Source organism: Hirundo rustica, chromosome 1 (assembly GCF_015227805.2).
Source record: "Hirundo rustica isolate bHirRus1 chromosome 1, bHirRus1.pri.v3, whole genome shotgun sequence".
Taxonomy (NCBI): Eukaryota; Metazoa; Chordata; class Aves; order Passeriformes; family Hirundinidae; genus Hirundo; species Hirundo rustica.
The window spans coordinates 18,560,618-19,137,333 of NC_053450.1; the positions used below are offsets into that span (position 1 = coordinate 18,560,618).

Here is a 576,716-nt window from a genome sequence, read left to right on the forward strand (position 1 = left end):
TACTAATACATTTGATTTTCCCAACACTCTCTTTAATAGTTTTAGTACAATCTAATAATTTTTTTATCAATATGCCATCCTTAGTATTAATAGAATCCATTACCTGTTGCAGGGAACAATTATATATAAAAAAACTTATCCACCTAGTAGCTCTGATTAGAGGCCTACGTGGTCCACTGATATTTTTTTGAGTCATAACCTCTTTTGGTGACCACTGTTCACTAGATGAGAAGGAGAAAAATTAAGTACAATGGTTTCAGCATCTTAGGCGGCTATTACTAGGAGGCAAAAGTTATTTTATGGCACTTCATATTGAAACACACCATGTGAATATCTTTTATGCATATTTGGAAAAGATCATGGTCTAGGTTTGTATCATGGCAGGTCTACCTGTGATATGACTGTTCGTTTGTGTGTGGCCTTTGGGGCAGAGAATTTGCATTGTAAAGAAATGCTTGAGTCTCCTGTTCTTTAGCAGTTTTTATTTGTATTACAAATATAGATCCACCTCTTATTCATATAATTTGTGAGTTTTCTTGGTAGTGCTTAGTGGTAGAACTGTATTCTTAGAGGGTAGAATGGAAAAATAAAAATACTAAAACCAGAAGTGTTAAAACATATATCTAGTGTTCTACTGACTGCTATGACTTTAAATATTTACCTCCAGTTATACTACTTATAAAATTAAGCATAGTCATCACATTCTTGAGGTTTTCAAGCCATTGTCATATACAATTCTACAGTAAGGCTGTAGAAATAAAACTTTTCCCAGCTCTTTCCCTTCAAAATGAACTTAGGAAACTCATGTATCTTATTAAACATCCACTATTCTTCTTGTATCATTTTTTTTGTTACTTTATTTATTTCCATGTCCTTGGATTAAGATTTTTCTTAAAACATACAATTAAGTTTGGACTCTGAGGGCTTTTATTAGAAACAGCAGAAACATTTTATTATATTGCTTTTGGTGTGGGCATGTGTTGCTGTTCCTGAATCCTTGTTGTACATACTTGGAGATTCAGACAGATAACCTTGGTTTTCAGGCATGAGACCTGCAAAACATTTTTGAGTGTGTGTTCAGATTTCACACAAGTAGCAACAAAGAAGGAACTTTTCCGTGTAGTTAAAGTTGAACAGGATTCTGAAAGGTTTGTTGCATGAGGAACATAATGCTACCTCCAGTCATATGTCAAAAACATTTCTGAATTTTTACAGTTCTTATTGTTATGAGAAATTTTCTTGTTTTCTTTTCTATTTTCTTAGAAAGGTTTCCTAAATGGAGATCTGGCTAGTATTATGGGCTGCTATGTACAAAAGGCTTCATTTTTGTTAGCTATATAATGACTTTTGAGTCATCAAGCCTGAGATGTGTCTCCCTTATTTTTTTAGTTAAATTAATGAAATTTTCTACTCAAAGATCACAAGGGTGTTCTTTGCATGGGTATCTTACAAGAAAAATGGAGTGGCAAGTCTTAGAATGTTACTGAAGTGTTCTCTATCCTAAACATAGTACAAGCAAATTCCTCTTCATGAGTATGTGCATTTATTACAATTCTATTAGAAGGTTGATTTTTAACCCTAAGGAGAAAGAAAAATCTCATTTGTGTTAGCTATAATAGGAAAATAGTTCTGAAAATTTGTAAAGAATTGAAACAGCTACACTTTATTCGTCTGTTAGACACACTGCCTCAAGGATAAAGCAAAAAAATCTTAGTTCTGTGTAGTCCAAGCTTTCCCCTTGTTTGCAGTGTATGCACCAATCTGGATTTATATGATGGAAGATTTTGGCATGGAGATGAAATCTCCCTGGTTTTCCTCCAGAAGACCAGGATACCACAAGCAGCTGTTGACAGAACGTTGACGTATCTTCTCACTGTCAGCCCCAACTCCACCCTGCAATACAATCTGGGACTTGGTAGAATTTAATGGACCATATTTGCATTTACACATGCACATGAATTTAGTAACATGAATAGAATGTTGCTGCCTATGTGGACAACTAGTTGTTCATTGTTCTCCCAAGCATATCTCTCCTCATGGTTAATCTTTTTGTTGTTGTTGTTGTTGTTTTGGGTTTTTTTTGTTAATGCAGTGGATTTCTTTGCACTCATAACCAGATGAATATACTTGAAAAACAGAACCCAAGAATTACAATGTAACTTGTAATGACCTTTCAAGAAGAGGAAGCAACTAAATGAACCTAATACTATGTTAAGCTCGAAACATTAAATTAATATATGTCAAGAGTTTTTGAAAGTTGAATATCAAATCTTGCTTTTGCAATTGATGGGGTTTAATTGATGCATGGGTTTGATTGTGCTTTAAGTTATCTGAACATGGTTTTGTTTTTCTTAGTTATATTATTACTGATAGTAATTTGGGCACAGGTTGAACCTGTGATGCATTATGCAGGAATGAAGGTGTGGTACTCTGCCAAACGGAGCCTTTCTTAATTAAAATATGCTACATCTTTTCTGCAACTCTGGCAAAAGAAGGAAAGTGAGAGACAAAAAAGTGATGCTTTTAAATAAAACTGATGGTAGAAAAAGATAAAAATATTATGGAAACATCTCTTCAAGGCAAATACTTAACTGCCAGACTGTTGACCTTCAGGTTCAACAATTGAGCAATATTATGTTCAACAACATGTAGAGTGATATAAAGTTATAGGGGCCTGACCCTATTGAAACCAATAGGAAGAATTTCAAAGAATTTTGAGAGCTTTGGATATGATCCAAAAAGTAAACTGATACTCCTGGGGGAGAGATTTTGCATACTACTTTTGGATTGTCATTTGCACTGTTATTGAACATGTCATTCACCTTAATATTAATGTATAGAACCAGTAGGGACCTTTTGGTAACCAGAAATTATATTTCATTCTAGCAATTACTATAGAAATACTGTCCTTTTCATAAGAATTTGGATGTTTCTTTCCTATAAACATTTAATAGCATCTTATCTTACAACACTTAGCAGATTAAATGGCTTTTATCAAGTATATCTAGAAAATAACTATAGCTTTTTTTCCTCACCACAGATTTACTTGCATTTAAAATGATTTTTTAATTCTTTTTTTTTATTTTAGGCCTAAAATCTACAATTAGAATAAAGTATAATCTGAGATTCTGGTAGTTCATCTGTAATGACAGAGATCACACTGAGGACTGTTTTTTTACCAAATTTGTATTCTTGTTTCATAAAGACTGTAATGTTACACTTGGGTCAGTAAGGGAAGAGCTTTGCTGACCAAAGGTCTCAAATTTGTTTGCTTCAAAAGAAAAATGTTTTTGAAAACATTTTTATGTTCTCATTACGCTCACTATGAATCACCAGACTGCAATTTTTTAAGTTTAAAAGCTGACAAGTTGGGACTTTGAAGTTGTCACTGCACTATTACTCCTCTAGACTCTTACTCATGATGGTTCAGAGTGTTAGTCCCTGCACAGGAGTAGTCAAGATTTTTGTGCTGATGAAAATGCCATTACCTCATGAAAACCAGCTTCCCTGGTATTAGTCCCATGGACTCACCAGACTGAATTTCTCCAGAGCTTCTGGAGACGTGTCTTGAATCCTTCCCACAAGATCACTCAAGTACATCCTACAAGGTGAAAGAAGTGAAATTCCCTTCTGTACAGCAGAGAGGGGGCAGAGGAATCAAGACCCAACAGCAAATATTAGTTCCTCTCATGTCTCTGAATACTAATAAGCATGGGATCTTGTTCTGGAGGACTTACAGAAAAAATGGACAGATGGGGTGTTGGTGTCCATATTTCTTCCATGTCATACCAGGGTATATTCAGTAACAGGTTTCAGGGCTGTGTTATAAAGTATTGAGGGACTTATATTCGGCGTATATGTTTCCTTCGTTAAACACTCCCCCTTGAGGACAGCAAAGCTGGCAACCTTGTCTTGTGACTGACACTGTCAAATGGTTTCATTAGCTGGACAGAAAATCTAGCTACAAAAGCCAGCTCTCTAACATCAGTTTTGTTTCTAGGTTTAGGTGAGTTTTGAAAATATATTACAAAAGGAAATCCTTTTTTTTCTGAACTACTAGGAGAGATCAATATCCTTGATTAGTATTTGAAGGAGTCATTTGGAATAGAAAGACATAAATAAGTGATTATTGTTTCCATTGGGGAAAAAAAAAAAATGTACTTGCATTTTCATTTCACTTGTAGTCAAGACGAGCAACTATTTATCCATAGCTTTAATTTGTGTCTGTATATACCAAATCTGTTTCACACATTACAAACCCCAAATAGTTACAGAATATTAAATCTTTAACTTTCTTGTTTTCTTTTCTAATTTAGCTTTTTCAATGATAAGAGATGGCTTTTCAGGCTCAAATGAAATGTTTTTGTATTAGGCTTGTGTTTTGTATGTCTTGGAATTTGGCTGTGGATATTAAAATGATTACTGAACAATGAAAACCTAATTTGTGAGTGTTTCAAAATACATTTTAGCACACAAAGACTAAAATGCCAAGGACACCTTCTAGCAACCTTACACTACCTAAAGGAGGCTTGCAAGAAGGCTGGGTCTGATCTTTGGTTTTAACTATAAAAGACAAAATTTTTTAAAAAGTAAAAAATATAAATCTGTTAAATGTATGATTGGCATATTTTCATAGTTTTAGGAATGACTGCATATTCAAGACCCTGTCTCCTTGCCTGTTAATAGCTAAAATGTATCAGCGGGAACATTAAAAATTTCACTGGTGGTTTATCCAGGTTATCCTGAATTTTCTTCTCCCTGCTATCTGGTGGTATTACCTGAACTTACGTTCTTATGATTGTTTTGTTGTTCAAATATATCAAACATCACAAAAATTGTTACAGACAAATAGGTGAGCAATAGGAAAACGTTTTACTAGGCAACAGCTTAATCAATAAACATTGGCATAATCTTGGAAGAAAAATCTTGACCGAAATTAGTCTCAGCTGATGGATAAAAAAGGAGGCTTTCAGGAAGCTGTGGAAATATTTAAAATAGAGGATAGCCCCAGAAATTATTTCAAAATTAAGTACATGAAATGCCATTCTGAGCAGAGAAGTATTTTTTCCTGGCTGGTGCTGTACTGGTGTCAGTCATGAGACTGACGAAGGAGCTGCTCTCCCTATGATTAACCAGCACTGATCACACACTTGACACATCCGAGATTTGTATCTTCTCGGGGAGGACGGGGGTAATGTGAGCCTCATGTTCTCACTCTGACCGTGGCCGGCTGTTGGCAAGCGCTGATCCTTACAGGATCTCAGGCTGACATGCTCCAATACTATTAATCTGATTCATCTGTGTTTGCCTTTCATATACACTCAAATGTATCCTGAGGAAGAAGGGCATGTTTTTTAGAAAAACAGAATATACTAGCCTGAGGGATGATCTATTTTGATAGAGATGCCTTTATTTGCCATACCAAAAAAGAAAATTATTTACTGTATCAGGCCAAAAATACTTTGCATTTCCAGCCTTTCCCAGTAAAATATTATGTTTAATGTTCTCACTACTTTTGAAGGCATGGTCAATAAAGCTGCTTCTTGACATGTTCTTGACTCTGGAAGCTGTTATTTTTTGGCCAGGATCTGCAAAATAAGATAATAAGTGTGTTAATAACAAAGTCCTGAAATATTCTTGAAAAAAATGTATATATTTCACATTTTTTGAAGTGAATCAATGCTAATTTTATAGAGTGATTTGGGCACTTAGATGCCAAATTCCATTGGTTTATCATTTAAATTTAGGTGCAGGAACCCATCTCTTCTGGTTTGTAAGTCACTCAGCTCCTGCTAGGCTTAGGGTAGTGCAGAATCTGACATATCTGAAGGAGTTGATCACAAAAAGATGGGGTAAGGGAGATGAAGAGGTCTTTAAGCAAGCAATCTCCAAAAAGTTAGTGGGAAATTGTTGGGGTAGTCAGAGGAACAGAAGCTGCCGAAAGTCCCAAGCTTGTGATTTGGGTCTGCTTAACTTTCCCTATTCCCCAGTCTCCTCCTTTTCCCTGGCAGTTGGAGCTGATCACACAGGAGATGCCCTTTTCTCTTTTCCAGAGGTGTCTTTCCTCCACCCAGATCCTCTTCCTTAGACCACAGATTTCCTGATAAGAGGAACTTATAGAAAACATTAATTTACTGGGTAAATGATGTCACAGTTAATTCTAACATAGTTTACGAGATATAAATAATATAGAATGTCAGACCTAGCAATTAATTTCATCCAGACTATTAAAGAATACAACATAAAAGGATGTGATCTAACAGCCAACCCAAGAGCTTGTATCAGTCAGCGTAAGAATATCATCTGCTTTGAAAAGAAATATCAAATGCTATTTTTAATTCCCAACCTGAATTCCACATCACAACTGTTTTGGAACAGGCTGCTCAGGGAAGTGATGGGTGACCGTCCCCTGTCTCTGGAGGTATTTAACAGACATGTAGATGTGGCACTTACGGGTGGTAAGTGGTGGACTTGGCAGTAAGTGGCTGGACTTGGGGATTTTTAAGTCTTTTCCAATCCAAATGATTCTGTGATTTCTTGCTTTATCTTCCAGGACTACTGATGAATTTTTTTTAATATTTCACTCACTATAGGAAAAACATTCTGTAGTACAGGACAGATGTAAAGACATGAAGGAGAGGTACAATTTCAGAAACAGCAGTGAGAATACAGTGTCACCATAAAAGCCCAAAAGATCATAGAAGTCATGACCATAACAAAAAACAGTATCAGTAAGCACATTGAGTTCTTCAGATTATTTAGCAACACTGCCACAAAAATAGGTTTCTCACAACCAAATGTGGTGGATTTTGATTAATTATAAGGAAAGAGTACTCATTGCAGGTGTATTCGTTTCTAATACCTCTGAGGGTCCAGCCCTGTCCAGGTAAATGGCTTAAGTCACATAGCGAGACAACTTCTTCGGACAAGCTTTGTAAAATAGAAGGTTTAATAACAAGGAAAATAATAAACATAAACAGACAAAGAAAATGCAGATTGAACACAGTGCAGAGGCCATCCTGACACTATGGCAGTGAAAAGAAAAAAGCTCTTTGGTTCTTTTGTGTAGTCCCTTTAGTATTTAATAGTCTAGGTGGGTTCCACTGGTAAATTGCCAGTAAGGAAAGTTACAGACTTTGAAGGACAATGACAAATTCCAACAGGTGCTTCTCTCTTGGCATTGAGCCAATTACAAAGAGAAAGACACAGAACTTTCTAGTTTGGTTTCCTTGTATGTTTCATGTAAAGTGAAACCCTTTTCTTTACGCAGAAATGCCTACTCTGGGCTGGGGGGGTCATTACTACATGCAGAGGCAAGTTGAATGAGTCTGTGTATTAACAAAATTAATTATGCAATATCTTCTCTGGTCCCTGATTTCTCATAGTGCAGTTGAACTTGTCTTTCAGCTACTTGGCATCTTTTTTGTCTCATTATTTACTCCTGCTGGCAGAATAAGAACAGAACTAAAATCAGTGCTGTAGCAACTGAAGAATTAGAGCCATGTGATCTCAGCTCAGCCTAGAGCATGGGGAATGAAGCATTGCTCAAAGGTAGTGTCTTGGTGAGTGATAGTACAAAGCTGTGGCATGAAGTCAGTTCACTGGACTGTATCATAATTTACTTTGTCCTTTCACCAGGAACACTGCTGGCCTCTTTAGAGCGTAGTGTATGCTGCATTCATCAAAAGTCTTGTTCAGCCTCCCTTTCCAGAAATCATGGCCCACCTAAAGCAAACATGATTTATCACAATCCCTTCTACTGACTTAGCTTCAGCACGAGCTTCAGAAGCCTTAATCTGTTTTACTGCCTTGGTCTGATGCAGTTTAAGATAACCCTGCTGACCACACTGCAGCTCCTGTTAATTTAAAAATTCGCTCTCGGTATCTGAAGAGCCTCTGGCAAGATGTCTGCATGCAGACCAGAGCCAAGGGAATCCACAGGTTGCTGGCTGCTATTTCATTCTTCATGTACCATCCGTTCCCTTCTTGCAGAATACTTCTGAGCTGTATGAAGCAACATACCAGGGCCAATTTTGCCTCACTAGATGCTAGAATTCTAGACAGAAGAAAACACAGTTGTCTCCAACATTGACTGAGTCACAAGAGTGTGTGCAGTGTGTCAGCCTTATATAGAAAGATGATCAGCATGTTATTTCTGTGAACTGGAAAGGCTGTGAGAGAAAATATTAAGCAATCAATTTTGTTTCATCAGCAATGATAATCTTCAGGATAGTAAAAGAGATACATCCATTTCTCTGTATAAAACTGTCAACCCTGATCTCAGTCACTTGATGACTCAGTGGTCTCAATCATTTAGTGAAACACTAAATATGTAGAAATGTAGTAATAAAAATAAAGAGAAGCAAAACATCAACACATTAAACATAGTAAACATGAGATGTAGTTGTCTCAACTATGATAATTTTAGCTTTTCTAAAATGATCTATTACTGTAGATTTTAGAAAGAAATATAATAGAAAAATCACTTTAGTTTTCATTTTGAGAGAGTTATGCCATGCAATCAAGGGAATTATGCACTCTGCTCACTGTAAGTTCTTTTAGCATATATTTTTGTCTTAAATTTTGAATAATTGCACACAATAGATCTTTTCTCAGTATGACTGTAATATGATTTTTTACACACAGATTATTAATCTTTGGGTGTTCATGGGTCATTTTAAAGGAACTCAATAAATATAGTAAAAACATGCATATATCTTTTAGAAATACAACAGAACTTAGATATTTTAAGTATCTGTGCACTGGTAAACCTGCTAAAACCAATGTATCCCTGCTACAGGTATAAGCAAAGACTTGCATGGCATGTAAGGTGCCAGAATTCAAAGTACATGAATGAACGCAAATAGGAGAGATAATTCCAGTTTTATCTGCTGCTACTGTGATAATAATGGATTTGGGATCCTACAATTAAGTACATTTCCTTGTGTTTAAATTCAGCTTCCTTTTCCCAGACTCATTCCAGACAGCTTTAGACATTTGACTAAGAAATATAATTTTTCTCCAGCAATTTGGTAAAATGTCTCTATCTCATGTGAATGGTGTGAGATTTCTAAATGGCCAAAAGCAGTATGACAACAATCCTATTGTTTGTTTTTTTAATTGCAGATACTTGAAAGAAGAGGAAATATCTTCTTCTTTTCTGTCAGCCACTGTAGCTCATGAGAGATGGGGTCTGTTTCCTCCTTGCTCCTGATGTTATTGCATTGACTCACACTATCATTCTGACTTTCCAAGCTTTACAAGATTAACTTATTTTATGAGTACTACCTAATGTAGCAAACATGGTGAGCATCTATCAGTGAATTAATTTTTCAGAAGTCCTGTCTGCACCATTCCAGATATTTTATCAGGCTCTTTCCACTAGAGGTCAACTACAATTAAGGTCTTGTTTGATTGATGCTTTTTCTTTGCAGAAGAAAAGGCTTTTACATTTTGAAAAAACAAAGCAATATATATTTTTTTTTACAGTCATACATTTCATATGAGTAAAAGTATATGAATTTAAAAACATTCTTTTAAATTTATTTGAATTTTTTTTCCTTTTAGTGACATACTTTTATTATCAGGTGTTTTGACTTAATTTTATTTTTTTTTTAATAACATGCCAAGTTCTGATAATTATGCAGCCTCAGACAGATCTTTGGATATGTTTCACTGGTGTCTTCAATAAAAAATTGTCACTGTAATGTTTCTATAATTTTTGAAAGTATTGTTGAAATTATCTTCTATATACTTGTTATAGTAGGCTGAGAGATATTGTGCTATGAAAAACTGAAATTATAGTCCAGTCCTGTAATCATCATGATTTGTAAACTTGAACAGTGATATGGTAGAAGTACAGAATGAACCAAATGAAGAATCATCTGGAAATTATCTTGACCAACCTACCACCCCAGATCACAGAATCACAGAAGGTATGGTTGGAAGGTGCCACAGTGAGTCCTGTGGTCCAACCCTGCTGCTCAAGTAGGGTCATTTCAGAGCACATTACACAGGATTGTGTCCAGGAGGTTCTTGAATGTCTCCAGTGAGGGAGACTCCACCAACTCTCTGGATAATGTGTTCCAGTGCACAGTTGCTGCACTGTAAATAATTTCTTATATTCAGGTGGAAGTTCCTGTGTATCAGTTCCTGCCCATTGCCTCTTGTCCTATCACTTGGTACCACCAAGAAGAGCCTGGCTCCACCCTCTTGTCACCTTCCCTTCAGGTACCTATCAGGTACTGATAGACTGATAATTTTCAGCTCACTCTTTCCTCTCTCTCTTCATGAGAGAGATGCTCCAGTACCTTAATCATTTTTGTCGCCTTCCTCTGGACCTGCTCCAGGAACTCCCTGTCTCTCTTGTACTGAGGAGCCCAGAACTCCAGATGTGCCTCACTAGGGCTGAGCAGAGGGACAGGATCACCTCCCTCAACCTGCTGGCAATGCTCCTCCCAATGCAGCTCAGGACACCACTGGCCTTCTTGGCCACAAGAACACACTTCTGGCTCACAGACAGCTTGTTGTCCATTGGGAATCCCAAGTCCTTCTCCATGGAGCTGTTTCCCAGCAGGTCAGCCCCCACCCTGTATTGGTCCACAGGGCTGTTCCTCCCCAGGGGCAAGACCTTGCACCTCCCTTTGTTGAATTTCAGAATTTCTTCTCTGCCTATCTCTCCAGCCTGTCAAAGTCCTTCTGAAGATCTCACAGCCCTGTGGGGTATTGGCCACTCACAGCTTTGTGCCATCAGTGAACTTGCCAAGGAGACATCTGCCCCTTCATACAAGTCACGGGTGAATAAGTTAAATAATACTGGGCCCACTATTGCTCCTTGGGGGACATCACTAGTGACAGGCCTCCAACTACACAGCATGCCACTGACAAAAACACTCCAGGATCTCTTGTTCAGCCAGTTGTCAATCCATTTCACTGTTAACTCATCTAACCCACACTTTCCAAGTTTGTCTACGAGGATGATGTAACACTGTTGAAAGCTTTGCTAAAGTCAAGGTAGACAATCCCCCACAGTCCTTTCATCCACCCAGTTAGTTGCTTCATTGAAGGCAATCAGGTCAGTCAAGCCTGATTTACCTTTACTAAATCTCTGCTGACTACTTCTGATCACTTTCTTGTTGTCCATATAGATAGAGATGGCTTCCAGATTGAGGTGTTCCATCAACTTCCCAGGGTTTGAGGTGAGGCTGACTGGTCTGTAGCTCACTGGTTTGTCCTTCTTGCCCTTTTTTGGAGGCTAGGATGGCAATTTTTTCTTCCAGTCCTCAGGCACCTGATCGCCACAACCTTCCACAGACAATGGTGAGAGCCTTGCTATGGGGTTCGCCAGCTCTCTCAGCACTCATGGCTCACATAGAGGTCAGATTCAAGTTCAAAGTTAAATCAGTTGAAGCTCATATTGAAAGGTATTGCTCTTCTCAATCTTCAATCCAATATTTCCCCCACTTTTCTGCATTCTATAGTGACATTGTTTTTTTCTGTGACATTGGAAACTCCTGACTGAGCAACTGGCAGAATACGACAAGAATGACCCTGGCAGCATTCTAGCTTTTCCATCTTGCTTGATTTGTGATTCATCCATCTTAGGTACCTTCAAGGCTTGATTCATTCCATCGGAAAAAGGTGAGTTTAAATTATGTGGTATTATTTTCTCCATATTTAAAAAAATCATAATGGCAAACAAACAAATTTCACCTCAAAGACAGATTGACGCTCACTGTTATGTTGGTAGTCTGTGGGCTTTATGCTCACAGGTAGATAAAAGCAAGCTGGAATTTGGGAACTGGGTTTACAACAGGAAGGAGATGCAGTTTCTTGACCTGTGTATGCCTTTTTTAGATTAAAAAGACCTCACTGAGATAAAACATGAATTTTTCACCAGTGCCAACAGAAGAAAAATCAGCCTCTTGGTAATTGTTTTTCATGCTGGAATATGTTATTCATTTCATATTCATCCTCTTTTCTGTAAAAAAGTGGCTTTAGTGACCACCAAAAGGCTTAGGACAGATTAGATAAAGACTCGTGACACAAAACATTTATTTTCAACTGGAGATTCAAAATGTCCTATTCAGCAGACATTAAAATAACTCAAAATGGTGTCTCTGTCTTTGATGTATGAAGCCTGAAGAAATGTGGCTGCCAGCTTTATCTGATTACTGAATCTTTATGGTCTGATACATTCTAGGATGCAGAGTTCAAGAAATGTTTGCATTAGAGTGTATAGGTAACCTAGGAATTGTCAGACTTAAGCAGACTAGTTACCAATTCTTCTCTCTCCAAGTATTAGCTCCTTAAGGCAAAGGTTCCAGAGGTCATTGGTAGGGAAAGACTTGCACACTGTGTCAAACACACACTGTAGTCTTGTTGCATATAAGAAAGTCACTTATCCATTTAAGAGTTATACTGTATATGAAAAGTTATTTTTAAATATTGCCAAGTTATGTAATTACAAAAATTCCAGTAATGCTTTTTTTTAATATCTAAATGACATATCAGAGAGGAAAAAAACTTTCATTTTATGATGTAGAAGACTGCCTATCCATTTCTCATGCATTTCTTTCTTATCCTTCTTAAACTTATGAGGAGCAGCTGCACTTTAGGGATACTGAGCCTAATGGAGAACTTTGATTACATTGATGCAACTCTTCATGAATTTAATAAGTTATTTGGTTGCTTCTTCACTTTCTTACTCAAGTCCAGTTAATCAAAGTGGCTAAAAGGAAGGAAGGTTGGACTTGAAGATTCAGAACAATCTCTATTTCTTCTTTTTTCCTACTATATTTTCCTTCCTTTCTCTTCTATAGATATTTTATACAGTGTTTCCCAGGATTCAGAGGGAAATATTTGATGCGAAAAATGTGATATAGAGGTGCTCAGATTTAAATTAATTTGCTCTGTCTTTTTATTCATTCATTTTTCTTCACTCATTTTCCAAAACCTTAAAATCATCTAAAACATTTTTAAAAGTGTTTGACATGTCACAGACAAAAATCAACTTAAGTGAACTTTTCTTTTACAGATTTCTCTCCTTTATCAGGCTGGTTTCCTCCTCCCCAAGTTCTTGAATATTTGTTTTTTTTTCATTATTTTTGTTTCCCGATCTTGCCTTTTACATGAGATGTCATCTCCTTGATTCTCAATATTATATTAAACAACCAAGTCCTTGTATTTTATATTAAAATATATATTAGTATTTGATTGTGGAAGGAATAAGTTACAAATTGACCTTTATTTTGTGTTTCTGGATGGCCAGAAAACCTCTTGATTTATTAAAACCTAATAAATATTTTTGTTACAACTGTCATGTAAAACTGCCTTGTCTGACCTCAGCAGCCTCTTTCCCACAGCTTCCATGCTCAGTTTTAGGGGGGAAAGGCTTGACAAAAAAGGTTTTGCATAAAATAAGTAGTTTTACACTTCTTGGCTACACTGGGAATCTGAAAGTCTGAGAAAACCATCCACCTTTTCCCATTCTGGAAACATTCTCTGTCCTAAAAAATTTAATTTCCAATGTAAATGACAGGTTCTGTTTTGGTTCAATGCTAGACAGCTGAGGCCAGGCAGATGAGGCATGTCTAAAAAGAACATAAGACATAATTGTGTTACAAACTGGTAGAAGTCAGGCTTGTTTAGCAGCAAATACATTGGTTTTGTTCTCCCCACCCCCAACAAAATCATCAGAGAAAAATTTAGGAAATTTGTAGCAAATAAGCTCACAAACATTGTGCACTTTGATTTGTGTAGAAGTTTTGACAAAGCCACTTACAAAGTTTACTTCCTTGGTCTCCTTCAGAGAAGCGTCATTAACTGCTTTGCAAAGGTTTAGACATTTGGTTTTTGCTGAAGGGTCAAGCTCCTTTACAATATTACAGCATAAATTAGCAATGACAAAAGAGTTTCTTTCTGGCATGCTTTGCCATAATAGAAACCTTTTGAAGGGAAGGAAATTATTTTCTTTCACCATCAAAAGCTATTTCGACCATGGTAGTCCAATTGTGAGAATTTGCTGACTTTTTATTATTAATTGTCTTTCAACCTTCTGAACACCAAAAAAACCATAAGTATTAAATTAAAAGAAAACATTATTGTAAATTTGACCTAAAAAATAGAATGCACTCTGAAGTCCCATAGAAAGAATCTAGTTTTATGGCTGAATGTCAATAACTTTTTCCAATTGTGAAAATTGTGATACAGTAAGAGCTTTAACAAGACTAGAAATGAGACACTGATATCATTATAAAATCAGAACTACCTTTGTATTAAGGGATTGCTTTTGTTTAATTCTGACTCTGGAAATTCACTCAAAAATCGCTTTTAAAACTGTTGCATTCATGAAGAGACGAAATCTACTTTGAATAAGTTAGCTATTTTTTTTTCCTTTTGGTGCTTTCTTCAGCTCAGTATGTCCTTAATGAACAATATCTGGTTTTAAGCAGGGAAGTAGAAATTACACCAGATACATGTCATGTGTCCTACACTTAGGCAAATGGGAACTTTATTCCTGGAAAAAAACTCAATCAAATATCTACTAAAATGCCTGGAAATTGGAACATTCCCACAACAGTCCTTTCTTCATTAGCACCAGCAAACACTTGAACTGACACCTCTTGGGCAGTGCCAAATATGCATACAATAAGGGGGAGTTTAAAAATGTTCCCCAATCATAACTGGTTATATCAACGTCAAGATAAAACTTTATAGCAATGGCCAAAGGACTTGCAAGGTTCCTTGTATGCCCTCTCTCCCCCACCTAACTCGAGGTCCTATTTCACTGCATTTGAGAATTTTAACAACTGTTCTGTGGGATATGTTTCTCATGGGAAAACTATTATGTCACTCCACCCCAGCCTTATTTCTCAGGAAGAGTTGAATTGAATTGGTTGAGACCTCCTTGAGAGATTTTCATTTGAATTGGCTTTCTTGTTGCTTTAAAATGTAGGCATCTGAAAGAACGGACTTATGACAAGAAGTCTTACTGAAGTCTAACACCAGATAACACTGAAAATCCAGCCTAAAATGGCACAAAAACCAAGCTGTCTAACTCAAATATATTTTAAATGAGATTCATTTGCAATTTTTGCTTCCTTCCTTTCTTTCATTCTTTTTGGTTTTGTTTTGGTTTTGTTTTTTATCATATCTATTTAAAGAAGTTCTGCTTTTAAGGTATGGGGAGATGAATATTATTTTGGCCAAAACCTAGGAACAGTTTATATGTAACCTTAGTTGTTGAGCATCTGGGATTGATCACACTGAACCTGCGTTAAAAAGAACACATTTGATGAATCCCAGATGTTTTAATATGGCACTCCCTCCTAAACTAACTGATCAGGATGGGAAACAAATAAAAGATAAAAGTTTTAAAATTTAAGACCTAAGCAGTCTTAAATATAGGAAACTTGAAGGTAATGGAGATGGTGGCATCATTTCCAAGTAAGTGGACACAAGTCCAAGTAAGTAAGTCTCTATTTTCTTTATTTGAGGGCTGAAATCTCATATGGACATAGAACTAGAGGAAAATGCTTAATCTCGACAGTAAAGGTGGTGTTTGGATTCCCTTTCTCTTGCTGGTACCTGTGCTTCAGCCCTGTTTCATTCTACAGATGGGCATGTTAATGATTTTCTAGCAAACTTTAAAGACAAACTAATGCACATGGTATAGCTTCAAGGATAAGAAAGGCAAAGAAGAAGTGGCAGTCAGATAAAAGGCTGGTAAGCCTTTTCCAAGTTCTATGTAGCTTAATAAGATATAGACCAGCTAATTGATTGAAAAACACACTGGTAGTTTGTTAACATTTTCCTACAGCTGACACACAAACACAGCACCATCTTTGACTGTCTTATTTTTCTCTTTTGGGCTATTTTATCATCCTTGGGTTTTGCTAAGTCAGGCATAAAGTATATTGTTCTTCATAAAATAATCTGGCATTTAATCTTTTCTTCTTTCCTTCTTCTGACCCTTTAAAATGTGAGAAATATGTTTGTACCATACGAAGTTTGCTGTTACTGTAGGTTGGAGAGTTGTCCATGGTTTTTGCTAGTACAAGGAACATGAAGGGGGCAAGGGTCTTTTTCTTCATTGTGGTAGCAGATCAGCAAAAGCATAGTTCTCACCTTCCCAGAGCCCTGTGCAGACATGAACAGCCAATACTTACACTTTGAGGCCTGTGATTAGGTCAAGAAGAATCAAACAGGAAAAAAAAAGGGTAATAGTATTTTCTAAATGTTGTAATTTAATCCAAATGAGATCTACTGAAATAAATGGACATTTCCCATTGTTTGTGCTTGAAAGAATAATTTTAGCTGGAATGTTAAATAAAATTTATCCTCCAGTGTGGGCTTCTAAGTAGACACAGGACAGTTTTTCTGTTCCTTTTCACTAGTGGTAGTGTGGCTTGAGATGCAGTGTGGGAATTTGTCAAATCTTTTATCAGAGTGACTTTGTGGTGGGTTGACCTTGGCTGAATGTCAGGTGCCCACTGAGCTGCCCTATCATGCCCCTTCTAAGCAGGACAGAGTGGGAAGAAAGTAAGATGGGAAAATTTTCTGGGCCAAGATTATACCATTTTAATAAAGCAAAAGTACAGGTCACACACACAGAAGCAGAGAGAAACAAAAGATTTTATTCTCTGCTTCCCCCAGCAAGCCTTGTCCAACCCATTCCTGGGAAGCTTCAGTACACCTAGAGGTTGCTCAGGAGGATAAGTCGTTAACAAGGAATGTTCCCAATTCCTTCTCCTTTTTCCTAGTCTCTATTGCTGAGAATACTCTAAAGATTTTGCCCACCCATAGCCTGCTGGTGAGGTGGGAATGCTGGAAAGAGGGCCTTGGTGCCGTCTGAGCACTGCTCAGCACCACCCAGACACCTTCCTCAATACTGATGCAAAGTACAGAGCTGCGAGAGCTGCTGTACAGATAATTAGCTGCATCTCAGCCCCAGCACAGACCTGTAGCTGATTTTGTTTGCCCCACTCTTATGTGAGTGGAGGAGGATTGCCCTCTATTGTTCCAGGAAATCCTGGGCATTAAAATCCTGGGCATTAAAATCCTGATCATCCATATCACTTTTATTTTATTTTTCTTTTGTGCTTAGTTGAACCTTTTCTGTTAGTTTTATTTATAGCCAGAAGTAATGTATATAATGTCCTCTAAGTGTGTGCATGTCTGCACACGTTTGCTACCCCATGGAGTACTGGAGAGAGATTGCTAACAACATGAGTAACTTTCACTGGAAAGGTATGTGCTGCATTATGGAGAAATAAAGTGTTTCATTTTCGTAAATGGGAATATACTGCAAACCTGCATCTACAGAAATGAAAGCAAGTGCCTTTACAGGGCACTTAGTTTTATTTTGAGACAAAGTAAATTTTGGAACTTGTGCCTTTAAAAAAATTACATTTAAATGTCTAAAGTATTGAGTTGTACTTTTTCCACCTAAAATACTGAAGTATATCTAGTCAAGACAACTCCTAAAGTAAATGTTGTGAATTCATTATGGATAAAATTATTAAATCATTAAATGATTTAAATTGGATTGAAAAATATTGAAAGAACACATTTCAAGCTACATTAAAGACTTGATCAACATTCAAAAAAATTTAAAACTAATATATTAAACGCACATAAATCAACAGTGACAACACAAATCCAACATGAAGACAGACTTTATGTGATATAGTATTACAAATACTTTTACTTTAGAAGAACCATTAATGATTTAATCAGAATTGATAAAAGGAAAATAAGTGAGAGATAAGGCTCTTACTTTGAACTACTCTTGACCTTTTTTTAGGTGTCTTGTCAAAGTAATGATCTTTTGCTGTTTAGCATGGGATGTCTCAGGTGCAGAAAGTACAGTCTGGTAACTTGTCTTTTGGAAAAAGCGCTGTTTCTTATGAAAATAAAAAGCTGTGCTTGAGCTTGTAAGCATGGTTGTGTTGAGTTGGACTAAAGATCCTTCTAGTCTGAGATCCTGTCTCTGACCCTGCCAGTAGCAGTTGTTTCAAAAAGTAGGAATAAAAATTGAATGAGTATAACATGATAGTCCCCATGGCAAATCCGTCCAGATGCTGGCAATCTGTGATTTAGGGAAACCCTGAGCCAGAGGTTGCAACCTTTCATTCACATTTCATAACACTCCATGAACTTATGATTGTACCTAATAGGGTTTTGAACCATTTATACTCCTGGCATCCTGCACACCTCATGGCAATGAGCTCCACAGATCAGGCAGAAAGCTGTGAACAGCTGTATCTTCAGTTTGTTTCAATCTTAAACTTGATTCTTGATTACACTTCTTTATTATTCTAATATGAGGCCTAGTAAGTACTCACCTTCTCATTACTTCTGCTTTTACTTTAGTTATAAATCTTCTTGGTTGTCTTTCTCTTTGCTAAGTTTTTGAGGTTTTAACTGAACTCTCCTTCAAAAAAGGTCATTCTGAATCTGTCTCTTGAAAATGTCTTAATCCACCTACCTTTCACAACTGAATTGTTGAAATTAGGGACTTGTTTACTTATGATTCCTGAAGTGACTGATGCACACATGAAACAAGACAGAGCATAACTTTTTATCTGCCAAAATTAAAAGAGAACTCCAAAGTCAGGCATGGCATTTAGCTTTAAAAGAGTCTGTTGGTATTAGAAGCCAACAACAGGCTCCGAACCACTGAAGACAAGTTGATCTAAGGGCAAATTTTGGCCCTAAAACTGCATTACATGAAGTAAGTACTATTGGGAGCAATTAATAATTCACTACCTGCCAATAAATACATAGATATTTTCTGTTGGAAGAATAGGGAGTGAGTGATATATTAGGTACCATTTTGTAATGACAACCACTGTACCAAAGTCAAAGTTTGAAAACACTCAAGAGGTCTTTCAGAAACCAAGCCTAATGCCCTTTGTGTCATTAGAGCAAATATATGACATGCAGAGGAAAAACTGGGACACATCAGAAAATGTTTGTAGTGTAAATACACTCAGACCACAGTCAAAGGACAAGGTTGCATAAACAGGAAGAAAACAACAAGGTTGCATAATACACGACTTCAGTTTTAAGGACTTATATTTAGGGAGAGTTCGTAATTACAATTATAGTGCTATTAAGAATTGAAATTTTTCACCTTGGAGAAGTTGCAGTTACAGTTCAACACATAAAGAATAAGAATGTATTTAGACAGGAATCCAAGCAGACATTTTAGAGTTGTGTGTTGCCACTGAAGAGCCCCGTAGCTTTATTAATGAGCATCAGTAACATTCAGTCAGAAAATCTAGTTCTGTCATGAGAGGAGAGAAAAAAAATGCTTTTCTGATTTGGTTAGCTTTACCAAGGCCTTGCCTTCAGCAAGTTCTAGATGTAAACATAGGTTACCACGCCTGTGAAGAATGGGCTCCTACACAGCCTCAGCCACATGACTTCATGAAACCACATTGTAATGGAAACTTGCCAATGAAAAAGAACGATTTTAAAATTTCCAGAGATAAATGGTTTTTTTATAAACTTTGAGAATTTCCCATTATTCCTCAACTTTTCTCATATTATTTTCATATTACTGCTGTATTACTTGTATATATCACATTACATTAGCATATTGTTCTTATTCATAGCTATAAATACTCAATGTTTTGTATTATTCATAAGTAAGTATTGAAATTTTATTTTGAAGTGAATTTTTCTACTAAGTTCCATCCTTTTAATTTTTTTTTTTATAACACTACAGCCATCCAACTGTGAAATTGAGCTTTTCTTACAGAATACATAGAAACAGGGCTCAATCAGCTGGTAATCTTCTCCTGATAAACAGGTTATTTATCAAATCTTTATTATAAAGTATAATTTTCAAGCAACTAATTACCTTCAGAATTTTTTGGAAACTCATGTAATATTTCAATATTTTTTTCTTAAATTACATAAATTACATATACTAAATATGGATCTTTTTGAGAACTGCAGAGGCAAAAATACTAATTTGTACGTCATGTACCTACTCCTTCTTAACATTTAATTTTATATAAAAGACAAAAATTATACTAACATCTTCAGTCAAGGAAAATCTTCAAAAATTTACAGTGAACCGACTGCGCTTATCGAAGTCACTATAGCCTTTGCTATTTTACCAAGTCATCAATATTATTCTAACTATAATCTACTTTTTGTTCCAGTGAGTACAAATTTCTCATTTTGCCATGAATTGATTTGCATCCCGTAGGTTGTCTCTCGTCTGTAGGGTAATCCACATTACTTCAGTCAACTGCTTTAGTTCTCACCTAAATGTGGAATTATATGTAACTAAAATCTGTGGAGATTTCATGTTTTTTTCATTAATGATTTTTTTTTTTTAAACCCAAGACCAAGAAACCTTAAAAAAATGCATTTTAACACAAATTCTGGTTCTATGCCACTAATAAACCCCAATTTACATTCACCTACACTCAGGGTTTAATCCATTCAAAATGTATCATCTGTAACACTCTGATTTCTGAAATGAATCCACAGTGGTATATTAATTCAAGTATTTAATAGCACATTCAATATACTATGTCATTAATATTCTGTCTATGGACCAAAGGGATTATGCAATGTTAGTATGACTAGTTCTACAAGCCCATGCTGACTATTCTTAATTTTACTGACACCCCCTTGATTCTTTATTAATTGATTACCATACCATCGTTTATCAAAGTTATGATGACAGGTCTATGAATTATTCAGATTTTTTCATTACTCAGTTTTGGCTTGACATTTGCTTAGTTTGGATTTTTTTCAGTATTCACTGGTTTACTAAAAATAAATGAGACAGCTCCCAAGCCATAGTTTTTAAATCTCTTCAACACAGTTTATTGGAACCAGTAATTTAAAAATCCCTAAAATTTAGTAATTACCTTATGATACCTGGCTAAGATTCCACTGTAGAGCAAATGTGTAAATCCTGGGGTTTTTTATCCTAAACATGAATAATAATTGAAATAACACTTACAAATTTTCTTCATTGTCATTCAATCCAACATTAGTAATTTTCCTTGTTTCTAGCACCAAATGAAAATTCTTCAGAGTTCTACTTTACTTTGCCAGGGTAATAAATTTCCTTTTTTTTTTTTTTTTTTTTTTTTTTTTTTTTTTTTTTTTTTTTCTTTAATTTAATCTCAAAAGTATGTTCTATTTTTCAATTTAGCGATCACAAAGAAATTTAGGTTTCACTAAGAATCAGTGTCTCAAATACCTCTTGTAATTTATGTCCATTGCTATAAAATTAAATTTAGATTATTCCATTTCTACTCTAGACCAGGTTGCTATGCTTATGATTTGAATTTTTTGATCAGCATGAAATTTTTTTCCAGACTTTGGTGTCTGAAGAATTCAGTAAAAGTTTTCTTCTTTCATTTTCAGATATGAATCATAATTTTCTGTTTTAATTTTCTTTTAGGTTACTTGACTCATATTAATTTCACCTTTGAGAATTTAGTCTCTTATGACATTATATATTTACTTATATGAAGTAATTTGTTTTAATTCATTCACAATATTTTAAATCTATGTATCTAACAAATTTTGATTAATTTTTGTGATTTTTTTTTCATATGTGACAAGATGGGAAGTAGTAGAATTTCACATATTTTCTGTTATTCATTCACTAAATAAAATTCATCTATCATTTCCAAAAGTCATGACATTTAAATATAGTCAACAAGAAAGTACAAGCAGCTGCTCATGTTGAATTCCACCATGACAATGTTGTTTTACCTTCCCTCTGTAGTTCTGTCTTCAGGTGTCATTTGCTGACTGATTAACACTAGCTGTCACCTAAGTGGCTAAATTCTGTGTATGGATTCAAAGAAACAAGAGTAGGCAATGTGTTTTTCCTTCTCCCTAATAGATTAGAGGTCTTAATTTTAAATATTTAGAGTTACGCAAATCTTGTGAATAAATCTGATTAACACTACAATACTAATTTCACCCTTCCCCATTGCTCTTAGCATGAAACTTTTCCATCTTATACATCAATTTGTTTTTTCTGAAAAAGGAGATTCTGTTTCTGCTGGTCTGTGAATGTATTCAGATCACATAATTTCCATCTAAGATCAAAACATTCATGCCTACAACTCTCAGGATTCATATCATCTGTTCTCATGTCCCTAAAATTATTCAATGACATCTTTTGGGACTTTAACATAGAGTTCCTTAAAACAGACTATAAATTGCTTTGTACTGGGAACCATGTCTAAGTCCTGGTGGAAGATACTAAATTTAAATCTAAACTTCCACAGGAAAACAGTCCAATAGGTATGCTTAAGCTCCCAGCTCCCTTGGATAGAACCAAGTCTAATGCAAAGCTCACCCTCTTTCATTGCAAAGCATTCACAGAGAAACACGAAGAGAAATGATAGGCTGAAAGCAACTCAGGAAAGCATATCCTCAGGAAAAAAGGTTTTAGATTCATTAGAGCCTTAGGTGTTTTGAATTCACTTTGATGAGCAGCAAGGTGCAGCTGCCAGGTTAGAATTTTCCAATTTTAATTTTGAGGCTCGCATAGTGCCACCAGAAATGTGGTAACTGAGGAGCCAAATACTTAAACTAGACCTTGACCCTGTGTTGATCAAGAATAAATGCTAATTTTATTCCCTTGAACACTGGAGTAAGTGGGATCATTCTTGGTGTTTCTTCTTACCTAAAAAGGATCAGGGAAATCATCATAATGTGATGCAGGTGGGGTGATGCTGTTACAGTTGAGTAACATCACACCTCTCTGTTGCTGGTCACTAGTTCCACAAATACACAATGAACTGTGCTAAGTTTTTGTGTGTGTTTTTTTTTTTTTTTTTTTTCCCTCCTGTAGCTATTCCCATTACTACATTACCCAGTGTTTAATTTTGAGGCCTCTGTCTCAGGGCCTATCCCAAAGAGAAATTGTGGGAAAGCCCTGTGCACAGGGGCCTGCTGGGGGCACAGCTGCTGTCATGTGTTGCTGCTCACTTGGCCACAGCTCACAGCCCTAGGCTAGAGAAAGTTTAGACAATGGAGTCTAGGACAAAGAGGCCAAATTTTTGTCCCTTGAATGAGTTCATTTAAAAATCTTAGAAGCAGGCAAAGGTACATGGATGGGCTGAAAAAGAACACCCCAAACTTCCCACCATGTAAAGGCAGAGTGACTGCCAAAGCATGACCACACACAGAAACACGGTCCTGTAAGACAAGCGTAAGTCACTGAGGCATTCCTCCAGCCAAGGATTCCCACAACATCTCCCAATCTGTCTATATTTGTCACAGACGTGCTCTTTGACCACAAACAGGATGGTGATACACATCTTACCCTGCTCCCCATAAGACATAGAAGAATGACATAACAGGGTGTTAAAACTCCGACACAGCTGGGAAAGCATTCTTTCAGAGCAGGCAAGACAACATCACACATACTCCAAGGATCCAATCCAAAGCCCTGGAATAATTCAAGCATGTGTTATGTTTTCCTGGACCCTGAGTGACTCCTAAACTCAAGCACTTTAAGAGATGACAGCACAAACACCTCTGGGGCAAACAAACACTCATGTAGAGACATACTTACAATTTCCCTTTCCCCAAATACACTTTTGCATGGAATCTGAGATAAGAATTTATGAAGGAGAAGAATGTCAAAGAAAAGTTTCTATCTTTATTCAAATGAGCATTGAAAGATTTTTTTTGTTTGATATTCCAAAGCTGAGTTTGTGACACCTATAAAAAGCTGACCATTGGTGAAAGCCTGTGTTTCTAAAAGAGTGAACTACATGCAAAGATAAAAGAAAAAAAAATACAAATAAATAAGATGAATATTGAAAATGTTAGCCTGGCCAGAATATAGTGAGGCTATGTATGTGTTAACAGAGAGAGAACATTATTTGGTAATAAAACAATAAGACTAAAATTTATCTGATAAGAAGTCTATAAGAATGAGAGAAACCCACATCACAGAGAGTATGTAAGATTAATTGCTGTGTTTCGTAAACTTTACAAGTGAAAGATAAGGAGCGAGACTGATTAGAGCTGTATGGCACTTTTATTTATAACTTTAACGCAATGTATACTGTGTTAAAATATTTGTGCCCATTAAATGTGAGCTCACAATTTACCATCTAAGCTGTTCTCACTGAATTCAGCTTACTGAGAAATGCAAACACTGTCATATACATGGTAATGAGGTACAGATGTGATTATTTGACAAATAATCGTAACGAATAATTGTCACTTCCTTGTTTATAAACCAGTAATTTAAAACATGTGTGTGCTGACCTAACCTCACTAGTGCACCCTTTTCTGATGTGGGGAGAGAAGAAGGAGAGGGGTTCAAGCTGTTATCTTTTCTACAGGAAAACTAACCTTTTGTTCTTTGGTTCTAACTTTCTGCTTCACAGAGTTACTTTGCCCAGAAGCACGTTTCCCACTGGCTTCTGTTTTGCAACACTTGTCATGAAAAACCACTTTAGAAGAGAGGAGCAGGAGGACAGAGGCACAAGACATGGTATGTGGTTGATACCATTTCTTCCAGACATAGCAGCAAAAGTGGTTTACATCATTAGAGGGCTGCACACTCTCAGACATGAAGGATACACAAGTATCTTCTCAGTCAGAAGAACCATAGCTTAGATTAAGGCAAATACATAATTGAGAGATAGTTCTTGTGTGAGAAAATGAATCATTTCAGAGAGAGAGGGAGAGAGACCCGAACTACCTTCTCACTTTGCACATAAGCAAAGTCTTCCATTTGTTCGTGAACTCAACTTGAAGTCAGTAATGGCATTTAATAACACTTCCTATGTTTATAAGAGACACATGAAAGTTAGTTGTTTACACATTAGAAAGTAAGAATTTAAATTTGCCCATTTACATCAGTAAAATCAAAGGTAATATCACTTCAATTAATGATGTTATACCAAGGATAAACAAGCAATGTCATCAGTAATGATTAAAATGGTATATTTCTAAGGTTGCACATGTCATGCAACAGTGTTTACTTTGAAGTATGTTGTTTATCTGTACTGAAAAATGTTAAACCCACTCTTCAAACAATTTAATTTAAGTTTGCAATCAAGTGCTGGTGTGGAGTCTTTAGGAAAAAAGAGCAAGACTCTTACTGAATGTTTATGTAAAAAAGTAGTGTTTACATTTCAGCTTCCCCTCAGGATCTTTAGTGTAATGTTTATAGAAAGCAGACAGCAAAGTTGTATAATTTTATTATAATGACCAATACCATTTAAATTAATTAATATACCATTCTCCTAGACCACCATTGTAAAAAACAGAGATGACGGGTCTTGTACAATCACAGGTTGTTGCTTTCTTGTCTCTTTTTTTAGATGTTTCCTACAGCACAATAGAAACCTGACTTTTGACATCCCTGCCAAGATTTAGTTTTCTCAGTGATATCAGTGCTGCTCTCCATGCAGAGACCCTGGCTATGGCGAGGATGCAGGATGGGTGAACCCACACCCCTGCTCCTCAGAATACTCCATCTGGGAAGATACCAGAGCATACCACAGATTCCTCCCTGTCCACAACCCCAGGTTGTTTTTGAAAGGAAACCAATGCACATAGGACGATGACAAGCACACAGATCTTCTCTTGGAGCTGAGTGAGAATGAAACAGATCCTGGTAACAAAACAATCAGAACTGGGAAGTGAAACATGAACCACATCCTCCTGCTCAGCAAGAATTCAACACGTTCTTTGGGTGTAATCGAGCTTTTGTGCGTCTGAATCTGCTAGAGCAGTAGACTATGCAGGTAACAAACATTCCAATGTTAATTAATATTTCTCAACTAATTAATACTTTTGTCAACTATGGTTTTTAAGAATATTTATTCAACTCACCTTGAGGCAGACTTTCAGAGAAAAACCCATTGAAGATAAGAACGATATTTTTCTGAATTAAGTCCTTGGTCCTGCTTTTGAATTTATGAGCTGATTTTTCTTACTGCACTCTGAATTAGTGTCCTGAGTACTGCAGAGAGTGTGCACAGCTAGTGTATCCCAGAAATGGCAGACAGCAATATCCTTGATCAACACCTGACCATGTGTAGGACCACATCACCTCAGGAGAGATTGGGGATCGTACACCAGTCTCTTCTCTCCAACATGCCACTGCACTGGCACCATCTTACTTCCAATCCTCTTTATAGCCACCTATACCACATACTACCACCTCTCCCATCCCAGCCTTTTTCTCTTCCTCATTTTATTTTTTGCTTCCATGACCCTGCAGTCACTCCATAGAGAAGCCCCAGAAGGTCATTTCAGGAGAGGCCGTGGGAGCCCAGCTGGATGTGCCAAGTTGCACCCTTAGCTGTGGGACTGAGAGAGATTTGCCAGTCTAACAGCTAAGGTTGACCTGGTGGCTCTGACCATTCACCACAAATAATCAGAGATGTAATTGGAGAATATTGGAGAAATAATTGGAGAATCGGAGAATAATCAGAAAAAAACCCAACTACCTCACCTAATACTACCAAACCTCTCCTCCCTCCTCTCCTACTTTTTATCAGAGAGCAAAAGACTAAAAATCAACCCTCTGCTTCAAAGTGTTTTGTAGAAATATTCAGCAGAAACAGTTTGCTTTTCCCTAGTAATAATTAAAACTAATCAGACTAAGAGACCCTGATCAATATCTCTGACCAAAAAAAAAAAAAAAAACACACACAAAAAAACCCACCAAAAAACAAAAAAACCCCAAAACAAACAAACAAAAAGGCTCAGAACCCCCCAAATAAATTAATTTTACACAATCAGGCTGTTTCCTAAACTTTCAGCTTCAGAACCTCACATGTTTTTTCCTGGTTTGTTGTGTTTTTTCCTGGTTTGTTGTGTTTTTTCCTCCAGTGTAGTCTAATCTAAATTGTGTATGTGTGTGAGTGTGTGTGTTTAGCATGAATATTCCAGTTTATTTATCATGGGAATTTACAATGGTTATCCAGGGTCTCTATACTCAAATATCTGATATACCTGTGAGTGCTTCACAATGACTTGATCAGGTTAACACCTTTGTGATCCTTGAGTCCATTTACTCAATCAAAATTAATACCATATTTTGATTCCATAATATTCATACATTTTTTAAAATATGTAATTTAAATGCATACATCTAAAGTAGATAATTTATCCTCACTTTATTCTACAGACAGGGGCTCATTTTCTGAATTAAGTACATGATATTTCCTCAGAGAAATTCCCTATGGAAAAATATGTATACATTTAAAGCTAAATCTCTGTTTTTCTGGATTAGTCCCCAAATAAATGCAAAGAATTAGACTTGATGTCAGGAGATCTAGTTCAATATAATTTGATTAAGTTAGAAAAAAAAAAGGCCTGAAGACAACCCTTTACTCCTGAACAATTCAGGAGAAGGAAAGCTCAGTTGATGCAACCTCTGTCCTCATCAGCTCCCCTTAGTGTCTGATCTCAGTATATTGAGACATCTGTTATTTTTGTGTATGACTGAGGTCAGAGGAAGAAATTGGCCTCTTTCATGTCCTGAAACAACTGTGGAAATAAAATTTCCAATGCTGAGGTCAACTTCTCACCCTACAAAACACAGAAACAAGTGGAAGCAAGGAATAACTGACAGATACAATAAGAAATATCTATCTATATATAAGTAGTTTAAAATTTAAAAAGGGATACACTTACTTCTTTTTGTCCACTGTCTTAGGAGAATGAAATATGAAAACTCTAGAGTGTCAACAAAATAAGTGGATTCATTTTGTTTATTAATGTATCTTTGACTTTGGCACTGGGAATAACTTTTCTATGGGTGTGTAGCAAAAGAGCACCAGGAAAACACAAAAGGTACAGTGAAAACCTGAAATTCAGGGAATTATCACAGCTTTTATGACTTCACTGAGTAAGCTGGCTTGCTAAGGTACATCAACCTGATATGAAGCTTTTCTGTGTCCTTGATTAACAAATGTATAATCAATCTTAACCAGTCACAACTCTCATACACCTGCTCTGTCTTTGAGAAAATTAATTGATGGGGTAGGTCTACAGAAAAAGTACTGCTTAGCACTTGACTCATAATTTTCACTGACTAATGGTACTGCTTAACCAGACCCAGCTCTTACTTGCTCTCCTCAATCTCTCTAGTTGACTGCTAGAATTTTTATGAAATATGAGATGTTCCATGTACCCTCAGTCTCACTGAAGCAGTCAGCAGTTCCAGTTGTCTCTTTCCTGCCCCCTACAATTTGTCTGCATGTGTCAGAAAATAAAATACATCACCACTGCAAAGGGAAAAAAAAAAAAAAGAGAGAGAGAAAAGCAAAACCATAAAAACAAAACCCCAAAAATTCCAAAACCAAAAGCACATACTAAAGGCTCAGTGTATGAAGTTACCTTGTTATAAAAGTCTTAGCACCTTACATTTCAACAACTCGTTCACAGCAAGTCCCCCGTGTGCAACTTGGTTCTTGAAAGCTCAGATGCAATTTTTTACATTCCTTTAGCCTCAGCCTCAATCTACATGAGAATGAGCTAAATTACACATCCTCTTACTGACCAGAAGCAATTTACTTGAAGAAATTTATTCACCTTAGATCATCCATGGAATAAAAAGTGCTTACTGCAGAACTGTGTTACAGATATAGGGTCTGACACACACTTATTTCAGTCAATTCTTTTTTTTTTTTTTTTTAATTCCATTAAAAACTACTAGAGATAAATTTTTAAACATGTATTTTATACATTAAGTAGTATAGAAGAAAACTTACTGTTTATCCATGAAAATTGATTTTTAGGAATACTTTACTACATCATATTTTAAATGTTTCTTGCGTGAATATTTTAGTTATTCCAGGACGTCATTCTTTTTCTCTGTTGGTCAGAATGCAATCTCCATTCCTGTACTGCATTAGTTACATCAAAATGCTTGTGGTGTGACTTTAGGAAAGTCATTCTGATTAGTAGCAGATGAGTAACAGTCAACTAAGATCCCTCCTTAACGGTGTTCAAAATCCTACCGAAATAAAGAACATTAAAAACATGGAAGCATTAGGGTTGGATAAGACCATCATCAAGTCAAATCTTTATACTCATGTTTACTTGTTTTCTTTATCTCTAAGGATTTTTTTCCACCATTACACAGAAAAATGTCATTGATTCAACAGTCTCAGAGGTCGTGTAAAAACAAAGTACTTAAAAGTGGAGGGAAAAATATTGAAAATTGTATTTAGCATATCAGTAATTGTTATTTGTCATCAAAACATTTCCATTTAGTCATAAATAATGGGGAAAACAAACCAAGATACTATCTAACTGCTCTACCAAAACAATTATGTGTGTTTTGGTGTATAGCTAATCATTGTTCCTTCCTGAAAAATGTGTAACGCCTGGGAAGACTCTGGAGGAAAATGGTAAATGATGTCTTGAAAAGATCTTCACTGAGGAAGGGATGAAAGGAACAGGATTGTGCAGCTTAAGGAAGAGGAGGATGGAAGAGAGAGAGTGGAATATTGTAGTCTTCCAGTGTGCAGATCATTGATACAATAGAAATAATTATTTAATTGGAGACATTGCTATTAGCTATGCCCACAAAAAAAAAGTGGAAAGGAAAGTGAAGGTGAGAAAATTGAGGAAGTTACTCTGAAAATGAAATAATCAAATATCAGAGTAGCTTGCATGGAGGGAGGCTTGGGAGAGTCCACTGCTGGAGGCTTTAAGGCCCGGTGATAGAACAGTCATTGGGGACAGAGATAGACCTGAAAGCTCATATGCAAGTTGGATGCTGCTGACTTTCCATTACTTACTGAGCTGTGATCTGTGTTAGAACAGCACGAGGGTAGACTCTAACTGCTATGAAATTTTCCAGCTAAAAGTCACTCAGTGTCTGCTTTGACTCTTCATTATTTGTGCTGAGGGAAAAGTTACTCTATATTCTTTCAGGTCCTCCCTGGATAGTATTGAAAACAGAAGGTTAGTGATCAAAATGACAAGAGGGCAAATAAATTGTGAGAAATGGATATTCTTTGACAAATATGCTTGGTTGCATGTGAATATGGGTATTGATACAAATAGAAACCATTTATCAAAATCTTCTGTGAGAAGTAATTGTCTGTTTATTGATGACAACAGGGTGCAGATTGGTGAAACAAACAAGTCTTTAATATTCCATCCATTGTTACAAACCATATGCAGGGTTTATCCAGCTCCACTGTAGGTTATAGAGGCAGGGCCAGGTCCACCACTGATGGAGGCACTATTCAGCAGTCAATTACATTAGCTAAACATAGGTAAAGGTCACCAAAATTCCTCATTTCATCAGGATGATTTTGGACTGAAGTATATTTTCTCCCCCTAACCTGCTGGTTTTGTCAAAGAAAAACCTGTCACTTCATGGATGTACAGCATTCATTTCATCATGTATTTACAGTGCTGAGGTCAGTTCTGGCTCACTAAGCCAGAGGAAAAATTATTTCCATATCTAGAGTCACAGTGAAGTGTGTTGTTATTGGGTCCATTTTTCTGACATCTTCAGTCTTCTATAAGACATATTTCTATTTCTTTTTATCAGCTCGTGTTCAGCTTGTGTTTCTCTTGGTCTGAGGTGTTCTTCAGTCTGCCATTACCTCAACTGTCCTCCCACAGAACAGCCATTCCTGAGCAGCTTTTCCTCTCTCTTTAACTTCGGTTGTTGGTAATTTATAAATGTGATAGCTGCTTTCAACAGAACTGAACACTGGATGTAGCACAATGTGTGGTGGGGGACATCTACAGGCTGATTCCTGACACAGAAATATAACAGAAATGCCTTTCCAGGCAAGTCAAGGACATCTCAGTCCCACCTAAGTTATCTTCCTTTTTTGTTTTAATTAGTCAGTCTTGAAAATTATATTCTCACTCCAAAAATAAAAACAATAAATCCATGATTCTACATGACATATATACAATTATAAGAAACTGCTTATTGCCATCACAATATCAGGAAAGCAATTATTTGATCTCAGAGCACTAAATGATAAGATGTTACACTGTAACTCTCATGTCTGAGGATTTTGGCAAAGCAAAAACAAAACAAAAAAAGTAGAAAATTAAACACTCTCACCTCCAAAGAAATTTGTGTTATACACTACTCGGATATCATATCTGTGAACTAAGCAATAGGTAAGTTTTTCACAATTTTTTCCTTTTTATTAGCTTCCAAAAATCAGACTAGTGAGAAAAATGAAGGTCTGCCTGACATGTAAAGAATATGGGTAATTCTAGATGAAAATTCAATTTCTCACACATAAAATTAATATCTTTCTTCTGAGTCTATGAAGATGTCATTAAGGCAGCAAAAAATCAGGTCTTCAAGGAAATGAAGGTATCTATTTCCTGGTAAACCCAGAGATGTTGTGAAATAGAGTAGACCTAATTAGACTATAAGAAGATGTATATTGAAATGTATACAGTATATCATACTCAAGGTATGCATAAAAATATTTTGTGAGAGATGGAGTTACAGATGAGCTTGGAGGATTTCCACCTGGAAAAGTCTTGTGACTTTCATACATCCTCTGTGGCAGAAATCCCCTATCTACCAATATTGTCTGGCTCACCTGTAGCATAACTTGGCTGGAAGAACTGTACAGCTGCCATTATGAAGTGTTTAGTTTACATATTCTCCAATTTCCAAGCTGTCTAGTCACAATTTACTTCAGTCCCCACTGCTGAGATCTCCCTCACTTGGGACAGGGGGCAAGGCAATTTCTTATTTCAAGGTTCTCAATCATACCATCCTAGTAGTTGAGTATATAATGAGCCTCAGTCCCAAGAAAACAGGAGTAAATGAAGAAACATCAAAAAAAATCATATTTTTTATCTGTGGGTCAGGGTTTGCCTGTTCAACTCTAGTTTACACTTAACACTCAAGACTGTTTATAGAGGTAAAAGTTGCCTCATAGTGAAATTTTCACTAGAAGTCTAGTTTGTTGGGATTTTAGTGGACAGAAGGAATCCAAACTTGATAGGTACTCAATGCCCTTTAATCAGGAGGCAAAGGTTGCATTCACAGCACCAAGCAGACCAGGCCTATTCTCTCCTCTGACATCTCATACCCAGATTTCTGCAGGAGCTCAGCTGCACAAGTGCCAAGCAACCAGCAAAAAAAAGGTTTGTGTTCTTTCAGCAGATATTCAGGACTGTGCTCTCAGTGCTTATGCAGCTGAGCTATTGGCAGCATCTTATTACACATTTTCCAGCAGAGAAAATCTTTTCCAGACCATTGATTTCTTTTTCTTCACATGTGTCAATGTATTCAAGTGACTCCACACGAGTGAAAGAGTTTCCCATATGAAGATGAAGGATTGAAGGATCTGGGCTTTAGGCTGGGATCCCTTTGTGGAATATGGGCATCTACTTCCTGTGATGGTATTTCTTTAAATCACTAACTAATGCCAAGGTCATTTCCCTTTTCCCCATCTCTACTATGACTGAACTATCAAGAAGAGTGACCAAAGGGATAACTCGTGGACAAAAGGAAGAGGAGCATGGAGGAGAAGCCCTTGATAGACTCTTGTGGTCTATTCAGACCTCTGCAACAGAGGACTTTCGAAGCACAAATAATATGTGACTCTATTCTAGAGCTGCAAGAAAAATACAAATTCATTTTCAGTTGGCGATTAGAACTTTAATCAACTGGGTTATGGTGGTTTATTTTGCAATTTTCCTTGAAACTTTGTAGAACACTTTTTAAAAAGGCACAGTAGTAGTGTTATTTGATATAAAGTTCATCATAGAGATTTCCAGCCATAATTTAGTTGTTTATTAACAACTTTCTTCTTGTAATTATTGACTCCTTTCTGTAATAACTAATTTTCAATTTTCTTTCCTAACATTTCTTGTTGAAATACAACCAACCTGTGTGAAAGACAAAACCATTAAAAGCATTTTCCTTGTGTCTGGAGCAAAAGGTATGTTCAGTGGTGTGTTGGTGATATTCTTAGTTACTCCAAAAATATAATGCACAGTCCCAGACCAAACTTCAGAAAGTTGTTTTAGTAATGAAATTTTATCCATATATTTAAATGCAGTCTTCCCTAGCAGCAACCTGGGCTAGACAGATTACAATACCATCATTAAAGTGTGGGTCAGATTTTAATATAAGAATACTTTCGATGTTAAAAATATTTATCTGTGCCATATGCTCACATTCCAGATGCATGTATAATAAAGCTATTCCTCCCTGTCAAGATTTTCAGTCAGCACACAGTTCTTCTGAAGGTACTGAAAAATTGCTAACTTGCAGAGGTAAAGATCTCAGTTGTTAAATTAAGCCATATTCATTATTTATTTGGCTGAAAATCTAGAAAGTGACAGATCCCTGCAGGTCATGTAGTGATACAAGAAAAGTAAAGCAGGAAGTGGGCCAGTATGAGAACTGTGACACCATTTCTGAGCACCTGAATTCCCTGGTGACAGTGTCAGAAGGACCATGCACAAGCTAGTAGATTTTCTACCTTTACACTCAAAAACTATAATATTTTAAATGCAGATTTCTTCCTCTAAATCGGCTGATATGAGATTTAGGAAATAACTTCTCTTTATATGCCCACAAATACTTTACTACCTTGAGGACATCATAAAACCTGACACAATTTGCTGTGGTTCAGAAATTCAAAAGAAGGAATTATTATATATTACATTTCAATGTTTACATTTCATTATTAATCACAGTGTTTTCTAATAGCAGACATATTGCAGTTCTTGGAGGATAACTTGTCTTCTGAACACCACCATGTTAAACTAAATGGGAGGTCATGTCGCCAAAATGTTCTAACAAACCATGAGATGCAGCTATGGAAAGGGCCAGTGAAAAAAACTCCTTGTAACAGAAGGACACAATTTTAGGGTCATTCAAGTGCTAGTAAAAATCATCTCTGCTTCTGTTAGCTTTGTGTCTCACAGGAAAAGTATCTAACAGGCATCATCTGTTAGCATAGCTCTTTCTACTCCTGCAACAGGTATGGAAACCCAGCACTACACTATGGAAGAGAAGACATGACAATGACAATAGTCATGGGCACAGCTGCCTTGTATTTCTTCACAAAAAAAAGTCACTATCAAGAGCTAAGATCATACACCTTCATCTTCAATCTTAAAGTCATACTAGGGAATCAGCATGGTGTACTATGCCTTTATAAACTGATTACCAGAGGATGATCTCTTCACAAGCATAAAAGCTATCAGCTTTCAGGTTTTTTCCCAAGGGAAATATTTGCCTCTGTTGGGACAAGCCAAGGTCTTAGAAGTGTCTCTTGTCCCTAATCTGCCTCTCTCAGCAGATTCAAAAAAGCTTGCATGTCCATAAGATACCTTATTTTCCTGAGAAGAGGTGAGGTTTTCAGGCACAGCACAACTACTTTTCAAAAGGTGTTTTTTGGTCAGCTTCTTTATTTTAGTAAGGGATCTGTCACAGTGCCATCCTGGGCATGGATGGCACATGATAACACATAATGCATACTGATAACACAGCCTGCTTCTTTACACAAAAGCCAAGGTCCCACTCTTGCATCAGCATGGGCTGCCAGCACCCTGATGGTCTGGCAGCTCTGTATGTTCTCTCCAGTACTGCACAGACTGCGTTCCTGGCCACCCTTCTAAGTGGGTGATGTGAATTGCTGTCTAACCACAAGACTTGCTATTACCCTATCATCTCTACATACTTTCATCAGATGGAGACCTCATTCCACATCCGCATCCCACAAAAATCTGTCTTTCTCAATTCATGCTCTGTCCTTTTAAATCAAATAACAAAGGCAACCCCAGTGTCCCAAAAATCATGGGTTTTTACTTCATCTGTGTTGTCCTTGCCCTAGCAACCTTGAGGGGAATTATAGGACTAGGGGTGTTTCCAAAGCAGGCTCTATGAACAGATTGAAAGTCACAGCAGGAAGTTATCAACATTCTAGTGACCAGCACTCAATTACACCATCTGCAGAAACTGATTGCATAAATCTCTTTGTAGCACAGGTCTTCTGAGCCTTATGGCAAACTGGACACAAAGGCATAGACCAGATTGTGTAAAACTCCTGGAGAAAATTTACACTTCAAGTAAAAAGCCACAAGCAGGGAAGACCAGGATGAAAAGATTACTTTATGCAGAGAGATCATGCATAGAGGAATTCTTCAAGGAGAAACAGGGAGGGGCTGCATCTATAGAGTGAGGACTAAGTCTATTGAATTAAACTCAGTTGCAACAAGGAATGTACCCAGGCCCAGGGACTCAGTTACCTTTTCTATTAAGTTATTAAAATGGTCTCTGGACATGTTTTGGCTTCCCAAACAATCTTCTTTTCTCTCTCTTGTTCATGTTTTTAGAGTCTGAATGGACCCCTCTTGCCATCAACAGGCAGCTGTCCCGCAAATGACAACTTAGATGTGAGGGGTGGCAGAGTAGAATAATGGCGGTGATCCCAATCCACTCCAGGATTCAGTGCCAGAGAATGGACACGGACAAATTTAGCCAGAGTGGATGAGAAGCCCATGGACTGTAGCTACAGCTCTTGCTAAGGGAGGCAAGTCAGGAAAGCTGTCATGGGCAGAAAGCCCAGCTGAACAACAGGAGATTCATTCTGATGCATCCAGTACTAAGCTGCGCTCACTATTCTTGGAGGCTGAAGTGCCTCAGTCAGGCCTCCCTCCCTTGGCTGAAGGCTCAGCAAGATTATTCCAAATGATCTCCTGAAAATAGTATTTCCTGTGTGCTGAAGTTTTGCCCCAGAATGTTGTAACTCTATGCAGCACTACTACATTCACTTTTAAGGGATTCATGTATCAGCAGTGCACCACATCGTGGGAACTCCACTTCATGTATCATTAATCCTGCCTGGGGATAGGAAAACTAAGTAGGTGACCTTTTGAGATCTTTCCTATCCCTTTCTTCTACAATAAATATGGATTCAGGATGCGAATTTTCCATTTTCTTTTCTTTTTTCTTTTTTTTTTTTTTTAAGTCATTCCCCAATTTCTATACTTCACCAAAAAGAAAGAAAATATTTAAGGAGATAATCCAAGCCATGGTCATTTAATGCCTGAGAAAATAGACAGGTCTGCCAAGCTCTGTCAGGCTCTGAGACCAATCAAGAAAGCCAATTTTTAATTCTATGGATGTCCTGTGAGAAAACTTGGCTAATATTTATATCTCTGCTCCAATTTGGGTGATTGCCCAACCTCCTCAGCTGAACTCATCCACTAACCCAATGTCAAGAGAAAAGAGACCCTTGTTTCTCCCTTGGGAAAGCTGCACCACAGGGCACTCAGTCCTATTCCAAGTCCCAAGCAGTAGCCACCAAGAATAAAAGATGCATAAGTCTAACTGCTCTTTTAGGTCAAGAGACTTGGGGTTTTGTTATTCAGATGCTTGCTGAGACTTACAGTGATGCTCAGAGTGTTTATTTATGCTTTCATATCTCAGTTCTGAGACATGATCGCTGAATATATAGAAATATGAATACTTTCCCTTAGAGGTTATGGGATTCCTCCTGGGTAGCATGATCAGGATGCACTTTGTCCAACAGGATATGGAGCATCCAGATGCTTCTAATGCTATGGCTTCAGCTGTGCGACTACCAGCATATGGGAGACAAGACTCAATACAAGATTTTGACAGAAGATTTCTTTCTAGGTCCCTTATTCATCCAACCATCACCTTCATCCTCCATGAATGCTGTCTGCATTATAAAGATATACTATGGATCAAAAAAAGAACATAAAAAGTTTTAAACCTGCAGAAAAATGTCTAACTAAACTGAAATTATTTTCAATGATCAGTGACAAAAAAGAGTTTATCAATATGGAGTTTCGCAAATGTTACATGTAAAATCAAAACATCATAATGGCCATGGCCAGTAAGCAACCCTTCCAAGCACCACAAAGTCAAAAACCTGCAACCCTTCTCTACATAGTTATTGACTGACCAAAGCCAACTCAAAGAAGGAAGATTTTTCTCTATTTGAGAGTATTGTTTTAGGCTTCTTATAACTGTGTCTTTAAGAAAGACCTTTTAGAAAGCAGAACTGTGTTTGCTCTTGCTCACCTTTAAGAAATAGACTCCTGATTTTCCAAATTCCCCCAGCTTTTCCAGATAAAGTTATTTTAACATACCAAAATTTAAGGCAAGTGCTCCTTTTAAAGTCACATGTTAGCACAATGAAAAGGATGGTCGAAGGTTCATCATGAAATATGAAATAATATGCTTTGCAAATCAAAGACTCTGCAGGTAAATTAAAGGAAGTCCCATCTCTTTGTTCACCCACCAAAAAACCTACAATTGCAGAAACATGATTTTCACAGCCTAACTACTGATTTTTAAACATCAGATGGCCCACAAACTTTCCTGTTCTGAAGTATTATACTAAAAATGCAGTAAATTCCAGAAGAAAAATTACTTACATATCCAAGTTAGTGAATAACTTCTATACAAACTGACTAAATCTTTCCCAACATGGACACAACAACCTTAAACCACAGCATAACTGAAACTATAAACCTGTGCTGCAAACACAGTCTGCATCCACCATGTATTTCTAGTCAGAAAATTTCATAATTCACTAATAAGTGAATGATGGACTCTCAGTCTTTTACCTGAGAGGGAAATCTACTCATTTCTGGTAATTTCTTCTTTTTCAGCTCTGGGTCACAAGAATTTTGTCCACATCTGAGGGCCATTCCTGACAGCTTCACTCATTAAGGCTTATGGAATTCTATTTCAAACCTCAGAGCAAAATTTTATTACAAATTCAAAGTAGAACAGAGGAAAACTAATCCATTTTTTCATCACATCTAAGAACAACTAATCCTGTTACTTCCTTTTTGCTGGTTCTTTCTGCTCGCAGTGTGAAGAGCTGTCTCTGCTAGACCAGCTAATTTCTTGCATCACCTTCTGTTACACACTCCTACAAAAAAATTTTGCATTTCAGGTGTGACTATGTAACTTCTCAGACTAAAGTCACACAAGCTGTTGTGCTGGGTACAGATTATATCATTCCAGTCTCCACTCTCTTTCCTTAGTGGTCATTCCTGCTCTTCTATTCCCATTATGCCAACAGCATATAACATTTGTTTGACCATTTTATCAGCCAGATTGATAATGAATTGGTTTTTATAGCAGGCATAAGTTAAGGAGCAGGAAATTCAGCCAGGTACAGAACTAACAACTGGGAGTGAGGAGGGGTTGAAAATAAGTAAATCAGATATTCTCTTTAACAAGTTAACTTGTGCAAACAGGCTGTAAGTACCCTTGGCGAGTGGAAAAGCTGACCAGAACAGTTTAAAAAGGAGATATCCTGGCATAGAGGTCAGATTTAAATTTTGTTCAACAGCAATTTTAGCAGCACAAATGAAGGGAACTGGGGCTTGGAATGAGATTTGTGACTAAAGATGGGAACAAGGAGGCAGGAGGAAAGGGTTTCCAAAACCACAGTCTCTGCACTCACTACTACAGAATCTCATTCTTTGCAGTGATTCCTGCCTTGATCTACCACTCCAGTATCAGATATTCGGGAGCAACTGGGCTCAGTCCCTGGGCTCACAGAACATGATCATACAAACCTCAGCACGACAAATGCTGTTTGCAGCCTCCCCTTTCGAGCACAGCCTCATCAGCCTGCCTTCCACAGAGCACCCTCTGCCTTTCTTCTGAGGAGGAAGCGGGCCACTTTCCCAGCCAGGACTGCCAAACATCTCTACAGGATCTTCAGAGACCAACTTGGACAATTCAGGACTGAATCCCCATGAGGGTTAATAATTTCATACAAACTTATCACCTTCTGTCACAGATTAGCTATTTTCTCACTTTAGACATGTCTCTCTCCTGTCAGATCAGTTCCTGTGTCTATACAGCTCTCCTACACATGGTGAGAAATTTAATGTTGTGAATGGAGCTCTCTGTCCTTGCTAAGCTGAGGGCTGACTGTGTTCCTGTGTGTTTGCACAGCAGCCTGCTAGGAGGGGAGACAGCCTGGATAACAGTGGAGGTACACCCCGATTGTTAAAGCAGTTTGATGTGAAGAAAAGATGTCATTCTTCCATAATGGTAGTATTCCAAAACTATTGAAAGCTTTTTCAAAGTTCACAAAAGGCAGGCACATCTCACGGCAAAGAAAAGTGTGTCTTGAAAGCCAGAGGAAAGAGAAAGTGCTGAAGGAAGCGAATCTGTTCATATCTGTTCCTCTGCATTGCCAAGGACTCCAGACTAACCTTGATTTGCACTGCCTCTACTCCCTATTTCTAATCCACATTATGGTAAATTATGTGAGTAGACAAGAGCCAAATAAAAGTGATATTTCTAGTTGCAAGTGCTGGATCTACCTTACAAGCCGAAAGATGTGTTTCCTCTCCCTCTCAGGTGGTCAGAGTGTGTGCTGGGAGAGCCATTAGGGGCACTGGTGGTCACAGACTTGTTAGGAAATGTAAGCCTATTGAAATCTGTCTTAATCCATAAAACCAAGAAAGCACTACAAAGTACTCTGCCTAAGAGGCAGCTGGCCTTCCTATGTCTTTAATCCACGTAAGGCAGTGGCTTTTAAGCTTTTAGGCATTAGTGCCAATGATCATTATTTCAAAATGTCAAGAATACTATTTAAAGTCTTAGTCCCTTTGCCACCCTACATCCCCTTGTTTTTCTTTTTCTTCCATTCCTCAGAAATTGAATGGGAATTTAAATCAGTTCCAGTTCACCTCCCCCTGTGATAGATTTCAGCTTCCCCAGAGCAATACATCAGTTTGCTGAGAACTCTCTGCTAGGCAGCTCACTATAGGTATGGGCTACATTAATTCAGTAATGAATTAATGGGGAGAAATGCAAGCAAGAATGGAGGAAAAGATACAACCAGATAGCAGTCTTTTAGAAAAAACAGCAAAGTTATACATTTAGTGCTGCTACTTTTGTAGCAACATTTGTTTTCTGAGTATTATTAAACTCGTTCATATGACTCAGCTAAGACCTGGAAACAAAAGTCTTATTTTAGCTATAAAAATGCAGAGTAAGCTTCAGAAGCGACAGTGTAATAAACTGGCATCCAGCCCAGAGAAGGGAAAAGCTCCATTCAGGTAGGCATTCATGTACTCATTTATAATTCTAGACTTGGAATACTCCCACTTTATCATTTTATGTTGTGGTAAGAGTAAACAGCATTTTCTTTAAAGTGACTCCTCATCTATTCTAAACCTATAAATGCTCTTCCAGGAAAACATCAGCAGGAGTAATCTGATTGATCTTTTGGATGAAGAGAGTTCAAACACAAAAATACCATAGCCTCCACCCTAGTGTAAGAGTAGAGAACCGTGGGCTTGCAGCACAGGAGGCAAAGGCACCTGGCCTTTCCCCTGAGGGAGGAATGCACTCAGAGGAGACAGATAGGTGTGTGTGCATGGCACCAAATCCTAGCTTCAAAGCTCTTCACTTCCTTCTCATGTGGATTTGAAGAAAGAAGTAAGGAAGAATTTCTTTTCAAATCCTGTTTTTAGTGTGTCCTTCCTTCAAAATAAATTTACTGGTTTATGTAAACAATCCCCACGGCCTCAAGCCCTAGAAAACATAAGTTTCCTTTCCAAGAAGCTCCCAGATCTGCCATTCTCCAAGCAGGCCATAGAAACTTGGCCAATTTCAGTGCTCTGGCAATCCCAGAAGAGTGTATTGGCAAAACAAGGCTTATACTGTTTCTTTTTAATTTTAATAACCTACATATCTTAAATTATGTCCCCCTTGAAAGATCAACACTTGATGTCCCAAGCCGTATCCTTATAAAACTATCACACTGTGTTTTTGTTATATTTTTAGCAAGGACCAGCACTGAGCTGGTCTATCCTTCTCTTTCTTGTCATGGAAAAAAAGCAAAACAAAGCAAAACAAAACAAAACAAAAACACTATGCAAATACAATTCCTAAACAGAAATAACTGTTTCATCTGAATTTTCAGGAATCAAAGCTTCTAGAGTGTCCATGAGGACCTCACCTTCAAAGCACTTTCCATTTTTTTGTAGTCCTTATATAGTCTATATTAATTAACAATGATTTCTAACATTTCCTTAGCATTATTAAAAATATTAATTAACCTAGAATTGCCTTTTTGACAACAATATGCAGCCAGAAATGGAGATAAGTAAAAATTAAGACTGTTGATAAGTAGGGAAACCTGGACAAAATGCACCACACTGCACTGCTTAACAGATAGTTCAAGTCTACTGACAGTAGCGTAGATGCTGAGCTCTAAACTTAAAACAGTATGAAATTATGTTCTCCTTGTTCTGTGAATACCCCACTCTCCTGTAGATTCAAGTGATTTCTGAAGGAAAAGAGATGTTATTCAACTGGCAGAAACATGTCCACAGAGCCCAAACCGTGAAAAAAGGCTCATCCAGGGAGAAGAGTTAGAAAAAATGCAATGAAAGAGTCTAACTCAGATGAATAATGTGCAAATTGGGAAGGGAAACACAATGTTGCTTTGCATTGAACATGTTGAAAGCATTTCACAATGAATTAGAAGGACAAAAAAAATATTCCAACTTCAGTTATGCCAACACAAACCATTCTGTGATTCTAGAGTTTTACGATCTGAGTTCTCCATCAACCCAGAGCAGTTTGCACATCAGCTTCAAGTTTGAGAGGAAACATTTCTTACTCTACCTGCCAGCTACAGCCCCTGCTCCTTTCATTAAACCGGGTAAATGATCCACTCAAAGGGTTGCTGTCTTCTCCATTCTTGTTCCCAGCTAACTGAAAGCGCGTCAACAATATCCTGATTTTAAAGAAGGGCAAGAAGGAGGACCCCAGAAAATACAGGCCTGTTAGTCTCACTTCAGTGCCTGGTAAAGTTATGGAGGAGGTATTGAAAAACACCTGAAAGGTGTTGCAGTCATTGGTCACAACCAGCATGGTATCATGAGGAAAGTCCTGCTTATCAAACCTAATTTCATTTTATGACAAAGTAGCCACTTATTGATCAAAGGAAGCCAGCTGATGAAATATTTTCAATTTCAGTACTGTCTGTCATAAGATCCTTCCAGAAAAAAATTTCCAGATCACAGCTGGATGAGCAACTGGCTCACAGGTTGGACACAAAGGATTGCAGTAAATGAGGTGACATCAGACTGGAGACGTCACTAGTGGGATTCTGCAGGGCTCTCCCCTCAGCCATATTCTCTTCAACATCTTCATAAATTACTTGGACAAAGGACTGGAAGGGAAAGTGAGACATCTTGCAGATGATACAACACTGGGAGGAGCTGCTGACTCCTTCAAAGAGATGGAGGCCCTGTAGAGAGACCTCAAAAAATCAGACGACTGGGCAATCACCAACCAGGGAATTTCAACAAAGGACAGTGCCAGCTTCTGCTCCTGGGATGCAGCAACCCTGGAGGTAGGTATAGACTGGGGAATGAGATGCTGGAAAGCAGTGCCATGGAAAGGGACCTGGGGGTCCTGGTCACTGAACATGAGCCAGCAGTGCCCTGGCAGCCAGAAGGGCCAACCCTGACCTGGGGGGCATCAGGCACAGCGTGGCCAGCTGGGCAAGGAGGGGATTGTCCTGCTCTGCTCTGCACTGGGGCGGCTTCACCTCAAGTGCTGGGTGCAATTTTGGGCACCATAACAAAAGAAAGGTATTAAACTACCAGAGAATACCCAAAGGAGGGTGAAAGGCCTTGAGGTGAAGCCATATGAGTGGTGGCTGAAGTCACTTGGTCTGTTCAGCCTGGAGAAGAGGAAACTGAGGGGAGGCCTCATTGCAATCTAGAGCTTCTTTCTGAGGGAAAAAGGAGAGGCAGACACTGACCTCCTCTCTGTGGTGACCAGTGTCAGGAGCCAAGGGAATGGCCTGAAGTTTCATCAGGAGAGGTTGAGGCTGGATTTTAGAAAAAGGTTCTTCCCCTAGCATGTGGCTGGGCACTGGAACAGCTCACCAGGGAAGTGGTCACAGCACCAACCTTGACAGAGCTCAAAAAGTGTTTGGACTCTTGGGCACCTGGTCAGACTCTTGGGGATGGTGCTGTGCAGGTACAGGAACTGGACTCAATGATCCTTGTTGGTCTTTTCCAACTCAGCTTATTAATCTGTGATTCTCTGATTTCTGTGTGTGTACTAATCTCTGTACATGGTGCTTATACTCATGAGGCTCAAGTGAGTAGATTTTATGCCAAGAAAGAAGCAATAAATTACAACAAAGAAACACAAAGAATTATTTTTGCAGCCAGCAGTGTACATGCAGTAATAACACTCTCTGTGGTAATTAATGAAAGACTTTTCTGTAGCTATTTAGAAGGGTACTATAGATTCAATCTTGAAAGAGCTGATGGATGGTAGTTTGAATACATAAGGAAGAAATTATTTGTTTAATCACTAAACACAATAAATTAGGATTGCATGTTATTTTGATTCCATGGGAAACATGGTTCACTGCATTTGTATTTTTAAAATTATGCTTAAAAAAGGCCAGCTTTGTAGCCTAAGAACAGAACTTTTTGCTGCCAAACAAGGACATACATTCAAGTCCCAGGTTTGGTAGGATTTAGACAACACAATCAGGGGTAGAAATGAATAATCCTGATTTGCGCCACAGAAATGTTATGAGCTCACAGGAGTATGATTGATAGTTTTGCTAAAAGTGTGGCAAGCCTTTCCAGAGATCTCCATGCAACTTCAGCCTACACTCTGTGTATAAAGATATTTTATCTCATCAGCAGCTTAGTTACTCAACATCACCCTCTCTAACCTGGAACACTCAATGCATACTTGTGCTCCTCTGTTGTAAGGAAACAGCAATTTGCTTCATTGTAGTAGAGCATATCAGGGACTAAATGGAGAGTGCACTTGGAATTGCTGAGTATCTACCAACTGAGCTGGTTAAGAATAGCAAAAACACTCATGTTCTTTGAAAATAAAGCCTGCATGATTTAGTGACCTTGGTAGATAATGAAGATTTCATAGATTCCATCTTAAAGGTGTTCTTGAAAGCAGAATATCAAACTCAACACAGGGTAAGTTTCTCTTTTGATTGTTATTAAAAGGCTTATTTGAAATAAATCTCTTACCAAATTACTTAAAGAATATCTTGACATAGTGCAAGATGCAGCACAGTGTGACTACTTATTTACTTATGCAGAGCCCAGAATCTCAAGAGAATAATTCAACTGGATTAAGTATGAAAGATTCCTCTACCCAACAAGTAGATACAAGGTAACTCGCTATTGGCTATGGATACACCAATTAATCTTAGGGAAGTGAACTCTGTCAGCTGTCATTCCACTATGATCAGGAACATGAGTGACTTTTAAGAGTGATAAAATTTTCCTACTGAAGTACCTGTCCCTTTTCCCATCAAGAAATCTTATCAATCAAGTGCTTTCTAAAGCACAAACAGAACTTAGTTCTGCAAAGAAAAGAAGAAAAGAAAAAAAAAAAAGAAAAAAGAAAAAAAAAAGAAAGAAAAAAAAATTGCGAGGGAAGGACAGAAATTGCATTGTTATCACCCCTCTGAAAGACTGGCCAAAAAATTACAACCCCATATATTGCCACTGTCCTAGCAATTGGATAGATAGAGCTTGATTCTTTTACTAAGTTACCATGTCTCCATCTTTATTTTAATATTTGCTACTTTAACTATTATATAGTTGTGGCTGTGCTTCTTCCACACCAGGCGGACGCTGGCCCCTGGCTGTCTCAGATCTGCACAGCGACCAGGACGTTTCCAGTCCGGATATGCAAGCAGGTGATCTTTACCTGCTGGACCCGGCTTCTCAGTGGCAGCTGGACCAAATAGTGTTGTGACAGCAGCGGCAGTAAGAAAAGGATGGCTCTTGGCTAAGCAGGTTTAAAGATGTCTATTCAAGCCGAGCTGTGGGAGGTCCGCAACTCGTCTAGACTGCAGGCCAGAGAGAGTTTGAATTTGCCTCTCTCATCTTATAAGCAGGGGAGGGTTCAGGGGAGGTTACAACAGGATAATAAATCAGGGGTTTCAGGGGGCAACAAGCCTCTAAGCCTCTGACCACTGATACCAAGAGAAAAGGAATTTCCCCCGGGGTGACCTATCACTCAACGCCCTCCCTCTGGGTTTTCCCAGTCTGGGGAGGGGTTCTAAAGTGATAGACAAGATGCCCTGAGCGGGGTGGGGGGCATCCTAACAGAGGGATGGGGGAGAGGATGGACAGGGATAGGTGGGGGGGTGGGATGATTGACATACAACACCTTGTTATACAGAAAACTCAAAAGGGGATGGACTGTTACAAAACTGGGGGTACAGTGAACTGAACCATAACATAAAACTTCTTATAAAAACTTAATAAAACAATTCTTGCACCTCCACATCTAGTAACTTTTATTCCATCATGTCTTGGTAAGATTTTCTGTTTACGTGCATTTCTGATTAGTGGTTTCTGCAGTACAGATAATTTTACTGGGTTTTTTTTTTATTCTATCATCATTTTTTACAAGTAGCAAGCAATATGAAATCAAAACCACATTGAAATAATTGAAAACTTGTCACAGATTACAAGTAAAAGAAGTTCAGGATAGAGTTTATAGCTGTAAATTTTTCTATCCATCTTATCTTCTCTGATCCATAGAGGAAACTTCGCAAAAAGACACATTTAGGTGAGTCAATCTCCTTTATCTTTTTGAGACATATAAGTGAAGTTATCTTGATTAGTTACTGACCTTCTATAAATTAAGGCAGGCTGACTACATCTGCTTCTAGAACTGAATTTAAATATCTGCAGATTGGTTACACATGCTTCACATTTGAAAGCATGGATGTTTCTGATATGTGGTTAGGATTGCAATCAGAGTGTTTCTTGATTCGTGCATGTAAGCCTAAGCACAGGCAAGTGGGATAATGCGCAGATGTAGCTCAGGTTTGTGGTTGTCTGTGTGCTAAGAGCTTCTCTGTGGTTGCAAAAAACCAAATCAGGATGAGGCAGTAAAGAAAATTTCCTAACGACACAGTCAATATTAATGTTCCAGCCTAAAATATTTCTTTAATGATCACACTCAGGGTAACATAGTCCTTATGTTCAAATTAGGAAACTGAGACACAAGCTTCAGTCATGTAACACCAAGGGAATGGGAACACGTTCTAGCAAGTTTTCTTATTTATCAAATTATGATAAAGAAGACCTAAAGGCTATTATGCAAGCTTAAAAAAGCAGAAAACAATGCATACAAATACAGATCTCATTGCCTTCCCTTCACATTTGTGTCTGTTTGTATCCTCTCTTAGCCCCCAAAAATTTGATAAGCTGAGTAGATAAACGGAGGTTTCTATTAGAGGGGTTAATTCATATAATTTCATTTATGACAGGCTATACCACATCAAGTCTATGACTGTCTCTGCTAACTTTCTTGGCAATCTGATCTATCTGGACTTAGGTGAATATGATAGTCTATTGCATGAGATATTAATAGATAAACCATGAAAAATAGAAGCAATAAAAGCATTATGAAAGGCTGAAAACAGCTGTGGGTAATGTTGAAAGGTGAAGTATCCCGTTGAGAGAACAAAAAGAAGCTAAAGCACAGCCCTACAAGGCTTGGTTTGGGGAGGAGTTTCATTACAGATTTTGTCACAAAACGTAGCATGCATTTAGGGCTTGCTGGTGACACATAGTTGCAAAACAACACCAAAAGAGATCAAAACAGCATACAAGATAGACTGATGATCACTGGCAAGAGAGGGACATAAGGAACAAGAGTGAGAATAGGATAAAATTCCAGGTACATGCCTATGTACAAAATGACAAGTACGAATTTTAGGTATAAGCTGGCAGTCTCACAGTGTAAAACGAGAGACAGTGAGACACTATTAGGCAATCAGAAAATGGCTATGTGTTCTCAAGTGTTATAATCTAAACAGGACATCCAATGCAAAGGGCTTTTACCTCCACCAGAGGCTGTGTCGATACCATTTCATAAGGTATGGATGGGATGAGAAGAGACATCAGGGACAGTTGTGTGTGAAAGGAGGTTGAATGCTTGAAAGCACTGAATAGAAAGAATAAATAGATTTTATCCAAGCTTGTGTAGAGCCTTTCCAAGGCACAGAGCCTGTGTTCTTTTCTAATGAACTGGTTTCTACCTAGAAAAACTTTTAACAACTAATCAGAGTAGATCACGTTTTACAGCATAGAGGTTGATGATGTTTACTCTTCTCATTAATACATGTAGGGCTTACTGAAGATAGTTATCTGCTTGTAGTGAAATAGTGCTGGGTCTCAAGAGGATTACAGGAAAAAAACAAGGGTAGAAAGGTAACAGCTTTAACAGCTGGTAAGATGTTCTGCTTATCAGTTTGTCATGAGTTAGTACAGTTTAGTTTTTTAGTCATAGAGGATTGTGGAGTGATTTTCTGGGTCAGGACCTGGGAATTGCTTTTGAAAAGACAGGGACCTATCAGAGGGTTAGTTGGAATATTGGCATCTGTTCTGACCACTGAAAAATGTCAGCTACAGCTTCGGGAAGTAACATATAAAACCCCTTAATTTGCTGTAGGTGGGCCTATTCCTTTTTTCCTTTGGCCAGAGAGAGAGAGACAGGTAACATTGAGTTGAGCTGTTGTTTCCCTCCGTTTTGGGGGGGAGCTGCCTGAGGCCTGGCCGGATTCCATCAGCTCCCGGGTGAGGGGGGAAGGAGAGGTTGCTGCTTTACAACAACTGCTTTCTCCAAACTCCCTGGAGCAGGGAGAGATCTCTGCTGGGCCTCTGATAAGAGCTATGGGCACCATTTAGGCTGAGGTCACCCTGATTTACACCGAGGGGTGGGCTGAGAAGGCATTTATGATCCTGCCTAGTTTTTTTGATTCTGGACTGCTCGGGTGCTCTGATCTCTGATGTTTCTGTGAGTTCTTCCTCCCTCACCAGCGCAGCCTTGAACATCTAACACCACGAGCTACAGACGGAGAGACAAAAACTCTGGGCAGATTTAACCTTTTCCTGGCAACATGAAACTTCCAGAGCTTGGCCCTTCTCTGAGAGAAAAAAGAAAAGGACAGAGTAAACATAAAAAAAGAAACAGTTTGAAGTCAGTAGAGCAAAAATGAAAAGACTATTAAGACAGCGGGTTGAAGATTTAATTGTTCCATTCTTATTTGAGCCATCTATATTTAGATTATTCCTTTAAATCATGAGAAAGATATGCATTTGAAGAGATAATTGTTTAGATTTGTGTGTAGATTTAAGCAAAAGTGTTTATGATGGACTAAGTAATATTAATCCTATGAAATGCTTGAACAGAAATAAAGATGAGAAGCCCTCTGCACCAGTGAAGAAGTGAGAAGATATCTCTGTACCTTAAGATAAAGAATCCTTTGCCTTTATTTTTCTTTAAACAATGACACCCCAATATGCAAGAGTCTAAGACCCATGACCCATAAGCAGCTTGGGAACTTGCTAATGGGAGGGGTCACATTTCCCCGGGAGGCTGTTTTTTGTAACAGTTAAAAAACCCACAAGAGAACTGTTCTATGTTGTCAGTGTGGTCCATGACTCTAAGAGAGACTCTTCTCCTAAAGAATTGATGAAAAACTATTATCAAATGATGAAACCAACTGAAAATTACAAGTTTTGTCTCTTTATATTGTTTTATAAGAAAGGCAACTGTTTATAAGGGCAGGGAAGAGTGTTTGTAGAGTTTCATTCTGTTTTGGTTTAGTTTTTTTCCCAACTTTCTTTTTTCATTCTCTTAGTGTGTGTTATTAAAACTATTTGTTCATTTTTAAAGTTCAGCCTGCTTTACTTTTCTCTTAGTCTCTCTCCCACAGAAAAAAAGTGAGTACAAAGATCAGAATGTAGTGAACGTGAAACCACTACACAGTTACTAGAAAGAAAGGGGAAAAAAAATCCAAACTCTCTCTGATGAAAGTAAGGCCAACAAACTGCGTCAGTGGCTCCTCTCTGGTCTTTCTCAGTGATCTATGAAAGGACACTCAAAGGGCTGATTTTAGGATGACGTTAAATTCTAGCACATCCCTAGTTATTTGGTGTAAGGCCTTCAAAAAGGTCAATTTTAACAAGAAGCAACCAAGTTTGGTGCTGAGACATCTTAACCTTCTCAGCTGGGTTTTCTCCCCAGTACTTCTTTAGAGCAGACAGTTTGAATTGTTTCCACAAGCCCACGAATCATACTGTTTATTTACTTGCATTAGCATGCAGTGTTAACTTGACACAGATCAGGACTAAGATCACTGTAACTTTTGTGTTTAAACTCCAGATTAAAAAATACACTAAGATTTGTACAAGAGGTAGTTGATTTAGAAGCCCAACTTGTTAAGTTTGGATTTAACCAGTGACTGAATTAAAAATTCAGTCTATTAACTTCTTTACAATAAACCCACAGAAATAACCCTTGTCAACACAGTTTCTCAAAATTCAGCATCCACCAGCTCATGTAGAGTTTCCATAGAGATGTCACCATGAAGAAATTGACTGCTCTCCCAGGATCTCCCTGCGTAGCCTGTCTACAGGAATCAGGTTTTCATGGTCTATCTGTTACTTTTCTCTAGCTCACAGCACTCAAGGATATCCCATTTCTATTAGTTCTATTGCTAATTGGATTTTGCAGAAATCAAGAGGCCTTCACTGTCTGGATCTTAATGGAAACTATATAGCAATGAACAGAACTAATACTGGTAAAGTCATTTAGAGGAAAGCAAGCTTGAGAGAACATTTAAACCTTTCAGTATCCTTTGGGTGTGTGACATGCAGACGTAGGTGAGGACAAATCCGTTCAGTCTGTCTCCTAGCAGCTGCAGGGTTGTCAGCTCATGATTCTGGGCTTTGCTGAAGTAATGAAAAACTTGTGGGCCTACTCCCAAATACTGAAATGGATTTTCTCACAACAGTACCTCAGCTGATTAGAAGGGCAAGATATCTCAGTACCAAGTATGGTTACTTCTTGTTAAAATTTAATTTTTGAAGGCCTTTCACTAATGAAATCCATTCTTCCAATATGAAAATATGTTCTGGGTCCTGGCTAAGGTGTTATTTTTGTTAGAAAATCAATGTCCTCCATCTGGAAAAAAATACAGGTGTTGATGTGTGCTCTCCCTTATTTTTAATCCAGATTTTTTGGTTAAGAATTCAGTGGTTTTAGTAGTTTTACCCTTCTCTGTCTCTCCATTTACTATGATAAGACACTCCATTACTGTTTGCCTCTTGACTCCTGAGGAACTCTTTTCTTCTACCTAGCTGTGACATACACTCAGTTTTACCTAAAGGTCCTCATGTTCTTGAGTTTGGTTACTACTGATAACTCTCAAAATGCAAAGGCTGAAGCAAGTAGTTTTTTATACCTCCTGCTGCTGCCTTAGTGGCTGAAAAAGACTCCAGCTTCATTTCCATAGGATGCAGTAGGAAGATCCTATGCCAAACAAAAGGGCAATGCTTTCTCTTGCTCATCAGTGGTAATTGTGATGATCATCTCTCATCTGAGATCTGATGGAACTCATAAATTCTCAACAGCACATCTGGAATAGCCTCTAATAGGTGTCATTCTACATTTGCACGGACAGAGACAGGGAATGCAGCCACTGATTCACAAGGGTTGAATTACTTTGTGGATGACACAATGCTGGATGGTGCCAGCTGCCCATACAGTCTCCAGAAACAGGACATCCTACTTTCCTTGCCCAGGGCAATCAGAGGGAGAGCAGGTGAGCGGGTTTCATACAATATTGTCCATCTGGGTCTACTCATAATCTGCTACTGTTGGTCCCATATTTGATCTTGGTTTTGGAGTTCGGAGAGAATTGGAAAACAGAAGCTGGAATAACCTTGCTCTGCTTCTAGTATTGACAAGGACATTTCTTTGCCTGTTTGTGCTAAGTATCCACATCCAGCAACACAAAAAAGCACTGAACACAGATCCTATAGGAACATACCAAGAGTTTAGGAGAAAGATGCCTGTTGCTGTCTGATTAACCAACATCATGTAACACTTCATAAACTTGGTTATAGTTACTCTATTTTGAATACAAAAATCTTATTTTCTGTGTACAGGGCTGCTGTTCCTGGCTGTAAGATGTTCTGCTCTGTGGCCAGTCCACTCTGCTGAGAAGAAGTCTCTGCTGAGAATCTCTGGTAGGGAGAATGGATGGGTCATTGCTCCCACTGCCTTGGCATCCTCCCAATGAATTTGCAGTACTGCTGAAGCCAGAAAAACGGTACTCTTGGTTGAAGTGATTTATTTTTATTAGTTAAAAACTAATATCAAGAATGGAAGTAATGTGAAATCATCTTTACTTAATAAATTCCCAAAGGTATAATAAATTTTTAATTGTCTTAAAATTGTATCTTCGTTTAGTGCAGTCTCAGTTCCTCACACAAGGTGGCAGCTCTTCTTTCCTTCTGCTCAGCTATTCCTCAGTGAAAGCTGTCCCTTTCACACTGACGCTGCAGGTGCTACTGCAACACAGTAATAAACAAAACCAGCCTTGAGACTCTCATCATTATTCACTCCAAAAACAGCATTTCACACAGAGCAGCATGGTTTGTGAGGAGCAGCACTGTTTCATTCAATACTCCATTTATCTAATTCCAGCAAGTAGCAGTAATTGATTTGTATTTGTGCTGGTTTTGACTGAGATGAAGTTAATTTTCTTCACAGTAGCTGGCATAGGGCTGTGATTTTGATTTGGATTTGGGCATGACAATACAGAGATTTTTTTTTTACTGCTGAGCAGATCTTACATAGAGCCAAGGCCTTTTCTGCTTTTGTCCTGCCATGCTGACAAAGTTGGGGGTGCATGGGAGACTGGGAGGAAAAAAAAGCCAGAACAGGTGACCCAAAGTGACCAAAGGGATACTCCAGGCCATGTGATATCATGCTCAGTGTATAATGTGAGGACAAAAAGAAGGGAGGGATATGATGGTGTTTGTCTTCCTAAGTCACTGTCATGTGTGATGGGGCCCTGCTCTCCTAGGCATGGCTGAACACCTGCCTGCCCCTGGGAAGGAGTAAATGAATTCCTTGTTTTGCTTTGCTTTTGTGTGCAACTTTTGCTTTCCCTATTAAACTGTGTTTATTTTAGTTCAAGATTTTCCAACTGTTGCCCTTCTGATTCTCTCTCCCAATCCTGTTGGTAGGGGAGTGAGTCGGGGGCTGTGTGAAACATGGTTGCTTGCTGGGGTTAAACATCAACAGTACTGCATTTCACAGTTTTTGAGGTTTGAAACTGCAAACTAAAAGGGGGGGGAAACCCCAAGCCACTTCTTTCAGTTTTGATTACAGATATTAACTTGCAGAGAAGGACATGAAACCCTATGCTCAGACTTTTAGACTCTGTCTCCTACTACCCTGGCTGCACCATTGTTTAGAGAAATGTAAAGTTATTTACATTCTGTATTTAGTTTAGCCCACTAAATAAGTGAGTGTATTTCAAGCAAGGCAACTGAAAATCAGGTCTCTGTATGATTCTGGCTTGCTAGAAAATAAATACTTAGGTCCTCCAACCTGATATCTATTTGACCCCAGCATTGCACTGAGTGTCCTGGTAAAGTCAGAAATTCTGAAGTGAATCTAACAATTAATGTTTCATAATGTCTTGACGTAAAATATGCCAAATTTCTAGCACTGTTGTTTTGAAACATGAGTCAATATACACTGTACAGCTTCTGCTTAGCTGAAACTTCTTAAGTAGGTTGTGGGGATGCCTCATTCTGTGGTGAACCAGCCCCCAGTTGGTGTGAAGTGGATCTCTGCTCCACTGTCACCAGCTTGGCCTGTCCCATTTTCAGAAGAGCCAAGAAGAAATACTGAAGCACCTAAGGATCATATATTTACAGTCCTCCCAAGTGCAGAGGAGAGATATTCTTCTTATGCCGTGGTCACGGCATAATGTAGCTTTAGTCCAATAAATATTTGTTCTAAATATATAAATCTCTAAAGTTCAGCAACCAGCAGCTCAGAGCCTAGAAGGCAGCAGCAGCAAGAAGAGAAGAGAGCCGGCCCTCTTTCCCACCCAGATGTCCCCCAGTCCTCTGAGCTTCCCGTCAGCGGGAGGCCAGCAGGTGTCAGCAGCAGTCTGGGAATGGGACAGAAGAAGCACACTGACCCCAGGAGCGGCAGAACCTCCTCGCTGATAGAAACGGAAAAAGACTAGATAACGATTAATAAAAAAAAATCCAACCAACAAAAAGAAAACCAACCCACAACCGAAACAAAACATAAAACCCCACGACTTTTTTAAGTGGGTGGTGATGTCGAAAGAGCTACGGGTGCCTTCCCTCTGGCTGACTCCCGCCTGCCGTGGAGCAGAGGCAGCAGCAGCCGGAGCCCGGAGCCGCAGCCGGAGCCCGGAGCCGCAGCCGGAGCCCGGAGCCGCAGCCGGAGCCCGGAGCCGCAGCCGGAGCCCGGAGCCGCAGCCGGAGCCCGGAGCCGCAGCCGGAGCCCGGAGCCGCAGCCGGGCACTCGCACACAGCGCACGGTCCCTCCTTCTCCCCGCCCCGAGCGCGGCCTGTGCCGCAGCGCAGCTCGCTGCGGAGGAACTTACCGAGAACCTGCAGGGCTGTGGCAGAGCGACGGACTGCTGCGGTCTGGGGCCGCCCGGAGCTGCCCGCCTGCCACCAGAGCCCGTCCCGCTGGCGGCGGCCGGGGCCCCGGCGGAGGAAGGGGCAGCGGCTGCTGCGGGAAGGGCAGAGAGATGCGCCCGCTGCTCTACTCAACGCCGAAGCCGCTGCGACTCTCTTCATCTCTCAGTCAATGCACCCCTGAGTGCATTACCTTAGGGCAAACGTGACCTAATTAATTGAAAGTCACTTACTTCTCAGTTAAGGTGCAAATTAATTTATTTTTCATCTCTTGAAAAGCGTAGGAAGATAGTTACCATAGAGAATTTACCATGGTAACTTGTCCTTTGACAGCTTGTTTTTGTATCAAAGTCTTTATTAAAGTATCAGTCTTCCTCAAAAAACCCTGAGAAGTTGCTAGAGAGACTTAGCAGTTGCCACACTTGAGGATTAATTGTCCATCATCAGCCCTCTGCATGGGTCCTGCACCTGCACCTTATTCCTACAAACACATAATGGATCCCTTTTGTCCCAAACAAGAGAAAGACCCTGTTACAAATGAGAGGACCAAATTCGATAAATCAAAATTTGGAATTTTATTAAGAGACAAAATAACAGTCTTGGACAGCCACAATTAAAAGGACAGCGTCGAGCCCGGGGTCGGCGCCGGGTGAACAACGATAACACACTCTGCCAGCCTGTTATCCCCCAAGTTCACATCTGTGGTTTGCAGCAGTCTCTTTTTATACACTGGATCGTGGAGAGAGGCCTGAGATGACGTAAGTCCTCCATCCGAGGCAGCTTCATTAAGTATGCAAGTTTCAGTTCTAAGAGTCTGAATGGATCAGCGGAGGAGGACAATGCTGTCGATGGTCGGTTCCAGGTGTGGTGTAGACATGCTAATTTTGGCCGGAGACAATCTAGATACGGATCTGAAACCATCATCAGGTTCTCCAGGCTATCATCTCTGTGTTCCGTTGCCCTTTGTTTCCTTTCAGCGATTCCTGGCAGTGACAGTCTTCTGTCCTCCTTTCTGGTAATTCCAATCAAGCTCTCTCCCTGTCCCTCCCAAACCTTTTCAGGCTAGGGACATTTTTGTATTCTATTAAATCCCCTTCTTCCCAAGTTAACCCACAAAATGCTAAAACAAAACCTAACTTCTAACATGCTAGTTTATACAGGACTTATAATCATACATTCAGTATTACAATTTATATTCTATTAACATGAAGTAACTTCAGAGCAGATGTTACCTTCCTTTTTAACTATTTGTAGCCAAAGCATGTTTGTGTCTCTCTCCTGGTAGCCAATGCATGTTTGTGTCTCCCTCCTGGTAATTCTTAATCATGTTATGTCTCGTGCTTCCCCCTCTCTTGTCCTTTCAAGCGAGAGAAATTCCTGCACCTTTTCTGAGCTGCTTTCCTTTGAGTTGACTCATAGTTTGTTGGATTAAAACAAAACTTACATTTATTGAGATGATATTACATTTTTATCTATCAACACGAATTAACTTTAGGACATATATCACAGACCCCACAGGGGCCTCAGCACCATGGAGCAGTGTTGCTATCCACCAGCAACTGTGGTGTATTATCAAGGTATCAGACAGGTGAAAATACATTACATTATTTCCAAATAATGTTTCTTCCAAATTAAGTAAGTCAGGCCCTTTGATAGTGTCTTGGGTTGCAATATATAACCAAAAGTATGTATTCTATTCCCAATCTGTTGAAACCAGTTAAAGAGTTGTTTTTTCTTTATCTCAATACTCTGGTGGGGAGGGTGTGGGTGTCTTCTGTTAATGGGCCAGCTGTTAAAACCAGGTGGAGCAATGTTCCTTATCTCTTCCATGACCCATCCTCCCTCCAGGGGGTATCTGCTGTTAATGGGCCATTAAAGCTCACTGCATGACTGATACAATTACATCATCCCATTGTGAGATGCTCCACCCAGTGGGAGGAGCCAAGCATTCCTACCTGGATAAAATCTGGCATTCAGAAGACCAGGACAGCCTGTTTCCACTGGATTCCCAGAGGAAAGACTGGACCCATCTCATCACCACTGGACCTTTCTACGGGAACATCTCTACTCCAACAGAACTATATGTGTAGTGGTGCAAGAGTGGTTTTATTAAGTTATTAAGTTATTTTTGTAAGATTTATAAGTTATTTTTGTAATGGTTTATTCCACTGTACCCCCCTGTGTTCTGTAATGGTTTCCCCCCTATGTGTTGGTTATATAACCAGATGTTTTATGTCAATCATTCCTCCCCTGCACCTGTCCCTGTCAATCCCCCCTCTCTCCTCTTGGTCCCCCTGTCTGTCACTTCGAGATCCTTCCCTGGATTCTGGAAAGATCCAGGAGAGGTGTTGAGTGATAGGCTGGTGCCCGGGGAATCCCCTCCTCCCCTCTTGTGATTTGTTCATTGTTCAGTAGCTGACACCCCCTGTTACACCCCTGTGTTCCCTGGTTGGCTGACCCATTGTCACCACCCCTGGATCCTCCCCCGTTTATAAGTGGCCGCAAGGCTTTGATCTGGGCTCTCTCTGGGCAGCAAGGGTCTGAGGCGGAGCTCCTTGCCGGACTCCCCCTTAATAAACTACCTTGTACCCTGCTCAGAGAGAGTCGACACTTTTTCCGTTGCCGCAGTCGTGACGCCATCAGGTCCACCCACCAGTGTGGGGAACCAAATACCCACCGGGAGGAGGTTAGTCGCCCTGCCTGTAACCCCGACCGATCCTCGCTGTAGCAGTGCAGAACGGAGCTAGCCTGTGGTCAGCGCCTGCCGGGTGTGAGGGACACTGCGACATATATCTGTCACTCTATGAGGACTCATTTGGACCACTCCCAGTACCTGACCAGGGTGTCAGGTTGTATTCTGACTCTGTCACTCTTTCTAGGATTTTTTGATTGTTTGTTTGTTTGCTTTGCTACATTTGTATTTTTAATATTCCTAGTAAAGAAGTCTTATACCTGTTCCCAAACCTTTGCCTGAAGGCGCTTAATTGCAAAATTATAATAATTTGGAGGGAGGGGGTTTACATTCTCCATTCCAGGGGGAGCTCCAGCTTTCCCTGGCAGACACCTGTCTCTTCCAAGCCAAGACAGAATCACAGAATGACCTGGGTTGGAAGGGACCTTAAAGATCATATAGTTCCAACCTCCCTGCCATAGGTAGGGAACATTCCACCAGACCAGGTTGCTCAGAGCACCATCTGGCGTGGTCTTGAACAGCTCCAGGGATGGGGACTCTACAACTTTTCTGGACAAAGTATGTCAGTGTCTCAGTGCCCTTTTAGTAAATTTCTTCATAATATCCAATACAAATCTATCCTCCTTCAGTTTAAGGCCATTTTCCCTATCACTAAATGTCTTTGCAAAAATCCTTCTCTAGCTTTCCTGTAGCTCCCTTTAGGCACTGGAATGTGCTCTAAGGTCTCCCCAGAGCCTCCTCTTCTCCAGCTGAACAGCCCTAGCTCTCCCAGCCTGTTTTCACAGGAGAGATATTCCAGTCTTTGGATCGTCTTCATGATCCTCCCCTGGACTTGTTCCAACAGGTCAATGTCTTTCATTTGCAAGGGAGCCCAGGTAGACACAATACTCCAACTGAGGTCTAACAAGGGCAGCGTAGAAGGAGAGAATCACCTCCCTTGACCTTCTGGTCCTGCCTCTTGTGAATACAACCCAGGATACAATCATTACTGAGTTTCTATTTGCCTTTTTTTTTTTTTTTTTTTTTTCTCTCTTTTCTTCTATAGACAAGTTTAGCAATGCAGCAGTATAGCCGCTTTGAACAAAAATGGGAAATTCACTATTAAGTTGGATCTCCAGCACTTGAAACATGTTACTTTATGAACATATATAGAGCTAAGGTTACATCTTGAAAAAAAGGTGAGAAAAACAAAAGAACAAGAAAAGCATTTTGGTAACAAAGTCCTGGGTTGCAAACATAAATAAAAATGTTGAGGGCTTTAAAAATACTTTGATCTGTCAATTTCAAATACATTTTCTGGTTTAGGAAAGAGTAGTATAATAAGATCTTCCAGCAGGTCTTCAAGAAATTTAAGTACTAGAGTACAAATTGTGTCACATCACTCTTCTTTAGATTTTCCAGGTTGTGGGTGAGCCAGTCAGGCTTTGTGTGCATCCTGTAATCAGGACAGTGAAAGCTGTACCACAGCCTGTGTCATTACAGTGGGAAAGTGCTGTCCTACACCAACCCGTAAGTTATTGACAGTTTGTGCATGCATATTTTTTTGCCCTCATTCTGAGGTTGACAGAACCATTTTTCATTACCAAATAGTAAATATCTAAGACCTACAGAATTTAGTGGCTCCACTCACTGATTGAAGTTCTGAGTGCATAATGACTTTCATTGACAGACAGTGTCTGGATGAAAAATAATTCCTTGTGGAGGTAACATAAATGACATAAAGTACAAGAAAACAATGCACATTGTTTTTATTGAAAGGTTTTTCTCAGGATGTGTTAGGACCTTTTTCCTGAGACAGCTATAAGAAGTTGTTGGAGTCCAGGGCATTCCTTTGGCTGCCCTGGAGGGTCAGGGACCTGGACAGGGGGGTCTGGGACCCCAGGCCAGAGCTCAGAGAGACACTGGCTTTGATCTCAGTCCATGGGAAAGCCTTCCAACACTGAGAGATGAATTACAGGCCACAAGAGTGTGAAAAATTGTAGTTTAGTATATCACAGGGTGAAAAAACAATAAGTTTAGGTTTCTAACATTGAAGTGAATGGGGGCAAGATGGAGAATTTGGGGCGTTGTCTCCTACTTCTTCTTTCTTCTTCCCTCACTCCATTTCAGCAGTGACATTGGCACAAAGCAGTTTAATGGGGATTGGGTCAAGGTAGAGATGACCTTTTTAGTAATAGTGATAGGCATTGGTAAGAAATAATAAATAAAGAATACGTAGCAATTAATATAAAAGATAATGACAGCCCAGTTCGGGAGGAGTCGAGGAGTTGTCAGATGCCCGAGCAGCTGCAAACATCTCTCGTGGAGCGCGGAGAAAATTGTAAGATAAGAAACAATAAATGAAACATGCAACCTTGAAAAATCAGAATTTGAAGACTCCGTCTCTTTCATCCGTTTGGCACAGAGCTTTGCAGAGGGCAAAAAAGGCTCTAAAAACCACCTGAATGTTGGGGAACAAACCTAACAAGAAGTCTAAGATAATACTGATTTAAAATTTCTTTTAATGTTAAAGGCTCTACAGATAGCAACATTACAAACTGGAAACAACCTGCTACTTCTAGACAACATTGTGCAGCCAGAATGGCCAAGTGCAGGTGCCTGGCCTCAAACTGAAAATACCCACTGACCTCAGGGGGAGTTGCACATTCCAGAAGAGTCTTGGGAACAACCCTGAGACATCACACAGGCTGCAGCCAGCTTTGGTGGCAGTTTAGCATGCCTGCTTCAACAGAGCCCTCCTGCACCCAGTGCATTTGAGTTTCCCTGAATGCTAAGACAATGTGGCTTGTCACCATACTAATTAGAGAGCTGTGTGCTCACAAGGGCAGCAGAAAATAAAGGAGAGGGCTCAGGGCTGCCCACACAATGCATCTCCCAGCAGATACCAGTAGCCAAGAACCAGCAGAGCCTGATGCTTGCCCACATTCCCTTCCAATGAGCAGCAGAAGGGAAGAAACCACATACAGAGATAGCTGCAACTTCACCTTGGAAAGGTGCTAACCCAAATTCTGGGAAAGAAGTGTCTCTCTCCTCTCTGAAAACCCCTACTGCCAGAGTGTTACTTTCCTGGAAAATTTCACCTTGCTGCACCACAGTGACTGCTCTACAAGCAGAGGAATTAGCTGCAAGACCTAGTTGAAGATGTCTAAAACATTTTTTGCTCTCTCTGCCAGGAAACAGGTTTCCTGGGACTTTCCAAGTAAAGCACCCAAAGGAAACATCCTGCTGAACAGCAGGAGTTACAATACAGGAAGTTGTCACTGGAAATGCTGAGTAATTGTACAAAAATGTGCTAGCAATACTCCCTTAAAAAGTATGTGATCATCTTTGAACCAAGTTTAAAGAAACACTTCAAAAATAATTGCTCCTTGATTTGTTTGACAAGTCGGGTTCAAAATTCAGTTTCCCTGACAACATCTGAAGACATTAAAATGTGCAATGCATTTAGGAAAGAAAATAAAGGGAATGGAAAATTTCTCCCAAAAGTTAGTTAAAAGGATATGCATAGAGAAGGAAAAACAAGAATGGGCAGTCACACGCCGATAACCTTAAAGATCAAAATTTTCATCTTTTTAGCTTTTGCAGGAAATAAAAGACTGAAGCTGGAAGTTGCTGCTGTCACTTTTATCATCCAGTTGATTTGATTGCTGCAGTTAGGAACATGTGGCAAAAACTATTTGGCTGCTTCTTAGAGATGAAGCAGGCAGAAGACTGCACACTGCTCTTCTTAAGCACGGCTGGCCAAGGCAGCCTTGCACAGGCTGGACTGAGTGGCCACCTGCCGAAGTGATCACTGGCACCTCTTGTTAAAAGAAAACACCTCTGCTGTGTGGGGGGATGATGGGCAGCCATTTGTGAGACACTAAAGGTAATGATCAGAGAACTCAATGAGTGTCCTTAGGGTCCCACCCTGTGGCTCAGCACAGCCTCCTGCACACGTCTCTTGCGCTGCACAGAGCCTGTGTGTGACAGAGCTGGGAAGGGGAGGCGTGCCCAGCCTGCAGCACGACCTCTGGCACCTGACTGATGGCTGCCTGCAACCACAGAGCTCCTGACAGGCAACATCCCAACAAAGCCACTACTGAGCCCACCAGAGCTGGGTGAAAAGCTTGGCAGCACTATTTGCACAGAGTGGCACAGTTTGCAGTGTGGAGTTTCAGAGGTTTTAATTTCTATTAAATATAAACAGCAAGCGTATTATCTTCCCCTTTACCTGAGTTCTAATCAGCAGACTGGAATCGTTTGCTAGCTGAAATATTTCTGGGGATTCACAGAGCAATAGCGAGCTTTCAGAAATGCTTCTGTACTTCCCCAAGGTGAAGAAACTCAGAAGAAAATGATCAGACCCCTCTTCTACCTCCTCTTCAAATGATAGGAGCAAGTTCTTGCTGCACAGAATCACGTTCTCTATATTGAATAAACCACTAGACCTTCTGGCCTATTGGATACACACCAAGAGGATACTTCAAAAGAACAGTGGTACTACCCCTACATGTCCTCCATATACCCATAATGATTGCCTGGAAAGACAACACTGGGAGAATGTGACTTGTTTAATAATCAGACAGCTGTGGCATCCAAAATTATTTGTGTCTGTGTGCTTCAGTGCTCAACTCTGCTAACTGAAAAAAAATAAACAAAAGCCTGAAATTGCAATGAAGTACCAGGTATTTATTGAGTCATTCATTGTGTCTCCAGCCTGTTTGTGTCCAGATTGATTTAAGAGCTCCTCTCAACCTTTTGTAAATTAAACTTGTTTTCTAGCCTCATTTCACAGTAAGAGTGATTTTAGAGTGATCTGGCATATTTGCTGCCCCTTTCCTCAGGGAACTGTGAATGTACTTAATGTGAACCATATTACAGCATCCCCCTTGGCCACAGGAGACTTTCCCTGTCCATAGGGCATCCTCCAGTAGGCTGGGTGAGGGCTGACAACATCAATTGTCAGATTTCAGGTGAAATATCCCCTCTCTAACCACTAGCAACTGTCAGATGATCAAATTCAGGACAGCATAAGGAAAACTACCATAGCAAAGGAACAAGTGGCTCTATTTTCACATGAATGATCCAGTGTTATTGATGATGCTTGAGGGGGGCTAATACCTCCTATGCAATAGTGTGTGGCTGTGACACTTTACTGTCATGCTCTTTTTGATTATGTTTAGCAGGAGCCAGTAGGAAGAAATAAGTTCTGCACAAGGTGCAAGATCCTTATTGATCACAGTGTGAACCTTCTTTCAAGAAAAGTTCCTATTTCTGTACATGCCCTTCCTCTGTGCAAATTAGAGGAAGGAGAGCAAATCTGATCACAGCAAAGAAAGATCAGTCTTAGTTATGGGAGGGAAATGAAGCTATTGGGAAAAAATTCCTTGAAAGAAATAAAAAGAGCAGTTTTAAGACTCAATCTGTGCCTAAGAAGCTATTCAGGTAATACCAGCTGGGATTTAAACTCGCTGTTGATGTGAAATTCCCTCAGTCTTCAAGATGTTAGGGCTAGAAAAGCTGTAGCTGGCATTCTCCATGCTGAGGCTTGTGCCACTGACACAGAGCAGCGGACTGTTCCAGCCACTGGCTTCAGCCAGGGACAAAGGGAGAACTGCAACAAATTATTATTAAGGGATCACGTCTGTGCCCATGTCTGCCCAGGCTCCAGTTTCAGGAACACAACATGCTCTGAAGCCATCCTCTGCCTCCAGCAAGATAAACCTTAAGTGCCTTTCCTATGAAGAAGCAGTTTTCTGTTTTTGTACCAGCCCTGGGTGATTCCTTGTTGGCAAAGTTCCGCCCTTAGTTGTAAACCAATATTTGTCTGAGACTGTTCTGCCTGATTATGCTTCCTTGACCTGTGACTTTTAAAATTTAAAGACTAAGTTGCTTAGAGAAGCAGCTTAGGTAAGCAGGTGCTGTATGAGGAACAGTAATATATGAACAGTCATTTACTGAGGAAGGTGACAAGGCTTATTCTTGCCCTTGTGGAACTTTATTTCAGAGAATGGTTCCAGTAAAGACTCCTGCCTCCCACACACCATTATTACATTTGGAGGCTTCCTTGTACCCAGGAAATTATTTTTGTCAGTGATCGTCTTCATACTAGAGCTTTATGCAATCATTAAAAAAAACCCTGAAAAACAACAACAAAAAACCAACAACAACAACAACAAACCCCACACCATTTTACTCTTTCCAAAATAAGAACAAGGTCTCCAATCTGGCTTCTTTTCATAGTGGAAAATCACTACGGAGAAAAGCAGAGATTTGAGGTGCTTGTGAAAACATTTGGCGTTGGTATGATGTGCAGTACTGCTTTGTCCTGGCTGAACCTTTGTAAATGCACTTTCCTGTGTGTTCATTGATGTCATCTGGCTCCTAAGTAAGCATATAAGCTTAACTAAGGACAATTTTGTATCCATTAGGCTGGAAAACAAGGGTTTAGTAAGGCTGAGAAAGAACACTTGCATTGTTTAAAGAGCTTTGTGTGTTGCCTTCACCAGTAAACAGTGAGAAAGAACCATGGAAATAGAGGGGATGACAAGAAGACAGCTGACCCCAACCATGGCTTTCACAGCTTGCAGCAGCTGACATGCAGACAGCCTCCATTTCCCACGTAGCTTCACATGAGTTTTGATAGACTTGGAGAAAAAAAAAGAGAATTACAGAATATGGCCATAGGAAGAAGACAAGGTCTAGTGGCAGACATTCCTTTCTTAACCTTTTGGGAACCCCCAAGAAGAATCTATCAGATTTTAGTACACTTCTCAAGGCCTTACTGTTTTTCTGTGGTCTGCAGAGAGGTCTAAGAACTGAGGATCAGTTCCTGCACAGCATCTATTACCAACAGGGGACCATCCATCACTGACTCCAAAATTATTTCCATTCCTAGCCATGACCTGAATCCATGTTGTGAATGATCCAGTGTTACCTTCAATTACAGCAACTTGTAAAAATCTTAGCATTTTGTTTGTGATTGCTGGGGAATGAGAGGTTTGACAGCCCATGGCAGTGCTAGGTGGCATTTTTTCAGGATTGGCCATGCTATGATGCCTTAGCCACAGGAACAGGAAAGTTCTCCCTGAGTGATGTGCTGCTTATTTTAATCAAATCTGGCAGCAGTTTTCCAGGATTCTCACATTAGTTAAAAGATCATGGAACAGCTTCACAAGGTTTGGGTCAAGATGCCATTAAGATAGTCTTTCAACATATCACATCACATAGAGTCTTCAACATATCACACACAGTCATTCTTTTTTCTTAATGTTCTGTGTATTTGGAAGACTTTAAACGACTTTCTTTTTATTGTAAAATGCAGTTAATAGATGTGTTGATGTTTAACATTTGCAATCCAGTTAAAAGTGTTTGATTTGAAATTTTAAGCTCAAGGCCCTCTTTAAATAAAACAAAAGCAAAATCCTCTCATCTTTGATGCTCTCTTTATCAACTTTTTATGCTATCAGCTCTATTCAAAGGAATATTGTGGAATAGCTTCTGTATCAAATGGCAATACCAGTGAATAAACATGGAGCCAGTGAGGTGCAATAAAATAAAAATCAAGATAAAGTGTGACCATAGATGCACTTTTCAAAATCTAAATTAGCAATTATATATAATTATAGAGCATTTGTACTCAGAACATTATTAAGTTTAAATTACTCTAAAACTTATTTGGGTTTGGTGAAAAACCAGCCTGTGCAGCCAGTGAGGAAAAAAAAATTCAAGTGAAATCATAGTTCACAGATTTATTGAGCAGGCTAATTTCAGTGTAACAAATAATTGAGTTCACAGAAATCTAGCCCAAGTCTACGTGAAAAAGTCCAGAGAATTGTGTAGAAATTAAGTTCTCCTACATGTCATTATAGAAATACATAAATAGGTTATTTCCAGAATTTCTGGGAAACTACAGAATTGCTGAAGTCTCAGACCCTGGAAACTGCTGACTGAAGGTGTTGCAATTCTCATCAGTTTTATTTTGGGAAGACCAAGTCTGGTCAGGGTGGTAATGACAGTCAAGATGAGGATAGGAGGTCTGACAAGGACTGCAATAGCTTCGTTCAGCAGCTGGCAGTGCTCACAAAGTACACGTGTGTAAGACAATAAGTAACTTTCAAGATGCAGCAAAAAATAAAGTCTCCTACTTTCCTTCCAAATGGAAAATCAGTGAAGGAATCTGATTAGTTAACTAAGAAACCCAATGAAAACTGTTATTTTCTTTCATTGTGGAAGTCATACTTACAGTGTGAAGTTACATTTAATATTACATAGAGTAAATTTTTAAATAAAACACTGAAAAATGAACTGTAATATTTTTCACATTCAAACTTTGAAATGGAAAAGTTTTGAATTTTTACAAACTCTTTTCTGTTTTTTCTTGCAAACTCTTTGGGTTTCAGAGGGTGCAGGTATAAGGTCTTATGTGGCAACAAAAGATGAAGTTTTGAAAATTCCTGATGTTTTTTCAGAACTTTGTTGAGACTGAATTCTTTTCAAGAAACTTGTGGATTTTCTATAACTTTATATTTGAATAGAGAAGGTGGTCCATAGAAAATTTTCTAGTAAACTGTAATGTGCTTTGTGGCCTGCAAAACACTGCTTTTGTTGAAGTACAGTACTAGGGGTACTACTGTACAAAAATAAAAAAAAAAAGCTGTGCTTCTGGAGATATGCTCCCCCCCTGCCCCAGGCATTTCTCTCCACCCAGGAACTTCATCTATCTTCCACAGAAACTTCTCCTTGTTCAGTGCACAGGGACAAAAATGTTTTGCAACAAGCCATTATTCTTTTTATCTGAGCTTTGTTATCACACATTACCCTGAGAACATCAACAATAAAAAATTGTTGATAGCAGCTGTCATAAAGCATTCAGCAGCAGGAGATGCACCATTCCCATCATTCAGATAAGAGCTATTGATTGTAAGAGCTCTTCTTAATGTGCAATGTAAAACATGGCATTTAATATAGTTCAAACAGAGCTCACCGACAACTCAGTGGATAGCTAGGAAGAGCTATCAAACACTATATGCTACTATTTTGGCAATCTTTTTTGGTGAGTTCAACAGTCCACTCATATTTAAAAAGAAGCTTTATTAGTCACTCTTTCTTCTTGATAAACGCTTTTACAAAACCCATGGGGTGCGGTGGCTAAGTGGTTTCACGTGCAGAGGAACGTGTGTCCTCTGGGGTGTCACACGCAGGAGGACAGCTGACCGAGGGTGGTTTCAGCTTTCCCAACAGATTGGTGGCAGGAAGGTGCTGCTAAGTGACTGTGCCACTCAGGATCAGAGCTGAGTCTTTCATGTTATACTAAACACAGGCCAGACCCTGGCAGCATGAACTCGTTAACCTCATGACTCTTGATCTCTCAATTATGTCCAAGTCTCCACTCACAGAAGATCTCGGGACAAGTCTGGCTCCAACACCAATTTATTTATTTCCATAAATGATCTATTTACATTGGCTTGGAAGTCAGCATCTTTTTTTAAAGACAGTCACACTTAGAAGAGATTGTCTATGTTTTTGAGGTGCCTTAATGTTATATCAATACAGATGTGGGACAGATAGTGTTGTAGAAGGAAATTTAACCTTGGAATTCATTTACCATCCAAAATTTCAGCAAGAAAATTAAAAATTCTGTGTTTGAAGTGACACTTGAGATTTATGGCAGTCTTGCAATTATATGAACTAGTCTTGCCTAAGCAATGAAAATTCCCTCATTTAGACAGCAGCTGAAATATAGAAAAGAGCTAACCTGTAGGAAGATATCAAACATGAGCATGGATAGACAATATCAGTGTGCAAACAGAGGGAGGTGACAGCTCTGCACTTAGACAAAAGTTACCCACACTACTCATTAACAGGAGAACATTTCTGTCTGATCAAGTAAGAAGGCCCTGGATCAGATCTATGCTGTTATCTTAACCCTGTTGTTTCTTCTGCAGCCCTTGGTGTCATGTTCAAAGTTAAAACAGTCACAAGTACCTTTGCTTCTTATTCTGTCCTAGACTCACACAGGATGCAGTGTGAATTTGGCAGAGAAGTTTGCTGGCTATTGCTTCAGAGCTTCACATGCTTCTTACAAATCTCTCCAAGAGAAGCCACTGCATTTTCATTTACAGAAGTACCTGAGCAACCTTGGATCAAGAGCTTTATTTTGATCAAAGATTTTTCCCAGAGAGGTTGTGGAGTCTCTCTCAATGGAAATAATCAAGAACCTTCTGGATCCAATCCTGTGCCAGGTACTCCAGGATCACCCTGCTTTGAGCAGGGATGTTGGACCAGATGATTCATTGTGGTCCCTTCCAATCTGACACATTTTGTTATTCTGTAATTCTGATTCTGTGATTAAAGTCCTTCTAGAGTTAGGCATGCATATAAATGTCCTATGGCTAATGCTCAGGATTATTCATGAAAGTAAAGATAGACAATTTTTTTTAGAATGAAGTGGGTAGGAGTTAATTCACATTAACCTACAAAGATATTTCTAAAACTAACTCATGATACATTGAAGTTTCTCTGATTTTCAGTGTCACTGAGGTACTTTTAAAACTGCTGCCATTGTTATTCTCAAACACATTAAAATTAGCAGCTGTCAAATGAGCAGGAGGGACACTTTCCTAAAATTTATATAGTAAAATGTATCATGTTCCACAGGGAAAATCCATCCAACACTCAAATAAACATTGATCATATATTCAGATTTATTTGGGTGATTCCACAGTGACTATTTACTTTTGTGTTCATATGTGATATGTGCATTCATCACTGCCATCATTTAACTCCGTGTCTCTATCCTGGGCAGCCAGGAACCTTGAATTCCATTCCTTGCCCTTTATCATCTGGTTTGTCCACACTTGTGCATATCTTCCAGTCCCAATAACAAGGGCTTTTCTGTAGCTCAATGAAAATTGAAGTTTTTTCATCATCTGATGGACAACCACCCTTCACTGGATCAGATGAAAATCACTTAGCTTGCCAATGCACACACCAGTGTCATTGTAAGTCCCTGCGTAATAAGTCTTAATCAGCAGCGGTAGATGTCAGAATCTGATTCTTTCAGACTTCCCTAGATTTGAACTGCTTTCTGTACTAAAACATTATATATTCTTAAAGTAAGACATCCAGTATGGTTTTCATATAAGAAAAACAAAACCAAAACAAAACCAAACCAAACCAAAACAAACAACAACAACAAAAAAATAGCACTACAGCACTTTGATCTGTGTCTAATAATGCAACTTCCAAAAAGTATCGTTCCATAGATAGATTATAATCTCTGGTCTGCTTTTAATAAATGTCAAGGAACCATCCCGATCTAGAGGCAAATGCACAAATATGGAAGATCGAATGGTTTGGCACAGTGATTTACTGAGGATTAGATAAAGTTGGATAAAAATTACACTCAGTCAGAGAAATTAAATCTTCCCTTAGACATTCTTCTGCATTGTTAACCCACTTTACTTACTACAAGGATTATTCTCATAAACATTCCAGGATCACAAATTCTCACTAATAAACAACAGAAGAAGGTCTTCCTCCCTTTGATCTCCTCAGCTGGCCAGTTGTTGCAGAGCCATTCTCTGGGTATCTGACTCTTGCCTGACACTCTTTAAAGACCTCCATTGCCTGGCACCCTGGACTCTGCTCTGGGTGCTGGGGCCAGGCAGTCTCCTGCAGGAGTGCTCAGCCTCCTGGCCTCTCCATGGATCCAGTCTCACTGGCACAGCACAGCACAGGATTCATGAGCAGCAACAGTGAGGGGAGCTGCTCAGGGAGCCAGAGCACCATGCACTCCATGGGAGCACTTGTGCAATCCATGGGAACACTGGGCACTCCATGGGAACCCTGCGCGCTCCGTGGGAGCACTGGGCATTCCATGGGAGTACTGGGCACTCCATGGGAACCCTGCGCGCTCCGTGGGAGCACTGGGCATTCCATGGGAGTACTGGGCACTCCATGGGAACACTGGGCACTCCATGAGAGCACTGAGCACTCCATGGGAATCCTGCGCGCTCCATGGGAGCACTGTGCACTCCATGGGAACACTGGGCACTCCGTGGGAGCACTGGGCACTCCGTGGGAGCACTGGGCACTCCATGAGAGCACTGCACGCTCCATGGGAAGCCTGTGCGCTCCATGGGAGCACTGGGCACTCCATGGGAGCACTGCGCACTCCATGGGAAGCCTGTGCGCTCCGTGGGAGCACTGGGCACTCCATGAGAGCACTGCACGCTCCATGGCAGTGGTGGATGGGGAGGAGCTGCCCCAAGGCCTCCCCCATGGAATCTCAGGATAAAGTAGCCTTGAAGTACTTCCTAAACAATGACAATGAGCAATGCTCTTCCTATACCCAACTCTTAATTCCACCTTTAGTATACACACAGCAGATATACTTACTGAGAAGGATTGTTCCTAAGCTGCAAATTGTGTGGAATTGTGTCTCCCTGGGGCTTGAGTAAACTGTATCCTTTTCATTATTCAACTCAAAATAGGAGAGGCCTTAAAGAAGTACATATCCCTGCTCAGTGCATTGCCTCATACCAGCCTTTGCCTGTGGATGCCACTCACTGAAATGCTTTTCATGTGATTTCCATGGGCTTCAAATGTATGATGAGAAGATTTTATCTTTATTACATCTCTCCTACCATTCAAAAACTCCTAATCACTTTCTCCTTCTTTCTTGAGTAAACCTGGAATTATCTGAAGAGAAATACCAGGAGGGAAATAAGGACCAATATTGATACACTGCAGTAATTTCAACAACAAAACCAAAAATTATTGGCAATTATACGGCAATGAAAAGAGCAAAAAAAGATTATTTTCAACTGATTTAAAATTATGATATTTTTATTATATTGGGAAACCTGTCAAGCCCTAAGGGACAGACCCATTGACCTCTGCCACAAATATTAACAGGTTCCACAGAGTAAAAAAAGAAAAGTGCAATGGCCCAAAATTTCCATACTAAGTCAAGTGATGTGAGTACCATAATACTCTTCAAATGTAAATGTGTTTCTCCTTTATTTTAAGAAAAGAGCTAGAAAAGTTGAAGAAGCACTCTGGAGCTCTGTTATAATACTGAATTTGATAGTGTTCACTGAAATTCCAAGCCTACAGATCTCCTGGGATATACAAGACTGGATTACTTCAGCAGCAACTAGTGATGTAGGGAAAGAACTAGGAAGGTCCAGGTCTGCAGTCCAGTGAGAGCTATAATCAGTTGACTTGCCTGAGAAGCAAAACACTTCAAGCTGACCAGTCACATATTTTCAAATGTCAAAAACCGTCCTTGAAAATTCACCACCTCCTCAAATTTTCTGTGCTGAAATGTCTGACACCATTGTGAGGGATATTGACTTGGTTCAGTCAAGCAAAGGGGATGAGAAGTTGATTTTTCCCTCAAAATCACTGTTAGTACACTCATCTGTATTTTGAGCCACTAAGTCATTCACTGGATTAACAGGCATAGCTGTGTCCATGCTGAAGCATGAGGTAGCCAAAATTAGAAGATCAGGCTGATGATAAAAATGAATAGATACTTGTCACTGCCTCCCAGAACAGTTCATTCCAGTTTGGGTGCTGCTACCAGCAATTACGTATCTTTGTATCCAAGAGGAATGCATAGCTTGCCCCCTACTGCAAATCAAATTATATGAGTTTTAAATAATAACCTCAAGCTCCCACTCCCCTACTCTCATCTTTTTTGCAAAGAATTTTACCCCGTAATCTGGGCCCGTTAATTACTGTTACATAATGTAACAGGCAGATGTCTGAAGCATAGTTTTAAAATGAGGTAGGTTTAGAAGTTTCTGATGAAAACTAGGCCCACAACTGGGCCCCTCAGCTCTTCATTGCCAGCTTCCTTGGCTGTTGAAGCTTAGTCATGAGCCAAGGAAACATCCATATGGCACTGTAAATATCACATGATCTTCCAGAAATTCCCATCACTCACTTCTTGACACCTAAAGTCAACAGGGCAGGCAAGCAGCTCCAGAGAGCAGCATTCTTCTCACAGGCTGGCCACCGGGCTTCCACTCAGCTAAAGATAGGCAAAATCAGGGGTCTGCCTGTGCTAACAACAGCACAGCTGCATGCTGTGAGAGCAGCTGCTGCCTACGTGAGAACTGATAAATAAGGGTCTGTCCCGCCTGTGGCAGAGGAATGTGATAGCGGGGGGAACGGGCAGAGCCAACGGCACCCGTGAGAATTCATCTGCGTTACCAAAGGTCAGGAATCACAGTCACAGGGTCCAGCCTCAGAACACTGCTACCACCTTTAAAATGAGATCCCCCACACCGCAAGAAAATCTACAATGAATTACTCAAGAGGATTTCTGCTTTTTACTATAGACACCTCCAAATGTGAGCTGTAACATCAAATGTTTCAAGCAAGCCTTTGTGTCAGGAACTTTCGGGATAGAGAATAACAAAAGACCTGAGCATGATTTTCATTGAAAATATGCTAATTGCTTTAGCCAATTGAGAGATTAAAACAGAAATGCAGTATTTACCTAATTCAAGGTGTTTGCCTCTGTGAATATTAAAAATCTTCACAATAAAATACCAAAATTATACTGAGACTTCTTTCCAGAGTTTTGAATTACACTTTAAAGCAAATAATGAAATATTGCATTTATATTATATAAAGACTTAATTTTTCTGGATTTTTTTTTTTTTTTGTGTGTGTGTGCAGAGTTTTCTGCATTAAACATATTTCCTAAAATTTACAGGCTGTTTTCCACTCCATTCTCAAAATATAATTTCAGAAACTAAGATTTTTTTTTTTTTTTAAGTTGCAATACTTATAATGTAAAGACAATAACTAGCAATTCTCCTAGAAGAGTAAATTAAATGTAAATTTTCAATGATCCTTCCAAAAACCTGTGGTAGGTCCACTATACATATCGAAGGCATAACTGTTTATGTTTTATAATAAATATATATTAATATATTTATATTAATAAATATATTAGACTGTATGCTAATAAATATAGTAGGCTGTAAAGACACTACAGGAGAGCCAAGTGATGCACATGCAGTGATACCTGGAAGTAAATGCACTTTAAACAGACTAGTGATACAGCAAACACTTAAGAAGTTGTTCATTCAGGTCTGATTTGTACTGCTCTAATTAACCAGACACTGTCTCTGACAGATTTTGTTTTAATTGTGAAAATTCTATTTTCTTCTTACACTTGCCACCTTGAAATCTGAGAAACATCCATTAGCAGAAACATGCAATTAATATTACCCTGAAAAATAAAAGCCACAATGCATGGAAGCACTTCGTTGTTAATTCCTGGAGGACACTGATTTGATTGTGCCTCTTATCTCTTGTTTGTAGCATATTTTGACTGTATAGAACTGTGCTTTTATTTATTCTTTTTTACCAGTGATTTCTTTCTTGTAGATGTGCAAAATACATTTATCATCTCTGACATTACATCCAGGTGTCTGATTTCAAGTTCTCCTATTCTGGTATGCCTCCCATCCGTCTCATATTGCAAAGTTATGTGAAGACTTTAAACTCCTCGTATCCAGTGTTCTTCTCAGATTTCAATAGCAGCAAAAAGGCCATATTCTCAAAGCCATAAGACTATTTCTAGGTAAACTTTAAACTAAGATACGTCAGCAACCACAAAATTAAATTACTTGTATTACATAATTTTCTTACCAGAAAAGGATAACCATTCACTGACAAATCCATCAATATAAACTTGAATAGCAACATATTTGTGGATTACTTTCAAAGGCTATCTTGTTTAAATAATCATAGAAATTCTTTCATAATGCAAGTAGAAGTGAGTGCCTGATGCAAATGATTTTCTGAGTTTGCTTACACTTTTACACAAAATTGCTTCATTACTGCTTGTTACTTTTTTCTGCTCATTTACTATAGATATTCAAATAAGAGATGTATTTACACTCAAAGGTAAAATGGGACTAAAAGCATGTGGTCTTACCTCTGCTTTCCTTTCCTGCATAAATTTGATTAAACTTGTATGGATTTCTTGCAGGCATCCGACTTAAAAAAAAATCTGTGGACACTATATGCAAAAGTAGGAAAAGGGTGCCAAAGTGCTTTAAGGCTCCACATCCCAGTATTAGTTTTCATCTTTTGAAATGTGAAGACAACTTCAGAGGAATAAAATATTCAAGACAGTGAAGAGTTTTGTCACTTGAGTAGCAGGGCTTGGGTAGGAACTTGAAGATACATGGATCCATGTAAACCCATCCTGAATTGGGTTTCTGTCAGCTTAACAGCCAGGTCTGTCTACCAGACTGCAGTGAAAAATTATGCTGAATTCTCACCCTCAGCCAGCTGAGAATCTACAGGGCTGTTTTCTATTACTTGGGTGGCTTGCATTTAAATCTGTCTCAACTAGAGGGAGAAGAGCTTTGGGGCTGCCCTCCACAACTCACTCGCTGCAGCTGCTGCTACTGGACAGTGCATCTTCCCTCTCCCCCATTATCCTTCCACAACTTAGAGTCTTTCAGCCTTAGTTCTGACCAGGGTTTTCTTGGCAATTTGTTGGATTTATTTTCTTCACAGAATAGTGCTTCTTTGATAGATCATGGATAAACTTTGATCTCTCATATAGTTGAATCCTGATGGCACATAATCAAATGCAGATTCAAAATTCCATGTAATTAAGCAGGGGTAATTTCTCAGTGCAACACAATTTCAGTTAAAAAAGGCTATGGCTAGGTATAGGATGGAAATATAAGAAACAGCACCAATAAATGCATAAACTGCTTTCAGTTAATGGGTGGACACAACCCAGTTCAAAGGCTCAGGAGCATCCGCTTCTTGGAGCTCAGACACCTGGATTGTCCATGAAACTGCACATTGAATGGGACACAGTTGCTCACTGCTGTTGTTAGAAGGAATTTGTTTGACGTGAACTCTAAAAATAAGGAAATCCCAAACTCTAACTCTTTTTACAGGTTTCCTGTGATAAATGGAAACTGACACAATGTACTTTAACTGTGTCATGGTGAAAAGAATTCCTGAGATTCCTGATAATGGCAGCTGGTTATACTTAAGAAGGAAACGCATCTTGTTCTCGTTATTCACCACTAACTCTGGGGAGGAAGACAGCATCTTTCATACACTTACAATTGGTTCAAAATTAAATTCCTTGAAATCAAACCCACTGAATTATGTTAATGTCTGACAAGGTAAAGTAATGTATGAATGAGACAGTTCTACCTTTGAAATTAATCACCCTTAAACAAAACAAAAAAGCATTGATGGCCCACTGGTCTCCCAGAGAAAGTTAGTGTTCTACAGCAAAGAGAAAATGAAAGGATTTTTAAATAGTTTTTAACTTTACAGGGAAAAATCCATCCGGGGCAAAACAAAACCAAACCATCACAGCAAAAACATCCCAACTTTTACCTTTGACACTGTCAGCCCCTCAGCTGGTCCTTACACAACTTCAGATTCAGGAAATCAGAGGTATTATGTGAAATGCAGCAACCCACAAGCAGCCACAAGGTCTTAGGGACATATGCAGACTTGTCTAAAGGTGTCAAAGAGATTAAATCCCAGAAGTGTAGGCAGCCAGGGCCAAGGACAAAAGGAGTTTACAACTTCAGCATATGTCAAGCTTGCTCATCAAAGTTAACACTTTCTCCAATCACCTTTTCTCCTATAGATCTTCTGCAAGAAATTATCCCTCTACTCTCAAGGATAGTTTCTGAATTTGTGAACGCCTGTGACAATCTCACCCTCATCCAGCCTTGCTGAGCATTTAGAGTATATTTTTGGGCCTTATGATGTATGGAAGATACAGAAAATGTGGTTCAGGTCAAGCCTGCCTAAAACATATGTGGGCTGGCTTTAGGGCTAGCTATTAGCTTGTGGAAGTCACAGCAGGGAGATTATACACAGAAATGCAACCTTGGCTGCTTATCTCATTAAGAATAAAATTTTAAAATCATGAAGTAATAAATTCTAGTCTAACTGCAATAAAACTGCAAAGTAAACAACACCTGAAGCATGAATATCATTGGATGATTTGGACATAATTTATACTTATAATTAACTTCTTGCTGGCAGCACCACCATATAAAATGAGACAACATTCAATGCATTCAAGGCAACATCATTGTACACTCTGAAATTAAGCATTATAACGATAGTTAGCCTCAGAATAATTATATCAAAGTTTCACTGGCACTTTGGACAAGTCTGTGGTAACATTTCAGCTTAATATAGTGACCAATTTTAACTAAACATTTGTTTAACATATTGTTGTGCAATATGGATTTAATAGCAGTTTATATCTGTAAACTTGGTGGTTTTCATTAGTCTGTAACCTTTCATTCTCATTTATCTAAACTATGTAAGCATTAAGTATGTAGGACTATGACCAGTATACCAAGGTCAAGAGTCTTAGGAAAAAAAAAGTCTCTTTATTAATAACATCTTTGAAATGTGTTGTAATTTCTAAACATTCCTCAGGAATGCAATTATTTTTCAGTGCCATGAATTTCAATACAACTACTTGCAAATATGGTATGAGAGCAAATTTGTTCAAGAACTTCTAGAGTGTTTGCAGTAATAAACTGAGAAGAGGTCTTTGATTGCAAAATACAGCCAGTTAACCAGTGGAATAGATTGCCTAGACAGTGGGGAGTACCTACTGCTGGTAGTCTTTAAGAGCAGGAAAAACAGGATCCAGGACAAGTGCAGGTGGAGCTGACCCTGCCTTATAACAGGGGTCCCTACTGGCCTTACAGGATTGTCCTTCCACAGTCACTGGTTACACTGCAGTCCTTCCTTGGCCTTACCCCTTATCTGTATTTAGTGTTCAGGTCATTCTAAAAGCCTCAGCCACCCTTATACAAAGAATGACAGAATGACATCATGAACTGGTGTAATACTTCTATTCTGCCTGTGCATTATTTTCTTTCACATGCCTCTTCCTTGTATTTTAGGGAGCATACACTCCCCATGCATGGATGTGTCAATTCTAAGCACAAGAAGGTCCCACTCCTGATTAGCCTTAAAATTACCCCCAAATAAATGTTTGGTGACACAAACATGCTCCTTAATCAAGTTGTATGGGTACATCTCACTATGTCATCTCACAGCTGTGATGCAGTGGGCAATAGCTGAGACTGTACAGTACACAGAGGTGACACATCTTTTTCCTAAAATAAAAGCATGAGTAAATATCTAATAGCAACACTAACTTACATTATGTCATCAGTTTCGAAGAGGAAATTACTCCATAGATTAATGAGGAATTCTACATGGAAGTCAAAGGTATGTAGTCTTATATCATTAATCAAGAGCTAAATATGATCTGACCTACTTCAAACAGCCCAGCCTTTAACAGAGGGAAGATTAAAAAAAGGGCAGAGTATAGGAGTCCATATTTATCTCTGACGTAAAGCCAACAAAGCCAACAGAATTCCTTGAAGTTCAGTGTGCCTCAGAACACCACATGGCAAGTGCCTCAGGTCATCCTGTAATCTGCAAGGTATGATGGATTGAAAAAGCAATGACATTTTCCGTTCCTATTTAGGAAACATTATACTAAGACATAAGATATCACAGGACTATATCTCAGAAAAATGTTTATGACCATGAAAAAATGGATGTATCAATTCACTAAACAATTTCACAAATTCAAATATGAAAACACTCTAGGAAGTCCTTTGGAATGAACAAATCACAAGATTTCCTAGAAAAACTGATTTTTTCTATATTATACACAGTAAGCACAATTAAGCTGTATATAACTCTACTGAAAAGCAGTGAGAAATTAAATAGGTTATATTTTATTTTCTCAAAACCCTAAAACTTGGAGATCATTCATCCATCTGATCAAGTCAGACTTACTACACTGATCCCCAGACATAGTGATTCCCTCTTCCTTAGTGCTGACATCAAACACGATAGTGTTCCCAGGCCCCCCTGAAGGTATGTTCTAAAGAGACAGACATTAATAGATAATGACTGGGAAGAGAACACATAAATACCTTTTAAAAAATTAACAAACCTCGATTTCCTTACATGAGCAGTCAGAAAAAGACACCCAGTATCTTTTTAGGAAATACCTCTAAATTTTCTCAGTCGTAACTTGTTTCTGGCTTCACACTCCATGACAAGGGCCCCTGTTTTCTTGTGATGATGAGGAGTGACCAGTCTGGCCAAAGTTCCTAGCCACTGACAGCCCTTTACATTTGGCATTTTCAGTTACTCTGATCAGGATCTCTAACCCAACTGCTGCATTTCCAAAAGGAAAAGACCCTTGCTAAGAAACTGGGAATTCAGCAGTCCCAGGGAAGAGGGGACTAAAGGAGCTATTACTTTCCCACTATTTCCAGCACAGGTCTATGTCACACTGTTTACATCATGCATCATTCATCCGCTGTGATGAAATGTAACCCCGTGTTTTAAAAAAAGACCTCTGCAACAGTGAGGATACTATATCTTTGTGAGAACGTTTCACATATTTTCCATGGGCATCATCTGCTCCTGCTTCTATTTAAATCTGTGTGGCCCTCTTCAGAGGGCATTATTCACTTCAGGAAGTCCATTCAGAAGGTGCTGAGCATAAGAAGGGGAGAAGCCAGGATGGCAGCAGACAGCAACATGGCTCCTGAAGAAAAGCCAAGCACTGCTCCTGTGAAAAGGGCCGTCCACAAGATCCGGATGGCCAGCCAGGTCTTCAGCTTGGCACAAGGCTGGCAGCAGTGGGCATCTGACCACCATGTAAAGCAAGAGCAAGAGCCTTCTGGATGGGTTCCCACTGCAGAAAGCTCATCAGCTCAGCCTGTACAAGAAAGTTCCTTTGAAAAATGGCAAATTCCATCTGTCAAGAGGGACCAAGAAAAAAATGATGAAAAATCCTTAGCAAAGGTATTGGTGACAGTAAGAGATGCTGAAAAAAAATCAAGGGAATCAGATGAAGATCTCAAAATGTTCAGCATTAAATGCAAAGAGGTGACCAAAACAGTCGTCAGCAAAGCCTACGAACGAGGGGGAGATATCAGCCTCCTCAGTGAAAGGTATGAGAACAACAACTGCAATTCAGAGATGACCAAACTCAAAGAAGAATCAAATGCTATTGACAAAATTCTTAGTGGCAAATTACCTTCAAACATAAGGAGGAAGTGCTCAAATGTGGTATCAGAGCTGACCAAGGGCTGGGAGAATATGGAAGAAGATGAAAAAGATGGGGCCAAGGGAGATCTGCTGCTTAAGTGTCGTGATGACAGCCTGGATGCCCAGGACAGTGGCTATGGGGAAGCAGAGGACAAGCTCGAGCAGGAGGACAGTGACCGGGATGTGACAGCTGTGAGGATTAAACGGCCTGTCCCATCGCTGTAAGTAAAGCATCTTCGTTATATCAAATCACATCAATTACATCAAGAGCACCTTCATTATACAAATGGCAGAGGGTACAGTTTTCCATGAGAAAAATTGGGGGGGGGGGGGGGGGGGGGGAGAGGGGGGTGGAATAGTAGGAAGTGGTCAAAGATAAACTGTTACTCTTGGCTTAGAAGAAATAAATTAACATTCAGGAGACCTTTCACATATCACTCTGTGCTTAAATAGTCACTCAACAACATTGGACTAAGTACCTAATTCAAAACATCAGGAATTTGTATTTTGGAGATGTTAATTATATTTAATTTTCACACTGGATTTACTTTGTAGTTATTTGATAATGGTTCATCAAATAACTACTTCTCATTTCTTCAGTCCATATTTCAGAATCACAACTTTTACCTCATCGAGAGCCTTCAGCTATTCATTTATTTCAGCAAATGTTTTCTAAATCAGTATATTTGACAAGTAGTATTTCCAAATACTTATTCATTATTTTGTTTAGTATAGATTGTAAATATTCTCAGGAGTAATTTAAAGAGAACGTTCCAAATTAATGTAGCAGGAATTACTTCCACATACTTCTTACCAAAAGTTGGGTTCAGTGCTTCTCTTTTTAAGTTTTCTATGAACTGGGAATTCATCAGTTCAAAGGAAGGAAAATTTCAGAGTATCTTGGACTCCAAGATCACACCAGATCTCAATTGAATTTTCAGAAAATAAAAACTGCACTGACAATGAAAAACTGATGAAAGTACCCAAATAGACTTTGTGATCCCTGTACAGACCGGCGGGCAGGCTGTATCATGGTCACTGTTTTTGTTTTATACCTCACTACTGATGAACATTATTGTGACCCTTAGACTGTGACTAACAACGTTATGGATTTCAGCCTTACAGTACCTTTAAGCACAGCTATCTGAACACACAGCCCCAGAGATATTTTAACTGTTCAGATGGGATTAGAATGATGCTATGCTGTACAGCTGAGCAGTCGGCTCTTGTAAGAAGAAAATGGTCTACAGCCCAAGTGAACAAAAGCTCTCCAAGTTACCTAGGGCCTGAAAGTTTGTGGTGCCTGCTTTTGGCAAGGACTGTGTGCACCATCCTTTCAAGAAGTTAGGGCCTCAAACCAAAAATTCTAAATATACAGTGGAAAAAGGATACATTTGCAGCACTTACCTATAAACAACTTCAATTAAAACAATTTTCTCTTTCAAATGTTATAGTAGAAACAGACCAACTATCTAGCTTCTGTTAAACTTTTCTTATACTTTCCTTGTATGTCTAATTTTAGTGCTACTACTTGAAAAAAGATTGATTAGTCATATTTACTGTGGTCCAAACAATTGAAATAACACCCTCTATGTTACCTGCAGCTCTTTCTTCCACTGAAAATGAACACAAAAATAATTTTCTGCACTTACATTGCCGCTATCAGGACCGGACTTTTTTAACTATTCATTTGTTAAAAAAAATATTTTACAGCCTCAGAATATAATATTTCAGCCCTCTACCTTTATGAACCCTTCAATGCAGTTTACTCTTCTTCAAAAAGATCATAAATACACAGTTGTTAAAGCATATCTCCCATTTTCCTCTCCACATCCCAAGAAAAAAGCATCAGTGCAAGTATTTTGTTTTCCTCACATCAGCACCTTCATTATTTCCTTCACTACTACTGGAATAAGGTTGCTTTCTTAGTAGAAGGCCTGTTGACTCCTATTGGCATAAGAAACTCTATTCTGTTCCTGCTTAGAAACAAAAGGGATATGAAACTCAAAATGTTAAAATGGGATGCATACCTTTCCCCTACAGGCAGAACCAGGGTGAATATGCAACATAGACATTATTTGCCTAGAAGGTCAGAATGCATTTAGGATGATCATTCTGGTTAACAGGTCAACTTAGTTATTGTTGCCTCTTAAGCACTTCTTAGAGTGAGTAAAAGCTCAAAACCTTCACTTTGGATGCACAATACTTCATGTAGATGCAGTAGAAACATGAAAAAATGCTTTATGTGTACACATAGAATTGTACATAATTCACATTTTAAACTTATTAAGCTAAATAATGGCAAAAATAGCACTTCAGCAACTAGAAATGGTTAAATTACAAGCTGCATTTAAAAAGTAAGGTTTTTTCAAGCCCACATGAGGCATATTAAAAGCAAAAGGATAGATGAGATGGTTTTCTCAACCACTGAGAAGATGATTTGGATGAGGAAGGCAATAATAACATTCTGCTAGAAAGGGGAAAAAGTTTTAGTAGAAAAAGGAGGGAATACATTCTAGACTGTTAAATGAAAGCAAGTAACAAAGCCTGCACCGCCTCCTGCTGTCTCACTCCCCCTTTTCTCTCCGCTCAACCTGGGGAACTGAAGCTCTAGGACTTTCTCAGAGGTCATAGTCTCTGGAGAGAAGGGAAAGCAGCTGGCTGTGGTGGAGAAATAAGCCCTCCATGATGATATCTATTCATAAACTCCATTGAGACTGATGGCATCACTTCCTCAAGGCAATTTTGATTCACTTGGGATTTTTTTTTCCCTGCCTTAACTGATAGCTTCCCTCATGAAGAGCTAGTGAAGCAATCTGAGCTTCAGATGGAGCTCAGACAGTGCTGGCACAGGGTTTCTGTGACCTTTGGGACAGCCATAGGCTTCAGGAAACAAATTCCTTTGCATAGCCAAACCCTGTGCCCACAGCTTCTCTGGACAATGAAGGCACAATTCAGGTGAAGGGATCACAGCCTTCCCTTTTTCACTGTATGACAACAGCTGATATAGAGGAGCATTTGGTTTATTGCTGGGAAACCAAATTGTCTTGATTTACCCCACTAGTACATTTTAATGCTTTTCTGCCAACATCTACCTGTTAATCACTTACAAAATTACAGGTACAGACACGCTGCCTACTCTCAGAATGCTCTGTAATCACACCACAGAATAAAGGTGCACCTGGCCACTCAGTATGCTCAATTCTTCTGATGGATTTTCACTAAATTCATAGGGAAAAGCATTTTGGAGCTTTTTAAAAAAGTTCCTCAATACATCTAAGCCACTCTTAAAGCAACACTACAGCTAATAAAGTGGTGCAGCTCTCCTAGTTCTTTTTCTATCCCTGGCACCAGGCATTTGCAATTCTTACCCTAGCATAGCCCTGCCCAATACTGGCACCTTTCCAGTGCACTGATCTGAACTGGGATCATCTCTATGACTCCTATTCTCTATTTCAACCAGCTTAGTAGAAAACAAAGGAATGTCCAAACAGCCGGGGAACAGAATTTACTGCAACTTTGCAGCATTGTGTACTGCTTGCTAAGTGAATTTTTATCTCCGGTGCTGACATTCAGCTGACATTACTGGGGAGGTTTCAGAGCAGCCTTTTGGGGAGTAAAAATATTAAAAAACAAAGTACTTTGGCACAGCTACAGCACAGCATAGTCCCAAGCTGAGTTCTGAACATACACACTGGCAGGATGTAGACAGCACAAAGACTACTCAGACTCTCTATAGCTGCCCCACAACACGTGAGATTGGCCACGAGAGGATAGAGTGTCTGCCTGGAGTCACCCAGAACTATTACAGTCATTAAAAAAAAAACCCAAAAAACCAAAACAAAAAACCACCACTAACAAAAAAACTCCCCACAAACAAAAACCTGAAGGCTTTTCCTTATCCTTTGTCCTTGACATTTTCAGGCTTCTACCCTACCAATGGTAATGTGAATTTTGGACTTCAGTATTTATTCAGAACCATACTCCAAATACAGAAGCATAGACAGAGCTACTGCACTCAGTTAGCTTTTTGTGGTTGCTATAATCCTTGACATCTGTTACAGAGGACAGATTTTTCTAGGCACTACCCTCTAGTTTTCAGCCAGGTCATACACCTGCAGCAGTCAGCATCTCTAACCTCAGGGCAAATGCACTTCAGGCTTGGCCAAGCATGCAGGAATGGGGAAATGTGTGACTGACCAAAGGTACAGAAAGTGCAGGCAACAAGCAACACACAGTTTTGCTCCCTTACAGAATTAAGTCATTCTGGGGTGGTTTGTCAAAATGGGCTCAGATGAAGATGAGGGCTGGAAAATGGTGGTGTAGACAGGATAAAGCTGTGATGATGGAATTTGCCTTTGAGTGCAAACAATGTAGATGAACAGCCCCTAGAGAACTAACTTAGAAGTGGTGAACTCGTGCCACCTGGTGGATTCCAGCTCGTCCCAAAAACACAGTAACCCAGTTACAGCAGATACCAATAAACAGCAGACCTGCATCAGGAAAGGAGGAGATGCAAAGCTCAGGTGTGTTTCTGTGTCTTTCAGCGCCAGCCGGCTGAGCGAGGAGGCGCGGAGCAACGCGCGCAGGAAATGCAGCGCCGTGCACAGCCTCAAGGACAGGTGGCAGGAATGGGCCGACCAGCACATCATAACACAAAAGCTGAACCCCTTCAGCGAGGAGTTTGACCACGAGCTGGCCATGTCCACGCGCCTGCACAAAGGAGATGAAGGATACGGTCACCCAAAGGAAGGAACCAAAACTGCTGAGAGAGCCAAGAGAGCTGAGGCCCACATCCACCGGGAGATCAGGGACATGTGCTTCATCATTGAATCGATGGCCAAGCCGCGGCCCGACGGCAAGATCCAAGTCACTTTTGGGGAACTCTTCGACAGATACGTTCGTATTTCAGATAAGGTTGTTGGGATTCTGTTGAGAGCCAGGAAACATGGGCTGGTGGACTTTGAAGGAGAAATGTTATGGCAAGGAAGAGATGATAATGTCATAATTACTTTATTAAAGTAAGTTAGGCTAGAACCAGAACAACTTTTGGAAAGGTTTTCTCCTCTTCTCCCTTGCCATTAGCATTTGCACATTTTGAATATAAGATTCCCTTGTTTACCACATAGAAAAGAGTATTTTTTGAAATACAGATTTTATAACTAGTGCATGATAACTCAAACATCCAAATGGACTTCATTTTGTACGAGAAGCGCTTGCAGGGCAATGAAGTTAATTACTATATCAAAAATAAGAAGAAAGATCTATATGAAATATAAGCAGCTGATGATAAAAGCCCAAAGCAATATAAATAGCTACAAACTAATTCCAATTTCTACTTCTTGTTACATTAAGATATTCCCAACCTGTTTAAACTGGAATATCAGGAATATGAAACATGCCAGATCAGAAGCTGAATGACACTATAACCTCAGACAAAGTTTTTGATCTGAAAAATGGTCTTGTGCATGCACTTTGCTTCCTAATTAATTTATTTAAATACAAGTAAAATTACCTTATTATAATACAGAATCAAGGATACATTTGTTTTCTTTACAAGCAAGATTTGTAACTATTACTGCAGTATTATCTTGTTGATATAACTGTTAACACACATTTCTCTTATATATCACATAAAAAATCCTTTTTATAAATGGGGTTTTACATATTTATTGTATTTATATAACTAATTTTTTAGATTGTTTCATATTTAAACCTATGGAGATTGGAATGTAATGAATAAAAAAGTTTTGATTAGATAGCTACCTAAAAATACCTTCTATGCAACATTGTGCAATATCTCATCTGATTATCTATATAGATACTCTTCTTATAAATACAGGGAAAAATAATATGCAACATATAAAAACTAGCCAGGTACTTGTACTTTTGTATACAGCAAAGGAATGACTAACATCATCATCAACTTCCATTGAAATGTACCCCTGTGAGAAAACAGAGACATGGTGTTCATAATTTTGAGGAAAATGTTGTTCCACATTACACAGAAATACCTAATTTTACAGCATTTGCCATTCCAATGTCATTGAAATAATGTATTTCAGTCCAGGTGATGCTGAAGAGGACTAAACACTAATGAATTAATACTTCTAGGACTTAAAATTGTATTATTCACAAATCTGAGAACTCTGTAAGGTCTCTGCTACAGGAAGTAGAGTACAGGATTAGAGAGAGATCAGTTTCTCTACTACAGTAAAAATAGCTGTCCGGTTAAAATGTGTGCACTTCACATGAAAAGCATTTGTTTCAGAGCAGATGCCTGGGCAAGTAATGAAAAAGAAGTATTTTTTTCCCTCTTAAGATTCTTTCAAACTGAAAGAACAAATATCTTCTTACAGAAGTAGAGGTGTATTAACATCTTGTCTCTGATAAAACAAGTATTGCTGTCTTATTATGAGTACAGGTACTCCAGTTTGAAGCTTCAGCGTAGAAATAAACCAAATATCTTATAACTTAATGATACAAGAACTGACTACTACACCTATTCTAAATCTATGTAGATCATTGCTAGTTTGGGCATAGTTATATTATGTGACTATTGAAGAAAAATTAATTGCGAGATGGAATCAATGGAGCTTATTTAATGTTTTCTTGAGACCTCTTAGACTACTCAATGTGACTACTGATGTACAAAACGGATGTCTTAGTGTAATACTTACATATCATAATTTTTACCTGCATATTCTTAACTTATTCTTTACATCTTTTTATAATGACCTTTTATAGCTGTCTAAATTGTCTTGAAAAAATTTTGTTTTCAAAGTAATAAATGAACTATAAATAAAACCCTCAATTATTTCTTGGCTTATTCTCCCACACACCACAAAACAAATACGTGTGCATATTCAGTGAAGTATGAGTAAATTGCTTCAAAATATAAGTGCATCCTCCTTTTCATAGGCTGTTAAAATATTTCTTGTGAAAGTTTCTCTGTCCAAAGCACCAGAAAAAGATTTCTGAGTACAGGGCAACGGACCTCATACAAAACACCTGTACAAAGAATACCCACTAAAGGCACGTAAGTATTAAGTGAATTACATATGCTTGTGAGAATTCTCATCCTACCACAGGAAAACACAGCAGCTATAAAAATGTAATCACTACTATATACAACCTCACCGACTGCTAGCTCACTGCAGGTAACTTATGCCTCCCATTCAGTCATCCCAGTGTTAAAATCTATGAAAAATAAACCAAACCCACCACTTTTTCCTATTCTTCCCCTCAAACTACTTTATTTCCAATTGGATGAGAAAACCACATGACATAACTAGTATTTTTGCTCATGCTACCCTCCACTATTTATTCTTGAGTAGGCACTATCATGCAAAGCCTTCTAATTTCTGAAAAGAATTTACTATTTTTTGTCAAATAGAAATATTAAATAATGATGTAAGTTATGGCGTATGGAAGCATTTCATATAGGTTACATGCTTTGTAACATTGTTTCATGTTAATTTGTGTGACAAATTTATCCATGGTGTGGGAAATAATAAATCTGACCTCCTTAAGAAACAACTAAAGAAAAGTACTCACTGAATTACCCACCCTAACTCTCCTACTATACTGCGTTACATTCCTGTGAAACTAGCACAACCTCCACCAAATTTAAATATTCTAAGTAGAGAGATCATAAAGGTCAAAACCTGCTCGATTAAAGCAGTCTCTGTGATTTTTTATTTAAGACCTGTTTTCCTAGTTCTGACTTGCTTTGAAAATAAAACCCTTAACCTTTGAGACAATGAGCAATTCTCAGCTACTCTCATGGTAGCTTATAGATGCACATTATTTTCTTAAATACTGTATTCACTCCCAAAATGTTTTACTTGAAACAGAACTCCTGCACTCTCTGGTCTGGAGTGTTGTTTTTGCAAATCCTTAGTAGTGAAAAAATTCTTCTCTAGGAACTTATATAAATTTTCCATATTCTAATATAGCTGTCAAGTTTAAGTGACAGCATCAAACTCCTATTAGAAGAAATAAATTTTACTTTTACACCTTTGTATTTTCCCAAGTCTTACCACAGTTGCTGCAGTGGCGAGAAGCAAGTGGAAGGTTCAATGGACATGTATCCCACCCAGGAGAAATCAGCTCCCTCCACAATTCCTTCTTCACCAATGTTATTGTACAGCCAACGTTCATTAATACAGCTCATTTTTAAAACAGGGGAAGGCTATTGAAGCAAAATTAGCTGTAGTGAAGAGCGTTACTATTCATGGTGATATGTTCAACCATTACTCATCACAGAACAGATACTGGCAGGCCCTCCCCTCACAGCCATTTCAGCTGCTACATACACATTGTACTGCCCCAACATCTCAACGAAAGCCACTGCTGACACCTCAGGGCACAAAGCAGTTTAGCATTCAACAGCATGTGTACTATTAGCAGTGTAATTATCACAGGAGAAAGTAAATTATGAGTACAAAGCTTGTAAGGTGAGCAGGACAGCAGAAAGCAGAGCAGGCACTGGTACTTCTGCGGTGAGACAGACAGCAGGACTGGCTTGCACTTAATTTGCACATACTACACGAAGTGTACATCATTCCCTCAGCTGGACAATTCCTCTCTGCTCCAGAAGCACAGTGTAGATGTCTATCATTACAGTAGCATGCACTCTTTAAGAGGAGAAAGAGAAGGTTTGTTCCCTTAATTGAGCTCCAAACTGCAGTGACAACAGTAAAATACCCTGATGACATCTGTTCTTACAGAACGTAAAAGTGAGATTTAAGATTCAAATACTGAGTGAGAAATACAAGACTTATATTTTTATTTGAAACTGAAGGAATAGTCCATGTTCTTGCTCATCTTCCAAGATCAAATTTTATGCAGACATTCTAATTCTTGTACAAAAAATAACTCTAATGCAAAATAAATAGGTAAGCAGGAAGATGCAAGCACAAGCCACATGTCATAAATTGTGACCTTTTTGCAGATTACACAAAAGCAGTAGCATAGATGGGATTCAGAGCCAAAAGATTATGCTTTAAGAATCCCATGTTTGGATCCCAGTTACCCAAATAAAACATCAAGTTACTCAGTGAATCCAGCCAAGTACTGTATGCTGAGATGGTCTTCTGGCAGCAAACTCCAGATAATGGGTCAAACCCCAAAACTTCACAACCACAGAAACAAACCTTGCCAGGAAAGAGGGAAAGTAATCCTACTGCAGAAAAAAAGATAATGAATTGAAAGCAGAAGGGACATCAAGACAGTGTCTTTTATGTCTGCCATCCAGAAATTAACTACACCTCTGGTAATAAAATTCATGGTCTTGCCTAAACAGACGTGCTACTTTCTGTAGATCCCTTACACAGCTAGTTGCTGCACCAAGTGTTGCCACAGTCACTTATGCTTTAAATCAAATGTCCTCCTATTCCGTAACTAGCTTACTATTTTACAAGCATGATTGCTACCGTACTGCTTATTAAACACTATCCTTGACTTCCACTTTTTTGTTTCCTATTTGCTTTTCCAAGACTGGTCAAATACTTGGAAACATTCAGCTACTGAAGATTTTTGTGTGCTTTCAGTTAATCTTCAAGGTATAATTCTTCATAAAATTCTTCACACCATCCTCTAAAAAATTAAAATTTGCTTTATTTGCAATATGAACTTAGGATAGTGAGACTATGGAGTTGAATTAACGGTTTTGTCAGCAAGGATGATCTGAGACTTTTCCCCTCTCCCTCTTCAAAATGGTTGAAGACAACGCATTTCATTCCCATTGCTTCCCACTGGGCTTTAAAAAACCCCCAAAATACCAAAAAAAGATAAGAAAATGCATCTATACATTCAGTGGTTAAAAAGCAAAAAACAGCATTTGTGCTTCTACATAAACTCCACCTTCTAAATAAACTCCAACTCAAGTTTATTTTTACATATATTTAGATTTATTTGCTATACATCACTGTGAGCTTATAGTACTTGAAATCCATTACAGGATTTTTTTTTTTTTTAATCATCAGTTGTAACTCCACAAAGACAATAATACTGCTGTGGAAGACCAAAGGGGAGAAAAGCCATTTCAATTTATTTACAGTTCCTTATTTTGTAAACACTTACTCTACACATTGTACTAAGTTCTAATAAGGATAAAGAGATATACACAGAGACAGGAAACAAAGCCCTGTTTTTCTATTCATATGGTGCATTAGCATATTATAGATGAAACATCTGCCCTTTCTTGTTACCATAGCAGTAAGCTGTCTTCAAATAAGTTTTCTTTTTTGACTTTCCAGAAATGTAAATAGTTTGAAATATACAACTACATCTACGTAAGCCAATCCATTTGGCTTTTATTCCATTTCTAGAATAATTTAAAGTGCTATAAGCAACCCGTCAATCAACACTTTTCTATAATAACAAAACTACTTTAAACATTAATTTACAAGATAATATACAATGTTTGTCTGAAATAGCTGAAATTTCAGCACAAAGTCAGTCACTGTCACACTTAACAGCATTTTTTTTGTTCTTTTTTTTTTGTTTTTGTTTTTTTATTTGCAGAACATAGAATAAAAGCTTTGAAACAAACAGTTTTGTTGAGCTGTTATTGCCACAATGGCTTATCAAGTTTTCTACAAAAGTGGACAAGAGCTACTGGAACTGTATTCTAGCCTGTCATTTATATTTTTTGAGGTCACATGACAGTAAGTTTGCATATTCCACAAGTCTACTGAATTACAATATTGTCTACCTATGATACATGATGTCATTTTAATCAGAGCTGGTGCTAATTGTAAATTTACAACATAGACCCCCACTCAAAAACATCACAAGTTATTTTTTTTTTCTTTGGACAGGAATAAGCTATATTCTTGGAGCTGATGTGCTACACGGCTACAACAGTATAACAGTATACATCTGACACTTTATGTTGAAGAAAGATGTATCAGTTTCTGTACTTTTAATGCCCTACTATAGCTACAAATTGTTCACTGAGTTTTGCTTGCTTTAGACTTTTAATTTTTTGGAACTATCATATTCTTACATTCTCTTGCTATTTTGTAAGTCTTTGCCACTTAGCTCAATATCGTCAGTATTTGTCCCAAACCTGCGGATCATTAACAGCATGTGCAAAACACTCTTTAAATACAATCAGCATGCAGCTAACAACACATATTAACTGACTTTTTTCTACACCTGAACAAGAAACAAGACAAGTGGCACTGTTGACTTTGGATATCTTCTAACTTCACCACGTGTGTACTGGGATGCATTAAGAAGGAATGCTCAGCTTCTCATCCATTTGTGGCACCACTTGAATAACCCATCATTGATCTGGACCAATCTCTGCAGTGCTGCTGCCAAATACCCACACGCAGCTTTCTTAGAGGTTCACAGAGGGCAACTTCATTCATAGACATAATTTGAATACAAAAATAATACGCTATATTCAATGAAGCAGCCCCCTAGTAGGATTGCAGGAAAGGTGTGCGTGGGAAACCTGGGAGGCAACTGTAATATGGATAAGAAAATTTTGCAGGCCACAAGGCTCAAAGTAACTAATGCTAATTTTTAGTCCACAAGGTCAGTATTTTGTAAAAGAGTCTATAGCTTAGAAAAAGTATGACAGTATATTACAGATGCAAAAACATGAAAAAACATCTGCTATTTAAAAATAATAACTAATGGCCACACTCAAAAACTAGAAAAAAAACCCAACCCCAAAACAGATAAATAAAATACATTATATTGCTCCTAGGGATTTTTAAGCTGCACTGATTCATGTCAGGTTTGGGACAATAACCTGTAGAAATTGTGAAATACTTATTCAAAAGCCCATATTTCTATGTCTTGAATAGTGAAGTCTTCTCGCTTAGAAAGTGTGTGATTCCCAAATGTTTTACATGAATGACTTCTTCCATGGTAGAGATCACCATCAAGCCAAAGAGCAAATTCTCCTCTGCAAGACAGACAATGTATTAAAGCAAAAGACTGAGGGAGTAAGCACTGAATTTACCAATGCATTTTTCATTCAAAATTTAGAAATGAGAAGGAATTAAAGAATTAGTTTTTAACAAAAGTACCTCATTGCTCTTAATAAATTTATGCTACAAGGACTTTATATTTTTTTATTATTTATTATTAATTTGGGAATAACCCTTTTGCAGATATTCTGAAATAAGCTAACAGAATTCCTTGGTTTTCAGCCTTTTCCATTTTTTATTAAAGGGATGACATAATAGCATTTTTATATCTAAAAGAGAATGCTGAAAACAAATAAGGAAAACATTCCAGAAGCATATGCACCTGCATGGACAGAAAAAAAACAGGACAAGACAATGTATGATTTCTGGAGACCCTGGCATGTTTTGGGATGATTCAGTTTCAATTCAGGCCCCTTCTAGTTATAAATAATTTTCCCATTTACATCCTTTCACAATCATCTTGTGTCCATTCTGAATACAGGAAGACACACATACAAGTCAAACATGGAAGGAATCGTAATTTTGCATGGCTGAAACCTTATGCCACACTATGGGGAAGACAAACCTCCTGTCAGCATCAGAAGCCAAACACCTGACATACTACAGTTTCTTCACCAGTAACTGTTGAGTCCTGAGCTACCAAACTGGAAGTGAATTCCAATTTTTCTTTCCAAAGGTGTCTAGACAAATATTTTTAACATATTCTACTTGTAACTTACCCTCCTCCACCAAAAGCAAGAGAGTCCATGTCTCCTTTAATGAAGAACATGTTGTCTCCTGTCCATTTAAAAACCTAAGGAAAAAAAAAACCAAAAAACAAAACAGACTAGCAAGTAAAAATATCTGAACTTTTCATTTGGGCAGAAAGGAAACCAACCACCAGTAAAGACAGACTACGGGTGGCTAGAGGCCAGTTTAATGAAGTTGATACAGAAAATTCAGGAAACTGATAGATGCAGACAATTCTCTGAGGTTTTACGCTAATTGAAACAAGACCATTCTAAACCAGGTTGTCTTCGAGCACCAAAACTCCTACACAATGAAAAATACCAAGAAAATATGCTTAGATTAGATGATGTGCCCCTAAAAAGGATGTAGTTTGTGAACTTTCAGACATCTAGAAGAATTTCAACAGTAGAAAAATCTTTAGCACGTGTTCTTCAGCATGCAAACACTACCAATTCACTGTGCACTTAAAGATTCCATGAAAAAACTAGTGTGATGACTTTTTTTGGGGCCAACTTGTAATATTTGTCTGATTTACAGTTAGATTTATCCCTTAAGTATTGTAAGATCATGTCCTTGGGATGGTGGTGGGGAAGGGAGCAAAAGCATACAAAGTCATTACTACTTACTTCAAAATCTGGAGAAAAAGTGAACATAAAGGTCTCCCCAGTGCCGTAAAAGCCGTCACTCACTTTAAATGGTTCAGATGCTAGTGCACCAAAAACCTGTAGCAAAAATACATCAGAGCAAGAAATGCTTCAGAGAAACTACACAGAATCTAAGAATCTCTAATGATAGTAACTGATAAATCAGGATGTAAATACTGTCAATTTGAAATTTGCTCTGTGAATTTCACTGTACCACAGTTCTGAGTGCACGCTATTGTGCTTTGTGGTACAAGAGAAAGTAAGAACACTCTTCTTCAATAATATGTGAGCATAGTAAGAAATAAAAATCTAATGGATAAAAAGTAAACTCAGAAAACTCTCAAAACCAATATATACTTATTCAAAATTTCAGATCAAAAGGTCCTTCTTACATAGCTCCTATTTCACTTCACTGTGCTATTTTCAGCAAGCTCCTAGCTGTAGCTGAGTTATCTTCCACAGGATTTATTAATTCCAGTCCAAATACCAGGTAAGCACTGGTTATCCTGTCTTACAACAAAGACAGATTTTAACAGAAGGACAGGATGCTGTCCAGAGAGACAGCAGAGAAGAACTTCGCCTGTGTGAACTTAATGAAGTTCAGCAAATCCAAGTGCAAGGTCCTGTACCTGGGTCAGGACAATCTCCAACTTAAGTACAGACTTTGAGATGAACTCACTGAGAGCAGCCCTGAAGAGAACAGCTTAGGGATTTTATGGATGAAAATCTGGACATGAGCTAGCATGTGCTCACATTTTGTTGAATTCAAGAATTATTCTCTTGCAATAAACTCTTACTAATTTTTAAAAAGTATGCACAACAGCAAACAATTAATTTGATACAGGTAGTACTGTACATTTGAGAAGTCATTGCTTTGACTCCATTGCTACAGAGCAGACAAAAAGTGGGACTTGTGTACCAAACTTTCTTTAGTCACAGCACTAACAGAAATTTCCTCATATTACTCCTACTTTATTTCTTTATATTACCATTTTTAAGAACAAAATGTCACTATACTGACAAGTTAGTTGACTCGTGTAAAATAGTTCCTTTACATCAGTGGAAAGAATTACCTTTGAACATACATGTGACCAATGCTTATAATCTCTGGAACAATTTTTAAACTCACTTGACAAGGGGATGAAATGAAGTTTCACAGTCAGCTAAAGGTGCTCACTTTTCAGAGACCTGTATCAGTTTCAGACAAACTGTTAAAGAGCAAATTCAGTCTAAACACTTGAAGATCCATGAACTGAGGTGCAAGTTTCCAGACCCTTGTTTTAATGCAAGTTCACAGGAAAAATGGACCAAACTTATTTTTTGCAGAGGTATTTATTTCATTCAACATCTAGGATCCAACATCAGGAATAAATTTCTCTACTATCCCACTGTCTCAATGTCAAGAACAGGCTTAAGAGAGAAAGAAACTACTATATTTTTGCTTTTGGGGAAATCAGGTGATTACGAATAAATGAATCGTTTGTTTTCCTGCTTGTTTCCAGACGATACTTTTTTTTTTCCCCTTTATATTTTTAGTCCAAGGTAGGCTTGATATGAATTCCTAATGTTATCAATCCCTACAGGTTTTTATACTTTTCTTTTTTTAGCCCATTACTGGTTAGATGGACTCATGGGAATTTGAGCTTCAAGACAGTATTTAATGTTTAGCCGATCTTTACTACCTGTAGTTTTACTACACGTAACTGTTAAGGTTAAAATTCAAAGATGAGTCAGAAGGAACTTAAAATTGCTGTAGTCATTTATGCCTATTTCATACTGTCTTTGCACATGCAAACACTAAAAAACAGGATAGATGAGACACTTTCCTTTTTGTTATTTCAAGCATCTGGGTCAGTAGACTAGACTTCAAAAACAGGGTGTTTACTTTTCTCTGTCAAACACTTTGTGACCTTAGACTGTACTTAGTGTATGCAGATAAGTGACCTTAAATAGAGCATTTTTTTAGCATAAAAATCCATACTGAATTCAAATTTAGTTTAATCAATGAATATAACAAAATCTGATGGTGAAATACATAATATTCCATATTTAAATAACTACATGCCTATTTCCCAGCAATGGGAACCCTTGCAATTATTTTTTAGTCCTCAAACTATTCGAGTTCTCTGTATGCTACCTTCTTTTAAGGGCTCAAGTCATTCTTTGAATAACTCTGCAGCAGTTCTGGTACATTCATACATTCTAAGCTACATTCAAGTATTTATGACATGCCTTACTTCATATAAATATCCTTATGGCTGACCCTAATCTAGTAAGTAAATAGAAGTTAAAAAAGATAAATGTAAGATTTCATTAATAACAGACATTCCTTGAGAGGAATTAACCTTCAGTTAAATTAACAAGAGTTTTGTCAAACCTAAACTATCTCAGTTCAGCCTCTACACGTGTAAACTTTTCACACAACACTTACTCCAGTGTTTGTCTTGAATCCTCTCAGGGATGTTATCTGTATATCCAGTAAAACACAAAACTAGTACATTCCATGTAGAAAATCTTATGTATTTTCTCCTAAGGGAGAATCAGAAGCCTTATTTCTAATTATCGAATAAATTTAGCTACTAAGAACCTCAGACAGTCTCCCATATAATTCCCTACTCAGTGGAAGACTGATTCTGAAGCTATTAGGTTGACTCAGTTTTGTCCAGTTGAGCTTTGAGTACCCTCAGGAATCAGTATTTGACAATCTCTGTATGTTCTATATGCTTCAAGCTGAGCCTTGAAAGATCACCTTTCTGTCAGAACACCCTTTTAAGAGGGTCCTTTAAAAATCATTGGTGAATGAACTGGAAGTTCAGGAAAAGGCAACAAAGCTGATCATAGCTATTTTGTAATATGGCAGGCCATGTGAAAAGGCTTGGTGAGGACTAGGGTAAAGAATAAGGCCTTACAGAAAAAGTGCAATTTGCTTCCCAACAGTTTTTTTAGTTCTTGAGAAGCAGTGTCCCTAGGATTTTTCCATGAGATCTAATTTTTGTGGCTAGTTGTTAGGGTGGATAACTAAGATTAGGTCCTAGGTTCTATGTCTCTCACTTCTACAGTGCATACCATCTGAAGAATGACTTTTTATAAAACTAGACAGTCCTTGAGGTGGTTAAGTGCGTTAATTCCTTTTCTAGACCACCACTTATTTAGTGGCTCATGTTCAGGAATCAGGTACCAATTTCTTCTTAAATGGCTGTCAGAGTTCATTAACAGAGGCACATACCAGTAGATACACAATCCATAACAATTGTAATGAAGCAGCTACAAATATCATGGACACATTTATTAAAGAATCTCCTAGAATAGACTGGAGCAGGCAATTTAAGTGACTTTAAATTCCAGCCAGGCACTGCCTCAGCTTTTACACAAAGTTTGTAAAAGTCAGTGGATTTGCTTGGATTTTTTTTCCTTTTTTTTTAACTGCCATTTAAACAAAATTATTAATTGATCTGAAAAAGAAAGCAAGAATAGAAAAGGTTTTTGAACAAAAATTCAGTAGGGTGAGGCTTAGCAGCCTTTAATGGAACTCAATGAAAAGTTACAAGATACACTTGCTCCTTTACTCAACCTATTACCAACATAATAAAATGCAGTCTTCATAATCACGGATAACAAAGAAACATGTCTCAGGGGAAGCAACCCAGGAAAGAAATTCATTCTAGTTTAAAAGAAAAGTGCCTGAACCAAGGATACAACAAATTCCAGTATCTTTCATAAACATCAGACACAGAGTGAGCAGAACAACGAATACCAAAGAGGACTGAGCAGGTATGCTCAACAAACGTCAAGAAACTATCTGGTCATAATTCTGTCATTTTTCAAAATGGCTGAATCTCATTTAGGATTTTATCTGAACTAGAATCTTAGAAAACAGGCAGCAATCCTGGAGAGTAAGGTATGAATAACCACCTGGGGTCTCAGAACACATTTTTGGAGGGCATATACAGCATTTATCTTAGCATACTGATGGTGAACTATTCCTGGACACATTCTCCTATAAAGTGCTTAGAGACTTTTTCAGCAATGGAAAGCAGTTTTAAAGGACTATATACTAGGAATATTCATGACATTAAAAATAAATTGACCTCTTTCAAAAAGATCAATAGCTTCACAAATAAAATTAATTACCCTGACTAATAATCAAAGAGCATAGTTGGTTACCACTGTCTTAATTTTTATGATTGTAGATCCTTGCATGAAGAGGAGAAAGACTCTGTTGAATTTCCATATGTTTTGAACAGAAAGAGTGCAAATCAAGTTACTGCTGTCAAATGCAGACATTTTTCAGTAATGACATGAGACAGAGCGACTTAAAACACCACTCCCACTACACTGGTGAAGGACTGAGCATGTAAAACTCATCTGAGCCACTCCTTCCGCATATGCTGCTCATTGAATAGACATAGATTTTCCCCCTCTTGTGTGGATCCCAGGTAAGATTTGGCAAATGCTTGAAACCTTCATAGATATTCCTAGGTATAAGGCTGTAAGCTGAGATTCACCAAAGTTTGTTTCACACACATACGAAGAAAATATGACATATGTAAGAACTCCATATTTTGACAGGGCAACTGAGACACTTTTTGAACATTTAAGCCAAGATGCTCATACACAGAAAGTAACATGAACTCCTTCAGCAACAGAAACTACTACATAGTGGTGGCAAGACAGCCCCAGCTGAGACAGATAATCAGGTACAAGGAAGCAGGTATATCTTACTAATTTATCTGGAGAAGCTAATAAGTGAATTAGAGAAGTCACCAAAGTACAGTTATGAGACTGAGTCTGCTGAGACATTTCAAGTATATTCAATAGTTTTTGTCTTCAAGATTAAAAGGTAAATGAAGAAAAACCTTTTTACGAACTTCTGGGAAATCGTGCACTACTAGTGGAGAGTTAGAAGGGATTTTTCTTTTCAAGGGACCTCTGGGGTAGGAAACAAAAATGTTGTGACTTGAATACAAAAAAACTTCATTTGCTCTTTTCAGACCCCCTGAATGAGACCATGCTTCCTGAAAATAAAAACTGTGGTTACCAGACTGGGAGAGATAAGTGAACTGAATGCTATGGATTTTATGGCAGTTCAGTCAATTTTTCATGACAGCAGTAATATGCTTCCACAAGCAAACACAGAAGTTGCAGAAAAAGAACAAAGAAGTTTCATAGTGCCTGCAGTGTTCAACTATTACTAGATTACTCAAGAGAGGATGTTTGCTATTCAAATGGTGAGATGTGTGCCACTTCCTGAAATTCATAATCCAGGCAAAGACAAACAGAGCACAAATACAGAAACTCAAAGAACAAGTTAATAATGTAACAAAGGTAGTACAGCTCTTGAAAGATGTTGGCTGCAGCCACAGAATAGAAAAAGAAGCACTAGCCACAGCTAACAGCATCCCAACTCAACAAGACCTTCCAGGATCAGAAAGTTTTAGAGACTGTATTTCTTGTGCCTTAAGTGCATTAAAAAAATAAAATTAAATTAATTAATTGGATATTACCAGATTCTTGCAATACAACAGCTAACTTAAATCATTAAAGTATTTCCTAGACATATAGTATGTAGGAGGACTGCTTAAGAGTGATACATTTCTAAGGAGAAAATTTGCTTAATACATAAAATTTTATCTCCCATGATAGACTGAAGCATCAGCTATTCCTTTATACTCCTCAAATATTATTCTTCATGGGTCTCCTACTGCCACACCTACCTGTCCATCACTGTCTTTGATGACCAACAGCACAGGTGTGTCTAATCCCATCATTGTCCGATACAACGTCTTCAAACTCATGCCATGCTTTGCAGTGCTGTAGACAAGGGTCCATGGATAGCCAATAGTTCGTGGCGGAAGAGACTTTGTGAGCTATTAACAAGAAAATTACAACCCTTTATTTAATATATGCTTTATATTTGAGAACGTATTATGTGTAAATGAAAGCAGATTATGCTCTGCTCAAGCATTTTTACATGGTCTTAAAACCTAAGAACTAAACCTGAAATTTCAAATGTATATTTTCTATTTTTGGTCACTCAAGCAGGGTTCTCTTTCCTACCCCTACTAGTGACCTGCAGAAGAATGATTTATCAGCTAAAGAACATGTTTGTTAAGGTCTCTAAAAGGTTTATCCATATAATTATTCTTGCATGACAATATTACATGGCCCACCAATGTCTTAGTATTAAGTAAGTAGATCACTCAAGTCAGCAGGTAACAAGCTGAAGGGTAAACGCTGCTTGTTGCCCTATTCTTGTGCTTCTTCATCCAAAACTTCAATTAACACATTTGTAATGAAATCACTTTGGACTGGACAGCAAGAACTGCAGTGTTTTCACAGATGTTTTCAAGAAAGAATGAAAGTAGAGCAAAGACAGACAAGAGTTTGTCTGAATACATGGTGCATTCAAAATTAGGATAAAAAAAGGCAATATTTTAGCTACAAATCATGCTCTGTTTTGACACTTAGACACATAAATGTCTATGGTGCCAGATGGGATCCACCCAAGGAAACATACTGAGCTGGCAGATATGCTCACTGACCCACTTCCCTTGTTCCCAGCATTCCAGAGTAACTGGGGATGTTGCAGTTAGCAAATGTGGTGTCCATTTACAAGATAGGTTGCTTGGTGCCTGGAGAGATCATGAAACAGGGCACCTTGAGTGCCATCACAGAGCATGTGCAGAAAAACCAGGGGATCAGGCCCAGCCAGGGTGGGCTCATGAGAGACAGGTCTGCTTGCCAAACCTGATTTTCCTTTATGACAAGGTGACCTGCTTAGAGGGAAAGGCTGTGAATATTGCCCACCTGGACTTCAGTAAAGCCTTTGATACCACTTCCCACAGCACTGTCCTGGAGAAACTAGCTGCTCATGGCTTGGACAGGTGCACTGTTTGGTGGGTAAAAAACTGGCTGGATGATCATGCCCAGAGAGTGGTGCTGGATAGAGTTAAATCCACTTTGTGGCCAGTCACTTGTGGTGTTCTCTCCAGGGCTCAGTGCTGTTTAATGTCTTTACTAATGAACTGGATGAGGCGATGAAGTGCATCCTCAGTCTGCAGATTACAACAATCTGGGCAAAAGTGGCAATCTTCCGGAGCATATGTAGGTTCTGCAGAGGGATCTGGACAGGCCGGACTGATGCGCCATGGCCAACAGTATGAGGTTCAGTAAGGCTAAGTGCCAGCTCCTGCACTTGTGTCACAGAAAGTCCCTGCAACACTACAAGCTGGGAGAAGAGTAGCTGGAAAGAAGAAGAAGACCTAAGGGTGCTGCTTGAAGAGAGCTGTGCATGAGAAAGCGTGTGCTCAGGTGGCCGAGAATAAAATCATGACTTGTCCCCCTGTACTGAGCCCTGGTGAGGCCACATCTTGAAGTACTGTGTGTTGTTTTGGGCCCCTCGCTAAAAGAAAAACATTGAGATGCTGGCGTGTGTCCAAGTAAGAGCAGTGAAGATGGTGAAAGGTCTGAAGAGGACTGAGGGAGCTGGAGTTGTTAAGCCTGGGGATATGAAGGCTCAGAGGGACCTCATCACTCTATAGCTACCTGAAAATAGGTTCTAACAGTCAGTCTTTTCTCCCAAAACAGGAAAAGAGAAAATGTCCTCAAGTTGAGCCACTGGAGGCCTGGATTGGATCTTAGGAAAACAGTGGTCAAGCACTGGAAGAAGGTACCCAGGGAAGTGGCTAAGTTACCATCCCTGTTGAAACATTTAAAGGAGGCGTAAGACTTAGGGAAAGGATTTAGTGGTTGACTTGGCAGTGCTGAGGTAACAGTTGAACTCAGTGGTCTTAGCCATCTTTTGTAATATATAGAGTTTATTGTCTTCTATTTAATATCACACATGGTCTTCTTCTGGCATGTTTTACATGACAGTCATAGCATTTGGGATACATTAACGTGCAAGAGCAAAGAATGATACATCTAAGTCCATACCTTTTCAATTTGTTCTGGCTGTAGTAATTCACTTGGATCACTAAGATTTGGCCGGAATGCTTCAGGCTCCAGGTCTGTTTTGATATTTGTTGCCTGTTTTGAATTGATATCTTCTCTTGTTGTTATCTACAAAAAGAATAGCAAGAAAATAAGTATATGCCAACCTATTAGCAGACAAGATAAAACTTCTCAGGTTTAAAATCATGCAGTTACCAATTATGCAAGTCCTTCAAAAGCTTAGAAATCCAATAGATTTGATCTGACCAAGATTTCCACTGTTTCCGACAGCAAACTGGTACATCAGCTATATAGCTATATACAGCTATATAACAATAACTTACACAGACATCTACTCAGAAGAAAGCTATGGGGTTTTATGCTAAAACAACAAACAGTTCTCATACACAGCTGAAGGGCTTCAAATGCTTTTCAGAAGATGCCTTAAAAAGTTTTTGCATTTTAATATATAATATAGTATTCTAAGCGTAATTAAAAAAAATCAGAAAGGACTGGAATTAAAACTTCAACACCGACATTTCTCAGTAGTTTCTGAATCAATACTCTTTTAGAGTATTTAAGGAATTTTTCAAATATGCAGTAGACATCTGGGAAGACTGATGCCATATATTTTGAGCAAACCATTTGAATGGAGCCTTAGGAGTAGTGCTGCTCCATAAACTGATCTTCTGGAGTACTTACAGGAATCAAAGAAGAAAGAATTGAGAGGGTGGGGCAGGAAAAGCAGCAATAATAATTAAGTTGCATAGTGAGCATTGAGGTCTGGCAAAGACGCACTATGCAGAAGGGTCCTGCAGTAATTTAAAATACCTGACCTGCTTATCCACCCTACTGAGTGGAGGTGGCAGAGGCCACAAAATTCCTCATCAGATGTAGTTTACAACAGCTTCTTACCCCAGTCAACAGTCACTGACACTTCCAAGTTTAAGTGCAAAGTCTTAATAACTAGAATAGCTGCAATCCAAACAAATTTCCATCTATAAATCCAGCTGCAGGGATATTTAAAATTTGCTAGAAACAGTGAAATCTGACAGAGGAGTAGGACAAAGCAAGGAAGTTAGTAAGATAAGAGACTGCAGCAAGACTTATTAAAATGTTGAGAGAAAAAAAGAAATCTTAAGATTAAGTGCACGTGAAAATTTTATCAGCCTAAACCAAGTTTCACTGAAAGCCAGACTGTCCAAATTAAAACCTGAAAATTTTAAGAAAATATCTGGCAAATCCAGTTTGCCACATCCCTCATAGTTTAAACATACAGGACAAAACTGCAGTATTTCACAATATCACAATGGTAAACTTCGCCAAGCTTTTGTAAGTTCCTTAAGTTTCTTAGTTCACAAAAAAAGAAAAAGGCCTCCTTAGTTTAAAAAAAAAAAAAAAAGTGCCAAATCAAAGAAAACTCTGAAATGCAGATAGGAATATTTAAACAAATACAGCCACCTAAGCAAAAAAAGAGGACATCCCTTTCACCTCCCTCAAGAACTGCAGAAAAAGTTCCTATCACAAACTCTTGTTATTTAAAAACAGGCTTATAAAGTCAACATATCAAAGTATATTTATACAGTAGCTCAATTACAGTATTAATTCTAAGCCTAAGAAAAGGTGTGCTTAAACTGAGTATCAAGCAAGAAAAAAGCTGAAGCTTTTCTTTTTTCAATGGAAGGTAATAAGAACTTCCAAAGTAGACTAAGCACTAATTTCCATATCACAACAAAAAAAATGCAATTATCCATATAGCTTCATGTACAAAAAGATGACCTGCACACTGCTTTACAGAGTGCTATTTCTAAAATGTTATTTCATAGTCCAAGTATTTTCCATCTTAAATGACCTTCATCCATCATATTACTGCTTCAGCTCCAGAGAAGTTCAATGTTGTTCAACTGTAGAACAAAGTTTTTTCCCCTTGTTATTCTTTAATTCTGATTATTCATGTAAAACATGAATAATGTGGATTCAAGTAGTGTGGGGAACTGAGTTTTTTGGTTTAGAGTTTTTCAGGAACAGGGTATTTCTTTGGATGGATTTTTTTTCTTTTTTATTATTATTAAAGTAAAGCAGTTTTCTTCTAGGAAGAACACTGCTTTGTAGAAGCAGTCAAGAGTGTCTGTTCAAAAGAATCTGAAATAAAGCACTCTAGCTTCAAAATTTGCAGATTTATTTCCCACCAGAGTTGGACACAGACCTGACCTATAGAGTCAGATTCCAGGGGCTTCCACGATTGGTAAATGTCACACAGTCTACACCACATTTGAAATCACAACTCCCAAACGGCCTCAGAGCAGAGTTTATAGGCTACAGCCCATCATATCAGATTTTTCTAGTCAGCCTAAACCTTGAGTTTGGGAATATCAGGTGAAAGGTATTTGGAAAGAAGTCCTACACTTCCAGAATATTAATACAGGGATTCTCCACCACCACTTGCAGGAATAGCTTTTTTTTTTTTTTTGGCAAGATTTCTGATTTTCCTGTAACAGTGCAGCTTTTGGGTTCAAGGTTCATGCTCATTATTGATCTGTGTAATTGCAATACTTACAAAACATTTAAAGTGATTAATTTACTGATTATTAAACAATCAGAAATATCAGAGCTAAGAAAATGTTTGCTTATGTGTAATTACATAATACGTAAAAAAACCAAGATCAAAGAAATAAACACAGAAAAAAAATTTACATTTTCAGCAGCCAAGTACTATAGAAAAACAAAATACTTGATGCTTCTAAGGAAATCTGAGGTATTTTTTCCATCAGTAAGGCATGTATAAGGTGCAGAGCAGCTAACAATTTTATAACTCTCCAAAAACTATGAAACACCTAAAGAGAATGCAAATACCAGTTTCAATCCATATCCACAGACCTTCAAAAATCCAAACTAATTTTAAAGTCCTGTTTTGTGTGCGTGTGTATGACCTTTGCCATGTTGAACGGCCTCAGTTATCTGCTTTTATAATGGGAAAAATACTTACCTATTTCACAGAAGTTGTGAAGCTTCATACTTGCCATGTACTGTGAGATTCTTGATGAAAGATTCCTACATAAAATTAAACACCCATGCAACAAAGTTTTGGATTCTTCACTTGTTTTGCATTCTTTTTAGGGAAGCTTCTAACACAACACACCAGTCTAAAGTAGAAGTTAAAACACAACACTGCAAGTCAAGCAGTACTGAGAACAAATTTTCAAATTCTAACAGAAAATTCCCGTGTGAAAAAGGTGGAAGTAGTAATTCTATCATAAAATTACTGATTCCATCATAGAATTGCACAAACTAAATACATCCAAAACAAAGGAATTTTCTGCTGGATCCTTGTAGTGCTGTAGACAAGACAAACCCACTGAGTGCAGGACTTGCCCTGATCCAAGACACTACAAAGAAAGATGTTTTAGTATCTGGAGATGGGGTTTAAACTACTGAAGAGGGCACCTGGAGACGTCTGCAGAGTGTGCGCAGTTCTTCGCTATTTAGAGCATCGATCCTGCGGTGATACTCAGCCACTGATACTACCTGAATATGGAGACAGGAAGACAATAATTCCACTGACAGTTGAAGAAAAGTAAAAAGGTATGAAAGAAAAAATTGGAGGAGACTAATGAAGGGAAAATGCACAATGACAACAGTGAAACAAGAAGGGCCAAAAGATGTTTGTTTCTGCAAGGACAGTGCACATGTAGGTGATTTTAGACACATGAGTAAACACAGCAAGATTACAAAATAAACACTAAGGGCACTAGCAGTCAGATATCTCACTGATCTAAGATGAATAAAAAACTGATATAAGAGTGCATAAAGTTTCCAGTATCAGGATGCTCAATGAAAAGTAAATCTGAGTTATATGCCTTAACCCAAACTCTGCAGCCCAATGTCCTCTTAAACATTCTTTATGCTCAGATTAATGAATCCTGTGAACCTGGTTTGCTTTCCTAGATGAAGACTAGAAGCAAACCTCAGGCTTCTCAGTAAGCTCTAACTCTTGTGTCTAGCAGTGAAGATAAAGACAATGTAGCAGAACTGCAGTTTACTAACATCCCAATACCACCCGACAATTTCTTTATCCTGGACTTTCTATTCCCCTCCAAAGCTTCCGGAGTTGCTCATCTGTCAACACATTCACTTCAAATGGCATCTCCACTTTGGCAGGAGGTGTACAGCCAGAAAGTCTTTAGTCAGAAAGCTCTAGAACATGCTGCTCTGGTGCAACAAGCTGGCTAAAGGACTACAACAGTCATTTTGATGTAACTAGAGCAAATAATGTGATTTTGAGAACAACTCAAAATCATCATTGGTATGAAAGCATCTTAAAACAGCTGGTGGAGAGATTAAATGGATGTCCCATGTAGTAAGAGCATATTAAAAACTTCTAGAGCCTACCACAGTGCAAAGGAAGACAACCACAAGTCCAGCAGCTCCCCATCTACCTGTCCCTACTACAAGGAGTTTGGCCAGATACTCGCCACTGTCCTGAGTACAGAGCCCACAGTCATGCATGACTGGCTCTTGAGCAGCGATGGTTCATTCTACCCCATGCAACTGCAAGGCAAGGAAAAAGGAATACTTGTGACATCCAGCTTTATTACTGAATCATCTGTCATTACCAGCACTCAATTTATTTCCATTATTTTTCCACTGTTCTCTTAAAACAGATCACGAATGTTGTAAATTGTATTGGCTTGTGCATTCTCAGAGTCAAATAGCCATATGTAAAGCTTTAACAGTATTCCACTCAAACATGTAAGTGATAGTGTAGTTTTATCCTTTTATTTGCTATAACACTTCATTGCAAATTTACACTCTTGACACCAGCAAATTACGAACAATAATCCTGACAGGCAGTAATGTGAGGACCCTTTAGCTTTATTGCTTCTTTAAGCTACACCCTACCACACATGAGGCAGTAGGTAACTTATAGCAGGCCATAAACGTGTAGTTACTTAAAAGAGATTCTTGAGAAAAAAAAAATCTCAAAATCCCTGACACCATTATATAGCTGTTGTTTCACATAGTGGAAGTGTAGACAGTTTTATGGGCACTGCCATCTTGCCTTCAACCTCTCAAATGCATACTTGTCATTACCTTGCATCTGTGAATTCCTTATCAGCTTAACTCAGAGAATGACCTTGGTCCATATGCCATGTAGATGCCTTATTTTTCTTGCTTGAGAGAAACATGAATACCTATCCAAGTGTGCACAATATAATAGCTTCTTGGCATGCTGAACCTGTTGCACACTGTCACATTCCATTTGTTTTGAGAACAAAAGCCTGCATAATGGCAGACCATCAGTATGCAAAGACAAACATCATAAACAGCATGTCACAGAATGTCAAATTAGCCACAGGAAAATTAAAGGAAAAGAACCCATGCTCTCAAACCCAGAGCTTATTTTAAGTATACAGTCCATACTAAGTATACAGTTCATACTAAGTTCTGCGAGTAAGCCATGAAACTACACTCAAATTTATCTACTCACCACTGAAGCAGGTTTCAAATGATTACATTAAGATACTTCAGCCTTTCAGATGTGGTACTTGGCCTTCTATATAATGCCCATGGTTTAGGCCAACTACTTTATTCTTGCTTTGCAGTGGACAAGACTATATAATTCTTGATTAAACGAGCTATGGAATCCTAAAGTCACCTATGTCTAAGCTTACTAGCAACTACCTTCAACTTAATTCAGGAGTTGAGATGTATATTACAAACAGACAGCATTTTGTCACTGCCAGGATCAAGACCACAGTTTTCAAATGTTACATTTGCAACATTAGAAGTTTATTCTTCCTTATAACCAGGTTTAATTCATAGTCTGCCTATGTTATTTCCTCTTGCATCAAGATTTCCTCACGTTCCTTCTTTGCAATTTTCTAGTCTACTACACCAAGCTAAATAAACCAATGTTTTCTTCAGTCTCCCACCCCACTCCCTGCCCCCCACAGCTGTCTGTTTTCCTATCATTCCAGGACCTACTTCTACCTCATTCTGCTTTAAACTTTGATTCTCAAACACAGAAAGTGGTCTTTCATACAGTACGAGAAATACCTAGAAAGCAAGACATTTCATTTATAAAAGGTAGATGCGGATTCATATACATCATACTGGACTATAGTTTTCAGTACAAAATGCTCCTTTGTAATAAAATTCTTCCATTAAATTAATTAAGTGAAGGTCTACCTAAATGACTTTGCTATGTGCTTTATTTACTATGCCATATCCAGTTTCCTGGATAACCAAAGCTAATTTTTGAGAATCAGGAAATGTTCCTGAAATGTTCCTGTTTTCTCCTTTAAAAAGAATGTAGGAGAAGAGAAAAACAACTAAACCTCTTATGGTTAATCTGGGCACTGGTTGGAATACAGCAAAACAAATAACATGTAGCTTGGACTGTTGGTGCACTTCAGGGCAAAAACGGTTCTGCTTAGGAACTTGAAAATGTATTGCAGATGATACAGCACTGGGAGGAGCTGCTGACTCCTTTGAAGGCAGGGAGGCCCTGCAGAGAGACCTCAGCAAACCAAAGGACTGGGCAATTACCAACCACATGCAGTTCAACAAGGGGAAGTGCCAGATTCTGCTCCTGGGATGCAGCAATCCAGGATGTAGGTACAGACTGCAGAATGAGATGCTGGAAAGCAGCGCCATGGAAAGGGACCTGGGGGTCCTGGTCAACAGGAAGTTGAAAATGAGTCAGCAGTGCCCTGGCAGCCAGAAGGGCCAATCCTGTCCTGGGGGGCATCAGGCACAGCACGGCCAGCTGGGCAAGGGAGGGGATTGTCCTGCTCTGCTCTGCACTGGGGCAGCCTCACCTCAAGTGCTGGGGGCAGCTTTGGGCACGCAAGAAAAGACAGAAAAGTATAAATGTTGCCCTCCTTTGGACACACTAAGTTGATGAAGGGCCTTGAGGGGAAGCTCTATAAGCAGCAGCTGAGGTCACTTGGTCTGTTCAACCTGGAGGAGACCTGAGGGGACCTCATTGCAGTTACAAGTTCCGCACGAGGGGAAGAAGAAGGGCAGACACTGATTCCTGGTCTGTGGTGACCAGTGACAGGACCCAAGGGAACTGCCTGAAGCTGTGTCAGGAGAGGTTTAGTTTGGATATCAGAAAAAGGTGGATAGCAGATAGTAGTTGGACACTGGAACAGGCTCCCCAGTGAAGTGGTCACAGCACCAGCCTGACAAAGTTCAAGAAGCATTTGGACAATTTGGGGATGGTGATGTGCAGGGTGACAAGCTGGACTGGATGATCCTTATGGGTCCTTTTCAACCCAGCTTATGCTATGATTCCAAGTTTGAAAAGACATGGAATAATATATCCTTAGAGATCTAATACTAACTGCTGTATTCATATTGGCAGCATTGGTACAAAAACATGGGGTGAACTGTATGAGTCGTAGCATGACTTTTTAACCTTTGACTCTCCACACCTTGTACATGCAAGTTAACCACTTAGCAAAACACCCAACAGTTTTAATAATTAAAGCAGTAAGTCGAGGATTTGCATGCTAATGATCCAAACAATCAAGAAGCCAAGGATTCCCCCTTGGGAGAAACTGATGTTTCTAAAATTTGTTCTTCTGAAAATATGTCAAAAGTACCTAATTTTTTACAAGCTTTGCTGGCCACTTGCAGTGATTGCAACTGAAGACAAAATTTCTAATATGGAACATTTCTTGTCCTTCAACAACACATATGAAAATGTAGTTAAGTTTTTTTAATGTTTGATCAGCCCCTTCAGCCACTGGTCATATCATCCTGCTATAGGCAGATGTAAAAAAAGCTTTTTACACCAGTGAGGGATTCCTCAGTTTAACAGAGCCACAAGTGACACCACCCGCCACCCCCACCATGTCTGTTTGCTAAGAGGGAGGAGCTTTCATTGCTGCCCTCAAAACAAACACAGCTAAACGTTCAGAGCTAGCAAGTAGCTGAAACTGTCTCCATCGAGAATGGGAGGGTCTTATCAGAGCTGAACAGTACTTCTGGAAGTTAAGAACAGATAAAGCTTAACAGCATAAATGGCTCTCAAACGTAAGTTTTATCTATAACCTCGTTACCAACTCAGAATATGAAATTTAAAAAAAAAAAAAAAAAGTATTAAGGAAGACCACAAGATGGACAATTTAACTTTGAATCTTAATACATAGGTGTAAACTCGGGTGAACTGTAAACTTCATGAAAATTAATTCTTGAGATTCAAAAATATTTCAGGATATTTAATTGAAGAAAAAAACCATGTAGTTTTATTAGGCCACTTATAAAGTTATTTAGAATACCTTCCAATAAAAAGGTGCCTATGTGAACTGAACGCTGCTATGAATATTTTAAGAGAAAACACTAGCCTTATTTTTCAATCAAATTTAGTTTCCTCCCCAAAATATTAGACTGCTGGAGAGAAGACAATATTGAAGAAGCACTCCACTCCTGATTATTTGGGACATATTCATTACATCACAAAATGTGTTAATTCATCTGGTTACTACACCAGATAAACAGTTGTAAGGTATCATTTGAAAAAAACCCCAACCCTTAAGACTAACTTAATTTGACTCATTTTTAAAGCATGTAGCTGAAAAGCTATTAATTTTCTGGTTTGTGTGGTTTTCAGTCAATTCAGCTCCCTGTCACTGGTGACAAGGAAGGGAGGGGATGACAGTTGGCCATTTTATGAAGAAAAGGACCACAGAATGACAGCAGTCCCCTGGTTTGGCTGTCACCATGGTTCTTTCTCTCAGTATTTTTTAAAGCTGTCCCTCTCCAAACTGCTGTGCACACCAGGGTGTTTTCCAGAGCAGGGAAAGAAATGCTGAGAGTAGTCACATGACAGCAGCATTCTCTCTGTGACCAGTATTGTCCCCACAGCTTTGCAGGGTGAGCTGTTAAATATCTGCCTCAAAGTGCTCTAAGCCCATAGCAACTGCACCAAGCTGTAATTAACATATACCGAAGATAAACCAAATTATCTGCAATAACCAGAATAAATGAACCTGAAAAGAATGCAATCAAAGCCTGAAGCACACAAAGTGTTACATCAAGTCTGTAGACCTTAATAACAACCTAATTTTTTCATGATATGAGAAAAGTCATATGATAGGTATGATAATGCCAGCAAGATAACAACATTTAACATGCAAAACATTAAACCGTTTAGGATGTTGCATAAAGAACGAAGAACTATATTTAAGAAAATTACTTTCTTTAACAGGCAGGCCAGACAGCCTTACTCATTTTATTCAAATAAAAAAAAACCGATCTGTAGCAACATGACCAATAAAACCCAGCTCCCTTGCAAAACTATTTAGGGAAGTTTCAGCACTTGCAAGCAGAGAAACCTGTGGTTTGGCTGCTGAAACCGCAGCACCTGGTGCTTGAGCTCAGGCTGCCATTACAGGAGAAGGCAGACTGAGCAAGGGTTACATCTCAGTTCTGATACTGCCCTGCAAAGATCCTCTCAGGTATAACAAGAAATCATTACACAATCTTAGAAATAACTGAATCACAGTATGAAAATGTTTGCCCCTTGCTTTAAATAAAAAAAAAGTCAATTAAGGATTAACTTCAGATTCCACAGATCATTAAAAACATACAGGAAAAATGCAAGCCTTTACTACTCATTTGTTTTCTTTTAACTTATAATCAACTTTTTCAAAATCTCCTCTGCTACTCTTCTTTGACTTTGTCAAAATACACTAAAGTTTCATAATTATTAGAAAAGCAAACATTATAACACCCAATAATGTTCTTCAATGGAAGAACTATAATAATTGAACAGTTCAGGTTGGAACAGACCTTACAGATCATAGAGCTCCAACTCCTCCTGCCCCCACCATGGGCAGGGAACCTTCCACTATCCCGGATTACTCCAAGCCCCATCCAGCCTTGCCTTGAACACTTCCAGGGATGGGAATTCCACAAATTCTGAGAAACCTACTCCAGTGCCTCACCACCCTCATAGCACAAACTTTCTTCATAGTATCACATCTAGACCTTCCCTTCTTCAGATTATGGCCATTTTCCTTTGTCCTATCACAACATGCCTGTGTGAAAAGTCCCCCTCCAGCTCTCTTACAAGAGAGCCCCTGTAGGCTCTGCAAGGTGCCATAATAAGGTTTCCCCAGAGCCTTCTCTCCTCCAGGCAGAAGTGTCCCAACTCTCTCAGCCTGTCTTCATAGCAGAGGTTTCCAGCTGATACCAACACAGCCCCTTGGATCAACTTCGTGGCCCCCCCTCCGGACTTGTTCCAAGAGGCCCATATGGGACCATCCAGTCATGGCAAAAGCACAAAACACGATGCATAAACCCCCAAATTACCTAGGACAACTGGTATGGAAAATATCTGTCATCAAGGAAAGGTTCTAAGGCTAAGTGATCGGTATAAGAAAGTACTGGATTTCACTCTTTTTTTTCTTACTAAAAACACATAATTAGTTCACTCTATTACTCTAAAAATTTAATATGGAAAACGAATTTAAAAAATATTTCAGTAGTATTACTGAATTGATGCAACCTTGCAATTCTGACATCCACAGAGAAGTACTAAATTCTTACCTTCCACATGCAAGCCCCTATTATTATACTTTCATAATTGCCAAAGAAATACAGGCATTAGCTTACCAAATAAAGTTAACCAATAACTCAAAACGTCAGAAGCAATGCAAGTCTCGAACAATTCAAGCTATAAAAACCAACATCTTAACTCTCTTTGCATGCTAATAACTTGAGTATATAAAAGCCATGATCAGTTTTCATTGGTTTTGTCCCCTTTGGCTATGCTGCCTATCCAAGCTGTGCAAAGCACAAACAAGCATTCCCAAAGATGGCAATCCACCTTTTGTTCCCTTCCACTGTCTGATGTCTTTTGTCTGAAATGCTTTGATAGGAAGAACTGTTGCCTGCATTTTTGACATTTTAGAAACTTACTGGCATCTCTTGTATTGCCATAAAATAAAGAGGCATAGTAAATACCAAATATTTACTAAAATGTGGGAGGCTGACATTACTGGGTTTTTAAAGAGGGTGCAGAAAACACCAACTAGTCACCAGAATTTTGACTTCTCACCCTGGGGAAGTACCAAACCCTTTCCACACTCAGCACAAATTAACATTATTATCAGGAAAGTGACAAAGGCCATTCGGCATACAAGCTAAGGCAACTTAGTTGCCAAGCTCGCATTTTTGATTTATTGTATCACTGCATTTAGCCCAGCAACTTATTTCATGTCAGATGAGCCTTCATCCAAATTCAGAACACCCACTAACAAGAATTCAGTCAGAAACCTGTTCACTTTATATGCTGCCAGTCTCCTTAATATTCTTTCCACTGGTCTTGCATAACAGAAGTAATTATATCAATACTCCTTCCTTTCTGTAAAAAGACTACACTTGCACATTAGGTCTACGAACACTCACTGAAGAAAAAACCCAGGCTCAAGAATAGAGCTTGTCTTATCAACATTGCAACCTTTTAAAAATATCCCCATCTGTAGATACTTCTGTACGTTCTTTTTCCAATTTCACTTTTTACATGTTAAAATAACCTGTTCTCTACCTCTCTCACATCAAAATTTATCCTTATTCTCACAGTATTCTTTAGTTCAAACTGTCCTTAGGAGCTGATAAATATTGTTTTTACAACATAGCTAGACTGGCTAAAGTTCAGTATTGGTCCTAAGGGAAACAATTATAACAAAGGATACTACTATTTTTAAAGATATCTGTGCAAGTTGTATCTCTTTAACTATGTATCCAGACACAGGCTAGAAAACGTATTCTTTGTAAACTGAACTTCAGACAGTTTTTACACTACTACAGAGTATGCTAGAATAACATTTCAGTTCATTTAGATATTATATCTCCATTTTACCCCACTAGCAGAGAGGAAAGCTAAGGGCCTATTACTTCAAAAATGGGCTGTTATTTAGGAACACACATTTTATAGAACCATTTGTTGCAACAAGTCAATTTCATGTTTTGCAAGTATCCTGACTAAAAATAAAGATAAAAACAGTACACAGAAGAATAAAACCCTGTTAGTAAATTAAAAAAACAAAAACCAACTCAACAGTGTCTTAAAAGAAGCATGCTTCAAGACCCAGTAAGATGTAATTCTTTAGAATTAGACTCTCCCGTCACAAGAAGAGTCTAAATGAAAACTATCTTCCAAATCTACACTGGGTAAAACCACAATATATTATCAAGATCATTTCTTCCCTATCCCCAAGTTGTTCTTTCACAAGTCTCACGGAAAAACCTTTTCCTTTGGATACTACTACATATTAAATAGTACTGCAAAAAGTCTGTTTGGGGGAAAAAACAACAGTTCCATTCCTAAATCTAATATACTGCAAAGCCAGTGTTTTTACTTCCTCCCCTTCACTATAAACATGAGAATGGGACTACAGCGGACTCATGTCCACGAATTTAGAAGTATTATCAGACCTTTATATGGTTGACTGACTTCTGAGAAGGCAATGTTAAGTAAGGAAATTTACACTTTTCTAATTGTATGTCCATGCAAACTCTTGTCATTGGTACTTAGCTATAAAGTACTTTTTTTTAATGAAAAAAATGCATTACTCCAAGGGAAAAGAAAGGGAAAAACCCCACCTTAAAACTGCTGAACCCCTTAATGCTCAAAGTAGTTTTTCTTACCTAATGCCAATAGAATACCAGTAATTAGGTTTTGTTCCAAAGATAATGAAAATTTGTGACTTAGCATTCTGTTTACACATTCAAAATTCAAACTTTCAGAAACTGTCTCCGCACCACAACATTTAAAGATTGCAATAACAGACATGAACGTACTACACTGAAAATTACCAGAGTGCATTTACGATTAACTGGCTGGTGTTTTCTTCCCTTCTTCCCATACCAGAGACGAGACATTTCCCTTCTAAAAATAAAATGAGGCTAAAAAAAGAAATGAGACAAAAAACCATGGTTCAAGGCTGCCTGAAAGCATTCTCGGTACCTGCTGTCAGTTGCAGGCACAGGCAGAGCCCCAGGACGCCGTGACAGGATAGTTCGCTGGACGCTCACATTTGACTGACAAGGCAGGGAGCAAATGAGCGAGCGTTCAGCAGGGGGATGTATCGCAAATGATGACGATACACAAGGAGGAAGGCTTCCTGTGCTTCCAGAGCACTAGTTTGTTAGAAGGCAAAAATATTTAAAGCTACAGCGCTTAATTGCTCATACACAATATTGAGGAACAAAAAAAAAAAAACCAAAACCCCAAGAACTGCTTGCAATATTCTGTTACAAGGTAATTGTCCATGAACAACTTCTAATGGTAAAATGTTTGTATTCAATATTAAACTAATAGTTTGCCTTCCTTATGCTGACAACCTTATATAAACCCTGTCAGTCATTTCTTAGAGTCCAGAAGCAGTGATGATTTAAAATATTATTTTTTTTAAAAAGGGGGGTTTGAAGCATTTGGAAACTGTTAGCCTTACAGACTTTTCAGTTTGTAAGCTACAGGAAGAAAATTAATCCTTTTGTCTGTAAGCTAAATTTGCTGTATGGGTTAAATGCTAGTTCCAGCAAGAAAGTATTTTTGGAATCATGATTATTTCTCTCCCTTAAGGAAGGATGTTTATTTAAAGAGGCATGTGCACTAGTAAAAAGCATGACAACCCTGTAAGAATCTCCCTGTAGTAGCACTTGCAGTCTTTATACCCACACCCAAAATGAAACACCTCCCTTCCCCCCACAATATCCCCCAAAACAAATAACAATCACCAAAAAAAAAAAATCTCCACATCACCCAAGCTCCAAGTTCTGTGTGAAAGTATTAAATAGGCCAGGGCAGCAACAGAACATTAGATCATTGTTCACTCAGGCTGTTGTGCTGTGATCTAAAAGCAAAGACATTCAAGCACAGAAAACCAGGATCAAAACTTGTATTTTACTGCAAACTATGTATTGGAACACCTCACCTTGCACTAGTGTCTAACATTCTGAAGGATAAAATGTTTTCCTTTTCAGTAAAGCCTTTTTTGGGGGAGCTGGCGTCTCTAAAAGTAAATTTGTTCTAACTTATCTGAACTATTAAGGAGGCAAGTAAAAACATTTTTATCATTGGAACACTGAAGCTGAGATTTAGGAAATTCAAATATTTAACAATGATTTGACTACATATATAGTCAAATGGTGCACAATTCCAATAATAAGCCATAGTCCTGTTTATGTGCTTGAGGTTTTTTGTTGGATTTTTTTTTTTCAAATAATAAGTGAACTAATACGGAGGGTTAAAACAAGAACAAAATCCAGACATCCTTAAAACTGTTTCAAATGAGAGTTACCATCAATATAAAAATATAATACAAACTACAGACATCACCTCTTTCTCTGCCAGTCTTGGAAATCTTAAAGGAATGAAGAATATGCAGCAAGTATTTCAAACTTTCTCTGCAAATGAAACTTTTAAGGCAGAAAGCAAAACCTAACAATACAACTAACTCTTCCACAGCTTACTTTATCAGTCATCTTTTCCCTGCCCTTCCGCGGGAAAAAAGAAAAAAAAAAAAAAAGCAGCCCTCCCTAACAGGAGCCAGCACGTTGTTTCTTCAAAGGAAAGGAAGAAAAGAATCTGACAACTGAATCCTTTTTTGTCCTGCAACACTCAATCTTAAACAATTCTAACAATTTACTTTGAAGTTTCAAACTTCTCTCTGAATAAAAATTACTTTTCCCAGAGCTTCTCAAAAGGATTTTGAAAACTTGCTGAAAGGAAAAGAGAGCAATAAAATTCTGTTCGATCTGACAAATCACTTTTTCACTTAATTACAAGCTGCAAAGTTTAATGGGAATGAATGCTCAAGTGTTTTGCTGCTGAGTCCTGCAGCAGCAGCTGCCCCGAGAGCTGGCAGCTGCTCCCAGCTGGGATCATCTGCTACAGAGGGAGGGCGGGAGGGAGAACCTGAGCAGCACCAACACACAGCACACTCAGCAAAGTGGCAAAACCTGTCACTAGTGACAGATCTCCATCCCAGCCACAGAAAGAAGCCCACACGAGAACTCTGACCCCAGGAGCAACACTTGGTTAAAGATTAATAAACTGCCCCTTTATTTTTTCATGCATTTGGGGATTACAGTACTGATCTCTTAACTGGAATCAGAATCTCATATCTTGTTGCAATTAATTAATTAATGTAGGTCTTGACATCAGTGTTCTTAATAAAAGATTCTAGTGAGGAACACCAGCTTACATATGATATCTGTGCAGAGCAGCAGCAAACATTCAAAAGCATCCACCTATTTCTTACATAGACAATGGAGCAACAGAAAATGTACCTAATTACACTGAATGATGATCTTGTTATTGTCATTGTTGATTCACAACCAAGATAACGATCTCTACACAATCAATGTGCATAGTCTTTTCAGTAATTTTACCTCACAATGTCATTTCTCCTAATAAACTAATCTGTCTCAAAAAAACACTCAAGTAGCAGAGAAAAAGGAGAGCGACAACAAATAAAGGTACAACTTAGGGAACGTCTTATTTCTGCTCCAAACCAGTTACCTGGTTATTACTTTTTTACCATACCAGATTTCAAGTTATCAGATGACATGATTTCATAATTTCACAAGGCAGTAAGCATGGTAACCCTCAACTTCAGTAGCAAGACTGGACACTGGGTGTGGAAGAAGGTTTTTTGCAACTGAATAAGATGGAACTACTTTGTTTCACATAGTCACTAACAATGTCCTGATACCACAGCAACGGAAAAGTCATGACACTGAATTCTAAAATCCCTACATTTAATATTCATGCTTTTTGGGTGAGGTTACATTAGTTGAAAATACATTTCCTGCGCTCCATCCATCTTAAGAGACAGAGGTTAGCCCAGAAGGATAACAGGGCAGGCAGGCGGGGCATAATTACTCAGTTTATTTACAACTTGCTGTTGATTCCACATGAATACATGTCAAGTTCAAGAATAATAAAGTTAGAATGTAGTTGAAATAAAACAATAACAAATCAGGTACTGACTTTTATACAAAATTACTACTCTGTCTTCTAGAACAAGGGAGTCTAAAAATTCTTGCAGGTGAAGCTAACACAGGATTACAGCTAAGGTCTGATCCCTTCTCCCTTTACAAGAAACACTAAAATATTACAAAAAGCTGTCTCCTGTAGCGTCAATACAACATGGACTGGCACAACCTCTTAGTTGGCTGAGAAAGACTTCCTTTCTTATGGAAACTAATTTGAGAAGTCTTCCTTTGTTTCCTGTCAACAGGTTTCCCTTAGGGAAAGGGCGGGGGGGGGGGGGGGGGGGGGGGGGGGGGGGGGGCGGGTGTGGAAGGAAGGAAGTATTTTTCCATCACAAAGTTTTACTGAGGATTTTCAAAGATATGCTGAAAGCCATTAAGAATCTCAAAAGCATAAGCTTTTTAGCTGAATGGTTATGCTTTGTCTCTTAGCAGAGTGACCATCCCAGATCCCTCTATTTAGATACATGAAATAGCCATCAATTACAATTGCACATTCATGATTCCAACTACAGGACAGCTCCAAGCCATCAAAACCTCTGCATTTCCACTTATATAAGTTATAAATAGATTTAAAATAGATTAAATAGTGACAATAAATAAAGGAAAAAAAAAAAAATACCATAATGCATGAAGTTGAGAGACAGTACAATATCACTCAAGTTAATTGCAAAAGCAAGAATGAAAGTTACCAATCTCTGTAAAGAGCATTGGATTATACAAACAGATACCAGAGTCCTTTTCTTCAACCACAACAAATCAACAGAAACATTTCTACTATAGTGCATGACTGCTAAAATTTAAGAGACTCATCCCCCAGTACAATAGCAAGGTCTATTAAACATTCTGTGGTAATGCACAGCAACACATGCAGAGTGACACATCCAATTTCTTAACTGACAATACACAATGTACACCAAATAACCATCTAGTTTGTATATCCAATTCATTAACATAAAGAGACAGCCTTTCCAGAAACATACTGGAAAAAATATTCTTATTCTGAAGACGGTTAGCGTGGTGCATCTTTACACGTTCTGTGCAATGTTTCATTCAGAAAGCCTACAAGTTTCAGGCTTCCTCTTCTCTCTGCGGATCCAGTATTATCCAGCTTGTTACACAGCATTATGTTCATATCACATTTTAAAATCTAAGACACAACAAGCAGATGTTGCACCAGCATCCAAGCACTGAAGTACACAGCAGAGAATGGAAGCAAATTTATAGAAGGAACATGATTAAGAAAGCAAAAACTTAAGACAGCAGTGCATTCTAAAACTGTAATATCCACTTTAATACAGAAATTTTGTATGTTCTAGTCAAGATACAATAAAGAACTTCATATCTGAAAAAGGTTTAAAGATTGGGATACTGGACAATAGGTGCTTATCTTACCAGGAGACAATCACTGTTTGTGACCTTCACATTTCCACAAATACACAGAAATTGAATTCTGAGACACTCCAGAAGTTAGAGCTTTGGTAATGTTGGATTGCTGAGTGTCCACATTAAATACCATTTCAAGAAGACAGAATTTCAAGTCCAGCTAATGGTTTGATCTAGTAAGCATTTTCAAACCACATCCTAAGTTCTAACTGAAATTCAGTTGGACAAGTGAGTTACTGCTTTCCAGAAGCATTGTACCCATGTTCTCTACAGACATCCAACAGGCAAAATCAAAAGTAATTACTATGAAATGCAACTCCAGAACATAAACCTAGCAAGTCTAGGAAAAAGTAATTGCAAGTATCTAGCAACTCAAGCTTCATTTTCGAAATTAACTTCTAGACAGTTTTAAATCAACTAATTTTCTGTATGTCCACCACAATGAACAAGTTAATGAAAAAAATGAAAGTGATGAGCTTCCAGCTACTTTGAGACTAGTTTGTGGGTCCTAAGACAATAAATTTCCTTTTTTCAAATATCTTGTGAATGAGTATTTAGATTTATATGGACATTAAGTATGACTCAATCTTGAATAACAGCAATGAGATCAAATTACAAGGAAGGGAAAGGAAGAATCAATGCTTTAAACAATAATTACTCTAATGCAGAGCAATTCAAGTGTTTCCTTAACAGATTTCAGGTTTAAATAGGCACCTACTATATACACAACTCGAACTTAAAAAGGAAACAAGATTAGAACATAATTCCAATGGAAATTGCTTCTGAGACACTACACAACAGAAGGAGTCAGCTTGCTGTCAAGTCTTGCCATGTTTAGATGCAAGTATAGACTATGCTTTGGAGAACGAGTTTGTTTATTAACACATAACAGTATTCATCATTTGTGCTAACAGATACAGGAAGCCATTAGCACTTGAACTTAGACACATCAAATAAAAAAAGAATACCATGATAAATACACTTTATAGCTCAGTACAGATGGTAAAAAAAAAAAGCACCAAAATAACCCCAAAACACAGGCAAAATAAAAATAATAATAAAAAAAACCCCAGTAACCCCACAGAAGTCAAAACACTCTCTTCTTTGGGTAAGCCCATTCACTAAAGTAACAAGATAAGAGATATTCGAGAAAAATGGATGGGGATAACACAACTGAGAATTTAGCATCACAGTTCCATTTCCTAGATAGTATATTAAATAAAATTATTGCCTATTCATTTCTAGTGGATACCAGAGACAAGTTTTTAGCATGGGCTGATCTTAAGTGAAAAAGTAGCCTTTCTATAAAGCTTGGCAAACAACACAGGCAGGGGCCTCTCAGGAAGACTGATATTGAACAACAACATCAGCAACAGCAGCTGCAAAGTGCCTCAGACAGATTGCTTCAAACTCTGACTGTCATTTAGTCACTTTTACTGATGGTAACATTAGCAGTAGATTCATAGTTATTTCTAGTAAGTCAGTTATCTATCAAGGGAGCAACACAAAAAGAAAATGCACCCTTGAGAGGTCCACACATTTTTTTCTCACACTATGTACAATGCAGTATTTGATCAAGGTAGAAGCAAGCAGACAAAAACTGAAATTCGAGTAAGAGTTCAGTCCTATTCACTGATATAAATGATAATAAACCAACACCTACAACTTGTTCCATGTTACTGATCTTTGCCTTTGCTTATTACTTCTTCCCATAATTTCTTTCCCACTAAACAAGCATAGGGTTTTTCAAAGTCTATTGATAAAAAGCTGTACCTGAATGTCTTCACAGAACTAACAAAGAAACAAAAGCTGTTTCAGAGCACCACATCTAAGTTACACATTAATCCTCTTCCCTGTTCTTTTTTAAAGATACTGCATAATGATGGCAGGGAGAACATGTTTTGGAAAAGAAAGGTACTCCACTACCTTCCTCCTTTGGTAGATCAACATTACTTTGTCATGCATTTCCACTTTCCTTCCACCCAGAGCTCCCCCATCTTTGTGATCTGAAAAAGGCAGTCTGATTTTCAGCCAAATACCCAGAAAAAAGCTTCAATTATACTGTTCACCTGCTGGTTTAGATTGCACCTGGAGCAAAAACTGACAGAAGAAAAGCTGGTTGCATTGAAGGAAGGTAGTATATTGATTGAAAATAATGACTGAAATTCAGAGGAAATAATGAGTATGACAACAGCAGCTACAATTCCCCGTATTTGCTCATATATTCTAGTATACATGTTAAAAGACACTAAAATGCAGTTCTACATAATGACAGCACAAATCATCCAGTACTGTCAAACATTTCTGACGCAAAAGTTTTTAAGAGCTTTCAGATTTGTGCTGAAGGTCAGTCATAGGAAGTCATATTACTCAAATTAAAATGCACAAAAGACCACATTAGCATATTTCTTGTACTTGCGTAACATTTCTTTTATAAAGTTCACTAATCACATTAACATGTAAGTCCAGAAAATTATTTGATAATAGTAAGAGAACCAAGCTTGACAATTTCACATAACACATAGAAATTACAATATTTTTGAAATGTTTCCTATGACTATTTCCAGAGAAGACCTAAATACAGGCTTAAGGTGTGGCCTCATTCTGTGGTAAATAACTTACAGATTTTAATACTTGCAGAAAATGTATTACCTCAACTAGTTCCAGAAACAGCTTCTAAAATCTACCACATTCCATCATGAAAAAACATTTTCACTATATTCTGTGGAAATTATTCTGCAGTTGTATTAAGGTGCTAAATTACTGAAAAGCTCACTAAAAGAGGGGTATACTGTGCTTTAAAACACAATATAGATCGCTACCCACTGATCCCCATGCTCGAAAAGACCAAATTTTTAAAGTCTAAATACTGATAAAGACTTTGTGCAAGAGTTAACACCAAAATAAACTGCTAGTAAAAACTCAAGCAATACATATGTTGAAAACATGAAAGTTAAAAAGACATGTTTTTATGGTACTAATTTCATTGTCTCCATGCAAATCACTGGTTGCAGGTAATATTTTGCAGCCATGGCCCAATACTTCAACCAGCTACATTTCAACTCTGAATTCAGAGTTCTATGGTTCTAAGTTTTGGAGCTAAGCAGAAAACTACCTGTAGCTAGACTACTGCAGTTCTGCAAAATTTCTTTTATGCTCTACATAAAACAGTGTAGACTTCCTTAATTTCAATATATTCCACTGCAGGGCAGGGGGAAGGGGAAGAAGAACAACAAAAATTTTACAGTCAGTGATTGCAATTGCTGTTCCAAGACTCAAATTAAACAGTGCTGATGGGATACTTCTACAATATATATATGACAAGAATCATCAAACTTTTGACCAACACTTGAATGTACAAGACTAGAAGTATTTTCACTGCATGTACACTACAAAACAAAACCATGTAGACGTGCAAAGATGTGTCCATAGAAACACAGTGGACACAGATTCACATGAGAGAAATGTTCTTATTATCAAAAAAATGAAAAAGATAGTTCCAGGTACAATATATTTCTAAAATACACTCAACAGCATCTTCATGCATGAATAAGTTACAACTGAAAAATTAATTACTAAATTATTGAAAAGACATCATTAATAGCTGTTCCTCTTTCATCCCTTTTCAGAGTCTTACTAATAAATACTGAACACTCTAGATTCAGGAGTAATAAATATTAGAAAACTGGCAGTTTATGAAACTGAAAATTAAATCTGCTTCACAAAATTCCAATGCTGTTGCTATACCCACATTCCTTTTCCCCAGGAGTTTTAAGTTACAATTTGCTCCACACAAAAATGATTTGGAATTGTGAGATGTTGCCCTGATCTGATGTTAGAGCAAAGCATTAGGATGGCATAAGTTGAACAGCCATGATCATGATAATCAGACTAATAAAGTGCTTTGTTTTTCCTCTTGGAAAATATTTAATACTGTATTAATGTATTCTTATTAATGTATTAAAAAAATATCTTTGATACTGTTCTTCCTTACCTCCCATTCTTTAGCAGCATCTTCAGTACTTGATTCTTCACTAGTTTCAGGATCTTCCTTCTTTTTTACCACTATAAATCCAGGTTCCCGAAGAGACTCCCCAGTATCTTCTGCATATATTTCTGGACTCCACTGGATAAAGAAGACATACAAGTGATCTGTCCTAGAAAGGTCAAGTTACAACAAAGAAAAGAAAAATAAGGTAAGTTTGTGATCTTTTTGGTCATGTCTAATAATATCAAGTATTTAAGGTTAAAATTAAAAAATATATTAGAGATGCATTTGAAAAAAAAAGAGCTAGCTTTGTTTTTCAGAAGCTTTTAAATATAAGAAGCTGACTGGAGAAAAAAAAAAAACAGGAAACAAGTTTGCAATGGATTAGCTGCAATTTCATATACAAGTATGGTCTTTCAATCACTTCTGTCCCATTGGATACCTCTGCTTAAAACTGAAGTAATTCCCAAAATAAAACACTAAGACTTTTTTAATGGTATTTAGAAAGAGTTACATAAAACCAAACAAAAATTAGAATTTAAGAAATGTCTGCATGTTTGTTGTTTTCCCCACTCCTGAAGAATAGCTGACCACTTCCAAGACATAACCAGAACTACACAAATTGTAGGAAGTACTACAGATGTGGGGGAACATGGCAGAAAGCCTGCACATACATATATAAATCATAAAATCAAACTATTGACTACTCTAACATAGTAACTATCAAGATTCAAAGTTACCTTCTTTTAAGTCATGTGCCACAAATAGCACTGTTCTCCAGTTTAGAAGACCTAAATCACCCAAATTCACGTGAGGAAGTTATTTGCAATCCTCCTAACAGATATCAGTCTATCCTGTATCTGCTGCAAGTGTACAGACAGAGTATACAGGAAAAGGACTTGCAATGAATCCACTAGTGATCTTTTGATCTAGTGGAAATCTAATTACTCTAGTGGAGATCTAATGATTTCTTGATCATGGAAGAGAGATTCAGAGCAAGAGCTTCATGGCTCTGGTTACTAGAGTTTGAATATTCCTTATGTTTTTCTATATCTGCATACTGTATTAGCATGAATAATAATATTTGAGCCTTTTTTTCTCCCTTCCCTAGTAATTGTTGAAAAACTTGAAGAACAGCAAGAGATACAGAGCTGCAAAGTTTCTTGAAAGTGCAGGTATATTTTCCACGTGCCACTGCCTAAAAGAATGCTGCACACATATGTAGTAACAGCTTCTGAATAGGGTCAGTTATCTAAAGTTACCCTTGTTAAGATTGAGGTTTATGAATCACAATGATGAAAGGAAGGAAAAAAAAAAAAAAAGAGAAAAGGTCAAATCCTTCTCTAGCAGCAGGAAAGAATAAAACATTCTGGATGCATAAGGTTAGGTAAATCACAGAAATCCAAACAAGAAGCTGCAGACTCCTCACACACTGAATAAGGCATCAATTTTAAGTTGTCATACAAGTATGAAAGTTTTTAAGTCCTGATTTTAATTTTCCAAGAACTTTGAGTTAAGTATAATTTTAGCAGTTAAAAAACCGTACATGACACTTGATGTTTAAGGACCTTTAAGACACTCCTTCCCAGACTAGCTCCTTTCAGACTAAGAACACTGAAATAAATCTCGTTTGTCAGATACCTGATTTTCTCTCTTACTACTCAGTGACAGACAACTGGATTGGTACTAAGTATTTTCACCTATGCAGACTAGCACTCAGCAAGGTTAACACCAAACTAAGAAACTGAACACCCCAGTATGAGGATATAGCTTTTTTTTTGGCAAAAAGCATAGCACACACACTGAATGAATAAAGAACTGATTCTGATACTATACTGCCCCATTCAGTTAGAGACTCTCCACAGATGAAATAACTTGCAAGATCAGTACAGACCACAAAATACGAACCATTTCTTCCAAAATAGGTGATTAATTCTGCTTTGTGCTGAAGGAAGTGCTTGCCACATTAGAAAATGAACCAAAGTAATCATTTTAATCAACTAATGTAGACATCATTGCCATATATGAAACATTTATCTGTTTTCAAATTAAATATGATACTACTAGAATGAGCCGATTTGAGTTGACTGTAACCACAAAACAACTCCTGGCCCAGACAAGATTTACAGCAGCAGAATTAGTGGGACAGACCTTTGACTCAAAACTTTGCACTCTCTCTACCACTTAAGAAGTAGCAGAGGTGGTGTTTAAAAGCAGGTTCATGATGCACTACCACAGACCCAGTTCTACCTGTTGGATAAGTATAATACTTCTGTAATTTGGATTAGTGTAATACTTTGATGTCATTTCAGTCCATCACATATTTCCATCCACAGTGGACATGAAAAAAAAAAAAAAGACTACTGCCTTTCCTGTTGCAGCCAACTTCAATATAAAATAATTTTACGTCTGTAATCCACTTTTTCCCCTTTAGATTAAAGAACCCCACTTCTAATTTTCTTTATATGTTACACATTCTAGGCATTAAATAGCCTTGTTGTTTCTCTCTGGACTCTCTCCAACTGATCCATAGCTGTCCTCAACTGCAGTGCCCCAGCTGGACATTCTATGCCTTTCAGCTCAAAAGAAAAGATGGAAAAGTGACTTGATCATTGTAGGTAGGTATTTATACCAGATGATAACTGACAGGTTTTTGTTTCTTTCTATTCCCCCACTCTTCGACAAGAATGTATAACCCTTAAAAACCACTTTTGGGTTGAAAAGAAGTCAGTTTCCTAGCAGTAAAGATGATTTCAGAATACAAGACTGTACCAGTGAATGAACACGAACATCTCATGTCTTTGAAGGAGTCAAATAAATTTAGGTATTTTTCCAGTAGACATGCTTAAGTTAGTTCATGGAAAGGTTTTATGTTCTATATACAAAGATAAGACAAAAGAACCCCAGCTAGCTCTTCTGAACTCAGAAAGGATTTTTAGAAAGTTTCAAAACAATGGGAAGCACAGATGACAAAAATTTTGCTGCAGAATTTACTTCCTCCACCAGACACTACTTGACCCTTTCTTTCATTATTTACTTGCTACAAACAAAACCCTAAATAATATAATGAGAAACTATTTGCCAAACTTACGAGAAACTCAAGTGAATCAGTAAAGTGTCAGTAAAGTATTGAAGTACTCCAATGGCAAATATAATACAAGCCAATCAAAAACACACTCAGACACTGACCGTTTTTTGTGATTATTTAGAGATACAGAGTCACTGCAAAATTTTGAACGGTGCAGAAAAAATAAAAAGCTCAAACACCTACTGGCAATTGCTGATTTTTACAGCTCACCTCTGTCTTACCTTTCTTGTGGAACAGCAAACCAGTACTCGTGTTTTTTGTCCCTTTGTGCATACTGTTGCATTGTTGCACTTGCTTGGGAAACAAATGTTTTCCTCATGGGTTTTCCAACCCTGAGACACAGAAACTTGTGTGATCTATGTCGTCTTTTTTCTTTCATACCAGAAGAACCTATTAATAAAGACAAAGTAAGCTGTCCATAATGTACTAAAGAGCTTAACAAAATCATTAACTAATTCTATATTAGACAACTGAGGGATATAGGGCACTCTCGTAAGTAATGGGAGATGGGGTAAGATAAATAGTAATAATAACCTACCCTTTTTTGTTATCAAAATCACATCAGCAGAGTTAACTTCAGAGTACAACACACTAAGTAATTCTAACATTCATTTCTGCTTCCAACTACAGACCCCATTATTACAGCATTTCAGCCATGCCTGGAAGTACTCAGAAGGTATTATGGATGCATACTCTCAAAACTGAATCACCACTATCACCAGCTATCCCACATACCTGAAAAAGATTTTGTTTTAAATACATATCTTAGCTTGATTCACATGTGTCAGAGCTGTTAGTTACTTGTCTTTTACAAGGGAAAATATTGCAGCCCTTGATACAGGATTAAGATGAATTCTAACTTGTTAGCTATATTAAACACCTCAATAGTATGAACACCACCTCAGGCTGAAACATACCGGATGTTGCAGTACAGGATTTTTCTCTCTGCTAGTATATTTAATTGAACTAATAGAATTATATGATTACTCTCAAGGTCTGAATTGTCAAGTCAGCATAAGGTAAAGGAAGTAGCCTTCTTAAAATTGTTTCTTTACTAGATTATTTGCCAAATACTCCAGCCACAAGAGACTTTTTTAATGCAAGAAAGGAAAATGTAAATTTTAGAGTCATTATGATCAGTTATGACACTAAAGGGTTTATCCTAGCCCTGGTATCACATGTACATACAGATAAGTTTCCCAGGACACATCTTTTCTTTACACCTAAAATTCTTCAGTATCTATGCAGACCACAGATCCACGAAGCACAGAAAACATTTTCTTGCTCTATAAACATTCCAACTGTATTTTCTCAATGGGATTTTCACCATGAAATTTAGAACAGCACTGTTCCACAAAAGACTGGTTTTTTCCTAATAATTATTTAAAAGTGTGCCTCCTAATATTTAGTCATGTTTTCAGTCAACATTCTAGAATTATACCTGCAGCATACAGTACAGCCAGTTAGCCATGACAACATACATTATTTGGAAGTATTTTATTAATAAGCTCAAAGGTAAATTGTCAGACTGAAAAAAAATTACCAAGAACAAACTATAATAAACAAAAAAGCCTGTTTTATAGGACTGGCATGCAAACTCTGTGGCAGTGTTAGATAAATACTCTCCAAATTATTTGGCATTTGTGATTTAGATCCTTTAGGGGGGCAGATTAGAACTTCCCTGAGCTCAGAGAAGTAGGATTATGGTTGCAGCTATGAGATAAAATAAAACCAAACAATTTAGCCCTGCCCCAAGCCTCAAAAAGACTATTTCAGATTCTTTTTTTAGTGAGTTCTCCAATGTCTTCTAGTATATTTGATACAGATTTAATGAGAAAAGATTTCAGCAATGGCTACTGTGCCTCATGCTTCTTGTCTTTCCTTTCAATCTCTGCCAATATTCAGCTAAGCAGCAAATATTTTGACTAGTTATCATTAATGATATTTTAGCTTGTTTACACACGCAAAATTATAGACTGTTAGAATTTTTCCAAAGTATCAACCACATCTAACTTTACTTCAGTCCAATGGTTAACAAAGAAGTCTGCAAAAACAGAAGCTTGGGCAATTAAAAAAACAAAAAGCAGACACAAGCAGGACCTTTTTAGTTATTCTAGCCTACTTATAAGTATCTACTTGCATTGCATCACCTGTTCAACATTCAGAACAAACATTCGGATCATTAACTGCAAACCCAAACACCTGACTTCTGCAAAGTTCAAAAAACAGTAGTCCTCAAAACTGTCACAAAAGAGAAAAAATTCAACTAAGTTCCCACTATATAAAAAAGACAAAAAATATCTGTCTAGGTAAGTTCTTGATCTAAAACTCATAGTATGGCTATTTCAGAGTTTTATTTTAAGAAAGACTACTTGAAAGTGTTCACTATATTTCATATTTTAAATGACCTGGTGTTTTTAGTGACCTACTGTTAATAACATGTCATATTCAGTCTGATGCTTTTACAGCAGAACTATGTTTTTACCTTGGTTCTGTTTAATCATGCCCATAAAAGCTTTACTAAATTTATCTTGGTTGAGAAATATTACTTCATAATTTTCCCTTTTATTTGAATTCTGCTAATAAAACTTGCAAGAATAACAAATGTAAGAATTCCAACTTGTCACCCTGGTTTTTTTCAGTTTTTTAAAGCCTTTTGATTGTTCATAAAATGGAGTCAGATCTTTTAGCTACTGCGCAATATTAGGAGCAGTTTTCACTTTTTCTCACACATGTAACACAAACAAATCCTTTGTTTTTCATTCTCTGTCCTTTGTTTTTCATTCTCTGTCCTTTGTTTGCATATTTCTAACCTGAAAACAATTGTAACTGACAGTTGGTCTGGCCATTTGGCTGAGGCGTGAAAACTCCAAAAGCCAATCTTCAGCCAGACCCACAAATATATAAAAAGTAAGAAATAAACAGGCAGAGGGGCTCTGGGCTTGGCTCAGCCTTGAGCTCGCTCGGAGGAACTCTCCGCCCTGCGAAAATCTCTTGACTCTGTGTGATTGCTTTGCGTATCCCAATCACACCAACTGAAGTTGGACTGAATTGGTACAAATCTCCAAAAAGGATCTTGTGCTTTTTGTATTTTTTTTATTTGTACTTTACCCCGTCAAACTTCAGGGAGGCAGCTGCCTATGTGTATATAAGGTTTCTAGCCAGCACTCTTCTGTAGTACTATATGCAGAAAAATTTTTTGCTTTTATACATATATATATTTACTCGCAAATAACACACAAATAACCAGTCACTCAATGATACAATGTTAAAGAAAACCTAAACTAAAGCACTTAATACAACTGAGTTACAAGTATTCATTTTTAAGAAAAGCAGCAATTGTGCCAAAAAACACTTAGTACCTGAATTTTTTTTTTTAAATCACAACCAGCAACTCCTGCTAGCTGTCATTTGCCAGAGGACTACTTCTAATATTTAGGACATAAAAGTCAAACCTATCACAGCACGATGCAAGTTACTCTTCTGCTAGAAATTTCAAAATTCAGCTCCTTCCTTTAAAGAAGAAGAAAAAAACCCAACCAAACAAAAAACCCTCACCAAAAAAAGACACCAAAAAAAAAAAAAAACAAAAAAACCCACAAAAAAAAAACACCACCAAAAAAAACAACCCAAGAAACCAAGCAAATATTATTATGTAAGATACTGAAGTATAGAAAAACTTCTGTTAACCAAAGAATGTACTTCTATTCAATATAATTTTGACTTTATTAATTAAAAAAAATGAATTTAAACTTCAAATGCACTTCACTTATCTTTAATGCCTCTCACATAGATTCTTTTCTGTCCCACAAATATTGCACAATTAAGACAAATAGTTATTCTTGATTAGTAAGATGGGAAGACATCAGGAAGTAACTTGTGAATTTTCTGGAAAGCAAAATCAAGTTCATCCAGAAGTATATTTAAGTTGTTTAAAGGCACAGCATATTTCTGTATGATAAAGACTTGAACAGACTTTAGAGTAACTTCTAACTAATAATCCCAGACCCTAAACTTTGCAGAAGAATCAAGGTACTTAAGAAATAAAACCCAGCTGCTCCCTGTATCCAGAGCACTAGCTTCCTAGCATCTAGTCCTTATTTGTCCTGAATCAGGGTTTTTGGATGTTTAACCTTGTTCTAATCAGCATCAAAGTACAACAAGATGCAAGTGAAACAACTTCCTGTAACCACCAAACACAGTGTTAAGACTCTAGCATTTGCTGCTCACACCATAAACCTTAACCACAAAGCAGACATGCTACAAATAACATCAATTCCCTAAAATTCATTCACACACGTACACAAAATTTAAGCAACTGCTAATTGATTGCTAAAGAACATTTTTAACTGTGAGCTGTATGGTGACTAATGCACCATGGATCTGATTTTACAGGTTTGAATTTCTCCTACAAACTGTGATTTAACATGATCACAACTATCAGCTCAATAAGGAAGAATTACAAAGTTATCTATGTTCTCAGTTTCCCAAGCAATATTTTCTCCAATAATTTATGTAAAGTTTAACTTTGGAGTACCTTCAAGCCAATGAGAAATATAACCAGAGCATGGAGAGATATGTTGTACAGAATGAAAAAGTCCAAAATTTCCATTAAACAGGAGGGTGATACATCGTAAATCTCAAGGTTAATACAGTATCCATAAGTAACCACTGACTCACCTTCTAACCGCCCATCTCCTGCAGATACAGCTTTCTGACTGATTTCTTTTTGTGAATCCTGGTGCATGTTTTCTCTTTGTTGTTTTGCTTGTTGCATAGTGTGGGACTTCCAGAGCTTGCGGAGTTCTTCAACTTCTGCCTCCGAGTCTTGACTTTGCTCTCCCACTACTTTTCCTTTGCTAGATATTTCTTTCTTTTGAGAGTCTATGGTATCTTCACAACCTGGACATTCCTCTTCCATCTCATTATCTGCTTTTTTTCCTAGTGAGGAACTCTGATCCTTGTCCACTTCTGCCTCCTTGCTGTGCTCCTCACTACCCTGTGATCTTTGCAAAGACTGCTGGAGAACATCTGCAGTACTTTCACCAGGTTCTTGCCCCCCCTTTATAGACATTTTAGCACTTTCTGAACTTAACTGGGTACCAAACTGTTTAACACCTACAACAACCATTTCAGCACTGGGCTTTAAGTCACTGGCAACTTCATTTGAGTCTGAAATGACTGTTAAACATTCAGCACTAGTCTGGTTTATTGTTTGGACAGATTCCGATGATGCTCCAGAAGATTTATCTTGTCGCAGCTCATCTGAGGAAACAAGTTCCTCACGTATTGGAGAGAGTTCTGATTCTGTGAATACGTCTTCTGAAAGAGACTCCTCTGTGCTTCTTGGGGCAGTACTGGCACTGTCATTACCCGTGTCCCGAACTCTGGAATCCGTGTCATCTGTATTGCTCTTTGCAGCTTTCTTGGAATGGCCAAGTTCCCTTACTGACAGCTGTTCTACATCTCTGTTGAGCAAAATAAGAATGTTTTTAAAACAGGTACCTCTAAAGTATCAAGGTCTTTTTCTTCACTATGTTTTATTGAGGCTCTTAAAACAAACAAACACCCTAAAAAACAACTTAATCAGAGTATTAGCAATAAACAAGCATAAAATGTGATACCATAATGGCTGACCTGTTGCCAGCATACCATAGCTGGGACTTCCCAAGTTCATGACATTACTTTTACACTAAACTCTCCCATGAAACTAACAAGATTGTGAGAGGCACATAATATGTAAAAATAAAATAAAAACCAAAGTAAAACCAACAACCAACACAACCATCTACAGTCTGTTAAGTTTTGTCTCCCCAAGAGGTCAGCACAATCATACAGACATGTCCCACTCTACAAGGAAGCTGACACCTAGCTCAAAGGTAAGAAGTGAATGTCAGAAATCACCCAGTCAAACCTCAGATATCAAAGCCAGAAAATGCAGAACAGAAGGAACCATCAGTGTATTCTGCCCATAGAAAATACCTGAAAAAGTGTTTAGTGTCTTCAGCAAGTACCTAATTTTGAGGATACATCTGTTTGGCAAAATAAATCCCAAACTACTTAATACAACTGAAGATGCTGATAAATAGTGTGAAAAAAAGCAAGCATAAAAATTTATTTTACTCAGAGGAAATCTTGCTTAAACCTGCCTTTCAATACAAACTAACTAGAAATTCTATGACTTTTAGAAGCAGCAGACTAGAAAGCTACTATGAGCATGCTCAAGCAGACCTACAGAACTCAAGCTTTTCCCTGCTGTCAAAAAAAACCTGGGCAGTACATAGCCATCACAACAAATTCTCATATTTAAACATATTCTTGACTAGAGTTCTCAATGTCAACTTCATTGTTATCAGAAGCACACCAACACTTTCATTACCTAGTACTAAATGCTTTTAAGAAACTTGTACATTAATCTCTGTTTTGAAGGACAATAAATTCATTCCACAGTCTCACAAAGTTTATATTCAGTTACGTTATTGAGATGCTGCTAAAATTCAGGATGTCTGCCAAGCCTATGCACCCTCTTATCTAAGTGTTTCCATGAAACTTGTATTACGCTTTAGCTGACCGAGCAATTTTGTTTACAAAGCATGTGGAGTCAGCTTTAGAACTCATTACCTACTAGACTAGGCCACTTCTTTAAATTTTCAGGATTATGCTCGTTATAGGTGCTCTTATACAAGCACATAAGGTTCATTAAAATCCATAAAACATCTGAATGTGGTCAGACATATTTTGTCCAGTTTCAGCATAGATGGAGACTTATATATAGAAACCATACAACACAAAATTTTAGTTTTAAGAAGACCAAAGCATCCATTGGGCTTATGGCCATTTGCCATATCAACAGTATGAATACTGAAAATAAGATTGCTTTCCCAAGTTTAAGCGGGTTTGACAGTTGTCAAAATTGGGAGAGTGGAAGAAGGTAAACTACAACAGTGGAATATGTAAGGAAAAAAAAAAACTGTGAGAAAACATGATTTAAGTGTCAAATACCTCAAGACACATGGGTCTTGTCAGATCTAACTGAAGCTGTTAGGACTTTTGTTTACAAACTTAAAAGATTTGATTTTTGTTTTCCCCAAATTTACAAATATACCTCATATTTAGCTAAGGCACAAAAGTGCAGGGACTGAAGAAAATGCTAGTAGCTAGCAATCCATCCACTAGTTTATAAAGCTGACAAGAAAGATAAATCAAATTAGATACATGCCTCTGAATGCAGAGTGCGACCTTTAATTAGCAGACATGTTTTTCATTCCATATGAATTCATACTATAAACAAAACGGAAAATGCCTGTGCTACAGGAGCACAAAAAACAACAGCACTATTAAGCTATTAACAAACTAAACCTTTTAGAAAGAAACTTGTTTTGCAACTGCAATATCATGATTCAAGCATAGAGTCATCTAATTCTTTCCACTGTGTATCAATTGAAATAGGAACTGTGAGCAAGTTTTTAAAACTCTGTCTGGAAAATAAAACATCCAGAAAGAAATCATGCTGAAGGCATCATCATTCTACATCAAAAGCCACAAAAGTAATACTGTAGCAACATGTACTTCAGTTGCCCTTTCAATAGATACATTACATCAGACAGCAAACAAGATCATGCCAAGATACCAATTCACTCCCAGGCTTACGCCAAAACTGAGCTTAAGAATGGTATGAGGCAAGTTACTAATTCTGAGTGTCCATATAGTTAAGATTATCAAGAAACATGTGCTTACGGACTACCTACATGAACTGTAAGAGGGTATTTTCCAAGAGTTTTTGAGTGCCTTAAAACATGCAACTATTTTAAGTAGGGTATGGCATTACATATCAAGCAAACAGCTTTACTCTCTCTTAGTTAAAGAGGCTCACTTCCCTGCAGCTAGATAACAGAGGCAGTCTGCAAATCTTTGTGCTTTATTGGCTGTGATAGGTAAAGGTGGCATGATTTTTTTAAAATCTTTTTTGGTTTTGAAGACAGAATTTATCTTTTTCTGATGACAGTATAAAAGCTCAGCATAAAAAACCAGAGAGAATAGAACAAAGATTTCTCATAATGCTCTTTAAAGTTGATTTTAAATGCCTGCTGCACTAAACACCAGTGCTCGCCAATCCAAATTCACTGTTTACTCCAGAAAAAAGACTACACCTGAAGGTGAATATGCAGTCCCTCCCCAGTCATAAAGGAAGAAAAATATACTCCTAGGCCCAGGATAATACATACAAACCTTAGAAAATGAGTTTAAATCATTTGTCAGAGCAACAAGACTGAGAAGCGAGTGAAAAACACTAAACAATAAAAATTTATACCTAAAATTATCAAAGATGCACTTTCTTATTGTGAATGCCAATTTTTAAATTACTGAAGAACAAAACAACATGTATTACTGCTTTCATAGGGGGGAAGGGGCAGAGGAAATGATGTGGTACCACAGATCTTTATGAGACTATGAGAAGAAATTAGAATCCAGGTATATAGAAGACGATTTATCCCATATCATGTATAGGATGTGAGAACTGAAGGTAAAGCAAACTTTCTACAGGACCTTTCCAAGACAATCTTTGATATCCTTTCCTAACAAGAAAAAGAAAGAAAATGCTGGTTTTGTATGGTCAACAATGTAGCTACAGTTCAGATTTACTCAAAGCTTTACAAATACTGTTCTATCTTACATGCTTAATGACTCCTTAATTTTGCTGTCCACAATTTCCTTATACAGAGCAGCTGACATCACTTCTTCCATTGGACACATGATGCCATATTCTTCACAGCCATTCTCTTGGACCAGAGGATCCATTTTATGAGGATCAAACATTATATTATTTGGCGTCACTAGCAGCACACCATTGACCGTACCCTAAAATGAGAGGGAAAAGAAGTGGTAATTTTTCTCCTTCAAATTCCAGCTCATTCTTCGTTTTTCAGTAGGAAAAAGGTGTTCTCTTTTTTTTTTTTTTTAATAAAGCCATGTTTAATGTCTATTTAAGCAACCTATTACATTATTAAGTCACTGTTAACAAGAACATGTAACTTTTTCTGGGGAAGCAAATTAATACCACCCACTTTTCCAAAAGAAAACAGTTTTAATCCTCGCAACTAATCAATAACTGGTTTTAGTAAAGTAAGAGAAACCCTTACACACTGAAGAATGCACTAAACAGCTCCTCTGAGATAAGGAGATATCCTTCCCAGATAACGAAAGGGCTTAATAGGTAGGTTTGAAAGCAATTTTTGTCTAAAACTTGACTATTTACTCTTCTCTCTCACTTTCTAGTATTTATTTAGAGAGACCTTCAAAACCTGTCATTTATCTTTATTCACTTTACAGAAAAGTAACAGAGAGGCTGACACAAGTCCTTCTAACTTAAAGGACATGTTGACTGATCGGACAAACACATTTCCAGAATGGAACTAGAATAAAAAATTCTTAAGATTATCAAAGATGAAACTGTGGATGGTTTTAATCACAATGATACTGCTGTAGTACATGAATGCAAGTAGAGTTTAAACTTTGACTATGAAAAACTTTGAAGTTGATAGTCATACTATGAATTGTAGGGTTCTTAAACAAGCATAAAAACAAAGTTAATTTACAATAAGTTGAACTTTTTTTGAACAAAAAAATTAGAAACACGTGCAAACAGCAATTGCCTGCTACAGAAATTCATTTAATTGTGGGAACAGTGGAATTTGAGTTAAAACTATGAACTGGAGAAAAATCTAGCTTTAAGTAGAATGACAGGAACATTTCAAATACAGATCTTGACTCCTAAAGACTATACAAATCTGGACAGACATTCCAAACTTTCATGCAAGAACTCATTTCATGTGTTGTTGAAGGAATTCAATATTTATCTTATTGATAAAACATTCACAACTATAATAAACAGTGTATTGCAGCAGATTGTTTTCAAGCACAAGCACAGATACACTTCTTCTCAACTCAAGAAATTTTGTTCCCAGGTAATGGTTCATGACCTTCACAGTAGGAAAACAAAGATGTCCAGTAGGGCAACTTACAAAAATCCCCAAACCAAAATGAAAGTATTATTAAAGTCTACAAAAATTACCAATGCTATTTCTAGTATGGAAAAATGAAGACATATCTCAAAAGCAGCCCAAGCATCTGTACATGAGTCTCTTAGTTGTTCAGTACTTAATCAGATTTTTTATACATCTTTTAGAGTGCAACACATGCAGTGAAACTTTGAAGTCAGCAGAAAACATTTACATAGTTCCAAGGTGTTAAAAGTACTGAAACAAGACTGTTATGGGCATTTTTCTCCTAGCATTGTATTGTGGAAATACAGTTGTATTGTATTGACAGATGCCCTCCAAGAGGACAACTGTCAAGAGAAGCCTACATTTTGTTATACCTATTGTAGCCTAGAAAACAAATTTAACATGACTGAAATAGTCTAGGAGTCTACTCAGAAGAATAACTGCTTCTCTTTAAACAAATATAACTTCTGTAAATTCAGTACATAATCAAACAAAAAAGCAATAGCTTTTTCTACGCCTGAGCTCTTTCATTAATGGTTGTGAAAACAGAATTTAATACTCTGTAGTTCTGACCCAGAAATTGTCATAGTCTTGATGGCAGTCAGATTAGATGATCATTGTATGTCCCTTCCAACCAAAATATCCTATTCTCTTCTTACACTGCACATATACTGCAGGTGGATCTTCAAAACAGCCAGGCTGAAGAGAAAACGGTAAAGCTGTATGACTGCTCTATCTGAAGGATTAAATGTTCAACACCAACTTCCACAACTGTTTATTACTCAGTAGAAAAAACCCCAGTAACTGAGTTCATTAGAGAGCTCTTAATTTCCATAATAATATTGTCTTCATTTGTTCACTATCTCATGAAACTTCCTTAATAAATTAAGTACACAGGAAGTGCTAAAGCTTTTGAGGGAATAAAGAGATGATATTTTTCTATCAAGGGGTGTGCTGTCAGAACAGAGATATCATTTGTGTCAACAAGCTCCAATGCTTTATAACTTGCTTTCAAGAGCACAGGTAAGACTGCTTCAGCTGACTGCATAGGCCAAAAACTGATTAAAGAAAAAATCTTCATACGTTTGACATGGTTTATTTGAACATTAGAGAGTCACATCATCAGAATAACAGGTATGAAGAACCAGTTACACACCTACCACTCATTTCAGCTGTCTTGCTTCAAGACTCAGCCTTAGCAGTTCAGAAAACACCAACTTACCCCTCCAAAAGCCCACTAGGCTTGTTAGTATCTTAAGGAAACATCATCATATCAAGGACAAAAAACTGTGCATGTGCAAGGCTACTAATTACATAAGAAAAACAAGCTTGAGAGACCTTCTATTGCAAACAGAAGCTTTCCAGAGAAGAATGATGACATATCTAATGGCAAAGAATCCCAAACCGGTACATTGACATGGCCTTAGCACATATGGTACATCCTAAAGCCTAACTCTGCAGCCTCAAAGACACACCTAGAAATAATAAAAGCTTACCTTGACCTTAGAACAAACCCTCAACAGCAATAGGTAGGCAGGCATTCAACATGAAAAGTAGTTGGAAAGTGTATTTCCATGTAAAATTTACTACAGCAACAGAAATTCAGAATTAAACACTCAGACCTATCAGACATTTACCTGTATTTGACTAAGTCGCTGATCAAACACTTCACTTGCAATTACTATAATGAAGTGAAAGATTATAAAGGTATCTTGAAAACAAAGGATTTATAGCACCTTAACAAGAGATTAACTGTTTCATTCTTATCTATTTAAAAAGCATAGTGCAACACTTCTGGCTCACAAGTTACTAGACATGGTGCACAGTCACTACATGAACACTTCAGAATATTTTTCTAGAGAAGAACTGCTGCTCCAAATGAATAAAAATTAAATTCTTAATAATACACTAATTAGCATTAGTATTTCTGTCACTTTTTATTCTTACCTCCAAGGATCACTGAATGTTAACCCAGGTAGCTAAGTAATGCGCAGGTAAGTGTCAGATAAAGAAACATTTTGTTTGGCTGCAGATTTTAACTACCCTTTTTCAGACACGACAATGTTTCAGACACTACCTCTTACAATTTCTGTGACTCTTACAGGACAAATACCTTCTTTACAATCACTGCCTTGAAACCTATTACTCAATAGACGCTGTTTGTAATATGGACAGAAACCGAGTGCTATTGATTCTAGGAGGAAAAAGATTATAGTATCAGAATAAAGCACACAAGTGGGAGTATACAAGCCTTTAGCCAACTAGTTAAGAGCTGCTCATTGCATTATGCTAGTCTTTCCTGAGAGATGGAAACTGCAGCAACTCCAGCTTTAGAGAGCTAACACCACAGCTTTGCATAAGTCGAGAAAAAAATTGTATCTATACTTTAAAGGAAGTACCTGAAACTTCATTTCCTTGTTGGCTTGCCATTAAGGATCAGGCAGATGTCTACATTAGTATTCCTAAAATACGTATACTCCAGAGCTATTGTACCAGAGTACGTAATGATGAACTTCTGAGTATTTTAGTACTAAGCACTCACTTAAGGTTGTAACACAACTTTTCTAGTTACTCATACACATTTTTGCACTATGGCAGCAGATGCCACAGTTGTCTCATAAAATATCCAGGAATGAGTAATAATGGTGGCACCAGAAAAAAAAACTAGAGCATCTCTGTATCAATTGTGCAGCTGGCAGGACCAGGACAGTGATTTTCACTCTGTACTCCGCACTGGTGAGAGCACATGTCAAATACTGTGTTCAGTTCTGTGTCCCTCAATTCAGGAAGCAAATCAAGGTGCCAGAACAAGTTCATAAAAGGCCAGTTGAGCTGGTGAATGGTCTAGAGATCAAGCAGCAGCAGAGGGAGCTGGGTTTGTTCAGTCTGGAGAAGAGGAAGTGCTGGGGGGACCTTATTACTCTCTGCAACTACATGGCTACATTGTAACCAGTTGGGCATCGGCCTCTTCTCCCCGGCAACCAGAGACGGGACAAGAGGAAATGGCCTCTAAGTGTGCCAGAGGAGGAGGAAGAGGCTGGACATCAGGAGAAATTTATATTCACAAAAAAGGATTGTTAAGCATTGGAATGGGCTGCCCAGGGAGGCAGTAGAGTCACCATTCCTGGAAGTTCAAGAAATGACATAGCAGTTAGTGCCATGGTCTAACTGATAACATGGTGATCAGGGAAAGATTGGACTCAACCTTAGAGGTGTTTTCCAACCTAAATGATTCTGTAATGCTGTTCTTAGTTACTTCCAACAAGCTAACCTCTCCTGCAATCTTACAAGCACCAAAGATGACTGAGAGCCTAGTCTGCTCTCATATATAATCTCCTTGGTTCCTTGCTTTGGGAGCAGGGAGAAAATTCCCAAGCTCCTTCTCTGACCTGGTTGAGCTACTGAAAATATTTTCATTGTGAATATATTTTTCAAAGTGAATAATATCATGGGGGCTTATGTATGAAAAACAAAGCCCTTTCTATGCCCTTGTCTACCAATATTAGGACAAGATGATGAACCCAGCTTCTCCTTTGCGGGCTATCACATTGGGTCTTCAGCTCAGATCCCTTTAAAATAAATGAAATACGCCCTTGAAATTTCAGAAACAGCCCTTTATTTTTTACAGATTCAGTTTTTCAAAATAGCTACAAGAATTATTTGTACTGATGACATTGTTAGAGAGAGAGATCTGCAAATCAGAGCACAAGCTCAAGTGAAAACACCGGATAATGGCATGCACACTACTCACTGCCACATGACTCAAGTATACTGATGCTTGCTTTAACTCCTAATTTTTTAGTCCTTGAGAAAAAATAATTTAAAATATGAACATCTATCAACAGTTTAATTGTTGCTACAGAACTTTGGAAAACAGCTTCTTAGGACATCCTCCACAAAATAATCAATGACTTGTTTCTCTTGGACCATAAATACTAAGTAGTTTTTGAGAGAAAAAATACTAAAAATACTATGAAATAGGAAATACAGATTAGACACTGTATGTGGCTACTAAGTATTACAATGTGATACTATTACAGGAAGTTCTGGTTCTGGAACAAAACTCCCCAAAATAGCCCTTGCAGAAGTCAAGTTTCCTGTACACCATAGATTTTAAAGACATGAAGTAAAATTCTGTTCTGGTGAAGTTCAGATTTAAGATCCTCAAATAGAAATGCTAAGTCACTCTATTACTGAAAACCATGTGGACATTCTACATTATTAAAATAATAGATTCCTTGAGTCTTAAAGCTGGTCCAGAAAATATTAATCCAGATACATAAAAACATACATATTGCAAGCAGATTAAACTGCACATGCAGTTACCCAGTTCTGAATCAATTTTGTCATCCTACCATTCAAATTCACCTCAGGAAATAGAATCTCCATCGCCCCTGCAATACCTGAGATGGAAATCTGAAGAATCATTAAAAAGAGAGGTTTAAAGCCAAACTATCATATTTATTGGTATGCCCACACATTAAGATTAAGCAGTTCAATAAAACACTCCTAAGAAAGTTTGAAAGGACTCCTAAAAAGTTTTCAAAGATAAGTTCTCCAAATAATTCCATCATCTTCTTAAACACACAAGGTTGAATAAAACCTGTAATTTATGATTTATGAAGCTTTTATAGTGAAAATAACATCTATTTTTTTGTTTCATATAGAAGTTTTGAACTTCAGTGTCCCCCTTTTCACTTAATAAACAAAATATGAGTGCTTTCTGTGTTTTCTTTTCCAGGTCAGTGCTTTGGGTTTTTTCAAGCCTCAGTTTTAGTAATTTTCTTTTACCTACTACATTTCAAAACAGTTAAGTAAGTTAGCAAAAATAACAAAGAATTCCAAACCTCTCTTACTAGTTTCAGTTACAATTAAGCAGACTTTTTAAAGTAATTTTTTTTTTTTTTTTAATTTCAAGGAACAGTGCAAAGAAAAGTCCCCAGAGCAGCACACTGTTCTACAGCAGAAGCCAAAAGCAAGATAAGGAACACCTACATATGGGTGAGTATAAGCAGTGAGCCAAAGTGCGACTGCAGCACACTGGTTACACTGATCTATTGTCTGTACAGAACATGGTAAATTCACATGACCCTGTCTCTTACTGTGCTCAACACCCTGCCTCTATCAGTAGCCACAACCAGTTAAGACAGAGCAAGAGCAATGAACAGAGCAGGCATTCCAGGTTCCAATCACTGCTCCTCAGAGAATTCCTCTGGGCTTGTCCAGAAATTCACAAGTGTGACTAAATCAAACTCCAACCATAAGCAGTCTTAAAAAGTGAGAAATGAGACAATCTTACCCTAATGAAAGCCCTTTCGCATAGACACACTGGAAAATAGCTTTCACTAGATTTCAGTTTACAAGCAGCAGTCACAGTGATGACAGACTTCACAGCCAAAGCCCTAAAGAATGGCTATAAGCTTCAAAAAATCATTTTCAGAGTAGGAAGCAGAAGATGAATCTTTTAAGCTTTCTCAAGGAAACTTTTGAAAGTTTATCACCCTGTATCATGAGAAAATGCATCAAGGAGATGCAAGACAACATTCAAGAGGACATTCTTACCATATGTGGCACCAAGTCTAAATTACAAGCTAAACTTAGAAGAACTAGCACTTGAATCTGAGCAAGTCAGTATTCATTTTTCTCCCACCCACCTCCCCAAGTATGACACTGCAATGGGTTATACAACTTTTTTGAAACAGAATTCTCCCTGAAGCTCTTAGAAAATAGGCTGCAATGCTGCAAGCCAAAGACAGACATCATTAATACTCCCTATAATATTCTGAGGAGAAATTACAGAACATAAAAAATATGCTGTAAATTTTAACCCCAGATTTTTTCCAGTACATACAATTTCTAACAAAGGCTCACAGGTCTCAATTCCTCTACATAACAGCATTTAAAACCGGTAAGTAAGGATGTGCCTAGGATCAACCTAAAAAAGTCACCTACAGACAGAATGCAACAAGTGAAGAACTTTGTTCTGCTTTGCAGGTAATTTAAGAAACAAAGCTGTTCCAGGACTTGCCTCATCAACTTCTAACAAGTAGCTCTTGTCAATTCAATACACATATATGGTCAAAAGGTTTCAAGCCTAGATACACACAGATTTGCAATGATTGCCCCATCAGCAAAAAAAAAAAAAAAAAAAAAAAGGCAGTTTTTTTTATTAATCTGTTTATCATTAGTGTAGCTTATCTGCAAACCTATTGCTGAACAACACAATCAGTTCAGGTATACATACCTGAACGTCAGGCAAAGGAAGAAGTATTACAAGTACTTTGAATTTTATTGCATTCATTGAGTAAAGACATTTTTCACAGATACAATGTCTAATAGTAATTTTTCAGTGAGGTAGGGGAGCAATACATTTCGATTTTTGGTAAAGTGTCCTGAGATAAAATGATTTGACATTATCCCAGTCCCTAGAAGTCTATACAAGACTTGTGCATTTATGAGCTGAACAGAGGTTAACTAAGTGTGACTAATTTGGAGGCATTTTGTGTAATGATGCTATTGAGAGAACTGTAATTGCTTCAAAGAAAAAAACAAAATCAAGGTTTCTACCATACCACACCCCACCAAACAGCAAACAATACAGAACTTGTTTGCAGAATCAGAGGTTTACTCTGCTTGCCCTGTTCTGCTTTAAAAAGATTTTTAAAAAAAGGAAGCAAAGCTACACAACTGTGTATTTCCTAGTACAGTTTAAAGCATGTTTTTCTCCACTGTAAGTAAAGAAAAAACTACTTATGAGAGATACTAAGATAAGGAACAAACAGACCTCATGCCCTCAACATACAAGAATTATGTAATGGTACAGCATCAGGGATGTCTGTCACGTATCAACTGCTTGCATCATGTCCTGAACAAGAGGCCTGGAGTATCCAAAGGAAACAGTGAGTCAAAAAAATTAATATATTTATACAGATACATGCATGTGAGTTGACTCATCTGTTCATCCCTGACTAAAGTCTGCTCTTTGTACTTTAAACATGCTTTATTATTACATCCTATACAGTAACAGCAAAAAGTGTTTCAGTACCTTGCCATTAGTGATGTACTTGCAATTAATTTTTAGAAATTTCTCTGTAAATGCTTCCTCCTCTTCGGAGGTGGATGATACCACTCTTGAAGGACGAACACATGCATGTGCTGGTGAAACAGCTGACTCCTTCTGTTGGACTCCATCTGAATCCTGAAAGGAAATATAAAGAAACAAAGAAGAGCTTAGCAACTTGCCTTTTTCAATATCAACTCCTGGATATTTTCTACTGTGTAATTTGACCAGTCAGGTCACTGATGAGCAGATTATAAAAGAACTGCCCCAATAAGGACTCCTGAGGATTTGAAACTGACCCCCACCACAGCAAACAGTGTTCAAAGGCCAGGCTGGATGGGGGTCTGAGTAATCTGGTCTAGCGGAAGGTATCCCTGCCTATGGCAGAGGGGTTAGAACTGGATATCTTTAAGGTCCCTTCCAACCCAACCCATTCTATGATTCTACAGAAGACTTTTTTAAAAATCACATACACAAATGCTGAAAAAGTTTGAACACAATGATCCTGGCCCTTGTTCTACTCTACTCATTCAGTTCACATTTTACCAGTACTTTAACAACGCTGCTTTGGAACAGTGTCAAGGGCCTGGTTCTAGTCAGGGTAAGAAACACTGTTCTTCCTTCAACAGCTGAGCCTGTCATTTCCTCACAGAAAGCAATCAGCTTTGTCAGGTATGATAGAGCCTTGGTAAATTCTCTGGCTGTTTCCAGCCATCTTTGTCATTCACATGCCTGGATTTAAGTTTATTTCACAACTTCTCCTTAGAAGTCCTTCAGAGAACTTCTTCATGACTAACTTCCAGAATATTTCCTTCACTTTCCTTATCACAGAAGGTAATAGAAAGAGTTATCTACCTCACTGTCTACCAGTCAGTGTGTATCAACTACACAATGAACATGGAACCCTACCAGGGACATGACAAACGACAAAAAAAAAAAAAAAAAACCTGTTTTCAAACTAAAGATAAACAAACTGTAGACTTCACCAAAGCCTATTTTATAGACACAGAAACCCTGTTTTGGAGCTTCACCCACATCTTATATATCATTTCATACATAATTGCGATTTTTAGTTACTAATAGAATAGTACTATTTTTAGAAAACAGGAACTCCCATGTTCCTTTTGGTTTTCTGCTTTCCTGTTCAGTTCTATTTGCTAGTACAGACTGCAGATAAATGCTTTTAATCATATCTAGGAACATTATGCACAACTGTTTTCAGCTCATCATCTCTCTGGCACTACTTTAGCCTTTGCCAGCATCTTCCAACATTCATTCCAGATCAACCAAAAAACCAAAACAATATACAGAACACTGAACTGTATTCTGCTGAAAAAGCTAATCAAGGTATAGTTAAGGAAACAACAATCCTGGAGATTAATTCTCCTTCTATATATGTCTTCCTACTGAAAACTTCGAGGTCACTCTTGTGACACACAACTCAGCAAGCGGCTCTGAAAGTGCTCAGCTAATACCCAAGCCCACTTTGAATAAGCCAGGCATTTCTCATCATATTGCCACATGACACAAACTCAGATCCCAGTATGGCTTGGGAAAGGGAGGAGCAGGGGGGATGCACTACCACAATGGTAGAATTTCCAATTTAATGATGATGCCTTTGTCACTACATATTATTCTGAAGTAGAATTTAAGCTTTATAGGTGGAAAAGCATAAAAGATCTTCTCAAAAATGTGCCTAAGACTGCCAAATGAAGAAATCTTTTATAAACCCAGCAGCATCAGAAAAGCTTCCAAATCTAAGCTAATTCTTACACACTGACAGCAACAAAATTATTGAAATACAACCTGGAAAAAAAACAAAAAACAACAACCCCCCCCCCCAAAAAAAAAAAAAAAAAAAAAAAAAAAAAAAACACAAAAAAACCCCAAAAAAACCCACAAAAAACCCACAACACTCAAAAAAAACCCTCAAAAAAACCTACCAAACCCCCTCAACTTTAACAAAGTTATTGGGGCAGGTCTTATATCAGCCACATGGCTGTGGTAAGCTACTCCAATGTTTGATAAAACAGAAGAAGAATAGATTATGCCAGTTTATTTTTGACTGAACAGGCATTCAGATATTTTTTAGCCTTCTTATGAAATTTGTAACTAGAAACCATTGGTTCTATTAACCAGAGCAGAGAGATGACTCCTTTACATTATATAAGCAGAGGCATACATCTTTACCTTGAAACATGCTCAAATTTAAACTGCAAATCTGGAGTCAAAACTGGAGGACAGTCAAAGACGACAGACATCAAGAGAGCATTAGAGAATGTATACTAGTATTTCTCTTCTTCATAATTATGGCAATCAGCAAAAAGATAAAAGAAAAACGCAAATACAATGAGGAACAAAACCCTCCAGCCCCAACTGCTCATATAGAAGTTAAGTGCCTTTTCTGTTTCTGGAGAGACTGAAAACAAAACTACATGCACACAGTCCACACTGCAAGTACAAGTGATTTCTGTTCCTTGACTTTTTGACAAGTATTTCTTCTTTCCTTAGATGTACTTTGAAAGGCCTCAGAAACAAAATAAACACTAATATGTATTCTCATTGCTAATCCAACTTTCCCGGAAACATTTAAGAACTGCGTGTAATGACCCAAGAAATGTAACAAGATGCACAAAATAGAAATGTAACAACAAAGTGTCAGTTAAAGAAATTTAACATTCCAATTGCTACTAGCACTAGACTAACTACACTAAATGAAATGATCTCTGGCGGAAGACGTTTCTGACTGAGTATTTTCATTTACTTTGTTTCTTCTACACTTGAAAGTTTTTATCTCTGATATGAGCAAACAGTCAACAAAAAGTTTTCTAACAAATTACATGTATGGTTACATTATTACATCTCCTTATCTACTATATGCTAGGAGATACACAAAATAATTGACAAAAGAAAGAATAAGGTATTTTTCTAGCATGGAATCTATAGGAAATGCTCTGATTCCCAGTAGTAAAATTGGTATTTTTTCCCTTGAGTAACTTCTCACAACATATGTTACATGGGTAGGCCTTTCTGAGACTGATATAGATACAAGATCTATGACACAAGAATGTATTTTTGCAGGCGAGTCTGTTTACTGCGCTACACCCCCCTCAGTTTGCCATCAAACATTAAAGAAATTATTCAGCACAAATGAAAGCAGACATAAGACTTGGCATACTATGATAGAGAAAAGGTATCACAGCAAAACCAAACAGTAATTTTCAGTAGAAAAACCATCATAGACTTTTTAATGCAGCTTAGGAACCTGCTCAGCAATAAAGCAAAACCTTTATATTTAAATTCATCTGGACCAAGTCATGTAAGAGATAAGTAAATGCTTTAAGCCTCAAACCTTCCTCAACTTTGAGCACACAGAATCCTGGAATAGATATTTGTCAGCTTGACTGAGTACTGTCAAAATATGCTACCAAGAAAATTTCTTATTTGAGAGGAAAATATAGAAACTGGAAAAAGAACAGTGGTGATGCATGAAGAAGCATGCAAATAAGATCACAGTTGCAAAAACTGCAGAGAAGCTCGGGTTCAGATACTGAATCTTCCTAGCTGCACTGCTCCCTAAGGAATTCTGCTGACAGCAAAGTAAACCAGTGTTCCTGGAAAGACATCCTTCAACAAAGCCAGCTCCTACCCAAATATCTACATTTGAGCTGAATTACATAGCAACAAGGATGGCTAAATATTTTTAGCATTTTGAAAGGCTACAGATGTAGAACTACTGAGTAAAAATCAGCTACAATTAATTCTGTGTTAGTCCTTCACCAAAATCCTCTTTTTTTTAAACTTCTTTTGCAAAATGAAACTAGAGAACCCTGTCCCACACCTTAACAGCAATCCATCACTGAGCATTCCTGCCAATGCCTCTTGTCTACAAAAACTATCAATGACATTAGAGACAAATGTTTTAAAAGCTCTGAAATGTAACAAATACAGAAATGCAACAGTATCTAATTAAGATTTCAGAGTGCAATGAAAGTATTTTGCTACAAGTAATTTGCCTTCAAATCAGTTTTCACATTGAAAACTATAATTTACGAAGATTAAAATCTCATATTTATTTTTGAAAAGGAACTATTTAACTTTCAACTCCAAATGTTGCCTAATACTTTCTCCCCAAAACAAAAGGATAGTTTAAGAAGAAAGTATAGCATCTGTAACATTTATTTTGTAAGGGAAAGTTAAATTTAAGGACAATAGGTATACCTACATTTACTGTAGCCTTGTCAAGCTCTGCTTCGGAAGATGTAGGTGATAGGGGACTTACAGGACTTAGAGAGGGAGAGCTGTCCACACTAGAAATGTAGTCTGGGTCAGGAACATACAAAATCTATAAAGAAGATATAACGTAGTTAGAAGTTAGTTATGCTTTCAGATTTACTTTAGATTTCCCACCTTTTAAGGTATATTTACTACGCCTTCTCAAAATAAGCTACACAACACCATTCCTGCTCCCATTGCTTTTAGAAGAATTATGAGTTGAGGGGAAAAAACAATACTACACAAAATACTTGAAATTTTAGCACCTCAAGTTTTTAAATGCTATATTGCTATAATTTCTATTTTCAGTCATAACAATAGAAGTTCAGAGAGAAAGCATTAAAAGGATACAGAATTCCAGAAATAAGAGTGTCCAAGGAAGATGTGTCCAATTATATCTCTTGCTATGATTCTACTGCCTGAGTAAAGAGGAAGCAGACTCACTGAATATACATAACAATTTTCAACTGAAGGTATTCACACCTTTAATACATTATTTCAGCCATATGGTAGGCATTCAACCTACATAGGGAAAGTTCTGCAGCAATCAAAAATGAGTACAGAACTTTATCAAACAAAGGGCAAATACCAAATGGCTGATACCACAGTCGACCTAACACTTGTTTCCAGGCCTGACTTTCAAGGAGAAGTGAAAACTGAAGGCAAAAATAGGAGGGGAAAAAAAGAAAAAAAAAAAAAAAGCCATAGTGACCTATAAGTGAATGGTAATTCATATACTGCTGGTTAGACAAGTTTCCAGAGCAGAACAGAAACATTATTCAATTTACTAAAACAGAATTGCAGGCAGTAATATGCAGTCATAGAATGTTATTTGTAAGCTGTACCCTGAATGTGCCTCCTGAGCTAGAGTTGGTAAACAGCCTGCTATATTTGCAAAGCAACAATTTGGCTTGTATCTAAGTGTTATTATTGTATCATTAAGTATATCTTAATGATACAATAGTATCATTAAGATATAGATATCTTAATAGATCTAGTTTTAAAAGTCCTCTTATGTTAAATAAGGGACACAGGTAGCTTCCTTACATGTTTCCTTTTAGGCAGTTATTTGATAGGCATAAGGGAAAACTTTAACAAAGCTAGTAAAAAAAATCAGTAAGAGAAGTACTTTAGCACTCTGGTAGGAGTGAGAAATACAGTAAAAGAGGACTTTGTCAGATAAATAATATAAATTCAATGTTCATAGGTATAGTGTAATAGTACCTGTCCAGGAACGACTGCTCTGGAGAAAAGCTTATTTAATTGAACCAGTTCATTGGGTGTTGTATCAAATTTCAAGGCAATACTGTTTAAAGTATCTCTTGATTCCACCTGTATCAATTGGGGAAAACAAACAAACAAAACAAACCTGTAAGCAGTTAGTTCAAATAGTGGCTTACATATTTTAACATGGGCAGATTTACCAAGATTTTGATGAAGTTTAATATCTTCATTTCTTATGACTTCCCACCCCCCAAAAAACCAACAAAGCCACCACAAAAATAAAACAAAACAAACAAACAAAAAACACAACAAAACCCAAGCCAAAAAAAAACCCAAAAAAACACCACCAAAAAAAAACCCCACCCCATACCTAGCCCCTAAATATTAGTCTACTGCCTCTCCATATAAAAGCACATGCCTTTCCCACTATGTTTCCAGGTGGCCAGAAGTGTCAGTCACACACAGTTTGAGCTGTAGGCTCAGCTATTGCACCAGAATTTCTGGTCTGCAAATTCAGTGCTGCCTACCACTGGGCAATACACCATTGGTTGGGTTCATAGAATGATTCATTCCCCCTCTTCAACTGCTCTTCTCCATTCTTCACCTACAGAAAAGCTGAAGAGTTCTCTCTATCAATATAAACACACCCTCTTACTATTGAAATAAGCATCTATCAGACCCTGACTTTCAGGTTAAAATCCATCACTAAGAAAATGCAAAAATGCTGAAGCAAAGCAGGTCAACTACAATGATAGCAGATGGAGCATAAGCATTTTGAGAAAGTGATTCCCAAGTAAGGGAAGGACTTGTTTCAAGCTCAGATTTTGACCCCCAACTCCCAAAGTGTATTCAAAATGAGCTACCAGAAGAAAGCAAAAGAAAAGAGTTTTATACAGAAAAACTATTTCAGAGAAAAGAATTCGCAGCCTTAAGAATAATAGTGATACAAGGAAACAAACAACCAAAAGGTTTACTGATTAATGGCACAAGGCTTCATAAACACTGTACCAGGAAAAAACAGATCTTATCAATTAAGGCAAGATGAAGCTATATAAGCCAAGATACATTTGCAGCTAAATGTGAGTTAGAGAATTCTTTTCCATATAATTTTCTAAAGGTGCACTTGTCAACCTAGATTCACGAACAAAAAGATATAAGCATTGCCAAAGAAAAGGCAATTAGCTTTTTTAAAATAAGATTAGAAACCTATTATGAGAATTTTTTATACAGGAGGCCAATAAGCTAAACAAAGCAGCAAACATCTCTCTACACGAGTATTTCCAGTATGAAAGACCTTATTGTAGTAGCTCTCAGTCATTCAGTACTGTATGATCACAGATACACAAAAAAAGAAGAATATTTTCATATGCCATAAATTTAACTGATTCTAAAGCAGAAATCAAAACAGGACTGTAACAAGACCAGATATGTACTATGTCCTTCACAGACCATAACAAAACTAACCACCAAATCACTGAACACTTAAGTTTCCATCAGAAGCTCTACATAATACAGAAAGCTTGCTAAAACAAACTGCAAGTAAAATTCAAAAGTTTTGCCTAAGTTTGCTCTCACATAAATGTTGAAGGGAAACAGTCAGCTGCTAGGTAAATAATTCTTATGCATCACTAATGATTAAAGCAACTGAGATTTCAGACTAACTTATGACATAAAACCATTCAAACCACAAAGCTTAAGCCCTTTTTAGAGTGCAGTCACTCTTAACAGCCTTCTGAAATAAAACCATCTTGTGAGATAGCTTGGCAACTGAAAGGTTTATCTCACAGTAAACACAATGACAAGTATAAACTTCCTTTATGTTTTGCTGTGAAGTTTGCACAGGCAAATTTCTACGCTACATGGGACTTCGGGGACTAGCAGAGATACCTTCTCAAAACAAAGACACTGCTCACGTAATAGAGACTTCCTGAAGTTATCTTCCTAGATTCAAAGGCCTATTTTCCAGTACTCAGGCCCTCTACTGTTCTGAAATGTAGAATCTTAACAGCCAAAATCTCAAAGAATAACTTTGTAGAAAGCACAGAACTAACAAGATTTGAATAGTGGCACCACATATCATGGATCCCCGCCTTTGCCCCTATCAATTCACTGCTATAAGAGAAGACAAGAAGTTATTCCTTCTCTCTCAGAAAATAAACTTTCTATACATTGAGGTAGCTACTTAAATGCTATTCTGAATGCTAAAAAATCTTATATAAATATTTGAATATTAAATCTTCATTGAGAATACAATCATGTTTCCCAAGTGTGCTTGGGTATAACAGCAGAGAACTGCCACCACTATCTCTGGTTCAAACTACTTTCATTTCCCTCAGATCAACAGCTGGCAAAGTTATTTAAAAGCTTTACTTTAAACCAAATTCTGTACTGGCATTTTAATGAACTTTAATGTAATTGCATCCCAGTCAGAATTCACTCATTCCTCCATTAAAAATTAAATATCAAATACATATTAATTAGAGTACAGAAATAATTTTTTTTTTTTACTTCAACACTAGATGTCCAAGAGCCAGAAAACAATTAAATAATTTAAAAGCATTAAAATAAACTAACAAAATTAAACAGATGGGAAGACTTAAAAAAAGGGTGAGAACAAAAGGGAGTAAATAACACAACTTTGGCATTGCACTCAACTCTCAAGTCTTTAGAAATACCAATTATGACCATACTAATTGTTAACAGGCCTAATTTATATAACATGCAGTATTGGTAAAATAAAACTTGTAAATATCATAAAGCAAACTTTAAAAATAATTAGTAAAAGACAATAGATGAAGTAACATCACCATTATGATCCACATTTCCATTAATTCCCTGGACAGGTTAAAAGATTATGACAATGACATGCTCAAAGAAAAGTGGCAGCCAAAAAATACATACTCCTTGGGTTTAAAATGAAAGAGCCAAGATTTAAAAAAAAAAAAAAAAAAAAAAAAAATCACCAGAAACTCCTAAGTGTGTAGCTTTCTAAATAGCATGTAAAGGCTTACAAGGGCAATAGAATTAGTGTAACCTTAACACTCTCTATACACAGGCTGAAAGCTCAGTCTTGAGCTTATAGTCTACTAAAGGCTTCTGTAACCCTCAGGAATCGATACTGGGCTCTTTCCACAACCTGGGACACCATAATCTGTGTTTAAGTTCTTACTCACTACTTCAGGAGAGCACAGCCTCCAATCCCCAAAGAGATAAAGGGAAGTCTTACATTAGAGCCTCCAACACTCCAATGATCATTCATTTCAACTGCTCACTAATAAGTGTTTTTTTAAAACAAAAATCAAACATATCTGCAAATAGCCATGTCTGTATTTACACATCTGTAAATAATTTTATATTAAAATCTTAAATGTTAACTGCATTCTGTCTTTAGCTTTAATGAAAAAAATTTTTTTTTTGTTTATTTGTCCTAAAGTAATTTTTTTTTCCTAAAAATATTATGGTGTGAAGTCTACTTCATATTAAAACCCCATAGTTTGCATAAGTGGAATGCCAACTCACTCTGAACTTCACAAAAACAAATAAGACCTTCCCTCCTAAAACCATGCAGCCACTGGGAAAACAAACAAATTATTATCTAAAAAATAGGAAAAACTCCCACCACCTTTAACAGTGCTGAAAGGTGAGGGGGAGTCTGGTTTCTGCCTTCATTTTCTACTCCTCAAAAAGCAACACATGCAGGTTCATAAATACCTGTGTGTATACATGTGTGTCATCACTGTGATGGGAAGTAGGACTAAGTCAGAAACCAGACACAAGTGCACCTCTTCACATATAATAAAGAAATAAATAACAACAGTAGCAAATTATCACAATAGCTACCTGACCTCTCTTACAGTGAGCATAAGTTCACTTCCTAAAGGTTACAGCCACGTATTAAAACATTTGCAAACAACACTAACCAAAAGTGATGCTACTCAAGTGCTTTGTGAGTGAAATGTACAGCAAAACCTGACAGAATACAGTATTTGTGAAGCTGAAATGCACCATGTTCCATATGTGCAACAGGCTCCTTCAGAAGGTGGACTAAGTTTAATGACAAAAAGCCTTTGATTCCTGTGAATCATCTTTTTGACTCACAAAGAAGTGATGCATACTTCAGTACGTACTAAGAAAGCTATTTTTGGATCTAAAACTCCACCTACTGGAACACAAAAACCTGCAGAAGTACATGACAACTTGACACAAACACATACCAAGTTAAAAAAAAGGAAAGCTTCTGGCTTTCACTTTGCCTGGAATGTTATGTACCAAAGAAAAAGCACCCACATGGCTGCAAAAGCCAAATTACAAGATTTACTAAGTATGGATGCCAGTAATACAGAGCTACACCTGTCCATTTTTTCCAGGTATTTCAGATCAAATGGGGTTAATATAACATCAACAACAGTCACATTTACATTAACATTCTTCAACTGCTAGAACCTAAGCATCAAGAATTTCTGGTTTGAATTTCAGCTTCAAGGAAGTCTTTAGAGGAAGCTAGAATTATATTCAAATTCCAAAAGACACTAATGAAATGCTTCTTGCTCTACTACACACACACACAGTCTCTCTCCTAAAGACCATCACAGCCTTCTCAGTAGTTAAGCAATTATCACAGCTTGGCTTAATGTAACAGAGTTAAGTCCTCCCCATATCTCTTATTCCTGGAGTAAGAGAACACCAAGAGGTCAAGTAAAGACCTTTAATAAAGAAGTTCTCATTTTTATTTATTGTGTCCAGCTTCAAAAGCATTCAAAGATAACTGTGGCAGACTTTCCCTATTTTAACATCAACTCTACAAGCATTATTTATAGGCTTAATTATATTTCCAGTACATAACACAAGGCAGATACTTCTCACTTCTGTTTCCCTTAGTAACCACAAATGTGAAAGCTGACTGCAGCACAGTTTGAGGGTCATTTCAAGAACAGAACAGGGAGAGAAAGGCTCCATTTTCAGATACTGATGCAGAAACAGTTATACAGTAAAAAGCACAGATCTACAGCAATTATTAGAATACCAGAAAGTCAGTATCAAGATACAGCTTCCCTTCCCAACTTTATTCTGTTATTTCCTGACAGCAACAGTTTATTAGTAATTCTGAAAGCAGAGAATTTGCACATAATTATTTAACTATTGTTATTTGTTTCTAACTAGTTACCTAAAATTGAACCAGTCAACAGTTTGATTAGCTTGGGATTTCTAAGGAAAAAAAAAAAGGGTACTTAAAGAAAAAAAAACAGCATTAGTACTACCAGCTAATTCCCTGATTTAATTTCTGTCAAACTAAACTATCAGATACACAGAATTCTAACATTAAAGGAGACACATTAGAGTTTTGTTTATATTTTGTAATGCAACTTTTTAGCCTACACTTGCTTTGCAGTAACATTCTAACAATAAATCAGTAACTTACAGAATATTCAAGAGTCCCTCTAGGTTTTTGAAAAGACATTCGACGCCCATCTTTCTTGTCTGGGGTCTTCTTCTGGCCAGCATCTGAAAAAAATTGAGGCAATGCGTGTGTTAAATTCATTTTCCTCTCTCAGTACTGTCACAGGCTGCTGACTACAGCCCCGTGGGCAGACATCTAATCCACCAGTTACACAGCTTACTCCTGCTGATTCCAACAGACACCAGCTGCTAAAATAGGGACTTCATTCCTCTGCAATGCTTTAAGAATTTGACCAATACAAACAGCCGATAACTGGAAACCAACTGCAGAAGTACTTGCTGCTATCCAGGAGGCGATTAATGAAGACAAAATAAAACATTGACCCCATCAGGCAAGGAACATTTCTGGAACTGCTGTGTTTAATTGATTTTGTATCATACCCAGTCTGCTTTCATCTGAGGAGACATGATCTAGAGTTTCTGTATGTTTGATCTAATCATGAGAGATTTTTTCTTGCTGTTTGCTAAGTACAGAGTATTTAAAGACTTTTTATAAAATAAAGAACATTAGTATCAAATTCATAATTAACCTATTTGTAGCAAACAGAGCTAGTAAATAAACACTAAAGATTCTACATAGATAATACAAATCAAGAACTGTTCTTTTTCTTGGGGCACTGTATTTTTATGATCTGTTTCACAGGCCAAGCAAACAACCATTTGTAACTGAAGTATACTCTATTATTTTATACTAACTGGCTTGATTTTTATGATAATCACAACACACCAATGTTGTTATGTGGTTCAACAGAAAGCACATACATTACTAGAAAAGTGAGAGTTTTAATATCTGCATCTATACACACATGAATTTTTTAGATGAATCTCCTCCACCACATGGCCACCACCTTCAACAGTCAAACGTCTGCTGTTAAGGAGCCCAAAATACTCATGCAAATGAGACATTAAATTTTCATGCCACAATGGGCTTAGTTATACTCCCATTTTGACATATTCAAGTTTGTTACCATAATTTACTCAAATATTTCAAGCCAAACTGAATAGAAGCAAGAAACCTAATAAAATTTATTTTTAAAAAATACTTTAGCATGGCTATATTGAGAATAGAAAACTTAGTGTAATCCATTTAAACCTTTCCTGAAGCACTAAGGAAACATGCTATAAACCAACAGCATCTTTAGTGCACTACTAGATTTAATTAGTATCATGATTCCAACACTGGAAAAGAAACTAGACAAGTATTGGCACAACTTTCGTACATCCACTCCCAAATTCCTACATGAATAGCCAAAGCTATCATGATACACAGAGGGTAGGGAAGTCACAATGTAAATTACGCAGCAAGTTCTGCCAAAGAAATAAAAACAAAATGAAATTGTCAAAAAGAAAACCCCACAAGAAGAAGCCTGCCTCAGAAAAATCTTACATTTGCTATATAGGACAAGCCACATAGGACTACAAAGTAGTGATTTCTAGCAGACCAACATAAATAATCTCCTGTGGTACTCTTTATATAGATTAAAAAAAAAAAAAACAAAAAAAAAAACAAAAAAAAAAAACACAACAACAACAACAAAAACCCCACAACCAACACTTTGGTCTAATTCATCCTTTTTTATATATTGAAAAAGCCTGAGGAAGAACACACCCGTATCTAAAATTGATCTATAGATGGTATTAATTATGGTAAGTTTTTATAGCTATGAATTACTATCAAGACTAAGCCTACTTCTAAAAAGTTTCTAGCAATTCTAAAAACCTATACACTAATTCTGCACACAGCTATCTTCATTCAATACATTAAAAGTTATTTCTTCCTTTATTTACTAATAGCAGCTTTTAAAAACTTAGCTGGAAGAATTATTAATTTCTGATTATATTCATAGCATTTAAATGTACTACAAATGTCTCTGAGGGAAATGAAGCCAACTCAGTAACAATAAAATACACTAGAAGTTTGTGTGTAGGCTTAACAGCAGCCGACTTTATCCTCATCTAGGTCAAATATTTTGTTACCAAAGTTTTTACCTGACCTTGCAGCACAACAGCCTCCTCAACAAGCTACAGAAAACCTAACAGTTGCTTGACTGTAGCTGTTCCAAATTTTTCAGCCCTTATCAAGGCTTTGCAAAGAGCCTAATAATTTTCTTTTAAGAGCAGTTTGGGTCAAATAAGCCAAAGAAAAAGTCCAAGGATGCAACTAAAAATAGACTGATCTTATCCAGGATCCCATACATGCCTTAATAAGCTATAAATGGAGAACCCTTCATTGCAGAACAAGATGTCTTCTTCACCTCCTCCCCCCTCACCCATGAGATGGAAGTAAAGAAGCCCCATACTACAAATATACATACACTTGAGTTGTATATAGCCTAATGCAGTTTGTGGGGTTTTTTTCTCAACCCAAATTTAACTTTCTTTTTTCTTCTTACTGGTTCAGGTGTCTGAAGAGCTTGAAGACAGATACCTCTCAAGAGGTCAAGATAAATTATCTTCTCCCTCTCCAGTAATTGAGCAGCAGAATGAAGTGTTGCACAAAAAACCTTTTCTGTTCCTTATGCCAGAAATAGAAATAGGAAATTATTTATTACTCACAGAAGAAGAACCTGCTGCTTTAGACTTAAGAACCACAGAATCATCATAAAATATCCCCTTGGAAGGGACTCACAAGGATCACTGCATCCAACTCCTGGCCATGCCCAGGACAACACCAAGAATCACATCATGTGCCTGAGAGCAGTGCCCAAACTCTGGCAGTCTTGGTTCTGCAACCACTTCCCAGTGCCCAATCCCTCTCTGCTTGAGGAAGCTTTTCTTAACACACAGCCTAAACCTCCCCTGACATGGCCTCATGCTGTTCCCTTGGGCCCTGTCACTGGTCAGAGAGAGGAGACCAGTGCCAGGCCCTCCCACTCCCCATCATCATTATGATGTCTCCTCTTCTGCAAGCTGGACAGGCCAAGTAACCTCAGCCACTTCCCATATGGTTTCCACTCCTTTCCCCATCTTCAGATATTTGAGAGAACTTCAAGAAAGATAAAACACAGTGTGGAGGAGGGGAAGGCAGGTCCCTGTTGAAGGCACCTTGTAGGAAAACCAGAACTCCTACCACAAATTTTCAAGGAGCTTATAGTCTGCAGTCAGGGTTTTTTGATGTCCTCCCCTCCCATACCTACGGCAGTAAATCCTACCCTTCCCAGCAGTGCCCACTTCCATTCCCTCAGTCTGTGAAGCCATTACCTCCCCCAAACTATATGGGTAGTGTTTCATAACCTGACACGATGCAAGTCTCCTGAGTCAACAAGAGATGGAGGCAGGCAACACTGAGCTCTGTGTGAGCTGACTACCCAGCTGGCCAAGCTATCAAAATCCGCACCTCTGCCCACAGCCCAAGTGTTCGAGTTGTCTCTTCATACAGACACTTCAATTTTGACCTAACCTCTCAGAAACAAAACTAGGATGTATTTCAGCTGTGAAAATAGGTCAAAGCAGTAGAAACACGAATTCAACCTCCCTGATGACACACTACAAAGCCTCTATCTCTCACTAAATGAGCAGGGTATTCATTTTTGAGGCCAAAGTAAATACATCTTTCAGCCATTCCAGTGCCCCTAAATATTCTAAGAAGCACATGAAAGCAGAAACAACTGCCAGCATGGAAGGCAGTGGTCTGAAAAGTCCTCAGACCCAACAAGAGTCAGTCCCATGCTGTCATTTTACTCATTTTCCAGGTAACTCTTACACAGGAACTCATTTTTGTTATCATTACTTCATCTGACAGCAGTAAGCCAATGAGACTAACAATGGCTGATGCTCTCAGACCACACCAAGAAAAACCTGACACCATTGACCACACTAAACACAACTTCAAGAGTCAAGTAACTTTTTTAACGTGGAATCTGTGGCACTATGTTATCTGAGCTCTTAGCTGTGCTGTTTTAGACAGAACGAAGACAAGACTTTTTGTAACATCAGGATTTGTGCTTTAATTCTCAACTACCTCTTCACAGGACTGGGAGAGCCTCCACAACTGCTTGAAACGTCAAAGTAAAAAAGTGCATGCCAGAACCACAAACAACAAGAGAACATGTCAGCTAGGATATAAAAGGCTAGAACTAGAAATATGCAGAACACAGTGTCCAAAATGACACCAGACCAATATTTAGTCTGAATGCACGGGCCCAGAATGTTGAGGTTAGATGACTGTAGCATAAGAACAATTACATATGATCATCCAACACAGAGAGAAGGCATTACTGTTCCAACATACTTGCACAAGATAGGAAAAGGTGGTTTATGAACATTGTTTTAGGAAGGTGCAGCTTCCAATAAGGCAGCTTTGACATTAAAATATGAAATGGTCAGTGGCATTCATTGAAAACAACTAAAGCCAAATTCCAACATTTATAGTAGGGCTTCTATTAACTGCCTCTATATGACCCTGTACCACTGAATTTTGGTTGACTGAAAATATTTTTTTGGCACTGCTGACTCAAATTATTATGACAAGAGTGGCATTTCTCTCCTCTTAGTATGCCATCTGAACCTAATCGCAGACCTTCAGTTTGCTGTTTACTGATGCTTTTAGAACATCCTTTGGACTTCTGGCACTAAAAGCTGGTAAACATAAGGATACAAGCTAAGAACAACTTAGGAGGATCTTCAAGTTCTGCACAGAGCAAAATGTATTCACTTTCTTTTACCCTTCCTGTTTCCTCAATAAGGTTAAATCTCAACTTGGCACATTTTTCAGCTGCTATTCTATTCATTTCAATGTAACAAAAAAATCACTTTTTCCAGAGAAATAAATTGATAAACCAAACAAGTATCCTCTGAGAAATAGCAAAGAAGCTGGACAAGGCCACAATTATTGCAAATTTTTTAAATTAATAAATGAGATTATTATGATCAAGAAAGTAAGAAAAAGATTATTCATCCACCATCCCACCCCCAACAAGAACTGCACACTTGTGCATCAGATTTACAGGTGTTTAAAAAAAAGAAAAGGCAGCAACTTTGTCAGTTTTTTGTCTAGAACAGTTTTTCACAGTATCTTAAACATGCAGCACATTTGGGGTAATGAATCAAAGTAAGAGAAGTAGTCTGAAATATTTTCAAATACATTTTTATTTAGCAGTACATGGAAACAACTCACTAATTGATAAAACAGGAAGCACAGATATTTCATCTTTATTAGATTAGTTCTGCTCAATAACAATTAGATCATTATAATCTATTAATAAAGAAATGAAAGAAATTAAAGTAGGAAATCTTTATATTCCATAAGACCTGGTGACCTGACTCTCCTAATAGCAGGGACTACATTCCAGTTGGCAGCCGTCTCATTCTGCCTCATTAACCCTTCTCCCTCTCCCACAGTTAGATATGCTTACAATAATTACAAGAATATTATTTTCAGTTATCTTCCAATGTTTTAGGAACTACAAATAGAGGCCCTAACAGTAGCCCACAAGATACTTGTAGTCTGCAGGCTTTTTAGCCAAATGAAGGTTTTTCAGACCAAGGTGATGTCATAATGTCTCCTTCAGTCTCTTCTTGCTAAGCAACTGCTATTTATTCTGTGATTCAATCTTTCCAAGTCATGCTCTCAAAATTCTTGATCCTTATCACTGCTCTTCACATGATGCTTATGTTCACATTTTTCTCAAGCAAACCCCCGAGCTCAATGCATCTGAGACCTTGCTAATGTTGCATTAGCACTTTGAACACACCAATATAACTTTTTCCTGCAAGATACATACAGCATCAATACCAGTTCATTTTGTGATTCCCTTAACACACATCATTCCGCTATCCAGTCAGATGCATATCATGTGGGCAGAAATAATTAAATTTATGATTTCAAGAACAAAAACAATTGAAGAGAAACAAACTTAAGATAGGACACTTATCCAAATGGCTAGGAGACAAAGTCAGCTCTGTGCATGACACTACTGGTATGTGCATCACATGGGCTTTCTTCTAAAATAAGATTTCACATTCAAAGTAAACAGAAATGCTTTACCAAATTTTCAGATTATGCCACAGTATATGTTAACCAACAGAAAGCTTCCTTTCTGTTCCATTTGCAATATACATGTATATACTTGAATACATTAGAAACTACCCAACTCCAATCTCCACCTTCTGTACAATCTCTCTGCAGTCCTAATCCATCTTTGAAGGGAAATTTGCAAAAATCTTGTCTGCACTATTGATACAGCAAGTCAGCTTTTCCCGTAACATCTCTTCACCTCTTTTAGATATTTAAGCCCATTTAGTTGTACATGCTCAAGCCTACACAACACCACATCAGCAGTCTGACCATCAAGCAGCAATATCAAGTTATAACCTTACACACCTTCAAGAGTTTACACTTTGCCTTATCACACTTAAGCCCATGATACCTACCCTTTCTAAGAGTTCAAAGTCAATCAGCTTATCCTGCTGACTTTTGCACTACAACTGCTCTGTTCATATGCAAAGGGATCTGCTGGGGATGTGGAGTCATTTGCAGAGCCTCAGCAAACATTTTACTGTACAAGTTTATCGATTAAGTTTGCAGATAAACTGGGGGGGCCAGTCAACATACACGATGGCAGGGCTTGCCATTCGGCAGGACCTGGACAGGCTGGGGAGCAAGCAGAAAGGAACTTTACAGAATTCAGCAAGACAATAATCTCCTACACAGGAAGGGAGAGCTCTTAGTGCTGTACAGTTGGTACTGCTCAGCCAAGGGGCAGCTCTGCTGAAAAAAATACCCAAGGGTCTTGATAGGCAGAAGCCAAAACAGGAGCCAGAAGCATGACCTGAAAACAAAGGGGGCCAACAGCACCCTCAGCTGTATTACTATGAACAGAGGTCAGCAGACTGAGAGCACACTTATTATCCCTGCACTCCAACTGCTTTTTGAACACTGGCTCTAGTGTCCCTCCCCCTGCCCCCATTCAATATAAAGAAGGCACAGATAAAGAAAACTATTTCAGTGAAGGGATACCAAGGTAATCGGTGGCTATAAGAGGAGGCCAGGAAAACAGAGCCTCTCTAGTCTGAAGCAGAGGTGTTTTTGAAGGACTGTAACAGCAGCCATCCTGTACCTTCTAGACAGCTTTCCCAGAGGTGTCAAGATGACAGAGTCAGTCTCTTCAGTGACATAGTGGGAGAACAAAAGGTATCAGACAAAGAAGAAACAAAAGTGCTTCTGAGTATATAGAAGGCAAAAAGCCTGAATCGACCAGTGCAGCTGTGCAGTTTCCATCTCTGGACATTTCCAAAGCCAATAAAGCACAGAGAAACTAAGCCTGAAGTCATCATCTTCCCTGTTTTAACAGGGCTAAACAAGTACTTGCAATTTGAGTTATCTGTAACTATGATTCCTTCCATTTTTCTGGCAGGCAAAACAGATATGTGGAGTGGCCTTATGGCCACTCCACCAAATCAAGCCAGAGAGATTTACACATGTAACACAAGGTGTGTTGTTTACTTTTGAACAGAAAATTATTATTCATACATGTAGTGACCTGAAATGTTGCCATGAGTACACAGGTTCTCAATAAAATATCACCTTCTAAACTGTTTGAATGTTAGAAATGGAAATTAACCAGAAAAAATAAGATAAAACCACAACCAAATGCCATGTTAAAACAAAAATGTAATACAGTCAAAGAATACCAGATCAGTCATCTGCTAGTTTATAAACTGAACTTCAGCTAAACATTTGATACATCAGAATCCTGAACAGCAAAAAAAGCCTAAAGAATTGTGAAATATGTAAAAAATTCAGTAAAGAGACGAGAGAAATAGAAATCAGAAAAATGGAAGGGTATCTTAATGAAATCCCAATTGAGTGGTTTTTAACACAGTTCAATTGTACATCAGCAGGCAAATTCAAAAGGACAATCAACAGCAAAGGCTAGGTAAAAGGACACACAATGAATTTCAAAGTTCCAAAGCTTGGAGGAATAAAAGCAGGGAAAGATGTAACAGTACAAAGCAGAACCTGCAGTAAAAGATCATTTAACACCACATGCACCTAGGGAATACTCAATAAATCCTGAACACTAGTAGCGCAGAAGTCTGAAGAAGAGCTTGTGCATACATTAACATATCACAAGATGACTGAGTCACCAGCCTGATACATTCCAAGATCACATTTGCTTCTTATGCCTGTACCAACCGAATTATTTTCAGACATGAAAGCGAAGCATTAGCGTCTTTGTAAAGGGTGTTGGTACATTTCATATATGCTTCATCTAGAACAGAATGTACAAGAAAACTCACAGAAGTGTGTCTACCCAGTTTGAATCCTCTTTCCTACATTATCATACACCTGGTAATTTCTTAAAAATGAGGTACTGAAAAAAGATAAAAGGAGAAAATAATCTGCCTTATTCTTATACTTGCTTTATTCCAAGACAAATTTTAGAAAAAAATATGCTAACTTTTACAGCAGGACTTGAGAAATGTATTATAAGTTGGCACTGCACATTTATCTTTCTAATGCACTGCTGCTACTTTGACCATAGTACAGAAGACAATCCACACAGTTTACTGGATATACTGTGTACGGTAACCTTACCAATCAAGATTCCAAAGCTGGTATGAAAGAAATGTAAATAAGCCCACAGGCCACATGGTTCAGAACTGAACAATCAAGTTGAACCTGAGGGAGAAAAACAACAACAAAAGTTTCAATAGAAGGCAGCTAGGAGAACTTCCCTGACAGACTGTTTGAGAGGAGTCTCTGAATCACTCATTTTCATTAAACTTCTGTACTTAATGAGAGACACACTGCAGGAAGTCAGCACTACCTGTGCAGTATATCTTCTTCCTCCATTAAGTGACCACAGAGAGAAGTGAGGTCAGAAGAGAGAAAAAAAATCTAGGAGAGAAGAAGCATAAGATTCCAGGTATGAAAGTATATCCTCACAGAATCAAAGGGTTATCCAGAAGAAAAGCCGCTTGAATACATTTACTCCAGCCTCCAGTTTGGAGTTGAATTACTGCCAACGTCAAATCGGGTCAGCTTAAAGCTGTCCCAGTAATAGACCACTCTCTGTGAAGTTTTTTCCTGTTGTCCAATTTGAACCTCCTAAGCTAAAACTCATGGCTGCTGCTCCTCCTTGATCACTTAGCTCTGAGAAGACTGTGTCCCTCTAGGTAGATGTAGGTCATAATTAGATTGCCTATGAGTTGCCTTGAGCTCCCTCTGCATCCCCAAAGCCCAGCTACCTCAACCCCTCCTCACAGGTCATATGCCCTGTGCCCCTAAATACACTGGCTGTACCCTCTATAGTTCCTTAGCATCTCTCCTTAACAGTGGTACACAAACCAAAGAGCACATTCAATGAATAGCTTCAGCAGTGCCACAGAGAAGAAGCAAAATTACATCCCTGACTGCTGGTCACACTCTCCTTACACAGCAAAGCAAACAGCAGACTATGGGATGTGCAGTTGGCTCATTTAAGTAACAGGTTTGTATAGATGAGACTCAAATTAAACTGAACGTTCAAGTTAATTCTGCAGAAAAGATAATTCTTAATCATACATTCCCTAAAGCCTTGAGTTGCATCTTAAAGCAACTAAAACCACATGCAACTTCAGCACGCTAACACCTACAGTACATAATAATGAAAAAAATGACACTGTTCTAGCTAAAGTTTCTAGGTAAATCCAGGCCTAAATAAATACATATTGGCTCTTCCTAAAAATTATTAATAGACTATATTTAGAAGTTAGACTTCAAAGCTTACAGGCCTTTCTAAATACAGAATAACTTTACACACTAACATTGAAGAGTGTGTTTAGTAAAGCCAGATGCTTTCTCTTGACTTTCTGATTATATCTGTATTTTTATCCTCCCTCACAACCACTAAAAGACAAAAAAATCTTGATGAAGTTTTTTCACTGACTAGGCTGCTGACACAAACAGTGTAAACTGGATAAACAGGTTTACAGCCTCCTATGGCACTACACAGTCTTCCAGTGCATCCTTTCTCCCTGCTAAGAAACACTATAGACTGTTCTGCATGTATCCAAAGAAGTGATTTAAAGCACAGCATTTGAACAGACTAGCTTCCCTGAACTTGGAAACCTGATAGAGAAGCTGTTCAACAAGCATGAAAACAGTAAAGGTAAAATTATTAATACTACATTAATTAAATTGAGATACTTCATTGAAGAAGCTAAAAAAGGTTGGGTTTTGTTTCAGAGAAGTTGATACATGGTTTTAAAGCATTTATGAAGAACTATTCTCTTAAGTAATGCAGTCACAAGTGAACCAAGCAAAAAAAAAAAAAAACAAAAAAAAAAAAACAAAAAAAAAAAAAAAAACAAAAAAAAAAAAAAAAAAAAAAAAAAAAACCCCACACACAAAAAAACACCACTGAAAGCCCTAAGTGGGGGAGAAAAAAAATACACTAATAGGTCGGCTTGAATCCAGAACACTCCAGAGACTAAGTATTTGGAGCAGTTAGAATCTGACATTAAGTCTTAAGCTAATGCCAGGGGAGCCATCTCTAATTAAAACAGAGGTTTGATTTCAATGAAGCATTGAAATCATTGTTACAGCTGCCATAGCACCCATTACCAGGGCACAGGTGGTTTGTGAAAGCCAGCAAAATGCTTGCCAGAAGATTTCTATAGTCACAAGAATTTGTTTCTGCCCATAACTGATAGAAACCCTGTGAAGGGGAAGGCAACATGGGAGGGCCAAGATCTACTTGCCTTGCAGAGCATGCTTTGCTTAGGTGAGGAAAAGGGCACAAAAAGACACAAAAAGGTCCACATATGCAGAAACTCACCCTGCATTCCAGAACTTGTTATTAATACAAATTTTAAACATCACATTATGAAAGCATCTGAGAAAAATACATTTTCTGCTCAAAACTGGAGGGAAAAAAAAACAAACAAACAACAACAACACAAACACCAGATCATTACAATACAGTCTAAGTCAATCCTTTCTCCCAGAAAAAGAAAGGGGGAAATAGAGCCTTTCCTCCAAGAAATCCCATGTATCACAGGAGATATTTTATACTAACAGCTGAACACAAGGCCTTATAAAACATTAAAAGGCCAGAAGATGCTAAAGCATTTTACTGCTATGGTGGTTCCACAAAAGAGTGTAAGCAATCTTGGTCAAAAAATCTTTAACTGTTTGCAGAGGCCTTATTCAAGGTACTTCATTTCACTGCTGAAAAACAAGTTACTGTCCATCTCCCCTGTATGTCGCAGGGAGGGACATGAAATAAATAGAGTGGCACTGTAAATATAGCCACTTACCAATTATCCTTCCTGTGCAAGAAGTGTGACCCAATGCACACAAGGAAACACCATTTACATCTGATTGGTTGCATGGGCATTCCTATTACTTTGGCTACTACACTGAGCAGCAGACCCAGTTTCCCTTCAAGGAAAACAACTATCCTTCCAAAATAACCTACAGAAACAAAGAAACTTAATGTGTTTTAATATTTCATTTCAGTAGAGACCTGACTTCACCTAGAGACTATAACAAACCTTCATTCATCCACTTCATACAGAGCTTCTCAAAACAGGGGGAAAAAAGGAAAACATTTACTATTCACAGTATACTCCTCTTTATTACAAAGCACTTTCACAAACTTAATTTCATATGTCTTTTTCTTTCCAAGCAATCACTAGAGCATGCTGCTCTTATATCATGACTTGTTTTTGACTACCCAATCAATAGCATTACCTCTCTAGAGTTCTCACTGCATGCTCCTCATCTGCATAAACAAGTGTGTGCGCATTCACTGACCACTCCTCCAGTTTCCAGGGTATTTCTTGCCAATATAACTGCCCACATCAGACACTTACAATACCTATACCAACAGCCCTAACAGCATTATCAAGAAAAGGGGTGACAACAGCGGGCCTCTTAGTCCCAGGAACAGGACAAGGAGTCACCTACTCCTGTCTCCTGACTGACCTGTTTGGCCACTGAGCGGCAGAGGTACTACTTCTGCCCTTAGCATCACCGAGCCTACTTCCCAGTAACGCTGCCAGTTCCTCAAGAGCATCTGAGAGGCAGAAACAACCTCGTACACAAAGGACATCTCAAATCGAGGAGCCTGTGCTCCAGGTGCTTTCCTACACCCCGGTCTGCAAAACTACCGGGAGAGGGAAGTCAGTAAAGGAAGTGTAGGAGTTGTGTCACAGAAATCAGGAAGACGTTCAGTCGGTTTGCTGCTGTCGGGCGCAGCCCCGCTGCAACCGCTCCGCGGCGCGGCCCCGGCAGTACCGGGCCCCGGCCCATGTGCCTGCCCTTCCCCGCCCGCCCTGCGCCTCCTTTCCCCGCCGCCTCCTCCCTCTCGCCCTTCCACGAGCGCCGCTCGGGGCAGCAGCCGCTCTCGGTCTCCCGGACCGGCTCGGCTGCGAGCCCGGGACACGGCGGGGCCGCTCCCGGCTGAGAAGGGACCCTCTCCTCTGGTGCTCCCGCTCGCTCTCGCCTTCCCCCGAAGCTCGCGCGCTCCAGGAAGGCTCGGAAGGAGCGGGGAGCCGAGCCCGATGCCCGGGGAGGCCCGGGCCGCCCGCTGCCCGCCGTTACCACACAGCCACCTCGGCCCCTTCCCCAGCGGTACCTGGCGTCGGCTTGGCGGGACCCGGCTCCCCGCGGCTCCGGCCATCCTGGCAGCGGCCGTGGCGGAGGCCGCCGGGCACGGCGCCCCAGAGGCGGCTGGCGGTGCCGCGGAGCAGGCGGCCGCCCTTGCCGGTGAGGGCGGTCAGCGAGTCCATGGCGGCGCTACCGGCCGGGGGGCGCCATGGCCGGGCCGGGACCCGCGCGCCGCCGGCCCGCGCCGCAACTTGGGCAAACTTTGGGCGGCCCCGCCCCCTTTTAAAGGGACCGCGCCGCCGCCGCGGGGCGCGGGCGGGGCCGGGGACGGCCGGCGGCCGCCGAGCGCTCCGGCCCGGGACACCGGGACAGCGCTTCCTTCTGGCCTCACGGCCGCCTGTACATCTCTGTGGGCTCACCCACACTTCGGGGAGTTGGTTATGTTTCGTGGAAGCTCAGTGCTTTACAACCATGTGCTGCAACGCTTTCTATGAACTTTCAGCTTTCCTGTTTCGACATTCCCAAGAGTGAAAATCGAGGCAACTTCTTGCTTTTCACAGTCGTGTATACGAAGACGTCCTCCCGCTATAAGTGTGAAACAAGACCAGCCGTGACACTGTGTAGTTTTGCTGCTCTGTTCTTGACCCCTCCCTCTCTCCGAGTGTCCCTGCCGCGGGATGCCATCATCCTGGCTTGTGCCAGCCAGCCATGTCCCGGTGCCCTCCTTTGAGTGTTCGCCAACATCGGCACTCGACTCCACCTTTGAACCGACTAGGGCACTTTAGACTTCCAATAGCACCCATTACCAGGGCACAGGTGGTTTTTCTTTCTTTTTGAAAAAAAGACGTTTGATTTGTGGTATTCATTTGTACCTTTTCATTCTTCATCCCCATAATTCTTGGAACTCTTTAAGTCTTGAAACAATAAAACTAGTCGAAACATGATCCAACAGTTTCACAGAAAAAGAAATACCTAAGGCATTGAATCTCACTCTTAAGATCTGCCTTTCGATGTGTTTGACACATATTGAGGCTGAAAGAACAGCCATATAATATATTATACTATATAATATATTATATGATATTTATTCCTGTTCCATAGACCTTGAGAATGTAGAATTGTAAGCTAATGTGTTTATATTCTAATATGAGTATGATACAATTATATGCTGCATCTAGCTGCAAATGAAGGCATTGTTTAATAAAAAATGCTCTTGTTGAGCCAAATCGATTGTGTACATGCAGAACAGTCGAACAAAGTGCTGAGCTATTTCAACTCTTATTCACTTGTAGCAGCTGCTCAATTAAATCAGAGTTTAATGTCAGCATTTTAGAGTGCTGATTTCTGAGGGTTACTTGATTTAAGCAGTACACTCGAATCAACCTTTCTTCTACTCAAATCAGTTCTTGCTCAGGAGATAATGATGTTCAAGACTTTTTTCAAATAAAACCTTTCACTGAAAGAGAACAAGAAAATTTTGACAGAATTAGCTCCTCCTCCCTTTCCTCAAGATTTGCCAGTAGACATGGATGAGTAATCTGTCTGCTCCAAGACTAGTGAATAAATCTGGAACTATAAAGTCACTGCATGGTCTAAGTACCACTAGATGTTTACAATATAAACAGTTCTGCCAACCAGATATGTCTTGCCCTAAACAGTATAATTAGTTTTCATTTTATGACAGGGTTTCTGCCATGAAAAATTATGACTGGTCTTTTGCCCTGCTGATTCTATTTTAGACAAAATCTGTTACATCTTTGCATGAGAAATGAGTTTACAAATGTGGTGATCAGCACATTTGAAACTTCCAGATCAGTTACTCACCAGAATTCCAGCTACATACACACCTCTATTAGTGTATTGACTGTATGTATTTCTTCTGTGTTTTTAAAGAGTTCTTTTGGTGGTCTTTTTGGTTGTTTTTGTTTTGGTTGTGGTTTTTTTGGTTTTTTTTTTCTTTTTTTTTTTTTTTTTCTTTTTTTCTCTAAACCATAAAATTTTTTAGGTTAGAAAAGACCCTTTAGATCATCAAGTCCAACTGTTAACCCAGCACTGCCAAGTCTCCACCACTAAACTACATCCCTAAGTGCCACACCCTCCAGGGATGGTAACTCTACCACTTCCATAGGCAGCCTGGTCCAAGGCTTGACAACTCTTTTTGACAAAGAAATTTTTCCTAACATCCAATCTAAACTTCCCCTGGTGCAGCTTGAGGCAGTGTTTTTTCATTACATTGCAGTAATAGAGTCTACAAATCCAGATTCAGACAGCATTTTGATGCAGTATTCAAGGTAAATATTTGATAATTATGGATTTGTTTTAGCTGCTTTCCCTGGCTTTCTTCACAAAGAGTCTAACTGAACTAAGAAAAGACTACTTACTTCAATGTCTTTTTCATAGTACTGAAAATCATTGTCTATACTCAAAAGCATCCATTTAGCAATGTTTTTACTTAACAAGAACAAATTCTTCAGTTAAACAGTTTTAACTTGAAAATCAAGATTTAGGTATCAGTGCTCAGAAAAGTAACAGCATTCTTTACGATATGTGACACTCATAAACTACTGATAAAATTTCAAGGCATTACTATAATACAATAATTAATATTACACTTATTACATTTTAAGAATATAGTCAGAGGTATACTACTTGCCATCCAGAGAGACATTGAGAAGTGGGCCCATGCAAAACTCATGAAGTTCAACAGGTCAGTTATGAGGTCCTGTCCCTGTGTTAAGGCAACCCAAAGCACAAAAACAGGCTGAGCAGAGAGAAGGACTTGGGGGGTAGTCGGTTGATGAGAGGCTCAGCATGACCTGGTAATGCACACTTGAACCCAGAAAGTCAGCTGTGTCCTGGGCTGCATCAAGAGAAGTGAGGACAGCTGGTCATGGGAGGGATTCTCCCCCTCTACTCTGCTCTCCCACCTGGAGCAGCCACCTGGAGCACTGCATTCAGCTCTGGGGCCCCCAGCACCAGAAGGACAGGGACCTGTTTGAACAAATCCATAGGAGAGCCACAAAGATGATCTGAGGGCTGAAGCACCTCTTCTATAAAGACAGAGAGGGTTGGGGTACAGTCTGGAGAACAGGAGGCTACAGGAGACCTTAAATCACCTTCCAGTACCTATAGAGAACCTACAAGAGTGTTGGAGAGGGAATTTTTGCAAGGAGTAATGGCTTTAAATTGGAAGAGGTCAGGTTTAGATATTAGGAAGAAATTCTTTACTGTGAGTGATGAGGCACAGGAATAAGTTGTCCAGAGATGTTGTAAATGTCTCATCCCTGGAACTGGTCCAAGCCAAGGTGGACAGAGCTTTGAGCAACCTGGTGTAGTGGAAGGTGTCTCTGCCCAAGAGAGAAGGCTTGGAATTAGATGATCTTTAAGGACTCTTCCAACCCAAACCATTCTATGATACTTCAGTAGGTATCATCAACACAAATATCCAGTACTATCGGCTTTAAGATGCTGTTTCCACTTGGCAATGCCTTAGTTGTACCACGCCTATGCTAGCAAGATTTTTAATAAAGATATCTGCTCTGAGAACTGACGAGACTTAATCCTATATCACTTTAAAAATCTAATATACTGCTACTTAAGATTGCAGTCTATATTTCCATCTGAAAAGCTTTGTAGCATTCCTTTTTAATTGGTAGAAACATGTGAATGCTCTGTACATAAGCAATGTGTGTCCCTTTTGCCATAAAGCGAAACCAAATATAGATGGGTTCTATAATATTTATAATTTTTTACACTTACATTGATCTTGAACACCTTTACAGATCACTCTACCTTTCTGTCCTCAAAATGTCTGGAAACAGCCAGGATTTTGCTGAAGAGGATTAATAAATCTGTGTTTGATCTCTGAATGTGCAACAAGGATCTTTTCAGGGTTTATCTTCTGGCCTGTGGTATCAGTGAAGAAAAGAGTATCTCTGTAACTCAGCCACTTAAAACTATCCCTCCAAAACAACGAACTGGTCCTACCTGCTTTTAATTGCTTGTTTCTGTTCCCGTGCTACAGGTGTAAGCACAAGGATTCATTTGGCAGGTGAATGAACTGTGTTGTAAAGCTGATCAATTTAAATGTATCTTTTAGTTTAGCAAAAACTAACTAAAGTTTTTTTTTGTTTTGAGGTTACAATTATCTCTAGTTAGATCTTCAGAGCTGTTTGAGTTGTGTGTAAACACCTGTAGAAGCACAAGTTGCAAAACAACAGATGAGTCTAAGTGGCTGGGAGAGCGGAATGGGAGGGAGCAGAGAGAGAGGAAGTTTCATGCCAGCCTCTGTGTCTTCAGTGCCAGTGTATATTAGCTCAAAATGAGAAGTCAGACTGTGGCACAAATAGAGATGCCTTCATATTGGTATTATATCCAAACCAAAGTTTGTGTATACCAATAGCTACAGAAGTGTCTGACAGAATATGTCTGCATTTATGATGTAATACTTAATAACACATTGTCAATCTATTGCACAACTTGGTCTTGTAACTAGATCTCCAAATCCTAAACCAGAGCAGGTAGAGATCTGATTGAGCTGCATCTTAAAAGATGGGAAGGGAGCAGGGATCCATTTTCATCAGATAGAAAAGGACACAATGGGGTAAGAGTATTTCCCAAGTCTGAACATATAGTTTTTGTCCTAGGGTAACTTTATGATGCTTGTATCCCCAATCGTCTGTTCTGTTTGTGCTGTATATTGAGTCCTGTGCCTTTAAGACTGGTTCTAAGAGCAAAGAGAAGCGCGGAGTTTGTTTTGAGAAAACTGCCTGACTCCTCCACATTCTTCTGCGGACAGGAGTTCAGCGAAAGCTTAAAGAGACTGCAGGACAGAGATTTTTTCTTTGCTTTTAGTTAGTTTCAGCTAGCTAGGGCAGAGAAGTTCCCTGGACTGTTTTTTTCCTTTTTCTTGGAACTGTGTAAACCTGCTCTGGACTGAAAACCCAGGGGAGCACTGGGGGCTGCACCTGCGGCCCACCGGGGCCTGGACCTCGGCATTTTCCAGCAGCGCCGGAGGGACTGGGACTGAGGAGAGACTGAGAGAGAGCTGAGCTACACCCACGGCAAGGACTTTCTCAATTTGCCATCTCACTTCAGAAAGAGAAGTTTTATTGTTTCATACTATTCATTCTTTATACTTGTATGCACTTCATTTGTTTAGTAAAATAGCTTTTTCCACTTTTCTCCAAAGAGGGGTTTTTTTCCAGACCAGTTAGAAGAAAGAGCCACTTAAGTTTGCTTCCTTAGAGGGATCCTATACAGGGGTTTTCTCCCAAATTTGTCCTAAACCAGGACAGTTTTATATAAAAGAATTTCATAGGAGAATAAAAAGATAAAAACATAGCAAGTGGTAGTGATATCACTTTTTCAGAGACAGATTTGTTGCTTGTGAAAATAAGTGTAAATTGTAGCAACTAATCCAGCAAAATGCCAGCAGATACTGTTTAACTTCCTCTGGGCTGGGCCAGTTCACATGCCTGGTGTACAGGATATGTGTGCATATATGCAATGTCTTGCCAAATTCCCAGTGCGACCAAGCTGCAGGCAAAAGTGCACCAGGCACTAACACAAACCCCTCACTCTCTTTTGTGAGAAAGGAGTTTGTACATGCTTTCCAAGGTGACAGTGTCAGTCATCTAGCAATTAGTCAGCGTTCATTTGTATATAAACAACCTCTAGGCAAGAATGTAATTCTGGCAGCTTGAACCAAACGCCCCATTTAAGCTTCCTTAGTCATTCTGGAAGCACTGACTGTCATGTAACACTATGAGGATGCTGCATGCCTTTGTTAAGTATTCTAAACTACCACCTCTGGTCAAGACACTACCATTTGTTTGGTTGCAAAACCCATAATTTGAATTTTGCAAATTCATATTTGCAAAAATATGAATTTGAATTAGAATTTCTCAAAAGCCTAACCTCTTTCTTAATTTTCAATGATATCTATTTTTAGTAATGTAAAATAATTCAGGGTTTATTTGGGTTTCTGTTTCCTTGTGAAAAAAGCAAATTCTTAAGACACAGAAAAACAAAGTGCACTCTGTTTCCAATGCTGTTTCAGTAAAAATTAAACAGAATGCAGAATGCACGTGCAGTCCCTGAAGGAGGAACCAGGACTCAGGCATGCAGAACTCCCACATTCTCAGGCCTGTTTGCCTAGGAACAAACTAATTTAATGATGAAGTATGGAAGTACACAGTTGTAGAAGCAAAAACATATGCGCAGATCTATTTTTGTGATTAAAAATGTTCAGATTATTCCAAAGGGAAATTCAGCGTCAGTATCAATTTGGGAGAAGTTGAAAAGAGATAACCAGTAGGTGACACTAAGTAAATGGGTGTGTTTAAAACAGGTTCTTCACAGAGAACTGTGGGCTAGGTGTGGCTGTTCACAAGGTTTCACAGCACCACATCCTCTTTTCAGGTTAGGCACTCAACAAGAAAGAAACTCTCATCTGCATACTAGAAATGGCAAACATGGAATTTCAGACTTCAGCAGGTAGGGATATAATTCTGATTTTACTAAGCAGCTCCCTGTAGAATGGAAAGGACATGGGGCCATTCTCTACCTTGACCACTGATGTTGTTCACTGCTCAGCAGAAAATGTCACTCTGAAAGGACTAGACAGAATAAACATGGGCAACAAGGGAGTGTCTGGCAGTCCAAATCTGATTCTGGACTGGGATACTTCAAGTACGAATTATTTTTTGTACACAATTACCCTTGAAATAACACTGAAAAAGACAGCATCTCTTTTAGGAGAGTTGTTTTCTTAGTAGAAAACTGAATCAAACACCTGCTGTGTTAGTATTTCAAATATGGCTCAATAAATCTTTAATTTCCTAAGAAGTTGTATAAAATAAAGGTACCACACCTAGATATAAGATTTCTCCAGGCTGAGGAGAACATTTGGACCTTGGACATCTCAGCATATCCCTACAATATATTTTAGCATCAAAAGATGCACTGCTCCTTATGTTTAATTTCATAATTGCTACATACTGTAACATTCACTGTGTAATTTTGTCTTCTTTCCAAGAAGACCATAAATATTATGGGCTGGTTTGTTTGCTTGGTATCTAATCTAATCCTGGGGAGACCATTTATAATTAGGTCAGCCCAACAAGTCCATTTCACCTTTAAGGAAAAAGTAATTTTTTGCTTTTCTACCCAGATTTTAAAAATTTTCATACAATAATTTAAATTTAGATAGTAAAGATAGAAACACCATGCAAATGAAACATATAATCAAATCTGGGACATTATTGTAGCACATATATGAAAAATGTTAATTGATTCACAAGTGTCCTGAACTGGCATACATAGCATAATTACAGTAATGCATACTAGGCATATGAAACCCAGCACAACTGAGTACAAATTAAGGGTATTTTGCTCCACTTAACCTCATCTTGCAAAATAATTTTATCAGATTTCAAAAACATTCCACAATTTTTTGACACTTTTGGATGTACCCAATTTCAGCTGCACATGGTCTGAATTTTCAGAGATTCAGGTAAATAAGAAGCTTTGTTGCCTGCAGTTACCCAGCTTCTCTGCAAAATTATAGAATCATAGTCACCATCCAACTTGTATCTATGATTTTTTTTTTCAGAAAGCAGCAAAAGAATTATTCATTACAAAACTGAATACTTTAAGACTAAGTATGTATTTTTCTTATTTTCCCAAAGTGTACTTATGTACCCATTCTACAATCATATGTCAACATTTGTTAGAATATCAGTGATATCAGCATGGAGGTTTTCAAATACCATCTTGAGAATAAATGCACATCATATGGTGACTTCTCCATGTTTATGGCAGAACTTTAGTTCCAGCTGCAATTACATAACCCTTTATATAGACTACCTTATCAAATAAACATGAAAAGACTTCCAGGTCTTCAGTTTGTATTTACCTGGTCAGTAGAGGCTTATTATAAACAGAACTGTTCTTTCAGGGAGTTGTATGAAATTGCAATTGGACTGCAGGAGGTACGAATGCATGTTCATAGAGACACCCATGCAGTTTAAGGATGTTCACTAGTTAAGGCACTTGCTGAACACAGTCAGTTTTCAGTAGACATGTCTTCTGTGTCTTTGTCATCAACTCACTGACATTTTTTCTTTCATCATGTGTTTTGCAACTGAATGTGGAAAACACTGGCAGTATAATTGATGACTCTGTAGTATTTACTAGCTAAGCTCATCCTCCACAGAGGCATAAATTATGCAAATTATAAATAATTGCTTATGAAATGTGCTCAGAAAATAGATTTTTCATTAGATATTCAAATCATAAGCAAACAGTATTGACTTAATCCTTTTTTTTTCCCTTTTTGCCATATAGGGGTAACTATTTCCTTCTTAACACTCACTAAATGCTTATCAAGTTGTTAATGCACTGTATCCCTGTAAGGAGGTTGCTCATACTTGCTCAGAAACAATAGAGCCAGATTCCAATTCACTTTTTACATTGACTGACTAGTTAATGATAAAATAGAATGTCTCTCTGGTAGGATACAATTGTTAAAGTTCAGTCTGGTTCTATACCATTTCCGAGGACTAAGCAATCATAATACAACTCAGATTTTAAATGAAAGCCTTGATTAAGAGCAGTAACATGAAAAATGTTTTGTGATCAATATCTCACCATCTCATGACTGGCTGTATTCTTCATGTTTATAGGAAAAGCCACTTACTTTAGAAATCTACAGTCCTTCTTGGGGTTATAGCATCTTCAAATCTTCAAATAATCTTCAAATTAATAAAGTCCTTTAGGTGATATAATGAACTAGTTCTGTATGACTGAAGAAATAACCAACTGCTTGTCACATACTCTCATTATGTTTGGTTGGCACCAAATCAGTTTCCAATTCAGAAAGCATTATGGCTTTTAGTAGAAGATTGTTTTCATTGCACCCTTTAGACCTGAAGATACCTAAGATACAAGATCCTTTCAATTTACTAGACCAAAGTTATTCTTCTCAGACACCTGGAAAACATAGTTTTAAGAACAGTGATGAGCAGTAAGTTCTATGTAGAAATACCATCTAAAGTACAGTGATATTTACTAGAAAAATGGGTCCAAAATATCATCAGAATTTATCTTAAACCAGAATGAGGCTAATGGCAACAGCTGATCCTTTTGATTGCAAATTTTTTATTCTAATAAGAATTACTGATTTTCTGTTTTAGTTGCTTCTGCTTAGGCAGTGCATTCTAGGATTAGTTTAAAAAAAGACTGAATTCTGTTCCAGTCTTTGCTACCTGTTTTGTTTGTTTTGTTTTGGGTTTTTTTTGTGGTTGTTTCCCTTAAGTAAAGTAAGCATATGAAAGCCTTTTGTACATACCTTTTCCTGAGCCACCTAAATTTGTGTAGGACATCCCTGAAATTTTCTTTTGAATGAAAACCCAGAAGAAGTATGTTGATCTTACTAGGAGGAAGTTCTGCTTTTTCTTCCTTGTTAAATCTTGTTTCTTAAGGAACATCTGGTGACTCCCCTCCCCCACTGGCACCACATCACAAGCATATGCCTGAATCATTTGCTCCCATAATATCATGTAGAAAACTTGTGGATGGTTATTCACTCTCTCCTTTTGGGGATAATTACTACAATTTATCCTCAAAAATCAAATCCATTGCTTCTAGCTAGCTAAATCATTTGAAGTCTGTCCATTACTGTATTATCTCTGAATTATGAAACTTTATCCTTTATACAGTAGGGGTTTTTTTCCCCCCTTAGATTTCCTGTCTTAACTCCTGCATCTCTCCCACATTTTATTAACTTGGCTTTGATTACTGTCACAATTTCCCCTGAAATGATTTGCAGTGTGTTGTCTCTCTTGTGTCCAGCCACATTTCTCTGCAAGGCTGTGCATACAATTGAGACCCCTTGCACATACACAGCATTACAGATCCTACTTGCCTCTTATTAATTTCTTTCTATTTGTTTAGATGGGATTTTCTGTAGGCTTCATTTAAAATGACTAAAGGCATGTTTTGCTATTTTCCTTGTATTTCATCTGAGGATGAAATATTGTGAACATATATTATATTCAAAATCTCAAAAGAACAGTTCTCTTCATAGGCAATTAATGGTTATCTGTCAAGGTTTTTTACACCAGTGCTTCAGGATCAAGACTAGAAATTTGTAAGTGATTTGACTGACAGGGGTTAAGGGTGAAGCATTAGTGACATGGCTTTTTTTATCAAGGAAGTAGGCTGTTGTATTTCTCAGAAGTCAAAACCTTATTTCTTCCAACTATAGGTCCTAATATTAATAAATTTCTATGCTGGAAATACATACAGCATACTAGTTTAGTCATGAACCTTGGTAAGGTCAACAAACCTCAGCGAGAAGGGAAAAATAACTATTGTCTGCCTTGATATATATTTGTCTTAAATACAAAGGAAAACATCAGTTATTTGTATTGGAGCTGGCCTCTTGAGCTACTACTAATCTGTTGTTGAAGTTCTGCCTGTCTCAAATCACAGTGTCATTGAAGAAGACCCCAAGACTGCTCCAGCAGACATGCTCTGGAGCTGACACAAATGGAGCTGCCATGAAAACCTCCAAGGTGTCAGGCTGCAGAGCACAGCAGGAGAGGTGTGGGGTGCGGCCAGGCGGATGAGCTGCTCAGCCTGGTGGAACAGCTAAAGAGGGGGTAGAAAGGTTTAAAAGTATCAGGGGCTCTGAGGAGGAGATTGACTGGTGGAGACAATCTCTACCATCCCTGAAGCATGAGCACCAGACCTCGCACCACTAGAAAGAAAGGATTCCCTCCTGCACTTTCCCATCCCCCCTCCACCAATGGGATGGGGAGGGGAATCAGGAAAGAAAAGAAAATAGAATTCATGGACTGAGATAAGAACAGTTTAATGATTGAAATGAAGTAAAAGATAATAATTGACAAAGTAAAAGATAATAATAATGAACTACTACTAATAATGATTGTAATAAAAAGGAGGAGGGAGAAATGTGAAACCCAGGAAAGAAAAGAGCACAACGCATTTGCTCACTACCCGCTGACTGATGCCCAGCCCATTCCCGAGCACTGATCAGCCCCCTTCCAGGTAGCTCCCCCAGTTCATGTACTTGCCATGACATTCTATGGTATGGAATACCCCTCTGTCCAGTTTAGGTCAGCTGCCCTGGTTTTAGTACCTTCCAGTTTTTCTGCACCTCCTCACTGGCAAAGCATGAGATAGTGAAAAGTCTTTCACTCAGAGTATGCACTGTTCAACAACAACCAAAGCATCAGTGTGTTATCAACATTACTCTCATACTCCAAAACACAGCACCATACCAGCTACTAAGAAGAAAATGAGCTCTGTCCTGTCTGAAACCAGGACAGGATCACTAAAGCAATTCTGAAAATATCTAGCACCACAACTTTTAATACTTTAGACTTTTTTTATATCCTCTGTAACTTTCCTTTTTGTTTTGGTTTTTTGCACAGAAAGCTTTGATGGACTCTGTGGTATTAAAAGACCTCTGGTGTCACTCAAGACTTCATGAAGAAATTAAATTGTAATAATAAAGTTAGAAGGCATCTGGATAAGTAAAGCACCAAAAATCAACAACTGTTTTAACCATTGGTGGTAAATCTATAGTTTTCTATATGAGTCAATAATCATGTGGATAAGAATAATATGTTGATAGTAGTGTACTTGTACTCTCAGGAAGCTTTTTACAAAGTCCTGCAGCAAGGAAATGAAGCTGTTGTAGGATGAGATGGCTCACCATTTCATATCCTTTAAAGTACAGTAAGAGCCCAAACTTCACAGCAGAGGAAGAAAGATTCTCATGCATGCTTTTGACATTTCTGCATTATTAGGCTAATGAGGGAATAACAAGGTGATGGAGTTTGCTGATGATACAAAATCATGTGGAAAAGTAAAATATGCTGAAAAAAGTTTTTAAAAAATTCGCAATACAAAACGTAAACAAAGCAGCAAGTGAAATTCACCGTTGATAAATGCAGAACAAAGTTTTCCTCTAAGGGTCTAACTATGTTTATATGTACAAAGTGATGAGCTTTACGTGAGCTGTCCAGTAGAGATATCTGAAAATGTCAGTCAATACACATCAAAAATGTAAAATAAACATGAATTATGAGAAAAAAAAATATAGTTACACTATTCTGTAAATTCTTCAAATGAATATAGAATTTACTGCTGGTCACACACTCAAGAAGAGATGCAATCTACTCAGAAAATGTACTGAGAAAAGCAACAAGGGTGTTGAGCTGCTGCTTTCTAGGAAAGCAGGGAAAAGAATAGAATCTAGGTAAACAGAAAATAGATCAGAGGAAAATTATTCACATTTCTTGTGATAAGAGAATTAGGGGCACCTAATGAAATTACTACGAAGATTTTTTAAAGAGGGAACATTTTGTTATACAACACGAATTAAAGAATTCATTACCACAGGTTGTTGTGTATGACAAAACTGAATGGTTCAGAAAGTAATTAGAAAAATTTTTAGAAAACCCATCAAGACCCCATAAGCAAAACAATGCAAATGCGAACTCTGGTTTCTGGAAATCCCTATGCCACAGACTGCCTAAAGCTCAGAGAAAATATCAGCAAAGTGTCCTTTCATACGTGATCTCTTCTATATTCTTTCCCAAATTACCAGCTGCTGCTGGCTGCTGTGGAAATGGGATGCTAAGCTGGACATGAGTAAAACATTACCTTCACCTCACCCTGGCCAGCCAGTCTGATGTAAGGACTTGTCACGATAGCACCCCATGGCCCTGCCCTGGAACTGGGAGAAATTGTTGGCAAGTGCTTTCCTTGGGTCACTTGCCGTCGGAAGGGGGTGACCTCTGCATATTGAGGAAGCTCAGAAGATCAGGCCTGGGGTCTCAGGGACATACAAAACACCTCAATCGCCATGGATGTTGAAGAAGAATGAGAGAAGAGCTATTATTTTGCTTTCATTTTTTTCTCTTTTTTAATCTCCTGAAGTGAATACAAGATGCTGGGGCTTTTCCACCTTGGTTGCCTTAGCCAGAAAATCAGAAATCTCATCAAGTACCAGTGTTGGCAACTTAGTTTAAAGAGGAGTCATGAACTCAAAGTGCTTCTGGAAAAGAATCCAAATAGACTACCAGAACATTCTCAGATGTCTAAATCTTAAGGGCTCTGAAGTTGTACTCTACACAGGGAAAAAGATGTGAAAGAAAGAAAGCATTAAAGGACAACCAGGAGATTTTGCCAGACATCCCAGGTATATTATATTATAGTGGCTGTTGACTGCCCTGATAAGCCAGCTGTGATCCTGGAAGGGCAGGGAATGTATTCTAGAGCAGGTTTAGATTTAACACACAAATATCACTCTGTGCTGGTGCAGCTGCACTGCCAAGCTTGCTGGCAGGCAGGGAGAGGAGCCTGCTCATGCCCTGACTCCACAGATGCTGCTTTGCACTCTGTAATACAAATAGTTGGCACAGGAGTTTCATAGCACTATTCCTCAATGTGTAGACACAGGATAAGGGTTTCTTTGGTTTTCAAAAATTAGAGCTAAACTTCAGAATTCAGGGCCTTTAGGAAAAGAGATTATATTTTACAGGGTTTTTTGAAATCCAAAATAATATTTTACTGTCATGCAAAGTTATTGTCAGGAATGGAAATTCTTAGAATTAAGAGATAAGTGCCTACTGAGAGAAGGGTTACTAAAAAAAAGCTTGTAACCCACTATGCCTATTTCATTTTTTAAAAAATCAACCTGGAAACAGTTTATCATCAAGTATAATGGTCAAGTCACATATGGCTTACCAAACAGAATGATAATTTACCAAAATAATGCAGCAGCACCCAAGATTTGTTTGCCAAAATCTTACAATGTGTCAGAATCATTCCTCTAATAAGGTTCACAATTCCTACTTGAAAAAGGTGCAAGATTAAGCCAAAATAATTTTAAAACATAGTCAGAAGGATAGTTTTCTTACTACTGATGCAGAGGACAAAGCACTGGGCACTGCCAATTTGCTTTCTTTAGCAAAGCACTGAGACTTTGAGTGCAACCAGAATTTTTTCCCCAAAAGTTTTGTTCCCTGCCCAAGTGAAAAGGAACCTGAGGACATGGAGCTATAATCACTTGTGATTTAAACTTTCAACATTCAGGTGTTCTGACTGCTCAAGCACTTTGGTAGATTACGTAGGAACTATCATTTATTTTCTACCAGTTTGAATCAACTACCAGCTGTATCATCCAGTAGAAGACTAGGTTTTACCTTACCTGTCTTGATGCTACTACATTTCTCCCTTATTACTGATGGGGCAGTATGGGATAACATGGAGAGTGCTGGCTGCATTTTTAGAGCATCTTTCTATAGTTCAGTAGTGCAATCAGAGTAACAGCATAGAATCAGCTCTTCATCCTATTGGAGACCACAGAGATCAAATACTGAATTATCAGAACTAGTAAAGTATTTTAATAAATACCATCATTATTATGACTGTCAGTACTTTTAGGAAAAGTGAAGGGAGGCAAAAAATTTGGATTTCTTTGGCATTGAGATTGTACTCAGCTGAATGAAATGCATGGATATAAAACAAGCTAGTGGCCCAAACAATTCATCATTTAAACAGATTTCTGCAAACTAAAGTCATAGCTTCCTGATGCTGAAATCCTTTTTGATTAAATGATTTTGCTTCAAAGGCGAACATAGTCATCACAAGTGTGAATTAGTAGTTGCATAACATCTACCCACCTACAAATATTTTACATTCTTGTATCCTCCATGCTTCCCAAGTCCTCTGGATTAAGAATATTCTACCTGATTATTCTATTTTGTATATAGTTCTTTATTTGTCCATTGGACTTTGCGCTTTTTAAAAGGAATTTTATTTTCTCTTTTTTTTATGAAACTCAACAGTCATAAGCCTTAATAAATAAACATGCACCACTTGTTTTCTTATGATGCTCATTTTCAAGTTACATGAAATGAGAAATTTTTAAATTAAGGCATTCCCCTCTAAAAAAATCTTTTAGCCTCAGTACCATAACGTTTCTAGGCTTTTAACTATGTAATTTGTATTTAGCATTCTCTGCATAAGGACATCAAAGTAAACACTATTTCTGGCATTAAATATTTTATTTTAAGCATTAATTCTTCTAGAAGCAGATATATATATTGTTTTGCAATTCACACAGAAACAGTAATCTTTCAAATGAGATGTATAGTAAATTTTAAACTGAGTAGTATTGGCCTTTCTGTAACTTTTCTTAAGACTAATATTTTGCCTTTACATTTTGAAGCTACATTTTGAAAGTAGAAAACAAGATAAAGTCTCATTTTATTTGTTTTCTTATGCATGTTTACTTACGTGATCAAAAATGTTGGGTTCTAATTTGCTGTCTCAAATTAGGACTTTGAGACAGCACATTAAAGTTCACTATTTCTCAACAGTCTTAAGACGTAATACTACTTTTAAGACGCATGATGCCAAGGGAGCATGAGCTAGCTATAGCATTCACTTTCTAAAGTTACTCACACTGGATGACACAAGGACTTGCTTGTACCATAAACATTCCCCGCCCCTCCTACATGGACTCCACGCAAGCCTGCAAAACAAGCTTTAAAGTGCTTCAGGGCCTTGGACGCGTGGTTAGCCAGATTTTTACTGGATGAATAGCAAAGGGGAAAAAGCCTCTAATGGTTATATAAATAGGGATTTCAGGAGCACAGCAGTGGTCTGTGTTCATCATAACAAGGTGCTACCTGGGACACATGACCAAATGGTCTGGCTGTAGAAGCTGTGTTTCCATTTTGTAAATTGGTCTGAATCAGGACAATGATGTCTCAGTCAACAAACCAGCATCACTGGGTGGTTAGTCTGGGCAATATTCTGTCCTGGGAAACAGGGTGGATCACACATTAGATATCCACAGCAGTGTTTTGACTGTTTAAATGCTTTTCCATTTGATTTTATAGCAAGAATCTTCTTCAAGTATCAGCATTATTATCCTAAAGAAAAAGAATTAGGATTAAATTGTGTGCAGCTTGCACAATCACAGAAGTCTTTTGAAACAGGTAATTAGACTTTTGAGGGCAGATTGCCATAGCATATTGCAGATAGGAAAATCTTGCTAAATTTTGTGGTCTGCAATGCCTCTTGCTTTTTACAAAGGCATCTTGCATCATTTGAGGGTAAAACATTCTCATAAATATTAAAAACCAGAGAAGGTATAGTTTGTTTTATTGTCAAGCAATATGGTCTTTTCCTCTCTCAAAATTATTTTTTCCCTTTTCTTAACAAAAACTTCCATACATTCAGATGTTAGTACCACTAAATCCTGACACTCCCCTTTAAATGAACTACTCCTCTAACACTTTCAGACTTGGTGTCAAACAGAATCTTGTGGAAGTTATGAGCCAATGAAAGCATAACCATGCTGGCCAGTCAGCCCTGCTGCAACACAAAACACATTTCATTAAAAATATTTTATTGCCATCTACATATGTAATGTAGAGTTGTATTTCTTTGATAACAGGATCTTCAGGAAGATCTCCAGTGTCTGGAAGTGCTTTGTTTGTAAGATCTTTGCCTTTTGTTTTCCAGAACTCATGCTTCAAGAAGAAAATACAAATATAGTCTAAGGTTAAGTGCAAATAAATCCAAAGGGATGATCTCCAAGCCATTTTCAGATGACAGTCTTCTTACTTTCTTTCATATTGAAGGATGTGTGATCTCACCCAAACATACTTGAGATACTTCACATTTACTCCTGGTTACAGGGCATAATAGTGTTTTTAGGAGGGGAAACCCCCTGAATTTCAGTGAACAGTTACCAGTAAGTGCAATAGATTCTCCTTCCATTAGTTAAAGTTGAAGGATCCTGGGAGCCACTTAATTACTTGCAGCAGAGCAGAAAGCAATTGATTCTGTTGTGCTTCAGTAACTTACATTCCCCTGATGTCCTTTTTTCTTTTCCTTCTTTCATGGTTTTACTTCCATAAAACACAGGAAATGATTTAACTAATGTTATTGTACACCTCTACATTAAGTTTTCAGGTGCTCAGTGGGCTGGTTCTGTAACGAAAGTATGGCGCACTCATTGAAAAGTGGGCATTGCATAAGTTGAGACTGAGCTCTCGCAGATCTAGGGAGAAAATGCTTGGTTTCTCTAATAACTGCTCAAAATAGCACAGCAAGGAGACAGCAGAAAATGTTAAGTGACAAAGTGTTTACATGTATGATAGTAAACAGTGGATTGCCTACTTGGAAATCTTATTCTTTCCATAACAACTAGACAAAGTATTTGAAAGAAACTGTATGAACAACCACCTCAAAAAATATAACCTTTCAAAATATGGCAGTCAGTTAGAACAGCATAGCTAGAAAACAGTAATAAACTGCCTGAGTCACCCAGTTTTCTCAAGGACACATTATGCTAGATGTTGTGAGTGAAGTACTGTTTTTCAGAGTTACAGTGCTAAATGCTTCATATAGTTTCATATGCTTCATATCGTTTCATTTATAGTTTTACACAGTTGACGTTAAAGATGCACACTAAAGTGCCTGAAGCTGCATTGAGAAGACACCAAATTGTGTATTAGCTTAGTATCAAATAGCATCTTTAGAGGCTTCTTTTCTTAAACACTTGGTCTCACTTTATTCTTTTTACTATCAAGGACTGTATACTGGATCCTTCAGGGTGGTACCGGGGGGAAGAGGCTAAGGACTGCTTCAGTCACAAGAAGTGACTTTTATTTCACTCTTAAGAAGTTTTGACAAAGGGCATGAACCTTTAAGGCTGTATCTTCCATTACAACCCACAGCTATTGTTCGGCAGGACAAAATCTACACATGAAGAAAGCAGTTATTTAGCGCATCTGATATGATTTCCTGCAGAAAGGGCAAAGTATCATTACATGATTTTCCAAAGAATGGACACAGTACCATGAGTCACATACCCTGAATGAATTCCTAATATGTACAGGAACAAATCTTGCATTACTGACCTCTAAGAAGTACAATCTGTGGTGCTAGCTTTATAAATCATATCCTGGAAACTTCTCCACAGGGCAGTCTCATGCAGGAATATCACTTCAGTACAGAAGTATTTGATGGTGCTGGTATAACAGCTTAACTTCAAGGCATATGAATCCAGGGAAGGGACATGGTCAAAAATGTAAAAGATGACCTGAGCCAATTTCTTCTGGCTACTTGGGTCATACTCTTAACTCAGCTCTGTTTCTGGGTCAGGAGGGGGTTTGGTTGAAGAGCACAGAGTGAGATGGAAAGCACTGAATGGGGCTCAGTTAAGATTTTACCGCAGAACTCCTGTGGTGTTACTGCAAGTCCTGAACTTTGTTTCTCTTATTCCACTCCAAGATCTTATTTCCATAAGATAAATAAAGATAAGAATTCTTTATTTCTTATTCAGAAATCTTATCACAGATTTATTAATCTTTATTAAATGTTAATAAACCAGCTAGTACCCTGGGCAGCAGAGGGTTCATCAAGAGAAAAGTGAAAGGGAAGCATTTTATACTTCTTAATTGTTTGCAGAGCTAACCCAGCATGCAGTTGAAGAATTAAAGAAAGCATTTGACCAAGATTTGTTCATGCCAGCCACACCTTTTCTTGCCTCCTCACAGAATACAGAAATGTGTATCTCCCTGAGGACATTCTGCTGAGTTTTGAGATGTAACATCCTGACAGTGGAAAAGTACAAGTCTAAATATAGTACCTTTTGTCAAACTTTGTTTAAAGGAATATTCCAATAGATATCTGTTCAAAAATGCACCTTGCTATTGGTTCTTATGCAAACCCCTTTATTAATAGGGACTCTGCAAGCCAATAATACCAGCATGAGGCCATATAAGTGACTGATTGTATAGGCAGGTATTCAGGTCACAAAATGGCCTTTGGTTTCATGGTCATATTTGTCATAGTCTGGAGTGCAGGAGGTCTTACTATTTTGTTTCTTCCCTTTTGTTTACTCCCTGGTTCCTCTTCTCTGGCACATAAGAGACTGTGTCCTTAAAAGGCTCAAAAAGTAGGTAACTACTTCATTTCCAGAGCATTTCTTTCCATGATGGATTCTAACCCACAGCTCACAAATTTCCATTTATATGTAAGGAAGAAAACCTTGCAGTGAGCAGGCAAAAAGGAGACTTTAACAGGTCTTTGAGAAATGGAAATTCAGTATCTGAAAATCTACACGGCATTGAAATCACAGATATCAGAAATAGAGTTTTAAGGGGAAAAAAGGCAGAACTAGTAAAAGGACTACTTTGTCTAGCAGTCTATGCTTTCATCATTAGAGTTCCCTCTTTATACAAAATATTTCATGATATCACACATTTCATACTGTCAGGAGTAGTGGAGACATGGGCACAGTTACAGGAAGAGAAGGAAAGAAGCATATTCATGCAATTTTTATTGCTCTCCTTGAAGCTTTTTCTTGGTGCAAGTGAAGGACTCACAGGAGGCACTTCATCTTCTCCCCCACTTCTGTTTTTGATGGAATCCCTGATCAGGAGAAGGTGACCTTCAGGAACCAGCATGCAGGGGGTAACAAGCAGGTCAGGATCTCCTCATGAATAACATCACCCCTCTGGGAAGCCTAAGAAGTGTGATTTTTCACACTTTACTGAAGCATTAAGTTGAACCCTTCACTCTTCCCCTGCAGCCAGAAGCATGGATTCTGCCTCATCTAAATACCTATAAAATACTTTATATTCCCCTCTCTGTTTCCTTATTTCCTTCTAAAGCTACCTATTCTTTGCAGTATGTTTTTGCTCACATTGTATAATCAGCTCTTCAGGCACTGCTGTGATACAGTACATGCCTACTGGAATGAGAGAATGACAAGAAAACAAAAATTATGACGGCACAAGAAAAAAATCTCAGCAGTGATGAAACAACACATGGTGCATTTTGCAGCACCCCAAGTTAGAAGATGAGATTTTATATTTCAAAAAAATTTTGAAGCAGAAATTATGTCTTCTGCACACTCTGATGACAGCAATTCTTTCTACTATTTTTTCTTTGCTGCAATGAGACTTTGCTGCAAAATATGGTTCAAATTTACATATAGGATACAATGTGGTGGGGGATACCCACCTCCCACCTCCCACCTCCCACCAGAACTTGTTAACAGCAGGTGAAGACCCAGCAGAACACAGAAACTAAGCTGATTTTTTTCTCCTCTTCTTACCCCAGCTCCCAACCCAAGAAATGCTTAGGTAGCCCCTGATCTGTCCCTTGGCACAAAACTATAATTTTCCTGCTGAGGAAGGACAAACATTTCAAAGTTCCCCATTCCTCTTTGGGAACTTCTGTGCTGGCACTGTGACAAACTCACTGACCTCTGTGGAGGGACTCACAGCCTCCATTGACATGGATTATGAGAAACTGATACCGCATGTGGCAACAACGATGGCACAACCTGAAAAGTAATTCACAAATGCCTGTACAGAACTTTGTACGTAATGTAACTGAGCAATGTAAACCTGCAAGACATTCCATGGCTCAGGCTCTCTCAGTGTCAGTTGTGAAGACTCACTCAATTTGTATTTATTTAAGGCTCATCCTCAGGTTCTAGTCTATCTTTGACATCACACTTAAACTGCTTTTTCTTGGGGAACCCTTCAACCTACAGGCAGCACAGCTCTGGAGGATGGGACAGGATTGGAAAAGGTTGCCTGTATTAAAAAAAAAAAAAAGCTTAGATAAATTTATCCAATATTCAAAAACATATATGTTCATTCCCATGAAAGAAGAATGGGAGATTTGAAAAGGATTCTGGGTGTTCTAGGTATTTTTCTGCTGAGTAATTTCCATCTGCAGGAATCTTCCTTTGGAGCCACACTGGAGACAGAACTTACTCTAAACTCAAAATGAGGAAGCCTAGAACTTTGTATTTACAGGGAGTTTATACACACAGCTCTCCTTTTTTGACTGACTGTCTAGAGGATTTTTTTTTTTTTTTTAATGAACAAAGTGTTCATTTATTTATTGGATCAAAAGTTTAAAAGTGCTCTTTAAAAATGCTGACCATGTATTATAGCCATCAGAAGACATGTTTTTTCATCCCCTCAGAAATGGACTGGCAAAGAGAAGAGCCTGCAGAATGCAAGGCCTGGGGAAAACAGTGGAGGTGTGTTTAGAGAAGTTTCTGTCACATCAAGTCCCAACTGGGGCACAGATGCTGTCCCCATCGAGCTGGGAAGGGTGGGGACCACAAGCACAGCTACAAGCTTCTTTTAGTTACTTGCATGAAATCTTAAGCAATTTCTTAGAATTACCTAGTAGTCTAGCTTCTGCATGGAGATTGTCAGTCTGTAGCTTTAAGAAGGTTGTCCCAAAATCATAGAATTACAGGATCATAGTATGGTTTAGGCTGAAATAGATCTTTAAGATCATCAAGTCCAACTGTTAACCCAGTACTGCCAAGTCCACCACTAAAACATGTCCCCAAGTGGCACAACTACGTGACTCTTACATAAAACTCCAAGGACACCGACTCCAACACTTCCCTGCACAGTCTGATCCAATGCTTGACAACTTTTCAGTGAAGAAATTTTTTAAAATATCCATTTTAAACCTCCCATGGTGCAACTTGAGGCCATAACCTCCTTTCAGATAATTGCAGCAGAGAGCAATAAGTTCTCCCCTAAGCCTTCTTTCCTCCAGGCTGAACAACCCCAGCTCCCTCAGCCACTCCATTCCTCGGAAGACTTGTGCTCTAAACCCTTTACCTTCAGTCTGTGTCCTCTCCGCTGTGTTGTATTTCCAGCAGACATCTAATAAGTTGAAGTCCCCCATGACAACAAGGGAAAGCGAACATGAGACTGTTTATAGAATATTTTCTTTGGCTCTTTATCTTGGTTGGGAGGTCTAAAGCAGACTCCCACCACGATAACTGCCTTGTTGGCTTTCCCCCTGCTTCTTACCCAGAAACACTCAACCCTATCCTCACCATCATTAAGCCCCAGACAATCAAAACACTCCTGACAGATGGGGCTACTGCAGCGCCTCCCCTTCCTTGCTTATCCCTTATGAGGAATTAATTGCCATCTATTGAGGCATTCCAGTTGTGTGACTCATCCCACAATATCTCTGTGATGCCATGAATAAGGGTAAAACATGAAGGCTGTTTGTATATAAGACAGCATTGTACACACATCAAAATAATCCCCAACCCACCACACATTTTAAAACAGAAGTTATATGTTTGTTCTCCACTTGGCTTTAAGGTAGCAATCACTTATCCAAGTGTATTCTAAAGACATAATGTTCTCATTTTCTATGCTTCTGAAAGACTGCTCAGTAATTTCCTTAGTAAAGGATACAGATAAATGTTCCTGCCAAACTTACAGGCAGGAGCTGAAGATCATCTCTGACTCAACTTGGATGCACCAGTCTGAACCCTAAAAATTTCACTTTGTTCCTCTAGAAACTCTTGGTCTACCAGAGGCAGATCCTCCAGGAAAGACAGAGCACTGAGAACTCCAGTCTTCCAAGTTGTATCTCCTGACAATTACCATCCTGCATAAAGAAACTGCCATCACAAACTGTATCTGCTACGTTCTTCCAAAAATTTTGCCAGTAAGTAAAGATTTAAACAGTCAGAAGGGCTTTTGACAAGAGTAGTGATTTCTCCTTGCTCTCCTCCAGTCCCTTTTACCTTCTAGAGAGAGACTCTTCAGAGCAGTTTGAATTTGCATGAGAATAACAATTCTCATGTTATTTCCCTTAAATTTTTTGCACTGCACCCATATGCCTACAGAGGAAGCATATGAGAATGCAGTTGCTTTCTCTACGACAATTTTTCTTCCTTAAAATTGTATTTATGTCATATCAATATAGGATAAAGGATATGCAGAACTATGGGTGGAAAGCACATTTTAAACTAGGAGCTGTGGTCCCTCTCTATCAATTATGATTTTAAGAGCAAGAAGCAACCTTTCTGATAACTTTTCAACCCCTGAATTTGAGTTCATGTTGAAGAAAACTGCATTAATTTAAATTGCTTCTCCTTTTTAATACAGGTGATCTAAAGATATCTGAATTGTTTTGCTATAACAAATGATGCAGTGCAACAGAACCTGCACTCAAGCAGTGAGAGCAGCTTGAGTAACTCTGCGCTGATGGTGACTTCTGAGTACTCTGGATGCAAGCTGTAAATTTTGGCTGAAAACATTTTGTGGGCACAATATTAATACTAAAAGGAATGCCCATCAGGACAAAGTTAGTTTAAGCAAAGTACATTTCACATTTTAAATTCACAAGGGAACCAACTGCTGAAGCCATTTGAAAATCCAAGCCAAGAGCTGCTAGCAGTGGAGGAACTGCATGAGAATCCCTCAGCACTAAGGTGAGCCCGAGTTTGCTATCAGACTCAACCCCAGATTTCCCTCATTAGACTTTTGCCAATATGCAGATTTTGTACATGATCTAGGTCTGTGTATTGCAAATCTGCATTTCAGCTTCACAGATGGTAGGTTTGGTCTTCTGGATGGAAATATTATAACTTGTCTTGGGACTTTTAGATCTGGGCTTCCTTTCAAGAGAATCTCAAGTGTGTGTTCCAGCATCTATTTCATTAACTAGCCAAGCCTACAATATTAAAGCTCAACTCCAGTCTTCCTTCTGTAGCAGAATGTGGCACTGTTGACATTCTGATCAAATCCAAATGCCCTAGGGTTGTAAAATGCAAACCATAAGAATAGTGACTTGTAATAAAGCTTTGTAGAAGTGAGGGATTCAAAGCCACAAATACAAGTTTCCTAGTTATGTACTAAGATAAAGCTACATTTTATGGGGAGATATGTTTGCAACTACTTGTTTCCAGTAGCAATGCAATCCTTAATTCATATTTACAAAAGCAACGTCCTCATTCTTGGTGATTCAGTAGATTGTGAAAGTTTTTCTTAAAAAAACATATTGCAATAAACCTTAAGATATATTTTAATCCTTTGAAAGTAAATTTCTTCCATGAAAATGTACTACCTTGACATGGAATGGAATGATGAAAAGACAATTCTAGTTGAAAATTTGTGTTAGAACATTCGACCTGTCTGAAAGTATATAATTCTTTTTCTTGCTCTTGCTGTTTTATTGAGGAAAACATTTCAAGCTAATACTTCCATACAGCTAAGGTTTCTCATTTGACAATTCTGTCATTGCTAACAGTTCCTTCTAATAGACAGCACCAAGCTCACGCTTTAACCTGCTGCCCAAGGTGAAGAGGGTTGGATCTTAAAGGTCCCCTCCAACCCAAACTATTCTGTGGTTTTGTGATTCAAAGACTGAAGACTAATCTGTCACAGACTAGTCTAGACTGCAAAAGTCCAGTAAATGTAAAGTATACAGACATCACAATAGTTTTAAAGGCAAATTGCAAATGCTGGAATGGAACTAAGTAAAGAAACATATGAAGTACATAGAATTTGTTTAGGGAACAAAATAAACATTTCCTTGTGGCAAAGGAGGAAAAGAATTTGGGAGAAATGTTACTTGCATTGATGCTTGTAATAAAAAACTAAAATAATCCTTTAATATTTTATATTTTGTTAAGATGTTTCACATATTAGGTATCTCTTATAACTGAAAATTACAATAATTTATGGTGACATTATACATTCATATATATGCATATTTTAGTATTTTTCCCCCTATAGAAGATTGTTTCAAATTATAATAATAAAATATTTTGAGCACTACACTGTTTTGCTAATCTTTTGCAATATATGGCATTCTGGAAATAATTGTTTCCACTTCTCAATTTTTTTAATTCATAGCTGCACAGTTTTATAAAGCAGATAAAATATCTATATAAAACTCTGAAATACCTGAATTGTTCCCAAAAGATTTCGGTGTAATCCCAAAGCAATCTACAGCTACCACTATTACTTTTAAAGAAATTAATTGTGGTTAGACACTGCAAAAATAGGGTTCAACTCTAAACCACATCTACAGTCAGTTCAATTTCTGCTGTCCTATAGCTGGCTCATCAAAGCCCCAGTCCACAGTAACCACATTGCTAGTCTGAAGTGTGCCAGTTGAGAATGTCCCTAAAATGCCAGCCATCATCTGGGAACAGCTAAAGCACAGTAGCTACTGCTCTGATCCTTTCTGATCCTCCAGTATTCTTCAGGCAAAGAAGCCAAAACAAAGCAGCCACATCAACAAAACTACCTCAATGACATTATGTAATCTATGAGTATCTGCCCACATTTTTGTCTAGCTTTGTAAACTGTCCTTTGCTATTTTTTTGTCTCCAAGTTATCTCCGGCTTTCCCATTCTGACCTCTTTCATGTCTACATCTTCACCCACACGACCAGATCCTGGGCATTCACACAAAGCATAAGCTTGGGTGCACTCGAAAGTGCTGGAAGAAAATCCTAACAGGCATAATGGGGTCACTAAGACCTCAGGACTACTGACCCTCTACAGTACTCTGCATTGGATACTCACTGGCACCTTGGGATAAAAAAATTGGCATGGGAGTGTCTTAGGTTACTCTCATGTAATGACCCACAAACTTGGGCTCCCTCAGGGCTCACAAATCTTCATGTGTAGGAGGATTCTTGGGAAAAAATGAAATGGCCTAAACTTTTCACCTTGAGTCAGTTTTGTCTCAGGTAGTTTTTCACAGTATGCTGCACAGACAAATGAAAGTTTCCTGTTAGCATTGGACTATCTCAAAAGGCAGCCTTAGCAGAGCCTGGGTTTGAGCTGGGACAAGTGCTGTGCACTGGACATAATACTTGGCAAGGCTGGGGCCAGAGGCCTCTGACAGGTCCATTAGAGGGCTCCTCTTATTGCTTTTTGTCCCCTCCCTTCAATCTTTGTTAGGAGGCTGATGGAAAAATACAGAGTATGATTTTCTTTTTATGGCTTCATTGCTACTCACAGGAGCAAATATTGCTGCCAGAAGCATGTAGTTTCTTTGGGGGAAAGGTGGGCGTTTTGTAGAGGACAAGAGGCTGATCTTGGCATTGGTGATGAATCACATACAAAACAGGGAATCACATATAAAGTGTGCTTGAAAACAAGAAAATGTTTCCCTTAATGCAAGATTCACCAAGTGGGGTCAAGGTACTTGAAAAGAGATCTCTAAGAGGTCTTCAGAACACATGGCCTGAACAAGAGACTGGTTAGTTGAATGAGAGATTTATAGGAACTTAAGTTTTTTTGATGTGTATTTCCAAATTCATACTAAATTGTGGCACATTAATGTATATAGATGTGGTTGATCTCAGACAAAGCATAATGGAAAAAGGCAGGGTATATCCAGCAAAGTCAATTTAAAAATATGTATGAAAGAAAGGAGGGAATAGTCTTGCTTTGCAATTCTCCTCTGTGTTCCAGCAAACATCTTATGTTTTGGGGTTTGAAAGTACTTATTGACAATTATATAATATCTGATCAATCTAGCACATTTAAATGGACTTATTTTGCATGTACATACTCTATTTATTCATGTTTTGATAGCCTTAATTTCATTTTTGTCATCTGGTTTTCATGTCTGATATATATAGGAAGTAACAATAAGTTTGAAAAACGAAAAATCTAAATCCATTGCAAACGTGTTTCCTGTTTGCATGCTCTGTTCAAAGGAGCCTGTTCTCCCCAAATATAGCTGCCTACGGAACTGAAACCACAAAAGGCAACCTCTTCAAGGAAAGTAAATTTACAAAAAATGCAATATTCTTTGGTGGAGTTCATGTTTCAGAAAAGCTTCTACAGTTAGTGGAGTTTTAATATCCCAGCACAATCAGTCTGCAGTCAACTCCAAGCATAACAGCCATGGGCTGAAGCTAAAGCTGGAGCAGCATCATGGTGTGCACTGCCACAAATGAGGAAAGATGGCAAATTATGCACACAAAAAGAATGTGTTACATTCATTCCCTCTCCTTACAGCTGAGTAATTTCCACAAGCATCATGCAATAGCTCTGCTTGCTCTAGCCACATGTCCTGCCCACACTTTCCTGCATCAGACACATAAGTGAATCAAACACAAGTTCATTAATCAGCCATGATTCCTTCTCCACAGTTTTGACAAGCTCCTGAGAACTATTAATCAAAAAATGGATTTCATTTTCACAGCAAGGTCAAAGTTCTACATTTTATTTAATCAGGCAACCTAAATAAATTCACCAGAACATTTTTACATAAGGTTTTGAATGCACAGACACAGATCTGCAACTAGAATAACAGAACTGACATTCTATTATCCTTGTCAAAGTTAGTGAGATATTTACCTAAATGTACATTTCAAAGAAAAATAAAAGAAAAAACATATTTTTTTACATGAGAAACTTAAATTACTGTCTTTTGGTGGTTGTTGGTTTTTTGGGTGTGTTTTGGTTTTGGTGTTTTTTTGGTTGTTTTGTTTTTGTTTTTGTTTTGTTTTGTTTTCCCTAGAAATTAGAACTTTCATATCAATTTTTAAAATCACAGGAAGGAATATACATTTTGGAATTCATAAGCGATTTCACTTAACAGCAAAGTTAGTGTTCCTTTCCATGAGAACCAACATAAAAATAAATTTTCTTCTACATATACACAGGTATTGGTAAAGAAATAATTTTGTATCTTTGAAATGCAACAAATTCTGAGCCAAATGAAAAATAAAAAGAAAATGAGAATTGAGTTATCAGTATTAAACTGATGTCCTGTTTTCTTTAGCAATCAAAACAATAATAAATCCATCACGGTGTTGCTTGATCCTAATTAACAGACCATTAAAATTGTTATCAGCTGACTCTTCAGCAGGCCAATCTGCAATCTGCTTTTGCAAGCCCATATTGAATGATTTCCCGATTTTTAAGGATAAAGTATGTTCAGGCACATTTTGTAGAACACTAAAATTGACTGTAATATTTGAAAACAGACATAAAGCACAGTTTGACTTTTTAATGAGACATGTAACATTATCTTCTGTCAGCCAAAAAGGCCCTTGATTTTAAAGACAGCTACTACCTTGCAATTTTACAGAAGATAAATGTGCAGCTCTCCTGCCCACTTACAATGAATGATAAATGACATGCAAATCTCTGAAGTTTCTCACAGTTTTCCTTCCTAAGTTAAAATAAATCAAATTATCTTTAAAAAAAATTGAAATCTTTGCATTTTCTGGTAAAACTACCACAAAATTTTGTGTGGTCCTGTTTCTTTTTTCTTTTAGAAACAAGGTCATTACTCTGAGTCCCGAATTGTGTAGCATGTATCTGTGAGCTGTGAGCTGGTGCAGCAGTTTCCTTTTAACCACGGCTGTGCTGCCAGCGGTGGCCCAGCAGCTGCAGGCAAGGCATGAAGAGCTGACACTGAAGCCCTAGGTGCCTCCTGATGAACCACCCTCCAGCCATTCCTTCCTTCCCCTGGACACAGGGAAGGGACCAGTCAGCAGCTTAGGGCACTGGGATACACATTGGAGAGGATGGGCACAAGGTACCTGAGATGAAGAAGCCCTCAGGGAGGATGAGGGGAGGAATGGGACACAGCATGAACGCTCTAGTTCTGGCCTGTGCCTTGCTCACTAAAACACAGGTGTGTGTGAATACTCCTTGCAGAGTGACTTACTTGTATACTGACCAAATTTGGATTGAATTATGCTCAGATTCTTGCACAGCTGATCTGAACTAATTTTTGCCATATGCGTGTGCCTTGATTCTGCACTGACTTATTTTGCCTTCTGGAGGCGAGCAGACAACACCAGAACACACTCATTGCTAACTAGGATTCACCAGCTTATACCAGAAGCAAAGAGTAGAGGTTGGAAAAGATGTAGTCATACAGAAATTTGGAAGAATTATATATGATAATGAAATCATAGAATCATAGAATATCCTGAGTTGGAAGGGATCCACAAGGATCATAGAGTCCAACTCCTAGTCCTGCTTAGGACAGCCCCAAGAAGCACGCCGTGCACAAACACACGGTCACAGCATTGTCCAGACACTTCTTAAACTCTGTCAGGGTTGGTGCTGCGGCCACTTCCCAGGGGAGCCCTTCCAGTGCCCAGCCACCCTCTGAGTGAAGAATCTTTCCCTGATATCCTACCTCAACCTCCCCTGGCCCAGCTCCATGCCATTTCCATGACTCCTGTCACTAGTCATGAGAGTGAAGTATTGGTACCTGCTCCTCCTGTTCCCTTCATGAGTAAGTTGTAGATTGTGATGGGTTTTTCCTCAGTTTCCTCCAGGCTGAATAGACCAAGTGACCTCAGCTTTTCTCATACAGCTTCCCCTCAAGCTCCTTCACCACCTTTGTTGCCCTTCCTTGGACCCTGTAACCGTTCATATTGTAGCACCCAAAGCTGCCCGCAGTGCAGAGCAAAGCAGGACAATCCCCTCCCTTGCCTGGCTGGCCGTGCTGTGCCTGACGTGTCCCACGACACACTCAGCCCTTCTGGCTGCCAGGGCACTGCTGGCTCATGGGTTAACTTTCTGTTGACCAGGACGTCCAGGGCCCTTTCCATGGTGCTTCTTTCCAGCATCTTGTTCTGTCTGTCCGTACATCCAGGGTTGCCCCATCCCAGGTGCAGAGTTCAGCACTCTCCCTTGTTGAACTTCATATGGTTGGTGATTTCCCAGTCTTCTGATTTGTCGAGGTCTCTTTGCAAAGAAACTAATTGAATGCTTAAATGTTCATTTAATTTTTGATCAGAGCCTGTGTTACCTTGAAGGCACTTCATATGATGATCCACATCTTTTTTTCTGATAAGTTGTTTTGCCTTCATTTACCTTTATTTCCAGAGTGAAAAATGTGGTAACTTTTTCTGATGACTAATTATCTGTGCCTTTCACAAAACACTATTTTTCATGGGGTTTTTTTCTGCATGAATTTTGAAGAGTTTAAAATATAAGTGCATACACATAAACATATGTCTCTCCAATACATTCTAAATTACTAATGTGGAGCAACATGATTCTCCTAAAATAACAATGTCTCTGATGAAGTACAGCAAAGCAGTATACTTAAAATCACAGACAGGTGATTTTAAGTCAGGAAGCAAGCGGCGTCAGGAATAACCTGGCATGACATAAGAGAAAGAAGCATGCTAAGAGGGAGAGTTCAAACCCTGGAAATGTGAAAGGAAAATCATATTCTTTTTCAGCATTCATGTGCCTTCAGGGTTTAACCACAGTGCATGTCAGTGCTACTGCTGTTGCTACAACAATTTAGGACGAGTGAGAAATTAAAACAGCCTAATCTAAATGAGGTGAACATCAGTTAATAACAAATACAAAACCATAATGTAAAAACTCATTGTACAAATAGCTGGCGCCATCTACATGGGCAGAAACCTGCCACTATTCATGTCTCATAACAGGGAACAGCTACAGTGGATGAAAACCAGCAACCCATAAGCAGAATCCCTGCCTGTGTTACCCCGCTCTGAGTGCCTTGTGCCTCAGGAGAGTCACAACACTGACACCTGTCAGCTGGTATTTCAGGTTGTACGTACGAGGAAGCAAAGGCTCAAACAGGGAATGCTCACAGCAAGAAACACTGACTGACTGGAGAGGTTGCTTGTGTGCAGAGCCACTAGCAAGGCTGTGAGGATCCCCACCCACATCTTCTGGAGCTGCCCCACCACTAAGTCCCCAAAGAGAGACAGCAGCAGTTGAAAATATGGGTATTTCAATACACATGTGAGGTGAGGAATGGGACACTAGACCTGTGGCTGGAGCTGCTGAAGAAAAGCAATCTGCCCAACAACTAAAAGTAGCAGAAAGGCAGAAGAAGTTTTAAAGAGGCTTTGAGGCAGTATTTTGCAGTATGTCTACATTATTTGAGAAATTGAGAAGATACATATGCTACCTGCTGGGACTCTCCTGATTGCCAGCTGTATCTACAGATGACTTCCCACAGAAGTATCACCTCAGACTCTGTGGAGTCTGAGGAGGTAGACAAGATCAGTACTACACTATAACTTGTTCACTATTGATAAATCTTCCAACTTAATGTAAATCAATTTCATTTACCCTGAAAATCAGTCTTGCATCGTGCCGGAAGAAAAATATATTTTTATGTTGTTTCTGTGGCCAATGAAAGTACAGAAATCTGCATTAAGCCAGTTCTCTATTAATACTAAACCATCAGGAAAATGAAGTTCAATGATTAAAAAGAAGTGATTTCCCCTGATTTCTGCCTTTTTTATATGAAAGACCTGATTAATGGAAAATAGTCAACAGAAGCACTTTCTAGCCAAGAAGCAGCTCCCACCATCTGGGAGGCAGCAGGGGCAGCCCCACATCAGATACTCAGCTCCTTTGCTGCTGATTTCCATGTGTTTCAGGGGAACAGGTTTGGCTTGAAGTGCAAAGTGAAAGGCAGATGCCTCTCACCTTTCATCCAAACAGTGACCTCAGGGCGGAAATCCCTGTGTTCTCCCTGCACTGACAGGGCATCAGGTCTTCCAGCACAGAATATGGAGGAAAACATTTTCTGCATTCCTGTAAATGGGCTGTCACAGGTATGCACTCTCTGCTGGTTGTATTAAAACTTCAAGGTGATCAGCATCTGAGTATAATGAACACACTGAGTTCAGTTGCTTAATTGATTTCTCTCAGACAACCAGACTTATTCCTGGATGAAAATCAGATAATTAAAAAAAAAAAAAAAAAAATACAACCTATAACAAGTAAACACTCCAAATCCAAGTACTAGTCCAGTACAGCTCATGAAATCAAGGCTAGGGATCTTTTTTCCCCATTAAATATGTTATTTTTCTTTGACCACCTAAGGGTCAGTCACACTAGCTGTAAACAAACCCAGACACATGAATTGGACAAGTAAACAACACCCAGTCCTTCTCTTTTGCTTTTCCTGAAAATTCTATCTTCATTTCTCCTTCCAGAAATGCCTTATCCCAGCATCATAGCAAATACAGTGAGTTAATTCCAAGCACTGGTATGGTCCTATAAAGACCTTTCTGCACCTTAGGAAAAAGTATCAGATCATCAGAGTCTTGGCTTCTGGAGCAGGAACTTTCAGAGCCCTGAAGACACAGGAGCCTTCAGAGTGACCCAGGGCTCAGCGAGAAGAGCCTCCAGGGTGTGAGGCACTGCCCTTCATCCCAGTTTGACCCAGCACACACAGGTGCATCGATGTGCAAAGATACACTTGGGATCTAACATGCGCTTTTGGCCAACCTGTTCGCAAGATGCATTGTGACAGAAACAGACTCAGCAAGAAGGGCTCTCTGTCCCAAACTGACTGTCATCAAATAAGGGTGCAGAAGACTTCTATCAGCAGTTATTAAGAAATACTTCATTAAAGAGGGAGAGGAAAAGAGAAAGAACAAAGCAAGCTTATCTCCTGAATCATGAAAGGAACAAATCCACAAATGCTGACAAATTTTGTCTAATTAGTCTTTAGTAAACAGCTGCTGCCTCATTAAAAAAAAAAAAAATCCAACAAACAGCCCCCCAAAATATACATTCTGCTTAGCAATAAATCTGTGTTATCTACCATGGGCTTTCATGAGGGCAGAATAAAACTGCTCTCGTCAGATGTTACCAACATTATTTATCTAGACATTTATAATTACTTCTTTGAAGTTCACATGAAAAAGATCCTAAAAGGTCCTAAAAGGATATAATCTATATTTTACTGTTAGTGACTACAGAGAGTTTGTGACTTGTTCTTGATCTCACCCCAATCAATGATATTACTTATTCACTTTGATAGGCACAAGATGAAACTCTAAAGTTGAAATCCTATTTTCCTGAAATCAACAAAATTTTCTATCCATTTTACTGGGTTCAGGATTTCAACCTGATACATTGAAGAAAAGAGAAAATATTCACTCCTCTGCAGAAGCCAAAGATGGTGTCTGTCTGCCTAAAATCCCCTTAAATCTGGTCTGAAGGCTCCGATAATGTATAGTGCTCGTAATGGCAAAAGTTGACTCCAGAAAGTGGAGCATTTCTGGCATATTTAAAAATTTTAAAGTCTATAAAATAAATACAAGTCTGCTCCCCCCCACCTCCAACAAGACTGCATACCCTGTTAGCACCCAGTTAGCAGTCTACACTCATATTGAACCATGTGTTGAATGGCAAAATGTTTCCTACTTACACTCCAATACCATTTACAGACATTGTGGTATGAGTTGCATGGATTACATAGATGCTATCCTGTTTCCCTTATTTATAGGGGGAAAGATTTTCTTCTTCTAAGGAAAAAAAAAAAAAAAAAAGCCTGGAAAATATTTGATTACTAGGAAGAACCCCAAAGATTTAGTGTTTAAATTATATCTTGTACACTTCAGACTCATCCTAAATTAACATGTAAGAAATGTCAGGGGACTCACTGGCCAACACTTAAATGCTGCATTATATCCCATTTGCACAGCTCCCACTGCCTTGAATGAGCTGGTCGATTTGATTCCTCTTTGCTAGCTTAGCATTTTATTCTCAAAAAACCCCCAGCTATCTCTAGAGAGTCTTCTCTAGTTTAATTTAGATTAGGAGTAGCCTCTGGAAGTCACTCCAAAACATCCACTACTGTCCCTTCATTCAGTGATCCGGTCACCTGGCCAGAGGATGCACCTGGTTTCTCAGACACTGTTTGCCCTTGGTAGCCCCATGCTGGGTGTACCCAGTCATGCCTTAGCATTTGTGGGTCTGCATGAGGCTTCTGCTCCCACTGAGGTGATCATGACTGGTCTAGATCCTCTCTCCTGAAGACAGGTGTGTATTTGTCTATTTCCACTCCCCAGGAATCTTCCTGATCTGCATGACCTTTCAAAGAGACAGAGAGGCTTTACAACTGGCCAACTCAACACTATCAGATGCATCATGGACTCATGGAAACTCTGGTACAATCTTCATATTTAATTAATGAACTATCTTTATAATTTTGACCCTACAGATAGGACTTTTAAAACATTACATTGTGCATTTACATACAGAAAAAGAAAACCCAGTTATGTTCTTATTTGGTTAGGAATACCAAAAAATGAAAGGCATATATAAACCCTGTTCTAACAGTAAGTTATGTAGCTTCAGTTTATCTGAGGCATTCTGGCCCCCTGGAGTATAAGGTCTACTCAGTTTCCTATTCATCTCTTCTGCCTTTTTTTCTTTGCTCCTCCTGTCATTATTTCTGTTTATGTCTCTCTCAAAAAATTGGGGATTTTCTTCCATATTCCTTATAACATCTCAACCACACCTACTAATATTATTACAAGCTATACACCTAAGCCCAGGAAGGCTATGAGAAACTTTCATTACACTGTAGAAATGAAGGTATCTTTGTAATTCACATTTCGCAACCATGTAGAAAACAAGGTAAGAACAGAAAAGATCACACACAACTCTCCCATCCTTAAATAAGTAATAAGCAACTCTCCTTACTAAGGAATAGTATTCAATTCTAAACAAAGTTTTTGTGGTAATGGATGTCACAATACTAGTGTTTCACTCACCTAGTCCTGGCATATGGGACATCCAGGCTACAGGCGTTCTTAATCCATGACCTTTACATAAATGGAAAGCCCTCAATGTTGCTGCAATCATTTTTACTCCATGCACTTTAACTATATAGTGGGAATGAGAGCCCCTTTATTTTATGTATAAAATACTTCAAAGAGGCAATGCAGAATCTCTCAATGAATTCTACTCATGAACACAAATTCATCTGAGGCATGGCAACAGGGCTCGACTTCAAAGCATCCTGGTACCAGGGAGAGCACAGAGCCTGAATGAGTGACACTTACATTGTAGGGGAAGTCCCAGATGACAGTCAAAAGGAGCCACAAATTCAGTTTGTGAATTTGCTCAGGAATCAGTTCAGCTCCCTCCCTAGCCAGGGGTGACACAGAGGCAGGATTAACTGGAAAGATCCTGAACCCGCTGCTGGTCTGGGTGGACCGTGTAAACATGAAGAAATCTTAACAAGAGGTGGTGTCAGTGACTGTCATCCATCAAGGCTTTGATCTCTAGATAACATTAGATCTTGCCTCTAGGCAATGGCAGTTCATAAACTGAATGGGTGTGCTAACAACCCTCATTCAGGCTACAGGAAAGACACAGCTGAATACTTCAGTGGACTGAGATAATGAGACAATAGAAGCTACTGCCCAGGGCAATCCTGCACATGATAAAACCTAAGTTTATAATATCCCCATCTATCTTATTTGAAAAACAAAACAAAACAAAACAAAACAAAACAAAACAAAAACAAAAACAAAAACAAACAAACAACCAAAAAACCCCTCAAACAAACAAACAAAAAAATCCAAACAAACAAAAACCCCAACAGCTTTGATTTGTTCTCCGTTTATCCAGGGAGAATAGAAGTCAACATATCCATTAGCTTCCACTATATCTGAAATTGGCTGAAAAAAATTCACAGACGAGCCAGCACAGTTCATTAACTCAAGGGCAACGCTGCTTTTGTTGCTTCCAGGATCTGTGCACAGCCCAACCACTTGAGTTACCCAGAGCAACAATCCTCCACAACCAAGGCAGCTCACAAGCACACTGTGAACTTAAATCCCATGGGGTTTTCTTTGCTCTACTAGGCCTCCCAGAATCACTGGGAAAATTGCACCAATTTTCTCAATGTGCCTGGCTTCCTCAGCCCTCTCTCAGCTAGGTCAGAGACAGCCACGCACACCTCTGTTCAAGCTAATATAATCTTCCAGATATGAGAGCACCGACAAGTAAAATGAAGAAATGCAAAATAGTTTGGAGAGAGCCAGGCTGTCCTTGGCATGGATAGCAAGCAGATCCTGCTGCAACCTAAGCTGCTCCACTCAGTGCTGTTCTCATGCCTTAGCATCATAGGTCACATGCAAACCTTCCCTTATCCAATTGTCACAGGTCGCTCTCCTCCCCCTCCCAGTCCCCTGAGAGATAAAAGGAGGCTATTGGAGACAAATCCCCAATCAGCCACTTTCCCAGAGAGACCAAACAGGCTGCATGGATTTTTTGGGGGTCAAGTTGTTTTTTTTTTCGTCTTCTTTCAGAGCCTGTAACTTTTGCCAATATTATTTCCTAAATAAAACCCTATGCTTACTTTAACAGGTAGTACTAAAATACTCACCAGTCCTCTGAAAGCTCAAAGTCAATCTAGTCTATGAATGCAAGAGAAGATATATCAATAATAAAAAAAAAATACAGGAAAAAACAAAACAAAACAAACCCAAACCCACCCACCCACCCACACCCACACCCACACACCCACACACCCACACAAAAAAAAAAAACAAAACAACAAACCCCCACCAACAACCAAACCTCAAACGAATTCAGGTTTTTCCCCTGATTTTCTGCAATATGTTTTAGTCTGCCAAAAATTAACACCACCAGCATCTAATTCTACATAGTAAAACTATGATATTATAGACCCATATAATTATTACCATAAACTACATTTATAAAGTACTACTATCATATACCGATACTGAAAGACAAAAGGTAATGACAAGTTATTTACTATATTTCTAGAAGCCTAAGGCATAGATTCATCATAAATACACTGTAGTATGATTGCTTCCTCAGAATTATTATACAGTTAACATCTCATATAAAACTGAATGATTAACATGGTGAAACAAACTTACTTAGCAAAAGAAAAGCTCTGTCACAACATTGTATTTTAGGCACAACATTGTATTTATAAACTCTCCCGAAAACATACTGGAACTGCCAAATCTGTGCTTGACACACAATTCATACAGCCCTGCTAAGAAATGAGTGACACCAGGCAGTGCTAGGGATGTAGGCGTGCAAATGCCATCTGAAGACATCTTTGTGGAAAAGTGCCATTTTGGTTGTGTAACTGGAGGCCCAGAACTCTCATCAAGGAAGGATTATATTCTTTGCTACTCTGGCAATGATCTGATTAATTCAATCTAGTTGATAGATGTCCTTAACAATTTTGGTTATCAAATTACCCCATTGTATTTGCAGGCGCGATTTTAATGCTTTTTATGTGCTGTGTCAAATATTCATCAGGAATTGTGCCTGACCTATGTCTGAGAAAGTTATCCACATCATATGTCAAGAAGGAAGCTTGCTGAGCACATTGTGCCCTTTAAAATGCTATTCCAGGAAGAAGCAGTCACCACGCAAGTTGTTTCCACAGTTCACTGCTGCAATTGCCTGTCCTACATGAACTCCATAGGCTAACAGGAATGATCTCATTTAGAACATAAAACTAAAAGAGAAAAGTAGGACTAAAATATCTGGCAAGGAATCACTCACAAAAAACAAAACAAAACAAAACAAAAAATCCCCAAACAAACCAACAAAAAACCAAACCAAAACAAACGCCCCCCAAAAAACCCACCAAAAAAACCAACAAACCAAACCAACCAACCAATCAAAAATGACCCCCACCAAACAAAACCCTGAGATGTTTGTGTGCTATTTTTAAAGGTTAAAAATATTTTCACACAGTGTGGCTGAGTTCTGTAAACTTTCACAAGAGCTAAGAATTTTTGTGGTTTCTGCAAAGACATAAAAACCTAACATTTCTTATATTTTAAATCATCCTTCCATTATTCATCTATTTTTGTATGCGTAGAAATTGCAGATCTCTCCTCACCTCTTTTTGTGTCACATAAACTTCCAGTTAGTCACATCTGCAGATCTTGTAGTCATTTAAGTATATATCTGAACCCTGAAGGGCCAGCTGTGTGCCCTGAGGGCAGAATAAAACTACAGCAAAATATCGTGGGTGCTGAGAAGATACTTTTAACTAGGGAACAAGCACATGCCCCATCCTTTAGAAGCCACTGCTCTAAGGGCTTTGAGGCAGAGCTTGTTCCCTCTGCTCCACAGGCACCAGCACCAGCGTGCTCTGTACAAGCCTGGATGGGTCTTGTTCCATCCAAGCAGGATGGGTCACAAAAAAAAAAAAAAAAAAAAAGAAAAAGCAACAACAACAAAAAAGCCACAACAAAGTCCTCAGCAACCTTTCCCTTCATATAATCGGTTTGAAGGCGAAAACAGTTTGTCCCTGAATCACTATGCACATTCTAAATTATGCACGTCTTCTAAATTAACATACCCTAACATACAGCCCTAAACACGTAGCTACTTTGTCCTTAACCATACAGGAAGTGAATATTTGGGAAAAGGAAAGAGAAAGCCATATAGTGTGGACTTTGGGCCTGTTTTCAAGGTGCTTAAATGGTCTGAGTTTGGGCTGGTGCCACTGTGCCTGATAGCCCTCCAAGGTACAAGCACAGGTTAGGCAACCTTCAGATTGAGCTGTAGGTTTTGCTGGCAGAAATAAGCAAAATGCTTCCTTCTGCCACACACAGCCAGTTTGGTACCTGCTCTCCATGACTTGCAGCAGAATATAAAGGCAATGATAGTATGTTAGACTGGAGCACTGCAGGTTGGAGACCCTGATTAATTATCATGGCAGACAGACTGCCCTGCTGCAACCAGAGCACATTCTCAGTGCCTTCCTAACAATTAAACACCGCTCTAGAGAGTCTACTTCATGGGTGAGCGACTCATGTTTACTTTATGTTTCTCCACCTTTCATTCTTGGCGCCACAGCTGCTACTACAGCAGCCCATGAGTATTAATTGATATAGTCTTTTATGAGACACTTGAACAGTAGAAACCATTCCCACATCACCAGTTCATTCCTGAGGCATGGATCCTACCCAGTGCCACCAGACTAAATCAGTTCTGGGCTAGTGACTGGAGTTGAAAAGCTTGATATACCCCCGTTAACTCAATGAGCTCTTACTAGCATAATTGCAGAATATTAGCTCAAATAAGTGTCAGACTACTTTTTCTATAACTATCTTTTCTTTTTAATTTATTTTATTTAAAAAAGTAACATTCAGTGTTCAGTTGAGAAGTTGCTTATATTCTCTACAGAATCACTGAAGAGCATTTGACCTCTCAAGAAGAAGAAAGTACTTCAGTAACTTCAAAATATCATAATAGATATTAGTAGTAGTACTAGTACTAGTATTAGTATTAATGTTAGTTCTTATTATTACACACAGACTAAGAAAAATTATATAGGTCCTACAGTTTTAATATTTAGAAAGAAAATAGTTTTTCCTGAGAGCATGCATGGTTATAATATACGCGTTTTTAAGATAGTTGCTGTTCGTCTTTTCGCAAAGGACAGATTTGGAACATTTTCCATACATATTCCTCTGGCTGCACTAATAAGATCAACTCATATAAAACATAAACTGCTGTATAAATCAAAACACTTACAGCAAATTCTTTAAATACCCTTCTGTAAAGTACAAAAACATTCAATAAATAATAAACTGTAGGGAATCATTACAACTTCAGGACATCAAAAACATCAGCGACAGCTTTTCTAATGGCTCATAGACCAACTAAAGATCTTATTCAGCTTGCTACATTAAAAAAAAAAAAAAAAAAAAAAAGAGAGAGAGAGAGAGACATGTTTTCCATTTGCCTCACAGGCAGATTTGGTAAGTTCAATTGCTACAGCAAAGCTTTGTGCAGAGAGGCAAAGGCTGTTGTGGGAGCAGAAGAGATGCAGCTCTGTACAGGATCCATTTATACCTTAGTATCTATGCTGGATATCCTTGGCTCAGTTTATCACTTTCTACACAAACCCAGGTATCTACAGGCAGGACTACAGGCGTCCTCATAGCAGCCTCCTGAGCTGGTTCAAGCTCCCACAGGGCCAGCTCAAGCCCACCACGGGCACAATCACACTTTCCTCTGTGCTGCTTATCTCTGCCCTCCTCAGCAGCCTGAGGAATCTGAGAGGCTGAAGAAGGGACAGTGTGGGTCTCTGGTCCTGTTTGCAATGCACCAAGTACTCGAGGTTCACTAAAGGGGCTCCCAGATGTCAGAGTAATTAAGAATCTGACCACTCGTAAACTGCTAAATGAGATAGGTGCTGGGAAGACTGTGTTCATTACAAATGCTGTCATTGCTTAATAATCTTATAATTAGCTTGAATCAGTCAAAATTTTTAACTCATAAAATAAATAATGGGCTTTAACAACAACATTGGGGTGTCCTCATTATCAAACTTTAGTAAGTGTCCAATGTTTGAAAAACTTGAAATTATGAGGGAAGTGGTCAATTCATTTTGTTAATTAGTAAAATGTTTGGAGGTAAGCTTTTGTTCTTAATTCAAATCTCATAAGGTGTGAGAACAGAACATACAGAAGTATTTCTGTTTGTTTTTTTTTTAATGAGCCACTTTTCTACATTACATCTCCTGCCTAGATAAATATGAATGCAACCTATTTGTGTTATCACTGCTATGAAAATCACATAATTTATTTACAGAATAGACACAGAGCTCATGTCTCACAAGTTGTGCTTTCATACCGACAGTCTAGAGTAGCTGCAACAGAAGAACTACACATATCTTGAAAAAGTATTTTGCTGCCATGTTAATGTCACAGCAGAAGTTAAAAACTCTTAGATTTGATTACACACAGGCACGGGACAGATGTCTACAGATGGTTTGGGGTGGATGGTTGTGAAACCGCAACAGCTGCGCAACCGTGCGCAAGACGGACCTGGAGTGAAGAGGTTTATTTCCTTTGCTGCTATGATTACTTTATGCACCAACCAGAACATAATTTCCACTCCTTTTTGTGCCTCAATAAGTTTTATTTCAGTGATCAGATCCTGATTCACAAAGTTATTAGAAATTGCCACATGGTGCTCTCACTGCAGATTTTTGTTTGAAAAGAGGTGAGTGGTCTACAAGAAGGTGACATTTCAGCTCTGCAAACAGCAAAAATGGCTCCTTTCCTAGTTAGCTTCAATCCTGCAAAGTAGTTTGGCTGATTTTTTTCCTGCGTATTGTTCAGCTGTTTCAAAGAAAATACAGCACACAAAGTAAACAATTATTAAAAAGTACCCATTTATTAAAAAAACCACCATAATTTGTAGAGTACAAAAGCAGATGTGGACACCATTTAGGCACCACAGTGGTAACTAGCAGGAGAAAGCTGAATTAAACATTTCCAATTAAGTTAGCAATTCAAGTTTAAAAGGAATTCCAGTCCGTGGCTTGAAGCTGTGAACTCAGTGCGGCTAATTTACAGTTCTACTTTTGGTGCAAGTCTGTTGTGACAAGAAGTGGGGGAACAAACAAACAACTTTTGTCCCACACACCCCTCTGCTTGGGCAGTGCACTATGCACACACATATCCTGCCTGGAAGGTAAGAATCCTGCCAGACTGCTCCTGCTGCCAACATAACTCCATACTTGTATTTGAATCACTGTGATTCCTAACACACCACCTTTATGCAGGTGAAGCCAATCTCTCCATTATTCCCGCCAGCCTCCTGGATAGCGCTGTGCAGAAATGATGTGCACATTCTGCTTAAAGCTTTGATAAAGCAAACTCAGAGTCAACTCTATGAACACTGACAGCTTGTGCAGATTTATACCTTCATGTAGGACTCACTCCTGAACATTGCACCTAAAGAATTGCACATTTTTGCCTCTGCCTCCAGTTTTGGTGAAGCTTACTTGTTGTTTCTGAATTCATAAATTCTACAGAGCTGAATGGAAGGCATTTAATCTAATTTGATAATCAGATTTGTAGGCATTGATGTTTTGAAGTGGTAAACTGGATAACAGCTGATTTCCCTGTGGGATGAGCAGTGCACTAACCTCTCCTCCCCCTGAATGACAGCAGCATACAAATTTCTGCTGCTTTTGAAAAACTCTTAAATCACTAGCCATTAAGAAACACTAACGACTGTTTTCATACATAATTTATGAAGAGACTAATGTGGCCTGTATCAGAGCATGTCTGCAACCCCTGAATATGTTGAAGTTTCTTCCAACTCTAGCGACTTCAGTGAGGATTTGCAGTTGGTGTAAATTATCATCTGCCAGCAATGCCCTTTACCAGGAAATTTTACTTGTCTGGTTAGGACAGCCTGCCCTCACATATTTGTAGAGCTGTTCACAGGCCAGAAATATGAGCTGGAATCAGGAACAAGAAATGTTATAAGACAGCAAAGCAAATAATCTGCCTTGCAAAGAAACTAACTTACCTGATGGTATTATCAGCGTATGAAAACAAAGGGGATCAGCACTCATACAACAAGATGAGAGCTACCCATTTAATTTAGCCCACGGTAACAGTGACTGAATTTGAATTCCATGGAAGTAGTTTAGTTCACTTGAACAGAAATTTGTATATATTTCAATACAAAATTTAGAACATTACAGAACTGGAAGAAAGAACCTTGATTTCCTAAGAAATTAACTAATCTTTTTGATTTCAACTGCCTTTTTGGTGGGTTTCTTCTCAGAAAGGTGGGGGAAAATTCCTCGATGCTTCTTGCATCAGTGAAAAAAAAACCAAGATGAAACATAACATGATGAACAGAAAACACCTCAATTGATCAGTTTGAGCTGAACCTGTTCCTGTAATATTCATGGCAGCAGTATTACAGTAGTTTGTTGGATTATGGGCTAAACAGACCAAAACCACTCTCTTTATAAGTCACTTAAATATAACAAGAAAAAAGTACATTTAAACCCTCTATCCACCGGCAAATATTACAGCTTTCTACAAAGTAACCTTCTATCAAGTTTTGTTTACTAAGAGAAGTGAGTTTATAATGTATTTATTTTATATACAATCCTACTTCTTTGAGTGAAGAAGGATTCACTCCAACATCACAGAAAATATCAGAACGGCATGTAAGGTAAGGGCTTTCATAAACCTCAAGACATGTAGCACAACTTAGAGTGTTTATAGAAGCTTACAAGGAAGAAACCCTAATTCTGCATTAACTGTTTGCTGTAAATTTAAAGGGAGGGAGGGAGGGAGGGAGGGAGGGAGGGAGGGAGGCAGGTAGGAAGGAATCAAGGAAGGCATGAAGGAAGGAAGGAAGGAAGGAAGGAAGGAAGGAAGGAAGGAAGGAAGGAAGGAAGGAAGGAAGGAAGGAAGGAAGGAAGGAAGGAAGGAAGGAAGGAAGGAAGGAAGGAAGGAAGGAAGGAAGGAAGGAAGGAAGGCAGGAAGGAAGGAAGGAAGGAAGGAAGGAAGGAAGGAAGGAAGGAAGGAAGGAAGGAAGGAAGGAAGGAAGGAAGGAAGGAAGGAAGGAAGGAAGGAAGGAAGGAAGGAAGGAAGGAAGGAAGGAAGGAAGGAAGGAAGGAAGGAAGGAAGGAAGGAGCAAATTATCTTCTCTCCCTCACCTGAACAAGAAAAGTAATTTCTGAGAGTGGGAAGACTTGTTCTCTGTTTCTTATGTATCCTTGCACCCCAGGAAAAACAAGGTCTGATAGAGGTAATACAAGTATTAAACTGAAAGCATTGGTTTCCCCACCATACATTAACTTAGCAAGTTATAGCATTTCCCTGAGTGGGATATGCTTTGGGGGCAGCTTGCTTCAAGCAATGAAATCTGATTACATTTTAACTGAAGATCCTGTTTTTATTAACAGACTTGAATACAGCTAAAGAATAAATTATTTAAAATCCTTAATCATTCTGTATGACTTTGATCAGTGCTTCCTGAATATACTGCAAGGGACTCTGTTTATTCAGTTTTCTCTTGCTATGATAGTAGGCTGAATTACAACGTGTTTATTGTGCTAATACGTCTACAGTGTTAACAAACAACTGACACTAGTTGGCTGTAAGACTCCTCAGAGTTGCAAATACCTTCTTTAGTTAATATGAATTTCCCCACTAGGATGGAATCACATTCCTAGGTACTTTTCTACATAAATTACTCCAGCAGGATCATCACAGATGTCACACATAAATCAAATCTGCCTTTAAATACCATTAATTGATGCTGAACTCTTCAACATCTTTGTGGACAGCATGGATCTGCTGGTGACACCGAGCTGTGTGGCTGGTCAGCACACTGGAGGGAAGGGATGTCATACAGATGGACCTGGACAGGCTTTAGAGGTAAGGCCGTGCAAACCTCATGAAGTTCAACAAAGTCAAGTGCAAGGTTCTACAGCAGGGTCACAGCAATCCCAGTCCCAGACACACCCACAGATTGGGCAGAGAAGTGACTGAGAGCAGCCCCGTGAAGAAAGACTTGGGGGTGATGGTTGATGGAAACCTCAAGGTGAGCTGCCAGTATGGCCTCACAGCCCAAAAAACCAACAAAGTCCTGGGCTGCATCAAGAGGAGCATGGCCAGCAATTCTGCCCCTCTGCTCTTGTGAGACCACATCTGGAATGCTGCATGCAGTTCTGGTATCCCCAGCATAAGAGGGACATGGAGCTGCTGGAGCAAGTTGGGCCATGAAGATGGCAGGCTGAGAAAGCTGGCACTGTTTAACCTGGAGAAGAGAAGGTCACATGGAGACCTCACAGCACCTCCCAGTACCTGAAGGTGGCTTACAGATGAGCTGGAGAGGAAATCTTCATCAGGAACTACAGTGATAGGACAAGAAGCAACAGGTACAAATTGAAAGAGGGAAAACATAGATATTAGGAAGAATGTATTTGCTTGTGAGGGTGGTGAGGTACTGGAACAGGTTGCCCAGGGAGGTTGTGGATGCCTCGTCCCTGGCAGGTGGGGTTGGATAAGGACTTGAGCAACCTCAGCAGTGGGAGGAAAGGGTTGGCACTAGATGATTTTTAAGGTCCTTTTCAACCCTAAAATTCTATCATTCTGTGAATAGCCTAAATTGACACTGCCATCATAACAATTAAAACAATTATCCTGCATGCCTTGGGGTGTCACAAAAATAACATTAGATGGATATTTGTTAGCACATTGTCCTGATTCTTCTCTTAGCTGTGCTATATTAGAAGTAGGCAAGTTCAATGAGATGGGTCCTTCTGCCATAACCAAAGCATTCCTTCCTGATATCCAGAAAAATTGCAAAGAACCACAAGAGCAATCTGTTCCTCCCCTCCTCCTCCCTCCCTTACCAAAAAATCAATAAAAGCCTCCTGACATAGGCACTGTGTTTATGATGGAACTCACAGCAGAAATGTGCTAGTTGTCTCTCAAGATTTCCAAACCCTAGCCTTGGGAGGAAAATGATGCTTTACAGCACTGCTGATCTGCAAATAATTGTTGAACCAAAGTCCTGTAGCAGGAAACCCTACATTTTATGCTATCACCTGATGGCTCTGTTATACAGCCTGCTACATCTCAGTTCTCAACACTCAGCTCTGGGAGTGCACATGGAGCTGCTTTTACCCTGGGGTTACACAGGACCACCCAGGAAGCTTTGGGACAGAGGGAGCCAACTGACCTGGACCCTGGGTTTTGTCTTGGACTTCAAAATATAGCTGGTCTCCCAAGACAGGCATTTGTTGGCTTGACTTTTGGGAAGAACTCATATCTAAACTACATCTCAAGGCTGGTGTTGGTATGTTGGTATAGATAATAGCAATTTGTACCTAAGTTTCATATTTCTGATACTTCTTCCAAAAGCAACACACTAGCAAGCTAACTGAAGACCTGGGAGGTCCAGAAGAAAGCTGTTGTACTACTGCAGATGGTTTTAAGGGAATTTGTTTCCCTGAGCAGGTTAACATGAAGATCATGTAATAAAACCCCCAGAAAATAAGAATACTGCAAATATTAACAATCTGTCCAGTTTGTAGAAATAATAATTTTAACTGCTTCCTTTAACAAAGATAGAATAATCTATACATTGTGCTAAAAACCCTAAATCAAACCAACCAAACCTGCATCTCCTATCTTCCAGATAGTATCCTAATTTACAGGCAGCTGATGAACATTCAAAACTGAAACATCAGTTATGCTAATAAGCAACAGATACCTCTTCAGTGTATGAGGTTAGATACCACTATACATATTTTTGCATTCATACATATGATGTGTATTGGTTGGAAAAACATGATCCCACTGAAGTCTCTAACAACTAAAAATCAAATTATATTTAGGTTTTCCCTCTCTATTTTTACATCCTATTCACATGTAAATCATCCTGACAGTAGGAAAGAGGCAAGTGTAAGTCTACAAGGCAGTGGGTACCTAAAACATGCTAAATGTTCCCACCTTTACCCCCTCACAAAAATATAACTGAGACAAAGTACTTATCAGTATACTAAAACGGAGATTTCTGTATTTTTCCCAATAAGGTAGATTACCTAGAAATTAAAAACTTATTAATCCCAAATGTGATTGATAAGAAGGTTGTCAGCAGAACAAGAATCTGAGAAGGCTGATTTTATTAACAGAACCTTGGATTATGGTAAGAGACAGGGCTTTTCTGTCTGATGTTCTGTAGCACTACCTGTGCTTTTATCAAGTGAATATTTTTGATAGCTCTGCTCCTCCTCATTGCCTGGGCTCCACTCTCATTTACTCGCACACCTAGCCTTGTGCTGCCCTCTTCTTGTATTGGTGCTTCACTGACACTCTATTCTTCATACATGTGGTGATGCCATTCCTTGTCTCCAATGTTTACCCCTGCAGTCAGGTACCTCTTTCTTTACCCAAGCAGAGTTTAATAACTCACGGTTTATTCAGATGAATTATACATCCCTCAGACATATTTATTTCAACCCTATGAAAGCAGCTTTCAGCCTTTCTTTGCTAAGCAATATAGATTGAAGTTGTAATAAAGAATTTTTGTTCCCTCTCAATGTAAGACAGCTTCACTATTCAAGTTTAAAAATTAAATTAAGTATCATTTTTTCAAGTTTTCCCTGTCATTTGGCACACTCTCCCCCTTGAAAAATACAAAAATGAAATAAATCAAAAGAACTTGCAGCATCTTGTTCTTAGCAGAGTAGAGAAAAATATTTATTGCTCTGAAGAAGAAATTTTCCAACTATCCAAAATAAAATGAAGTTATGCTTTTTCTGTCTCTAGTAGATGAAGAAAATCAATTTGATGGTGTATATGGCAGTAAAACAGTGAAAGAGATGGGGCTTTTAAAAGACCATCAAATTCAGGAACCTCGTTCAATGAATACTGAGACACTGGGCTGAACCCAATCCACCTTTATTAATGGGGCTTATCAAAGAAAGTGTTTTCTGGCAGGTTATTTACATCTAACATGTAGCAATCACATGGTATTCTTAAGATTACACTATTCCACTTGGATATATTCTCATTCAAACAGACAATCCTTCAGAACCACCTTGCCAGGGAAAAATAAATTCTCCTCTTTTGGAAGAGCCTGCTGTAGGGTTCAAGGTGAACTCTTTGCTTCTCAAATTATCTATCTTTACTCTTATATTTTTTACTTGTGATGAGTTACATTCCCACTAGTAACCCTAGCAGAGAAATGTGGTCTTTAAGGAAGGCCAAATTGCTTGGGCTTGGTTTGTTTTCCAGAAAACATTGAGTAAAAAATAAGTTTTATATTTTACATTTGGTATATTATCTTCTTATATCTGACAGTTTTGAAATGTGTGCATTTAATATTGATTTAAAAAATCACAAGTAATTAGTGCAGATTTAGATCGGTGTCATGACAAAGCTGTTCTACTCTAACTAAAAATATCAAAATCAACTTAACTGTGCATTATGTCATTGCAATCCCACAGGGATTTATCTTTTTCTCAAGGAGCTGAGTTTGAGCCAAACCACTAGATGAATTTTTGTTAGCTGAGAGTCAGCAGTGGTGTCATTCAGCGTTTTCTCAGGGTTCACACTGGTGATGGTTTCTCTCCAAGATCCCAGCAGATTTCAGTACCTAACTGATGCTAACATGAGCAGGTATGTTGGGAAGTCTGCACCTGTGAACAGTAAGTGCTCATGATTTATTAAAATGAGTATTTCTTGTTTTTAAATAGAACACGTCATCTAGTTCATAGATGGAATTTAAGCAAATTTCTCAAATCATGATTTTGTTTCCTAGTACATTTTTGTTTTAAAAAATGAGTATAGGAAGGAGTTATTTTCTTGGAGATTTATTCAGAGCAAGAACATCAGAAACTTGGCGAACTACCAAAGAGCCAACCTCAGCACTGTTTTACATACAAGTATAAAGGGAAAAACATAACTCAAACTGTAGATAGGTGACAAAAGCACCTAATTCCATACCCAAGTGGTCACACACATTCCTAAACAAATTTGCAAAAGTGTCTGGGAAACTGCAAGTCAACAACCCTTAGGTTGTGTGACAGGACACACTTGCCACATTTCCTCCACATTCTATCTTCTACAAATTAAAAGAGTCTCTCAAGAATATTAATGAATGAGATTCATTGGAAACATAGCAGGCTGCTGCCACTATTTAGTTTTCATGAACGTATCTGGCCAATTAGTATCTAAATTTATAAAAAGAATTTTTAGTACATGTTGAATATTTTATGTTTGTAAAGTCTTTGCATAATGCTGTGTGCATACTGCTCTGTAATTGTGGAATGCTCAACAGTACAATAACTCCATGATAAAATCCAACTGTTTTTCCTGGTTCAAGATAAAAATCATGGTTCAGTGACAATACTCAGTTCCCATAATGTTTTTGAGGGAAAAAAGCAAAGCAACAAGCCAACTTGTTAAAATCCAAAAGGACCCTCACAGCAAGCTGTCCTGGAGGTGATCCTAACTCAGAAGATCAGTCTGCTGAAAATCACATCTCACTCTTATTTATCTGACGACATCTTTAGCTAGCAATATTTATCTAGCAACCTCTAGCAAAATAACATGATAAATAATCAGAAAATATGAATCAGAAAGGGTAAAAATTTGTTAAAAAGGAAGAAATAAACTGACAGTTTGTCTGAAGCCCAGTGCATGCTGCAAGATATTTGGTAGCCCTTCATGTTAAGGACCCAGAAATATTAGGCAATGGCTAAGGTCTGTTCTGGCAGAGTATAAAAGGCTTGAATTAGATCTTTGAATTTGATCATTCTTGCAGTTAAACAACTTCCTTGAACAGGAGGGATAGGGTCCCACCCCATCAGCACAGGCCACCAGCTGGTGGAGACTGAGGTAGGTCATGCCTCTCAGGGTCAGCGTCACTGCCCCGCTGGATTTGGTCAATTTATTCCAGACAGGATTCGGTTTCAGTGTAGTTATTCCACATTAAATAAAATCATATTTTGATCTTAGATTTCCTGCTCACATATATGCTAGGAAATGTATGTAAGGAAACTTAATGCTTTCATTCACCCTCTCAGTGTTAGCTTCTAAGGGTCTGGAAGTCATTTTGCAAACTGAGGTTACCAGCAGTATTTGTGGTTTGATCCCTTCCATAATATCTTTTTCCATATCCACACCCATCATCGCTGCAGGGCTTTTTATGGATTTAAGGAAAGTTTAAGGCAACACTAAAAAACATACGAGGACATTTGACACCATCAATAAAGCTGAGTTTCTGATTAATGTTCCAAAATCATAGCTTTCATGATATATATACAGAGAACTGAAACAATCCGTAAAACAGAAATATCATGCTCCCCTTTGGTCAAGAGATTTTCTATGGTATTTTAGGAACTTTAAAACTTTTTTTTTTTTCTTTTTTCCCCTGAGAGTGGCGAATCAGAAAAATTCAGCTACCTTCAACTGTATTTTAACTATAAAATATAACAAATTTTTATAATCTATTTTAGTGCATTTTTTAGCTATATAGAATTGTCAAGCTGTATGAAAACATTGCACTTGATTTCAGAATGAATAAAAAATGAATAATCCCAACAGGTGCTTTGGTGTGCTAACTTTCCCTTTACTTATAGCAGACAGAGTTGTTGAGTCTGAAAAGCCCCTAAAGATATAGACTGCAAGACCTCTGTACATTCTCATGCACCGGGGAAAAAGATTTTTCCTGATATTAAGGCGAAACCCCTTATATTTCAATCTCTAGGTTGGTTGCGTGCCGTTGTTCTGCCTCGCACCACTGCAAAGAGCAGACTACATGTATCTCATTGGCAATGTCCTTGCAGACAGCAACAGGCTGCTCTAAGGTGCCCCTCAATGGGTCCCTTCTCCAGCTCCCTCTCTTGTTCCTCACAGGGCCCCTGATGATCTTGGTGACTGCTGCCTTTAGAGTTTTTTCCAGCCATGAATAGTCCAACCACCTAGGTCATGCCCCAACCTGGACACAGCGCTGCTCTGGAAGATGATGACCTTAGAAGTGAAGCTGAACAGCCTGTGGAAAAGCCCTGGAAAATCCTTCTTGCCCTTTTTGAAAAAGGATCAATCATTTGCCTTTTCCAAAACGTCATGGGCCTCCCATGATCTCCATAACCTTTCAACATGAGAGCCTCACAATGACCTCAGCAGTTCCTTCAGCATCCTTACTGCATATTCCAGTGGGTCCCATGAACTCCAGTGGATCAAGATTTTTCTCAAAATCACTGACTTAGCCCTTTTCCACTACAGTGGGAATTGTTCTCCCAGAACTATGTCTCCAGATTCAAAAGCTTCAATCTTATCTGCCTCTGCTATCACCAAATCACCCAGCTATTTCAGCACTGAAATCAGTATTTTTCTTTTTCTTGCACTGCTAGGAGGAAGACTTTGCTATTTCCCAGAACTCAAAAGACTGGTGTTCAAGGCACGTTATGCTAGAAACCATATTCTTTCTTTTCAGTCATTTTTCTTTTCTACAGAAAACCTTCAATGAGAGAGAGACTGAGGGTGGTGCAACCTCTATCAGCTGAGAGCTTATGGGTCAGATCAGTTTTTTTTTTCTTCCCCCAGAGATTCAAATTTTTGTATCCCAAGAGTACACATGATTAGCTGATCTTGCAAGCTGTGTAGCTTGCCTACAGAACTATAAAATATTTTATCTTTATCCTGATGTAAAGCAAGAAAATTAGAAAATCCGGAAATATGTCTTGCCCAAAATGACTCAGCAGATGATTCTATATGATTAAAACCAAAACCAGATGCTAAGAAAAGGGAAATACTGAGATGAAAAGACATTAATGAGCATCACTTTTTCTGGTGTATGCTGTCTCTAAAGCTCAGGACTCATTTATATTCAGAGGATATGCAGAGTATCTGTAAAGGACAAAAGAAGGATACAACATTAAAAACTGGCTTGTAGTGGCTCCAAGTTTGAAATACTAAAAAATAGAAAAACAAAGACATTAATAAATGCTTGCTTTCTCATCCAGAGTAGCTATGTGATCTGAATCACTAATAAAAATCTTCAGAAAGGTTGAATGAGTAAGAATTTTGCATAGTTACTGTTGCTATGAGAGACACTTTCCTTATTATCCACACATTCCACAAATTATTTCCCTTTCCTTATCACCCATAAACAGGTAATGAGGTGCTAGGAAAATGGCCTCCTCCTCTAAAAGTTTCTGAAATCATATGTGAAAGAAGGCAGTCAGAATAATGCTTCTCAAGCAGCACTGAGTGTTCAATAAAGAAATTATAAGTGAAGTGAATGGGACAGAGTCAAACTCCGCAAAAGAGTCCGAACAGCATCTGGATCCTCTGAGACAGAGTTGGCAGCTCCATCTCCCATCTGTCCTTCTCTAAAAGGGAGAAGATGCGGCTGAAATTTCCAGCACCTACTGCATCCAACTCCACCACTTATCTAACAGCTAAGATACCTGTGTATATGTGCTTTGCTACTATGAGCAACAAATAAGCAAAGGAAGTCTTTGAGAGCCACTACAAAAAAAGAACCACATTCAATTGTGCAGAAGAGTAGAAGTAAATATATTCAATGGTCAAATGATAAGAATGTTTTTTGTAAAGAAAGTGAAGTATTCTTTGCAGGAAAAGCTCTCTAAAGTAAACACACCAAGTATCAGTTAATGCCTTCTAAAAAGAATAATATCTTTCTAGAGCATCCCAAATAAAATCTTGCAGAGCAAGAAGGGATTTGCACACTGAAAACAAGAGTACCACAAGTCACAATGCCTGTCTTTCAAACAAGTTTTATGCCTATTTTAGAGGAGAAGGTAAGAGGCAACTTCCTAACTCTGTTTTTAAACAGTGACTACAACAGCAGGCAGTCCCATGAGGTAAACTCCATTAAGCTCTCAGCTTGATTGTAAATAAGTTTTATATTTTCAGGTGGATCAATGTTGTCCTTTTCCAGTCTTGAGTCCAATAGCAGATTCACTGTAATGTCTGACTAGCTCTTTCACAGCAGCTCCAATAGTTTCAGCAGGGTGAGAGATCTCTGAGATATGAAATCACCACTTGCTCTGATGTTAATGCCACACATTAATTTATATTGGCAGACTCTGTGACACCATATATAAATTTTGTAATAAATGTGTATGTTTTCACATCTAAACAGATAGTTCTGACATATTTTAAAGTAGTATTTTTATGGAAGCAAACTAGAACGTATGCAAACAGAAAAAAATAATCTACTGCACATTTAAGCAATATGATATTTATTTATGTTTCCAAATCATTGCAACAGTCATGGCTTAAATATACTCACTGGAAAGAATATAGCACAAAGGTTAGGTATAATTGTATCTAATAAATAGTAGCTGGTCACTTATCATTTAGTTCTTCCTTTCATAACAGGAAGAATGGATTTATTAATCACTTGAAAGAAACATTATGTTTCAGGTTTCCCCATAAAATCATCTCTATTGTATTATCACTTTACAAATACTCTTTTATACTATTTTGTGCATTAATAATAATTCCTGTGACAAATTATAACTTAAATTTCTATGCATAAATTCTTTGGAATACCCATCTTCTTTTCACAACAATACCTTTAGAAGTACTATATTGTTAGTAGTGACTTGGGGGTGCTGGTTGACAAGGAGCTCAACATGCCCCAGCAGCGTGTGCTCACAGCCCAGAAAGCCAAATGTACCCTGGGCCTCACCACAAGCAGTGTGGCCAGAAGGTCAAGAAAGGTGATTCTGTCACCCTACTCCACTCTGTGACACCCCTCCTTGAGTAGTGCTCCCAGCTCTGGGACCTGCTGGAGTGAGTCCAGAGGAGAGACATCAAAATGATCACAGGGCTGGAGCACCTCTCCAGTGGAGACAGGCTGGGAGAGTTGGGGTTGTTCAGCCTAGAAAAGAAAAGGCTCCAGGGAAATCTTATAGCAACTTCCCAGTACCTGAAGGGAGCCTACAAGAAGGATGGGAAGGGACTTTTGGCATGGGCATGTAGTGATAGGACAAGGGTTTAAACTAAAAGAGGCTTGGTTTAGAATCTAGAGAGAATTGTTTACTGTGAGGGTGGTGAGGCAATGGCCCAGATTACCCAGAGAAGGTGCGGACACTCCGTCCCTGGAAGTATTCAAGGCCAGGCTGGATGGGGCTTCTAGAATCCCCATCTAGTGTTAAAGTGCCTCTGCCTATGGCAAGCAGGTTGGAACTAGATGAACTTTAAGGTCTCTTTCAACCCAAACCATTCTGTGGTTCTGTGACTGAACTAATCCCAATTAATTTAAAATGACTACCCACTGAAACTATATCTCTTACAAGCAAGATTAGGAACCCACATGAAAATCACTCTTTTCCCAGTTATCACTTTGGCATTAGCTATTAGACAATTGTTTTGGAAACTTAGTCAATTCATATGTATTTATTCAGACTTGCTTATCCCAAAAGCTTAATTTCTCTTCCACACTGATTTTATATTAGTTAATTCACAGTACAAATATTGCAAGGTGAAGCTAGCAGAAAATATTTTCTCTTATAAGAATTCTACTTACCTCATTTTCAAGGAGGAGGAAAAGCCTCGGGTTTGTGGGGTTTGTTTGTTTGTTTGTTTTGTTTTGTTTTGTTTTTAAACAAGTGGAACATTAAATATTTTTTTTTTAATGGACCACTGTAGAGGAGGGAACCTTGGCAATTAGTATTTCCCAAGCGTCCTCATGTTGCATATTATGTACACATATACATATTTAGGCATTCTGTCTAAACTACTAAGTGTGTGTATTTGTAGCAGCAACACCTTCCACTGATGACAGAGATTGTGCCAGCAAAAGATGTCTCCTGAGGCAGTTGATAGTTGTACTATAACATTTTCTAGTATCAACTTCTGTCCTTTTCCAGAATTTCTTTTGCCTGATCAAGAAAATATTTTTATGCAACCTTCTTATTTTTAAATCATGTATTTACTCTATACCGGTGCTGCAGTTTTATTTTAATGGCAAAGAGAACAAAAGAAGGCCTTTTACATCTACAAAACCAAACCAGGGTTATTAGGCAGACAATCCACCGGGTATGTCCTGTAGGGGTATCCAAGCACTGTACACCAGGCTTGCACCACTGAGTATACACCTCAAATGCATGTCTCTATAGGGTAACATTAACTACTTCATTCACCTTAATAAATTGTTCAAAGTATATCCTGAGGCATCATACCATGAAGTATAGTCCTACAACCCTTCAGCTGGGTCCTACAAACAAGACAGCTGTCATGCAGCCACCTGAGAATGGCTGTAGCTCTTGTAGTTGGACAGAGGATTAAGCTGACACAACCTTACTGCCTTGAATTCAGGTTCCCCATATCATTCTCTATTGTTTAATATTCCAGCCCCTTTTTCAGAGTGCTGAAGACCCAGGCACCTTCTTTTTCTCTTTTGAGGGAGTTGCTCAACAAAAAGCACTTCAGAAATGAGTGGCCTGAATTTTTAAGTGCCTGAAGCATCTAAAAAATCTAATTTTAGGTTTTTATTTTTAAGTGCCTTGGGTGTTGTTTCTAGAGTTCTCAAAAAAACATCATCCAACCCACCATGCAGACTGTTTTTCCTACATTCATCTTATTAATCTTGAGGTTCCCACTCAATTTCTTCACACCAGTTCAGCACTGGAGGTGCTGGAGCCTTCCTGCCGGCTGAGCCTGCCATATGGAAGAGCTATTTATCCCCCTCACTGACTCTCCACTTTTATTTAATTTCAACCAAGCACACAACTTGTTCCCCATTGCCTATTCCTATCAGTTCTTCTCTTTCTTACCTACTTTCCCTCCCACTTTTAAAAAGTGCAACTAGATTCACTAAGTCTGGAAAGCACATGAAGTGTAGTCTGTGGGAAAGATGAAATGCAAAATAAGTAACTTGTTTATAGCTGTCTAAAGTAGCAGCATGCTGATGGAAATTTAAAATCTCTTGGAATAACCAGATATTCCTTCCTCATTACTCAATCAGTTTTGGAAGGTCTGGGTAAATCTGTGTGCACATAAGGTGGCACCAAAAAAAAAAAATCAAAAATATTCTGATGCTAGAGAGCCTTTAGAAACACAACCTCTTAGACAATTGTCTGTGTCTACTCACAGTAGCTGCAATCAAACACAAGCTGCTACAATTTCTTCTGCAAAGCATATGTGTGCAAGGTAAATGCTCACATCTCTGGATCTGCAAAGCAGAGTGTGAGTTATAGAAAGATCTCTGAAGTGCTTCCTCCACAGCCAAAAAGAAACAAAAAAACCAAAAACAAAACAAACAAACAAAAAAACAACAACAACAACAACAAAAAACCCAAAAAACCAAACCAAAACAAAAAAATCCCACACCCACATATTTTTAAAATACCTTTCACTTTTTTTTAATACTTCCCATGAACTGATAAAGTAAAACTGGTTACACATTTCTTACACATAATCGTAAGTTGCATGGCTATTTAATAAAACAGGCAGATGTCAACAAATCCAGCTAGGCCCTGAAGTAAGTTTTAATTTAATAGACAATATGATGCAGGCAGTTCCATTTTAAAGCACAAACTGTCTATATGTACAACTCTAAACACAGATGTGATACTTTTTTATGTATTTGAACTGAGTTGTCATATCTATAAAGTACTTTACACATCATAACAATTACTTAAAATAAATTCTTAAAGAGCAAGAGAGTAAGGCGGATCACATTTGGCACCTGTTAGCTCAAGCTCTGTTACTCACTGCCATAAACACTGTCATTTGCCAATTTGTTCTGAAGTTAATGTAACAGAATACTAATTTTAAAATAAAAGGAAAAAGTCAGCTGAGAGCATTAATTTTCTAACATATTTTCTTAATCCATTTACTTGATCTTGAACACAGTTTGTTTTTAGTAGAACAACAAGGACAAAACAAGGACAAAACAAGGCAAACCTCTGTGTAATTGTATTAAGTCGGCAACAGATCTAATGTGCTTGTTTATGCTATATAACAGCTGATCATACACAGGCATCACAGGAATCAGGGTTTTTTCCTATGTTAGAATATGGGTCTGTAACGGGTGTGTTGTGGAGTCCTCCTGTTTTGAAGAAGCTGAAATCTGATCTTACTCTCCTTGTGTTATCTCCTCCCTTGACCCAAACCCTAAGACTCCTCCCCTGCAAAACCCTATAAAACCCACGACCCTGCCTCTTCTCGCTCTTCTATGTCTTCACCACCTCCCCAGCCTGGGGTACAGGGGAATAAATGGATTCTTGAGCTTAACAGAAGAGACTTGTCTTGTCTGTTTCCCTGCCGATGGTTGTAACCTCCCTGGACAGGATGATCACTGTTCCCACATGATGAAACCTATTTTAGAGTGTGGGTCTGTTACAGGTGTGTCAGTACATTCATCCTCAGAAAGTAACAAATTATTTGATTAGATTTTAACTATTAAAAATTATTTTTGAGGCAAGTCACAGAAAATTTTTTTTAAGTCAAGAGGGTAATACAGGTCACAAATTAACATATGCTCTGAGAAGATAATTATTCTTTCAGCCATAGACTCAATATTGGAACAACTCAGTCAGTACAGTAAACATCTGGTATCAGTACTGTGCTGTCCAAGATTAAACCATCCATTTTCACAGTCATCAGGAACATGTGCCATCAAACATTTGAGAAGATACAGAGCAACTCTTGTCTCTTTAATCTGCCTGTCAGTAAAAGTCAAACATAATGCACTGTTGGAGTCCAGGGCATGCGGAAAATCCCTCGAGCTGCCCTGGGGGGTCCGAGACCCTGGCTGGGACCCCAGGAAAGCATTGCCTTTGACCTTAGTCCATGGGAAAAACTTCCAACACTTAGAGATGACTTAAAAGCAATGAAGATTTGAAATAAATAGTACTTTAGTTTGTCACAGGGTGAAAATCTGTAGTTTTGGGGTTTTTACTATGGAGATAGATGAGAGCAAAATGGAGGATTTGGGGCGGTGTCTCTCATCTTCTTCTTCTTCTTCTACTCCATTTTCTACTGTGACGGTGGCACAGAGACATTGGTAGAATGGGTTTGATGCAGAAATTGTGTGTTTAAAATAGGTAGCAATTATTGGCCTTATTTACAAAACTGTAAATATAGTACATTTTAAGAGTTAATTGGACTAGAAACCTTTAAAAACTAGAAACCTTTAAAACCTTTAGAAGGAATTCTCTGGCTGGTGTTCTTGCCACCTGTGTTTTCCAGCACATTAAGCCAGGTGTTAGCGGTGTGCGGACCTTGAGATAAGAAACTGAATAAACATCTCTAAAGACCAAAAAGCTGCAAGTTACATTCATCTTTTAACCCTGGTACCGGACTTGGTGCGAGAGAAAACTCTCAACTCTCACAATGCACTATGCAGCAACACTGGCTCCAGCAACTTAATCTTTGTGATTTAGACAAGTCACATAGACAAAGTTGTATGTACAAGAACTGAAAACCAACACCTCTCCCATACTGGGTCAGTCCAGGTGGCTCTGGACTCTCCCAATACTCTGTACAAGGATAACAGAAGATGATATTTGGAAAAAACATGCAAGTTTGGCCACTTCCTGTGGCCTGTTTGCCTCATACTTCCCTAGGGTCTACAACCGTTGTTCACTAACGTCAGCATCTGTTTGTGGGCAAGTTTCCTATGACTGCTGTTGTCTATGGACACGCTGTCCATGTTCCAGCATGACAGGCAGAGAGGGAGTGGAGTATCCATCCCTGGAGACTGTCAAAACTCAGCAAGACAAAACCTTGGCTGTTCTATCTGGTGCTGGCTGAAGTCCTGCTTTTAACAGGACACCAGACTATGCAACCTTCAGAGGCCTTTTCCAGTCAACAAGTCTGTCAAGTAAGTGCTGCACAATATCCAAACAAATCATTCAAATGTATGAACAACATTCTGTTACTCCAGCACAGAGGTTGCATCCTGAGCAACTAGTGCTCAGACCTTGTGATCACTCAAAGCACATACAGATTGGAGTTTACATTATAAAGACTGTGTAAAGAGTCGCAAGAGAAACTGCAGTGAGTCAAATTTAACAAGTAGATAAACACAAACCTTAATCCATAGTTCCAGATACAGACTGTGTTTTGGGTGCTCATATAAGAATATTCAACTATGGTCAAATTGACAATAATATGTTTTAATACTGAATTAGATTTAGAACTATTTTTGATGATGTGGTGGATTTCTCCTTTCATTATTACTCTTATGAAACCCACCCCACATTTCAAATCCTGTTTCATGTATAAAGCAATCTTGGCTTATCTTTGATATTCTTGTAAGATCATTTGGAGAAAAGAGGAGAAAAAAAAAACATGGAGCAAAATTTTTGGACATCAGAAAATGCAAACACATACAGTCACTCAGCACTTAAAATACAGATTCCATTATTAAAATGGGTAGCTTGCTAATGAAGTTTCCTTCTTTAAAAGCAACATAACTTACAATGACAGCCAATTTCAAGGGATCAGACATAACATAATGAAAGATGTCTAAGGAAACACATTTTTTGTTATCTTTTCGACAAGTTAAAGATATGTAAATAGCTCCCTTGGAGCACAAGAAACCATCACATTATACTGCAATAATTCAACAGTTCACAAACTATTGCCAAGCAATAGGACAAGAGACAATGGACAGAAATTGATGCACAGGAAGTTACACCTGAACTTCTTTACAGTGCAGGTGACCATGAACTAGAACAAGTTGTCCAGAGAGGTTGTGGAGTCAAATATTCAAGAGCCATCTGGACACAATCCTGTGCCATGTCTCTGGGATGAGCCTGCTTGAGCAGGGAGATCAGACCAGATGACCCACTGTGGTCCCTTCCAACCTTGCAAAAAAGGAGTCAAGCACAATCTCAAAATTATTTATGGGGAAGCAGGATGCAAAACATGTTCCAGGGTGTCTAAGATGGTTTTATAAGACTCATGGAGATGCTGACATTGCAGATGAAGATCCTGAAAACCAAAATATTCAGAGAAAGATACTGATAAGCCCCCTAAATAATTCTTCACACTCGCTATGCCTTCTCCCTCTCTAGACTGGAAATCCTTTTTCACTAGGAACCTTCTAAACAATCTCTGCTGAAATTCCAATGCAATCCATTGTAAGAATTATATTTTTCCTAAAGCATTCCTTTCAAAATTTATGTTTTCTTCAATCCTTCTTATTATGGAATTTAAAAAAAAAAAAAAAAAAGGAAAAGGAAAAAGAAAAAGAAAAAAATCAGTTAAGTAAAGTAGGTTTTAGAGCAATTTGGTATCAGAATTAAGTTATGGTAACTTATTGCTTACCGTGAGCATTTGTAAATTCAGTAGCCACCCACGATTAAGCAAAAGAAATAAGCCACAAATAAACAATCAGACCCTGATTTTGTAACAAGTATATTTGATTTTTTTCTGTGAAAGAAATCTCACCAATGGTGTAATATCTCTTCAAATCACCCCTTCGCGGGTTGCGCCTTTGGGTGTTTGTGGTGTTGTCCTGCTCCTCCTCAGAAGCTGCTGTCGGAGTGGCAGGTAAAGGTTTGCTGGGCTGAGGGGTCTGAGCTTCAGCTGCCACTGGGTTGCATCCTGGCCCACTAATATCCACTGACTGGGACTTCTTCTTTAATCTAAAGGCAATTTAAGAGAGTAAAGTATTAATAATCATCATCTTATGCCCAGATTATGTAGAATAGAATATGTAGAATAACAGTGGCATTCTAGTGTTCATTGCACAATAATTCATGCATGTCACAGCTGAACACAGAACAGTGGTGATAAATGAGGCCTTGCATTAACTTCCCCTTTCAGGTTCTGCTAAATCAGTTACAGCACCCATCTGTAGCTGCAAATAGTAAACTACCAATAGATCAGCCTGCAGAGTTGATCCTTGAAGGATCAATCCCTCATCTATTTCCAAGCCAAACTGCCCACCATTACCCTATCTTTAAGCTGCTTGGCTTAAGTTTCCACAAATGAGGGGAGTACAAAGAAATTACTAATTTGCACAAAGTTGCTGAAAGCCTTGAGAAATAAGAATTGATGCATGACCGTCTGAATTCAGATGTAGTACTACAACTGCATTTCCTGTTTTGCAATGTTTTCAACACATTGTTTCTCAAGAATCCCACTAGCCCCAGGTATTTTGGCGCTGCAGTAGCAGTGGACAAAGGAAAATAAATTCTCTGTTCTGCAGAAGAAATCAGTGCTCAACTCATTACTGGCATCCAGGTTCTGTATGAACTATTAACCACTATTCTCTGAGCCTGATCATCCAGTTTTTACCCCTCTAGTTGCACACACATCCAGACATAACATCACAATTGGTGCACAAGTATATTCTGAGACATAGTCAAAATCCTTTTTGAAGTGGAGGCAAATGACATTATCACTCTCAGCTCCTCCTCAGAACTCGACATTTTATCAGAGTTCTGAGGGAAAGGCTTAACTAATTCTCAAATCCTACTTTGGAGTGGGGTGAGTACACCCCTATCACTGATTCACCATAGTTCTGATATCTCAACTATCTCTAGCAACATAAAATAGAGGTTACTATGCTGCTAAAGTTAATGAATAGAGACAAATGACCTATTGCAATAAAGTTCACAATGTACACATTGTGTTTTGTCAACACTTTTCTTAAATTAGGTCTCTATAAATACATAGCTGACTATATGACTTGATCCTGGAAATAAAAGATGTTTATAACATTGCAGTGAGACATTGATTTGAGAGGAAGGGATCATAACAACTCTGAAATTTTGAAGCAAGTGAAGTAAAATTATAAAGTGCTGCAAAGCTAGAGGATAATTTTATTAGGCTAATAATTTAATGCTAAGCAGATGCGTCTCAATTCTGTATTTCCTTATTTTTCAAACATTTTCTCCAGGTATTGGTTGCAATTAAACAGCATGGACTACTCCACTGAGAATGGAATCTGCTAGTTTTAAGATATTAACTTAAGATATTAAGTGTAGGAATGCACCCCCCACACCCAAGCAAGTGTTTCTATAAAAGGGGAAAAGTTTACCTTTAAAGGAAACCAAACTAGAAAATTCTGTGCCTTTTTCATCAGTATTAGCTCAGTGCCAGCACAGGAGCACTGATTGGGCTTTGAAAGTGTACCTCAAAGCCCGTTGCCAATTTCATTGGGCAAAGGTGCCAAATAGCCCACCTAGACCATTAGGTACTAAAGGAACCGCACAAAGGAGCTCAAGGGCTTTTTTGGACTGCCTTACCAGTGTTAGAATGCTCTCCACACTGTGTTCGACTTACATTTCTTTCTTTGTTTATGTTTATTATTTTCTTCTTTTATTAAAACCTTTTATTTTATAAAGCATGTCCAGAGAAGTTATCTTGCTATTATATTAAGCTATTCTGAGAAGTGCTGGACACCCTCAGAAACTTGATAAATCTTCACGTGTCTCTTTCTACTCTGGACACGCGCTAGGATTTTATCAATTAAGCAGATTATATTGATTAAATATTGTCATAATAATAGCAACTGCTCTGAACAGATTGGAAAATACACAAGTCATGATCAAACTCTGGAAGATATGTTAATGTATCAACATGTATGTAGAATATTATGAATGACACTATGAGGGCAAAATAACAATACTCATACAGGGTATTGGTTAGTCCAGGGAAAGGACTAGAAGTTAGAAAATTGGCAGTTAGAAATTAGCTTCTCTGTGCCATTCAACAAGACTACTTTCACTAGAACCTGTTTCTGGACTTGTTCAGGGTGCCCTGCATTTGAAGGAATGGTTCTCAGCTCCAATGACTCTGCACAAACAGTGCGGTTGACAAGGACATTTATCCCTCCTACATCTAAGGAAGGCTGTACTGCATCATCTAGACAAATATCTCCAACAAGTCCGTCAATGAATATCTTTCCAGCCTCCAGTAGATTCTGGTTTATGGGTTTTCTGAGTTAGATGCTGCACCTTTGGAGTTACATTTCTTGGTTTGTTATTAATCACTCCAGAACTCATTCTAAGTTCTGAGGTAGGCAGCATCCAGCCTTGACAGTTTCTGGTTTAATTCTGCACTGTGTTCATACAGAAATGCCAGTAGCTTATTTTAATGACTTATAAGAGTGACATTATAAGAAACAATGAACAACTACTGCTCCACATAAACCAGCTGTTTACATTTGCTCTTGCTGTTCAAAGAGCTGTATAGGTACGGGAAGAACTTGTCACAGTGATAAAACCACCTTTACTTGAAGGGTCTTGGTCAATGGACTCACATATGGAGTCAGTAGAGACACAGCTTGGGATAAACTAACAGCACTATGAGCACTGATACATATAAAATCAAGAACAGGCAGGGCATCCTGTCTGAGTAAACATTTTGTGAGAAGAAAAGAAAGCTCTTTTGTTTGAAATTATGTTCCTGAAACTGAGACCTTGTTTTGAACACTTCTAGCTTTAAGTCTACAGCTGGTCAAATATATTTACCTAAAATGAAGGGTGGAATATTTCATTGAATCATTAACAGTGAAATGGTGTTCCATCATAATGTTATTCTGCTACATTGTTGAATATACCATCTCTGAGGCAAAATAAAAAGTCTATTCCTTACCACCGGAAACCTTTGAAGATTTAAAGGATGACTTTTGAGAAGAAAATCACTAGTTTTTTAAGAAGTAATGCTCTACCTCAGACCACAGCTTTCACTGTGATTGCAGGGTATTGCTTCTGTGTTGTACAAAATAGCTGTAGGCAAAGAGGCTACAAAGCCTTTAGCACCTCTCCATAATCCTGTGGCCTTCAGATCAATAAGTGTACATATGTCCTGAATTATGCAAGTCTGTGTTCTGCCCCAAAGGAAGACAGCAGGTGACTGGAAATAAATTTTACAAATTGAAAAATACTGTTGTGATTTATATTTTCAGCTGTGTTATGAACCCATTCTTCACCACCAAGGCTGTCTGAAGGACAGTCCAATTAATAAAGCTGTCTGGAGGTAGCTAATAAAATAGCTTGCTGCACTGTGGGGAACACCAGATTGTTAATACAAATACACTGTCTATTCTTCGAGCATCACATAGGAATAAAGGGATAATACTTGTCATCTGCATGGTAAAATTTTCGCATGGCCTTTTTCAAGTGACTTATGATTAATAAAAGACTTGGTTGAAATGCCTGTAGCAAATTAATGTCAAAAAAGTTACATATTCTTGCAATTGAGAATAATTTAAAAGTACGACTTTGAAAGAAATAAGTACGAAAATTAACAAAGCAGGAGCATGACAGCCAAGCAAGTGCAGGTAATATTGTCAAACTGTTCTTGAGAGACAATGGTGACAGTGCTTTTGCTGGCAGGAAAGACAGAAAGATACAGGGTCTGAATTAATCCAGACTGCAATAACAGAGTCAGCTGAATAGGACACAGGGTCAAGCAAGGACACAATTTTATGGCAATGACTTGACAAAAACAAGCAGTTTACTCTAATGCATCTTCCTTCAGCCCACCTGAATCGTATATTGATACAGCCATGGCTAGCAAATAGTTTAAAAAAACACTGCAGTCTTTGAACTGTATCTTCAGTAGACCACCATGTATTGAAAGTAAGTCTGAATTCTGCATGCATTTTGAAGCCAAGAGAATGAATTCTCCTTAAGCCTGACCCTCCTCCAACACCCTGCTTTATTACTAGCTTGCGTTGCACTTATTTGGGGTTTTCTGCTGGGGTTTTTTATATATATTACAGCTGCACAGTTGGGCTGAAATGATTTATTCTTTGTCAGAAAGGAATCTGAACATGAAATACCTTGGGATCATATTCCTTATTCTTGCCTTGTTTCAGGCTGCCTGCTTGTAGAAAAATAAATAAAAGATATAAGAAATATTGTGGCAAATAATTTTTTATCTTTTATTCTATGTATTTTGTAGCAGCCTTCACCTAACTTTTCAACAATAGGTAACACAGGTCTTTCAATATTGCCTGGTGTGACACAAAATGCTGCTGCTGCAGCCTCCCAGCTGACAGCCAGATAATGATGGCTGCAAAGACAGCACTGCACTGGTTGGGCTGGGAAATGCTTCTGTGACAGCAAGGACAAACTTGACTGAGATCTGAAGTAGAAGGGGCAAAAATTTTATTTTCTGCAGTTATCCTTAACCATACGAAGTCTAGGGGAGAGAAAACCATGCAACAAAACTAAGAAAATCTGCATTTTTGGGGACATGTGGAACCCTGAGCTGATTACTGCTGCTGTCTTCTGGCTACTGGCAGCTTCTGTGAATTATGGTTGTGCTCTCCTTGGGATGTTAGAAGAGACAGGCACGTTCCTGTGACTCATTCAGAGGAGAAGCTAACATGGAATAACTCTGAAGGACCAGTTGTTGAAAAGTAATCAAGACAACACATCCTAGGGCCAAAGCTGGGGTTACTCCAGGTCTGGAGATGCTGTGTTTGATTGGAACACAGCTGAGTGGCACCTTGGTTTGACACAACCCTGCTCAAACACACGTTTGATGCACTTGTTTGTGCAGTTCAATTGCTCTCTTGCTAATAAGCCATTAAACTCCCATTTTCTCCATTTCTATCTCACTATATTTTCATAGGATATATGCTGCTCATCCCAATAACTCCAGCTGTTGAAAACCTTCTCTGCAGCCTTGGTACCTCTAATCTACTGAACAGAGACACAACCCCCAAATCTGCCTCTCAGCACCCTCTGGTTGCTAATCACTGAGGCTTTGCTCATTCAGCTAATCCAGGAGGAATGTGCATCTCCAAGCTGTGTGATATGTCATCCCTGCAGGTAGACACACTGACTAGGTGTTGAACTCGCACTTTATTTCTCTGTCCTTCCTCTGTATACAACTGCAGTTTTTCTGCTGCATCTTAGAAACCACCTGAGAGATGCTTTTACCTCCTTCTGCCCAGCTGGCACCCTGAGCTCCCCAGCAGCACTTCCCAGGAATGGGTGACTTTGAATAGTTTCTTACCAGTCCCTCAAAGAGAAAATGTCCTCAGGTGTTTAGTAGGCCACACACAAGGGAAGTCCTGGGGCTAGTGAATTACCAGGAAACTCTAATGTAGAATTGATGAGCATTAGGATTTCATTCCTGGCATTCACTATCATTCACTATCACAAACCTATTCCAATCCTAACAAAATCCATGTGTGGGTTTTTTTTTTGTGTTTTTTTTTTTTTTTTTTTTTTTTTTTTTTTTTTTTTAATGCTACTATGTCAAACTACATTTTTATAAAGCAGGATGACAAAAAAAAAAAAAAAAAAAGGCATTATTTTCTAAAGAGTTCTTGAAAGCACCTAAAACCATCATGGCTGGCAGTCCAGTCTGAAACAAAAGGGAAAAACAAAAACAGAAACTAAACTAAATTTAAGCCATTTATGGTGGAAATAAACAACCATAAGAAGCATCTCAGGAGCTGGGAATCTGTACAGTTAAGTCTTTGCAAATTTCTAAGTAAAAATCCCTTACTGCAATAAAGATTTGGAGGAAAGCCTAGCTCATTCTTATCTACAGAACACAAAAAACCCCTCTCTGTGCCCCTTGTGACTATTGCAGATGTTTACTACACAGTTAATAGAAGAAGCAAAACCTTTCATTTGAAGAGAGATGTTTGCTCTTCAGAGATGCATTTAGAATTTTTGAATGCTCAGAAGAGCTAGTTATGAATTTGATTTCTTTGTAGCAAGAAACGTGATTCAAATTGATGTTGACAGTCAGGTTTTATGTGATTTTGAAAAAAAAAACAAAAAACAGGTAAACTTCTGTTTTAAACCCAACACTGCAAAGGCCTGACAAACACAGGAGAAGGCCTAACCCCCTGACATCTGCAGAGAGAGCCCCCAGGACACTTATTTTATTCTCCTGTGGACACACCGCAGTCAGGACAGAAATCTGCATTTTCTCATGGTTGGGGCATTTTTTGGCTGCTTTGGCAATTCAAAGGGATCAAGTAAAAGGCTTGTGGTTTGCAGTCAGGCTCTGCTTACCACCTGACTCTTCTGCGTGCCTGCAGCATGAGGAAATGCCATGGAGGGCTGCTGAAAAATCTTTTGTTTAATGCTCTTGAACATGACACGGTTATGGCTCTGGCCCTCCCCTCCCAAAAGGAAGATAGCAGAATTACAGTGGCACAGAACAAAACACCTGTGATGATGACGAGTTGGTTCCTCATGGCGCAAGATGAAACAGACTGTGGGAAGGAATTCCAGCAGGGAATGAGCCCAGGGATTTCTGCAGCCATCAGCAATCAGAAAGGGGGAGGCAAATGGTTTTACACTGATGGAAATTGCAGAACCAAAGGAAGGCAAGCAACACGTTTGGAGCAAACACAGCTAAGTGCTTCTTTGAATGGTATCTATAGTTGCATGACAGAAATAATTGTACAGACCAGGAGTATCACTTGGTACAGAAAAGAAAGACATTACTCAGGCAGAAAGAATCCATTAGAGGCTATGAAGCATGCAGGTACTTCAGCAAACAAATTCCTTGAGCCAGGGATCACAGGGAAAGAGCTGCATGCCACTGTATTATCACTGATTATTCACTGCCAAGTACTGCAGGCTACTGAGTATGACAAAATTGCAATTCAAATCTGAATTGGTCATTATGAATTGCAGAGGAAAAGAAAAGAAACACCACAAAGCAAACTAGCATATAGGACGGCGCTAAATCGATGTCTTGCAGTAAACAAACAAAAACCTGCAGAAAAGCCCTTCAGTCTGTTCCCTAATGTGTTAATCATGCAGCAGAGTTTTCAGAAAATGCAAGCAGCATATGAAATCATTTGACGGCACAGAGCAAACACAACGTGATCTTCACATGAGTGGCGATAGGAAAGGATTAGGAATGAATTCACACCTACACAGCCCACAAACCAATTCAAAGTGGCAGGTATGTATTAACAATGCAACATTGAACCCAGCTTCAGGAAAGAAAACATTGCAGGCATGAGAGCTACGTGAAAAAAAATAGAGGCATTTCAACATCAAATTTTGCTTTATACTCTTTGCTTTATACTATACTGCTTTTAAAGCATTATGTATTCAAGCAAGTAGAGGAAGCATACAAAACACCCTTTTTTCCCCTTTATACACATTACCAATAATTACCATGCAAAGACACGGCAATTGTTAATCGTCAGAGCACCACAAAGCAAACCAAACCCACCCTCTCTCCACCTCCTAGTCATCCTCATGGAAGTGGCCACAGCACATGCAGGAAAATTGCCACCATCCCTCACTCTATAACAAAAGACAATGTCAAACCAGAAGTTTTGACCAGGCTTCAGGGAAAAGATGAATAGTATCTAAATAATTGAAAAATATATTTTTTTCCTGTGTGGAACAGGCAACCCACACCGTTTTAACAAGATTTATAGACAAAGCTGGAGCTTCATGTGTTTCAAGGGCACATCACAGAATAAAGACTTACAAAAATGAACACAAACCTTGTGATTATTCCTGGGAGCATGACAGCACTGCTACAGGTAAACCCTTGGAGGATCATTTACAGAAGACATATAGATTGGTTGCTGCCAGGTTAGATCCATGAACTCCAAGCGGGAGAATCCAGAATCCACTTGTGGTTCAAGTGCGACAAGGCATTCTCACTGCCTGGGAGAGAAGCGTTAGTGAGTCCACGGGCAAAGGAGTGAGTCAAAGTGCTCTCCACACCACACATGGGCCTGGAGATGTACATCCAGGAGGATGAGGCATGGCAGGAGTAGGGAGGGAGGTGATGATGATGATGATGGAGAGGAAAATGGCAGCAATCACACTAAAAACATAATGCAGCTAAAATAGTCATAACATATACAAATCATTCTTATTTTCCTGCCTAACCCTGTATAAGGATTAACAGCTCAAGATCATATGGCTTCTCCATGGCTGTATAATATTTAACAGCTGCTTTACATGGTGGAAATAATATGCTCTGCTACCAAGGTTTGTGTTTTGTCAGGGATAAGAATTTCTTGATCTGTTCTTCCAGAATTTTGAGAGGGTGGGTTGCAATGCTGTACTATTTGCTGACAGATATCTTGATTCTGGACGTGTTTTAGAAGAGATGTGTAAAGTAAATTACTATTTTGAATCTCACTATTTTGTTAATAGCTGCTATACTGTTATTTAAATAACTCCCACTAGTTCCATTTTCACAAAAGCTCTTCCAGTGCATTATGCAAATCCACTTCAGCATAATTTTCATGGGTCTTGAAATTTCCAGCTCTGTCATATTCAGCAGAGAAAAATTTTGCATAATGGTTTAAAAGTGATAATGATTTCTATTTCATTCTTATTTGTCTCATTAATGCCACAGGATCATATCTAATGCAGATTTATTTATAAGGATGGATTCAAACTGTCCAGATTATTTTAAGGCTGTATCTCTAAGGGAAGTCTTTACTTCACCTGATTAGAAGTTTCTGAAATTGTTTTATTATAGGCTATGCAACCAGCACCCAGACCCGATTCCCCTGAAAATTACAGTGAGGTTGTCACACATCCTGTACGATGGCAGATCACATTCTACACTACCATCTTCTCTCCCATACACTGAATTGAGTTTTCAAGGGCCAGTGTATCCAGTGGTCTGGGAGCTATGTGGTATGCTCTTAGACATACAGAATACCTTGCTTACAGTGAAACCATACAAACTCATAATATTTTCCATGAAATTAACTTTGTCATGGTATCAATTATTTTCTGTGGTAGCTGCAAGTAATTTATACATAAACAAAGCTGTTTTATCCATGGGCTTTAATTTAGGCAATTGCATTTACATTTCTGATTCCAACCCTACGCTTGACTGTTATCTGAGTTGTTTACAAGTCAGCTGCAATATCCCTGGGCACTTAATGTTCCCGAGATTGCTGTGCTATATGCAGTCATAACATGCATACATTTTTGTAGTCAAATTTGCAAGCAAACGGGCCTTTTAACTTCTCAAAGAGATGGCAGAGCAGGTTGAAAGTTACAATGCTCTTACAGTACCACAGATTTGTGTGTTCTAGTTCTACCATCTCAACAAATAATCATCAGCACAGCAGGCAACCAAAGCTCAGGTTCAAATAACATGCTGTGGATATGCTTGTCATAAGATATGGAAATGTAAATCTGCACTTTCTTCTGCCTTGCCCAGTAAATTATACAGCTTAAAAAACCTTTAAGAATAAAGTTGTTTTGAAATATAAAACTAATTTATGCATCATTATTATCTCTATTCCATGAGATGTAAATGGGATAAGACATTCTGATCTCATCACTGAAAATTCAGTGAGGTATAAAGGCCTTTTGTGAAAGGAGAATTGATAATAAACCATCAGTGATTGAGATCCAGCCAGCAACATCTGAGCCCAGGCAGCCCACAACAGCCCTGAGGCTGCAGTGCCTCTAGTCAAGTGGGGACCTTTTGGTTTGTCCTTCCTCCTGCAGCTGGGCATCCTGCACTGTCTCCTGACAGCCTCTGCCTTTTTACACGGGGCTGCTTGGCAGCTGGAACACCAGCCCCGGGCCAGAGGTGCAGCAAGCCAGAGAAGCTAAGACAGCGAGACCACTAAGACATGCTGCAGAGTGTAAAGATTCTGTGAGCTGCTAACAGATCACAGGGCTGAGAAGGGGAGTCAGTCCAGGGCAGCAGAAGCACATATCTCACAAGAAATCATCCAAATGATGAGCATCTCATGCTCCTTGCCAAATGGAACATCTTCCTTGAGCCACAATATTTACCCTTGTACTGACGTTGAAGTGCCCTTTGGGCAAAGTCTCTATGAGGAGTCTAAAACATCTAGAATTTCTCCCTGCCAGTAACATAAACTGATTCTCAGAGTGTTCTGCAGGTATAATTACATCAGGCAGATCTCTGTGGAGACACCTAACTTGTCAAAGGCAAGTTAGAAACCAGGAAAAATGAGAAATCTTTGCTCATCATTGCCAAAACAGAATTGAATTTTTGCCTTCCAACTTATGCATAATTCAAGTGAATAATAAGCATAATTTTAGCATTTTAGTGAAACATGGTGAAAACATATAGACAGTATAAAATGATCTTTATATTGGTCGGCTTTTTTGATTATTTGATCTATACACCAGATCATCCATTGAAAACATTAATTTAAGCTTTGTTTTCTTGAGGGAGTTCCACCTCCCTCAAGAAAATTCTTGTCTTGTCCTTTTTGCACTTCTTATTCATAAATCAGGTTAGCCTATACTAGATGGGAAATAAAGATCTTCAAAGATACAAGAATATTTCATACTTAAGACAAAATTATCCTTCTACCCATGTGTCAGGAGACCCTCCTGCTCTAAGCATTGAGCTCTGATTAACTACAGGGTGATTTTTCACCCAGGGTCTTTACCATGGTCAAGCAGCCACTGTCACTTCCACCAGAGCTCCCAGAATGGCCCAGAGGGCAGAGTGGGGATGCCAGCCCACACTCTGTTCATTCAGACACTGCAGCTGCACAGTAGAGAGAGATCCAGAGCCCTGGTAAGGGCCCACCAGACACAAATAGAAAATGGGAAGTCTGTTAATGGCACCTATTGAGAAAATGCTATCTTGGGCATATATGTTTTCATTTCTTGTCATCCTAAGAAGTAAGCAATGCCCACTGATAAGCTGACTAATAACAGGTTGTGCTGAGAATCAACATATAAAGGAGAAACATATGTCAGAAGAGATAGATTGTGAAATACTGCTTACTTATTTAATAACAAATGGAAAACCCACACAACTACTTTGTTTCTTGGTTTTGCGGAAGTAGGAGGAGCATTTTCAACAACTTTTTACTTTGTGTTTGCAAGAGTATAAAGGTTGTAAAGACATTTCTTTATGTCTTCACCCTCCAGGTACAGCCCACAATGATGATACACCCCCTTGGCTGCAGAAGGGACTGTGCACCAGGGGAAGATTTGATGCTCCAAGCAGCAGGAGCCACAGGAGACACAGAGGCTGCAGGAGTGGGAACCAGGGCATGAGCGTCTCAAAAAGAGAATGAAGTGGTTCAAGCAGGCGTAGATGCATGTGCAATGATCAAAGCATATCACTGGCTGCCAGAAGCCACTGAAAATATAGCCAGCAGATTTCCACTAATTTAAAATACCCGTCTTCAATAAAAATGCCATGATTCATTTGGATTTTTCCTATTTACGGAAAATAAGGCACTTCTAGACAGCAGAAAATGTTGCCACCAACAGATCTCCTGCTGGGAGGCCTTGTCTGTGCACAGTGTCAGGGCTGTGGGCTGCTGGGGTGACACAGGTGTCTCTCTCGCCTGAACTTCAAGCAGGCAGGGTGGACATGCACTTACAGCTGCCACAGAAAAAATAAATATGTCCACCAGTACTTACATAGTTCAGATTTATATAAATATATAGGATTCTTTAAAATATGTATTTTTTTAAAATCTACTTTTAAAAGATATTTAAGCAACCAAAAGACATTTTTCAGATTTTCCTGAAAAAAAACCTATACCTTGTTTCTATACCACACAGTAATAATTTAACATTAGGAAAGGATATTGCATAAGAAAGGAAGGTACTCTCTTATTTTATAAGTTATAAAGTAAATTTTGTTATCTACAGACCAAAGGCTTCATTTTTAATTTGCGTGTTTAATAAACCCAACTTGACATAACGTACTGCAGTTATCAAGCTTGTCAGCATTTTTGCAGAAGTTGGACTGAAGTATGTTACTGCTCAGTCTTTAATAAACCAGTAGTGTGTTTCTGAGTCTCTCCCAGCTTCCTGACAAGGGGTACTGGTTCCATGGCATCCTTAGGTCCCTGCCTGATGCTGAGGCCAGCAGCAAGGTGGTTCAGCTGTCCCCATCCTGGGAAGGAGGTAAACATTAATGCACCCCATGACTTATCAGGAGATACCACCCAACCTTTTTTTTTCCCATGTGCAACTTTAACATCAACAATAAAAAGAAAGATCTGACTTGCAGGAGGTTAAGGTACCTGGGCTCTTCTCAACATCCTACTCTGGCAGAACTATATTTCTTGAACCAGTTGTGGAGGCAGGTCACAGCTTGCCACTCGACTCAGCAGAGACATGCACATGCTGAAGTTCAAGAGCAGACAGCTTGCATCCTTCTGTGGAGTTAGCTACCAACCCACTACACCATAAAAACACTTATATATTAAAACACTGATTTTGTTACAGAGCATTTAGAAGCCTTGTAAGAAATTGCATTAATAGACATGACGTAGTTGATGCCTGAGAGGCAAGAAAGTGCTCAGGATGATAAAAGCCTGTTCAGATCCTTGCCTGAAGGCACTGATCTTGGAAAGCAAAACATTTCATTGCAACACCAAAGAAAAATAAATGATCCCTCTCAGCTTTTCCCTTAGTTTTTTTCAGGACACAACTTGCTTCTGTGTTCCTGTGCTTCTATGAACTTCCTTGGGTCAGCAGTGTTTGAGCTGCCGTGTCTTCAGTAACAGCACTCTCTGTCAGGAACATGGTGAGGATTTTTGGGACCGCAGCACCTGGGCCTGCACACTGCAATAAGTACAACTCTGTGGCTAGTCTCTCTCTTGGAGCCCTGGCTAGCTCAGGAGACAACCCACAGTTGGAAGGATTTCTCAGGGCCCCAAAAATCCCAGGAGTAGCTGTGAATCTTTTCCTTTAGAGAGAGCAGGTGTCCACCGATGGCAAAAGGAAAGAGTCTGCACTTGATCTGGGGGGAAATCAGGGCTTTATTCAGTCCTTCTCCTGTGGTCCTGCCCCCACCTGGGTCAGGAGCCCAGTCCCTGTCCCAAACCAACAGAGAAATTCCCACCCCATTTCCCGGCTTATAGCCAGGGGAAGGGGCTGAACGAGGGGGACAAGCCACTACCCAATCAGAGATAAGGTGGGAGTGGAACAGAGTTGGATTACATTCCAGGGTGGGAGAATGGGCGGGGAAAAGGAGCAGGGACAAACCTCAGGATGATAAATTTTCCAGGGGAACGGGGGAGTACAGAAGAAACCATTACAAACCCCAATATAAAAATGAAATAAAATATAAACCCAAATAATACACAACAAAACTGTTTTATTCTTTCCTTCCCAGAGATTTACAGGATAGCTGCTTGACATTTAGGACAAGTTACTGCTAGAGTCTTGGTGGATCGAGCAGGAAGGAACATGCTCCTTGCAAGAAGTTGAGAGGAGACACCCAGACGGAAAGTTCTCACAAACCCTGCAGTGACATTGCAGCAGGTGAAAATGAGATGATCAGGCTTTATCCACAGATTGGCGATCCTAACCTTGCAGCTGCAGAAGGAGGATACACTGGAGCAAAGAAAGGAAGAAGAGGAAGGAAGGAGAAGACAAGCAGCACCCCCAGAGAGCCCCCTCTGCTTCTGCAGAGGCAGCAATAGCTGCTGCCCAGGCTGCAGCTCGTGTGCGCTGGGAAAGGCCTCACCATCACTCACGCCTTTTCCCTCTGCAGGTGGGACCCACAGGCAGCACTTACTGAGATTCAAGAACACAGTCTAAAGCCATAATTCAGTTTCATGCTGAAGTAAAGACATGTCCTCTCCAGCAGACGTGGATGACCTTTCCCTTGAACCGCCATTTAGATTTATGCCTGTGACAAGCAACAGTATTTCCTATTTTTTTCTGCTCACAATGATACAAAATAGAGTTGGACAAGCATAGAAACAAGAGATTGTATAACACAGCTGCCCTGCAGTGTTTTTTGTTATAATTTTTAAATCAGTAAGTCCAGAGAGCAGAATAAGCATTGCAGCTACACCCACTGCCAGACACTGGCAATCTATAGGTACAGTAAATGACATTAATGAAAGAAGAATCCGAACAAAAAGCACTATACTGAGGTTTATCAAAGCACAGTGAAGCTTCTTTTCCCCTAGTCCAGAACAAAGAACACCTTGAAGCTGGTGCTTGGCTGACATTGCCAGGTTAAGATCCCCACAATCAAACATAAGCCTCAGTGGATAGATGAACAGAGAAATACAGGAGATGAGGAGCTAGTGCCTGACAGTGTGAAAAAAAGAAACCAATGAGAGATTTAAACAGTTTCAAAGGATGAAAACCAGAGCCCAGAAGACAAATGAGGCATGTTAAATGAGGCAAGTGAGTTTGGAAACATTTGTGTATTTAGCTTCCTAACTAGATCTCAGCTCCAAGGCAGAAGTGTTAAACAACCACCTGATCAGAATTTGCAAGGAAACAGCATACAAGCTAAAACATGGAAGCTGCATTTAGATGCATGCAATAAAACTGTCAAGATTTTAGAAGTCCTGTTAGATAAATCAGATGCTTTTTGTCTAAATGCTAAATGAGAATCAGTAAATCACATTTCCTTTTCAGGAAGTACTGGCAGTATTTCAAGATGTATTTAACTAATCTCACAATGTGTGCTTTTTTTTTTTTCCCTTGGTTAATCTTCTGTGAAAAGGAACTATTAGGAAATCAAAATATTATGGCTAAGCCTTGCTAATTGCTCTTAGGCACAGAAAGGTAAGACCTCTTTCACCTCACATGTGAAAAATGTGAGAAATAGGAAGAACTCAGGAATATAAAACAACAGAAAATAAAAATAAGAGATTGGAATCCATTCCCCTCATGCTGTTCAATAGCTGTGTATATATACTGAGACTTAGTTCCCAGTAAATTTGGGACTAACTCCTTACCACATTAGTGGTAGAACACATCTATTAAAACCTGTGTAAATCTCTACACAAAACTCAAAGAAATAGAAAAGGAAAAAGGTACAAAAATTGCTCATGCTCCTGCCCATCCAGACCAGATGGAGGCACTGGATTGTAGCTGCCCTCACTGAACATGTCCTGCTCCTGCCTGCTCTACTGGATGGATGGCTCTGCTCCAGCTGCATGTACCAGGCAGGGTCCTCTCCTTGAAAACCTGGGAGCATAAATATTCAAGCTTAGCTGCTTCAGCACAGACCTCCAGTGTTTCATGAAGTCAAAACTTCCACTTTCAGAATAGTTTAGGCACAAAACCCCCAACTTTCCAACAAAGTCAAAACCCAGAAGCAGTCAAGCTTCGTATTGGGAAATTCTTAGGTTTCCCAAATTTTGTCTAAAATGCTAATTCCCTCTAGAAAAATACAGGATTGTGGTAAACTAACTCCAGAATTAACAGACTCAGTCTGGCTGTAAGATTAATGCCAGGTTTGTATTTTTATAGAAATATTTTAAAGCAACCACAAAAATTCATCTGGAGATACCTAAAATCAGACACAAATCCAATCCGATGTCTTTCTTAGTAGTGATCATCACAGTGATTTCCTGCTGATCCAGTCCCACAGCTTTTCCAAGATAATTGGGTGCCCAGAAGATATATATTTGGAACATTGTTGCACTCATAATTTATGTGAACAAAATACAGAGTCCCTTGACCTTCCATTACATTTATTCTGCAGTATATACTGAAGGGGAAAAAAGGCTCGGAATTCAGTAAATCATTACAGTACATATATTCTGAGAATATAAAGCTTTTAATGATAATATGGTAGAAATTAGTCATTTCCTTCTATAAAATAGCATGTAACAAACAAGTGGAGGAAGGGTAGATACAGTGTGTTATGTATGAGAGCTGAGATCTTCATCTGTGCTGCAGCTACTGCATTTCATCTTTACAGAGTGCTGAGAAATCAAGAAGTTACATAACTTAGTGAAAAGCTGATTGGGCCAGTGACATTTTAAATCTGACTCTGTGAAAATCAATTGCAAGATGTGAAAAGAAAAAAAAAAACACAACTCTTCTGGAACCAAAATCTCCATCCCATAATATATGCATATATACGTACACTTTAAAATAAAAAAGAGCAATGAAACTTTGAAGAAAAAGGGAGTGTGGGACAGAAGTAGAAGGACAGGCAGAGCAGAGAATGAACAGAATAATCACAAGTTATTTCAAGATACTGTTATGAAGAAGCAAAAAGACAACTTATTTTGCAGTTACCCTTCTGATTCTGCTTCTGCTAAATAGTTAACAGGCAACATAGTAGCAATTTATAACATGGAGCTTAAACGGAATTAGAAAGCCAAACAATACTTACATATATAAAAAAGCATATGATTTTTTTTATCTGGAAACACAACACAGACCTACTTGGATCAGCCTTTACTTTTCTAAACAAAAATGTCCCCATTGAAAGGATTTAAAGCTATCTGTCACTGGAAGCAGATTAGGAAAAGTCAACAGACCTAATTTATTTTCCAGTTGTCTCAGCAAAAAAAAAAAACCAAAAGAGACAATGATATTGACTCAGGGACCATAAAGGAATCTCTACAATCCACAAAATTTGATATATTAGAATTCACAACAATCACTCTCACTTTTTGTCCATTCAAACATGGGTCACCATGAAAAAACAAAGTTCTGGTAATTCTTATTTGACTCATATACAAGTGAAGTGAACTTTCAGAGAAGGAAAGCAAATGACAGTTTCTGTAAAAGGGGTGTAGTGGGTGAAAAGGAGCCCATTCAAAATACACCCAAAGCACATGAAGAGAGAATTCACTGAATGAGTGCCGAATTAGAATCATGTTCCTGCTCATCCAGAAAGCACCTACTGAAGATGTCCACCAGACCAAGGTCTGCACATTCTTAGGCACAAAACTACATCTGGATCTAGTCCTGTGAGCAAAGGTGAGAGCTGCACAAGCACATGGAGACAAAAGGCACCACTGCCCATACTCAGCAAAGGAAAACCTTGCACTGAGGAGGATGCCAACAGTTAAAACTCTTGCTTAATCATCAGCATCAGCAAACTACAAGCACTTTGATGAGCTGATCTGTTTAAACTCAAAGCTGACTCTTGAGCACAGCAAGGTGGCAAAACACAAACCTGCCCTACCTGCACAATGCTTCCTACAGGAAAAAAGAGTAGTTTATTTTACCAATAAATTTTGCGTGATAAGGACGGCTGCCAGCTGAACCTGGCATCTGCTAAACTTGCTTTCACAAGAACACTTTTTCCTCCCAGAATTATATTTAGTATCTTTCAGAAACATAAACATAATGAAATGTTCACTGCATTTTGTTCAGCTATTGCAGGATTTCCCCCTACTCAAACAGCAGCAGCAGAATTTTAATGACTGGAAAAATGCAGCAGGGCTGTAAGAGAATATTGTACTGCAGCACATCACTGCTTCTGTAGGTTTCCTTCACTGTAACTCTGATCTCCTAAATCTGTACAGCACCAGTACATATTTCTGTAAAATGCAGCTCCTAGCAGAGATTAATTAGGGGAAAAAAAAGGGCTTGAGAACTTCTTAATCAAGTTCCATAGTTACAATACCTAGGAAAAAGCCTAACAAAAAGCCCAAAAGCAGAATTCCAAAATAGTTCCAGTGCCATCTGATATGATTTCTTTCTTTACTTCCTTTTTACCCCCAATGCCTTTGAATTTTAAAATACCCATACATTTACTGTACCTTTCTGCCAAACTGCCTCCCATGAAGGAATTAAATGTATAATTGAGATCTTCAAGTCATTACAAAGCAAATCAGTCTTTTAGAATGATTGCAGGGAATGAAATGACACAAATCAATTTTATGCCAAGACACTTTTGAATGCATGCATTCAATACATATCACACAACCCCTCATAAACCTGAGGGACTGCTTTCACAAAAAGCACTTCCAAGATTTTCAGGGAAGGCATTTTCAAAGCTTTAAGATGAAGTTCTCAACTGTACTGTGAATAAGCTCATCAGTCAAATATTAAGATTTTAAAATTTTTACTGGTAGTGGGTATTTGAGGCTAAATTCGTAGACAGCCATGTTGCTCAAAAGAACATTTGCCTTTCTCCTCTCATTTTGTTCATTAGTCATAAGTGGAGCTAGACTGAATATTTTTTGAGACTCATTCCCCCATTTGCATCTTAAGGCTTCTGAAAAGAGACTGACAGGAAGCACTTTATCTCTACCTTCTTACAGTTGACATTGTTGTTTATTCATTGGTGCTTCAGTTCACCACCCACAGATTATTTAGTCACTCATCACTACTCAGAAAGAGTCATCGATAAAATTGTGTTTCACTGGGGGTGACAAAACTAAAAATTCAAGTTGCTGCTTCCAGGTTTTGTCAGAAACTCCAAAATTCCAAAAACAATATTCCTGCCTCTTACTGCCTTTTTCACTTCATCCTGATGCTAAATGTCTAAAAAGCTTCCACAAAAAGACAATATTAATTCACTACACACTTTTACATCTCCATATCTTCACATCCATACAAATGGCACGTTGTTCAAGCTGTATGGGCTCAGCAGACAGTAAGTGCTGTCTTTCATCTGGATGACCCACTAAAACCACAGCAAGTCCCCTGCTTCCCATGCTTGGTTCTCTCCTGATTCCTCCTCATGCTTCCATCAAGAAAACTATTCTGAAGATCCCTCCCATCTTAATCTCCTTGTTTTTCTCTAATACTTCTCCATTCATATTGCTCCACTACCTCCATGATTTCAGGACTAAAGGAACACATAAGAAAAATGCAGATAAGAAAATTCATAGAACCGAGCTAATTACTTCAACAACTATTTTCACTTGGACTCCTCTGCAGGAGGTTTTTTTAATTTTTCTCTTTTTTTGTAAGAAGAAAAAATTGGTGGAGGAATAATATAAGCAATCAGATTTTGGAAAGCTTCCAAGAGCAAAAATGTCAGGAAATTACTGCAGATGCAGTAACCTGGGCATTTCAATCAGGAATACAAATAATAGCTAAAAATCTATTTAAACTGGCTGTTCACAACACTGATAAGAAATCATTTCCCTTTTGTTTCTTAGGCCTTTATTTGAGCAGTTGTTTGAAACGATCACCCCCTGACAGAGGCCTTCACTCAGGAAGGCAGGGCTCTATCACAAAAGGTGTGGTCAAAAGACATGGGTCATCCCTGCCTTGTCATTTCAGGTTCTTTCCCTCTTGCTCTAGCAAACTGCTTTCCCACCCCATAGGCCCATTCTGAGTGTTCCATGCCTTCTGCAGCCTCTCCCTCTCCCTCTCCTCTCTTTTTTATTTCTTCCCTTGAGAGGCAATGCAAGCCCCTCAGCACAGGCATACCCCAGGCTCTCCAGAGCCCCAAGGAGGCAAACACAGACACCTACCTGCATGTAGCATCTTGCATGATCATGACCTGTTTCTGGGCTTTTTGTTCCTGTTATTTTCTTCTTCACAAGTGGCTTTGAAAGAAAAGGTAACCCCTCTGTTAATGTTATAATGTGGATGTGTCTTTATAAACCAAACGGAATTGTTTTACCCATTAGCCTGCTTATGAGAAATTGAGAAAGCCTTAACACCAAAGCATGAACTTGGAAGCACCTTTGTCAGGATGCTGCCAGCAGTCTTAAAGCAAAAAGTCAGCTTCAGAAACTCTGGGCACTTTCACATACCATACACCAAAAAGAAAAGCTGTTTTTAAACATTCCTAGTCTCAGCAAAACTAGGCGTGCATTAAGAAATGACAGCAGCATTCAAAAATCATTTCTCCATGGCATTCCTCTAATACCAGGAACTCTTGGCTAAAGCAATTCAATTTCTAAGTGGCTTTCTCAGCAACCACTTGCCATGACACTGACGTCAGCCTTTGTCACGTCAGGGCCTGTCTGTCACAATGAGAGTTTCTCTCTTGTCACTCCAGAGTTGTTGGTGCCTTCACAACTGCTTCATTCAGGAGACTGCTTAAACAGTGCCATTATTTAAAATGTAACTCAGAAATTAATAAAAGAGAAGGTTGAACATTTCCTTCTTCAGGTGCTAGTCTCTTTTCCCATTATTCTATGATTTGAGGCTGCCAAAGAGCCCACATTATCACTGATGAAGCCAACTCCCTTCATCAAAACATCAGGCTCATCAAGGAACTTCATCAAGTATTTGAGGTTTTTACCCCTAGATACTCTGTGGAGAAGGAAAGCTTCTGCTTTTCCCTACCACTCATCCCATCTCCTGTCCCTCCTACCAAATATACCAGGGACAGACAGAAATGAAAATCCTTGGAGGCAGTTACCTTCACTTATCCCAAGCCATCTCACTTCTACTCCACTGACTCATCCAGGGCAATCACATAAATAGGAATTCTCCAGGTTTTCTGCAAGTCACATTTTATTTTCCATGCTCTTCCTTTTCACCAGCAGTTGTTGAGTGTACTAGCTAGCTCTTAGAGCCATCCTGACACATGAGATATGAGAATATAGAAAACCACAACATTCTATCAGGGATAACAGGCTTGTGAAACTGCAATTTTAAAGAAATTTTGCAAAAGGTTTTTTGCCTAATAAATCCCATGAATTACACTGTGCAGTTTTAGAGAACAAAAGGGTTTTAATCCTGTTGGAAATTAGGGAACTGCAATATGTCTCTTTTTCTGATTATAGGAAGGATATAAAACACCGAAGGTCATTTCTGAAAGGAGGAGTATATCCCTAATTTCCCAGAAGAAAAGCAGTTTGAGATATAAAAAACTTCTTGTACTGACACTAACTAAAAATATGGCAGGGAGGCAAAGCAACACCAGGGCTGTTAGCAAGCATCTCTGAAGTTCAGAAAGCAGGTGGCTAGAAGTAACAACTGGAAACAGACAGGCAATTTATTCCCATTTAGCTGTCATTTACAGGGAGAGTGAATATAAAAGAACTTAGTTATTTTTCCCATAAGATGATGTATCACTGACAACACCTAAACCTGTTACATTTAACATCATGTAACAGTGAGCCATCCTTGTGACAAGTGTCTTTAGAAACAAATCTTAAAAAAAAGTATTTAGGTTTATATTTGATTCCTGGCTCCTGTAATAAATTTAATGTTCCAAAGCCCATAGCAGTAAAATATACAGGAAAATCATAATAGCGATTATTTTAATTTTAATTTTGGCCTCTTAGTTGCATCTTGAAATAAAGGTTTCTGTTGGGAACATGCTGACTCCTATTTTAAATGTTTGTTCTAGAAATGTCATCAAAGGGACATATATTGTATTTCAACACTTTTAAAAGGTTTTAAATTTAGGAACTGATATAGCAATGACCTTAGGTTTCACCATTTGCCTTTACCAAAATGGTACTGATCATTAAGATCACCTTCGAAACAAACCAAATCAAATTATGTAACCCATGGTGTTAACATCTATGCTATTATAAAACATTAATAATGCAGTTTTGTTTTTCTGCAATGGTGCCTTTCTTCCTGTCCTTTCAAGGAGAGTACAAGGACAGCTTTACAACTGACACAGGCCCTGTCTATTGTTCTTCCTCACTTCCACCTTGTAAACTGTCAGGTCAAATTTCTTCATCTTGAAATTTATGGAACAGAAGCATATAATTAGAAAGGCTCATTTCCTAAATTAGATGGTTAGCTAACATCCTTCTCTGTATTACATAAAGGACTTCAAAAGAAAAGGTACCCAAACAAGAATTAGCTATTAAAAAAAAAAAAAAAAAAAAAAAAAAAAAAAAAAAAAAAAAAAGTGCCACTCATGCTGCAATATTTTCAGTTTGGTATTTTCTAAGAAGCTCTATGTACAATACTGTTTGCATACCCAACCCTAAATTGCATGGTATCCTCTCTAACAGAAAGGTTCCACTGCAATTCATTCCTTCATGATGAAAAAGGTGCAGAGAGGTATGAGCACTAAGGCACATGCCCACAAATGAGAGAATACCGTTGGGCAGAAATTAATGTCTAGAAATGTGGAGCAGAAGAATGTCCATTCTCTGTAAGATCTACTGATGAATGCAGGTACACCAGAAAACTAACATGGCAATGACACCTCTCCAGTAATTTAAGCAGTGCCTAAACTCAGCTTTCCCTTGGGAACTCACTGCATCACTGGTCAGAATCCTTCCAACTGAAAAGCTACAGGTTTACTTCTCCATGCTTGCCCCTAATCCTCCACATCTCCACCAAGTGGAGGGAACACCTTTCTTTGAAACATGAAGCGAATCCACTGTGCTCAGTTCCAGATATTCCAGCTTCAAGAACTTGTGTGCAAAGAAACTAGATAGCATTTAAAGGCTAAGAAGCACAAATAAGCAAATAAGAGAAAAAACTATATAATGTGATTTTCATGGCATGGATGCTACAGTTAATTTTGTCTTAGCAACAGTTTTAGCATCAACCTTTTGGGAAAATGAGTGTACATATGTACCTGCACTGCTTTGGAAGGCAATATCGGCTCAGTTGGTATTTTCCAAATCCAGTAGATAAAAAGTGAAGCACCGTATCTCTTTCTCATTATTTACATGGACATGCTTCCTGTGCATCCAGGAGGAACATTTAGATTCAGACCACTGAAAAAGTACAAGTTGTCTCCCTGTTCTGTTCTCTGCAGCACAAATCTCTCTTTTCAGCAGTTTTCTCTCCTTTGAAAGGCAATGCAATCAGATTCTGAGCAGTAGAATGGAACTACTATTTCAGGCCATGAATTGCACTATTCCTATTTAGAGGAACATCCTGTGTTCAAAAGTACTGAACAGCCAGAAACACCTATTGAAATCAATCCTAGTTAGTGCTCAGAACCAAAGCTAAGTAATAGTTAATTCTAGGGTTGTTTTTTTTTTTTTTTAAATTGAATGAAGAGTTTAATTTCAGCATTCAAAATGTTAATTCAGTATTAACCTCCAAATTTATTCACAGAGCAAATGCCTTTGCCTCCATCTTTACCAGACAGTTGCTAACACCTCCACCTGTGAGTGGAAAATCAGTAATAGCTGAAAATTAGTAACAAGCCAGTCAGAACACAGGAGGACTACTGTGCCAAACCTCCCTGCTCTGCACATCTGTAACATCTTCCACTGTTGTTCATCTTCCGTGGTGATATTCACCATCAAATACAAGCAGAAAAAACTAAAGCAAAAACAGAAGCCACCAGCCACAAAAGGTGCAGGCAGCTAACTGGGACACACGGCAGTTCTGGAAAGTGACACCTGCAATTACAAAACCTGTCTTTTCCCTGACTGAATCCTAATGGCTGATATGACCAATTTGGGGTTTTGCCATAAATCTATGACATTAAATCGGGATCCATTGACATGGAATGTGTGGTCTAATAAGGACAAATTGAACTGTGAATCCAGAATGCAGAGATAGAGACTGGCAATGTGGAACATGGACACACAGGTCCTGAGCTTTCCTTGGAACACCATATCCCTCCTCACTACCTGACAAGCCATATTTGAAACAAAGCTGGGTTGTGACAGGTCTATTTAACAGTAAATCACCAGTACTGAGAAGCTCCCACCACCTCTGCACATCCATTTTCACAACTCTTGTATTTCCTGCCACTGTTCTTTAACCATCTCTCTTCTCGTGTTCATAGCTTCATATTTGACCCGTAGCTCCCCAAAACACCATCAGCTCCTCAGAGTGGCCTCTAAAGCTTCATGTCATGGGAAACCACCCACAGCTGAATGATACCACAGCATACCCAAGCCTCGAGCCTGTCCACTCAATGGACACAGAGAGGAAGAACCTACAGTGTAATCCAAGCTGATCCCTTCATCAGAGATGTATTTCACTCCCAGTGCTCATTGCTTCCCCTCAGGTCCCCACTTTGTCAGCTGGAAGTGGTATCTGTGTACACCAGAGGAACTGTTATCTGTACCTCCAGCTCTACAGAACACCCTTCTCAGAAAGAGCAAGGAATCAGGAATCAGCCAGAAGGGGAACATGCATGACAATATGGAGGAGAATTCAGGTACTATGAAATCTCTGGATTTTTCACCACTGCACCTAAGGAAAGGCAGGAGTGCAGCCCTGCTAATACTGCATCCTCAAAAGCCTCTGGGAAGAGAGTAAATATCATGCAGCTCCTCTGGCCAGTAGATCTGGCTTTTCACTCCTTTGAATGGACTGGGATACTACAAAAGTATTCCTTCGACCTATGATGGTGGACGTACATCTGTTATTTATAAATAGTTTTTCTCTTTGCATCTTCAGTACATGTGCATCCTCTTTCAAGACTAGCAAAGCTTGACTGACAGTGGGTAAGGCCTAAGGATACATTGTGATGCACGTCTGCTGATATATTTTCCAAACCCTTAGAGCAAAGGAAAAATCCAAGCATGAAAACAAAGCACCACCATTTTCAATATAAATATTTTCTTTTTTTCTAGAGGAGATGGTAAAATAATTAGTCCTAAGCTACAGCAGCAATCTCCCATGTAAAATAAGCTCTTTAAGAAACCCTGACTTGCAGCAATAAAGAAAGGAGCTACAAAAATCCAGAAACTAACATCCTGATGTAGCAAAAAAAAAAAAAAAAAAAAACCAACCAACCAACCAAACAAAACGGAAGTGTGCTTGTGAGCTCACTAGGGGCTCTGTCACTTTGGTGCAAGTAAAGGATGATGATGTGAAGACTAGTGTCACTCAGTTCAGGACACAGTCTATTTTGACACAGCTTACATTAGGGCCAAATTCTTGTACCAGCGTGGAAAGAAGCAGAACCATTTTCCTGATGCAGCACTGCACTCATGAGGCTGGAACTGAGGCTTGCATTTCTGTAGGCACACAAGGAAACAGCAGGTGACAGTAGAGATTGTGGCACAGTTTTCCTGCTGCCATGACCTGCTCTGCTCAAGGCTGGACTCTACAGCCAGACAGAAATGTTCATTGCAACCTCACTACTCCATTCTGCCAGGAATATAAGACTGATACATAACTGCAGGCAAATTCAAGGACTTCAAGATTTTTAAGCCCTACCTGAGCCCTGGTTAACATCCCTTTATTTATTCACCATATTGTTTGGAGAAGAGAATGAGAATCAGGCTCATTTCTGGTACCTGGTAGAGCTATACCAGAGAAATAAAGCTTGGCCATAGGTAGGAATGAAAAATTAAAATAAAGGTTATGTCACTCTGTCGTTGAATCTTGCTAAAAGGACTGTCTATAACTTCAAATATAGAGTGTTCATAAATCTTCCATAGCAGAGAAGCAAACAAAGACAAGTAATAAAATATCTGCTTTTGCAAACTGAAGGATAAAATTATATAATTAATATTATATAATTAATATTATATAATTAATATTATATAATAGCTGAGTAAAAATCTGAATAACTAGGGGTTTTTAAATTTTATTCACCACCTTGTATTATGTGGAGAGTGATATGACCATTCTGTGGCAACACCATGTATATTGTATCCCTAAATATTGGGAAGAACTCTAAAGATTTCACAATTCTATATTTAAATCTAATATTTGCATAGTAGGGGCACACATCCTTCTGCAGTGGGCAAACTTTGGTTTTCCTTTAGGTTGACTCGTCCACTCTGCCCTCCCTTGCACTCTACCAGGTCAGGCAGTTGATTATCTGACGGGTACTGTGAATACTCAGAACAATTAATACTTTACACCAAGGGAACACTAGACTTCCATACTCCATTGCAAGCACAAGCAGAAGCTACATGCACTTGCCTGTAAGGTTAGGTGAAGTTAATCCTTTCTATCTTATATTTTTAATTGGGTATTCCACTATTGGTTTTTTTTTTTTTTCCAATGCTTCTTCACTTTGAAGTAGCTCTTGATATTTTGCACAAGTTTTAAGTTGATCACAAGTATTGTACTGGTGCTGAACAGAATAGCACATTTTGGCACCCTTAGAATATCACTTTCCTTTGTCTCTATTTTATTTCTCCTATATATCCTATGTCTTATTTCTTAATAACTTTTGTCTTTGTTCTTCTCATTCTTACATCTCATTTATTTTATTGCATTATTTTTCTTTCCACTTTTCTTTCTAAGTAGACTGCCAAAAAAGTTTGCAAGTACTTCAGTTTTACAATGTCCTAATACTATTTTAGGGATGCTTTAGAAAATAATCTCAACCGATGAAATTTTTTTGTGAACCTCTGTTCTCTCTGAAGGAACATTTTTATGCCCTGTCATCATAATGTTGCATAACCAGCAGTCAGAGAGCATCATGTGGACATGGATGAATTCTGCCTGCATGGGCTACGCAAAGGGCTCAGACTGACATTACAGGTCTTGTCACATGTCTTTCCCAGAGAAATGGGATATCAATAATGTCAAAACTGAAACAGTTTAAAAAAAAAAAAATCAATTGGAGAAGACCCAGATAAAAGAAAGGGCTAGAATTTATAATATATGTAGATAAAGGTGTTTTTCTTCTCATTCTGTTGCCTTACTGTGGTAAAGCCCTTCTCTTCATGGCACATTTTGACAGCTTGCCTCCCAATTTTCCCCATTCCAAACAAACCAGTAACACAAAGTAGAACTGGACCTGGCAGCCTGTTAGCTTGGCACCCAAGCAGAAACTTATAATGACAGTTATATTCAGGAGTGGAGGGAGAAGCTGGCTCTTCATAGAAACATCTCTGTTAGAAAATATATAAGAAAACATAACAGAAGAGCAACGAATGTCCTTGTCTACAGTCTAATTGGCTTAATTACACTACTGTAGGGCTGCTTTATTCTGCCACATCTACATGTCTTTTAAATACCTCCAGGGATGACCTGGATTCCCTGAGCAGTCTCTACCAATGTTTGGACAGCTTTTTCAATAAATAATTTTTTCCTGATAGCCAATCTAAAACTCCCCTGGTAAAGCTTGACGCTCACCTCACCACTTTTAACTTGGGGAAGAGACCAGCACCCACCTGGCCACAGCCTCATCTCAGGGAGTGGAAGAGATCAATAAGGTCCCCCCAACCTCCTTTCCCTCAGGCTAAACAACCCAAGCTCCCTCAGCTGCTCCTCCTCAGACGTGTGCTCCAGACCCTTTCCCAGCTCCCTTGCCCTTCCCTGGACATGCTCTAGCACTTCAATGTCCTTTTGAAGGAAGTGACCCAATACTGGATACAGCACTCAAGGTGTGGCCTCACCAGTGCCCAGCACAGGGGACAATCCCTGCCCTGCTCCTGCTGGCCACACCATTGCTGATCCAGGCCAGGATGCCATTGGCCCTCTTGGCCACCTGGTCCATGTCCAACCCCTGTTGCCCAGCCCTCCCAAATGAGTTAATGAAAAAAACTGCAGTCACTGACAGTTTGCCACTGGAGTGACAGAAAATTATTGGAAAACCCCAAATTTCTCATTTTTTAGAAGATAACAACAAATATTTCCCATTTTCTTAAATAATAACAAGTGTGAGATCTGCTTTTGCTATATTTTTTACATTATTTTCATCAGTTCCAATGAAAACACAACAAATACTGCAGTAAAGTGATTAGTCTAGGAGAAAACATCCTATTTTAGCAAAAACTACAGTAATCTTGACTTCAGTGAAAACTATCCTATTGTCCTTTCCCTCTCTTAAGGAACTCTGAGAACTCTGAACCTTTTAAAGGCTCTAAATACTGAATATATATAGATATACCTTCCTGCATCTAATATGAAGTAAGCAAGAGGACTGCATTAAAATACAATCTATTTTCTATTTCCAAAGAGGCACACAAAGGAAGACTCCATTTCAGCAATTCATAATAAAGGCAACACACAATGGGGCATATTCTCAAAACTGAACAAAGCTCTTCATCCTCTGTCTATTTTTTAAAGATACTGGATAGAAAAAAAAAAAAAAGGAATCTTAATTCTATCAGTTTCTATTACTCTCCAGCACTCATATCTTGAGAGTTAAATTCAAATACTCCTCTCAATAAAAATGTCCAAGAAACAGACCTGTTGTGGTATTTTTTCATTTCAAGATCTAGATGATTTTGCACCAACAGCATTTCCCATTCTCTACAATACATCTGCATTCTTCCAGAAGCTATCATACCAGCTTAACTTGAAACATATGGCTACTGTGAGAGAAAAATAAGTGTAATATCTTGGTTCCCTTGTTATTTCATTCCTGGGAATCCAGCAAATGGCAATATTCCATACTAGAGCATTCTTTATTCTGAAAAACTCTCTCCTGCTTTCTGTAATTCTTAAGTTTTTTCTGTGGTCTTCAGCCTGGATTCTATGGCCTGAAAAGTACCTGCTGGAATGAGCAAGAGAGGCTGAAGGAACCCTACATTTAAAGCATTTCACAAGGAGAAATTCATCATTGTAAAATAACTTCTCTCCTTCAAAATCCTTTTAGATTTCTTGTCACAATTCACATACCATTAGACAGTCTTACTGTGAGCATGGACCAAATTTAGACCCAAACTTTAAATAAATTCTGTGCAAGTGAAAAATGGCTACCTACACAGACATTGTTGGCAATTAAAGGTGACAAATTATTGCTGCAGAAAAAAGTAACTTGAGGTCAAAATCTTATCACTGTATATTTTTTTTTTTTTTTTTTTTTTTAATTTCAACAACAACAAAAAAGGCTCATGTCTACGCCTTGTCAAGATAGAAGTTATATTAAAAAAAAAAAATCCTACAATGCTAGAACAAATCTTCTAATTCTGTGACAATCAAGTTAGGTATTTTCCTTTTCAGCCAGTGTCACTTTTTCCTTTTTTTAAGCACAAAAGATAGGAAGTTGATTTTAAATGGAGCATCACTGGAAACACAGGATTTGGGGTGTCTCTTTTTCTCTGAATGTCTGAAATATAAGCTACGGTGGGACACATGCTGGTATGTTGCATCAGTAAATTATTTTGATTATGTTTAACATACTTGGAAACCGCAAAAAGTATTTATCAAGGAAATGCATCTTAATTGCAGATGTTACAGAGTTTCTAGAAAGCGTAAGGAAGATCAGTGTGGAAAAATCAAATGATGATTGACTTTTTGTAATGGCAGACAGTAACAAATACTGGGAAAACAAGTGTGAAGAACTTAAAAGGTATAGATTGCTGTGGTGGTTGATCCCACCTGGCAGCCAAGCAACCACCTAGCTGCTCACTCTCTCCATCTCCAATGGGACATGAGAAAAAATAGGAATAATGAGAACACCTATGGGTAGAAATAAAGACAGGGAAATCACTAACCAAGTACTATTGCAGGCAAAACAGTCTCACTTCAGGGACATTTAATTTATTGTCATTAAGTATAAATATTTAATTAATGATTCATATATTGGGAAAGAAACAAAAGAAAAAAAAAATCTCTCTCTTGTCTGCCACAACCTTATTCCAGACCACTTTCCTTGTCCTTTCCTGGTCTCCACTCATCATGTTACCACTGTGGGCTATACTCAGCCCCCTGGGTGATGGCCAGAGGCTGAAGGGTCAGATCACAGCAGTTCTTCTCAGTCACTCTCTTTTTCCCCCTCTTCTCTTCCCCTTCTCCTTCCCTGTCAATTGTTTCTTCTGCTCCAGCACAGGCCTTCCAGGGGCCATGGTTCCTTTGGGAGAGCACCTGCTCCAGCATGGGCTCATCGATGTGCCGCAACTCCTGTGCTGTGGGGGACCTTCTCCTGCTCTGGCCATGGTTGCCCCGTCCCCTTCTCTCGTCCCCTTCTGCCCCTGGCTGATCCAGGCTGATTGCAGAGGTGCCCCCGGGAGCTGATGGGCTCAGCTAGGGATCCCTGCAGGGCTGGGATCTGCTGTGCCGAGCACAGGGCAGCCTGGCTCCTCTGACACAGCCCATCCCAAAGCTCCCCTCTGGGAAAACCTCGGCAGCAGCCCCAAGTACAACTGCTAAGTGTCAGAAACAGACCAAAGATTTAAAGTATTTGGAAAAAGGCTTTTGTAAATGGAGGGTAGTTTTAAAACACATGCTGCATTCTAAACAATGTAAAATATTTACTTTAGCAAAATCAATGAAAGAGAAAGATCTTCTTATAAGTAATAATAATACTTGAATGAGAAAATTAAGTAGATCTTCAGTATTTTATTAATTTGCAACCAATTGCTTATGTCTTGAGTAGTGAATTTCTCTGAAAGGATCAATGAATCTGGAATTGCTTATTGTATTGATATTTAAGATGAGAATGATCAGATTTTGTTCTGAAAATAAGGCTTTTCTAACAGTTTTTAAACTTCTTAGATTTATAATGATAAAATTTGTTACTATTTCTTAGCTTTATTTTTATACTTTGTTTAATACAGATTAATAGCAGAAAAGAACTCTAGACAAATATAGTTGATGACTTTGGCCATCTGTTTCTCAAGATCTGTTTAGGAAAATTGTAAAGCTTGAGAAATTGCTTATAAAACAAATAGGTTTTTTCAGTCAGGTCTTCTTTTCCCCAGTCCCTATTTTAATTTCACCTTGCAGCTTCTAGCTTCAGCTAGAAGAGGAGGGAAATGCCTCACAAAGCTGCAGGTACCTAAGCCTGCACATCCTGGGGTGGACTGGCCACAGACCTCTAGCTCCACAGGGTACTTCTTTCAGAAGTTTGTTCCACTGGCTTCTTGTGGAGTTCAAAGCCCATCTGAGCTCCTGCTGCACACATTTATATGCACAATTTGGTGCTATTTTGGAGAAGATCGAGGGATTTTGAAATTCTTCTTGATATTCATTGAAAGTAAAACAAAGAATAGTTGTGGGACACTTTTACTGAATCGACCTAATCTTCCAGTAAATCTGATACAGTCAGACTGTACTCTGACAGTATTTGACGTGAGTTACCAAAAGCATGAAAGCAACAATGACAATACTCCAGAGTACTGCCTGAAAACAGAAATGGAAAAATTCAGGTATTGAACTAGAGCTACTTCATCTGGCAAGATAATAAACTCCAGAGAATTTCAATGGTTGGGTGATTTACAGTCTTATGAATTTCCAAATAGTTTCTCCCATAAAAACAAAGTCTTAAGAACATGCCTGCTCCTTAATTTTCCCATACACAACAAAATCTAACAATTAATCTCAATCCAAAACTACTGCAGAACATAAATCTGGAACACATTTTGGATATCAATCAGGATGCTTTTAGACACAGCAAATCCTTACACCCAAAATGTGCTTCAACAGTGCACAACTTTCTGTACAGCTTCCCAAAGGCCAGAGTACCCTACAGTAGCTGCAGGAGAGGAACCGGAGGTAGAGGCAGATCTAACACCACCTGGCATGGCATATCCAACCAGAAAACTCAGGCAAGGCCCTCCAAGAGCTTTGAAGCTAACAGAGAGGTTGACAGTCTGATCAGTGATGTGCTGGCAGAGACATACTGAGCATATGCTGGCAGGCTACAACACACATCACAGCATGTTCTTGGTTCTTTGTTGCTCAGAATCAGTGGCTCTACCTCGGCCTGGCTTGGCTAATAAAAAGGTACCAAACATTCAGAAAAATCCCTGCAGCACAGCTGGAATGAGCAGTATGTTCAAGAAAACTATCTGAACCGCATTTCTCACCCTGTTCAGCAATGGGTTCTTTGAATTTGTTACCTCGCCTACTGTCAGTGACTTCAAAACTGAAGAGCAGCTGATATGAATGGAAAAGTTATAAGTTCAAGAAGAACTGGCATCAATGCCAGATGGGAAAATGACACCATACAACTACCACAGCACTGACCAACCTCAACAGCAGTGACACGAACATATACAGCGACAAACACACATCCAGAGAGCTGAGTGATACACTACATCATGATCTGGCAGACCTGCAAAATTCCAGCTTCTTTCCACCAGTAACACCATCCTCCTTACCTTTCCTCTGCCAGGAGATCAGCTCTACCACAACTGGGAGGGCAGCAAAGTCACCAGCTCCTTCCTAAGGGCCACATCAAACAGTGAGCTCAGTCCAGCCCTCCTTACTCAAGGAACGCACATCTTTCTTACAACTGCTCTATGTGCTGGAAACACCAGAGAACATAAAATATATCTAGAGCACACACTTACGCAAGCTTGGCTTTGCTGACGTAGAAGATGATAGCATAAATCTAAAAACATTTTCAGCTTCCCTTTGAAGAGAGATTTCCTTTCTCAGCTAGCACTGTTCATTCAGTGCAGAAGAGTCACTGGGTTTAGAAACAGGATGACTCATACTTGTTTAGATGTTTATAAGTTATGTGCAGTTACGGAAGATGTTAGGAAAAAATGTCAGGAAGGCTTAAGTACTGTTCTTTGACAGTATGGTGAAGTGATAGTTAATGTATTAATTTCTGAAAGCAGCTAGTTGAGCACTAAAATCAAAGTGACTCGGCTTTTTCTGTCATTATTTTATCAGTGTACACCTCTAGCTAACAAAGATCTTTTAAATATAAATCAGAGAGTTTTATAACAGTGTGCAGTGTTTAAACACATAGAAAACATGATATGGAGTGTCTTGACATTACAGCCTCAAAAACAGCACCTCAGCCCTGACATTTTACAGCACAGACATACAACTATGGTTGATAGGACTGTAGGATTGATGTAATAATGTTTAAATAACTCAAAAGAGGGTGTTTCTTCTCCTGTCTGTATAATTAGAGCAGCATAATTTATCTACCCCACACAGTGGTAAATATTATTAAATTATTATTATATATTATAAAATTATAATTACTAATGCTTTTCGTTTCTCTATTTAACTTGGATACCAAAGGCAGAAGAAGAAAGTTGTGCCATGCCATCCACTACCAGCTGCTCTTCAACTCTGCTGCTCTGTACTCAGGGCAGTTCCAACAACTCACAGAAGGTAAGACAGAAAAATAACTTTTTATGCCATGTAGAACTGTTTGTTCTTCTTACTCACTGTAGGGTCTCACTGAGTCCTACTCCATATCTTTTCCCATCCTGTAGAAAAGGAGGTAAAGCAAAGCAAATGCGTAGCGCACCCCAAGCTAAATCTCCTGTTATCTACCCTTTATAAAACGAAGTAATGACAAACTAATCAGAGAACAATTAGTTACAATTTGCACAATTTTGTCACCATAAGTAAAAGAAACTTTTTCTCAAGATGAAAGGGACTAGAAAGCGCTATAAAAACCTCTCTTGACTTTTTCTTCTCAGGGGAATTTTTGCAAAGCTTTCTCCCAGTACTTCATGCAAAGTTCTGATTATATATTTTAATTTACTTTCTCTGTAATTAGTCTAAAAAGATGGGTCATATGAATATTTAAGCTACTTTAATTTGAGCAAATCTTCTACAGGGATACACATTATATGAATTAGAATTTGGGGCACTGAACTCAGTGTGCCAACTGGTTTAAGAAGCACTAAACACCCATGGAGGACAGGCAACTGCAAATGAGATTCTGATTCTCTCCACCCCAGAGAAACCAAGAATTCACGCATTTGCTTAAATTTAAAAAGCATTTATAGAGCAAGTTTTCAGAATAGCAATTTATGTCAAGCATAAGGATATGATCAAATGTTCACCTATCAAGCAGAAGCAATGATTTAAAGGAATTGTACTTCTGCTGCTGAGATGTGATAATTCACCACAGTGCTCTCATAAACTGTGTCAAACCAAAGTTTTGTTTCCATTGAAAAAGATCAAAACACATATCTTTCAACAGAGGGGGCAGCAACATTTTGAACAACTTTGTCTCATAAGGAAACAATTTTCTAAGAGCAAGGCTTCCTGGCTGGATACCAACCTAGCTGGCAGTTAATAGCTGTTGTTACACAGCTCCCAATGCACAAAGAGCTGAGTGCCTCCTTCCACTTGCACTTGGATCATCTGCCCTACAAGCGAAGTAAAGCTTTGCCAGATTGATTGGTTTTCCTAAACACCACACCAGCAGTGAAGGCAGCAGAGGCACATGCTCCCACAACACCGATCATATTTAGGATCGAGAGACAGGATTAAGAATTTTCCCTAATTCACTGTCTTGAGAATTACACACAGAAATCACTTAGCCTTGCTCTGAATTGCAAATACACCGAAGAGCTGCATGACAAGCAATATATCCACCTTTTAAAACAACTATATTGCGATGGCAGTGTTTGCTCATTGCATAGCACAGCCAGAAGTCAGGACTTCCTCAGAGGTTTTAGATTTCTTTTTTTTCTCAAGAGTATTTCATTACTAAAGCAAGATGAGTGCTGTTAATATTCTAAGAATTTACAATCTTCTGTTATTGTGTTTGAGCATGAAATAATGATATTACTGACAATTTTATTAAATATTTCCATTATGATCCTGACCTCAAATATTGGTGATATATTTTTCCTTGATGACATGATGATGTCATCACTGTAAATAGTGGAACATGCTGTTTTATTGCACTTCTTGTTCTTCTTTAATAAAATACACTCATCTAACACTGTACTAATGAAGTTTTTTTTTGGTATTTTACAATTTTAACCTTTAAAATATTATCAAAACCACATGTTCAAAAATGCTGCAAATCTAGAATCCAACAGCAAGTCTTATTACCCCAAAATTTCTCAATTTAATTCTTTCAAATGGAACTGTTAATTCCACAAGTCTATTGACATCTGAAATCAAGGAATTTCAAATTAAGTGTCCATTTTAATAAACAGACACCAGTCTGTCAGTACTATTGACAACTGTCAAAAGTAAAGGATTTGTATGTGCTAAATTGAGCTAAATTGAGTCAAATGATGGCTGACTGAAAAAAACAATCTTAGAAAGATGAAAACAACAAAGAAAAAATTGCAGGAAGATTTCTTGTGCCTGGAATAGCAGAGGAACAATTCCTTCCAACTACTTACTACTAATAAAAATGTCGATGAGTCTGGAGAACTGAAAAAATTTCCAAAATTTCCAAAATCCAAAATGAAATCTAGTCTAAAATTAAAACCTAACTTAAAAATGAAAATATAAACCAGGGCTTGCAGTATTTTACATTTAACAGGCGTTATATTTAACAGACTTTGCATTTCTATTGATATCTACTTCTACCTTATGTGTAGCATTAATATGAATATAATATTGATACTGCTATTAAATCCTTTGCTTATAGCTGTATTTTCTGGAACTGTTTTGTAAGCAGTATTACAGAGGAGTATTTCTCCTTATTACCCAGCCATAAGATGAGCTACTTTTAGATTGGACAAACTAGTAATTTGCTGGTATACACCACATTATAGTCATGCCTTCTATAATTAGGTCAGTTGTCAGGTCTTCCACCCATTCTCATTTTAGATTCCTTGTAAATTATGACAGGTATTTTTGTTCCCATGCATGGAGTCCAGTGACACTGTCTTTTTACTGTTACACATAGAGGGGTTTCATGCTCTGCAACAGATGTGGTGCAACTAATACATTTCTATTGCTTAGTACTTTAAAAATACAATATTCATCAGATTTTATAAAGATCAACACTTATCTGCCATTTAGAAAGCCTCATCATCAGTAATGGTTATAAGGCAAGGAAGAGAGATCCCACCTTATACTTACAACTGACATCCAAGACAGATTTAACATGAAAATGCAATTTGGAAAAGCCTTTGCTTGAGCAAGTTCCTGTCTGATGTCCAGGTTACACAGGTCCAACCAAGCTTAGGCTTGGCTGTGGGCTCTGTGCAAGCTTCAGAAGAGCAGCAGGAGCAGATCTGAGCAGCACAGCTACAGATTATGGAATCACAGAACCATTCTGGTTGGTCTTCGAGTCCAACTGTTTGTTACCCCAGCACTGCCAGGTCCACCACTAAACCATGTCCAAGTGCCACTATAACATGCTTTTTTAAAATACCTCCAGCAATGGTGACTCACTGGAGGTGACTTCACGCACTTCCCTGGCCAGCCTGCTCCAATGTTTAACTCTTGTGAAATTTTTTTTCCAGTATCCCAACTCCCCTGATGCAGCTTGAGACCATTTCCTTTTGTGCTATTGCTTGTTTCTTTGGAGAAGAGACCGACCCCCACGTTGCTACACCCTCCTTTCAGGTAGTTGTAGAGAGTCATAAGGTCTCTCCTGCCCCTCCTTTTCTCCTTCTCCCCAGATGCTCCTCATAAGGCTGGTGAATAAACAGAGCCTGGCCACAACCACCTCTGCTCAGACAGCAATATTTTTCTGTGGTGACCACATGATATGAGAGACACTCAAGAGATACGATGGCAAGGCTTTTTTCTACATCACAAGCCTGTGGTGTTGGGATGTGGGATTTGCAAAGATTTCTCTTGAAGGCTGCATTCACACAGAGTTCAGGACATGGAGTGTGATGTTTTGCAAGCCATCTCTTGAGCCATATCACTGATGATGGCACAGATAAATGGCAGAGACATCCTCAGCTAATAGAGATCATGGGACAGAAATCTATGGATATGCCAAGAGGTAAAGCAGTTGAGCACTCCCCCCCTTTGGACTCAACTCAACCTTCAGATTGTTCAGGATCATGTTTCCTTTCTATCCCCTCCTGGACACACAGGCAACTCTCAGTTACAGCTCCTTCAGAAAACAAGTCTACCACAATCTTTCTTGCACAGAGCTGGAAGTTCATACCGTGTCTTGTTTGCTGAGGCACTTCTTCAACCTGTGCAAAGCACAGACATGCAGATCAGTTTGCATATTTCTCTGTCTCTTTTCACAGACTGTCTCACACTAACATGCTCCTCACCATCTCAAGGCTATAAAAAGAGCTGCGAGGCACTAGCAGCAGGCAGCCAGTCCTGCAGCACATTCTGGCAACCATGAAACAGATGTGGCTTCTGAAAATGTGTGCCTGCTTTAGATCCTGAGCTTTGGGGAGCTTTGTGTATCAGAGAGCACATGGAATAAGAATTAATTAATTTCTCATTAAAAGTTTTAATGACAAAATAGATTGTGCTCACTCTCCTAATAGAGCTGGGAATTTATCCTTGTCTCCAACCTGTAGTTTCCCTTCTGGTAACGTTCTGTGCTTGTTTCACACAGTGAAGTGCTTGGTAAAGTCAGCCTTGTTCAGAAGGATAAATCCAGAACAACAGAATAGATGTCCAGCTCCTAAATAACTGTTTCATCTGCTTTGTTTCACCTTCTGCTTTGCTGGCAGTTGAGTTCACACAGTCTATTTTTCAGTGACTAGGTGGGGCTCAGACTTTGGACAGTTTTACTGTTCTTGTCATGAGTTATTTAAGCACTTCATAGAAAGGGCGAAAAGAAACAAAGAAATAACTGGACACAGAGTGGGAAGCTATGTCCTTTGCATGTGCCTCTGATATTGGTTGACAGAGTCAGTCCAGGATGATAGAGGACACAGGAACAGCAGCCACTGTACATGACCTGCGTCTTCCCTTTTCGTCACAGTGCTTGCATTACTTCACAGTTCAGCCTTCAAGCTCACTCATTTGCTGGGCTGCTTCTGTACAGGGTGTTTACACAGACACTGAATCTTAGCATTTCGTGTTTAAGATGCGCTGTGACCCCTTTGAGAGATGTGTTTAGACTTTTCATGACAAATGCAGAGGTTTGGGATTAGTATAAAAACCTACCTCTGTTTTACAAAGGCACGTGAAATTGTTTTCTTACACAAACAATGTATGCAGATAAAACGCAGCAGATTTTTCCAACATTTTGTTTGTTGGGCACTAACATATGGACTCCTACACTCAAAATAATCAATCTCTTACTATAAATTGGGCAAAATATGGGGAAAAAAAGATTCAGCTTTAGCTGATTCTAGTTTTCTATCTTTTCTCTTTGCAGTTAAATTAATTAATTTAATGTAGTTAAAATAAAGAAAAAAATGGAAGACAGTCATGAAAATTTTCATAGCCTACCACTGCAAAACTTCTACAAATGTAAACATTCACCTCACTAGTAAGAACTGTAAATGAATATTTGTGTTAAAAACTTCTTTCACGCTAGTAATCTGAATGTGTATGAACAAAAGTAACGCAGAAGCTATTCAGATATATAAACTAAGCAAAATTCTACAAAAATATCATTACATACAATATGCATACAGACTTTAAAGTGCTAAAGAAGACAACACTGAACATCTAAGTACTTCTGAGCTTTTCTCTCCCCCAGGGACTGATCCAAAACCTGCTGACATTCAGCTCTATTGAGCAGAGTTGATTTTAAGTGGCCTGACCCAGAGAACAGCTTGGGTTAGACAATCTCTGACACACCAAGGAAACTGCCCCTCTGGAAATCAAAAGATTAAGAGCCATCTCACTTTTCTCTTGGCTCTCTTCTGTAGTTGTACAACCAAAACCTCTGGCAGTTATGTATTAGAAATAATGCTATTTTTAAAATACCTCTTCAGACCTAGCATTTTTCTGTAATTTTGAAAAAGTTCTAATTAAAAACAAGAAAAAAAAAAAGTAAATCAGAGGAGGTATCAGTTTAAAACAGCAATATTTTCAGTGCCTCAAAAGAAGAGCAAAAATATGCCATGAAAACAATTCTTCAGAACCACACTATGCTATTTTACATCTTAATGCACTTTTCAGTACCAGTACTTTTCCTTCTCTCCACATTAAATCCAAGGCTAACTGGCCTTAGTAATTTTAGGAAAAAAAAATTCTTCAATTCCTGTAGTGGTGCAAGAGTTGTTTTATTAAGTTATTTTTGTAAGTTTTATAAGAAATTTTTTGTAATGGTTCATTCCACTGTGCCCTCCGTTTTCTGTAATGGTTTTCCCCCCTATGAGTTGGTTATATAACCAGACGTTATATGCCAATCATTCCTCCCCTGCACCTGTCCCTGTCAATCCCCCCTCTCTCCTCTTAGTCGCCCTGTCTGTCACTTCGGGACCCTTCCCTGGATTCTGGAAAGATCCAGGAGAGGTGTCGAGTGATAGGCTGGTGCCCGGGGAATCCCCTTCTCCTGTCTTGTGATTCGTTCGTTGTTCAGAAGTTAACACCCAGTGTTACACTCCCTGTTCCCTTATTGGCTTGTCGGGGCTTTCCACGGCATTCAGGTGGTTTTAGAGTCTTTTTGCCCTCTGCAAAGCTCTGAGCCAAACGGATGAAAGAGATGGAGTCTTTGAGCTCTGATTTTCAAGGTTGCATACTTCGTTTATTGTTTCTTATCTTACAATTTTCTCAGTGTCCAACAGATGTTTGCCGCGGCTTGGACTTCTGACGACTCCTCCCGAGCTGGGTTGTCCTTATCTTTTATACTAATTGCTACGTATTTTATATTTACTATTTCTTACCAATGTCTATCACTATTACTAAAAAGGTCATCTTTACTCTGACCCAATCCTCACTAACTACTTTGTGCCACGTCACTGCAGAAATGGAGTGAGGGAAGGAGAAATGAAGAAGAAGGAGACAACACCCCAAATTCTCCATCTTGTCCCCATTCACTTCAATGCTATAAACCTAAATATACTGTTTTTTCCACCCTGTGATATACTAAACTACAATCTTTCACACTCTTGTGGCCTGCAATGCTTCCTGCAGTGCAAGAAGCCTTTCCCATGGACTGAAATCAAAGCCAGTGTCTCACTGAGCTCTGGGCTGGGGTCCCAGACCCCCGTGCCCAGGTCTCTGACCCTCCAGGACAACCAAAGGAAAGCCCTGGACTCCAACATTGGCTGACCCATTGTTGCCACCTCTGGATCCTCCCCCGTTTATAAGTCTCTGCTCAGGTTTGATCTCGGCTCTCTCTGGGCAGCAGTGGTCTGAGGTGGGGATCCTTGCCAGACTCCCCTTTAATAAACCAGCTTTTACCCTGCTCACAAGAGAGTCAACCCTTTTTCCGTCGCCGCAGTCGTTACGCCATCAGGTCCACCCGCCATTGTGGGGAACCAAAAACCCACCGGGAGGAGGTTAGTCGCCCTGCCTGTAACCCCGACCGATCCACGTTGCTGCAGTGCAAAACTGAGCTAGCCTGTGGTCAACGCCTGCCAGGCGTGAGGGACACTGCGACAAATTCCCATGATATCTGGCACATGGTGAGCACTGGTAATTTCAAACAGTTGTAATGTGCTCACAAGAGCACATAACACCTGCTTTACTGTTTGCTACTTTCTCTGCAGGATACAATTTTCAAAGAAAACCTATTAAAATGTTTAGGAAACAAGATGCTGAACAAAAGTAACTTATAGCATTATGAAACCACATAAAAATTACCAATCCTGATGTAAAAGATATTACAAACAGCTACTGCAAGTCTCCTTGAAATTGTGTCAAATCATTTTAAAAGATCTATGCCTTATTTGATTGCAAATTAAACACAAAGCAACTACAGGTAAAAGCTCTTGGATACTCCATATATACCCACAGTTCCTGAATACCAAGAATCCTGATTTTCATGCACATCTCATAACAGCACAGTTATACACCTTACTGACTGTGAGAGAAAGGGCAATATGCACTTTACACAGTTCACTTGCAAAATGTTTAAATACACTGACATCTTCAACAGAATTGGCATTTCCAAGCATTAATGTTGAAAAGCACAGTTACTGGCTTTGTTTGTTATTCTAACATCCAACATCCAACAGCATGCAAATAGGTATTAGCTACTACATTTCTATCTTTGAGCAAGCACATGCAGCTGAGCAGTTAAAACTCCAACAGCAGATTCCCATCTTCTCCACCAGGAAGTCACTGTAAATCATGGTGTCAGAGTCCAAGCAGCAATCCTGTGTTCCACATCTCAATCAGTGCACAGGCTCATCAATATTACATGGACTCTCCTAGCTGCATGCAGAGCCTTAGAAAGGCAGCCAGGCACAGCTCAGGTAAGCAGGTATGTTTGCAATAGCAGAACAAATGGGAAAGGGAAAATATTTTTGTTTTTGTTTTGTTTTTTTTCTGTTTGTTTGTGTGTTTTGGGGTTTGGTGTTTTTTTTTGTTTGTTTGTTTTGTTTTGTTTTGTTTTGTGGGGGGGTGTTGTTGTTGTTGTTGTTTTTTCACTTTCCATTAAATACACACCATAATGTAACATCAGCCTAAGAAACTCTTTTCTCTTTGTCAATCCTATTCCCAAGAGTAGCCAAGAATTGGAAATTGCAGAGAGAACATAAGAAAAATGGCAAACACACTATTCCTCTGTATTTATCCTGCAGAAAATTGGTGGCTTAAGAACTTGTTGAATGGATCAAAGAGATTATATCTGGACCACTGTGTTTAATCCTTTTTCCAACCTACTTGTGCTTTTGGTCCCTGCAAGAACCTGTGGCAATTTACTTTGGTCTAGGTGAAAAATAAGTTCCTTTGTTTCTGTGTCTGGTATCCCATTCCTGGGCCTGGGAACATGTTTTGCAGAAACAACACTGTTTTCTAAGACAAACACCACAACATATCAGCATGCTGATCACCCCCCCCCGCCCCCCCTTCCCCTTTTCAACACTTGGCTGTCACCAGGATGAGATGACCCCGTTCTAGAAGAGATCAGCCTCCTGTCAGCAATACAAGACCATTTACCCACCAAGCACTGCCAGCCAAGGTTGTGGGGACACCCACTAGGAAATAGGGAAGGGTACCAGCATGTGAGATATTGGTCATAAAATCCAACAGCTGCAAGTTCTAAGTGGGATACAGACTGGAACTGCTGCTGGACAGGAAAACCTGTGATACCTGGGGGTCTGGAGGATCCCTGCTATTCCCTGCTTCCTCTGAGACTTAGTGACTCCTGTTACTTTAGGTAAAGTATTTAGGTTACTTTTAGGTAAAGTCTGAGCCTAGACTGTGGTTATTGTATCTATCACACGGAGATTATTAAGGGTTTGGCCCGAACTGTAGCCGGTCCAAGTAATGAAAAGCCCTAGAAAGTAAGAAAGCTACACTAATTACTAGAATTTCTGCTTAACTGAAAGCTATGATAATTGGTAAGGATATTCTGCAAGCTATGCTAAGAGCAGCTAAGCTGCACTAACTGCTAGAAATAGTAGATAAGAATAACCTACACTGATTATTAAAATTTGAATGCCATAATAAGGCTCTAATTATAACAACACTGTGTGTGTGGCCAATCCTTATGCTGCTAAGGATCCCTAAAAGAACCTGCATGTTGCTGGGCAAGAATTTCAAACCCACGGACAGCTGAATGTAATGGATGCTGTACAGACACTCTATGTGTGTGTGTGTACATATACACATACACATACACATACACATACACATACATATACATATACATACACTCAAACCAGAGCTCCTGCATACTTTCTTCTTCAGTGGAGGTCATGCCACACCTCTGAGCAGCTTTGCCTCCCTGCTCTGCCAGTTCTTGGTAAAAATTTATTAAACAAAAAACCACCCTAAATAATGCCAAAATTTTGCTACATACAGCAACCATACATTCCCATTGGTAAGCACATGCTGAAGCAAATGTGAAAAACTGCTTGCAAGTTTTCCACACAAGTACAGACAGCTGAAGATGGCCATGCAGCTAAATTCAGGTTTGTGTCTCTGCTGAATTCTTGTTGTACTTGAAACAGGGGGAAATACCCCAAATACAAACAAATAAACAAAACAACAGAAAATTGAAATAGGTAATTTTACTTTATTTGTTATAATACTTCCATATGTGGTTTTCTATATATAGGGCAACAGTGCTAGGATATTCCTTATTCAAAGTAAGCATGATGAATTATAGAAATACAAATGAATTGAGTATTTTGAACACAAAGCTGCCTTGGGGAAGCATAATTTGAAAGAAATATGTTAACTCTGAGCTGCACACTCAAATCATACCAGTTCCAGCACTGGTAATAATTATGCATTCTGGAGCCTGCAGTGCTCAGGCAGAAACCTGGGGCAGACCTGTCTGTCTGCTGGTTAGCAACCTACCACAGCTCAGCTTACACAGTATGAGAGTGACCAAAGGCATATGTTTCGTGCTTGAAAGAGGCATTTCTGTCACCATGGATTGTGAATCGCCCTTTCCAGGACACAGTACAGTGCTTGGGCCTCTAAACAGGTGTACAAATTGCTTACTTCCCAAGAGAAATATGACCTGCCATTAACACAATACAAAATCTTTTGTGAACTCTCAGGTTGCATCACCACCTTTCTCTTCTGCAGCCACTAAGAAAGATGGATCTGTCTTATTTTGAAGCCTAACTCAACATGCAGTCCTCCACTATATCTAAGTAGGTGAGCCAAGGAAACTTGGAAGCTTCACTGGTTGGAGTCTGAGCTGTATAGCAGTGACCTCACTCAGATTCTGGTTATTTGAGAAGGAGACAAAGATGTGGGTGAGAAGGGTCCTCATTTGAGACAGTGAAGAGCTCAGAAGCATTAGACAGGCACCACTCAATCTAGAAATGGCCATAAGGCACAGTGTCATGTTTGCCAATAAAGGCTAAAATCTGTACTTCTGGGAGCCAACAGATTCTGTTGGTTCCCTGCCAGACTTTGTTACTGACCTACCCCAAAGAAATACATGCCACATGAATTTTAAAATTAATTTTCAAACAAACCAAGCACTTCTGGACAAAAGTGAGTTAAACAGTTCTAGTCACATGTAAGGGAGGACAGTTTGCAAAAAAGGTCCTTGAACCCTAGGACAGGCTCCATTTTGCTGCAGGGACAATATATCCCAAAATATGCCAAATGCAGGCATCTCCAGGCTCAGATTACACTCTTGACCATTTGAGAAGTATCAGCTCCTTAGATCTTGCAAAGAGATGTAATTCATATGAAGTGATAGAATTAGCCTTCAAAAGATCATCCTGAAATTTGAGAAAAAACAAGGCACACAGAAAACGTCTTGCATGCAAAAACAAACAAACAAACAAACAAACAAAAACCCCTTTCTTCCTTCAAAACTATCTGTCTTAAGGGAGAGGTGCCTCAGACTCTGGCCACTTGACAAAGTAATATTATACCAAGTTCCTGTTTCTTTCATCACAGTTTTCCACTTTTCTGGCTTGATATTACTTAATTCAAATAGTCCTGTTCAAGACACTAAAAAGAAAACTGAAAAGGTAAATAACCAACAGGAATGAGCAAGACACTAGCACTGCCTGAGGCACTTCTGCTGAGAGGCAGCTAATTAGCTTAAAGATGCCCAGATGAACACAGCAAAGGAACCACTAAGTCCCCCAGGTAAAAGATCTGGAAGTTGTAAGATAGTAAGAGGTCAGACCTATCATTTTAACAGCACAAATTCCAAGAAATAAAACTTGAATCAATGATTCAGCAACAGAAAATCTTTTTACAAATACTTATCTGAAAATTAAATTTCAGCCTAAAATTGTGGTCACACCAAAAATCTTTATGCAAAAACTTGTCTGAAGTTTCAGTCTAAAATTACAGTTACACTGAGAATTTAATTATGTTAATATTATGTGACTTAGGAACTTCAGATTCATGCACCTTTTGATTTTTGGAGGCAGAGTGGGACAGGAGGAAAAAACTATAGAGCTACATCACCATCCTTTTAAAAAGTAAGCAAAAAAGTACAACTAAAAAAAACCCCCACAGATTAAAGGAGGAATAAATAAGGAAAACATTGTAACCACTGTCAACTGAACAACTCCTTCATTTCTAAAGGGCAGGAATTCTGAGAGGTGCACAGAATCTATCAAGGACTTGGCATTGCAGACAAGTTTGCATGAATCATGCTTAGCTGCTGATGGAAGTACAACAGTATAAAGCTCCAACATATGCCAGGAAGACCTTGGAAGCAGAGAGCCCATCAGTTTCACATCATGGTCAGCCTTGTTGTTCTATCTCCCCAAGTGTCACTGAGATCTAATTTTTCACCAGCCTAACATTTCTAACAGTTCCTAACTTTTGTAGTGGCCCCTGGGACCTGCTCAGAACAGCCCAAGGAAAACAAGAAAAGAGGGCCCTTCAGGCTGCTGCTGCTAAGAAGCTGTAAGATGTGTTACAGCCCTGTACAGAACACTTCACATCTGTCAAAGCATATCCAGACAGCTTAACTTGCAGGATCACACTGTGTTCCCTGCTGCTCTTATATTGCATACCAAAACAGAGTCACTGACACGAGCAGGGCATGCCACCCTTTCTTACATACATAATGCAGCACCTTGCCAGATCAGGCATGACAGCTGCCTCCATCTGCTGGGAAGGGGCAATTTTATCATGGCATGTTTTGTCTGTGCTCTTCTGCCTATTGATAGCAGTCTCAGGAGAAAAGAGCATCACCAGCAGTGCTTGGCAGAGTTCTGCAGGGATACTGCCACGCTCCCTTCAGACCAAGCAGGAGCCCTCTGGCCAAAGCAGCCATGAAGGATTACGTGGCCATGAAAAGGTTCAAGAGAAACAAGTTCACACTCCCTGAACAAGGCTGAGGATGGCAAGCCCTGTTAGGCAGGGGTGCATATCTGTGGGGTCAGGTCTGCAGCCAGCTCTCCCTCTCACTCCTCCCAAAGCAGAGCACAAGTCAGAGGTTACTGGGGACAATCACAGGAGAGTGGCTGCAGAAAAGCTTGAATGATCAGAGACTCTTGCACAGGAGGCCTGGGGGACGCACAGCTCCCTGAAATGTGGGTCAGCACTTGCAGAAGGATCCCAGTGGGCACTTTCTAGGCTGGGTGTCCTTTCAAGAATGCTGCTGCAGCATGGACATTTCTGATTAATTTCAAGGCAGCATTAAAGGGCCTTGGGTGTAAAAGGTATCACAGAGTATAACAACACAACAGACATCTCTTCCCTGCAACACACTTTCATAATATTTTCATATTGTTTGCATGCTCTTAGGTGATGGCATGTGAATGAAGATATTTTGCACTGATTTTGCTAAAGAACTGTGCCATTGGATTAACAGCAACAATATCAAAGTAATTAACCTTAAATAGATTTTTATCACAAATTTGTTGATTAAAGTTGTTAGGGGATTAGACACAAGTTTAGGTCATTTAGGGAAAAAAATCTTAATTTCGGTTTAGAAAAAAGTTCAGGTAAAAAATTTCTTTCACTTCAGGAATGTTGGAAAATTTTGGGTCAGGCTGTTATTAAAGTAATTTTCTTTCCTTCATCATCTCACCATCTCAAAAGGGTAAAAGCTAATATATTGCTGGAGATAACATATGTTGGAAAGCCCCACATTCTTTGTAAATAGCATATGGTTTTAGACTGTACAAGCACCAGGTCTTTACTGTGGGGATTCACATCCTTATCAAGATAACTAGTTTTAATTATTGCATCGTGTATGGGGTTTTTTTTCTTATATTCCAGGAAGCACATCAGTGTATATTTCAGTCTCTGTGAACATGTTCAAATGTTAGAAAATAAAATCATAGTATCATTTAAGTTGGAAAAGACTTTTAAGATCATCGAGTCCCACTGTGAACATAACACTGGAAAATCCATCCCTAAACTATGTCCCTAAATGTCGTATTTATACGTGAAGAGATAGTCACAGCACTTGCCTATTGATTAGCTTGACTTTACCTGCCTGAGGTTTATTTAATCTCTCTGCTGATGAGAGGGGAGTCAAGGGAAAATTTGTCAGCAAAATGCGATGCGAATGAATACAACTCTGTGTGCCAAACACTGTGCAGTTCTCTGAATTCAGGCAGAGAGTTCATTTGAGCAGAAACTGTGCATTGGGGATTAGGCTGCTTTTGTTAGAAATGCTCACAAAGCAGAACTGTCCTCAAATGACAACAAAATTGAAATTAGGAACTGCAAGAAGATCAAACATCTGTATCTGAAGAAATAGCTAATAATATTGTTTATATTCTTCTTGATTTTAAGTCTAATATATAACACGGATTTTCCTTTACCAGAAAGAGACACTGAGTAAAAACTTCAAGGGCAGAGGAAGCTAGACATACATAAAAGGAAAACATCCATAATAAAACAAAGCAGGAACTCTTTTAATAAAATTAGCAATCTAGAGCTACTGTGCAATGTATGTTCTGTGCATATATGTGCTGATGTGCATATATGTCTGTTTTCCTAATGCCTCCACTGATTATATAGAAAGCATAGGCAGGAAAACAAAAAACAAAGAGCAAATGGAGGACAAGGGATGATCTTTTTCAGTTTGACACCTTAAGTGTAACAGGATTTGGGAAAATAAATCCTAGTTTTGATGCTGCATGAAGTTTTCTGAACAGCATAATTTCTTCTAAATGCTCAGTTAAGTACAGCAGATATTTATTTTGTTTAATCCCAGTTACAAATTATTGTTTAGGTTCCTGCAAGGATTGTAAGGCAAAATATTTTTGCACACTATAGCTATAAGGAAAAAAAAAAGTAACAACAAATATTAGTAACTGAGAAATTTCTTACAATTTTTCTTCCTGTAACGCTGGAAGTATAAAATACAATAGAGTCTCTGTCTCATTACATATCTTAGATCAAGTCAAACCAATGGCATGGGAATTATTTGTCCATAGTGACTGTGAGTTCCCATTGCTTGATATGCAGATCAGCTCTCAGGCACTGGCATAACGAGCTGTGTTGCTGTGTTTTCACTGGACAAGGTGTTAGTATGTATTAATCAGTTCTTGAGGCAAGTTAAACAATGGGCCATGAAACACTGGAGCTTACTTACAACCAATGGGCCAAAGTCACAAAGAGGTTTCTAAAGCTGTCCCTATATGAGCTATCAAAATAAACATAACAAGCACCAAGAAGAACACAGAGGTTTTGAGGCTTTTTCTTCATTCTGAAAAACTAAAATTGTTCAACGCTTGTATTGTAAACAGAGGTTAAAGTATTAGTGCTGAGTCTGGTCTGTTGAGTACAAAAAGTGATGTTAGACATGCATTTTTGTTTGACTTTTAAATCATAGAGATACACTCTAAACTTTTTGTTTTAAAATTTGGTCTCTTTGGCACCTGATGTTTGTATGTGATAGCCTTAGGCTGTCTGTCAAGTGCCAGCCCTACTGCTCTCATTCCTCCTCCTCAGCAAGATAGAGGGAGAAAATAAGATGGAACTGTTCATGGGTCAAGATAAGAACAGGGAGATAACTCACCAATTACCATCACAAGCAAAACAGACTCGACCTGAGGAAATTAATTTTATTACAGATTAATAACAAAGCAGGATGGTGACAAATAAAACACAAAACCAAAACCACCCTCACCAGCCCTCCTCCTTCCCAGGCTCAAATTCACTCCTGATTCTTCCATTTCCTCCATTTTTATTATTTTTTTTCCTTTCTTAAATATTTTACCCCAGAGGCACCACCACATTGTTGATGAGCTCTGCTGTGCCTTGCAGTAGGTCCTGAGAGAGGCCACTCCACAACCCTGACCGACAGCCACTACACACTGACTTGGTGGTTGAAGACACACAAAAACCTGCTTCTTTGGATCTTATTTACAACTTTTAAGGGAGAATTGTAAAATCATGTTAATTCACATCTCCTCTAAGTTACTTTCAAGTAACTTTAGATACATCCAAAGATCTCCAGAGAGGTCTATGAAACAGAAGTCACAAAGGCAGGCCTGGCTCACCCACCCTTACATGGTTTTTTGGTGCAAACATCGCATTTTTCAGAGAGGAGAAAAGCCTTATAAGATATCTGTGACACAAAGTGGCTATTCAGAGGAAGGAAGGAGGAAAGCAGTGCCTCAGGAGGAGAAAGAGAAACATTTTTGCATTACTAATATTCTACTTTCTGTTGGAGGAGGGATGAGCAAAACCATCCTGGATCACAGTTACTGAAACAGAGATGTGAGGGCTGTAATATCACAGCATGTGGGTTTGGGTGGTTAAAAACCTAAACCACTTTGTGAGGTTTATTAACAACACTGCAGTTTCACAAGAGGAGTTGTCCTCTGCAAGTCCCGAGTAAAAGCATCTGATAGTCTTTCCAGGATATTCATCTTTCATTGGGCTCTCAAAGTACACTGCTGATAGTTTTCCATACAAGCTAGGAGTTTGGTCTGGGTTGCAAGGGACCTTTAATTCTCATCTAGTCAATATCCCTGTAATGAGCAGGACATCTTCAACCAGATCAAGTTGCTCAGCGCCTTGTCTGACCTCACCTTGAATGTTTCTAGGGATCTACCACCTCTCTGGGTACGTGTAATAGTCTACTTCAACTTTCATAAAAAGTTAATTACCTTCTGTATTCAGAATAGCTTCAGTAAATACATATATTTTCTCTCTAAGAAAAGAGAATATGTAACATTTTCACACAATCAAAAACATCTTTAATTAATTGCAACCTATGGAAATCTTATTTATTTTCAAGAGACCTATGATAATTAAACATTACTTTGTGATATCCATGCTACATATTCAAAAACACAAAGTCGGGTGTTTTTTTTTTTTTTCCAGTTTCAAAGTAGAGGGTTTTTTGCCCAGCACTTATGCAAATTTGAAGACAGTCCAGTCACATCCAAAGATGTAAAAAGTCCAGAAGTCAGTCTCTAGTCTGTGCTGCTATGTCCTCCGTGGCTCTACAAGAGCCGCTCGGAGCTGGAGCAGAGCGCAGCATCCTTTACAACCCAACGCCAGGGATGCGGCGGGCAGGGACAGCAGCGAGGGCTGGGCTTGGCTCAGCCTGTGGACCGGCAAGCACCTAGGGAACAAGTCACACCGCTGCCTAGAGGAACTATTTAATTTACGCGCTGCTTCACTGCAGAGGGTCCCATAACCTTGTGCAAGGATCCCGGCTCTGCAGGATTCCATCGCCCGCCGCGGTGGGAGAGAGGGGGAGGGACCCTGGCGCACCCAGCGCCTCCCGCGGAGGGTGAGGAGGGACGTGTGGAAGCACAGCTACGTGCGGCTCTCAGAGCGTTCTGTACAGCCGGGAGGGCACGGCACGGGGACCGAGAGCGGCTCTGCGATCGCCCCCGGCACGAACAGCGCCGGGCTGGCGGCAGCAGCGGCACTGCGGGCGGGATCGGCCGAAGGGCGCGGAGGGTGGATCCGCCCGTGCCCCACACACGGGCAATATCCCCTGCTAAAGAACGCACCGTGTCACTCTGGGTTGGGTTTAGCCCCGAATGCCAAAACCAATGTTAGTTTCACACACAGAGCGCTCCTCAGAGTGCGGAATGCTGTGGAATCCCCAGCGCAGGAGCACATTGACCTGTTGGAGGGAGTCCAGAGGAGGCCACAAAGATGATTAGAGGTATGGAGCACCTCTGCTATGGAGAAAGGCTGAGAGAACTGGAATTGTTCAGTATGGCAAAGGAAAGGCTTCAGGAAGCACCTAATTGCAGACTTCCCATTCCTAAAAGGAGCCTATAAGAAAGTTGGACTTTTGACAAAATCACAGCATCATAGAATCATAGAATGGGTCGGTTTGTGTTGGAAGGGACCTTAAAGATCATCAGGCTTTAACCCCCCTGCCATGGAGAGCTGGAACCCATCCTGTGCTAGGTGTCCCAGAGTTGGGTGCAGTACTCCAGGTGGGGCCTCATGAGGGATCTTGAGACCAGCTTTTAAATAAGCTGACCAATATACTAAATAAGTTTTTTCATTCATGTATCACCTGGCACTTTCGAACAAGCAGTGTGAAATATGTCACTACAACATTATTAAAGCAGCAGTGTAGTTTTTAGTGGACAAGCCCTAGCCTATTGGAACTGAATCCATTGTGCTGAACACCCACGTGGTGTTCCTGTGACTACAGAAGTAATGTTTTCAGGGAGGGAATTTGACTGATATGTGCAACAGACCGCACATGACAATGCATCTGATCCTCAAAGACATCACCAAGCACTAGCACCTGTCCCAAGTGTTGTGTATCCCTTTCTACCACACATTTGGACTAAGCACAATGTTGTCAATTTGTTCTTTCATACATAGGCCTGTAGTCTGAGGAACAGGAGGAGACAGACTTTGTAGCATCTACTGACAAATTAGAAAAAGGCAAATTATAAGGGCCCATAGAGAAACATTTAGCTTTGGTAGCTAACACTTTTAAGTCTGAATGACACTTCTGTTCATGTTAGCTTTCAATGAGACATTTGGTTCCAGGCCAGTAATTTTTTTATATCACCTAGCAGGCAGTGCTAGATGCATGCTTGTGTCAGAAGGCCGGGGGCTGCAGTATATTTTTAAATATATATTTTTAGGAAAAAAAAGTGGGTTTTTTTTTTCCTTGTTTCTCTTAAGAGAAAAAAAGGGAACCAAATACTTTGAATTAGTCTGTGCACTCTGAGACTTCTCTGAAAAGAGACTAGATCTTGTCAAAACTTGACAAAATGTATTCATTGGTTTTGGCTTTTTTGGGGGGGGTGGGGCGGATGGGGGGATGGGGGGGCGTGTTTTGGGTTGGTTTTGTTTTGTTTTGTTTTGTTTCTACCCCACAGAATTATGCGGTTCCATCCGGGGTACAATGTTTCACAGGGATGTATCAATTTCAATGGCACATTTCTGTATGGCACATTTCTGTCACTTGTGGTCCATTTTTTGTTACTTCTGAAAGAAGATGCCAAAATAAAAAAAAAAACAAACTAAAAGAGTCTTTCTAATCTGAAAACAGACACTTTCATACAATTTCATTTGTGAGGTTGATATGAGGGGTTTGGATCTGTTCCAGCACAGATCAGAAACACATGAGAAAATGAACTTGTCATTGTTCAGAAAGTTCAACTTGGAAATCACAGATCTGTGTCAGCATGGCACTTGTGTGGGGGGGCATCAACATAAACACCTCTTTATCTGCATGTACCATGGCAGATTCTTGATCTCCTTTTAGACCATATTAATTTAGAAACAAATATATATATTAATTTAGAAACAAACATATATAGAACTTCTTTCTGAGGCTTTTAGTTGAAAGGCTGTGGCTTTTCTGACAACATCCACGTGGGCCAGGCAACAGTTAGAGTGATGCTTTAGAAATACGTGTGTTTTCATGTTTCACCATCAAACAGTGGATGTAGACTCTTGCATCTGGGGGGTCTATATCCAGACCATGTGTGTGTGCTACACGAATCTGTCAGATTGAGGTATATGAAACTAGGATCAGCTGCTGCCCTCCTCTCTCATTTCTCTGACACCGGTGATTTCAGGCAATTTTGTACTCATGCAGCATTGTTACTCCTACAAAAGCCCGGATTTCAGATGGAGATCAATGACTTGCCCTGCCAATATACCCGCAAAGGACTGTGTCGCTGTGCTGAGCTGGTTACTGTGTGTCTCTTACAAGCATTTTGTGTTCAAAGGGTCTTCCCAAGGGAAAAACAAAACAAAACAAAACAGAACAACAGATTCTTGCTGGTTCTTGCTGGTTACAGCTTTCTGTCACTGCCTACCATGTGGCACAGTGCACAGAAACAGTTTAATTACAAAGGGATAGAAAGCTGTTAGATTTAACCCTAATCTGAGATTTCATAGATAAAAGCTGGACAAGTGTCCTATGCCAACATAAAGAAGCAGTGACATGAAGTGGGGGAAAAAAAGAAACCCAAGGCCAGCAGTGGAGGTTCAGCAGCTGGCTTCCAGAGTAAACTACTGCTGGCACATCAGAGAAATCCAACTAGTCCAAATAAATAGGGGATCGAGTTGGAAATATATTTGGAGTAGATTTCTATCCACCACTCATCTCAAGTCTGCATATATTCATTTCTTGTATTGGACTCTTGAGAAAAAAAGGAACTTCCCCTGATGAGAAACAGCCACAGTGGTAGCAGTTTCAGATATACCCATGCATGCTTCCCATGCAGTAATATTTTGTTAGTGGTTTACGTAGGACTTATAGGGCCTATAATTTTTACTTTCCATATACTTCCCATGTAGTTACAGGTTTGAGAAGCACAACAGATGGAAGAAACATGAGATAACTGTTTCTCACTAATGTTCCTAGGTACTTGCTGTACTAGATTTATCTCATAGTACAACAGAAAACTTCTTACAGCAATGTGAATTGGAAGGAGTTACTAAGGTGATGCCTGTCATCAACCCAAACAGGGATGATCCTATTAGGGCCAATAATGAAAAGAATCAAGAAAATATATAATCAGTGCATGGAGGTAAGTTTCTCTAGGCCAAAAAATCCTCTTAAAGCCTCTTGCTATAGACAACTCTAGCTCTGCTTCTAATGTACATTTTCTTTCTACATGTATTCCAAGGGCTCATGTGGACATGGAAGCCTGCAGCTTACATTCAAGATAACAAATAAATGGGAAACCAGTGCAACATAGCTGAAAATAAACAAATTCTCTCATTCTATTGTTGCTGCAGTGTTGTGCTATTCACATGCAGAACGGACTGGGAGCCAATTTATCTCTAACCCCCTTCCTCCCCAAACAGACCTTTCTTTGTCTTCCCTAGCAACCATTTAAACACCACAAAGGCAGGAGATATATGAGCCTCCTGAATACAAGGGTTTCACTCTCATGTTGCTGTTGCTAGACCCCAACCATCACGGACAGAAAGAACCACAACAGCTGGACCAACACTGGGTGTGCGAAGGTCGGGCACGCTATGTCAGAGTCACTGTGTCTGCCCTCACATGTCACTGCAGTAATGGCTGCTTCTGTTTAAAAGTAGCTGTCAACTGTCAAGTGGTATTTATTTCTTCACTCAGAAAACAGTGCCGTACTAATAACAGCTTAGAGGTTTTTAGTACAGCACAGGAAAAGAACAAAAAAACCTACACCAAAACAAACTCAATCCCAGAGACACAGCTGATGTAATCTACGGCCTTTTTTACCATGAAGGGTACTGTGGAAACAAAAGAAAACATAAATATTTAGTATGATTATGGAATAATCTGTTCTAGGGTTCATACATTATTACAGGCATAAAAAGACATATCCTGACTGAGAGAAGGATGTCTGAGATTCCCTGGTAAGAATTACAGCAGTGCTGTGTCTACTCCAAATTAGCAGCAAATTAACTAAGGATGCAAGTGCTTGTCTTACATTATTCCCTTCTAGACAGCTCAGAAAGACCAAACCAAGATATATAAATACTAAAACATCAGTAGATTTTGCACACACAGCCTGAGTGCTCTGCAACCTTAAGACCTGAGAAGAGAGAGAAATAAGAGTAGAAGAGAAGCTTGGAAAAGGATCCCTGCTCTGCTCTGTGGCGATGTACAGGAGGGAAGGAAGAAACCAATACCTAAAACAAGGCATGAGTGCTGCTGCTACTGCACTACTTGGCTTCTCAGTGCACCACAAGGAGATTTGAGGGGTGGAAGACTTTTGCTTGTATTGAGGGATGGAAGGAGAGAAGTGGCAATCCCAAACTCTCTGAAATTGTTCATGAGGAGGGTACCACAACAGTGAAATTTTCTGTATGTTTTATAGATTATCTTATTTGCATTATCCAGTCCAAAATATTAAATTTTGTTGCTTTTTAAATCACTGATGAAGAGAGACTGGCATGAGTACCCAGTTTATCACATTGCCCTGGGAACCACCTTCTCAGAAGGAACAAATATTTGTCTAAATAGACAGGAATTGCTGTCCGAATTCTAAGTAAGCTTGTATGTTTTAATAAACAAGCATTTCTAGCTTTCTTTCATCTTCATTGTCAAGGAAAGAAAAGTGTTTTGTTTTATATCCCCAAACTGAGTTTATAGCTTTTAAGAAAATCTTTCAGAAATAGGTAATAGTATAAATAATCACAGAAAATTCATCTTAGGGGAAAAAGATCTGTCTTAAAATTCAAACAAGACAACAGATTAATATTTACAGAAGGAATATGGAAAGAAGGGAAGGGACAAGAATTACACAAGGGAGAGACTGAATGCCAATATAATGATTAGCTCTGTCCTTCTGCAGAGCAGCAGCAGATGCCTCAGACCCTGCAGTCCTGCCTCTGGGAGAAGGCAGGAGAATCAGAAACTAGTAAGATGCTGCAATAATTTTATTTGCACCCATCTGAGGACAAAACCAGTCAAAGACTTAAAGACTGTTCTTTTTAATAATATTTTCATGACAGACTCGTAAACACGTGGTGAAACGCATTTTTTTCCAGAATAGACTAGTAAAAGGACTGATGCAGCAACTTCTTTGCTATGCATAATGCTTCTGGCAAAAGACCACAGAAAAACTCAACACTAAACTGTTGTTTCACCCGAAGGTATTTAGTCTAAGACTACTACAAAAGGATGCTGCATCATTACTTCCCTTCCCTAATATTATTGTACAACAAATATTGAACTGTTTCCAGTACATCATTTAATGGCAGGCTCTAGCAGACACAATATATTTTATTAATTATGTCTCCAGTTTTGAATAGTAGCTTTACAGCAGGAGACTCGCTATTTGGATACTGAATATCACCTGACATAATAAAACTCTGACTTAAAAAAAAAGGAAATAAACATATAAGGTGATAAAGTTATAAATCATTCAGAAAGGTGTTTGGCTTTAACTTCTGCCATTAATTGCTTGGAACTTATTTACCTATCACTGGGGAAAAAAAAAAAAAATCCACAGAATAGGTCCCTAAACAATCTCAAATTTTCATTACCTGAGAATGGAAAAAATTTGCTTTTTAGAAAAAAAAAAAAGTCACAGACTGAAACAATGGTTAGAATGCCCTCTTTTTTTTTTTTTTTTTTTTTTCACAAAAAAGGAAGAAATACCCCATTTGTTTATGCATTTCTAAGCTTTTCATCAAAATTTAGTTTAAATACAAACAGATTTCTTTTTCTTCTGCTTTTCAGTGGAAGTGTTACCAAACTAATATGCAAATATTGTCTGTTCCTAAGCTCTCATTTAAAAGAACAAAACAAAATCTAAAATTTCATAAAATATTCTTCATAGTATTTCTCTTAAAAAGTATTTTACTATTCAAATTGACCGTAGTCAATTCAAAGCTTCTCTTGTTTTCAAAATATTCAAAGGTTATGGATGCCCATTGACCATTCATTTTATGTGGTTTTAAAATTAGACTAAAACCACTCAACATTTTTGCCAATTCTTTTAGCACAATGTGACATCTGCAATATTTGCTGAATGCGGATTCGAGTCCCCACTCAATTTCTGCAAATGCAATGAGTATTCTTCCTCCATTTCAAGGATTAATTTTGCAAATGACACTTTAAGCACTCCAAGCACAATGGAATAAGTCAAAAATAGATCCTACAAGTGCAAGAGGCCAGTGCAGATGTGCAAGAGGCCAGCGCAGATGTGCATGAGTCTCAAATGCATTTCATTTCCCATGCTGATAGTCTTATCATGTCCAATTAAAAAAGGCCAGTGAGACCACCACACTATAACACTACGCTTCATCTTGTCTCCAAGCTGGAAGGGCACTCAGGTTTATCTAATGCAGCTATTTTATTTCCACCACAATTCTTTTGCATGGCTGGGCAAGACAGGCAGAAGACAGAAGTGGTTGTCCACCCATGTCTCAAAGCAGACCAGACCTCTAGTAAGGATTTTGGGGGCTTCAAAATACCTCTCACAGAGCTCCAAGCCCGGGAGTTCCTAGTGCTCCCAATATGCAGTTTAAGCATTACCCCACATTGTTTCTTGTGCCAGTGCTTTAGGTATCCCTCCTAGCCTTTCACCTCCAGACTACAGAAACCAGACTCGGATGTAACAGTACCAGATGCTGGATCTAGCAGAGACTGTCACCACTCCTGGGGACACAAAGTCACCAGGATGCCTGCTCCTGCTCAGTGCCACACATGGGCAATAAGTGCTGCTGAGTTTGTGCACAAGCAGATAGAGTTCCTCACCATTTTACACCTCTTTGGCATTTTATAGCTAGTGCAATCCTACACTGCACAACAACAAGCAAGACATGGCACCACTGCAAAGGAAGCAACACCACCCTGGTCTGCAGGAGTCCCTCTGCAGCTGGGACATGGGCTCACACTTTTAAAGAAATGTCTGGATGCATTCCTTGGTTTGTTTTTGAACCCTAACTCACTGGATATAAAAAGTTGATTTACCATTCCTATGATTTTATATCTAGTTTTACAGTACTCAGAAAAGATGTGTTCAGAAGTTTCTAATGGGTTGGACACCTTCAAGCTTAGTGTAGGAACTGGAGTGAGAGAAAGGGGCTGCAGGCAGAGCTCAGAGCCAGGGCTCAGTACTATTGAAGATTGTTTAATAGCCAAAGGCAAAAACACCCCGAAGGTCAGTGACGTTCCCCTCTCGATTTCCTGAAAGCAGATGGTGGAAGAGTTTGGAATTAATAGCCCTGCAGCGCCCAGCTTGGCACCAGCTCCCTGCAGAGATGATCAGCCTTTTCTGCTGACAGCCTGCGAGACAGCTCTCGCTCCACGTGGCAGTATGTGTGCCCAAGAACCGCCTGCAAATAAAACCTGGGAACATGTATCACTGAATGGCATCAAGTGCATTTAGAAAACCTGCTTTTTTCTTTATAGAAGATTTTGCTGTGCAATTCTCTGAAAGTCACTGACTCTTTTTTTTTAATTTGGTAATTCTAATAAAGAAATGTGCATATCAAATCAGGCCCCAAAGAGTGTTTTGCTCCAATGAACAATGTAGCAACGCAAAATACTTCTTTTGGTAAAAGGCCATCCTCTCCTCTCCTACACACATTTAAAATTAACTGTAAATGTCTATATTTAGATTCAAAAGCTAGTTCAAAATCTTTTCTCCTCATTAAAATGTGATAGCATTTACTGCTACCTAAACGGTAAAATACCACTCACAGAAAAATTCAAGACCTCTAAGGTTTCTTTTTACTGTTGTTATCATAGTGATTACCAAGAATTTGATGCAAGAAGACCAATTAGTCCCAGTCAACAAGATTTTTGGAAAAAGTTTTGTCATTTCAATGTTCTTTTTTGGTTCTCCAGGATAATGTGTTCCCAAGTAAGTTTGAAAGATTTTGACTTGGAAGGAGACAGCTCAAAGACAGACTTGGTTATCTAAAGCCATGCCTGCCTTCTCATAAAACCTGGCTCTGGTGCTAGGGTAAAAGTAGTTTAATCTTCCTCTGTTTGTATGTGATTGAATTAAAACAATACCAGATTAAAATGACATTTCTGATGATAAAATTTATTATTTCTACTTCCTGAAAACTTCAAAGGAGAACAAAAGTAACCTGCAGCTGAAAAATAAGCCCCACAACCCTAAATTAAAAAAGTTCAGTCTACTGAGTTCATAAGGGAAGGATGAAAGGTGAATTGTCACTGATTTTAAATGATTATGCATGGAAAATACTTAGAGGAAAATTACTTTCCAGTCTTGAAAACAAATTCAAAGTATTCAACAGTTCTAACCAGAGCTTAGATGAACAAAATCATAAAAATATTATATTTCCAGACAGTAAGAGAAATTAAACTTCTGCCTATCCTTGAGGCAGGAAAAAAAATTAGAAAGGTGCCAGTCCCAAGCCTGGTGACTCTCATTATCTACAGTGTCAATCTAAGTGTCCTTTAGGTACAATGACAGCAAAATCCAATGTGAACACAAGGCTTATACTGAGGAATTTTTTTTTTTTTTTTTTTTTTTTTTTTTTTTTTTTTTTTTTTTTTTTTAGATTATCTTTCAGCAACAAAATTTCTGTAAAAGAGTTTGTACATTCAACTGTTCATGTACTTTTATAGAAATTTTTGTGGGGAGAATATAGGAGGTGATAAGCAGTCCAGCTATAATGCTGCCAAGGGCAAGGCCATATAAATCACATAAACTTTCATGTTGTATGCCATAAAATTACACTTCGTTCACAACTCATCCAGACTCACTCCTGACAGCAGCAATTAAGAGGCTGGGCTGTGGTTTTGAAGTAGTTTTTTTGTTTTCTTTGTTTTTGTTGTTGTTTGGGTTTGTTTGTGTTTTTTGTTTGTTTGTTTCTTTGTTTTGTTTTGTTTTTTGTTTTTGTGGAGTAGAAATTGATTTGGGTTACATGGAAATGTTTAGTTGAAGTACTCCTAGTGTTTTAGGAAGATGAGTTAGAGATCCATTGGTTTTAGGAGCCACCCGCCCAGGTCACACAGCCCCCCTCTTCTCTGCCACCCTCCTCTTACCTCCTATGTTTCTTGAGAACAAACAATCTCTGCCAACAGTCTGCAGCGTTATCTGAGCAGCTTCCCAGATTCTTCCCAACACATTCTCCTGACATTCAGGGCATTTCTGTATTCTGCTCCCCAAAAGAGCCTGATTTGTTCATTGAATGGTACCTGCTCTGTTTTCATCAACAGAAAGACACACCGAACACAGTAGGAGTTAGGAAAGTCCAAAGCAAGGTGCCTGCACTCTCTGTTCCAGAAAATATTTTTAGTTAAAGAACAGCAAATAGCAATGTGCAGAAATCCAGGACCTACCTGTGATCTGGCTCAAAGTCTCCCAGGTACACACACAGAGAGTTCAGCTTTCTTGGATTTGTCACCTTTCAGCTGCTGTTTCTTCTGCGCTGTGCCTCTCCAGAGCCTGCAGAATGCCCTATTTCATAGTGCTGCCACTACCTTGTACCCCCCACCCAACCTCCACTGCTGGCACGTTTTGGAAATAAAAGCCAGGAGAGGCAGTGGACTCTGAAAATAGGATAATATACAAACTGCAATGTCCAGCAGAGATGTAGTATTTAAAATATATATATATATATATATTTCCAGACAAAGACTACTGGAGAAAAATCCATATAGTACTCAGTTCTGGGGATATTTTAGTTCCCTAAACACTACCACCTAAAAAAAGGCAGTTACTAAAAAGTCTCAGTAACAGCAAAAACTACTTCTGAAATAATGGTTAAAAATTGAATATCCTCTGGGCTTGAAAAACAAAACCAGCACAAAAAAAGCATTTTTCAAAACAATCCAGGCATCTACTCTGCCCATCAGTTGCAATCCACTACTAATACCTCAGAGCAGTCCTCTCTCCAGCACACAAGCCAAGCACTCTCCAGGCCTCCTGACAGCTCTAATCCCAAGGCCTCTGGACCACCAAAACTCAAATACTAGTAAAAAAATCAAAGTCAGACCTTGGAAACTCAGTACTGCTCATGAGGAACCTTGCATGCCCAACAGGACTACTTGGAACAGGCCCATTGTGGAACAAAGTTATGATTAGAACCAAAAAAATTCTAATTAGTAACCAAAAAAAATCTAATTATGGTTATGATTTTTAGTGGCACAAATTACTTTTTTTCAGATTATTTGTATCTTTTATTAATCTGCTGAATTATTTAAATATGCTGTCTCACCAAATTAAAAAAAAAATAGAAAATTTAAATATATATATATCCTTTTAAGTTCCCCTCTTCCTTTTATAATTTATCTGATGAACTCTTGGTTGAGTATCTCTGCAGGTTTTAATAAAGTCCATTGCATAGTCTATTACAAGCTCTGTGAAGTACTTCTCTCTCATTTCCTAACCTACTCTTATAAAAACAAAAGAAGAAAAATGCTATGATCCTCATGTGCAATGAACAAGATAAACCCCCATCAAGAACTTGCAGGTTAATCTGGTTCTATAAATACAGTTTTAACATACATCCCAAATCCCTTCCCCTGAACTTCCAGAGTAAAAAAATAATCAGTATCTCAGTGGAAAGAAGAGGATGTGAAGTTTTAGGAGGTTGTTTTGTTTCTGGATTTTTTTTTTTTTTTTTTTTTTTTAACTGAAACCTTGGTTTATCAGAGTAAAGCAGCCACTAACCTTGGTGGGATGGCCACTGTTACTCTGTAGCAGCCCCTCCCCACATCAAAGCTGTCTGTGAGAAGCTGTCAAAAACTCTATGCCATTCCTACTGGGAGTACAACTAAAAATACCATCCCAAATTAGCAGTGTGCAAAGACAGTCATCAAGCACCTTAACACTTTCCTGGCAGAACACATGAGGAGCTTCTACTCGAATTTTATAACTGTGTACCCGAACCAGGTGTCTGTATTGAACCACAGCAGTTCAAATTATCTTTAGGCTACTGCTGGGAAAAACAAAAAAGCAGCAAAACAGCAGCAAAAGTACTAAAAACAGCCTATTCCAAGAAGAATTCCTCTCTCTTTCATATATCCATGGAATAGCTACAGTTGTCTTTTTACTAACTTGGAAATGAAACTCGAGATAATTTTAGTAAGGAGATAATCTAAAAAAGGATCTTTATTTGAAGGCTTTCAGGAGCAGTTATGGAAGGATATCCACAAAAGTTCATCTCCTCCAGGGGTGAATACATTTTTATAGATTTTAGGAAATTAGCATAATTGATAAGCACCAGTCAGGAGGACATGTGGTGATGCAATTCCTCCCCATGTCAAGCCCCTTCTCTGGAGCCCCCCCTTCAGCACTTGTACTTCGTCCATGAGAATGTATCTGGAAGAATTGTTCTCAGCCTTGGTTCCCAGGAAGAGCCAAGATAGTACAGAGCCTTGCACCTCCCGGGGCTTGGAGCTCTGAATTTGTTTTGTCTTTCTGCTTAGGGAAAGGCCATGGAAAAGTACTGGGGGAACTAGTCACTAATACAATAGGCTGCAGAGCTACAAATATATGTGTGAAGAATAGAGAGAACATAGAAAACAACAACAAAAAAAAGGCAAAACCCAAATGGGCATCACTACAAGCAGCATATTGATGTGTAGCCACTTTATCAGCATTTGCAATATCCTTTGGAAAAGGTGAGGTTTTGAGACACAAAGCTCTGCTGCAGTGACTTCAACTCCACAGACTCTTTTTACCTTTCTATTTCCAACAGACACTATTGAAAGCATAGACCACATGTAATCATGAAACTACTTGTATTTCCTTCTGCAGCCACAGTTGTTCCTGTATCACTGCTTGTTTTGAACTTCTAAAATCCAAGTCTCCATTTATAATGTGATTTTAATAACAGGAGCTGATTCAGAATTGCTCAGGACAGATGACGGCTGATAATTCATAGTTAGTGACACTGTTTTACCTTACTAGTTAGTTGGTTTTGCTTTTTGTCCCTGAGCCCATTTGTGTCAAAGCAACACAGGAATGTGGCAGCTTGGGATTTTGTCAGTTCAGAGGATGCTGGTGTTTGGCTGGGGTAGAGAAGGGAACAGCTATTCACTGTGCCTCTGACCACTGGGAGATAGTGACAACAAAGCCAGCACTGTGACTGTGATCCTGCCACGTAGTTCATATCACTTCAGTGATATGAAATTACCTGTCTGCTTTAACTGGCCTTTTTTCTAGGTTCAGCAGGGTCAGCTCTATCTCCAACTCAACCTCTTCCCCTTCCACCTTCCATCAAATGGACACACATCTAGACCTCTAACTGTGATGCTTATCCATCAACAAAATCCTTCCATTTCCTTTCATTGTTTTAATGTCGCTGTTCATCTCCTTGCCTCCAGGTAATGCCAATGTCATTTCAATGCCATTTTCAGTGCCACCCTTGATGCTGGAGTCTGAGCTATGCAGGCAGCTGAGCATCCCTATCCTCCTTTTTTCAGTACAACCAACAGCTTCAGGGATTCACAGTGGAGAAGTGAGCAGCAGCAAATGCCCCATACACTAAATGCCATCTCCTCCAGCTGTGCTGCTGGCTGCTGCTCCTCTGCTGCCTGTCAGCAGCCCGCAGTCAGATGAAGGCCACACATTCATTTTAAAAAATCAGAAACAAGTATCAAAAACTCCAGTTCCCCTTCAAATGTAAAGGAATTCAACTCTTCACTGAATCACCTCTGAGGACTGTCTGGTTCTACACATTCCAGGATAGAAAATGGTAACTTCTATTTTGTGTTATTTTCTTCTCTCCATATCCTTCAGATCTTCTAGGTGGTAGCTAACTCACATTCAAGAGAAATGGGAAGAGGAAGGGAGAAATCACCATGCTTGTTCTCTGCTCTATTTTTCAAAGTTTTGTGGAACATTGTCACTTACAATACTCCTCAGGTGAAGCTCTGCAAAGCTCTAACAAACTGCTTTGCCCACAGAGCCATGGGCTGCCTGTGCTAGCAATGCGTCCAGCCTTCAGCACCGGCTCCTTCTCCTCTCCTGGCAGGGTCTGGCTCATCAAGGGAGGGTAAAAACACCTTTTTTCCTTCTGCAGAGGCAGCACATCAGCTGCTGCTGCAACCCTGCAGTGCAGGACCTGTGCCTCACATGGACTGCAAGGCTCCCAGCACAGTCTCTGCCATCACAGCAGCAACCACAGCACCAAAACTGCTCATTTTTGTGTGAAATATTTCAGCTAATCAATCTTGGACTGATTTAGTTATAAATTTTCAGGTGTAAGAGATTCTAAATCTAGACTCTCTCAGTGCAGGTGCCAGTGCTATAGACTTTGCTTTAGCTGTGACAGAAAAGCTCATCAGGATGTTGTGGTATAGCTTGAGATTTTGGCATCCAAACAGACAGGGTGGAATGGTTACTGTACTTAACAGTCCATCAATAAGCTGCACTCTAATTTAAAGTGACATTTTTACAGTTCTTGCAGAAACAGGAAAATTAGCAGGTCAGCTTTTTAATAAAATATGACAGGGGTTTTTAATATGACATTTTTCTTTTTTATATTCTTATTAGAAATAATTAGAAATTTAATTAACAATTGATGATCAGACTCACTGATGAAGCCATTACGATCCACATATAAAACAGGCTAAAAAAGGCCTAAGGCTAAAACAGTCCCTAAAAAGTAAACTTACATTAAACTTACAAAAAATCCTACAGTCAAGATTCTCAACTTGTGTTGAAGCTATCCTTCTTTGTAGCATTGGGTAGCATTGACTTCCACAAACACTCATGGCCTTGAACTTCCTGGTAGGTCTCTTGCAGTCTCACCTTCCTGACTTCATTCTGAAGTTCTGTCTTCACCTAGCAGTGATAGCTGTCTCTCATTTATTGTGTGTAAAAATCAGGATCTAAATAAATAAACAAATCTTATTTGAGAAAAAATCACAGCAGCAGAACAATGGCCGTACAACAATAATGACTGAAGTGACAATTTAGTAAAACTTCACTCAGTTGCCAGTTTGCAGTAGCCTGGGATAGCTGAACTTCCTTCTAAAAGGAATATCAACCAAACAGCAAATTTCATTAGAGAAGAAAAAAAAGAAATATGTTTATTTCTCTGCTATTCAGAGAGAGAAACTTCAGCAGACACAGGAACAATTCATTGATGCTTGTATGTCGTTTTGAAAAAATAAAGGTCATGCTTTGATCATGAGAATTACACCACTCACTCAAAAACTTGCCTGCAGTTAGAAACTTTAATAACTGAAGTGCACAGAAGTGCACTTGAGACTCTCAAGGCAAAGGAGAATAAATCAGTAAAGATAACAACAGCCAGCCCTCCTTACCCTCTATTCCTAGTACCAGCAATAGATGGATTACTGAGATACCCTCCTGCATGGCTTTGTTAGCACAACCCAGGGTGTTACAAGGGTAATTTATCCCCCTTCCAGTTGGCTGTGGTTAGGGGATTTCAGGCATAGGTGGTCAGGATCATATGTGCAATGTAACGAGACCTCCACCAGCACAATTTCCACACCCACACAAAATCTGTGCCAGGCACCACAAACATGGGGGTACTAATGGAAAATGGGGAGAGCTCTCCTTTCACTGCAGGAAAATGTCTGAGGCCTGGCATGGACTATTATATGTGCCTCATCAATTTCCATTCAAAACCAAATCACTTAATCTCTTGATTGATTATCATTGTGGCAGGAATACATCACAAGGTACAATAAAAAAAGTTGGAGTGGTCCTTGACTCACCATAGGGTACCTTCAGGAAAACTGGCCACAGAACCTACAGATATGCATCAGAAGGGATCAGGTTCTGGATTTATAGGCTATTTTAACTTTTTGTGGTTTTAAACTTTTACAAAGACGTAGAACACAAATAAATTATGACTCAGTAAATAAGCCAGCAGCTTCTAATGTGGAGCCACTGAAATACTGGAGTTCTGAACAGATGCCCCATTTCTTTCCCTACGTCAGCAATCACTTATTCTGAGTGCAGGAATACCAACACCGGAAAAGGCATTAGGTGCCAATTTCTTTAGATTACAAGATCATTTAAAGTTTGGATCTGACATTATTAATGAATAATATGTCATGATCAGTTACCTACCTCTTTTTTTTTTTTTTTTTTTTTTTTTTTTTTTTTTTTTTTAAATAGCTTTAGTCCTGTAAAGCAGAGGCTTACCACAGGCTAGGAAGATGACCATGACCATTTTTTTTTTCATCTGTGTATTTTAACCTGGCAGGGACAGTCAACAAGCAATTGCACTATAAAATTATACAAAACAATTTTCATGCCAGTCTCTCTATATTTCTACGAAGAAACATGAAATATAGCCACTTATAAAACTAAAATTTAAAATAGCAGCAGTCAAACTGCTTGCAAAACCAAAGTAGCAACACTTGTTTAATCTTACATTATGGATCCTGCTGCCTGGAGCTCCAAGTGTTTGATCTACCCATTCAAAGTTTGCTTTGCTTTTCCTGACTTGGCTCAGACATATCAGTTTGCACTATATCAGGCCTGCCACCTTCTAAGGGAGAATAGTATTTTAGTAACATTCATTTCCCTTCCTCCATTGATTAAAAGCTGTGGTTTGTCTCTTCATGGTCTGTGTGATGATGCTGACTGTTCCCCAGAACATTTCTTACAATGCCACCAGTATTTGAGGACACATTACCCAACTGTAAAAAGAAACTATATCATTCTGGAAAGTGGAGATAGAGCTGAGGACACTAACCATATTGATTTTTGTTGTGTTTATCTGTCTCTTTATACCTCTGAAAATTCCTAGTGTTTCTGATATTACCTTTTAACAGTACATTTTTCTGGTTTCCCACTGAAATAAATGTCAGCAGATGACAACTTAGTCTTTGTTGTTGCCATTTGGTAATTTAACTGCACTAAATAAGGAACAGAATCTGATTGCAGAATCTTTTTGCACTAGCTCTGTGTTATCTTAACATCTTTTCCTGCTGTCTTACTCTGTTGTAAGTGTAAATGGTAAACCTGTTATGAGCTTGTAGTTCAGCATTAACCACTTAAACTGTGACTCAGCAACTTTGCAAAGATGACAGGTAAGACTTATAAAGGAATCACAATTTTGGCAAACATGATTAACTGCCGAGATTTAAGGGTTTTTGACAAGATTATCTCAGGGAAATATAAATAAACAGTCCAGCATATTATGCAGAATCACAGAATCATTTAGGCTGGAAAAGACATCTAAGATGAAGTCCAAGCATTATCCGCTACACACTATACTATTCCCAGCAATGTACATTAATTTCTGCCTATTTTCTTGTACAAGACCAACTTTTTTTGTCCTTTTGTGCTGCCAACTCTTCTGTTTATTTTGGACTATGCCTTTGGTGTATAAACCATCCATAGAGTTGGTTCAACCTCTCCTGTTCACTACAAGACTAAATATCTCAGTTCTGCTCTTCTATTCTTTTTAGCCCCTAAACCCACTTATACTGTCTTTCCAGATACTCTTTAGAAATATTTTCATAAAGACTAAGAGAGCCACAGCACCTTAAAAGAGAAGTTATGCTGCCTCTGGTGGTTTTTTAACCACCATTTCCTCACCTCGTCCACAGGGGATGCAGACTGTTCTGGAGGACTCTCATGGGGCTCCAGGTCAGTGAATGTGCTGGTGGGGGAACATGGTCTAAGATCAGCCCTAAGGGTAGGAAACAAGCTATATCAATTCACCTTTAAAATAATTTAATAAAAAATAAGCATAAATTAGCAAAGAAATCATATTCACCTCAGCACTGTTGACTACCCTAACAGTTTATAGGAGCTGTTCTAGATCTTGAGTAGCTCTGAGAATTAGGCCCAATTCATAAGCAAAGCAAATTTTTAATACCTATAGGAAACCACAAGCCCCAAATGCTGATGTCTGCAAATAAAACAGAAGAATCAATGGCTAAAAATTTAAATGGTTGCTAGTAAGCCACATGCCTTAAGACTTTATCAAGGCACTGTCAAATCAGAGAAAATCACGTTTGCATGAAGTTGTCACCCGTCACCTTAGATATTCATTTTTATTTATTGGAGCTTCATCTCTTGTGCAGTGAGTGACTCAGGCTGCTCTGGGATCCAGCATCTTTCACAGTAATGGGTTCACTAAAGCTGTAGCACTGCTCTTGGCTTTTGCTCAGCAGCTGGCCTGAGGTTACAAACTGTACTGTTTATTGAGCCTCATTAAAACCACTGTCATGTGGAATCAACTTAGCTTGGCTTTAAGAAAATGTGGAATTGCCTAAATGTGCAATTCCTTTTGAAGTCAGAATGCTAAGTTTGTACCATATTGCAGTGATTTTAATAATGATTCTAATCCTATTCCAAGAGCAATAAATGGTCATTTGTGTTTGTTGGTTTAAAACCTGACTCTGCAAAGGTGGTAATCATACTAAAATAATTTGAAGTCGGTTTGCAATTAATGTTGCAAAACTATATTTGTCTCACCAACAAAACTCAAATGCTAATCACGCAGGAGTTGTAAATGCATAGTATGTGTCCAAAACTTTGGGCAAGAAACCAAAGAAGTATTTTAAATTTCATATTTAATGTTCAGTTTATCTAGGCTGGCCCAGAATATTTATTGAGCAGTTATCTCACATACTATAAAGCAGTGACAAAGTGGGTTCTGCATGAGCGCTATTAAATATCCTCAATGCACCGTTACAACTGGTAGCCTTTTTGTAAAACAAGACCTTAGCAGCTTGTGATATATTGTTCAGTAATTGATATAACAAGCCTGTGATACATTATCATAGTGTTCCTGCTCCAGAAGTGGGGCTGGCGTCTTGGAGATACTGAGAAGGAAAAAACCTCCCCCTAATATTCCATTAGAACTATTTTATTGGTCCATACAGAAAGGAAGTGTTTGAAAAGAAGTATGAGAGAAAGGAGTATTTAAGCAACTATTATAAAGATGGATCATGGTTAACAGTTTTAAAGGGGCAGAGGGACAGGTCTAATAAACCTTTCTAAGCCTTTTTGCTAACATAAATTGTGATAAAAAAACAAAAGAGAAAGAATGAAGTCAAGCTACAATAAGGAGATAATTCTGAGCAGTAACATCAATTAACAAAGAAATCATCCAGGCATTGAACGTGCTTCTGCTAACATCAGCAGCCAAATTCTTGGCAATTTTGTAAGATGACATCCAATGCAGGAAAATTAAAACTTCCTTATCAAACTAGATGCTGCAGTAATTTCCTCTGGGAATGAGGCTCTTTTTTTCTGAAGTTATTCCTATTATAAACTGTATTTAAATGAACCTTCACCTACACATCCACAAGAATGGACTTCTTTCTCTTGTGCTACCCAAAACTATTCAGAGCTGGGACTTAACATTAACTTATGAAACTTACAGATGAAGGTCTAATCTCATGACCAGAAAGTCCACTGTTAACTCACTGGGCAATGCGTGTGAAGGGAGAGTGGGGACAAGAAACAGGAACAAAGATGTATTTGGTATCCTTGGGGTACAGCCACTGGGAAGCATTACCATATTCTCATGGACCCAAATTACCTCCATAACTTGTCTATCCATCTTTTTCATATTCCTTCTTTGAATTCTCTTCACATTATCAGTTTTCACATTCTTTCCTGCACCTTCCAGGGAACTGCTCTACACTACTAAACCTATATGTAAAGAAAACTACTAAACATATATGTCCATCAGAAAAAATCAGACATATGAATTTCATCTTGTATATGGAATACCTGATTACTTCTACATTTTTATGTGACTATTTTAAGTCCAGACATAAAACTGGAGGAAAGCTGTGAAAATTCTCTGCGAGCTTGCTCACAGTAGAAAATGTAGTTCTTTCCTTCTCCTTTTATTCTGAGTTACATTTCTTTTTTTTGTTACAAAGTGAATTTAAGACACAACAGTGCATGAGGAATTAGCTCTTCCAATGTGACATTATCTTTACATTTAATCCAGTGTTTTTCTGACTGCTTAAATTTAATGCCATTATGGTTCTAAGCTGTAAATAACACTCTCAAATAATCATGGTTTGCAACCATAAAATAACCAAATCAATTCAAGTATCCTTTTTTCAGATGAAAATCAGAACCTAGGGGAAGGAGTGAGTCCAGCATAGCTTATCGTCCTCCGCTAACCCAGCGGGAAAGAAAGAACTGTGAGAAAATGAATGCAAAACTCTTCAATGTCGCATTTGATAGAATGTTATCAATCTTGTCTTTTCCTTTTTCTGTTTGAAAAGTTATGCAAATTTCTTTTCATCTCTCTATCACTATGATCATTTCAAGTGAACAGTAATCTGATAGCCTGTTTTATAGCCTCTTTGGAATACTCTTAAAATATTCTTTTTTTGTAACTATATCAAAAGTGGTTATTCTTAAACTCTAAAAGAGAGTTTAAAAGTCAGTAATTTTAATGAAAAAAATCAAGAAAACTGTAACAATCCCACTCCACCTCATAGTGACACATAAAAGTAACACATTAAAAAGAATTGACAAGTTTAAGAGCAAAGAAATGATGGAGATGGCTATGAAGGAAGCAGTAATAAAGCAACACTTCAGCACTGAAAACCTCAACTCTCATTAGCTGAATGAAGCAAACATTTAACTATAATTTAAAAACAAAACACAAATAATCAGGAAAAAAATACCAAATTCTTCTATTAGATGAAGTAGTTCTATGCTGAAATAAAAAGTCACACCTTCTTTATGACCCAGAAAAACTGAAACAAAATTAAAGAGGCAAAAATAGTATTACATGTGTTCATCTTACAAAATTTTCATTCAGTCGTACTTAACTCACACAGAAGTATGAATTACTATGTTTTGATTGTGGTCCATTATTATGGCAGATGAAATGCAAGCTATTGTGACTCATTAGACCTTCATCTAACAAGATCTTCCTTCACTGAAGAAATGAGAAGTGGATGGAGTGGTAGGCTGTAACTATGATGTCTGCAGTCTCCTTGTGCTTGGCCATGACTTCAGAAGTAATCTTGGCAGAGCATAATGTTTTTAGAATGGTATATCACTTTCAGCCACTTTTTTCTAGCATGAGTTGTGTGATTCAGCCCCATCTCATAACTAGAAATAAAACACTACAAAATCCAGTGTAAAAAAACACTGTGAGAACAGGGATCCTATTACTGACAAGCTGACATCACCCATGAGCCAAACCCAAGGAAAGCTTCTTCCAGACCTTTGTCAGCCAGAGGTTTCATTCCTTGATCAATAGGGATTTCTCCTGTAATCCTTAGAAAAAACATCATACTGCCTTCATAAAATCCTTAGTGTTGCTTTACTGCTGACTAATGCAAAGGCCTTTTTGAACTCCCAAGAAATTTTGTTTCTGTGACATCAGCTCCACAGGTTAATTAACTTTTTGCATTAAAAAACCCATGTATTTTCAGTAGACATAAACAATCACCTTTTAAATTATTTGAAATGCTTGGGGCCCTAGATATGACTCACAACATAGAATACACTAGGGCAAAGTAGATTTAGGTAGCCTTCTCTCTTCACTTTTCTTCGTTTTCAGTCACCTTCTTCATTCTGTGGTCCACTATTCAGTCTTCCTTATTCTACTTTTGCTTCAATTTTATTTTCTAAACTCAAATACTTAGAAGAAAACTAAAACTTATTACTATGATGTAAGATGACTGGAGTGTTTTCCCCATGTTTTAAAAATTGCAATTTCTTATGTCCTATGTCCTTCCTTAATAAATAATCCTAAGTCTGTTCATTTTGCCAGAGCTATCAAAATATTTGTACATATGTAATTTCTCTGTCCCTAATTTTCATTCACTCCCCACTCCTTTCATCTCCTTTCTTTATCCATTCAGTCTTCTTCCTGGCCCTCACTTATTTATTGTAGCACAGTGAGGGGGGAAAAAAGCAAGCAGAGTATTTATAGTGAACTAGTTGTGCTCAGAAAAGAATAACACTAGAAAATTTTATGCTCATTTAATGACAAACAGATTCAGAAGTAATTAGCATCTGCAAGTCTGTGTGGCACTGAGGTATAAGATGCAGTTCTGGATGAACGAAGCCCTCTTCTCCCAAAGAACCTCTGGGATAGGCATGGATAACAGCAGCGCCCATTTTAAGTCCAAGATCCCCATGACAGTAAGCCATGCCATCCACATTACAGAAAACAGCTGTTGTTGTTTTCGCCTCATCTATCATGATCTCTAAAAGCAAAAGACTGCACAGGCACAGTGAGAGACAGAAATCTGAGCCATACACTAGGTTTGGAATATTTACTAAATACTGAATTTAAAGGTGGACATTAGATGGCTCTTCCTCCTCTATCTCCCAAACATTTTAAAAAATGGTTTGGGTATAACTATCCATCCTGAAGAGCACATGTCGTAAATCCAGATTTTTGCATGGCAGAAAGTTGCCCTTCCTACATTAATGAAAAAATCGGAGGACATTATTTTACTCTTGAATGCACCAAGTAGTTTCTGCTGAAGCTAATGTACTACACAGTGGTAACTGCTGTTCTTCATAATTACCAGCTGCGGTCACTGGGTACTTTAGATAACACTCCACATTTGTATAACACCCCATACATCTCATAATAAGTGCCATAATTTGTGGCACTCCCCCATGGCCTGGGCAGCACTACTGGGCTTTGGGCAGAACATTTAGCTGTACCGTGACACCTACTCACAAACAGAGCAGGCCACTCTGTGGGAAGCTGAGAGCGTATACCTATTGTACCTATGATTCTCAGTTCCTGAATCCTACAGATTCTTTCTGAAGCCAAATGTCATCTCTACTTCTTTACATCCACAGCATACTCATAGAGGACACCTCTCACCACTCTGCTTTCCTGTCTACTGAAGCCTATTTCACTACAATTATGTACAGAGAAAAGGGACGGGGTGTTGGTTTTTTTAAATAGCATACAAATATAACTCTACACTTCAGGAGGAAAGAAAACAGAAACACTACAAAAATATTAGAATACACATAATTTTAAAATGTTCCCAAATATCTGACATTAGCAATGAGATTTTTACCTACATAATGCAATTTCTTATTTTTTCTTTTATTCCCATATCACTGCTTTTACTAAAATGCAATGTTTTAAATTAAAAGGCCTCAGCTTCTTCTCTTCCTTGGGAGACACACATAGAGATTCCACTGGGAAGGGAAGAATAATGCCTAAAACCAAGTGGCAGCAGACCTATTCTGATAGCTCTTTCTGATCTTACTTTAGCTGAGAGGACCAACTCGGTGCAATGGGATACATCTCCCATACAGTGGTATGAGGGTACAGAGATCTCTCACAAGGAAAGGAAAAATGGTACTGCAAACACATGCCTGAAATTGCTGGAGATTTGTGAGACTGTAATATTGCTAGAAGCGACAGGCCATCTGCCATTACATACATAAATCTGAGAGATTTTCATAAAGAAGGTACAGCATACAATTTAACCCTTTTGCAGGCATTACAAGGAAAGTCATTTGATCTTGTCATGACACTAATGCCTCAAAACATGACTTCACTTGGCGATTCCTGGCCGACTGCCTCCAGCTAATGATACAAGCAGGAAGGATCGTCTGAGAAATCCTTAATCAAAACACTAATTGAAAATGTGTTATATCCACAGGTCAAGTTCAATCTTTTGCATATGAAACACATACAAGACAGCCAAAAGGACAATTTACTTAAATCAATAAGTAGTAAAACCTGCAATGATTTACTGCAATAGTAGAACAACATGCACATTTAAAAGAAGACTATCTCCTCATCTAGGTTACAAAGCTCTTTAAAATAGAGTCAGAACAGCATCCAGTTCCATTTGGTTGCAGAGAATAGTTTGAAGGTTGAAATTACATTCTCTGTTGCTCACTGGAAGACAGGGTTAGGGACAGACTATTGAAAAATTTCAGTGTCCTTTTGGCTGCCTTCCAGTCCCGTCTCCAAGTGGCTGCTATTCTATTTAATGTAACTGGAGTCTACCTTACGATGAGTATCTTTCTTCCTGACAGTTTTTGTTCTTTTTCAAGGCAGGGGAACAGCCACAGACCAACAAAGACTGCCTCTTGAAGCCTCAGCTGAAGGACTCAGGAATGGAGCAAACATAGCCAAAATGCTGCTGCATTACTGTCTTGCAAATAAGTTTCTCTACACTTTCACTGAAAATGCAGACGATACAATAACTGAGGTTTGGAGAATCCCAGAGACAGAAATGTTTTTCAGTTGAAAAGAGGAATGGGTTTTGAGGAAAATCTGTTCCATAGCTGCAAGACATGACCAGTCAGAAAAAGATACAGTCTTGTTAAAAGATTGTAAGCTATAACTGATTCTTGTAGGAAAAATGCAGGCATTTTTAATACAGACACATGCTAAACAGGCTTCAGACTTAATCTAGGATTCCAGAACAAAACCCAACCTGCTTAAAAAGTCTTCAAAACCTTCACCCATGAGAGGTTATATAAATTCTCTAAGTGGACAGCCCTGGGTTAATAGCTAACATAATTATACCCAGGTTGTACTGACCAGATAGCAAAGTTGTGGCAGTGCACAGGTCCAAACCACACACATCAGCCTGTGTCTAACCTCTAGTGCCCTTGGGGCACACACTACACATACAAGGGCACGTTCCACCATGTGATTGTTTTTCATGGCTACTGGTTCCAAAATTAGCCAAACCCCAAACCGACCAATTTCTGCAGGTAGAGTTACAAGCCTCCCCAGCCTTCAGGCTTCACCAATTACTGATGCTTCTCATGGACCTCCTTCCTGCTCTGCACTGCAGATATTCGTGCAGCACAGCAGATCTGAGGAACACAATAAATTGGTACCTTCTGCTTGTTATATCTGCAAGAAGCAAAACACTAAGGAGTTTAGCAGACATTTATGCTCCCCAAAATAGCCAGGACAGATTCACATTTACCCTGACTCACATAAGTTATCACAATCACATTACTTTCAGCAAAAACATCAGTTAAAAGGAATTTGTGTCAGAGCCACAAGCAAAGAACTATTCCATTACAGCATGCCTGTGCTTGGAAGTTGTTAACATCTTCAGCAATTCCCTTAGGAAATGTCAACAGCAGCACCAGAAAAAACCCAAACATATTTGTTTGTCTAAATATTAAGAAGAGCCTGGAACAGTTGCTAAAATGTCAACAAGAAAACCACACTCCAAACCAGCACAATTTCTTTTTGTTACAAACATAAATAGTTCTTATGTTAGTTTGGAAAACAGTCAATGGGGAGTCAGCCTGGGTACCAGAGTGAAGCAGATATTCCTCTTCACAGTATGCAAGGAACATATTAATCATGCAAATAGAAAGCCTTCTGAGTGAAGGAAAAAAAAGATACTATGTCTCTTTGGGATAAGAAAAGTAAATGTGAAAATATCTTGCTTTTAGAAAAAGAGGGAAGTCTAAGGGATGGCTAGCATTTGACAGCCACTGTGTTACTGTTTTCTGTACGCAGTAAAGGGTGAAATATCTTGCACTTAACCTGTTGCTTGTTTTTTTTACATACTGCATAACACAGTCACGAGACTCTAGTATTGACAGTCACACTAAAAAAATCCACAATTTACTTTCCAAATACACAACACTCTTAAGAAATCTTCCACACTTTATAATACGTTAATCATTATTCAATACTTTACTGCTCTTATTACGTAATAAATATATTCTCAATAGCTTTACTGTGAGAAAATTAGCAGTGCTGCACTCACTTGTGCACTTCCCCCCCCCCCTCCCCAAATAGACGCATACAAAATCAGCTGAAGCTTCATTCCCTCTGCACCTCAGGAAAAACATTCACCTGTATCAGAGAGCAAGTGGCTGCTGATCCCATCCATGCCATCTGGAGAGGAGAGAAAGGCTGCAGCTTTCAGAAGGAGGTGTCAAGCAAAATAATATCCAGTATCAAGATGCCTGGGATTTACTCTTTCCATAGAATTTTAGTAAGTAGGAAATGGTTTTATGACATGGAAATAGAAATGAAGTCACAGTCAGATACTGTCCTTTATTCAAAGCTTATTACCCTGCAAAACATCTGGAAGAGATAATCACCTGAAACACTCTAGATAATCTCATATGGTTCTCCCTTCTTTAGCTAGCATGAGGCAAGCCCTTCTTGAGCTCTCCCTTCACTAAATCCTCTGTTAGTGACATGCAGCTCTCCATAGCCAGGTCTACCAGACAAACCCTATTTAGCCCTGTTTAAGCCAAAACTTTTCTACCATGTCTCAGCTTTCCTGGAAACTGCCAAGAGAGGACACAGGGCCTCCACCACAGGTTACGTGATAAACTACTTTTGTCAGTGGTTTTTCCACTTGAGAGTCTGGGATACACAACATCTGATCCATTTATCATAAATAATTGGCAAGACTCCTTCCAGTTCAATAATTTGTTTGCTATTGTCTTTATAAATAAGAACAGAACATTAATAGAGTATAAATGTGCAGCTGTGTTCCTCAAATATTTTAGGATCTTCCTATATAAAAGTAAAAATAAAGTCCCCATTAACAATAAAATATATTTATTCTGTCACTGTAAGTTTCCATGCTTATCACATCTCCAATGATTTACAGGTTCTTTTCATTTTTCCTAACAAGCACAAGGATATTTTTCATTGCTGAACACTTGAGCTGGAAGCTGAAAGTCAGGTTAGATGCTTACTCATCAATTAGTAATTAGGATTTTGCAGGTCAAGTTCTGCCCCTATTAAGTTACCTCTTACTGCAGCCATGTTAAATACAACCCCCCATCCATACCCTGTACTGATAATCATAAATGTAACTACTTCCATCCATGGGAGCTGCTGGTTACCAGACAGAAAGAGGACAGGCTGGGAACAGAACAGAACTCAGCTCTTCATCTGAATGTGTTCTAGTGAAAAGAGACAAGAAATCCACTGACTACCCTCACAGCTCTTAATGCCTTACCTTAAGCAGGAACAAAAGCCCACACCCATGACTTTTATGAATAGCAGACATGAGACATAAAGGCATAAAGACAGATCTATCTTTTTGTTTTGAAGAACTCCTCAATTTCACTTGGAGTTAAAAGTATTAAGAAAAAAATTTATTCCAACTTAACAGGCAGCAATCACAGAGCAATGATTTCTCCAGCTGGTGCTCCTGTTCCTGAAGAAAAGTGATTTGTGAGGAAAGAAAAACTGATACTGGGCATCCAGATCAAGGGGATATAAGGAATCCTACCTCCCCTGCCTCACACATTGATGCTGTATCTCTTCTGGATCCTGCTGATAACATATGCCTCCTCCTGAGGCATCTTCTCTTATTATCACAGACAGTGCAGACATGCTACGCCAGCCTTCTCTAGTATTCCCGATGTCCTATAAACACCACATGGTTCCACATATTTAATCCGCTTTTTATGTTCAAAAGGAAGATATTATTTGGGGAATTTAAGGTAATGTACTTATTTCAAATGAGGTTTATGAGCATTCTTGCTCATAAGGTGTTTTGAGGATGAGTTATCTAATAAGAAAGGCCCATTAAATTGAGTAAGATGATTCTCAACATACTTTGAATAGAGTAAGATGATTACTTTTTATCTCAGTTGTGCCCCTCAGATCTCTAATTCCCACTGAAACAGAGGGAATATGCCCAGGAAAGAGCCTCTATTACTATTCCTACTTGTGACTACAACATGACTTGAAGTTCTGCTGCAAAGGCAGCTGGCAGCTGAGACAACATGTTTCTGGATGAAGAGCAGTCTCATTTCCAGCCTATAATCTCTTTCTGCTACTGATGTAAATATATTTTTCATATAAATGAGTGAGTCTGGTCCCTAAAGATTATAGGGGGCAGGAAGACAGCTTCCCACCTTCTTGACAACACTTTGAGTCTAGGCATTTCTTTATATTTCTCTGTGCGCAACCAAAAAAGACCTGACATCAGGATTAGAGACATCTGTAAAGTCAAGCACATCAGCTTTTGTAGAACTAGGAGCAAAATGTGAAGTTATAAAAATAGTGGAAAGGCACCATTATTTGAAGTTGAGTCTCCATTTAACCACATTTAATGTCATTATCACCCATCTAACATGCTCCATTTTCTCTTTGGAAGGAGAGGAATCAGTCCCACTGGATTCAGTCATTCTTTTTGAATTCTTTCAGGGCCCCAGGGAGACACCTGAAACAGAAGGAGGAAAGCAGCCCTGCTATTCAAAGAAAGAAGAGCAAGAAAGATGCTCTCACTTTGTGAGAAGCTTTACTTAAAGCAGGACAGAAACTCAAAATGTCCAAGGAAGGACTGCCAAGTAACAGGAGAGATAAGCTAAGGTGGGAGAGAGGCCTTTTATATCGAGGGATGTTGTGATGCATTTTATCTCCAATACTGGGGATATTGCATTTAAATACATCAACTGCTGCTGTACACTGACTGCACTGCAAATCTCTGATTAGGTTGGGCACCAGTATAAAGCAAATATGAGAGACTATCAACAGTGATAGCTTTTCCAAAGAGTTTCTTCTTCACCTGCTATCATCAGAACATGTACTCAGGAATCAGTAGAGCAAACCTTTTCAATGGGTAATACCAATGCACTTTACATCCCAGGGACTTTCTTTTCAGTGGATAGAAACACATCTGCTGGAACCCATCAACATCCTGCAACACAACAACCTCCAGCCTCAAGTCTGATGGGTCTGGATGTGTGATGGACAGGCAGCTATGTAAGTCTGTGCCAAAGCATTTGGGGAATACATGGATCTTTTTAAATATGACACTTTTATTGAGGTTTCCAGTTCACTTACTAGAGCTGAATTCAGTCAGTATGGCAACTGCATACCAAGTACCACCACGTTTTGACCAGGAAGTCAGCCAGATCTGCAGATTTTTAGGGAACAGAGCTACTGCTACAGACATTTGGCTCCGTAGTTAATGAAGTTCTGGGCCAAAAATGTTAATGAAGTTCTGGGCCAAGTCCTGGCCCACTGTTAAGGGAGAGCTGTCCAGGAGTAGGCTTGAGCAGATTCTTCACCAAGGTCACAGTATGTTTGGTATGCACTTAGTTATGCTTTCCTGTGTGATCTACCAGTCTGGAAGTCAGTGGGTAATGTTATCTTTATGACTTAGACTTGATTTAAGTTATTTACTTAATTTCCCAGCAATATTCAAGACACATTCAGCCAGCTTTGCACCATCAATATGTCTTGAAGTAGGGAACACAAGGTTTTGGAGCTCCTGGCTGAAGACCCAGACAGCTCTGTGCTGACAGCAGAAAGAGTGTAGGCTGCAACTCCTGCTAGTTCTGAAGTTACTACATTATGAGTAGATTTTGATGGTCAAACTTCTGCCATCTGTATTTCTGCTTATTGGACTCTGCCCATCTTGCTATATACCGAAACTGGAAAAAGTCTATTTCCATTCAGTCCACCAACTATTGTTTAGAAAAAAACTAACCACCCAATCGAACAAACAGCACCATATTGGATAAGACTCTTATTTCAGCACATACAAACATGTTTTGTGACTTTTCCAAGGCCCTGTTTCTATAGAATTTAAATATATTACTAATTCTAAATATGAGAAAATTGCACCTTCCAGTAAGTAAGTCAACCAAGACTGCTAAAATGCATTACAGTGTGTTAGCCTGGTTTTTCTGAGTTTTTTATAGCCTTTTGATGTTTCATAAAATGGAGTCAGATCTTTTTAGTTATTGTACAATATTAAGAGTAGTTTTCTACCTTTTCCCACAGATGTAACATAAACAAATCCTTTGTTTTTCATTCTCTGTCCTTTGTTTACATATTTCTAACCTGAAAACAATTGTAACTGACAGTTGGTTTAGCCACTTGGCTGAGGGGTGAAAAACCCCAGAAACCAATCTTCTGCTAGACCCACAAATGTATAAAAAGTAAGAAATAAAACAAAGAGGCTCTCTCTCCGCCTGGTTTCAGCTTTTTGAGCTGGACAGAGAAACCTCTGCTCTGCAAAACCTCTTGTCTGCGTGTGGCTGCTTTGTGTGTCTCGGTGACAACAGTGTAACTCCTGACTCCCAACATAACAAGAAGCATAACATTTCCAGTGTGTTACAAGAATATTGGTTACACAGGCTTGTCTTTTCATTCTACTAGGCTTCAGACAAGACTGCTTGTTGCCCTAGACTGAGTACAAGGATAAAAGTCCAAAGGTTCGGGACACATCACAGCATATCCAAGATAACAGCATTAATACTCTCAATTCACAAGCATTGTTACGCAAAATTGTTCAAAATTATAGCACATACCTGTAGACTCACAAAAGAGTTTAGGTTTGAGGGGACCTTTAGCACTTACCTGCTCTAAAGTCTTGCTCAAAGCAAAGTCAGCTTTGAAGATAGGACTGACTCTGAAGTCAGGACAAGAGAGAGCCCTGTCCAGTCAACTCTTGTGTGTCTCCAAGGAAGGACACAGCCAGAAGGTCAAAACAAGTCATTATTTCCCTCAACTCAGCAGCCACGAGATGACACTAAAGTGTTGGACCCAGAACTTTGGCCTCCCTAGTGTGAGAAAGACACTGACAAACTGCAGCTAAGGAGAATTGGTTTTTCCATACAGAAACAGCAATATCAAATAAAACCAGTACCAGTTTTTTGCCAATCTAGTAGACAGTTGCCTTTTTTTGTCATTAGAAAATATTGCTTCTTAAGGTTCTAAGGAATTATTAAATAATTGAATATAAATATTTAATTTATATTAAATTTATATTTAATATAAATGTATTAATTTATATTTAAAATAAAACTATTTTATTTGCCATTTCAGACAGTCTGTTTCTGGTTGTCCCATTTCTTTTTTTTTTTTTTTTTCTATAGTAAGTTTATATTCCAAACAGAGACATTGCACTTCAACCTGAGGCTTCCAAACAAGCACACCTCTTGCCTTTCATATTTACTTTTACTCCCTAATCTTGATCAAAAAAGTATATTTAGAGGTTCCTAGATCCAGTTTTCAAGCACACGAATTTTTTTTTGAAAAACACCTTCAGCAAGGAGACACACAATTTGTTTCAGTGTCACAGTCTCCTTTCAAATATCAGAGAACTCTTACCATGAATAACTTGTACATATTTCTGGGGGATTTTCATAGACATTACAGGAAACAAATCAGCCTTAAGCAGTGTCCTTATGAAACATACTGCATACCACATTTTTATTAATTTCTGTAAATCTTCAAATGTCTGCTTCATAGCTTATGTAATAGATGTGCAAAAGTACCTGCTTCTTTCTCAATGCACTAACACTCAGAGAATGCAATGGCTGCATGTATAAATAAACATCAGCTATTATGGTTACCAGAGAGTCAGCACAAAATACATTTTCATTTGGAATATTTTTTAACACCCACTGTGTATAGAAAAACAATTTTTCATCACTAAAATATCTACAAATAGACAGTGACAGAGCCGTAACCACTCTCCCACGTGGGTCAGGATGGCCGAGCGGTCTAAGGCGCTGCGTTCAGGTCGCAGTCTCCCCTGGAGGCGTGGGTTCGAATCCCACTTCTGACAGTTCCCTTTTGGGGCCGCGGCTGAGGATTTTGGTTTTGTCTACTTTGGAACAAAAGAGGCTGAGGGAAAACTTTATCGGCACTCCACAGCTTCCTGAGGAGGGAAGGGGGCGACGCTGCTCTCATCGTCCCGGTATCCGCTGACAAGAGGTGCGGGAATGGGTCAAAGTTGTGTCAGCAGAGGTTCAGACCGGACTCCAGGAAGCACTTCTTTACTGAGAAGGCAATGGAAAACTGTAACAAGCTTCCCAGTAAGGTGGTCGATGTCCCAAGCCTGTCAGAGCTACCCCGAGCCTTGCTAGAGGCTTTTGGACAACCCACTTAAAAACGTGCTTTAACATTTGGTCAGCCCTGAATGGGTCAGGCAATTGCAGGTCCCTGCCAACTGAGCTTTCTATTCGGTTCTATTCTATTCTAAGATGTAAAATCGCTGTCTTAAATTAAAATGGAAAATCCTATTGTTTCAGCCTAAAGCAGGGAGCAGTTCGTAGTGCAACGCCCATAATCTGGTGGGGTTTTGCTTGCCCTCCCCCACCAGGGGCACGGGCTGTGACGCGGGATGCCAAGCCAGGCACATCCCCTGGGGTGCGGGAAGTGTGACCGCCCCAGCCCGGGCTTCTGCCGCCAGGCAATCACCCGCACACTTACGGCACTTGCTTAAGTGGCAGGAGAAGGGGAGTGAGCAAAGGAGAGCACAAAAAGGAGAAGGAAAAACCTCCCTCTCTCCCTTTTTTGCCAGAGGCGAGCTGTTATTTTGGCTCCAGATGTCTTCTAAAACTACAGCCTCCAGCTCAATGTTAGATGCTTTTTTCTTACTTTTACTTGCTGTTTAAAATACTCTGGATATTTGTTTTCTTGATTTTTAAAAAATTTAAAAACCACTCAAAAGCACTGATATGAATCAGTGAACTAATTACATTTTCATGTTATATATTTAGAGTTAAATACAAATTAAGTGAAATTCTAGAACATAAAGTATTTCTGAGAAACAAGATCACAATCAACAGTCACAAGAACATTCTTCCCATGAATGAAGTGGAAGACTAGGATTTTTAGTCAATGTTAAATATCCAGCACTGCAAACACTCAGCAGACATACAATAATGACCTCTGAAAACACACAACACTAAATCATTATAAACAAGCAGCTAAAATAGGTGAATCAATGAATTATTCCAGGAGAAGAAACAAACTAAGGTAGTGTTTTAATGATGTGATAATAAGATAAACTCTGACAAAGGTAACTAATTCCTTCCATCTGCAAATACTACTAAACAGTCCTTGAGTAGAGTGCTTATCTGCACAAAATATTTCTCTGTCACACCTTGTATACAGAAGATATATAGCTGTTTTTCTCCAGGATTTAACCCATGGGGTGATGTTAATCCCTTCATTCTTACTAGGCAAGAAGCACTACAGCTGTCAGCATATACAGGGATGCTTTCATCTCCTGAACTGTTAAAGTATTTAATTCCACATTCCTGACAATAATTCTACCAGTATTGGAACTATGAAAGCAGCACATTTGCCTGCTACGAACACAGAAAAGTCCAACATGTCTGGGTCTGCCAAACACAACAAAATCAATAGGCAGCCCATCTAAATCAGTAACCCTGCACTCTGAAGTTGCAAGAGGCAGAGCTGGATGGTCTTCCTGTGGAGTCCATTTTGGACAAAACCTGAAATCAACATCAAGTCCCATCAACACAATTTACAATAGTAGTATATTATCTACCTTATAGATGCATCAAATCAATATTATTAGAAGTAATTTATCTAAACCAGGAGTGTAGACTCTTCCTAAAGTTAGAAGTAAAAAATATAACTGGGGTTATATATATATATATACTGGGGTGTATATATATATATATATATATACACACACACATATAAGCCATTAAATAATTATATGTCAGAAGATAAACAGTAACTTTGAGGTCTTGAACCTCCTTAGCTTACTTTCAATTATAATATGAATATTGAGATCATATGAATCAGAACACAGGTACCCACAGTATGAGATGGTTTAAGCATCCTGGAAAACTGCAAATGAGAAGACCATTAAATAATTATGCATTCAAATACCTATTCAGGACTGTAGCTTTTTTCTACAATCCCTTCTTGGCCCTACTTTGATCCCAATTGAGAGGCTTGCATGGCAGGCAGAGAGAGGGAGAACTACAGAAGGAGAGAGGGAGAACTACAGAAGGAGAGAGGGAGAACTACACAAGGCTCTGGCCACAAATCAGGATAAGAAAACCCCTAATTCCAGTGGCAGTTCACAAGTTACTTCAGTGGTCCTAGGATTCACCCCATGGTACAAATCTTCTTTGAAACAACAGCAACGTTACAGATGCAAAGAGCCACAGGATAAAAACCTAGAACTCTTCATAGTTTGTAGTTAAGAGCATTTCCTTTCTAGGAACACACTGTAATGGGGAAATTATGGATACAGATAAGATTTAATTTGGATTTTCAATGTAATCACAAAGTAAAACATAATATTCTTCAAAGCCAGTTCTTCCATAATTACAGACTATAAGAATGGAGAGGGAGGGTTAAATTCCAGGCCATTATAAAAAACAGAGACCATCGGACTTCATTAAGAAATCTCTGTATAAAGTTCAATTCCTTATTCTCAAGCACATCATTTTTCCTGGATTAAAGGCCTGAATAGAACAAAACAATCTGTCAAATCCTTCATTAATGTTATGTATGTAACAGTTACTTTTACAAATACGCACCGAATTTTGGCAAAACACAAAACCTGACAGAACTGACATAAACGAATTCTGTGGAGACAAGCCTCTTCCTATAAATTTGCTTTCAGGAACTTTCACAGGATGGACTAGACAGAAGCTAGAGAGGTATTTGAGGGAGAGAAAAACAACCACTTCAAAAAATCTGATTATCAGCATGTATGCTTGGCATTTCATAATCGCATGCTGATATCTGCACTCTTTTATATACAAGCTATTTAGTGAGGCTAGGAAACTCTTCACATGAGTATGTCCAGCTCTGTAGTAAATTTAAAACTAAAATAATCTTATTAGCTAGACAAGATCTTCAGACTTAAACCACTTTCATTATTAAAGAAAGCACATGATCAGCTTTTTCTGAGATAGAAACTACATATATCTTAGCCATTGCTAATCACAAGCATTGAGACCAAACTCTCAACATTTGCATGTGCTGTGAATATTTTCTGTGAGAAAATGCCACAAGGTGAGAAGTACAGAAAAAGAAAGAGCTCGGAATTTTTTTCTGTCTATGGCATGATGCATGAGGCAGCGCTTTTGGTAAATAAGACACACTGAGAATGACAAACCTCTCTCTCTCTCTCTTTTTTTTTTTTTTTTTTTGAGAAAGAGAGGGAGCGATAGGGACTATACACTTTTTCAAACAAATGTATTTCAGGGTGCCAATGCAAACAGGATGTAAAAGCCACAGAAAGCTGTTGTGCTTTACCAAAGGACAGTTTGCTTTAAGGAAGCCTCTATTAAATACAACCTTTAAATTAATAAGGAATAAGGATTCCTCTGCAGCTCCAGCCAAAGGTGTACATGTGAGCAGAGTCCTTACTGATCAGAAGGGCAAAGAACAGAGGCAGACCTCACACTCTATGTGAAATCCCCTTGAAGGAGTTTCAGGGAAATTGATAATTTTATGGACAAGCTGGGGCTCTGCCATTACCACTACTGCACCATCCTACACGTGAGGATATTGCTACATAGAACTTTTTCCTTCAGATAAATCTTTTTCTTGCAAACAAATGGTTATCAGCAAACTTTCCTCATCCTGCTTTTATGAATGTTGCCTATATGGACTAGGGGAGAATACAGCACAGCAGAGACCATCTCATATGCTCATCGCAAAGTACAATAGATATCCAGATCAGATCTGATCTTGCCACTCAGCATGAATCACTGAACGACTGAAATAGATGGAAACTACTTCCAGTATTTCTCTCCTGACACCAAAGCTACACATCACTTTGAAAAGATTTAGATGAAGTTCAGACAAGTATATGCTAAGTATGTGGACACTGAGGGAGTTCTGAGATATCTCTTTACTTCTATTGCTCATTAGTGGATAGAACAGCATATTTCCAACACTGAGGTTTTCAAAGTTGTGGTTTTTTTAACCAAAGTTAAAAGAATAATCAGGATACCACAGCTCACCTGCTCCCTTTGTCATTGAAATAAGCCTATACTGACAGTTCAAAGCATGTCTGAATTTGTGTTCATCTTACCAAGAAACAATCCATTACCAGCTGCTAATGATCTCTTTTTTTTTTTTTTTTTCCCTAATGAATCTACCTTGAAAGAAACCTACCTGGGGTACCATGCTGTTCACAGTTATTAAAACATGAAAATTGGACTAACTCTGCTAAGGACATTGATGGTTAACTCTGATGTTAATTAAACGTCTGCTTTATGAACTGGAACCAATTCAGACAGTGCAAGTCAATTGTTGTATTAAACATGATGCATGCACCAGCTCATCTCTCAGTACAAGCGTCCTGGATCTCTACTGGCATAACCCATACTGCAGAGTCAGGCCTAAAGGGCAGCTTTGACATAAGGAAACACAAGTGTCTGGAAAGTGAAAATAACACAGAGCTGTTTCTGATGGCACAGAGAGCCATGTGACAGCAGGGGCAAAAAGCTACCTGCCACAAGCCATGCTTGTATCTGAATCTCCTACAGACAGACATGATCAGAGTATGGGGCAACTTGTTATTCTTTCTGCTGCTAGTGCTCTTCATAAAAATGATTGGATAAACCAGTATTTTTTGGTAGGCATGCCTGTCCTTAAGCCAGTCTTGCTGAATTTGCAAAAGCCACATTCCCCTTTTAAAGGTAATGTTGTCTTTTTACTGTCAGCCAAACCATTAGTTGTTTGCTGCTAGAAATAGTAACCCTTATCTCAGAGCGGTAATGTCACACTCACGTTTAACTGGAATTAACTTATTTTCCTGTTCCTTCAGTGCTAGTGCCAGTGCTAATGCTAGGCTCTGGCATCCCCCACTCACCCCAGCACTGTACATCATTAGTTGGATGGCCCCCATTGCTGCTGCACAGCTACACAGACTCCTCACCAAAGCATTCAGGATCTTAATGTATCTGCAAACAGGAGGCCCACCAGCCTTACATCATAGAACTGATAAGAAAACAAAACCTCATATAAAATCTCAGTGTTAGGACTCTCCCTGGGCTGCCCTGCCTGTATCACAGGTGTACCTGCCACTGCCTCCTCTCCTAAATAATTGGTCCTCCTTAATCAGACTTACTCCTCATCTGCAGTCTAGCCCAATATCCTCATAAGACATGCAAGAACATCCATGCTGGATCAGACCAATAGTCAGCGCAGCTCAGCATCCTCTGGGATGGTGGCCAAGACCAGCCCTGAGACAGAAATCAATAGAGACAGTGGTAATCAGCAGGACAAACAGTAGGACAAAGCTTCATTGCTTCCAGAAATTTGGGGTTCAGAGGTTTCTTATTGTAGAAGTATTTCTTTGTTTCATAGCCTGCAAGAGGGTCACTGGGGCTGGTGGGGCCTCTTGGGATCCTCCCCACTCAGAGCCAGCTCAGCTGCAGCAGATTGCTCAGGGCCACAGCCAGTTTTGATTGTCTGCCAGGACAGAGACCTTACAATCTTGTGACAAGAGACCTTACAATCTTGTGACAAACTCTTTGGTGTTTAACCACCTTCCCATTAAAAAAGTGGGGTTTGGACATTTTCTGAAAGTTTTAGCATTCACATGCTGCTGCAAAACATTCCAGAGCCTGCCTGCACACTGCCTCAGGAACTGTGTGCAAGCCAGTGTATGGGTAAGGGCAATGTTCCTCATGACTTCCTACACTCTGAACAGGACCACTGCTCTACCTTAATGTGAAGCATTATGGTTTTATAAAGGTTTTAAGACCATAGAAAAGGTTTCAAGACCACAGCATTCATTATTTTAATTTGAATACCCTAAGATACATATTTTTTCTTGTTTCTGTACTTTATCTATGTTGTTCATAAGGATTCCTGTCTTTGTCACGAGCTGTGGAGGCATCTAGCATTGCTCCATAATACCCAGAGAAACAAGATCATTCTGTTTACAACTAGTTTATCATAATAAATACCAAAATATCTCTCATCTCTCATACTAATGAAAGTCAGGTAAAATGCAATGATTTGCCAAAATGTCAATAACCTTTTAATGCCATCTTCAGTTCTTGGAACTACTTTCACAACTGTTTTGCTCTTAATGTGCATCTGTTGCATTTATTTCTCCCCTTGCCAGGAGACTCCCCATCTACTATATACATTTGAAAGAAATATACAAGGCTGAGAAGGAAACTTTACCTCTTCCAGTCTCCAGACTTCCATTTTCATAATAATAGCAGGAATAGAGAAAGATATTAGAATAGAATTATAGAATATTTTGGGTTGGAAGAGTCATCTAGTTCCAATCCCCCTACCATGGACAGGGACACTTCCCACTAGACCAGTCCCAATTGGCCTGGCCTTGAACACTTCCAAGTACCCACAACTTCTCTGGACAACCTGGTCCATGGTTTCAGCATCTTCACAGTAAGGAATTTCTCCCTAATATCTAATCTAAACCTATCCCCCTGGTGGTTTAAATACTTATCCCTTGTTCTACCACTATAGATGTCATTATATGCAAAAGGTCCCTCTTCAGCCCTTCCATAGCCCCTCTTTAGGTGCTGTGAGGTCTCTCTGGAGCCTTCTCTTTTCCAGGCTGAACAGCCCCCAGTTCTCTCAGTCTGACTTCACAGGAGAGGTGTTCAGCCTTCTGACTATCTCTGCTTCTCTTGACTTATTCCAATGGATTTATTTCCTTTGTGTGTTGGGGATCCCAGGGCTGGACACAACATTTCAGGTGGGATCTCACAAGAGCAGAGCCAAAGACCAGAATCCCCCCCATAGCCCTGTTGCCCATGCTGCTTTTGATGCAGCACAGGACACATTTGGCTTTCTGGGCTGCAAGTGCGTATTGTCAGCACATCTTAAGTTATCGATCCACTAACATACCCAAGTCCTTTTCCTCAGGGCTGCTTCCTCAGGACCTTGTACTTGGCCTTGTTGAACTTCATGGAGTTTGAACGGACCCACTTCTCAAGCCTGTCCCTGCCGCTCTGGATGGCGCCCCTTCCCTCCAATATGTCAACCACATCTCACAGCTTGGCATCATTGCCAAATTTGCCAAGGATGCCTTCATTCCCCCTGCCTATGTCACCAACAAAGCTGTTAAACAGCAGCAGCCCAATACTGACCCCTGAAAAATGCCACTTTTCACAGCTCTGCACAGGGATATCGAGCCCTTGACAGCAACGTTTTGAGTTTGAACAACCAGCCAGTTCCTTATCCACCCAGTGGTGTATCCATCAATTCCATGTCTCTCCATGTTAGAGTCAACGGATGTCACAGTGTCACAGTGGGACAGTGTCAAATGCTTTGCACAAGTCTCAGTAGATGACATCTGTTGCTCTTCCCTTATCTACCAACACTGTAACCAAATTTCTGAGGCTACCAAATTGCTAAGGCATGATTCGCTCTTAGTGAAATTGTGTTGTCTGTCACCAATCACATCCTTATTTTGCATGTGCCTTAGCACAGTTTCTAGGAGAATCTGCTCCATGATCTTGCCAGGCACAGAGACCGACTGGCCTGCAGTTCCTCAGGTCTCTCTCTCTTCTTCTTTTTTTTTTTTTTTTTTTTTTTTTTTTTTTTTTTTTTTTTAAAAAAAAAAAAAAAAAAAAAAAAAAAAAAAAAAAAAAGAAAAACCAAAAACTTGGGGTTCTGTTTCCCCCTTTCCAGTCAGTGGAAACTTCACCAGACTGCCATCACTTCTCTCGAGTATTATGGATAGTGGCTTAGAAGCTCCTCTGAGAATTCTCTTAGGTCCCACAGATGCATCTCATCAGGTCTCATGGACTTGTGCCTCTTCATGTTCCTTACATGGTCTTGAACCTCCTCTTCTCCTCCAGCATGTGGTTCTTCATTCTCCTGGTTCCTGCTTTTGCTTTCTGTGACTTGGGCAATGTGGCTGGAGCACTTGTTGGTGAAGAAGACTGGGGCAAAAGAGGCATTGGATACCTCAACGTTCTCCATGCCCTAGGTAAAAAGGTTGCCCATTTCCTTCTGAAGAAGGCCCACAATTTCCCTAATCTGTCTTTTCATTACTGATGTTCCTATAGAAACTTTTCTTGTTGCCCTTGATGTTCGTGACTAGATTTAATTCTATCAGGGTTTTAGTTTTCCATACTTGATCCCTGATTGCCCCGACAATTGCTCTGTATTCCTCCCAAGTTACCTGTCCTTGCTTCCACACTCTTTTCTGAGTTTGAGTTTACCCAGAAGCTTCTTGTTCATCCACACAGGCCTCCAAACATTTTTGCTTAATTTCCTTTTTGTTGGGATGCATCTCTTCTGAGTTTGAAGGGGATCTTTGAGTATCAACTAGTTTTCCTAATTACCTCTTCCCTATGAGTCTTTATGCTATGGTACTCTACCAAAAGGAGTACATCAAGAGGGACAAGGTCTGCTTTCCTGAAGTCCAGGGTAGTGAGACTGCTGTGCATTCTCCCCAGTGCCCTAAAGGGTATTGAACTCCACCACTTCATGGTCACAGGAGACAAGGCTGCCTTTGAGCTCCACATTCCCCTCCAGCCTCTCTTGCGTGGTGAGAAGAAGGTCCAGCATTAGCACCTCTCCTTGCTGGCTCCTCTATCCCTTAGAGAAGGAAGTTACCATCAATGCTTTTCGGGAACCTCCTAAATAGTTTATGCCCTGCTAAGTTGTTCCTCCAACAGACATCAGGGTGGTTGAGGTCCCCCATGACAGCCAGGGCTTGTAAGAATATGAGACTGCTCCTGTCTATCTACAGAGGGCCTCATCTGCTTGGTTTTCCTTGTTGGGTGGCATGTAGCAGACCCTATAATGTCACCTGTCCCTGTCCTAAAACATAAGCCATTGGTCAGCTCTTTGTCCATCCCAGAGCTCCATGTACAGCTGGTCATTGACATAAAAGGTGGTGCCCCTCTTCATCTTCATTTCCTGTCCTTCCTACAGAGCAACATTCCAAAAACCTACCATTCCAACACTCCCGTCGTAGGAGTCATCCCATCACATCTTTGATACTAGGAAATCATAGAATGTGGGCTTGACATTTCTAAGTTTGAAGGGATTTTAGCCTGCTAGCAGTGCAAACTGTTTCCCAAGGGAAAAATTCTCAAGAAAGCTTCTTCTCAAAACAATCTTGGCAAAACAAGTATCTTTCCCAAAACAGTATTTCTCCAGGTGGTGTTTTGCTGTCTGTCTAGTTTACCCAAAAGGATTAGAGAGGTGTCACTCCTAGTCACCAATCATGTTAAGTCTGTATCAGAACACCTTATAAAAGGTGGTAAGAATTAGACAATAAAGCCTACTATACTCTCTGCCTTCTGAAAAATACTTGGAGTCTTTCGTCTTTCTTTCATGCCCAACAGTGGCAATAGAATTCTGCGTTCAGAAAATAACCTTGTCTGTGTCAAGAAAGAAACAAAACAAATGGGGCTTTGGGAATGGGGGAAGCTTCCATCTGACAGTTCACAGAAGAACATGCATTTAAGCTAAGATGTCATACAGAGGAACAAAAGAGATCATCATGACAAGTGTTGTTCTATCACTGTAGTTATTTAATGCAAAGAATAACTCATATTTACATTACAGATGGAAGATCAAACAGGGACAAAAGCTAAGACTGTGTGGTCATTCCTAGCTCCTCACAGAGTTTGTTGCAGAGTTTTGGATTGGGTGTTGAGAAAACTTCATTTCTTCTGGAAAAACATTTTGTGAACAATAAAGCAGGTTTCTAACTTGGCTGAAAGATGTATAAAAGGGTGGAAAGCACACAGTATTAAGGCCTTAAAAAGATTATAGGGATTAAGGGAAATACAATATGACATAATGAGCCTTGTACAAAAAAAAAAAAGTTGCCCCTTTTGAGCTTTGCTGTAATGCAGATAGAACAATTAATTATATACCAAACATTATCCAAAATAAATCATGGACCACATCTAGAGGTAAATGAATTATTCCTGCTCCTCAGAACTTCTCTTTTTCATAAAGAGCAATCCCTCTAGACAGTTTGAAGAGAACGGAGTGCACTTTTTTCCCTATAACTATGAGAAAGATGAAATAGGGCTAAAATTCCTGTGTGATAAATTCAATTTCAACAGCTAGAATTTTAATATGGCTACCTCATTATAAAATATTTGCTATAAAATTTTTACTTGAAATAATGAATTTTTGGATGTTTGCAAGCTTAGAAACTGCTACGGAAAGGACGACTCAACTATATTGTCTGTAAGCAAACCAGTTTCCAATGTTCTTCTAATAATTACAGTTAGGGAGCTTAATGAAATCCAGCGTAGCAGATTAGTTTTACAACCTCTGCTTCCCTAACATGTACTACCATGACATCTTACAACAAGTATGGGTCAAATGGGTTAGATCTACAGGATAATGTTAGTGTTCCCTTCAGATTTTTTGGCCTTTCTGATAATATTTAAGAAAATATTTTCCAATTAATTGAAAGCCATTTAGTACTCCCAAATTATTCCTCAATGATTCTAGAGCAGATACACTTTCTTTTTCCCAAATGCCTTTGATTTCTCCTCTGCACACACAGACATGCACTTAATTAAAACTTTCCATTGAAGTGGCATTAGTTAGACACACAAGGCATAACAAGTTGCTCTTAGGCTTCCGGCCAGAAAGCCAGCAGTGCTGATGCTTTCCTTCATTTACTTTAGAAGTGTCAGCAAAACAGGCAATTCATGGCCACATAAATATGGAGTAAACAGCCCATGACCACTATCTGCAGCAATACAGTTCAGACACAGACAGTGAGTTGGTCCCGTTCCCTGAGACTGATTCATGTTGCTGAATACAGAATCAGATTACACTTTACCAAAGTGTCTTCTGTAACACCATAATAAAACACATCACCAGTATGAGTGTTTAAAAAGGTATCAGGGAGCAGCATAAACAAATCTCATTAACAAAGCATGTGACTTATGCAGATATCTATTATTCACCATGCTGAAAATTTAACCTGGGGATTTTATACACACACGAGCAGGATGCAGACATATCACATTGTGAAATGAGGTTTAGGTTTTATCAGGGTATTGGGATTTTTGTTAAGAAATAAAGAACAGGGGAAAAAGCCTTTTGGTCTGATACGGTGTTGTCCTTATGGGCAGGGATTTAAAAAATCATCCAAAAAAAGGGAGACATCTGAGAATTCATGTAATTGCCAGAAGCATCTGAAAAAGTCTGTAAGACACAGCAACTGCTTTCATTATAAGGTACCAGTTCTGCTTCAGAAGGCTTCAGAGATGTATCTGCCAAGCTGACCCTGAGAGAAAACGTATTTTTGACCACCAGTGTAGCTATTCTTCCATATGAAAATGCAGCAGAGGTTGGATGATGCCACTTAGCTCTGTTAGGTGCTGATTGTCATGTGTGCTTTTCATACTGAAGCTGGAATTAAACAAGAGTGGTTTCAAACTGAGAGTAAGTTTCACATGTAGCAGCAATAATAATAATCTAATCTACAGATTTAATTTCCTAGAAATCAGAGAAATGCTACAAAGCTATTTTTGCAGCCAGAATCTAGCAGGAGCAGCTCTGCTAAAACTAGATATATACCACCAACAGGAGACATCTGCAGGGCACTGAGGCCCAAGCTCAGCATGAAATCTGAGCATGAGGAAAAGTTCATCCTTGCCTGGGAAATTTCTTCATGCTTTCCTATGCCTAAAGAAATGACTGAATTGGGGCATTGTCTTGGATTATATAACCTAAAAATATATATTCTATTTCATCTGTTGAAAGCTGGTTTTTTGGGAGATGTTTTATCCTTCTTACTCCAGGCTGGAGGAGGGCAGATGCCTTCTGATAATGGCCCAGCCATTAAAACCAGGTGGGGCAGTGTTTCTTATCTCTTTCACCACCCCTCCATCCTCCAGGTGGATGTCTTCTGATAATGGGCCATTGGGGCCCACCAATGACATGACACATTCCATCATCCCATAGCAAGATGCTCCACCCAGTGCGGGAGGAGCCAACTGTTCCTAGCCAGATAAAAACTGGGACTGAAGGACCCAAGGGACCAAGTTTTTCCACTGGATTCTCAGGGGAAGACCAGACTCATCTAGCCACCACTGGACTTTCTACAGGACCATCTCTATTCCACAGAACCACATCTGTTATTCCAGGAGGACTTATTTGGGCTGCTTCCAACACCCTGACCAACAAGGTGCCAGGTTGTATCCCTGACCCTGTCAGGGTTTTTTCCAGGATCTTTGTTTGCTTCCTTGCTTGTTTTTTGTACTACTACATTTGTATTCTCCTTTTTTTTTTTTTTTTTTTTTTTTTTTTTTTTTTTTTTTTTTTTTAAATATTCCTAGTAATGAACTGTTGCTCCTATTCCCATATCTTTGCCTGAAAGCCCCTAATTGCAAAATTTAAATTATTTTGAAGGAGAGGGTTCACATTCTCCATTCCAAGGGAGGCTCTAGCTTTCCCTGGCAGACAACTGTCTTTCAAAACCAAGACAGGCATGAGTGCCCTCAACTGACTTCATTATTCAGCAAGACTGACCTTCAGTTTATACCTTGGCTTATCTTTCTTCCAAACACACTTTTTAAAAAGAAAAACAAAACATTTTCCTCACCCTGCATACTCATGTTAAAGAGCATTATTAGAAAATTCATGTGAAATCCTGACTTCTACAGCAGAAGCAGAAGAACTCCACTGATTATGGAAATGCAGCAATTTGCCCTTCAGCAGGAACTGGGTGTAACAGGAAACACATCCCTGTACAGTAAAAAGCCAAGCCACACACACACAGTTTATCTGAAGGTCTTATTCAGAAATTTTATGCCTCCTGAATCTTCTAAAGCATAAGGGATCTGAAACCACAAATAGAAAGGTGTCTGCAGTTTTGATCACACATTTATTGTTTGAGATCAACTGAGAAACAAATAAACACGGTGGAATAAATTCCACTGCAAAGAAAACAAACAAGAAAAAAAAAAAAGAAAAAATCCTGCCATTAAGAGGTTAGGTCCTTTTTGTATTTTCAAGTGCCAGCCTTTGAAAGTTTTTTTTCCTTTTGAAGAAGGAACTTCTGGTATTAAAGTTTATAGCTGAAGTGTAATGTAATCCTATAATTAAATGATTTCTATGCAATAATCAGAATCTCCTAAAGAAACTCCAAGATATAGCAAATAAACATATTAGGATAATTAAATACTTCTGAGTACTAGATCTGCAGCATGATGTTGGTGTGGAAATAGAGATGACTTTCTCTAACAAAATATACATGCCAAGTTAGCTTGTTAGCTCATGTAAATTCCTTTAAAATGCTCTACATAAGGCAAAGTAGAGCCTTATTGTGAAATAGAATTCTGTAAAAATAAAATTGAGAACACATTAATAATTTAGAAAAATTTAAACAGACTTAAATTTATTTTATCTTTTCATTTCCTATATGCAATATATTTCTTACATACAATATCTTCAGGTATTAATTCAAATTTTCTAATTAGGGATGCAGTTGCCTAAAGCAAATTTTTAAAAGCTGTTCACCATCGTGTAAAAGTTTTGTGACTTTATTTGTATGTATAGGAAGCCAAATTTTTATTGGATCAACTGCTAAACTAAAAATATGTCCTTTCTATTTTTTGGTTTTTATACAATCATTCTCTTGGAGCTTAAGCTTCAGTCTGTGAACATTTATTGGGCTTTTTACATTAGACTGGGTTGGACTGGGATGCAGTTAATTTTCTTCACAGCAGACCATATGGTAGTGTGTTTTGAATTTGTGATTAAAAAACTGTTGATAACACATCAGTGTTTTGGCTACTGCTTACACAGTGCCAAGTTCTTCTCTGTGTCTGTTTCAAACTGTGTTGCCCATGTACATCTGTATTCAAGACTGCATCTGTTCTGGTTGAATAAAATCCAAGTCTCACAGCTGCCTTATCATTTTACATTAGTCAGCCTCCAGTTCCCTTTGCAATGAAACAGTGCAAGAAATTAAAAGTTTGTATTTTGGAGTCAGTAGTAAACTTAAAAAGAGTCCTTGTCAATAGATATTATTTTGCGGTTCACTGTCAAAACAAAGTTCAGCAATAAAAAAGTTAATTCTGCAACAGAGAAGAAGACAGAAAGTATGTTATAGCTTCATTCAAGGAGCGTCATTTCCAATTAAAAAGCAAAAGAAAGGGGATGGTGAGCACCACGTGAATTTAGGTCAAGCCAGATAACTATTTTTGTACACTTACAAATCCCAAAGAAAAAAATCTTTGGCATAAGCTCCCAGTACTCAGTAATGGACAGAGCTTTGTGGGCATCCACTGGCCATGCTTTAGAACCTGGCAGGGGTATCAGAACAAACACAGCAATAGTCCAGGACTAATGCAATTGAAAACATGAAATTTAGAAACCCTGTGTAAGCACAGTATCCCTGCAACTATATGAAAATAATAAAGCAGGCTTATATTATCTTGAAAACATTACAGTCTGTTCATATCAGGAGTTTATAAATAAACATTATTTCCTTAATTTTCTTATCAAAACCAGATATGAAGAAGTCAGTAATTGTCAGTGACTACAAAGCTGACGTGTCTTTCCAAATCTCATCATCCTCTTATACCAATCATATTCTTTGTCCAGCTTAACTATTATCTGAGCTTAAAATCATAGCAATATGATTAGACACTGGAAGAAAGGTTTGTTTTCTATTTATCACAGGACTCAAATTGCTGCTGACAGACCTGGCCTAAGAAAATTGACTACAGCTTTCCAGGATGGCTGATTGGAGTACGATTTGGAAAGAAAACTATTTGCCTCCAGAAACAACGGCTCTGTTATGAAACTCTTAGACCACTGGCCAAGACTGACATGGTCAACCATCACAAAGCACCAAACCAGCCATCAGCACCTAGCAGAAGCTACTAGCTGCAATGGCCACAGTGCCTCAGGATGGAATCACACCCTATAAATAAAATGCTCTCCATAAAGAAGAGTACAGTAAAATAAAGGCTGAATTCATATCAGGGCAATCAGGGTCCCTAGAAATCAGAGTATTTGCCTTTCTATTTCTTTATTTCTCTATTTCTTTATTTCTCAAAAATAAGCCTGGTAACACTAGCCCCCAACTGCCTCAGTGCTGACATCAGATCACACAAGAGCTACTCTCTTAGCTCTATGGACCTTCCTGAGGTTCAAACCAAAGGAGGAGAAGGAGGCACCATCCTTACTGCAGAAAACAGAGTTGGATGTGGCAGCTAATTTGTAATTACCCAGAGTTACTACTGGACCTTCACAACTAGTGGACTTCACAGGACTATGTGGTATTCTCTGCAAGATCAACCCAAACATATACCATGTGCAAGGCTCTTCAACAAAGGGACAAATGGATGCAATGGATGCAGCTCCAGGAACAGAGCAATATCAAACACACTTAAGCAAATGCCCTTGTACTCCTCACACCCCATGCGGGAATTGCTTCCTTCAGTCTGCTAAACCCATTTAGGGACCAAATTACTTGGCTCTGAGGGCTGAATTTTTCACTTAGGCTATATTTTGAAGCACTCCAATCTAGACTATAGAAGGAAAAGAAAACTGAGCATGTTGCACAGGAGAAATATCTCCATTTGCATGGACACCGTTTAAATGAGGTGTACAACACAAGGTTTCCAAACTGCAGAACATAAATAACTGCAGGTAAGAATATCCCTGAACATCATAATAACAGTGGTAGGTAGACAGTCAGACTGACCTTGCAGGGGCTATCTTTGCAGAGCATCTTCCACACAAAAAGTTGGTTCCCACAAAGTAAAAATCCCTTCCCTAAAGTTATTTAAGTAATTTTCCCTTCCACATGAGGAGAGTGGTATTGACAATTGCTCTTGAATGATGGAAATAAGTACACAACATGAATAACACAACACACAGGAACTCGTTGGTATATGTATTAACCTCTGCTATTTCAATGTTGGTTGTTTATTGTAGATTAAATTAATTTGGGAAAATTAGCATGGTACAGAAACAGATGAGAGCAGAATACAAGAACAGTACAGAGAAACTACAACAGTTCAGTAGTTAAAATCATGGGATCAGCTCTCAAATTAAACTGAAATTAAGAAGAATTCACCTCTTTGTTAGCTGTGTCAGTTCACATTAATGACACAGTCTCTTATAAAGCAGCTGAGAAATATATGCCTCACATACAAAGTTTGTTAAAGCTGTTATGGTTGGAGAGTCACTTTTATCAGCCCAACAGGGATTATGCACTAAAAATTAACTTTATATGCAAAATTAAGAGAAAGTTATCAATGAAAAAGCAGTTGAGATACTATATACACCTAATAACTTCCAAAGATCTGGTGACAGGAGATAACTCCATTTTTCAGTCAAAATTATGCAATTTCATGGAAAGTTTAATGGAAATTATAATTAGTAATGTATTATTAGAACTAATTAAAAGCAATTTTTTTTTTCCAAGAAAACAAATCCTAAGTCATCCTTTCCTCCAGAAAATGTATTTTTTCTTAATTATATTTCCAAATTAATACACTATTTCTTTTTTGGAAAAGATTTAATTCATTTAAAGATTTCAAAAAATCTCGACAGAGGCAGTTTATATATAGGAATTTATGGCCTTTAAAAACAATCAATTGTAATGGTTTTAGTTTAATAAAACCAGGCAGAAACACTAATTAATGTTGGAGTTTTAGTATTTATTTTCTTTTTGTGGGAGGGAGAGATTAGCAGAAAAAAAAAAACAAAGCAGGCTTAAGCTTAAAAATGAACATAAATAGTTTTATTAACATACACTAAAAGAATGAAAGAAGAAAAGAAAGTTTAGAAAAAGAAAAACTAAAACAGAACGACACTTTAAAATACACTTCTCTCCTCTTTCAAACTATTAACTTTCTTGCTGAACAACATAGAAAGACACGACTTGAGATTTTCAGTCAGTTTCACTATTTAGACATAATTACTCATTACTTTTTAGGAGAAGAGTCTCTTTAAGATCTTTTTAATGAAGACGTTTGCCATGAGACAAAATAGTCCAGTGCTCTCAATGTCACACATCTGCTGCCGCCCGGAGTTTTCGCAGACTGTGATGTTCTATCAGCAAAGATTCTCAGTGTATCTGGGGTACTACTTATGAATACTTCTAGCCTAAAATCATCTTTGTCTCAAAGGTTGAGACTTCCTTTTAACTCAGGAGTGGGGGCTTTACAGTTCCTAAATAAATCTTAATTATTTCAGTTCTTAATTTTAATTAGAATAGCATTCTACCTAACAACACTAAGATGCTGCAAAGATCAGTCTATTTTTTCATAATTTACTTTAGAGAAGTCTGGTTAAAAGTGTCCACTTCTTCAATCTTATTCCAATATTATTAGTTCTCTCACTTCTAATCTCACTGACTTCATTCAATGTCTGTTCTATGTACCCTCTGTTTTCTTTCTTCTCTCTCTCAAGGAAGAATTGTGCTTTAAAAGTTCCATGTTGCTAGGAAAGGGTTAAATCCACCCAGGCTTGCAAGGGCCACATGCAAGCACGGAGGCTGCATGAGGCTGAAGAAAATACAAAGCTGCGCTGATGGAGGAAGCTGGTAGATGTCCTTTTTTCCACCCCTCGGTGCCATCTAGGGCAGCTTGGCTCGGAGTTGTTATGAAGCTGCAGGTTTCCTTTGCTGCCAGCGGCGATTAAGCTGAGCCATGGCTTGGCCCCTTGTGCCACAGTCCGAGCACGTGGCCAGCACTGCCGAGCTGCAGCCGCCCTTCTTCCCTACAGGCAAGTGAGGGAAAGGGGCTCAGCTGGCCCAGGCCCTCCCCGTGTGTGCAGTGGCCCTCAGAGGCTAGGTCCGGCCGGTCCAGCTGCCTACAATGTTACCTCATAGCTGATTCCAAAGTAAGAGGGCGACTGATCAGTAGCAGATTAGTTTTAAATGTCCTCTCCAAAGTCGCTTCAACATTTCCCATTGGTCAGCTTAGCTGCCAATATCCCGGTCAGCTTTTCGATAGGTCCCTGTCCTCCCCCCACCAGACCACTCCACGGTTAAGGCAGGGAAAAACATCTTACATTTCTCTATAACCAGAAAACAAAATTGTGCCACCCATAACATCAATAGAACCTCAAGCTTTTCTCAGTCACAATAAATAATTTTCTTTGAAAATTAAATTCAAAATGCACTGCAATAGTCAGAACAAAACACCTGACAAGTACTCAATCACTGCCTAACTAAAACAATCTCAAGAATACTTGATGTAATGTCCCAGTTTAGACATACAAGACTACTATTATGGAGACCCACTGCGGCTCTTTTCCTCCAGAAAGCAAAACATCCTTTATTTATTGCAAGTGATTCAGAACAGCCTGCATAAAGTGAGACACAGCAGAACACAGTACCATTGAGAACAAACAGCTTCTCTTCCCCAAATGAACCTTTTTTCATAAAACCTTGTTTGCAGATATGGAAGAGAATTTCCTATTGTTTGTATTATTCTTTATGAGGATAGTAATCAAGATTTAAATTGTAAGGAAAATATAAAAAATGAAATTTCAAGCCTACCAATCAAACACAATTCTTAATTTTGCCTTTGCTTTATAACACTAAGAAAAGATAAAAAGATGATACTAGGAGGGAAAAATTGTTTAGGTCAGGTCATAGGGAGTTCATAAGGGGTTAAACTACACATTAGCAAAAATAACTAACCCACCTAAATATAATGATATATAATAAATTATTTCACTTAGTAGAATGTCTGATTTACTTGAGTGTTAATATTCTGCAGAGACAACTAATTACAAGTAGAAATCCTCAAGTGGGAAGTTTGTAATTGTTACTATACCCTCTTCAGCAGTTATCTCAAACTCATTACACTGACAAAACAACAGATTCTGTCCTTATTCTAAAATAAGACATTTTAAGATCTAAAACTAGAAATAAAAGTTTCCTTTTACTGGAAAGATACCCTGAAAATGTATTACATATGCATCTCATATACAAGGTAAGAGTCTGGAGTCAGCTGCCAATCCCACCTCAGCCAGACACAAAACACCCTGTTGAATTCTTGGCCATGTGAGCAGGAGTGCAGGGGAATGGGGAGCCCCTGGCAGCGCTCGGATTCCAACAAGGCTGCAGCTCACACTGAAGCCCTGTGCAACTCAAGCAGGAGCTTCAGAAAACCAAGCTGATTTTTCTTATCATTTGCCACCTCTGACTCCTGCAGACGTGCAAGATGCTGCATCATAATGTGCTTCTTAAGGGCAAGGCAGCCTCCCCACTTCACAACAATTCAGAAGAGTGATGTATTTCTCCAGGTACCAGATTACAGGTGTTCTGCCACTGCGCAGGACAAATATTTCACTAGGCTTCCATACAACTGGGGCACAAGTGCTGAAGTCTTTGACTAGCTTCTACTTAAAAGCCTACCAACAAGCACAAAAATCAGGGAGTTCACAATGAAGAGAATGGTCTATAGCATCTCTGTTATGCAGGGAAATCACGCTCCACTGCAGAAGACCCACAGGTGCAGTAGCTGATGACCTGACAGGGTGCCTTAGGGTGCTATGAGGGCTCCTGTGGGGCAGGAGCAGTGGGGGAAGCAGGGGCACTGTCTGCTGACAGACAGATTACCTAATGCTTATCAAAGACACAGGAAGTAGATACCATGGACTCAAAACTTGATTTTTTTGAGACATTTGGGGTACGACATTGAATCACAAAGAGTAAGAGATGGATGTTACCTTATATCAGTCCAGACTCCCTAAAATGACAGAAAAGAACCTGTCTCACATGTGCTTTGTTGTCCTGGTGTTATTTTCCATACTAGAAGCAGGAGGGATGTCCTGTATCACTAGTTCAGTGTCTTATTTGGCATTCTTGCCTCGGGGATGATATTTGCCATTTAGGCTACCTGGCCTGCATGTCATTACCTGACAAGGTAGACCAGAGCTTTACAGCAAAGAAAGCCTAATCATTATAACAGAAAAAGTAACCTATCTAGCTGATATGGTTTGTATAACAATATTTTTGGAAAAGGCAAAAAATTCAAATTAGTCACAACAGCCACACTCTTTTGGTTTTTTGAGATGAAAAGCATAGCAAAAATGGTGGAAACTGACCTCTTAGTGCCAAACATGATGGTGCAGGCTTGTTTTCACATTTATGAACGCAGTGCACTGCACAGGCTGATTATATCGACCTGGATGAGAAAAAAAAAGAGATATTTTTAAATCAAGAAGCTCAGGACCTTGATTTTAATATCCTGAACAATAAGTACATTAGTAAACATCTTCCAGTGAAACTTCAGAGAATACCTGGCAATTTTACAGAAATAAAAAGGTTAGCAAAAGTACGCAAAGGCTAAAAAACACAAGATAAAAGTTTAAAAAAACATAAGACCAAATCCTATTAGTAGAGGTTAAACCTGACATTATTAGAGCAGTTACTCAACTAGAGTTAGGCATAATACGATATGATAGTGCAACATCTAAAAGTCCTTATCTCTTACAGTGAAATGCATGTGCCAATCTGAAATGCACGTGCTTTAAAGCAGCTAAACAGGTCTTCCTGAATTTCCAGCCTGAACAAAGCTATGTAAATTTATATCTTAACTGCATTTTGGTGCTCAATTAGTTGAATGACTATCTCAGTAAATTAGTAATTTTTCCAGAAAGAAAACTTTGCTATAAATAAGAAATTCCTTGGTGTGGGTCTACTTAATACAGACCTCAGAAAATAGTAGTAGTAGTAATAGTAGCAGTACTAGTACTAGTATTAGTAGTACTACTAGTAGTAATACTAAGAGAAATTCCAACTTTTACATTAAAAATATGAGATTACAGAATATTAGAATAATTAGGTCAGGAGAGGCTTCCAAGTCCAGCCTTCAACTCAAAACAGGTATAATTAGATCAGATTGCTCAGGATTGAACAGGTCTTGAACATGTCCACAACCTCTTCTGGAAACCAGTTCCTGTACCTCATCACCAACATGGTAAAAATATTTTTCCTAACATCTAATCAGATTTTTCCATGTTATACCCTATGTCCACTGCCTCTTATCATATCTGTATACCTCCAAGAAAAATCTAGCTCCATCTCCTCTATACTCTTCACTCAGGTACTTGCTGACAGTACTAAGGTGGTCTCTTGCCATCTCTTCTGACCCTGAGTTGATTCAATTCTCTCAGCCTTCTGTTGAATGCCATTTGCTACATTCCCTTGGCCACCTCATTTAGTCTCCATAAGTTAACATCCTTCTTGTTCTGTATGTAGCTGGCTAAGCTTTTTCCCATGCAGCCAAGGGAAACAGGTGACTTTCTTTGCTGTGAGGGCACACTGCTGGTTCCCGTGCAAATTGTGGTTCACTAGGCCCCTCAGATCCCTTTCTGTACCACTGCCTCCCAGGCACGTCATCCCCAGCCCATCATTTTACACAAGGTTATTCCACCCCATTGGCAAGACCTTGCACATGCATTTGCTGAGCTTCATAGGATTCCTGTCAGCTCATTTCTTCAGCCTGCCCAGGTCCCCCTCAACGGCAGCATTGGCCTCCAGCAGCTCCTTGCCCAGGAAAGTCGGTGCCTCACTCAGTGCGCGAGTCCCTGGGAGAGAGGGTCCCCTGAGGCTCTGCAGCCCCACACAGGCCAGCAGCAGCCTCCCTTGTTGTGCCACCCAAGTCAAGGCCTTCAAAATGCAAAGGGCTTTAGCACCTTGTGACAGGGAAAATGTCCTGTGGGTGCTGAGACCACCCCTGCACACCCTCCCCACTAATGCAGGCAAGTTTGAGCAGAGATGCTGCATGCCTCTGCTATGCTAACAGCTGTGGCAAGGTTGACACTGCTGTTCCCCAAGAGCTTCGCCCTCCCAAAGCAGGATTCAGTCATTCCCAGCAGTAGCCAGAAGCAGTTCGAGCTGTTCTGAAAGCAGAGAACTGAAAGCAGAGACTCAAAATGCTGCACAAACTGGGAAGAGCCACCATGATGAGAAGCCCATGCAGTGCCCCCGATGCCCTGCATCCTCCCAACTCCACAAATCAAGTGTTGCTTTTGCAACACCTGTTCACAGCACTCTGGTCCATCATTCCCTAAGGAACAGCTATGTAGCACCTGGAAAGTGCAGGCATGTCCCAGCCCTTCCAGTCTGAAGCTTCTGCCACCCAGTCCTTCCCACGAGAATGCTGCAGCTCCAGCCCTGGCTCACGTCCCTTTTGATTGCCATTGCACACACCCACTGCCCTCACAATGTGTAATATTGGTGCTAATGAAACCTTTCTGCCCTTTTCTTAAATGTTCAGCTTAAAGCAAAAATAGCTTACAAATTCAGACATTCTATCCTAGTTTAGTTGATTTGTTTAATGTAAATGTGATATCTAAATACAAATGTTTCATCCATCAGGAAGAAGCTGTGATTACATGATCTTGATTGACAGGAGAATTCTTGTCTACAAACTCTCTTCTAAATTTGTAAGATGCTCTAGGGGCCTTCACATCTCCATGTCAGATCAGATAAAATGACACCAGGTGAAATGTCTTGTTACTTCCAGATGAGGAAGCAGCATTTTCACAGCACTATATTTCATTATGGGTTGGGGTAATGACATTTTTGTCTCAATTTACCAGTTGCTCTTAAAGCATTTTATTTTTGGTTTGTGTAGGGTTTCTTTTCTGGTTGTTGTTGAAGGGAACCTCCGTCTTCCTTTCCATGCCCTCTTGTTCCAGAATCACAGCCTTGCAGCTGGGCAAGGAACACAAGTATCATCAGCCTGAAGTACATTTTCCTTCCCATGCAATTATTCTCCCTGCCACTTACTAACACCAGTCCCTCTACACTGAGAGCATAACAAATGCCTGTTTCCAGTTAGTTGTCTTGATTGGGAATTTCTAAAGGCTTCAAGCAGGCCAAGTGTCCACTCCAATTGAAAATCAATGGATTTGGGGTATACACATTCCCTGCATGTTCTGAAAAGTCACACTCCAGTTCTCTATTTGTGATTGTTAGGCTAACCAGAAGCTATGCCTACACTGTCAGATATGCAGCTCGGAGATGAAACGTGGATGAGATTAGGGATTGCAACTCAGCCTCTGCACCAGTGCACGTATTAAGTGTCTCAAGCCATTCAGCTGATTATACAATGTGGAGCCTAAATGTGTAAATGTGCTAAGAGATCTGAGTCAGACATTCCTTTTCTCCTGGAAATAACAAGGTTAAAGCTCCAGAATTCAATTTTCATAAGTATTTAAGCTGTGACCTAGAAGTCCAGCTCCCATATTTAAAAACTGAGCAGTCACTTATGATCCTGTGAGCATCAGTGGAACTTTGACACTGAAAATTTTAAGCCAAATTTATTCAATCATTTGATGACCTTTTCCATTTCCACTAAAGAACATCATTCATAAGCATCTTACATTAGTAGGTAGGACTGCCTTTATATTGGCAAGAACTTTAACTGAAGGGCTCTGACGTTTTCTGTCTCTTTTTGGATATAAATAAAAACGTTAGGGATTGACATAAGGTACTGAAGTTCTCAGGAAACGGGACAAGCTATTTGAGGGAAACCAACAGGTATAAAATTGATGAGTAGCTGAAGCAGGTTCCCTTCCCCTGAAGGTGACTGGTGCAGAAGAAGGAAGAAGGTGGTGCTGGATACAGAATCACTGAATTGTTTATGTTGGAAAAACCCTTTAAGACCAAGTTCAGCCATTAACCCAGCATTGCTATCTATCTCAGCAGAAAGTTTGCTGGCCTCATCAACTTCTTTTTCCTCCAGGCACATTTTTAACCTTTAAAAAAAAAACAAAAAACCCAAACACAAACAGATACAGTAACCAAATATATTAAATGAAACAATAATTCAATAATTTGGACTTTTTTTCCTTTGCACAGGAAGTTTTTGTTTTGCACAGAAATGTTTCCCATAGCATTTCACTGGCTTATTGAGAGTAATTGTGTGTCAACTGCTGCCTTTCAGCTGAACCTGCTCCCTGGTGGAAGGTACTGTTCTCAGGGCAAGGTGGCATAACAGCCTTGGAAAACCATCCTCACTTTCTTGGGAACAGTCATCTTGCATGGAAGCAAATGCAAAATATCATTTATCTACTTGGAGATAAATTCTGAAAGCTATGACTTTCAAATTGAGAACCTTCTTAACAGCAGTACTGATTTCTGGAATGTCTTAAAGATGCCACTGAAACTGGCACAAAATATCAGTGAACCTTTTCATTGGTACCAGATATATTTCAGCATAATTTAGAGAGATTCACACTCACTACTTAAAGCCATGCAAATCTAAGCAGAAGGATCAAGAATAAAAATATTTTTAGTTAAGAAACAAATGTATTATAGCAAAAAAAAAGGCAAAGTATGTTCATACAGAATTACACAATAATATCTTTATCAAAGACCTGGAGGACGCAATGGAATGCACAGCTATCCAGTCTGCAGATGGCCCCAAACTGGGGGAGACCAGTTAATACACTTAGGGACAGGACTGCCACCAGGGAGAGCTGGACAGGCTAGGGGCATGAGCTGACAGGGATCTCATGAAATTCAGCAAGGACAAAGTCCTGTATTTAGGAAGGGAGAAACTCTTGCTATGGCATAGGTTGGGCACTGCCTGGCTGGAAGGGCAGCAAATTGAGCATGAGTCAGCAGCATGTCTGGGCAGAGAGATGGTAAACAGCATTCTAGACTTTATTAGCAGGAACATGGCCAGCAGACAGAGGGGAGGGATCATATTGCCTTATTAAAAAGTCATCAGACCCTTCCTGAAATACTGCATGCAGTTCTGCAGCCTGCCCTTGATGCAAGAAGGACGCTGATAAATTGGGGTGAGTTCACGTGAGCACTGAACCACATGGCCCAGAGAGGTTGTGCAGCCTCACTCATTCGAGTGTCTCAAAACCCATCTGAATAAAGCTCTGAACAACCTGGACTGACCTCACTGCTGACCTTCTTCTGAGCAGGAGGATGGACTAGAATCCTTCAGAGGTCCCCTCCAAATTGAGTTATCCTGTGATCCTATAAGTCTAGGTATAAAGAAGGGAAAACATAGAAGGGGATTTGAAGTGATGGTTGAAGCTGGGATAATTAAAATACAATGTTGGTACTAATAACAGATAACAGATTGTCCTCTGCTTGAATGAAACAGTAAGTGTAGCCTCTGTTACTAAATCCACACAATATATTCAATGTGGTGGTGTAGCTGTGCTCTATCATTCCCCGTTAGATCATCCACCTCTGCCTGTAGGCAATTCAAGATAAGTCCTAACTAATGTAATAGGAAAGAATTTCTTTGCATGCTCTCTGGGGGCATGTTAAAGAAATGTATTGATTTCTAAATCAGAGAAAAAGATAGAAAAAAATAAACAACCATTTGCCCTGGGCATTTTACCTTCCTTCACCTTTGTGGTAGCACAGAGCTTCATTTCCTATGATTTCAGGATAAAGGAACATTCCTCTACATCTTTTAGATGGTCTTAAAATCCAAGTTCCTTGGAAATCTAAAATGGAGGGGGAAGAAGAAAGACTGCTAAAAACTGCTTGTCCTTCTCTAGGCACAATTGCTGGACCATCAATTATTTATTATTAATTAAGCAGGGGATGTGCAGAAAACAGCATGAATACAGAAAAGACTCATAGGTATTAGCCAGAACTGATCAGGCTTTCATTATTTTTTTTTATTTATGAAGATTTATAAAGCTTGATAAAGTTTCTCCCACCCCTCCCTTCTTTCCAGGCTCAGCTTCACCCCTGACTTCTATCTCCCCTCTCAGGCAGCGCGGGGGATGAGGAATAGGGGTTGTGGTCACACCCGAATGCTTAATCTCAGCCACTCCTGCTCCAGTGTGAGGTACCTCCCAGAGGAACCAGGCCTTCAAGAGCTGCTGCAGTGTGGGTTCTTTCCAGGGGGTGCAGTCCTTCTGGAATGGACTGATGCAGCACGGATGCCCTGCAGGGTCACAGGTCCTGCCAGATGACCTGTGCCAGCGTGGGCTCCTCTCCACGGGCTGTCTGTGGGATGCAGTCTCCTTCAGAGCTCGTGCGTTGCTGTGGCATGGGCTCTCCACTGGCTGCAGAGTGGGTATCTGCTCCACCATGGTCTCCCACGGGCTGAGGGTGGGCAACTTTCTCCTGGTCTTTTGCTGCAAGGAATCTCTGCTCTGACACCCAGACCACCTCCTCCCTCTCCCTCTTCATCTTGGAACATCCACAGAGTCATTCCTCTCTTCTTCCCCTCACTCCTCTCTCACAGCTGCCCCAGAGCTTTTCTACCCTTTCTTATAATTGTTATTACAGAGGCACCACCAGCATCACTGATGGGCTCAGCTTTGGGCAGCAGCAGTTCACCTTGGAAAACCTGGAACTAGCTCTTGAGACATTGGGATGGCTCCTGATGTCACCTCAGGGAAGCCACCCCTGCAACTTCCCCACTACCAAATCCTTGCCGTGTAAACCCAGTTTTACTTCTGACTGATTACAAGCCACTGGAGAAATTGTATCAGATTTCCATACATCATGTGCTAATGCTGCAGACAAAATATAACACAGTTATATAATTTACAGCAGCAGAGGAAGGACTGCAGGGATCATATCCACATAAATAAAGATGTAGAGATAAGACAATTCCTGGGATGAAAGCTGATGAACTGCTCTTTTCTGTACTCTTCTGCTCCATTATGAAATGTAGTGGCACTGTAAGTTAATCCACTATTTCACAAGCATTGTATTTTTAATAGAGAAATGCCCTCTCTCCTCAGAACAAAATAATGTCAGCTAAATGTGATCAGCAGCAGGGAACAAAACTGTAGAGACCTGAATCTCAGTCAGCCAAACCAAAGGTAGCAATATCCAGAGGACAGAGAAATGAAGATGGGCTTTGGCTGTAATTATCTGAACTAATTGAAGAGAGTACAACTCAGATAGATAAATATGTCAAGTACATGAGTTTATTAGCTATTATCATAAAAAGAGACATAACGGGGGGGGTTGTACCTAATTACAGATGCTAGAGACAACAACAGTAGTAGATTCATCTTAGGAATACATAGATTCTGTTTTTCAAATTTTGACTTTTAAACTAATCCTATTATAATGATTTTCATTTTAACTACAGCTCCAGTGGTAATTATTTATATCTAAATTAAAGATGTCACTTAACTGTACAGAAATAGTGATTTCAATATATCAATTTCTTATTAAATAGACATTCAAACATTTTATTTTCATTTAGCTTGCTGTTCAAAAAGCAGAAAATAAAAAGAATTACATTTATTCAATATTATGTGAAGAGTATTTGTGCTTAGTCACTAGCTGGTTGAAGACTGTACCCCAAGATATGATAATGTACATTTTCCTAACTGTATTAAATAAAGCTCTTCTCAGTTCACTTACTAAGCCTCCCCTAATCAGCTGCCAAATCTATTTATTCCTATCTTATCAACACCAAAATATCCCTTTCATTCATAATCACTGTGGTTGTCTCACTGCCATTCACTTAATGACATTAATGGTTTTCATTCTATCTTTTGAAAGTCACAAATACAGAAATGACAATATAAAATATTTACAGTACCTTATTTTCCTTTCACAGATTATATAGATACAGTTTTGCTGCTTTCTGCTTCTGCACCTTTTGAAGAAGAAAGCTATACAGTGAAGTTGTCATGCAGAATCAGATCCAAGAGTGCTGCTGCCTTTATACTGTGTCACTCTCAGACCAAAATTTTGGGTCAGATCTGTAAGAACTAGTAAAGGGGTCTTTTAGATCAAAGCTTATCCTTTCAGTTTGGTAAATAACTAAAGTATTCCACTTCTTGGCACTACGCAGCTTTTACCTCACCAAGCACAGCTGTAGCTAAGGTGGATTTATCATAACACAAAAGGCTCATGTGTGACTGTGGCCCCTAAAGGTAATTCTTCACTAAATTCTCTCTCAGTACCATCCTGAAAAACACAGGTTGCAGCCACAGTTCTAACTTTCCACTCTTGAATATCAACAGACCAAGTTCTACTGTTTTGCTTTCCAAGCAGAGATTACAAAATTAGCTCTCACAGAAGATACTATTCTTAGAAGACACATTTATTTCTTTATTTTACAAAGTCGGCAAAAAATAGAGAGGGGAAAAAAAACCAAAACAGGAGTGCCCCAAAACTGAAACCAGCCAAGGATATGCTCAATGAAGAACATGCTCAACTTTGTAAGGCTCTATTTGGCAGACAGGTGGAACAAACAATCAGTGCATCACAGGAGTGTTAGAAATTTAATGAACATAGAGGAGTGCTAAACAGCTAAAAGTTATCAGGAGACTACTCATTGTTTAATCTTTGTCCAAAGCAAAATATGAGGCATTTAAACAATTTCTAATGTCTATTGGCCTAACCATAACCTGTTGTTAAAAACCTCGAAAGATGGACATGGTACAACGTGAAATACTTCGTGATTCTAAACGTATTTGTTCCTGAAAACAGAATTCTTTGCCATAACTCAAGTTTGTTATTTTACTTTCCCAGCAGACACAGAGAACAATTCTTTACTCTTTCTCACAAAAGCGCTTTGCTTATTTGAGTGCTTTTCCCATGTGTGATGTGTTTGTTTTTTACGCAAAACATCCACTTAAAATGTATCTTTTACTAGACATCATGTTTTTAGGTTTCTGATCACCTTTATTATCGTATTTTAAACAGTGGATGCCCAAAACTGGAGATGGTATTCAGTGCAAACTGAGTAAAATAGGAATTATTTACTATCTCGCATATGACAGTGCTGGTTCTACATTCCATTTTGGTATTTTTCTTCTTCCTCATCAGTCTACATCAGCAGCTAATATTCAGTTTGCTGTTCTTCTCTCAGGATTTTTTCCTAGTGTTCCTACACGTTCCTAAACATTCCCTGTCTCATATCTGTAAATTCTTAGAACTCAGCAATATATCACACTTCTCAAAAAGAATTTATTAATGTGATTGCTTCAGCCAGCTTCCTCAATATCTTAGTGAGGAAACCACTAAGCACATAGGAGTTAAGGTTCAACTAATAAAAAAAACCAATTAAATATCTAGTCCAACAATCATCTGTGGGGCCAAAATATCTTTTACATAAAAGCTAGAACAGGTAGACTGAATGCAGCATGTTTTACCACCATCACCCTCCTCACTGTCATGTAGAAGCACTGGAAATATTGTACCGCTGTTAATCTCTGTGGTCCTCAGGCCAAGAGCTGGTAAGAACAAACCATCTCAAAGAATAAGAGATTAAAATGAGTTTCCCATCCCTTACATCTTCAGATAAGAAAAGTCTTATCTGAATTGCACTAGAATACGAGATATATTCTGCATTTTCTTGCCATGTCTTCTTTTATCTCTTAACTTTCAATTTATTTCCTCTACTGCCCTCCCCCTGCCAAAAAAAAGGTCAGATCTAGACTGCCACAATCTCATATTCTGCAACAGCAAGGTAGCCTTTAACCAGAAAGACAATTAAAGATAGGTCTTACACAGTCCTGAGCTGCTACAAGTTTGCCAGATCTCTGAATAGGCACCTGTGTCATACATACCCTTCTCTAGCAGCTTTATAAATGTGGGTAGAAGGAACAGATCACAGAATCACAGAATATGTTCAGTTGGAAGGGACTCACAAGGATCATTGAGTCCAACTCCTGGATCTGCACAGAACACCCCAAAAGTCGCATGATGTGCCTGAGAGCATTGTCCAAATGCTGCTTTAACTCTGCCAGGCTTGGTGCTGTGACCAGTTTCCTGCAGAGCTTCTTCCAGTGCACAGCCGCCCTCTGATATCCACCTTTGTCTAATATCCAAACTAATCCTCCCCTGACACAGCTTCAGGCCATTCCCTCTGGTCCTGTCACTGGTCACCAAAGATAAGCCCCAAGGTCTTCAGCCACTCCTGACAGGATGGTGACTTCCAGCCCTTTCACCAGGTGCATTGTCCTCCTCTGGCCACATTCAAGCACCTGCACATCCTTCTTAAATGGTGGGTACAGAACTGTGCTCAGTGCTCAAGATGAGGCCACATCAACACCAAATAAAGCAGGATAATCCCCTCCTTAGTCCAGCTGGTCATGCTGTGTTTGATGCCCCTGAGATGCAGTTTGCCCTCTGGGCTGCCAGAGCACACCGCTGACTCCCACTGACATGCTGTCCCAGATCCAGCACCCCCAGATTCCTCTCCGCAGGGCAGGTCTCCAGCCACTCCTCTCACAATTTATAATTGTGCCCAGTGTAACTTTGTTCTAGATTCCAAATCTGGCATTTGGACAAGTTAAATTTATGATTAGCAGAGCAGATGCCAAGAGTTAAAGCTAAGTATTAATATGATCTCTTCAAGTATAGAAAAACATCTCTCAGACCACATAGGCTGTTGGAATGAACAGCCCATAAGACTACTCACATTAAATAGTTTATTAATAAAAAATAAGATATTTAATTTTGCATTTGAAACTATGTTCCAAGAAAATTTTGCACGGTGTCTAACTCCTCCCAGCAGAAGGCTAAACATGGGAATTACAGATCTTTAATATAAACACTTGTGCCTGTTCTACAGTTTAAATGAGGGCTCCTCCAGATTATAAAAACCTAATCAATGTAAGGATGTTGAAGGAAGTTTTATTTTCATTTTAATAGTTCATAATTTGCTGAAGTTAAAAAAGCAGGGAAGGAGTTTTTTACGTGCCTAATTTTACCAGTCAAAATTTGACAAGGAAATTGATACTCTTGCAAAACTAAATACAAGAGTTGGAAAGCTGTTTTTTGGCATCTATTGATACAATACTTCATCCCATCTCTGCAGGGAAAAAGATCTTTTTGCCAAAAGTACAAGATATATGGTCCGAATAAAAGGGAACAAACACACAAACAAACAAAAAACACCATGAAAAAATCCCAGCTCATTTTAACTGTTTGGAAAGTTTTGGTGCAATCTCTTGGGTAGCTGTGATGCCGGATAAATGAAGGGTTGAGGTCATGAGGTCTGCAGGTCACTACTACAAGCATGCAGAGTCCCCTCTGCAGTGCACGTCATTATCTTGGTGTCCAGTAGAAACCACCAAGGGTTCTCCACAACTAAAGATTTTTCTTTGGGATGCAAGGGACCATATCTGATGTTCAAAGCTGAGTACCAACTGCTGCGTACAGGACCAGTGGAGAGAAACAAAATATGTGCTGATACAAGAAGTGCAGTGATCTGCTGGAGACCCAGAAACTTTATTTTGTAAGATTAAAATCCCCAAGAAAGTATTACACAAATGTCTTTTTTACTTGTTGAATCAAACACATGGCTTAGCAGAACAGCCCCAAGTTACAATACCACCTGTGAGTATTGCACTTGTCCTGTGTGACAAGAATGAACTGCCTTTTTTCCCCCTTCTTTATGCTATTGTTATTTTATTGGAGTTGGGTTTTCCAGAAGTCACTAGTGGACTTCTATGTAACATGAAAACAAAATAGCAAAACTAGATTACTACATGCTTATCTTCAGTGTAACTCTCAAAATCTTTGGTGTGACAGAAGAGTACATTATCAACATTGAAATGCAAACTTTCAGGAGAAGAAACAATAAGCCTTAGCTTTCACCAAATTTATTTCATGTTTTGCTTTGGAAAGCCCTTTCTTGCCTCAAATCCATGTAAAAGCAATCATTTCTCCCAAAAGATTTGGAATGGATACACTAAGAGACATCTTAATCCTGTCTATCAAGTTGCAACTTTTATGGGAGACATCAGTCTCAGGGTTACATTTTCCCAAGCGCTCATGAATTCCCCACCTGCACATCAGCTCAGACGACAGCCCCTCTTGGGTTCCAAGTATGTAAACACAGAGGGCTGTTCTGCAGGCTTGGAGAGAGGGCTGCTCAGATATCAGTGAACTATAATGCAGACCAGGTCCCAGACTGCCAAACTACCTTCAAACATAGGATCTACTACCTTTTTTTCTAGGATGCTTTTAGGGAGATGATATCACAAGAGGTAAGACTATTGTATCTGTTGGCCCTGGCACATCTCTGGCACTCTAAAAAATGGCTGCTAGAATAACTGAAAATAATCCTTGTCAAGGATAATAATGTAGGTATTACAGGATTTTGCAACCAGAAGAAGAAATTTGGGTTATATGGGAAACTGATTACAGCTGGTCAAGAATACAGGTCAAGTTAATGATTTTGGGGTAAAACCTCCTGAAGTGGGTCACATTCAACTGTTGGAATAGTTTCAAAGCACTCCATTGAGAGTATCTCCTCAAAAAGAGCAAAAATGCCACACTGGGAGCTGAGCCCAGGAAATCCCAGTTGTAGAGATGCCATAGCCTTCAGTAAGCCAGAAAACCAGGCAACCTGCAGGCACTCTGCAAATCCTGGCACACCTAATTAAAAAACTGAGACTCTCACTCAGTGTGTGCAAGTAAAACTGTTCTTGCATCTCTTTCCTGACATGTTATTCTAAATCAAAATTTATCACAACTGTTTAAGAATCTTTGGAAAGCATTGCTTTTTCCAGGTTCTAGACATTAGAATGTTCTGTTTGGACAGCAGCCTGCATGTCCATGTCACTATCCTGTAAGAGTCTACAGCTTCAATAAAGTCAGACATAACGACAGGTTTTGAGAGTAAGACATAAGCAATAAATAGGTTATTCTGCTTGCCTCTGCACCCTGAGGAATGAAATACATCTATTGCATAGTAAGTTCTGAAAGATTTAGCAACAACCTGTTAAAAAACAGGTGCTTGTTAAGAAATAGGCAAAAGCCCAGTGTAGCTTTGCTGTAACAAAAACATTGCACATCATCACTGAAGATCAGGAAAATGTTGTAGGATAACTGAATTGACCCTAAGATTTTTTTACCCCCAATAGCCATCCTTCTTCAGTTGAGAGAGGCAGTGTTGTTTTTTTTTTTTTTAAGACAAAAAATTCAAAACAGCATTTGAAAACTAAATAATGTAAACAAAAGCTAAAGGATTTTTCCAAGTCTTTATAATCAGAATGCTACAGTTTGTGACACACACTTTTTAAGATACCAATCAAACCAAAAGATAAATGTAAAATGAATTAAAGTCAAGCATCAGACAAAAAAAAAAAAAAAAAAAAAAGGAAATTGACTCTTAGAAATAATTTCAAATTCCAAATTCATTAACAAATGGTAAATTACTGCTGTAATTATCTAAATATGTGAATAGAGTCTTCCTACAAGCAGATAAATGCTGCATTTTTGGGTTTATTTTGTCTGAGAGAAATCAAAATCTGATCAGTAAGAAGTCTTGATCAGCTTTATTTATGAGCAGCTTGGAGCAACCATACATAAGTTAGATGTTGAAATGCATTTTTTGAAGCCTTGAGAAAAAATAAAAATTAAAAGTTGCCAAGCTGTATAGAGAAGACTAAAAAACATTTTTCCTCCATTTGTGCTAACTTGCAGTTCCTTGCCTGTTAACAAAATGAATTTTGTTAGCTGGTTACTTTTTACACAACAATAAACTGTAACACTTTTCATTTTTTAAAGTTTTTTTTTTTTAATTTATTTCACCAGTTAAGAATAAGTAACAAAACCATAGATCAGTTTATTCTTAAGATCTTTCATATGGGTCTGCTGGGAGGCACAGTCAGCAGCTCAGAAGTGAAGTCAGGAGGGATGTCATTGCCCTTGGGTAGCCAGCATTCATCACTGCAGGCAGCCTTTATTGTCCAGCATGCTATAATAGTTTCTCAGTAGGGAAGGCAGCATGTAGTAGCATGATGACGTGCAAGATAATGCCTAAAAACACAAAACTGTTTGAGAGGGTCTGTTAGGAGTGAGTGTTTATAGTGGCAGCGGAAGGGAAGAAAGGCAGAATGACCTGGTTCTCTTTTTAGTTATGAACACTGGTAAGCATTTTTTATTCTGTATCATGTTTGGGGAACCAAAATAAGTTTCCTTCCATTATGCAGTTTTTATTTTGTCATTGCTTGCTTACCTCTCTTCTGCAGTCCTTTTCTTAACTCTGCCATTTATGATATCCTGTTTTCCCAGAACAGAAACTGAATATAAGCAGGAAACACTTAGGTCTTTAACATACTGCAAATGGCTTCATAGTTCCTTATATGATAGGAAGATCAATCATCACTGTCACTGAACATACTGTTGAGGGTTAAGTTTTCCTGTAGAATTTTTCCCCCCCATAAGTTGCTAGGAGACTAAATACTGATAGTTAAAGGGCGCTCAACCCAGACAAAGAAAGCTGATCACTTAGTTTTGGGGGAAGGAAAAGGCTCCCGAGAGCTGAGGGTGGGTGGACTCATCTGCTCTCAGTTTTCCGGGCAGGACGGTCGGGCGACTGGTAGCTACCTGGAGTCCACGGTTAATGGAGGAGTTTGGTCCTGGGAATTCTATCATCTGTTAGAGCGCCCAGGAATTCAGAGTTTCTTCGCTGCCCTGCTGGATTTTGGGTCAGCCCGGGTCCAGCCACTGCGGGTTCTCCGGCACTGCCCACTTTGCCTGCCAGGGCACCCCCCTGCCTGCCGAGGACAACCCACCGCCTCCAGCCATCAGCGCCGGAGCTTCCACCGTTTGCCCCTCCAAGTTCTTGGTTCTGTTTTACTATTATTATAATTGCTGTTGTTGTTTGTCTGTCCTGTTATATTTACTAGTAAAGGACTGTTATTCCTTTCCCCATAGCTCTGACTGAAAAGTTTTTCTTAATCTTCCAAATTATAATAACACGGAAGGAAGGATTTGAATTCCTCATTCCTAGGGAGGCCTGCCTCTCCCTAGCAGACACCTGTCTTTTCAAACCAGGACACATACTTTACTTACTTAAAATGGTTGGAGAAGCTGAAGTCACAGAATCATAGAACAGTTTGTGCTGGAAAGGACTTTAACAGGCCATCTTGTTCCAACCTCCCTGCCATGGGCACCAATACCTTCCACTAGACAGGATGCTCAAAGCCCCATCCAACTTGACCTTGAACACTTCTAGCAACAGGGCATCCACTACTTCTCTGGGCAAACTCTTTTAATGCCTTACCATCCTCACAGAAAATAATTTCTTCTTTATCTAATCTACTCTTTCTCAGTTCAAAGCCATTGAAGTCAGTTATGGTCATTAGAATCAGCTGAGGAAAAAAGAAAATAAAAATGGTTTACAGTCAATAATTTTATGCAGAAAAATGGGTAATTCAGATCCAAAATCTTTCTCTGAATATTGGGCCACAGTATAGCATGTTAAGCCAAATTGCAACTGACTGCAAATTTTCCATTAGAGACACTACGAAGTGCTGTGCACATGGGTCTTTGTGCACACATGTGAACGTGAGAGAAAAAGGTAGTGCTTTGCAAGATGGCCATTCTCCTGTTTCTCAGTAAGTTTCTTCCAGATTTCCTTGAATCAGATTTTGAAACTCTGTTTACAGATTTGCTCCTAATTAAGTAGTTCCACTCACCTCAATGAACTCGGATGTTATTTAGTGTGAATTAAAATGGCAGCAGTTGGCATTATAGCACACTGAGTAACAACAGATTCAGTGAAGGACTAAAACACCTGCAGGCAAGATCCAAAATACCTTCCAGAAGCCTGTCAGCTTTTCTAGTGATGCAAGGCGACACTGATATCAGGGATGCAAGAGGCATGAAGCCAAGACAGCGAGTAGGTGCGACAGATGCTTCAGTCTGCTATAGAGTTACTCAATTATGCTTTACAGAGTATCTGTCCACTGATTGCAAGACTTTGTGTGCCAGGACATGATGTGCTGCATGCCACCTTTGCAGTGGTGCAATATTCTCCAGCATCAGAGCCTACTCTCTTACTTTGGGAAGATGCAGGTGTCCACTAAGCATAAAGAATTACAGCAGCTCCTGCAAAACTTTGGGAGACTTCACAAATCAATGAATATAAAATCAATTAAAAGTTCTTCTGATAAAGATATTGCTTAGCCATGTGCTCTTTGGTCAGCTTCAGGTATACTTCTGGTTTAAAAAGGAAGCAAGAGTAAATGGATTACTTCTCTCTTAGGAGGGGGAATTGGCTGCAGCCAGCGCTTCGAATAATTCTAGCTACTTGTTTCTGGATTTGATGTTTTTAAATCATGAGGTAAAAAGGTCATATAAAAGGAAAATTATTTGCTACAGAGCAGTATTTAGAGCAACAGTCTCCACTACACTCTCACTCTGCAGCTAGAATTCATGGATCAAGTACTGATACTCCGAGTGGGCATAGAGTATGAAAAGCTATCTTTTGTATGGGAGTTAATTTCCCATACAAAAGGCAGCAGGAATACCATCACCCCCACTGCCAAACTAAAGCACCACTGACACAAGAATAGATATGGTGGACGTGGCATAAACTGGGTTGAGGAAAATGCAAAGGTATGCAGTCTTTGTGAAATCTGGTCCTATTTTCTTGATAAAATTGCTACAGTATTACCCAACCTGACACTTTTTTGGTTGGTTTAATCTTAGAAAGAAAAAGGTATGCAAGTAAACTTCTAAGGATGAGATGTCTCTGAGATGCCCACTAAGTAACTTCTGCCTTCTGTGTGAGAAATTGAAGATACGAGCCACTGGATTACTATTTTACATATCACAGCAGTAGTATCTTTTTAATAATTTTAATTCCTTTTCAAGTACCTTTTTAGAAAACAAACCTACTTGATGTTCCTTCACTCTTGCAGATGTTTTGCTTTCATGCAATTATAGTAATATTACCTCTCAAGACAGCTTCTACTGCGAAGCACAATTAACACTCAGCACTTTAAAGACGTAGAATTCAAGACTTTGGTGTTCAACCTTTTTTAGCCAGCTAAATGACAAGCATGATTTATTTTACATAATAAAAACAAGAATTAAAAAAATAATAGAAAAAGACAACAGGCCCAGCAGCAGAACACTTAAATACAGCTTGTTATTAATCAACTTATTTCACACAGTGGTTTGCAAGAGGCACAAGTATATGTGTACTGTGAGCCCATAAAAATAATGGGAGGGAAAAACTGGACACTAATTCTTACAGGATTCCGATCACTGAGGATTAAAAGCATTGCATAAGAACATGAAAACAACATGTTTGGCCCTCAGCTATGGGATAATGCAGTTATTTGAGAAATCTATGGCAGAAAACTCTGGCTTCCATTTTTATTTGTGCAATTTAGGCAATAGGTGAAATGTATTATGCTTTTCTGAAACTATAGTGATGAAGCATATCCAGAATGAGCAAGGTCATCTACTGTATCTGTTTACAAACAGTCAGATTAAAAATCTGCTAACTTGCATCCTGAAAGCTCCTTACTAAGTCAGATTAACATGGGAGTTTCTGTTTATCATCCTGACATAGCTAAAGAACATAGCCCAAAGAATACAAATCACTCAGTTTTCGACATTGTACACTTCACTAAGAGCTGCCTAGTTCCTGAATTTACAGTAGAATGTGTACAATATTTCCAAAAAGCTATATAGGAATCAAAACTCATCTATTCAGGTACATCAACTGTAATCTCATCTGTTGCCTAAATGGATTTCTGAAGGTTGAAAAAATAGTTACTATATTTTATTAATAATTTAGGCCTTCAGCATACATATGTATGCAAACTAGAAATAAAAACTCTTTGGCCAGCAATGAATGAACAGAACCACCATGTTTAAATGCATAGATCTAGTGGGGCACACACCCCACTTATGTGGGTTTATGGAGATTTTCATTTTAAGTCATTCAGGACTAAGTATATGTAGCAAATGACAGCGAGACAAGCAGATTGGCTGGATTGCCCCATTTGTCACCCCAGCACAGGTATTAAAGTAGGCTTACCTTTTTGGGAAGCAGAACTACTGTTTGGAAGCATATTTGCTTCCATCAGAAATCCCATTTTGCAGTGAATGCAGTTATTCACAGCTCTAAATGTGGTTTTTAGAACTGATGTCCTTCCTTTCACTTAGATTAAATTAAGAATGCAGATGATGACAGAAATTAAAGACTCAACATTACACATACACAGAACTTAGGAAATATGTTGGTTTACATATCCTGCCTTTTAATAAACTAAATATCCATTGCTCTAAGCCCTCAGTCTACTGCTGGGTTAAGAGAACGCAAACCATCACTGTTCAAGACATGCTGGTTTATGAACACACAAACACACACAGGAGAGAAAATAAAAATGAACAAATATCAGTACATATGTTTAAGGAAATGAAGTACATGTGAATAAAGTGGCCCAGATGGCAAGTGATGGCAGCAGAAACATGCTCTGGGTCCACCCTTCTCCCAGAGGGGACTCCTAGTAGGCATCCCTGCAAGAAATTCCAGTTTCCCAAGGAGGAGTGGGCAAAATCTGGAAAATAAAAGGATTGTACAGAAGGAACACACTCCCACGAGACTGTGAGGAAAGAGAGCAAGTCACTTACAAAGTCTACTGAGTATCAGATATTGTCTGTGATTAGGCTTATCTTTAAACAATTACATTTTCATTTGCTGCTATATGTCTGTGATCTAACTGCTGTATTATGCAGCAGCCAAATGTAGGTAAAGGTTAGAAGAGAACATTCTTTCTTGCAAAAATAGTATTTTCTTATATTTTCTTTTTTTTCCCTAAGTAGTTTACAAAGGAAAATTAAGTCTAAAATGAAAAACTTCAACTCATGAGACTGTCTCCAAGACGCTGCTGGAGAACTTTTTTTTCTTTTTTGTCTTATCTCAATGTTACATTTTCCCCTAGTTTTCTTCCTGATGCAAAAGGATGCCACTGGGCTTCTTTTTGTTAATTAGAAACAAGCTCTCAAGACCAAGCTAGCTACAGCAGAAGAAATAATTCCCTCCATGAATACTTCACAGTGATCTTCTGTTATATGACAGGAATTTTAGACCTTATAAAAAATTGCTCACAAAAGGTTGGCTCTTAATTACCAACTTTCAATTCCATATGGAAGAGACAATACTTCACACAATACTTGACACAATATTTCATCTAATGGTTAAAATGCAATTTAAAAAATAAATAAACCTTCCCATTCAAACTGAACTATAATTTCCAATTAGTATGTGCAATAGAACCTAAAGAATTTGCAAGAAATCTAGGTCAAAGCAATTTTATTTTTGACTTCATAAAAAAAAAAAAATTAAGAAAATAGATTAATCCACAAGAAAATTAACATATTTGGGACAGAGACAGACACAGACAAAGTCACAGACATCCTTAAGACAACATAGATCAAATAGGACATGAAACAGTCTGAAACTCTATGTACACACCTAAATATACTAAAAGAGATTCCCAAGGGTGTCACTCTTTATTTAACATACCACTGGTCAAAGAAGTCCCAGTCCAAAACAACCTCAAAACAAGCTGCACCAGAATTAACAGTTTGGATTAATATCTTCTTCGGATGCAGTTTTCAATTTAACAAGCAACATGTAGCATGAAATCTCACTGCCAAAATTATACCGACTCCATTCTGAGCAAAGAAAGAAGCACAGAGATGAACAGAACACTTTGGGTTGCACTAACCACCTTAAACACGTGACTAAAACAGTCTTTATCCTAAGCACTCGAAAGGACATGTACGATGAATGAGTCAAGATATTAACATCACGCCATTCACTAAAACACTGACTAGAGAAATTCTGAGGAAATGTGGTATGACAAGGCCAGAGCTGGATCAAAAAATCCTATCAAACATCCTAACAACAGCCTTTAAAATCATTTCAGTGCTTATCCTGTACATAGAAATTTGCTTCACTCAAATAGAAAAAGCAGACCAATTTCACAGCAAGGAGCTTCTTGACTCAAAAAACTGAGGTCATAAAGTCACTCTCAAGAAGAAATTAAAATATAAAGCAAATTAAAATTCACCACTGGGGTAATGAAACAGCACACAGGTTTACTTTGTCAAATGAGAGATATTGTAGAAAATACATGAATCACGCTGACAAGGAAGTAATTGAATAAAAACTACAGCATTTTCAAAAGTAGGAGGCATAAGATTCACATTTAGATACTCAGGAAATTTAACACCACAATTAGAGAAATTTAAAAGCAGGTTATATCAATTCCAAAAGGATAACTGTAAAATATATCAGAAAAAATGCTCAGTTCATTAGCATGCTTCTAAAATCTAGTTTTGTGGCCAAACACCTAACAATGACTCTTTGCTTTTAGTTTTCCTATAAAATGTTCACAAACAAAAAAGAAGTTAAAGGGTTAAACCGAGTTACCCGTACTGCCATTTACAAAACATGAAAACAAAAGATGCCATTCTCAAAGTGAAAAATAAAGACACAGTATTTGTGAGGGCTGAATTTAAGAAAATAAGGTAGTATGTCAAATAGTTTCAGTCACCTATGGATAGAAAGATAGACACCCTCACTGGAAAAATTCAAAAGCAAAGTTCAAACTTAGCTATGCAGAATTAAATGATGGAGCCTGGAGAGACTATCCTTGTGTATACTGTGCCCTGGCATGCAACTTTTTGTCTGATTTCAACCTCATCACCACACACAGCTCTTACTGCCTTCAGTAACAGCCCAAGTATTTCTGAACTTCTAAAAATTAGTAAGAATTTAACACTGCAGAAAATCATGTCTAGCAATGACTGAATTTAATTCTATTTAAGAACAGCTAAGACCCAAGATTTAGAACAGCAAGAAATATCAGCACAGACATTACACTGCTTTGATCTTAGCGCTGAAACAGAGTATTGTATCAACCAATTATATGAACCTTTTATTGTGATATTTCTTTTGTTTTCTGGCCAATTACACTTACAGGCATAAGACAGGAGCCACAAGCACCACATATGCTCTTAAGTCATTATGTTTTATTTTCAACACTAAGAATGTTACAAATGCTACCAATACTAGATTTTTCTTATTTGAAGATAATTTATGCCATGACAGTTAAGTTTGGTTGAAGCCTTAGATTCCATCTTATGAAGCTGTAATTCCACTAAAAATTCACAGGAGAAACAACATAATTATTTGGTCTTTCAGAGAACCTTGAAATTATGAACTGTTACTATTGCTTTCTGAACTTATACTAATCAAGTTGTTTGAGAACATTCCTTAAAAACTACTTGAGACTGAAAACAGCATGGAAAAAGAAAAGGGACTGAAATAAACCTGGATGGATTCAGAGGCATTTGCATTACAATATTAAAGTGCAAGAAGTGCTGAATGACAGCAAATGGTAATTGAAAAGACAGATCTTAGCTAGAGAAGCCTCATGAGACAACATCATGAAAATGGCAAGTACTTCAATTTTAAGATGGAATTGCAATTTCCTATTTGTGAGTGTTGATAATACCTTAAGATCAATAAGACAGAAGTGAAATATGTGGTGCCTGTATTCAAGTCTCCATTTGCAGAGTTTTAAGATTTATAAATGCTCACTTGGGACATTTCAACTGCAACACATAAGAAGAAAATGGGACCTAGTTATGCCTCTGTAATAAAGCTAATTATACAGTTAATCTTTTTCTAATTAAAACTTAGAATTAGTTTTAAATTTTCCTTTTCTTCTTCCTAAGAAACATATATCTAGTTGCTTTTTAATGTTCCGACTTTTTTTGCAAGTCATTATTAATATGAAAACCATAAAAAAGATTAAGTAATATCTTGGTTTTTATTATTAGGTTTAACTCTGTATGCAATGATATTAATAATAGCAGTGCTTGCTCAAGTGCTACTAAAATGACACTGGACATTCATTCCACTGTTTAGTAGTCTGATTTTTAGGATTACAATAGTAGAATTGAAATCAGGATTGAGCAAAGACATCACATATTACCTACCAAACATTTTGACAGATCACTGAATACAGGTCAGAAACCTACCTGCTTTAGGAGGCTGTTCTCAGCGGATTAAAACTGGAGGTGACCAGTATGGGAATCCCCTAGGTCTCATTAGCTGAGGACAAAGGGAGTTTTTATGTACTCTTGCTATTCCAGGTAGAACTCCAAAGGAAAGCCTACACGTGCGTCACCCTCAAGCTTAGCACTGTTCTTTTTTTATCCAAAAGGGGCTTATCTTATTACCCTTCTTAGCTGTGATGTGCACATGTAACCTGAGAACTGCATCATCCCAAAAAGTACAGGCAGCACACAGGAAACGAACCATCCAGACACCTGTGCCTCACAAACGCCTAACTGGACACTGCTGTTAGTTCAGCTTTGTGCACCTCATTAATGTAAGATCATACTGCTTCCTTTCCCTTAATTCAGTTAAAATTGATACACTGTAATAATTAAGCCGATGCCTATGAGTTTTAAAAACTCATATGGTTTTGTTGAACTAGAGTGGAAGCCACTATTTTTTCTGCCTGGCTAAATGCACACGAGTTTTTCACCAACAGCTGATGATCTGGGCTGTTGCTTTATTTGTGCATAAATAGTTTCCTCTATTCTGTTTCAGGTATTAAAGTGCAGCTATTCCAAGTAGTTTTCACATAATTTCAGACTGTCTGCACTAGGCACTTTGTCCAGCAATATTCAACCATGGCACTCACAAAGCATTTCAGGGAAAAAGAGCAGCGAGACTGACAGTGTGCATTCTTACCAAAATTCCTTCACCACTATCCCAACAGAACATATGAGAGTACAAATTACCATCCATTCACTGCAAATGTATGCACATAATGGGGGTGCTGGAGAACAACAGGGCCCTCTGACAGAAACCAAACACTATCACATAATTGAAATAAAATTTCAACACTTGTCAGAGGTGATTCATTTAATGTTGGTGCAGGCTTACAAATTCTCCATTCATGTAGAAAACTCACTACCATGACTATAGCCTCGTAAGTAAGAGATGGAGTTGCCTGCACCAATATAATTACAACAGTTTCTGAGTCACAGGCAAAAAACTGGCCCATGCTGATATATTATGTAGAACATCTATAAAAACTACTGTGCTGATAGCATTAAATAAGAGCTATGACCACGGAAAGGGAAATGTCATTATTGATTCCACAACACTAAATTTATCCTTCATACAACAAATAGAGGGGCATGAAAAAAATGAACACCTTAAAAAGATAATGAGAAATTCAACAGCAAAAGATTCTACTGTCCACTCATTATTTTTACTCAGGTCACCCAGTATATAAGCCAATATTTACCAAAATATTTGAACTGTGAACTACAGTGTTTCAAGGTCATTCCTTTCCAATGATAAACATGATTTTAGCAGGAATCAATTTAATTGGAGGAGAATGAAGGGGGTTTTGCTCTGTTCCGGTAATCTCTTTGTTTTACTGGCAAGCAGAGTAGAGCTACTTGAAATTTTTTGAAACAAAAGAGTTACACAAGATACTGTTGTACAAAAAACTTGTGCAAATTATTTTTTTCAACATGTCAGGCTGGACATTGCAAAGAACAAAACTGAGGCTTTTGTTCCTATCTATACTACAATGAAAATACTCAAGGGTTTATATCACAGAATGAGTTCTCTCTTCTGACCACATCACCAACAGCAATATGTTTTGCCACCATTCTGTCCATTGGGGTGAACAACATTTAGGTACCACTCACATGTAAAAAAAAAAAAAAAAAAAGCCTCATGTGTTTTTAATGCTGATTAAGAAAAAAACTATAAATTCATACTTTTAGTAGCACATATATCCAGTTCATGGCAGTTTAGTTCCACCAATTAACCAGAAGGTAGAAGACAAAAAATACACATGGACTTAATTATAATAAATATATAAACATAAATGTATGATGGTTGCTTCTCTACCAGAAGGTAGGAAAATTCTCCACACATGGCTTGAAGCTGCTCACTATATCTATCTATCTGACCCTTCACTAACACATGGGAAGAACCCATTTTTCACTACTTGTTGATTTGTAGAGATGTTCAAGGGAAAATTATCCAGCATCTTCCATATGGGGAAAAAAAAAAAAAAAAAATTAGTCAAAGTCTGTCCTTATCCTAGACTCTAGAGCCTGATGAAGTAGCTTCTTAAGGGTAGGTTTAAATTTCTTTGTTTTACTGAGGCACTACTCTCTGTTGCTTTTTACAGTTTTATTGGGTTGAGACCATAAATTCATAGTAAAAACATCTGTTGATAGGAAAGATCAGAACGAGAACTTCCAAATATAGACAGCATGCAAGAAGGAAAAAAAATTACAGTTTTAGGCATGTCTCAAGTTCAATTTGTTAGTACCTTAAATTAAGGTTGAAATTAAATGTTGTTCTTGCAGCTCACCTTTAACTAACCATTCTCAAGTCATTTTATGAGATTAGGCTCCCAAAGTGCAACCACTCGTAAAACTCCCTAGCAGTCTCACATAAACTACTTTTTTGCATCAGCTTTTTTTTTTTTTTTTTTTTTTTTTTAAGGAAAAACTAGTGTAGCCAATTAGCTATACTAAAAGTGTATCCATAATAACTAAAGATTCAAGAAAGCCAAAGTCTGCAGAGGCAGGCTAGATGATTTGGAGTAGCCAGAGAAAAGTTTTGACCCAAATGGTCACCTGAGATCCAGTGTCATTCTTCATAATTAGGAGCGCTCTTACAACTACATTAAACCATTATTATATTGTATAAATGCAAATGCTCGTTTGCACAGAGTAAAACCTTTTCTTCATACAAAGTGATACATATATTTTATGCACCAATACAAGCAGGTTTTCTTCAACATCAAGAGCCTAGTTGAGACAATATCAAAACTAGTAACACAAAAAATTACTGTTTCAAAGAACAGAAACTTTTTCTAAATGTCACATGCTAAGGAACAATGACATTGTTTAGCTGCGATGATTTACCAGAATGAAGAAGACTTGCCTCTGTTCCTCCTAACTGCTCTTGTACAAGGCAATAGATGCATGTTTGGAGAAAGTGTCTTAGAAGGTTATATTCTGAAGTCTTTCAGGAACAATGTTGTGTTTCTAATCCACAATCAAGAAATGGATGATAAGCTTGTTTTCTTTGGAGAAAATATTATAATTTTACCTTTCTTTACCAGTGAGGAGGTATGATTAACAATGCACCAAGAACAGACTGGAAGATGTATTGTCGTTCACATTAGCCCATTACTTGTATCTTAAGCATAAACACATTTGCAGGATTCAGATGTCCTACAGCTCAGAGTTGGTCACAATCATTAATTTATCACAATTCAATTTGTATTAAATGGGAATCTTCCTACACAAAGACACATGACAAAACACTAGTGGTTTAAAATTGCAACAGTCCAGAACTCCAAACAAACTTGAGTAATATAATCCTGGCATGGAAACTGAATGCTTGATGCACTGAAATTTGCATGGTGCCACTGTTTAAGCACTGCAGTATAAAATGTCAGGTACAAGCATTTAGAACACTACAAGCTAGTTACACCAGCTTCACTGCTTCACACCATATCAGTCTGTATTTCTGTAGATTGGCACAACTTTTATTCATTTATCCCCACTTTTCACAGACTACTCTTTAAAATCCTTCTAATAGGCATCATAGAATGATTCTGGTTGGAAGCAACATCAAAGATCACCTAGTTCCAACCCACCTGCCGTGGGCAGGAGCACCAGGTTGGTCTCAAAGCCCCATCCAGCCTGGCCTTGAACACTTCCAGGGATGGGACATCCACAGCTTCTCTGGACAATCTGTGTCAGTGTTTCAACATTCACTTAACAAGAAGTGACCTAACTCATAGGTATTAAAGCACATTGGTAACGGCTTTTGCCCTCACATGGGTATAAAACTAGCTCATTTTGGCAAATGTGAATTAATACACCTGGAAAATATTTACATTGCTTTGGAAAATTGAGTTATTGGAGCTTTTCACAAGAAGTTATTAAACCCAAATCCTCTTATTATCTAAAGATCTACTGGCTTACATAGAGATCTACATTCTGAAAACTAAAACCAGAAAACTGGTCTAGAGCATGACTGAGTATTTCAAAAGAGTGGAATAAATAAAGGAATTTTTTCTTCTTCTTCCCTCTTTTGGATTCTCTCAGACAGCAACAGAGACAGGTACTTTTGCCATAGTGAGTTGTAATTAAAATAACTGCAAAGGGGAAGTAGAAAACAGGATGCAATTAGCAGTTCCAGGAATTTTGAGATCATGGAGATGGAACAATTTCCTCCGTATCAATGACAACTTTCATGTTTCCTCAAGATTTCCTTTATTTCAGCTGAAGAAAGATACATGGGTTCCAACCACTGGTCTCTTATGTTTCCCAAAGGAGGTGACAAAAGATGACATTAATCAGGAGAATTCATTTTTACTGCCTGTTGCCACAAAATCTTACAAAACCTCTGCCTTTGGGTGAGTACCTAGAATTGACTGGGCATACTGGGAAGAGCAGTAACAAGTTTGCATTCTGCCTGTGCTACAATTTTACCACGTCTGACTCACAGGACCCTGAAATCTGGGGAAAGCAGAAGGTAAAGGAATTTGGGGAAAATACATATGGGAAGGTGAGGGTATCTTTTCTGGGTGTTTCTCAGTATTACTATATTTGCAATACCTTCCCTTTAAAGTTTTAGTGAGGTCAGGCTTTATATCTAGGTATAATCTAAGCCTTGCTCAAAACTTCCTGCAACACTTAGTGCAACATTTGTGACAGAACTACAGTGTGACAATTTGTTGTTCACCGTGTCACAGTAAATAATCAGATACAGATTGCCCACAGAAGTTGTGGATGCCCCATTCACTGGCAGCATTCATGGCTTGGTTGGATGGGGCATTGGGCATCCTGGTTTAGTGGGAGATGTGCCCAAGGCAGGGGGATTGGAGCTAGATAATCTTTAAGGTCCCTACCTGTAATGTCTGGTACATTTCATTATTGCATCACTCTCCTTCCAAACATTGTAAACTCCACCCAGCCATGCTGTTCCTCCACCTGGGCAACAACAACCACTGCCTCCATCACTGGGTTTAACCACCTTGCAGACCTCTGCTAGTGCTGTTGGATATGATGCACATATGTACAGTTCCAGCAGACACATAACATGACTTTGACACTATTCCCTTTTTGGGGTAAAGAAAAGTGTCAGTCTCACCAAAATCAGGACCATTTGTATATTAATTCTGTCTCACTTGCCACTGTCTGTGTTTACTTACTCTCACTAATGATTATGCAGACTGTTACACAGATTTCTTCTTTCATAGTCACATTATCAGTAGAAGGAGCTTTTCTCCCCCAATTCAGAAGGCTGGTTGCAGTCTGATGAGGACTTTGTTAGGTACCAACACCTCATATACTCTGGCTGCTATTTTCAACACAGTTAAGAACCACAGATCACCAAGAGTCTAAACAATTTTCTCCAAAAGGAGAGATGGACAGCTTTACACAATTTTCAGCTGTGTGTTCACAGAGCACTTCACTTTCCACCAAGACTGCTTCCACCAACACCCAGAGAGCACCATTTACTGAGTAAGCACATGAGGTATTTGGTGTCTAGTCTGATCAGAGTTGTTCAGTCTATAGCCTTAGGGTACTCTAGTTAAGCTCTGCTAGGATGCCAAAACTATCATTTTCCTTGGGAGCCTCTCCAAGGTAATCACTACAGTATCAGAGTATGTCACCAACATTAATGAACTTATCTTCTCATATCACACTATGTCATGCAGCTGGTAATATCTTCATTTTACAGATGTTACTGCCACTTCAGTTTGTGCCACCTCAAAACTTTCCTTAGAATTTGTTATATTTAGCTATTCAACTGTTCCCATTTTAGAGGTGTCTAAGTCTCTCATTGCCTCAGGTAAAACTTCTCAGTGGAGCATGAACTCGGTATGTAAGATTTCAGGTGAGGCAGATGTCAGTGAAAAAGAAATACAAGAAAAAAGAAAAAGGAGGTATGACAGTTTGCAAATGGAAAAAGTTTCACAGTCAAGAGGTCCACATGGGCCAGCTAATTCCTGCTACGATCATCTTTTCTGGCATATGGAAACTGCATGCAAAGAAAGATAATTTATTTTTGCCATGGTGATATAGTAATGGCAACAGAAGGTATGAGTGGGAATTCTACCAGTAGTTTAACTCCATATATAAAATTAGTGTGGTTCTTTGAAAACTCTTCAAGCAGAAAGTACAACAAGGGGTTTGAGGTTTCATGTAGAAATGAGATTGACTACTAATGAATTAGCATTACTCCTATGGCTATAATATTTCACTGCAGTTAGTGTTTATAGTGACTCCGGGAAAAATGAAAAAAGAAAAAAAAAAAGAAAAGGAAAAAAGTAATCCCAGAGAAAATTACTGAAAACACACGAACACTTACAACAATATCCCAATGAAGATTTAAAGCCAGAAGAAAAAACCCTTTTGTTTCCCATTGCATCCTTTTTTCTTGCTATTCCTTCTGGTAGTCCTGGATAAGAGTTGTTTCCTTCTCTAAAGGGGATTTAAAGGCTGCTACAGTTTCTCTTTTCAGAATCTACAAAAGATTTAATATTAATTGATCAATCACCTTGGAATATCCTTTTATCAACAACATGGATGCCCTCGGTTTTTTGTGCAACAAAATGCATAAGACCACTTGGAATTCAACTGCCAAAGATTCAGATGACTGAATAGATTGAGTTTACATCAACAGTATACAAATATCAATTTCTGAAATAGAACAGTGTTAATAATTTAAAATCAGAAAGGAAGTATAAAGAAGACTCACAAGTGATTCCAATTGCACTGCAGTGACTATAAATACTAACATTTTTAGTATGCTCTGTATTATTTATGAAATACGATTTATTACTAAGGCTTTATATAGCTACGGTTAGATTAAGGAATATCTAATAACATATTTACAGTTATTTTAGGAAGAATCTTAATGGACTCTGGTTGTGTTATGCTCTGGGGAAAAACACAATTCTGAATATCGTATCAAAGTCTTATCTTTGTATGTATGTCATCTCTAAAGTTCATGTAAAGATTTCTGGATACTATTTATCTATGCAAGTACTTCAGTTGAACTATGTTTTACCTATGAAATTTGTTTCACACCTATGTGTCCCCAAAAGCATTTTATAAGGAACACAGGAAGCAGACAATTTTTTTCTGTTTCCACAAGTCAGGTTCACGGTGAAATGAATGAGAATTGTATATATAATGTCTGGAAAGAAAAAGCATATCAATTAAGCAGCCATGCTATGTGTTTGCATTGCATATTTTTTCCAGAACACAAGTATGTATAAACTACATCAACTGAACAAACAAGATGCCTACACTTTCAGGAGGCAATACTTCCAGAGTCATCCCAAGTTTGATACAGAACTGCTACAGTTTTATTTTACACGGTCAGTAAGAAACACCTTACATCCATGATTGGAAATACATCAACTGTTCTTCACAGGGATGCAAAGGGTGTGTGTCCCAGGCTGACCCAAAGCACCAGTCTTTGGTCATTGATGACTGAATATTGTGCAAACTACAGAAGTGGATCTTGCACAGCTACAGCTGCCATTCACAGCCTAACAAAGATCCCATCTTCCACAGAAATGGTCTTATTTTGCTAAGGTCTGCTTAAGCTCTGCTTAGTGTACAAAATTTCTTTCATTCCTCTTTTGCTGTTGACTGCTGATAGATTTATCAATGAAGTATAAGACAACTTGTACCTACTTCACTATCAGAAAATTCTTTCCATTCTCTCCTTCCTATTAGGGCCCTGATTTTTTCTTGCCCTTACCATTTAATTTGTGTATGAAGTTATTGTACATTAGGAAAAGCATTTGCATCCAGGAGGCAATAGGTGTATAGCTTCCAAGAGACAGAAAACTTGTGCTAATTAATAACTGGAAAGGGCACAATGGATCTGGATGCGTACACAAGTATTGAGAGGAATCTACTCCAAAATATTAAATTAAGAATTTTTTTCATAAGTGGTAAGTCTCATTCAACTAGAAATTTACTCAAGTCATCCAGTTTCTATTACATAGCGAGTCACTTCAAGTCCCTCAAGGTCCCTTCAAGTTTTGCAATGCCCAGGGCTGTCCTGGAGAAATCTCCTTGCTCCTTCACAAGTTTTAACTCTCCTTTTCAAATCAGTCAGGCTTCCAGTGTTGAATAACTATTACACAGAAAGTATAACCATGGGGTGGGGGAGGGTAGTGAATAGAGCCCAAATAACATGGAGTAAAAGCTCACCAGAAATATATAAATCAACTTAGACTTATCAGTCTAAGCCTGAAAACAACCAGCTCCAGCAACAAGAAAATCAAGAGGAGACTGATACACCTTTCATATTCTCAAGCTGTTCATGAAGGAACTCACACAACCCCATTTTTTCCCCTCATGTTACCAACCCTGGGCCATATGGGCAAGATATTACACATTGGCCTCAGAGAAAGTCCAATCCTTTGTTTTGTGACAGGCAGTGGTTTTGCTCTGTGTTCATGCTCTGCTGAGAGCTCCATTATGACACACATCCAGCTTGTAGGTAGCTGTCCTCTCTTCCCTTTGCTCCCATGTCTAACACCCCTCTCCTTCCATGATTTCTCAGTCATCAAATAATAATGAGTGTACCCCTGAGGAGTAACAAAGTGGGGCTGAGTTAGGAAGCGAAACCTCAAATTAGTTCTCAGTATATCTGTGGAAGATGGAAACTGACTGGTTTTCCCGCTACTTCTCTCTCACATTTTACCCTATTAATAGATAGTAGAATAACAACAAAAAATCTAACATGTCTTCAATCCTTGTTTTGCCAGAACAATGTAAGAAAGCGGGAGGTCATCACCTGCTTCAATGAGTAGTTGAGAGATACAAGTAGTAGCTTTATGCACAGGAGGAACTCACTACTTGTACTGCTGCAGCCACAGATAAGGTTTTTCTCTGACAGAGGCCTCTGCTCCATCTGAAAGATTTTAACCTGCAGATCAAAAAACTTCCTGTCTTAAACTGTATGACACATCACGAGATATCCCGGAGCTACCTTTTCTGTATCCATATCTAATCTTCAGTAAAACTTGCTGGAGCAGATGCTAGAATAGCAGGGTAATTTACAGCTCACTGCTACATGAGCCACACAAGCATCTGGCCCTGGCACAAAATACCCCTGATGATATTAAGAGAGCAATGTCTGTTTTGAACACCTGAATGTCTTCCCCACGAGCTTCAAAACATGCGCAATTCTTTGCCTGTCTCAAGAGGATCCTCCTGCCTCTGATGGCAGCAGTTCACACACCAGAGACCCCTACTTAACAAATACCTGCTGCCATGAACAAGGAAGCCATCCCAATTTTAAGTAAATTGCTCTACTAAACAAAAACATCAATATCTCCTGAGCTAAGCCATTAACAATCATGTAACAATCTTGTGCTAATCTGACACCCGACCATTCTTGTCAGTAGTAACTGTCTGCTTCTGTAAGGTTGTCACCTTCCACAGGTTTCAATAGTATGCATAATTTAATGTTTTTGCTACAGCAACTTAAGAAACAACAGCAACTCACTAAAGGGTGAAGAAGTCATAGTAGCTCATCAACAAAAACAAGACCTTTTGAATTAACAGCTGATCATTAGTGCTGACAATCCTAGACAAACACCTTCTGCTACCAGCATTAAATAATCATCACATCCCTATGAAAAAGTTTTATGTCATTATTATCAGGGTTTGAGTCTTTGGGAATCTGGGGCAGTGGGGGAGCAAGGACCAAGTGCGGGTGTAGTTCTTAAATTAAGTTTAACTAAATAAAAAAGGTATTTTTACATTTCTTTCCATAGTTCTGTTATTCCCCCAAATCCAGGAGGACTAAGTATGTAAATTTCCTTCAATGCAAGATGACACACTGTTAAAACAAACAAACCCATGGAAGATATTTCTTCAGATTAAGCAAACAGTGGAGAAAAAAGTTTTCATGGAAAGAAAGATATGCACTGAGAAACAAGATTTGTGACTTTTTTTTTTTCTAAAGGGAAACATAGCTGTGCAAACACTGCAGTTGCTAACTAGACATTCTCAAACAACTAATATGTAACCCCATTGTTACTATAATAATTTTCTCATCTCCACTAGTTGAGCTTAAACCTAGATAAAAAAAACCAACAACTGAGACTCTACAGGAATTATAATTCACAGCATAAATTTTAAGGATATCCTTATATACTCTATTAGCATATGCTTTGACTATCAAAGAATCCTTATCTGGTTAGAATGCTGAAATATTTCTATTAATATGTATGAGCTCTGGAACTAAAATAAATAGTATTAAAACATCCTAACAGTAAAATACAACCCAAATAACCAAACAAATTATTACTCCAAGAACATAAGGAAAGGCATTTTTAACGTTCTTACTTTGATGATTTCTCATATTTTACATATTTTTTAATACCTGGTATTATTTCAGATTAAATCTAACCACGTGAGAAAAATGGCAGGTTGCCATGCACAAGAATTTCCCTCCTTATTCCTCACTATGCTGTCAACATAGACTGTTCTTTCTTGCTGAATTCTCTTGTGGTCTTTGCAGCAGGCAGAAAGCATCAATTCAAGAACTCAATTTTTCCCCATTATTGCATACTCATAAAAATGGAACTGACAGGACAGCAGTTTATTCATGCACAAACCAGAGCCGAATCACACAAACCGGCTATCAGAAACCCACGGATCAATTGCTACTCTCTGGGAGCGCTGCTTTGGTGGGCGGAGGTGAGGGAGTTTCATTTGGGAGAAGGAAAAAGTTGAAGAGTTGCAGAGATGCGGAACGCAGCAGCCTTCCCGTCTCCACTGCATAACGCTAATTAACAGACTCAAGAATATACACAGTAGGAATAGCATCTTCCGCTTCTGTAACTATTTTTAAATGCACCTAAATTCTGACGAGGCTTAACATGCAGACATATATGACTTACATCAATATTCATGTCTGAGTACTGCACCAAATCTAAGTCATTGTGCAAAGATAAGCACGGCTGAGAAGTGTAAAAAGTCGGGTCATTAGACTGACAGCACCTACAGGCATAACCAAATGAAAATTAAGACAGACTGTCCACCAAGAGCACCTTACTGGCCCTCAGTCCAATTATTTCACCGTGACACACTAAGCTGCTCAAATTCCCCTTCCCCTATGATGGTTTTAATCAGAAAACTATTTTAATACAACTCTGCAAACATGAAAAAGCTTCTTTTGAATAGGGAAGCAGTTTCGGAAACCTTTCCCTGATTTCGAGCACAGGAAAGGAAACTAGCCACACCATGCCGTTTTCAATGTTAAGTGAGAAACTTTACATTCCCTAATATTAGGAACACATAGCATTAAATCGATTTATATGTGAACGGAACAACAAAACAAGCATTATTAAAATTAATATAGAATCAGATTTTTAGAGGCAAAAATCTCGGGGCATACTTCGGTATTTGTTGGTTACCGACAATAAGTTAAAATACTGCACCTCTTCTAAACTGAAAGAACACCCTGAAAAAATTGTCACACGAGAGAGCAAAAAAACCCCTGTGTCATTACAGTTTCTCTCCAAAAACTGTTTCTTTCCTGCGGCACGATCTGTTAAAACAGAAACTCCTTTGAACACCGCAGCCTCGCCGACTCTTACGGCGCGCTGGATGCGCCGACACTCGCTCAGTATTTTCGCATCGCTCCCTCTCCGCGGGGCAGCTCAGCCGCCCGCCTCTCTCAGCGCCGCTCGCAGCCGCGGACCGCGCTCGGACCGCGCCGCCGGCGGGGCCGCACACGCACCGAGGGGACGCGCTCTCCCGCCGCCGACCCGCGCAGCGCGGAGCCGCCGTGGCCGAGCGGAGCCGGCCAGGCCGCGAGCCGCTGACCCCGGGGCGGGCAGAGGAGAAGTTGCGGCCGCCCCGAGGCGCGCACCGAGGCGCCCGGGCGGGCAGGGGCAGCGGTCCCGCCGCGCGTCCCGCCCGGAGCCAGCCCCCGGGGCGGGGGGGGGTGGGCGCCGAAGCCCGAAGCCGAGCCCCTGCCCCGGGCCGCCCCTGCGGCGCGGAGGCGGCACCGATGCGGCGGCGGCTCCCCTCGCCCGCCCGCCCCTCCGCGCCGGCACCGCGCCCGCGGACAAACTTACTTGCGGGCGGCGGCGCCCGCGCCCTCCTTCCCGCGCTGCGAGCGAGCGCAGCCCCGGCGCGGCGGCCGCTGCCGAGCGCGTTCGGACATGCTCAGTCCCCCGCCGTGCGGAACCTACCACCGGGGGGGACGGGGGAGCGCGGAGAAACGGGGCAGAGCTGGATGCTACCAAGAGGACGCGCTAAAAATAGGCACCGCAGAAAGGAACAGCTGGGGCTTAAAGGGGCGGCCTCCTCCCCGGTCCCCGCAGCGCCGGGCAAGGCGCACCTCCTCCCGCCGCGGAGCCCTTCCCGCGGGGCCAGAGGAGAGGCTCTGCAACCGGGGCCTGCGCTGCCGCGGGGCTCCTGCTCGCGGAGCCAGCGGAGGGGAGGCTCTGGAAGCGGGGAGATGCCGGCGATCCCGGCGATGCCTGCGCCACCGCGCCCGCGTCCTGCCCGCTCCCTCCCTTTGCGGCGGGAGCGCTGCGGTGCGCTCGGCTGCGGCCGCGGCCGCCGAAGAGCGCAGGGGTGCGCAGGGCGCCGGGAGAGCTCTGGGGAGCCTCTGACGGGGCGACTGCCGGGCTCTGCCCCCCTTCGCCCCAGCGCCGAGCCGGGAGCCTGCCTCGGGGCCGGGCTCTTTACCTCGGGGCCGGGAGCGTATCTCGGGCCAGGCCGTTTACCGCAGGACCAGGCCACCCCGTGAAGCAGCAGTTTCAGAAATGAGTTCTAGATAGTGAGCGAGAGGATGCCGAGCGGCGTTTTCATGCCGTGTTTCTCTGGAGACATCTCCATCCTGCTCCGAGGCGTTAGGTTGTGCGGACGAGGCTTGGGGAGTGAGAAACACTTAGGAGGTCTCCCGTGAAGCTCAGAGCAGTCAGACGAGAATGTGACAGGTCCGAGGCGAAGAGCGTGAAGAACGGCCCTCCTAAATATAGTTTTCTAGGCTGGAAGATCTATGCAACACGAGAAATTACATGATCACTCTCGCTGACACTACTGTGTTTCAAAACCAAGAGCTGGTTGAAATTAAAATCTGCCTAAGTATTTGTAAATGGGAATTTCTGATGGGGTTTTTAAGCCTTGGTTTATCATTCTCTACCTTCCTAAAAGACTGACAAGAATAAACGCAAGAGCACCACATTGTTTTAGATTTATATAGATACTACAAAGCCTAAAATTGTATTACTCTATCAGGAGTTCAGAGGTATTACTGAATTCCACTTTTATGGATACAGAAAACTGTTATTGCACAATTTAAAAAAAAAAAAAAAAAAAAAAAAAAAAGGCATTTTTACATAATACTAAACTACTTCTAAAGAAAGTATCAGACAACATCTGTATCATGATAATTTGTTATTCTGATGATATCAGATACAATAGTATGTACACTCAAGTCCGCATTAAAAATATTTCATTTATTTCATTAGACATGAGAGATCACTGGAAGTTTATCTTCATCAGAAATCTAACACAGCCTTGAGCAAAAAACTACTGCAGGAAAAAACCCTCAGTTATGTGTAGGTGGGTATAATCAGGAAAGGAAGTGTTACTTGTCAGTACTGTCAAATAAAGTGAGAGTAAGGAAGCAATTTCCCTTTCAGATTGACATACAATGGGATAGATAATTAGACAAGATTGTGTAGGTAACTACGGCAGTACTTTGAGAAACGAAAGATGATGTCACAAAGATTATAGTGTAAAAAAGGGAGCAAATCAGGTTGTATTGGGTTTTTAAGGCCAAGCTTTCATATGAGGGAAGGCGGGGGGGTGTGCAGGAAGATGGAGAGGTACAGGCATGGCTTCTGTGAGAAGCGGCTGGAAGCTTCCTCCATGTCCGACAGAGCCAGTCCCTGATGGCTCTGAAGATGGAAGCGGCACTGACCAAGGCTGGGCCAATTAGAAGTGCTGCTAATGCCTCTGTGATAACAGATTTAGGAAGAAATTTAACACAGATATACCGTCAGTTGTAATTGTGGCCAGAGCAGAGCAGAGTGAGAATATGTGAGAGGAACAACCCTGCAGACCAAGGCCAGCAGAGAAGGAGGGGCAGGAGGTGCTCCAGGCACTGGAGCTGGGATTCCCCTGCAGCCCATGGTGCAGCCCATGGTGAGGCAGCTGTGCCCCTGCAGCCCATTGAGGTCCAAAGGGATGCAGAGATCCACTGCAGCTGTGGAGGAGACCCACACTGGAGCAGTGGATGCCTGGAGGAGGCTGTGACTCTGTGGAACAGCCAGTGGAGAGAGGATGTCCCTGCTCCCAGGCTGGAGCAGCCTGCCTTGGAGGTGGCACCCCATGGAAGAGCGGCCCACGCTGCAGCAGTTTTGGGAGGAGTGTTGGCCATGGGATGGACTCACATTGCAGCAGTTCACAGAGAGCTGTTGCTCATGAGATGGACTCACATTGGAGAAGTTCATGGAGAACTGTCCCCTGTGGGAGGGACCCTCCTCCTCTCCCTGAGCAGCAGGAGAAGCCTCAGGTGATTAACTGAACATAATCCCCATTCCCTGCCTCCTTGAGCTGCTGAGGAATGAGGTAGATCTGGGAAGGAGGAAGGGATGAGGTGAAGATATTTTCATGGGTTTTTTTTTACTTCTCATTATCTTGCTCTGGTTTTGTTAGCAATAAATCCAATTAATGTCTCTAACTCAAGCATGTTCTCCCCATGATGATGTTTGATGAGTGATCTCTCCCAGTCCTTATCTAAAGTAATTAATCCTGTTTTATATTTATTTCCTCTCCCTTGTCTAGCTGTGGAGGGGAGTGAAAGACAGCGGCTTTAGTGGGTGCCTGGGATCCAGCCAGGGTCAGCCCACTAGACATGTTCATTAATTCTTCTCAATCTCCTCATTCTCTGTTCTCCTAAAACGAGGTACAGTTTATTCTCTAGTCTGTGTCTAGCAGCCACCATTACACTATGTATTACAAAAAGTTGTATGCTATGCAGGAGGCATAACTGTACAAAGTGAGGGGAGGCGGGGGGGAAATTATGTAATTCTTTCAACTGAAGCTATTGATCTTGAGATAGCAGGGGAAACAAAAAAGGCAGTATTCTGAATGCAGACTCAGATTTGGGATAACAGCGGGATAATGTATTTCTGGCTGCAGCTGGATCTCTGCAGGAGAAGTAGGCAGCCTCTGGAGAATTTCCTAGAACAGTTTGCACCTTTACCATCATACAGCTCTGGGTAAATCAGTCTCCTGAAAGATGTCCTGAGTCTCAGGAGAGTAGCTCCAGCTGGGGATTTTTACTGTCTAGGGAGTTCAGAAAACTCTTCATCATGAGAACAAATGTTAAAATAATGGCAAAGGGAGCATGGGCTTTTCTGCAGTCTGCATTATCATTCTCCTCATATCTACCCTATGTGGGTAATTATACTATAATTCTCACACTTTTCTTTGTTTATGAAGAATCTCCTTAGAACTTGTCAAATATAGTTGCTTCACAACAAGAGACAAACATATATGGATTTTCCTCACCCAAACCACAGCGTCGCAAATTGCATGAAATTTCTTTGTGTGTGTGTATATATATATATATATATATGTATGTGTGTGTGTGTGTGTATATATATATATATATAGCATAAGATAGCAAGTTACAGCATACAAAAGACCATAATCACCCAGATGCCAAGATGCAGATTACCAAATTGGACATTAGCAAGTAAGTGGTGGCTGCATCTGCTGCATCAGCCAGTGAACTATATTTAGAGGTAGAAACCCATCTGAATATTGAAAGCTCTTCCTTTCTTTTTCAAGTTGTGCTCAGCAAAAATATCCATAGAGTTGCATCTTGTACCGACACAGCAGCAAAGATTTAAATATCTGCTTGCTTCTGTATCCCATCAGTCAGAAGGGGAACAATTCCTCATTGCACAGAAAACATTCAGCTTTGCACTCCATGCAAAGCACAGCACTTTATCAATCTCTCGTCATATTGCTTGAGGAGGCTCTAGTGAAATCTTTTTTTTTAAATGTATCCCCTATAATTCCATATTGCTGATGAACTGGGGCTCTGACATACTACTTACTGATGGCTTCTGGCTCTCAGACCTTCACCTCAGCCCTTCCAGCTGTCTCCTCTCATTGTTATTTTTAATGCTTCTTCTTGACAGCAATATTCAGATTCTCTACTGTCTCCTTGTGTAACTCAAAGGTACATTCTAGCATCCTTACCTTTTGAGTTCACCATCCTGGGGAACTTTTCCATATAGTGGAGTACCCAGGCTTCCTGTGTTAGATAGATTTTTTTAAAAAAATTTTTATTTTTATTATTGCTTATAGGACAAGGCTTATTTTCAAGGGATGGGACTTGGATGTTTGAATATCATAGATTTATCATAGAATGGTATAAACTGGAAGGAAGCTAAAAGGTAATCCAGTTCAATCCAGCAGCCATGGGCAGGGATATCTACTACACCAGGTTGCTCAAAGTTCCCATCCAGCCTGGCCTCTCCAACACTTCCAGGGATTGGGATGAGCACAGCTTCTCTGGGCAGCTTGTTCCAGTGCCTCACCACTCTCAGAATGAAAAATTTATTCCTAATATCTAATCTAAACCCCACTCTCAGTTTAAAGCTATTACCTCTAGTCCTAACACTACCTGTCTCTGTAAAGACCCTCTCCAATACTCTTGCAGGCCCTTTTTTAGTGGCAGTTTGCCCTAAGTTCTCCCTAGAGCTTTTTCTTCTCCAGGCTGAACAACCTCAACTCTCTCAGCCTGTCCTCAGAGGAGAAATACTCCAGCCCTCTGATCCCCTTTGTAGCACTTCTCTGGATTCAGTCCAAGGCATCCACCTACTTCTTATGTTGGAGGTCCCCAGAACTGGATGCAGTACTCCAGAGCAGAGTAGAGAGGCAAAATCAACTCCCTTGATCAGTTGGCCATGCTGATTTCGATGCAGACCAGGATGTGGCATCACATGAGAGACAAGCAGAGATAATTCAGCTATCAGTCTGTGGTCCAAATGGGAGAGATTCTTTAGAGTAACAGAAAAGATTGTGTGATTGATATGTGTAAAGTTGTGCTCAAGGCAAGAGATTTTGGGTTACAGTTAAGAAGCACAAAATAAAACTAGATGACTGATGTTTCATAGTGCATTTAAATTGGAAAGGGGACCTACTCCCAACAAGTTGAAAGTATGGAAATTCCAGGTTGGGGATAGAAATGGTGGTATGGATAATAAAGCAGGGAACTCTGGCACATGAATGTGGGGCTTATAAATCTCCTTGCTGTGGAGACTGCTTTTGGAGGGAATAAGAACAGAAAACAAAGAACACTTTTGTTAGAACAGGAAAATAAGACCTAGGGATAGAGAAATGTGGGATTTCCATAAGGAATAACAGAGACTATTGCACGGAGTCCCTGGAATAAAGGGGAAAGAGAAGGAATCACAAGGCATATGATAATAGGCTTAGATGAAATAGTCTAAATAGTGTTTACTGAGCTCAAAATTTTCAGCTACAATTCAGAAATGATCTCTTGGAGTCATTGTTGCCCACTCTCTGGAGTTCCCAGTTCAATGTGTAGCAGTGGTCAAAAAATCCAATGAAGGGTTGGGCTTCATCTGTGACCGTGAAGGACAGAGCTGGAAAAGATACAGAGAAAGGCAACTGTCATGAGCGGGCAACTGCATAGTGAGGTGAGAGTGAAATGGCTGGGATTCTTCCATGTGAAGAGAAGCATGAAGGGCCATGTGGCTGGGATTTACAAAATTTTGAAAGCAGTGTATACAGCAAAAAGTGAATGAGAAAGATTTTTTACCAAATCCCACAGTACCGCATAAACTCAGTGAAACTACTGCAAATGTGAAAACAGATGAAAGAAAGTACTTTCACCCCCTTACCTGGACACACTGGACAGTGGTCTTCTGGAAAGTATGACCCCAACAAGTTCTATAGGCAGACCAGCAGGTTCAAAGAAGGATCAGCAAAACACATAGGCAATGTGTGTGAAAGTCTGGGAAGTGCCTTCAGAACTTGGAATCACAGGGCTGTAAATTCTAGAGGAACAGACTTCAAAATTTTAGTCTTATATACTGTCTTCTAATAGTATCTCCTGTTACTGCTGGGCTAGATAATACCTGTGATAAATTCAGTGGTAGTAAATTATGTGTGATCTCCAGGACGGATCATATCTATGCTTTCAGCCATGAGTGTGATCTCTGTTAACTCCGGAGGCAGCTGATGGTGTGATGCTACATTTTAGAGTTTAAGGGTTATGCAGTAAAAACTTTGTTTGCATTTGGTAAACCAAGATGTTATATAAAAATTCCCACTTCCACTATTAATATTCATTAAGCATTAAGCCTTTGGAGGCTTGGTATAAATAGCTTTCCCTGAACTGGAATTCACAATGGTCCACATCCCATCTCCCATGTAAGTCCTGAATACCCAGATATCTTGCAGGAGACATTTAGAAGATTTCTATAGAGGAGTCTAACCATATCCCACAATTCTTGATAATTTGTGGTTGCTGTCAATGACTGTACCTTCCATTTAATACCCAAGGGGTTTTGCTACCATACACTCCATAAGAAATGGCCAGTGGACTTGAATGGCTTGAAACCCTTGGAAATACATCCTTCCATAATTCATTATCTTTATGGCATGCTTTCTCTTTCCCTGACCATGTGAAACATCAATTTGTTGCTAACAGCTCCAAGCAGCGGTTTTTGGTCTATGAGAGGAAAGCAGTGACAACCCACAGCTTTACTACAGCCCCCTGATGGAGGAGTTTGATAAGAGTACAGCTGTAAAGATTCATTATGCCATTGCTACAAGGAAAATGCACTGACACCAACGCAAGTGTTGCCCAGTGGATAGGTCTCCATTCTTTATTGCACAAAAGGTTTTGCATGTAAAAAATAGAATTGTTAGAAGAAACAACTCAAAATATAGCTGGATTTCAAACAACAAATTTCATGTTAATTCCTTATTAAAGTGAAAGGAAAATAGCATTATATACTAATATAGGAAGAATAAGGAATATGTTTTTACTCAAAGTAAGCACTTCCAGCATTTAAAATTTGTTCACAACCATTGTCGCAGACATTTTCTTCATTGTAATCAATATTTTTCTCTCAATCAGTCTGAAGTTATCTACTTTTTACTGCCCTTTGTGGACTTTGAGATTGTTTTTTTTTTTCCTTAGACACTGATTTTAAATATCCATCCTTGACTTCTTTAACTGAAAATTCTGCCAGGCAGTTGAGGGCTTGGAAGTCAACATTCTACTGTAAAATTTTTTGTGAGCTGTTTTCAGTAGGAAACTTTTTCAGTTCATGCATTACTTTTATGCATTATGCAAATTTGTATACATGAGATTAATTTGCTTTGTTTTCAAAGACACCAATAATTGAAAAGCATGATATAAAAGCAGTCACAGGCTTATATTACTATGGAAATATAGTAAATGCTTCAGAAAGGTTTTCTTAGTTTCCTTCAGTAACAAAACTAATCATAGATCTGTTCCAGCCTTCCTTCAACACTACTCCAGCTGAGTGAACTAGAAAATCATAGCTTTTCTGTTATTTAATTATTGTAGGACATACCCAAAATAAATCGAGAATATGAGATTGTTAATGTGGAAAGAAGTGGATGCGTGGAGTACTCTGTACCAGGAAGCAGCTGGAAGCATCTGCCTCTCAGAGTGCTGCAGTAAAAGCAGTGTGCTATTAGTGCTACTATTAAAAACCCAAGAGAGAAGTGCAGCATACTACTTTGAGATCAATATTCAATCTAATACGGTCCCTTGCTTTCCCTCGGTAATCTCTAACAAGTCATATGGTGGTTTACAAAGGAAGATGAGGCTCTGGTAGTCAGCAGAGCCTGGCCAGCAGCATGCACCAACATGACTGAGCCCTTGGCTGTCTTCAGTAAATAAGTACAAGGACTAGAAGTATCCTGAGATCATCTAAGATTTCACAGAAAGTAAATATCCCACTGTTGTAAAAGCCAATAGCAATCAAGGTATGATCATCTTTAAAAGGGGACTCCTCCAATAACCATCAGGAATATACTATGGAGGAAAAAATGCAGCTTTGAAACTAATTAAAAACTTAACTTCCATGCAATTTCCATGTGGATTTATAAAGCAAACCCCATTAATTAAAAAAAAAATCAACAAAAACAAACAAACAAAACCACCACCACCAACAAATTTTAAAAATAAAGGCTTTCAGTAACCTTTATTAAGAAACAAAGCTTGCTGAAAATAGCAATAACTCATAGATACTATGCTAAGGAGAATTAGTTATATGCTTAAAAAAGAAAGACTTGACAATGTTTCATAAAGACTTATGAATTTTCAACCAGCCCTGGAAAGCACGGCTTTTAACCACCTAGAAAAATGGTGCCACCATTTAAGATAAATCTCAAAAAACAATGCAAACAAGAACCAATTGAAAAATAAATGTGCAATCTCACTTCTTAAATACTACATGTCATTCCTGATATTCTAACTGGTAGAAAAATACAGAATTGCAGCAAGCCAAAAGATAAACTACTTCTGAGCTTTTTAAAGGATAAATGCAAAATTTAAATTCAAGCCACTGGAGAAAATTATTTTAGTTAAATCAAAATCTATATCTATAGCATATGTGCTGTTATATAATGACATATAGGCTGCCCAAAAATAGCTGGTCAGGGTACCTACTTGAAGTGGCATTGCAGTATTTGTATTCAGGCATCATGCAGTGTTGGCATCCAGCAAAAGCAACGTTAAGGAGCATGGAGGATGATATAAGGCAAGGAAGGCACAAAAAAGAATATGAAACATTCATGCATTGTAGAGTTTGCTGAGATATTAATGAAGATGAAGGAATCTGGCTACCTGATTGAATGTGGCCCTTTAGCACTTCACTCATGGACTTGCTGTGAAAAAATTGCCCTGAGATTTGGTAATTTCACCTAGGTCATTATCAGCCAAATTTCTTTTGCATGCTTTGTGTAAGCTTTAAGAAAAACTACCTAGAATGAAGCATTAATTACAACTGCTAGCTGTCATGGGTGTCCTTGGGAATTTGTTGACAAAACAGCAAGGTGATGGAAGTTTTAGTGTTGATTCTACTGAAAATCAAATAAGTATTTTAGGATGAGGAAGACCACAGCCATGCTTGTCTGGTGAAAGCAGCATCATTATGTCAGTGTAATTCTGTCTGGAGGTAAAAAAAGGAATGACTGGGTTGTAGAACTGACATGGCTGCTCCCAGACAGCTGCTGAAAATTTCTTATTCACCTCCAACTTTGTTTGAAGTTAGACTAGGAAAACAAATAAATAGATAATTTATTGTCTATCTAAAAAGAAAATTCTCCAACTACCATAAAAATGCTGAACTAGCTTAAATAAAATATTAAATTTGTCTATATTTTGATAGAAATTACATAAGAACACACCAATTTTTTTTTAAAAAAAGGGAAATATGGTGATTTTTCTTTAGGAAAAAAAACCAAACAAGTGTTTCCTTTTATATGAAATAAAAAGAAGAAAAAAAAATTCTGCTCATCAATGATCTTTGATCTTGAAAAACAGAAACGATTTACCTTTCCTTTAAAATATGTATGGATAATTTTTCTAAAAAATTCATTTCAAAATAAGAACAAAACCATCCAAAATTACAAAAGTGAGATATTTCAGAATTTTTCAATTCCATGTTGGAGAGAAAGGTGGAAAAATACAGAGGGATTTCCTTTATTAAACCAAATTTTTAAATGTTTTAATTCCATACCTTTGTTTTGATAAAATACTCACAATAAATTTTCCCATGCTTAAAACCTGAATGTCCATACCACTTTTTGCTGCCACTGTGAATTTCTGGCCCCCATTATCTTTTCTTTGCTGAATGATTCAGAGGTAAGTGGCAGCAAACAACTCATATCATATTTTTAAGTAGTATTTAAGCCAATTCAAACAGAGGCTCTGATTGTGCTTTCTGTTACAGCAAAAACCTGCTGCTTCTCAGCAGGCTGGACACTTCTGGCATCTTCTGCTTTCAGGTTCTGCTTTGCTTTTAGTTTTAGAAATTAAGATAAAGCATTTGCAAAAACAAGTAAAAGGGTCACAGGTGCACATTACTGTCTATTTTGATTGTGAATTTTCAAAGATCCTGAGTCACAGTAGATATTTTTAGCTGTGCTTTTAACCACTATTTCTGCTACATTGCCTAGATGGAAATTATTTTAATAGCAGTTTGATCATGGTGCTCATTTGCAATTAGATCCTTTGTCAAACAAGTAAATCTCTCAAATTTCTTTCAATGCAGAGAACTCTAGCTACCTGATTTTTGTACCATTAAGCTTGTATTTTAAAAGGCATATTCCTCATATATCCTAGGACTGAAATCTCTTTAATTATGTTTTTGGATATATATTGTATCATATACAATTACCAATTACATTGTTGGAAATTCCAAAAGAGGGACTGATAGAAAATTTGTGGGGCTTTATAAAAAAAAAACCTGTGTTAGTATTGTTCTTTTATATCTTAAAACATCATATACTACTTGTATTTTAGTCAAAGAAGATTTCTATACGAAAGGCTGAAGTACAACTTCTGGTCTTACAGGCAAAGTAAAGTTTAAATTATACAAAATTTAAAAAATTTTTAGAAAAAACATCAGTTCTATTCAGGTTTGTCATCAATCTTTGCTCACTTGTGAGTTCCAAAAGCAAACCCCAATTTTTATCTGTAAATTGATGACCATTGAGGATTACCTCTTGATTATAATTTTATTTCTGATTCACATCTTTTGATTGAGCTTTTAATTGAAGAATGATCATGTTTGGAAATATGACAGAAAAAACATTGTTGCTGTGTGTTATTTGTTTTCATATTGTGTTTTATTTTTATATTGGGTTTTATGTTATAATGGTTTGTTCTGTACTCCTCTGTTCTCCTGGAAAATGTTATATCCCAAGGATTGTCCCTGCCCCTCTTACCTGTCCATCCTCCCACACTCCTCCCAGTCCCCTCCTACGGGCCCTGTCTGCCATTTGGCTGTTCCTCCCCTTCTGGAGAGTTCAGGTAAAGGCATCGAATGATAGGGCAAGAGCCAAGGAGGTTCCTTCCTTTATGTTCCCCACTGGTTTCCTTGAATGTCCCTCCAACCCTGTTCCACTCCCACCTTATCCCTCATTGGGTGTTGGTTTGTCCCCTCCTTTAGCTCCTCCCCTGTATGTAAGCCCAGACCACAAAGCCGGGTGAGGACTTGGCCTGAGTTGCAGACCTGAGGCAGAAGTCCAAACAGAACAGGACAAAGACTGGAATAAAGACCTTGGATTCACCCTCTCATCAAGTCTGACTCCTTTCCTCCGCCACAGACGTGGTCTCTCTCGTGATAAGGGAAAAAAGCCCCTTCACTTCTCCCCTGGTTTTAGGACCCAGGGGAGTTTTCCTGTTCTAACGCAGTCTCAAGCTGCCCTGGGCAAAACTGAGATAGCGTCGCTGAAAGCGACAAGCAACAAGACCTATTAGTAGGAAACATCCCAGGGGGCAAAAACCCGAAAAGTTATGCAAATATAGACCTAATAGATCTTCTCTGTTTCCGATTTTTGCATGTCCTCACCTAAATTCATAAATATGACCAACTCACTCTTTAATAATAATAAGCGATGTAAAGTGGAACAGGTATTGCAAAGTTGTACCAAGGATGTAGAATGTTCACTGGGTGAGAAAAGGAGGAACAGTTTAGCTCATTTAGCTTTTTGAAGCAGAGGCTGAGAAGAGAGATTTTGTTTTCCCTAGATATACAAGAGGAATGCTTATTGACAAGAGGAAGGACTGTGGCTTTTTTAACAATCTGGAATTGAAACTCAAGATCATTTAATAAGGAGATAATATAAAAGGACGTCTTTGTTTGAAGACCTTCAGAGGCAGTTATGGAAAGATGTCCACAAAAGCCCACCCCCCACCCCCCAGGGGTGAATACATTTTTATATGTTTTAGGAAATTAGCATAATTGATAAGCACCAGTCAGGAGGACATGTGGTGATGCAATTCCTCCCCATGTCAAGCCCCTTCTGTGGAGCCCCCCCTTCAGCACTTGTACTTCATCCATGAGAATGTATCTGGCAGAATTGTTCTCAGCCTTGGTTCCCAGGAAGAGCCAAGACAGTACAGAGCCTTGCACCTCCCGGGGCTTGGAGCTCTGAATTTGTTTTGTCTTTCTGCTTAGGGAAAGGCCATGGAAAAGTACTGGGAGAACTAGTCACTAATACAATAGGCTGCAGAGCTACAAATATATGTGTGAAGAACACAGAGAGCATAGAAAAGAAAGAAAGGCAAAACCCAAATAGCATCAGAACAACTTCCTTCTCTGAGGGCAAATATTAGTAGAGGAGTAAATTACTAAAAATTAGCGATGTATATATATGATAAAAAGAGAAGAGGATCCTTGTATTACGAAACAAGATTCCAAGATTCGGGATTGTGCAACCTGTCTGCTTATAAAGCCAAGGTTGAAAACCAATGAATGGAGTTGTCTTTCCATTCCTGTTTCTGGCCTCTAGGCAGCCCTGGTCAAAAATTGCATTATTGAAGTTCCTGAGAGACTGGTCAACACGGGGAAGAGATTGTGAACCAAATCAAATTTTGAATAAAATTTTTTATATGATTCTAATATTGTGAATCAGAAATTTCATTATTATAGATTATAAATCATGCTGAACTCTCCGCACATTTTCATCTTAAGACTCTAACGATCATTAGAGTTATATTTTTCTGCATCTGGGTATAATTTGTTGGTTTGCTTTTTTTGCTCCTTTGTGAAGAAAATGAAAGGATACATACACTGGAAAGAACCTATGAACTCTGAAAAGGGGTTGAAAATATCAAACACACAAAAAAATACGTGTGGTATTTTTTTCCTGCAACTAGTTTATTTACTATCTTAACTATTCACAAATTCAAACTTAAATTCTATTATGATTGAGTTCAATTCTCTTTACTGAAATGAAATCCTCATCAGCCTTCATGAGAAAGTACCCCAACTGAATATGCTGTCATGGCCTATTCCTGTTTGCTATTTAATTAATGCATGTGAAAGCTGGACCCTGACAATCCCACTGGGTGACCAAATACCTTGGAAGTGGTTTTAAACTAAAACTAGTCAGATTGAAGGACATGAGACATCAATGATGCAATGCCTTGATCAGATGGATCAGAATATACTAATTGACAGTTAAAAAACCAAGCCAAAACAAAACAATGACAACAACCCTAGAATTTTGGGGCATTCTGGTGATTTGAATCCACATTCCTTTTGTAACATGGGCTTCCTCTATGTTTTCAAGCTGCTGGGGCCTATTTCAGTGTGCATGTGTGTGTGTGACATTCATATTGTACACTATCAGTCTTAAGATGTCCACCAGAATTCATAGCCTTGTGTTAGATGCTCATAATTCCCATAGAGAGTTCCCCCATTGGAAGAGTTTGCAACCTGAGGATGACATTCACAAATGAAGGGAACCACTTAAGCAAACCAGTAAGAAGCTCCAGGGAGGGATATCAGGAAAAAGCTCTATTACCCACAGTAAATTAAAAGGTATCTGCGCAGTATGGTGAACTCTCTTCTAGAATGGTTTTTTACTTAAGCAAAAATACACCATGCTAATACACTATTTACATGATTTTTGGGGTTTTTTTCTCCTTCATAAATCTCAAACAAAGGTCTATTTATTCAAGAAACAATTCCCTGTGCGGGATTTGAACAGATCTGCCCTTTACCCATGTAAGTCCCAAGCCATCTGGATGCAAGCACATTGCACTCAAAACCTGCTGTCTTTGAGTTAAAAATCCCACAAAACAAAAGTATTTTGAGACAGGGTTGGTTTGTTGCCCATGGCTTGGGAATCAAACACAGGTGAAGCAAAAAGCTGTAAACCTAGAAGGACGTTTAATGTTAGATGATGGGAAAAGTCCATGTAAGAGCTTTTCTGATTTCTCCTTTGCAGTGAAAATTCAAAGGTTGTCATTTGGATGTGGCAGTTACCATGTCTGTTATTCACACCTGCCAAAGAGGCAGAGATGGCATTATTTGGCCAGTTCACAATTTCCAGGTGTAAGGGAATGAGGGATTGTGGTGGTTTCAGGCAGATTTTGGGAGAAACCCTCCCACGGGGCCCCCCTCCCCAAACCGGTTCGGGAGAAGACTTCCTCAGAGAGAAGTGGAAAAAACCTGTTTATTAAACAGGCAAAGCACTCCCAGCACAATACCCGATGACAAGAACTTCAGGCTGCTTATGGAGGGATAACAAACTTAAAGAAAGAAAGTCTCCTCTTGAAGATAGTCGCTATGCTCTGCCGCTCTGTCTCCGCTGGCGTTGGGAGAAAAGGAGATGTGCAGGGCTGGTCTTGGTGGGGTGGGTCCCCTGTGGAGGCCCCTGGTGCTTCCCCCAGTCTGGAGAGGTTGGAACAGTTCTGAGGAGAGGGCAAAAAAGAAAAAAAGGAAGGAAAAAAAAAAAAAGGGAAAAAAAAAAAGCATAAAAGCTTCAGCTATTCTACAGCGTCTAACTATGCTAGCACTAAACTAACTAACTAACTGCCGGGGAAAAAAACAACAGAGCTTCTTTCGTCTTGCAGTGTTCCAGCTCCCCCGCTTCAAGGTCACTCCGAGGAGCAGAGTTTTCCTGGGGAAAAACAAACCACGCTTGCCCTCCCTTTTGCACCCAACAGAAGACTGGGGGATACACAGTCACCCTAGGACATGGATGAATGTAGTTAGCTGTGGTGAACTCTCCTACCTCCTTAAGCGGGGTTCTTAGAGTTATCAAATATAATGTATGGCAGTGAAAGTACAGATGCATAGCTGTATTGATACCTACTTGCTAAATTTACTCTTTTTTTGTGACGTGTTGAATGATGAGGAGATATTTCCTCAGAACATTTCTGCAAAACTTAATTACAGCCTATGGTTTTGTTAGATATTCTTTAGAGTTGAAAGTCCAGGGTATTTTCTTTAACATTTTCTATAATTTAACCAACTTATAAATATTTCTTGGAACAGTAATTTTTTTCCCCTGAGAGCAAAATGCAAAATTAAAAAAAAAAATCTTAAAATGTCCAGTAATGTATATTGGTGATTCTTTTCACCAGTGTTTTCTCCAAGGCTGTTAAAATTCAGATAATAAACACTACATGAATGGATGTCTAATGTCTTTAAAACAGCTCATTGTGACAGAGATTATCTAACCCCACATCTTCAGATCCCAGCATGCCCTCAACACTGTATGTAGATAACAATGAAGACCACAATGAGTAGAGGTTTAATATTAATTAGAATTTTTAGACAAAATTGTCTACATTCTTGTCATTTCTTTTCATTTATTTCCCAACTTTCTCTAAGTATCTAAAGTTCTTGGGCTTTTTTGATAGACTTTCTTAAAATTTCGAAGTAATCCCAGTAAATAGTCCTGAAGCAAAATCCAAAGCCTCATTTCCTATGGATTTCTGTCTGTGTCTGTTATCTGAATGAAGCATTTGCTGTCATATGCAGAATTTGTAACTATACTCTCATTGCTGGATTTTCTGACATTTGGTAAATCATGGAGTGGCACTAGAGCTATTTTTCTTCCCCACAGTCATTCTGCTTAGATATATCATAAAAATCACCTTTCTTAAACTAGTGCTATTTTCCTGCCTTGGAAGTTTTAAAAAAGCACAGACAGAGAGGAATGGACAGAGCAGGGCTTCAGTTGAATATATTTCATTTACAAAACAAACTGGGAGGAAAACACGAGGGCACCTAGACCTTCACTACTGCAGCAGAAGTATAATTTTAACACCTCTGTATGTAATTCTGAATTCGTGTGGCAATATAGGTTTCTTGCCCATGGACAAAAGGCAAAATAGAGATTGCATCCAAAGTTATCCCTAGCTCTATCACTCACCTGAAGATAAAAATCACTACTTAAGATTTTCAGGGAACCAGAAAATAGATCAGATATTCCTCATGTTTTCACGTCATATTCTTCACTCTTTCTGTAAAGAAAGATGATGGCTTTCACAAGGACTAGGAGATCATATTGGCTAAAATAACATATTTCCCAGTATATAATCAGTGACAATTTATCAGATTGCTGACAGGAGTCTGATGTATTTTAAAGACGTATACTCTTCAAGACAACATTTCCCAGTGTCTAATTTACAAGTATAGTGAATCTCTTCACTGAGTGAGTTTGAATACAGTGCAGTCTGTAGATACCATTCTGGGACAGGAATGTGAATCAAATAAACAAATGATGGAGTGAAGACAAATGCTATCTAAGAGGATATGTCATAGAAAGTCAATGTCACCTTTATAGTTATCACCTTTGAGGTAGCTCTGAACTTACCTGGTTTGGATTTTTTTTTGCTAGGTAAGGCTGAGGTACTTTCTACAGTGAAGCTAACAAATTGTTTTAGAACCGTGGGATGCAGCATACCCTCAGTGGTGGCAACAAAGAATATGGTCACAGAAACTTGTTCCACCCTTCCTGTGCTGCACTCAGGCCTGTAGCATATTTGCAGCACAGAAACAGAATGACTTGTGGTTGATAAGAGGAGACTGGGGAGGTGGTTTGCTACCTGAAGGACAAAGCATCCATGGCCTGATCTCCTTACCCACTAACAGATGGCAAGAGGAAGATTTATCTGCCTTAAAACATAGAGAACAAGCTAACACAAAAAATGTTTTTTGTAAACCTCTGAAAATATTGTTCTCAATGTAATTCTCAACAGACTTCCATGCTACACACTGGTTAATAGAGGTGTAAATGTTTAGCCTTACTCTTGAAAGTCACAAACTACAGAACCATTTCAGATGGTTAGTAATATGTGTGGTTGAACTTCACAACAGATGTATTGACTGTTATAATGAATTCTACAGCATTTAGAACCAGCTCCATAAAGAAAAATTAAGTCAAAGATTTACAGGGTGTCAATATAAGTTTATTGAGAAAACTTCATAATAAACTTAAGGCTCTTAAGCTGGTTCTGAACTATCATAAAAGAAACAAGCACCACAGTGAGCACTGCACTACACTGAATATGGACATGCTATCTATGGGAAGTTTACAAATTTTTATTTATTATATTCATTATGGAATTTCATTACTGTGAAGTATTTCAATATTTCACAGTAACCCTACAGGAATAAACAGCATGTTCTTACTTTGTTTCTAAGTTTAGAATGCAGAAAAATGAAGGCAGGCTTGTGATAAAAGCTTGTAAAAATCTTGTTCTTAATAATTTTCACTATGCTACTGCCAAACCCTGGTCATGGCCAAACTCTCTCATTATCAAAGGTTCTGGTAGTAGAGGTCCTTATACCTACAGATCTGTTCTGGAAATGAACAGAATTTTTTTTTTGTCAGCCACTGCAGTGACGAGTTTCTCTTACACAAATCCTCCCAAGATTCACAGACATAGCATGTTTCTTTTATTTGGGTGAAGAAACAGTTTTAAACCTGAATAGATTAGGTTTACACAAGAATACAGCTAAAAGAGAAAGAGGTATTGTCATCTCTCAAGTTGTTTTCAAATGGCTTGAGCGTTCACCCAGAAATCTATGATCTAATTGCCTCCTCTACCTGACAGATCTTAAATCCCTGTCTCCCACTTCCCTGTAGGATATCCAGCAATCAGTCTCCTGGGTAGTCTAAGGTGAAGTGCTATGTTTGTGTCTTTTGCAGAAGCTGTTTCATTTTGCATGAAAGAATCAACGGCTCAATGGACTATTCAGTGAAGACGTGAATGTCGCTTGCTGCTCTAATGATGATATTCATCTGGGAAGAGGGATACTTGCAGCTAAGGAATCCACAAGTATTTCAGATTAAATAAGTATTGGAGAAAGTGCACAACACAAGTTTCTCTTCTTTCTGCACAAATTTCCTTATCAACAGGCTGGAAGCAAAACTCACTTTTACTGCTCTCTTCAACATATACCAGATAAGTATTTAATTATCATTTGCAAGCAAAATAGTGTTGCAGAGGAATCTTACTACAGAGCACCAGACTGCCTGTGCTCTTCTGAGAGGTGGGGAAGAGGCTCCCATCTACCCAGAAAGACTGATGTGTACAGAGGAACATTCAGCTGGGACATTAAGTACTTCTCATCTTAGCTATTTTAAACAAATTACCTCTTAAAATTTTGGGCTCAGTAATTTCTATTTTGCCCTGTCTTCACAGTTTAGGGCTCAGACTTTGTTCAATAAGCATCTTAGGTTGCAATATGTAACCAAAAATGTTGACCTAGGGTGACTTTATGATGCTTGTATCCCCAATAGTCTGTTCTGTTTGTGCTGTATACTGAGTTCTGTGCCTTCAAGGCTGGTTCTGGGAGCAAAGGGGGAGGAAGAAGAAGCTTGGAGGTTGTTTTGAGACTGATTGCCTGACTCCTCCAAATTCTTCTCTGGACTGGGTGTTCAGCTGAGGCTTGGAGAGACTGCAGGACAGAGATCTTTTTGCTTTTAGTTAGTTTTAGCTAGCTAGGGCAGAGAAGTCCCCTGGACTGTTTTATTTTTTTTTCTTTCTCTTGGAACTGTTTAAATCTGCTCTGGACTGAAAAAACCCAAGGGAACACTGGGGGCATGCACCTGCGGCCCACCGGGGCCTGGAGCTCAGCATTTTCCAGCAGCGCCGGAGAGACTGGGACTGATAAAAGACTGAGAGAGAGCTGAGCGACATCCATGGCAAGAACTTTCTCAATTTACCATCTCACTCCAGAATGAGAGGTTTTATTGTTTCATATTATTCATTCTTTGTACTTGTGGCCAGTTTGTTTGTTAAGTAAAATAATTTTTTCCACTTTCCTCCAAGGAAGTTCTTTCCTGGACTGGTTGAGGGGGAGGGGCCATTTGGGTTTCCTCCCCAGAGGGATCCCATTCAGGGGTTTTCTCCCAAATCTGCCCTAAACCAGGGCAATACCTTCTTTTTTACTGGCACCCAACATGGGGCTCTCAACAGCAACTCACCTTTTCCCAGATCAAGCAGGAGATCACTCATGCAGTTCATGGATGTTTAAAGGAAAGGTTCCTTCTACCCACCATGCCACCAGTGCCACATGGAGTAAGTGGATTGCTCTCATCACAGAGCACACCCGTATTGGAAACCTAAATCGCCCTGGGATTTTGGAGGTAATTAAAAATTGGCCTGAAGGAGAAAACTTTAGTCTCACTGATGAAGAGGAACAAGAGCAAGTGGCACATGCTGAAGAAGCTCCACTGTACAAACAACTGCCAGTAGTTTACAGATAGTTTACAGATATCTGTTTACAGATAGTTCTTATTGCATTGTAGGGGTAAAACAAAAGTAGAATGCAGCCATATGGAGCCCCAAATGACAGGTTGCACAAGCTACTGAAGGAGAAGATGGGTCAAGCCAACTTGCTGAACTCAAAGCCGTTCAATTGGCCCTTGCTGACAGAGAAAAGTGGCCAAAGCTCTACCTTTATACTGATTTGTGGATGGTAGCCAATGATCTATGGGGATGCCTGGAGAAGTGGAAAAAGATTAATTGGCAGTGTAGAGGAAAACCAATTTGGGCTGCTGATGAGTGGAAAGACATTACCAGTTAGTTGGAGTAGCTACCTGTCAAAGTCCGCCATGTAGATGCCCATGTCCCCAAGAGTCGGGCTAATGAGGAGCACCGAAACAACGAGCAGGTAGATCAGGCTGCAAATATAGAGGTGTCAAAGATAGACTTAGACTGGCAACACAAGGGATAGTTGTTCCTAGCTTGATAGGCCCATAATGCCTCAGGTCATCAGGGCAGAGATGCGAGCTATAAGTGGGCATGAGACCGAAGGGTGGATCTAAACATAATATTTCTCAGATTATCCATGACTGTGAGACATGAGATGCAATCAAGCAGGCCAAGTGAGTGAAGCCCTTTTGGTATGGTGGGTGGTGGTGCAAATATAAATATGGGGAGGCCTGGAAGATTGATTATATTACACCCAAGGTGCCCCAGAGACACCAAGGTAAGCACTATGTACTCACAATGGTAGAAAGCCACCACAAATGTGTATTCTGTTTTCCATCTGTTGAAACCGGTTGAGGAGGTGTTTTTCTTTATCTCTTGTATAACCCATTCCTCATAACTGCAGGGGCGAGGGGGTGGGTGTCTTCTGTTAATGGGCCAGCTGTTAAAACCAGGTGGGGCAGTGTTATTATCTCTTCCATGACCCATCCTCGTCCGGGGGTTATCTTCTGTTAATGGGCCATTAAGTCTCACTGCATGACTGATAAAATCACATCATCCCATTGTGACATGCTCCACCCAGTGGGAGGAGCCAAGTATTCCTACCTGGATAAAATCTGAGATTCAGAACACCAGGACAGCCTGGTTTTCCCCTGGATTCCCCAGTGAAAGACTGGACCTCTCTTGCTACCACTAGACCCTTCTACAGGAGCATCTCTACTCCAACAGAACAATATCTGTTACTCCAGGAGAACTTACTTGGACTACTCCCAACACGCTGATCAATTCTGACTTTGTCAGTGTTTCTAGGATATTGTTTGTTTGTTCATTTGCTTGGGTTTTTTGTACTACTACATTTGTATTTTTAATATTCCTAGTAAAGAACTATTATTCCTATTCCCATATCTTTGCCTGAAAGCCCCTAATTGCAAAATTATAATAATTTTGGAATTCCCCATTCCAAAAGAAGCTCCAGCTTTCCCTGTCTCTCTAAACTAAGACATCAGGCAACTGAAAGTCTACAGTTTGAGGTTTGTCTCATTGCCAGGAGGTACAGATAATGCAATGAAACAAATCTTTGCTGTCTAAGAAATTACTGACAGGATCAAAACACAAAGAATGCGAGGAGCCTTAAACTTTGAAATCAAAACCTCAAAAAACAGGGCTGAGGATGTGTGAAAAATACTTGAATTCTCTTTATTGCACTTTTAAAAAGACTTATGAAAAGGAATACAAAGCCTGCTTTCTCTCAGCTTGCCTTCTATTTAAGTAGCCAGAAGGAACATGGGGGGAAAGCCTTTTGAAAAGGAAGATATGGCAACTGAAGAGTCTGAAGTAATTAGTCAGTGGCAGATTACATCCTTTCTTTATTGCAGAACAATCTCCAATGAGATTAATGACAGAAACAAAATTAGTTTAATAAAGAAATTCTTTAGGGATAAAATGTTCATGCTATGCATCTACTGTTACCATATAATCTTGTTTTAGCTGATTAGATAGTTTTATCAGAAGGCTGGGTAGAAATGTAGTGAAAGATGGAGCTCAGCATGATACTTCCAAATTAAATAATGTAATAGTAGTCTCAGGTCATGCTGTTTTGTGTGACTGATGCACATGCAGGAAGAGTTAATAGCACTGCATTTCAATAAACTGTGATTCTGTGCTGTAATTTGGATGTACCGTTTTATTGGGATGTTACTCAGATAATGTAGAATGATATAGAAAATCTCAAGATTTGTCTCACATCATCTAAAAAATGAAATAAGATTCAGGTGTGAAATTTATTTGAGGAAGATCACCTGTGGGGTTTTTTTCTACATAGAACCTATACCCTTTCATGTCTATGTAAAGAGTGCTTTGCTCTCTCTTAAAAAGTCATTTATCAATCCCCACAGTTTGAACTTTAATCCTTTTCTAGAAAGCAGAAATACAGGTATATTGTATAATACATAATATTTAATACAGGTATACAGATATTATTTGATTATTTGAGTTCAAAGAATGAAGTGACACAGTAGTGGTGTGTCCTGGGTTACAATGTAAGATGTGCCCAAAGTATGTATTCTATCACCATCTACATGAGATGTTGAAACTAGGTTGGGCAGTGTTTCCCTTGCCCCCTCCCTCCAGACTATCTTCTGTTAATGGCCCATCAATGCCTTCCTGCATGACCCATAGATAACTCCCTCCAGGAGCTATCTCTGTTTAATGGGCAATCAAGGACCCATTGCAAGACTGATAAAATGATATCAGTCCATTGTGGGATGCTCCACCCAGGGGGAGGAGCCAAGCATTCCCACCTGGATATAATCTGGGATTTGGGACAGCACAGGCAGCCTTACCCATTGGATTCTCAGAGGACAAGGGCTATCAGACCTTTCTGCAGGAACACTGCTTCAACAAGACCACTTCATCTGGACTGCTACCACCACGGTTTCAGGTTGTATTCTGACTCTGTCAGTGATCTTTTGTACCACTGCATGTGTTTTTATTTTATTTTATTTTACCTTTTTTTTTCTCTCCTATTAAATTGGTTTTTTTCTGACTTGGAGTCTCTCGCTGGTTTTGCCTTCAAGCCAGCACACAGTGCTATCTGGACAAATTACTGAATAGTTAGTTTTGAACTCCCTTAACTGGTAGAATGTCTGGTTGGATGGTGGGGACAGGGTTTATAATAACAGAGAAGAGCTAGAGATTATTTTAGCGAGCATACCCCAACATCACAAGTAAGAGAGAAGACTGAGCTGATTAAACAGTAGAATTGAAAGGTTCCATTTCAACAGTCTCCTGAAAAATGTGAAAGCATCAACCAGTAAAGCTTTTTTTTTCTCATCTTCTTCTTTTTTTTACCAAGAGACTTGAACCACATGTGTTTAAAACCACCAAAAAGGAATCATCAAATAAGCTTTCTCATCTATGTATGTTGACTTTTAATAAAGTTTAAAACACAGGGGAAATTACAGAGAACTGGAAAAAAATCTTAAGCCAATATTTTAAAAGGGCAAACTACCCATCAAATCTCAATTCGAGCCAAATAATAGTGTTTGACATCATCATTAATAAATAATTTTACTCCCCTCTTATTAATATCAACTTTCTTTTATGAATTTTTTTTTTTAAACCTGATGCTTTTCCTAGATTATGGATCTAGTTGAGAAATAATATAAGTAATGTATTCTTTTTTCTTTTTAAATAATTCTGTCAGACATTTGTCCTAATAGTATTTCACATTTTTATTAGGAAACAAGAATCCCAATTATTAACTTAGCCTGAAAACATTAAATAGATTAAAAATTTGCTGACTAATGGTTTTTAAATGGGGTTGCAAAAAGAAAATGCATGGGTGATAATTTGTAATTGAAGTTTCCTACAAAGATTGATTTGAAATCTATATTATTTATCCTGAATCTATTTAGCATTTTTGTTAAAGAATAAATGATGAAAACCAAAATTATTAGGACAATTTATGAATGTCACCAAAGTTTTTATAAAGGTAAGTAATGAATAGGCACCAATTAAGAGCCACTGGGTTAGTTCAGTACCTTCACAAAGTAATTAATTTTCATTTCAGTGTGATCAGCCCAGACTAGCCAGTGAGTAGGGTAGGTGCAGGGATGTAGGAGAGGCAGGGATGTGCGTATGTTGGAGAGAGGAAAGGTTGGAGTTGTGGCGAGCACTTGGATACAAATGTGTTGCTGAATTCTGTGAAGACAGATGCTGCTCCCTGGGCCCACTCTGGATACAGCAAGGCACAGGACAGATTACCCACTTCCTCCTCTACCAGAGAGAAGACTGAGGAGTCCAGGGCATTCACAGGTGTCAGGGGCTGGGAAAGATGGATGTCTCAAGATATTTTGGGATGTGTAGGGAAGAGGGGCAGGTAGGACCTTGTTTTGGCAAGGCAGTGCTCTGCTCCACACACACATACACCATACCACCCAACCCAGAGCCAGAGCATCCCAGCCCCTCAGCGTCTGTCAATCAATCAATCATTTCATCAATCATTCAATCAATCATTCAATCAATCACACACCAGTGGCAGTGCTAACCCAGCTCCTGAGTGGCTGAGTGACCAGAGTCCCACCTGGGGACTGGGCCCACATAGGCCTGAGGTTTAATAAGCTGACTGAGAAGTAAGCACATGTCTTGTCCCTGCCCCTCTTGGAATTTATTCATGCTGGAATCCAGGAGCTGGTAGCTATGTGTGTGCTTTTCAATATTTTTTCTTTCTTTCTCCCTTTCTTCTTCTAATTCTCTTTTAATGAAACATTTTGGGTAACTTAACATTGAATGGATTTAAAGTTTGCTAAGTTGAATAGACTGAATTAATGCTGTGATAAATATTTTTTGTTAATTTGATGTTGTATTAAATCCTTTGCCAATGACTTTCTATATTTTGCCAGTAAACTTTTGTATAATTTTGACCTCTTGAGAACAACTGGTGGGTATTTCTCCTGTGCACTTAACCCAGAGTAAAGGAACCTCAGTAAACCTTGCGTTTAAATGTTTTGGAATGTTACAGTGGGTCACACACACCTGTGCTTGAACAGTATGGGTAAGTGTGAACAAATTGGGTGTTCTCACAAGCAACAAAATGCACCTTAAATAGGGCAGCGCAAGCTAGCCTGTGTGTTTTCTCAGAGAGCCTACAGCTGTTTCCCTTCTTTGTTGCATTCCTAACTGTTCAGAGCAGCTTTTGTTGCAAACTTGCTGAACAGTGATGACAGCGATGTGTACATTTGAATGCAAAGCACACTGTGGGGTCTTTAAGCTTCAGAAGGACTGCTACTTGACCTGTTCCCACAAGACTGCAGTGAAGTAGTAATTGTCAAGTCTTCCCTTGGTGAAGTCTACAGTCCAGATGTTTCACATACTGATTAACCCTGAACTTCTGTGTGGCTGTGGTCATCTGCACAGGGATGATAAAGTCCTAGAGAAGAAAAGCACCATCAGCTCAGATGTCTTACAAGGAATACCTCATGGAGTTGGAGTGTTTTACCCTGGAGAAAAGGAGGCTCAGGGCCTTAGCACACCTTAGCACAGTCTAGATCTGCCTGAAAGGAGGCTGTAGCAAGATGAATGTTGGGTGTCTTCTCCCAAGTAACAAGCAGTAGAACAAGAGATTATGGCCTCAAGTCAAGTCACAGGAGGTTCAGAATGGAAAAACTTCTTCAAAGAAGAGATTGCTAGGAATTGTAACAGGTTGTCTGGGGGAGTGTTGAGCTGCCATCACGATGGTATTTAAAAGATGTGCAGATGTGATGCTTAGAGACATGGTTTAGAGGTCAACTTGGAAGTGTTCAGTTAACAGTGACTATAATACTTAGAAGTATTTTCCAATGCAGGCAATTCTATGATTCTTTAACGCTAGTAACTTTGTGTCTCTGAGGAGGTAGATAATGTAGGGCCTACTGCTGTCTATCTGAGGTGGCAAACACTGTGTAGTCATCCAGTGCCCACAAATCCACTGTGATTTAGGAGGACCTGTGTTAGCAATACACCATAAATGCACAGTGGAACAAGTTTCAGGTATACAGATATTGCTGATCAACTTGCATTTTCCATTGGCAGAGGGAAGATCAGCACAACTGACTGCCTTGAGAATCCCAAGGTATTGTAGGTAACTAGAATAAAGGTGTCCAAGTCCCGTCTGAGGAGTGAATTTCCCTGTTTCAAACCACTGTCCTGACAGCCAAAATCCAGGTGTGCATGTTGCTGCTGCACATCTGGGCAGGAGGATGAGTAAGATGGCGTGGCAGGGTGAGGCTCCTGGAGGAAGGCACTGAGCATGACCCTTCACAGCCAAGCTTTACTTACACATACCGTCTGTAAGCTCAGTGCAGAGCTTTGACCTCACATCTCCTTCCTTCAAAACAGCTATGTTTTAACCAATAGCCTGGCTCAAGCCTGGCTCCAAACCAGTGTTTCAGGAAGGCGAGAAGGAGTATTTGATTTCTCAGGCAGCATGATTAATGTATCCTAGCAGTAGTGTAGGAACTAAGGGCACTGTCTCCTATTTCATCTGGGTTTGCTTTACAGGATGGCAACAATATTGCAAAGAGCAGAAACTGCTGAAGAGTTGTAGAGAGCATTCTGAGAGTGGGCTGGTGCATTCTGAGAGTGACCTGGGGGGAGGGCAGGTGCAGCAAGCATGTAAGACATTATACTGTTCAATTGAAAATTTGCATGGAGTAAGTCCCACGTATAGTTTTGTCATTACTTTGGCTTTCAGCAAAAGCCCATCTGATACAATTTCAAGCTACCCCTAAGCCTTAACACTACTGACAAAAAGAACTTCTTCTCTAAGAACTCAAACGCTGCCATGAAGGAAAGTATTGCTATACCCTGATGACAGCAGGATGAAAGAATCAATGTAGCTGTGATAGCTGTAGTACTGCTGCTGTAGTCATCAGTGCTGAAAAAGCAGGGAGAACAAGACTTCAGTCCTGACAAATAAAATGAAAACAAAACCTGTGGGGACCCTCTGTGTTTACTCTGTTTACTCTATATGCAGAGATTCTGGCAGGAACAACTTTTCACTCTTATGCAATATGGCCTGACCTGAAAAACCCTTCACTTTACTCAGCAATCCATTGCAGGCTTGAATCAGTGAACCAAAGATGAAAGATCAGCAGTTTATTCAGTATCATTCAGCTTCATCAAGCACACCTAAAATATGAGAATGGACATTGCAAAACTAACAGTTCAGAGTCAGAGTTGGAAGACCATATTTACATTATCATCAGGAAGACTCCTGCCTTTTCAAAAGCTTAGTACACTTTGTAGCATAAATGCAAAACTTGCATAGTGGTAAGCAATATTTTGGCAATAAGGTACATCAGTATGAAATTGATATTTACTGAAAGCTAAAATTCTATTAATGCTAATAAAATGCCAGTACCAAGACACTTAATTCAAAGCATCTTTGCAGTAGTTACACTTGTATCTTTATCCAGTGCCTGTTTTAAAGCTGACTTCTCAGTACTTTACACCTTTCATGCAATATCATGCTTTTTTCCATGTCATACATAAAGGTAATCACAGAGTTGAAGCATGAATCAAATCCACTGCATTATTTAGTGAAGTCTTGCACTAAATGTTGCAAGAGTTTCACAAAGCCCAGCACATTCCCAGATTCAACCCTGAAGGAACTATGACAGTTTCTTAGTGACAGCTTATGTTTTAACTCTTTGTGCATGTCAAGTAAAAGTCAGACTAATGTGTTTTTTTTACTCTTTCTAAGAATGGCTAGAGACCTGGACATGAGTGAGTTACAAATAAATAATATTTCACATAATGCATGAATGAATATCTATCTATCTATCTATCTATCTATCTATCTATCTATCTATCTATCTATCTATCTATCTACCTATCTATCTATCTAATCTTTCCTTCAAGGAAAACATAAACATTTCAAACAGTAAGTTCCTCATTCATTCATATGGGAGAAGTGGGAGACACCATTTTTTGAATTGTTTCTTCTTCCTTCTCAGAAGGCTTTTTTCTAGAAGTTCTCACATACAGAAGTCACATTCCAGTTTCTCCAGTTTACAATTGCTCCTTTACTCTGTTCTGCAGTTCCTAGTCATATCCCATCTATGGTTCTCTAAGACAGCATCCTTCAATGGCATTCTAGATCTGCTTGGAAAAGATGAGAAGAGCCCTTGGGAAAAAGTCCTTTGCTCCCAGTTGTCTCCCTGGAGTCAGAACAGGCAGTAGCACCAAGGGTTCTGAATCTGAGAAATTTAATATGATTTGTTGACCTTATAGTGCATCTGGTGATGTTAAATACTTGGACAATTTATGGGTAGCTCTGGCAGTCAGAAAATATATGAGATACACATTTTTGAAGTTTGTAATGAGAACAGGTGTGGGCTGCTTTTCAAAATTCTGTTTCTAATGCAAAGGTTTCTGTGACAGATTCAGATCCATTTTTAAATTCTAGATACAGATTCCTTCAGGTGTGAAAGTATATACTTTTGTCTTGCCTTGCTCTCAAGAGCATATACATTATCTTAACTAATTTGAAAAGAAAGCAACTTCCCTCCAAATCTTACTATATTGTGGCAGACCAAATTTAAAGTTTGGCAAATGGTACAAACTGAAAACAACATGGTACACGGTTGCTAGCAATATACTGTGAACAGATAGTTGTACAGTATGACTTTTAATTATTGAAGGCACTACTTTAAAGGATTAAAATTTAATAGATCATCACAGAATCATAGCTCTAGTGGCCTCTTAAATGAATAACAAATTTTACTCTTGTAAGACTAATTTCATACTGTCTTGATTGGTGGAGGCAGTATGTAAAGTTACTTTACATAGGTATTATATTAGTGAATAATTCACACTGGAATTTACTAAACATCAATAATTTCCAATAACTATCTATTTTAGAATATGCATGCAGCTTTACATCCTTTCAGTAACAAGAACTACTTGACACATGCCAAGAGAAAATATATTTAGCCCTCCTTTACACTAATTTCAAACAAGAATGATATTCTTGGGTTAATCTTAATAGAAATATATAGGGAAGAAAATGTTCTGATAACACTGAGGATTCATTCTTTCTTTAGTCTTGTCAGAGGTAACCTCTTGGAAGGAAAGATGCATTTGCACTGTTCCCATACAATGCACACCAGACCAGGTCTCATTCATTCTGACTCACATTCCTCTAAGATGCAAGCTTAAAGGTAGAAATATTACTAACCAATGTAGAATAACAATTCCTGCCAGCTCTGTAAGGTTTAAATACGGGAAGACACAATCATATTGCTGAGCACCTCTAGAGATTTTAAGTTACAGAAATAATTCCTGCAAGACTGCTCTTCTCTCAGATTTTATTTCATCACTGACAATGAAAAAGAATCAACCAACTTTTCCTTCTTCCCACTCATCCTCAGTCCTATGTATAGGAAGACACTTTGGACCAATTTCCCCTTATTTAACCCTTCATCTTTTGCCTTACTAAGAAGGTTGTTCTACTGGGAGACTATTTTTGAAGGGTTTCAACTCCCTGTAGCTCTTGAAGTACACTAGCAGAATTACACATCTTTTACCTCCCTTTCCCTGGTTAATGTATTTCATATTGCAATAAAATACATTTCAGAGTATGCAATATCCTGCCACATTTGCTGTTTAGATGGGAAGAAACACAAGAATAATTTGTCCAGCACAGTTTGTGTAGTGGTTCCATCTGGTCACGTGACATTGCAAGTCAGCACAGGTCACTGTTAAGCATCCTGTAACAGAAATGCCCAAAATTGCATAGTTTTCCTGTAATGCACATTAATGTTGTATTATAATTCACCATGTGCCATAGCTCTTTGGTTGTTCTATGACTCAGAGACCTTGCCTCCCTATTAATCATTTCTAACAAAAAAATAAAGATTGATGTGTGTACTTCCTTTAACCACAAACACCAGTGCAGATAAAGCACTATCATCACTCTAGCAGCGTTTTGGACTCTCTATGCAAGCATATAAATGACTATTCTCTTTTCCACCTTGTAAAACTGAGGTCCATAAACAGTAATTGCTCTACTCTGTATTCCTTGCACAAGCTGCTAAATATTATATTTCTAGTAAGGTACTCTTGCATTCTAAAGATAACTTAAATGCATCCTGCTTTCATAAATAATATATTGGTGACTCACTGATGTATCATAAGACACAGTTAAGTAAGAACCATCTGGAAAACAAATCAATATTAAGTATAGTGCTGTTTTAACATCTGTTAGTTCCTTTAAAATGAGATTGTGGAGACTCGTTAAACAATTAGTTTCCAACTTCTGCTTACATTTACAATCACGTCTACCACATATTCTTTCCTTTATGAGATTAAGTTAGTTTGAATCCAAGCACAGTATTGTGGTTCTGAGAAGCACCACAAATACCACCCATCGACAGGATGGTGTTGCCATTGAGTGCATCTGAATGGAGATGTTGGTGTAACAAATAGTTTTTGGTGTGAGAGAAAGATTGAACTTTGCATATACTAAAAAATGCAAATATTGAAAAGAAGCTGAAAGCAGTGTAAAAATCCCATATAAATCAAAATAGAAAATATTAGACAAAGAGTAAGTGAAGAAACTAAAAGTCGTGATGATTAGGTGAAGCCCGTATTGCTTTAAGAAGCTTTTAAATACCCTTTTATCTGGCATGGATTTTTTATTTGATTATTGAAATCCATATATGCAGTCATTACCAAGTGCATTAAAATTATGTAAAGAGCAGAAAACTTATGACTTCATGGAGCAACATGAAAACAGAGGCTTGTAAAGTGACTTTACACTGCTTTCCCATGCTAAGGTTTTCTAGTTTTAGCATATACCCCTCCACCCTTTTCCAGTTTGACCGTGCAGCTGAAACACCATCAGCAGTGTGTACATTTCCCACCAAAAAGTTTAGGTTCTTTCCTCTCAGCTCTGTATCCACTGAACACACTTTTGTTCCAGCACTCCCAAAGCCCATGGTGGGCAGGCAAGGACAGCCACTCCTTGTTGGTGCTCTGCTTCTGGAAGATAAGAGGAAGAGGCACACAGTCTGGGCTTCCACAGGGACCAGCTGGTTCTGCCTATAGACTGTCTTCACCTCCCTCCCATTAACCCACACAATATCTTAGAAATTAATGTAAGAATGAGGATCAGTTTACAGATATTTTCAACTCACTTCACTATACATACATGTGACAAGGGAAATATTATTCCATTAAGCCCCTGGTGTGAAAATTTGAATTTAGATCAGTCTAGCACAGGTGAAAACATTTGATCACATGCATTATTGGATACACCAGATTTTGTCCTAGTATCTGATTTTCTAGTTATAAAAAAGCTTAGTGATGTATACTGTCTACATGTCAGGTTAAAAAAAAAAAAAAAAAATTGGGCACAACCCAGAAGTACAGAAATTCCCCCCAACACCTCTCTTTTTTATTTATCATTAACCCTAACAGTAACTCAACACTGGCAACAATCCAATCATAACAGCAATGCAATTACTCAAGTTATTCCTTACAGTCTGTTCAGGAGCACATAAGGATCTGAGGAACATGGCTAACAAGACACTAGTTCCTTAACTGGTTCAAAAAGCATTCAGCATTCAGTTCTCAAGAAGACAGAGGCACAACCTCCTTCCTGCTGTTGTAATTTTATTGGTTTGATACATAATCTTAATTTTCTCCTAAATTCTTACTTTTCTACACTCTTAAAAATTGTAGAGGTATCTCCTTAAGGATCCTCTTCCCTCAATATACATAATCCTAACACTATCTCTAAACTTAACCCTCACCAGAGTAGAGAAGGTCACCTGTGGGGTCTCACCTTTGTTATGCTACTGATGTGTTCCCCATGGAGATCCCCACGCTGTTGAGAAAGCTGCACAACCAAAAGCAAGGCCAGAGCCTGCCAGCGCTCATCTCACAAAGGCTTCTGCCCTGTTTTGCTCCACGTACCCTTCCAAAGTCAGAAATTCACCTGTATTGCAGGTCCTCTTCCTCCTCCCCTGCCTGCAGATCAGCTTTGGGCTGACTTAGATTTGACGAGCCCTTCCTGATGCTGACAGCATCTGCCTGCAGAGCAGAGCTCTGTCAGGTGCCGTTGTGTCCCAGGGCAGCTGCTGTGCATGGTGGTGGCTGCCCACACATCTCCTTGTCTCCTCACCAGCCAGGAGACCTGACCCAACCAGCCCTGCAGCTTCTTACGGGAAGTAATGCAGCCTGCAGACAACTTAAAGGTGCTCTAAGACATCATTAGAGATACAGGGATTTTCCCTACGTGCAAAATGCTGTGTGTGCTACACTGTGCAAGGAGGGCCTGTGGCCTCAGCCCGCAGCGTCCTCGTGCTGCCCCTGCCCCACCAGCAGCAGTAGCAGGCTGGCTTGGCTGGGGGGCAGGACAGTGCAGCATCCATGAAATCACAAGTGCATCCTGACAGGGAGGCAGATGTCAGCCTGACAGCAAGTGCACATTGGCAGTGCCACTGTCAGTCAGTCAGAGCACGGTGCCAATAATGCCAAGGTCCTGGGTTTCATCCTCGCACAGGCCATTCACTTACGAGTTGGAGTCAATGATCCTTGTGATCCCTTCCAACCCAGGATATTCTGTGACTGCACGTGAGTGGAAGTGTGGGCAACCCCTGATGTTCACAAGCTTTTCTCACCTGCAGCTGCCAGCATAACCCCTCCTTGTCAGACCTTCCATCCCCACAATCTGTTTTTCTTCTACACAGACTGGTTGTCATAAGCATATATATGCAAAGGCCATTGCTTTGGGAGGATCCAACATGTTTAGTGCTCATTCTCTGTAGAGAAACTTTCTCTAGGAGAGAGACATCTTTTGCACAGCTGGCCAGTACATGGGGACAGGCACTGTGCTGCCCCTACCCTCGGACACTGAATCTGTCACTGATGGGGAGAGAGATCAGGCCAGCCAGGATTATTCTGATGGTTCTTTCAGGGATAGGAAAGAGTGAAGAGCACTTTAAAAAAGGAGACAATTCTGTTAGATGTTGTCACACTTCTGTGCCTAGGTATCTAAAAATCCTCCTAGAACCTGATATTAGGCATCTATATTTAGAACCTGCTATTATTGTTTAGAATCTGCAATTACAACCTTGCTGGTTTCTCATATCCACCATCTCCTTGCCATCCTGAGATAAAACCAGACAGCTGGCAGAGCTAGCCTAGAGTCCTGAAACAAGACTGTGAAAGGCAGGAGGTGCCGTGAAGGTCCTCTTTGTTCATGGCACCAAAGAAAAGCCCTGTAGAATAACTCCACCTGATTCCAAGAGCTGTTGCTTCTGACCAGCACAAAACATCACCAGAGTAGGATACACTGCAACTCTGCAAATGCTTCTGGGCAGGAATAGATGTTACAGAGTATGGGCCATAATGCCTCAGCTGTGGCTGTGAGAGGCGGACGCAAGGGTCCTTGCCAGACACTGGTGATTAGGAAGGGGACAAAGCAGATGTCCTCAGTGTGAAGCCAGTGACAAGCCTTCCTTTCTCGTCCCTCCTCCCCACGTGGTCCTCCCTCGCAGCTGCCCAGCCTGCCAGCCTTGACCACAGGGGGAGCTTTGCTCTGCCCAGGATGCATGGAGGTAAAAGGGAGTGTAACTTCGGGAAAAGGGCAAGACATGAGCAGAGCACAGCCAGGGCTGGACCTGTAAGTAGAGCTGCTTTTGAGAGTTGGTATGGGAAGATGTATATACCTATGAAAATGCCTGGTATCCAGATAAGGATAATTTCCAGAGGTTTTTATCTTTCTGTATGCTTATGCATTGTTATAAATTGGCCATGAGAGCACAGTTACCTACTCCAAAAGGCCAGTGTGGGTTGACTGATAAAAGAGGCATGCAGGGCACCAGAGCAGTTGTAGTGTGTGCATATGTACCATGAAAACATGCCACAATTTTTCCTCTTGACCAAGTTCATATGTAACTCTTTATGAGGTAATTTAGGTTGCTTAGCAATGATGTTTGTACAACAATGCCTCAGCTACAAATGTTGGACCAGAATCCTTCAGTGACCCCAAGGAAAGGGACACATCTGAACTCCAAACACCTCGTGTTTGATTTTACCAAGAGCTATTGCCCGGTCTGTTAATCTGGACTGCTCTCCTTTCACCTCCACGCAGAAAGGCAGCTAATTGTAAAATGAAAGCAATATAAATGGTCAGGTAATATGGTCTCTGTAGACAAAAAATGCCCCATTGTAATAAAAATCTTATGGCAGACCACACAATCTCTGGTCTGACAGCCTAAAGATTGTTTTAAGGGATGGCCTCTCACTGCTGTAGCACATGACCAGGAGTGTCAGACTGACTCCATCAACTTTGCACGCAATTCTGCTCAAGTACTAAAAGACTTTCTGCTAACGGAAGTCTTAATTTAAAAGGACTTCTTAGAACAATATTCCTGTAAATCTTTCAGTGAAGAAAAATCTCCTTTCCCTGTCTTAATTTCATAATTGACTCTTTTGAATAAAACTTTCCAAATGTCATCTTGAAGTAGCACCTGGCAGGCAACCATGAGAATGAGAGTCTAACACAGTTACAAGTAATTGGAAGCAGAGTCTTATAATGCAAAGTGCCAGGCAAGCTTAATAACAGCCTGTGTTGCTAACCCTCTATGAGAGAATGCAGTATTTTTATTCACTATATTGGTTTAGCTGAAGTTGTGTAGGTGGCAGATTTTAGCAGGTGCAGAATAAATATTTCCTGAGAAATATCGCTGAAGAAGAAATTAACTGGAATTAATAATTAATGTGTTGGGCTAGCCAAATTAAATACAGATAATCTTCTTATTAATTATTCTGCCATTTCACTGATCTCTTTTATACCTAGCTTTTTAATAGCACTGTAGACCTACCTCATCCTCTTCCACATTCTAATGTATTCTGATCTGACAGGAGAAATGACATGCAAAAGAGTGGCTTTTTGAAAGCCACCTTTCTGCCCTTCTGTAAATGCCAGTAAATTTCCATGTAATGTATGAAATAGTTGTCACTTCATTTTGGTAGGGGATTAAAGGAAGGATTTTACCTCATCTGAAGTGTTTAATAAAACCAATAGCAATATATCTTTTGAAGTGGATCTTTCTATACTTATCCAAGTCCTTTTGATACTAGTTGGAAACAAGTCACTGCTTTCAATAGGTTTGGAGTCAGGCCCTAAACTGTTCTTAAAATCTATGAAAGTCTGAATTCCATTAGTTATTGAGTCATTCTTCAGAAGCAGTTGTAAGTATTTTTAGACCAGCTTCTGCAAAGAACCTACATACACAGACATTCACACACAAAACCTAGTGAAAAGTGGCAATTGAAATGTTCTGCTTTAATTCAGACTCGTGGCAAAATCTGCAGAGAAGCCATGTTGCAAACCTGCTTCGCACTCATTTGTGCACTTATCACTGACACAACCTCACTACCTCTTTTCTTTTTTCTAAATAAGAAGTGCAGGAATTCTGTCTTACATTTATTGCTTGTCTGATAGCACAAAATTCCTCCTGCTGCACTTACACTATCTTTACATGTAAATAAAAGCTAGTAGATGAGCAATTTACCTTCATTTTGGGCTGTCTAATCCAGCACAATCCAATACCCCAATTTATACGAACAGGTCATATTGGCCATATTTTCCCTTCATAATTTCATAGTCTTTTTAAGCACCTTCCCACCTTGACTTTTATGTCACATCTCCAAATGTTTTCTTGCTGTGTAGGCAGCAGACCTATATTTGGCAAAAAAGGGTTGTGAATCCTGGATCCAAAACAGGGTACAGAAATGTCCATAAAAACATAGCTGACAGATCTGAAGCAAGTCTGCGTTTTGGGAGAGAGGACAAAGAGTTTTCAGCAGGAAGACAAAGTTCTGAAATCAGTTTTCAGCTCGAGTATCTGCAAAGCAAGTTGGCTACAAATCTGTAATATCCATGCTTACTTAATGCCACGGATTAACCTCATAGATGAAGAGTGATTTTGTGAATATGTACTTTTTAGGAAGACTGAGAGAACAGGGCGTTTTGGGGTGGCTCCACAGAGTGGCACTGTGCTCTTGCTGCTGCTGAGCACTCCCCGCCTTGATGCTGCAGGTGGGTGGCCAAGAGATGAAGTATTTCCAAAGGGAAGAGACAGAGCAGCAGCGCCAGGTTCAATGAGCAGCAGGCTAAGGAGGCACAAGACACGCCTGTAACAAGCAGCCTACCGGGTAAGGGCACCATTGGCACCTCAGTAGGGTTTGTGTAGTGTAAGAAGAAAGCATTGCAGCATTCTTCTGTGGAGCAGAGTTGTGGGAGATCTCAAACATGTCTGGGGGAACAGAATGGGAAAATGCACGGGGCAGGATATGGATGACAATTCTGGAGGAGGAAGTCTTGACAGGATGCAGACAGAGGGGGTCAGGGAGAATAAGTATTGATGTATTTGCTCACAGTATCATACACTGAGAATGAGAAGGACAGTTTGTTCCACACTGTTTAAAAGATATGTTTAAAAGAATTAATCAAAGATTGGGAACTGTCACTCTGTCTGTTCGTAGGAATGTGTTCAAGAGCTAAAATACTAGCAGAAACTGTATATGCATTTGCATCTTGTTCTCTGGCTCTACACAGAGCAATGTTCTGCTGTTGCACTGTCCTTGGAGGAAATGGCTGTAGTGCAGAAAGAATTCCTTGTTGAGTCACCACATGGTGAGGTTTTAGTGATGAGGAATTAATTAGTCTATGCACTGCTGACCTGCCTGGTATTTTAATTACAATTTTTCATCTAATCATGGTATATGAAAGGAAAGCTATTTACATTTGCATTTCTAATTTTTCTAAATGTGGGTGCTACACCAGTCATTCATGCTGAGGGATTGACAGCAACTACCTTCATGTGAAAATTTGGTGTAGTGAGTGTTGTTGTCTCTGTTCCCTTTTTGAGTTCTAGGCATTATCCCGTGAACATCTTAATTTCTCCTATGGCTTGTTCAGGGCTAACACCAACATACCAATTATATGACAACAAAACCTCCAAACCTTCAGTTCTTGCAATAGCAGCCCTTTTGTGGCAGTGCAACAATGTGTGTTGTTGTGGACATACAGAAACTCACTGGGAAGCAGTGAGGGGGGAGAGAAGAGACAGCTATGAAAAGATGTGTAACAGAATTTATAGTGATTCTTATAGCTCTGCATAAGATTTATTTTAAAAAATAAAATATTTTTAAAAACTCCAAAACAATAGTTTCATATAGGATTTTTTCCTAAATCCTTTCTGCAGAATTGCTTGTACTCAAAGGGAGAAGTAGCCAAATGTTGTAGCCCATAGTGGGGAACATGGGGAGATGGTGGACTCACTAATGCTGGATCTTCCCCAGTGCTTCTTATTGTTCAGGCCTTGCCCCTTTAAGTCATTAGATATATGTTGAATTTTCAAGTTGGCAGAACTCATATACAGTACCCTCATATCATAACAGAATAGCTTCTTTCACACAGTTTGCTGGGGGCTGAAAAAGGGAGTAGTATTTGTGACAAGATGGCAATGATAAGGTGCATATGTCTTTGAACAAAGCCATAGGATTTTATTTCACACAAAACAGGGATTCAACACAGCAGTGAATAAGGAGAGAGGCTGCCATACTCTTCTTGGCACTGTTTCAGTCCTCCCCATGGCCTTTTCATGTAGCCTCTTCTGATGCTCCCCATGATCTCAGTTATTCCTGCAAGACCTGTCAAAATTTTCTAATAAGAAAATTCCTTTTCTAAAAGCTTAGAAAGAGCTCATTTGTAATTTAAAATGAGAATACAAATTAAAATTAATGTACTTGATTAAAAGCATCTTTTATATATAGTATCTCTTAAATATCTTGTTTGCAAATTAAAAAAAAAAAAACAAACCAACCAAACAAAATCCAACATAACAAACCAGCAACAAAAACTTTAAAAAAGATTTTATTTAGACGACTTTTGTAATAGTTCTTTTCCTCTTTTTGATAGTTTTGAACTATCTCATCACAGCTTTAATTAGGATAACCTTTTAGCTGTTTATGTTCTACAGTGACATTTGAAGATTGGCCTTCAGTGAGAGCTTTGGGTGATGTGTACACTGAGGCTTTGGAAACTTCTTCTGGACAAGCTGCCAGCAAACAATTACCCTTCTAAATGTCAATAAGCTAGACATCAATTGTCATCTTGCATAATTTCTAAAAGCCTGCTCTCTCTGTAGATTACATCAAAGGTGGAATGCACACTTTAAAAAATAGAAATGGACTTTGACCATGTATTAAGCATTTTTATCCCTTGGGACTTGGGTAAAGAATCTTATACCTCTGAGACCTTAAGTTACTCTTGTACTGTTCCAAATACAAAATAAAGATTTACAGAAAAATTTTTAGAATATTGAGCAGAGGCCCTAAAGTGGTGAGGGTTTTTTTGTGGTGGTTGTTTTTTTTTTTTTTTGTTGTTGTTGTTTTTTTTTTTTTTTTTCTTTTTTTTTTTTTTTTAAAAAAAAAGGTACATCAAAAAAGGATGTTTACTGAGAGGAAAAATACAAAATTGGAATTTTAAAGTAGTATCAGTACTAACATTTGTTTGTGTTATGGGAGCATGGATTGGAAAGTAGTTGTGCCTGATGTGGAGCGCATCTAGTGATGAGACCATGTGTTTTGCAGATCAAAAATACTAGTGTTGAAGAAAACACACTATTTACTTTTCACTGGCATGTGGCCTTTTTTCCCCCTTCTCATATTGGTGAGTTAACTTTTGTATCAGAACAAGAAAATCACTAATCATTGTGCTCAAGATCAAGCAAGATCTTGAGCAATAAGCTAATATTGATTCTCTTGATACACTGTTCCTCTCTTTTGGCACATCCAAATTTTTCTGGATTGGTAGATGTATGTACTTTTGAGTAGGTTCCATGGCTAAGGCAGCTTCTAACATAATATCCCTCTTCATTGCAATTCCTCTTTGAACTTGAAAAAGAAATTACAAATATTTCCAATTATAAAAATATGAAAATGAATGCTGTACATGATACATATATATATTAATGAAAAATACATTTGAATGTGAAGAAAATAGTCCACACAATGATTCTACCTTCCTTTCTTCCTTTCTTTCCTTGCTAAAGGACTCATATTTTTGAATTATTGACCATCTAAAACCTCCATCAGAGCCATAATAATGGAATTACAGAATGGTTTGGGTTGGAAGGGACAACTGCGTCTATTCAATACTCCTGCTGTGGGCAAGGACACCTTCCACTAGACCAGGTTGCACAAAGCCCCATCCAGCCTGACCCTGAGCAACATCCTGGAATGGGACATTCACAACGGAGATATCAGACCAGGTTTTCTGTATATAGATTGTAAAATCTTAGCTGCTTAACCACACTGTGATAATCCTGTAGTTAGATCCCACCACCTCACACCTCTGTGATGAACTTTCCCACTCCTTCATCTCCTCCATGTGCTTTAACTGATATTAATTTCAGAGCTAATTAAAGATTTTCCCCAGAGACATATAAAGCATTTATAATAATAATAATTGTATTTCAAAGATTTATACTTGAATCTATAAATCTATGACAGAAGTCCCTCATATATCACCTCTTGATCACAGCACTTTACTTTGGCATGTGCCTGACAGACAAATTGATCAACCCTTCTATTCCAAGCAAACCTCTAATATCCGTTTTTAGGTTCTCTTTTAGTTTGACCTTTATCACAACTGTAGAGTTGCAGGGAAATATGTTATGCTAGCTCTATCTGGTAATAAAATAAATTATGGGAGATGGAGAGATCCCCTTATTGTTGACTCCATTTGCAGATCTTGGAAGTTATTAGGTGGTTAATTAGATATATGCTATTGATGTAATGTTACTAACTTGACTTATTACCAAATTTCTCTTTGTCTTACAGAGTTCTAACAAGCGTAATGGATGGGAGATGTACTGACATAACTCTCTACACTACATATCACCAGAATTTTTGTTAATATAGTTGTTACCTCTAGCATCCAGTCAATGTAGGAGCTGAAGATCTTCCTCTTAGTAAGCAAAAAAATACATAATACAATACATTTATCTTACTATTGGTTGCTTTTCTAATACAGAATTTTTCTCTCTGCCACATCAAAAATCTCTGTTAATCTCCTTTAAACTGAGTAAAAAGAGAATATGAGAATTACTTGTCTGCAGCTTCCACTGTGTAGCAACCTGGCAACTCAGCCCCACACAGCTGCTCACTGACTCCCCCCAAGTAGGCTGGAGCAGAGAACTGAAAAGGTGAAAGTGAGAAAACTCATGGGTTGAGATAGAGTTTAATAAGTAAAGCAAAGACTGTGCATATAAGCAAAGGAAACCAAGGTGTGCATTCACTGCCTCCTGTGGGCTGGCAGGTGTTCAACCATCCCTAGAAAATCACATTTCATGGTGTTTTGAGAACAAAAACAATGTTACATCCCCCCTCCCTTTTTCCCCAGATTTATATGCTGGGCATGATGCCATATGATCTGGCCCTTCTGGTCAGGTGGGGTCAGCTGTCCCAGCTGTGTTCACTTCCACATTCTTGTCCACCCTCAAACAGCTTGCTGGTGCAGTGAGGTGAGAAGGAGAAAAAGTCTTGACTCTGTGCAAGAACTGTTCAGCAATAACAAAAATATCCCTGAATTATCAATAGTGTTTCCTGCACACATCCAAACCACAGGCCCATATCAGATACTACGAAGAAAACTGACATTGTGCCAGCAAAAACCAGGACATGCTGCATGGAGAAACTAATGTTTCAATGACATGGCTGTCATGCTGTTACAGTTGGATTTGTCTTCTACAGAAATCATTCATCTTTAGTAATCTAAAACTAAAACATCAGGTCAAAGCAGTGATTGAGGCTTCACTATAGTCGGGGGATGGAGGGTGGGTGATTATTCCCACCTCCTTTAGACATAAGCTCAGAATGAAATTAAGCACACTCTGGAGATGCATCCAGTCACTCATTGCATTGGAAACACAGATGTGCAACTTAGATGTGATGCTTAACTTTTAGATTTCTAAAATTAGATAAATCCAATTCAAACAGCTTTCTCATGGCTGTTAAACAATATGAATTAGCTCATGTGAAAGTAAGTGAAACCTTATCATTGATGTCCATTGGACCAAACCCATATTCAAACTGCAATATAGTTATAATATTGTGTTAATGTCTTGTGCTAACAGTTGTGCTAATGATACTGGTTGTTGTGGAGTGTTATTATCCCAAATGGTTTGCTCCAGTTTCCCCTCTGTGTGATCGCAGCATGCAAAGAGATAACATGGAGACATGAGGTCTGCAGGTGCAGAGTTGCTCTCCAAGAGTGTGAGCAGCCTGCTTATTCTTTCATTTTTATATATTTGTGGGTCTGGTTGTGGATTGGCTTTTGGGGTTACTACCCTTCCAACCCACTGGCCAGACTAGCTGTTAATCAGGCTAGAAGTATGTAAACAAAGGACAGGAAATGAAAACAAAAGGTTTGTTAATGTTCCCATGCGTGAGAAAAGCAAAAACTACTCTTAATATTGTGACACTAAAGAAACTGACTCCATCTTATGAACAAGTAGAAGGCTTTAAAAAAACTCAGAAAAACCAGGGTGACACCCCTGTACTGTTCTGTGTTGATGGTTTAAGCCTAAATTGTACCCTCTTATTCAGCTGTCAATCCTACCTTGTACCTACCCCTTGTTCCAGCAAGTTCGCTGTCAATACACCCTAAGGTCATCCCCCTGTCTGGAAATCCCCTTTGGAAATTCCCTAATCTTCGAGGCCCCATTGGTTGATGTAAACTGTTCCCATCCCTCAAATCTTCCCATTGGCTGAGGCTCTGTAAACCCCACCTTAAACTCCTCCCCAACTATTCCCTCATTGGTCCAGACTTGGAACCCGCCCTCAAGATGCTGGTAGTATATAAGCTAATGCACAGAGGTGTTCACGCTCTTTTGTCCCTGGACCCTCCAAGAGAATAAACTTTTTTGGAACCTACATGAGAGACCTCTCCCTCATCTTTGCCTCCACTGAAGCCTGTAACATCTGTGTTGTAGAGAATTCCCTTTTGGGGAACAGCCCACTCTCAGCATGGTTCCGTGAGCTAGCCGTGACTCCAGCACTGCATCAAGTGCTGATACGTGATCACTGAAATTACTCAAGAGATAAAATTGGCTGACAGTTATTTCTGAGGATGGATTTCTTGTTGACCCATAAGTCTCTGTTTTTTTGCCCTTTCATTATCAGATAGCTCACCGTTCAGAAGGAAATGTCTTTTTCATTTGAGATTTGTATAGGCTGGATCAGATCACCTCCATTGAAAAGCGTTATGAAACCAACATAGTTACCTCCTGAGTATTGACTGAAAGTTTTACTTTTAACTGATTCATCTCTTCATGTGTTCCTAAGCACTTATTAAAAAAAAAAAAAAAAAAAAAAAAAAAAAAAAAAAAAAAAAAGGCCTAAGGCAGATCAAATAGAAAAGGATAGAAGGGATTCAGAGGGATCAAAGTGAGAAAAGGTTATTCCCAAAAGCCTTCTGAAATGGCAGTCTTCAAGTCTTCAGCACTGAACTGAAAGGACTCTACAGTTATTATCTATTTGCAAACAGAACTTGGAGCACACCAATAGGGAAATGGTCTCTCTTCTGTAGGGATCATTATACATCCCAAACAAAACCTTGTTTCTTAAATTATACTTGTCTTGTGAATTAGGAATTTTCAGCTCTCTTTCTGCATTCCTTTTGCATTTGTACAACTTACCCTTAGTGTTGCTATGGTGTGCAATGGGCTGGCACAGCATTGATTGGAGTGATAATGCTCTAGCAGCTAAGCTTACTCAAAATGTTCTAACACTCAAGGTATTTCTGAGCATGCATAACGCTGCATTTAGACTTGACATATTGTTTATGATATCTCCTTGTAAGTTGTGCATTCACTGTCTATCATTATGAATTATAGGCTCAGGATGACAAAAACTTTTGAAACAGCTTGGTTCAAAAACAGAGTTACTTGTCAATGATCATCCCCTCCTAAACATCCACAGTTCTTTTTTTTTTTTAGTTTCTGGAGATATTCTTACTAATATGTTCTATATTTATTACAGATTTTTGCAAGTCAGTAAGCATCACTTTACACATACACTCAATGATGTATAATTTGTTCAGAACTCCTAACATCTCTTCTTTTGTCTTATTCTGAATCTTCTGCTGTTCTTACCCATTCCTCATATAACTCAGACATCTTGTACAGCAGCATTTCATTTACTTTTTTTTTCATTTATATGTTAACTTACATTCAGGCTGTCAAAATGTTACTGCACTGCTACCTAACAGCACCTTAGAGTCATGGCTTAAGTTGAAACTTGAATTGAAACTTCCTGAAATTAGACATTCTCTCATTTAATTATTTTATATTTCATTAACACCCAATCACATATATATCCTAGTGATAAGTTTAGCTGCAATTATATCACTTTCAGAGACAGCATTTGAGCCTCTGTTCCCTATAGCCCAAGAGAATTTGCTGTGCTAAGGAGGACCATTGTCTCTTTTACCTATTCAACCTGCACTATTTTGTATAGAAAATTACTTACTGCACCAGGGGCAGGACAGGAAATAGGCGTAAAGGAGAGAAAGTGAGAGGTTGTATCTTATCAGTTGAGACATCATTTAGAGGGTGCAAATATTGGTGGTGAGTTGCAATAACTAAAGATAAGAGAAAAACCCGTTTATCTGAGACTGTTACCTAGTTTATTGTCCTAAATATATGGCTTACTGGGCTTACCCAGGGTGTGATTTCAGGTCCATGATTGAATCATACAGATCTGAGCACATGTTTGCCTAACCGTTGAAAACATTTCCTTGAGTGGGCCACTTCACTAGATTAAGTGTTACTTTGGTTCTATTACTAACAGTGATGACAAATATTTTCAACTTCAGCCATAACCCTTAGGGAATTTTTATATTAAAGACAGTCAGTAAACTATGGATCTGCACCCGATAGCTATATCTGTCCTGAGTGTGTTTATTTTTCCCGTTTGTTTTTTTTTTTTTTTTTTTTTTTTTTCTCCATTGAGTAGGCCTAGCACTTGAAAAGTGGTACATTAGTTGATATTTTAGGATCAAAGGCCTTATTTAGCCATCTCCAGTGAAACAAAATATTAATTGAAGGAGCCCTCTGGCAAAACAATATTAATATAACTTTCAAATCTTCAGAGGGGGGAATACCTTTGATATTCAAAGATTTTGTAGAAATGCTGACTTTTCCCCCTCTTTTCACATTAATGATAGGAGTCCAAAAAGCTTCAGCTTTGATTAGCCTTACTCTTTCTGTGCAGTACAATATGCATTGGCAAACTCTAGCCTGGATTTGTAATATTTTTGAAGCTGAACAATTCATTGGCTCATGAATGTTGGGGACTGCTCATAGCACACTAATAAAAGAAGACTCCCCAGCTGCCAGAAACATCAAATTTTGACAGGATGCAAGGCAAATCTGAGACATCTCCATATCTCCTATTACAAAAGGGCTTAAGTGCTCTCTCACTGCTCCCAGTGGCAGTCTCTGGACATTTTGTCACTGTTGTAGCATGAGTTGTGGTTTACAGCTACCAGTGAACACAGCTAGTGGGATTCAGTCAGCAGCCATTTGAGATGCTGCAGGCTTTCCAAGGTATCTAGATGGGGCTGGCAGAAATTGGGCTGGAGCTGGTACAGCAGACCACTATGCTTCAGAAGACATAAAAGGCAGACAGAAAGATACCTGTGCCATCTCAAATGGCAATACACACTTTTGCCTGGACAGCTGAATCATACCCAGTAAGCCTAGGAGGGAATGCTGCAGGAATTCACAAAACTTCAATGTGTACTGACTCACTTCTTTTCAGTACTGTTTTAAGCATATGTTCTGATTTAATAGTCTCATTTCAATGTGTTTTAAATGATGTCTGAAGTGATATATCCAAATCACTAGAGACATGAATATTTTTTTCTATCATTATGCTGTTCTATGCAGTTAGTTTCCCTGTTTGTTGCAAACAACCACCAAGCCCTGTCCCCCTCCTTGTAATTTTCAAAAGAAATATTTTAACACATTTATGAGATATTTATCTTTAATTATTCCACTCTTCATCTTGGCAGGGTCTTGACTGCCATGATCTGGAAATCCTCTATTTCCTGTAGCTGGAATAAAGCATATTTGTCTACACAACATCCCTTATTTCAGATTTTGGTTAAAGATACAGTTAATTTGTAACTTATGTAAAGAGATAGGAGTAGAAATATTCACTGTTCTGAAATAAAAATATTTGAAGGTTTTTTCCCAGATTTTTTAGTTCACGTAAAAAATGACATAAACCAATGTGGAAAGCTTCACATTCGTCAAATAGTACTTTTGCTTTACAGTAACTACAAATATTTGCGATCTTTAGAGGGAAGAATAACAGCACTCTTAATAACTACTGATTGTCATTTAGGATCTGGAAACATCATCAAGATGAGATCAAGAGATCAAGACATCATCTCCAGTTCTTTCATGTTCACTTATGCACTTGGACATCGAGAGGAGTCAAATAATGTTCCAAAGTTGCTTTAAAAATTCAGGCTGGTAGTATTTGAGTATATCTGGCCTGCCTCACATCCAAATTTAATTTTGCTCTTCAGTCTTTAGATATTTATTGCTATCTTTCTTTATCTGTTTTGGCTAGAAATGTGCATTAGTCATAGTACCTCTTTAACAAAAACAGGTCATCTGGCTTGATGATTAATGCCTCTCATCTTCAATAAAAGCACTGAGAATACTAAAATCCTCATCAGACTAATTAGTAAGAATGCCCTTGAGCCAGCCATAAGTCTTAGTGAGGATCTGTCATGAGTTCACAAAACTGCTATGTCTGATCTTTTTAGTCACTTCTTTTAATAATATCTGGACATTCAATGGAGATCACAGACACAGAAATCACTGGCTTGGGAGTATCAGTATTTTTCCCATATAGTTAATTTTAATGCACTGAGTTCACCACAGTTTTCATTAATAAAAATTGCTCATATGCAGCTGATTATATGGCAATGTAACAAATACTGGCCAAGGAAGAAAAATAGCCAAATATAAAATATTTTACTTAACAAAATGAACAAGAAAGCAATGAAGAGCTCATAATGTCCTTCCAAATATCTGTATTTTACCATATAGGGAACAATAAACAAAGGCACAGTGGTCAATTTGTTTCTGGTTTTGCTTTAAGAAGGACTGTATTGTGCTTTAATAACTTTTCTGAAGTTTGAGTCAATCCTTTTTTTTTTTAATTTACTTTAGTTTTGCTATCATTATCATTGAGTACTAATATTCCTATTTGAAAATGACATAATTTACCAATGAGTCAGAGTCATAGTTCCATATATAGCCTTTCATTGTTAACATACAATAAAAACAACGAAGGGTTTGCTTGAAGACAGGACAACCAATCCACATTTATCAGTGTCAGCTTACTTTGCCAGGTCACTTCAAGGCTTGATTCACCACTATTTAAGTCAGTATAAACATTTCAGGAAATGGTAATGAGCACAAGTCTGCACTAAACTGTTCTGGATTTTGTTGTCATGAGCTGTCTGTTTAAATTCTATTTTTTTTTCCCAATTACAAGGTTTTGCCAGAACTGAGATACTGGCATTTCTGAGAAGTAGCGCAGGATTCATTCTAGAAAACGGCATTCTTATTCCAGCGTTGATTTACAACATTCCACAAAGCAAAATCTGGTCAGATTTGCTTTACTCTTCAATACTTAATGGTATTATTAAGATTCAGGATCAGCACTAAGGCGTGTTTTCTATATTGGAACCTACACTCCTCAAATCCATATTTTCACACATAGTCTTATTTATAACTGTGGAAATTATTCTGTGTGCTTAACATGTTTTATGATTTCCCAGTTGCACACTGTGGGATGGAATCATAGAATAGTTTGGGTTGGAAGGGACTTTAAAGATCATCTAGTTCCAAACACCCTGACGTGGGCAGGGACACCTTCCACTAGACCAGTTTGCTCAGAGCCCCGTCCAGCGTGGTCTTGAACATTTCCAGGAGTGAGACATTCATAACTTCTCTCGGCATCTTGTTCCTGTGCCTCATTAGATGAACCATTTAAGCGTATTTGCCTTACAGTACTCAGAAGGCTGAAACCTTCTTTGTTTCTCTCTGTTAGGGGCCAGTCCACCCCTGGAATTTCAGGGCTGAAATTTCAGTTCCTGAAATCTAGATAGGTAGGTAGAATTTTATTAGAATTTATTAGAATTTGTCCCCAAAACAAAGCTCCTGTATTCTCCTACATGAAGAGCATAGTTTCCACTTGTTGCACGATACTTGGCAGTTTCCAGTATTAGCTGAAATACAGACAGTGACACAAGAGCTCCAAGATATCTAAAACTCCAAGAAAAGGATTTCCCTGCCCTCCTTGCTGCCTTTCCCATACAACTATAAGACTGAATCGCAGCTGTAGATTGTGCCAAGCATTCCTGACACCCTCAGAGAAATATCTTTTCTGGTTTTGCATTGAGTAGGCTTCCTAGAAAAACTACGAAAAGTGATTTTGGCAGTGTCAGCAGGGTGACTTCACAATAAAATTATTTAATCATTAGTTGACAATTCCAATCAGAGATGTATTTGAATAGGAAAGCAAGAATGAAAGCTCCATCCCTTAATTTGCTGGGAAGCAGATCCTTTAAGATGTTGCTCTACTCTCAAAAGCAATGCTGCAAATAACAGCATCATATTGTGGGTTCTATTCTCTTTCAGGAATTTCTATAACAAACCATGGGGACCTGTAAGTGACAAGATGTTTCATCTAATGCCTTCTTTCAGAATGGAAAGTCAAACAGTGACACACATCCAGCAGTTAAAAGTATTAATAAATGCCCCTGTGTTTGCAATAGATAAAAAAAATTATTTGGTGGTTTACAAAAAAAAAACCCCAAAATATTCCAGGTAATTTTCTTAAGAAGGTGTCAGCTCTAAAGCATTTATACCAGGAAGAATGTAATGTGCCCATTACCACAACCCAACAAGGTACAGAATACTTAAGAACCATTACAGTTTAATAGGTTGTATTTTCAAATAGAATTATCTATTCAAACTAAATAGACTTGAACATGTGTAGGGGTTTTAACATTTATTCTTTTTTTGTAGGAGGGAGAGATTAGGAGAAAAAAAACCAAAGCAGGCTTAAGCTTAAAAATGAATAAAAACAGTTTTATTATCATTACTTTAGGAGAAGAGTCTCTCTAAGATCCTTTACGAAGACGTTTGCCACAAGACAAAATAGTCCAGTGCTCCCAATATCACACATCTGCTGCCGCCCGGAGTTTTTGCAGACTGTGATGTTCTATTAGCAAAGCTTTTCAGTGTATCTGGGGTACTATTTACAAATACTTCTTCTAGTCTAAAATTATCTTTGTCTCAAAGGCTGAGACCTCCTTTTAACCCAGGAGTGGGGGCTTTAAAGTTCCCAAATAAATCTCAATTACATCAGTCCTTAATTTTAATTAGAATAGCATTCTACCCAAATAATACTAAGATGCTGCAAAGACCAGTTCATTTCTCCATAGTTTACCTTAGAGAAGTCCGGTTAAAAATGTCCACTTCCTCAATCCTATTCCAATATTATTAGTTATTTTACTTCTAATCTAACTGACTTCATGCAGTGTCTGTTTCTATGTACCTTCTGTTTTTCTTTCTTCTTTCTCTTAAAGCAGAATTGTGCTTTAAAAGTTCTGTGTTGCTAGGGAAGGGTTACATCCGCTTGGGCTTGCACAAACCACGTGCAAGCACCGAGGCTGCAGGAGCTGAAGAAAATGCCAGGCTGTGCTGATGGAGGAAGCTGGTAGATGTCCTTTTTTCCACCCCTCAGTCTCATCCAGGGCGGCTCAGCTCAGAGTTGTTAAGAAGCTGCAGACTTTGTTTCTCCGCTGCCGGTGGCGATTAAGCTGGGCCATGTTTTGGCCCTTTCTGCCACGGTCCGAGCACATGGCCAGCACTGCCGAGCTGCAGCCGCCTCTCTCCCCTGCCGGCAGCAGGGGAAAGGGGCTCAGCCGGCCCAGGCTCTCTCTGTGCGGGCAGCGGCCCTCAGAGGCCCGGCTGAGCTCGGCCCAGCCACCCAGAGGGGCAGCAGGGCCCGACCCAGGGCCGCCCGCCGCCCACGATGTCACCTCATGGCTGATTCCAAAGCGAGAGAGGGCGATCAGCAGCAGATTAATTTAAATGTCCCCTCCAAAGTCACATCGACATTTCCTATTGGTTAACTTAGCTGCCAATATCCTGGCCAGCCTTTTGAGCGGTCCCTGTCCCCCCCCCCCCCCCCCCCCCCCCCAGCCTACTGCACGGTCAGGACAGGGAAAAACATTTCACATTTCTCCATAACTAGAAAAAAAAATTGTGCTAACCCATGATAACATGTGACCTTTTTTTTTTGAAATGTGGCTTTAAAAGATGAAAATAAGAGGTAATATTTTCAGCACAGCTGCCCTGAATTTTTTGTCGTTGTTTAAGAATCTTCAACTCTCTGAGCAGCGTCCTCTAGAAGTAAGTTTTGTGGTTGATTATTTTTGATTATGCACCTGTAATTATATTTTGAGTCCACTGGAGAAGGAATTACATTTTTTCTACCTGGTCAACTGGTTCAAAGCTAAGATATGAATATTTTTTTTTTTTTTCAGGACCTATGTTTTACTGTTCCTTTTCAGAACTGTTTACTGATATTTCCAGCATGTTACTCTGCCAATAATGTTTCAATTACATAAATATGTCTGAATGTGTGCAGATATGCTTATGGGTTGAATTTTGTCCTTCTAAAATTGTTGGGTTTGTGTTGTTTTTTTCAATTTTCATCCTCAATCACTAGTATATGATCCTTTGTAGTGGATGAATGTCACAAATCATTAACAAATTTGCCTCAATGCTTTTGCATTATTATTATTTATGCCAAAAGCCCTGGACTAGCAGACAAATTAGGCAAACCATCCTTTCTAATTAGTTATTTAATCCCAAACAAGACCCCCAATTTTACATGAGAATTATATATTAGTGTTGGATATTTTCCAATTTTTCTTTTCTCACTTGATGTTAGTTTTCTAATCACAAATATTCAGCAGCATATTCAGCATATCATTAATCTCTTAAGAACAGTATTTGTTATGTTCCCACAATGCAGTGTAAATAAAATGTCATTTATGGTTTTAAAAAAAAAAATCCACAATCACCAATTTATCTGAGAACCTTTGTAACCTATTCCTTACACAGAAGGAATCTAGTGTTTAGGATAGATTAAAGGGGTTGCTGATAACATTCAGGAAGTGTGCATGGGAAGTTACAAACCCAGCTCTCGAGTCCACTGCCTAATAGATTCCTAATACCAAATGAATACTTCAATACTTAAGTGACTGTGTAAACGGAGCAAAAAATATGCATCACCCATCTTCCTCATTTTATGGAGAAGATACTGGCAGTCTCATTCTAATGCCAGTCACAGCTTCATTCTCTCCACATATATCATTTGTATCTTCTGCATTTGAATTCTGAAGGTGTTTTGCTTAACTCAACATCTTAATACGTTATTTTATTGCTTCAAGAGAAATCAGAAACTAGGATTTTACTTTGGATTTTTGAACAAGCCTTTTTTTTTTTTTTTTTTTTTTTTTTTTTTTTTTTTTTTTTTTTTTTTTTTTTTTTTTTTTTAAATATTGTCTGGTTTTAGAGACCAGAATTTCAAAAGTCAATGTCCATTTTATTGAAAAGCAGTTGAAAGAAGACAATAGGCACGCCAAGGGTAATAATCAGTGTGGTTCCCATTAATATGAGCTGTGTTGATTTTGTAAGGAATTAGTGTTTCTTACCCCACAGACGTTATACTAGTCAACTAGAATCCAGCCAAAATTGCCCAGATCCATTGGACTTACTGAGTTTCCCAAACAGAGCAGACTCTGGTCCTACAAGGCTTCCTGATTTCTGACACCCTTATGAGAAATGCAGTCTATCAGTGCCACATGAGCTAAGTAGGACCTGAGAACAGCCAGTGCTTGGTCCCATAATTCAGCTGTTCAATCAATCATTCAATCTCTTGTCTCCAACACAGAATTTTTTTGGAAGGGTGAAAAGACGAAGGCAAAGAATAAAAAAATTAAGTGCTGAGGCACTTTTTCACAAATACTCCACTCTTATAGAACAGAAACTACATGGGAAGAAAACCTAATCTTCTTGCTTCATGATAGGAAAGAAGAAGCTTATGAGGGGATACAAATTTTTGTTCCTCTCCTCTAAGTGAAGAGACAAAGTTTTGTTTCCTCTTTCTCTGCTACTTCTGCATATTTTCACTCCTTTGGATGAAGGATCAGACTTTTGAGCCTACAATTTCTCTGATAATGTGATGTAAAATGAAGAAGTTTTGTCTAGTTTCCTCCAGACTATTGGAGAGTAATTAATGGTCAAGAAATTAATAAGTAGATTTTAATTTGCACTTGTATTTAAAAAAAAAAAAAAAAATCTGGCCTTAGGTTCTGTACATTTGTCCATTAAAATAGCTAAAAAGATAATAATGAAATGCTTTCTCCATAAAACAACTGTACTTACAAAACTCTTACAATCATATTACTTTCAGTGGGAGCTATACAAATCCTGATGCATTCGTTAAGGTTTGGAACCATTATAGTCAAATCTTGATGAACATTTTCTGTCAACAAAAATCCAGTAAAAAAAAGAGAAAATTGCCTGCATATATATGAACAGTAAGTTATGCCTAAAATGGAAATTTATGCTATTATCTGATAATGAAAAAACCCCCTGAATTTCCATTTCCTTGTTTTCAAATATATCAGGACTAATTCTACGTTTGTCACCAGCTGATGCCATGGACCTGCACCCAGGCAAAAGAGAAACGGGGAAGGGATGGGAATTTCATAATTCTCTGAATGCAAGCTGTCCTGGCATTTCCATCTGGTAGAACAATACACATTTCTGAGTGTATGGTTTTACACTCTTGCCTGATAATGCCATTCTTAGATTATTTTCATCTAATCTTTGCCAAGATTTACACTTGGCAGAGTGTAATTGAACATTTATACACATGAAAAATAAACTACAACCATCACTTGCCCTTTTAACATTTGTACTACATTATGGCATGATGTCTGCTATATTCACCGAATACATAAGCAGTCTGTGATCTACAGTGCTCTACACTGATATCACTGCTCTACAGTGATAGAGCACTGTAGATGAGATTGGTAAAGATTAGGGAAGGAAGTTGCCATTTTTTGTCTGCTCCAGACTTAGCATACCCATCCTAAGTGTAGAATATATTGATTGAAATATTCTGACATTTCACTTTCTATTATAGCAGCTGTCCCCTCTTTCCTAAATGACAGCCAATAAACATAACCAGTGCCCTCCAGATATTTACAGGCTTCAAATTTTCTAATGGCTTATTATAAATTCCCACACACTGTTTTTTTTTTTCTATGGGATATCTAAATGTAAGATATGGCATTACATCAGCCACTTAGAAAATCCTGTTATGATTCCCTGCCAGTAAGAATATTACTAAATCCCCAGTAAGAATATCGCTTTTTGTTCCCTGAGTTTCAGCACTCACCTTTCGAGGTGCTGCGTGCCCTCATCCTGCTTGAATGGGAGATAAGCAGCCCTCTAGGGTAAAGTTTATCTACATCATTGGACCGATGGGAAACCTTGTAAAGTTAGGTCTGCACATTGAATTGACATCATTCAATGGAAGGTGTCCTAAACTCACAAACGTTAATCCTGTTATTCCATCAATATTACACAGGATCTCTTTAGCTGAAGTCTAAAATCCTTTTACAAAACATGTTTCTGTATCCTCCATTAAAAAGTTCCATTTAAAAATATAGGAAATATTTTCCTTGTTTACCTAATGCAGATTTTCTTTTTCTAAATGTCTACTGGTCACTTCTCACTTCACAATGGCAGAACCAAAAGCATTATAAGAAATGGAGGTAATGAATCAAGCTGGATATTCAAAATGTAATTTACATGCTTTCTCCCACTGATTAAAAGAAAGTTTTCTAAATAAATACTCAAGGTATATATAACTGGCGTCACAAAGCAACAGGTAATGGGTGCTCATGAAGCCCCAGTGGATGCAATGTATAGCCCAGTGGCCACTGCAGCTGAAGCTGACAAAGCACTACATTTGTCTCTGATCTTTAAACCATTTAGCACTTGCTTCCCTGGAGTGATTACTGCAGAACTGAACATGATTCAGTATTCCTTTTGATAAATGGTTCTTGAAAGCCCAAGACATACTCTGTCTGGAAGAATTCACAGCCATCTGCTGGGAAGTTAATGTATTCATCTCGCACATACAAATGGCTTTGTGGATGATGTTTCACTGCACTAATATGACTTTATTGGCTTTGAAATCCACCTGCACCGTTGCAAAAATGGAGTTATAATCTGACCCATGGATTCCATTTCATGACATAAACCCCTCAATTACAGCAGTAGGAAAACATGAGGTAAGAAGGAATTCCTGTAATCTCTTATTTTCCTTCTAATTTCTCCTTTACTAAAATTTGCATTTGTCTCACATTGAAAAAGAAACCTAAAAGACTATGTTTGTCTCTGGTTTTGGTTTCTCCCCTTCCCCTCCCCTGTCCCCATCCCCCGCCCCAGTTTAATCAAAATCGTTTGGTTATTCCTAATTTCATACATTATTTTGTAACTGAATATGAGTCATTTTTAAATAGCTTAGGAAAACCCTTATATATTTTCATCACTGGCATCGGGATAGGTGTTTCTGAGGGATATGTCTTATTTTTGATTCAATGTTGGAGATGAATATAGTTTTCTTCAAGCTACAGAGATTGTACTATTTCACCAGTGTCATCTGTCTGTGAGACTTGCCTTCTATGCTCAAGAAAATGTATGGAAAAAGCTGAGGCTCGCCCCTCTGAAGTTCCCCTGGCAAGACATACTGCTAGGTATTTTCCACACCAATAAAAATCTCATGTGGTCATTTCTTCTTACATTAACCATCTTGAAGTGACAAGATATTGACCTCAAGGGTACAGCTTCGGATTTGAGATTGATGTGGAATCCAAATCTGTTGTTTCAACCCTTCACTTAGTAATAGTCACATAAATTATAAAGTCAACATTTTCAAAGCCAGTGATGCAGAAATCATGCACTCCTATTCTGATGCCTCATCATATCAGATCCTTGGTTTACAGTTACAGCAATTCCACTAAAGTCAGGGTACCCACCTTGAATGTGGAATGACACAGATGTAAGTGCAAATAACTTTACCAAGTGAGACAATGCATTTAACAATTGTAAACCAATTAACTTACAGCACAACCAGGGGCATATGTTTGGGCTTGTGAGTCCATAAACATCAATGGGCATAACTTTTTTTGCTTCAATGAAATTAACTTAGAGTCAATGGGGAATTTGGTCCCTCTGTTTGGAAATCCAATAGCTATTCCATGATCTCTTTGCAGTTTAGGTAAATACAGCTAAATATCTAATTGGTGTTGTTACACATCTTTTTGTGGTTGTCATAAATCATAGTACCATTTCAATCATCAGTATTTCCAGATAATTTTCCAATTAATTTCCTGTAAGCATTACTGAAGAATTCATGAATTAGCCTTTAGCCACTCCCTAATTTCTTATTGTATTCAGGTGTTCAATAAAGTCCTAGGTCCTGTTTTCCATAGATGTCCTTCTAACAGCTTCACTCGTATATCAATAAAATGTGTTTCCAAGCATAATATTCTCTTGGCATAATCATCTGTTCATTCAGAATTACCATCTGTGCCTTGCTGGAGACTTCATTCTTTTATGAAACTGGCAGTGATGACAAAGTTCATTTGAATTCCCAGGACATGCAACCATCAAACAGTTTGAAATTCTCTTTTCCAAGCCAGTTTTCCTCACTGATAGAACATTTAAGAACAGATAATTCATGATTTTTTTGTTGTTCCTGTTGTTCCATGTTTCACGGAACATTGTCCAGCATCCCTCCCCTCCTATCACCATCATTTTCTCTACCAACTTCTTAGCTAAGTTTTGATGGATGAGACTCCATGTGAAGGCCATCAGTGCTTGTTTTTTAATCAGCAGTACAGATTGTTGACTTAAATGAAGCATATTTCCCACCCAGGGACTGAGCACATTGCCTTCAATCAGATTATATTTAAAAATAATCCTACAAACAGATCCTATATCATATGAGGCACGAGAAAGAAAAAGAAAAAAAGACCCACAAACAAATATCTTCTGAATGCAAAAGTAAATATCTTTTTCTTATCATATTTATGAGAGGGAAAGATTCCTTTTTGCTTCTTTTTTATATTTTACAAGCACTGAATTCACTGCTAGAGTCCTGTAGCAGCTAGAAGACCAAAAAAGCTCATCTTTTCTTGCTGTTGATTCTTTCCACTAGATATTTTCAAAATTTCCAAGTTTCAGTCACAGTATTCTATAGCAGCTGACATGGTAATTTACTTTTCTGCTTATTTTAAAGGTCTTTTTTACAAGGAAGATAAATGTATGGCCTTGGTTCTTTGTACTCTGCAGGACTTTCAATCACAAATAGAAGAATTAAAATCCCTGATACCTCACTAGGAAGTATAATGGATTGAAGATACCTAGTTCCTTGAGTTACGTCTGAATCACATGCCCTTTTTTTCAGAGCTTTCAGTGACTAATTTGTACAAGGTTATCATATACTATTCCCTGCACATTCTCTTAGCAAACTAGAAACCTGATTTGGAACATGAATGTTGAGTTCTTGAAGTGCTCAAGTAGTCCTTCTCAATGTGGAACCCTTTAGGCCATCAGAAGTAGCCTAGAACTTGCCTCAGTGACTCTCTAAAGGAGTCCATCTCTCTACAGTTATTACAATTCCTGATATTTTTCTCAGAAGGACCTGAATTCCAGATCACCACAATGGAGTGATGCACTGTGACATAGGTAACACAATTTTGTGGAAGGGTCTCCGGCCTGAAGAAATAGGCAAAAAGGTGGGACAAGTTCATACTGTGAAGCTGAACTAGAAGTTCAGTTTCACTGTCTATACTTGGCAAATGCCAGGGTGGTTCACTGTTGTCACTCACTAGAAATTTCTTTCCATCCTGTTTCCCTTTGGTTGTGTGAGACATCCTCAGAAAGCTGTACTTCTTGGTGATGAGGTTCAAATTCCAGAAAACAACTGCATGAACAGAGACGTGATCTGGACATTTTAATTTGGCTTATACATAAAATAGTTTTCTAGAAATACCTAGAATAAAACTGAATCACAGGCTGGTGTGCATTGTGCAATGTGTAATGCCAGGGAGAGAAGAGCCACTCACTTCTTCTCTGGTGCCATAAAGCAGAGTTCTGTGCAGTGCACTTCTGTGTTATGAAGAGATTGTTAACTACTATCTCGAGGAACAGTCTTCTCACAGCCTGAAGTTAGACATTTTTTCCAGAAAAATTAAGATGTTTCAAAGTGTTAATAATTAAATTATTAAAAATAATGCAAGTATAAATTAAACTGTAGGCTTTTCAGGATGTGTTCCGGAAAGGTAAGGAGCTCCTGCCTTCCATTAGCTTACATGGAGGCTTTCTAGAGCACTGTCACCTTCTTGAGGTCTGAGGAGGCAGCCACACCACCAGGGTGCTGCAAGGGCTGGCTGCTGCTCCAGGTAAGCCAGGAGGGAGTGCAGAAAGGCAACAGGGCTGGCAGGCACCCAGACCTCAGCCAGAAGGGGCCAGGGTGCTGAGCAGCACATCAGGGTTGGGCTGGGTCTGGAGACAGTGACCAGCCCAGTGATTGCCCGGGCAGCCTGCAGGGCTCAGGCAGCACCAAGGCCAAGCCAGAGAGCCCCGACAGTGGGGATGGATCAGAGGAGGAACAAGCTACTCCAAGCTCCTGCTGCCAGCGAGGGAGCTGGCCCTGGGCTCAGGACCCACACCTTCACCCTCCAGCTACATCCCTGGGAGGGCAATGCACTCAGGGCGCTGGCAAGGTCTGAGGTAAGTAGAAGCTGCAAGTTTTAAGCAAAAACTTTTATAATAACCAGCCAAAATAGCTGAAGTGTATTTAGAAAGAAATTTGTTAAGGTAGGCAGTACTACAAGTTTTTATTGATTCTCTCTCACTCTCTAAATGCCAGTGATTAATTTACACCCTGAAGTGTGATTTTTACCACAGTCATTTGTGGGAACATAGAAGATATTGAACTCTCAGCAAAGCCAGTGATATAACCTGTTCAATTTGGCATTACTATGAGGGTGAAAAAAAAGCATGAATATTGTAAAATGCCTAGTTTAATGACTTCTGTGATAACAGTAAAGAGTTGCATAGTTTTTCTAACACTAACAGGGGGCTTTTATTTTTTATCCCTGAAATCTCATCTCCCTGTTATGCTGCACAGATCAGTTTAGTCATATCCTAGCTATTAATTCTCTTCTAGCTATGGATTTAGGGGAATAATAAATATGCATTTCCAAGATCTACCAAGGCAAAAAGAGGGTTATTTTCTGTATGCTAGATTTCATGAATCAACAAAAACTGACACAAAAGCTCCCAGGCTTGATTAGGCCACTGGTTTATCTAATGCAGTATCTTGTTCACAACTCACAGAACTCAAATAACAGCATGTTTCTGAATTTTAAGCCTGTGCATCATAGTGTTCTGCAAATTCACTATATATGGCATAAATAGCCCAAAGTGAACTCAATAGCTTGGAAAATCTGGTCTATCTTATGATCTTGCATGGCTCTGACTATTTACTGGGACACTTGCCAATTGACATCATAAGTGACTGAAAAACACTTCAGAATTTTACTGCATTTTTCACCTGTAGCTTTGTGGTAAAGCCAGTGAAGTTTGGAATATTTCTGGATCCATGTCCACAGCTCACAATGGCTAGTCAAAGATTTTGTAAGGCCTTCTGACTTGGCTTAACATAATGACTCCAAAAGAAGATCAAGATTTCTCAGTAATTTAGAACTGTATTGTCATCTGAGAAAAATAGCTAAAGTAAGCACTTAGTATGAAGAGAGAAAGGGAAGCAGGTAGAGCCAATGTTCTGCTGTGCTGAAAGGAATGCATGACTTGAATGCCCCAGGATGGTATTTCAGGTTTAGAACCTTTGTTCAGTAGATACGCTAACTTTAGAAGTTAATACTTTTCCATCTAACCTGAACAGAGGAAAATTAAGCTCTAAGCTCCAAAACTAGCGGAGGATTTTCAAAAACATCTAAGGAAAGGATCAGGTAGAACAATTGATAACTTGTCATGCAATTTTCTTATGGATAAAATGAGGCTTTGAAGATTTTTTAAGATTAAGTGTATCCAGTGTAATAGATTCTTCCTTGATTCCTTAATTTTTTATTTTTTTTTTTTTAGTTATGCAGCAGCTTTGCAGGTACTGAGCCCATGGTGCCTTTACTAATATAATTGCTCTCTTTAGGTTCGTACCTGATGCTGTTATTAGGCTTGTCTCCAGATCTGTGATGTTGTGGAGACTGAGATGAATTAAGTCTTCCATCATAGACTGCTCCCCTTCAAAGTAAGCTGCATCAGACTCTGCAAAAGCCAAAATTACTTGTTTTGCTCAGGAAAATTTGTACAGACATTTGTCAACTAAATAGACCTTACCACAATAAATTCACAGTATATGGAACTGGTAATATAGCTATTCCTTCTTTAAGTATAGGAAACATCTCAACCAAGATTGTCCATAGAAGATACTCTTTTGATACATAAGGCTTGATGATGTTCTTAAAAAAAAAGGAAAAAGAGAAAGTAGCAATAACATCTTTCTAGCAGATTCCTTGTGGTATACAAGAACACAGAGAGGTAACAAAATCTGCAGTCACACAGTGACTGTGTTACCTTTCTCATTGCTGAGAGTGAGTTTGAGTTCTGGGTTTATAGCTGGTGATGACAGATCCAACATATTAGCAACTTCATAGGTATTTTATACCACATAGTTATAGTGAAGGAAATACCCACAATGTCACCTTGACAAGTCACTTGTGAATTTTCATGAAAGCTGAAAAAAGACTGGAACTTGCTTTTCATTTTGTGACTTTAGAGACCTTATTTTTTTAGAAATGTTGTGCAAACCAATATGTTAAATAAACAATTTAGTTAACATGAAATTAAGACTTTTTCTTGTGCTTACAGAGGACACAGAGTCCTGACTGTCACTGCTGTGATCTGAGCACTACACAGCCAAATGCAAACAGGCACACAAAGCAGTCACAGTAGAGAAAGGATGTCAGCATAACCAACTGCTTGCTTGTTTCTGCTTGCACCAATCTGCCAGCAGTGCTGGAGCCAATGCACTGTACCAGATTATTCACACTTAATTCAATTCCTTTATTCCACAGACCTTTGTTTCATAAAATGCGCTTTTAATTTGGAAGCAGAGGGAAAGCCTTATGCTTCCTCATCCATGCAATAAGTTATATATATTTAGATACATACTGTGCACATACATATAGATATACATAAACACATGAACAAATTGAGCTTTGTTTTGTTTTGTTTTGTTTTTCATCGCTTTAGGCATGAGAAAGGGTGAAATTGGTTAAATAACTTTTATTCATAGCAAGTGATATAATTATGTGATGCCACATTTATCAGCTACTAGGTGGATTGTGCATTGTTGATACTTGTTTATTTTTATGTGTATTATTTTTGACAGCTTGAAAGGAAAATTATGTTTAAAATTTTTAAGGAAACACAATTCAGACAAAATCAGTGGTAAAGGGGAAATGTACTTGAAGAAGTATGGGTTTACTTCTTTGTTGTAGAAATAGCTGCTTTCCTTTTCTGCATAAAAATATTTTATGATAATCACTATGAATGGAAAATACATCTAATCTGACTTTTACGTTTCTTACCACAGATGCTAAAATGGTATTAATAATTTTGGTCAGGAAAATTGCTGTGAATACACAGACAAAGGCTGTGGCTTTATTTTTCATATGACTTGCCAGTGGTGTCATATCAAAGATGTGGTAACTGGGTAAACTAATGCTGAGGTTTCGATAAAAATTATTTCTTGTGAGACATTTGTCATCCATTTTAACATTGTCTATCATCTTCAGCAGGAGTGAATGAATTCTAAGTTTTAAAGTCAAAACCTAGTCATAGCAGAGAAGTTCTCCTTACAACTTATCAAGAATAGACTTTGTATATTGTGTATATTGGGCCCACCAGCTCTGATAATAACTCATTTCCCTATATGTAGAGAGGATAAGAAGTCTGAATATACTCTTATCCCTGAAGCATGAAATTACTTATTTTTAAGACCCAAATTATAAATGTCTAAAACAAATAAAAGGAAAAATTTCATGGAACATTAATTGTTATGACTGAAAGTCTGTACTAGCAAAGTAACTGACACCCTTCACTCAAAAAAAATTCAATCAAATATGAATGTTTACTTTTTCTCTTTCTAACCTGATGAGCATGGTATAATTTCAGCAAGATTTCCTTAAATTAATGAACTCTAATGGAGACAGCTGACTGGGAAGCACTTCATGTGCATATTGATTAATATGCTTATGTGTGTTTTCTGTATCTGTATATGCATTGCAAATCTGATTCCACGTACTCAGAGCCATATGTTACAGCACTTCAAAAAAATAATATCATATTTTACATGGTGATTTTACAGGCTTGCTTGTTATTTAACCATCCTTAAGATTATAACTACTCCAAATTATTTAACTGCAAGCACAAGCTAGCTGGAGGATTTCTTTACAAGGCAGATGAACGTCACCTTGCACTGCCATTGCTTATCATCCAGCCACATCTCTGATTGGTATCATTTCTCTGTCCTTAGCTAACTGGATTTTTGATTCTCAAAGCAATTCTTTCACTGTGAGGATGGATACAGTAATTTTTAAGAGGGTGAAAAGTCCTTTTTTTATATATGCAAGATATAACCCACACATACATTTCACTTTGATCTTTTCTTAACTCCCCAGCTGCCTGAGGAAAGCAGGACAAGGCATTTGGTCAGGGAGGGCAGGGGCATGGATGTGCTTTCTCTCTCCCTGCAGAGCTCCTCACTCCTCTCTCCACCTGAGTTTCTGAGCCACATCTCAAAGACATAGAGTGCGCATTGACTACATGGAAATCAATACCATGAAAGATGACACTTGATTAGTTTCTAAATTAAGAAGAATTAGGGCTTTCTCTCTGTTTTGAAGGGACAGTCCCAGCTGTCAAGGCATGGCTTGTGGAGAGCTTTGCTGGAGGAGCCTGGGGAGATCCTCAAACTTCCATGGATAAAAATTTAAGTTTTCACGCTCCCCTGTTGTAACTCATGCACAGAAGATGAGAAAAATAAATAGTACATTAGTAGCTGATAGCTAACACTGAGGAACATTCATAGGCTCAGTTAGTTACAGGTAGTTTAGAGAAAATTATCTCTAACTTCTCTTGCAGGTGAGAATTTCTACCTCTGACTCCATGTATGAGTTCAAGCTCACCCAGGAAAGGTCTTTGACTTTGAATCATTTGTAGGGTTTCAAGACATAGGGACACTCTCTTCCACAGTTACAAATGTGCTTGTCTAGGAAATTAATGCATGAGTGGTCTGTGGAAATCTAGATTTTGTTTAATATGAACTTAGGACGCTTCATGCATGGCACCTTGGTACTACTATGCCTGGAGTAATTAATGTTTACTATAATGTGTATATTTGTTGTGTTTTTTCATGTATTAATGATAACGTCCTCACAGAGAATACACATGTTAACCCAGCAATATTCAGACAGCGTAATTTTCTGTTTGTTCTCTACAACTAAATTTTATTCTTACCAATATAGGATTCAACTTTTTTTTTTTTTTTTTTTTTTTTTTTTTTTTTTTTTTTTTTTTTTTTTTTTTGCATGACACAGCATCTTTCTGAAGCTGCAGTTTAGAAAAAATCCTGTTTGAAATTTTGCTGGCATATGAAAACCCACCATCTACAGAGAAATTGGAGGCATTTCAAGTGACTGATACACAATAGCAGTGGCAGATTTGCAGTGATCTGAGGAAACTAACATTAAGTACAACTCGTAAACAAGCTACACCAGGAAAAATAAGTTTTTAGTTTCTAGGAGATAGACTCTCATGTATGTTATCCTCTAAATCATAAAACCAGGAGGACTTTTTAGAATGGATTTTCCAAAAGGTCTTTTTTTTTTGCATTCAATATAAGTTGACACAACATTTCATTGAGTCCTACAGTGCATTAGGGAAGTGCATTGTGATTACCAGTCCTTCGCATTATACTGGCAGTGTGAGAAACTGAGACAATCAAAGACCAAGAGTTTGAAGATTTCCCCAAATTCAGAGCTATATACCAGGTGTTTGCCAAGTCAGCATGGGTAGCTGTAAAGGAGCTGCAGCATACAATCAAACATTCTCATGTGCCTGTAGAGGCAGTTCCCTGAATCTACAGATGTGTATCACAAGTGAACACATTGTAAGAACTATGCCTGAAGGTTTGCCATGACAATTCAAAACTTGTCTTTATGGCTATTCATGCCTAATTATTTCTTACTTGGTATAAGAAGGAAAATCTGACCCTGTAACAGCCCATAAAACTGCTGTGGGAACAAATGGGAAGAAAAAGTCTGTCACATGGGCAGTTCAGGCTACAATTAAATTCTTTGCAGTAGTGCACATACAGTACGATACGCTCTGAAATATTATATCAGATAAAGCTGCACAATGTCTCTTGAGTGTAACTTTTGAGAGTATGTAGCATGGCGTTGTTATTTACTGTACAGTGTTTGTGTGGCAAGGTTTTAGTAGCTGGGGATTACAGGGTTCTGAGAAAAGCTGCTAGAAGCTTCCCCCATGTCCAACAGATCCAAGACAGATGTGCCACTGGCCAAGGCATCATCAGTGGTGGTAGTGTCTGTGGAGCAATGTCTTTGAAAAAGTGAAAAAATACACCTGTGCACCCAACTGCAACCAGAGAGAAGCGAGACTGTGCGAGAGAAATAGCTCTGCAGACATCAAGTTCAGTGAAGAGGTAGGGAGAAGAGGAGTTCCAGGTACTGGAGCAGATATTTCCTGTACCCTGTGGTGAAGACAGTGGTGAGGCAGGCTGTCCCTGTGTCCATGCAGCCCATGAAGGTCCATGGTGGAGCAGATGAATGCCCAAAAGAGATTGTCACCCCACCAGAAGCTCAAGCTGCAGCAGACTTCTGGCAAGGTCTATGGATCTTTAAAAAGATGAGCCCACCCTGGAGCAGGTTTGCTGGAAAGACTCACGATCCTGTGCGGGACCCACAGTGCAGCAGTGTGTTCCTAAAGAGCTGCACTCCCTGGAAGGGACCCACACTGGAGCAGCAGCAGAACTGTAACCTGTGGGGAGGACTCACACTGCAGAAGTTTTCGGAGGACTGTCTCCTGTGAGAGGGACCTCTCTCTGGAGCAGTGTGAGAAGTCCTCACCCTGAAGGAAAAGGTAGCTCCCACCCCCAACCCCCTGCACCACTGGGATGAGAACATAGTAGAGAAAATCAGGAGTAAAGTTAGGCCCAGGAAAAAGATGGGGAGGGAGGTAAGATGTTTTTAAGATTTGGGGTTTTTCTTCATTATCCTACTTTGGTTTTTTTCCCCAAGTCTGTTTTGCTCATGATAGTAACTGCTGAATGAACTCTCCCTGTCCTTTTCTTAACCCACAAGCCTTTTATTTGTCTTTGTCTTCTGTCAAGTTGAGGAGTGATGAGGTAGCTTTGGTGGGCATCTGGCATCCCATCCAGGTCAACCCATCACATGAAGCAAATTCTACTATGGTAGCTGCACTGATACAAATATTGATTATACACCAGCTGGTTTTACCCATTTTGTATTTGTATTTATGCATGTGGTATCCTCTTCACAGTTGTCCAAATATTTATATGCTTAGTAGTGCAAAAACACTTAATAACTTTTCAAATATGTTTTTTTTAAAAAAATCTGGAGATGAAATTATGAAATAGACAAGTCTGTGACTCATCATTGCTATCCACCATTATTGTCACCTCCACAGCTAAATGAATACCTTTTGGAAGCTGCTTATTTTCAAGGACTTACAAAAGTGAAATAACCAGGGGTTTACAGCTTTATCCCTCTTGGAAGAATTTTTCTATGTTTTAGCACTGTAAACTTGTGATCTCCCTCCTGTCTTTTTCTTCTGGCTATGCAGTGCATTATGTGTGTATTTTGATATTTCTTTTACGTTTCTGATATCTTAATTATTGTCATGTCCATTTGATTTGACTCTCTACTTAATTCCCTCTCCTTCCTACAGGTGGTGAGAACAGTTTCATTTTGCTTGTGACAGACTACCTCCAAAGCCATCTTATCACTCCTCAGTGACAGAATATCACTGCTGGAGAAATTGTTAGATTTAGGATTTAAAATTTGTGGTAAAGAGCCTGACGTGCAGAACAACTGTGAATGCATTCTAAATAGATCCTACTTTCATTTTACTTCTACCTTAATTGGTAGCAACTTTGTGACTATGTAGGAGGTCAGTGTCAGTTTTGCAAGACTACATTTTCATTGCTCACATTCCATTTTTTTTAATATGTCTTGGTCCCCAGGCTGTATTTGATGCCACAGATCCTGGGTTCTCCCAGTTATATGATCTTTTAATTTACTCAGGACCTTATTTTGACAGCCTCATTTAAAATGAGCAATCCTTTACTCCATTATTCCTCACTCACATTGAAATCAATTGGTCATCTTTAGTGCAATGATATCAAAAATTTGTTTTCCCATATCTGCAGAAAAGCAGTAGTTCCTATTTTTTTATTAAATGTTGCATTTCAGGTTACCTATTTGCCTATATATTGTAGACATTGATGTGTATCCATGCATTGGACCCATTGAATAGCTTTCCACTCTGGATCACACTGATTCTCCAGAGAAATCACTAGTGCCATTTTCCCTGAGACAGGTTTTTTACAAGGTGGTGATATCTGTTTGCTTTTCAAAAAAATTATTTCTTCTCTCTTTTTGTCTTTTTTTTTTTTTTAATACTAATTTGCTTTTTGATTTCCCCCTTGTTTTAATTTTATTCATTCTTTACTGTATTCAGCTAGTTGTGCAAGTTAACTTGGGAGAGTGAAGCCCTGATTTATCTCACTGAATTTTAAAAATCTGAGGTTCCCAATTTAGGAATAAATGATAAATTAAGAAATTATAATAAATTAAGAAAGATCTTCAGTAATTCAGGCTTTCTAAAATTTCAGTAGTCCCTTGAACATGATTATTCCTCTGTACTTACTATAAAACTGAAATAGATTCTTCAGTTATTGAGGTTGTAGGTGGAGTGAATCTAAATGCTATTTCAAGCTTTCATGCATCAGATGAATGACTGTGTTGCTGCAGAAGTTGTCAATTGATAATCATGTTTCTAATCTGGGTTTGTTTGACTTTTAACTTCCAGCATCTGCATTTCGTTGCTACTTTGGCAAAACAGAATGGGATTGTTAAGCAAATTACTGGACTCCAAATAAACTTAGCATCTGTCTTGAAAACCTCTTTTATTCTCCTGCTGTTCTTTCTGCAGTGCTGACAGTTTAACAGAAAGCAGCCTTCCAACAGTGCCATGTGCTGCAGGAATGCACAAAGGTACCCTCTATGTCTCAGCTGTTTCATCTTCGTGTGTCCAACAGCTGCACTGGGTCTCTCAGGCATTGGGGGCAAAGATCCTTCTGAGCTCCTAAATATTTTTATTTTTCTTTCAAATACTACATCTTCTCATGTAAGATACCGCCCAGCTGTTGCTCATGAATGCTTGTTGTGCTTGGCTGTTCTCACCTGTGTGCCTGATGACATGGGTGCCCCTGGGCAATGGGGCCACAGAGCTCTGCAGAGCTGGCCCCTCTCTGTAGAATTCTCTCAAATTATGACTCCTTAACATTTATGTTCTGTTCCATTTTAAGAAGACAAATTATTTTTATTTGAATCCCAAACTATACCTTGATTCTGTTTGGATAAATTATTTCTATAGAAGTGAGCCCTAAGAAATAAACTCTCCATGGCAGTCAATGCCTCACCTTCAGAAAGACATTCTCCAGAAATTCTAGTTGAGTTTAGTAGCAATGGAAGAACTGATACAAAGAACAGTGTACATTGTGTGAGAAAAACATTCTGTAATTGTAGTTATCCTACTATCAGAATCCATTCCTATGCACATTGTTGTGTTCCAGGACAAACCAATGCACATACATTTCTGATTTCAATATTGCTCTATATCCCGGTTTACAGAACCAGAAAATTTGTCTAACGTTGAAGTAATTTTTTTTTCTTTAAAAATTATGCTGATCCAAATGTTACTTTCTAGCTAGAGGACTCTGATGCAGCTGGTGCTGTCTCACTTGCACCAGTAAGACTTTTTCCTGTACATTTTTGTCATCTGAAAACCATATGTACTTTTTAAACAATATATTTATATCCTTTAAATGATTCATTGAACCAGGATACTTTTGTTTCCTGTTTTTCTGCTAAATTCAAATTAAATTTTGCTGCAGTGCAGAAATGAAAAACAAGTGCATCATATAATCCCTTGTTTATACATAGAATCAATATATCTAATAGAGATGTAAGCTTTGTACTGAATGTGATCTTTCTGTCTACCTTGTTCACTATTACAGAATATTAGAATTGAAGATACCGGCTTCTAACAGGCTAACAGTTTTCATGGGATTCATATATTTTCATTTCTTCAGGTAGACATTGATCATATTATACTTTACCACAGTGGGTAGATTTTTAGTTTCCTCTACAGGTGAAGCATGGTAGATATAAAATGTACCCACACAGTAATGTCCAAAAATCTTATCTCTGTTACAGAGTGCATAAGTAAATGTGCAGTATTTGTGTTAATAACTTTCAGCAGTGCAAGTTCCCCAAAGCTGTTATCTCATATCAGCACCAGGAAAAATGTGGGTACTGACCAAAGCCTGGTTGTTCCCCTTTATAGCTCACAACCCATGGTTCAGCTGTCCAAGAGAAAAAAACACCTTGGTGTAGCTCAGTTTGGTACCCTTAAACCAGTGTTTCAGAAGAAGAAAATATTCTCAAGCTGAAAATTAATTCATAGGCTAAAAACGTGTGACATAAGGAAATAAAAAGACACATGTGATTATTAAGCTAGTATTAGTAAGAAGAAAGTCAGGAAAAAAGCAGGAAAAAGACATTGTATAACACCATGAAGGGACAAAAAAAGCGGAGTCAGATGTTTAGCTCAGGTTTTCAAGGTAAGCAATTTCCAATGAGTGAAGGATGCCAACACTTTCCTGCTGACCTCTCTGCCATCAGTCACCAACAATCATTTCTCAAATATCTTTGTTTGGGTCTTGAAGAAATTGATGCTTACCCTTATATCATTTTAGTCTTGCCTTTCTACTGTGTAAATAACTGCTATACACTCATAAATAGTTCATGAACTTGCTTTCAGAAGGTCTGCATATAGTAGAAGACACCCAAACCAAATTGTTCAGGTATTATGCCTGTTTTAAAGGTAGGAAACAACATATGTCTTTGCCCTATCTCAGTTGTGTTGCATAGAGATGTATACAGACACTGGTCTTTACAGTTTACTTCTCATTAGTAATTCAGCAACCTGAATTCTTTTACACTAGTAGAAATAAGATGAAAATAGATGCATCTCTTCCATCTATTTCTACCTGTGTCCTCTAAGGCACTTGAATGTGTTTCAAGAGTACCAGGTGCTGGGAAGATTTTTTTAAAAAGCTCATGTTAGAGAGGAAAGAATTCTTTGAACGTAGCTTTCCCAGTGGGATACTTTGTTAGCTTTATTGATAAATTCCAAAGGATTGTTATTGTCATCTCTACTGCGAGCAGATATAGAATTTGTGTCTGTGTATCTGTGTATGTGTATGTGCATGTAAAAAGGTAAAGGTGGCTGTGCTAGAAATCCTCACACTGCTTCAGTCATTTGTCACCCACATAATATATTCCTATGCACACTGAAGCATATTAAAATTTCCAGTGGGAAAAGGGAGTCTTTCAAATGAACACTAACATCCAAATGCTAGGATTATCACTTGTCTTCTCTTTGTAATTGTAATGTAATTGACATCCTACGTTATATTTCCATTTCAAAGAAACAAGGAACACTATTCAGCAGCTGTGCGATCACTTTCCAATTACCACTCCCATTGAGTCTACACAGATACTCCTGGTGGCCCAGGTTTTAGATTTCACTTCTGTATTAGAATAAAACAGATTGATTTTAAAGGTCATTAATTATGCAGGTGAAAGACATTTTTAATGGCAGAAAACATTTTCACATTCATTCCTGAAATTATGATAGCCAGTGCAGTGCAAACTGTCCTATCAACATAGGAATCTAATAATAGACCTACTGTCATGTTTAGTTTCGGCTTTGATCTAAGCCACTGCTTATAGCAGTGTAATACATGCAGTATCACTTACCAGTTTTCTTAATATAGTTGTGGTCAACATATCTGTGAAAATAAAATATTCAACAGCATTACTTTTTTTTATCCAAAGTAGTAGGCCAAACTCTTCCACTTCTATTGTATCTGCTTCTTCAGATAATGAGCAGCTTTCCATCTAGAAACTGACAAATTAATTTTTTGCTACTCAGACAGTTTTCCTCCTAAAATTGCATGTCCTGAAGGACATCATCATAGGAATAGGAAATCAAGTTCCTGAGTGAATTATAATTGTGGAAATTTTTGTTATGTATTAGAATACAATCTGAAGAGAGGGGTTTTCATTGATTTGGAGAACAAATATTACAGTCTTGATGACTTAGAGAATTTAACAGAAATTATGACCCATGCAGGCTGTGAAAGACTGAAGACGCCTGCGCACCACATGTAGCCCTACTCTCAAGCACATAAAGTTTCCACTAATACTAGGACCAAGCCTGTGTAATCTAAAACAAAAAAGACTAACAAAAATACATAATACAGAATTATTGAGAGACAAAATTTAGACTAAGAGGATGTGATATATTTAATAAAAGCCACTGCAGGTCCAATTTTTTCTGAAGTATTTCAAAATATTTATTACTACCTCAGAGCTAAGATACAAGGGGAAAAAAATCCCTTCTTTACAACTGTGAATGAAGAAGGAAAAAAGGTGGCCCACTTATTTTTTCATTCAAATACTGCAGAAACGTTTTAATAAAATTCTTATTCTGTATGTCCTTCATGTTAAACTCTTGCAGTGGTCTTCTCTAGGTAGTCTTCTGTGTAATGTAACAGAGAATTTATTCATTATCTTTTACAGAGTAGGTTTTATATTTATTTATTGGTGCAATTAGATTTGTTTTGTTCATTTGTGAAGGCACTTCCATAGAAAGGCCCCAGTTCATTTTTCCTGCAGTTCTAAGAGCAAGCCCTCTCTGGGAACTCATGCTAGGTAATCTAATGCAGTTACAAAACCTGGCATAAATGAAGGTGAAAATGTGTGGATCAGAAAGAAAAACCAAATGTACTTGAAATGAAATATCTCATTAACAGAGAGGTAAAGGTGTAGATTTTCTCCAAAATATTACTATTTCTTGTGGCATACAAATTGTATATTCCATATGCCATTTATAGAGTATAGGGAATTCTCTGAGAAATATCATGCCTGGTTATCAGCATCCATGTTGCTTTCAGATTTACTTTTCTTGGTCAATGAAAAAGTGTCTATTCATGTATTTTGAAGATATCCTGAGTCTTAAGTCTTATTATTGAACCTCTGTACAAGTAGTCTGTAATTTAGACCTATTTTCTGTCATGTTAGCTAACTGTACACTCAACATGTTTGCTTCGCTGAAGGATCACAGATTCTAGCTCTTAAGTTAGCTGTCACATGGACTGCACTGTGGAGTGCATGAAATGAGCCTTCTGAGTATGGAAACCCACTTTAGGTTCTTTTTTGTGCCTTAAACCCACTAATAAAATAATGTACTTTTCTGTTCACCAGACCTTTTCCTTTATAGATCCAGGATTCAACAGTTATGAAATCATTCATCTATTTATTTTGCTTCCAAGTGAAGAAATCAGATTAGCATAATTTCTGACAAATAAGTAAGACTTCTTTAAATATGTCAGTCCTAAATACAAGCTCTTTGTATTTGTTGATATGGAGCTTCCCAATGTTGTGATTTAACCCCCGCTGTTTACTAAGCCCCACACATCTACTTGCTCAATTTCCTTCCTCTCCCTGGTGGAGAATTAGAGGAGCAGAAGTGAGAAAACTCATGGGTTGAGATAAGGACAATTTAACAGGTAAAGTAAAACAGTGGAATTCATTAACCATGCCCCATGGGCAGGCAGGTGCTCAGCCATCCTCAGGAGAGCAGGGCTGCTCCCTAAGGGTGCCTTGGGAAAACAAATGACATCAATGAGAGCATCTCCCCACCCTCCATTCCTTCCTCCCCAGCTTTGTGTGCTGAGCGTGACACCATCTGTTGTGGGACATCCCTTTGGTCAGTTGGGGTCAGCTGTCCCAAATGTGTTCCCTCTCAGCCTCCTCACTGGTGGGGAGGATGAGAAGCAGAAAAGGCCCTGAAAACGTCCCTGAATTATCAACACTGTTTCTAACACAAATTCAAAACATAACCCCATACCAGCTACTGTGGAGAAAATTAACTCTACCCCAGACAAAACCAGTGCATGCAGTTTCACTACTTTTTTCTTTTATTGTAGCTAAAATAATTTAAGTTACATAAATACAACATTTCCCATAAAATATACTTGTCGTTGTGCTCTATCTCTGCACCGGGCGGACGCCGGCCCCTGGCTGGCTCAGATCTGCACAGCGACCAGGATGTTCCCAGTTCGGATGGACACGCAGGTTATCTTTACCTGCTGGCTCAGCTTCTCAGCTGCAGCTGGACTAGACAGTGTCGTGACAGCAGAGGCAGTAGAAAAGGATGGCTCTCAGCTTAGCAGGTTAAAAGATGTTTATTCAGGCCTAACTGCGGTAGCACCACAGCTAGCCCAAAACAGCAGGCTAGAGAGAGGCCGGAGAGAGTTTGAATCTCCCTCCTCCACCTTATAACCGGGGAAGGGGTTCAGAGGGGTTACAACAAGGCAACGAATCAGGGGATTCAGGGGGTAACAAGGAGTGCCCACCTTCAAGCCTCGGACCAACCAGCCCCAGAGGAAAGAAATTCCCTCCGGGTGACCTACCACCTGAAGCCCTCTCCGTATGATTTCTCAACCTTGGGAGGGGTCCCAAAGTGATAGGCAGGCTGCCCCAGAGCAGGGGGGGGAGAGGGGATGGACACGGATAGGAGGGGGGTGGGATGATTGACATACAACACCTTATTATACAGAAAGCTCAAAAGGGGATGGACTGTTACAAAACTGGGGATACAGTAAACTGAACCGTAACATAAAACTTCTTATAAAAATCTAATAAAACAATTCTCGCACCGCCACATCTACTAGATACAAGATGGGAATATGTTTATAAAACAACTATGGCTTGGTCTGTATAAAGTATTAAAAAATCTCTGTCTAGGCTGTTTTACCTGTATTTATTGAGTATGTTTCTGGACAGACCTATGTGCCAGAGAAATCATGAAGAAAAGACTGTCAAATACAGTCATGCTAAGAAAACTGAAAATCCACTTCCTTAATTTAATCCTAATGACCTTGATTTTTATTAATTCTGGACTGGATGCAATTGCTTCTGGAGAGCCACAGTACCATTTCCTTCCTTGTACTGGAAAATCATGTTCCTAGATGAGTCAATGATCAGTTTGAAGCTTTGCTGCAGAGGTAACTCACATTATCCTAGACTGGGTTAAAATAAAATAAAATAAAATAAAATAAAATAAAATAAAATAAAATAAAATAAAATAAAATAAAATAAAATAAAATAAAATAAAATAAAATAAGAAAAGAAAAGAGAAAAGAAAAGAAAAGAAAAGAAAAGAAAAGAAAAGAAAAGAAAAGAAAAGAAAAGAAAAGAAAAGAAAAGAAAAGAAAAGAAAAGAAAGAAAGATTGAGAGGAAAAAACAAATGCATATAACTACCCATTTATACTGCTGAATTGAACTGCTGAATTTGTAAGCAGGAAACAAATTTATAACATTTATTTGCCTGTTCAGTCTCTGAATTCATTTCCTGTCATGGAGAAGGACAAGGTGATCACTAAGATGCTGTCAACCACAGTCAGAAAAGGCCAGCTATTTCTTACTGTGATGAAATCTTCCCTCTAGCAAACAAGGGTCACCAGCTAATCCACACGCCTCTTTTTAAGGATTCTAGGAAGGTTTGAATTAGCATCTCAATTTCTCAATCTCTGTACCAAGGTCACAAAACCAAACTTTCTGAATTACGCAGTGGTTCCTCATGTTCATGTTGTCATTACCTATCAATAGCCTGTGCCCAGAGATCAGATCAAAACACAGTAAGATTCTTTTTTCAAATTTTGATAGTTACAGCAACAAACTAACTTGAAAGTCAGGAACAAGAAAATATTGATAGGTAAAGGGAATAAAAACATTCACCCTTTGGTCAAAATTGCTTTGTCATAGTGAATGAAATTCTTTGCCTTGTGTAGCATCATATAAATATTGATGAGTGAGTAATCTTTTAAATTCTTAAGTGTGGTGAAATGTTTCCATTATTTTGTATTAAAAATGTGTACATGCTGTGCAAGCTTCTTTTCTTTTTGCCTTCTATGTAATTCTTTTCAAAATTTATGCTGACTGGTAAAAATAAGATCTACATATTATGATTTCCATGTAGAGAAGTACAATTCAAGAATTGAGATATAATACTGTCTTCTATATCATTCTTCTACCTGTTAATAGATTTTTCTCTTATAGTTTCACCATTTTTATAGCTTGAAAGATCTGATAAATTTTAATTAAAAATTTTATTTTTAGCTCATTCAACTCTAAGTAACAAATTATCCTAGTGATGGATTTAATGATCATAATCTTGAAAATTTTCCTATCTGATATACTTTTTTATAATCAGTTTTGCATCCTTTGCCTGAAAAGGATCTGCAATGAAGTGATCTTTTTACTCCAATGACATCTAAAGCTAAGTACAATCAGGAACATCTTAGGCTTTTTGGAAAATGTCTTCAGGAATCAAAAGAATTAACACTAAAATGTGTCGAATTAAAATACGATCCATCTGAAATAATGCGTGGTAGGTCTTCAGAGAATGGAATCAATTTGCTTATCTTAAAGAAAAGTTGCTGTCACCATGTGGTTTTCTGACTGAATCATTCCACTTGTTTTACCACACATACTTTGGCTGATATAATATTCCGTTCTCACAATGTTCCACATTAGTAAGCCTCCCATTATTTCACATAATGACATTTCTAAGAGGAGCAAACAGCTCATTGAGAAAAGATGCCTTTCCTTTTATCTGACCATTAGGAATAAAATGTTGATCACCTGGATCCTATTTGTTGCTGTCTCAAAGAGTTTACGTAGCATTGCAACCAAAGAAATTAAAATGCATAATTAAAATAAATGAAACAGGGACTTTTATTAAGAAATATTAGAGGTGGATTGAAATTTTTTAAAAAATTAACATATATTAAAAATTAGAAAAATTCCTGTTTTTTAATCCATCTAAATTGCCATCTGGTTGGCTTGATGAAAGAAACTCTGCTATCCAGTTGGAATGATGAGAGGGTGAAAATTTGTCTTATAATACAATTTGCTTTATCTTAGATAGTCAGACATGGCAGCAAAATTCTGATTTCACTGTAGGTCACTAGAAGACACGGACATTCCCATGAGTCATTGCACGGGTGATTGAGAAACCTTTAAAATAGGAAAGGAGTTATAACCCAAATTTTCTAAGAGTTGTGCTGGTTCCATTGGGAAGCTCTGCCATCTTGTGTCCAATTAGAAGATAAATCTCATTTCTCCAGAGGACATGAAGTGTAGGGCTTTGTGAGTTCTTACCTTTTCTAAAATAAGTGCAGGTATAAACTCATTGGCCTGTGACTACAGTGTAAAGGTAAATTCTTAGACTGGCTTTTCTTTACAAGCATGGGTGGTATATTTAATGTCACACATGAGTTTGTGCTAGTTTATCAAACTCCAGATTACTTAAACTGGACGAGATTAATGCCGTTGTGATAGGTAACACAGCTAGCCACCTGAGTTTGTCTTCAGATTTACAGGATTATGATACCTCTTAAAGAGTTCACGTCTGTAGATTCTCTCTAACAAGCCAGGAGATAAAGTGCTTCTTTACTTGCTGAAATGTTAGTTGTAAATTGAATCAGATTATCAGTTGTTTGTGCTAAAAAACAATTTGAATTTTGTCATTCATGGGTTAGCTGAAAATGCTACAGACAGATACTGTGAGTGACTTCTTCTGGAGCCTGCTGAAAGCAAGTTTTAAGTCCTGCTTCTGAAGAATCCCTCAGAAGTCTTTCTAGAGAGGGAAGTTATGCTAAAGCATAGGTTGTTATGTAGCAAAAAACAAGGGACAATATTGACTTGTTAGAGATACAAGGCAGAAAGGTTGCTTTTTCAGAGGTGTATGAGATGTGTCTGTGAATCATGAATTTGCTGGCTTTGAGAGTTTGCTTCCATTTAGCTAATTTGTTTTAGGAAATTTTGTTTTATATTAGAAGTTTGAGAGCTGGAAAGTTGCCTGAAGACTTACAGAGGACAAATAGGGAGAAATTTATTTTTAGTGTAAATCATAATTCCTGTGTCATTGTTCTATGCAGGCCTGTGTTTATTGGTATGTTACAAGATGGCTTTTTAATACGCTTGGGAAAATTGTTGCTTTTGTGACAGTTCCTGAAAGTTTTCTAAATTTCTAGGTTGTCCAAGTTCATTGTTGATTACAGAGTACAGAGTTCAGGAAACAGAAGTTTCTCAAGTGAGCACAACCAAAGCAACAGCTTGACTGAGAGACCATAGCTACTGATTTTCTGGAGGGGACCAACTAAGTTTTCAGACCTTCATTATCTGGATTATGTCTCAGCTGTAATCTCAGCAAATCAAATTTACTAACTTGAAAATTACTTGACTGATTACCATGTGTAAGTACATATACTCCTTAGTACCTTGCAAGAGGAGTTCCATGGATTACATTCATGCAAACAAATCACCTTCCGTAGATATTGATTAGTTAGTCCTTGTGAAGAGATGATGGTCTTCTCCTCTGTTCACGTGGATGCTCCTGCCCAAGTTACTTTTCCAAGGAGGTTGGCCTTCACTATGCCCAGAACACTGGACATGGCACATGAGAAGTGCAGGGTGCTGTGCTATGTGCACAGGGAGTCCTGCCCTCTTTAAACAACAGTCTTGCAGATTGGAGCAAAGGTGGTTCTAGTTTAATGCTGGTCAACAAATAAAATAATTCTGTGGCTGATTTTATTTTCAGAAATATACAGGTAGCAGTGAACACCTCTGTTTTCTAAGGCTCAAGACAGACTACATAATGAAAGCAAGCTAGAGAGTGAGAGTTAATTTTCTGAGGATAAGCACATGCTCCTGTTGAACTATGTCTGGTTTTTTTAGGTTTTACATTTATCAGAGAAGTGAACACTATTCAGGTTTTTCTGCTGATGTAAACTAAAACAAAAATACTGCAGGAAAATAATCATGAATGGATAAAAATTTAACTGTAAAGGAATTTAACTTGGGCAACAAATGACGATGAAACTACTGGATGCTTGAACATCTGTCTATGTCACCAGTGTCTAAGTGGAATAACAGCCTTTGGCAGCTTTTTTACAAACTGGTACATTGATTGACTGGCCTGTCAGTGTCAAGGCAGTGCATAATAATTTTTTTCTGGTCTCATTTTGAAACCTAAATTGAAGGAGTGTGACTCATCAGTTTAATAAGCAAGAGATGGCTAATGTGATACTTGTAATACCACTCTCTTATGCATTTTTGGCTGTAAAACTAGAGTGCTTTAACCTCTCTAACCCTGTGAGCCATTTTGGCTTGAAGTATAGATTAGGTTGTAGTTTCCAGTGTTTTCTGCCCTGATTATCTGCTCACACTGCTGCTTTCTAGAATGTCTGCATTGCAGCTATTACAGTTCATGTTTATATTTAAGTTTGCCTGGATATAATGGTTCCATATCAACTCTGTCACTGTTCTCTTTGAGAAGATAAGTCTAGGTTCACTGGGAGTTGCTGGAGCTTTGCAGCCCTTTTTTGATAAATGGCATTCTACTTTATGCTTTCAAGATGTCATATAATTTTGACATCAGTCAATATGTTTTCAGTGTTTAAGTCTTATCTAACATTTTACACAAAATTCTCATCTTCCAGATCCAGCAGACTGTCACCATGAAATCAAACTTTCCTTTTTTTAAATATATTTCATATCCGGATTACTATCCTACCTGAACTAGATTATTCACCTTATTTCTGAAACCCACTGGCATTTCCATGCCAGGAAGCGAGATCTAGTAATAATTTCAAATTAAAGGAAACTAGCAATTAGTTCCTGGCACTCATACTCATTTCTCATTCTATACTTATTTGCGAGCCAATATTTTGTAGAATGAAAGAACGGAATAAAATAGATAAAATGTGTTCTCTGCGTACTGACTGTAAGAGTTTAAAGAATCATTTGTATATCACTGAAAAACTGAAAAATAAAGGATGGTCCAATACTGAACCACTGAACCTGGAAAAATATTATTAGATTATGAATCTGACACTAAAACATTGTACCAGAACATGAAGCACTCTCCTGCTTTCCTTACAGTGCCTGAAGAGGGAACCAATATTTGCAGATTTTCAAGCAGGTATGCAGGCAAAAGTGCTACTTTAGAGAAGCAAAGGGATGTTATAGGTTATTTATTACAATACATGTGCAGGGAAATATTCTGATATATGATCAGAATTTAAAGGCCGATTTTCAGATGTTTTCTCTACCCAGAAGCTCCCATTGGGATATTCCTGGTCAGGCTAATTAAATAGTTCAGTAGATAAGGTACTAAACTCTTGAAAACTTTGTTACTGTTTTCGAAAATATGGAGGTGAGATTCTGAAAATATGGATCACGTAATGAGATTCTTCTGCTCCTTGAATCTGACTATAATTCCAAACCAATAAAAGTCACTGATCTCCGTAATCTCTGAGTCAAAAAAGTTCACTTTTGATTTCTAGCTGGGTTAATATTATTCTGAAACACATGACCATGTGTGCTTGTTATAAAAGAAGAAATAAAGACAGAAAAAGGGTCAGTACACTAGTCCATTGGAAAGGTTATTAGAGGGATGTGGTTTCCAGAGAAGTGGCCAAGAGCAATTTTGCTTTTTTGCTGGAAATAAGCTTTTTTGGTTTTAGAGTACGGGTTCAGCAAGACAACAGCTTTTCATGAAAACACATAGGACAATAAACACATAATTGTGAGAAACAGGCCCTACTCATGCCTTCGTGATTGTTTTTCTATTGTATTTCATTAATCATATACAGCTCTTGTGCAAACCCAACGACAAGCAGCCGCTTGTTTTTCTTGACTAACATTAAATCCATAATAATGCACAGGAGAAATTAATGGATATATTTTAATGACATCACAAATTGAGTTGACCTAGTGCTACAAACATACTGTACCCTGCTCTAACAATTCAGAGCATTTCCAGCCACAGACACCATCCCAAACATCTGCTACCTGGCACTCTGGGATGTTACATGTTTTATAGGCTTTTAATGTTGGAAAAGAGGCCTTCATCCTGACATTCTGCACAGACTCTAAAATTTCTAGAGTAAAAGGAGTGTTTTCTACAGAGAATACCTCAAAGAAATGTAGTTGGAATGACAGAATTTCTCAGGCATTTTTAAGGTTTTAGATTTTCTGGTTTATGTTTCTAGGAAGTAGAAGTTTGGCTAAAATTTCACACTTACATTAATGCCATCATAACATGTAACTCATTGATCTTTCTTCTGCTTTTATTTAAATGCCCATGTGTAGATGATTTGAGTTTTGTCATGAGGAAAAGAAAGGTTCTTCTAAGCTGAAACTACTTTTGTCTATAAAGCAAACATGCAAAGATTTCTTTCTAATAATTTTTTCAACTTGTTCATCAAGTAAAAAGCTCCAGACTAAGTACATACCTCACCAAAGATGCATTTCAGTTTTAAATTATTATATTTTTGGCTATTTCCCAGGGAAGCAGCCAAATTTACGTAATTATCAAATGTAAATGCATTTTGGAGACTTTTTCTCTTATTGCTTGCTAAGGTGAAACCAAATTATATAAAACATACAAATTACTTCAGTGTACTGTTGACTGAAATATATGAAAAGCCATTCTAAGCAAACTAAATTTAATCAGAAGTGTGTTACCAATCTACTCCTGTATCTATTACTCTAAGTGTTTCTAGAACAGGGAATGTGATTTCTCATGGACATTGGAGATTGCTGTTTAATTATTCATCTTGAAATTTAATTTCAAAGCTTGTAATCATTTAACTGTTTAAGATGGAATTTGTCACGGAAACAAGCCAAGAGGAATTAGAGCATTATTTAACACTGACTCATTTTAGTTTCAGCATGCTTAATAAGTGGCTCATTTCATGCAAAATCTGTGCAGGCTCATGGAACAAGCCACTTGTGATTATTTTGGTTCACACAGAGTAGGTGAATTTCCCCATTTATGAACGGAAATGTTTTTTTCTTGAGGTACACCATCTCTGTATTTCCTGTTTTATTATTTATATATCAGGGTGTGTCCTGTTAGTGAGAAGAGGATAGATCTTTCTTCCTGCCACTTCCAGGCTACCAGGGTAGCTCTGTGATACCCTTGGTCAGTGTGGTCTTGCTAATGCAAACCAAAAGGTAAATGAAGTATATGAAGAAAAATTTATTTTTTAGAAATACAGATACACTTCAACAATCAATACTTCCTACATTTCAGAAAGTTGTCTCAGTATGGTCAGGTTTTTTTTCTCCAGCATAGTCAGAGAAGTAGGAGCTAAAGCAGTATGATCTGTCCCGGCACTTAAAATATGTCAGTATGTGGTGTCAGCTTAAACTAGTGGCAAATAGCTGTGCTTTAAAGCATCTATCTTGTCTCCTAAGATGGCTTACTGTAGGCTGGAGTTCTTTTTACAGAGATTTGCTAGGAAGTATGAGAGGTCATGATGGGACAGATGCTGTGATGCCACTATAGAATTGCATTCAAACTTTGCTTCCAACAAGACTTGCATTAGCAGATGACTTCTCCATCCTGCATCTAAGGCTGACTGCAGCAAGTAAAGGCTGATATCACTGTAGCTGGTCCGGTCATTGCCATTACTGTTGTTGTTGACCGAGCTGCTGCAGTCCATCCCATGGCAAAGGAGCGTGAGCCCAAAGCAGGCGTTGCTTTTCCCAGAAATGTGCAGAGCATTATTCCTTCAGAAGGCACTGACCCCAGGGCGAGTACCCCACAATGGGGCTTTCCACACATGCCCAGATGGTGAGCAATCAGGGCAGCTGAACCTCCATGTCATGGTATTGGGCACCCTCAGGTATCCCACCCTTCTCAGCAGCTCCCTGGCAAGTGTTTATAAGGCAGTCCTTCCCCCACACCTCTGAGACGTCCACATGGCTGCATGGCCCTGCAAACCCCTCAGAGCTTTGGTACAAGAGCTTCTTGCACAAGGTTGTGAGAGGCAAAATATGAAAGCCAGGGAGTTCCCCAAAATATGAGAGTCAAAAACATGAATTGTGTATTCTTCCTCTTGCTTTGCTTCAGTGTCTCTTTGTGAGCCTTTCTTAAGAGCATCTCAGAATTCCCCAGGATGCTGGAGCAGCCCAACACTGCTGCAGCCTCTGTGCACACCATAATCAAGCCAATTTCACAAATTAAATGTAACTCAAATTTATCTGAAACTTTGTTCAAAGTTATCAGAAATTATCACTGTAGAAAGTTGGAAATACAAATAACATAAATTACAAAGCATCTCATTAAAGGAATCTGTGTGAAGATCTCCTCCAAAATTAAAATATCAGGAAGTTTATATATGCCTTGGCTTTTGAATAATCACATTTCTCTTAAATCTAGGCTGATCTTATAAGAGGAAATTAATTAAAAGTTAACATTTAGATCTTACCGCTTCCTTTGTAGAATTCCTACCAGATATGAATTTCCTGCCAATTCAAAGTTATAATTCAATTAAAATGGAATACAAAAGCCTTGTTGGGCCTGTTTAGTGTTGAGAAGAGAAGACTGAGAGGAGATATCATTAATGCTCATAAATATCTCAAAATTGGGTACCAAGAGGATAGTGTCAAACTCTTATCTTGGTGCCCAGTGACAGGACACAGAGCGATGGCTGTAAACTAAAACACAAGAAGTTTCTACTCTAGAAGAAGAATTTACTTTGAGGGTGGCAGAGCACTGGAACAGGCTGCCCAGTGTGGTGGTGGAGTCTCCCTCTCTGAAGACATTCAAACCCACCTGGACACCTTCCCGTGTCACCTGCTCTAGGTGACCCACCTTGCAGGGGGGTTGGACTGGATGACTGGTTGGTCCCTTCCCCTTGTTCTATGATTGTGTGCTGTACTATGAGCCCTTATCTGAATTCACTTGTAATATGTGAAAATATTTAATTATGAGATAAAAAGGCCCTTACCTTCCAGGGTTTTTTTCTCTCATGGCTAATTTCTTCATCTACCTTTCCTAAATAAAAATCGCACTAAGATATCTTTAATTAAATACTTGAAAAACACCCTCCAGATCTCTAAGCCAGAGAGTTAAATATACTCCTTTATGCAGATATTATGAAAAAAAGATTGAACCCTTCAAAGTTTGGGTTTTGGTTGCCTTTTTTTTACATAACTGGAAGACTAGAGCTTGAATTAGGTATGTAAAACCATACAGTATTTCCTACACTGATTGTGTAAAGTAGAAGAAAATGAGAAAATGTAAAATATTAAATCTTTTTGGGGTCAATTTCTATGCATCTCTTTTGTAAAAAGAAGGATGGATCTTTCCATTTAGATCAAGAACATATTTGTTGAAGTAATCCTGTAACATAAACACTGCTTTCAGTTTCAGAAGAAATAAACAGGAATAACTATTCATACTATATGCTGAAGATAAATTTTGCATAAACAGTCATTTTGCTTTGACACAGATATTTAAGAAAATAATAAAATGCACTTTAAACTACTTGCCATTTTTCTTCACCTTATTTTAGCCGTTGATATTTGTTGCTTTATTTTTAAGTTTCCTTGGCAAGCCATTAGGGTTTAACAAAAAATTCATCAGGAATAAACACCAAGATGAAAAAGAAAAACAACACTATATTATTACTTGTCCAATTGATTTGTAAACACCATTCTGTATCTCCTGTTGCTGTTCTTATACACAAGGTCATGAATATTCTGTATTTTCAGTGTCAATGTAAAGTTCACTGAGTCATAAATCAATTAGACCAAATGGATTCCTGTTGGTAGAAACCAGTGTATCCCAATTTAGAAGCTTATTTGAGAGAATTTGAGATAACAACCTGTCATCTCTTACTTTGAAATACAATAGTTAGTAGAGAAAGCAAAACAAATTAAAGATAAGCTGCAAAATTTTGACTGGTTCAAAAGATTGTTCAATTGCATTTGTGTAATTACTTCCTTCTTAATGCACACACACATTTCTTACAAAATTATTCTATTTGATTCAGTCCCAACTTATATCAAATTAGTTAATCACTTATTTTCAGACTCATTTCATGCTAGAAACAGGTGGAGAGTCCCTACTGGAGGCAGAAATTGTTCCTCTGTTTTAGAAACAATTTGCTTTTATATTTTTGGTGGTTACTAGAATCTCAGAATCACAGAATCATACAATGTCCTTGGTTGGAAGAGACCCTAAAGGTCACCTAGTTTCAACCCCTTTGCCATGGGCAGAGGAGCTACCCACTAGACTAAGTTGCTTAGAGCTCCATCCAGCTTGGCCTTGGAGACTTTCAGGGATGGGGCATACACAACTTCTCTGTTCCACCAACATGTTCCACTTCCTCACCACCCTCACAATAATTTTTTTTTCCCCTAATATCTAATCTAAACCTACTCTCTTTCAGTTTGAAACCATTCCCACTTGTCCTGTCACTACAGACCCTTTTGAAAAGTCTCTCTTCCTCTTCTTTGTGACCTCCCCTCAGACACTGGAAGGCCTCAATAAGGTCACCTCCAAACCTTCTTTTCCAGACTGAAAAATTCCAATTCTCTCACCTTTTCCTCATAGGAGAGGTTCTTAATCCCTCTAATCAACTTGGTGTCCCTCCTCTGGATTCACTCCAACAGGTCAATGTGCTTCCTGTGCTGGGGACCCCAGACCTGTCTGAAGCACTGCAGGTAGGGTCTCCAAGCAGGAGACCATAGTAGAGAAGAATCCTCTCCCTCGCCCTGCCATCAAAGTTGCTTTTGATGCAGCCCAGGACACGCTTGTCTTTCTGGGTTGCAAGTGCACCTTGCTGGGTCATGTCCAACCTCTCATCCACCAGCACCCCCAAATCCCACTCAGCAGGTCTGCTCTCAATCTGTTCATTCCCCAGCCTGAATTGATACCAGTGGTTGCCCTAACTCATGTGCAGCACCAGCACTTATTATTAAACCTCATGAGATTCCCATGGGCTGCTTCTCAAACTCATCTGAATCCCTCTGGATGGATCCTATCCTTCAGGTGTGTCACCCACAGGTGAGTCAGCTTGGTGTCTTCTGCAAATCTGCTGAGGGTGTACTCAATCCTTTTTTCTGTGTCATTAATAAAGACATTAAATAGCACTGGTCCCAGTACTGACCCCTGAGGGACACCAGTTGTCACTGATATCCACTGGGACTCTAAGCTGTTGACCACTGCCCCCTGGACGTGACTGTCCAACCAATTCCTTATCCATCTAACAATACATCCATCAAATCCCTCTTTCTCCTATTTGAAGAGCAGGATGTTGGGGGGGATTATAACAAAGGCTTTACATAAAAAGCAGAGTTGCTAGGAGGATTTTTTCCATGATCTTCCCAGAAAGAGAGGGGAGGCTGATGGGTCAGTAATTCCCAGAGTCCTCTTCTCTACCCTTTTTAAGATGGGTTCAATGTTTCCCTTTTTCCAGTCACCTGGGATAATTGGTGATTAAAATTTCACTGTTTTCATCTAAACAATGGAAGTTAGAAACAGTTTCCCAGGAGTGGACATCATACTAGAAGCATGAAATTGAATCATGTATCAGCTTTTAAACAGTTCTGGTTTGCCTTGAATTGGTTTCTTAGGATGTTATACACAGAATTAAAATTTGCTGTTAAATTTTGTGTTAATTTACCTACTTGGTAGTTGTTTGGACAGCAAAGGAACTAGTACTGAAGTAAAACAAAGTCTAAACTCCCTCTAACTAAACTCTAAACTTTTTAATCTTAAAAAAATATTAGTTAAACAGCACTTTTTATCTTCTATAATATAGAAACAAAGGCAACTTATTTATTAGAGTGTATGTAAATAGTGCAATATCAACATATTCACATGTGCACAATTAGCCTGTGAAACTCACTGCCACAGAATAAGGGAAAACAGCTTTTGTGAAATTTTTTAATGGAATAAATCAATATCCTCACTTACTAATTATGGCATCAGTTCTCAGCTACACTCAGCTATCACAATGACCGTAATGTTATGCCCGCTCTCCAAACTCACCTACACAGAGAATATCCTTAAATCCATGAAAAAATTACTTCTCTAGCACAAAGAAGATATTTGTCTCTGCACACATCATTCTAGAGGTTTATCTCTGAAATAGCTAACAATGACTGCTGTCAAATTAAATAAATGTTTAGATCACTTGATATAGCAAATTTTTCACTGGCAAAGTAGCTATCTGTCAGAATAGTTATATTTCTTCATTTGTTCTTTCATATTACACATAATGAGAGTAAATTACAGAGATAAATATAAACTTTTTAATGATACAGCCTAGCATACAAGCCATATAGATAACAGTACACTCAGCCATCTAAGCAGATGATGTCTATACAGTTCTTTGAGCAGAGGCACACACTGGAACTCGAATTCCTGCTTGGTTAGTATTGTACTGCCTGGGCAGAAGTCTGTGCTCAGGGTCAAGAGCCTGCAGAAGAAGGAGTTCCCTTTGCTGCCCAGCCTGAGCTTAGCCTCAGATGCCCTTTATGCTGTTTGATAAGATCATGCAAGTAACTTCAGGCAAACAAGTAAGCCAGGAGCTTCTTCTCACACAACTTATTAACTTGTGCAGGAAGGAATGCCTGCTGGGACAGAAATATAGCAAAGGAAATATATGGGGTATGCACAGACTACACTGAACAATGAACAACCGTTGGAACCACCCGTGAAGAATATACAGAAATAAACAGAACCTATGCAGCCTACAAGTGCTTTTAATAAAATCTTCATGACCCTAAATGCCAGTAAGAAATAAATTCTAGAAAAAATATATAGAATGAATGGTCATAAGAAAATAAAATAAAATAATAAAATAAAATAATAAAATAAACATTTAACTTTCAATTTACGTTTCTTGCCTTTTTTCCCAAATTCCGCTACGGAATAATTTCATGCTGTATGTCGTGTTTTCAGTACCTAGAATCCTAGCATGTGTTGGAAGGAATATTTAAAGTCATTTAATCCAACCCCACTTCAATGAGCAGGGACATCTTCAACTAGATTCAGGTTGGTCAGAGATGTAACTCACCTGACCCGCAATATTCTCATATTCTACCTGTAGTGGATTGTGTAATCTAGAAATGTGTATGCTATTTCATTTGTTGAAAGCTGGTTTTTTGGGAGATGTTTTGTCCTCCTCTTGCTCCTCCAGGGGGGAAGGAGGAGGATGCCTCCTGATAATGCCCAGCCATTAAATCCAGGTGGGGCAGTGTTTCTCATCTCTTTCACCACCCCTCCATCCTCCAGAGGAGCAGCTTCTGATAATGGGCCATTGGGGCCCACCAATGACATGACACATTCCATCATCCCACTGTGAGATGCTCCACACAGTGCGGGAGGAGCCAACTGTTCCTAGCTAGGTAAAAACTGGGACTGAAGGACACAAGGGATCCGTTTTTTTCCACTGGATTCCTGGAGGAAGACCGGACCCATCTTGTCACCACTGGACTTTCTACAGGACCATCTCTACTCCACAGAACCACATCTGTTTTTCCAGGAGGACTTATTTGGACTGCTTCCAACACCCTGAACCACCAGGGCACCAGGTCGTATCCCTGACTCTGTCAGGGTTTTTTCCAGGATCCTTGTTTTCTTCCTTGTTTGTATTTTTTGTACTACTACATTTATATTTTCCTTTTTATTTTTAATATTCATAATAAAGAACTGTTATTATCTCCCATATCTTTGCCTGAAAGCCCCTAACTGCAAAATTATAATAATTGGAGGGAAAGGGGTTTACATTCTCCATTCCAAGGGAGGATCTAGTTTCTCCTGGCAGACAACTGTCTTTCAAAACCAAGACATCTACCACATCTCTGGGCAACCTGTGCCAGTGCTTTACTACCTTCATTGTGAAAAAACCTCCACAATTCTTCCTTACACTTAATCTAAATCAATGCTTCTTCAGTTTAATCCAGTATACATTGTCCTGTCACAGCAGGTCCTGCTGAGAAGCCTATCCCCATCTTTCTTAGGATCCCTTTAACACTGAAGGGCCACAATAAAGTTCCTCCAGGCCCTTCCTCTGTCCAAAATAAACAACTCCAATTCTCTCAGCCTTGCCTCACAGATGAGGTGTTCCAGCCCTCTGATAATCCTTTGGACCCATTCAAACAGGTCTCTCCTGTGTTGGGGCTCCCAGACCTGGTTGCAGTACTCTGAGTGGGCTCTCACCAGAGGAGAGCAGAGGGGCAGAATCCCCTCCCTGGCCCAGCTGCCCACACTGCTTTTGATGCAGCCAGGACATGTTTCGCTTTCTGGGCTGGGAGGGCACACTGCTGGGCCATGTCCATCCTCTCACCCACCAGCATCCCCAAGTCCTTCTGGGCAGGGCTGCTCTAAATCTGTTCATCCATCAGCCTTGTAACAATACTGGAGGTTGCCCCAACCCAGGTGCAGCACCAGCACTTGGCTTGGTGGACTTGATGAGATTACCATGGGCCCAATTCCTGAGCTTGTCCAGGTCCCTCTGGATGGCATCCCAACCATCAGGCATACTCCTGTGCCAGTATCAGTTGATATATCAGCTTATAGTCTCCAATGGCTTGCCATCTTTCACTACCTTTAAAGGACTTTCCCAGAAATTCAACATACAGTAAATCATCCTGTATCAAACTCCAATTCCAGCTATTACTAGACAGGAGTCATGTATTAGCACACATTAACCAGGTTGGCAAAAGAAATGCTAAGAAAGGAGAATTGAAGATGAAAAAGAATAAGAAAATAAATATTTTTTGGCTTTCGTCTTTTTTTAGTTCTACTTCTCTTTGAATTAAGGCTCTTCTAAATTGTCAGGTACTGCAAGCCTTTAGGCTTTCATTCTGTATTATTTCCTGATGTATTTCTGCCCACACAGCTACAGCTGCTGAACTGAAGATGGCTGCATTTCCCATCATGCAAGTGCAATGCTTAACCTGCCAAAAACAGTGAACCCACTTGATATTTTGGTTGAATCTTCATATCTGAAGGATTGAATCTTTATGATTCAGATTTCATTTTGTAAAGAGTCATTTTCTAATCTCTCTTGTGAAAAGCTGAATATTTCAGGTTGTATTTTAGGAAACTGAGGCAACATTTCCTTCCTGTGCTTGGAAGAAAAGGAAGTTGAATTGCACAGATACTGTGGGTTTGGTTTTTCCTTTTCTTTTCTTTTTTGTTTGTTTGTTTGTTTGTTTGTTTGTTTTTGGTTTGGTTTTTTTGGGGGGGTTGGCTTGTTTTTTGGGGGGGAGTTGGTTTTTGGTGGTTGTTGTTGTTTTGTTTGTTTGTTTTGGGGGGGTTTTTGGTGGTTTGTTTTTGGTTTTGTTTTGTTTTTTTTGTTTGTGGGGTTTTTTTTGTTTTGTTTTGTTTTAGTTTTTGGGTTTTTTTTTTTAGAAATGGGTAATGCTGCAGGTAAAGCCAGTTACAGTTGCTAGAGACAATCCTGATAACTTTACCCAGGGAGCTTTTTTCCAAGTATGGTTTACAGTATGACCTACAAAACATAGCTTGTTATTAGAAAGGATGGCAAGGACATAGGTTTTTCAAGGGCATTTGTAGCACAGTCTGTGTTAAACTTGCTGTTTCCCATTTGCTTTCACATTTATAATCCAATAAATGTTTTCATTGCTTCCAGTAGTTTAGTCTTTAATATAATTAGATGTAGTCATTAAGCTGTTTGATATTATATAATGCAGCAGTTTTTCTTTAAGCAGTATCTTTATGCAGGCAAGACAAATTCAGATTTTATCCAAACAAGCAGAAATCCCACAAGACAGTCCAAGTTATACTCAAATTAGAGATATGCTAGAGGCAAATTGATACTGCCCTTCATTAAAGTCTTTTTTGTGGTTTTGGATGCTTGGCAAAATATTACTTGTAATGTAAAGTACATATCCTGAGGTGTTAGATACATATGTCTGGATTGTGTCCATGTGAATTAGAGTCCACATGGTTGAAAAAAAAAAAAAAATCTCTTGGTACATGTTCTCCTACCCACTGTTGTGAAGATTTCTATTTGCTTTTTTGGACAGCATTGTTATGATGGCAGTAGGAAGAAATAGTGGCACAAAAAGAGCTATATAGGAATATTATAATAAGGAGTAATATTACTGAAATATAAGCACATAGACCAGCACATATTTCAATATATTTTTAGGAGCTGTCCTCACAATTTAGCTGAATTAACTTCAGCATTTTTTATTTTCAAAAATTGTTCAAGTGGTGTAAGAGCCTATTAGCTGTGGGATTAAACAATTCTGGCTTTCAGTTCTGGTTCTGTTTGCTTGCTTTCAGATACTCTCTGTAGAAATATGTAAAGAAGAAAGCCTCTCAGACTTGAGTTTACTGCTCCTCCATGATTAGATACATACATCTCCCCTTGTTTTGCCGTTGGTGTCTCTTTCACACCTGCCTTTAGTCTTTTTTGTGTGATGGTTTTCTTGTGGTACTGCTATTGGCCAGCTGTAGCCAGAAGTTTCACTGAGCAGGAGTTTCCATTGCTTGGAGATCATTGATGCTGCTCTGGTTCTGATCACTGTGATTTATACTCTCTTTCATGTGTTTGTTGGAAGGTGGATTTCATAGGCTCTGACAGAGCTGTTTGAACCATCCATCTCAGCTGATTGATGCCTAATTGCATGAGTGGTTTTATGGTTTTTGGATTGCTTTATTCTAAGATTTTTACTTTCAAGGCAGCTATACTTACAAATAGGATTTATAAGACAGAGCTACTAAGTCTCCAAGTACAATGTTGGACATTTCCTGTTGACAAGTACCAACAGAGTTCATCTTTAAAATTTAGTGATTTGAGGCTTGTGAAGGCTGAGTCCTTGACAGGTGTTTCAGCTGTTCCTCCCTCAGCAAGACAACAAGAGTAAAGGTTTTATTTTCACTGATCTTTCAGTAGTTCTCAAAATTGGGAGAAATTATTGCTGTGGCTCCAGCTGCATTCACTGTGCTGTACTTCTGGAGCTCTGCTCTTACTGAAATGTGAACTATGAAAGAAAGACTATGAAAATTACTTAAGAAAATGAAACTTCTGCAACAAATTTCTGTCTGCTCTCTTGAGACAGTGTCCATTCTCCAATAGCTGAAGTAATGTAATATAGAAACAGTATGTATGCAAGTTAATTTTCCTGCAATTCCTAAGTAATGGAGTATTCAGGTCAGTACAGCAGCAGTGAGAATTCACACTTTTCCTGCCTTCAGAGTGAAATGTCATAACATAGTGACACAACGTCATGGTAGGAAATCTTGTTAATGTATTCCTACCGCAGGGTTGGGGGTTTTTTTGCTGCCACGTCCAAGTTTCAATATAATCTATAGGAAGTCTTATACGTGATAAATTTGTAAGGAACTGTAGCTGCTTATACATGGAGTTATACAGGATAAGAAAGAGTATTGGCATGATGTTTTTCCCACAACATGAAAGTCATGATCCATGAAAGTTACAAAAATGCCTGTGGGTTTGCTTATGAAATATGGAAGAAGACAAATTTAATTATTAAAATAAAAATCTTCTTTCACTTTAAAATATTCCTTGCTTGCTTCATAAAAATTATTTTGAGAGAAAACAATTTCTGAAACCAGTTATTTTTAATAAAAATAGTAGATTAGTTAGGTAAGTAGATTAATTAGGCAAGTTAATAGTAGATGTAGTTAGGTTTTTACTTTTAGTTGGGTTTTTATTTAAAATCCCAATTTTATTGAAAATCTCAAGGTTTTTATTTAAAATCACCAAAGTTCTTTCTTCTTATAATTTGGCTGCTGCAAAAGCAGAGCACCTGTTTTGGAGTTTTCATATTTCCTTTGAAGTTTTATTTTTTACCGATATTGATTTTTTTTATATTTCTTTCAGTCCAGTCTTCTGCAGTGAGTATAAATTATTCTATAGCCCTTAAATACATTATATATGCTTTGAACCAAAGTTAGTGTTTTTTTATTTTTTTTTCCCCCCTAAATCATGTGAAAAATTGTTCTAAAATAACTTTAATGATTCCATTTGGTAGTTCCCCTCTGAACTTCTACTTCATACAGTTTAGCTAATTAGGGAACCAAGCATATTGATAAATCTCAAACTAAGGAAATAAATGTACATGTCTATCCTTAAGAAGAACATCTTATTGAGGTAGAAAAAGAGGCAAAAACTTCTTTTCTACTACCTGAAGATCCACTTGAACACTCCTGCTGTTTTATTCCTCCTCAGGGTGCAAACTTTGGCCTTGAGCCCATGAGAAAGGAGCCCATTTTGAGCACATCAGTGCTGCACCTCAGAGTGTACCTTGTGGTTTCTTTAGTAAAGAGGTAGAACAAATTTGTGCACCAAAGGAACCCTTGAAGTACACCAAGTAACTCATACAGTCCTACTGCGTGTGACTCACAGCAGCCATGACCTGGTAAAATGGGAAGGGAAAAGTTCCTTTGGGTAGTTATACATTTATTTTTGCCTGCTTTACTCCTTGCACACACCCTTTACCCGTTAATAGCAAACTTCTCCCTCTAGTAACTTGGGTAATTTCATTGATTGCATTTGTCTGTAGCAATTCTGATTTATCAGTTTACCCAATAGAAGTTTGTGTTTCATATCAAGAGTTTCCAGTGTTGAAATGTATAAATAAATTGCTTAGAATATTATTATTAAGGAGGAAGCAATATGAAGTTAGAATTAAGAACTTTGCAAATTGCCAAGGGTAGGAACCATAGATTTAATGTCAATCTACATTTAATATTTTACTTAGGTCTGACCATGATTTCAGTTCTACTGATTTAATAATACATACTTTTAAAAAGGGAAAATGCCATTGACTTAAAGGACCCTTGACTCATTCCCTGTGTGAGAAATATTCTGAGATGTGTTACATACCATGAGCTAATGTGGTATCAATTCACAGGAGAGTGTATGCCTTCAGTCAGACCACGTTTCTTGGAAAGTTCTTGTTCCTTAAAACTGCATATAAGACTTCCACTGCACTAAGGTCAAACCATCTGACTTCTAATATATTACCATTCCTAAAGCAATTTTCAGATAATAAAAGTGTGCTTCGATTGTCCTTGTGGAGTCCCTTTTGAACTGTAAACCTTACCACTGTTCTCTGATCTCTATTCCCATTTTGGTACAGAAATACTTCTTACAATAAATCCTGACTTTTCAGGGACTCAGTTCAGAAGAAATATGACTTTTCAGACCCTGCAAGAGATACAGAGTAGCTAATTCAAGTACCAAAAACACACAAAAAAAGTGAAAATAAACCTGAGTAAAATTATTTCAGGTTATACTGCAGTGGTACCCAAAGCAGTATAGGCAATGCTTGCCCTACATCCTCTTATTGCAGCCTAAATTCTGGGTCAGTCCATGAGGCTGACCCTGCCAAGACTTAAAGGGAGACCTCAGAGAAAGGACCAGGGTGTTGCAGGTAATAGTGCAGTAGACATAATCACTGTTAGCACTGTAAATACTGAACTCAGACAAATAATAGCAAGATATAACATTTCTTGTGATGTACTAATGTCAGTGAAACCAGTCTAGATCAGAACTGTGTTACAAACCATATAATTCTCACAAAAACAGCAAGAAACTATTTCTGTTCTTGAGAGCTTGCAACTAAAATGGGTATAAGAAGGAGAAAGGCTGGAGAAAGGCAGTATTGTCAGCCATGCTATTTCAGGTGAGAATCCAATGTAGAGACAAAAACTAGTACTAGAGTTCAGCTCCAGTCTCCTGTGTTGCAAGGTGGTGTGTTAAACACAACATTGTCCTTTTGTCTTCCTGTGCTTTAATAAAAAACACTGTAAAGTTTTGGATGAGAAATGTGTATGAGATTAATGCCTTTTTAGATCCCCAAAAAGTAAGGCAGTTCTAGCTGATAGACTACATTACTGGGCAACCAAGGTAATATAGTCCTGTATTCTAATGCACACTGTTAAAGATACTGCAAGGAAATTAAATTTAAATCCCTCCTAATTTCTGCTCATATTAACATATTTTAGTTTAATTTTGTATGTTTTCTCATTACTATATATAGCTTTCATTTATGCATGGGGGATGGGAATGGGGAGAGTATTGCTTGTACATGTGTTCTATGTTCTTTGGCCAGAGAAAGCAAGAGATGTGACTATGCAAACAGACATAGCATGTATTATCTTTACATCACCTATATTTCTCAGTGTTTTATTGAAGTTTAGAAATAAGATCCTCTGAAGCACTTCTAAAACATTCTAATTCCATTTAAAGACTTTTACTGGAAGTCAGAGTATTACAGGTTAATGTCTGACTCTGTTCCCAAGCTTCTAGTTCCAGCAAGAGCATGAGAGTATTAATTTACTCTTGACACTGTGTAAGTTCCTGGGGATATTTTTAATCTTGTAAAAATATCCTTCAATAAAAAGTTCCTGCTAACTTTATTGACAAAGGACAAAGTAATTAAAGAGAAGGTCAATGGGAAAGATTTGCAAATCTTTGATGTTAAAATATGTATCACCATTCCTCTGGACTGTGTTTTCTGTAGTCTAATTATATAAATCTAATTGTAAAATTTTATTTCTAAAAAAAATTGGAACTTATTTTTCTAGAGCAGATGAACATCTTCAGAACATAGTCATTTAGGTAAAAGAGCAGTAAATGCTATGTTTTTAATTTAAGGAACGCAGTATGAGGAATTGCGTATAAAGCAGTACATATGCTTTATCCTCACTCCAAAAAAAGTTATTTTGCCCTTCCAGGGCTTTCAGTCATCACCATCAGAACTACTGCCATTCTCTGACAGAGACTAGGGGCAGGAAGAGAACAGGTTGGGTTTTGTTTACCATTTCACTTTGGTTAGATATAAACCTCATCACTGGCCTGGCCCCATCCTTCAGATCTTTCCTTCAGTGGTTTAAAGCACCCAGTGGGACCCACATTTTTAATGTGAGTGAAAAGGAAAGTGGAAGCAGAGAGGTATTTCCAAGCCCAAGCAATGCATCTGCAGCAGCAGCTGGAAGTAGAGCTCAAAATACCTCAGTGGACCAAACTGCACTGTCCTATAAAGAAGAAAAAAACAAAACAAAACAACCCAATCAAAGCTGCTTTATGACTGAACGAGGATGATTTTACACATAAGTTATTAGTTTCAACTATTGCTAGACTTCCAGACACCATGCCATGCAGAAGAATGACTGCAAATGTCTCAGGTTAGTTTCCTGGTAAGCTGCCTCTTGTAAAATAGCTCCTTCTTCTGGGGAAAGAAAACCCCCAACAGAATAGAAAAGATAACTTGCTAACAGTATGGGATGTGACTTACATGAGATGAAGGTATTTTCATATAGATGTGGCTGCTCAAATTGCATCTGCTCTGCTAATGACACTTTAGCAACAAACCCAAATGATGTTACACCTATACATCTTTTTTTGAGTGGACCATAAGATAGATTTTTCCAATATCTTATTAATATAATTCTAGTTACAGTTAAGGAGGGGTAATCGTATACAAGTAGTATCCCACTGAACAGTGGAAAACAGGACATAAGAATAAGAAATATGGTCATGCTGGGAAGTAAGAATATGCTCATATTCCTGAAAGTTAAGAGAATCCCTAAAGCTCTTGTCAGTTTTGTGTGAGAAAGGAAGAAGAGATAAACTTGATAATTCCCAGAAATATAAAATAAAAAAGTAAATTCTAGGTTTTGATTAAAACATTTGGCAAAAATTAAAACAAGTTAAAAAATACAATTAATAAAATTGAGGCTGTGGAGTGCAGCCTGACTTCTATGTATTCATGAGGAGAAAGTATTAGATATAGAGTTTCTTTTAATAAGTGTCTTGTCTTAGTTTGGGTATTAAATCTGTGGAATTCCATGCCACAAAATGAAAGGCTTCCCTGCACATAATAAGGTTGTCGTTCTTTATTGATCTTTTTGAGGTACAAAATACCCAATAGCACATGGAAGTAAGGAAAATCTTATACTTTCAAAATATAAGTACAAGAAGCACAGGTTAGCAGAGGCATTAGATCAAGTTCCCTGCTGTTTCAAACAGCTGTCTCATAGATAACTTTCCATAAACTTAGCTAGATGCTAGATCAAATTTAAATGTGTGACATTGGTAGCTCCCAATTGCTATTTCTAGGGGAGGTCTTGTTCAAGAGCATAAGTGGCTAAGGAGCCTTCCTTATATTTTTAGCCTGAATTACTTAATTTGTTGTATGCCAAGATTGTGTTTTAGTTAAGATAGCCTAGGAAACTTGAACTCACTAAACAAATCTCTATTCTTTAGCATACCTTCCTTATCCTGCCCTGTGTTTCATTTTTGAATCAGGTTATATTGACTAGTCAGTAATCTTAATGACACAGTTAAGTTTGCTAAAGCACAGTTTTTTCATCAAGGTAAAAAACCAAAAAAAAAACAAAAACAAAACAAAAAACCTGTTTAGTTTTGCATTAATTTCAATAGCAATATTTACTGCAGCATTGGTAAAGCACTCAAACAAATACAATGGGTGAACAGACTGTTAATTAACATATGGTTGTTATTGCCTTGGCAATAGTTAAGGCAGCCACAATTAATCTTAGCTCTTGTTTTCCATGTGGTCGTACGGATTTGGTTTTGGTTTGTATAGGCTCAGTCAGGAAGATCAGAAAAAGATGACTAAAAATACATATAGATTTGAACAAATCTATTTGCTAGAAATATATTGAGAAGCAAGACGAATATTTTCAGTTACTTCAGTGAAAGGATAAACTGGACATTATATATCATCAGTGAGCCCTGAAGAGCTGTGCTTCCTGTCAATCTAAAGTAACAATAAATTAAACGTTTACTATCTTTGCCACCAGATAGATCATTGAAACACGTGAAGAGAATAGTACTACTCTTCATTTTCAGAGCAGAAATATATATTTGATGTTTAATGCAGGGCTGCTCTCAACTGGGAAATGTCTGTTCATTCAGTACAAAGAAAAATTTTTTGCCAGCAGGCTTTTTAAACCCATGGTTTTCCTATCTGTCTATAGCTGTTTTATATTCAAGCAATGAGACTAAATATTTAATGGGGACATCTTAGTAGGAGTAAATGTAACAAGGCAAACTCTTTTTAAAGAATTTAATTTGCTGAGTATTCAATAATTTTTAAGTTAGGATTCATGGCAACTAATTTTAGCTATCCAAAAATTGAGTAGCTAACTGATATAGCAAATCAACAGACATAACCAAATCCAAGGGCATTTGTTTTCATTTTAAAATAGGTGGAATTAGTGACTGGCTCATCACAGAATTTCTGTAAGATGTCTCACCTTTGACTGTGGAGGGATCCTTAATGCCCATCTTGGACTGGAAGCTTAACTGTTAGATTGCTAAAGCAGGCTGAGAATAACATTTTAGCCTTTAATAACACTTTCAACATTAAAACTTCTGACCAGTGAATTAATTTTTAATAAACAATGAATTAATTAAGGCCTTTATGTGCTATGACCATAAAGACCAGTTGTTCAATTTCTTTATTAACAACACATCTGCTTTTATTAGAAGTGCTGAAAGATAAAAACTTACCACAGTGAGATTCAGGTCAATGAAAGCTTGAGTTGCTCATGGTCAGAGATGTATAAAACTTATATATATGATTCTCTCAGCTGGAAATAGTAGGAAAAAGAAAGGGAAAATCCCATATTCATATTTCCATCCTTGCAGTGTCTATGTGCAGCATAGATATGTGGCACCCAACACATTGTGTTATGTAATAGAACTAAACTAGGAACAAGGTTCCTGCTGATTTTTTTTTTTTTGGGGGGGGGGGAAGAATACTTCAAATACTATGCAGCTTTGAAGTAGTTGGTTGCTCAAGTCACGACTCAGTGGTGCCTGAGCATCTGCAAAAAGTCACATAGATCTACAGTGGCTGACTCATTTCCAGTTTTGTACAGAGATATGTGCGTCACATCTTTGATTAATGCCACTGGTGGTGAGAAAGCATCTGGGAGAAACTGAGGAGGTCACTGCAGTCACACTCATTTGTCAGGCAGAGTCTGGTCATCAACATAATTGTTATAATTTAAAATTTCCTGACTTGAAATATCATTCTTGCAAAGAAAATTGTACAGAGTTCTCAAATGCAAAGCAAAGAATATGAGATTTCAGTCTAAGTCAAGGATTTTTCAGTATTTGATAAAACTTGTACTTTCTCAGTTCTGTAGAAGTGCCAAGCACAAGATTTCTTAACAGAGGAATGTGGTGTCAAAGATCAGTTTAGCAAGCGAGCGTCTCTCTTCCCAAAAAATCCTTGCAGATGTTCTTATACAAGCAGCAAGGTTGTGTTTAACAAAAAAGACACTGCATGGCATTTTCTATTTCAGAAAAATAAAGCCCCTTTTCCATTATTTTTTCTCAGCTCAACTAATTTTCCACTATCTAGTATCACCAGGGTCCTCCTTTTGGATATTTTTACAATGCTGAATACCAGTTTGGCATCTTCCATTCAGCAGCTGTTAGCTAAAAGATACAAAAAGGCTTCTCAATCATCCCCCTACTCCGGAGTGAGAGGGATGGGCAGAGGCATCTTGGCAGTAGGACGACATATGGATTTTCAGGCATTACAAAGGTGAGTCCATGGCCAAATGCCAGAAGATTCCTGCTGTTTGAAATATGACAGAGCTCTTTTCAGCAATACTCCTGAGTCTGCCAATGGCAGGTGCAAGATCAGTGACAGATGGAAGACATTGAATGGGCTCCTTGGTCTCTCTTCTTTAATCAAGTCTGGGGATTTACACACTGAACAACATTACTTAGATTTTTTTTTTCCTTAATTCTGTTATTTTAAAATATATCAAATTATCTCATGGCAGGATATATTTCTCAAAGCAAATATTAAAGCAGAAATTAAGTCTAGCAAATTATATTAGTCTCTTTTCTTCAAAAGTATAGTCATGGAAATGAAAAATATGTTAGAACATCTTATAGCCTTTGCTGGCATCTAAATTTAGAACAAATCTGTGTCCACTTAGAGTTTAATGCCTGAACACTCTTGTAATTGTACAAATTTTAATAGTAAATTTTTCGACTTGTATGTGATTTGATCCTACAATTTGAATTGTTAGATGCACAAATTGAGTACCCCCCCAAAAAGGTGGCAGTAAATATAGAAAAATAAATCTCTGTGAAAGTTTTTATATTCAGCATTGGTCACATAATTCAAGAGCAATCACAGCACAAGAAAAAAAAAAAAAATCACATTACTTGTAGTATTTTCTCGGGGGATGTATTTTAAACAACACTTGAATACCAGATAGACCACATCATCTGTGCTGGCTCATCGACTTAAAAGTTAGTGTTGCTTCTCATGTGCAATGGAGCAGGAAATAAGACAGTAAACACTGCAAGAATTATCAACAATCTTAGGCATTAACTGAATAAATATGGTTTTGTGAATATAATTTGTACTCAGGGAAAATGAGGGGAGCAGCCTGAAGGAATGAAACAATGGTACATGCTGGAATTTCTGGAATGAACAGTCTTGTTCATTTGCAAATGAGGAATGAATGAAAGCAATGTTTTTTCAGAAAATTGCAAGATTTTGTGTGAGCCCAAAATTTTGGTGATTTTCAGGAAGCTTCCAGATTGACACACACACACACACACACACACACATATAAAGCTAAAAAAAATTACATGTTTTTCCTTCCAATCTTAATCTAGGGATAATTCTTCAGCATTTTTATCTGTCACCTCTAAATGCTAGTGCTTCTTATCTCCTCCTCTGTTTTAGCAAGAGTGCGTGAGGGGTATGCCAAGAATAACAATGGAATGCCATTGCAGGTGTTTTATTTTAATGATGTTCAGATAACTAATTTATATTAATGCAAATAATTAATAGAAAAGTTTTACAATATAGGGAAATCCCTGCCCTGCTACTTCCTCATTTTGTCTGTGCAGAGCCAAAGCCTATTTTACGTTCAGTCTGTTTCCGTACATTTTTAGAAGAAATATATTCAGTACTTAGGATGAAGCCATCTCATCTACATTTATAAGACGGAAATTTTCAGCTCTAGTATCCTTAGTGAATATATATTAAAAGATGCATTGTATTGAACATGTCAACATAAAATTAGCTTGACATAATCTACATTCGTTTGTAGAGTAAAAACTCAGAAAAACTACTGACTTTTTGAAAAAGCAAAAGTTTCAAATTGGTTCTTTGGAGCTGTGTTATTAAACTACTCTCTATATTCTTTCCTTCCCCGAGATGAAGATATTGTTCTCACAGATTGCATAACTTGAAAAATCACATTCTTGAGTCACCAATGCTGAAATGTAATATAATAATGAGGTACCTAGTGCACTTAAATTTTATGAAGCCCAGACATGGTCAGGGAGCACATATATCAAAAAGGAAGGGTCAGCAATATTCTCTTTCTTTTGTTAAACAAAATTAGGTAGCCATTAAATTACTTTAAAATTGGAAGAATACTACTTATTCAACATAATCCTCTGGTAATCTATAGGCATTTTTTAATTTTCTCTTCCAGTGGAGCGGACACATTTGGGTATCCTCTATTGGACTGTGAAGTGAGCAGTGCAGAGACACTGTGACCAGACTCTCTGGTGTCCTGGCTGCAGTCTGGACCCGTGCTGGTGCCTGACAGAGGACATCCAACCCACACAGCACACCGTGCTGCTTCTGCACAGTCTTCTTCCCATGCCCAATGCTCTGCTTCTGGGGCACTGCCTCCTCTGGAGGTGCTGGGTGCACACCAGTGCTCACTGCTAGCAGCACCTCACAGCAGCAGACCATGAGTGATCTCTGCAGACTGAGCTAGGCAGGCTGCTTCCCAACATTTATTTCTTCTCCAGCTCTTACCTGCACCACATGTGAGGTATCTGTCCTGTTACCTGAGACACAATTATGTGTAGAGAAAATCCCTAAACATTAGAATGTATACCCTAAGTACATCTTAGACTATTTAGACTCATTATATATTCAGCTGTATGGCCACACATGCCATGACTCTGTGCAGTAACCAGCCAGCCTTCTAAGGTAAAACACTCTCAAGTTACACATCAGACTTTGTTTTGTCAGAACAAACTTGGCTCATTTCTTTTCCGCCTCCTTCATAATCTCGTTGGCTCATTTGTCTTTCTCTGTCTGTGGCTATTCTGATCATATTTCTAAACAATGTGCAAAGGAGGATGAGGTATCGATTAAATCACCACCTCAGTTCCTATTGTTCTCTTTAAAAGCTGTCTTTAATATGGTTCTTTTTTGATAATACTGATTTTCAAGGTTAGTATGTTAATATGCATTTTCAAGATTTGAGAGAAACAATCATGAGTCTTAAAATCATAATTCATTATTAAATCATAACTCATGACTTAAAATCCATAACTCATGCAGTGAATTTACAGGTTAAGGAAATAAATTGCTAGAAACAGAAGAAATACTAAAAGTATATGGAAGATGACAGCTGGGCAGCTTTGAATGCATCAGAAGATTAGTGAGCTGCACAAGATGATCACCTTAAGTGGCAAAAATGACATTTTTGAGAAAGAATAAAGTTTTCAAGTGTGTTTGAGCTAATAAATAACAGTCATAGTATCTGGAACAAAGATCAGTCTGGAATGAAGGCATTAAGAGCAAAGAAAGGATTTTTTCTGTGACTATGACTGACTTAAACAGTTAAATATCACCAAAAATAACAAAGCTGAACCTAAAGGAGCTACTTATATTGTCAAGGATGAGACAGAAATATGTTTAAAGCCCAAATTCTGGTGTTCTGAATGTACCTCCTGGAAAACTTGTTTGTTTGTTTGGTTTTTTCCCAGGTATTAAAAGAGGACACTACTTCTGCTAATCATGATAGCTGTGCCTATACTTTTCTAGGTCTTTCCCTTAAAATTAGTTAATCTTCAAATATGGCAGACTCAGTGACAAAAATCTAACTTCATAATGCAAAAAGGAAGCCACAAAGCCCTCAAAAGTGATTCAGATTTTCTACTGTATTATGAAAAAGAAGAAGCTGATTTTTTATTTTCCAAGTCAGGCTTAAAGAAAACTTCTAACATGATTCTCAGTGGAAGTAAATTCTAACTGGGAGCTGCAAGCTGGCCAAAGGCTGTCAGGAGTGACACTTTTACCAGTCTTAGTTAAATGTGGGGGCTCTCCTGTGTTTGAAACACAGGTTTGTATTTATTGTGGATATCAAAGGTGATGTTATTCAATAAAAAATGACAACTTGAGAGAATAATTTTTTTTTTAAAAAGGCTATTTCTGGTGGTGGAAGGAGACATAAAATTGTAGGCGAGAATCACTGACTCCTGTAAGGAAGATTGTTCCCCAGCTGTAGTTGTTGTGAAATACGGCAAAGGAAGAAAGAGATAAGTGACTTAAATATCAGGTAGAAATGACACTTCTTTCAATAGATAGCTCTGCTGATTGAAATCAACTGGCTAACTCAAATTAATCGGTTGAGGTGATTTGCTCAAGCTGAGACTCTGTCCCTGAGTTTCCCTCTAGAAGGCAAAAATAATCAGATGCAATAGTAAAAACTATGTCAGGTTAATGTTTGTCACAATGATTAAGCCTTTATTAGAGAAGTTTGAAAACAAACTGTATTGCTGAAACAAGGGATTAGTATCATTTGCACGTTTGCATTATTTAAACATTTCAAACTGTCAGTCTTCCATAAAGATAAAACTACAAGGTTTTTGAGATAAACCTAGAATAAAACTGCCAGAAGTAGAACACCTGTGATTCTTGATATCAAATATATGAAAGTTTAATGTGTAAGACTTCAATGAAAGGACAGATTTGATACCGGAGTTCCAGTGCCTGCAATTAGGCACAGTTATAATCCTGAGGATTATTATAAGCACTCAACCAGAAGCCTGCCAACAGTTTCTCTAAAAGCTACCCAATATGATTATCATACTTAGGGTGGGGCTCATTTTCAATGAGAAACAGCATGAAGTTACCTAAAATGTAGTCCTTAACAACTTTCAGAGGTTTAAAAAGACAAGTAATATAAATAAAAGGAAATAAAAAATGCAATCAGTAACAGAAGGAAAGAGAGGGGGTTTATCTTTCTATCCAATACAAAGTCCAGTATTCTCAACATTTCATTAAGTATAGTGCACTCTACTGACAGCAAAGTGAAAGGATGAGGAAAAATAAGACGGAACAAAAAGCCATTGAAATCTTCAACATTATGTCCATGAATGCTTTAGAATTTTAAACTTGAGCTTGCTAAAATAAAAGGAGGGATTTAAAGAATGCTGCTAAGGTAGACAAAATAAATAAAGATAAAATAGTAGTAAAATCTAAGTAACTGAATTGGAATATGGGAATGGGGTGTTAGAGGTAGCTGAATCCAGCAGTCCTGATCCCAGTCACTCTTCCGCTGGTCATCACCAATCTCTGTGGTTGATTTAATATGATAACCTGTGGTGGTGTGAGAATTGTTTTTATTAAGTTAAGTTATTTTTGTAAGATTTTTAAGTTATTTTTATAATGGCTGAGTCCACTGTATACCCCTGTGTTCTGCATTGGTTTTCCCTTCTGCATTGGTTGTTTTGTCTACTGTAAAACCAGATGTTTTCTGTCATTCATCCCTTCCCTGCACCTGTCGCTGTCAATTCCCCCGCTCTCTCCTCGTGGTCGCCCTGTCTGTCACTCGGAGACCCTTCCCTGGCTTCCAGAAAACTCCGGGAGGGGTGTTGAGTGATAGGCTGGGGCCCGGGAGACCCCCTCCCCTCATTTTGTGGTTGGTCCCCAGTTCTATGGTTCACACCCCCGGTTAACCCCCCGATTCCTGTGACTGGCTGACCGGTTGTCGCCACCCCCGTTTCCACCCCTCTTAAAAACTGCTGTGTGTCTGGCCTCAGGGTCTCTCCTGGGCAGCAGGTGCAGCGTGCAGAGCCCCGCGCTTCCTCTGCCTCAATAAACCTATGTTACATCCTGCTCGGGAGAGTCCGCCTTTCATTAGCTGCCGAGGTCGCTTACGTCATCTACGTGCCCATCGCTGACGGTGGGATCCAAGTTCCCACAGGGAGGAAGCGGCGCGCTTCGTCCGCCACTCTGACCTTACCACGCTGCCACAGTGAGACTCTGAGCTAGCCTGTGGCTGCGCGGGTCAGCGCGAATTGGACACTGTGACAATAACCTAATACAGAGGACCAGAAAAATATCCCCAAGGACACAAGTCTACTCTTCTTCTATCACTAGCAACATCCTCAGATATTTTTCTCCACAAACTCTTTAAGCTCCATCTTAAAAGTGAGGCGTTTTCCATTATTGCAGTGATTGAAAAGTTATTTCAAGTCCCTGATGCTTTGAGTTTAGAAATTTTCTTCTGATTATCTTCTTAGCCATAAAAACACTTTTATTTTCTGCCAACTTTGTCTATTACATTAAATTGTTCTCTTTCCCTGTCTGCGCTTTCCAGATAGAAATAGTGATGATATCTCATTGCAATACCAATTTACCAACCTAAATATTCCAATTTCCATTAGTCTTTCCTCGTATGAAACACTTCCCATTCTCCTGATCAGATTTTTGGGCTTCACATTTAAATGAATAGAAATTACAATGATTCCTCCAAACACACAATTAGGCTGAAAGAGTGTAATGATAGTGTCTCCAGTCTATGAAATAATAATATAAAACCTCTTCAGCAGTTTGATCGTACAAGATATTAGGGTTTATTATGTAGCTATTTCATGGAGTTATAAATGATCATGTTTTTATGATGTAATTTAACTTGACAACTTTAATGAAAAGGGAGATGGGTTCATAGCACTCTTTGTTAAGCAGTTTCCATATGATTAACACAGAAATTAATAAATTTTAAGCATTACCTTATGGATCAGTTGCATTTTAATACAGTGATACAGTTAATAGTATTGAAAATAATTTTGTCAGATACTTTCTCACTTATTAGCTAAATCAACATGTTGTCGGAGCCTGACTCACATGGGATCTTCACAAATAAGTCTTGACCAGTAAGAATACCTGCTACATTTTGGTTGCCATCTAAATATCAGTTTGAAAATTACAATGAAAGGTAAAACTTTACTGAAAATCTGAAATTAAGGAAACATGAATTAGTCTAGAAACTGGAGGAAACCATACAGTTGACAGAATCAGATGCAAGAATAACCTTTCAATATGAGATACCAGGCAAAAGCCTGAGCAGTTTGGCCTGGGCATCAGGAGAAGCTGGTTTGACACCTTATTGCTACCAAGCTATGGTATGTCTGCAAGTAATGCCAGGGGACTTGATGACATCACCTCAGCTGGACTCCAGGTCTCAAAGCACACAGTCAGCTTTCATCCAGCTGTGTGAGAGACCAGCTGCCATCAGCCCTGCTGCTGCGGAGGGCATGCTAGAAGACTACATGGCAACAAAGGCTGAGGAGTGCCTGTCTCCTCTTGGATGTCACAGGGTATGACACCTTCTCATTCAAGAGCATGTGCTTCAGAATGATGTGAAAACAAAGCAAACCCATCAAATACTGACACATTGACCCTCTTGTGCTTCAGATCCCTGTGAGTGGAGGTATCTAAGGGTAGTCCCTTCAGTTCCTGTTTGAACAATTACATCAAGTAAAATGAAATTGTTACAATTCTGGTGCAACTTGCTGGCTGGCCAAAGTGAAACCTACAGAAGGAGACACTGTGCACAGAAGTGGAGTTTATCCATAGACTAGACAAAGCTTGAGAGCATCACACTTCTACAGGCCTCCAGGGAGATGTCTTCCTTGGGCTCAGGAGCAGAAATGGCAGATGCAACCCAAGATTAAGGCTGGCCCAAACTTTAATCCTCCAGTAGATTCTACCACATGGTCAGGCACATTGGAAAGGCAGTTTTAATATGGTGTCTGGACCAAAGTCAGCAACATGGCAGTCCAATGAATGAAAAAGTTACTGAGTTTTGTGTCTGACTGTTGTTGTTTAACCCAGCTGCCAACTCAGCCCCACAGAGCCATTTGCTCAATCTTCTCTAGTGGGATAGGGAAGAAAGTTGGAAGAGTAATAGTGAGAAAACTCATGGATTGAGATAAAGACAATTTAATAGGCAAATCAAAAGCCATACAGGCAAGCAAAACAAAGTAAGAAGTTCATTCACCACTCCCCATCCACAGGCAGGTTCAAACATCCCCAGGAAAGGAGAACCCTATAATGGTGACATGGGAGGACAAACACTGTCACCCTGAATATCCCCCCTTCCTGATTTGTCCAATTTTATAGGCTGAGCATGATGCTATATGGTATGGGATTTCCCTTGGATTAGTTGTTGTCAGCTGTCCTGGCCTTGTCCCCTCCCAAATTCTCATGCACCCCAGCCTCCTAACTGGTGGGATGAGGTCAGAAGCAGAAAAGCCTTGACTCTGTTTTAGTGCTTCTCAGCAATAACAAAAACGATCCCCACTATTTTCAAGACAAATATAAAACAGTTCTGCCAGCTACTATAAAGAACCTTAACTATATCCCAGGCAAAACAATATCCTGCATGATCAACCTTTCATAAAGGCTGGTGGCTTCAAAAGACACCACTGATGAGCACATGATGTGTAGTGCAAGGAAAGTCTGGAGGCTCAGAGACCCAGAACAAGTGTGATTGTAATATCAGGAAGGAAACAGAAGACCTCAGGTAGCAGTTGAACTTGCAAAACTGGCCTTGTACCTAACAGATGAGCTGTGCTATTTTCTCATTAGAAGGGTGTTGCTGCAAACATCGACACACTGCTTGGCTGAGGAGACAAAGAGGCAGGACAAAATCTCTGCTTCCATGACTTAAATGAACACATATTCCCAGGGCAGCTTTAGCTACTCTCAGGCTAATGTATTCTTTAGAATGATCTCATGCACTGTACAGACTGTAGACAGGAAAAGCCTCTGCCCTGCATGTCTGCCCTGCTGGAGCTGTATGTATGCTGTCTGCTGAACTTGATTTTACAGTCTCACATATGAAGTGCTGCATCCTGATTATCTGATACTGCTGGAAGCCTTCCAGGTTGATTTCCTAATCCCTCTCATACTATTGGCGTTACATCAGTTTTATCACTGGCAGACTATTCCTGCACAAAGTTGGGTCTCCAATATGTAAATAGGATAGTGAGGAAATTCTGGAAAGAATTAGAATGCCCTTTTTTTCTGTCAAAGCTCTAAGTATCTACTCCAGATTCATGTAGAAAAAAATTATCCCAGTCTATAGATTTTCCTCATTCCTACCTCCTTCAAGGCATTTGTAGCAGAGAAAAGATAAAAGGAAAGTTTAAGCAAATGTGAAGTTGCATAGATTTCATGGGCTCCCATGTCTTGTTCACAGCTGGGAAACATCTCTGTAGACGTTCAAATTTATTCAGAATTTACTGATTACTATGTAGCATTTTGGGATGCAGGTAGCGAAATATTTAAAATGCATGCAACCGTATTTACACATAAAATAGGTAACACACATGCAAATGACCTTTCTTAAGATCAATTGACATTTTCAGGACCAACAAGCTGACTTCAGAAGATAAGTCATCTTCAAATCTGATTTTATTTTGACTTTCATACAATTCATTACATAGAAAGGCTCATTTTATCGGTAAGTGAAATATGCATGACTCCCACTTTCCCTCAGGCTAAGGGATTTGGTAGTCATAAATAACCTCTCTTGGTGGGAATAATTTCTCAGCTACTGTTGTGTGAATGCAATTTTGATTTGAGAGGTGGTTGAAAAGGTAAAAATCTATACTGATGGGGAAGTTAAAAACCGCAAGTGACAACATTCAGCATAGACTGAATAGCAGAATAATGTATAGGAAGTCTAAACTTGTCTAGCAGAAATGAGGAGGGGAAAAAAAGCTGAATCGTCAGACACTTAGGGCAAAATTTGAATCAGCCTTCTGGGACTCGGAGAGTAGACCAAATTTTGTTATTCTGGATGTTTAAATATATATTTAGATTTTGTAATATTTTATTCTCTGTATCTCTGGTGTTTAGTAGTTTGTCTTGATTGTCAGCATTTACCCATTTGCTCATTTATCATGGACAACACCCAGCAGATTACATAAATGTTACCCCCAATGTTCTTTACCTAGTAAAATCTGCTATAATCTAGTCACAATAGCTATCAGTTTTGCATGCCAGTGAGATCTGTTTCAGCACAGTTGACCTTTACTGTGAATCAGGGATAACTCCGCAGAAAACTTTGTTGAAAGAGTTGTTCTATTGAGATTGTCTGTGCTGCCTACACAGAGAGGCTGAAAATGCTGCAGAGAATGTCTTCCATTAGATATTTTTGCATTTTCCTAGGTAGTTGTAAACCAAAACAAAATTGATTCTGAAGACTCAATATTGTTGCAATTGTTTAGCTTCCATTTCCCTCAAACACAATAAAACCCAAATTCAATTGAGATAGACAAGGTTCTTAAAAAATCTTGTTCATGGATTTTACTCTTTAGGTTTAAAAGGCTTTCCCAAGTGATATTTTTGGTAGTGTATTTGTGCTTTTAATGAATTTTGTTGAATAATTCAGAGAGCATCTTGGGTAAAGATTTCCTAACTATAAAACTTTATTATTTATTTTCAGCAGTCTATTAGATATTAACTGGTCTATCAGATACTAACTGCTTTCAGTCATTAATAGCACAGAAAGCAGTAGATCCTAGTTTGGTAAAACAATCCATGCACTGACTCCAAACAGGACAGCAATGAATTCCAAGCAGTATCCTTTCAGTTGTACCTCTTACTTTTACTGGAGAATAGCTTTGGTTTACTTGCCATGGAGAGGCTGGTTGAAACTCAGTCTGGCAGAGAGAAAGTACCAAGACTTCTATAGTACCATAACTCTTGTTCTGTACGCTCCTAAAGGGAGATTTGTCAACTGAGCTTTCAGGACAGCAATCATAACTTCTGAGTACTGCATGAATTCCGCCTAGGCTTTGGTGAGGTTGTAACACAGAAGTTCTTACTGCTGGCTGTGGTCTTTTCTCTATTGTAATTTCTGTGATTTTTGAAGTCACCATGAGCAAATCTGAGTGTAATGTTAGTCTGGTACAGCTCCTTGTGTTCAACCTCCTGTGGGTAATGCTTGTGCAGAAAGCAAGGAAAAAGACAAGAAATTCTGCTATTGTCTGCAGCGTACAAAGAAGAAAGGAATGAAGAACTACAGAAGACAGTGAATTTTAAACTGAGTCACAAAGGGAAAACAGCTCTGCACATCATACACAGAGTCACAGTTAATATACAAGTAGAGAAATCCATTCAGATAAGTGGATTTACAGAAATTTCCATAACGGTAAAGTTTTGAGTCAGTTTATCTCTAGGTCATTGTTGCGGTCTGTTCTGGTGGTGAAGGTGCTGCGACCTTCCTCACCAGAAGTGTCTTTAAAATGACACCTAGATCGATGGAGGCACAGGCACTCTCAGGTGCAGAGTGATTAGCACTTTGGTGCACTCTCAGGTGCAGAGTACAGAGTCTTTGGGAGGCTGCCTGAGCAGCAGAGCCGCATTTGCCACCCCAGGAACACACGCGTAAAACAGCGAGACGAGATCTCTACCGTCTCCAGGAAAGCTTCTTTATTCCATGAGGTCCAGAGGGGAAAAGAGCCAGAGGGTCCACGGGGAGGGGGATTATATAGGGTAGCCAGGGGCGGGGTTTCACAACCTGTCCAATGGGGAAAGAAATTGGGAAAGGGACCAGTCAGGGGAAGGATCCAAAAAGAACCAATCAGGAGGGGTAAAAACCAGGAACAAGGGGAATAACCAATGAGGTATGAAATATTAACAGAGAACTGCAAAGGCTCATGGGTTGAAGCATTTTTTCTCACCCACAAGGAAAACTCTCAAAGAGACTTCCAAAGGAGAGTCCCTCGAACTGAGGCAGCCTTGGGACTGCACATGGGTTGAAGCACTTTTGTTCACCCTGAGCTCTAAGGAAATCTCTCAAGGGGACTGCCCAAAGGGGAGGTGCTGCTAACTCAGACAGGGGCTGTGCACTGTCTGAGTGAGTGAATTGTTCTCTGTGGATGGTATGTGGATCACCACAGGTAATCAGAAACTTTATGCACAAGGCTGAAGAAATGCTTCAGAAGAATTCATCTGTATGTATCTGTACCTACTAGGACTCTCTAACGAATATGCTGTGGAATAATGAAATAATACTTTATATTTTTGAAATTGTTCATGAAGAATATTGTTTCCAAGTGGGCCCTGACAGAAAAGTAAAAAATCATAAGAGACAGAAGGGATGATTATTATTGACGGACAACAAATAAAATTCAAATCAAGAAAGACCCATTGCTTACAAATGTAAAACTAACATATTGAGCTTTGGACACTTTCCATTGCATAGTCACAATAGTGATGAATTTTCAGGTTTCCTCATCTTTGTTACCTACTAAATTGAGTGGGAATAGTGTGCCATCCTTCTCAAGACTTTCTGGAAAAGTCAGAACAAATACTGAGCCATTATCCTTGTGGCGACATTGTAAATACATCTACCGCTGCTGCACTTGAGGCAAACATTCTGTGAGACAAAACACTTACAACTGACAGATGAGGTCATTTCTTTCCTTTCGGACAGCAAGTTGCCTAAAATTGAAAAGGTCTTTCTCATAATGTGCATTAAAGAATGAGAAGCATATCTTAGCCATCTTTCCAAATCTGTGATACAAAGACACCTGCCAAGAAAACAAACTCTTATAGATAATTCTGACAGCCACAAGTCAGAAATTATTAACAAAAACAAGCATAATTTTGCCCACAGATATTAGGAGATAAATGGAGGAGAATATAAGGAAAGAACTAGTATTTTCTTAATATTTGAATCAAGAATTGCCGCCACTCTCCTGCGAAGTTATCATAATCACACTTTCTTGTAATTTGTGCAGGAATATGATGGTGTACCACAAAATCTGTACATATATTTGTGTCTAAAAGAATGTCAGTCTATCTGTTTGGACAGGGTACTGACAGGAGAGTGGGGCCTGTCTTCTCTTCAAAATTAGGAACACATCGATCAAACCACAAGGATATTTCACAGAAACTTATGTGTTGCTACAAATAGAGGCAAAGGAGGAGCTACACTGGAAATTCACATTCTTCTTTCAGTCTCATCTACTTATCATGCCTTTCTTCTAAAAATCTTAAGTGCAAGTGGAGCCTTGCCACAACAAAACCTTCATTACATATGAAACCTGTTCCATGAGCTGTGAAGTACACAGTGAGCCCTCATGTGCATGATTAGGTTTTTGTTAATCAGAAAATGAAATTTTTAGAAGAGCTATTATGAAATAAAGTGAAAATTTTTCCACTGTATGATAGTTCTGCTCAAGTACTATGAAGCCAGTACCTACCTATATATATTTACAGATTACTAGAAGGGGACTTAATATTTGAATGTCTCCAGATACTGCCTGAAGAAGACAAATGAGTTACCTGTCAGCTTAATATTCTTATAAAGGTTCTTCCTTTCAGACTTCTCTTTATCAGTGTCTCTACCTTTTGACCTCCTAAATACCTTCTCTGCTTTTGGTTGCTTTGAAAAGTAGGACAGGCTAGAAAGGTACTGTGAACCTTCCTAGGAGGGAAGATTATTAAAGTTAAGACTGAACTGTACAGGTATTTGTGTTCTGTCTTACCAGATATGTTGATTCTTTTCAGCATGTAGAATGGCCAATAATATCTAGTTATATTTCAAATGCTACCAGTTTTGCACACTGGTAAATGGTCAAGAACAAACAATACAGAACAAAGTTATGTATACTCCAAGCACAAGTGACATGCTAAAAACCACCTAAACATATGTTCTTTATATGTTAAATGAGTTCTACATTTCTATCCATACTCATTCAGGCAAACTGACCTCAGCTTCGGTACATGGGCACACATAGGATAATAGATGGAGATAAAATTTCTTCTGTTTATAGAGATAATGATGAAAAGAAGGATTCCTTACCTGCCTTATATTAATAATTGTCTCTAGGGCTCATTTATGTATATAAGAGAAGGCATGAAGGTTATAAATGTTGCGTTATACATTTTTAAGTCTACAGAGAATAAACTGACTTAGCTATATAGTTTAGCTTTTTTTCCTCAGCTGTCACAATGAATATGTCACTATCGAGTATACGTAGACTTAAGTTTCTGAATGACAAAGCCAAGATAAGTGGCACCCAAAGATTGATGGGAGACTGAGAAGATATGAAAATGTATCTTTCTGGGAAAAGAACACAGTAACAAACCAATCATTTTCATATTGAAAGCAGAGCTAGATTCTCCTTGATGCAAGTACTGAAGGGAATAAAGCAGTACTCCCCCATGTCTAAGCTAGCTATAAATATTTACCATCTTATTTTAAAGAAGATTTAATCATAATATCTAAGGGGTTTTGCTTCAGAGTTTTGGTTTGGGTTTTTGTTTGTTTGTTTGTTCGTTTTTCTTTTTTTTAATATATAAGTAGAAAGTATAAGTGAAGAAATTATGCAGCTGCAAGAAAGCAAAGTACTGACAGTGCCAGGTGTAGGGGTGGGATATAATGAAAGATTCAAAAATTAAAAAGAAGTATGCCAGGATAACTAGCTCTTATTTAACCTTGGCATTACTTTCTCTTTATATTTCCAAGTTGCATAAGCTCTTGAAAACCAGACTCTGGAATGGAAGCCAACTAATTCTTAAAAGCTAGCAGCATCACTGCTACAGGATTGAGCATAAAGATGACACTGCAATTATTTTATTGGTGCATTTCCATGTGGAAGATTTAGGTATAAAAGATTGGCTCAGCTCCTGAAAGAAGTAAATAAATAGTTTCAGGCAATATTCACATGTACTTTTAATCACATGTCTGTGATAAAAATATGAGTAACAATAATGGATTTCTTCCTCCAGGTTTATGTTGTTTCTTCCATTGAATGCTCCTAAGTTGCCTCTTCCATGGCAGAATTAGCCAGTTTCTGATCCACTTCTACCTCCACATCCTTCCCTGCTATGCTAAAGGCTAGCTATTTAGTCTCCATTTTGTATTTACTCACATTCTTTCTCTTCTTTAAATGTACAGCTTTTCTGTTGCCTCTCTGTCCCTCCCCCTCTCTCTCCCTCCTCCCATTCCAGTGCATCAAGATAATTTTGAATTCTGATCCCATCCCACATACCACCTGCCATCCGTCCTGCCTTGGAGCTGTCAGCAAATTTCATAAGCATACATTCCCTTCCATCATCCAGGTGGCTAATGGAAATATCAAATAGAACCAGCTCTGGACCTATTCTCACGAGAGTCCACTCAAGACAGCTTTTTGACAGCAAACCTCTGAGAGCAACTTTCCAACTGACTGTGTGTCCCAGCTGTCTGTGCTTCTACCCAGATAACAGGTCCCTGGCTTAGGGATGGTGTAGAATGTTTTACTTAAGTTGAATTCTGCTCCCACCTTGTCCCTCAGAGCAGTCCTTGGCACATAAAGAAATATCTCGATTTAAACATTGCTTTTTCTTGGTCCCTTTTAGGAGCTTTTAAATAGGTTTTTGTGTCTGGTTCTGTCCCCACACCAGGCGGGGGCTGACCTCCGGCTAGCTCGAGTCAACACAGCCACAGAAGGTCCCGGTTCGTTTCGGCTTCTCGGCTTAGCAGCTGGACCCAATAGTGTTGTGACAGCCAACAGCGGCAGAAGAGAAAAGGCTGGCTCTCAGCTTAGCAGGTTAAAAGATGTTTATTAGCTCAAGAGCTGAGGAGCAGAGAGGCTCAGAGCTCCGAGCTGAGAGCTGAGCGGCTGAGAGAGTTTTTTCCTCCCTCCTACCCCCTATAAGCGGGGGAGGGGTTCCAGGGAGGATACAACAAGACAACAAATCAGGGGATTCAGGGGGTAACAAGGTGTGCCTACCCCCAAGCCTTGGACCACTAAAATCCACAGTTAAAGGAATTCCCCCCAGGGGACCTATCACCTGAAGCCCTCTCCCTGAGATTTCGCAACCTGGGAGGGCTCCTTAAAGTGATAGACAGGCTGCCCCAGAGAGGGGGGTTGGGGCAGAGGGGATGTTACAAGTCAGGTGAGGAGTGGGAGGACTGACACAAAACACCTTATTATACAGACCAACACAAAAAGGGTTAAAACATTGGGGATACAGTGAAATAAACCATAACATAAATTTCTTATAAAAACCTAATAAAACAGTTCTGCACCACCACAGAATATTTTATAATATTTTATTGTATAACTAAGAGGTAGCTCTGGTGTCCAGTAGATGACCACTTTGTCCTGATTTTCAGCATTTACCCATTTGCTCATTTATCATGGACAACACCCAACAGATTACATAAATATTACCCCCAATGTTCTTTACTCCATAAAATCTGCTAAAATCTAGTGACAGTACCTATCACTTTTGCATCCCAGTGAGATCTGTTTCAGCACAGTTGACCTTTACTGTGAATCAGTACTTTTCTTTTTTACATGCAAATCAATACATGCTGACATGGTTCATGAGTGAAATACAGAGAAAGCTTATGATTAAAATCAAAATCAGAATCAGGCATTGTCAATATTTGTAGAGCTAGAATATGACTCACCTCAAAAATTGGACTTTCTCTGGAATTCAGTCTTTTCAATTAAGCTTTTATCAAGAAAAAAATCTCAGGTACAGGATGAAATTTATACTCAGAACAAAAACAGGAAGTAAGGAAAAGTCTGTTTCACCTCCGAGATTTAAAAAGCAGTTTGATTTTCAGTAGAGAATATTGCACTTTTTTTTTTCCCCATATAGAAAAAATATTTATAATTTTTTCACTTAATTGGAAATTTAGACTGCTGGGCCACAGACACAATACCATCCTGGCACTGACAAAGTATAAAAACTATAATAAATCAGAAATAAGAAGCACTATGAGAAATAATTACATTCCTAGTTATTTGCATTTTTTTTTTTTTTCAGCTCAAGATAAAATCATGTTAAATAAAAAAACCTATCAAAATCTATCTGGAGCAAAACCAACCAGATCAGTAAAACCTGGTGCATTCCATATGAAGAAAAATAATAAATCTCTGCACTACCTGCTAGTTTTGCAGCTAAACGGCAAAATGCCCTAAACAGAGCACAAAAGACAAACATTGTCAAACACATTTCTCTTTGTGGAAGAAAACAGAAAGCTGCAACCACGTCTTTCATGAACTTTGCATTTTGATTGAGTTTGTTCTTTAATTAGTACTGTGATGGGGCAATCAGTGCAGATCTGGCTGCAGGTGTTGCTGACTTTGTACTTCTCTGTGTTGTCTCATCCTTCTGCTGGTAAAACGTCTTCCATCTCCATGTGCATGCTCAGTTAGGCAAAATCCCTCAAATCACCAAAAGACACATCACAGGGGGATTCTGGGTTTGTGTTTGGAAACAGTTAGACTTCAAAAAAGCCAATAAACTATTTTCTGTCTTTTAAAATACAGATGTCTACAATCATGCTTGCTGGTATGTTGGGAAGTGTCGAATCTGCAAGGAAGAACATTCAGCAGCCACCATTGCTCATAAGGGGAGCAGAGCCTTCTTGATGCCTGAGCACTGAGCATGAGCAAGAGCTGTTTCCATTTCCTGAGTCTTTCTGCCCCTTGGAGATACACTTGCTTTATCCAGAGGTGAGCTGCATGGAAAAAGAAAGAAATCAAAATCCTTAGTAGGAATATTCTTTTGAAAAACTGGGAAAAACAGCCTTCACAGTAGTAAGTCTCTTTTGTGATTTAGTGAGAAGGCCACAGGCTCTGTTTTAATCCATTTCCAATAGAGTAGAGTTTATATGATACTGCACTTTTTCATTCAAGTAATGCAGCTTGCTGTCTGCTTACTGCTGGGTTCTCATGAGAGAATTCTGCTTACTGCAAACTGATAAATCTTTTTGCTTGGGGCTTTAAATAAAGCAATAAAATTTTAGAACTACTTTAAAACTGCAGTAAAAATACTGGTTGCACCTACTTTTACCTGTCAGTCTCCTTTTAAAAGTTTTTTTTTAAGAATTTAGGAAATCCAACGACCCTGTAACTGGAAAATCGGATCTCAGCACTGCAGATTTTGAAAACATATTCGTGGGCAGGAGCCAACACTAGCTTCCTGAAAGGAACAAAGAGCTCATCAATCAGATTATGCTACTCAACGCACTTCTTCAACGTACACTGATGTGTAAATCCAGGTTGGAAGGTGAAACTTTAATTTGCCCAGAAGCAGCCAATCCATGGAGCCTTACATCTGTTCTCCATCAAAGCGCAGCTCCAACCAAAGGAACATGCAGCTCTTTGGGGTAAAAAAAGCATGTTACTGCAGCTGGTGGAAGCTCCTCATCACAAAATGGCATTCACCTGTGAAGGAAGATAATGAGACAATGGTATAAAAATCAGTGAGGAGAGATATCCAGTATTTTGTACAAGTCTTCAGACTACCAGCTGTGAAAAATCCCCTTCAGTTCTTCCCTTGGTGCCATAGGTAGGCTTGAGGCTATTTAGTTTAATCTGTTACAGAGGAATAGAGGTACCATATCAGATCATATGCAATCCAATATCCTTTCTCTGGCAATAAAGAGATATAGAATAAATTGTACTAAGGTATGAGGACTTCTTCTCAACCTCCATATTAAGGATGTCACCTTAATGATACTTTCTTTCATGTTTTATTAGCCTCTACTGCAGACAGTACAGTGTGATAAATCAAGGTCATAATCCAGCCCTTTTTCAGCCTTCATGTTCATCATTCCACTGCCAGTCCCTATGTTATAGCTGGGAGGTGGTGGAAACTTTTGGACCACATACATGCAAGACAGATGAGAAGAACTTGTTAGGTGAAGGGTGTCCTCCTATCCAATCCAGAAACAAGTGGGCATAAATTGCGCATCAGATATTCTCATCTCAGAACAAAGCATACAAATGTGCAACAAGCATCTTTCAGTTCAGCTCAGTTGTTGGACTCATCCAGAGCTTTCCCACATGCAAAACTTCTTCCCTTATGCAAGATACAGGTCCAGATTACAGCACAGAATTAACTGACCAGTTTACGTAGCAGAAAATTGAGTTTCACAGAACTATCCCATATGGTGAATTCCCCCCTCCCCAGGACATTGCTCTGGCTCCAGTGGCATTTGCATTTGGAAACAGTGCTTTGCTTGGAAGATTGCTAGAGGGAAACCTAGATCACATGGACACTAGAGCTTATTTTAGCTATGATTTACAGGCAAATCATATTATTCTGTGATGACATGGATCATAAACACACAACAAAGTTAATGTGGATGTGCATTATTGGTTAAATCTAGAACAGCGGACTGACACAAAGAATATAAAATGTAGTATTACTCTCTATTAGAAAAATACTGATGCCCAGGATGCAAGAGGAAATTAAGAAGGCTGTAAGGACCACAGAACTATCAAAAGATATGCCACACAGGTTGTGAAGAAAGGTTGTGAGTCAGCTAGGTCAAAGGGAATTATCAACACTCAGAGGAATTAAGAGATTCACCGTAACTTGAGTCTCTCAGAGCAGTACAGCTTTTCCTTTCCACTGATTTCATCCTTTCCAGGTTATTTTTCTTCAGTTTATATTAGTTTTCATTCCCTCCTCCTAAATAAAATTTCATATTAAGCATTTCAAGTAGCATGAGCTTCAATCATGGTGTTGAGGACTGTTATGCCCAGAGGTCAGTTCTCTTACAACAGTCTAACCTGATTGTCTCTGTCAGCCTGCCTCCAAGGTTCTGTCTTCAAAGACAACCAGGCCAAGGACTGTATGCGGAGGTAAACTTTCTTCTTCTGTTTTGAAGTTATGCTTTTTCGAAGCCAATTCAAAATTATTTTTTCAGGTTTTGGACTGTATGATATTTACATTACTCAGTCCTGTCAGGAATAGTTTCAGGGAGCTGCCTTCCAGGTTCTTCTTTTACAGGCAAGCATGCATTTCTGTGTGCTTTGCTATTCCTAGTCAGCTCCACTCTTTCAGATTAATGCATTTGATTGTAATTTATTATAAATCAGTCTAACCTCCATGTATTTCCCTACATACATTGCTTTATGGCATTTCCCTGTCAGTTCATCTGGAAACTTGATAGATACATAATCCTGCATTCCATGTGTTCAGTTTTTTCACCTGTCAAGAGGAAAGTAAAAGATGGAACTTGCACTGGAAGTTATAGCCTCACTCTATGCAATTCACCAGCCTCATAACTACAGTCCTTAATTTAGGACCAGTGTACCGGGAAGAAAAAAACACCACCACCAGAAAACCTCAACAACAAAATCTAATAATGAGCACATTAATAAACTTAACATGAAACATACAGATAAAATGAACCACTTTTAATTAAGACAAACTACATTCCAGTTGGTGTCAGAGGTATTTTAGTATCTTATTTCAAAAAGCTTGGGAAATATTATCTAATCCAGTGAGATGGATTTTTCCTATAACTTCATGCAATAGAGAATTAACATTTTCTCTTTCAGTCTTTAACATTATATCACCTCACATACAACTAATGATGAATTTTTCATTTCTTCTTTTTTGTAATAATGAAAAATTTATTGTGATTTTGCCAGTTGAATATTACAAAGTGCTATCCATCTACTGAATTTTACAACAAGGCCCTTTCACTGTTTTACTACTGAAGTATTAGATCTTTCCAGAAAACGAAGACCATCATCAGTATCTCAGTTTTGTGAAACCTGGCATTAGGACCCAAACCCTTCATATTTATAGAGCTGTAGTAGTACTTCTCACAGAAATTATCCCCTTTGCTAAAGTTATCAGAATATACTCTTTAGCAGGAAGAGGTCCTTGGGACAGATCAACTGGATGAAAATTTGCTGGTCTCAATGTGATGATCCTTATTAATAAAATACTGTATTCCTTGTAGAAGTGGATGGAAATAAAAAATCCACTTGGGGCTTGTTTCAATCCATAACAACTGTGAAAAACCAGAAAACTCAAGGGAACTCAAATACCTTGAGGACAATTAAAATTGTCCTCAGAGGTCATCAGCTGCACCACAGCTATACCCCTGTTGGAATGCCTCAAAGATTCCACTGTATACCTGCCCATTTGGAGTGACCTCTGGCCATTTCTGTACATACCTGGGACTGCACATTTCATTTCTCTAGCACTGTTACAGCACCTACATGAAGTCAACTTTCAATTAATGTAGATTTAACTCAGTTAACTTACTTTTAATTTTTTTTTGTGCTTGAAATACATTGCTTATTTGAATTTTGTGCCCTGATGAACACAGCACAAGATTTACTAATAATTAATCTCAGTTGCTCCAGAAATATGGCTTCTTAGCATGATGATAATCTTACTGCATCTTACCTTCTTCTCAGATTTTCATTCATTTTTCTAAAATATTGCTCATTTGACAAATCTAACTGCAAAGGGTCAAGAATTATATGGAAATTAAAGGTGAAAACCAAGCACTAAAATATTCTGGAGATATGATATCATTTGTCATTTGAGTCTAAAATTTTATTCATTCTACTTAGGCCTGTGATACCTTAGGCAAAAAATATATCTTGGACTCGGAATTTATCCAATTCCCTTGCCATCCTAAAGGATCACAGAATTTATAGTGGAAAAACTTATTGCACTATCAGGGTCTAGATGTTTGAAGGTACATTCTGGCAATACAGGAAACTTTAAATGTAATACTGATACTTGCATTTAGGCAAATAAATGCATTGAATTTATGAGTGAAAATAATACAAGATTGTCAAAAATTTTAACTACTTCTTGATTGCCTGTGATTAATTATATATACAAAAAGGCAAATCACCAGATTTTGAATAGTAATGAAATTATTCAACATAAAAATTCCATTAAATTGTTTCTTTTTTCAGTACTTTAGTTTTATTTATCTTCTCCTTTGTTCTTTTTGTTGGTTTCTACACAGTGTAAGAGATGATTCAGAGATTATAAAGGCTAATGAAGGCCCTAAGTAAAAAGTGACTGTCTGGGTTTATCTTGTCTCCCCTAAGTTCAGTGACCCAGCTATAGCTATAATTGGTGTGCCCAGAACTTCCTTTACTTGTTGAATGCAGGAGATTGTATGCAGGTTCTACAAAGGACAGCTAGCCCACTCGCTGTGCTTTGGGCTGGAGATTGTTTTGTTCCTGCAGTGAAGTTAGTACTGATGGAAAGGTGTCAGCCCTGGAAAGCAGCACTCTGGGAACATGCATGACCTGGGGAGCTCCAGGGTGGGATCCTGTACTCCAAACTTTGCTGTGGGTTGAGCGTGGCCTGGGAGGAGTGCTCACAACTCCCAGTTCAAAACACAGTCTTTTAGTCCCCAAAATACAGCTTAGGAATTTGCAGCATAGGACAGAGACAGTCTCATATACTGGGTTGCCCTTTGTCTGTGCATCTGGTTGGCAAATGTGTGATATCCCAGAAGGAAGAAATTCAGTGCGGCTACTTTTGCAGCTCAAGTGTTAAAGGTAATCTGTGCTGTGGAAACATGTGCTTTTCCTCACATTCCTTCCTGGCATGCATGGGAGTGTCTGACTCATTGTGGGTGGGAAGACTTCATTCATAATCCTTCCTGCTGCTGACAGTGGCCCAGCATTGGACACCCAGCAGTTCAAGAAATGGAAGGGTGAGAGGGATTCAAGTGTAACTGGTGATCCCTAGTTTTGCAGGCTCAAACTCCTGAGCACCTAAAAAGGGATTAAAATCACAAATTTGTTTCACAGGGCCTGATGAACACAAATTAGGTGCTAAGAGGATTTAGTTTGCTCCAGCACCTGCACTAGCCACCACCTAGCCCCTGACAGAGAGAGCCTGAGCTGTGACCACCATCACCATCAGAGTCAGCATCTTGACAGCACAAGTCATCCAGACTAACTAATTTTCCAGGTTGGGTCCCTGTTTTCCATTGTTTCCAGGCTGGGAGGGAAGAAACTGAGCTGTGGGAGACTCTCCAGCATGCTGCCTGTGTGCTTCTGGGTACCACCTAGAGTGGAGAATTATTATTGAGAAAATAATCTTTAAAATTTCACAGTTAATAACCCAGGAAAGAATTTTAAAAACACATCAGTGTTAGGTCTTGTTACAATTGGAGTTCTACAACTACTATGGCAAAAGAATAAATAGCAGTAAAACTGCTATAATACTGAGAGTTTTTAAGATCCTCAATCTTCCTGCAATAAAGATAGCACTGCTGACTTTATCCTGAACCATATCCTTGGATTCTTGTAGCCGACAAAGTCCATTCTGGCAAAGAGTGCTGGAGGGCAGAGCAGCTGCTCAGCTCACCTCCGGAGCTGAGATTAGAACACAGCTACACCTCTCTGCAAAAGACCCTGAGGGTGCCATTATTTTCACTGGAAAGCAGCAGCATAACAAATCCTACAGCCATCAGTGAACCTTGACATCTCTTACAGGGATAGTGTCAACTTTGCACAAGGTAAGTTGTAGTCTGAGAGAAGTGATCCAGGAGCAGATAGACCACTCTTGAGAATCCCCTAAACATCACAGATGTACTGTCAAAAGACCCTTTTCCAAACTCGTCTTGAAATCTGAATTTCTAGGATCTGTTCTGCCTTCAGAGGACTTTGTAAAAATATTCATAGCAAAAGGTAGCACTGCACAACTGGAAGGATTTTTGCAAAGGGCTATATGTATGCAACTGCTTCTTGGTCTCCTAAAATATGATTTAAGAATAGTCTGGAAGTTGTATCAGTTTTGTGGCCATGGTGAATGAATTATTTACAGAATAAGTAAGACACCCTGCCCTCACAGACATATTCTTTACCAGCCTCAGGTTCACCAGCATCAGATATGAGTGGTGTCTTTATAGAACAGTCTCTGGGATATCTTTCTGTAAGTATATTTCATGTTGGCATATATGTCATCAGCCTGCTATTAAGATTTTAGTTCTCACCAGAAGAATCCATACAGGAAGGAGCTGAGCTATGATACAGCCTGATGAAGTGCATTTCATAAGCCAGTATTATTGCAGACTTCCATGGCCATTAATCTCTTCAAATGTGTCTTGGTGTAGGCTGACATTTGCAGACAAATAAGTTGTGTCAGAAACAGGGTTGGTGATGTCAGATTTCTTTGCCTGTAATGTATAATCTTAAAGCCCACGATGTTCTTTAATGGCCCTGCAAAGTGTCCTGGAAAGAAAATATCTGAATACAGAATTGTTCATGTTACTTTCATTGATACAGATTCACAAATTGGGTATAGCCACACAGAGCAGCATAGTGCTATTCCAACGTATTAATGGTAGTGTGGAATATGTTATCAGAAGTTAATGTGACTGAAAGTGATGTCATTCAAATGTAGATAATTAGTGTTGCTTACAGAAAAGTTCATTAACTTTGGTAATTGCTGTAATAATAAAGCTACCCCACCACAATTTGGAAGGTTCTGGTGCTGCCTTGCCTTTTGCAGAATACCCCAGAGGGTTATATTCTCTGGATGACTGCAGATTTGTGAATAAAGCAAAACAACAAAAGATTTGCTTCAGTAACAATTAGATCTAATTCAAGATGCATCCTAAACCAAAGATAAATGTAAGCTAAATTTAGGTTCATTGAAGATATGCAAGTAGATACATATTTTACAAAGTTTCAAACGCCAAAACATACCTGAAGCTCTTGCAAACTCTTTGCAAGAACAGGTCTGTGGGACATTTTACAGACTTGCTCTGTCTGGATGTACAATTTCAAAGCATAATCAATTTAAGAAATTACTGCCTTCAGTAAAACAAAATTAGCAATCTGAGCTGAACCCTATATAAAATAAATTTTCTTTCAATACTCTGGAAGTTGTTACCCTAAGGTATCGATTAAAGGTTTCCCAAGGCTAGTAGCTTGGGCGTGCACAAGATGCTGGGAGGGGACATACAAATGGCAGGCATTTGTCATTTAAGCTCTGGAATGACAGCATCTAGATACCGAAAATACGTGATCATGACTATGGCCAAAGTGCAGCATGGACTATCGTCAAGGATGTCATCAATGTATCACTAATGCACACCCCTGAAGGGTTACAAAAGTTTGATAACACGATGTGCACTTGTAGGGCTAGGAATAAATCCCTGAGGAAGGTGAGTAAACATATATTGAATGGATTTGCAGTGAACACAAACTACTCGCAGTCCTAGGGCTGCAGAGTAATCATGAAAGACGTGTGTTAACATCAGTGGCTCCCAGCCAAGGATTGGAATCACACTCAGTGGGAAAGTTCAGGTTTGAGATAGATGGGACTGCCACACAAAGGGACTGTTGATGGTGTGTCGACAGCACAGTAATTACTGTCAGCAACCAGTCACCATTTGGTTTCTAAACGGGCCAAAAGGGTGCATTCAAAGAGGAGTTGGTGGTGACAGTAATCCCTCTTTCCTGAAGGTCCTTGGGGAGGGCAGCTGCTGCCTTGGTGATCATGAGATTTATTTGGTACTGTTTCATACGCTCTGATGAAGTGGGGGGCAAAGCTGGTGCAGTTGAAGGAGTTACACCAAAGCCTTTAAAGTGACTGGGATACCCTGGCCCCATTGGCCTCCTACAGCATGGGTTTGGAGAAGGTCCAAATCTGAAAAATTCATAGGTCCCAGTGCCATGGCTATAGAGATATCAAGGGCAGAGGGAGAAGTTTGACCTTACTAATGAAATATTGCACGGGATCTTGGGATGTTTTCACCATGTTAACTGAAGGGATGAACAATAAATTCAACATCAACATTTGGGCCTTGACGTCCATAACAAAGTTGAGCAGGTGCCAGTCATTCATGAAAACTAATAATCAGGACTGGGACATGGGGTAAGCAAAAATGCCTCTTGGAAACAGAAGCAGGAGGCAGATCTTCCTTGGCAGTGGACTCCCACCCACGAATTCTTCAGCATGGGCTTTGTGGGGGCTGCCTGCCTATGGCCATCCAAGAGGAGTAACAAAACATTGTTCTGCTGTCTCCCAAGTTGCTAACATCTCTTTTCAGCAGATGTCGAAGGTGGCTTATCTCTGTCTGGCCTGTGGAGCTGCCCACCCTCTGTCCAGGTGAATGTTCCTCCACATCTCACCTGTAGGCCACTGGTATATTTAATACTTCCCTTTATCTACACGTGCCGAAAGGAAAAAGATCTTTTCAACTTAACATGAACATTGCATGAAAAGTTGGGAGGCAGATATGAGAAGCAGGTGCTCCTATCCATTTCTTTATTATAGACTATCCTGCTCTGCTTTTTACATGGTGACTGACATGGAATTTGGATGCACTTCATGCATGGTGACCCCAGAACAGCAGTTATGCATTCAGTCTCTTCACTGAACAGAGGAATGTGACCTCTTATTTGGACTGTTGCAGTTTACGTCACTGTTGGCTTTTGATTCCCTCAAACATTTAAATAGCAAGACAATTCTTGCCATGAGAATGAAAGAAGTATCCCCAGTATGTTCTTCTACTTTGTAGTTGAGGTTCTCATTCTTCTCTATATTGTAATTAAACACACTGCCAGAACTCCTCTGCCAAGATGAGTCTGGGGTGGGCGGGATGACAATGGTTCCTTGCCTAAGGCACGAGCTCATTTCTCCCCGTGACATTACTACCTGCCCTGCTCCTTAGTACAGTGGCATAACTTGCTGTCCTGTGCCACCTGCCAGTGTGACGAGGCTTTAGACAAGAGACTGACACCAGAGCACAGGAGCTGGCTGGCTTCAGCATCTCCCTGGGTATTAAAGCTCATTCACAACATCTGCCACATATGGTTTGCCTAGGTTAATCTCTTTCTGTTTATACAAAAGTTTTCTATTGGATTAAATTAATTTAATGAATTTAATTTTTTTTTCCTTTGGCTGCATACAGAAATAGTACAGTGACATCAAAACTACACATACAGAACTAAAAGGAGTGGTTTAGGGTTTTTTCTTTCTGCAAATCAATTGGTCATTCTGTAAAAATGACAGGAACAAGTGACTCCGTTATCCTTTCTGATCCTTAAGAAGCAACTAAAAAAGCTATATCCTTTCTCATAGAAGTATTATTGCTTTATTGTAGGATCCACATTGAAGTGCTTTAATCTAGATGAGATTTTTCTAGAAAGGAATCTTTTGTTATAAATTGAAAGGTTGACTTTTATATTTAAAAATTGCTATTAGGCTGCCCCTTGTTGATGTGTTAGATACTGACAGTGGTCTATTGTACTCTACCGTCCTCCACTAAGATTTTTTATGAAGGTTTTTTTCACTGAAATTAAGGTCCATCTATACTTGTCAAAAAAAATATGTCATCTGTGCAATGTGATATATGCAATACTTCTGACATTCCTGATTCCAGCTCTTTGCTACTTTTTATTTGCCATCTTTCCAGCTCCGCCGCGAGGTTCAGCCAAAGGATAGCAGCACCATCTTGTGGGTGTCGGAAGGAGTTACAGCAACAAAATGATCAGTTAAACTTCGAGCAGGAAGGTTCCTCATTCCGAAGAGTGGCTGGCACTGCCTGCACCGGGCAGAGATCCATAGCAGAGCTCAGCAGGGTACAGCTGCCTGCTGAAGTGAGCTTTGTGAGATGGACCCCACAAAGCATCCAAAGCTGATTTTAGCAAATAAAAATCCAGAGATTAGGCTTGGCTTAACATTGGCCATAAAAATACTGTTCAGCATTATAGATGACTATCTGGATGCCACAGTCAAGAATGGAAAAGATTCTTGGGGGTTAAAAATGCCCTGGGTTTACTTCAGGGCACATGAACACACACACATTTACTGTTTTGTTGTTCATCAGATAATTTTTTCTTTGTTATTGCCATCTAACTATGTTTGTACTGTAATGTAACAGTCAAGCCAAGTGGCTTGATGTCAAGCCTGCATTCAGGAGCGAGCTTTGGGCAGTTTTCCCAAGCAACTGGGGAGGGCGGGGGGGGGGGGGGGGAGGGGGGGGGCAAAGCCTGAATTCTAGTGGGTTTTTTGCACAGGTTTACTGCATGCAGTCAGCACCTTGCATGACACCAATACAGCCATGCTCAAATGTATTTAGTCCATAATTCATGGTGACCGTGATCCATGGAGTTATAGATAGAAATACATATCTCGTGTGTGTCCTTTGCTAGGCAGCCTGAGCTCATTTGCTCCAAGGGAATGGGAACCAGGGAGGATTTCTGTGCTGAAGGAGCAGCGAGAGGATGAGGACATCTTGTCTGAGCTAGAGGTAGGGAGGCCAGGAAGTGCAGCATGCCCTTCACCACTTTTTCCAGTGAGGCAAACACAGCCATTGTCTAATGGATGCTGAACTAGTTTCTGTCTTGAGCTTTGCGAAAGGGCTGCATTTCCAACACTTCTTCATGAAAGCTTGTTTTCCCCTCAGTCCTCACTAAAAAGCTCCTTTTAACATGGTTGGGTATTTTTACTTCCCTAAAATTAATTTCATTACTATTAAGAATGTAATGAAGTCATGTATCTCTTAGTTTTGTTGCAGAAGACATTATTTTAATCCCTGGATTGTTTTAATGAATTGCTACTTATTTAAATATTATTCTTAATATACTATATAGTAAGAAAGCAAATATTTAAACATAGATGTGAGTTAAACCACATCTCCTTCACCAAACAACACAGGAATAATTGCAATAAATTAATGGCAGTATTAAAAGTACCCTGACAAAGCACCTCCCCAGTATTGCATGTCTGCCTGCTACACATTTTTACTGAGAAAGAAAAGAAATACATTTTGTGAGGTTGCTATAAATCTATACATAACTTGAGAGAAACATTAAAAAACCATTTTCATCTGCAGCTTGTCTAAAAAATATTTTATGCTGCACTTGGAGCACAGCATCACAGTAACTTACACATGAGAGGAAGGAATAAGGTTGTTGTGCTTGGTATTTGTTCAATGTAACTTTATTTTTCCTGTTCTTTTAATCACATTTTATTGCAGAGGCTGAAGTTTCAGCATGGTGTGTTGAACGGCTGCCCTCCTGTGGCTGCAGTTTCTTTTTAGCTGAAGCTGAGACTTGACGGGAGCATGTGGCTTGTTACAGTACCAACAGGAAGGTCACCATGTACAGGTATTTTACAAACTTAAAAAGAATGCATTAATTAAGTACAAAGCAGCATCCACAGCCCCTTTAGAGGACGTGGAGAAGAGAAGGCTCCAGGGATGCATTATAGCAGCATTCCAGTGCCTAAAGGGGGCCTAAAAGAAATCTGGAGAGACTTTATTTACAAGGGCCTGTGGTGGTAAGACAAGGGATAAAGAGTTTAAACTGAAAGAGGGTAGGTTTAGATTAGATATTAGGAAGAAATTCTTTACTGTGAGGATGCTGAGGCACTGGCATGCCTAGGGGTGCCTAGACAGGGTGCCTAGAGAAGTTGTGGATGCCACATCCCTGCAAGTGTTCAAGGCCAGGTTGGATGGGCTCTGAGCAACCTGGTCTAGGGGAAGGCGACCTTGCCCGCAGCATGGGGTTTGTAACAAGATGTTACAAGACGTTACTTTAATGTCCCTTTGGTTGACACACCTTCCCACCCAAACCATTCTATTATTCCATGATTCTGTGCTGAGGTGTTTCCTTGACCAGATGATTTGACATGCATCACCCGAGAGTGGGAGACATGTTGAAAGACCTTGTTATTAAAAATTTGAATTGTGCTTTTATAAAGTGATAGATTGTCAGTCATATGACTCCAGACCAGCTGTGTCAGCTCAGAATCATAAAATAATTTGTAGTAGTATCACTTTGTTGGTTCCTTCATCAGGTGCTTTATCAGGTCTGCAATGTCTACACCTCACTATAAAGACAAGTCACACTGATTTCAGCATTCCTCAACACCTATAGCAGCATGACTTCCCTCCCAACACCATCCCTCCCACCACTGATAGCTTTGCAAATAGGATATTGTTCCAGTTATTGTACCCTCACTCCAGGCAGAGCATCCTGCTACAGTGGTGTCTCGAAACTCCCAACAGCCAGCAGTCAGATCTGGGATCTTTAAATAACGGATGACAGGATGATGATGATGGGGACCCTGCTGTATAAATCAATTACCAAAGGTGTGGTAATATGGATTGCTTCATATTGCAGCACACACCAGGAATTCAAATACAAACAAATACCTCATCTTCAAGCCCCTTTGGGCATATATTTATTCTGTAATTCCTTCTTGGTTGAGTTCTCCCAACTTTTAATAACTGGGGCAGCTATTGTCTTTCCTCAAGAGCCAAATCTGAACTTAGCTTGGCAGACTGCTGGCTTTGCCAGCAATGAATGGTGACTGGCAGGATTTTGAGCCCCTAGCCCTGCTCCCAAAGCCATCCATTTTCAGAGCCATCCATACTCAGTGGAGAACTCTCAACAGGAGAGGTTCCTGAGTCCCTGCCCAGCCTAGCAAGTGCTATGGGTGCCCTGCCTTGGCAGTAACATCACTGCTTTCTTAATTTTCTCCACACAAGCAAGGACCACAAGCAAGAAACTGCATTTCACTGAGATGTATCTTCAGAAAATCAGGGGTTTTTTAATTTTCACGATGGGAAAATTCAAATAAAAATTTAAAATAGTCCACCCACCTTATGGATAAAATTAATTTTATTATATTAAAATAAGTACAATGTTAAAGAGAGGGGTTAGGATAAATAAAATGTCCCTAATTTTTTAAACATAAGGTGTTCTTTTTTTTTTTTTTTTGAAAGTAATTAATTGTTATAAGTGCACCAGATTAGTTTAAAAAAAAAAAATCTTTACCAAAAAAAGGTATTTAAAAATGTTCGTGGACATATTCTAGCTTTAATTTTTGTATTCAAAAAATCTTTGTGGAAATTTTTTTTTTTTTTTTTTTTTTTTTTTTTTTTTTTTTTTAATCAACCTTTCCATCTCAAAGAAAAACATTATAACTGTTCAACAGTACTTTGTCTGGTTCTTGTAACAGTAGCCTCAAATTCAGGAAATAGGAATATACTTTCCAGGACTATGGGCAGGGACAAGCATAGATTGTAGGTGGGGCAATGGGCAGGGGGTTGGTTCAAGGGAGAACTGACATGGGGCATCCTAGAAGAAGGGGCTGGGTTTGAGGAATAACAGATAATTGGGGAAGGGAGGTGAAAACTTGGGGAAGAACCATCCACTTGAGGGGGAAAACAGGAACAAACGATTCAAAAGGTCTTACAAAAATATAGATTAAGAAAAACACATCAGCACAGAAGAGTTCTGTTTAAAATCAGTGCTTAAAATCAAAAATAATCCACAGGAATTCTCTGTCATCTTTCTCTTAGAATAACCAAAGCCAAATTTATGAAGTCAGGTTGGAAAGCAACATCAAAGGGCATTGGTAATTTTGACAAAACCTGCCAAAGAACTCACTTGTGCAATTTCCATACCACTTCTGTGCCTTTGAAACCTGAAGAAGAGAATCAGGAAATCAATAAGTCCAAACTAGAAAAGACCTATATTGGCACAGCCTCTTTTAACACAAAAGTGAGGCTTGAAGCAGAGAATTAAAATCAGCCAATAGTTTTTTTCTGTTCTGAAAACCACTCACAACATCTCACATAGAGGTTATCTACAAAGCTCCAGTAAGATATATTAGTGCTATGATATAGTGTTTGAATTTTGGCAGGATTTGTCAGACATTTAGTCAACCCACAAGTTCATTCAGTGCTGTGAAGACAGCCCATGTAGGGTTCATGGCAGTAGTACACAGCTCTTCTGCCTGCACCTCCACCATGCCCAGTTCCCAGCTCCAAAGCCATTTACAACATTTTCATAAGCAGAAAATGTTTCTTCCTTGAAGAATAAAAAAAAAATTACATAAAATCACATAAAATCTTCTACCTAACACTTTTTCACTTACAAAATACTTCCAATTTTGCTATACATAACTGGAAAAAAATCCAACTCCCGTTTTTCTAAGGATGTACAAATCCAGACCTGAATTTGCTCCTATCAAGATGAAAACATGAAAAAGATAAATAAGAAGTGGAAAAACATCATGGTACTCACAGAGATCATTCTCTAACCAGTCTTCCTTCAGTTCAGTATGTTTTTCCTAGGACCAAGCATTCTTTCATATTCTTTCTCTTGCTAAGTGCGTTGGGCACAGTAAGTGATTACAAAATACATCTAATAGGACAATACAATACTTGCCCCATGAAGGCCTTCTTTTCTGCCTTGTATTTTGCACTTATTTTAGACCTCTTCAGCTTCCTGAAAAACTTTCACAACTTCATTTCCTGGGCGTTCAACTGGTGTTCAACTGACACAAGTGCCACTGAGAACCAGGAAATAAATTCTCCAACCAATTTGCTGCATTAGAAAGTCAACATTGCTTTATTAGTGGTGCTGGATGCAGGCGGATTTCTCCTTAAAACATGCTTGAGCAGCAACGTGACAGGTTAAATTCATGAAACTAAAACATACCATCCCATTTCTATTCATTATGTGTCCTGAATACATGTATGGGAACTCACTAGATATGAGTAGGATTCTTTTGAGGGTCCTGGGTAGTCATTTGGTGGTGAAAATTCCCCATTATGGCTATAGATCTTCTGATTTATAGTCTTTTTTTTGAGAGTATCTCAAATATGTGGTCAGTCTATGATGCCCTTCTCTCATCATTATTTACTCTGACACTCTATATTGTTCTAAGAACTAAGACATCTACTAGTACATATTAATCACTAATGTAGGTAAACAAGGAAGAATTAGTTGTCACAAGGCTTATTAGTCCCATGTGGCAGTGCGCAGTTTATTTGTTTTATGTAAAATTTATATAGGTTTCTGTATTGGTATGTTCCGTTGTACCCCCCTGTTCTTTGTAATAGTTCCCTCCCAAGTGAGTTGTTATCTAAGAGTTCGTTTCTTGTCAGTCATCCCTCTCCTTCACCTGCCCCTGTCAATCCTCTCCCTCTCCCCTTGGGTGCCCTGTCCATCACTTAGGAGCCCTTCCCTGGTTTCTGGAAAGATCCAGGGAGGGCGTCGAATGATTGGCAGGTGCCTGGGAAATCCCCCACCTCCTTCTTGTGATTGGATCCCTGTTCCAAGGTTGACACCCCCTGTTACACCCCTTGCTCCCTCATTGGCTGACCCGTTGTCACCACCCCTAGTTCCACCCCCGTTTAAAAGTTGTTGCACAGCTCTGCTCGGGGCTCTCTCTGGGCAGCAGCTGACCGAGGCGGAGCTCCTTGCTGGTCTCCCCTCCAATAAACCATCCTGTCACCCTGTCAGAGAGTGCCGACTCTTTGTCTGCCGCCGTGGTCACGTCGACACCAAAGCCTTATCGCTGGTGTGGGGAGCCAAGGCCCCACAGGAAGGAAGTGGCTTGCCCAGCCTGCCACTCCAACCTCGATATGTGTTAGCCGCAGTGTCTGTGCTGAGCTAGCCTGTGAGCTGCGCCAAGCGAGCGCGAGGGACACTGCGACAGCGCGGTTTGGTGCCCAATGTGGGGCCCCCCGGCGACGAGGCGGACCCCACGGCACGGACTGGGGCTTTTGAAGAGCCTGAATAAGTCCTTGGGCATCACGCTACCCCTGGTGGAAGTGGTTTCTGTGGAAGCTCGCTCCCAGGGGAGAAGAGGACAACTCCGGAGCACCCTCGGAGCCCTCTTCAGGCGGCAGACCAGCAACCTCGAGCTTTCAAGACCCCAGGAGGGGGTAAGTAGCCTCAGAAGAGGTACTTACTTGTGGTGGGTTCTCCCCGGGTGGGGGAGAATCCAGTTGGGAAGGAATCCTCTTGGAGGATTCTGGCTACGCAGCCCAGCGGGTGGGGGTTCGCCCTAATCCCCTGTTTGGGACCCTCCTGTGGATCACCTTTCATTGTTTTTCGTTGTTTACCCTTTTGTTCTTGCGGATCGGGTTCGCATGGTGGTTCTTTTGTTGGGATTTTTGGAACCATCAGTTTTGTTTGTTGCAGCTCCCCGAGTGAGTGGGAAGGGGTCCCCTACTCGGTTTTAGGAGAATAATCTGCAGTTAGTTTTTAGTTGCATTTTGATTTCGCTCGGGTGTTAGCTGGGAGAAACATTTGGAGGAGAGATGGGTGTGAAACTCTCCGTTGCTCAAAAGAGTGTGTACTATAGTTTTGTCTCTATTGTTAATAATGCCCAGTTAAAGATCTCTAAAGGAGAGTTGAAGCGGTTTGTCGACTGGCTGTTTTTGCATTTCCCCCAGATGTCCCCTGACCAAATCTACACAGCCCTATTTTGGGGCTTAGTAGAAAGAAAAATGTTCCAATTGGCTGGGTCAGGGAAAAATGAAGCCCAAAAATATTCTAATTTGGCCGCGCAGCTTAGTTCTGCAATTAAAAATCAGAAGGGAATGCAAAAAGGGCCGAGTTGCAGGCAGCCGTCCCCCTGTTCCCCTATGCCTTCCCCCAAATCCCCTCGTCCCCAGAAGGGCATTTTGAAGGGAGCAGCAGGGACCCAACCTGCTGGCTCAGGCTCCCTGAAAATGCCCGGATCCCCCCGCGTGGGTAGTCTTGGCCGGACTGCCCGCGGTCCCTTGGGCAACCCTGGCCAGGTGGCCCGAGAGTTTTCCCCATCCCCTTCTTTCCCAGTTGCTAGAGCTAAAGTTTGGTTTAGTTTGGACGGGGAGATCTGATCCCAAGATGGCTTCCCTTTCCCTGTTTCACAAAATGGCGGAGGCCGCATGGCGCGGCTCTCCCCATCCCCTGTCCCTTCTTCTTCCCTCAACCCTTTTCCTCCCGCCAACCCTTCGACCAACCCCTTCCTATCCATGACTCCTCCCCTTCCCCATAAGCCACCTCCCTTTTCTCCGCCTTCCTCAAAGGCTCCTCCCAAAGCTCCTCCCTACTACCCCACCTGTGGGAACGCCCCCATGAGATCATCGTCGGCCCAGACCACTCCCCCTTCCGGAAGGCGTGTCTCTTGGACTTCCGGTTCCCACGCTCCCTCTTCCGGTTCCCACGATGAGGAACCGGAGGGGGTGAAGCTGGGGCCTGAATCCATGGGGCTGCCTCAATCCTCCCCTGTCCCATCCCTTGCCCCAGCTGTCTATAAAAACTCCCGTGGAGGGCACAATGTCCGCCCAGTCTATCACCCCTTCCCGCAATCCACCATTAGGGACCTGTGCAAGGCCCACCGGGATTATGGGCGGGAGAGTCCCTACTTTAGGGGCCTTCTCCGCTCTGATCTCGGTGGGGCCGCTGTCGTACCGGCGGACCTTAGGCAGCTGTTCTCCTGCCTCATGAATTCCACCGAGTTTAAGCTCTGGGAGGCAGCATGGAGGCAGCTGCTGAGGGATGCCTTGCCAGGTCTCCTCACCGACCCCGAAAGCGCGGTTGATGAGGAAGGGAATGCCCTCACCCTAGACCATCTTTTGGGTGAGGGACACTGGGGGTCTCCTACAGACCAAGCGACAACCATCCCACCCAAAGCCCTCCACATCATAAGGAACCATGCAATAACAGCATTTTTTGGAATGGTCCCGGACGGCCCAATTATACCTTATTCTAAGATCATACAGGGGCCCAGGAGTCATTTACGGAGTTTGTGGAACGGCTCACCCGAGCCATCGAAATACAGGTGCCGAATGCGTCGGGAAGGGAAGGGATTCTAAGGGAGATGGCATTCGCAAATTCTAATGATACGTCAAGAAATGCAATCCTGAGTCTTCCCTTAGACCCTCCCCCGACCATTCAAGAGATGCTGCGGGTGTGTCAAGTCAAAGTTCCTTTTATGCAAGCTGGAGATGCTGACCATCGCATGAAGACTCCGAGGGTCTCTGCCATCGATACCACCTGGCCGTCCTCAGGACCAGTTCTGCACAGAAGACCATACGTCCCTAATAGACAACGTTGCTATCTTTGTGGGGATGTGGGACATTGGGCATCTCAGTGCCACCTTAAACAAGAATTAGATGCCTTCAAAAACAAAAAAGGGGGAGAAGGGAGAGATGGGTTGTTGGGCCAGAAGCCCAACCAAAAAAACTAGAAGGGGAGCGCAGGTCCACCCGGTGCGATGAAAGAAATAGGGTGGACTGGGTAAGAGGGGGAGAGAAAAAAGGGAAGAGCGCCAATGATACGCTGCAAACTGCACCAGATAAAAAAGGGAAAGAGTTACCGGACGAGACAGAATCTACTGACCATGACATTTCTATGCCTATTTTGACCACAGATTCGAGACATCAACCATATAGGCTGCGGCTCACCGAGGGCTTGCACTTAAAGAACGCCGACTGGACTTTAGCATCAGTTAACACCGAGGAGCAAGGTGCCTGGCCAGTTCCCGAGGGTGAGTTCATCGTTATCGGGGACTGAAAGCACACACCGCAAGAGATCGAGATCCTCCCAGGCACGCTGGTCAACAACCCTGGGAGACTCGTTCTCTGGCTGCGTTGCACCCACCCACCTACCTATTTACCAAAAGGCCAGATCATCGCCCAGATAATTCCCACCCGAGGGCCCAGAAGCACATCAGAAGCCCCGGTGGCCTGCCCAGTGCAGGCCATCACTGAAGAAAGGCCCCGGGTAGCTTGTGAGTTTAGTGTGGGTGGGGAGGCCCTGCAAATCACGGGCCTGTTAGACACGGGGGTAGATGTGACGATCGTGCCTGCCAAGGACTGGCCGTCACATTGTGCTTTGCAGAACGTGGCAGGACACGTTCAAGGTGTAGGAGGCCTTCAATTGGCGAGACAATCAAAAAGCGTGGTTCAAATTAAGGGGCCGAAAGGACAATTGGCGAACATGCGCCCTTTCGTTTTGAATTATAAGGAGCCCTTGCTTGGCAGAGACCTCATGGCCCAGTGGGGGGTCAAGATTGACATACCTGACCCCTCACAGGATTTTTCCGTAGCGGTCGCTGAGGAGCGCCCTACCCAGAAACTTAATTGGAAAACAGATTCTCCAGTTTGGGTAGAGCAGTGGCCGCTTTCTAGACAAAAATTGAAGGCGCTCGAGGAGCTCGTAGAGGAGCAGTTAGCCAAGGGCTATATAATAGAAACCAACAGCCCTTGGAATTCTCCGGTTTTCGTGATCAAGAAGCCGGGGAAGGACAAGTGGCGGCTCCTTCACGACTTCCGCCAAATTAGTAATGTTATAGAGGACATGGGGTCTCTACAACCAGGGATGCCTTCCCCAACCATGCTACCAGAAAATTGGAAATTGGCGATTATTGATATAAAGGATTGTTTTTTCCAAATTCCCCTTCACCCGGACGATGCCCCACGTTTTGCGTTCTCGGTTCCTACCATCAACCGAGAGGCCCCAAGGAGACGTTACCATTGGCAGGTGCTCCCGCAAGGGATGAAGAACAGCCCTGTCATCTGCCAATGGTACGTAGCTTCCTTGCTGTCCCCCGTCCGCGCAGCCGCGGACAAGGCCATCATCCATCATTACATGGATGATGTCCTTGTGTGTGCCCCGAACGCTGATGTTCTGTCCCACGCGCTTGACCTCACAATCAATGCATTGATTGCTGCAGGGTTCGAGCTGCAAGAAGAGAAAGTTCAACGGATGCCACCTTGGAGATACCTCGGGCTGGAGATCAGTAAGCGGACCATTGTTCCACAAAAATTGGAAATCAAAACAAAGGTTAGCGCTCTCGCGGATGTCCATCAGCTGTGTGGGGCATTGAATTGGGTAAGGCCCTGGCTAGGTCTCACCACCGAAGACCTAGCCCCCCTTTTTGATTTATTGAAAGGGGGAGAGGAGCTCAGTTCTCCTAGGGTCCTTACCCCAGAGGCGAAGAAAGCCTTAGAGAAGGTCCAGGATTGTATGTCCACCAGGCAGGCACACCGATATGATCCCAGCCTGCCTTTCAAATTTATTATAATGGGAAGACTACCACACCCTCGTGGGGTAATTTTTCAATGGAAGAACATCGTCAAAAAGGACCGAGGCGGGGAGGATCCACTTTTAATCATAGAATGGGTCTTCCTTAGCCACCAAAGGTCCAAGAGGATGACCCGGCCACAGGAGTTGGTTGCTGAGCTGATCCGAAAAGCAAGATCTCGGATCAGGGATTTGGCCGGGTGTGACTTCGTGTGCATCCATATTCCAATTAGTATGAGATCGGGCCAAATTACGAAAGCAATGTTAGAACATTTGCTTCAAGAAAACGAAGCTCTGCAGTTTGCCTTGGATTCCTTTACAGGTCAAATTTCAATCCATCGGCCTGCCCACAAAATTTTCAACCAAGATGCTAAATTTGTATTATCTCTGAAAAGTGTTCAGAGTAAGAAACCCCTCAAAGCCCTGACTGTGTTTACTGATGCATCCGGAAGATCTCACAAGTCAGTTTTGACTTGGAAAGATCCTCAAACTCAGCAGTGGGAGGCAGACATTGTAGAGGTGGAAGGATCCCCTCAAGTTGCTGAGTTGGCCACAGTCGTCCGGGCATTTGAGAGGTTTCCTGAACCTTTTAATCTGGTAACTGACTCCGCTTATGTAGCGGGGGTGGTGTCCAGGGCAGAACAAGCCATCCTGCAGGAGGTATCTAACATTGCCTTGTTCGACTTGCCCTCGAAATTAGTAAAGCTTGTCTCCCACCGAGAGCAACCATTCTATGTGATGCACACGAGGTTGCACAACGATTTGCCGGGGTTCATTGCGGAGGGTAACAGGAGAGCTGATGCTCTCGCTGCCCCAGCCGCAATGGCCCCACTGCCTAACATTTTTGAACAAGCAAAGCTCAGCCACCAACTCTTTCATCAAAACGCACCTGGCCTTGTTTGCCGATTCCACCTTACCCGGGAACAGGCCAGGACGATTGTGGCTGCGTGTCCGTCTTGCACCCAGCACGCTTTGCCAACCTTGAGTGCTGGAGTTAACCCCAGGAGATTAAAAAGCTGTGAGGTGTGGCAGACTGATGTGACACACTTCCCAGAATTTGGCAGATCCAAATTTGTTCATGTTTCAGTGGACACTTTCTCTGGAACAGTCTTCGCCTCTGCCCACACAGGGGAGAAGTCCATGGATGCAATCAAACACCTTATCCAGGCCTTCTCCTTTATGGGGATCCCGAGGGAGCTAAAAACTGATAACGGCCCGGTGTACCGCTCCAAGGAATTCTGCAGCTTCCTGCAGCAATGGGGAGTGGAGCATAAGACCGGCATCCCCCACTCCCCTACAGGCCAAGCCGTGGTGGAGAGGACCCACAGAGACATCAAAAGGGTCCTCCATCAGCAACAACAGGTATTGAAGACAGAACCACCCTCGATCAGGCTGGCCAGGGCATTGTTCACTATCAATTTTTTAAATTGCTCCTTTGAGGGTTTGAACGCCCCAGTCGTGCGACACTTTGGTACAAACCCCCAGTTCGACATCAAAGAGAGACCGCCTGTTATGGTCAGAAACCCCGAGACTGGAAAGGCAGAAGGGCCTCACGATCTGGTCATGTGGGGTCGTGGGTACGCTTGCATATCCACACCCACGGGACCAAAGTGGTTACCGTCCAAATGGGTGAGGCCCTACGTCCCAAAGGTCTCGGGGTCACATGGCAGAAAAACAACGCTTGTTGCTCAGGCAGCGTGGAGGCGGAGAAGGAAGGAGGACGACATCTGGAGAGAGCACCCTTTTCCCTAACCCCTCAGAGTCCCATTTAATATATATATCCTTAGTCTTTTTCAGTTGCACGATGAACCCTGCCGAAGTCCGACCCCCAGCTCCGAGAAACTTCCATCACTTCCTCAGAGTCTGTCTGCTGACACTCAGCCTCAGTCTCCCGGCCGTTGGATGGCTAATCCCACAACCGAAAGCCAACGTGTGGGCCACCCTGGCACGGGCAATGGGCCAGAACCATATCTGTCTTTCGGCCACTTCAGCAGACAGCCCCCTGTCGACCAGCCTTGTGGGGATCCCGTTTAAGCCCGAAGAGTTCCCTCAGGAATTTCTTCAGTTATTAAAATCAGTAAACCAAGTCCGGTCCACGTATTACGATTCAACATTTAATTACAATGTTTTAAAAGGAGTCACTTATCCCATAAAAAACCCCCTTACGTTATGGTCCATCTACTTTAAAAACCTTTCTCAATTAAGTTATGACCCTCCTGAGTTAGAATTACTGGGTTCTGTTAATGCCTCATTTTGTATCAAGTTTACTTACTCCGTCCCTAAGGGACAAGAACAGAACTACCGACAGATCCGCTCCGTCAACATCATGCCGGACGACTGGTGTGAGGAGACAGTGGAAGTCGTCCGGGCCACCACCTTCGGTAGTAAACCCTGGTCCCTCCCGAAGGGAATTTTCCTTATTTGTGGCGACCGGGCATGGGCAGGCATCCCCCCTCGTCACACAGGAGGACCTTGCACATTGGGCAAGTTGAGCCTGTTTTCCCCCAACAAAACTACCCTTGCGAATTGGCAGCGAAAAATTTCATCTGATTCGGCAATTCAAAAGAGAGATCTAAAGGCGATGGACCCAGATTGTGATTCCAAAATTATTCATTGGTCAAAGCCAAAAGGAGTAGCCGTCACAATCTTTTTACCTTGGGTGGCCATCGCCAAGGCTCTAGGTGAATTGGCCCACCTAGAGTGCTGGGTGGCTAAACAGGCCAATTTGACAACTGATGCCCTAGCAAACCTCCTGAGTGAGGAGGAAATGACAAGGCAGGCGACCCTCCGAAACTGGGCAGCCATCGATTATCTCCTTTTGCTGCATGGCCACTGGTGTGAGGAATTCGAGGGGCTGTGCTGCTTCAATTTGTCATCAAAGGCCGAAGACGTCCATGCCGCCATCCGACGAATGAAAGACATGGTCAGTGACATCAAGCGGGAGACAGATGATTGGCTGAATGGACTTTTTGCCAACTGGGGACTTTCAGGCTGGGCTTCGTCAATTATAAAGACTCTGTTGCTATGTTTGTTTGTTCTTTTAATGGTTATGCTTGCGTTTGGTTTGCTGAAGAAAATGTTGTATAATTTAGTTGCCACCACACACTCTCCCACCATCAACCACCTCATCGCACCACCAGACGACCCGGAGGAAGAAGGGCTGGAGTTGGAGGAGGGGCTGATGGAAGGGGCCCTAGAGGATGAAGGACGCAATCCTGATGAACAGCATGGACTAGGGCACCCCACCCAATATGAGTGGTTCGCAGAGAGTTACCCAGCGTCAGAGTACCTCCCTCCTCCTTTCCAGTTCCGCTCCTCTTAAAAAACAAAAAAGGGGGAGATGTGGCAGTGCGCAGTTTGTTTTATTTGTTTTATGTAAAATTTATACAGGTTTCTGTATTGGTATGTTCCGTTGTACCCCCCTGTTCTTTGTAATAGTTCCCTCCCAAGTGAGTTGTTATCTAAGAGTTCGTTTCTTGTCAATCATCCCTCTCCCTCACCTGCCCCTGTCAATCCTCTCCCTCTCCCCTTGGGTGCCCTGTCCATCACTTAGGAGCCCTTCCCTGGCTTCTGGAAAGGTCCAGGGAGGGCGTCGAATGATTGGTGGGTGCCTGGGAAATCCCCCACCTCCTTCTTGTGATTGGATCCCTGTTCCAAGGTTGACACCCCCTGTTACACCCCTTTGCTCCCTCATTGGCTGACCCGTTGTCGCCACCCCTAGTTCCACCCCCGTTTAAAAGTTGTTGCACAGCTCTGCTCGGGGCTCTCTCTGGGCAGCAGCTGACCGAGGCGGAGCTCCTTGCTGGTCTCCCCTCCAATAAACCATCCTGTCCCCCTGTCAGAGAGTGCCGACTCTTTGTCTGCCGCCGTGGTCACATCGACACCAAAGCCTTGTCGCTGGTGTGGGGAGCCAAGGCCCCACAGGAAGGAAGTGGCTTGCCCAGCCTGCCACCCCAACCTCAACACGCGTTAGCCGCAGTGTGTGTGCTGAGCTAGCCTGTGAGCTGCACCAACCGAGCGCGAGGGACACTGCGACAGTCCCAGATGTCAGAAGTTAACAGAAGGCCACATTAATCTCTGGCATTTGTACTAAGATCTGTATGGTACAAATCTAAGCATTAACCACGAATACAGGGATCATGCACTATTGTGCTAAAGTTAAAAGAATTTTATGACCTTTTCCCCCACTGCTGCATAGATTCCTTAAAGAAAATAACTTCTTTTGGCAACACGAGTTGAGAACCATTATCAATTTCTTTAATTTTTCTAAGAACACCTGTGAAAAGTGATGAAAATGGTCCATATGAAACACATATTTCTCAGAACGGCAAATGTGCACCATGCTCTCTAGGAGGGCTTTGGAAACTTAGTTTATTTTAAATGAAGTGGATTAGGGAGGACTCGAGACAATCAGATCCACTAGCAGGTCTGAAGACAGCGTAATTTCAATCCTATGGCTGACAGTGTACACCCAGCAGAGCTGGGCAGGTGACTAGTTCAATCACCTAAATTCAGGAGAAGTTATATTTTTGAGCCTGAAATATTAGATAAATTAATAATTATTTTTTAAAAGGTTCATGGAGAATTTAGAGAAAACATAAATCTCTCCTACAGAGAATACTAATCCAAGAAATAATTAAATTACTCTGACTGTGGATCAAATTACTTCCTCTTCCATTATGCTTCCTTCTCCATAACATTTAAATGGAGAAGAGATAGTAACATTAAATTTCTTGAAAGGCTTTTCTAGAACTGTGAACTGTAGCTATCTTTGTTTCTTCCTTATGCACTTGCATTAAACTAAATAACTTTTCAAGCAGTCAGTAAAGAAATGGAAATATAGATACAAGTAGTAATACATGACTATTACTGTTCCCCAGAAAGAACAGGAAGAATCGTGGACAAAAACAGTTTGCCATGGGATCCCTACACTATAAAACTTTAATATCCTTAGCTATAATTATGATAAGGTTGACTGTTGTCAAGTCATAGTGAACATGCTGCACAAATGATGTAAGTTGTCTTCATCCTACTGAAAATATTTTGCAACAGCGTTTGCTTATGAGCTGTCTCTAGTAAATGGGCAACAAATTGATTTCTTGGCTAGTTACTATGTTATGGACTTCAAGATCCTTCCCACTAGCTCTGATTATGCCTCATCCTATTTCCTAACTTAGGTCAAAATTATTTCTCAGTAAGAAAGCCCCACTGTGAAATACTCCTTTAATTCCTCTCTCAGACACTGTATTTCTGTAACAAAGTTAAGACAAAGTTAAGATTCTGAAGGGAGGACTTACAAGAGCAGAAACTGTAGAGGTTGGATTTGTACACTCAAGTATTTCAGTGTTTTAAATGGAGAGAAATTCATCCTGCATTCAGTGTCCGACAAGAGGGGAAGTGAAAAATAAGAGGGGAAGTGAAAAATAAGAGGGAAGGTGTGCCTGTGAATGCCTTAAATAAAAGTTTATTGGTATGGTCTGTTCAACACAATTGTTTCAAAATCTACACTGCATTACAACCGTGTGTCAGACTCTCCCCTATCTGGGGTCTAATTTGTGATTCCCAAGAATTTTTTTTGCATTTTCTAGCTTTGTTATCTGTAGTGACTCCATAATTTTATTTCTGTGTTTATTAAAACAATGCAAGGAAGTAATTAATTTCAGGTTTATTAGGCATTTTTGCTGTTGCTCTTTTTCTCTCCCAGGGTATATGTAGAAGCAAAGCAAGATGTCTAGATAGGTGGCTAAAGTGTTTTGAAAGGATGGAAATCAGAATGTGATTGAGAGGGATAAGACACTGTTTTATATGAGGCAACAATCGCAACATGCACTTTTTCTGGTATGTTTTTATTCTAGTCACAGTTGGGCATCTGTTCAAAATCCCTTTCTCATGGGTTTACAGCTTGGATTGTAAATCAACTTTTTTTCCCAAATGTTGGTAAAAAGTTTCCCAACATCACAGCAAGTAAACTTAAAAGGGGCCTATTGATTATATCCTCTCAATAGAAGTGGGCAGGTGAATATGGTGTACTGTAATCCAAACAGTTGTATTAATACAATTTTTCCAAGTCTTAGTTCTTTTGCTGAAGCCATATTACAGTAAAGCTCTGAGGCATGTGCTTAGCTTAAGCATATGGCCAGTGATTATTTTTCTGGACTCACTTAAGTGCTATCCAACCTATATTTTATTTCTGAGGGGTGGAAGATGCTAGAAAATTGTACTGATTAGACAGAGCTGTTGTAAAAATGTGCAGCTCCCACAGTGCTCATCCTGGCAGCCCAAGAGGACTGGTAGTTTTGTGCTGACCCTCAGTCTTTTCCACACAGGGGAAAACATTGCTTTTCCCTGGTTGCAGTGCTGGGGATTTCATGGCAAGAAGAGCCCTGCAGGCTATGTGTGTATTAGCAGACCTGAGATAGCGTCCAGATTCCCAAGACTACTCTCACAGCCTGCATACACATTGCTGTATGTATTTGTATACTCACTGTTTTTCCCAGGTGAGAGCTAAGGCTTATCCCAAGCAGAAGTCAGTCTGGACTACACATGTTAGAAGATGTGGGATCTGAAAAGGCAAATTTACATGCAGCAGATTTCTTCTCCATTGGCATTTTAGTTTTTTTCTCAAAATTTGCTGACTCTGTACACTTTTTCTATAGAGATACTAAATCTACATGTGTGGCATTTAAAGGAAATCTCCCAAATCTTACAAACTATGTACCTAGTTTCTGTAATTCCCAATGGAAAAAGCTGTTCTTGAAGACAGGTGATTTTTTCCACCTTTACATCTATTACATGTAAAGGAATAATGTAGTCATTAGTAGAAATGAATGAGAAAAAAAAAAAAAATAGCAAAAATGCCGCCAACATCAGCCTAGACTGGATCATCAGATTTTTTTACATCTGCCTTTTCTGTCCAATGAGATCCACATTTTGCCATCCTGTTACTGATCTGTGTACCTCCCAGCACTTTCAGACAGTGGGTCAGGTCAGCACATCAGCCTACTGTGGGGTGAGAGCCCATCACCCGGGCACTCCCAGGGTGTCTGCAGCAGCCAGGCAGAACCCCGGAGCTCACCCCTGAACCCTGGTCTCCCAAAGAAGCACAGGGTTTGCTGCCAGCAGGCTGCAAGGCCAGCAGTAGTCAGATTTTTCATTTAAATTTTGGCACCATCTAAAGTAATTTCTGTTACTTCCAAGGACTGTTGCCATTGTATTAAAAAGAGTAAATTTGCTGCTGAGTTACTTTCTGCCCAGAAAATCCAGCTGAAACCTGCTACTGCCAAATCTGAGGATTCGATAATGGGCCAGGGACTTTAAATAGCTTCTGCTACTGGGGATTTTCTGCTGTCTATGCTGTCTAAAAAAAAAAAAATCCTTAAAAAAAAAAATCCTTAAAAAAAAAAAAAAAAAGGTTTGATAAAACCTTGGTTTGAGGGATTGGACATGGACTGTTAGAAACTGAAAATTGCCACTTCTGTTGTGGTTACTACCTATCCAGGTTTTTTGACTGAATCATCAGGGTTTTTTTAAGTCTAGGTTTGGTTGCCCAGGGTCCTGGATAAAGAGCACAAAACAAAACAAAGCCCCTAATGCTGATTTCTTAAATGAAGCAGAGGAAAAGCCCTGTGCGTGCAGGTTGGCTGCCTTTTGTATACACCACTACAACTGAGGGTGCTCATCATCACTGTCCTTACTCTGCTCCTGCACCTAAGTATCACTTTGAATTGCAATATGAAGTCTTTTAACTACAGGATCCAGTTCTGGCATGCTACATTTCCTGAAGGACAAGTCAAGTTGCCAAAAGAAAATCTGCCACTATCCCTCCCTCTCTTACCTTTCTTCCACATTTGTCCCATACATTTATGTAAAGAGATAGTGCAGGAGGTACCCAAGGCGAAAGGTAGAATTTCTTTTTCCAGGTTTTTTTTCCTTTATTCTTTTTTAGTCTCATCTGCCATGTAGATGGGCACAGTGACTGCAACAGTGCCCTGGAATTTGCAAGCCAGCCAGGAAACCACTCGCTGTGATCAGCCTCAAACACGGAGGATGCACTGGCAGATACTCAATGTGAATCCTCCTGCCCACTACAGTCTGTGAATTTATGATGCACTCTGCTGTGTAGCTATAACCTTAGCAACAGCAACCACTGTACAATGAGCAGGAGATAGTTGCTGCTGACTGAAGGAGCCCTCCCTTACTGGCAATTTGTGCAGAAAATGACAGGAATGGTAATGATTTAATCTGAAACCGTAGCAAAGACTCCAGTACTTTCTCATCAAACTCAGTAATTCTAGCAATGCAATGAACTGGTAAATAAAGTGCTACCCAGATTTATAATCAGATGTCTCCTCTTCTCTTCTCTTCTCTTCTCTTCTCTTCTCTTCTCTTCTCTTCTCTTCTCTTCTCTTCTCTTCTCTTCTCTTCTCTTCTCTTCTCTTCTCTTCTCTTCTTCTCTTCTCTTCTCTTCTCTGCTCTTCTCTTCTCTTCTCTTCGCGTCTCTTCTCTTCTCTTCCTTTCATCCTGTTTATTTTTTCTCCCAGAAGAACTTTCTTTGATTACACCTTTCTGGATCTATGCAATCTCTTTCACATGACAATTTATTTCCCCATATTCTTGGGGCAACAGTTAGGAATATGTTGGAGTTTGTTTCTGGAAAGGAGTAAGATAATGAACAGATTGAAATAGGTTTTGTGAGCTTTCTTCCTTCATTATATGGAACATCTTTTTTAATTAAACCATCACTAACATTTGTGTTAGAAAACATCTGGTTTGCAAAGAGTTTCAAGGCAAGTGTTGTGCATATTCATGCAAATACATAATTGCATATGCAGTCGTGCTGGGGATTTCCTCAAAGACACACAGAGAACCTTGCCATAGTTTGCTGTCACTTTTGCTATAGTGTATGACATTCAAAAAACATTCAAACTGTAAGGGTCTCAGTAGATTTTTATTTTAAATACTTTTTGTGCTGAAACAGTAAATTCTAAAACAGTAAAATCTAAAAGTATATATTTATATACTTGACGGGGAGTTTAACAGATGATAAATAGACTTTATGAGCTACTATGTAGGAAGATACGGTTGTCAGTGTAGAAGCAAGGGAAGTTTTCATGGCCCCACTGACTCTGCAACTTAAACTATATCATGTAAATGACAGAAAACACATTGAGGATATTTGTAGTAATTAATTTTAGATATGACTGGCTGCTGATCTGATCAATTTCACTTTAATAAACAGCTACCATAAAAATAAATATGTTAAATAATTTTAAAAAGAATAATCTCTTTTTCTTTTTTTAATAAGTTTTTTTACTATCTGTAATGGCCAAAAAATCCTTTTATCTGCTGTTTCTAGATGTTATTGGTTTGTTTCTTAAACTGTATTCACCAACAGTGTTCTATGTCCCAATTGCATTACTTAAAAACAATGCAAACTTTGCATTTTAATTACTATGTGCATCCTATTGACCTCCTATCTGCTTTATGCCAGCTTCATTAATAACTGATGCCCAAGTTGCTCATCAAATCTATCAATGAGCTGTTTTAGTTTCTGAAATGAAATCAGGATGTTTTTTCTATGTTTATGTTGCAAAAGCTACTTCAAATGCATGAGAGAAAGAGAATTGGAAGAATGTGTCTTCATGAAGAAGAAATTTCCTTGCTGAGGTGTGACTATGTGTAAATTGGGCCATAGTCTGTGTCTGTTGTATAAATTTTGACCTACCCACATTGACTTTTACGTTTTGTATGATGTGTCACCAGAAGTAAAACTTCAAGCTGGAGACTAAGCCTTATGCTTGGCTAGTGCCAGAGCCCAGAATCTTTATTGCTGCATTTGTAGCTCCAAATTGGTCTCAGATTCTCCTCTGAAAAGCTGTCATGAAGTTGAAGAACTCCTTTCTGAGATGCCATGTGCTGGATTTCAGATGTGTATATATTAGATTGCTCCTGGAGTCACCTGAACCCAGTGCTGCTCCAGAAGCTGGACACCCTTTGTGGCCATCCTGTGCTCAGTCTCAGCCCAGGCTGCTGGCACAGCTCACTTGTGCCCCTTGGCACAAAATCCAAGTGCTCCTTTGCTTTGTCTGTTTGCTGTTACCTTTGAAAGGTAACAGCATGATGATCCTGAGACCAGAGGAAAAACCTGGAGCAAAGTAGGTTTACCTTTGGTGAACAAAGGTCAGGGAACATTGAAATAAACCGGACATACATAAATCCATGTGACCTAATGGGATGCACCCATGGCTGGTGGGGGAGATGGCTGGCACCTTGTGAGTCCACTCTTGAAGTTCTGTGAAAGTTCATGGAGACTCGAGGAAGATCCTGAGGGCAGGAGACCGCAAATGTCACTCCCATCTTAAAAAGCAAGATGAGGATCCAGTAAACTATAGGTTGGTCAGATTCACTTTGTTTCCCTGGAAGGTGATGTAGTAAGTAATCTTAACAAATATTTTCAAACATATGAAGGATAAGAAGGGGAATGTGAATACTGAATATGTTTTTATAAGGGGGAAATCATACCTGAACCATCCAAAAGTCTTTTGTAATCAGACAACTGCCTCAGTGGATAAGAGGAGAGGAGCAGATACTTTTTATCTTGACCTTAGCAAGGCTTTCAGCACTGTCTCCCTTAATATCACCATAGACATATTGATGGATCAGGAGACAGATAAATGGACAGGGAGAAGAGTTGAAAACTGATGGAAGTGCCAGGCTGCAAGGGCTCAGCAGCAGTGTGGAGTCCAGCTCCAGGCCAGTCACTAGCATTGTCCTTAGTACTGGAACAAATACTGCCCATTACCTTCATCAAGTACCTGGATGCTGGCACATCACACATCTCCCTCCCACAAGATGACACAAAACTGGGAGGAGTGGTTGATTGGCAGGCAACTGTGCTGCCATTCAGAGGCATCTGAACACTCTGGAGGAATGGACAAAGATTAGCCTCATTGTGGTGGTGCAGAACTGTTTTATTAGATTTTTGTAAGAAGTTTATGTTATGGTTCGTTTCACTGTATCCCCAATTCTGTATCCCTTTTGTGTTGTCTGTATAATAAGGTGTTTTGTGTCAATCATCCCATACCTCACATGACATGTAACATCCCCTCTGCCCCAACCCCCCTCTCTGGGGCAGCTTGTCAATCACTCCCGGGGTCCCTCCCGGATTGTGAAATCTCCGTGAGAGAGCTTCAGGTGATAGGTAGCCTGGGGGAAATTCCTTTAGCTCTGGATTTTAGTGGTCTGAAGCTTGGGGGTGGGCACACCTTGTTACCCCCTGAAATCCCTGATTTGTGGTCTTTTTGTATCCTCCCTGGGACCCTCCCCCGCTTATAGGGGGTGGGAGGGAGGAGGAAGCTCTCTCAGCCGCGGGGTTCTCAGCCTGGAAGCTCCGAGCCGCTCGCCTCGGAGCTTGGAGATCTCTGCTAATAAACATCCTTTAACCTGCTAAGCTGAGAGCCAGCCTTTTCTCTTCTGCTGCTGTTGACTGTCACCTTTGGGTCCAGCTGCCAAGCCGAGAAGCCGAAACGAACTGGAAACTTTGTGTCTGTGTTGACCCGAGCTAGCTGGGGGTCAGCTCCCACCCGGAGCGGGGACACAACCGGACACACCTCATGAAGTCCAAGGAAGAGAAACACAAAGTCCTTTTGATGGGAAGAAATAAGCCCAATTCAGGCACCAATCCATGCTGGAGGCTTACCATCTGGAAATCAGTTTGGCAGAGAAGGACCTGAATGTCCTGATGGACAAGTTGACAGCACTGAACCCTTGCAGCCAAGAAGACTGATCCCTCCCCGCTGTTCTGACCTGGGGAGAAACAACTGGATTCTGGATTCTGGATGTTGTGTTGGGCTCCCCGATGCAAGAAAGCACATGGATATACTGGAGTGATTTCAGCAAAGGGCCACAAGAATGATTAAGGGATTGGACTGTACCAAGAAAGGCTAAGAGTTTGGGCTGTTCAAAGAAGGCTCAAATACAGATATGTCAACATTCAAACACAGCTGATGAGGAGAGTAAAGGAGTCAGAGCCTCACTCTAGTCAGGGGCATCCAGTGACAGGACCGGAAATAATGAGTGTGGCGGTGCGTGGTTTGTTTTATTAGTTTTATGTAAATTTTATATTGGATTATGTATTTGGTTTGTTCCTTGTACCCCCCATTTTCTGTATTGGTTCTTACTTGTTTACTCCGAAGTGAGTTCAGTCCGTTAAATGTCAATCATCCCTTCCCCCTTGTTCCCAGTTGTCAATCCCCTCTCTCTCCCCTTAGGCACCCTGTCTATCACTCCAAGATAGCTTCTAGAAAGCTCCAGGGAAGGCGTCGAGTGACAGGCTGGGGCCCTGGAAATCCCCTCCTACTGTTTTCGCGTTGGTTCCCAGTCCTAAGGTTTACACCCCTGGTTACACCCCCGTTCCTTGTAATTGGCTGACCGGTTGTCGCCACCCCTGTTTCCACCCCACCTTAAAAGCTTGAGCACAGCTGCTCTCTGCGCTCTTCTGGGCAGCAGGTCAGAGAGTGCTGAGCTCTGTGCTCCCTCTCCTTCAATAAATCCAAGTTAAACCCTGCTCAGGAGAGTCGACTCTTTGTTCGGTCGCCGCGGTCGTGCATTCCATCTGTCTGCCTGTCGCTGGTGTAGGGAATCAAGGCCCCACAGGGAGGAGGTGGCTTGTCCAGCCTGCCACCCCGACCTAGCCACGTTGCTGCAGTGCGAGGGGCTGAGCTAGCCTGTGGCTGCGCTGGTCAGCGCAAGGACAGCACTGCAACAAATGGGTGCAAACTGAAGCACAGAAAATTCCATCCAAACAAAACCATTTTTACATTGTGAGGGTGATGGAGCACGGCAATGGTTTGCCCAGAGAGATGGTGAAGTCTTCATGCTTAGAGATAATAAAAAATCCAACTGGACATGGCCCTGAGCAACCTGTTCTGATCTATATACCCTGTTTGAGCAGGGGCTGGACTGGACAAACTCCAGAGGGGCTCACCAGCCTCAGCCATGCTGCAATTCTGTGAAGCTGCAACGCACGTACTGTCTTGCAGGTGCACTGACAAGAAGAGAGCACCCAGATTTCCCCTTTAAAATAATACAGAATCACTCCAAACTCAGTGATGTCAATGAAGCCCAAGGGCTTCAGCAAGTCAGCTTGCCTGAGAAGTTAAAATTTTGACAAGAATGTGAAGGGTAGGAACACTGTATAGAATAAATTTAAATTCTAACAACTTACAGAAATTATTTACATATTTCATGAACTTCTAAACACTCAGTATATAGTCATGCTAGAGTCTTAATTTTAATTCTGTTAATAACTAGTTAATATTTTGTCTTTAATTTCTGATTTAATGTAGAGACATAATTTGTCATGGGTCTGGCCAACTAATGAAAAAAGAGACCCAACCTTGTTTATGAACCACTGAACTACTAAAGCAAGAGGTATTAACATTATTAAGAAGGTAGGAGAAAAAGCTGATGGTACCTGGAGTGAAGAAATAATCCCCCACATATTTACAAGGTTATATGCTTTAGAAAAAAACCCACAGATACGCAGAATTTGAGGTTATTAAATATATATGCATAAAAACTATTGTAGAAATAGTTCTTAATATTCTTTTAAATGACAGTCATTAGCAATAAATAAAGTAAAATGCATCTGGAACAATTCAAAATATCAATAGTGCATGATAAATAATTTTTAGAGATTTAAAATGCAATTAATCCTTTTAGTTTGTAACCTCAATGATCCCAGTTTCTGCTTTGGTGATGTGTTAATGCTTAGCTGCACTGTAAATGCTCAAGCTTTTCAATTCAGCTCTGAATTCAGTCTTGACAGAACAATTGATCAGTACAGTAGATATCCACTATTATGGATACTATTACTGGACGTGTCTTTTTAATACTTTATAAGCTGTTATAGGAACTGAAACCTTTATTAGCCTTTTTGCAACATTTTATTGAGTTATTTTCCAATCTTAACAATTCTCTGGTAACTTAGTTGCCTTTAAATTAAAATTAGGAATGGCTGCTGGGAAGAAGAGTTTGATCCTCTTATGCAATTCTGCTACAATTAAGACACAAAGTGCTAGAAAGTTGACTTCCCTTCAGCTTAAGTCCATGTAACTCACAGAGCCCATCAGAATACATAAAAACACCAGTGATACAATTTTATTGTGATTGTTGTGGTGATGTCATATTGGAGTACCTCGCTCTCGGGGTCAAATCTTGGCTAGCTCCAGACCTCAGTGCGTTACTCTGATAATGGACAGAAGGTAAAAGACAGAGGCGTTCTTTTTCTCCCTCGGGACCACAGTCCCACAGCATTATTGTAGAACCCAAACTCCAGGAGGAACAGAAAGAGGAAGAAACTCTAATGGTGGGGATTTTTAAACACAGGGGGGAAAGGGGCGGGGAAATGAACAACAACCAATGGAAAACAACCTAGGGGAGGGGCATAGGAAGGGAGCGACTGGAGGATACCAACACCAGAACCCAGAGGGGGTACAGAACATACCATGTGCAAAATATAATAAAACTGGTTTTTGTGTGCAAATATGATAAACCACCCAGTGCAAAATAATAACAAAAATGAACTAACTACTTAGTGCACTACAACAATTTCAGGTGTTTCCATCTTCTCCTTATTAAGCCAAATAATTTAAATGTCTTTCATCCGGAAATTTATAGGTTTTCAAAGGGATAAAACCAATCAGCAGACAAATTTTAGTTTTTTATTGTATTTTTGAGGCATTTAAATTCCCTTGATGATAATAATTCCAGGGAAGATAAAAATGTTTTCCAATGGCAGAAGAAAAGTCACTATTTGCTACAGTCTCTACTTTGTTTTCCAGATCCTATCAGATGTACTGTACTTACAGTAATCATCTGGAAGATATTGTGGCAGTTGTAATTGGTTAGGTGTGATTCCAGTTACAATGTCTGCACAGGATAAAAATTTTTAAAGCTTCAATTTGAGACAGCAAGAGACTGACATGAAAACTGAAGGCGTGAAGATGATGATCGATAGACATGATACCACTTAAAATGACAAGAGCAGAAAAACTCATAAAGCAACAAGAAAGGAATGGATGACCTTGTAAAAAGACACAGATAATAATCTATAATGCCAGCTGCAACTGGGAGTGTGGATCTGCAATGTGTAAGCAGGAGTATCATATATTTTCTGTGTAGGAGAGTAAGAAAGTGATTTGAACTGTAATTTCAAATTTCACACACAGGGAGTGAGTTATTGTAAATAATTTTAGGGCCCAACTCTTGAATGAACTTTAGAAAGAGGTTAAAATAGTTTTGAGAGGTGAAGAATAAAACAGTCCTAAATGTAACTGAGGATATTTTCACTGAGAGCTTTTATCAGCATCCTGCTAGCTTGAAAAATGTAATAGAGATGTGCAAATTACTTGCAGAGAGAAAACAATCTGTCCCGGTCTACATTTTTGATCTTTTTAATCAGTGTAACAGAAGAGTGGCTAGAATACTGTAGTTCAACTGCTGCTGACCTTTGACTGAATATAATGTTGTCAAAAATCCATGAGAAGATAACACTTGCATTTCTCCTTTGAACTTCCTTTGTGCACTTCTGAGCAAGGTAGTTTAGGAACTTCCTCTATTGCTTGAATGTTCATTGCCTTTTCCTACACATTCTAAAAAAATATGTTTGAGTCTCTTTCACTGTGAAAAGTATAGTTCAAATTTCTGGAGCTAAAATAATGTTGTGAATTAGTAACCAAGGTAAGTGGAGGCAGTTAACATTTACTTTAGAAGCCAGCCAACATCTGTGAACACTTCTAAGAATGGCTTGATTTTTTTTTTTTAGTGACAGAACTATCTGAGAGAGACTAGTTGCTTTTAACAATATTATGAATTGAGTGTGAAATTGAGTGTGTTAACATATCACACACTATTCTCTTGAGCTAGGTCAATAGCAGCACCATCAGAAAATACATCCCAAAGAGGAAGAAGTACTTGCAATCTTTTCTTTGCTGCTTGCTGGCCTGCCATGCCAGATTTTTTCCAAGAGTACCTGAATGAGATAAGGAGGCAAAGAGGATTTTGGATAAGTAAAGAACAGCCTGATATAATCCACAGGTTGGGCACGACTGGGGTTAGGAAGATCCAAAGGGAAAACAGTTACATAATGCCTAGTTTAAAATTTTTCAATTATTAAGCTGACTTCTTCAGGTTAGAGGTGTGCATTGGCCACACCTCTTCCTTGATGGACAAAATCCTTTGCTAAGATAAACACAAAAATTTTCAACTAAATCTTGGCTTTTAGCCTCTAAAGGGCATTCCACCATGGAAATAAAACTCAATCCATAAACTGAGGAGCAGAAGATATCAGGGTGTCAGGGAAGTATCAGGGAACACAGCAGAGAAGACAAAGGCATATTTATTTAATGCTGAATCAAACCTAAATTCTAATGGCTTTCACACAGATTGGGTTTGAGATATCAAAATGCTTCTTTTCAACATTTGAATTTCAAATGAATATTTGAGTTGGAGAGGTTCATGACAGACTTGGCTGGCTAACACTGTAAGAGGTACAGACCTGTTATCAAAATCTGCCATAACTCTGGAGTTTTATATGAACAATAAATAGTATATAATAATGACTACTAACTCCAAGGGTTCTCTCCAATGGCAAAATACACATATTTTCTTTTGAACTGTATGAATGTTTTACAGAATGCTTTATTTTGCTCAAGTGACCTTGCAACACATTGCCACTCCAGCCCTTTAATAATTTAGCTCAACTGCTGAACCATAGCAGCAAAGGTTTTCAAAGTACATTGTTTATGTTTGGTTACAAAAATCAAACAGGATCCAGCTGCAGTCTGCCAACACATGGCTTGGCCACCTGAATATCGGCTATGTGTGATTAACAGGCACACGTGGGCACTGGGAGTCATAAAAGAGAGCAGCAAATACAAGGGGAGAACATTTGCTGCATAAACCCCATCAAAATCTGCCTTTGTAAAAGACCAAATGCAAACTGCTGTTATCCTGTTGAAATCTCCCCCCAAGCCAGCAGTTAAAGTACCTACAAAACTGAAGAAGTTTTAGCTCTGCTTTTAACTAGTTGCAAAAAATAAGGATTTTTGCTTCCATCTGTTGGGAAGTTCATACTGATCAGATTGAATCACTTATGCAACATAAAGTCCTTGTGGGACATCCCAGTGCAGCCTTTTTTAAGCAGCAGATTGCAAATCACACAATGTGTAAATTCTCACAATGTACTGGTTGTCCAATTTGGATCTAATCCTAAAGAAATATGCCTAAATTCACAGAAATACTGAGCACCTGTTTATCCACCCTGAGCATCCCTGCCACTGCTTTCAGATCCCACAACCCTTGCCTTGCCTTCCTGTATTGCATCAGTAAATTAGTGACAGAGTTGTCACGGATAGCAAAACATGGTCTGAACCGTGCAAGACTCCTAATGGAAGGACACTCAATTCCATTTTGGCTGTAAACATAAATATCACAGACAATAATTCATTAAAGAAAAAAAAAAAAAAAAAGAGTAACAAAACATGATCCCAAATATCATTTATAAATAACTCTCAAACTCTGTCATAATTTAGCATTCATTTCCTTTTTCAGGGGATACCCAGCATGTAATTCCAAACCACGTGATGTTGTAATGCATTAATTGGGTTTGTATTTGTAATGTTCTTTTCTATCTGTCCCTGCCCAGCAGTGCACATCCCCCTAACTGAGATATAACCTAATCTTGTTTCCTCCTACTGAACACTGAATGGGCGAGGCCTCTGGAGTCTTGCCTATGGGCCCTGCCCCCTGGGGGAAAAAGCCACGGCGAGGGAGGGGCCAGCACTCTCTGGCATCGGCTGTCCATTTGGTAGGGTCTCAAAGCTGAGCAGGACATAAGAATAAAAGCAGAAATATCCAACTGAAGTGAGGGAGTCAAGACTCTTCCTTTACCTTCGGCGGTGTCTAGTCTCATGGGGAAGGCTACAACTGGTGCCCGAACTGGGCCTTGAAACCACAAAAGGTTCCCAAAAAGCTGGAAGAACCACTCAGAGAGCACCTGGCCAAAGAAACGCACGCAGAGACAGACCCATCAGGCTTGGCGTGCGCTGTGGAGTCTCCAGATACAGGACTCTACAGGCCAGGGCTGCAGTTTTCTTCCTTGGACTCAAATATCCCATCGGAGTGCTGCAAAAAAGCCCACGACCGGCAAGCTGCCTAGGGATGGCCACATGTTCGTGGAAAAAAGGACCCTAGGATCAGAGACTGAAAGTTCTTTTTGCACCAAAGAGGGGTCTCTAGGTAAAAGGAGAGGTTGGGAAAGAAAGGAAAGAATCGCTGGAATTTTGGTGAGTATTACTTTCGGTTTTCTAAGGGAAAAGGGTTTTTTCTCTATCGGGGAAGGTTTTGCTTTCAGAGTGAGCCTTCAAAGTGCTTTAGAGATAGCACGCTTATTTCGGCAGCCTTGCCGGGGGTGGAACCCCTTCTGGTTTTTTTCCTCTCCAGCAAGTTTTTTTTTCTTTTCAGCTTCTCAGTCACAATAGGGAGAACACAGAAACTCAAAATCAGAGCAAAAAATGGGTGCAAGATTGTCTGTTCCCCACAAAAGAGTCTCTATGATGAGACCCATTATTCAAAGAAACAGCTGAGAAAATTAACCCTGTGGTTATTTTCTCAGTTTCCACACTTATCATTAGAGCACATAAGCTCCATAGAATTCTGGGAGGCTATAACAAAAAAAAATAGTTGAATCTGGCTCCTCAAACAATAAAGAAGATGCAAATTTTGCCTTTTATAGCTTAAAAATTAAGTTTGCATTGCAAAAGCAAAATAAAAAGGAAAAAAGGTCAGTTCTTTGTGAATTTTCCCCAGCTTGTACCTTTGCAGGCAGTCCGAGTGCTCAAACCTCCCATCTTAGCAGTCCCCGGGTGGGGCGGTTACAAGCTGGAGGGGATTCCTTTGTCCAAAATGGCCAAAGCCACGTGCTCCAGAGCCATGAGGAGCCCTTTGTCTGCCCCTCGTTCACTTTGGTGCTGCCCGCGGCACCGCCCTCTCCTCTGACTCTGTCCCCTACCCTCAAACCTCCGCCCTGCAACTCCTCCCCGTGTGACTCAAGCCTCCCTGCCCCTGGTTCCCATGGTTTCCCCGCCCACAGTCCCGGTTCCCATGTCCCGGGGCGGGGGGGATCGGGGCGCGGGGCGGCGGCGTCCCCTCAGCGCAGCGTTTCGCACGGGTGTGCAGGGGCCGGGCCCGCTGGCCCCCAGCACCGCTGTCAGCCGGGGCGGACTGTCCTCAGTGTGCCCCGACCGCACGGCACCATGGGGCCGGGCTTCACGGGCCGCACAGGGGTGCCCAGGGTCCGCGGCGATGTCGGGGGGGAGCCGGGAACCCGGAAGCAGGGAGTAATCCCGACTTTTCTGCCATTCAATGCAACCCAGCCCGATTAGTCTTTCCAACCTTACAGTAAAACAAAGCAGCTTCCATCAGAACTTTAAGTAATATTTGTGGACTGTTTAACATGAGCTATTGAGTTACAGGTTAAGAATAAGGGAGCACAGGAACAGCTCCTGGAGGAGACGGCTCTGGCCGATGCAGACGAGCAGTGCAAGGCAGCTATCCTCAGCCTGTCTATAGAACCAGCTCCAGCTTTACATGACATGCTCCAGGTGTGTGCCAGGAAGATTCCCTTCATAAAAGCTCATCAAAACCACAATTCCAGAGTCAAGCCACCACAAAAAGCTGCTGCAAACACCGTGCTTCCTGTACCTATACCACGGCCACTGCCCAAGAGAAGAACAAAGTGTCTCCTGTGCGATCAGGCTGGACCTGGGGTATCTCAATGCCCTTTGAAGAAGCCATTTCTGGACTTTCAGGACAATGGGGGCGGGAGGTCTCAAAGGTCTAAAGGGAATTTTTCAAAGAAACTAGAAAATGTAAATGTTAAACTAAATAATCTTGCTTTAACCAATTCTGCCTTTCAGCAAAAGTCACCAGATATGATAGTAAAGGATCCAGTGACCAGAGAAACAAAAAATCCTCATGATCAGGTTACCTGGGGTTGTGGGTACGCCTATGTGTCCACTCCCCCAGGTCTCAAGTAGGTGCCAGCTGAGGGGGTGAAACCTTTCATCCCTAAAACTGCAAAACCCCCTGCAGAGGGCCCACAAGTGGCCAGTGCTGCCTGGAGGAGGAGAAAGCGCTGAACCCTCTCCTTCTAATTATCATTATTCCTTGACAGTGTCTTTCTAAACAGTTTGCACTAAAGGTCATTTTTCTTTTGTAACTTTAAAGGTACTCAAGGTCCAAACTCTGAGCATCTCCCACGAACCGAGCCTTCCTCCTTCTTAATTTAATTAGGAAAGGGGAAATGTTCTAATGCATTAATTGGGTTTATATTTGTAATGTTCTGTTCTATCCGTCCCTGCCCAGCAGCGCACTTCCCCCTCACTGAGATGTAATCTAATCCTGTTTCCTCCCACTTATCCCTGATTGGGTGGTGCCTCTGGGTCTTGCCTCTGGCCCTGCCCTCTGGGGGAAAAAGCCACAGCAGGGGAGGGGCCAGCACTCTATGGCATCGGCTGTCCATCGGGTAGGGTCTCAGAGCTGAGCAGGACATAAGAATAAAAGCAGAAATATCCAACCGAAGTCAGAGAGTCAAGACTCTTCCTTTACCTTCGGCAGCCATCTAGTCTCGTGGGGAAGGCTACAATGTGAGAATTATTGAGAGGGCTTTGTAAAGTCTGAATGGTACCAACTTTTTGGCAGCCCTCTTTTGCGACACTACGAGCAGGCTCACGCACACATCTGGTTTTATCACAGTAAAGCTGATCAGAACAGAGCCTGCAAAGCCAGCAGCACTCCTACTGCAGTCAAAAACAGAGGAGCAGCTGTTTTCGTGTGTTCATACAGCAAATAACTCTTAGTTTCTGTCACAAAATCTGCAGCTTTTCACAGTTTTCCTCCAAAGAGGTCTACTAATCAAAGTTATCTAAAATATTGTCAATACTATGCAAAGGGAAAAAAAAAAAAATCCTTTCTACATAGCCCATTTGAAAGTAGCAGAAAACTTATATCTACTCTGTAGATATAAATTGATATGTCTAAACCTATATTAAAACTTTACAGGTTTTCATTTATGTATTTGCTTAAGGATGTGAGCCCAGTCCTTGCTTTCCCATGGCAACAAAAATGAAATAATGAAATCCAGGCCTAATGGCGCTGTAGATTTTCACTCCAGTGAACCTGAAGCTGCATGATTTGTCACTCATGCATTTATCTATATATGGTAAAGTGAGTAAACACCACATAAAATATATTTTGTGCTTCCTCGGTCTTGGACAGATTAGCACAAATTAAATTTCACACTAATCTGCCCATGGTCAGAAGTGCTACATTAGGAGTGAGGGGGATTCAGCTAATTGTGAAGAATATTTTTCTCTAATAAAATGATCTGTGAATATGGCAAATATAGAAGAGGTACCTTTACCAATATGGTCCATCAATACTGAATCAATAAATGATGAAGAATACCTGTATGCAGAAATATGTCATGTTTTTCAGTATTACTTTAATTTGTTTTCCGAATATGAAATGAGTTTTCTTCTTGGTCATGAGAAGAAAACTATGGAGTTTCAACATTCACAATTTAGGTTACACTGTTTATTTATGTTTGACCACCGAAGTCACGTGGCATTTGAGTCAACTAAGTCTGAAGAATACACTGAACTGCCAGAAGAGGGAAGTCCAGGATCAGAAGTTTGTTTCTCTGAGCAAATGTTAAGTCTAACATCAGAATATGAAAACCCAACAAAATATTACCCTTTTTCAAAGCAAAATTGCTGAAACAGATCATGACAGGCATTGAGGAGAAGGTAGCATGAATACTTATGAGACAACTTCTGCAACTCCAATGTTTATACCAATTGATTAAAAAATCTGGGTAATTGTCTAAAGAAAATGTTATCTTTCTTATAAAATAACCAAACAGTTCTGGTCAGCCCTGGTTTCGCCTGAAGGACAAATAAAAATCTGTGTGCCTTAGTGCTGGCCATGCAGGAGGCTGTGCTCTTTCTTTTGACTGAGAGTAAAAATCCATGGGCAGCAATGCTGTATATGCCCAGGTGAATTGTAATGCCCAGTTCTCCGACTCTGATAAAGATTTGTGGATACCTCAAGGCTGGCAGCAGCTAGACTTCTTGCCACTGGAAGCAATAGAGAAAAATATCCTGAATTTCACCACAGGGATGAAGGCTTGACTGACGTAAAAATCAGTAAAACATTCCAAATACACTTGAGACTAAATACTTGGAAACATTTGTACTACATAGTAGGGAAACTGAGATTAATATTATACTTTGCTTTGTAGACCTAACTTTCCCACAGCAAAACTTTGTGTTTATTTGTAAGTCAGGTTTCTTTTCTGACTTTTGAGAAAGCATTACATAGTTAAAAATCAGGAATGGTGATATGTAAAAACCTGATAAATAAATGTCAACATCTCCCCATTCTCTTCAAACAGACAATTCTATAGTTTCTGGGTAAGCAAACACTACATGCCCACAGAAAACACTGTAAACACTATAAAACGTTATGAAATGTATTTACAATACTCTGGATAGCTTTAAACAAAAGCTGTTAATTCTTTAAATAGCTAGTCTTTCCTCATACAGACTCCTCGGCAACTGTAGCTGTTGAAGATATAAATTTAAGTGCAGCGCTTCAGTATAACATTTACACTTCTACTTTAACGCGCTGATTTGAACACATTCTCGGCTCATTTTTGCTGCGGGATGCCTTTCCCCCGGAGCAGGGCAGGAGGCGGCCGCGGTTCCCCGCGGGCCGCGGGCCGAGCCCGGGGCAGCCGCGGCGGCGCGGGGTCCTGCCGGCTCCCGGCGGGAAACATCCGCGCGGGAAAGGTCGCGGCCAGAGTGGAGGCTTCAGACAAGCTTTATTAGAGAAGACCTCCCACCGAGTCACGAGGTGCAGAAGGGTTCCCCCCATTTCTTTCCAGACTCCTCCGAGAGGAGTCCGGGCGTGCCTGGCTCCGGTTGTAACCCCAGACTTTGCCAAGAGTTTATGCGTAAAGGACCGTAGAGGTGTAATTGGATCTTTATACAACCTTGTTCCGCAGAATTAAGGATGACAAGCCAAACATATTTATATAAAAATAAAGGATTTACTATGAAAATGATTGGACTAAAGGAACCTAGAATTATTTATTACACGGTATATGTAGCTATAGCTACCAGTATAGCATAGTGCACAATTTTTGAAGTAATATTGAAGTAATTATATTAAAACTAGCAAAAACTAGGAGAGAATGCTGTTACTCATCCCATACCCGTATGTGGGCAAATCTCTTTTGCTCTGCCTGAAGAAGTACCCTTCAGGTGCATCCCCACTCAAGACAGATAACTCCAAACACACTCCATGAAGAGATATGGTGGAAGTTAGAACCTGAGACTGGGCTTTTATAAACACTGTCATTCATACATCTCCAAGCCTACTGTGTCAGATCAGCATCCTTAAATAATATATCATTAGTATCACTTATTGGTTCCTTTATCAGATATTTTATCAGGAACATTGTTCTTCCTTAGAATGATCAACTTTGCAATTGATGAGTTGGGCCGGTTTCACCATTCTTCAGCATGATGCTCCCTTCTCTATTCACCACGAGTAGCTTGGCAAACAGGATATTGTTCGAGTTGTTTTATCCCCACTCCAGGTAGAGCATCCTGCTACAGATTCTCAGACAAATCTCAGCTAGAAAGCATTTACAGGCCTCTTTTAAAACCTACACTGGTGATTTTTCTGCATTGCACAGTAGCTTTTCTTGCAGAGAGTGACTGGAAGTGAACTGTGGGGAAGCATCACACTGGGAAACACTGCTCCTCACCTTCAGGAACAGCTACTCCTTAGCAAAACTGTTACCGTCCACTTCAGTTTGGTGCTTAGGTCCTTCTCCATGATTTCTCCAGCTCCATATTTTGTTCAGAAATATGGGATCTCACCAATGGAAACAGACACTGGTTTTGAGCCTTCCTTTGCATCCAAGAAAGACAACAATAATTCAACATAGGGTGTATTCACACTGGTTTTCCTTTTCATGCATGGGGGGGGTGCTGCTTCCACCATTTCAGTAAGCATTCCAGGAAACAGAACACAGATCTAAAATAGGAGTCACTCAGCTTAACTGATTATCAGGACATTTGCAGGAATCTGATTGCCTTCCAGTTGAATGGATCACATTATAAACCTCCCTGGAGAATGTCCCCTTTCAATCAGCAATAAAACGATGCTATTGCTCATCTTCTGGTCCACAGAAGAACTGCCAAGATCCATTCATTGGAGTTTTCTCTCTCTCTCTTGGTGAATATACACCATTGCTTGCCAGTGTTCAGTATTTATCCTTTAAAACTTTGTCCCTTCCCTTTTAAGGACAATACAGTGTTATACTGATGTGTTAGACAAAGAGACTGCATGAGTTGGTCATATTTTTCAGCAGCAAGTCCTACTGAATTCACTAGATCATGACGAGATGTAGCCTGGAATGCACATTAAGGTATTAATGAAGTGTGTATGCTTGATATCAAGTTTTCATGCTGAGCTGCACTGGTGTTAATCTATTTTGATTACAAAGCCTAATGTAAATTCTTAGATATTCTATTTTAGCTGAGAAACGAATGCTGACAGTTTACTGCAGGATGACAAATGAATGCTGACATTTTATTCTTACGTGTTTATAAATCAGTTTAAAGGTTAAGAGTCATTAATGCAGGCAATCTGAAGAATCTATATGCATAAACAAAATATTCATTTTTTGATAAGTATGTATGTCCAATGTCATTCACAAAATATAGAAGTCAGATTAAAGAATGAGGGAAAAATTGCAAATTTATCAGTATTAGTTTATCTTTTAACTGGAAACTAAATTACCTGATTGATAGCCCTCCAGATCAAATCGCAATGTACAATGTGGATTTTTACTTTTTGTCATTTACTTTAAAAATAAAACATCTACAGGACAATTCGTGAAGAATAAAGGATTAACCCCTCCCTTCCCATATGACCCACAGAGATGAGGAGCATTTGCCAGTAACTGCACCAATCTTCCAGCCACTCTGGAAAACAGATAATCAGTATGGTCTGTGCTAGGACACATCATAGGAATAATTTACATTCTTATTTCTATTACACATTTTCCTGGTATTACCAGAGCTAAGAAATAGTCATGGTTTCCTGATCTATTTCCAAGAAAAGGTCTAAATAGTGCTCCGAGAGGAGCACAAATTTCAGTGGCAGTTTTTAATGGCCAGTGAGGGCTGCCACTAGATGAGAAAGGGACTGTAGCAAGTAAAAGTTATTTATGGAATTTACTAAAATTCTGATGGAGACAGACAGTCTCTATGCCCTATAGTCCATGTTAGACGTGGGTACCATGGAGGATATGAGCACTTTCTTAATCATATTCTGACATTTTTTAAATACTGTAAAGATGTTTCTCTGTAAAGAGGAATTCAAGCCAATACCTACTATTAAAAATGTGAAGTGAAATTTGCTTAGTGAAATACAAGACCAAAATCCTGGAACAACTTCTGGACATGAAAGTACAACAAACTTCAAAGCATTCATCATTGTTTCTCCTGGGCAGATGACCTACACAGCACACTTTGTCGCATACAGTCCAGATCCCAGTGGTTTTTCCAATATTGATGAGATTTTCCTGATTGATACAAATACATAATTTTGTATATTTTGTTACCCATTAGCTAATGAATCAGACTTACAGGGCTAAAATACATCTCTAGAATATTTTGACTTAATATCTGTACACACACATATATATATGTATCGGTATTGTGTATGTGTATATATACATATGAAGCATATGAGGTAGTCATAAAATAGCTATGGTTAAGGAAAGCTGATAGCTGAGAAAAGAACTTTGAGTATTCTTGGACTGATTCTTTCAAACCATTTGCTTTAATTTCTCAATATTCTTGAATAACCTGAATCCAAACGGCTCAAAATTGGTTTTCTGAACACTTTCTGCTTGTTTTGTTTTATAAATAACCAACTAGGGAAAATAATACCATTCAAACTCTATTTTATGTTAAGAAGGAGACAAGCTGCTTGGTGTTTGTCAGAAAAGTCATTCCTAAGCTTACTAGTGCAGGACCAGCATCTCTTCCTCAGAGAAAAGTCAGAAAATGGAATCTGCAGCTCAGGTATAAGAAATGCTCAGACCAAACATCACTGTTACACAAAAACTTCCCCTGCAAAACATTAAAAGGTCTAAGAAAAACAAAATAATCCAGGGCATTGCTAAACTGAAATTCACTTTCAAATTCAAGACACTTCTCACTGCCTTCTTCACAGCTCTTTTATACTTCTCAAGATGCCAGCTGGCATTCAGACTGTTGTTAGGAAAAGTTTAGGGGATGAGCTATTGACAGACAGCCAATCCTGAAAAGTAAGGCTTTTCATTTTTCCTCTGCAAGGATGTTTTTTCTCAGGCAATCACATGCAAGCAATTCTAATATAAGCCTTTTCCTGAACCCCAACAATAAAATATATATTCTACTCTATGCTGAGCTTCACTTTGTCTGACCACTACATAAGCAGCTGCCAAACATAATAAACACTTGTGGTGCAGGTATATCATTACATTTGTCTGCCACAATGGTTTGATCAAATTGACCTCTTGTTTTCCAAAAGGCTAAACAGACATCTGGATCTGTATGGCAGTAGGGCAAAATTTTGCTTTTTATATTGAAAATATTTCAACCTTCTGACAATTGTTACATAGAAGATAGAACTGTCATCTGGATATGTTTGAAGTTTGTGTCCTGGTTTTTAATGATTATATTTAGATACTCTCCACTGAAATAAAACCAAAATATCATTCATCAAAGATAAATAACTTTTATGCTTTATGTTTAAACTAGATTATTTGTTCAGGGAGAAAACATTCACCACTACTAAATTTGGTAAATAACAATAGCATTCAAAAGCATTTACATAATATTTTATGTCTGAGGAATAATATTTTTTTAAACATGTCCACTGCTCAGGATATGAACTGCTCATGGCTGAACCAGCGAGATCTCATTGGTGTGTCAATGATTATATCTCCTAAAGCCAAGCTTCTCTGTTTCCTGTGTCCTATATCTACACCTGCACAGCACATCACATCATGTAGTTAGACTGCCCTACTGAATCTAGACTTGAATTTCCTGAATGAACTGCAGTTGAGGGGTACTGAATGGGTCTTAAAAATCTTTGATAGCTTCAGAGTAGTGCAGGAAGAAAACATATTTCTTGTGAGTTCCCACAATTTACATGGGCACCATCTAGTTTTCAAATTGTTCATTACTTCTTAGGTCTTCTAAACAGAGGCCAGGTTAAGTGTCCCATATCACTTTTGCTTCTTGAGAAGCATTGCTGATTCTGAGGAAATAAAATGTTTCCAATGGTGCCTCCAGAGAACTGGAGACCAGCAGATGACTAAAATTGTACATGATTGTTCTTATACCCAGTAAACTAAAAAGCAGTTCCGCACTTTCTTAAAGCACAATTTTTGCTGAGAAGAACACAGCTGTGGATGTATAAAAATTGGTTCGTGCACCCTTCAGATTGGGAAGGCAATGGACTTGGACCTTGAGGAAGCCTTTACTGTCTTTGGAGCTAGATTTTGAAGTTGTTGGCAGAGAAGGGGCACATATTATATGGTCTCAGGGGGATTTAAACTGTTGGAATCACAGACTGTGTTGAAGCCATGACGTCTGCTTTCTTATTATCTGGCAGTCCATTAGATGGAGAAGACTTCACCAGATGGGGAATCAGGCCCAAGCAGACACTGAGATAAATTTCTGTAGATACACCTTGTGTCCCAAAGAAGTGAATTCTTAAGCTGCAAAATTAAGAGTGCTAATGATAGTGGTGTGTGATTACTAGTGTCAAGTCCCAGAGGCACACAACCTCTCCTTACTGTAAATACAGTAGTCCAAGGAAAAATTATATCTTATGTAGTTCACACACTGGTTATGCTCTTTTTAAACTCAACAAAATTGTCCTCTTGGTAGAAGTCAGGAACTGTTGTCTAGGTGAGATTTCAGCTGTCATATATATTTTAGAGAAGAAAGGAGTCAGAGATGATGTGACTCCTTTAGTGATAGCAATTCTATAAGTAATTGGCCTTTTAACATGTTGCAAGTTATTTATTCCAAAACTAGAGAGTTGTACAATGGTAGCTGAGCTTGACCCAAAATGCCTGTAAAAGCAAGCTCTTTCATTTTTTAAAAATGATTTTAATAAATGAGTTCTTATGAAGATAGTAATATGAGGTGTGGATTAGACAAGCTAACAGCAGTTTCTGCAATGTATTCTGCTCTTTGTGGCATCAGACAAAATGTGGAGTAACTCCAGCTGCAATTTATAATAAATGACTTACTTTGTTCTGGTGAAACTGAAAGGAGAATCTAGTCTGATTAATGCTAAATGGAAAACAGCATGACTACTTACGGCATCTATTTTCAGTGAAAAATTACGAGATATATATTCATTTATTTGTAATATAAATGTGGATGGACAGCTCTTCAGTGTATTCTTAGTGATTCATATGCTCAGCTGTTTTTGTTTTCACTGCATTCCTATCAGGTGAGCACAACTCTGGAGCAACTGTTCCAGGCTAAATTTATATATGTTAAAAATAAATTTCCTTTTTGATGAAAAAGTGATACAAAACCGCAAAGCAAACTTATTAATTGATTATGGTCTGAATGAAAATCCAACAAATCCAATACTTGGAGAAAATTCACATCATTCTCACTGAGCCAAAACTGCCCTTCTCCTCAAAAGAACTGTGTTTGGCCAGATGGGGCTTGGGATGTGATGGCAAAGATAGGCTGAGGTACTCATCTGAATTTAAATTAAAACTTTTTCAAATTTAGCAGTGTTAAGATCTAAAAGTTTTTCTCACCTCACTGCAAATTCTTTTGTATTTTTCTTAGGTATGCATTTTTGGCCAAGCTGAAACTGGAACTGGGGGGAAAGAAGGGAAGGAAAAATGTGGAGAAAAAGATGATGTTACTAAGAATACTGGAGGAGGAAAAGTGAAAATGAACTTGACAGCTTAGTGGGAGACAGGCTACTATAGACCTTTCAGCTAACTGTAGACTTTGGCTCTGGGACCCACTATTTTCTACAAAATGATTTTGAAGGCCCTGGTACAATTACTATACATGCATCCTGTTGGCCTGATGCTGCTTTCAGTTGTGCTGCTGATAGCCCAGAAAGTCTTGCTGATCCCTGAAAAAACTCTTCCAACTATTGTGACTGACAGCACACTCATGGTAGAAATAGTACAAGGAGAAGGTCTGAAGATGCCTAAGAGCATGAGGACCTGCCAAATAAAAATGACATGTAGGCAATTTCATAAGGTATGGATAAGGTCCAGCTGAAGTTCATAGAATCACAGAATGGTTTGGGTTTGAAGGGACCCTAAAGATCGTCTAGTTCCAATCCTCTTGGCATGGGCAGGAGCACCTCCCACTAGACCAGGTTTCTTAAAGTCCCATCCAACCTGTCCTTGAACGCTTCCAGGGACTGAGCATCTGCAGCTTCATCCTCAACTGTCTCAACCTGTCTTTGTAGGAGAGGTTCTCAATCCCTCTGATCATCTTAGTTCCCAGGTGGAATCTCACCACAGCAGAGCAGAGAGGCAAAATCTCCTCCCTTGCCCTGTGCCAGCCATGCTGTTTTGATGCAGCCCAGAGTACACTTGGCTTTCAGGGCTGCAAGTGCACATTGTCAGACCATTGTGTTGAACATGGTGAGGGCTGTGAAAGGCAACAAGCAGGGCTTCTGCAGGTCTATCAGCACCAAAGACTAGGAAAATAAGTGTGCCAGCTGCTGAACAGGAAAGGGCATAATGAACTTGGTGATGATGTGAACAGAACAGAGGTACTCAATTCCTTCTTTGACTCTATTTTTGCTAGAAGCCCATGAATCACAAGACCCTGAAGCAAGAAATTATTAGTTCTGGTGGACAGGATCAGGACAGAGAACACTGAAATGAACTGGATATATTTAAGTTCATGTGACCCACAGGGAGGCACCCCCAAGTGCTGAGGGGGCTGCTGGAGAGTCCATTCTTGGAGAGTCCATATGAAAGGTTATAGTGATCAGGGGAGATTTCTGAGTACTGAGAGAAAGCAAATGTTATTACCATCTTCAAAAAGATGGGAAGGAAGGTTCAAGGAAACTACAGGTCAGAGTTCCACCTTGATCTTTGGGAAGGTGATAAGCAAATAATCCTGAGAACTATTTCCAAGCAAACAAAAGTCTGCAAGGTTACTGGGAGTAGTCAGCATAGATTTATGAAGATGAAATCACGCATGACCTGGGAGGCTTCTACAATGGAGTGAATAGGAGAAAGAGGTGAATTCTGTTTGTTTGACTTCAGCACAGATTTTGAGAGTCTCTCTTAACAACCTTGTAGACATTCTGATGGAATGTGGGCTAACTAAATGGACAGGGAAGTTGATTCAAAATTGCCTGAACTGCTGGCCCAATAAGGCATGAAGTCCAGCTGCTGATCAGCCACTAGTGGTGTTCTAAAGGGTAAATACTGCTGATCATCTTCATCAATGACCTGGATGCTGGCACATCATGCACCTTCCACAAGTTTGCAGATGACACAAAACTGGGAGGAGGGTTTCATAGGCTGAGTGGCTGTGCTGGCATTCAGAAGAGTCTGGACAGGCTGGAGAAATGGACCAAGTGACATGTCCTAGAGTCAAGCAAAGGAAAATGCAGAGTACCACTCCTGGAGAGGACCAACCCCAGGCACAGGAATAAGTTCCCCAGAAAGGCTGTACACTCTCTGTCCTGGGAGATATTCAAAAACCTAACTGGCCACATCCTTGAACATAGCTGACCCTGCTTGGGCAGGGGTGGGATTGGGCTGGGTGGTTTCCAGAGGTGCCTGCCAGCCTCAGCCATCCTGTGACAGTGGGTTTACTGGGACATAGCTCTACCCCTCTAAAATTTTGAGGAGATAATGGTTCCTACCCCACAGCCAGTGGTAGCACATACAAAATAAGCTGTTTGTATAAAATATAAATGCAGCAGAACTTGTATAAAGGTCACAAAGACATATTCCCTTTTATCTGCTTGTAGGCACTGCAACTGGAGTGAGCAATTCCATAATTCATTTCAATGGGAGTTTTGTAAGCATTAGATGTAGGTTCCAAATGCCTGACCTGCATTTTTATGGGTGATTTGTTAGCAGAAGCGGGTAATCCTGTGGAGAGAAGAGGTTTCAATACTCAGCTGAGTACTAACTTTAACTCATCTCTGTTTCTAAGAGAAATTCAGATAGCAGGGTAGTTCATGTTTTCAAAATGTTGCTTTTTGATTCAAACTATTTACTGTGATGGAACAAGCTGTTTTTATCTGAGTCTGCATCACATGTCTCACTTCACTGCTGGTTCTGAGCATCAGTAGAAGGTTCTTGAACTGTGCTTGTCTACCAGTGATGCAGCCAAAGTGTGATATTCCACAGCTCAGAGTAATGGTTCATAAGTGTCACCAGACAAAGTTGTACAACATTTCATTTTTTTAGTTTAATCTTATCTGGTGATAAGAAAGTTATGGAATTTGTTTTTTGGAAAAGAAAACTGGCATTTTTATCACCTAAGAAGGAACCCTACTTTCACCTTGCTGGTTATTGGTAATTATGCTTGTCATGAACTTCGAGCAAATGCACAAAGTAATATTATCACAACTTTAATACACGGTTGGCATGTATAACACAGCAGTTTTGTATCAGGAAGGTCTAACAGTTATCTTCAAGCTGAATACTTTATATAAATATTATTTTCATATTGTGAATGTCATTATCAAATCTAATATAACAGGCATAAACAATGATATATTTTGAAGTTACAAGAATAAGGAACACAGTATGCTATTGACAAGAAAATTATTGCAGAGCAAGTTTTTCCTTGAAGTGGCTTTCACAAAGTGACACTGAATCCCTCTAGCACAGTCAAGTTCAAATAACTTAAACAGTGTCAACATCTTTTATATAATTATTACTTGAACTCCATAAATTGCATGAAAGTTTTGAATGTATTTTAGTGATACTACAGATTTCAGTATGTTAAAAACTTCTGCAAACTGTGCCAACTTCTTTATCCCTAATATAAAAATTACCTACCCAAAACTAAACTTCTCATAAAAGGAAAATGATTTCTGATACAATTTGCAAAAGCACACTGCATGTCAAGTTTTCTAACACCGAAGATAAGCCTTGGTTGCTGATAGGCCATTTTCCCATTGTCTGTTTAATGTGAAGACAAGAAGCCATCTTGAAGCCAGAAGCCATAAATCCCTTCCCCACATTATAGTCCTTTAAGTCCTTCTTGTCCCTTTCTCTGTGTTCCAATGGCTTTCTCTCTGTTTTGCAGAATAACTCACATGGGAGGAGAAAAACAGTAAATGTCGACTTCCCTCTGTCCCTATAGCTGCCTATGTGTAAGGCTTGGGATTCTCCTGACATCCCTAAGAAAAGACTAGACCTTGACTACTGAGGAGCACAGCCCCCACTCTGGGGATGGATATTAGGTTATCATATTATATAGTGAGTATTAAAATTATCAATAGTGCCATTCAAGGTGCATGTCCAACACATTCTTTCATGGAGATTTCCTACAGGGAAATATTTCTATTTCAAAGCAGACTGAGTTTCTGGGTATGCTGCTTAGGGAGGAGTGAGTTTCAAGATGTGGTGAGGGCTACAAAAGTCCCAAAAAGGGGGCTCAGCTGGAGGAGATGAGAACAGCTGAGTGCATGTAAACCTCCTGTTCAGGAATTCTAAAGTGACTCCATGTCTCCAATGATTACCACATTCTCATTCTGGAAATTACCACATTCTCCAATACACCAGCTCAGGTGAATCCTTTCAGGATTCAGGTGAATCTTGCCTCCACTGTGAATCATTTAAGGTGGGTAAAGAGTTAAAAAAACCTCCCACAATAGAAAACAAGACAGTTACAAAACCAACTAAGTTGTCAGGTGAAAAAAAAAAGAGTGTGAGGGCCATTGAGTTGCTAGGTCAGAACAAATTCCTTGGCTTGGGACATGCACAAAGCAGCTGAGATGTTGGGGTCTGTGCAAAGCAGCTGAGAGCAGAAAGGGGAAAGAACAATTTTGCCAGGATATTTAAATTTGGATATGAATAAATGTATCATCACCGTCCATGCACCAAAAGGTGCCAGTTTCCCTATGCACTGAAGATTAAATGGTCTGGCTATAACTTCTACAACAAAGGATTTTTCTAATCACCTTATAGAGGTGTTTGATCTAATCTCTTAATCTAGTTTAGGTTGTCTCAGTTTTGGACATTCTCATCTCTCTGTGAATGTTTTATATATATGTGTGTGTGTGTGTATAGTAAACAACTCCATGTATTTGAAAGATGAAATTATGAGAATCACAATCTTCTGTTCACGCCAGCAAAAAAGCCTTGTCTCACCCTTCCAGTCACAATTCATTCATCTCATGCTGTGGTATTATGCAGAAGCTTTAACTGTGTGACTGCAGATGTACTGCCCACCTCCCTTCCCCGTGCTCTGTTTCACTCCATACCTAAGTTGCACTACAATTTTAGTTCGTTTTTCTGTGGCTCTAAGTGGTCTGGATTCGAAGCACTGTCAGTGACCTTTGTGGAAGACCTCAGTGGAAGACCACACAAGGCTCCCAGGCTAACACATCTGAAGCCTGGGTATCTGACTTTACTCTAGTTTACAATAGGGTCACATACCTATTCTGTGGATATCTGCCTGCACAGTTCATGACAACACAACATGCCAGCTGTGAAGGTGGCTCTTGGAAGGTCAAAAGAGTTGTGGCTCTCTTCCCCATTGTCAGCCTTGGGGAGAAGGAAACCACCAGAAGCCAGAACCTTTACATTGGCAATGTTTAGAATTTGGGAGTGATCTTCTAAGCATTTTGTCTCATCAGTACTTTAGCCTCTCTCCACAGGCCTCCAGGGATGTGTAGCATTCATATAGTGTTGATGCCTTCAAACTGCTGCCTTCTGCAGCCATCAGTGTACCCATACTACACTCAGGATTAACAAAGTGCTGCTTCCCTTTTTCCTTATCTTCTTTGCCCCTCAATAAGATTATCCCACACCACCCTTTTTCTATTATACTCACCATGGAATTTTCTTCAAGTCAGGTTTTCCAGGCTGCTCAGAGCTCCATCTCAGTGCCACTGTTTCAGAGTGGTTTCTGGTTCATAGCTTATGTATGTACATTCAGCGAAGTGAATTAGTCCACCTACACATCATTTTGATAGTGGTGCTGGAACTGATTTAATTTTTTAATTTCTACATCAGGGGTTTTATTTATTATTTTTTTCCTTCTCCATTTGCCTGTGGTGCAGTGTTTATTGTACAAGGGAGAAATCACCTTATTCATATGATTATGTTTAGGATATGATTTCTACATTCCTGCAGACAGTGCGGACAATGAACATAGTCAGTAGTTGTCTAGTGAAAATGAGAGACTGAGAAAGTTAGGATTATGGATCCACAGTAAATATCCATGATGTAGTTTTATGGTTATTTGTAATAATGAGAACATGTCACCAGAATCCTAATGTTATTACATTACTTCAAGACAAGCGGACATCAGCTTGTAGAAATATGCTTTGCTGTTTTTCTTCTACAAAGAAAAAATCACCATTGTTCTGTGAAAACTGTGAAGACTGTGGTATGAACGTGGTATGAATGAGGACTCACAATTACCATTCAGAGTCTGAATTTTGGGATAAAAACAAATAAATGAGGCAGACAGAGATGTGGCCAAATTAGTTCTGAGCACTGTCTGTGGATGGGATGTTTTGTGAATAGAATAAGGAAATCTTCCTTAGAAAGCCCAAAAGTTGAACATAAAACCTGCCAGGCAATCAGTACGCAGGGAGTTAGGCAGGAACCATCTCTTCTAATTGTGAAGCAATTTTATTTTTTGTAACATAAACCCAGGAAATAGTTTAATGCCTTTTGCTGAGCTGTTCACCCCATAGCCCCAAAGATTTGTTTACTGACACCAGGTGACAGGGATTAAGGGATCCAAACCATTTAACTGAGGTGCTCTGTTTCCTGCTGAATTCCAGTTGTCAAAGACTAACAGAGGGATTCCTTTTGCATAGGTGATTTGATAAAAAATTAACAATCCTAGAAAGCCTAAAAGAACTTGGGAAGAGAAGCTTTTAGCAATAGGCAGTTCATCACCTTAGACAAACATGTAGATATAATCTGAAGTGAACACAAATAACCTGTTGGTCAGAAAAAAGATTTAAATAGTTTATTTCTGTAAACAATACTTAAGACTTAAATGTAGATGTGCTTTAAACCCCAAGCTGGGATTAGGCCAGTATTGTGCAAACTGGTTTAAGAGACAGGAGAGAGATTTCTGGCTGTTTAAATTGTTTATGTTCTTATTTCACATAAGCAAATTTAAAAATTAGTTCAATAAAGAAAGTGAAACAATTGAAAACAGTCTATAAAGTTATGGGAAAAGATGATTCCTGAGCCCAGCTATATGAGCAGCTTTTAAAATAATGCTTTCTGGTTAAAAAAAAAAAAAAAAAGAAAGAAAGAAAGAAAAAAAAGAAAAAAAAAGTATTTAAAGTATCTGCTACCCACCTAGCTTGTGTACATTTTTACTTTCACAGAGTGTGATAGTATAACCTAGGGGTTTAGCATGTGTCAGAGTTGCCAGCTGTTCCTGTGAAATGACTAAAATATATAAAATGTGTTTACAATTGAGTAACTCTGCACCCAAAAATGAACAGGTTGTGCTTACTTTGAACTTGTAAAAATGGAAGCAGTCAACCAAATAGGTGATTTATAAAGAGAAAATGTTAGCAGAATTATTCTCTTGTGTCAAAGAAATTGGACTAGCCAGTGGGAAGAATATAATGCAGCATGGAAGTCTTTACCTCTAGAATATATCAGGAACCCTCAGCATTTCTGGATCAGAAACTGTTTGTGATAAGGCTTTCCTCTTTCAGCATCACTTCTCAACTCAGTATTTGCTTTAACCCTGATATTTTTCTTTACTTTCTCACTGTCTAAACACACCCCTAGAGCTCTGCAATTGTAAATTATACAACTTATGGGCTTCTGAGCAGCTTCACCTACAAAGTTCTCATCTATGCATGTGGATCTTTCAGAATTAGGTTATTTCAATCCAAATATAATCACCTAGTTCTTTAACCCATTATTGCATGATGGATAATCTTCAAAAGAATGTTTGCCACCAAAAAGGCCAAAATGTACTATCTATTTCAAGTATCATGAAGTCTTGGATACCCTGGTGTATTTTCTAATGAATGTTTAATTGATAATCATGAGTATTTTGCCTGTTTTATTCTCCCTGTGATCGTAATGCTTTTTCTCCTTCACAAGTGTTGTTATCCAAAGTATTTGTTGTAGGACCAACTTTAGGCTTACTGAAAAGAACATATACATCTGCTATCTTTGTTGCAAGTGAGATTTAGTACAACTTTAAACATTCTGGACCTGTATTTAAAGCCCGGCTAACAAGCAGAATTGATAACTATAGTTTTGAAGTGTTTATTATTTTTGCTAGTGGGCTACATGTAGCTACACTTACAAAGAGAACAGTTTCAGTTCCAAACTACACAGAAATGGGGTTGCTGAAAGCCAGTGGCACTGTATGCTCTTATGCTAGGCTACAACTGGCTGGCCTGCTGAAATACCATCCTTTTATGTAGCTCATTCTGAGTTGTTTCTTTGGCTGATACAGGAACTAAACCACAGCTGTTTATGTAACTATTCAGATCATGTTTTTTTCTCAAATTTGTAGGATGAAAGTGCATCAATAGGTAATTTTTATAATCTGTTTTTTTGTAATGAAAGTTGCATACAGGAGACTGAACGATTCCAAGTGAAGAACACTAACTGTGCATTAGTTCAGATTTTAATAGAACATAAATTATATTTCTATACTGTAAGTAATATTTCTATACTGAATTAGTGGCGCAAACTGCTCTTCTCCTAAATGAATGATCTTGTTTTTCATATAAGAACACTGAACACATGAAGAATCCTACCAGAGGTAATAGGAGGGAGATCGTTCCACTGATTTTGACGTATGGAGATACAGGGAACTATGTGTTCCTTGGCACCAGTAAAGAGAACAGCCTTCCTGGTTTCAGACCCTCACATTTTAAGTTTTAGTTCACTAGGCAGTCTTAGACCCAGTTGCACTAGTGACCCGTCAGTGGGGACTCCCTGGAAATGGAGGCATGCTTTGTAGTCATTGTCTCTCTGAACACTTTGATTCCACTGAAGAGAAGGCAATGTTAGCTTGTTCCTAAGAGCCTCTTCATAGTTTGTGAACTCTAAATCTACCTTGAAAAACAAAATTAAAAAAAAAAATTAAAGAAATTACTGCCAAACTTCTCCAATTATCTGGAATTTTATTCCATCCATATACATGCATAGTAACAACATTTGTTGAGAAATTATTTCTATCAGAAGTAGAACATTATCTTTGTGATCACCAGTTGCAGTATTGCTACTCTTATATTTAAATATATCTTATATATGAATTAGATTCATAATTGCAGCATTGAGTTTAGGGTTTTGTTTTAGACTGTGCCTTTCAAAAGATAAAACTGATTGATATGACTTCATTTCTTACAATACTGCTTCCAGTAATTTTGTTCATTCTTTATAAAGTATTGCATTTAACAGCAAAGGTTTAAAAATTGAGACAGAGATGCATCAGCAAAAGAAAATACAAGTACTATACAAGAAAGAAAATGCCATCTTCATTTAACGTACGTTTCAGATTAAGAAAGTGGACAGAAACATACTGCTACATACAAATGCAAAGCCTAATGACTAAAGTCCTGTATGTGCTAAAATATAAAGTGCAAACTGAGCCCAATTGTTCAAAAAAATTGAAATTTTAAGGCGAACTTTACAGCATAGTTGAAACTTCTTTGCAAGTTATATTTTAGCATATACATATATCTGCAACAGCATATAAGAAAAAAAATCAGGATACACAAGTGCTTTTGAAGCTATTTCTAAAATGCTTTTCTGTATTGTTTGCGACTATTTTCTTTAAAATCTACTATACAGTGCAAACCATATGTGCTACACAATAACTATACAATAACATTACAAATGACTTTAATATAAAGTTTTTAAATAAAAAATAACATAACTACAGCTATGAATACTGCTGGTAAAATAAATTAATATTTTTGAAAATGGCACCAATAATACACTTTACTAATGGACTGTAATGAAATTACACCTTTAAGTCTTCAACTCAGCAATAGTGAAATCTCCTGATTGTCCAGATGTAATTCAAACAGCTCTCCTTTAACTGTATGGAACAATATGCTAAACACATGTACCAAAGGTGACCGATTGTTTCATTTGACATGTTCTGCTGCATGTGAAGAGCAATAAAACTTCTTATGAGTTATAAAGTTTGAGAGATTGTTGAACTGGATGTCACACAGTCGGCAATACTTTCCACTGGTTGGAGCCTGGCTAGAGCCATTCACACCTTTAGCTATACTAGACAACTGTTCCTCTGCTGTAGGAATTGCTGGAGAGACGTTTTCATTTGTAGCTAAGGGATTCTCAGAGATCCAAGAAGGAGACTTGTGCCCGTCTTCATGTGGAGGATTCTGGGAAATGTTCTCTTGCTGTGAGTTAGCAGCAGGTCTTTCCTCCTGTTTTAGTCCCCCATTAACTATTACCATGCCTCGGTTTTTCGGCAGTAGTGGAAGAGATTCTTTCTTCTGCACAGCACATCCATTCGAAGGTGCCTGGCCTTTAGGAGATTCACTTTCTGTATTTGTGCTTTGATCTAAATCAGTATTATGAATGACGAGAGAACCAGAAATGTAATCACTTGGCTTTATTCCATAATATGGAGAAAGCTGATCTGCTCCTTTAGCTTTCTTTATTGCTCCAGGGTAAAGGCATTGTGGAAGAAACAAATGTTTGTTTTCTTCTTTTGTAGCAATAAGCTGGGCTGCTTCACTAAAGACTTTCAGTCCTTGAAGTGTTGCTAAGTGTGTAGAAAATAAGTTTCCATTGGGAGAGGACTGTTTTGAGTTTCCGTTTTTCTCACATTTGATTATGCTTCTCTCATAACTGACATCTGGGCTGTTTCTTTCACTTTCTGGGTTTTGAAACACCTTACTGTCAAGTTGTCCCAGGTCACTACGCTGATGAGCAGTGACAGGACAAAAATTCTGCTTGTGAGCCAGGTAATTCTCTACCTTGTTAAAACTGATCTTGCATACGGTGCACTCATGGTAGTCCAGCAGCCTTTTGGGAGAAGTGGACGTCCTCTCTGATGGGGGTAAGCATTTTTTACTGAGATCTATTGGCACATCCATCTCTAAGCAAGACACGGTGGAGTGGGCAGTATCACACTTTGAAACTGGAACACACTTGTTAATAGACAGTGATGTTTCCAGATGCTTCGAGACGATTCCTGGAAAGATATCACATCGTGGGTGGTAACATTCTCCAAGGCCCTCTGTTGACTCTTGAGTAGATGTACAAGGATTGCCAAGATTAGCAACTTCTAGAAATCGCTGTTGAACTAGTGGTGGCCTCTGCTCTTGCTCTGGTAAGCACATCTCATACATCTTCCTTCGCTTCCGAGTACGCATTGTTCTCTGCATGGCAGGCACTTTGTTGGAAGCGGACCTCTTCAGCGGGGGATCGTGGCGAGTGGCACAGTAATACTGCTTGTGGACCATGTAGGTCTCATGTCTGCTGAAAGTAATATTACAAGCTTCACATGTGGTCTTGTTAGGGTCACTCTCCCCCTCTACTAAAGGAGCATTGGGATTCTTCACATCAGAAGGTTTTCCATTTATCTTCTCATCACCATTGCTTGCAGATGACAACTTCTTAGGCTGCGCAGTGAAGTCTTTTTCATGACTTTTATTGTTTGGCCCAATCAAATCTAAAACATTGGAAGAGTTTAAGCAAGATGTCTGCAGAAGTTGATTTTCTGGATCTGATGTGTGAGGAGCTGGATTCAGGATATTTATAGAGCTTTGACCATTACTGGGACTTACAGCTTCAGGCATTTTTTCTGGAACACTGGAAAAATCTGGTGACTTTGCCATCTGCTGCCATCGGCTGCTGCAGTAATGCTTTTTGTGCACCAGATAGTTGTCCAAATTATTGAATGTTATGTTGCATTCAAAACATGTAGCCCCTTTAGGCATCAAAGGACTGTAAATTACAGGTGGATAATTGCTACTTCCATGCCTCAGCCTTCGATGGACCAGTTCCGACATTTTGGCTAATATCTCTGAAGCCTGAGGAACCACAGTGATATCTTGGGGAAAAGCAAACTGGGAAAGAAAAGGTCCCATTGGGAAAGAAGGACCAATATTAGGCTGAACTGGTGATGAAGCAAGTCTTGGACTGGACGGTTCAGATTTTATTTTGGTATATGAAAAACTCTGCTTATTTGCAGCAGGCTGGGTTTCTGGCCTCTGGTTTGGAAGGAATAGTGGAGCCTTTTTTTCACATTTATCAAGCTCTGTATCAGAACTTGCATCTTTAGTTTGCATGGTCTTTTGGCTCTGGGGAACATCATTTCTGCTCAACAGGTCCGCTGCTGGCTGTAAACCTTCTTCATTTCCACTTGGAGAGTGTTCAATGTCACTTTCTCTCTGAATTTTGTTGCCAGAGACATGTAACTCTTGGTGCTGCAGTAGCTCCCTCTGAGTTTGGAAGCCAAAATGGCAGTGATTGCATCTAAAGGCAGCTTGAGTAAGATGCGAGAACAGGTGCTGATGAAAGTTAATCACTGAGTCTGCAGTGTAAGTACAAACTGTGCATTTCAGACTAGCACCGGGTGGGAGAAATTCTTCCATTTTCACTCCTACAGAAAAGACAAGCAAAATACAAAATGAAGTGACCATTTTGTCTCTCATGAAGAATACTGGGAAATCAGCTGCACAGAAGGTACAAATACAGTGAGAATGACCAATTATCTTCTAATGAGATGGTATTAGTCACCCTGAAAATACTTGAATTGTTTTTTCCTCTAACTGCTAGGTTATTCCCAGACTTTTGCTCTGCTTTGGAGAGCATTTGCATGCATTCATCAGAGCTGCAGGGAGAGAAAGAACAAGAGAAATGATAAAAATAGACTGGACCTATTCTAAATGAAAAGGTCTCAGAGTTTACAGTTACAACTAAAGGGACACATAATGTTCCCCATACGTTATCACTGGAAATTTTGAATGCACAGAAAACACACCAAGGTCAAGAGGTTCAAGGTTATAATATAGCTTGAGGTACAGCCCTCAGTGTGTCTGAAAGCCACAGACAAAGCAGTAGCATTTTGAGTATTACTGATGCTCAGCTCTTTGCTTGCATGGGTTGGCTGTAGTGTGGGATTACAGATTACAGATCTGGTATGGTTACAAGGTTACACATCTGTCCTCAGCAGAAAGGAATGATGAGCTGTGTTCCCTGTGAAGGGAGGAGGAGCAGTAAGACATGGCTTTACTGACATTTTATCCTTCACATATAATGGCCGTAGGCAACTACTGCTATAATATGACACCTTTTCCTCATGAAATCACTACCACTTTGTCAAGAACAGGACATTCAAAAACATCTTAAAATCACCAATTAAACAAAAAACTCCATGTTTCGTGGCATTTTGAAATTGAAAATGCTTTAAAGAGTAAGACCAAATTTCTCTACTGCAACAAGAAGGATTCTAGTTACCTTTTAGACAATAAAACCTGAAAAAAATATTTATAGGGATGATATTCAGATTTTAAAGTGAGTATTTGTGCTGTCTACACACGTGCACATATACCATACCTCAGTCTGGTGAAGTAGGTGTGTGGTAGTGGGACAATAAAAAACTGTAAGGATACTGTAGCTCACTCTGTGAGTAGTCACACTGTTGTACCTGGAGGTCTTCCCTTCTTCCCTAGTATCAATGACTCTCCAAGTCGTGAGTGAGATTTGAAATTTGACTTTATCTTGGCCTCAGAGGCCAGGAGGGAACCGAGGAGCTACACAGCACTTTAGTCAGCACTTGTTTGCCATGAGGCACTCTTTCCCCAGGAGGCCACATGAGGGTTTAGCTTCTCCACTGACATGTGCTTCACATGCTTCCCCATCCTGTGGTACAGTGACAGCAGTCTCTATGGAACTTTGCATTTCAGTCAGGGCTCTGCATTCCAGTGGTGTAGGTCAGCTAGAGCCTCCAGTGGGAACAGTAACAGCAGTTGAAGCAAACACAGGGCTTCCAAACATTACAAGACATTTGGAAAAGGAATGTTTCATTCCTACTGCAGAAGGTGTTATAACTTGTGATAATCTGTATAGAAAAGTAGACTGACAGGATAGGAAAGAGAGCAACAATGATTGAATAGACTGGTTTGACTAAAAAGAAAGGTAAAGGCCTGAGGTTTAGCCTCTCTTCTAAGAAATAACTAAAGATTCTTACTGGAAATTCCCCACAATCTCAGATCTATGTCTTTCAAGGAACACAGATCTCTAGGTTACACACAGACACGGTCACTCACAGCCCATGGCTCAAAACTCTCAACACCTAAGCCAATGGTATGTCAATAAATTCATATAGTTTAAGCAAATCTTTTACACAATGGATAATATTTCAGTTTTCCCCTGCATGGGGAGAAATTAATCTGTAATCTTCCCAGAGTATCTGGCTATAATTGCCAGGCTGTAAAACACACTGGGCTGCATTCACCTGATCTTATTGAAGCTGTTGTAGCCTGTGGTTCTGCTGGTTTACTACACAGTGAAATATATGCTAGGCAACAAACAGAAAATGGCAATAGCCTGAGAAGATCTTGAAGCACAAAAAGATCTGCCCTCTAAATGAATGGCTAAGGGTTTTCCATGCTGTCTACATAAAGAAGTTTTCACTTAGCACTCTTCTAGTCCTTTTCTGGGAGGTACCAAACTCCTCCAAGGCATTATGTTGCCTTTTAGATTTGCAATTGCTACCCAAGTATCAGAGGAACATTTTTCACTTCACCAAATCCACAGAGTAGACTACACGTGCCCCAAGAGTTTTTACACTGCAGCCAAATAAGGCTTCCTGTGACTAAAACACCCATTAATGTCTTTAGACTCCATTCATACTACAGGAGGATCAGGAACACCAGTAGAGCCCTTGCTTCTTTGCAGAAGCAGCTCTGTACACCAGACAGCAAATATACCACACACTTACACTGCAGCCTTTCTTATTTGTAGGTGTTCTCTGCTACTGAAAACTCTAGTGCAAAATGTACTGCAAACTTTTAACTTGTGCTTCCAGCCTTAATACAGTTCAAAACTGGGCACCTACACCATGCTGATGTGGGGCTTATGGACATGACTTAGTGGTGGACTTGATGATCTCAAAGGTCTTTTCCAACCCAGACAAACTTATGATTCTTTGTTTTCGTGATTCTAAAATATTATCCCCATTTTACATTTTTAAGAAGGGAAAAGAGTAATTCTATCAAACAAGAAGTTTTTTATGAAACAAGTATCCTGGTAAAAGCACAGAGTTCTGGACCATGATCCTTAAAGCCTTCTCCCTAAGAAGCCTCCTCTAGAGCACTAAGATATTACTTCAGAAGGACATGTTCTCTGTTTGTGTGTATGTTTGGTAGCTGGAATCCTGCAGTAATTGATTGTGTCTGGATTCCTGATCATACCTTCACCAGTATAGAAATGCTGCCTGGATGTGTGTGTACACACATTAAGAGAGAGACAACATTCAAATGAGGGTTAGTAGATAAGACAAATGACACTGGTTACCTGGGAGAGGTACTCGTGTAGAACGCAGGTCTGAAACTGTTGACATTTTGGTATTATCTACATCCAGTGCTTGCATATATTTGGAGAGACATTGATCTACTGAATGTCTATAGTGAATAATTCTTCAAAAAGCTAAATCTAGAAGATGATACACAAAAATACATGATACTTACCACTGTGAGAATTTAGGTGCATTTCCAGAGCTCTTGCGTTTGAAAAGCTTTTGGTGCACTGTGGGAAGGGGCAGACGCTGGATATCTGCTGAGCAGTGTCCTCACTCTCCTCTGACAGCTGCGGCCCCTCTCTTTGCCTCCCACTGCAGTAATACATCAGATGGGCCTGCAGGTTCCGCTCGCTTCGGTACCAAATGCCACAGGATTTGCAAGGGAATATGTCCTCTACAAGCAAGTATAAGCAGATGCAGGTTAGCCACAGTTCACTTAGTGCCAACCAATTAACACAGCTAGATCAATTCCCCTCCCTTCCACATTAAAAAAATACTTATTTAACAAAACGTTGAAAGCGGAGAAATGGGTTTCTTGAAACGTCACTTGCAGATGAGGGACTAACATGGAAGACAGTTGTTTCTCTCAAAAAGATATTTTTAGAAAAAAGTTGCATAAAGAAAAACTGCTAGAAGCTTTTGGCATATAATTATTTTTAAACATTAAATTAAATTAAATGTTTGTTGGGAACATGCAATACTAATTCAGGAACTATGCTGAATTTCCAATATATTACTACTCATTAGGTGACATCTTTCAGGTTTTTTTATGTGTGCACAAGACTTTCCAGCTCTGGGCCTTGGAATTTTTGAGTGCTAACTGCAGATGATTCTGAAGGATGTGTATTTTCAGTGTGCTTATGCATTTATTACTGTAAAATCCTTTTGCTCTGATATCCAGGAGGCAGGACTAGACTACTTTTCCTTAAGATTCTATCATATTGAATGTCATATTATACTAAGCAGCATGTCTATTTCCTTGGTTCCTATTCTTATTAATTATAGATATTGAAATTTCTTCTGTATTTTTTGTCCTCTCGTTTTCAGTAAATTGTTGGTTTCCACTTTTCCTTATGTATAGAGGATATTTATTGAAAATAAGGCAATTTTCATTGTCTCCTATCCCAAAGTGTCAGCAACCCTCTGAGGAGAGACCAGGCAGTGATTGCATTGAGTGTTTTCAGCAGAAGTCAGGATTTTGATCATGTATTAGATGCTACATACTTTATTAATGTGAAGAGTAACAATGCACATGGTATATTTAAACCAAGTGGACAGATATTTGTGTGTTAATACCCTGTGAAAGGACACCTACACAGTACCTGTCATGTACACATCTCAGAAAGACAAAAGATCTATTTGATTTTTCTGAAAGGTGAGCCTTCCATCCTATCAGTAAGAACAAGAAGAAATCCCTGCTCTTTTTGGGCACATCTACACTGGTAAATCAAACTGTGACAGGATCCATGCTTGAGCACTGGAACTTGTTTATATTTCTAAATCATGAGAACAGGCCTTCTATACCTTTGGTTTAAGTCAGCGAACACTATTCCCATTCATGCAGAGATTTCAGGAATTATCAGAGGCATAGGAGCATGCTCTGCATCTGGTTCTGGACACTCTGGAGTGTTTTTGAGACTAAGAGAGGATAAAATTATGAGTGGCCCCAGACTGTGACAGCTGACCTCAGGGTCAGGTAATTGCAGTCAACATCAAAACACATCTTGATCAACATCAAAACTCCTCCTGACTTCAAAATGCAAAGAGCTGCTAGAGACTGTAATTAACTTAGTTTTGAAGAATGGCTGGCTGCTTTGAAAACATGGGATGTGTAGCTGATGATGTAATTCATTATCATTCATGACAATTTATGTTTAATTTCAAATATTGATGTGTATAGGACAACTGCTCTGTTTCAATTCCTTTGGCTGTACAAACTTGAGGACTCCAACCCATTGACATGGATGGGTCTTTTATTTGCTAAATATTTACAAATGCAGCCAAAATTTACATTGCTTAGTTTGCTTCTCTAATTGCTATGCTAATGCTTGTCTATTTTTCTGCTCATGAATTTGCAAAAAATATTTATACCACTACCAATTTTTATTTTTCCCTTTGCCACTGAATAATTGTTGCATGGATTTCAGACACAAACATTTAATGGAGCAGTTAGTATTCCAACATACACTACTATTAAAACATTACTGATACAGCTTGCATCATTTGAAATGTCCACCTCACTTTAAAGGTGACATTTCAACATTTGGTTTTGGCCTCAAATGGTCTAAAAAAGTTGAACTGTTGAAGTTTTCAAAGAAAAGGAAGTCTAAAAGTAGTAATAGAAAATTATGATATGGACTACATGTCCTATTTGAATTCATTTGACTACATTCCATCACAGAATTGAACTTTCTGATTATCTTAATGAATTTAACTTCCAGCCATCTTTATTTCCTATGGGTTAGATGGCTTGGACAGTCTGTAGCTGCAGTTAGGCACGGTGAATGCAGACAGTCTGTAGCTGCAGAATGCCATGCAGAGGAAATGCATTTGAGGAGTTTTGAACGGTGAGAGGATCAAATTTCAGGGAGAACAATATACATAGATGGGATCTGAAACTATTACTACTCTAAAGCGATGCAAAACAGATAAAGGCTACTTGAAGCTAATGTTTTAATTACTTACAAGCCAAAATATTACAATTTATTTCAGTGGATACCTTCATATAACGAAACATTCAGCCTCAAGCTGAATGAGTCAAAGGTGATATTCTAATTTTATTTTTCCAACTAGCAAATGTTAGGAAACATAAAAAAATCTCCTAAACAACCTAAAAAATGATTTTTTTTTTCAGAGATCTACAAAAAGAATGCTTAAGAGATGGCTCGTTACAAATCTAGAGGTTCATTCAGTTTCTTGCTTGACTTCTAGTTCAAGACTTTAATGAAGAAACTGAATTTTACCCATTCAACAATGAAATGTGAAAATAGACCCTTATGATCAAAGGCAGAGTCAGGACCGATATGGAAAGTTCTGAGCAGCAATACTTGCTATTTTAGCATCTTCCTGGAGTCAAGAACACAGAAGTTACTTTGAGTTGCTGCAAAACCTGTACAGCAAGAGCTGATGCACCATAAACTTGAAGACTCCTCCTGCTCAGTGTGGCTTTCCAGGGCGTTGCAAAAGTCAGTGCTGACAGAAAAGGTATTTCCAGAAATGTGATGTTGTAGAAATCTGACTCCTTTGCCAAAGCCCAGAGTTGGCCTCATGGATTTATGCTAGAATATGAGCTCAGCTGAAACAAGCTGTGCCCTTTAAGGCAAGGTAACCCGCTATACGAGTTCCCTTTCAGCTGTTGACTATAAACAAAGGCCTCCCCTAGCAGTGGTGTTTTAGGTGCTTCTGTCACCTTATCTTGGAAAGGTCCTGTGCAATCCTAATTGCTGGTTCTGTGAGCAGGTATGCCCCACTGGTGGGGTAGAAATAAAAGTGCTTAGCTAAAGGGCATGAGGCTGCACCAACTCACTCTTGGAAGAGACGACTTGGATGATACAGACCTTTGAAGGTTTATCTTTTAAAACAGGCTAACAATAAATATGTAGGTATCAAAATAGTTTACTGTAAAATAAGCAATTAAAAACAAAAAGGAACTGACAGGAAAACGTGGAATGAAATATGTTACCAGTGTTATTTTAACTTGTCCTGTGTGAAGAGCTTGAAGATGTGACTGTTCAAGACTCAGTGTTATTAGGTGTGAGACTGAGTGGCAGATCATGTGCTTGCATGTGCACGTGCACCTGAAATATCGTGTTCAGTAGTTTATTTTAACTAATTATAATACTTAGAAACCACAGGAAGTGTGAGGAAGTGCTCCAGCATGGGGTATAAATGAACAGAATTGCAAAGTGCAGAGAGCTAAGAATGTGCAATCTAAGTCTAAGTGATGACTGGTGAGAATCATGAGAATGGCCAATATATTTGAAAAGTACCTAGAAAGGAGGATGAGGAACTAGGGCTGTATAAAGCTAAACAGAAGTAATAGAGACTAATTTAATAGTAATAAGCAAAAGTAAAATTTAATTCAAGCTGAATTGTCTCTCTTCAGGAACATTCATGTCCCTCCTCTGTAAGGTCAGCACTTGAATGCACGCTGCATTTTGTTCATGATAGAGCCCACTGATGACTAGAAGATGTAAAAGCATTTTTGATAAACCACATTAAGTGCAGATGCTACAATAAATCAGGGCTGCTGTAAAGGCATGATTTCTGCTGCATTTTAAAACAGTCGCTGAAAGGATGTGTTTCTTTTCCTTTACTGGGTAAAGGGAATTATTACCAGAAACTGCAGCGGTAAGTAACAAGCTTACTTGAGCAGCCGAGGCTGGACTTGGAGAGCTGGCCAACCTATCTCATTTACTTTTTTAATAGTTTCTAAGCCTATTGCCTCTGGGAACAGATCACAGAACCTCCACACGAGGGCAGGTCAGGTACTCTGGTGAGGCTGTCCCCAGACTCCTCTTCCTGCTCTTTTTATCTCTGAGATGATGGGGGAACAAAAGCAGGCTTTGAGCTGTGATGTGGTTTCTGTGGTCATGAATTTACCATTGCTACATTAGGTCTTCTCATGTACCCGTTTTAAAAATCTGCCAGAGAATAGAATTCCTCACTTACTGTTCACAATAGCTGTAGGCAAAATAGATGCCATTGCAGCTTGCTGCGGCAGCAGCTGTATGGAGTCCAGCAGGCGGGCGGGGTACATGCCTTCTGTGAGAGTCATCTGACTGGCAGCTTGCAGCCTTGAGTCAAAATCCACAACAAAGGCAACCAGCTCTTCACCCTCTGAGATGGCCTTGGTCGTGGTACACCAAAGCTGCCCTCCTGCAGGAAACATAAGCAGAAAGATTCAATTGACAATATCGAATTCCAGAACTTAAAACATCAGTGATCTCTTCACACATTTTTCTGGGTTTTTGTTTGTTTGGGGTTTTTTTCAATTTTGATGGTTTATATAAGGCAAAGATGTATACAGTTTTTGCTTTTACTGTCTTCCTTCTACCAACATAGGAATTTACATGTATAGGAAAAACAATTTGAGGATATTTTTCCTAACTATTTGCAGCATGAATAATCATTTTAATTTTTCATTCTGTCTCCTAAAAAGCCAGCACTATGAAAATTAAAATATATAGGTGAAAATAACTTAATGCAGCACTTCTCTCATTATTTTCAAAGTTCCTCTAAATTTTTTCTTTATGCCAAATTTGATTCATTTTGAATAGAAAATCACAGCTCAATAAAACCAAACAGCTGCAAGAAAGAAATCAGATTTCCTCTTAAGGGCGTTCTTCCCCTCCCTTATGTTTGTCACCCTCTTTCTCTAAAAAAATCTTCCCTTATGTAATATTCTTCGTAACATGACTGCTTTATCTCTGCTTACACTGACTGAACTTCCTGAAAAGAAGATATGCCAAAGATCTGTTTCATAAAGGCTTATTCAAATAAAGGTTTGTTTAAAAGGGGGGAAGGGGGGAAGTGGAAGAACTTTCATCAAACAGTAAGATACACTATAGCTCTGTGCTGCAAATGTCACGTGTAGTGCATTAAAAAGAAAATTAACTATGCGAGTACATCTACTAATGTATTTGAATGCGATAGTGAATGCTCATTTATTTAACATGTTTAGACAGGCAAAGCACTTATATTGTGTTATCTACACTCTCAGGCCTAGATACATATCCAATACAGTTATGCCTGAAATAATGTTGCATACTTTATATGTTATAAAGCTTTTTTTTTTTTTTTTCCTCAGGTTTTGTATATATAGAGAAAGCTATATGTTGCATTCATTAGGCAAGCAAAAACTGTACTCGTTTTGATAAGTAATATTGCTGTGTTTATCTTTCGGCATAACTGCCTTTTCAACTGCACTTCATTTTTTTCCCTTCAACGAGATTATAGTTTTAAAACAACTTGTTGCAAAAATCTGGTAGAGGAGATAACAACAGTGTATGATATGCCACAGCTAAATGGAAGAATTAGGACATTGTTTTAGAGAAATCTTGGACAATTAATTAAAGCAGTCTATTAGCTTTCAAAGATGAGCAAACAAAACAGCATCAGTGACAGTGTATTTCAGTGGCAAAATACTCGAGCTTCCACACCTCCAAGAGTGTAGAAGTTTCAAAGAAGAAAAGTCTTTGTATTCACCGTCGGTAATACAGCAGTTGAAGGTGCTAAAAAGTTTATGAACTATTTACTATGAGAGGAGCAAAGCATACCAAAGTTTACTAGTCGCTGAGATTACAACATTAAATGGTGCAAATCTGAGTAATTTCCTCTAGAAAATAAGACAATGAAAAGTGAAGATAGTACCAAAAACTTCTACAAATGCAGAATCCTAACACCTGAGCAGGAATTAAAAAAATTGAAGAGCACAATCTGACATATTGCCTGATATAACTAGTAAATATATAGAAGCCTTCAAAGCTAAACTAGGAAAAAAACTCCTCCAGAAAGAAACAGGCTAAATTTTTAAAGTGTACTTAACAAGTCTTATAGATGAAAATACATGGAACACATACTGTAATTTGAGAACCTGAAACTGGGTACTTTTGCCTCAAACATCACACAGTTAATTTCCATTATTAACATGCACTTCCATCTTATTTATATACAGAAGGTCTAACAATCAACTGGCATGTTTTAGTATATTTTAATACAGAATAGGTGCTCTTTCTAGATTTTATTATTCAGTGGATCTCTTAATAAAAATGCGTCACTGTGGAATAATGAACCAAGACTTTCCCTATCCCGGGAAACATCTTGACATGCTGTGTGTACCCTTGGGGCAGGGGAGGGGGGGCGGGAAAGTGATTACTGGGTCTCCAGCTGCAATCAGTCTGGATCAGCTAAAAGGCTGAGTCAGGCTCCTGGTGTTGGAGCTCCTCAGGGCATTGACTCATGTCCAGCAGCAGATTAAATTCGGACAGCTGAAGGGAACAGTGACCCCGGCTGCCTGCTCCACCCAGCTCCTGCAAACTGTCACACCTACGGCAGGCACAGCCTGGTGGGATGTGTGACAGCTTTGGAAGTGCAATGGTTTTTAGTTTGGCTTAATAAAGAAAATCTGAGCTAAGGAGGTTAAACCGGTTCCTGCGTATGAATACAAACACTCAGCTCACCAGGATTCAGATCCAAGAAGGACATTGTTATTTTGTTTTCTCTCATCCCAGTCTATAGCAAAAAAATTAAGTGATCGTGACATACACGTCCACGTTTACATCAGAACATGATATTGTGTTAAGTTAAATCCCCAGATGAACTCCCAGAAGAAGCGGTCTTCCAGATACTGGAAACGCAGGTCCGCACTTTTGTAGCAGCAGCCACTCATCGGGACAGGACATGGTGCAGTCCCCACTTGTCCCCTTCTGTGCTCGCCTGCACAGAGTAAGGTAAGAGCTGTGCTTTGAAAGACCCAAACGAACTCCTTCCCCTTAATGCAGTGAATGCAAACATGCTGACCTTCATGCACAGCAGGAAGACTTCTTCAAGAAGAGAAGTCTTCTTGAGCCTTCCACCGCACAGTCAAGCAAAGAGCACAAGTCAGTCAAGAGTGACAGAAAAAGTACTGTCAAGTGCAGAGAACCTGACAGAAGCTTCCAAATTTAATAGGAAGTTCCAATCGTGACTATCATATGAATTACTATGCTGTCTAGACACCTCTGGCAGGGATAAGGGTTTCCTTACAGGTGGCAGCTAAAAATCAGGCAAAAATTTCTTCCCACGAACATTTCTACAGGCTAAGACACAACTGACATATATACAGCAATGTCTCAGGAGCACAACAGCTTTTCATTAAGCATAGAGCAGTGCTAACAACAGGTTTTCAAAGGGATAATACGGAAGCCATAGCCAAGTACCAGTGGTGATTAGGAGGATATAGGAAGATGTTTGTCTGAAATATTTGCAAAGGCATGAAGATTTCATAAAGAAACATGAAGGACTATTATTTATACGAGATGAAGTTCTGATTAAGCCGGCTAGATTTTTTTTTTTAGCCAACTGTTCCTCTTGTCAGAAATAGCTTATAGGAGTGAAATTGTTCTACAAAGCTTTACCAGGCCAGGTTTCTCAGTCCTAAGATGACACAGGCACCAGAAAGGATGAACAGATGTTTGAACAGGGAGGAGTGACGGACAGTGCCTCTGAAATAGTCGTAGTCATATAATTTGGTCAGTAAGCAATGGTGGACTGGTGATTTTGGGCCTCTTCTTGTCCATAATAATTACATTGGTCACCCATTCTGACATAGCAGAGAGAAGATTCTTAGTCAGGCACAAGAAGTATGACACTGATGATGTGGATGACAACAATTATGTTTACTGCTCACACAGTATCTAAATATTGTCAATACACTACATAATACAGGCAAGTCTAAAAGAATGAAACAGGATGAAACAAGTTCAGCTAGAAACATACAGGTTTACAGTCTTTGGCTTTATAGAATTTGAAGCAAAAAGCCCCCTTTTGCTACTATAGGATTTTGTCTCCATATGTGGCCAGATCTCAGCGCTTTTACTCACCTATTCTAAACTGAGTGCTCCCTGTCTTTGGGGTGGACATACCCTGCAGGCGTTCCTGCTGGGGGTGGGGGAAGGAGGCCAGGAACCCATATGGGAGCTGCCAGTCTGCTCAGATGGCCCAGTCTCCAGCAGCATTTTACACCCTGTTTCAGGCCGATGTGCACTAAAGTCAATCGAACCATCACAGCTCCCGCATCGCTGGAACACATTCATTATGGGAGCAGTCCAGGCAGTTCCTCCTGCAATTCCCAACGGCTGTTCTTATCTTAGGGCAATTCCCACCTGCTGTTGTTATCTTTGGACAAATCACACTGCCCATCAGAGACAACAGCAAGGAAAAGCCAGTATGCCTCCTGCAGAGGATGCATGGATGCAGGGAAGTTCCTTGCGTCCTCTGACTATATTTTGTCACCATCACGAGCACTTACACTGAAAGGGATCTTATGGTTTTATGTGGTAAAGCAGTAGTAAAAGTCTTACTCTTGTGCAGTGCAGAAAGGAAGGTTTTAGATCAGCAGAAGGCTTTGTAACATTGGAAACCTATTTTCTCGAAAAGGGTAATTATGACTGTGAAATTGAAAATAAGCTTCTTGAGCATGTAATGTATTGTTTTATATCTATGGTTAAATCAAACAGAATTATGGATATATAACACACATGTCAAGCAGAAGAAAAAAATAAAAATGTCTGTAAACACTGTATATTTATTTGAACTCGTTTTCTTGTTCAGAATTCAAGGAATTAAAAGTGCTCATTTGTTTAATCATCAAAAGACAGGAAAGCTAAAGAATATCATATTGTGCAAACTAGAGCAAAAAATTACACTCCAGTTGCATTGGCATGAATTCTTTACCAAAACATATCAGGCACTGAAGCAGTTACCTTGATACCTTCAGAATATCCACCAAATGAGAAGGTTATTTCAGGGTTCTCTTCTTTGCCTGCATCTTTCACTGCAATTATATCTGCTGCTTGAAAAAACCACCAACACCCTTAAATAACAACAACAACAAAAAAAACAACCAAAAACTTTCTATGAAAATGAAAGAGTAAGGTCCTGATGTTCCTGAAAAACTGTGGACTTACTGTTCTTTGTAATGTTTATGATCAAGATTCTTGTGCAAACAGATCTGGTTCCTAACAGGAAGCTTATAAATCATACTCATAATTGCTGTCAAAACTGCAGTGGAGTGTACTGCAAGTTTCGATAATAAAGAATAGAGTCACAGTTCAAACTTGATTACATTTTGGAAATTCATGGTGCGCTTACAAGAATCAGTGGTCTTAAATATCTTCTTCTCCTGCCAAATTTTTCACTTGCACTTTTTATTATTTATGAAATCAGTGTCTGCACAATGTCAAGCAGACCTCTGCTGATAAACTCTAATTAAGATTAAGACAAGCCTTTTGGAAAGGATCCCATCATTAGCAAACATGATAAACACAAAAATACTCCCTACTTGTCAACCAGGAGCAATTCAGTAACCTAACAGTATTATCTGTTGCTAGGCTACAGGGCTGACAATGCTTCAATTTTATTGTATGGACATACCTATAGAAAACTGTATAGGAAAATGTATCTAATATAAAAGCATTTAACTTCATCCATGCTATCTGTAATTCACGGCTTCCCTCAATGGCAAAAAATCAGGTTAATAATTACATAGCATGCTGAAAAAAATCTTAGCAATGTGTCATGTTTGCACAATTTTTTCTAATTTATCTCTATGATTGATAGACATTTGCTTTGTAAAAATAATAAAATGCAAGCAATTGGATGCTGTAAACTAGAAGCGTAACTGCATCTGGACTCATCAAGATATGGAATCACACTTAGTATAAAAATATATAGCAAATTGAACCAATTAAATCATATTTAGATGCAGTAATATACTATCTTCTGTATTCAGAATAAGGAGTAATATGATGACAGATATGCACGCTAATTCAAAACTTTATTTTATGTAGAACAGACGCCTAAAATAGAAAAAAACCCTTTATTTTTTTAACAGCCTTTCCTTTTTTTTTCCTTCTACATTTGAATCATTTTTTTTAAACAAAGAGACTTCTACTAACCTATTTGAAATAAGGAATTTGCTCTGAAATTTTAACTAAATGGCCATTCACTCATTTTGATCCTGAGAACCCTAGAACCCTACACCAGAACCACAGAACCCTATACCACTTCCAGGGAAAACACAGAATCCTGCAGTGAGCCTTGTGAAGGTAGGCTGCTGCTTTTTGTGTTTTCTTTTCCCCCCACTTATGTTTTGCAGGCCTTAAGGAATGATAATTTGGAATCTGTTGATCACAGTCTGAAAAGACATTATATGTAAGGTCAGACTCACCTAACTCCACTGGCAAAAAGAGCTTCAAATGGATGAAACCACTAACCATAAACTCTTGATTCATATTGTTGCTTTTAGGAAGAGTGCCTTAAGGAAGCAAGTAGCTCAAACCAGTATTTCCACTGAGTAGGGGTGTTTCAGAGATTGAGAAGCACAATGACATATAAACATATATTCAAAAGAAAATTCCAGTTTCCCTGTCTTTAGTATCAGCTGATTTTCCTTGCCAAACTAACTAAGTCTTGGTATTTTGACCCAGAAATTCCACACAACTTTCAAAGAAGTTTAGGCAATCAATGGCAATTTCAAAAGCAGCTTTCAGTGCCAGTTAATTCCGAAGTATTACTTTTGTGTAGTAAAATTTGAGCTTACTGGATTTGATTGCGTTGCTGCAACAACATAATAGCCCATTTCCTGTACACACGTCTTTTTGCAAGAAGGGTCAAAAGACTATCAGAATTTATTTAAACAACAGACTGTTGCTCTTAGCAACTTCCAGGCACCATCAACTGAATTAAACCTTCCTCTCCCAATAAAACATTCCAACTTGCAAAAAATTGTGCTTTTTAGTAATGGTAATGCAGGTTGGAGTTAATTTATTTTCTTCCCTCCTTTGTTCCACAGGTTAAGCATTTAGGGAAAATTTGCACATCACAATAGGATTGGATCTTCATATTTGGGTTCCTTCTGCTTCTCACCCATGGGGTTGTGACGACTCAGCATATTGAATGCCATTTCAGTACAGCACAAGTTACTGGGCAGATCTCTAATTTTTGACATGAACAAAGTACATATATCTATATGTGGAAACATTGTTTAATAAAAAAAATATAATTCATTCAAATCCAATACTGTTGAAATTTTTGACAGTAGAGTGGTACAAGGAACAGAACTTATAAATTATGTGTGCCCCTTCTTTGAAAAATGCTTTGGAGGTTTCTTTGTGCATTGGCAAATACAGTAGGAATATGAGTTATTGTGTGAATCCTCCTGCACAGCACCTGATAAAAGAATAAAGAGCTGTGACATATTCTTAAAACAATAGAGGAATTAAAGAGAAACAATGGGCCAGCTGCTTCATTAATACAATCAAAAGACAGCCCAGCACAGAGGAGTCCAGATAATTAAGCACTACTCTTTTAGACCTCTTTTCTGTAATAAAATTGCTAAAAATTTATTAACTACTTCATAGTTGTTAGATAGATCTATGTACTTGTTTATTTGGGTTGATTAATGCCTTTTCAGTATTCTACAACATGCCAACTCATGGTTCATACAAGTTTTTGAATAAAATAATGTAGGAATATGTGATATGGATCTGTGGTATATACAGTAATAAATCAAAGGCATTTTGTGAACAGTCTTTCCAGTTGCTAAATAATTCTTAGCATTTTTCACATTTGTACACAAAATATGTACTTTGCACACCATTTTTGCTATTAATGCATTTTAATGTTGGGGTTCCAGCTGTTTCTCTGTGAAGTAGCTCAAAAATCACCGCTGTAAATTCGGACTACTCAAACTCTCACCAAAACCAGCTTTACTGCTACATTAATGAGATGATTTCCTAGCCTCTTCTATAATTTTTCCTTGTTTACTGATCAAAGGAAATTGCCAAAAGATATTTGACCTTAAATTTTAACTACCCACTGCATATTACAAGCCTGCAAAAAAATGGAAAATGTATTATATAAAATTAGACCAATATAACAGACAAACCAGTTCTATTGCCACTTTTATTATTACCTTTGTGTTCAGCATAGAATATGGAGCCTTAATTTTTAGCTCACTGAACAAAAGGCAAAATGAAGAAACAGCAGTGATATTTTCCAGAAGCAATACAACAGAAAAATATTCAGCTTAATGGCTCTAGTCAAATTAAACCCCTGTATTTAGAGATATAAGATCTCTGACCAGAAACAGGGAAGAAAATACTCCTTAGGAATACAGCTCTTGCTCCTTCATGTGAGTCAACCTGAGCTTTGGGTCTGACTTCAGCTTAGTCATATGCTGACAGCTGACAGTGTATTCATCTGAATAGATGATTTCATGGTTAAAACTGGCAGGCATTATATAGCTGATAAAGAGGAAAAGAAAAATATGAAAGGAACTCGCCAGTCCTAGGGGAGAGAACTCCTAAACGTGGCATCTTGGTGTGTCAGGGGTCAGTCTCTCCCTTGCTGCAGTACAACTATTGCTAACATCACCATCTTAGGTTCTCAAATTCACACTGCAAAAACCTTCCTCAGCTGAACCCCAAATAAAGAACAGTGTTTCTGAAGAGTAAGGAGTGCAAGAAACAGATTCTGGCCTCTTGTTTTTAACACTGCTGTATGCCTGCATTTTGTTAGTTTGAGGATTTTTATGTGTTTCCTCCAATTAAATGTCTGCATGTAACGCTCAACAGAGTTCTAATAGGTAAAGAGGCAAAATAGATTAGTGCTCCAAAAATATTCACAGGAAAATAATGTGGTAATTTTATTTGCCATTTTCCCCCCGATAGAGCTGTCACAGCTTATTTACCACAGGGGGAGACAGTTAAACCCATATCCTTAGAAGTTCTATGCATTTAAGAGGCTTATATATCTCTTCTGGGACCCTTGTTCAAATCCTGGGCTAATCAGAATGAATACATATCTTTCTATTAGATGGCTCTAAAAAGTCTTAGGTGATATCAGCTCCTGGTGGACGACAGTCCACAGCGTAAAACTATTAAATGTTTGGCACAAATGGCAATACTTACAAAATGAAGCTGAAAACTGTAATATCCTCCCACATCACAAGAAGTTAAGTCTGCTGCTCAGAGGTTGAAATTAAAGCCTGCCACAAATGCTAAACCTGTTCTATTTCCTTAATTCAGCATAAACTCAAACAAGAAAGTTGAAGGAGTTCTTTCCCAAGTTTAGCGTTTTCTTCCTTTTTTCCCCCCTCCTCTTTTCTTTGTAAATTCTTCTGTTTTGAAGTGAGTGCTACATCTTTTTTACGTTTGAATTAGATCTCACTTGAGTGTTATTTTAGAATTTACTAAGCCTTCAGAAAGAAAATGATAAACAGCTTAAAAAACCCGATAAGCCCTTGCTGACATTGCTCACATTGCATTCCTACCACCACTGCAAAGGAGCTAGAACTTACTGTCAGAGCACACTCACCTCCCTTTTTACTTTTCACAGGACCACTGAATGAGCACTCTCCACAGAGCTTCCCAGGAGACATTCCAAGGTGACGCCCACTGCTTCCCCCAGCTTTTGTGGATGCACCAGGTTTCACAGAAAGAGAAAATGCACCACTGAAATCAGCTCCTCTGAAGCAGGGCTTTGGATACACACATTCCTACAATCCCTGCTTCCATATCAGCACAGCTGTAAGGTGACCTTTTTGTAGCCTTACAAACACAATCATGCCTGTGGATTGTCTTTTCAGAGTTATTTTGTGAGGCTGGAGTGTATGAAAAAAGGAGGTGATTAAATGAGACAATAGATATGCTTTAATGGCACCTCTTTCTTTCAGGAAAAGCAGAGTACACTGCATCTTATCAATGGATTTTCTACTGTCTTGCACCTGCTACTGTAGGGCTCATTTCTTGCCCCTGGGCAAATGTAGAGTGAATGGCAAAGGCACCTGAGCGGAAGGAGGGATTATATAGAAGGAGCTGTAGTGATAGGTTGTATTTGTAAAGGAAGGCAACACAATAAATATAAGGAGAAATACGGAAGTTTTAGAATGGTAAAATCAAAGTAAGAAACATTGGTTATGAGACCTGCCTGCTAATTCAATACAGGGGCCATGCTCCAGAAAAGGCTTAGGGCTTTGTGAGAAACAGAAGTCAGCTTTTGTAATGAACAGAAGCTGGAGCATTTAGTTACATGCACTGTAACCCAGAGAAAACAGCTGCTATTATCGTGAGTTATCTCGGACCTTTACTCGTGTTAACGTTCAGCTCACGGGTTGAAATTCAGGAACCAGTTCACCTCAGCTGTAACAATCATGGAAGAAAAGTCGCACTTCCTGATTCCAGAAAGTCTTGTCCCCACTTAAGCGATTAGAATGTTTTACATTGGCTGCAGTGGAAACAAGACTCTGTGACAAATCAGTGTCTCCCTTACTAAACAAGCAACTAAATAAAAGTAGATTTGCATGTTTAGTATGTTTTAAAACGTAAACACCATAGAAGCTATAATAAGCATCTAACCCAGTCCTCCCTATTTAAAAATACCTCATTAAAAAAGCCCACCACCACCCCCACACAACCCTCCATACCTATAACTCAGATTTCCTCAAAAGGAGTTAAATCCCAGGTGTTAGTGTAGAACTTAAACAGAACTTAAAAAGAATGAGCAAATTGTTAAAATTCTGGCTGTAACACAGATTAACAATTGAGGAGGATTCTGCACTTGATGACTTCTTCCAAAACAGGCTTAATAAAAAATGCCAGTTTACTGAGCATCATACAGGGGCATAGGAGCTACCATTGTGTCTGCTTGGTCAGCATGATTTCTAAATGGCCAGGAAAAAAGTGACTGTATACCCAAAGGCAAGCTGTCAAAATTCAGTTCGCAGCTGATAAACTGATTACAAAGCTGCTTAAGACTTTGCTTGTAAACAAAAGCATTTATCAACTAATAATTTGCAATAAACTGATGTAACTCCCAGCTGAGCCCCAAACTGTAATTGTCTTTACCATCTGCCTATTAAAATACCATTCTTCATCACCAAGCAGGAGCAGAAGGGAGAGAATCTCCAACAACTACATAACTTGCATGCTTATAAATAATCTGTGACCCTTTCGTACATTCATTATGATTGCCAGGTTTTGTATACTTCATTTTCTCTTTCTGAGAGGCAAGGAGGTGCAGTAAAGTGGCAGAAAAGAAATTATTAAATACCGCCTGCTGCAAGAAAAAATTATGCAAATTCATCATACTCTGCAGTTTCCTAATTTTTTTCTCTTTTTGCTACTCCATAGGAATATCATGATGGAAGCCCCCTCAAGCACAACTTTACAGATTAAACTCTCAATTTCTTTTCAACTTGTCAGTTTTCATTACCTTTCTTTCTTATGTATTCAGTTCTTACAGATGCTTCAATGGGAAGCCAGTTAAAGCATACTGGCTCCCTAGGGGGAGTCTGCCAGGGTCTGAGGCATTCTGCAGGCTCCCTGGACTTCTACAGGTCACTCTTAAGAGCATTTTGCCTATCTTGTTGAGAGAATGTCTGAAAATTAAGTGAATTTACATGCTTTTATTTTCCAACTACTGACAGCCTTAGTCCCGAGAAAGGTGGTAGTGTTTAGGCAAAGTTCAAAATTAACAAATACAGATGCTCTAAAGCTGATACATCCCAAAGGAAGAATCACTTTGTTAAATGTCTAAAGTATTCAAGTATGAGGGGGAGAAAACAGAACTGATACCATGCAGGGAACAGCAGCCCCTCGAGATGTGTCTGCATGAAAAATTGAATTTAACAGAGAATCGCACTATGATTTAGTGCAATGCACTTGACCAAATATTTCTGCAATCTGCACTCTCAGCTACCTGCTGGTCTGAATGCAAGGCTCTGACCAGAGACTGACGATCGGCTTACCTCTTCAGAAGCAACTGTACAAAATGCACAAATGTTTTAAATACAACTTGATTTCTCATTGACTTTCCAGATTCAGACCAGAATGATCTATTTAGCTGAAGTGAGGCTTTTTATGTGTATGAAAAACATGTCATCATGGGGAGGAAGTTGGGAATCTAAAAGTAAAAGAGGAAGGTTCCTCCTGCTAATTGCATTGAAATTAAAGGACAGTCCTGTCACCCGTGCTCACAAAAGCAGTCTCATCTCCCTCACTGATAAACTTTGCCTACCTCATAGCACCTTTGTCAGACCCTGTGTTTCCACTAGTGTTGCCTTCATCACCCCACTCCCCAGAACTGCAAAAAGAAATCAATGGTTTGAATGTGACCTATGGACTTTGTTGTTAAGATACATTCCAATCAAAATAATTACGCTTGTAAACTAAAGTAATTTTACACGTATATAAATATATGTACTTGTGAATATTCTGGCTGAACCAGGACCTCATACCTCCGTTTCTATCCACAGTACTGGGACAGAAACCAAATGGGGTGAAACAGAGGGAACAGTGAAAAAACGTGTGTATATGAAAGTTCTTCTTTAATTTTCTAAAGAAAAATTTTTGTTGAGCACTAAAACATAGTGATGAACACCACCTTTCAAACCTCTGTAGTTCAAACTCATCATATGAATTATTTGCTCATAGAATGGCTTGGGTTGGAAGGGATCTTAAAGATCATTTAGTTCCAATCCCCCTGCCATAGACCAGAATGCTCAGAGTCCCATCCAGCCTGGCCTTGAGTGTTTCCAGGGATGGGACATCCACAATGTCTCTGGGCAACATGTACCAATGCCTCACTACCCTCACAGTGAAGAATTACAAACAAGTTAAGTAACTTGGTCAGGTGATGTCCTTGGCATGATAATACTGAGCTAACCTATAAAGTTAGAAGAGTCACAGTTTTAAAAAGACTTGCGTAACACTTTTTTTTTTCTTTTTTTTTTCTTTTTTTTTTTTACGGGGAGGGGATTAATACGGCAATATTTGAAAACAGTAAGCTGTAATTAAAAATTTCTTTTGGTCACCGCGCAAAGAGACAAAGTTGTGAGAATTTTCCAGCGAGCTGCTGCCGGCAGCGCCGCTGCTCGCGCTCCCCGCCGCGCCCCGCAGGTGTCGCTGTGGCGCCGCCGTGGCTGCTTCCCTTCCCCACAGGCTGCACCCGGCCCCGCGCCGACCGAGGCCGCTCCCGACACCGCCCCGCTCCTGTCGCGACAGACACCGCCCCACCCCGCTCCTGTCGCCACAGACACCGCCCCACCCCGCTCCTGTCGCCACAGACACCGCCCCGCCCCTGTCGCGACAGACACCGCCCCACCCCGCTCCTGTCACCACAGACACCGCCCCACCCCGCTCCTGTCGCCACAGACACTGCCCGCCCCTGTCGCGACAGACACCGCGCCTGTCGCTCCCGCGGGGGGAGATGCGTCCCCTCACGGCGGGGCGCACGGACGGGACCGCAGAGGATATTTTAAATAAACTGCCGGATTGACGCGCAACGCGAACAATATCGATGAAAGTGTTGTCCGCTCGCTTAAGGAGCTGCTTAGGGACCACTTCCCTGCTCCTGGGCAGCACCCTCCCTGCTCCGGAAAGCGCCTCAGGTGGGCACCGCCCCGCGCCCCCACCCCGCCGCTGGGCTCCCCGTGCCCCTCCACTTCCACCAGAACTTAGGGGACAAGGAACCCGGGCTGTGATGGCACATCCGCACGAAGGCAGCTGTTGCCACCTCCGACGCTGGGCAGGCTGTGGTGGATGCTGAAGCCCTCGGGAGAGTCAGTTTTTGAGCACGCCGAAGCTGTGACACAGCAATATTGGACTGTGTCACCCCCTCCTCTGGCACGATACCCCAGATCTGCACGCAGATGGCAAAGGCAGCACAGGGTGGGAGGTCTCTCTGCCCCTGCCTACATGGTGTTCATAGAAATCACCTGTGCTTACCTACAACCACACAGGTGCTTATTTCTACCAAATCATTCCCCAGCAACACTGGAGAGTGAAAAGATGCAGCCAGGGCTGGAAATTATCCAACATCAGCCACTTCATAATATTTCTGTTGCTGAGCAAAAACAGCATTCCAGGGTGCATGACTCCCATGGAAACACGTGGGAATCCTGATGTTAAAGGTTTGTGGAAACCTTTGAACACTTATCTCTGTCTCATGAGGGTAATGAAGAAATTTGATGTCAAGCATGCAGTGATCCCTGAAGAACTATCTGGCTTTCGGAGGAGAAGGGATTACACACCGAGGTGAAATTCTGCTAGCCCCGTAGAGCTGGTAAGAACCCCTGTGTCCTGGCTGGCCCCTTAGAACTGCACAAAATCTTAAGAGGAATGGTATGAGGCTACTCTAAGTAAAGGGGTCGCAGAGATTAAAGAGAAGTTCTATTATATGTTTGGGATGCTCCCGGGAACAGAAATTTTTACGAAGCAGAATGAAAGAACTGGCAGCAATTACCTATCAAGCCTCCCCGTCTGCTTGGAAATCTACCCTGCCGATAAGGCTGTTCTCGTGGTCACCCCCTCCCCATTCCCCCAATGAACCCATCGCTGCACTTCCTTGGCCAGTCCTACTAGACACTAAATGTTATCTACTACCTCTATTCCTTTTTAACCAGGACAAAGTATAATGAACTACTTGGAATCTCTCTGGAGAATGGGAATGGAATGCAATCTGGCACCATAGAAGAATGTAGTTCATCACTGCCTAACCTACGTATGACTGAGACCCAAACACAGTCTCTTGAATGCTAGCCAGTTTACAAGCAGTGAACCTCACAATATCTACAACCTGCTGGAGATGCTTCACTGTCTCATATCTTTTTGTTTTGCTAAAAGTTACCACTCACATGGACAGCCATCTGCATCTAAAACTCAGAATCACTAAAATGCTCCATTACTCTCTCCCTTAATGTGTTTCTTCTTGGTTATGAACAGATGATCCTGTACTATCCTATCTCAAAAAATGTGTCCTCATACTTCTTTATTAAGACACCGGAAAAATCAATGCTCTCTATGCCCTGGAAGTGGAAACGGGATTTAGTGTCTATCTTCATAATGGAAAATACTGCCCATGTGTAGGAGAGACAGTTTAGACCCATTTCCCCAGTCCATGGAAATACTGCTTGACATAACAATATAAAATGCCTTTCAGAGTAGCTTCTTATTCTGTGTTTAAGTCTTTTTAGCTAGCAGGTTCTCAGTTAGTAACTTCTTCCTGTTTAACTCTCTTTTCTCATTTTCTTTCTCATCTACTTGCAGCCCTGTACTACACCCCACATTCGCAGTTTTCATTAAATACAAACTGATAAAATAATTAACGGATCAATCCATAGGCCAGTCAGGTAACATATACACTGTAGCACATATATACATGTGTGACTATCTGACTTACTGGCCATTGCAAGAATTCTCTCAAGCCTTACCGTGATCAGTCTGCTGGGATGATATTCTCCTAAATAGACAGTTATTTTTAAAGTTGGAGACTTTGTTGTACAGGTACACTGCAGCTGGTCTGAGCACATTACTTAATGGCACTACCAGAGATGTGCAAACTGTCTGAGATACTGTGCCTTGCATCCTTCAGTTACCACTTCAGGATAGTTCTACACAAGTCACCTCTCTGAATCCGAATTAATATTTTCTCTCGCTGCTCATTTACCAGTTCAAGGTACTATTAGCTGAATTACCTGCACAGACAGGTGAGGAGTGGGTAATGCTGGAGGAATGGAAACAGCTGTAGTTGTAACTTTTTTTTTTTTTTTTTTTTTTTTTTTAAAAAAAAAAACAATCTGGCTGGTTTTGACAGGTTATTCAAGACTATTCCATTTCTTGATCTGAAGTCCCCTATATATAACTGCATGCCTTTTAAGTGTTACTCAGATATATAATCTATATGTAATACACAGATTCAGTTGTCTGGAAATGGAAGTGATATATAAGACAATCAAGATAATATATTTGAGTAAGAATTTAAAGAAAAGAGTTGACAGTACCAGAAAGAAGTTTCAGCATGAACAACTTATTGAGAAGTGCCTAAGTCTTTGCAGAAGAAAACTATATAAAATGAACAAACAACCGCTTCTTGGGGAAAGCAAACACAGCATTTTGAGTGGAAGACAAAAGAGATTAGAAAAGTATGAAGGATTAAACAGGTAAGAATGAGAGGCTTAAATATACTATATGATAATAAAAAGATCAACTGAGGATTTAAAAGGGCATAGCTAGGCATATTTTAAGTCAGCTAAATTATCTTCTCAATAAACTTTTGCAGAGGCTAGAAAGGTTTGAGGAGAATTTCAGGCAGCATTCACTGGGCAAAAATGAAGAAATCTACTCCTGATCTTGCTCTGACTTCTGATGTGCAATCACTCACATGTATGGGAGAATTTCAGATGGGTCCACTGATGGTCATATGTGCACCTGCAGAGCAGCTCCCAACTGTCCTGCAACAGCCAATGGCAAAGAGCTGCTCCGAGAGGGCTCTCAAAGCACATTTGAAAAACTTAATTAATATAAAGAATATGAAAGCTATTACCTGAAAAAACCACCAAGTCTCCTTCTGTATTCTTTCATTATTAATTATTATTAATAATTAAATATCCTTGGTTTACATATTCAAGGCACCCCCAGACAGGTTCCTGCCCCAAGGAGTTTGCCACAGAAAGGTCAGATTTCAAGAACCTTTATTTATAATAACAAGTACTTAATCTGCAAGTGGCCATCAACTATTTACATAAATAACACCGTTTTGTGTCAGTCTTATGTGTAGACTTTGGCCTCCAAACTGACAGGCGATGACAAAGAAAAACAGGAGACAAATTACAGAAATGACCTGGGTAATGGCAATGAAAATGGATAAACAGCAATGTGTGGGGTAGATTAAGCAATATGCCTGCTAGTGGGTGCAGATCCCATTAATTCCTTTGTGAGTACATGTAGAGTCCTTAGCTACAGCATGTTTAATTTTTAATGGATTGATCTGTGTATCTGAAAGAGCAATGTCCAGAAATAGGCTAGGGGTAGTGGATAATTCCTGGAGGCCAGCTGAAATGTATGAGTTTTGAAGAGGGATTTGAAGGAGGAGCTGCAAATACTCTCATCCGCATAATTGTCTACTTTTTCCCCAATGTAAATCATTATATTTCTTGCCCCAATTTTTTATCGAAATCACTTCCAACTTATTTCAGTCTGTCACAATAATATTTTCATATGAGGAGTGTTGTAACCTAATTCCTTCATTTGAATAATACATTCATTTTTAATTACTGCAACTTGATCTCAGATTATTCAAATAACTGTTTCATTTTTTATGCTTACCCTGACCCCAGTGTATTTATAGGCTTTTATCCTTACCTGATACCAGTGTAATGTAATTATAGATTGTATTTTAATCATCTACTATATCCTAGTGAGTTTGTTTAAATCACTCCAATCCGCAGCCTTTTATTTCTATGCCTTTTAAAATTCTACAATGGCATTCTCATTGCATAAAAGCAGTATTTTTGTAGTTTACTACAATGAATGAACATTTTGCATGCATTGCTGACCATGTTTCTAATTTAAATTTTAAAAAGTTGCTATAGAGAACTCTATGTAAAATGAAATCCTGACTTGTAAACAGGCATGGGACAGCTCATCACTTGAAATCTTTGTTCACAGCTACTATTTGGTCTCTAACATAAGTTTACAAGAAATGCAGCAGAAAAAAGAAATCAAATTCTTTATCCTACCAGAAATAAAAGTGTACCTTGTACTAAGAATTGACAAAATATTTATCTTTTTTGCTCACAGGCACCAAATGTTTCCGAGTTATTTTACCTGTATTATAAAGAATTCCATATTGTATCCAGAAGATAAATATATTGTTCAGGTGGGACACGTTATCACTAGTCCTGGCCACATTTTGATTCCTAGGGCTACCAGTTCTCTTTAAGAAAGATTTAACTCTTGGAAGTTTTTGATATTCTGAGATGATTCAGTTTTGCTTAGTAATAATTTAAAAAGCAGTAATTATTATGGCTTTTTCCACACTCCTTAGTGCTGATTGAGGAGTTCCCCTTTCCCTATCTTTTGTGTTGCTTCAAAATTCAGATGTGGAATGGGGTCAGAAATCAGATAAGTGAAGCTACTCATGTTTGCACATCTGCATAAGAACCAGTATCTTTCTGGCTGTCAAATCGATTTGTACTGAGATAATTGCCACTGCTCTAGTCAAACTATGCCCTTTTTTTGAGCAGCCTTTTTTCCTTGTGATGACATCTAGCAGCAGACCTTAGAGTGTCCTTATCGCATGCTCTCAGTTGCAGTGTATGCATTTTTCTAGAGGGATGTAATGCCCAAAGACATTTCTGAATTAAACCTTCATCCCAGCAGTGTGGTGCAACCATCAGTACTATTCCCAAAGTTGAGTCTGTGGCTAAAGTAGATTGCATAGGTGGAAAAAAAGTCAAAAGTACAACAAAAAATTTTCAAAGCTATTAATAAATCCCATGTTTTGAGGCCACTTACTTCCATGTCATGTTAGGGAAAGGGGACATTATGTGTGCTGCTAAAATTCTTGTAATTTGTATTTTCCACATCCATTCTTTCTCAAATGTGTAACTAATTTTTAACTTCAAGTATTTTTATCTTCTGTTTCTTTCTATTCTCCATGTGTTTCCATCCCCTGCTGTTTCCTTTATGAAATGTCACTTTTAAATCTGATCCCTCCTAGTTTCTAGGAAATAAGGATCCAAAAGGCAGTGAAACATGATCCAGACCGATGTTTGTTGAAAGCACAGGTAAGATATGGGCATTAGCTACTTAAAAGTATAAATAAAGTGTCATTTTAAACTCCTACCTCCTTTAACAAATTCTCTCCTCTCAGTAACACTTAAGAACTGTGCAATGTGTCACTTGTGACAAAAGAACTGTGACTAGTATGTTGAATCCAACAAACAGAAACACTGTCCCATAATAGTAAAAAAACCCCAAAAAACCATAAATAAGAATAGGGAATATGGGTTTATTGAATATAATCAGTGAGTAAAATGAATTACTCTGCTTTTCCAAGATCCAGACAGAAAAGCATGTTTCCCTCTGGGATTTCTACTACCATTTGGTCTAATATTCATTTTGCCTATTATAATACAAGCTTCATTAAAGTAGTAAAACAGCAATTGTCTCCCTGAGATCAAAGGACATCTATGAAATAAAAGCAGACGGATCTCTAGAACAAAATAGTAGGAAAAGTTTGAACTAAATTTTATGGTGAATCAAAATGTAAATTGTAATTTCACAAGGAAGAGACAGAGCACAAAATTAACTTTGTAAAGACATGGAAAGTGGATATGTTGATCTAAGCAATGTGAACAGATACTAAATACTTATCTATCAGTGGCATTTCTAACTATAACACTTCATGATGAAAAATTATGCTCAACTAAGCACACTGGTCTCTAAGAATTACCATTAAACAAGAAACATTGCTTATCAGATAAATTATCTGACTGACCTACCTTCTATTTAACTGATCTTTTATTTGAAAAAAAAATAAAAAAGGCCAAAAAATCCATCTGTCATCAACATCCATCCTACAAATCTTGTGACATAATAGTCGCTTTTAAACAATTTGTCAAGTAATACCTAATAATATATCTAAATCTATATTTCACTGTTTTAGTGAAAAAAATGGAATGGTATGGGACAAATTGGAATAGGACCTCTCATGTAGTTTCAGCATTGGTTTGTCTATATGCATCAATGAAATTAGTGCATCTACATTTAACCATGGTGCATTACAGAGCTTGTCAGTGAAGAAAATACTTCAAAGAGACAGACATGCTAAAAATCAAGGCTTTACTGGGAAAAACAAAAAAAATTTAAAAAAAAAAAAAAATCCCAAGAATGCCTCTAAAAAAGATGGGTACTAGCCTCACCAAGTGAGAACTGGGGATGCAAACTCCTCTCCATTGAGATATTCCTACAGGACACTGGGCAACCCTGAAAGCAGGCAGTGCCAGCCAGCACAGTGGGCCAGCTGTGGGGGCAGTGAATGAGCCCTTTATGCACATGTTCCAACATCCCCCTCTCATTCCTTAGAGAAAAATGGTGGCAAAAGTAGTGATGGGAATGTATATTCTTGCAGGTTTTATTTACTTCTGCAAAAGGCAGAGAGTAGAGTCATGAAGTTCAATTTCAATTTGCCAAAGTAACCCAATCTTTAACTTATTTCAATCCTCTTTTTGAGCTGTGTCCTCATAATAATAGTAAAAAAAAATAGAAATTATTCCAAGGAAGAAAAACGCAAAAGAAATAAACCCCCCCTGAACGTAACTCAATTCTAGTCTTTTGACAGGCATGTGTTTATAATAATTAGGAAAATGTTGTTGAACTACTTTTGCTCAACATTTTTTACATGATTTGCAAAGGACAGATCTTAAATCTCTTCAGCAGTCACAGATCATGGGTCTGCAGTACTAGCTTAAAAAGGACAGTAATGGTTGGGTTACCTGGTGCCTTTGCACACCTGCCAGGGGGTGAGAACTTAGGGGAACAATCTGCTGACCTCAATCAGCATGACACATAGACTCCACAAGTGTAATATAGAGTTTAATGCATCCACAAAGCATTGTGAAGTGCATTGATGACTTTGAATCAGAAAGGTTAAATCATAATTACTATTTCCTCATCAAAAAAACCTGCACTTGATTGTATACTAGACCAGTCAAATAAATGTCTGGTACTGCTGTACCATGATATTAATATAAATAATGGATAGGCATCTGTAGGCATGATTACATGTTTCGATTTCAAATGGAAAATTAATGACAAAGTCCCATTTTGAAACTCTGTGAATTACACCTAGTTAGAGCCTTTGATACCCTTTCTTCTGCATTTAAAATACCAAACACAAGTACAAAAAAGTGAAGAAATATGAAAGAAATAAATGTTGATGTCTTTGCAGCAATTTGGTGAAAATATATGTAAAAGAAAAAAAAAAATTAAGAAATCTTTTTCATCCCTAAATAAAAAGGAAATAAAATACCCCTAAATATGAGTAGATATATTTAACAGAAATTCTAATTTAACAATTTTACATTCTAGGGTTTTGTTTATGTATCACAGTGATTTCTTTCAAAGGGAAAACATGAATATTAGATGCCTTTTTGGACACCCATGATTCATATTTTCCTCTGGCACAATTAAGAGTGAGTACCTCGGTGATATAATCTTTTCACAACATACTAATTTGCTTTAAACCAGTAAAAATACTTCTGCCGTCATTATACTGCTGTTTTAAAATGAAGTATTTATTATGAAGTATATGACTGCTTTGCACTGTGGTAAAAAACGAGTACAGCATAACGTACCCTATGACCACAGGAGTCTCTATTAGGAGATGGGCAATTCAGCTTTCATAAGCCTTTGCTTGGTGTTCCAACTGTCTATAGTTCAGTTCTCCTTTCAGTAGATTTTTGCACTGTCTGTAGTGCAGTGAGATCTATGCTGGCCAGCTAAAATGTCATTTGAAAAAGAGCAACTATTTACTAGGAAATACACCAGAAACACTAAATTGCACCATTGGATAGGCAGTAGAAGTTAACAATTTGCTTTGTGACTGAATCTTACTAGAGTGGAGTGAGTGATCCAGAAGCAATGGCCTTTACATCCATTTTTCCAAGACCTTAAATTACATAGTCCTCAGCTCCCTACTTTGTAGTTAACACATCCCTTGACTTTAGTGAAACGGCGCTTGTTTCAACCCATACCAATAGGTTCAGATGATAGGTGCAGAATGCCACTCAAACATTCTTGGACAGGAATTTTATCCCTAATAATCAAACTTGATACACATACTGGTTCTTTGGCATGTCTATCATCATGGCCATCTGTTAGGTGGAATTGTGCCTGCTAAAAAGGAGATGTGCCAGTTTTAACATGATATAGGTGCCATCAAAATGCAAGTGATGAAGGAAAGACTCTAGAATATGGCAGTGATCAATCTTCTGCAGAAAGATGCTCTGGGTAGCAACCCAACTGTTAGGAATATTGTATTGATATATATGATAATTAAAACCTTTGGTTGGCTTTTTGATCTCTAGGCACCCTGTCTGGGTGCCTGTATTCACACCACAGCATTAATGTTTGGTGTTTTGTGCTTGCTGAAGCAAACATACATCTTTCTCCTTTACTATCACAGCCTAATCACCATTAATAGCCTAATCTGAAGGTCAAATGACAGATGAAAATTGTCTTTCTACAACATTTGCTTTTAAAATATGAAGTAATTTTTAAGAATTAATACTTTTAAAAATTAAACATAATCCTGCTTATTATCCTTCCTCACAAATGTTTTTGAAGGGTATCTTTTACTAATGGTTCTGGTAAAACACACAACTCAGAAACACTCCTGCTGTCTGATATTCTCATAGAAAAATGACTTCTCTTTACAGTCTTTGTGCTACTGCATCATCTTTAGGAAGATAAAAAATACTCAGGTGGAAGAGTGGGGGTGTCTGTTTAGCTCAGACTCTTTCTCTAGAGTGGCAACAGGCAATGTTATTTAGTAAAAATATGAGAACTTGGCCTCCTTCTGCAGTTCATTCCCCTAAGAGTTCCCAAGCAAGCTCATGGATTAGGAATGTTAGTGGATACATCCTCTTAGTACCATTTACAGGTCTGTTGTCCATGAATTTGTCCAATCTCTCTCTCAACCTGCTGATACTGTCTGCTTTCACAGGCTCCTGTGGCATCAAGTTCACAGAGTTAACTCGCTACTGTGATAATCTGTTTTAAATTGTTCTTCTCCCAGTTTCCTGTAGCACTGCAGGATTTGAGGAATAACAGTTTTCCTCCACTTTAGTTAGCAGCTTCAAGATTTTGTAAGCCTGTATCAAATCTTCCCCTCAGCTTTCTCTTCACCAGATGGAGAAGTCTCAGATTTTTTTGTCTATTGTCATAAGATAGCTGCTCCCTTGATCACTCTGGCTGCCCTACCTCAGCTGTGATCAGAGGTGCACACAGTATTCAAGATCTGGATGCACTGAGCTTTCATATATGGCAAACTGACAGCCTCTGTCTTGTTCTTCTAAAAACTGTATAGGCTTTTGTGATCTCTAGCAAAAGATCTTTAGATGTGTTTAAATTAGAAATCTAGTCTCATACAATTGAATGGTTGCCTTTGGGGCTCAGATAAAGCTGTGTAGTGTCACTGACACTACTGTTTGGTACTTCCAGCTTTCACAGTGTACAAAGGGACATAGCATGTCACACCTGGGATAACATTACTATGCATTAAGCCATAAAATCATAATAATAGTAAAAGGCTTCACAATGTGATCATACAGGTAATGTATAATATTAGACAGTTACAATATATATAGCATCAGATATACTTAGAACTTTTCAGTTAACCATATACCCAATGCATGTTTTCAGTACTTGAGAAGCTACTTGAAAATGCTCAGCTAATTTCTAGGTGGTCACAGAAGACTGGAGAATGAACATTTAATACTGTTTTGCTCACCAAAGTTTTCTTAAAGAAATTCTCCATACAATTTCTATTTGAACAACCTGCTAGTCTACTAGCAGATTTTCTGTGTGAAGCAAAATAAATCTCTGAGCATGCTTTTGACTGCATGAAGTGTTATCCCTTCTACAGGCCTGTACCTGTAGCCAAGAGAGTCGTAAGAAGCCTCTGGTCCTAATTTGTTTCTTAATCTGGTTCCAGCTCCTGCTGATACATCTGCTCGTCCTTTTTCAGCTCCCTAAGTTACTGGATAGAGGATCTCTTTCAACAGGTGAACCCTTTTCAGCCAGTGTAGCAGCTGGGGCACATGCGTGTGGATTAATGGCACCTGAAACATGCCACTCTCAGTATCACAGATGATTGTTCTTCTCCCAGCTTGGCTTTCCAAGATGATACCATGGTGCCAAGTGCTCAGAGGAGAAGACCTGCTGTCTCTTCTGTTTTGCTTGGCTACAACTTTGGGGAAAGCAAGAATATATTACCAAAAAAAATTATGTTCTTTTTTGTGCATGAGACTATCCTTGGGAAGATCTTTGAGTTTCAAGGTTAATAGCTTATTACTAAATGCAGGCTTAGTGTATTAGATAAACCTGAAGCAAGTACAGGTGTTTGTATTAGACATTTTGGAGTTAAGTCTTTAGCACAGTTTTCACCACTACTCTGGATTGGTAAAAACAGCAAGTTTCTGGCATACTCCCTAAAACTTGTTTCATAGAAACAATCAATCAAAGTATAAAAATTGTATGATACATATTCAATATCTGTCACCTGTGGCAAATATACAAACGCGGAACATAGTGTGTGAACATAATTACTCTTCCTTTTCGTACCTTTAAAATTCCAACTGCATGTAACATATTTAGTGCAGGGCAAAATTATGTACCATATTTAGTGTAGGATGATAAATAGGAGATAATTTTCTGACTAAATGAATCTATCTGAGACCCTGAATTTGTAAAGAAAGACAGTATTTATTGGTGCCCACACCTTTGCAAATAATCAGATTCCTAGGGAGAAAAAAAAGATACATACTGTCTGTAGGAATGGGAAGAGCAAGAAATTCATGTTGTCAAAAAGCACATAAAAATGGGAAAATACACTGTTTTATTAAAATCATACATATCAACAGCCTATAAAATTTTCTTGGTCAAATGGTCAAATTACCATTATCCAAGCAATTACTGATGAAACTTTATTTGTGGTCTATGTCATCATAACAAAGATTGACATTTGCACAGCTTCAGAAAGAAAAAACACATGAAAAAGTCTTCCCTCACCTATGTGTGAATATCATGACATCGAGTCAAAGTGACTGTCCACTGGAACTAACACACCATAGAAATGAGTGTGAACGATACCTGGGTAGACTGTCAGAGGCCTGAAGGAAAGGCATTGGTGTTCATAATGGTGATTTTCTGTGTTTACTGTGTCCAAACTAAGTCAGATTTTACCCTAAAAATCAAGTGACATTGGCATTAAGAGACATTTACCTTTTAAGTGTGAAAAATATATCAAGCTGAGCAGCAGGAGGCAGCAGGAAAAGAAGAGCAAGATGGATTTTTATTTTTCAGTTCTGATTCAGGGTTTGTCTTGATGAATGCCATATTACAGGCTGTTAAAGGAAAACCCATTACTCAGAACAGATGAAAATCAAGTATGCAGAGTAGACCGTAACTGCTCTTTTATTGTAAAAGAAAAAAGAAAAAAATATAAAATATCCATTAATTTTGCCCAGAAAATAGAAGATGTTAAATTGCACAATAAAAGATTTGACCACTACATTACATTTTCAGTCATAAATACAACTTTGATAGCCTAAGTTTTTTATAGGATGGGATCCCTGTTTTTATTAGAGTTGGCAACAGGGTAAACTTGGAAAGTATGATGGAAGAGTGCGTGATTAATTTTGAACATATTAAAATTCCATATATATGTATTTAAATTTACATGTGTGTGCTCATGTATTTTTCATTTATATACACACATATATACACACATACATACACAATTCCCAAAACTCAAGAAAGCCAGAAAAAGAAATAAAAGTGATATTAACCTTTAACAGAAAGGGGATAACCCTAAGCTACCAATCACTCTATTCTGAACTGTATCAGCATAAAATAGAACACAATAAACTGCCAAGTGCATTAACTCTGGATTTCAGATTGGAATTTGAAGAGAGGGAGAGCAGAAAGCTCATTGTGCTTGCTCCGTCATTATAATTAATAAAAAGAAAGAAACAGATTATAAACTCAGTTTCCAAATAACAAGAGCCATTCAATGTTTATTAACGTGGCTGTAGTGGATCTCTATACTCAGTTTAAGCAGGTAATTATGTCTTCATTTTCTTGTTGGAGGTCTGCTACACAGTCTGAGTATCAGATGGACTAATTTCAAACTTGAAAATACAATCTTGTTTCATACACTTGCCGTTTACTTGGTTTGATATTAGTAGCTTTGTTTGAATATCAACTGTACAAGTTGCAATGCAACAAAATACATAGAGCTAGAGCCGAGTCTTCATAACAGCTCCCATTGTTTTGCATGAAAAATGCATTGACTATCATATTGCGAGAGTAAATGTGCTGTATGCTGAAAAATTCTGTCACTTTCTATTAGCTGTAAATTATCGACTAGTATAAACCCTAATTTCATTTGTCACATTCTGTTGCATTGCTGCTCTTCCTTGTTCCCATTCTGTCATTCTGGCAGGCCCACTCTGCCCCAGGTATCACGGCATCGCCATCTGCACCCGACATCTGTCTCTCTATTGATCACACGGGTTTAGCACTTGATCAAACAGAGCACGACAGAATACATCTCTTTTTGCAGTACTGCCAATGCCAACTGCTGCATGAAATCTATTACAAAAGCATTCTTTTACCTAGTTTCTGAAACTGCAAATAGGTTTCTCTTCTTTTAAAAGATTCTTAGGTTGATTTTTTTTTCTTTAACTTTCTGTCATTTTTTGTAGAGAAAGGAAAAAGCATAGGCTCTCGAAACCAAGAAATGAAGCATTTTTATCCCTGAGTATGCAAACTATTGTAGTGAAAGGAAAAAGAAGTAGGCTCCCAAAACCAGGAAATGAAGCATTTTCATCCCAGAGTAGGTAAATTAAGAAATTTAAATTATTATTAATGAAATAAATTATTACATTGACTCCTTTTTTTTTTTTTTAATTAAACATAAATTTTCATTTTGCTGTAAAATGATGGTATAAAATAGACTAAAGAAAACCTCAAAGACTCAAACATACTGTCTGGAGAGCTTTAGTTGCCTCCAAATTAGAGATGGTTGACTCTAGCAAGTGACTTGGGGACCTAAGAAAGGTACATAACAACTCATTGCTCAATCAGTGAGAAAAAAAATAGTGATCTGGCATGCTAACTAGGAGAACAGACAACAGGAAATTCTTGGCATCAAAGTATGTCTGAAATCACATTTCCTTCTATAAATGAAATATCTATAACCAGGTCTGGACACCAGATGCCTCCATTCTTTTGTGCGCAAAAGCAAGGAACCCTTTTCTCAGTGTGACTACTTAAAGAAGCAGCATTGATGTTTTAAAACACTGAGAAGGTGCACCCTACATTTTGCACAGGTATTCTGTTAGAGTGATACAGGAACATAGGGTAGTTAAGAGGGTCACCTTCAATGCAGCCACACCACTTAGAGAAACTGAACATTTCGCTTCTTTCAGGGGATGAAGAGCAAAAAAGCCCTGCAGCAGCAAGATCACAACACTCTTCCCTAAAACCATCTGTGACCAATTCTGACACTAAAGTGAAATAAAATTGCCTTGAACTTCATAAAATTAAGCTTTTTTTTGTCAGTAAAATCATCATTGGCATAGGTGATGTTATGAATTGACAGTCTTGGGAGAAAGCTCTGTTCAGGTATTGTGCAGTTAACAAGCTGCAATGCAATTCTACATCCTTACAGAATAATTAGAAACTATTTCTAAGAAAAATGGTAAAATTCTAAAGCTGTATCTACTTCCCAAGGCCATAGTTAGATATGCTTATGGCAGCCAAGGTGTAACAATTTTCATTATGATACTCCCACTGATTTTTATGAGAAGTTCTTTTGTAAGTTCTCAGATTCTCAAGTTGAGAGAAGTGCTGCTAGCCATAAGAAATGGGACATATAAGGCTTAGAAATTAAATTATGGACTAGCAGAAAGACAATATATTTGCTTCTCAAACACAGCATTAGGGAGTAACAGAACCCAGGTATTTTTGATAAAGTCTTCATGCTTTCCACAGGTGCATACCATATTCCTGTCGATCATAATGCATCTTATATTTACTGGATAAATAAAAAAGACATGCACTCTCTGGAAACAAATGTTGTCTTTATATTTATATTTATATTTATATTTATATATAATATAATAACCAAACAGCCACGTGGTGTTCTCCTTATTTATGTTACCTTGTCAAATTACAGTGAACAAAATTTGTTGCTGTAAGCAATCAGACTAAATGCACCCCAACCAAAATCATAAACAGTAAAAGAATATTTTCCTTGTTTCAACTGACAGTATTAGTTACAACACAGGAATTAGACTGGGATCTAGCAATGTATTATTCATTAGATTTTTTTGTAGCCAAATACATTAGAGTATATAGTTATACCAACAAATTAATATTTTAGAGCTAATTGAAATTGTTCTTCCTATAAAGATTAAGCTTCTTCCCACCCTACACACTTCAGTCATTAAAATAACACTTTTAATGCCTTGTCTAAATGATGTCTCACATTAATGCAAAGCTATATTAAAGCATTCAAATGACCAGTTCTTTTGTAATGCATTCTATATGATCAGACACTGGGTCAAATCTGGGCAATGTGTATGAAGTGGTATCAAGTGGAAGCTAATTAAAATATATTCTCTATAGAACTTTACAGAAAAAAGAGAACAGTAATCATCAGAAGGTAGAGTCTGAAAATGGCATTTCTGAAAGGCTTGCAATGTGATTTATTCTATTGCATGAGGATACTTTTTGGAATAAAGGCTTAAGAATATGGCAAGAATACTTCAATTACAAGGTTACCTTATTTCAATCCTAACAATCTCAGTGATAACCTGTTTCTGGTTTCCCTCTTTCCTTACCCAAATCCATGAAATACAGTATATTTATTTTTTTTTTACTAATTTATTTTATCCAAGGTTTATAACATGAAAGCTGATTCTTCTTAAAATAACTTATTTGGTGTTTTCCCGATTGTACTTTTACTGATTCAGAGAAGGGGGAAATTAATATGATCTGGCATGCTAACAAAGATTGTCTTCATATCTCCACATTACCCAAGAGGGAAGACCTTCCTGAGATGCTGCCATTTCATGCTTAAATGTAGGTAGATGTGTAGGAAGGGGGGACAGAGGCTATAGTCAGGCTCGCAGAGTTAGCAAGGAGCAATTAGACTGCATGTGTTCAAGCTTTGGTCATTTTGTCAGATAAGGCATCAATCCCCCTTATCCACTGACTTATCTCTTTTTTTTAAAAAAAAAAAAAATATGAATTTCAGGGATGTGGGTGTTAAGAAGATGGATGAAGCATTTTCTAGGGATAAGATGTGAATCTTTTGTCTGATCGAGTGCAGTAATTCTTACAGAATAATAATAATAATAATGCTAAAAACCCCAGAATTAACTTCTTAGCTCCATCAAGTATGCTGAATTTGCTATCTCTATATAAAACACAGTGATGCAAGCATAAATACTGATTTTTCTTTTTCCTCAAAAAAATCTTCGTTGTACTAACTGCTTATCTGTAGAATAACCTTTGTTTTCTTTTAAGTCTGGTTGTGACAGACCTCTCCATTCACAGTACACAGCATAGTATTGGTAAGTGTGCATTTTTCAGAAGGCCTGTGGGATGATTTTTTTCCCCACTTAGCTCTTGTCTTATTATTTGGGTGATCATTTGGATGTGAGCTAAATCACATTTCTTGTAAAAATGGGACTTCTCATTTGTGCTAACACTCCTATGCTAAAACTCTGATGTATTATGCAGAAGATGTGCCTGCATTGCAGTAAACCACTCTGAGGCAAAAACCCATATATTGCTTCTAATTTTTTTTTTATTTTTTTTTTTTTTTTTTGACTACTGTAATGGAGAAAGTGGCATCTGTGCATTAGCGGGAGCCCTGGCAGGCTGAGCAGCCAGAACTGAAACAGAGCAGGGTTTCACCTTTCTGTCCCTACATCTACACCAGCTTCAGTGACTGTGCTGTAGAATTATGTCAAGAATGAAAGCATAAAACTTGGTGTTTCTGGATTTCCTTTTAGTTGGAAAAAAAATTACCAAGAAAATGCCATTTGGTTGTATTAATAATTGATAATAGATAAACACAGGTGTTGTAGTTTGCAACCCCTGCCTTTTGCCTCACAACTCTCAGGGGAGGCTTCTTCCTCCACTTCTCCTCAGCAGCACTAACCAGACCCTTACACATGGGCATAACATTCTTCAGACTGGCTACTCCACCACTGAGGTCATAAATCATGTCTTGGCCTTTGCTGGTTCCAGGAAAGGTCCTATTAGCTCAGACAAGAATATGATCCTAACATCTATATGCAGAAAAAATAAAATAAATAAAATAGAATAGAATAGAATAGAATAGAATAGAATAGAATAGAATAGAATAGAATAGAATAGAATAGAATAAAATAATAAAATAAATAAAATAAAATAAAATAAAATAAAATAAAATAAAATAAATAAAATAAAATAAAATAAAATAAAATAAAACTGAGACAGAATCGCAAGGCAGAAATTCATCAATCCCCCTTAGCAGATGAACAGCTCACAAAATGTCTGAAACAAGTATCTTTGATAATCCAGCAAACTACTCCCTTCTCTCAGGAATCTCAGATGCCATTGGAGCAAAAGGTTCAAATGTTGGGAATCAGGTGAGGATGAAAGGAAGGGTTTTATGCTATCTCTGACTACAGTGCAATCATGCCTTATCATCTCCCATGAGAATCCGACTCTGTTTTTTAGTATGTCAGTAAGTGATTCCTTTTTACCTGAGATCTAAAGCACGGCAAGAAGTACTTAAAACACCAGGGCAAATAACAGAAGGGAGAAGAGAGTAACAAAATAATAGAAGAGCATTTGCATTGGTTTTGACATCTGAAGGAAGTGTTTTGGTTACCAAGTCTGGCATCCTGCCTGCTGCATATCTTAGCATTTGCCCGGTAATTCTGGAAATGGTTTGTGCTTCACAAGTTGTGGTCACATTTTTCTTTTCTGAAAGTCTGTGGACTCCATTAAAAGAAACAAAGCAACAGACAATATATCACAATTAAACTGTTCCAAGGACTAATTAATCTCAGTGTCTAAAAAGTGCATTTATTTCCAATTTGCGCTCTTTTTGCTGTCCAGCCTTTGGATACTGCTCTGTCTTTTCTGGTAGTTTAGAGAGCCATTAGGAAAAGAGAAGGAGAAGCAAGCAATAGATACAGGGATAAAAGCAAATGTTATTTTGAAAATGCTAATATAAACTGGTGATCTTTGAAATTCGGATAAAAGGCTAAACTTTTTTAATGTACTCCAGTAAAAATATTTAAGTGTATTATTGTTTTCACTTCAAAATGATCCAATGCAGCCCTCAGGAAGATCCTGTTTATATTGCAAGAAAAACTTTAATCCCATAAGAAAACTTCAGATTAGCAGAAGCATCAGAGACACACTTAGGCTGTCTTTCTCTGGCCAAGCAAGGAGCTGAAAATTTCACATGAAGCCAGGTCTACAAAGATGCATTTATTTCTTGCTGTTCTGCAAAGTACGTTTCTGAATTACATGTTAGCTTTCATTTTCCCCTGAACTTCCAAGTGAAAATACTATTTTACAATAATTACCTAAATTCATCAGTAAAATTTGTTAGGTTAGACAGATACTCCATATAATACAAAGATCAAAAGGCAGATGACCTTGTGAGGTTCTGAGTGCATAGGAAAAATATAGGGGATCACATATGCTAACCATGTTTATAGTGAGCTTTTGTGAAAATACATGTTTACATAAATATGTATATAAACCCAACAAGAATCACTTAGGTACTTTCTACGCACATAACTTTGCTGTCATTCAGATGCTGCTGCAGTCCTTCCCAATATTAGAATTAATAAGTGAAAGGAAGGGAGACTGCCAATAACAGCATACAATTTAAAATTGAAAACTATATGGAAAATGCTGGGATTTGAGCTACTAATCTTCAGATTAACCCCTACGGCTCACTTGGGAGATGGCTGTATGAAATATAAACAGCTATTACATCAGCTTTTACAAGTGCAGATGAAGCCTGTGGTGGTCAAACTAAAAGCAACACACTTCAGAAACACGCAGGATTTTTTTTTTTCCTGAAAATGCAGGACAGCAGATAAAATATCAGTGTTCTGTGCTCAGCTTTAAAGATTAACAAATCTTGAGGTTTTTACATGTAGCTTCAGATCATGGCATACCAGACAAGCTCACTATTTTTTTGAGCACATCCTTCAACACTAAAAGAAGTACCTATCTCTTTGGATTGCAATTATACTTAAAAAATGAAAATTACTGCATTAAATATGAGTAATATATATGACAAAATTGTTATGATCACTGTAATTACTGGTGGTCATAATTTATTAATATTTATTAAGATATTAACTGACCATTGCTTAACAGGTTCTACAAAAAACACAGACTAGTTAGTCTTGAGATTTACAATTTTTGTATAAAAAAAATTAAATAGTGTAATTTTTCTTCTTTTAGAATTCACTTTCTTTTAATTCCAAAAATTCAAGGTAGACTGGGTAATAAACAAATTTCCTGATTATTAATAAAATGCAAGTATTCTATCAATTTTAAGCATACATTTTACAGTCATTGGCTTTTATTATGGAATTTAGACAATATGAAAATTATTTCAATGTAATTGTTTGTAGCTTCATTTGTGGATTAGATCATCACTGGAAAGATAAAACTACAGACTAAAATCTATTTTCAAGTGCTCTGGAATAAATTTGAAGTAACTGAACAGCTGGAGTATATCTAAGCATAGAAAATCAAAGGAGTGTATTAGTTCTATATATATGCAAAATTAAGGCTACAGCTATTCTGATCCCACAAAGCAGTGCCTTGCAGAAACAGTGACAAATGCAGATGGCTTATCAGGCAGTTTCCCACCCCTTACATACAGGATCTATGTGTTGGCACACTCACTCCAAAGTGGTGTTGTTTGTGACCCTATCATCATGGCCACGAAGAAGATACCAAAAGCAGTTGCAGAAATGGGAGTATGCAAAGATTACTTCCATAAATCATGAGGAGAAAAGCGAGTGGAATATATAGGAGTAAAATTTATGCCCAAGAACAGAAAACATGATCTGTCCTGTGTCATTTAGACCAACAGAAAGATGGGATGGAAAATATCTTAAGTGAATTAATGGAATACAGCTGGGACAACTCATATTTTTGACAAGATAAAAAATTATTTTCCTGTATTTTTTAAATCTGGATATAGTCTGGGTAACTTCTGTAACATAATTAATAATTTGGTAAAAAAAAAACCCTGTGGTTTTCTTACTTTACATGCAACAATGTAATTATTATTTAGCATTAAGAAAAAGGATACCGCAAAAGATTAACTCAGAATTATTTATTAGAAATGAGTATGAAAAAGAATTATCGGGAAAAACGTTTCAATATTTAATATTAGATTGAAAAAAGCCCCAGTTTCTTGAAAACAGTACATAGTTAGGAATTTGAGGAGACATTTTGGAAATCAGATGATGAACACCCTGCTTTCTGAAGTTAGATCTCCTTGGCCCTCAGCCCATTCCTAGGAACTTAATCCTGTTATTTCTGACAAGAGTGATTTCAGCAAATGTACCTTCTTGAATGGCACAGTGTCCACCGCCTCAGTATACGGCCCTGGTTGCTGAGGTGTGTGGCTCCGGTGCCAACTCATTCTGCAGCAGAGCACTCCAGTGCGGCACCCAGAGGGTTCCCAGATTGGGAGAATTTCATGTCAGAGAGATGCCAGGAGCCCACAGCTCACGTAAGCTGTCAGGACCTGGCAGGGCCAGGAGCAGTGGCGGTCAGGCCCCCACACAGATAGAAGAAGACCCTGGGGAGTGCTGGTGACCAGGAGCATTGCCAGCAGGGTGGACGACAGGTCTAATACTACAGAATCACAGAATGTCTAGGTTGGAAGAGACCTCCAAGATCATCGAGTCCAACCCAGTCCTAACACCTCAACCATGGCACCAAGTGCCACATCCACCCTTTTTTTTAAACAGATCCAGGGATGGTGACTCCACCACCTCCTCATTGGAATACTTTATCATACTTGCCATAAAAACCTTTTTCCTAATATCCAACCTCTATTTCCCTTGTCACAGCTTGAGACTATGTCCTCTCCTTCTGTCAGTCGCTGCCTGGAGAAAGAGACCAACACCCACCTGACGACAACCACCTTTCAGGAAGTTGTAGAAAGTGATAAGGACAGCTCTGAGTCTCCTTTTCTCTAGGCTCCCTCAGCCATTCCTCATAGGGCTTGTGCTCCAAGCCCCTCACCAGTCTTGTTGCCCTCCTCTGGACGTGCTCAAGCATCTCAACATCCTTCCTAAACTGTGGGGCCCAGAACTGAACACAACACTCAAGATGAAGCCTCACCAGGGCCAAATGCAGGGTCAGGGAAGTCAGCAGGACATGGTGTGGCAGTTTAGGCAGCAGCTGGCACAGAAGGGGTGCACGAAGGGCACTGAAACCCAGGAAGCTCCACCAGGGAGCAGCCAGTGTCCCCCCCAGGCAGAAGCCACTGAGAGCGCTCCAGTGAGAAGACACTGCCACCCTGGTGCCAGCTGAAGCTGTGCCCAGCTCTGATACCAGAATGGATGGCAAGAGTTAGCAGCCCTGTGGTAGTGCACCACATAGAGGAGCCTGTCCACTCCATGCCAGAGGAGAAGGTCACTACTCTGAGGAGTATCGGGGGTGCGAAAGACAGACTGCTGGAATTGCATCTTGCCTTCCCTGGGAAGGGCCTGACAGACTGACAGTTCACATGATATGGAGCATTCCCTGTCCCCTCGCTGCATGGCTGAACTCATGAGTTGAGGGGTTGGGGGCTATGGTGATGAGTGCTGCCTGACACAGCAGGTGCCATCTCCTCTGAGGCTGCTCCACTTCCCAGGGGCCCAAAATAGGTAGGAGGCTCTGCAAGTGGACAGGGACAACAGTTCCTGTAGTGTGCAGATGTCCCAGAAGTTGTTACCTAATGACCCATGTCAAAACTGCTTCCATTAAAGAAAAGATGATGGGTCGCTGTCATAGGAGGCTCTCTAACAAGGGGAACAGAAGAATCAATATGCAGTCTGGACCTACTTCTTAGAGAAGTCTGTATCTCTGTGCTGCATGGGTTAAAGATGTGAAAGGAAAACCTCCTATTCTGGAATGGTCCTCAGGTTATCAGCCATTACGGATTTTTCAAATGGGCAGTAATGAAGTGACAACAAGAATATTGAGGACAATCAAGAGAGCCTTTAGGTCCTTGGAACAGCTAGTTAAGGCATCAGGACCACAGTTGCAGGGAATGATGAAGGAAGAAATGGATAGAGCCAGATATCTGGCTTGAAATTTAGTGTTATTGGCAGAATTTTGGGGGTTTTGATCATGTGACACCAAACCTGCTGGCGACAGAAAGGGTACACCTGTCTCAAAGGAGGAAGGACACAGGAGTTAGCAGTGCTCATTGAAAGAGCTTTAATCTAAATTTTAAGGGGAAAGGGGATAAAATCAGGATCACTGGAGATAAGCCTGGGGATGGCACGCCTTTGTTTGAGCGACAGTGCGCTAGTGAGGTCCTACAGTCTGGTTTCTTGGTAGATGTGGGGTATGGAGCTCCATGAGACCACAAGGATGAAAGGCTTATTGATGTGCTAGAAACCACAGAAGAGCCTGAGAACAGTCATACAGGAATTAGAGCTTCTTCCCCTAGAAAAGGCAGAGGGCTCAATAATGCAATTGAAGCGCATTTGCACCATTTCACACAGCATGGATAACAAAGAGAAAAAACTGGAAGCAATTGTGCAGCAGAAAATTTAAGACATAGTTGTCATCACAGAGATATTGTGGGATGAGTCACACAACTGGAATGCCTCAATAGATGGCAATTAATTCCTCATAAGGGATAAGCAAGGAAAGGGATGTGCTGGGGTAGCCCCATCTGTCAGGAGTGTTTTGATTGTCTGGGGCTTAATGATGGTGAGGATAGGGTTGAGTGCTTCTAGGTAAGAATCTGGGGGAAGGCCAACAAGGCAGTTATCGTGGTGGGAGTTTCCTACAGGCCTCCCAACCAAGGTGAAAAGGCAGATGAAATATTCTACAGGCAGCTGTGAGAAGTCGCACAATTGCTTGCGTGTGTTCTCAAGGGCGTCTTCAACTTGATCAAGATCATTGGCCAACACTATGAGGTTCAACAAGGTGAAGTGCTGGGTCTTGAACTCGAATCACAACACCCCCATGCAATGCTATGGGCTTGGGGAACAGTGTCTGGAAAGCTGCCTGCATGGAATCGACCTGGAAGTGTTGGCCAACAGCCAGCTGAGTATGAGCTGGCCATGTGCCCAGCTGACAATCGTGGCTGGTATCAGAAATGCTGTGGCCAGCAGGGTTAGGGCATTGACTGTCCTGTACTCAGCACTGGTGAGGCCACACCTTGAATCCTGGGTTTAGTCTTGGGCCTCTCAATATGTGAGGGACATTGAGGTGCTGGAGTGTGTCCTGAGAAGAGGAACAAAGCTGATGAAGGGTCTAGAGAATAAATCATATGAGCAGCAGCTGAGGGAGCTAGGGCTGTTTATCCTGGAGAAAAAGAGGCTAGGGAGACCTTACGGCTCTCTACGACTGCCTGACAGGAGGGTCTAGTGAGGTGGAGGTTGGTTCCTTCTCTCAGGTAACGTGACAGGACAAGAGGAATTACGCCAGGGGAGATTTAAATTGCACATGTGAAAAATTTTCTTCATGGAAAGACTTTTCAAGCATTGGAACACGCTGCTCAAAGAAGTACTAGAGTCACCATGTCTAGAGGTATTTAAAAGGTGTGTCAGTGTGGCACTTAGGGACATGATTTAGTGGTGGACTTGGCGGTGCTGGGTTAATGGTTGGATCCAATGATCTTAAAAGTCTTTCCAGTCTAAACATTTCTATGATTCTGTCATTCTAATGTGAGACTGACTAACTTGTTAAAATGGAAATTAAGGCTTATTCCATGCAGTCTTGCACAGTGGTCTTTGTTTGTTTTTCCAATGAATACCTATGAGGTCAGAACACACCATTTTTGGCTGACCTTGCCCTGTTGGGTTACACAGGTGTGTAAAAGATAGCCACTAGCACACCAAGGATTAGGGATGCTTACTGAAACTCCTGATTACTTGCTTGACTCACATGGAAAAGCAGTCTGTATTTTTTCTGATTAAAGCATGAGAAAATTCCACTTCATTGGTGTGCAAAATTTTTATAAACTCTATTCTGAAACAACATTATCATTATGGTAGTCAGACTGTAAGAGATTGGCTAAATGTGCTCAGACGTAATTCCCATTTTTTTTTCTTTCCTTCTAAATATCTTCACATAATTTTCTTATTTTGTATTTTTCTCTAACTTTTTGCATTAAAAATATGCCTTGGTATACATATGTAAACATGCTCCAACACTCCTAGACTCCTTTTTGTGTACATGAAGTATAAATTATTAATTAATATCTCTACTAGGATGAATATCACTGCATTAAAAATTTTTCCTTTAAATTTACTATTAAGGTTAACATTACATCATTTAATGAATGAGCAAAGCTATTATGTTTTTCAGACCAAGTTTCAAAAGTATTCAATAAACTGCATGTTTACAAGGGAACAGAAAAAGGCTTTGGAATATGAATGTAATCTCTACAAAGACCCAACTGTTTCTTGTTTATGACAAAGGAGTAAATAATCCATTGATCTGGCAGCAGGGCACCTGCCTTACCAACCAACTCTGTATCAGTGGTCCCTGAACCCTCATTATTTTTCCTCAATTAAAGTTCATGGTCTCCTAAAGTCTGTGCTGAGCAGATGTACAACTGTTCTTGACTGCTGAACACAGAAGAATCACGAATTTAGAAAACTACTGCCATTTCATACAGGCTAGAAGTGCATCGTTTGTTGTGGTGCAGAAACACTATAAACAATATGTCTCTTTTATAGTCTGCTAAGCCCTCACACTACAGAAAATAATATTAAAGTTCAAAAACTGTCACATAAGCAGCACGTTATGCATACTGTAATGTATTTTTTTATGATTCAAATAATGCTTACCAAAATGAAAAAATAAAGTCCTCTGAGGGGTATAATGTAAAAAATGTCACTTATATTTACTTAGAATTAGAGAAAATTGATGTATGAACAAAATCCAACTGGAATCAATGATCTGAAGAGAAATTCAAAATATAGTAACTGATAAATCATCCAAAGCAGAATTAAAGTTATGTTTGCTGTATTATCACCTTAGTTCTTTGTAATTGCTTCTTTTGCAGAAATAGGGAAGTCCAGAGAAATAATCAGAAGGGCAATACTACCTGAAATTATAATGCAGCAAAATTCAACTGAAGGATACACATTTCACAAGAAACAGCCTTTTAACTCAAGGCTTAAGTATTGCAACATGTGAAAAGAGACCACATCACTACATATTCCCTATAGTGTGCAGTGTTATACACTAGAAAGAAAATCACTTCTCAATAAGGCATGGGGAGATGCTCATTTCCAGCACCAATCAGTTTAAGAAGAAAATGAAACCCACATTTGGGGGGGACAGTTAAAAGTTCATACATAGCATTTGTCAGTCTGTCTCCAGCATGATTCC

At 39.0% G+C, this 576,716-nt stretch overlaps 4 protein-coding genes, 1 long non-coding RNA gene and 1 other non-coding gene across 23 annotated transcripts in view; 4 read left to right on the plus strand and 2 right to left on the minus strand.

The window, feature by feature from the left end:
• The first annotated feature begins 24,314 nt into the window (after positions 1-24,314).
• On the plus strand, positions 24,315-32,619 carry LOC120757136 (uncharacterized). Its single transcript, XR_005702377.2, has 3 exons — positions 24,315-24,508; positions 25,344-25,769; positions 32,461-32,619. It is a non-coding gene; the product is annotated as an uncharacterized LOC120757136 (long non-coding RNA).
• A 44,138-nt stretch (positions 32,620-76,757) lies between these two features.
• ABRA (actin binding Rho activating protein) lies at positions 76,758-84,084 on the plus strand. Its single transcript, XM_040086811.1, has 2 exons — positions 76,758-77,550; positions 81,877-84,084. Exons 1-2 carry the CDS (start codon positions 76,799-76,801, stop codon positions 82,352-82,354), a joined length of 1,230 nt encoding a protein of 409 aa, XP_039942745.1. The 5' UTR covers positions 76,758-76,798; the 3' UTR covers positions 82,355-84,084.
• A 3,136-nt stretch (positions 84,085-87,220) lies between these two features.
• OXR1 (oxidation resistance 1) lies at positions 87,221-358,179 on the minus strand. 17 transcript variants are annotated; one of them, XM_058423318.1, is made up of 19 exons: positions 357,407-357,446; positions 323,585-323,664; positions 289,444-289,537; positions 231,007-231,172; positions 222,999-223,195; positions 151,047-151,129; positions 145,628-145,735; positions 144,354-144,473; positions 140,114-140,266; positions 131,739-131,923; positions 127,745-128,532; positions 123,286-123,454; positions 119,983-120,145; positions 102,033-102,113; positions 98,592-98,717; positions 96,371-96,523; positions 90,639-90,734; positions 90,003-90,076; positions 87,221-89,258 (listed from the first exon to the last, which is right to left on the minus strand). In XM_058423318.1, exons 4-19 carry the CDS (start codon positions 231,063-231,065, stop codon positions 89,123-89,125), a joined length of 2,691 nt encoding a protein of 896 aa, XP_058279301.1. In that variant the 5' UTR covers positions 231,066-231,172; positions 289,444-289,537; positions 323,585-323,664; positions 357,407-357,446; the 3' UTR covers positions 87,221-89,122. The 17 variants fall into 17 exon arrangements, with proteins under 17 accessions (XP_058279301.1, XP_039940251.1, XP_039940306.1 ...); XM_040084317.2 differs by lacking the exon at positions 289,444-289,537 and having other exon boundaries at positions 357,407-357,460; XM_040084372.2 differs by lacking the exon at positions 231,007-231,172 and having other exon boundaries at positions 357,407-357,447.
• Positions 303,280-303,362, plus strand: TRNAL-CAG (transfer RNA leucine (anticodon CAG)). Its single transcript has one exon. It is a non-coding gene; the product is annotated as a tRNA-Leu (tRNA).
• A 149,733-nt stretch (positions 358,180-507,912) lies between the features above and the next one.
• LOC131378695 (uncharacterized) lies at positions 507,913-510,186 on the plus strand. Its single transcript, XM_058423336.1, has 2 exons — positions 507,913-508,209; positions 509,398-510,186. The coding sequence occupies exons 1-2, from the start codon at positions 508,093-508,095 to the stop codon at positions 509,959-509,961; spliced, it is 681 nt and encodes a 226-aa protein (XP_058279319.1). The 5' UTR covers positions 507,913-508,092; the 3' UTR covers positions 509,962-510,186.
• Positions 510,187-527,363: 17,177 nt separating this feature from the next.
• ZFPM2 (zinc finger protein, FOG family member 2) overlaps positions 527,364-576,716 on the minus strand; it is a 307,159-nt gene continuing 257,806 nt past the window's right edge. For both annotated transcript variants that reach the window (XM_040068921.2, XM_058421801.1), the window contains 3 exons: positions 538,438-538,644; positions 533,936-534,160; positions 527,364-530,844 (listed from right to left, as the gene is read on the minus strand). In XM_040068921.2, the coding sequence (XP_039924855.1) occupies positions 528,353-530,844; positions 533,936-534,160; positions 538,438-538,644 (2,924 nt within the window). In that variant the 3' untranslated portion in view covers positions 527,364-528,352. The remainder of the gene's footprint in view (positions 530,845-533,935; positions 534,161-538,437; positions 538,645-576,716) is intronic.

Bases quoted from the DNA above. Each gene is read 5' to 3' on its own strand.
- ABRA (XM_040086811.1), top strand. From the start codon at position 76,799: ATGGCAGCAGACAGCAACATGGCTCCTGAAGAAAAGCCAAGCACTGCT. The intron at 77,551-81,876 runs GTAAGTAAAGCA...TGTGTCTTTCAG, and splicing joins AAACGGCCTGTCCCATCGCT to CGCCAGCCGGCTGAGCGAGG.
- OXR1 (XM_058423322.1), bottom strand. From the start codon at position 231,065: ATGATCCTCCAAGGGTTTACCTGTAGCAGTGCTGTCATGCTCCCAGGA. The intron at 131,924-140,113 runs GTACTGAAACAC...CTCTCATTTTAG, and splicing joins AGTACATCACTAATGGCAAG to GGTACGGTCAATGGTGTGCT. The intron at 120,146-123,285 runs GTAAGACAGAGG...TGACCTTTCTAG, and splicing joins TTTGCTGTTCCACAAGAAAG to GACAGATCACTTGTATGTCT.
- LOC131378695 (XM_058423336.1), top strand. From the start codon at position 508,093: ATGTTCGTGGAAAAAAGGACCCTAGGATCAGAGACTGAAAGTTCTTTT. The intron at 508,210-509,397 runs GTGAGTATTACT...ATTGAGTTACAG, and splicing joins AAAGAATCGCTGGAATTTTG to GTTAAGAATAAGGGAGCACA.